The sequence below is a fragment of the Buteo buteo genome, chromosome 26, assembly GCF_964188355.1.
Source record: "Buteo buteo chromosome 26, bButBut1.hap1.1, whole genome shotgun sequence".
Classification (NCBI taxonomy): Eukaryota; Metazoa; Chordata; class Aves; order Accipitriformes; family Accipitridae; genus Buteo; species Buteo buteo.
In genome coordinates, this window is record NC_134196.1 from 12,501 (window position 1) to 503,199 (window position 490,699).

General features: G+C 42.5%; 8 protein-coding genes, 5 long non-coding RNA genes and 1 other non-coding gene across 31 annotated transcripts; 5 read left to right on the forward strand and 9 right to left on the reverse strand.

Moving 5' to 3' along the window:
• Positions 1-12,649: 12,649 nt before the first annotated feature.
• Positions 12,650-13,091, reverse strand: LOC142044999 (uncharacterized). The gene is made up of 3 exons (XR_012654483.1): positions 12,941-13,091; positions 12,786-12,848; positions 12,650-12,696 (listed from the first exon to the last, which is right to left on the reverse strand). It is a non-coding gene; the product is annotated as an uncharacterized LOC142044999 (long non-coding RNA).
• Positions 13,092-17,127: 4,036 nt separating this feature from the next.
• Positions 17,128-17,569, reverse strand: LOC142045000 (uncharacterized). Its single transcript, XR_012654484.1, has 3 exons — positions 17,419-17,569; positions 17,264-17,326; positions 17,128-17,174 (listed from the first exon to the last, which is right to left on the reverse strand). It is a non-coding gene; the product is annotated as an uncharacterized LOC142045000 (long non-coding RNA).
• Positions 17,570-35,531: 17,962 nt separating this feature from the next.
• Positions 35,532-42,678, forward strand: LOC142044985 (uncharacterized). Its single transcript, XR_012654475.1, has 3 exons — positions 35,532-35,628; positions 36,196-36,290; positions 42,542-42,678. It is a non-coding gene; the product is annotated as an uncharacterized LOC142044985 (long non-coding RNA).
• A 40,243-nt stretch (positions 42,679-82,921) lies between these two features.
• LOC142044936 (uncharacterized) lies at positions 82,922-87,804 on the reverse strand. Its single transcript, XR_012654458.1, has 4 exons — positions 87,744-87,804; positions 86,700-87,221; positions 84,120-84,452; positions 82,922-83,789 (listed from the first exon to the last, which is right to left on the reverse strand). It is a non-coding gene; the product is annotated as an uncharacterized LOC142044936 (long non-coding RNA).
• Positions 87,805-93,394: 5,590 nt separating this feature from the next.
• LOC142044950 (cytoglobin-1-like) lies at positions 93,395-97,533 on the forward strand. The gene is made up of 3 exons (XM_075057977.1): positions 93,395-93,685; positions 95,711-95,942; positions 97,180-97,533. The coding sequence occupies exons 1-3, from the start codon at positions 93,591-93,593 to the stop codon at positions 97,306-97,308; spliced, it is 456 nt and encodes a 151-aa protein (XP_074914078.1). The 5' UTR covers positions 93,395-93,590; the 3' UTR covers positions 97,309-97,533.
• Positions 97,534-108,266: 10,733 nt separating this feature from the next.
• LUC7L2 (LUC7 like 2, pre-mRNA splicing factor) lies at positions 108,267-138,353 on the reverse strand. 3 transcript variants are annotated; one of them, XM_075058223.1, is made up of 10 exons: positions 137,943-138,353; positions 127,783-127,877; positions 120,629-120,727; positions 119,634-119,744; positions 118,838-118,981; positions 117,591-117,767; positions 115,230-115,321; positions 113,696-113,725; positions 112,576-112,770; positions 108,267-109,343 (listed from the first exon to the last, which is right to left on the reverse strand). In XM_075058223.1, exons 1-10 carry the CDS (start codon positions 138,001-138,003, stop codon positions 109,151-109,153), a joined length of 1,197 nt encoding a protein of 398 aa, XP_074914324.1. In that variant the 5' UTR covers positions 138,004-138,353; the 3' UTR covers positions 108,267-109,150. The 3 variants fall into 3 exon arrangements, with proteins under 3 accessions (XP_074914324.1, XP_074914326.1, XP_074914325.1); XM_075058225.1 differs by lacking the exon at positions 137,943-138,353 and adding an exon at positions 129,560-129,630; XM_075058224.1 differs by lacking the exon at positions 137,943-138,353 and adding an exon at positions 128,307-128,329.
• A 2,646-nt stretch (positions 138,354-140,999) lies between these two features.
• On the reverse strand, positions 141,000-141,555 carry FMC1 (formation of mitochondrial complex V assembly factor 1). The gene is made up of 2 exons (XM_075058226.1): positions 141,388-141,555; positions 141,000-141,245 (listed from the first exon to the last, which is right to left on the reverse strand). The coding sequence occupies exons 1-2, from the start codon at positions 141,523-141,525 to the stop codon at positions 141,051-141,053; spliced, it is 333 nt and encodes a 110-aa protein (XP_074914327.1). The 5' UTR covers positions 141,526-141,555; the 3' UTR covers positions 141,000-141,050.
• A 717-nt stretch (positions 141,556-142,272) lies between these two features.
• Positions 142,273-142,345, reverse strand: TRNAR-CCU (transfer RNA arginine (anticodon CCU)). Its single transcript has one exon. It is a non-coding gene; the product is annotated as a tRNA-Arg (tRNA).
• A 476-nt stretch (positions 142,346-142,821) lies between these two features.
• Positions 142,822-200,444, reverse strand: UBN2 (ubinuclein 2). The gene is made up of 17 exons (XM_075057766.1): positions 199,929-200,444; positions 195,258-195,350; positions 188,768-188,869; positions 177,292-177,429; positions 175,967-176,079; positions 174,440-174,938; positions 170,807-170,877; positions 169,976-170,105; positions 168,533-168,651; positions 167,810-167,923; positions 166,321-166,464; positions 161,849-161,899; positions 160,411-160,453; positions 158,194-159,732; positions 154,259-154,505; positions 153,397-153,486; positions 142,822-152,219 (listed from the first exon to the last, which is right to left on the reverse strand). Exons 1-17 carry the CDS (start codon positions 200,394-200,396, stop codon positions 152,170-152,172), a joined length of 4,011 nt encoding a protein of 1,336 aa, XP_074913867.1. The 5' UTR covers positions 200,397-200,444; the 3' UTR covers positions 142,822-152,169.
• Positions 199,063-213,432, forward strand: LOC142044848 (uncharacterized). 3 transcript variants are annotated; one of them, XR_012654439.1, is made up of 8 exons: positions 199,063-199,217; positions 199,425-199,547; positions 202,675-202,709; positions 205,144-205,284; positions 205,932-206,157; positions 207,150-207,256; positions 210,196-210,362; positions 212,371-213,432. It is a non-coding gene; the product is annotated as an uncharacterized LOC142044848 (long non-coding RNA). The 3 variants fall into 3 exon arrangements; XR_012654438.1 differs by having other exon boundaries at positions 212,401-213,432; XR_012654440.1 differs by lacking the exons at positions 199,063-199,217; positions 199,425-199,547 and adding an exon at positions 200,831-201,217 and having other exon boundaries at positions 212,401-213,432.
• Positions 213,433-213,454: 22 nt separating this feature from the next.
• On the reverse strand, positions 213,455-264,175 carry IFT56 (intraflagellar transport 56). 6 transcript variants are annotated; one of them, XM_075057769.1, is made up of 19 exons: positions 264,080-264,175; positions 263,841-263,978; positions 263,345-263,437; positions 256,840-256,954; positions 249,135-249,184; positions 246,732-246,877; positions 245,266-245,437; positions 244,780-244,854; positions 243,455-243,557; positions 240,173-240,228; positions 238,311-238,364; positions 237,819-237,882; positions 231,114-231,202; positions 225,776-225,859; positions 223,524-223,593; positions 220,575-220,681; positions 216,986-217,119; positions 215,503-215,637; positions 213,455-213,823 (listed from the first exon to the last, which is right to left on the reverse strand). In XM_075057769.1, exons 1-18 carry the CDS (start codon positions 264,080-264,082, stop codon positions 215,526-215,528), a joined length of 1,665 nt encoding a protein of 554 aa, XP_074913870.1. In that variant the 5' UTR covers positions 264,083-264,175; the 3' UTR covers positions 213,455-213,823; positions 215,503-215,525. The 6 variants fall into 6 exon arrangements, 5 of the variants coding, with proteins under 5 accessions (XP_074913870.1, XP_074913871.1, XP_074913869.1 ...); XM_075057770.1 differs by lacking the exon at positions 213,455-213,823 and adding an exon at positions 214,437-215,168; XM_075057768.1 differs by lacking the exon at positions 213,455-213,823 and adding an exon at positions 214,437-215,422.
• A 7,798-nt stretch (positions 264,176-271,973) lies between these two features.
• On the forward strand, positions 271,974-319,798 carry GUCY2C (guanylate cyclase 2C). Its single transcript, XM_075057762.1, has 28 exons — positions 271,974-272,096; positions 272,872-273,028; positions 273,939-274,051; positions 275,369-275,436; positions 278,507-278,722; positions 281,709-281,830; positions 282,698-282,794; positions 285,485-285,599; positions 286,812-286,947; positions 289,135-289,220; positions 289,659-289,770; positions 293,274-293,355; positions 295,677-295,782; positions 296,338-296,400; positions 296,997-297,068; positions 298,013-298,117; positions 299,363-299,449; positions 304,200-304,332; positions 306,133-306,270; positions 309,898-309,986; positions 310,720-310,811; positions 312,388-312,546; positions 313,948-314,140; positions 314,533-314,707; positions 315,640-315,738; positions 316,499-316,593; positions 317,237-317,313; positions 319,180-319,798. The coding sequence occupies exons 1-28, from the start codon at positions 271,974-271,976 to the stop codon at positions 319,352-319,354; spliced, it is 3,285 nt and encodes a 1,094-aa protein (XP_074913863.1). The 3' UTR covers positions 319,355-319,798.
• Positions 319,799-324,031: 4,233 nt separating this feature from the next.
• Positions 324,032-369,054, forward strand: PLBD1 (phospholipase B domain containing 1). The gene is made up of 11 exons (XM_075057915.1): positions 324,032-324,132; positions 331,685-331,904; positions 338,611-338,694; positions 341,614-341,752; positions 348,395-348,559; positions 349,741-349,885; positions 356,589-356,789; positions 356,902-357,042; positions 362,293-362,478; positions 363,604-363,710; positions 365,313-369,054. The coding sequence occupies exons 1-11, from the start codon at positions 324,060-324,062 to the stop codon at positions 365,478-365,480; spliced, it is 1,629 nt and encodes a 542-aa protein (XP_074914016.1). The 5' UTR covers positions 324,032-324,059; the 3' UTR covers positions 365,481-369,054.
• Positions 369,055-370,641: 1,587 nt separating this feature from the next.
• On the reverse strand, positions 370,642-476,921 carry ATF7IP (activating transcription factor 7 interacting protein). 9 transcript variants are annotated; one of them, XM_075057914.1, is made up of 16 exons: positions 466,797-466,912; positions 466,156-466,234; positions 420,997-422,054; positions 414,970-415,056; positions 410,446-410,591; positions 409,138-409,275; positions 407,225-407,290; positions 406,438-406,511; positions 405,833-405,921; positions 403,843-404,481; positions 402,172-402,239; positions 385,601-385,679; positions 378,285-378,440; positions 377,125-377,310; positions 373,341-373,453; positions 370,642-371,898 (listed from the first exon to the last, which is right to left on the reverse strand). In XM_075057914.1, exons 2-16 carry the CDS (start codon positions 466,167-466,169, stop codon positions 371,482-371,484), a joined length of 3,330 nt encoding a protein of 1,109 aa, XP_074914015.1. In that variant the 5' UTR covers positions 466,170-466,234; positions 466,797-466,912; the 3' UTR covers positions 370,642-371,481. The 9 variants fall into 9 exon arrangements, 8 of the variants coding, with proteins under 8 accessions (XP_074914015.1, XP_074914014.1, XP_074914007.1 ...); XM_075057913.1 differs by having other exon boundaries at positions 378,285-378,443; positions 466,797-466,911; XR_012654456.1 differs by lacking the exons at positions 370,642-371,898; positions 373,341-373,453; positions 377,125-377,310; positions 378,285-378,440; positions 385,601-385,679 and adding exons at positions 395,540-395,589; positions 395,963-400,799 and having other exon boundaries at positions 466,797-466,922.
• Positions 476,922-490,699: the final 13,778 nt, after the last annotated feature.

The following is a 490,699-nucleotide window of genomic DNA, read 5'->3' on the forward strand; positions in this document are numbered from 1 at the left end:
CAAGCCCTAACCCTAAGGACTAACCCCTAACCTAACCCTACCACAACCCCTAACCCTAATAACTAACCCCTAAGCTAACCCTAAACCATAACCCCAACCCCTAAACCTAATGACTAACCCCTAACCCTAATGACTACCCCCTAAGCCTACCTCAACCCCTAACCCTAATGACTAACCACTAACCTAAGCCTAAACCATAACCACAAACCCTAACCCCAAGGACTAACCGCTACCCCTACCACAACCCCTAACCCTAAAGACTAACCCCTAACCTAACCCTAAACCATAACCCCAAGCCCTAACCCTAATGACTAACCCCTAACCCTACCACAACCCCTAACCCTAAGGACTAACCCCAAACCCTAACCCTAATGACTAACCCATAACCCTAACCCCTAGCGACTAACCCCTAACCCTACCACAACCCCTAACCCTAATGACTGAGCCCTAACCTAAGGCTAACCCTAATGGCTAACCCTAATAACTAACCCCTAAACCTAATAACTACCCCTTAACCCTACCCCAACCCCTAACCCTAACGACTAACCCCAAACCTAACCCTAATGACTGACTGCTAACCCTACCACAAGCCCTAACCCTAAAAACTAACCCCTAACCTAACCCTAAACCATAACCCTAATAACTAATCCCTAACCCTACCACAAACCCTAACCCTAATAACTAATCCCTAAGCTAACCCTAAACCATAACCCCAACCCCTAAACCTAATGACTAACCCCTAACCCTAATGACTACCCCCTAAGCCTACCCCAACCCCTAAACCTAATGACTAACCCCTAACCTAACCCTAAACCATAACCACAAACCCTAACCCTAATGACTAACCCCTAACCCTACCACAATGCCTAACCCTACCACAACCCCTAACCCTGAGGACTAACCCCAAACCCTAACCCCAAACCCTAACCCTAACGACTAACCCCTAACAACTAACCCTTAACCGTAATGACTAACCCCTAACCTAAGCCTAACCCTAATAACTAACCCCTAACCATGATAACTAACCCCTAACCCTAAAAACTAAACCCTAACCCTACCCCAACCCCTAACCTAACCCTAAATCTGAACCATAGCCCCAACCCCTAACTAGGAATCCCTAACCCAACCCTAAAAAACATAATCCTAACTATGACTAACCCTAACTACTAATCCTAACTCACTAACCCAATAGTAACCCTAACCCAACCCTAACCTAACCTTAATAGCTACACACACACAACCCTAACCCTAATGGCTACGCACGCGCGCGCGCGACCCTAACCCTAATGGCTACGCGCGCGCGCGACCCTAACCTAACCCTAATGGCTACGCGCGCGCGCGACCCTAACCTAACCCTAATGGCTACGCGCGCGCGCGACCCTAACCTAACCCTAATGGCTACGCGCGCGACCCTAACCTAACCCTAATGGCTACGCGCGCGCGCGACCCTAACCCTAATGGCTACGCACGCGCGCGACCCTAACCCTAATAGCCCTAACCTGCTGCACTAACCCCTAACCCACCCTAACCCCATACTAACCCTAACCTAACCCTAATAGCTACACACACACAACCCTAACAGCTACGCACACGACCCTAACCCTAATGGCTACACGCATGCACACGCCCCAACCCTAATGGCTTCACATGCGCATGCGCGACCCTAACAGCCCTAACCTGCTACCATAACCCAACCCTAATAGCTACGCACACACAACCCTAACCCTCATGGCTACACACATGCGTGCGCGACCCTAACCCAATACTAACCCTAACCTAACCCTAATGGCTACACACATGCACAACCCTAACCCTAGTGGCTACACACACGACCCTAACCTGCTGCTCTAACCCCTAACCTAACCCTAATGGCTACACATACACGCAACCCTAACGGCTACGCATGCACGACCGTAACGCTAAGGGCAACACGCGCGTGCGACCCTAATAGCCCTAACCCGCTGCCCTAACCCTCCCTCCCAACCCTAACCCCTACTAGCTACACACACGACCCTAACGCTAATGGCCCTGACCCTAACCACCCTAACCCTAATAACTAACCCTAACCCCCCTCCCCCTATCCCTAACCTAAACCTAATGGCCACACACACACACGGCCCTAACCCCTAAACCTAACCCTAACCCACTACCCTAACCACTCCCTAACCCTAATGGCCATGCCCACACAACCCTAACCCGCTACCCTAACCCCTAACCCACTGCCCTAACCCCTAAACCTAACCCGCTGCCCTAACCTAACCCTAACGACCGTCAACCTAACCTAACCCTAATCCTCACCCCCTAACCCTAACAGTGTGACTGACATTAATCCTAATGCTGTGACGAAGCATACCCCTAACCCTAATAGTGTGACTAACTCTAACCCAACACCCTAACCAGACACGCTAACCCTAACCCCCTAACCGGACACCCTAATGCAACACCCTAAACCTAACGTGACACACTAACCCAACAACCTAACACTAAACCCTTAACAGTAACCCTAACCTGACAGCCTAAGCATAAGCTCACAACCTAACCTGACACCCTAACCCTAAACCAACATCCTAAGCCTAACCCTAACACCTAACCCAACACCCTAAGCCTAACCCTAACCTGACACCCTGACCCAACCCTAAACTGACAACCTAACCATAACCCGACACCCTAACCCAACACCCTGAGCCTAACCCTAAAGACTAACCCCTAACACTAACCCCTACCGCTAAGCATAACCCCAAACTCTAATCCCTAACCCTAACACGCTAACCCTAAGCCTAACCCGACACCCAAACCCTGACCTGATGCCCTAAGCCTACCCTAACCTGACACCCAAGCCTAACCTGAAACCCTAACCTGACACTCTAACCCCTAACATGACACCCTAACCCGACATCGTAACCCTAAGACGAAACCCTAACCCAACACCCTAACCCTAACCCCTACCTCTAACCCTAATCCCTAAGCCTAACCCTAAAACGCTAACCCTAACCTGACACACTAACCCTAACGTGACACAGTAACCCTAACCGGACACCCTAACCCAACACCCTAACGCGACACACTACCCCAACAACCTGATGCTAAACTCTTACCAATAAGCCTAACCCTAATCCGGCACCCTAACCCTATCACCCTAAACCTAAGATCACAACCTAACCTGGTACCCTAACCCTAATCTGACACCCTAACCCTATCCCATAAACTGACAACCTAATCCTAAACCTTTGACCCTGAGTCCATGACCCCAGACCTCCACTTTTACCCTCAGCACTGTGACCTTTGACCCCGGACCCCAGTGACATTTCACCTTGGCCCCGAAGCCAACACCCTAACCTGTCACCCTAACCCCAAACCTAAACACTAACAGCCCTAATCCCAAACCCACATCCAGCCACCAGAGGGCGCTGTCCCACCACTCATACCACTCTCTGGTGAGGCCCTGCCCACTGGGTGTAAGCCTTGTTAGGGTTCCTCTACAGTAGGGTTTCCAGGGAGTAGGGATAGTGGAGCCTGGGGTTCTGCAATGCTAGGGTTATGGGTGTTCTGGGCTGTGGTTAGGGATCCCCAGGGTATGGTTAGGGCAATCTAGGGTTAGGGGTCCCTGGGGTCTAGAGTGCCTGCAAATGCAGGGACCCCTGACTCCAGGGACCCCTAACCCTAGCCCCCCTAACAATAGCCCTGCAGAACCCTAACCACAACCCTACAGATGAGGGGGGCCTAATTGGGGGTTCCCCAGTGGGGTTAGGGTGGGGTTCTATGTCTAAGAGGTGCCCTAACCGTAGAGCAATGGGGGGTGTAATGTGGGGGTACCGCCTCAGTAGGGTTAGGGTGGGGTTCTGGGTCCCAATGGTACCCTAACCCTACCTTGAGCTAACTAAAACTGGAGGGGTGGGGCACATGGCAGCTATTACCCTAATTGATTACTACGGGGAGACTTCTAGCTAACTCTAATTATTGCATTGGGGGGGTGTAGAGGTGTGAAAAGTAGGGGGTGGGGCTCAGGGAGGGAGTAGGTAGTGGGGGCAGGGCTCCTAATTGGGGGTGGGGGTTGGGGAAGGATTACCTACAGGGGGGGCTGCTAATTAGGGGGCTGGTGCTGGGGCAGGGCCTGCTAATCCCAGGGCAGGTGCTGGGGGGAAGCCCACTAACACCAGGGGTGGGTGGTTGGGGGTGAACTTACCTCAGGAAGTGGTAGGTGGGTGGGGAAGGTGTAGATAATCTATAAAAAAAAAAAATTAAGAATATGTAAGTTTGGTGCAGCAGTAGAAATTGGCTTCCTGCCCAGGAGCAAGTGTTTTCTGGTTTGCTTTTTATTAACTCTTTGCTCCCAGGAAGTCTACCAATTTCTACTGCTTTTTTTTAAAAATGTTTACTTTTGAACTTAAAATTAGGTTTAAGCGCAGCAGTACTCTCACTTTCCCAGTTATACGCAGCACTACTGCAAAATCTAAACTTAAGCACTACAGTACTGCAAAATCTGAGGTGAAGCGCAGCAGTACTGCAAATTTGCAGTAGGAAAGGGCTTCTGCCCTGGAAGTAAATTTTTTACCTTTATTTTATAACTCTTTACTCCCAGAGCCTGAGCCATTTGCTACTGCTCTTCTGTTTTAAATTTAAGTGTCACGGTAGCAACTGCCAAGTGTCACGGTAGCAACTGCCAAGTGTCACGGTAGCAACTGCCAAGTGTCACGGTAGCAACTGCCAAGTGTCACGGTAGCAACTGCCAAGTGTCACGGTAGCAACTGCCAAGTGTCACGGTAGCAACTGCCAAGTGTCACGGTAGCAACTTCACAATATCAACTTGCAAGTTTCACAATACAGTTTCACAGAAGCAAGTTCAAGTTTCACAATACCAACTTTCAAGTTTTACAATACAGTTTCACAATAGCAACTTTACATTTTTACAATACAGTTTTACAATACATTTGTACAACAGCAACTTCCAAAATTGCAGTACAAAATGGCTTCCAACATATTAGCAAATTTTTTATTTTTTTACTTGATTACACCCAGGGACAGTGCCATATCCTACTGCTTTTTATTATTGTTTCATCGGGTATTTAAATACAGAGTTTACAGACCATGTTCTGACTCTACAGACCATGTTCCAACCTATCACTCTTTTCCACATTCCTCACTGCCATTATGTCCGTTGCTGCACGTCCAGAAGTTTTCCTCCCCGAGGTTATGTTACCTTCACAATCCCTGTTCTCAAGTAGAAAACGAGTTGCTCTGCTCCTCTTCACAGACTGTCCACTTCCACACCTAGGCACAAAAACAGAAATTGAAAAATATCATTACATCACAAACTACAAAGAGCACCCAAATATTTTACAAACACACCAACGAAAAATACAGTTACACTCACGCACTTCACAACCCTGGCCTACTCAATGCTGGCCATCTAGTCCAACTCCCCCCACCCTTCACCCGCAAAATCCTCAACTATCTTCCAAAGACCATCTGCTGACCAACATAAATCCCTGCGCTAATTGGCAATGACCATGTTCCAGGGGAGCGCCGTTCCTGGGAGCCTAGAAAAAAAATCCCCCTGCCTGCCAAAACCACAGCCCAAGCCTGACCCTGGGGAAAAAAAAAAAAAAAAAAAAAACACAACACAAAACACACCTGACGGGGGGGGAAAAAAAAAATCCCCCAGCTAGGGTTTTTTTTTTATTCTAATTGTATTTTTTTTTTCAATTCTAATTCCCTAGAAAACATCTCACCTGTACAACCTGAAAGGAAAAAAACATTAAAATGTCAAAACACATAACCCTACAAGGTTACACACATTCACAACACACTACGCATTGACATCGCATGCACACCGGCCCTCGCTCTCAACTCATCCATCCAACAGCCTGCCACCCTCAAGGGGCCATTGCCCTGTGTCTGCAGCACCAGGGGTCTCAAAAATCACCCTGCCTGCCAAAACCCCGGCCTGAGCCGGACCCCCGTCTGAACACTGGCCTGAACATCGCCTCACAAAGCAGCCAGGACTGGGGGGGCGGGGGGGGGGGGAATCCACTGGCTGGGGATTTTTTATTCTAATTGTATTTTATTTTTTCCTAATTGCCTAACGAACATCTCTACATCCACCCTGCAAGAGACCACTGAAAAGCTAAACCACGTAACCCCACAATGTTACGCACATTCACAACACACCACTCATTCAGATCACACGCATACTAGCCCTCACTCTCAACTAACCCATCCTGCAGCCAAAGGGTGTCAAGTGGCCATCGCCCCTTACTTGCAGCACCGAGGACCTCAATAATCACCCTGCCTGCAAAATCCCCAGCCCCAGCCCAACCTCCTTCCAAGCTTCCCACAAACTACCCTTCCATTACAGCAACGCTTCAACACACGCCATCTGCACCATACACAGATTTTCAACCAGATACTTAGCTTTCATAGTGGCACATGTCACAGTCCAACCTCCGTAGCAGCCACATCGCCTAAAGGCGAGGTTCCTTCAAACGCCTCGTGGCCTGTGATCACCTGCCAAACCAACACACAAAACTCTTGAACACGCGCTTCACCCTCAGCATAAAAAGAAATCTTCCACAGCTCCAAACACCTCCTTCCCACCGATTCCAAAAACAAAAAAATCAATGCCTTAACCATTTCTAGAAGCTTACCACAAAGTGTCCACATAAACAATATTAACACCCACACCCAATTACCGCCTTACTATATTCTACCTCACAATCCACTTGCAATCCACTCCCCTACTGGCATGCAATGACTCAAAAATCTTTTAACCCTTAATGCTAGCAATCGAGACATATCAACGTTTCACCCATAGACTCTTATCGCCGTTCCACCAACCCCTGACTCTACGGCCCCGGGCAAGGCGGCTCCAAGCCAAACGCACCTGTGCACACACCAACACAAGACAGAACAGAACAGTACAGACAAGGTGATTCACACAGAAGACTCTCGGCAAGAAGAATGACTCCCGGGCGGGAGGTGCCATCCGGCAAGATGACCTACGGGGTCCAAAACGCCGAGGCGAGGAGGCTGTACGGCAGACCCCCGAGGAGTCCAACGTAACGGCCTGTTACAAGACGGCGCCGTCAAAACCGAGATGATGGACGCGCCAGAAGCCTGCCATCAAGACCTAGGAACGTCAAGATGCGGGGAAGAACTCCCGGTCCGAGAAAACGGACGGCTAGAGAGCAGAGCTGCCAAAGCGGCCCCAAAGAACGCCGCAAAAAGAACCGACTGGAATCTGCCGAGACCGATCCGTGCTTTAGAGCTCCGAACGCAAGAAAAGAAGCGCCCGATTGGCACCAGGCAGATGAGGAAGAGCATTCGAGACCCTAGGGACGGCACCTAAAGCGCGCGCCGTGCTCCCCCGGCACAAAGCGCGACAAGGACGTTGAGATCTGAGGAAGCTCTAAGCCACGGAGGACAGACTACACAAACCGCGCACCACCACAGACACAGGCCGGAACCGCCCTGCCCGGCACACGCTGGTCTCGTGCTGAAGAGCAACCCGCTCCCTTCGCCTGCGCAAAGGCGACTGCTTCGAGACGGTCCCCTCTCCTGCGCTAACCGTAAAACCCCTCCCGGCAATTCCCAGCTTCGTCCCTTCCTCCCAGCCGCTCCCCAGCCCGGGTCCCTCAACTTAGCTTTCAGAGGCCCAACAATACGAATCCATCCTCCGCAAAAGTCACGTGGGCCAACTGGGACGATCCGGCAGTCGCCAGGTTCCTCTTCATCATCTGCAGTGAAGACAAAAAAAAAAAAAAAAAAACACAAAAACAAAACAAAAAAAAAAAACCAAGGCAACAAAATCAGAAGAGGCAGCAAGTAACCCATCAGCCAACACCAACTACTTTCCTACTTTCCCAACCCCCCACTTAATCACACACGCCACAGCGTTACGCTTACCTGCTCATTCCAGAGTCAGACCCTGCGGCCATCGTCGCTCACGGTACCCGAGACAGCAAGACACACAAAATTAGCACAGCAGTCGCGGGACTCACCGGGCCCATTCTCCTCCTCCCTAATCCACGGCTCGCCTCGAACGCTCATCCAGATCCAAAGGCGGCCCGCACAGCGCCTGCAACGCAAAAGATAAACGCTTAACCAAGCAACCGCGTAATATTTGATATTCAACACCGACTCGGCCCGCAGCCACCTCACCTTCTCGAACTCCTCGTCGGCCTGCGGCACGGCTCCTCTGAGGCTGCGTGCGCCACCTGCAAAAACCAAAGCAGAAGACGCGTGCTGAGAGGCCGCCCGAAACCCTCGGCCTGCCCGGACCGATTCCCAACTCCCTCTCCTTTACCTTGGCCGCTCAACTACCCTGCTCCGTCATCGAGAGCTTGCCGCGTCAAAGCACGCGTACTACCTGCAAAAAACAAACAAGGGACGCTTCCAACTTTGCCAACAATGCGACGCCTCCAAAGGAACGGTTCCTTCAACCCAGCAGTCACGGCTCACCTTGCCCGAGACACCTCCGGTGCCGACGGCCCGCTTCGCTCCTCCTTGCTTCGCACCTTCCAAATAAAAGAAAAAACAGAACACCATCAGCTAGTCATAAAGCCACCGGACGCATCTTCCCTCCGACTCCGCTCGCAGACCCACCTCCTTACGGCGCTCCGCTCCCCTCCTCCGTCGCTCTGGGGCACGCATCTTGTCTCTCCGCATCTGAAAAAAAAAACCACATTGAACGAGTCAGCCTGGATGCGGAGCAAGAGCCTAACAACTCCAGAGATCTTGATTCCATCTAGGAATACCAGTACTCCAGCTACAACCAGCCATTTTTTTTAAAAAAAAAAAAAAAAAAAAAAACAAAAACCAAAACCAGCAAAAAAAACAGGGCCAAACTTTAAGCCCATCACACGCGAGCCTCAACACCTTAGAGGCTCAAATCCACTTCGCCACCCCTCAACAGCCTCTGCCACAAGCCTGCAATCATTGCCGTAAAGAAATCTCAACGTTGCTGTCCACGCAGCCCACCGATGCCTACTCGATCCCAGATGACCGTACGACCCTTGCCTAAACAATTAAGGCAAATCAACATTTCACCCATAGACTCTTACCGCCGTTCCACCTACCCCGACTCTACGGCCCCGGGCAGAGCGGCTCCAAGCCAAACACACCTGTGCACGCACCAACACAAGACAGAACAGTACAGACCAGGTGATTCAGAGAGAAGACTCTCGGCAAGAAGAATGACTCCCGGGCGGGAGGTGCCGTCCGGCAAGATGACCTACGGGGTCCAAAACGCCGAGGCGAGGAGGCTGTACGGCAGACCCCCGAGGAGTCCAACGTAACGGCCTGTTACAAGATGGTGCCGTCAAAACCGAGATGACGGACGCGCCAGAAGCCTGCCATCAAGACCTAGGAACGTCAAGATGCGGGGAAGAACTCCCGGTCCGAGAAAACGGGCGGCTAGAGAGCGGAGCTGCCAAAGCGGCCCCAAAGAACGCCGCAAAAAGAACCGACTGGAATCTGCCGAGACCGATCCGTGCTTTAGAGCTCCGAACGCAAGAAAAGAAGCGCCCGATTGGCACCGGGCCGACGAGTAAGAGCATTCGAGACCCTAGGGACGGCGCCTAAAGCGCGCGCCGTGCTCCCCCGGCACAAAGCGCGACGAGGACGTTGAGACCTGAGGAAGCTCTAAGCCACGGAGGACAGACTACACAAACCGCGCACCACCACAGACACAGGCCGGAACCGCCCTGCCCGGCACACGCTGGTCTCGTGCTGAAGAGCAACCCGCTCCCTTCGCCTGCGCAAAGGCGACCGCTTCGAGACGGTCCTCTCTCCTGCGCTAACTGTAAAACCCCTCCCGGCAATTCCCAGCTTCGTCCCTTCCTCCCAGCCGCTCCCCGGCCCGGGGCCCTCAACTTAGCTTTCAGAGGCCCAACAATACGAATCCATCCTCCGCAAAAGTCGCGTGGGCCAACTGGGACGATCCGGCAGTCGCCAGGTTCCTCTTCATCACCTGCAGTGAAGACAAAAAAAAAAAAAAAAACACCAAACAAAAACAAAACAAAACAAAAAAAACCAAGGCAACAAAATCAGAAGAGGCAGCGAGTAACCCATCAGCCAACACCAACTACTTTCCTACTTTCCCAACCCCCCACTTAATCACACACACCACAGCGTTATGCTTACCTGCTCATTCCAGAGTCAGACCCTGCGGCCATCGTCACTCACGGTACCCGAGACAGCAAGACACACAAAATTAGCACAGCAGTCGCGGGACTCACCGGGCCCATTCTCCTCCTCCCTAATCCACGGCTCGCCTCGAACGCTCATCCAGATCCAAAGGCGGCCCGCACAGCGCCTGCAACGCAAAAGATAAACGCTTAACCAAGCAACCGCGTAATATTTGATATTCAACACCGACTCGGCCCACAGCCACCTCACCTTCTCGAACTCCTCGTCGGCCTGCGGCACGGCTCCTCTGAGGCTGCGCGCGCCACCTGCAAAAACCAAAGCAGAAGACGCGTGCTGAGAGGCCGCCCGAAACCCTCGGCCTGCCCGGACCGATTCCCAACTCCCTCTCCTTTACCTTGGCCGCTCAACTACCCTGCTCCGTCATCGAGAGCTTGCCGCGTCAAAGCACGCGTACTACCTGCAAAAAACAAACAAGGGACGCTTCCAACTTTGCCAACAATGCGACGCCTCCAAAGGAACGGTTCCTTCAACCCAGCAGTCACGGCTCACCTTGCCCGAGACGCCTCCGGTGACGACGGCCCGCTTCGCTCCTCCTTGCTTCGCACCTTCCAAATAAAAGAAAAAACAGAACCCCATCAGCTAGTCATAAAGCCACCGGACGCATCTTCCCTCCGACTCCGCTCGCAGACCCACCTCCTCACGGCGCTCCGCTCCCCTCCTCCGTCGCTCTGGGGCACGCATCTTGTCTCTCCGCATCTGAAAAAAAAAAACCATATTGAACGAGTCAGCCTGGATGCGGAGCAAGAGCCTAACAACTCCAGAGATCTTGATTCCATCTAGGAATACCAGTACTCCAGCTACAACCAGCCATTTTAAAAAAAAAAAAAAAAAAAAAAAAAAAAAAACAAACAAACAAAAAAAACAAAAAACAAAACCAGCAAAAAAAAAACAGGGCCAAACTTTAAGCCCATCACACGCGAGCCTCAACACCTTAGAGGCTCAAATCCACTTCGCCACCCCTCAACAGCCTCTGCCACAAGCCTACAATCATTGCCGTAAAGAAATCTCAACGTTGCAGCCCACCAATGCCTACTCGATCCCAGATGACTGTACGACCCTTGCCTAAACAATTAAGGCAGATCAACATTTCACCCATAGACTCTTACCGCTGTTCCACCTACCCCGACTCTACGGCCCCGGGCAGAGCGGCTCCAAGCCAAACGCACCCGTGCACACACCAACACAAGACAGAACAGTACAGACGAGGTGATTCACACAGAAGACTCTCGGCAAGAAGAATGACTCCCGGGCGGGAGGTGCCGTCCGGCAAGATGACCTACGGGGTCCAAAACGCCGAGGCGAGGAGGCTGTACGGCAGACCCCCGAGGAGTCCAACGTAACGGCCTGTTACAAGACGGCGCCGTCAAAACCGAGATGATGGATGCGCCAGAAGCCTGCCATCAAGACCTAGGAACGTCAAGATGCGGGGAAGAACTCCCGGTCCGAGAAAACGGACGGCTAGAGAGCGGAGCTGCCAAAGCGGCCCCAAAGAACGCCGCAAAAAGAACCGACTGGAATCTGCCGAGACCGATCCGTGCTTTAGAGCTCCGAACGCAAGAAAAGAAGCGCCCGATTGGCACCGGGCCGATGAGGAAGAGCATTCGAGACCCTAGGGACGGCGCCTAAAGCGCGTGCCGTGCTCCCCCGGCACAAAGCGCGACGAGGACGTTGAGATCTGAGGAAGCTCTAAGCCACGGAGGACAGACTACACAAACCGCGCACCACCACAGACACGGGCCGGAAACGCCCTGCCCGGCACACGCTGGTCTCGTGCTGAAGAGCAACCCGCTCCCTTCGCCTGCGCAAAGGCGACTGCTTCGAGACGGTCCCCTCTCCTGCGCTAACCGTAAAACCCCTCCCGGCAATTCCCAGCTTCGTCCCTTCCTCCCAGCCGCTCCCCAGCCCGGGTCCCTCAGCTTAGCTTTCAGAGGCCCAACAATACGAATCCATCCTCCGCAAAAGTCACGTGGGCCAACTGGGACGATCCGGCAGTCGCCAGGTTCCTCTTCATCATCTGCAGTGAAGACAAAAAAAAAAGGCAACAAAAAACAAAACAAAAAAAAAAAAACCAAGGCAACAAAATCAGAAGAGGCAGCAAGTAACCCATCAGCCAACACCAACTACTTTCCTGCTTTCCCACCCCCCCACTTAATCACACACGCCACAGCGTTACGCTTACCTGCTCATTCCAGAGTCAGACCCTGCGGCCATCGTCGCTCACGCTACCCGAGACAGCAAGACACACAAAATTAGCACAGCAGTCGCGAGACTCACCGGGCCCATTCTCCTCCTCCCTAATCCACGGCTCGCCTCGAACGCTCATCCAGATCCAAAGGCGGCCCGCATAGCGCCTGCAACGCAAAAGATAAACGCTTAACCAAGCAACCGCGTAACATTTGATATTCAACACCGACTCGGCCCGCAGCCACCTCACCTTCTCAAACTCCTCGTTGGCCTGCGGCACGGCTCCTCTGAGGCTGCGTGCGCCACCTGCAAAAACCAAAGCAGAAGACGCGCGCTGAGAGGCCGCCCGAAACCCTCGGCCTGCCCGGACCGATTCCCAACTCCCTCTCCTTTACCTTGGCCGCTCAACTACCCTGCTCCGTCATCGAGAGCTTGCCGCGTCAAAGCACGCGTACTACCTGCAAAAAACAAACAAGGGACGCTTCCAACTTTGCCAACAATGCGACGCCTCCAAAGGAACGGTTCCTTCAACCCAGCAGTCACGGCTCACCTTGCCCGAGACGCCTCCGGTGCCGACGGCCCGCTTCGCTCCTTGCTTCGCACCTTCCAAATAAAAGAAAAAACAGAACCCCATCAGCTAGTCATAAAGCCACCGGACGCATCTTCCCTCCGACTCCGCTCGCAGACCCACCTCCTCACGGCGCTCCGCTCCCCTCCTCCGTCGCTCTGGGGCACGCATCTTGTCTCTCCGCATCTGAAAAAAAACCCCATATTGAACGAGTCAGCCTGGATGGGGAGCAAGAGCCTAACAACTCCAGAGATCTTGATTCCATCTAGGAATACCAGTACTCCAGCTACAACCAGCCGTTTTTAAAAAAAAAAAAAAAAAAAAAACACAAAAAAAACAAAAACCAAAACCAGCAAAACAAACAGGGCCAAACTTTAAGCCCATCACGTGCGAGCCTCAACACCTTAGAGGCTCAAATCCACTTCGCCACCCCTCAACAGCCTCTGCCACAAGCCTACAATCATTGCCGTAAAGAAATCTCAACGTTGCAGCCCACCAATGCCTACTCGATCCCAGATGACTGTACGACCCTTGCCTAAACAATTAAGGCAGATCAACATTTCACCCATAGACTCTTACCGCTGTTCCACCTACCCCGACTCTACGGCCCCGGGCAGAGCGGCTCCAAGCCAAACGCACCCGTGCACACACCAACACAAGACAGAACAGTACAGACGAGGTGATTCACACAGAAGACTCTCGGCAAGAAGAATGACTCCCGGGCGGGAGGTGCCGTCCGGCAAGATGACCTACGGGGTCCAAAACGCCGAGGCGAGGAGGCTGTACGGCAGACCCCCGAGGAGTCCAACGTAACGGCCTGTTACAAGACGGCGCCGTCAAAACCGAGATGATGGATGCGCCAGAAGCCTGCCATCAAGACCTAGGAACGTCAAGATGCGGGGAAGAACTCCCGGTCCGAGAAAACGGACGGCTAGAGAGCGGAGCTGCCAAAGCGGCCCCAAAGAACGCCGCAAAAAGAACCGACTGGAATCTGCCGAGACCGATCCGTGCTTTAGAGCTCCGAACGCAAGAAAAGAAGCGCCCGATTGGCACCGGGCCGATGAGGAAGAGCATTCGAGACCCTAGGGACGGCGCCTAAAGCGCGTGCCGTGCTCCCCCGGCACAAAGCGCGACGAGGACGTTGAGATCTGAGGAAGCTCTAAGCCACGGAGGACAGACTACACAAACCGCGCACCACCACAGACACGGGCCGGAACCGCCCTGCCCGGCACACGCTGGTCTCGTGCTGAAGAGCAACCCGCTCCCTTCGCCTGCGCAAAGGCGACCGCTTCGAGACGGTCCTCTCTCCTGCGCTAACTGTAAAACCCCTCCCGGCAATTCCCAGCTTCGTCCCTTCCTCCCAGCCGCTCCCCGGCCCGGGGCCCTCAGCTTAGCTTTCAGAGGCCCAACAATACGAATCCATCCTCCGCAAAAGTCACGTGGGCCAACTGGGACGATCCGGCAGTCGCCAGGTTCCTCTTCATCACCTGCAGTGAAGACAAAAAAAAAAAAAAAAACAACCAAACAAAAACAAAACAAAAAAAAAAACCAAGGCAACAAAATCAGAAGAGGCAGCGAGTAACCCATCAGCCAACACCAACTACTTTCCTGCTTTCCCAACCCCCCACTTAATCACACACACCACAGCGTTACGCTTACCTGCTCATTCCAGAGTCAGACCCTGCGGCCATCGTCGCTCACGCTACCCGAGACAGCAAGACACACAAAATTAGCACAGCAGTCGCGAGACTCACCGGGCCCATTCTCCTCCTCCCTAATCCACGGCTTGCCTCGAACGCTCATCCAGATCCAAAGGCGGCCCGCACAGCGCCTGCAACGCAAAAGATAAACGCTTAACCAAGCAACCGCGTAATATTTGATATTCAACACCGTCTCGGCCCGCAGCCACCTCACCTTCTCAAACTCCTCGTTGGCCTGCGGCACGGCTCCTCTCAGGCTGCGTGCGCCACCTGCAAAAACCAAAGCAGAAGACGCTTGCCGAGAGGCCGCCCGAAACCCTCGGCCTGCCCGGACCGATTCCCAACTCCCTCTCCTTTACCTTGGCCGCTCAACTACCCTGCTCCGTCATCGAGAGCTTGCCGCGTCAAAGCACGCGTACTACCTGCAAAAAACAAACAAGGGACGCTTCCAACTTTGCCAACAATGCGACGCCTCCAAAGGAACGGTTCCTTCAACCCAGCAGTCACGGCTCACCTTGCCCGAGACGCCTCCGGTGACGACGGCCCGCTTCGCTCCTCCTTGCTTCGCACCTTCCAAATAAAAGAAAAAACAGAACCCCATCAGCTAGTCATAAAGCCACCGGACGCATCTTCCCTCCGACTCCGCTCGCAGACCCACCTCCTCACGGCGCTCCGCTCCCCTCCTCCGTCGCTCTGGGGCACGCATCTTGTCTCTCCGCATCTGAAAAAAAAAAACCATATTGAACGAGTCAGCCTGGATGCGGAGCAAGAGCCTAACAACTCCAGAGATCTTGATTCCATCTAGGAATACCAGTACTCCAGCTACAACCAGCCATTTTAAAAAAAAAAAAAAAAAAAAAAAAAAAAAAAACAAACAAACAAAAAAAACAAAAAACAAAACCAGCAAAAAAAAAACAGGGCCAAACTTTAAGCCCATCACACGCGAGCCTCAACACCTTAGAGGCTCAAATCCACTTCGCCACCCCTCAACAGCCTCTGCCACAAGCCTACAATCATTGCCGTAAAGAAATCTCAACGTTGCAGCCCACCAATGCCTACTCGATCCCAGATGACTGTACGACCCTTGCCTAAACAATTAAGGCAGATCAACATTTCACCCATAGACTCTTACCGCTGTTCCACCTACCCCGACTCTACGGCCCCGGGCAGAGCGGCTCCAAGCCAAACGCACCCGTGCACACACCAACACAAGACAGAACAGTACAGACGAGGTGATTCACACAGAAGACTCTCGGCAAGAAGAATGACTCCCGGGCGGGAGGTGCCGTCCGGCAAGATGACCTACGGGGTCCAAAACGCCGAGGCGAGGAGGCTGTACGGCAGACCCCCGAGGAGTCCAACGTAACGGCCTGTTACAAGACGGCGCCGTCAAAACCGAGATGATGGATGCGCCAGAAGCCTGCCATCAAGACCTAGGAACGTCAAGATGCGGGGAAGAACTCCCGGTCCGAGAAAACGGACGGCTAGAGAGCGGAGCTGCCAAAGCGGCCCCAAAGAACGCCGCAAAAAGAACCGACTGGAATCTGCCGAGACCGATCCGTGCTTTAGAGCTCCGAACGCAAGAAAAGAAGCGCCCGATTGGCACCGGGCCGATGAGGAAGAGCATTCGAGACCCTAGGGACGGCGCCTAAAGCGCGTGCCGTGCTCCCCCGGCACAAAGCGCGACGAGGACGTTGAGATCTGAGGAAGCTCTAAGCCACGGAGGACAGACTACACAAACCGCGCACCACCACAGACACGGGCCGGAAACGCCCTGCCCGGCACACGCTGGTCTCGTGCTGAAGAGCAACCCGCTCCCTTCGCCTGCGCAAAGGCGACTGCTTCGAGACGGTCCCCTCTCCTGCGCTAACCGTAAAACCCCTCCCGGCAATTCCCAGCTTCGTCCCTTCCTCCCAGCCGCTCCCCAGCCCGGGTCCCTCAGCTTAGCTTTCAGAGGCCCAACAATACGAATCCATCCTCCGCAAAAGTCACGTGGGCCAACTGGGACGATCCGGCAGTCGCCAGGTTCCTCTTCATCATCTGCAGTGAAGACAAAAAAAAAAGGCAACAAAAAACAAAACAAAAAAAAAAAAACCAAGGCAACAAAATCAGAAGAGGCAGCAAGTAACCCATCAGCCAACACCAACTACTTTCCTGCTTTCCCACCCCCCCACTTAATCACACACGCCACAGCGTTACGCTTACCTGCTCATTCCAGAGTCAGACCCTGCGGCCATCGTCGCTCACGCTACCCGAGACAGCAAGACACACAAAATTAGCACAGCAGTCGCGAGACTCACCGGGCCCATTCTCCTCCTCCCTAATCCACGGCTCGCCTCGAACGCTCATCCAGATCCAAAGGCGGCCCGCATAGCGCCTGCAACGCAAAAGATAAACGCTTAACCAAGCAACCGCGTAACATTTGATATTCAACACCGACTCGGCCCGCAGCCACCTCACCTTCTCAAACTCCTCGTTGGCCTGCGGCACGGCTCCTCTGAGGCTGCGTGCGCCACCTGCAAAAACCAAAGCAGAAGACGCGCGCTGAGAGGCCGCCCGAAACCCTCGGCCTGCCCGGACCGATTCCCAACTCCCTCTCCTTTACCTTGGCCGCTCAACTACCCTGCTCCGTCATCGAGAGCTTGCCGCGTCAAAGCACGCGTACTACCTGCAAAAAACAAACAAGGGACGCTTCCAACTTTGCCAACAATGCGACGCCTCCAAAGGAACGGTTCCTTCAACCCAGCAGTCACGGCTCACCTTGCCCGAGACGCCTCCGGTGCCGACGGCCCGCTTCGCTCCTTGCTTCGCACCTTCCAAATAAAAGAAAAAACAGAACCCCATCAGCTAGTCATAAAGCCACCGGACGCATCTTCCCTCCGACTCCGCTCGCAGACCCACCTCCTCACGGCGCTCCGCTCCCCTCCTCCGTCGCTCTGGGGCACGCATCTTGTCTCTCCGCATCTGAAAAAAAACCCCATATTGAACGAGTCAGCCTGGATGGGGAGCAAGAGCCTAACAACTCCAGAGATCTTGATTCCATCTAGGAATACCAGTACTCCAGCTACAACCAGCCGTTTTTAAAAAAAAAAAAAAAAAAAAAACACAAAAAAAACAAAAACCAAAACCAGCAAAACAAACAGGGCCAAACTTTAAGCCCATCACGTGCGAGCCTCAACACCTTAGAGGCTCAAATCCACTTCGCCACCCCTCAACAGCCTCTGCCACAAGCCTACAATCATTGCCGTAAAGAAATCTCAACGTTGCAGCCCACCAATGCCTACTCGATCCCAGATGACTGTACGACCCTTGCCTAAACAATTAAGGCAGATCAACATTTCACCCATAGACTCTTACCGCTGTTCCACCTACCCCGACTCTACGGCCCCGGGCAGAGCGGCTCCAAGCCAAACGCACCCGTGCACACACCAACACAAGACAGAACAGTACAGACGAGGTGATTCACACAGAAGACTCTCGGCAAGAAGAATGACTCCCGGGCGGGAGGTGCCGTCCGGCAAGATGACCTACGGGGTCCAAAACGCCGAGGCGAGGAGGCTGTACGGCAGACCCCCGAGGAGTCCAACGTAACGGCCTGTTACAAGACGGCGCCGTCAAAACCGAGATGATGGATGCGCCAGAAGCCTGCCATCAAGACCTAGGAACGTCAAGATGCGGGGAAGAACTCCCGGTCCGAGAAAACGGACGGCTAGAGAGCGGAGCTGCCAAAGCGGCCCCAAAGAACGCCGCAAAAAGAACCGACTGGAATCTGCCGAGACCGATCCGTGCTTTAGAGCTCCGAACGCAAGAAAAGAAGCGCCCGATTGGCACCGGGCCGATGAGGAAGAGCATTCGAGACCCTAGGGACGGCGCCTAAAGCGCGTGCCGTGCTCCCCCGGCACAAAGCGCGACGAGGACGTTGAGATCTGAGGAAGCTCTAAGCCACGGAGGACAGACTACACAAACCGCGCACCACCACAGACACGGGCCGGAACCGCCCTGCCCGGCACACGCTGGTCTCGTGCTGAAGAGCAACCCGCTCCCTTCGCCTGCGCAAAGGCGACCGCTTCGAGACGGTCCTCTCTCCTGCGCTAACTGTAAAACCCCTCCCGGCAATTCCCAGCTTCGTCCCTTCCTCCCAGCCGCTCCCCGGCCCGGGGCCCTCAGCTTAGCTTTCAGAGGCCCAACAATACGAATCCATCCTCCGCAAAAGTCACGTGGGCCAACTGGGACGATCCGGCAGTCGCCAGGTTCCTCTTCATCACCTGCAGTGAAGACAAAAAAAAAAAAAAAAACAACCAAACAAAAACAAAACAAAAAAAAAAACCAAGGCAACAAAATCAGAAGAGGCAGCGAGTAACCCATCAGCCAACACCAACTACTTTCCTGCTTTCCCAACCCCCCACTTAATCACACACACCACAGCGTTACGCTTACCTGCTCATTCCAGAGTCAGACCCTGCGGCCATCGTCGCTCACGCTACCCGAGACAGCAAGACACACAAAATTAGCACAGCAGTCGCGAGACTCACCGGGCCCATTCTCCTCCTCCCTAATCCACGGCTCGCCTCGAACGCTCATCCAGATCCAAAGGCGGCCCGCACAGCGCCTGCAACGCAAAAGATAAACGCTTAACCAAGCAACCGCGTAATATTTGATATTCAACACCGTCTCGGCCCGCAGCCACCTCACCTTCTCAAACTCCTCGTTGGCCTGCGGCACGGCTCCTCTCAGGCTGCGTGCGCCACCTGCAAAAACCAAAGCAGAAGACGCTTGCCGAGAGGCCGCCCGAAACCCTCGGCCTGCCCGGACCGATTCCCAACTCCCTCTCCTTTACCTTGGCCGCTCAACTACCCTGCTCCGTCATCGAGAGCTTGCCGCGTCAAAGCACGCGTACTACCTGCAAAAAACAAACAAGGGACGCTTCCAACTTTGCCAACAATGCGACGCCTCCAAAGGAACGGTTCCTTTCACCCAGCAGTCACGGCTCACCTTGCCCGAGACGCCTCCGGTGACGACGGCCCGCTTCGCTCCTTGCTTCGCACCTTCCAAATAAAAGAAAAAACAGAACCCCATCAGCTAGTCATAAAGCCACCGGACGCATCTTCCCTCCGACTCCGCTCGCAGACCCACCTCCTTACGGCGCTCCGCTCCCCTCCTCCGTCGCTCTGGGGCACGCATCTTGTCTCTCCGCATCTGAAAAAAAACCCCATATTGAACGAGTCAGCCTGGATGCGGAGCAAGAGCCTAACAACTCCAGAGATCTTGATTCCATCTAGGAATACCAGTACTCCAGCTACAACCAGCCACTTTTTAAAAAAAAAAAAAAAAAAAAAAACAAACAAACAAAAAAACAAAAACCAAAACCAGCAAAACAAACAGGGCCAAACTTTAAGCCCATCACGTGCGAGCCTCAACACCTTAGAGGCTCAAATCCACTTCGCCACCCCTCAACAGCCTCTGCCACAAGCCTACAATCATTGCCGTAAAGAAATCTCAACGTTGCAGCCCACCAATGCCTACTCGATCCCAGATGACTGTACGACCCTTGCCTAAACAATTAAGGCAGATCAACATTTCACCCATAGACTCTTACCGCTGTTCCACCTACCCCGACTCTACGGCCCCGGGCAGAGCGGCTCCAAGCCAAACGCACCCGTGCACACACCAACACAAGACAGAACAGTACAGACGAGGTGATTCACACAGAAGACTCTCGGCAAGAAGAATGACTCCCGGGCGGGAGGTGCCGTCCGGCAAGATGACCTACGGGGTCCAAAACGCCGAGGCGAGGAGGCTGTACGGCAGACCCCCGAGGAGTCCAACGTAACGGCCTGTTACAAGACGGCGCCGTCAAAACCGAGATGATGGATGCGCCAGAAGCCTGCCATCAAGACCTAGGAACGTCAAGATGCGGGGAAGAACTCCCGGTCCGAGAAAACGGACGGCTAGAGAGCGGAGCTGCCAAAGCGGCCCCAAAGAACGCCGCAAAAAGAACCGACTGGAATCTGCCGAGACCGATCCGTGCTTTAGAGCTCCGAACGCAAGAAAAGAAGCGCCCGATTGGCACCGGGCCGATGAGGAAGAGCATTCGAGACCCTAGGGACGGCGCCTAAAGCGCGTGCCGTGCTCCCCCGGCACAAAGCGCGACGAGGACGTTGAGATCTGAGGAAGCTCTAAGCCACGGAGGACAGACTACACAAACCGCGCACCACCACAGACACGGGCCGGAAACGCCCTGCCCGGCACACGCTGGTCTCGTGCTGAAGAGCAACCCGCTCCCTTCGCCTGCGCAAAGGCGACTGCTTCGAGACGGTCCCCTCTCCTGCGCTAACCGTAAAACCCCTCCCGGCAATTCCCAGCTTCGTCCCTTCCTCCCAGCCGCTCCCCAGCCCGGGTCCCTCAGCTTAGCTTTCAGAGGCCCAACAATACGAATCCATCCTCCGCAAAAGTCACGTGGGCCAACTGGGACGATCCGGCAGTCGCCAGGTTCCTCTTCATCATCTGCAGTGAAGACAAAAAAAAAAAGGCAACAAAAAACAAAACAAAAAAAAAAAAACCAAGGCAACAAAATCAGAAGAGGCAGCAAGTAACCCATCAGCCAACACCAACTACTTTCCTGCTTTCCCACCCCCCCACTTAATCACACACGCCACAGCGTTACGCTTACCTGCTCATTCCAGAGTCAGACCCTGCGGCCATCGTCGCTCACGCTACCCGAGACAGCAAGACACACAAAATTAGCACAGCAGTCGCGAGACTCACCGGGCCCATTCTCCTCCTCCCTAATCCACGGCTCGCCTCGAACGCTCATCCAGATCCAAAGGCGGCCCGCATAGCGCCTGCAACGCAAAAGATAAACGCTTAACCAAGCAACCGCGTAATATTTGATATTCAACACCGACTCGGCCCGCAGCCACCTCACCTTCTCAAACTCCTCGTTGGCCTGCGGCACGGCTCCTCTCAGGCTGCGTGCGCCACCTGCAAAAACCAAAGCAGAAGACGCGCGCTGAGAGGCCGCCCGAAACCCTCGGCCTGCCCGGACCGATTCCCAACTCCCTCTCCTTTACCTTGGCCGCTCAACTACCCTGCTCTGTCATCGAGAGCTTGCCGCGTCAAAGCACGCGTACTACCTGCAAAAAACAAACAAGGGACGCTTCCAACTTTGCCAACAATGCGACGCCTCCAAAGGAACGGTTCCTTCAACCCAGCAGTCACGGCTCACCTTGCCCGAGACGCCTCCGGTGCCGACGGCCCGCTTCGCTCCTTGCTTCGCACCTTCCAAATAAAAGAAAAAACAGAACCCCATCAGCTAGTCATAAAGCCACCGGACGCATCTTCCCTCCGACTCCGCTCGCAGACCCACCTCCTCACGGCGCTCCGCTCCCCTCCTCCGTCGCTCTGGGGCACGCATCTTGTCTCTCCGCATCTGAAAAAAAACCCCATATTGAACGAGTCAGCCTGGATGCGGAGCAAGAGCCTAACAACTCCAGAGATCTTGATTCCATCTAGGAATACCAGTACTCCAGCTACAACCAGCCGTTTTTAAAAAAAAAAAAAAAAAAAAAAAACACAAAAAAACAAAAACCAAAACCAGCAAAACAAACAGGGCCAAACTTTAAGCCCATCACGTGCGAGCCTCAACACCTTAGAGGCTCAAATCCACTTCGCCACCCCTCAACAGCCTCTGCCACAAGCCTACAATCATTGCCGTAAAGAAATCTCAACGTTGCAGCCCACCAATGCCTACTCGATCCCAGATGACTGTACGACCCTTGCCTAAACAATTAAGGCAGATCAACATTTCACCCATAGACTCTTACCGCTGTTCCACCTACCCCGACTCTACGGCCCCGGGCAGAGCGGCTCCAAGCCAAACGCACCCGTGCACACACCAACACAAGACAGAACAGTACAGACGAGGTGATTCACACAGAAGACTCTCGGCAAGAAGAATGACTCCCGGGCGGGAGGTGCCGTCCGGCAAGATGACCTACGGGGTCCAAAACGCCGAGGCGAGGAGGCTGTACGGCAGACCCCCGAGGAGTCCAACGTAACGGCCTGTTACAAGACGGCGCCGTCAAAACCGAGATGATGGATGCGCCAGAAGCCTGCCATCAAGACCTAGGAACGTCAAGATGCGGGGAAGAACTCCCGGTCCGAGAAAACGGACGGCTAGAGAGCGGAGCTGCCAAAGCGGCCCCAAAGAACGCCGCAAAAAGAACCGACTGGAATCTGCCGAGACCGATCCGTGCTTTAGAGCTCCGAACGCAAGAAAAGAAGCGCCCGATTGGCACCGGGCCGATGAGGAAGAGCATTCGAGACCCTAGGGACGGCGCCTAAAGCGCGTGCCGTGCTCCCCCGGCACAAAGCGCGACGAGGACGTTGAGATCTGAGGAAGCTCTAAGCCACGGAGGACAGACTACACAAACCGCGCACCACCACAGACACGGGCCGGAAACGCCCTGCCCGGCACACGCTGGTCTCGTGCTGAAGAGCAACCCGCTCCCTTCGCCTGCGCAAAGGCGACTGCTTTGAGACGGTCCCCTCTCCTGCGCTAACTTTAAAACCCCTCCCGGCAATTCCCAGCTTCGTCCCTTCCTCCCAGCCGCTCCCCAGCCCGGGTCCCTCAGCTTAGCTTTCAGAGGCCCAACAATACGAATCCATCCTCCGCAAAAGTCACGTGGGCCAACTGGGACGATCCGGCAGTCGCCAGGTTCCTCTTCATCATCTGCAGTGAAGACAAAAAAAAAAACAAACAAAAACAAAACAAAAAAAAAAAACCAAGGCAACAAAATCAGAAGAGGCAGCAAGTAACCCATCAGCCAACACCAACTACTTTCTTACTTTCCCAACCCCCCACTTAATCACACACGCCACAGCGTTACGCTTACCTGCTCATTCCAGAGTCAGACCCTGCGGCCATCGTCGCTCACGGTACCCGAGACAGCAAGACACACAAAATTAGCACAGCAGTCGCGAGACTCACCGGGCCCATTCTCCTCCTCCCTAATCCACGGCTCGCCTCGAACGCTCATCCAGATCCAAAGGCAGCCCGCACAGCGCCTGCAACGCAAAAGATAAACGCTTAACCAAGCAACCGCGTAATATTTGATATTCAACACCGACTCGGCCCGCAGCCACCTCACCTTCTCAAACTCCTCGTTGGCCTGCGGCACGGCTCCTCTCAGGCTGCGTGCGCCACCTGCAAAAACCAAAGCAGAAGACGCGCGCTGAGAGGCCGCCCGAAACCCTCGGCCTGCCCGGACCGATTCCCAACTCCCTCTCCTTTACCTTGGCCGCTCAACTACCCTGCTCCGTCATCGAGAGCTTGCCGCGTCAAAGCACGCGTACTACCTGCAAAAAACAAACAAGGGACGCTTCCAACTTTGCCAACAATGCGACGCCTCCAAAGGAACGGTTCCTTTCACCCAGTAGTCACGGCTCACCTTGCCCGAGACGCCTCCGGTGACGACGGCCCGCTTCGCTCCTTGCTTCGCACCTTCCAAATAAAAGAAAAAACAGAACCCCATCAGCTAGTCATAAAGCCACCGGACGCATCTTCCCTCCGACTCCGCTCGCAGACCCACCTCCTCACGGCGCTCCGCTCCCCTCCTCCGTCGCTCTGGGGCACGCATCTTGTCTCTCCGCATCTGAAAAAAAACCCCATATTGAACGAGTCAGCCTGGATGCGGAGCAAGAGCCTAACAACTCCAGAGATCTTGATTCCATCTAGGAATACCAGTACTCCAGCTACAACCAGCCGTTTTTTAAAAAAAAAAAAAAAAAAAAAAAAAAACAAAAAAACAAAAACCAAAACCAGCAAAACAAACAGGGCCAAACTTTAAGCCCATCACGTGCGAGCCTCAACACCTTAGAGGCTCAAATCCACTTCGCCACCCCTCAACAGCCTCTGCCACAAGCCTACAATCATTGCCGTAAAGAAATCTCAACGTTGCAGCCCACCAATGCCTACTCGATCCCAGATGACTGTACGACCCTTGCCTAAACAATTAAGGCAGATCAACATTTCACCCATAGACTCTTACCGCTGTTCCACCTACCCCGACTCTACGGCCCCGGGCAGAGCGGCTCCAAGCCAAACGCACCCGTGCACACACCAACACAAGACAGAACAGTACAGACGAGGTGATTCACACAGAAGACTCTCGGCAAGAAGAATGACTCCCGGGCGGGAGGTGCCGTCCGGCAAGATGACCTACGGGGTCCAAAACGCCGAGGCGAGGAGGCTGTACGGCAGACCCCCGAGGAGTCCAACGTAACGGCCTGTTACAAGACGGCGCCGTCAAAACCGAGATGATGGATGCGCCAGAAGCCTGCCATCAAGACCTAGGAACGTCAAGATGCGGGGAAGAACTCCCGGTCCGAGAAAACGGACGGCTAGAGAGCGGAGCTGCCAAAGCGGCCCCAAAGAACGCCGCAAAAAGAACCGACTGGAATCTGCCGAGACCGATCCGTGCTTTAGAGCTCCGAACGCAAGAAAAGAAGCGCCCGATTGGCACCGGGCCGATGAGGAAGAGCATTCGAGACCCTAGGGACGGCGCCTAAAGCGCGTGCCGTGCTCCCCCGGCACAAAGCGCGACGAGGACGTTGAGATCTGAGGAAGCTCTAAGCCACGGAGGACAGACTACACAAACCGCGCACCACCACAGACACGGGCCGGAAACGCCCTGCCCGGCACACGCTGGTCTCGTGCTGAAGAGCAACCCGCTCCCTTCGCCTGCGCAAAGGCGACTGCTTTGAGACGGTCCTCTCTCCTGCGCTAACTGTAAAACCCCTCCCGGCAATTCCCAGCTTTGTCCCTTCCTCCCAGCCGCTCCCCAGCCCGGGTCCCTCAACTTAGCTTTCAGAGGGCCGAGGATCCGAATCCATCCTCCGCAAAAATCGCATGGGCCAACTGGGACGATCCGGCAGTCGCCAGGTTCCTCTTCATCATCTGCAGTGAAGACAGAAAAAAAAAAAAACCAAAAAAAAACCAAGGCAACAATATCAGAAGAGGCAGCAAGTAACCTATCAGCCGACACCAACTACTTTCCTGCTTTCCCAAGCCCCCACTTAATCACACACGCCACAGCGTTACGCTTACCTGCTCATTCCAGAGTCAGACCCTGCGGCCATCGTCGCTCACGGTACCCGAGACAGCAAGACGCACAAAACTAGCATAGCAGTCGTGAGACTCGCCGGGCCCATTCACCTCCTCCCTAATCCACGGCTCGCCTCGAACGCTCATCCAGATCCAAAGGCGGCCCGCACAGCGCCTGCAACGCAAAAGATAAACGCTTAACCAAGCAACCGCGTAATATTTGATATTCAACACCGACTCGGCCCGCAGCCACCTCACCTTCTCGAACCCCTCGTTGGCCTGCGGCACGGCTCCTCTGAGGCTGCGCGCGCCACCTGCAAAAACCAAAGCAGAAGACGCTTGCCGAGAGGCCGCCCGAAACCCTGAGCCTGCCCGGACCGATTCCCAACTCCCTCTCCTTTACCTTGGCCGCTCAACTACCCTGCTCCGTCAGCGAGAGCTTGCCACGTCAAAGCACGCGTACTACCTGCAAAAAACAAACAAGGGACGCTTCCAACTTTGCCAACAATGCGACGCCTCCAAAGGAACGGTTCCTTTCACCCAGTAGTCACGGCTCACCTTGCCCGAGACGCCTCCGGTGCCGACGGCCCGCTAGTCATAGAGCCACCGGACGCATCTTCCCTCCGACTCCGCTCGCAGACCCACCTCCTCACGGCGATCCGCTCCCCTCCTCCGTCGCTCTGGGGCAAGCATCTCGTCTCTCCGCATCTGAAAAAAACCCATATTGAACGAGTCAGCCTGGATGCGGAGCAAGAGCCTAACAACTCCAGAGATCTCGATTCCATCTAGGAATACCAGTACTCCACCTACAACCAGCCATTTTTTAAAAAACAAAAAACAAAACCAACAAAAAAAAAAACAGGGCCAAACTTGAAGCCCATCACGTGCAAGCCTCAATACCTTAGAGACTCAAATCCACTTCACCACCCCTCAACAGCCTCTGCCACAAGCCTACAATCATTTCCATAAAAAAAATCTCAACGTTGCTGTCCACACAGCCCACCAATGCCTACTCGATCCCAGATGACTGTACAACCCTTGCCTAAACAATTAAGGCAAATCAACGTTTCACCCATAGACTCTTACCGCTGTTCCACCTACCCCGACTCTACGGCCCCGGGCAGGGCGGCTCCAAGCCAAACGCACCTGTGCACACACCAACACAAGACAGAACAGAACAGTACAGACCAGGTGATTCAGAGAGAAGACTCTCGGCGAGAAGAATGACTCCCGGGCGGGAGGTGCCGTCCGGCAAGATGACCTACGGGGTCCAAAACGCCGAGGCGAGGAGGCTGTACGGCAGACCCCCGAGGAGTCCAACGTAACGGCCTGTTACAAGATGGTACCGTCAAAACCGAGATGATGGATGCGCCAGAAGCTTGTCATCAAGACCTAGGAACGTCAAGATGCGGGGAAGAACTCCCGGTCCGAGAAAACGGACGGCTAGAGAGCGGAGCTGCCAAAGCGGCCCCAAAGAACGCCGCAAAAAGAACCGACTGGAATCTGCCGAGACCGATCCGTGCTTTAGAGCTCCGAACGCAAGAAAAGAAGCGCCCGATTGGCACCGGGCCGATGAGGAAGAGCATTCGAGACCCTAGGGACGGCGCCTAAAGCGCGTGCCGTGCTCCCCCGGCACAAAGCGCGACGAGGACGTTGAGATCTGAGGAAGCTCTAAGCCACGGAGGACAGACTACACAAACCGCGCACCACCACAGACACGGGCCGGAACCGCCCTGCCCGGCACACGCTGGTCTCGTGCTGAAGAGCAACCCGCTCCCTTCGCCTGCGCAAAGGCGACTGCTTTGAGACGGTCCTCTCTCCTGCGCTAACTTTAAAACCCCTCCCGGCAATTCCCAGCTTTGTCCCTTCCTCCCGGCCGCTCCCCAGCCCGGGTCCCTCAACTTAGCTTTCAGAGGGCCGAGGATCCGAATCCATCCTCCACAAAACCACACGGGCTAACCAGGATGTTCCTCAAGGGGACACATTGATCTTCAACATCTGCAATGAAACAAACAAACAAAAAAAACCACAAATCAGAAAGGGGAGTAAGCATCCCACTGGCCAACGCCAACTACTTCCCCAACTCCCCATCCTCACAAGTCCCACCATGTTCGCTTCCCCGCTCATTTCAGAGTCAGACCCTGCAGCCATCGTCACTCGTGGTACCTAAGGTACCAAGAGACACCAAGTTAGCGCGGCGCTCGCAAGAAGTCATCGGCCCCACGCTCCTTCTCACTAATCCACAGCTCACCTCAAACGCTCATCCAATTCAAAGATAGCCCACACAACGCCTCCAGAACGGAAGGTAAATGCTTAACCAAGCAGCCCCATAATACTTAGCTATTCAACACTGACCCGGCCGACGACCGCCTCACCTTCTCGGACCCCTCACCGGCATGCAGCTTCATAGGAGACCTTACAGCAGACTTCACGGTATGTAAAGGGTGCCTATAAGAAACCTGCAGAGGGACTTTTTACAAGGGCGTACAGCAATAGGACAAGGCAGTAACGACTTCAGTCCTAAAGAGGGTACATTTAGTTTAGGCGTTAGGAAGACGTTTCTCACTAGGGGTGGCGAGGCACTGGAACGCGTTGCCCAGAGAACCTGCGGATGCTCCCTCCCTGGAAGCATTCAAGGCCAGGTCAGATGGGGCTTTGAGCAACCTGGTCTCACGGAAGGTGTCCCTACCCATTGCGGGGTGGGGGAAGGGGGTGGAGCTAGAGGATCTTTATGGTGCCTTCCAACCCAAACCATTCTATGATTCTGTGACATCCAAATCCACCTGCAAAACTCCTCTGAGAAGGGCTGGTGAACCCTCCTCCCTTTCCCCAGCAGTCCCAAAACTTTAGAAACCCCTTTTCTTCCCCTCAACTGTCAGGAAAGGAACCCCACTGCTTCCTGACACCTCCTGCCCTCGATTCGCACCCCTGAACCCCCTTCAGTGGCTACTCCTCAGGAGCCGCTCTTCTGAGCCACATCCCAAATTCTAGGGGCACCTCCTAACCTACAGCTTCCCAGAGACTCTGAGCTCTGCTACATGCCCACAAAATAAAGTCAAGTCCCAAGGCCTGTAATCTACGAGGGGCCTGCCATAAGCTGCAAAGATTCTAGGGACAACGTGGCATTCCGTGGGCAATGAGGAAAGGCATCCCAAACCCTGAAGGGCACTGTGCCTCACGGCCCTTCTGCTTGCTTCAGAAATACTAAAACTCCATATACAGATGCATACAAGACAGTCACCCTGACCCCTGCTAAACAATGTCACCATCGGTCCCGTTAAGAGAGATATCAGCAACTTACACAGCATACAGCAGAACTGGTGAAAAAAAAAAAAAAACGGTTCCTTTTTCAATAAAGCTGGGAATTCCAGGAAAACACAATGCATGAAGAATTTAAAAAAAAAAACAAAACAACAAACAACAAACTATGCATACTATTAAACCATCTTTCTACCCCTGAACACTCAAAACAAAATTACTGACCTGAAAAAAAGAAAGGAAAAACAAAAAAAAGCTGCATACAAGTGTTACTTGCTACCACACATGCTGCTGAACCTTGACTGGTCCTGAAGCTCTTACCTCAGGCAGACTCCTCTTCCCAAAGAGCTGAGCCAGCTCTAAAGCTGCAAAGGACTCAAGAAAGAGCTGAGCACCAACACCAGAGAAACCCAGGAGCACAATGAGCTCCCTCAGCAGAGGCTGTGGCTCAAATACTCTGAGCCTCCGCCCACCACCCTTAGTGCAATCACCTGGGAAAGGGGAAGGGCAAACCACCAGAAGTTATAAGAGTCAGCTGGAGGAGCAGCAGCACTGTTCTCACCTGCCTTAAATTTACAGCAAATGAGACCCTGAACAGGCAAAGTAACCCCTCCAGGAAATGACACTACTTGCTCCTGTACTATAGCTACACCTATTGCATCAGCAATAGGACTGGGTAGGGAATTAAACTTAATTTTTCTGGCATGTACATAGAAAATGATAGATGCCCTTCTAAACTAGGTAAGAAACTAGCTCATTAAATGCAATGACAATGTTGTTATCAAAATTGATGTGCTTTAGTTTCCTATAAAAAAGCCAAAATGCTCTGGGGTTATGCTTCATTTCTAGCAAGACTGTGCATACCACCTAACTTCTACCAGAACTACTTTATGAATAGCAATAAGAAAAACATTCCTGTGTTATCAACACTGTTTTCAGCACAAATCCAAAATGTGGCCCCATACTAGCTACTGAGAAGAAAATTAACTCAATCCCACCCAAAACCAGCACAACAGGGTATGTGACAGAGACAAAAGAATTAAAAAATGGGGACAGCTTATTAAACAGACAGATATAGGAAGAAAATTTAAAAGGTGATGGGCTACATGACAGACAGGAACAACTTAAAGACAGTGAATAGGTTAAAGTAGACATAGAAAGAAAAAGTAAAAAGCAACGGGGTACACAATAGTGAGGAAAGAATTAAAAAACAGTGATACACAGCTCGATACAAGTAGACATAGAGGGAAAATTTAAGAAGTGATTGGGTACAGGACAAAAAAAATTTTAAAATAGCCACAGTGAACTAAAACTGAGAAATATCAAGGAAATTTAAAAGTGACACAGGGGCACAGGACCGAGAGGAAAAAAATAAAAAATAAAGACAGTGAACTGTATAAAAGTAGACCTAGAAAGCAAATTTTCAAAGCAACAGGGTACACAACAGACAGGAAATAATTAAAAAATAGCAATAGGCAGCTTCATAAAAGTAGATGTAGCATTGTTGTTTAACCCTGGCTGGCAACTAAGTACCATACAGCTGCTCGCTTACTCCACCACAGTGGGATAGGGGGAGAATCGGGAGAGTAAATGTGAGAAACTCATGGGTTGATATAAAAAGTTTAATAATTAAAAAGACCTTTTTTTAAAAAAAAAATGTACGAGGAAAAAAAAAACAGCAAATGAAAACAATTGCTCACCACCAACTGACCAATGCCCAGCCAGACTCAAGCAACTGGGTACAGGACAGAGAGGGAGGAATTAAAATATAGGGTCAGGGAGACAGAGAGGGGAAGACATAGAAATTAAATTTTCAAAGTAATGGGGTACAAGGCAGTGCAGAAAAAATAAAAAACAGGGAGAAGCAGCTGGTTAGAGAGAGGCATATGAAAAATTTAAAAGGCAACAGGGTACTGGGCAGAGTTGACAGAAGAATAACAAGTTTTGAGGAGCCATACACATAGGTGGGCAGGCAGAGAGGGAGACAGAGGAAGGGAGGCAAGCAGATGTCTAAAGAAGGGAGGCAGAGGTGGGCCAGGATGTAGAGGAGAGGACTTGCGACTCACCACAGCTCCTGGTGCTGGCAGGAGACCTTCACCGCCCCGATGCTTCTCTCTCTGCCTCTGCCCCTTCCTCCTCCCCAGTGCCGGCTGCCTGACCCTCACCTACTCGGCAGCACGCAGCGGATGCCTCGATGCTCCTCATCCACGAGGCTTGCTTTGATACATGGTGGCTCACGCATGTAGCCAACAAAGGCCAGGGACAGCTCAGAGGGATCCTTCCTTGCCACAGGGACTGGCCATTCCTTGCTGCAGGCACCTACCAGCCAGCCAGACCCCCCTGCACCCCCTCCTCAGCCAGTTCCCCTGCCCAGGCAGCCCCCTTTACAGCTGGAGCCCCTTCACACAGCAGGGCCAGCCCCATCCTCAGCCTCACTGGCCACACCTGGGGCCATCCCAGACCCAGCTGGAGCCCATCAGGAATAGGGGCCATTGCCAAAGCCCCACAGCACATCATCCCTGCCCCTGCACCTACCCACATCCAGGGAGACAGAGGAGGCAGGAAAAATTTATTCATTAAGGTAAGAATTCCTGGCATATAAGAAATCCTGGCAATAAGTTGGCTACAAGGCTCAGTGCCCAAAGGCAGCAGGATGGGGGGATAAAAGGGAAGAGAAAAGCAGGAGGAAGGACAGAGGGACACAGGTGTGCAAGACAGGGAACCAGGAAATTGGATGCTGGGAACAAGAGAGGGACAAGAAGCAGGAAAACAGTGTAGAGAGAGAAGAGCAGAGAGACTGAGCAGAACAATGGAGATGGAGGAATAAATAATAGGAAGCAGGGGAGAGAAGGGGAAGAGACTGGCAGGACAAGAAGATAAACACAAGACAAGGGACAGGGAAACATTCTCAAGTGATACAGGAGAAGAAACAGCAAGTACTAGAAAACAGAAACAGGGAGCCAGGTAGAGAGAAAAATTTTTAAAAGCAACAGCATACAAGAAGCATAGGCAAGAGCTAACAAACAGGCACAGGGAGATGTAAAAAGAGGGAGATGTAGAAAGAAAATGTAAGAAGTGACAGCGTACAGGACAGAGAAGGAAGAGTTAAGAACTAGAGACAGGGAGATGGATAGAAGGAAACAGAAAGAAAATTTTGAAAGCAACAGAGTACAAGAATCAAAAAGTAGGTACATGAAGCTGCATAGAGGGAGACGTTAAGAACGAAATTTGAAAAGCAACAGGGTACAAGAAACACAGGCGAGAAATTAAAATAAGGTCAGGGAGACAAAGAGAGGGAAAAGTAGCAAGAAAATTTTAAAAGCAACTGGGTTTAAGAAACATGCAAGAATTTAAATAGGGATGGAGAGGCAGGAAGTTTCAAAACTGATGATATACAAGAAACATAGGCAAGATTTAAAAAACAGGGACAGGGAGCCTGATAGAAGGAAACTGTGGTGCGTTGACCTTGCCTGGCTGACGAGTGTCCACCAAGCCACTCTATCATTCCTCCTCCTCAACAAGACAGGAGGGTAGAAAATACAACAAAAAAAATTTGTGGGTCAAGATAAGGACAAAGAGATCACTCACCAATTACTGTCACAGGCAAAACAGACTCAGCTTGGGGAAAATACTTTGTCAGTCAAAATCAGAGTACAATAATGAGAAATATGAGCAAATCTGAAAAACACCTTCCCCCCACCCCTCTCTTTTCTTCCTGGGCTCATCTTCACTCCTGACTTCTCTACCTCCTCCTACCGAGCAGCACAGGGGGAGAGGGAGCGGGGGATTGCAACCATTCATCACAAGTTGCCTCTGCTGCTCCTTCCTTCTTCGTGTTCTTCTTCTGTTCCAGTGTGGTGTCACTCCCATGGGGCCACAGGGCCTGCCAGAAAACCTGCTCCAGTGTGGGCTCCTCTCCACAGCGTCACAGCCTCCCCTTTGGGTGCATCCGCCTCCTCTGGCGAGGGGTTCCCCATCGGCTGCAGGTGGATATCTGCTCTGCCATGGACCTCTGTGGGCTGCAGGGGGACAGCCTGTGTCACCATGGTCTTCACTGCAGGCTGCAGGGGAATCTGCTTTAGGACCTGGATCACCTCCTCCTTTTCCTTCTTCACCAACCTTGGTGTTTGCAGGACTGACAGCTTCTGCACAGCATTTTTTTAGCCCTTCTTAAATATCACAGAGGTGCTACCAGCGTTGCTGGTTGGCTCAGCTTTGACGAGTAGCACCTCCATCTTGGAGCTGGAACTGGCTGTGCCCAACATGGGGACAAGTCCTGGTGTCTTCTCACAGAACCCACCCCTGCAGCCCCTGCCCACTCCACTGCCCCAGCTTGCCACACAAACTCACTACAACAGTGATCGGCTACAGGGCAGAGAGGAAAGATTGAAAAGTAGGAAAAGGGAGACAGAGAGAGATGGGGCGGGGGGAGGGGGGTAGCAATAGGCTACAGGACTGAGAGGAGGAACTGATAAAAAGGGAGAGGGTACCAGACAGAGAGATGGAGAAAAACAAATACTAGTGATGAGCCATAGGGCAGAAGAAAGAATTAGAAAAGGGGACAGTGAGGTAGATGAGAGAGACTGAGAAATATCAAAAACACTGATGATCTAAAGGGGAGAGAGAGGGAAAATAAAGAATAGGGACAGGGAACCAGACAAAGAAAGAATAATAAAGACAACAATGGGCTATGGGACAGTGAGGGAAGAAGTTAAAACATAGTGACAGGGACCTGGAACAAGAGAATCTAAGAAAGTAAAAGTGTATCCAGAATACAGGACAGAGAAAGGAATTTAAACCACAGCTCTCGCTCTTGGAGCTGCCAGGAGACCTTGCCAGTTCAGATGCTTCTTTCTCCTTCTCTCCTGCCTTCCTCTTCTGTAACTCCAGTCGCATGGCTGTCCTCCACATAACGGAACACGCGAGCACCTCGCAGCTCTTACGAGATGAGGCCCCCTAGACACGTAGCCTCACTCGCTCGCTCACTACGTGGCCGTACCATGCTGCTGGTCATGCACACAGACCCTGGTGGTCTGACCTGCTGTAGACTACGAGAAGGGATCCTCCCACACCCAGAGAGGCAGGCTCTCTCTTGCCTGCAGCGGGAGGCAGCTGCCAGACAGATGGTCTTCCGTTTCTTCTTCTTTACCTTTCTCTGGCCTCTCCAGCTTCAGCAGCTCCTGTCCACAGCCAGTAAGCGCTCCGCCTGTCCCTCTGTGCTCCTGCGCCACGAGGAGAGGGAGGCCAGGCAGAGACAGCCCACGCGAGCCTGAGGCTGCTGCAGGCATCCCCGGGGACGAACGGACAACCGCACTCACAGAGTGGCCTCTTGCAGAGGGAAAGAGGCAGCAGTAACCATTATTACCGTAGCTCGACCCTGGCCGGAGCCCTTCCTTCCACAGGGGCTTTTGCAGACGCCGCTCGTTCCCCGCGCCGCTGCTAACGGCACCCATGTTCAGGGAGACTCGAGAACATCGGAGGGCCAGCTTGCTGCCCTCACGACAGGGCTCGGGGGCTGCCTGCGGCTACAGCACAGGCTTCAGGGGAGGGGCTGGAGCTGGGAGCAGCCGCACGGGCTGAGCGGGGCCGGGGGAAGGCGCCAGGGGAGCTGTGGCGACTCGGGGAGGCGCCTGCTGGCTGCGCCTGCGGGGTGCCCGCCTCCGTTCCCTCTTCCCTTCTATCGGCTCTCGGAGAAATGCCCGGCGCAGTCCTGGCCTGGCTCGCCTCCGGCGGACCGGGAGCCTGCCGCAGCGGCCGCTTCACAGCTTCCCATCCCGCCAGCTCCGGGCGGCCGGCGGGCAGGAGGCACCCCCCGCCACCGTCCCCGCCGGAGGGGATCGCTCTCCTCACCCGCGGTCCCGGCGCTCGCCCACTGCGTGCCACCACGCTGCTCCCGGGGACGGCGCATGCGCCGGAGGGACCGGAGCTGGCGCACGAACGCCGGGCTGCCCCACACGCAGGGCGGCGCATGCGCCCGGGCGGCGCATCCGCACGGCTGGTCGGGGAGCCGGCGCAGCGGGAGGCCCACGGAAAACCACGGGAAACCGGCAACGCTCCTGAGTCTGACCTGGTCGGACTCCGGGGGCCGCGGCGAAAGCAAGGACTACGCCGCGCCCGAGAGCCACGCTGCCGCCCGGCCGCCGAGTCCGCGAAAACTACAGCCCCCAGCATGCCCCGGGAGGCAGCCCGCCCTGCTGCCTGACCCCGAGGGGACGCCGCTTCCGTTTCCGCCCACCCCCACGCCGGCGCAGCCGCAGTTCCCGCCAAGCCCCCAGCCCCGCTCCGGGGCGTTCCCGCCGCCGCCGCTCCGCGGCCCCCCCCGCCCGGCTCCGGCTCCCAGCAGCGCCCCTCCGCCGCTCCGCGGCCCCCCCCGCCCGGCTCCGGGCAGCATCCCCCGCCGCCGCCCCCCCCGCCCGGCTCCGGCCAGCGCCCGCCGCCGCCACTCCGCCGCGACGCGGCCCCCCCCGCCCGGCTCCGGGCAGCACCCTCCTCCGCCGCCACAGCACGGCCCCGCTGCTGCTCCGTGCGTCCGACACGGACCCCGCCGTCCTCCTCGGGGCTTTCCCCGGGACCCGCCGGGCGACTGCGCAGCCCCGCCACGGGGCCCGGTGAGCACCCCCCCCACGCGCACGTGCTCCCAGCCGCCCTGTGAGCCGCCCCCCCCTCCCCCCGCGCGCACGTGCTTCCAGCCCCCCTGTGAGCCCCCAGCTCCCCCCCCGCCCCCGGCCTCGGCACAGGCGGCCCCCACCTCCCCCGGGACACCCCTGCCTCCGACGTTCGCGGTCCGAGGGGCGCCCGCTCACCTTCTCCCGAGGGGCAGCCGCAGCCCAGCCACCGCTCCGCTCCGCTCCTGCCTCGGCTCCCACCGGCCCCGCCCCGGCCCCTCCCCCGGCAGCCCCCCCTTTCCAGGGAGGGGCCGTCCCCATCAGCCTCACTGCCCGCACCTGCAGCTGCTCCAGCCCCAGCCCGCAGCTGGGGGACCGAAATCCAGAACAAAACTCCTCAACACCCATGGGAAGTTAAGCAGCAGGCACTTCCATGATTAAATGAAAGATGTCAAGAGTCATCTGATGTGGAAGAGGTGTTGACTGCAGTCAAAATACAATTTTAATACCCATCTTATTTTAGTTCTAAGACTTGGCAAGTGCTAGGTATCATCTTTTCCATTTACCCAGGTCCACCAGCGAGGCCATAAGGGAGATTTCTTCCAGAGAGAGGATAGAGTTATTAAGTCTAAAGTCCATGATTTGCTTTTCTCTTTCATGAAAAGGTGAGTGGATCACGTACTAAACTTTACATAACCAATTTGTTAATCAAACCTGTTGATTGTTAAAATATATTGATCTCTACAACTTTGTAACTAAGCTGCTTTTAACTGTAATAACCCCAGTAACAAGTGCAGAAACTAGATATTGAGCTAAGTAAGCAGGATGTGCCAGTCTTGATTACCTTATCATATAGCTCCTCAAGAGCAGTTTCCTGAGAAAATAAGGAACTGGTCCCAGAAACTGGCCAAGGCCGATGTGTCCCCATGGAACTAATTATAATACCTCTTGGAATTAATTACAATACCTCTTGGAATTAATTTTAATGCAAAGCAGGAGTAGGTCATGAATATGTATAGGCCTACCTGGAATTCCCATACATATGTAACACTTAACTGTTTAACTGTGAAACACGTTACCACATCAAGTGTGCGCCGTTGGTGGAACGGAGACTCCCCGGCCACCCAGCGCTGTTGGGCCTGCTTGGTGGTTGCTACAATAAACCTTGATTGGATTATCCCTGGGCTGGTGTACAAATTTACATCATAACTTAGAACAGATCATATATCATCACTAGTCACCCAAACAGTTAACCCTGAACTTTTCACCTGTCCTTTAATACAGTCAACTCCAAGCTAAATTTTTTCCGTCATTAAGAGGGGACCAAAGATCATGTAAAATATTATTATACTTTCTACAAATACATCCCCATCTGAGAGCTTTAGCTACTAGAGAAAGTCTTTGGAGTTTGGGGTCAGAGGAGCTGCAAGCATAAACCTTCATTCAGCTCTGTTTAGGATGTGTGATTTTTCTCTGGTTGTCTAAAGCAGTCTAAATTTCCATAGATGGTCCCGACACTGGGTGGCTCTAACAAGGATCCTGGAACTCCAGTAAATTCTAAACAGCGTTTTATATTTCAAATATGATCCCAAGTTCCTTTTTGCACTTGTCTCTACGGTTTTGGCAACTGACAGCCCCAAGGGGTGCCTGTACAAGTTTCTCCCGAAGGGCGAGTAAATTAATTCTTTTGTCCACGAGGTGGATGGTTTGGTAATGTTATAATTCGCAACGCTCTAATTCCTTCTTTCAAATGTTAAAAAAATAATTGCCTTTTAAATCCATCCCATTTAATTTGCTAAAATGATTCTCATTGTTCTGCATCTGTTCTCAAGTTTTGGTTAAATTCAATGTCAATATTCTCCACGGAACTAGATTTTCATCTGACTTAAATCGGAAGGCAGGCTGTTACTGAGGTTCAATTTTGTGTCTTTACAAAACTTTGAATCAGTTACAAAACTAGATTTTTGTTTTTTTAAACCAAATTACAAAAACGGTTAATATCAAGATTAACACAGCTCAAACAATAATTGTTTCATTTTGTTTATCTCATGTTTGGAACCCCTCAAAAAAAAATACATACACCCTCTAAACACACAAAAAGATTATTGCCCTCGACAATATTCCTAATAGCAACCCCAATATTATAAACTTTACACAGCTGTTTTCCCAAATAGATAATGTGAAACTTACTTATAGATTTTCAGTTTTAAAGGGCCAGTTTCTTTAGACTTCCAATTTCTTGTTGGTGCTTTCTTTATTCTTGAATAATGAAGCCAAGCTGCTTGTCCCAGACCTTTACCGCTATAAGGGTTGTTAAAATGACTCGATACGGTCCTTTCCACTTCTCAGTGATTTTACATACATTCAATCTCCTGGTCGGAAAGGATGCGCTGCTACGTCCAATTCTAAGGGTCCAGCTGTGGAGACATACTGACAAAGTTCTTGAAAAGAATTGCTTAAAGAAATCATAACACCTCTTAAAAACCTATCTCCAAAGGCACTCAAGATACTCAGAACATAGGACTCTTGATATGGTCTTTCATAAAACATTTCATAATGACTTAAATTTTCTTTCTCTTCTGGCTATACTCTGATTCTTAATAGAGCCACGGGTAATGCTTTAACCCATGTGAGGAGTGAGGTTTCCTGACAAATTTTACTCGACTGTTGCTTAAGGGTATAGTTCATTCCCCCTCTCTCTCTCTCTCTCCCCCCCCCCCCCACTTGCTTGTGGTCTGTATGGGGTGTGATAGTCTCAATCCATAGATAGTACTTTGCTCAGCTTGTCTCATAATCTTTGCTATAAAATGAGGGCCATTGTCAGATGACATTCTTACAGGCACCCCACATTTTGGTATTATCTCTTTGAGCAAGACTTTGACTACTTCCCTTGCTTTGTTGGTGCGACAAGGGAAAGCCTCGGGCCACCCAGTAAAGATATCAACTAAAACTAGGATAGATCCTTCTTTTCAAGGCAATTCTATAAAATCAATTTGCTAATATTCTCCTAAAAAATTTCCTTCTTTAATAATCCCAAAGATGATCGTATTACTGATTCGGGGATAATTTTATATATAAATTTCACATCCGCTTCTAATTGTTTAAACAATCTTTGTCGTATTTCACTTTCTGTTCCCCGATATACTTTGTGATGTTCAGCTCGGGCAATTTCTCTTATTATTGTGGGTGGGACTATTATTTGACCTGTCGGTGTTACAGCCTATCCTGTTTCATTTTGTTAGCCTGCAATCTAATAATTAATTCTTCATCTTTTTTGTTATAATTTGGAGTTTCTTTAGGCAATTTTATACTTTTCTCTGGAACGAGTGCTAGGATGCCTTTTTCCGCAGCCTCTTTAGCAGCTTTATCAGCCAGTCAGTTATTAGGACCGGTCTTACGTAACTGATGTGCTTTACAGTGCATTATCGTGACTGCTGTTAGTTTTTGAATGGTTTCTAACAATTCCAGTATTTGTTCTGCGTGCTGAATGGTGGTTCCTTGCGCGGATAACAGTCCTCTTTCTCTCCGTATCGCTCCATGCGCGCGTACTACTCCAAAAGCATACTTTGAGTCTGTCCAAGTGTTGACTCGCTTTTTCCTTGACTTAGTTCCAGAGCTCGAATGAGAGCTATCAATTCAGCCTTTTGGGCAGATATCGTCAAAGGCAAAGTTGGCAATACAATTACCCCCTCAGTAGTTATTGTCTATCTTGATAAACGTTTTCCTTCACAGATGGAACCGCTTCCGTCGGCATACAGTTCCCAATCTGTTTCTTCTAGCGGCACATCTCAGAGATCCAGTCAGCTGAAGTAAACTCTTTCGATTGTCTGCAAGCAGTCACGTTCCAGTTCTCCTCCTTTAACTTGATCGGTTGTTGAAAACGCAACTGGGTTAGCGGTGGTAGTAGCGTTTAGGTAAACATCATCTTGTTCCAGCAACGCCACTTGGTATTTCAGCATCCTGCTAGGGGATACCCAATGCCCCCCTTTCTGTTTTAGCACAACAGTTATCATATGGGAAACGTACAGTAATCCTTTGTCCTCAGTTTAAACTTACGAGCTTCCTGGATCAGTAGCACAGTTGCAGCGACGGCTCTCGGACGACCAGAGCATCCCAGACTCACATTACCTAATCGCTTCGAGAAGTAGGCCACAGCTCGCCCACTTGGCCCTATATATTGGGCTAGGATACCCAGAGCTATACCTCTTCTTTCACGAGCAAAAAGTTCAAGTGTCTTTGTGAGATCTAGCCGGCCTAGGGCTGGCACCCCTATTACAGCCTGTTTCAATTCTTGGAAAGTAGCTTGCTCGGCATCGGTCTAATCCATTGTTTGAGGTTTTGAGCTGCTCCTATAAAGGTCAGGCCAGCAAGCCACAATTTATAATCTACAGGTGACACCACTCGACCATTCCCAGAAACGCTCGTCATTAATTTTTTTCGTCTTAGGTTCGGGGAGACGACAAATTGCCTCTTTTCTCTCAGTTCCCCATTGTCTCTGTCCTTTTAGGATTTTAAAACTCATTTACATAAGTTTCTTCTTTCTGGGTTATTTGGGGTTTTTTTCTTTTGACACTTGAAATCCACTGATTCCCCAAAAGTTCAAAAAGTTAATAGTTAACTTTGTGCATTGTTCTTCCGTCTCAGCTACAATTAACAGATGATCCATATATTTCGGCAAGATTTCTTGATTATTTTCTTTCTTCCAAATCTCTAATTCTCGTGCCAATTGATTTCCAACAATGGTAAGACTATTCTTAAAGCCTTGAGGCAAGACTGTCCACGTATATTGTGTTTTTCTCCCAGTCTCAGGATTTTCCCATTCCAAAGCAAAAACCTCTTGACTACTGGGATCCAAGGGAATACAGAAAAAGGCATCTTTTCGGTCTAACACTGTGAACCATTCTTGTTTCTCCGTTAGGGTTGCTAACAAAGTATAAGGATTTGCTAGTACCGGATGAATATCTTGTACTATTTGATTTATTCCTCTGAGGAGGTCTTGAACTAATCTACCATCTTTTTCATTAGCCTTTTAACAGGCAAGATCGGGGTGTTATATCTGGATTCACATTCTATTAACAATTTGTATCTTAAAAACGTTTGTATTACCATTACTAACCCTTTCCGACTTTCCGGTCTTAGGGGGTATTGTTTAATTCTTACCGGATTCGATCCTGGCTTTAAATCAACTCTCACAGGTTCTGCTTTTTGGATTTACCGGGAACTTCCCAGTCCAGACGATTGGAATTACAGCATTAGACTTTGACTGGTATAATCTTCTGCTTTCGGTAACCATCCTGTTAACAACAAAGCCACTGCTTCGATACGTTTAGTTTCATTTCTGGAATTGAAGTTTTAATCTCTCCATTTTTTAATTTAACTTCTGCCTCTAAGTTCTCAAATAGATCTCTCCTTAACAGGAGTTTAGGAGAATCTGGCACATACAAAAACTGCTGAGTGACCCATTGCTTTCCTAATTTCATTGTTAAAGATTTAAAGAAGGGTCTAGTCTCTCGTTCACTTGTTGCACCGACACCACCAATTTCTTCAAAACTTAACTCTCCCTCTAAGGTATTTAAAACTGAAAAGATGACTCTAGTGTCAATTCAAATTCAGTTTTCTGTTCTCCCAGTTTAGCTGTAACCAGAGGTTCTGCTGGGAGACTCCCGTCCGGTCCCCGTCAGATACGTTCACTTAAAAAGAACAAACCTACCTATGGCACCTTATTCCATTTACTCTCTCTCCTACAAAACAACAGTAATTGCAATATAGTATTGTAACTCAAAGTTCTGTTTGTTAACCATTTTTCCTGCAATTCACCCCAATGTGCCAATAAACGTCCCATCGGTGATGGTTTTGGTAACTTTTCATCAGCAGTTCCATTTCCTGCACTCTCATTCTTAAACAATTTTGCTAATGCCTTTATACTTCTATAGATTCAAATACCAAATACCAAACAAATGCAAATGACAATTGTCCCAAATAATACACAAAATACACAAAGTCCAACCCAGCAATAGCTTTCGCTTATGACTTACGGGCAGACGCCTAGGCTTCCACTGCAGACGGGGACCCTCCAAGCCCCAACCCTGCGAAGCTTTCGCCGCGCCTCACGGGCAGGCTTTCCAAACAAATTCCAAAGAAGCGGCGCCTTACCTTTTTTCCAAGGAACGCTGCGAGGAGCTTTGCGAGTCGAGGGTGACGGTTCTCCCCGAGAATACCTCGGTGCCGGCCGGAGTTCGATCGACACTCGATCTCGTCCAGTCTCACTCGCAAGGTCCCATCTGGGTTGCCAAAACCGTTCCCGAAATCCAGAATAAAACTCCTTAACACCAACGTGAAGTTAAGAAGCGGGCACTTTGTTTATCGCGGCACTGGGGACACGGGGGATCGCTCCTCCAAAGGCGTGTCCCGCTTAGTATCAAAATCCATCAGTTTTTACAGACTTTTCCTGTCAGGTCATTGTTACCTAAGCTCCTTCCGTAAAAATGCATACTATGCTCGTTCTTAAATTTAACCTTTATAATGATCGGTCCTTTGATTATATAACCTTATCAATATTCTTATTTAAAAACAATCATTGGTCAGTTACACTTAGCTCTGCTGACTGGCATCTTCGATACTCAAATCAAGATGGAAAGGGTAAGGGGGTTTCCAAGCAGCAAACTGGCGTCCACGACAGTTTCCTTAGCTTCCTGAAACAGAACATAGAAAAGCCAGCAACTTCCTAGTGAGGTTTCTAGAGATATCTCTTTCAAACTTTAACAATATTAAAGTTCCTAGAGTCACGCGTAACACAGCTCCTAAAGTTTCTATGGCTACGTTTCAAACTTAACAATCCTATACATTATGCTTCACAATTTTACTTCTTAATCAAACCTAACTCTTCTATGTGATTAAATTTTGATTTCTTTACCAGAATATTTGCAACAGCTGGAGCCCAGCAGGAACAGGGGGGCACGGCCCGACCCCCCCAGCGCCTCACCTCCTCCTCCTCCCCTGGGCTCCCTCACGGCCCCTTGCCCCGTGCAAAGGGAGCGCCAGAGGGCTTTGTGCCAGAGGGGCAGCTCTGTCCAGCAGGGAACGCCGCGTCCCAGCGCACCAGCTGCCAGCGGCCCACCTGCAAGCGAGCGATAGCCTGGCCACCCTGGGGCTCAGTTGGGGTGGGCGCACCTTTCCTCACCTCCGTGCTATCAGAACTCTGCTCTCCTAATCCTGCACGCACGCAAAGCTTCTTGTGCGGGGCTCATCTCTTATCAAAGAGATGCTGCATGGTGTTCCTTACCGCCCCGCCCTCCGGCGTACAAAGCAATTAGACACGAAGCAGGGAAAGCAAAGAGGCCTGTCGGGATATTAGTAGTCCTCAGCAGATGACCGTAGAGCCCTCGAGGTTCCATCTTTGCTCCCTACAGGAGCGTGGCTCCGCACTCCTTGCCGCTCCCGCCAGCAAGCGACACAATTGCCCTTTGCTGCCTGCAACAGGCAGTACCTGCACGGCCCCAGTACTGCCGCTTACAGAGCGAGAGGCACTCGCTAGAAAGCGGCAATGAAGAACAAGGACGGCCCGTCAAGATGGCAGGAGAAACATAGAGAGCCTCCAGCATTAACCAGGCAAGGCTTGCAACTCACCTCGTGTCGTGGTTTAACACCAGCCAGCAACTGCCTTGTTGCAAAAAAGGAATCATTTTTTCCAGGTCGTTGCTCCAAACGGGCAAGATCTTTTAAAACCGCAGCTGTGCCACCAAACCCGCTCAGGGTCCCTCCTAGCTTTTGACTGCCCTGAGATTTAACAGGCACACGCTCCATTCCATCTTCCAACAGCAAAAATACGCTAACGCTCTCGGACCCAGAGCGCAACCCTACGGATGCCCACACACACAGCCTGCAGTTTTGATGAGGAGCCACCCAGCACCCCTGCGAGCACAGCTGCACGCGCCAGATCGGTTTCCCCTACGCCGTGAGTTACCGGCTCCGGTGAACGTAGTTTCTGACGCTTTAAACCGAAAACCGTATCTCGACGCTTCGCCACAGTAGAAACGACCCATCGCCAGAATGCTACAGAAACGCGGTAACACCAATTGCAAACCCACAGCAGCAACAGCTCCAGAAATATTTAGACCAGGAACAAGGGAGAAAAATAAAACAGCTTCATCTCACACACAGGGGAGCGGCAGGCAGAGAAAAGGGTCAGCATTCTGAGCCCCTTACAGAAAACGGGCATTCTCCTTCCATTCCTCAGCCCGTTCGTTAAGGTCTAAATACCGCAACACTACTACGGCAACATCGAGAGTAGGGAACAGCAGCCCTACCGCTGGACTTGCCATTGACCCATGCTATTTACGTAGAAGGACGCGTACGCAGATGGACACCCTAACCTAACCCTAACCGCTAACCCTAACCCCTAATGCTAACCCCCAACGGCCCTAATGCTGTGACTAGCCATAACCCTAAGCCCCTAAGCCTAATGGTATGGCTAACCCTAAGCCCCTAACCCTAAGCCTAATGGTATGGGTAACACGACACGGTAACACGACACGGTAACCCTAAACCTATCGGTCTTTTCCACATTCCTCACTGCCATTATGTCCGTTGCTGCACGTCCAGAAGTTTTCCTCCCCAAGGTTACGTTACCTTCACAATCCCTGTTCTCAAGTAGAAAACGAGTTAGCTCTGCTTCTCTTCACAGATTGTCCACTTCCACACCTAGGCACAAAAACAAAAATTGAAAAATATCATTCCATCATAAACTACAAAGAGCACCCAAATATTTTACAAACACACCAAGGAAAAATACAGTTACACTCACACACTTCACAACCCTGGCCTACTCTATGCTGGCTATCTAGTCCAACTCCCCCCACCCTTCACCCGCAAAATCCTCAACTATCTTCCAAAGAGCATCCGCTGACCAACATAATTCCCTGCGCTAATTGGCAATTACCATGTTCCAGGGGAGCGCCGTGCCTGGGAGCCTTGAAAAAAATACTCCTGCCTGCCAAAACCCCGGCCCGAGCCTGACCCCCATCCGAACATTGGCAATGAACATCGCCTCACAGAGCAGCCAGGACTGCAGAAAAAAAAAAAAAAAAACCAAACCAAACCTGACTGGGGGGAAAAAAAAAATCCCCCAGCTAGAGTGTTTTTTTTTTTCTAATTCTTTTTTTTTTCAATTCTAATTCCCTAGAAAACATCTCACCTGTACAACCTGAAAGGAAAAAAACATTAAAAAGTCAAAACACATAACCCTACAAGGTTACACACATTCACAACACACTACGCATTGACATCGCATGCACACCAGCCCTCGCTCTCAACTCATCCATCCAACAGCCTGCCACCCTCAAGGGGCCATTGCCCTGTGTCTGCAGCACCAGGGGTCTCAAAAATCACCCTGCCTGCCAAAACCCCGGCCTGAGCCGGACCCCCATCTGAACACTGGCCATGAACATCGCCTCACAAAGCAGCCAGGACTGGGGGGGCGGGGGGGGGGGGAATCCCCTGGCTGGGGATTTTTTTATTCTAATTGTATTTTATTTTTTCCTAATTGCTAACAAACATCTCTACATCCACCCTGCAAGAGACCACTGAAAAGCTAAACCACGTAACCCCACAAAGTTACGCACATTCACAACACACCACTCATTCAGATCACACGCATACTAGCCCTCACTCTCAACTAACCCATCCCGCAGCCAAAGGGTGTCAAGTGGCCATCGCCCCTTACTCGCAGCACCCGGGGCCTCAAAAATCACCCTGCCTGCAAACCCCCCGGCCCCAGCCCAACCTCCTTCCAAGCTCCCCACAAACTACCCTTCTATTACAGCAACGCTTCAACACACACCATCTGCACCATACACAGATTTTCAACCAGATACTTAGCTTCCATAGTGGCACTTGTCACAGTCCAACCTCCGTAGCAGCCACATTGCCTAAACACAAGGTTCCTTCAAACACCTCGTGGCCCGTGATCACCTGCCAAACCAACACACAAAACTCTTGAATATGCACTTCACCCTCGGCATAAAAAGAAATCTTCCACAGCTCCAAACACCTGCTTCTCACCGATTGCAAAAACAAAAACCTCAATGCCTTAACCATTTCGAGAAGCTTACCACAAGGTGTCCACATAAACAATATTAACACCCACGCCCAATTACTGCCTTACTATATTCTACGTCACAATCTACTTGCAATCCACTCCCCTACTAGCACGCAATGTCTCAAAAATCTTTTAACCCTCAACGCTAGCAATCTAGACATATCAACATTTCACCCATAGACTCTTATCGCTGTTCCACCTACCCCTGACTCTACTGCCCCGGGCAGAGCAGCTCCAAGCCAAGTGCACCCATGCACAGACCAACACAACACAGAACACTACAGACAAGGCGATTCAAAAAGAGAGAGAAAACTCTCAGCAAGAAGAATGACCCCCGGGTGGGAGGTGCCATCCGGCAAATTGACCTACAGCGCCCAAAAACACGAAGCGAGGAGGCTCTACAACAGCCCCAAAGAAGAAGAGGCAAAAGTAACGGCCCGTTACAAGATGGTACTGTCAAAACCAAGATGATGGATGCGTCAGAAGCCTGGCATCAAGACCTAGGAACATCAAGGTGCAGGGAAGAACTCCCAGTCCAAGACAACACACAGCTAGAGAGCAGAGCTGCCAAAGCAGCCCGGAAGAGCGCCGCAAAAGAGGACAAGCGGGAACCTTCCAACACCAATCCACACTTTAGAGCTCTGAGCGCAAGAAAAGAAGCACCCGACTGGCACAGTGCCGACGAGTAAGGGCATTCAAGACCCTAGGGACGGTGCCCAAAGCACAAGCCACGCTCCCTGAGCGCAAAGACTGATAATGGCATTGAGATCTGAGGAAGGTCTAAGCACAGAAGACAGACTACACAAACTACACACCACCACAGACACAGGCTGGAACTGCCCTGCCTGGCACACGCTGGTCTCAGGCTGAAAAGCAACCCGCTCCCTTAATCTGCCCAAACAGAACTGCTCCTGGACAGCCCTGCCCTCCGACTCTCACTGTAAAACCCCTCCCGGCAATTCCCAGCTTCGTCCCTCCCTCCCAGCCTCTCCCCAGCCCGGGTCCCTCAACTTAGCTTTCAGAGGCCCAACAATACGAATCCATCCTCCGCAAAAATCACGTGGGCCAACTGGGATGATCCGGCAGTCACCAGGTTCCTCTTCATCAACTGCAGTGAAGTCCAAAAAAAAAAAATAAAAGGCAACAAAATCAGAAGAGGCAGCAAGTAACCCATCAGCCAACACCAACTACTTTCCTGCTTTCCCACCCCCCCACTTAATCACACACGCCACAGCGTTACGCTTACCTGCTCATTCCAGAGTCAGACCCTGCGGCCATCGTCGCTCACGGTACCCGAGACAGCAAGACACACAAAATTAGCATAGCAGTCGTGAGACTCACCAGGCCCATTCACCTCCTCCCTAATCCACGGCTCGCCTCGAACGCTCATCCAGATCCAAAGGCGGCCCGCACAGCGCCTGCAACACAAAAGATAAACGCTTAACCAAGCAACCGCGTAATATTTGATATTCAACACCGACTCGGCCCACAGCCACCTCACCTTCTCAAACTCCTCGTTGGCCTGCGGCACGGCTCCTCTGAGGCTGCGTGCGCCACCTGCAAAAACCAAAGCAGAAGATGCACGCTGAGAGGCCGCCCGAAACCCTCGGCCTGCCCGGACCGATTCCCAACTCTCTCTCCCTTACCTTGGCCGCTCAACTACCCTGCTCCGTCAGCGAGAGCTTGCCACGTCAAAGCACGTGTACTACCTACAAAAAACAAACAAGGGATGCTTCCAACTTTGCCAACAATGCGACGCCTCCAAAGGAACGGTTCCTTTCACCCAGTAGTCACGGCTCACCTTGCCCGAGACACCTCCGGTGCTGATAGCACGCTTCGCTCCTTGCTTCGCACCTTCCAAATAAAAGAAAAAAAGAACCCCATCAGCTAGTCATAGAGCCACCGGACGCATCTTCCCTCCGACTCTACTCGCAGACCCGCCTCCTTACGGCGCTCCGCTCCCCTCCTCCGTCGCTCTGGGGCACGCATCTTGCCTCTCCGCATCTGAATAAAACTCCATATTGAACGAGTCAGCCTGGATGCAGAGCAAGAGCCTAACAACTCCAGAGATCTTGATTCCATCTAGGAATACCAGTACTCCAGCTACAACCAGCCATTTTTTAAAAAACAACAAAAACCAAAACCAGCAAAAAAAACAGGGCCAAACTTTAAGCCCATCACGTGCGAGCCTCAACACCTTAGAGGCTCAAATCCACTTCACCACCCCTCAACAGCCTCTGCCACAAGCCTACAATCATTTCCATAAAAAAAATCTCAACGTTGCTGTCCACACAGCCCACCAATGCCTACTCAATCCCAGATGACTGTACGACCCTTGCCTAAACAATTAAGGCAAATCAACATTTCACCCATAGACTCTTACCGCTGTTCCACCTACCCCGACTCTACGGCCCCAGGCAGAGCAGCTCCAAGCCAAACACACCTGTGCACAGACCAACACAAGTTAGAACAGTACAGACCAGGTGATTCAGAGAGGAAACTCTCAGCAAGAACAATGACTCCCGGGCGGGAGGTGCCATCTGGCAAGATGACCTACAGGGTCCAAAACGCCGAGGCGAGGAGGCTGTACAGCAGACCCCCGAGGAGTCCAACGTAACGGCCTGTTACAAGACGGTACTGTCAAAACCGAGATGATGGATGCGCCAGAAGCCTGTCATCAAGACCTAGGAACGTCAAGATGCGGGGAAGAACTCCCAGTCCGAGAAAACGGACAGCTAGAGAGCAGAGCTGCCAAAGCGGCCCGAAAGAACGCCGCAAAAAGAACCGACTGGAATCTGCCGAGACCGATCCGTGCTTTAGAGCTCCGAACGCAAGAAAAGAAGCACCCGATTGGCACCGGGCCGATGAGTAAGAGCATTCGAGACCCTAGGGACGGCGCCTAAAGCGCGTGCCGTGCTCCCCTGGCACAAAGCGCAACGAGGACATTGAGATCTGAGGAAGGTCTAAGCCACGAAGGACAGACTACACAAACTGCGCACCACCACAGACACAGGCTGGAACCGCCCTGCCCGGCACACGCTGGTCTCGTGCTGAAGAGCAACCCGCTCCCTTTGCCTGCGCAAAGGCGACTGCTTTGAGACGGTCCTCTCTCCTGCGCTAACTTTAAAACCCCTCCCTGCAATTCCCAGCTTTGTCCCTTCCTCCCAGCCGCTCCCCAGCCCGGGGCCCTCAACTTAGCTTTCAGAGGGCCAACAATACGAATCCATCTTCCACAAAACCACACGGACTAACTGGGATGTTCCTCAAGGGGACACATTGCTCTTCAACATCTGCAATGAAACAAACAAACAAACAACAAAAAAACCCCACAAATCAGAAAGGGGAGTAAGCATCCCACTGGCCAATGCCAACTACTTCCCCAACTCCCCCCTCCTCACAAGTCCCACCGGGTTCGCTTCCCCACTCATTTTAGAGTCAGACCTTGCAGCCGTCGTCACTTGTGGTACCTAAGGTACCAAGAGACACCAACTTAGTGTGGCACTCATCAGAAGTCATCAGCCCCATGCTCCTCCTCACTAATCCACAGCTCACCACAAACGCTCATCCAATTCAAAGATAGCCCACACAACGCCTCCAGAACGGAAGGCAAATGCTTAACCGAGCAGCCCCATAACACTTCACTATTCAACACCGACACGGCCGACGACCGCCTCACCTTCTCGGACCCCTCACCGGCATGCAGCTTTGTAGGAGACCTTATAGCAGACTTCACGGTACGTAAAGGGTGCCTATAAGAAACCTGCAGAGGGACTTTTTACAAGGGTGTACAGCAATAGGACAAGGCAGTAACGACTTCAGTCCTAAAGAGGGTACATTTAGTTTAGGCATTAGGAAGACGTTTCTCACTAGGGGTGGCGAGGCACTGGAACGCGTTGCCCAGAGAACCTACGGATGCTCCCTCCCTGGAAGCATTCAAGGCCAGGTCAGATGGGGCTTTGAGCAACCTGGTCTCACGGAAGTTGTCCCTACCCATTGCGGGGGGGGGGGGGGGGGAAGGGGGTGGAGCTAGAGGATCTGTATGGTGCCTTCCAACCCAAACCATTCTACAATTCTATGACATCCAAATCCACCTGCAAAACTCTTCTGAGAAGGGCTGGTGAACCCTCCTCCCTTTCCCCAGCAGTCCCAAAACTTTAGAAACCCCTTTTCTTCTCCTCAACTGTCAGGAAAGGAATCCCACTGCTTCCTGACACCTCCTGCCCTCGATTCGCACCCCTGAACCCCCTTCAGTGGCTACTCCTCAGGAGCTGCTCTTCTGAGCCACATCCCAAATTCTGGGGGCACCTCCTAACCTACAGCTTCCCAGAGACTCTGAGCTCTGCTACATGCCCACAAAATAAAGTCAAGTCCCAAGGCTTGTAATCTACAAGGGGCCTGCCACAAGCTGCAAAGATTCTAGGAACAACGTGGCATTCTGCGGGCAATGAGGAAAGGCATCCCAAACTCTGAAGGGCACTGTGCCTCACGGCCCTTCTGCTTGCTTCAGAAATACTAAAACTCCATATACAGATGCATACAAGACAGTCACCCTAACCCCTGCTAAACAATGTCACCATCGGTCCCGTTAAGAGAGATATCAGCAACTTACACAGCATACAGCAGAACTGGTGAAAAAAAACAAGGTTCCTTTTTCAATAAAGCTGGGAATTCCAGGGAAACACAATGCATGAAGAATTTAAAAAAAAAAAAACAACAACAACAACCAATGCATACTATTAAACCATCTTTCTACCCCTGAACACTCAAAACAAAATTACTGACCTGAAAAAAAGAAAGGAAAGGAAAAAAAAAAAGCTGCATACAAGTGTTACTTGCTACCACACATGCTGCTGAACCTTGACTGGTCCTGAAGCTCTTACCTCAGGCAGACACCTCTTCCCAAAGGGCTGAGCCAGCTCCAAAGCTGCAAAGGACTCAAGGAAGAGCTGAGCACCAACACCAGAGAAACCCAGGAGCACAATGAGCTCCCTCAGCAGAGGCTGTGGCTCAAATACCCCAAGCCTCCGCCCACCACCCTTAGCGCAATCACCTGGGAAAGGGGACGGGCAAACCACCAGAAGTTATAAAGTCAGCTGGAAGAGCAGCAGCACTGTTCTCACCTGCCTTAAATTTACAGCAAATGAGACCCTGGTCAGAGAAAGCAACACTTACTGGCAACGACAATACCTGCTCCTGTACTACAGCTACAACTATTGCATCGGCAATGTGACCAGGTAAGGAGTTCAACTTAATTTTTCTGAGGCGTAGACAGAAAAAGATACGTGTGTCTCTAAACAAGGTAGGAAATTAGCTCGTTAAATGCAAAAACAATGTAGTTATTAAAATCACAACAGTCTCTGGCAAGACCAGCAGACACAATGGTAAGTTGGCAGCTAAGCACTAGATTGAGGCGGACTGGGAGGTTCCCGAGGCCCAGGAGCCCCAGGGAAGAGCAGAGGGACAGCGCAGAGCCAGCAGCTCTCGCGAGAGAGGCTGACGCAGCATGGGCATTGCTAGGGGCAAGCGCGGAAGATTTAAATGGCCCTGAGGAGCACCAGCAACCGGGAGCCTGGCAAACAGGGCGTGGTGTGTCAGAAAGGTGTGCCGTGGTGTGGCAGTTTGCGCGGCAGTTTGTGCAGGTAGGGCGCAGCACCCCCCCTTCCCAGCTCGAGAAGGCTTACTGAAGTGGTGGGCATCGGCCTCAGAAGGAGACCCCGATATGGCTGCCACTCGGGTGAAAGCTGTTGCTAGGAAAAACGTGGCGGCACGGACAGAGCGCCCACGTAAACGTGTAGCTGTCCAGGTCTCTGGCTGCAGGGAGTGGCTGAGTCTATCACTGAGTCAATGTAGATCAGGGTGTAGGTGAAGCCCTATCCAGGGAGGCACCTAGGCTCAGTCGGGCAGCCCCATGCATTCTCACAGCCTCTGAAAAAAGAAAAAGGAGGGTAATTGTCGTAGGCGACTCCCTTCTGAGGGGGACAGAGGGCCCAATAAGCAGTCCTGACCCATCCCACAGGGAAGTCTGCTGCCTCCCTGGGGCCCAGTTGAAAGACATTACCAGGGAACTCCTGGGTCTGGTTCAGACCTCTGATTATTACCCATTGCTGGTTGTGCAGGTTGGCAGCGATGAGATTGCAGGGAGAAATCCAAAGGCAATCAAAAGGGACTTCAGGACACTGGGGCGATTAGTGGAAGGAGCACAGGTAGTGTTTTCCTCAATCCCTTAGTGGCAGGGAAATATACTGAAAGGAGCAGGAAACCACACCTGGTGATTATGTGGCTCAGAGGCTGGTGCCATCGGTGGCATTTGGGGTTTTTTGGTCATGGGGAGGTTTACACGGCACCGGGCTTGCTAGCGACAGATGGTATCCAGCTATCTCAAAGGGGTAAAAGAATCCTCGCTCGTGAGATGGCGGGGCTCATAGAGAGGGCTTTAAACGAGGTTTGAAGGGGGTAAGGGATAAGACTAGGTGCACCAGAGATGAGCCTGGGTTCAGTGTGCCGATGTTAGCGGTGGATTCGATAGGCCAGCTCGAATGCATCTATGCCAATGCACGCAGCGTGGGCGATAAACAGGAGGAGCTGGAAGCCATCGTGCAGCAGGATAGATATGACTTAGTCGCCATCATGGAAACACAGTGGGATGACTCCCGTGACCGGAGTGCTGCGACTGATGGCTAAAAGCTCTTCAGAAGGGATAGGCAAGGTAGAAGAGGGGGTGGGGTGGCTCTCTATGTTAGGCAGGGTTTGGTCTGTACAGAGCTACACGAGTGTGACGACAAGGTGGAGTGCTTATGGGTGAGGATGAGAGCGAAGGCCGATAAGGCAGATATTGTGCTGGGAGTCTGTTATAGACCGCCCGAAGGGGTTGAAGAGACGGATGAATCGTTCTACAAGCGGCTGGCAGTAGTCTTAGCAGCGTGTGCCCTTGTTCTCGTGGGGGACTTCAACTTTCCAGACGCCTGCGGGAAATATGCCACACCAGAGAGTAAACAGTCTAGGAGGTTCCTGGAGTGTGTGGAAGATAACTTCCCGACACAGGCGGTAGGTGAGCCGGCCAGGGGAGGAGCCTTGCTAGATCTATTGTTTACGAACAGGAAAGGAATGGTGGGAGGTGTGATGGTTGGAGGCCGTCTTGGGCTTAGCGACCGTGAAATGATAGAATTCTCAATTCTTGGTGAGGCAAGGAAGGGGGTTAGCAAAACCACCGCTCTGGACTTCCAGAGGGCAAACTTTGGCCTCTTTGAGGCACTGGTTGAGAGAGTCCCTTGGGAGATGGTCCTGAAGGGCAAAGGGGTCCAGGAGGGACGGACGTTCTTTAAGAAGGAAATCTTAACAGCTCAGGACCAGGCTATTCCTCCATGCCGCAAGTTGAATCGCCGAGGCAAACGACCGGCCTGGCTGAACGGGGAGCTTTTGCTAGGAGTCAGGAAAAAAAGGAGAGTTTATCATCTCTGGAAGAAAGGGCGAGCCACCTGGGAGGAGTACAGGGATCTTGTTAGGTCATAGAGAAAGGAAATTAGAAAGACAAAAGCTCAGCTAGAACTAAATCTGTCCGCTGTCGTGAGAGACTACAAAAAATGTGTTTACAAATACGTTAACAGTAAAAAGAATCCCAAGGAGAATATGTACCCTTTCATGGATGCGGAAGGGAACGTTGCCACCAGAGATGAGGAAAAGGCTGAGGTACTTAATGCCTTCTTTGCCTCAGCCTTTAATAGGGAGACCAGTTATCCTCAGGGTACTCTGCCTCCTGGGCTGGAAGGTGAGGATGAAGAGCAGGATATACCCCTCCCCCACCCTTAATCCAGAAGGAAATAGTTAGTGACCTGCTATGCCATCTGGATGCTCACAACTCTATGGGTCCAGATGGAATCCATCCAAGAGTACTGAGGGAACTTGCAGAGGTGCTTCCCAAGCTGGTCTCCATCATCTATCTGAGATCCTGGTCAACGGGGGAGGTCTCAGAGGACTGGAGGCTTGCCAATGTGATGCCCATTTACGAGAAAGGTCGGAGGGAGGATCCAGGGAACTATGGGCCTGTCAGCCTGACCTCGGTACCGGGGAAGATTATGGAACGGTTTGTCTTGAGAGCGCTCACGTGGCAAGTCCGGGACAAGCAGGGGATTGGGCCCGGTCAGCGTGGGTTTACGAAAGGCAGGTTCTGCTTGACCAACCTGATCTCCTTCTATGACCAGGTGACCCGTGTGGTGGATGGGGGAAAGGCTGTGGATGTTACCTACCTTGACTTCAGCAAGGCCTTTGATAGTGTCTCTCATGGCATACTCCTTGAGAAGCTGTCGTCTCCTGGCTTAGAGAAGTGTACTCTTTGCTGGGTGAAAAACTGGCTGGATGGACGAGCCCAGAGGGTTGTGGTGAATGGGGTTAAATCTGGTTGGCGGCGGCTCGCTAGTGGTGTTCCCCAGGGCTCGGTGTTGGGCCCGGTTCTGCTTAACATCTTTATCGACGATTGGGACGAGGAGATTGAGTGCCCCCTCAGCAAGTTTGCAGACGACACCAAGTTGGGACGCAGGGTCGATCTCCCTGAGGGTAGGGAGGCTCTACAGAGATATCTGGACAGGCTGGATCGATGGGCCGAGGCCAACTGTGTGAAGTTCAACGAGGCCGGGTGCCGGGTCCTGCGCTTCGGTCGTGGCGACCCCGTGCAGTGCTGTGGGCTTGGGGAAGAGTGGCTGGAAAGCTGCCAGGCAGAGAAAGACCTGGGGTTGCTGGTTGGCAGCCGGCTGAATATGAGCCAGTATTGTGCCCAGGAAGGCCAATGGCATCCTGGCCTGCATCAGAAATAGTGTGGCCGGCAGGAGCAGGGAGGTAATTATTCCCCTGTATTCGGCACTGGTGAGGCCACACCTCGAGTACTGTGTTCAGTTTTGGGCCCCTCGCTACAGGAAAGACATTGAGTTGCTGGAACGTGTCCGGAGAAGGGCAACCGAGTTGGTGAGGGGCCTGGAGCGTAAGTCTGATAAGGAATGGCTGAGGGAATTGGGGTGGTTTAGTCTGGAGAAAAGGAGGCTGAGGGGAGACCTTATCGCTCTCTACAACTACCTGAAAGGAGATTGTAGCGAGGTGGGTACTGGTCTCTTCTATCAAGTAACTAGAGATAGGACGAGAGAAAATGGCCTGAAGTTGCACCAGGGGAGGTTCAGATTGGATCTCAGAAAAGATTTCTTTACTGAGAGGGTTGTCAGGCATTGGAACAGGCTGCCCAGGGTAGTGATGGAGTCACCATCCCTGGAGGTGTTCAAAACACACGTAGATGTGGCACTTTGGGACATGATTGAGTGGGCACGGTGGTGTTGGGTTGATGGTTGGACTTAATGATCTTAGAGGTCCTTTCCAAATTTCATGATTTGATTCAATGCGATTTGATTCTATTCTAGGGAGCAGAACAGAGATGTAGCAAGAAAGGAAAAAAAGGAAGGGAGAGAGAACAAAGGGAGAGAGACACAAAGAGTGGAAGAAGGACAAAGGAATGGAAGAGGGAAAAAAATAGTGATAGCCTGCAGGATAGAGATGGAGGAGTCCAAAAAAGACACAGGGAGCATGACAGAATGAGAGTGAGAAAAAAGGGACAGAGCAGGACAGCACTGGAGTAACAGACAACTGTGATTAATAGGCTGTGAGAGAGATATGGAGGAAGAGAGAAAAGAGAAGGGACAGCTAACTGGAGAGGGGGATACAGTTAGAAAGGATGGAAGAGGGAATGCAGCAGAGAGAAATACAGAAAAGAGAGCAAGAGGAAGCAGGGTAGAGGGCCAGCAATCGAAGAAAAAAGGGACAGGGATCTGGACAGATGGAGAAAAAAGCAGTAGGAACAGATACAACATGATACAATGGGACAGGAAGTAAGAGAGAGCGACAGATGAGAATAATGACAAGAGATAGAGAGAGACTGAGAGAAACACAGGAGGCTGGAGAGAGAGAGATTAGGACCCCTGCAGAGAGAGAGAAGACATGAATAAAAAGAGTAGGGAGCACCACAAAGGGTCAGAGAAAGAGAAGAACAGGAAGGACAACGGGGACAGTGAGATACAGAATAACAAACCCCAACATACTATGCACATATTATCCAGTAATCAAGCCCCTTTCAGAGTTACACAGTACCTCAGCCCCTTTGAGAAAAGTAACACATTGACCGAGCCCAATTCAGCGGCACACCGAACCCGAGCAAATCTCAATAGTCGGCGCACCGCCAGCCGAGCCCATTTGGGCGGCGCACCGCCAGCCGAGCCCATTTGGGCGGCGCACCGCCAGCCGAGCCCATTTGGGCGGCGCACCGCCAGCCGAGCCCATTTGGGCGGCGCACCGCCAGCCGAGCCCATTTGGGCGGCGCACCGCCAGCCGAGCCCATTTGGGCGGCGCACCGCCAGCCGAGCCCATTTGGGCGGCGCACCGCCAGCCGAGCCCATTTGGGCGGCGCACCGCCAGCCGAGCCCATTTGGGCGGCGCACCGCCAGCCGAGCCCATTTGGGCGGCGCACCGCCAGCCGAGCCCATTTGGGCGGCGCACCGCCAGCCGAGCCCATTTGGGCGGCGCACCGCCAGCCGAGCCCATTTGGGCGGCGCACCGCCAGCCGAGCCCATTTGGGCGGCGCACCGCCAGCCGAGCCCATTTGGGCGGCGCACCGCCAGCCGAGCCCATTTGGGCGGCGCACCGCCAGCCGAGCCCATTTGGGCGGCGCACCGCCAGCCGAGCCCATTTGGGCGGCGCACCGCCAGCCGAGCCCATTTGGGCGGCGCACCGCCAGCCGAGCCCATTTGGGCGGCGCACCGCCAGCCGAGCCCATTTGGGCGGCGCACCGCCAGCCGAGCCCATTTGGGCGGCGCACCGCCAGCCGAGCCCATTTGGGCGGCGCACCGCCAGCCGAGCCCATTTGGGCGGCGCACCGCCAGCCGAGCCCATTTGGGCGGCGCACCGCCAGCCGAGCCCATTTGGGCGGCGCACCGCCAGCCGAGCCCATTTGGGCGGCGCACCGCCAGCCGAGCCCATTTGGGCGGCGCACCGCCAGCCGAGCCCATTTGGGCGGCGCACCGCCAGCCGAGCCCATTTGGGCGGCGCACCGCCAGCCGAGCCCATTTGGGCGGCGCACCGCCAGCCGAGCCCATTTGGGCGGCGCACCGCCAGCCGAGCCCATTTGGGCGGCGCACCGCCAGCCGAGCCCATTTGGGCGGCGCACCGCCAGCCGAGCCCATTTGGGCGGCGCACCGCCAGCCGAGCCCATTTGGGCGGCGCACCGCCAGCCGAGCCCATTTGGGCGGCGCACCGCCAGCCGAGCCCATTTGGGCGGCGCACCGCCAGCCGAGCCCATTTGGGCGGCGCACCGCCAGCCGAGCCCATTTGGGCGGCGCACCGCCAGCCGAGCCCATTTGGGCGGCGCACCGCCCATTTCAGAGTGATGGAGCTACAGAGCCCATTTCAAACTCGTGCAATTACTAGAGCCAGTAACGCACCCCCTTTCTATTAACCCAGCAGCAGCTACAACTCTCCCTTCGATGCCTAATTCTAACAGACACTTTCACTTACTTCAACACCTAAGTTTACCTACGGGCACTAAACGCACAGGATTCGCTCTACACTTGCCTTTGTGATTGCCATTAGTACTGTGATTCTCACAAGGAGACCTCATTACCTGTCTTTTTTTCATTTTCTTTTTTTTTTTTTTTTTTTTTTGCTTCATTTGGTCCCTTACTGATTCCACATATATTCAGCTATGTCAGTAGTTACAGTCCAATTCTACAATGTACTTTTTCTACAATATATAGAACACACTTATGGTCTCACTGCTCAAATATTTGACACTATTAGTTTTATTCCTCTTTTAAGCATTTTTACAAATACATTTAAACTCCAAAAATTTAGCATTACCTTCAGAAGAAATGCCACTATTTAGGACCTGCAATTCTCTACGGAGCGGTCTTTTCCACATTCCTCGCTCCCATTACATCCGTTGCTGCACGTCCAGAAGTTTTACTCCCTGAGGCGGCATTACCTGCACGATCCCCATTCCCGGGCAGAACACAAGCGAGCTCCGCTCATCTTGACAGACTGGCCGCTTCCACACCTCGGCACAAAAACAGAAATCGAAAAGTAGCATTACATCACAAACTACAAAGAGCACCCAAATATTTTACAAACCCACCACAGAAAAATACAGTTACACTCATGCACTTCACAACCCTGGCCTACTCCATGCTGGCCATCTAGTCCAACTCCCCTCACCCTTCGCCCGCAAAATCCTCAACTGTCTTCCAAAGACCATCCACCAAACAACATATTTCCCTGTGCTGACTGGCAATTACCATGTTCCAGGGCAGCACTCCACGGGAATGCTGTTCCCGGGAGCCTTGAAAAAAATTGCCCTGCCTGTGAAAACCCAGGCCCGAGCCGGACCCCGGTCCAAACATTGGTGATCAACATTGCCTCATGGAGCAGCTGGGACTGGGGGGGGGGGGGGGGGGGATGGGGCAGGGGAGGACACACCAAAAAACAACCCATATCCCAGCTGGGTTTTTTTTATTCTAAGTTGTTGGGGGGGGTTTTTTTCTAATTCCCTGAGAAACATCTCAACTCTACATCCAACCTGAAAGGAAAAAAACAAAAAGGCTAAACCACATAACCCTACAACGTTAGACACATTCACAACACACCACTCATTCAGATCATATGCACGCCAGCCCTCACTCTCAACTCATCCACCCTACCACCCACAGGCCTCGCGAGGCCATCACCCCGTGCCTGCGGCACTGGGGGCCTCAAAAATCGCCCTGCCTGCAAAAACCCTGGCCCCAGCCCGACCTCCTTCCAACCTCCCCACAAACTGCCCTTCCGTTACACCAGTGTTTCAACACGCACCATCATCTCCGCCATCCGTGCATTTTCAACCCGATACTTAGCTTTCACAGTGCCACATGTCACAGTCCAACCTCCGTAGCAGCCATGTCACCTAAACACAAGGTTCCTTCAAGCACCTCGTGCCCTGTCATCACCTGCAAAAACAACACACAAAGCTTTTCAATAGACACTTCATCCTTGAGAGAGAAGTCCTCCACCGCTTCCCACCTATTCCAAAAATAACACATCCTCACAGTCCATGTCCTCCATGGCACTTGAAAAAACAGAGCATCACAAACACAGAGCTGTCCCAAAGTTACCGATCGCTCCACGACCCATCACGCTGCTACTCAGACCTCAAGGCCTTGACCATTTCTAGAGACTTGCCACAAAGCATCCACATAAACAATATGAACACCATTGCCCAGTTACTGCCTTACTCTATGCTAGCTCACAGTCCAATTGCGATCCCCTCTACTCCTTGCATGCAAAGAACCCAAAGTCATTAAACCTTCTATGCTGTCTCTACAATGCCATACAATACACACACAAACACAGAGCCATGTAATTCACATGCAAATATAATGCCATACAAGGCAGTACTCTTATCTCTGTCAAGACAAAACAACTCACAGCACTGCCATACCAGACAAAACAGAACAGGGCCAATGCAAGAGACTCTCAGATGACAGTCAATAGAAGTACAGACCAAAACAATACAAAACCAATACAGAACCATAGAAGGCAAGGCAGTCTCAGATGGCAGTCGATACAAGTGCAGAGCACTGCAATACAAAACACAATGCAGGGCCATGCAATGCGAGACAGTCTCACATGACAGTCAATACAAATACAGAACAAAACAACACAAGACAAAGGCAAATACAGACCAATACAATGTAAGAAAACTGCAAAACACAGCAAAGCAAAGCAGTCTCACAGAGCCACTGGCCGCATCTTCCTTCCGACTCCACTCACGGACCCACCTCCTTACAGCGCTCGACTGCCTTCCCCCGTCGCTCTGTGGCACACATCTTGTCCCTCTGCATCTGAAAAAAAAAAAAAAACAAAACCATATTGAACGAGTCACCTGGATGCAGAGCAAGAGCTTCACAACTCCAGAGGTCTTGATTCCTTCTACAAAGACCATCTGGAGTCCAGCTACAGCCTGCCATTTAAAAAAACCCAAAAAACAAAAAAACAAAAAAACCCCCCACCAACCGAAAAAAAAAAACCCAGGGCCAAACTTTAAGCTCATCACGTGCAAGATTTAACACCTTAGAGAGTCAAATCCGCTTCACTGCCCCTCAACAGCCCCTGCCACACAGCTCCAATCGTCTCCGTGAAACACTATCGGCACGGCTGTCCGCGCAGCCCGCCGATGGCTACTTGAGCCGAGATGACTGTATAACCCTCGCCTAAACGGTCTAGGCACATCAACGTTTCACCTGTAGATTCATATCGCTGTTCCACCTACCCCTGACTCTACATCCCTGGGCAGAGCAGCTCCAAGCCAAACACACCTGTGCGCAGAACCAATGAGGTGATTCAAAGAGAGAGAAAACTCTCAGCAAGAAGAATGACCCCCAGATGGGAGGCGCTGTCGGGCGAGACGACCTACGGGGCCGCAACCGTGAGGCCAGGAGGCTCTACGGCAGACCCAGAGGAGGAGTCGAACAGAACGGCCCGTTACAAGACGGCACTGTCAAAACCCAGACGACAGATGTGCCAGAAGCCTGGCGTCGAGACCTAAGGATGTCAGGATGCGGGGAAGAAGTCCCAGTCCGAGAAAATGGACAGCTAGAGAGCAGAGCTGCCAAAGCAGCCTGGAAGAACGCTACCAAAGAGGACCGACCAGAACCTCCCGAGACCGATCCATGCTTTAGAGCTCTGAGCACAAGAAAAGAAGCACCCGATTGGCACCGGGCCGATGAGTACAGACATTCGAGATGCTAGGGACAGCACCCAAAGCGCATGCTGCGCTTCTCCAGCGCAAAGCGCAACAAGGACATCGAGACACGATGAAGGTCTAAGCATACAAGACAGACTACAGAAACTACACATGACTGTGGACACAGGCTGGAACTGCCCTGCCCAGCACACACTGGTCTCGTGCTGAAAAGTAACCCGCTCCCTTCGCCTGCCCAAAGGGGACTGCTTTGGGACAGCCCTCTCTCCTGCGCTAACTTTAAAACCCCTCCCTGCGATTCCCAGCTTCGTCCCTTCCCCCTAGCCTCTCCCCAGCCCGGGTCCCTCAACTTAGCTTTCAGAGGGCCGAGGGTCCAAATCCATCCTCCACAAAACCACACGGGCTAACCAGGATATTCCTCAAGGGGACACATTGCTCTTCAACATCTGCAATGAAACAAACAAACAAACAAAAAAGTCAGAAAAGGGACTAAGCATCCCACTGGCCAATGCCAACTACTTCCCCAACTCCCCCCTCCTCACAGGTCCCACCGTGTTCGCTTCCCCGCTCATTCCAGTCTCAGGCCCTGCAGCCGTCGTCACTCGTGGTACCTAAGGTACCAAGAGACACCAAGTTAGCGAGGCGCTCGTGAGAAGTCATCGGCCCCACGCTCCTCCTCACTAATCCACAGCTCTCCCTCAAATGCTCATCAAATTCCAGAAGTGGCCCGCACAGCGCCTCCAGAACAGAAGGTAAATGCTTAACCGAGCAGCCCCATAATACTTAGCTATTCAACACCGACCCGGCTGACAACCGCCTCACCTTCTCGGACCCCTCACCGGCATGCAGCTTTGCAGGAGACCTTATAGCAGACTTCACGGTACGTAAAGGGTGCCTGTAAGAAACCTGCAGAGGGACTTTTTACAAGGGTGTACAGCAATAGGACAAGGCAGTAACGACTTCAGTCCTAAAGAGGGTACATTTAGTTTAGGCATTAGGAAGATGTTTCTCACTAGGGGTGGCGAGGCACTGGAACGCGTTGCCCAGAGAACCTACGGATGCTCCCTCCCTGGAAGCATTCAAGGCCAGGTCAGATGGGGCTTTGAGCAACCTGGTCTCACGGAAGTTGTCCCTACCCATTGCGGGGGGGGGGGGGGGGGGGGTGGAGCTAGAGGATCTTTATGGTGCCTTCCAACCCAAACCATTCTACGATTCTATGACATTCAAATCCACCTGCAAAACTCCTCTGAGAAGGGCTGGTGAACCCTCCTCCCTTTCCCCAGCAGTCCCAAAACTTTAGAAACCCCTTTTCTTCCCCTCAACTGTCAGGAAAGGAACCCCACTGCTTCCTGACACCTCCTGCCCTCGATTCGCACCCCTGAACCCCCTTCAGTGGCTACTCCTCAGGAGCTGCTCTTCTGAGCCACATCCCAAATTCTGGGGGCACCTCCTAACCTACAGCTTCCCAGAGACTCTGAGCTCTGCTACATGCCCACAAAATAAAGTCAAGTCCCAAGGCTTGTAACCTACGAGGGGCCTGCCACAAGCTGCAAAGATTCTAGGGACAACGTGGCATTCTGTGGGCAATGAGGAAAGGCATCCCAAACCCTGAAGGGCACTGTGCCTCACGGCCCTTCTGCTTGCTTCAGAAATACTAAAACTCCATATGCAGATGCATACAAGACACTCAGCCTAACCCCTGCTAAACAATGTCACCATCAGGTCCGTTAAGAGAGGTATCAGCAACTTACACAGCATACAGCAGAACTGGTGAAAAAAACCAAGGTTCCTTTCTCAAAAAAGCTGGGAATTCCAGGAAAACACAATGCATGAAGAATTTAAAAACCAAAAATCAACAAACAATGCATACTATTAAACCATCTTTCTACCCCTGAACACTCAAAACAAAATTACTGACCTGAAAAAAAGAAAGGAAAGGAAAAAAAAAAAGCTGCATACAAGTGTTACTTGCTACCACACATGCTGCTGAACCTTGACTGGTCCTGAAGCTCTTACCTCAGGCAGACACCTCTTCCCAAAGGGCTGAGCCAGCTCCAAAGCTGCAAAGGACTCAAGGAAGAGCTGAGCACCAACACCAGAGAAACCCAGGAGCACAATGAGCTCCCTCAGCAGAGGCTGTGGCTCAAATACCCCAAGCCTCCGCCCACCACCCTTAGCGCAATCACCTGGGAAAGGGGACGGGCAAACCACCAGAAGTTATAAAGTCAGCTGGAAGAGCAGCAGCACTGTTCTCACCTGCCTTAAATTTACAGCAAATGAGACCCTGGTCAGAGAAAGCAACACTTACTGGCAACGACAATACCTGCTCCTGTACTACAGCTACAACTATTGCATCGGCAACGTGACCAGGTAAGGAGTTCAACTTAATTTTTCTGAGGCGTAGACAGAAAAAGATACGTGTGTCTCTAAACAAGGTAGGAAATTAGCTCGTTAAGTGCAAAAACAATGTAGTTATTAAAATCACAACAGTCTCTGGCAAGACCAGCAGACACAATGGTAAGTTGGCAGCTAAGCACTAGATTGAGGCGGACTGGGAGGTTCCCGAGGCCCAGGAGCCCCAGACAGGAAATTTCATTCTTTCACCTGAAACAAAAACACATCAAGGGACCAGTTCAGGAACAGGGCACGATCTGTTAACAGCAATTTTTCCATCAGCTTTTCTGCACTAGCAGCAAATTTGCCTTCTCTGTGGGTTTAACGTGGAGCATCTGTAGTGCCCTCGAACTCACAAGTGTTCCTCTCCGCTCCCCCAGCCCGATACGTGCGATTACCTGAGCAGCAAGCGGAATTAACCAGGCAGGATTTTCTTCATGTGACGCGGAAGGTGACACTGGGAGAAGAGGAGACAAAGAAATGAACCTGCTTGTCACACCCAGCCAACGGTGAAAAGACAGGGGAGGATTCTGCCGGAAGGGCTCTGCACCCCAGGAGCTCCCACCGGCCGGTTTCTCTCCCCTTTGCCCGGTACTGAGGGGACGACGACACCTCGCCCGCGCCCCCTTGGGGGGGAGGGGGCTGCCCCAGGAGAGCCGGGGGACCCCCACCTCGCTTCTGCCCGCGGGAACGGACCGGGCGAGACCCTCTATGCAGAGAGAGGAGCGTGGCGTGGATTGCATCCCTGACAGAAGAGGCCGCGCTCCCCGCTGGCAGAAGGACAACTCACCTCCCTGCTGCTCAGAGCTGCTTGCTGCAGACAGCCCTGCCTGCGCCCGGCCGCTCTTCCGCCGTGCTGAGAGCGCAGGCCGGCCGACGGATGCTCCAGCGAAAAGACGCTCCAGCTAATCGCGTCTCCTGCTCATTACAGCCGCAGGTACTTTCGCCTCTGGCTAATGCACGCTCCAGACAGCGGACACCCCGCCTCGTTCCAGCTCCCGCTTGCTACAGTTCTGGCTCGTTGAAGCCCCAGCTCCGCACTGAAGCTCTGGCTGATTTCAGCTGCTCCTCCTTACAAGCTCCAGCTACGTGCAACGGTCTGGGCTTTCCATAAGGTTGTATATCAACTGCTGTCAAAACTGGAGCATTAGGATTAAACATCAGAGTTACACGCCAAGTAAATATCCGTTAGTTTGGGCGATTAATTACTTAACGACTATTCTGAGCAGCGCAGAAAGAAGAGCTGGACTCAAAGAGGGCACGTGGGGTCTGAAAAGTGCCTTTCCCCCCACAGGCCGTCGCAGATATTGAGTTCGGCCTGCTGCGTGCCAGCCTCCTGAACTTCGGCGTCCGACACAACCAGACTCCCAACTCTGGGGAGGGTCCACGCACCCTGCCCGCTCCCCGCTTACCCCCGCAGCCCCCAACACCTTCCCACCCGCCTGCAAAACCAGCCAACCCGGCTCCCGCTTTTGGCCCCCACACCAGCTGACTCGGGGCCCATCTGGGAGCCAAAAAACCCGGCCGCTGAGCCTGTTCTCAAGGCCCAAACACGCAGGGCCGGACCTCTGTTTCTGGGCCCAAAGCCGCGCAGCTCGATCTGTTTCCGAGCCCCCAAATCAGCCACGCGAGCCTGTTGTCAAGCCCCAGGAACAGAAAACTTGTTCTCCATTTCTGACCTTGCAGTGCCCGCAGGCGATGCCGAGCGTCGCCACCCCACAGCCCTGCACCCCCGGGGCCCCACGCGCAGTTTTGGGGAGTGCTTGGGACCTGCGGGGGGCCCAGCTCCATGCCTCTGCGGGGCAGCCCCAGCACAGGCAGGGCGTCGCTTCACAATTGCCGTTTCAGGCTTTTTTTCCCCGCCATCACCGGCACAGCCAGGCCCCCACCCCAAACCCCCCAGCCAAAGCACCCCCACGGGTAGCCGGGCCCAGCCACCCGGAAAACAAGAAAACCAAAGAGGGAACAAGACAGAGACCGTGGGGAAAGGCAAGGAGAAGGACACAGAAACAGAGAGAGCGCGGGAGGGATAGGGAGCAGGACAGAGAGATGGAGCAAGAAAGGAAAAAAGGACGGGAGGCAGAACCAACGGAAAGAGAGACAAGGACGGGGAGCAGGACAAAGGGATGGAAGAGGAGAAAAAAAAAATAGCGACAGGCTGCAGGACAGAGATGAAGGGATTAAATAGACACAGGGAGCATGACAGAAGGACAGAGAGAGACAAAAGGGACAAATAGCAGGCCAGTATCGGAGGGGAAAAAACCAACTGCGATGGGTAGTGGGAGAGAGATACGGAAAAAGAAAAAAATACTAAGGAACAGAAAAAAAGAAAGAAGAGACAGCTAGCTGGACAGGGGGACACAGTTAGAAAGGGTGGGAGAGGAAATGGGGCAGAGAAAGACAGACAGAAAAGGTAGCGCAAGAAAGCAAGGCAGAGGGACAGCAAGGCGGGGGGGGAAGGGACAGGGGTCTGGACAGAGATGGAGAAATAAGCAGCAGGGACAGAGAAGACAGAAAGAGAGACAGGGAACATGGCAGAGAAGGAAAAATCAGGACAGCGGCAGGACGGAGATCAAAAACTGGGACGGTCCTCAGGACAGAGAGGAATACGAATACGAGCAGGGAGCGGGACAAAGGGATACAGTGAGAAACGACGGGACAGGAAGCAAGACAGCGTGACAGACAAGAACCATGACAACGAGAGAGAGAGAGAGAGAAAGACATAGACCGTGAGAAGCACAGGGGGTTGGGGAATTTAGAAAGAGAGGTATCAGAAGCCCTGCAGAGAGAGGGAGGGTGAATAGAAAAGGGGCAGGAAGCAGCACAAAGGGTCACAGAGAGTAAGATATGAACAGGAAGAAGGACGGGGACAGTGAGATCCAGAATGACAAAAATAAACAGCAACAGCGAGCAAGACAAAGGCATAGAGAGAGAAACACAAAGTAGGAAGACGAGAGATAGGAAGGCAGGGACACAGAGCAGCACATAGAGGCGCAGAGAGGAAAAGAACGGCAGGGAAAGGGCCAGAGAAATTGGGAGGCGGGGAAAGAGGCAGATGCAGATCAGGACAAGGAGATGGAAAAGGTAAAAACAGCAACTGGCTGCAGGACAAAGACGGGGGTGCAGGTGAGGGGGGGGAGGAAGAGGGAGTAGGACAAGAGAATAGACAGAAGAGGAGAGGTACAGGGAAGCAAAATAAAAATAAAAAAAAACCAAACCCAAATGTCACAGCAGCATGAGAAAGTGAGGGGGAGGGAGGGAGGGACCAGGACGCACAAGAGGAGCGACAGGGCCCTGAGGGCCCAGGACTCACCACAGCTCTCGCTCTTGGAGCTGCCAGGAGGCCTTGCCAGCTCAGAGGCTTCTTTCTCCTTCTCTGCCTTCTCTCCCTCTCCTGCCTTCCTCTTCTGTAACTCCAGTCGCTTGGCTGTCCTCCACATAACGGAACACGCGAGCGCCTCGCAGCTCTTACGAGATGAGGCCTCCTAGACACGTAACCTCGCTCGCTCACTACGTGGCCGTACCGTGCTGCTGGTCATGCATACAGACCCTGGTGGTCTGACCTGCTGTGGACTACGAGGAGGGATCCTCCCACACCCAGAGAGGCAGGCTCTCTCTTGCCTGCAGCGGGAGGCAGCTGCCGGTCAGCCTTCTGTTTCTTCTTTACCTTTCTGTGGCCTCTCCAGCTTCAGCAGCTCCCGTCCACAGCCAGCAAGCGCTCCGCCTGTCCCTCTGTGCTCCCGTGCCGTGAGGAGAGGGAGGCCAGGCAGAGACAGCCCACGTGAGCCTGAGGCTGCTGCAGTCAACGGCATCCCCGGGGACGAACGGACAACCGCACTCACAGCGTGGCCTCTGGGAGAAGGAAAGAGGCAGCAGCGACCGTTATTACCGTAGCTTGACCCTGGCCAGAGCCCCTCCTTCCGCAGGGGCTTCCGCAGACGCCGCTCGTTCCCCACGCCGCTGCTAATGGCACCCACGTTAAGGGAGACTTGAGAACATCGCCCTCACGACAGGGCTCGGGGGCTGCCTGCGGCTACAGCACAGGCTTCAGGGGAGGGGCTGGAGCCGGGGGCAGCCGCACGGGCCAAGTGGGGCCGGGGGAAGGCGCCGGGGGAGCTCCGGCGACTCGGGGAGGCGCCCGCTGGCCACGCCTGGGGGGTGCCCGCCTCCGTCCCCTCTTCCCTTCTATCGGCTCTCGGGGAACTGCCCGGCGCAGCCCTGGCCCAGCTCGCCTCCGGCAGACCGGGAGCCTGCCACAGCGGCCGCTTCACAGCTTCCCGTCCCGCCAGCGGGCAGGAGGCACCCCCCGCCACCGCCACTGCCGGAGAGGATCACTCGACTCACCCGCTGTCTCGGCGCTCGCCCACCGCCGCCGCCACGCTGCTCCCGGACACCGCGCACGCACCGGAGGGGCCAGAGCCGGCAAGCGAACGCCGGGCTGCCCCACGCACAGGACGGCGCATGTGCCCGGGAGGCGCGTCCGCACGGCTGGTCGGGGAGCGGGCGCAGTGGGAAGCCCGCGGAAAACCATGGGAAACCGGCAACGCTCTGACCTAGTCGGACTCCGGGGGTCGCGGTGGCAGCGAGGACTACGCCGCGCCCGAGAGCCACGCTGCTGCCCGGCCGCCGAGTCCGCCAAAACTACAGCTCCCGGCATGCCCCGGGAGGCAGCCCGCCCTGCCGCCTGACCCCGAGGGGACGCCGCTTCCGTTTCCGCCCACCCCCACGCCGGCGCAGCCGCAGTTCCCGCCGAGCCCCCAGCGCCGGTCCGGGCGGTTCCAGCGCGCTCCCGCCGCCGCCGCCCCGGCACGGCGCGGCCCCCCCCCCGCCCGGCTCCAGCTTCGGGCAGCGCCCGCCGCCCGAGCACGGCGCGGCCCCCCCCCCGCCCGGCTCCAGCTTCGGGCAGCGCCCGCCGCCCGAGCACGGCGCGGCCCCCCCCCGCCCGGCTCCAGCTTCGGGCAGCGCCCGCCGCCCGAGCACGGCGCGGCCCCCCCCCCGCCCGGCTCCAGCTTCGGGCAGCGCCCGCCGCCCGAGCACGGCGCGGCCCCCCCCCCGCCCGGCTCCAGCTTCGGGCAGCGCCCGCCGCCCGATCACGGCGCGGCCCCCCCCCGCCCGGCTCCAGCTTCGGGCAGCGCCCGCCGCCCGAGCACGGCGCGGCCCCCCCCCCGCCCGGCTCCCCCCCCGCCCGGCTCCCCCCCCGCCCGGCTGCAGCTTCGGGCAGCGCCCGCTGCCCCGGCACGGCGCTGCCCCGCTGCCGCTCCCTGCGTCCGACACTGACCCCGCCGTCCTCCTCGGGGCTTTCCCCGGGACCCGCCGGACCACGGGGCCCGGGCCACCCCCGCCTCGGATGTTCGCGGTCCGAGGGGCGCCCGGCCCCGCTCACCTTCTCCCGAGGGGCAGCCGCAGCCCGGCCACCGCTCCGCTCCGCTCCTGCCTCGGCTCCCACCGGACCGGACCGGCCCCGCCCCGGCCCCTCCCCCGGCAGCCCCCCCTTTCCAGGGAGGGGCCGTCCCCATCAGCCTCACTGCCCGCACCTGCGGCTCCTCCAGCCCCGGCCCGCAGCTGGGGTACCGAAACCCGGGACAAAACTCCTCAACACCCATGGGAAGTTAAGCAGCAGGCACTTCCTTGATTGAATGAAAGATGTCAAGAGTCATCTCATTTGGAAGAGGTGTTAACTGGGGTCAAAATACAGATTTGAATACCCATCTTATTTTAGTTCTAAGACTTGGCGATTGCCAGGTATCATCTTTTCCATTTACCCAGGTCCACCAGCAAGGCCACAAGGGAGATTTCTTCCAGAGAGAGGATAGAGTTATTAAGTCTAAAGTCCACGATTTGCTTTTCTCCTTCATGAAAAGGTGAGTGGATCATATATCATCACTAGTCACCCAAACAGTTAACCCTGAACTTTTCACCTGTCCTTTAATACAGTCAACTCCAAGCTAAATGTTTTCCGTCATTAAGAGGGGACCAAAGATCATTTAAAATATTATTATACTTTCTACAAATACATCCCCATCTTAGAGCTTTAGCTACTAGAGAAAGTCTTTGGAGTTTGGGGTCAGAGGAGCTGCAAGTATAAACTTTCATACAGCTCTGTTGAGGATGTGTGATTTTTCTCTGGTTGTCTAAAGCAGTCTAAATTTCCATAGATGGTCCCGACTCTGGGTGGCTCTAACAAGGATCCTGGAACTCCAGTAAATTCTAAACAGCGTTTTATATTTCAAATATGATCCCAAGTTCCTTCCTGCACTTGTCTCTATGGTTTTGGCAACTGACAGCCCCAAGGGGTGCCTGCACAAGTTTCTCCCGAAGGGCGAGTAAATTAATTCTTTTGTCCATGAGGTGGATGGTTTGGTAATGTTATAATTCACAACGCTATAATTCCTTCTTTCAAATTAAAAAAAAAATAATTGCCTTTTAAATTCATCCCATTTAATTTGCTAAAATGATTCTCATTGTTCTACATCTTTTCTCAAGTTTTGGTTAAATTCAATGTCAATATTCTCCACGGAACTAGATTTTCATCTGACTTTGGAATCGGAAGGCAGGCTGTTACTGAGGTTCAATTTTGTGTCTTTACAAAACTTTGAATCAATTACAAAACTAGATTTTTTTTTTTAAATCCAAATTACAAAAACGGTTAATATCAAGATTAATAGCTCAAACAATAATTGTTTCATTTTGTTTATCTCATGTTTAGAACCCCTCAAAAAAACCCACATAAACCCTATAAACACACAGAAAGATTACTGCCCTCAACAATATTCCTAATAGCAACCCCAATGGTATAAACTTTACACAGCTGTTTTCCCAAATAGATAATGTGAAACTTACTTATAGATTTTCAGGTTTAAAGGGCCAGTTTCTTTAGACTTCCAATTTCTTGTTGGTGCTTTCTTTATTCTTGAATAATGAAGTCAAGGTTCTTCTCCCAGACCTTTACTGCTATAAGTGTTGTTAAAATGACTCGATACGATCCTTTCCACTTCTCCGAGATTTTATATATATTCAATCTCCTGGTCGGAAGGGATGCGCTGCTACGTCCAATTCTAAGGGTCCAGCTGTGGAGACATACTGACAAAGTTCCTGAAAAGAATTGCTTAAAGAAATCATGACACCTTTTAAAAACATATCTCCAAAGGCACTCAAGATACTCAGAACATAGGACTCTTGATATGGTCTTTCCTACAACATTTCATAATGACTTAAATTTTCTTTCTCTTCTGGCTATACTCTGATTCTTAATAGAGCCATGGGTAATGCTTTAACCCATGTGAGTGAGGTTTCCTGACAAATTTTACTCAACTGTTGCTTAAGGGTATAGTTCATTCTCTCTCTCTTTTTTTTTTTTTTTCTTCCCCACTTGCTTGTGGTCTATGTGGGGTGTGATAGTCTCAATCTATAGATAATATTTTGCTCAACTTGTCTCCTAATCTTTGCTATAAAATGAGGGCCATTGTCAGATGACATTCTTACAGGCACCCCATATTTTGGTATTATCTCTTTGAGCAAGACTTTGACTACTTCCCTTGCTTTGTTGGTGCGACAAGGGAAAGCCTCCCTCAGGCCACCCAGTAAAGATATCAACTAAAACTAGGATAGATCCTTCTTTTCAAGGCAATTCTATAAAATCAACTTGCTAATATTCTCCTAAAAAAATTTCCTTATTTAATAATCCCAAAGATGATCTTATTACTGATTCGGGGATATTTTTATATATAAATTTCACATCCGCTTCTAATTGTTTAAGCAATCTTTGTCATATTTCACTTTCTGTTCCCCAGTATACTTTGTGATGTTCAGCTTGGGCAATTTCTCTTATTATTGTGGGTGGGACTATTATTTGACCTGTCAGTGTTACAGCCTATCCTGTTTCATTTTGTTAGCCTGCAATCTAATACTTCATTCTTCATCTTTTTCATTATACTTTGGAGTTTCTTTAGGCAACTTTATACTTTTCTCTGGAACTAGTGCTAGGATGCCTTTTTCTGCAGCCTCTTTAGCAGCTTTATCAGCCAGTCGGTTACCTGCGTTTGGACCGGTCTTACCTAACTGATGTGCTTTACAGTGCATTATCGTGACTGCTGCTGGTTTTTGAATGGTTTCCAACAATTTCAGTATTTGTTCTGCGTGCTGAATGGTGGTTCCTTGTGCAGGTAACAGTCCTCTTTCTCTCCGTATCGCTCCATGTGCACGTACTGCTCCAAAAGCACACTTTGAGTCTGTCCAAGTGTTGACTCGCTTTCCTTGACTTAGTTCCAGAGCTCGAATAAGAGCTATCAATTCAGCCTTTTGGGCAGATATCGTTGAAGGCAAAGTTGGCAACGCAATTACCTCCTCAGTAGTTATCGTCTATCTTGATAAACGTTTTCCTTCACAGATGGAACCGCTTCCGTCGGCATGTAGTTCCCAATCCGTTTCTTCTGGCGGCACATCTCAGAGATCCAGTCAGCTGGAGTAAACTCTTTCGATTGTCTGCAAGCAGTCACGTTCCAGTTCTCCTCCTTTAACTTGATCGGTTGTTGAAAACGCAACAGGGTTAACGGTGGTAGTAGTTTTTAGGTAAACATCATCTTGTTCCAGCAACACCACTTGGTATTTCAGCATCCTGCTAGGGGATACCCAATGCCCCCCTTTCTGTTTCAGCACAACAGTTATCATATGGGAAACGTACAGTAATCCTTTGTCCTCAGGTTAAACTTACGAGCTTCCTGGATCAGTAGCACAGTTGCAGCGACGGCTCTCGGACGACCAGAGCATCCCAGACTCGCATTACCTAATCGCTTCGAGAAGTAGGCCACAGCTCGCCCACTTGGCCCTAAATATTGGGCCAGGATACCCAGAGCTATACCTCTTCTTTCACAAGCAAGAAGTTCAAGTGTCTTTGTGAGATCTGGCAGGCCTAGGGCTGGCACGCCTATTACAGCCTGTTTCAATTCTTGGAAAGTAGCTTTCTCGGCATCGGTCCAATCCGTTGTTTGAGGTTTTGAGCTGCTCCTATAAAGGTCGGGCCAGCAAGCCACAATTTATCATCTACAGGTGACACCACTCAACCACCATTCCCGGAAATGTTCGTCATTAATTTTTTTCGTCTTAGGTTCGGGGAGACGACAAATTGCCTCTTTTCTCTCAGTTCCCCATTGTCTCTGTCCTTTTAGGATTTTAAAACTCATTTACATAAGTTTCTTCTTTCTGGGTTATTTGTTTTTTTTCTTTTGACACTCGATATCCACCGATTCCCCAAAAGTTCAAAAAGTTAATAGTTAGCTTTGTGCATTGTTCTTCCGTCTCAGCTACAATTAACAGATCATCCATATATTTCAGCAAGATTTCTTGATTATTTTCTTTCTTCCAAATCTCTAATTCTCGTGCCAATTGATTTCCAAAAATGGTAAGACTCTTCTTAAAGCCTTGAGGCAAGACTGTCCACGTATATTGTGTTTTTCTCCCAGTCTCAGGATTTTCCCATTCCAAAGCAAAAACCTCTTGACTACCGGGATCCAAGGGAATACAGAAAAAGGCATCTTTTCGGTCTAACACTGTGAACCATTCTTGTTTCTCCGTTAGGGTTGTGAACAAAGTATAAGGATTTGCTACTACCGGATGAATATCTTGTACTATTTGATTTATTGCTCTGAGGAGGTCTTGAACTAATCTATCATCTTTTTCATTAGCCTTTTAACAGGCAAGATCGGGGTGTTATATCTGGATTCCCATTCTATTAACAATTTGTATCTTAAAAACGTTTGTATTACCATTACTAACCCTTTCCGCCTTTCCGGTCTTAGGGGGTATTGTTTAATTCTTACCGGATTCGATCCTGGCTTTAAATCAACTCTCACAGGTTCTGCTTTTTGGATTTACCGGGAACTTCCCAGTCCAGACGATTGGAATTACAGCATTAGACTTTGACTGGTATAATCTTCTGCTTTCGGTAACCATCCTGTTAACAACAAAGCCACTGCTTCGATACGTTTAGTTTCTGGAATTGAAGTTTTAATCTCTCCATTTTTTAATTTAATTTCTGCCTCTAAGTTCTCAAATAGATCTCTCCTTAACAGGAGTATAGGAGAATTTGGCACATACAAAAACTGCTGAGTGACCCGTTGCTTTCCTAATTTCATTGTTAAAGATTTAAAGAAGGGTCTAGGTTCTCGTTCACTTGTTGCACCGACACCACCGATTTCTTCAAAACTTAACTCTCCCTCTAAGGTATTTAAAACTGAAAAGGTGACTCTAGTGTCAATGCAAATTCAATTTTCTGTTCTCCCAGTTTAGCTGTAACCAGAGGTTCTGCTGGGAGACTCCCCTCCAGTCCCCGTCAGATACGTTCACTTAAAAAGAACAAACCTACCTATGGCACCTTATTCCATTTACTCTCTCTCTCCTACAAAACAACACTAATTGCAATATAGTATTGTAACTCAAAGTTCTGTTCGTTTACCATTTTTCCTGCAGTTCACCCCAATGTGCCAATAAACATCCCAACGGTGATGTTTTTGCTATCTTTTCATCAGCAGTTCCATTTCCTGCACTCTTATTCTTAAACAATTTTGCTAATGCCTTTATACTTCTATACATTCAAATACCAAATACCAAACAAATGCAAATGACAATTGTCCCAAATAATACACAAAGTCCAACCCAGCAATAGCTTTCGCTTATGACTTACGGGCAGACGCCTAGGCTTCCACTGCAGACGGGTACCCTCCAAGCCCCAACCCTGCAAAGCTTTCGCCGCGCCTCACGGGCAGGCTTTCCAAACAAATTCCCAAGAAGCAACGCCTTACCTTTTTTCCAGGGAACGCTGCGAGGAGCTTTGCGAGTCGAGGGTGATGGTTCTCCCCGAGAATACCTCGGTGCCGGCCGGAGTTCGATCGACACTCGATCTCGTCCAGTCTCACTCGCAAGGTCCCATCTGGGTCGCCAAAACCGTTACCGAAATCCGGAATAAAACTCCTTAACACCAACGTGAAGTTAAGCAGCGGGCACTTTGTTTATCGCAGCGCTGGGGACATGGGGGATCGCTCCTCCAAAGGCATGTCCCACTCAGTATCAAAATCCATCAGTTTTTACAGACTTTTCCTGTCAGGTCATTGTTACCTAAGCTCCTTCCGTAAAAATGCATGCTATACTCGTTCTTAAATTTAACCTTTATAATGATCGGTCCTTTGATTATATAACCTTATCAATATTCTTATTTAAAAACAATCATTGGTCAGTTACACTTAGCTCTGCTGACTGGCATCTTCGATACTCAACTCAAATCAAGATGGGAAGGGTAAGGGGGTTTCCAAGCAGCAAACTGGTGTCCACGACGGTTTCCTTAGTTTCCTGAAACAGAATGTAGAAAAACCAGTAACTTCCTGGTGAGGTTTCTAGGGTTAGCTCTTTCAAACTTTAACAATATTAAGGTTCCTAGAGTCACGCATAACACATCTCCTAAAGTTTCTATGGCTACGTTTCGAACTTAACAATCCTATATGTTATGCTTCACAATTTTACTTCTTAATCAAACCTAACTCTTCTATGTGATTAAATTTTGATTTCTTTACCGGAATATTTGCAGCGGCTGGAGCCCAGCAGGAACGGGGGGGCACGGCCCGACCCCCCCAGCGCCTCACCTCCTCCTCCCCTGGGCTCCCTCACGGCCCCTCGCCCCCTGCAAAGGGAGCGCAAACGCAGCCCGGAGGGCAAAGGGGACGGGCGGCCAGCGTTTATTCAGTCAGTCGCGTGCCTATCGAGTCCTGCCAGCGAGTCTGCTCCAGGGCTGGGGGCGCCCCCTGGCGCTCCTCCTGCCCCTGGGACACCTCTGATGGCCTATTTCCATACATTCTGTATGGCACGTCTAAATATTGGGATGGTTTTAATATTTTGTACTAGCCGTGGAAACTGGTTTGCTGCTAGGTGACTATAAAAGTGAGATTTGGTAAATAATTATTAGAAATCTTACACTAAGACTACGATTGAAACAATAGACAAAAGTATAGCCAAGCAATTAACTAGCAGAGGTAGGCACTCCTAAGTTTTGCAGTTCTTTGCTCTTATGACTAGATGTTCCTGTACGCTAGATGAGAACAATGCTGAAACTGACCACATGTGATTGAAACTGCGTTAAGCTTCAAGATCAAAGAACAAGAACAAGAATAAAGACTTCAAGGACAGCCAGCAAGAACTTCAAATGGGTCGGTGGTCGCAAAAGCAGCCGTTCGTCTCAAATGGATCCTTCATTGCGCGTGATCGGATGTAGGCAGTACTATGATAATCGGTTGCCATCGTTTTTACATATATGTATACTAATCTGATGAACATGCAATTAGTTATTCTATATAACCTGTTCGTGCTAAAGCTGTGGCATGCACGCTAGGTGGAACTATCCCCCGTGCATCCAGCGCTGCAATGAAGAATTCCTGCTTTCTAAAACTCCAAAACGAGTCTTAGGGAGTTTCTTTGACCGGCTTTTCAGTATCAGGGGTACAAGGGAGGAAAGAAAAAGGAAAAAAAAAAAAAAAACAAAAAGGCAGCGGTGTGGGAAAGAGAGGGGACCAGGGGAGGGGCAGGGAGGGACCAGAACGCAGAAGAGGGGAGACAGGGCCCCGAGGGCCCGGGGCTCACCACAGCTCTTGTTCTTGGCGCTGCCAGGAGAATTTGCCAGTTCAGACGCTTCTTTCTGCTCCTCTCCCGCTCCCCTCCTCTTCTGTAACTCCGGCGGCGCAGCCATCCTCCCCCTAGGAGAACACGCGTCTCATAGGTCTTGCAGGAGGAGGCTTCCTAGGCACGGAGCCTCGCTTGCTCGCACACTACGTGGCCGTACCGCACCGTTGGTGCTGCATACGGACCCTGTGGTGCACCTCGGCGGTCTGACCTGCTGCGGACTACAAAGAGGGATCCTTCCACATGCGGAGAGGCAGGTTCTCTCTTGCCTGCAGTGGGAGGCAGCTGCTGGCCGGCCGGCCTTCCATTTCTTCTTCCCTACCTTTCTCTGGCCCCTCCAGCTTCAGCCGCAGCAGCTCCTGCCCACAGCCGGTAAGCGCCCCGCCTGTCCCTTTGTGCTCCCGCGCCGCGCGGAGAGAGAGGCCGGGCAGAGACAGCCCGTGCAAGCTTTCCTTGCCGGCGGCGCTTCCTTACCGGGAGGAAGCAACGAGCGCGGCGGCACCTCCCGCCAGTGCCGCATTGCCGTTACCGTCGGACGGCACGTGCAGGACTGGGGCAGCCCCGCGCACTCACCGCCTCCGAGCTGCAGTACCGAACATTGGTCGCGGGGTGGCAGCGGCGAGGGCTTGGCACAACGCGCCAGCGCGCATGGGCGGTACCCCAGCTGCAGTACCGAACTTCGGTCGTTAGGTGGGGGAAGAGAGCGCTGCCGAAAGGGGACGCCAACGCGCATGCGCGGTTGCCGAGCAGCCGTGGCGCGTTCCGGTTCCTAGGCAACAGCAGGAGCGCCGTAAACCGACGCCGTGTCGCGCTTCGGTTGCCAGGCAACAGCGGCAAGCGTCGCAAAACGCGCAGCGCGCATGCGCGGTTGCCATGGGGCCATAACGCGTTCCGGTTGCTAGGCAACCGCAGGAGCGCCGTAAACCGCGCCCCGCGCATGCGCGGTTGCCGCGGCGCCGTGTCGCTCTTCGGTTGCCAGGCAACAGAGACGAGCGCCGCAAAAAGCGCAGCGCGCACGCGCGGTTACCGAGCGGCCGTAACGCGTTCCGGTTGCTAGGCAACCGCAGGAGCGCCGTAAACCGCGCCCCGCGCATGCGCGGTTGCCGCGGCGCCGTGTCGCTCTTCGGTTGCCAGGCAACAGAGACGAGCGCCGCAAAAAGCGCAGCGCGCACGCGCGGTTACCGAGCGGCCGTAACGCGTTCCGGTTGCTAGGCAACATCAGGAGCGCCGTAAACCGCGCCGCCGCGCATGCGCGGTTCCCGCGGCGCCGTGTCGCGCTTCGGTTGCCAGGCAACAGCGGCGAGCGACGCAAAAGGCGCAGTGCGCATGCGCGGTTACCGAGCGGCCGTAACGCGTTCCGGTTGCTAGGCAACAGCGGAGGGCTCAGAGCCGGCGGGCGAACGGCGGACTGCAGTACCGCACTTTGCCCACAAGGCGGCACCAGCGGAGGCGGCGGCGCTGCTGTTCCGCGCTTTGAGCGCTGAGCGCCCGCCCACACCGCGCACGTGGGCCGGCAGCGGCGTTTCCTTACCGGAAGGAAGCAACGAGCGCGGCGGCACTTTCCCCCGGTGCCGCACTGCCGTTACCGTTGGACCACGGCTGCCGTTACAGGGGCACCACGGCGTCTTTGCAGCCTCCGAGCTGTAGTACCCAATTTTGGTCGCCGAGCAGCAGCATCCCCACAACGATCCTCTTCTGAGCATCAGCTGGATGAGGGATGACTGACAGCTCAGCCCAGCAGAGACCAGACACAGGCGGCAACTACTTACTGGGGGCTTACGTTGCCCTGCCCTTTCCCCACTCGCAGCCCGGGCAGTCATCTTCATCGCCTCCGTTCCAAAAAGCACCCGAGCGGCTGGAGCGTTTACAGCAGTCAAGTGCAAAGAACAGACCATTCGGGTGCTCGCTTCTGTCCCTGCCCCCCCACCCCATTATCTAGAGAGGAGAAGCAGCACAGGGAGCCTGCAAACGGCAGGGGGGAGCTGGGGGTGGTCCCCTGGACCAAGCCCCCAGGGACTGCTGTATCCCTCTGCATGTGGCATCAGGGTTGCAGGAGTGACAGCAGCCAGTCAACAGATGCTGGCGACAGATTTTAAAAACAAAAAATAACGCCTGGTGCAGCTGACAGCCTGAAGGCAGGCCACAAGAGACCCAAAGCTGCTCTGTGCCAGAGGGGCAGCTCTGTTCAGCAGGGAACGCCGCGTCCCACCGCACCAGATGCGAGCGGCCCACCTGCAAGCGAGCGATACCCTGGCAACCCTGGGGCTCAGTTGGGGTGGGCACATCTTTCCTCACCTCTGTGCTGTCAGAACTCTGCTCTCCTAATCCTGCACGCACGCAAGGCTTCTTGTGAGGGGCTCGACTCTTATCAAAGAGATGCTGCACGGTGTTCCTTACCACCCCGCCCCCCGGTGTGCAAAGCAATTAGACACGAAGCAGGGAAAGCAAAGAGGCCTGTCGGGATATTAGTAGTCCTCAGCAGATGACCGTAGAGCCCTCGAGGTTCCATCTTTGCTCCCTACAGGAGCGTGGCTCCGCGCTCCTTGCCGCTCCCGCCAGCAAGCGTCACAATTGCCCTTTGCTGCCTGCAACACACAGTACCTGCACGGCCCCAGTACTGCCGCTTACAGAGCGAGAGGCGCTCGCTATAAAGCGGCAATGAAGAACAAGGACGGCCCGTCAAGATGGCAGGAGAAACACAGAGAGCCTCCAGCATTAGCCAGGCAGGGCTTGCAACTCACCTCGTGTCATGGTTTAACGCCAGCCAGCAAGAAAGCCCCACGCGACCGCTCACTCGCTCCCCCGCCCCCGGTGGGACGGGGAGACAATCAGAAGGGTGAAAGTGAGAAAACTCGTGGCTTGAAATGAAAACAGTTTAATCATTAAAAAGAAACAACAACAACAACTTGTAAGGAAAAGAAGAAAAAATGACAGAGAATGGGGTGCAGGCAGCATGCCAGGGGTCTGGAGCCTGACGGATGATGGGGGGGGTGTGGGGTGTGGAATATGGAGGAGGGAAAGGAAGCGGGGGGGGCAGGAGATAGGAGAGCAGGGGATGTGGGGGGAAACAACTCGCGTGGGTTAAAAACTCGAATGGGTGAAGGGGGCGGGCTGGAGCAGCGCGGGGCATATGGGGGAGAAACACACGCCGGGGAGAGGGTAGGTGAGGGTACAAAGGTGCATGGGGGGACATGGGTGGGGATGACCTACCCCAGGGAGTCCACCCAGGATGATCCACAGCAGGTAACTCACCTGGGATAACCCGCAACACAGCATCCACACCAGATCATCCACGCTGGGAGGACCCCCAGCAACGCCCCTCAAACTGCCTGTGCTTCACCCCCAATCTTCCCCAAACTGGGGAGTTTTTTGCTTTTTCAAAATACTCCGTTTGGGGTGTGTTTCAGTGCTTTTCCACAACATAAAAAGGGGTGATCTTTTGGGTGTGGTTTGTGCATGAAAATGGGGTGGGTTTTTTGCTTTCCAGCTGCACCAATCCAGGCGGATTTGGCTTTCCCAGGAGTCCCAAAGTCGTTTGGTTTTTTCCGTTGCAGACCCAGAATCAGAGGGTTTGGGGTTGTCCTGGCTTCAGCTGGAATAAAGTTAATTTCCTTCTGAGTAGCTGGTACAGGGCCATTTTGGATTTAGGATGAGAATAATGTTGACAACACCCCGATGCTGTAGTTGTTGCTAAGCAGTGTTTAGACTAAGTCAAGGACCTTCCAGCTTCTCATACCGGCCTGCCAGCAGAGGCTGGGGGTGCACAAGAAGAGTCGCTGAGCTAAAGGAGGATTCCAGGTAAACAGGTCAGCTCGAAACACACCACCTCCTTTAAAAGTTAAGAGCGATTTGAACACTTAAAATCAGCATTTACGCTAATCGATACCATTTTGAACACCTTCTTAGCATACAAGTAAACACTCTTGCCGGTGTTGGAAAACGCCTCCTCCCTTCCTTACAGCACCGCTGCAGGGAGATAACCCTGGGAGGCTGTGGGATGAGGTCGTACACAATCAGAATCTACGCTTGCGGATCTGCCACAACAGCTACAGCCCTTGCGTTGCTGCTGCTGCTGCTTTGCGTCTTGCTTGTTTGGTGAATAAAGCTGAAAGCGAAGTGGAAAACTCCAAAGAGCAAAATGAAAAATAAAGAATAAATCTCAATCATTCACTTTACACTAAAAAGGTGTGCCCACGTTTATATAGATCCAATAAAAATACTTATACTGTAAAAGTATTAGATTTTCCTTTTCCATTACCTTAACTTGCACAGCTCTGAATTCATACCATTAAATTATCTCTCTCCAAAGTACACAGTTATAATGTGACTAGGGGGTTTTGTGTGTGTTGCATAACGCGGAGGGACACCTGGCCAGCTGAGCTGCCCAAGAGAGGTGCTACTGAACTGCCAGGGAAACGCACCATTGAAAGCCAGCCAGACAGAAAGTACTTCAGAGCACTCCGTCAAAACATCAGGAAAAAAAACCCATAACATTCAGTTGCCTCTCTTTTTAAACGTTTAGAAAAATACCTAACTGCTTACATACACCTAACAAATCATATACTACAGCTATTTGGCAGTTAGTTTAAACAATGCAAGTCAATTTGTAAAATCCCCAGTGCTGCAATACCTCAGACTACCAAAAAGGACTGGCGGATTCCCTAATGCTTTTGGCAGTACTGAAGCATGCAGAGCAACACGTTTTCATGTTATCTCGACTGTTACAACTGAGAAACCAAAGACCAGTGATGCCATCAACTTTAGGAAGACGGGCTGTGCTTGGGTCTTTGGAAGAAAATTGACTTCTTTTTTTTTTTTTTTTCTTTTTTTAAAGAGAGTGAAAAGTCTCGTTACTGATGACTTCTACTGTCAAGTCGATCACCTCTGAAGATCCACTCTGACGGGAAGTTCATAAAACAAAATTTCTTTGAGAAAGACTTCCGTTTTGGAAAATCTCTTTCCAACTGAAGCCAAAATTACACACTGTAGGTTAAAGGAAAAAATACATTACTGAAGCAGTAACTCATCAAAAACACCTCAGGCCTCACTGTCACTAGTTACAAGGCTGCTAATGCTTCCTGGGAAAGCCTGGAAAACACACAGATGCGACGCCCGTTTGTCCTGTTTTGTCCACGTCTCTTCTTTGACCTTGATTGCTTTTAGTACAGATGCTAATTATCTCCGTAACGTTTTTGAGTACTACTATAAGATATTTTAAAAAAAAAAATCAATGACTGTAAAAGCATAAAGCTTTTATCATGAAAACAAAGTCTGTTTCTTCTGAACAGCTGAACTCCTACGAACAGTTTCTTCCCTCTTTTAGTACAAAATTATTTTCACAGTATCATTTACTAGCAAGCACACAGAAACAGAAGATTATGCTTTCAGGAAGATAAAATAAACTGAGGGAAGTAAACTTTGTATAGGTGTAACATGCTCCGGAACAGAACTTATTTTTAGTATTTCTGTTAAAATATTTCATGTAAAAAAAAAGTAGGAGGAGAGTTGGCACACTCTCCATGTTAAAGTCCATACTGCAAGTACCTTTGCAAAAACGCAGACACACATCGTAGGTGTACCTTGTACTTGCAGGCCACTACGGAATCTTTCCATCTGTCTCGTAAAGTCATGGCAGAAGAAAGGGCAACCACGGCGAAACGGTGCCAGCTGACATCCAGCCGAGAGAAGAAAAAAAACATTAGCACAAAGCTGGGTAGGAATCCAAAGCTGCCTTTTTTTTTGTGAAGGTTTGTGAAGACAGTATGACTGAGCAGAGGAAAATGTATTTTTGCGTCATCTTCGGTACAGTTGTTGACACAGGCCACTAGAGCTTTTGCATTTTTCAGACAATCGTGCCTTTTTTTTTCCCCTTTCTTTTTTGACTCATCCGCAACTTTACTTTCACTAGAACTCACTTTCCTAGATACACGCAGGTGACACGCATAGAGACCTACCTACATTTTCTCAAGCCTTAGTATAGCCGAGGCTCCATCACCCTATACGTCCCAAGTTGAGTATTTTTGCTAAAGAGCACAGCAACACATCTGTCCTTGTGAACTGCCTCGTTGCAAAAAAGGAATCATTTTTTCCAGGCCGTTGCTCCAAACGGGCAAGATCTTTTAAAACCGCAGTTGTGCCACCAAACCCGCTCAGGGTCCCTCCTAGCTTTTGACCGCCCTGAGATTTAACAGGCACACGCTCCATTCCATCTTCCAACAGCAAAAATACGTTAACGCTCTCGGACCCAGAGCGCAACCCTACGGATGTCCACGCACACAGCCTGCCGTTTTGATGAGGAGCCACCCAGCATCCCTGCGAGCACAGCTGCACGCGCCAGATCGGTTTCACCTGCGCCGCGAGTTACCGGTTTCGGCGAACGTAGTTTCTGACGCTTTAAACCGAAAACCGTATCTCGACGCTTCGCCACAGCAGAAACGACCCATCGCTAGAACGCTACAAAAACGCAGTAACACCAATTGCAAACCCACAGCAGCAACAGCTCCAGAAATATTTAGACCAGGAACAAGGGAGAAAAATAAAACAGCTTCATCTCACACACAGGGGAGCGGCAGGCAGAGAAAAGGGTCGGCATTCTGAGCCCTTACAGAAAACGGGCATTCTCCTTCCGTTCCTCAGCCCGTCCGTCAAGGTCTAAATACCGCAACACTACTACGGCAACGTCGAGAGTAGGGAACAGCAGCCCTGCCACTCGACTTGCCATTGACCCATGCTATTTACGTAGCAGGACGCGTACGCAGAGGGACACGGTTTGCCACACACAACCCTGAACTTCCTGAAAAGTTACGTTTACCAAAAAAAGCTATTTGGAACACACTGCCAAACAACATTCGGCAAGAAAGCTTTGATGCGTTTGACACACGCAAGTTTTTGGTCACTTGCTATTTGCTTCCTGTTGCTGCTGCTGTTCTTCCTTCAGAAATTCTACTTGTCGCCAAGTTACTCACTGCTGTTTCAAGCATTTGCCTTCCTGGTATTACCAGCACATTCACAGAGGCAAGTAACTTAATTGCTCTTCTACAATTATCCAAACGACAACTACAGCCATGAAAGAGAAGGAGAGGTCAGGCAGCAGAAGAGCTCTGCAGGCTGGCACCAGTCAATATTGCACTCTCTAAAAACAAACAACAACAAAACAACACAAAACCGTGACCCTGTATCCTCCTTTTTTTTCTTCTTCTTCTTTCAGAGCTCATCCCTGCCTCAGCATTTTGTCTTGTCAGAGCATGAAGCGCAGGTGATCCGTACCCTGACGACTTTTGCGTGCGATGAATGCCTGTTCAGAAATAGTCCAGATCTGCAAGACTGGTGTCATTTTTATGGTTTTAATCATCATAACTCACATTTTATTTACTCACGCATTTGTGAGGAAACTCATTAACTTTTAGACACTGCCTCTCCTTTTTTTTGGGGGGGTGGGGGTGGAAATCTGTTAGAGACTGAAAAACATTACGATTCAGAGCTCCCAACCACGAGGGAGTGGTGGAGAAATCAACGAAAGCAAAGACCAACAGCAGCAACGTCAACTGAAAGTTGGCTTTCATTCCGATCACGTACTTAAGCGACTCTCCAAGTCTATGCCTCGGTCCTAGGAATGACTAGTCCCTTTTTGGAAGGACAACCTTTTTCTCTTAAAAGTCCTAGACTGAAGACTCCGCTGAACGGAATGGGGATTGTGCCACGGGACAACATGCCATCAACACGCTTAATGGGGAAGGAAAAAAAAAAAAAAAACCAACAAATAAAAATCAAGTTTAAGTACCAGTTCCCATCACGTTTCACTCATTACATTTCTACTGGCATCTAGGTGCTCAAAAATGAACTACAGGGACACCACATATTCCTAAAAATTCAGTTATACATAAAAAAATAAAAGGCTATTTCCAACTTGCCCATAAGATCAGTATGAACAGAGAGAAGAGAAACACTCGACCCTGAAGAAGCTAACAGGCAGCTCTGAATTTACCAGACAGGAAATTTCATTCTTTCACCTGAAACAAAAACACATCAAGGGACCAGTTCAGGAACAGGGCACGATCTGTTAACAGCAATTTTTCCATCGTCTTTTCTGCACTAGCAGCAAATTTGCCTTCCCTGTGGGTTTAACGTGGAGCATCTGTAGTGCCCTCGAACTCGCAAGTGTTCCTCTCCGCTCCCCCAGCCCGATACGTACGATTACCTGAGCAGCAAACGGAATTAACCACGCAGGATTTTCTTCGTATGACGCGGAAGGTGACACTGGGAAAAGAGGAGACAAAGAAATGAACCTGCTTGTCACACCCAGCCAACGGTGAAAAGACAGGGGAGGATTCTGCCGGAAGGGCTCTGCACCCCAGGAGCTCCCACCGGCCAGTTTCTCTCCCCTTTGCCTGGTACCGAGGGGACGACGACACCTCGCCTGCGCCCCCTCGGGGGGGAGGGGGCTGCCCCAGGTGAGACAGGGGCCCCCCACCTCGCTTCTGCCCGCGGGAACGGACCGGGCGAGACCCTCCACGCAGAGAGAGGAGCGTGGCGTGGATTGCATCCCCGACAGAAGAGGCCGCGCTCCCCGCTGGCAGGACAACTCACCTCCCTGCTGCTCGGAGCTGCTTGCTGCAGACAGCCCTGCCTGCGCCCGGCCGCTCTTCCGCCGTGCTGGGAGCGCAGTCCGGCCGACGGACGCTCCAGCTAATCGCGTCTCCTGCTCATTACAGCCGCAGGTACTTTCGCCTCTGGCTAATGCACGCTCCAGACAGCGGACACCCCGCCTCGTTCCAGCTCCCGCTTGCTACAGTTCTGGCTCGTTGAAGCCCCAGCTCCGCACTGAAGCTCCGGCTGATTTCAGCTGCTTCTCCTTACAAGCTCCAGCTACGTGCAACGGTCTGGGCTTTCCATAAGGTTGTATATCAGCTGCTGTCAAAACTGGAGCATTAGGATTAAACATCAGAGTTACACGCCGAAAAAATATCCATTAGTTTGGGCGATTAATTACTTAACAACTATTCTGAGCAGCGCAGAAAGAAGAGCTGGACTCAAAGAGGGCACGTGGGGTCTGAAAAGCGCCTTTCCCCCCACCCACCGTCGCAGATGTTGAGTTTGGCCTGCTGCGTGCCGGCCTCCCGAACTTCGGCGTCCGACACAACCAGACCCCCATCTACGGGGAGGGACCATGCACCCTGCCCGCCCCCTGCTTCCCCCCGCAGCCCCCAACACCTTCCCACCCGCCTGCAAAACCAGCCAACCCAGCTCCCGCTTTTGGCCCCCACACCAGCTGACTCAGGGCCCATCTGGGAGCCAAAAAACCCGGCCGCTGAGCCTGTTCTCAAGGCCCAAACACGCAGCGCCGGACCTCTGTTTCTGGGCCCAAAGCCGCGCAGCTCGGTCTGTTTCCGAGCCCCCAAATCAGCCAAGCGAGCCTGTTGTCAAGCCCCAGGAACAGAAAACTTGTTCTCCATTTCTGACCTTGCAGTGCCCATGGGCGACGCCGAGCGTCGCCACCCCACAGCCCTGCACCCCCGGGGCCCCACGCGCAGTTTCGGGGAGTGCTCGGGACCTGCGGGGGGCCCAGCTCCATGCCTCTGCGGGGCAGCCCCAGCACAGGCAGGGCGTCGCTTCACAATTGCCGTTTCAGGCTTTTTTTCCCCGCCATCACCGGCACAGCCAGGCCCCCACCCCAAACCCCCCAGCCAAAGCACCCCCACGGGTAGCCAGGCCCAGCCACCCGGAAAACAAGAAAACCAAAGAGGGAACAAGACAGAGACCGTGGGGAAAGGCAAGGAGAAGGACACAGAAACAGAGAGAGCGCGGGAGGGATAGGGAGCAGGACAGAGAGATGGAGCAAGAAAGGAAAAAAGGACAGGAGGCAGAACCAAGGGAAAGAGACAAGGACGGGGAGCAGGACAAAGGGACGGAAGAGGGGAAAAAATTAGCGACGGGCTGCAGGACAGAGATGAAGGGATTAAATAGACACAGGGAGCATGACAGAAGGACAGAGAGAAGACAGACAAAAGGGACAAAGAGCAGGCCAGTATCGGAGGGAAAAAACCCAACTGCGATGGGCAGTGGGAGAGAGATATGGAAAAAAGAAAAAAAAAACTGAGGAATGGAAAAAAGAAAAAAAAACCTGAGGAACAGAAAAAAGAAAGAAGAGACAGCTAGCTGGACAGGGGGACACAGTTAGAAAGGGTGGGAGAGGGAATGGGGCAGAGAAAGACAGACAGAAAAGGTAGCTAAAGAAAGCAAGGCAGAGGGACAGCAAGGCGGGGCGGGGGGGGAAGGGACAGGGGTCTGGACAGAGATGGAGAAATAAGCAGCAGGGACAGAGGAAAAGAGACAGAAAGAGGGACAGGGAACATGGCAGAGAAGGAAAAATCAGGACAGCGGCAGGACGGAGATCAAAAACTGGGACGGTCCTCAGGACAGAGAGGAATACGAATACGAGCAGGGAGCGGGACAAAGGGATACAGTGAGAAACGAGGGGACAGGAAGCAAGACAGCGTGACAGACAAGAACCATGACAGAGAGAGAGAGAGAGAGAGAGAGAGAGAGAGAGAGAGAGAGAGAGAGACCGTGAGAAGCACAGGGGGTTGGGGAATTTAGAAAGAGAGGTATCAGGAGCCCTGCAGAGAGAGGGAGGGTGAATAGAAAAGGGGCAGGAAGCAGCACAAAGGGTCACAGAGAGTAAGATATGAACAGGAAGAAGGACGGGGACAGTGAGATCCAGAATGACAAAAATAAACAGCAACAGCGAGCAAGACAAAGGCATAGAGAGAGAAACACAAAGTAGGAAGACGAGAGATAGGAAGGCAGGGACACAGAGCAGCACATAGAGGCGCAGAGAGGAAAAGAACGGCAGGGAAAGGGCCAGAGAAATTGGGAGGCAGGGAAAGAGGCGGATGCAGATCAGGACAAGGAGATGGAAAAGGAAAAAACAGCAACTGGCTGCAGGACAAAGACGGGGGTGCAGGTGGAGGAGGGGAGAGGAAGAGGGAGTAGGACAAGAGAATAGACAGAAGAGGAGAGGTACAGGGAAGCAAAATAAAAATAAAAACAAACAAACAAAAAAAACAAACGTCACAGCAGCATGAGAAAGCGAGGGGGAGGGAGAGGGGGAGGGAGGGACCGGGAGGCACAAGAGGAGCGACAGGGCCCCGAGGGCCCAGGACTAACCACAGCTCTCGCTCTTGGAGCTGCCAGGAGACCTTGCCAGTTCAGACGCTTCTTTCTCCTTCTCTCCTGTAGCTCCAGTCACTTGGCTGTCCTCCACATAACGGAACACGCGAGCGCCTCGTGGCTCTTACGAGATGAGGCCTCCTAGACACGTAGCCTCGCTCGCTCGCTCACTATGTGGCCGTACCGCGCTGCTGGTCATGCATACAGACCCTGGCGGTCTGACCTGCTGTGGACTACGAGGAGGGATCCTCCCACACCCAGAGAGGCAGGCTCTCTCTTGCCTGCAGCGGGAGGCAGCTGCCAGCCAGATGACCTTCCGTTTCTTCTTCTTTACTTTTCTGTGGCCTCTCCAGCTTCAGCAGCTCCCGTCCACAGCCAGCAAGCGCTCCGCCTGTCCCTCTGTGCTCCCGCACCGCGAGGAGAGGGAGGCCAGGCAGAGACAGCCCACGTGAGCCTGAGGCTGCTGCAGTCAACGGCATCCCCGGGGACGAACGGACAACCGCACTCACAGCGTGGCCTCTGGGAGAAGGAAAGAGGCAGCAGTGACCGTTATTAGCGTAGCTCGACCCTGGCCGGAGCCCCTCCTTCCGCAGGGGCTTCTGCAGACGCCGCTCGTTCCCCGCGCCGCTGCTAACGGCACCCACGTTAAGGGAGACTCGAGAACATCGGAGGGCCAGCTTGCTGCCCTCACGACAGGGCTCGGGGGCTGCCTGCGGCTACAGCACAGGCTTCAGGGGAGGGGCTGGAGCTGGGGGCAGCCGCACGGGCCGAGCGGGGCCGGGGGAAGGCGCCGGGGGAGCTCCGGCGACTCGGGGAGGCGCCCGCTGGCCGCGCCGGGGGGGTGCCCGCCTCCGTCCCCTCTTCCCTTCTATCGGCTCTCGGGGAACTGCCCGGCGCAGCCCTGGCCCGGCTCGCCTCCGGCGGACCGGGAGCCTGCCGCGGCGGCCGCTTCACAGCTTCCCGTCCCGCCAGCCCCGGGTGGCCGGCGGGCAGGAGGCACCCCCCGCCCCCGCCCCCGCCGGAGGGGATCGCTCGTCTCACCCGCGGTCCCGGCGCTCTCCCGCCGCCGCCGAGACCCGCGCCCTGCGCGCCGCCACGGTGCTCCCGAGGACCGCGCATGCGCCGGCCGCCGACGGCGCGCCGGAGGGGCCAGAGCCGGCGCGCGAACGCCGGGGTGCTCCACGCGCAGGACGGCGCGCTACGTCTCGGTCAGCAATGGAGTCATCGCTCGTTTCAAGCTTTGGAGGAAGGTCCCATAAAAGCAACACAGGGCTGGAAAATGCTTTCCACACTTATATATGTGCCTCAGCCAGCTGGACAATTCAGACCTGCGGCATATGTCTGTGAATCGTGGGATGCTGAAGGATTGCTGGAGCTCAACTTTCCACACCCCCATCCTCTCAGCTCATAAGTTATTCCCGCTGTCATTACTGATATATTTTGAGCAGTGTCCTTAGCAGAAGCTAAGTTCTAAATGAATGGCAGATGCAGATGGCCCTTTTATCCCACTGCCTAGGTCCAATTAAACAGAAACATAAAATACCTGTTTGTTGTTGGTCATGGTGTCATTCAAAGGTGGAATGTCAAGAACTTCAAATATGTTAATTGTTCTCTGCTGTATATCTTTCTCACAGGCATCAAACAGCTTCTGCAGCACAAAGACAACAGCTGATGACAGCAGCAATGACAGTGAAATGACAGGTGTATCTTGGAAAGCATGTGCTGAAACCTCATCTGCATTAGAGTAAATTGTAGGGCCACTAATTGACTGAAATACATCTTCCATACCTGGGAAAGAAACTGTTTAATTGAGCTGTTTGCATGCTGAAGTCTGTTCTTTGGCATCTCTGGGGCCTTATCATCACAACCAATGCTAATAATGACCTCATCACATGTGCCCTGGTCGTGTACCCTGATCTGTGCTCCAAGACAAACCTGTTTCAGAGGCAGCTCATGCCTGGCCATGACAATGCAGTCAAACGGGAGAATGAAAATCTGTCTGTCCTGCAGGACAGAGCTGTGATAACCAAGGCTTGAATATGCTTCAGTGACAGTTGCAAAAACATTTATGAATTTTGCCCTCACATATATTCTTAATATTAAGAATCACATTACCTGTGGCAGCTCTCCAGAAATAGTAGTCGAGTAGCACCAGAATCAGACCAAACTCTTTTCTTGCTGCCTGTCCATCCATCAGGGGAAGAAAGAAATAATAAACCGCATTACAGTCAGTATGCAAGTATCCATTAAAGTCCCAAGAAATGCACAAACTAAACTTCCTTCCTCCAATTCCTGATCAGCCCATAGGGAAAAAAAATGTAGAGACCACAACTTCACAAGGCTGTGCTTTGCCAGGTGGGTGGTTTGTGATTCTATGAGTCAGTACCAACAGTGTGAATAAAATACTCTGAAAGCGTAAGCTCTGCATGTTATATGGTGCAGATCAAACAGCTTCTGTAAATTGGCTCTGGGTTCCCAATATAGCCTGGACAAAATTTGTTGCTAACTCGGAGCCGTCCTTGTGTCTGGCTTATTTGTAATCTTCTGTCCAACCTGTCCTAGCATGCACCAGCTACAGCTGATCGTCAGGGGCCACGCTAAACACTGCAATTTCTGATCACCAGACTCACCTTATTTCTGTTTTCACCTGTACCAGCCTTTCTGTCAGATCCTGATATAAGGCCTCCAGCCTTGCAGTCTTGTCTCCACAGGCTGATGGTTGCCACGAGGTGTCAAATGTTTGTCTCAGGAAAAAAGAAAAGGGAATTCTTGAAATGAAGGGAAAAAAGATCACATACTCTAAACAGATACCTTATAAAAGTCCTGTAAGCAGAGGCCCCATGGCTATATCCATGCTAGCAAATTGGTCAGAGCTAGGTTAGAGGCTCCAGGGCACACAATGGCCCTGCATACACATGGACACAGTTTTGGCACAAGTGAGCTATCAGTCCCGCATGTGATGCCTGTTCAGAGGACTTCACAGGCCCGGGTTTGCCAAATGTCATGGTTTAACCCCAGCCGGCAACTAAGTACCACATGGCATCTCACTCCTCCCTCTCCAGTGGGATAGGGAAGAGAATCAGAAGAATGAAAGTGAGAAAAATTGTGGGTTGAGATAAAGAAAGTTTAATAGGTAAAGCAAAAGTCACATGCACAAACAAAGCAAAACAAGGAATTCATTCCCCACTTCCCATGGGCAGGCAGGTGTTCAGCCATCCCCAGGAAAGCAGGGCTCCATCACGTCAAACGGTGACTTGGGAAGACAAATGCTGTAACTCTGAACGTCCCCCCTTCCTTCTTCTTCCCCCAGCTTTATATGCTGAGCATGACATCCTATGGTCTGGAACAGCCCTTCGGTCAGTCGGGGTCAGCTGTCCCAGCTGTGTCCCCTCCCAACTCCTTGTGGCCCCCCCAGCCTGCTCGCTGCTGGGGTGGGGTGAGAAGCAGAAAAGGCCTTGGCTCTGTGTAAGCATTGCTCAGCAGTAACTAAAACATCCCTGTGTTATCTACACTGTTTTCAGCACAAATCCAAAACATAGCCTCATACTAGCTACTGTGAAGAAAATTAACACTATCCCAGCCAAAAACAGCACACCAAAAACAGAAGGAGGGTTTGAGCAGTCATTAGGGTGGATGAAGTGGGCAAGATACAGGGACAACTCCTGAAAAACAAGCTCAACCCAGACCTGCAGAGTGTGGGGAACAGCAAATGCATGTGGCTGTTCTGCTGAAACCAACTTTGCAACGTATGGGTGTGGGTTTTTTTAATAGAGAAGAACAAAGCTCTATGTTCTCAAGGTAATCTTTTATTTCTACAACTGCTCTGTGTCATGTTTCCTAATGAAGATCCCAAATACCAACTATTATTGCAGACACAATCCCAGGTTGAGGTGCTCCTGCAGCTCGGATACAGGTGGAAGAGACAGCAAGCTCCTTCCTGCAACCAGGCAACATCAGAGAAATCCTAAGCATGAGGCTTCACCATAAGTTTATGCTAATGCAAGTCTTCACAGCTGCTGCAAGGGCCTGTCCTGCCTCCCTCTCTCAGCACCTCCTCTCTTCTCTCCTGCTGAAATGGATTTTGGTTTTGTTTACTTGGATGGATTCCTTTCCAGTTAAATCACTTCATTTCCAGTCTATCACTGCGGACACTTTTTTTTTTCCTTTAAACTCAACAATCCAGTACAAAATCTGCATTTAAGTCAGCCTTTCCCTGCAAAACTGATGAGCTTAGAGACCAAGTCCCTGAAGTCCAGGATCTGTTACACTATTTATACCGTTCTTTCCAATTTTGCTACCTCTTACATCGATTTAAGATCTGCCTGACCCTTTGGAGCTGAACTTGAGCTGAATTTCAGGAAATTAACCATCCCTGTGATGGATAGGAAGGATAGGAAGTAGAAAACAGAGCTTTTACTGAAATATTTCACAGTCAGGAAATGTTTCCAGTCCTTCAGCGCAACACCCCAAGGGACTTCGTAGAAGTATCCAGACCTACTAAGGTTAAACTTAGTAAGTTTAGCCAGAGATACCCCCTGTGCAACCTACCTGCTGCCTTCTGCAGTCATCTCTCTAGGATCAGCACCCTTACACAGTCCTTCAAACAGCCCCATTCTGCTGAAGGAAGAAAACTCGGGTGTATCCATGCTTTTACAGCAGCAGAAAATATTTGCTGAAATGAGTGGCAGCACAGGGGACTATGCTGCCAGGAGCACAGGAAGCTACTGCAAGTGTCAGGCACTTTCTTGCTTTCACGAAGGAGCTTTTCTGCTATAAATAACAGAAACAAGCCCTTCCTTTTTACAGGAAAAGGCACTATTTTCTTTGCACCGTATCTGGTACCACACCTTCCTCCAGCCAATAAAGTCGGGGGGGGGGGGGGGGGGCTTCACCCTGCAATATCAGCCAGAGCAGTTTCAGTTTCACCCCAGTCCCCTCTGTTTACTCCTCTGTAGCTCCCCAAGCCACACTACCATCAGCCATGGCCAGCAAGTCAGTCTTCATTGTCACTATAGATTTTGGCATGTCCTACAGTGGGTGGTGTTTTTCCCTTGCTCCAGGTACAGACCGAATCTGCCAGGTGTACTGGGGAACAGAGGAAGGGATCAAGACCCCAAAGACGCCCATGTGCATCTTGTTCAACCAGAAGTTCAGGAAGTTTGGCTGTGATGAAGTACAAGAGCCTGCCCTCCAGAGAAGGTGACAACCGGTACTTCTTCCGGAAATTCAAGATGAAGCTGTAGGTTGAATGATTACTGCTAATGAGAGTCAGAACTGTTCATTTATTTGAGGACTGGGGGTTAGAGGAATTGGTGAAAAAGGGCTGCGTAAATCTGGTTGATGAGGATGAGTGAATGGAAAACAAAGAGCATTTTGATGAACTGAAGAAATGATTTATTTTCTTTAATTAGCCAAAGGTTTCATGGGCCCTTCCTTTATGATGCTATTCATTATCTAAAGACAATAAAACCTGACGGCACACCTCGGTGAAGCCAAATACTTGTTCTTAATGAAAAGCTGCCCTCGGTCCTCAACAGGGAACAAGTGAAGCTTCCTGTAATTCAAAGGAGGTGGGCAACCTCGGGATTACCATGTTTTAAACCTCCTTCTACCTTGTCTCTCCCCCCCCAAATGGTATGCTGAAGCTAATTTAAAGGTGGCTAGCCGTGAGATTGCAACCACCACTTTCCTTCTGCCCCGGGGGTCTCAGTCTGGTTTTGCTCAGCATGCCGCACATTTCCCCCTCGTGCCTGTTCCTTCCCTCCTCTAAACCATCCTGAACAATACAAGGTTTTGTCTGCGCTCGGCATCCAGCAGCAGCAGCAGTTCCCCAAGCCCCTTAGCCTTTATTTCATGTGCATGCCCTGGACTTAACCAGAACATTCCTGCCAGAGGTTAAGCCCAGGCGCCGTGTGGATAATCCAAGATTTTTTTTGCCTCCGGTTCCAAGTGACCGACCATGACGATAATGGGCCCATAGGTGCTGTCTGCATCTCACCCTGGCCTTTCTCCTGCCCCTTATCTCTCTCCCTCCCAGGCAGGTAGGGCTTAGGGATAGGACAGAGATCCCAGCTGCAAGCCAGAAGGATTAGGGTAGCGAAATGCCTGTGCTCCTGATCTGGCTGTCCTGCACCATTTATCTCTTGCATTAAAATGAGGTGGCTTTCCAGGGCACTGCAGCCATGGATGCTGTACCCATGCTGCCGCCACCATCCCCACAACGCTGTCATTTTGGGCTGGCAATGCCTCCCACTCGCCAAGTACCAAGGCCAGGAGCAGCTGCGGGGGAGGCCTCTGCTAAACCATAGAGCTAGGGGGAAAGCAGTGACCGTGGCACGAAAGCAGGACTGGAGAGAGTTGCTGGAGCTGGAAACGGGATAATTGGACTGAAGGACCAAGAAGTGCTGGGAAGAGGGGACAGCAGGGCACCATGGCGCCCAGAGCACAGCAGTGGTCTTGGGAGCAAACCAGGAAAATTAGTGCTTGGGCAAGGATCACCTTCAGAAAAGAGAAGACAAGCACTGGCCTTGGCAGGGGTGAGAGGGGAGGAGAGCTGATATTTTTCTTCCCCACTGAAAACTCCCTTTTTTCCCTTCTCTCCTCAGACAGTGAGATCTTTGCTCTGGCACCTGATGCCATGGCGAGAATGCTAGTCCTCCCTCCTCATGTGGTTAGTTTCTTTCCTGATTAAAAGTGATTAGGCAGTGCTAAAGCTTGCAGAAATGTGTCCAAGGGGAACAGAGACAAAGACTCCATTCAAGATCTCTTAAATCCCTGGGGCAGTATTTAGAGAGCCCCAAGGAGAGAACTGGAGCAGAACCATCCCACCAGGACCTCCCTGTCCTTCTCCCTCCTGCTGCACCTTTCGTTGCCAACGTCTCCTCCACCATGTCGTTCTCTGAAGCAGAGGTGCAAAGTGCCCGCGGCGCCTGGGAGAAGATGTATGTGGATGCTGAGGACAATGGGACAACTGTGCTGGTCAGGTAAGGACAGAGCGCATCCCGCTGCTACCCCAGAGGGTTGAAGGAGGAACAGCAAGAAGGATGGAGTTACCACCTAGGAGCACGTGTTGATGTTTTTCACGCAGCCCTTGCTGGGAACACTTTGATTTGCTGTGGTTCATCCCACCACAGGGAGGAAATGGGGAAGAGGAGAGATCCACACAAAGAAAAGTAAAAGGAAAGGGGGAAGGGGGTGGGAAAGGAAGAAGAGACGAGAACAATTTCTTCACCCATTTAAGGTAAAGAAAAGAAAGTGTGGTATGAAAGAGAATGGGAACAAAACATGGGCCCTCTTTCCCTCTTCCCCTTTACCTCTAAACATCTTTAATGATATTTTTTTTTAACTTGCATGTCCTCAATATTTTTCTTCTGATTCTCTTTCAGCCTTTCCAGTCCAGAGCCCATCTGCTTCATTGTATTGTAACCTTCCTGTTGGCTTTCCTCTCTTAGTTTTCAGTCTGTTCTCCTCTTCTTCCATAAGACAGAAGCTTCTTCTATTCACCTTTCACATATCCCTCTCTCAGCTGGGACTTTTACATCACCTCCATACGCACTGATCAGTCCAAATACTATTCCTGGTTATCATACCTTTACCACTCCCTCTGGCTTTCTTGTATATCACATCTTGTGCCTGGATCAGCCTCAAAAAGTGATATGCACTGCTCTTTCCTTCTGCAGCCTGCACAACCTGAGGACAGTTAGGGTCAGAAACGGAGCTATAAAATGCTAGTAGCATCCAGTGGCTTGGCTCACTGGGGTAGTTTACTCCAGGGTTTTGCCTTAGTGTCCTACACCCTCAGCCCTGCCTTTAGAGAAGTTCTGGGGTCCCCAGTACAAGAGAGACATGGACATACTGGAAAGAGTACAACGAAGGGCCACAAAGATGATGAAGGGACTGGAGCATCTCTCCTATGAGGAGAGGCTGAGAGGGCTGGGGCTGTTCGCTGTGGAGAAGAGAAGGCTCGGGGGGGGGGGGGATCTTATGTATGCATATAAAAACCTGAAGGGAGGGTGCAAAGAAGACAGAGCCAGGCTCTTCTCAGTGGTGCCCAGTGACAGGACCAGAGGCAATGGGCACAAAATGAAAGACAGAAGTTTCCCTCTGAACATCAGCAGACACTTTTTCACTGTGAGGGTGACTGAGCACTGGCACAGGTTCCCCTGATAGGTTGTAGAGTCTCCATCCAAAAGCTGTCTGGACATGGTCCTGGGCAACCAGCTTGACCAGGGAGTTTGGACCAGATGACCTCCAGAGATCCCTTGAAGCCCAACCGTTCTGTGACTCTGTGAAATGCAGTCTGGAATTTGCTATTGCTATTTCAGGTGGATAACTGGCTTACACGATGGAGTAAACCACTTTTTTAAGAGCTTGACGAAGATGACTGCAATTGATGTATTATAACAGGCAATTCCTTTATGCATAGCATTGAATTGTGCTACTTTTGAATAAATGAAATGAGCAGTACCCAGTACTCAAACAACAATCCATCACAGGCAGTAAGAAAGCTTTGGGATGGACTCTAGGAAGGGGTTAATTAACAAAACCAATAGTAGGATTTCTCCATGAAAACACCTACCAAGGGCACAGTGAACATATCTGCTGTCCAGAACATCTTTGGGAATATTGTGCTGTCACACTCACCCTGTGTGAACACACTCCCACTTCTCTGTGGATTTTATCTCTACCTAACACTGAGTCAACACTGAGGAAGTGTTTTACTTTAGAAGCAGCGGAATAAATTCAGGCTAGGTAGGTTTTAAGGCAGAGTGAGCAAAGGGAAGTGCTCTGGGGAGAGGCAAGGAAGGGAACAGGCTGCTAAAGGCACAGCGGCTGTGCACAGATGGGAAGGGCAAAGGAGAACCAAGAAATGCAGGGGAAAGAGGTGTCTATTCTAATAAAGAGAACAAAAAAGGGTGATAAATGCATAAGACAGGGCCTGGAACATGAAGCCATATCTGCATTGATGCCTTGGTCCACAAATTAGGACGTCTCTCGTTTCTCAACAGGATGTTTACCGAGCACCCAGACACCAAGTCCTACTTCACACACTTCAAAGGCATGGACTCCGCCGAAGAGATGAAACAGTCGGATCAGGTCAGGGGCCATGGCAAGAGGGTTTTCACTGCCATCAATGACATGGTGCAACACCTGGACAACTCCGAGGCTTTTCTTGGGATATTGAACCCACTCGGCAAGAAACATGCCACGCAGCTGAAGATTGACCCCAAAAACTTTAGGGTGAGCCAGCAGCCCTCTTCCCAAGGGGTGTAATTGTGATGAGAGGATGTCTTCCCCTTTGAGGGGTAGAACTGAGGAAAACAGGCTTTGTATATATAAATATATATATATATGCTTCAGAGAGTAGAGATGGTGGAAGGTGAGATGGTTGATGGCGGAAGATAGCAGGAATGAGAGATCTGGCATCTGTTGGGAAGGCGGCTATGCAGCTGATGTGATGCAGGCAGGTCTGCTCAGGTGGGAGCTGCAGAGCTGCCCATGAGTTGTAGTGGGTTTTCTCAGTGCATCGTGATTCCCATGCTTGTCATTTAATAACAAGACACAGAAAAGCAGCTTAACACTGGACTTCAGTCCTTGATGTCTATTTTTCTCTAGTAACATGAACTGAGCTCTTCTGGGACAACTAAACCAGCTGTTATTGAGCAACAATTGTAACAGCATTGCCATCACTAAACAAACACAGATAATAAATACAGGATCAAATGACTTGCCTAAGTCCACCTAAGGTCACTAGCAGAGTCCATTTATAACTATTTTGTCTGCCTTATGCAGCACAAAATGCAAAAAAAAGAGGCACCTTTTGGCAAACGTCACTCAAGCACCAAGAAGGTGATTTCCAAAGCAGCGGGCCCAATTTTCAATAAGTGGCAGAATAAATGAGGATTTCTGCCTGGAGAGATCCTGAAAAGACTTTTTCAGGGTAAAGATACACACAAAATAATGCTGCACAGAAAAGGAGTTGACATTTCAAAGTATACCAGCTACCTAGTGACTGTAAAGACAAACAAACCCTCATTGCTAGAGTGCTAGATAGCTAACAAGCAGGAAAGATTAGGAAGAAACTTACCCCCCAAGCCATGTATTCCATAGGTGTCCAACATGGGGCTCCTCGTGGCCTTAAACATTTGGGACTGTCCACTGTCAGGAGGATTGCTGTAGATGGACCAAGTGAACTGGTCCTATACAGCTGTCTGAGTGAGTGACGGGTGCAGTCAACATTAACTAGATACAGGATAGCTGAAGAAACTAGCAGCAGTGACTATATTTTTTGGTGAATTCTATAATGCACCTAATTTTCCATGACCTATTACAAGCTCTGCATGCTATGTGGTGCTGAATTTTTCTTGTACCCCTTTCCGCCCTCCAAGAATCCCAACTAAAAATATATATTTTGTTCTTATGCTTCTAATGTGGAGGAAAGTTCACACTGGTTGTTTCTTCCCTTCTCCTTGTTTAGATTATCTGTGACATTATCTTGCAACTGATGGAGGAGAAATTTGGCGGAGACTGCAAAGCTTCCTTTGAGAAGGTGACCAATGAAATCTGCACTCACCTGAACAATGTCTACAAAGAGGTGGGTTGGTGAGAATGTGCAACCTCCAGGCTCTTCAAACATCTCGCCAGCACTGATTTGCTGCTTTTGGGCCTCCAGACATAGTTGGAAGAATGAAAAAGTTAAAAAAAAAAAAAAAAAGGCAAGAAAAAGGCTTATATAATGTAGATATCAACGTCAATAATTTCCTTAGCAAACTGAGTTTCTACAGCTAAATAAAACCTGCAGATACATCAAAGCCAACCAACAAATCCTGATGTGCTTTGCAGCTTCAGTGCTCCAGGTGGGTTCCTCTGGCCACTGTCCTTGAAGACTACATTTTAAGACAATGACTTTAAGCTTGCTATTCCTAAGAGAAAGACTTGCTCCTTCCAGCAGCACCAGCCCAGAGAGGCACCAGCAGCTCTTTATCTTGGCTACCACCTCTCCATCCTCATGAATGATGAGCAGGAACATGTGCATTTTGAAGCACCTCCAGGGACTTTGTAGGGGTCATTATTTAAGAGGCATGGGTGTTGTTTCATGTTTGAACTAAATCAGTGGGGAGAGTGGTGTATGGGAAAGACTAATGTCTGAGAAAGACGCGGGGAAAGTCCCATCCTGCATGAGCCAGCGGAGTTCCCCAACCTTGGGAGAGGTTTCTCAGAGTAGCTTTCAGTGCAAGGGATGGCAACACTGAATGTGGTCACCAGTGGGTCCCTCTGGGCAGGGATTAACATCTCCAGTGCGTGGATTTCACGGTGCTACTGCCAGCAAATTGCTCTGGCCGCTTACCCAGGAGAGGGCAATAGTATCGAGCTCACTAGCTCCTGTGCTACTCGCAATGCATCCAGCTGAGGGAGGTTGCTGCCTCACTGAGTGGGCAGCGTGGTGGACTTAGCTCAGCATGGGATTTCTACAGCACTGCCCTCATCCTGTCCTGTCACACAGCCTGACCCTCCCTTCAGTGGTAATTGAGTCCCAAAATACTTAATTGCTTTTCCTTGCACTCCTTAGACATGGTGAAATAATCAGCTAACTGCAAATAACCACATGCCGTTTTGCTTCAGTGTAGCGCAATAAACACAGAGAAAGCAGATGCGTCCTCTCGTTTGTAGCATGGAAAAGGCATTTGCGATGTGCAGCAGTGGTAGCTGGTTACAGTGCACGGTTGCTGGTGGTACTGGGGGGGTTTACCAACACCAGCTCAAGCTCCCACCCAGGCACCCGTCACACTTGGCAGTAATCAGGCTCCTTGGGTAGTGGGAAGGGAAGCTTTTCACTTGACCATGAAACAACAGTTTTGTAAACAGCTAAAAATGCAGAATTCTCCTTCACTTGTGTCGTGTCCTCCTTCACTTGTGTCCACAACTTGATGCGTAGCTTTCCTTACCCATCCCATTTGTTTGGCAAAGGATGCTGAAATCCCAAAGTCCAAAAGATGAACTCTTGCTGGAGGGGAGGATGGGGCAGGCTGCTTTATTTGATTTGGTGCTTTAGTCAGCTCAGGGAGAAGGGGAAGCATATCGCATAGCATCGTCAAGTATTGTAAGAAAAGAACAAGACTTGTAAAAAAATATTTATAGTCTCAAATCCCTTTGAGGGCATACAAGTAGTTAACACTCTGAAAAGCTTAAAGTAATTTCCCCTTTTTATTTACTTGCTTTAATGCACATTAAGAGCACTATTTGCCATGACGACGGTTAGCTGTAATGACATGCTTGTCATTGCCATAGACACCCTAGGCTGACAGGGGCCTGACAACACTGGCCAATGGTTTAAAGCTCTTGTGTTTCCTGCTCCTGTGATGGAGAGAGGCATAGCAAAAGTAAAGCATGTGGGACTGTCGTGGTTTAACCCCAGCCAGCAACTAAGCACCATGCAGCCGCTCACTCACTCCCCGCCCCAAAACCAGGACAGAAACAAACCAAACTCAGGCTTAAGTAAAGCGGGAGTTATTTTTTAAATCCATTTACAAAGGGGGGGGCACATAAAAATTTAAGAATTTGTGTGATGTGAGTGGTTTAGGAGTACGTGGCCCTTTTTTTGTTTGTTTATCTGAAATGTCAAAGGACAGCAGGAAACCTTCCCAAGAGAGCATAGATTAGACGACATCTTGAGACTGAGGATACCTGAGCTGAGTTCCCAGTTTTCCAGTAGCCTCACTCCACAATCCTGCCTGACTTCCCTTGTACCTCACTATGCCTCGGCAAAACAGCAACATTCACATACTTGGGAGGCAAACTGAACACACTCTTTACTTACCAAACTGGTAAATACATGGTACTATACAAACTGTATGCATTCTTAGGGATAACTTTGATCCTGTGAAGAGAAACCTAAAGGAAACATCATACCTGAAGGTAGCAGGAAGAGATTTCCCGTGGAGCACCACCAGTGAGTGGGACCAAAGCCCTCACACCAAGCTTCATGGTTTTCTTACAACTGTGGGACAACAGGAAGGTCTTGGTGAGAGAACGAACCTGTGACGTAGCACGGGTAGTATTACAAGTGCCTGTGACAGGTTAAATCAGCTAAGTGCCGTGGAGTTGTCTTTGTGTCTAACCTAAACCAGAACAGTGCAAACACATGGAAAATATTGAGAAAGGGGAAAAGGAGTGAGAGGGAGCTCATGGAGGAAGTTTATCCCTTTGGTTAGTAAAATCAAAGTGCTTTGCCAGTCACGTTGCTGGAGAAAAAAAGCATCCCCACAAGCAAAACTTGACCTTGTAGAAACAACCAAACGCTTTCCTGATTCAAAATACTACCTAAATACTGTAAAAACACTATGTACTTAAATTCAGTTCATCAACTTCATTGAGTGAACTCGGACCTTCCAATGGGGGCAGATTTGGGAAAGAACAAGGAATAGACAATAAATAAAGGATCACAGGCAAAGAGATGAGAGAAATTTAACTTGAAAAACTTCAGTCACTGTGCTGACAAAGGAGAAACTTACCCAGAGGAAGGTGTATTTGCAAGGAATCCCTGTGCAAATACAAATCAATGTTGGGGTAAAATCCAAGAGTCCGGAGGTGCGCGACAGCATCACCAAATCACTCTGAGACAAGGGCTACGAACATAACCAAGGCAATTTGAAATGTCATGGAGTGTTTTACAGAAGTAGTTAACCTAGCTGTTGAGTCATTTAGGCCTAATAATTTTCTTGCTAGAGAGTCTGAGCCAAGCAGCCCTCCTGCCCCTGCCTGGAGCACGGGCAGTAGAGAGGCTCAGCGAGGTGAGCAAGGAGGGGGAGGTTGTCTCGGATACCCTGGGGGCTGCCCAGAGATGGGACTAGAGACCTTGCAGAGGATTTGGGGAAGCTTCTAGGAAATCCTTCTAGCAGGGCCCAGAGGAAAACCCTCCCTTGCATCCACTCTTCCTGCTGGAAGGCCGTTTGCATTATTGGTGGTTGAAGTGAAGGGCTGCTTAAGCTCCTTTGCTGTAGAGTTGTGGGCATAGGTATGGATATATCCCCCAGAGGTGTTGCTTTACACTGAAAGAATAGGGGGTTCTTCTAGATGCTGTTTAAAACACCTGGTGATGGGTCAAAAGTGGCGAGGGTACAGCCCAGACAGGAACATGGTGGGAACAGCAATGTTTCTACCCCATGCTCAGTGCCAGGGCAATCACTTCTGTTAGAGCTGGAGGGGAGCAGGGGAGCCCCATTAGACCTTCAATTCACCTTCCTGCTTAAACAGAAGGTACCACAAGGCTTGTAATGACACAATGCGTGATGAAAAAGGACTGCTGCCTATGGAAGATCATACTGAGATATGACAAGTCAATTGTAACATCTGAATTGGCACTAGGAGCCAGCGGTCCCTGGAAGAACAGAACAGCCACTGAATTCAAATACCCATCTGTCAGGCATGGCACTCGGGCATCTCATAAAAGCACAGGTGTGACTCATGCTGCAAACCAAACCAAAAAATCCCCCAGACCTATTCTAAACTTAGTTTTCAACATTGCAAAATCTTTTTTTTTTTTTTCTTTCATTACAATAGCTTGGTTTAGGAAAAGGGGATGTTAGAGAAGATGCCTTTTTTTCTTTACCTTTGCTAAAGCTAATACTGAGATAATGAATATCTGTAATTAGAATATCACTGAGGCTCAGTTAACCTTATATGCCATACCAGAGCATTTTTGGCTTATGCAGTGAGGTGGGTTAGAGCCAGTTCATGGCACGGTTATAGTGGTCAGATTGCACATGGTCAGTATCAAACAAGCCTGAGGCACGCAGGAGTGATCTTTTTCTGGTGCGAGCCGGCTGCATCCTAGACTGAATCATTTGCTTACTAAGTGGACAGTAGAAATGGCAGTCCTGTTGTACTGCAAGAATATTTTGTATGGTTGCTTTGGAGAGCCCAGGCTTCTGCTTCTGACATCCCTGGAAGCACTTCACCAGGAGGAAGCACCACTGTGGTGTCTCTCTCACAGGCAGCAACATGGTGCTTCGTCCCCCCGCCCCGCACAACTCCATGGGAGCAGACAAATCAGGCGCATGCTGCTGGTGACAGGGGTGCTGCTTATCTCGACCCAGCCTCCCCAGGCTGTCCACCAAGGACACTCGGCAGCCACTGACCACTGCCATCAGGCAGAGCAGGCTGATCCTAACATGGCGCTGAGACTTCCCATTAGCATGAGCAACCAGCAGAGCTTTGTACAGGGTTACAAGCAGAGTCAGAGTTTTAGGACAAGAAAGAACATTGGAGCTGACATCTGCATTATGGTCCTACCGACCATCAAGGCAGCAGTTGCTGTAGCCTGTTGGAAATCAGCAGTTCTTTACTCCATTGCTCTGTTGCAAACCAGTTTGAGCTCAGGAAGATGGCAGCAATTTGAACAGTTACAGTAGTTCAATCCAAAGTCCCCAACCCACTTATCACCTTCTAGTGATGGATACACAGAGGCCTTTGATGCTGGCGATGCCTGACGGACAGTGCTGTGAAAGTTGCCTTCTTTGCAGCCTCTCTGAGCCAGCACCAGGAACGATTTCTAACCTGTGTGCTCCTAACTGAGCATCAGCATCAATACAGTCTGTTGTGGTTTAACCCCAGCCAGCAACTAAGCAGCACGCAGCCGCTCACTCACTCCCCCCCCATCCAGTGGGATGGGGGAGAAAATCAGGAAAAGAAGTAAAACTCGTGGGTTGAGATAAGAACGGTTTAATAGAACAGAAAAGAAGAAACTAATAATGATAATGATAACACTAATAAAATGACAGCAGTAGTAATAAAGGGATTGAAAAGTACAAATGATGCGCAGGGCAATTGCTCACCACCCGCCGACCGACACCCAGCCAGTCCCCGAGCGGCGATTCCCTGCCCCCCCCTTCCCAGTTCCTAAACTAGATGGGACGTCACATGGTATGGAATACACCGTTGGCCAGTTTGGGTCAGGTGCCCTGGCTGGGCATGAGAAGCTGAAAAATCCTTGACTTTAGTCTAAACACTACTGAGCAACAACTGAAAACATCAGTGTTATCAACATTCTTCACATACTGAACACAAAACATAGCACTGTACCAGCTACTAGGAAGACAGTTAACTCTATCCCAGCTGAAACCAGGACACAGTCAGCTTTTGTCAGCTCATTTCAGCCTGAGAAAGGGCTGTACAGCCACGGCAGTTCCTGCTATCCCTTCAGGCCCTTTTTGACCTTGCCCATGTGCAGCCCTCCTTTGTTGCTAGCTAATCCTGATTCCCCGCTGGTGCATTTCCTAGGACACTGCTTGCTTGCAGTGCTCTGCACAGCACCACCGAGAACCTGGGGAAGCAATTTGGGACTGCAGTTTCCCCAGCAACAGGAGGTGAAAAGCCAGAGCCAGGAGAGACAAGTCAGGAGAGAGTTTTCTAATCGTCTGCTGACTGTTGATTATGTTGTCCTGGTTTCAGCTGGTATAGAGTTAACTGTCCTCCTAGTAGCTGGTACAGTGCTGTGTTTTGAGCTCAGTATGAGAAGAATGTTGATAACACTGATGTTTTCAGTTGTTGCTCAGTAGCGTTTAGACTAAAGTCAAGGATTTTTCAGCTTCTCATGCCCAGCCAGTGAGAAAGCTAGAGGGGCACAAGAAGTTGGCACAGGACACAGCCAGGGCACCTGACCCAAACTGGCCAACGGTGTATTCCATACCATGGGACGTCCCATCTAGTATAGGAACTGGGAAGTGGGGGCGGGGAATCGCCGCTCGGGGACTGGCTGGGTGTCGGTCGGCGGGTGGTGAGCAATTGCCCTGCGCATCATTTGTACATTCCAATCCTTTTATTACTACTGTTGTCATTTTATTAGTGTTATCATTAATAGTTTCTTCTTTTCTGTTCTACTAAACCGTTCTTATCTCAACCCACCAGTTTTACTTCTTTTTCCCGATTTTCTCCCCCATCCCACTGGATGGGGGGGGGAGTGAGTGAGCGGCTGCGTGGTGCTTAGTTGCTGGCTGGGGTTAAACCACAACATATGTGCCTACAGAAAGGAAAGCAGGGATAAAGAGAGCCTGGGCTAGAAACAGACATTTCTTCCTCTCTTCCCTTATATTTCCAGCTGCTGATATAATTCCTGCCCAGCAGTCCACTGCTTCCCAGTTTTGCAGGCTGCAGTGAAAGATGGATCTCAGGTCTTACTGAGAAGAAGAATTAAAGAATTGCATCAGCAGTAACAGTGCAAGAATTTATGAAGCAGCAAATAGAAAAAAAACAATCAAAGCAAAAACCCAAAAAGCAACAACCATACAGGACTGAATGAAGATTGAATTAACATTTTTTATAAGCCACTGCATCAGGAGAAACTAACCTCTATTGTTTGCTGAACGGAGGACAACCATACTGAGGAAGGTGGCACGAGAAATATGGGATGAACAATAGTAAACCCGGGGGGTTATCAGGTGCTGCAGACCCTTACACAACACCCTGCACACTGCCATCACCTCTGGTGTGCAGCTCATTCTGCATTTATACAGTTTAACGCTGACTACATCTGCAATCTGCTTGAATCAGTAACAGCCCTGGAGGAGGCAGCACAGGCATCTCACCGAGTCATCTTCAGCACCACAGGAGGTTCTTCTTGTGATACTGTGTTCCCATAGCTAAAATAATTCGTTCAGATGTACCCACCCGTGCCCTTAGGATCTTGCATCGGCCCCAGGTGTCTTTAAGACAAGTTGCTACCATTCTCCCTTCAGCTAAATACATAATCCCTGCCCCAAGGCTATTTCGAGTTTGCACAATCATCCATTTGCATTGGCTTAGGGAGTTGGTTCGCCTATTTTCTCCTGCTGCCCTGGGGGCAGGATGGAAGGTGCCTCAAAGGCACTAATTGGTGCAAGATAGGTTGGACAGATAGATGGGCTCCAGGGCCAGGGTTTGCATTATAGCAACAGGAGGATAAACCCCAGATTCCCCACCTGATGAAAGGCAAGACGGACTGATAGGAACAGCCTCCTCCACCAGCTTCAGTGGTAAGCTTGACCGGTAATGCGATACGGCTGCATGAGGCCAAGCACCTCTTTGCTTGGAAATGTCACTCTTCTACTCTATGGTTCCTCCTGCTCCAACAGGAAAAGCAACTCTCATACATTCAGGAGAGGACCTCAACGTGCCACCCTCCAGCTGCTTACTGTCTTAACATTCTTCTGTTTTACGCTCCTCTGACTACTCCAGAGTGAGAACTTTCCGAGATACAGGAATAACGCTTGCAGGTTCACTGCATTTCAAACACTTCAAATAAATGAAATTATCTACTCCTTTTCCTCAATTTGTACACCTGCAGTCTGATAAAAATTGCTATGGAGCTACAACTGCATTAGCAAAATTTCAAAGGAGAGATGCTCAGCTACAGCATCCTTCGGTTTCCTCAAGGAGCCCATTCCCTTCCCAGGCTGCAGTAAGCCTCCTTATAGCAAAGGCAAGGTATTTTCCTCAAATAGTAATGGCCTCAAGTACTCGCAGATCTCAGGCCCTCTCAAGGACCTGCAGACCTGCGAGATCTCTTAGTGAAGTAGCGGCAGCAGGACAGATCACTACACAGATTACTGCACTGCAGCACCCCCCAGGGATTTCCTGGAGGTCTAGCAGGCCGCCTCCAGCTCTGTCAACCTCATAAGAATCTATGGCTAAACAAGCAACTGAAGGCAGAAGAGCTGGGCAAACAGGCTCAGTGTAGGAAGTCTTAACTATAGAGTGACAGATGATACTTAGTGTGACATGAAGCTATTACATCCATGCCTGCAGGATGTATTTGATCTGGGTTAGTGGGTTGAGTGGCTTGACTTTCTGAATGATCTCACCATTGTATTTCTGATCTGGTTCTAGACCAGAAGTCAGATTTAACAATTACTGAACCGTTTACTGAAGACAGGGAAATTAAAGACCACAAGTAACAAAGCCCGAACTATTTGATTGGTATCAAAACTCTTTCCCTTATATGATGCAGCAGAGGTGGATAGAGAGTTATTTCCCCCAGATCCCTTTCATAATCATTTTGACCATGCAAACTAACGTCAGTCAATACCACTCTTCAGCTGTCCAGGAGGAAAGATACAGGTGATGAATACCACAGTTTCAGCCTGCTGGAAACTGAGGTAGCTTAGTTCTGATGGAAGGGCACAGCTAATAGAGCAGTCTCCCTTGCTGACAGATGTTCCAGATCTCTTGCTTCAGAAGCGTGTTTCACCAGTCACCTTAATTCAGTTCTCTTCCTAACTGCACTCCCATCCTCATTTTGGACATGAGGCACGTACATCCACATGTAATTCAGATTATTTTATCAGGAAACCAGAGGTAACACTTAGCTTCTCGCTGTTTAACATTGGTCCGACACTTGGATACTACGAAGCTCACTGCCCCACAAAAACCTACAAACAAGCGAAGGCCCAAATACAATCACCCTTTCATAAGTAAATTGAAGCCATTTGTAAAATCACTGGCATATTATCCAGAATTTGCTAGTAAGGAGTCTAAGCAGTCTTTTCATCACAGTATGCAAATCCCCCCCCGCCCCCTTTCTACAATACACTAGTTGTAGTTGCTGGCACAGGGGGAGACAGGTCCTCAGTATTCTGGAATATTTTTAATTCCAGAGAGGAATTCCAAAGGAGTTAGCTATCCACTCATTGGCAATTCTGCTCTGCAAGATGTATCTAAAAATGACTGTTCACCTTTTGTCACACCACTAGAATTCCATTAACAAAGGTTTGACAACAGATGTTACAAGCACTTACACAGCATGCTCATACCAGAGGGACAAACACTGGTAACTCACATTCATCACACAGCTGGGCCATGCAGGAAATCATAAAACATTCCCAGGGAAGAAACTCATGTTCATATTTCAAATGGGTAAATACAAAAAGAGTGAAGTAGTTAGCCATCATTATTACAGTATTTCTTTAGGAGCTTAAAATGACATGAATTCAAAGCGGAGCGTATGTGCCGTGCCAGGTACAAGTGCTTGCTGAGTTGTAAAGCTCCTGTTTTAGCTTTCACTGCCAGCCAAAATACTGCTGAATTACCTACTGCATTAGAATTATCACCCATGTGTTCTGACCATACTGAAGAAGCTACAGAAAAGACACCCAGGAAAAACGCACACAGTGAATTTGTAGTGATATTATACACCCATGATTAGTGGGCCTACAGAAGCACTTGGACTAGGAAGATACAGGAGAAAGTCTGCAGAACCTGCTGAAAATGCCAGTAAATCATTACAAACACTGCTCTTAAGCATTGTTAAGTAACTCAGTGGTGCTCCCTCAAGGAGGAGAGCTTACCAATCTCTAAATTGTTCTGTGTGCAAGTAGGGCATATCTGAGTAATTTATATGCCCTAAAGCACTTGCAATCCACAGAATCGACAGCAACCCCTTTATGCTTTGTCAGCAACACAGACAGCGGGATTGAGCGTGCCTTCAGCAAGTTTGCTGATGACAAGGGAAGGGATGCCATCCAGAGGGACCTTGACAGGCAGGCCCATGCGAACCTCATGAAGTTCAACAAGGCCAAGTGCAAGGTCCTGCACCTGGGTCAGGACAACAATCCCCAGCACAGATACAGGCTGGGGGATGAGTGGACTGAGAGCAGCCCTGAGGAGAAGGATTTGGGCATGTTGGTTGACGAGAAGCTCAACATAACTCAGCAATGTGCGTCTGCAGCCCAGAAAGCCAACCGTATGCTGGACTGCATCAAAAGAAGTGTGACCAGCAGGTCGAGGGAGGTGATTCTGTCCCTCTACTCCGCTCTGGTGGGAGCGCACCTGCAGTACTGTGTTCAGCTCTGGGGTCCTCAGCATAAGACAGACATGGACCTGTTGGAGTAAGTCCCGAAGAGGGCCACAAAGATGATCAGAGGGCTGAAGCACCTCTGCTGTGAAGACAGGCTGAGAGAGTTGAGGCTGTTCAGCCTCAAGAAAAGGCTCCGGGCAGACCTTATAGTGGCCTTCCAGTACCTAAAGGGGGCCTATAAGAAAGCTGGAGAGGGACTTTTTACAAGGGCATGTAGTGATAGGACAAGGGGTAATGGCTTTAAACTGAAAGGGCAGATTTAGATTAGACATAAAGAAGAAATTCTTCACTGTGAGGGTGGTGAGACACTGGAACAGGTTGCCCAGAGAGGCTGTGGATGCCCCATCCTTGGCAGTGTTCAAGGCCAGGCTGGACGGGGCTTTGAGAAACCTGGTCTAGCGGAAGGTGTCTCTGCCTATGGCAGGGGGGTTGGAACTACATGACCTTTAAAGATCCCTTCCAACCCAAACCTTTCTATGATTCTATGCAAAGGCAGCTTGCACCTAAGTGGAATACTGCTTTTTGAAACCAAAGTCATTAAGAAGTTAGCGGCTGTGCCATGATCATTATGATTCCACATGGTTTTGCCTTTGAAGATCTTAGGATGGTCAGGATTGTAATCAGAAAGACTGCATCTCCTAGAGCACATCTGTACATTAAAACCGCTAGTAATAAAATGTTAAGTTTTTAAATGACTGAACTGCTAAGTAACCACCTTAAGAGACCAGTATATCCTTGTTAAGTTATTGGACAATGGGGTTTCCTTTTTTATTTTATTTTATTTTTTGTTCTTAGTTTTTGTTTGTTGTTGCCGTTTTTTTGTTTGTTTTTAATACAATTAAGGATGTACCCCACAACAAAAAGCAGAAAGAGTCGTTATGGAAAAAAACAAATATATTGAACACATACCAATCAAATGGTACAGATATGGGACTGGCTTTGATTTCAAAATTTAAGTAGAAATAAAAAAGATGTAATGCAACAGCTGTTCAATTTCCAAGTCTAAATAGGCACTGTAAAAAGACATTTCCACTTTCTCCAGCACACATTCCTGTCTAAATGCTCCCACTGTAATCAACTCCTAGGTTCCCAAACAAAACAAAACAACAACAACAAAAAATATCACTGGGAACATAACCTTAGAGTAAAAGTTAATATCCATCCACCCACCCTCTTACAAAAAAAGCAAACAAACAAAAAAAATCCCCCAAAATACAACCTTTCAATGCTGCTGTTCTGACTGGAGCAGAATTGGAGAATTTATAAAGGTTCAAAAGCACCCAAGGCAAGTAGTACAATATAATTTGTTCACTAACTTGTATTGGAAAGGAGATTAAAAACATTGAGATCTGCATCTTGGTACATAAAACTGTTGTCCTGAATAAAGAGAAATCTTTCAGAAAAGTTTTACAACTTGGTGGAAGCCCAGGACCCAGCTTTAGGCATCATTAACCGATGGGGTTTAATTCTGACTTGGTTATATCCACTTTTATATACTGTACATCTACCCTAGTTGGATCAGTGTCTGGAACTGCTCACTGGTGTCCCTTTGAACAACTGTAAACTAAACCATAGTATGCAACTCCATAGGAAGCTAGAGATTGGGTGAATATACAGCCAGTTATATCTCCCCTGCTTCACGCTCTTCTGAGCTCCTCGGGTCTTCTGATCGGCCATTAGCACTTTCGTAAGAACGTTTCTTGTCTTTGAAATCTCGCGGTGACCTCTCTCTTGAGCTTCTATCTTTATCACGAGATGTTCTATCACGATCTCTTGAACGTTCTTTGTCTCTGGAAGATCTTTCTTTTGAGGATCTGAAAAGTGCAGTAGATTTGAGAATTCAAGTTCGTCATCAATCTGTAGCTATCAAACAGCATTTTGATTTTATATTTTTCTTCTTTTTCCAAGCCAACTTTAGATTTATATAAATAGAAGTGTATGAGAACACATCAGAAATCATTCTACTCTTCTCCCCTCTCTACTTTCAATTTCAAAGGGCAAATATTGTTAGAGGCAGAATTTGCTTCACTAAATCTCTAATTTTCATTCTCTGCCCTAAAGCTTGCATTAACAGAAGTTTAAGTGAAATTTCTCATCCGTAGTTTCTATCTTGAGAAGAATGTCTAGCCTAATCTCAGACATATAAATTACAAACTTAAACATTTTTAAAAATGGGAGTTTGATTAAAAGCAGGGGGAAATTAACTTGCATAATTCTGGAATGAGGCTACTACATGACAGATATAAAACAAATCTGGAATCTGTGCTACAATTAGGTTTTTGTTAGAAGAATTATCCCTTGTCTGATTTTGCAATGTTGGGGCGGTGGTGTTTCTAGATATTTTACTCTGATAATAGGCATTTCCAAAACCTTTACAATGGAGCCAGAAAAGAGCTGTTCTGTTAAACAATTCACAGTTTTAAATTAAATGAGCTACCTGTACTGAAAAAAAAAAACCACCTGGCTTAGACATCCTCCTCTATATTCCCTCACAGAGTGCACCTAAGCTGCCACTGCTGCAGTTTTCAGCCATCTTTCTATTGCTTCTGGTGTCACACTCTGCTTTTCTGCAAGACTTTGGCAAAAGCATTATGTTCCTCAGACCTGAATTTATTTGGTTATTCAAAACCAAAAGGCCAAGACTCCTTCCTGAAGAAGTTAACTTGCTGGAGGGTGTCTTTTATTTTCCAAAATACTCTTGGCCAGAATTCCTTGGACAACTGAATGTTTTAAGCTTAAAGAAGACAGTCTTGAATAAAAGTATTTCATATCAGGATTTTAATAATTTAAAAAAAAAAAAAAAAAAAAGACTTGGCAATGAGCACTTCCCTGGCCTAGAAAAAGAGTTCTTAGAAGACAGGGGAGTATAATACATTTGAGCCTGCAAGTTCAGGCTTATTTTGGATTCTGGCATCAACAGTTTTATGGCATTCAACAGAAAGACTTCTCCCACATTCACGTGAAAAGCAGCTCTAATGGCTAGAAGGGCACCTCTAAAAAGGAGGTATCCAGCCTGGCTGCAAGTTAAATAGCTATCCTGGCCCCAAGTGCAGCAAGACCATAGCTCTAAGGATTCTTCAGTCTCTTGAAAACACAATAGACATGCTTCAAGAGCAAAAATTTTACTTAACCTCGGAGAAATAAGAGGTATGAGCTGCTAGTGATGGCACAGCAATTTTGTCCCTCAAGTTAACAGTAATGCAAAATTCTTACTTGTACCAAGGACTCTTCCACCACAGGTGTGTCTCATTCCTTCAGGGCAAGAACTGACATCAGGAGAAATAAATCTAGTACTGACTATCCTGAGGTTGAAATCTTGTGCCCTGAAGTATGTCACATTTTTTAACTCATTCACGGAAAACAAGGCTTGGAGGGCTTATCTTTTGATAGCATCCTTCAAAAGGACGCTGACTTCATCTTCAAATCACCTTGTGCTTTTTCAATTCGCTTTTGGCAGCTGAGACTGACAGGCTTACTGTTATATGGATAGCACCAATGGTCCACACCACTTCCTTGTTCTTACATAGTTCTCTGCCAACGTACAGAAGACAATGCATTATTTGCATTGTGCGTATCATATTGGAGAGTTTAAACAACTATGATGAGAATCGCAGAACAATCAAATCAGTATAGTTTTCTCTGAAGGACTGAAATTGAGTCTTGCAAGTCTGGACTTCAAAGTTGAAAAATTAAAGGCAATTTGAGCATACACTCTATACACTGGGTCATCCAAGTTAAAAAATGTGTCAATTCAAAGGAAAATGTCTATTTTAAGACTGAAAAACTACAGCTTTGAAGATTTGCTCATCTGCCATTGTGAACACCTTTAAGAAGCAGACTCTTTAGGATAACTGTGATGACAGGCTACAATCAAGATGGAAATTGCTGAGTCTGAAACGTTGACTTTAGGACACTAAAGAACACCCTGAAAGAATTTTAAATACCAGACACTACTGACTATATCTACTAGAGTGCTGGACGTCTAAGTTTCATCCACCTGCAACAAAAAGGAAACAAAAGACTTGGACCAACCCTGTCTTCTATGCTCTCTTACAGAGCATGATGGGACTACAGTCACCCACCTACTCCAGGGAGGAAAAAAAAGCTCATTTTTAGGGCAAAGAGCCCATGAGATACCTGAACACTTCAATACAAATATGTATCTCCATCCTTGGTGATTTAACTCCTAAATTAATCCAAATTATAAACCCTGCATGTGCAGCCACTTCAAAATCAGATCTTTTCTCTCCTTGCAAGTCAACAGTCTGTTGGGGTTTTAAGACTGGGCCCCCTGTCCATCCAGTGTACTGCACTCAAGCCTACACCATGGTGGCTGACCTATACAGGAAAGGAATTCTGGTTATGAGCAGACCTCCTTACCAGATGCCTCATTGTGCAATTCTACCACTCTTCTAAATTATGCTTACCTCGCTTGTCTAAAATAAGCCAGCAAATCCTCAGGAGCAGACAGTTGAGTCATTCAAAGGCAACAACCCCAGACTGCTCTCTGCAGTAATCCTTCAATGAGGGGTTGAGCCACTTCCCTTGCAAAGCAATGTCTTCAGATGCAATGCAACAAGTTTATTTTCAGGCGTATCTAAACTTGTTTTTATCTGGCGCAGTACACAACAGATGGGCTCCAGTGCTGGGAACAAGAGCCCAAGGTAAAAACCAAATGTATGACAGTAAGACTACTGCTGATATCCCTGGGTTCAAATGGAGATCAACTGTTTCACTTTCTACACTACAGGAAGCTGGCAGTATTATCAACTTGACACCAATACCTTATATCACTAATCCAAAACTGAAATAATACATAACCCCATGATTTTTATTTAAAAAACAAAAACAAAACAAAAAAACCAAAACCAAAACAAACCAACCACTATACTATGTCAAATCATAAATATGCTAAAGGTGTAACTGAAATCTGAGACAGTCTCAAAATGTGTTTGAATTATGAAGTGGTAAATGTAAACTTAATTTAGTATGAAAATTCTCATCATGCATCTAGGAAAAGCCACTTATTTCAAGGCTAACATGTACCTCTTTTTGGAGCTGCGTTCTCGGCTTCTCTCCCTGGAACTATGCCTGCTTCTATGATGGCTGCGACTCCGGCTGCGGCTGTTAGAGCGAGACCTGTGACGATGGCGCTTCTCACGGGATTTGGAGCGAGTTCTTCTCTTACGTTCCCGGGAGGCTGAGCGAGACCGATGTCTGCGGCGATCTCGGGACCTAGATCTAGGAACAGAAAGCACTTAAACCAGGCACTGCATTCACCTAGCTACTCTACCAGTGTACTGTGAGTATCATACACTCTATGCATAAGCAAAGCTGTATAGAGAATGGTCTGCAGCGTTCAGAGCTATTGCATTGTCCTATCACAGACAAACAGGGGAAAGAAACATTGGAAATCCTACAAACTCCTTTGTGACTAATGCAGACAATTTTACAGTTAATTCATGACTGTATGCATGCTTACAGCATAGCCAATTCCATCTTCTGAAAGGAATTAAAAATATGGAAAAAATAGACTTTTTAAAAGTTTAAAATCTTGTCTTTATCAGGCAAAGTTGTAGAACTTCGTGATGCAGTGACTGGGATCATACGTCAGAACCTATGTATTATGATGTTCTGAGAAAACAGGACTATATCCTTCCCCATAGCTACTACAATAAAACTAGTCTGGAAGGTTCTAAACACCATACAAATTTATAATTTATTTTCTTTTCTTTTTTTTTTTTTTTTTTTTTTTAAATCACTTTGCAATAATACCTCACTGGTGACCTTCAACTGTGTAGGTTAGGAAGAAAACTTGTACTATTGATGGGTCATCTGTTGAGAGTTAACCTGGTGCTTAGAATTTTAACTTCATCGGTTTTCACGAAAAGGTATTAACCACAAGCTTCTGTTTTGAAGAAAGAGCAATACTCTGTTTTAAGTGTTATTTGGGACAAAAAGTTGCATTGTAGTAGCCACAAAGTAGATGTACGTGTATAAAGTCAGTAGCATGGTGATAAAAACTGTATAAACAGAGATATGACTATGTAACAGAATACTGTAAAGATGGACATCTTAAACCAATAGTGCTAGACAAACTTATAATGCTCCAGCTTGTGAAAGGCTGGCTTCACTGATGGTATTCCTCATCTGCAGATGTACATACCTTTTGGTATGCTTGCTGTGGGATCTGGACCTGAAATAAATGGAAAATAGTAAATCAATTTTTCTTACACAATCTTATTATCAAATAAAGTACAATTTAGCAATAGTAAACCAGACTAGTTGACCTGTTATTGTATTTCTTATTTGTCCTGGTTTTGGCTGGGATAGAGTTAATCTTCTTCTTAGTAGCTGGTACAGTATGTTTTTGATTTAGTGTGAGAATAATGTTGATAACACACTGATGTTTAGTTGTTGCTAAGCAGCGCTTATCCTAAGTCAAGGATTTTTCAGTTTCTCATGCTCTGCCAGCAAGCAGGTGCACAAGAAGCTGGGAGGGAACACGGCCAGGACAGCTGATACAAACTAGCCAAAGGGATATTCCATACCATAGAACGTCATGCTCGGTATATTAACTGGGGGGGGGGGGGGGGGGGGGGGGGGGTGAGGGTGGGGGGGGGTGTTGGCTGGGAGGGGCGGATCAGTCTGTGGGGTGGTGAGCAACTGCATTGTACACCACTTTTTTTTTTATTTATTTTTTTAAATTATATTCATTTTCATTACTATTATTATTGTTATTATATTTTATTATTATTATTGTTAGTATTACATTTTATTTTACCTTAGTTATTAAACTGTTCTTATCTCAACCTATGAGTTTTACTTTTTTTCCAATTCTCCTCCCCATCCCACTGGGTGAGGGGGTGCAGAGTGAGCAAGTGGCTGCGTGGTGCCTAGCTGCTGGCTGAGCTTAAACCACGACATTGTTTTACTAGCAGTTACTTAAAGGCCTTTTAATTGATGTTAACATCTTTGTAACATAATCACCAGGAAATAGATCCCTCTGACAGTTGTTTTGTGTTCGTTGTTTTTTTTATTTATTTTGACCCCACCATACTACAAACCCAAAAGAATATCTAATCTGCTTTTTTATTCCCACCCCTCCCACAGAAAAAGCTTACAGTTCAAGCCAGTACTCCCTTATTTCTTGTCAGGTATGTATTATCAGACTGCAATAGATTTCCAAAGTTGACATTGTTAACCTCTGAAGCTAACACGTCAAGAGAACTGCAGTTCAGATTCCATTCCACTCTAGCCCCACAAGGCCTGGAAGCAACTATTTCGTAGAAGAACAGGGAATTACTTTCCTTAGTCGTACATTCAACTACTTCCAATAAGGAAAATTTCTAACATCTATAAACAAAATACCTCATATCTAACAGATGTTAGAAACTTACATGTGTGTAAACCCACATCTGTCAGGTCTCAAAACAAGGTACACACCTGAAAATTCTCATTTAAAGGCCTTCTGTTCAAATATGAAGAGACACTTCTATCTGTATTTTTTAAAAAGGTTTTCTATGAACACAACTCACATTGTAAGACTTAGACGTGAAATTCACCCTCAATCCTTGTACGTTTCCAAGGAATGCAGACTATCATGATTCTGCAGATTTAGGAACGTGCATGAACTACATCAGTTTTTCCATTAAACTTAAATAGGTCATTATGTATTTGCAATTACAATAGATCCCTACCTCCTTAGTTTCTCCCTTTCTTCTCTTTCCCTCTCCTCTCTACGTTTCAGACGTTCCTGATTTCGTTTCTCCTGTTTATCAGCCACAATCCTCTAAAAGCAAAGGAATATATTCATTAAGTTACACTTCAAAATTTCTCAGATTAAGGTGCTATAAAAATAATCTAGACAGTTAATATTCAGTTCTTTCCCTCATGTATAATCCCTTTCCCTTGTGTATATTACTCCCTCTCTCTTCCTCAGTGTGTGTGTGTATATATATTTTTTTTTCCTCCAAGAAACACAAGTTATTGCAGAAGAGCTGCAGCAAATAGATGGATGTTACACGAAGACCTGAAATACATAGTTATATTAAGTATTTCACGATGGGGAATTCAGAGCAGTAAGTCATGCTTTTCATTGGAGAGTTTCCATGCCAATCTGATCATATTTTGGCCACTGGGGAAAGGTAGGAAGGAATCAGAGCTGGGAGAGTTAATTGTTTTAGTAATTCCTTCAGCTACGCCGTGACAAAAAGAAATTCTTAGTCTTAAAGGACTTGGCTGGGCTGACACCTAGCTTTGAGGCTACTTGTTTCTGTATTGTGAACATGAGATGTAATTAGAGAGGATGCTTCAGCTGCTAGCCCCCAGGTTGAACTCACTACTACTGGGGACAAGGCACGCTCAGTAGAGGGCCCTCAGATGTGGAACTCACAACTGGAGATCTGGCCAAACCCAAGTCTCGCCACCTTCTGGACATGATGCAAGAAATTCAACTCTTTACAAAGACCTTCTTCTGAGATGTGGAATTGCCCCAGCAGCATCTTGATTAGATCTCTGAGGAGAGCTCTGAGGAAGGAGGGGATAGTTATTGTTTTCTTTTTTTGTTAGCGAAGTACTTCAAAAGATTATTTTATTGATGCTTTGGGAATGTGAAATAATTATCCATGCATTTTTTTTTGGAATTGTGTAAATAATCAGTTATTTCAACCCTTTATGTCAAATCATATCTATACTTCCTTGTACAGTATCAGTACTTTAACAACAAGCAAGGATTCTTGTTCAAGTGACTCTCTGCATAATTTCACGGAGCGATGAGAGGAAGCGCACATGATCTATTCTAGGCATCTAAGGTTTAAGTTACAGCAGCTATATTTAGGAGCCTAAATTGCCAATATATTCAATGGAAAGAGTTGGACTTTCCAATGGGTAAGTCACAATATCCATGCGAGACAGCTGGAATATTATGAAATATAAACCAAGCCAATTTACTCAAACACAGTAGCAGCATTTTCTGCTTTTAGGGCTTCAATTCATTTAGCTATTACCTTTAGTGATCTCTACACTTAAATGCTTAACTGAGCCTTGAACTCCATAATTTGCACATTAAGATCATAAATGGCATTGGTGTCCAAATCCATCCTCTTGAATACCAAAAGTCTAGAATATAATTCCACTAAGTCTTTCTTCCAGCACACAATTTCTGGTCAGGATAATGTTGTTTAGGATAATATTCCAACTGGATTTCAAATGTTCAAGCTACAGAGGACATGCAACCTCTCCATAACAATTATTTTAATAGCTAGCCTGACTTCAATATATACATCTTTTTGTATTCTGACTTGGGATAGCTACAGCCTTGAGTTGTTGGAATTTATTTCATCTATTGTCAGTTAAGCTTAAAAGCCTTCAAAAATTACTCAAAAAAAAAAAAAAAAGAAATCTTCTTTAGTTGTTGGTACCTATAGAATGAAAGTCACCTCCTAGTCTTTGTCCAGATAAAATAAACGAGTTGAGTTTTAGTCTTTCACCATACAGCAGGCTGTTTGAGCTATAAGCATTTCTGTAGATCTTTTTTGAAAGCTTTGCCATGTGTTATCATGCTCCTTTCATAATGGTACCAAAAATGAGGATTTCAACACCAGCCCTATTAACATTTTATCCTAATTAAATAAATAAAATACCACTCAGGCCCACTACACGTTCTTCTATTTTCAAGAGTCTCATTATTACTTTCAGCCAATCAACTCGCTAAAACTAAAGTTCATTTGGTTATCTCCTATGACAGCTAAATATGTTTCAACATCCCTGTTCAAAATACAGTTCTCCATTTTACAAGTGGAATCACACTCTCTGTTCCCAAAATGCATTACTTTGAACATGTGTTTTAATATACCTCAGTGCAAAAGAGGTTATCTTATCAAATTATCCAGATAACCGAGACTGAATTGGAATGTTTAGCATTTTGTAGACTAACGAAATCCCAAATTTTAAAGTAATATGAAAAAAATTCACACACCCAGAAAGAAATATTCCATTAAGGCTGTCTGGCAAATAAGTAGGAGCACACACATACACACAAAAATATAAGAATGATTTACCCTGAGTTCCTCAAGCTTCTCTCTTATTTCAATAAATCCTAAATGCAGTTTTCCTCCGAAGTGGTCAGCAAGTCGTCGGTCATTGTCATGAAGACCAAGATAAGCCGAGCACACTTCACAAACCCGTAGCTTCTGCTGCTGAAAGCTGGAGGCAGGCATAGAATTCCTGTATACTTCCTAGAAAAAACCCAATGTGCTAACTGTTACTTCTCAATGCACAGAAATACAAAGATAATACTTTACCAAAGATATACTACAAATTGATAGCCAAATTCAACGTACACCAGCACACCCTTTATTTAATTCACACTATTCATAAATCAAGTGTCTCATTAAGATACAAGGCAGGTTCCTTATTTTGAAGATTGGACATATTTAAAGGCAGGACATCAGCAAGTGGTTTTGTAAATTAAACAAAGTGGGATGTTTATTAACTTTACTTAAGATCATACTACTTCTAAGGATAAACAACTTCTTCATATGCAACAGTGAATACACATTAACACTACAATTACTATGGTAACATATTATGAAAATATTACACCCGTTTTAATTCTGAACCCAGTTTAAAACAGTAGTGGTTTCCTGAGAAATCTGCCTGCATTTTAGCCACTAACAAGTTATCTGAGCAAAATTTATTTACAGACACTCAGATGACAGACAAGAAAGACTGCCAGCAACCCCTCTGGTACCATTAAAACAACTGCAGATGTTTGTTTCTATAAATTTAAGTATCTTGGTAAAATACGACATGAAAAAGTTCTCGGTGAGTTCTGCTACTTGAACATTACAACAGGGACTGTTTTGACTTGCCTGATACACAAGCCATTGACCATCTTTCAATGAAGACAATGGTTCACTTCACTGAAGCTTTCCAGTACAAGCCACATCAGCACACCACGAGGCACAACAGAGTTGCCACAGCAAGAGCCATGAGACTGAATGAGGCAAGTCAGTTCAAACACAGACACAACTGTAGTGTCCACAGATAAAACTGGCCAATACAGCTAAACTAAGATAAATGCATCATCTGGGGAAGTGAGTATGATTTTAATATAAATAGGAGTGTATTTAAAAGTAGAAACTTTGACTGTACCGGATGCAGCAAAGCAAATTCTTTAGTTTTATATGAAGCAACTAGTTAAGGAAACAACAGCAGGTAAGACATCTTGCATTACACAGATGCCAACCAATTTAATCTTGGACCCTGCCCTCTCCATCCCCCAAGCCTTACACAATCAACTTACTTCTGCTTCTCTCTTCTTTACCCGAGCCTTCTCCACTTCATCCATTACTTTTTGAGATTCTTCCACATTCCCATCAGCTCCAAGCTGTTCTACTTTGGCCAGCAGTTTTCCAATTTCTTCATTCAATTCATGAACTCTTTCAGCCTTGAAAGACAAGAATTGCTTTTAATTATGGAAAACAATCTGAACTACTACCAAGTTATTATATGCAAAATTGGTAGGACAGAATTAAAAGAAACATGCAGAGATAACTTCTCCAGGTAAAAGTGAAACAGAAGTTGCCTCATGTAAAAACACACAGAGAAAGGCTGAGTTAAGTCTATGTACCAACTCCAGAGCAGGATTTTGTTTAGAAACTTCAAGTAATTCACACTGTTGTCTATACCACATAGTCTTGCAAAATTACTATTTGTACAACCATTCCTTCTAAGCATGTGCATATATATGCAGAAAAACAATGAAAGTTTTTTCAGTTAGAAGATCTAGAGAAAAGCATGTCAAATTTTGTTTACTTTATGGATGAAGTTTTGATCAAAAACCGTAAGAATTACTAACATTTGTATGGCATGGTATCACAGAGTCAAGGTTCCTGAGCATAAAAAATATCAGAGGTCTCTTTCCTGTGTTCTCCTCTCTGTGCTTTAAAGGTAGTTTTGGGAAGGACGGGAAAAAAAGTCTTAATTTTTCCCCTCCTCAGCATGAATTCTCAGATTCAATAGCTTGCCAAAGCCTTAAGTTGACTCCTTAGAAAAACAGACCTTCAAAGAGACATCAGTTACTAGTTTTACATGCTTACTTTAGCTGCAACTTCAGCACTGATCTCTTCTTGGGTTTCAGCTAGTCTTTTCTTAGCCACTTCTGTTCTCCTGTCACAGTCTGCAATAAATGACTGCAGGTGGTCCATTGCCTACAATATCAATAAAAACACTGATCAATGCTGTCGAGAACACGAATATTTCATTAGCCTTAACATTTTCCAGGTTTAAGACTTAACTTTTATAAGTTTAATAGTGAAACCTTTGTAAAACAATAATCTAGCAGTTTATGGTCACTAATCACCTATATTAATACACAACATTTTAAAAATCATAGTCTACACATTGTCGTAGTTATAAGTATTTGCAGAAATTTGGAAGTGAATCTGTCTTAAGTCTTCCCTAAAAAGAAGTGTGCATTTCTAACATGCATTAAAATTCTTCAAAGGATACTCAGGTTCACCTCACCCAGCCAATACATGCAATACCGTAACTTTTTTCACTCGGGTTTTAAGTTATTAAGCATATTAACACCATCCCTCCAAACAACAACAAAAAAACCCCAACCCTTTTTGTCCTAGTGAAGACTAACTTCCTAGTTGGGAGTTCAAAACTGTATTACTCAAACTACTGTGTACTGAGACATAGCATATGATTTGTTATCCCCAATACAAAATTACTTTCTTCAATAAACATAGAATTTAAGACTCTCTTCAAAGCACACACAGTCTTAACATTCGCTTGCTATTTGATAATACTAAGATAGCATCCAGGTTTATGACAATTTGTTCTGTGGAAGGCTGTTAATAGTTCTACCTAGAGATGACTACGAATGCAAATTAAATACTCACATATAATCATGAAGAGGCATGTATTGTTTATGTAACTGTGACAAGGGTTTCTCTGCCTCTTTCTATAAAATTACTTTCCAAAAGTTTTCCTTCAGTGTGTACAAAAACTTAACTTTTGTTGCTCAGTTTATCCACCTAAGTACACAAATTATGCTTTCTCTCCACCATTAAGATAAAATACATACATCAAGCTCGAAGAAGAAATCTTGATCTTTGGATGCTATTTCATAGTCTGCCCTTAATGCCAGGTCATGCACCTTCAGACATTCACCAAGGTCCATTCTCTGAAAAGAGACAGAGGGAAAGTGGTGTTATTTTTCAGAAGTGTTACAAGGAATGAAATTAGCATGACTTTCTTTAACAGTCAAATATTCTGAAGCAAATCATCTCCCCTGTAGGAATGAAAAGACAGTTTAATAAAGCTGTAAGACAATACCAGATCTTTAATAAACATGCACAAATCAGGAAATAGTAAAAGCAGACAGAATTAACAGCTTATCTTATCATGATGGCTATTTGCATTACAAAGTATCATTAACGTCCTGCAAAAATGTCGTTTTATTGAAAGTTCAAACAAATGACTGAAGTGGGACATCCTGTATTGAATTAAAACAGCTTAGCAGAACCAAGTTTCCTGCAAATAACTGGCAATTAAATGTTCAAATACTTGATCTGAACTGTCTGCACAGTCTATGTGTGTTCCAGTTATATTCATCACCTGAAATAGCTGCAACCACAGCACCGCTGTAAGTGCTGCTTAAAAACCGTTCTTTAAGCATTTCAATTAAGATAGCCAAAAATCAAATCCCAGCAAAACATTTTGCAGGTGAGTGAAGAGGACCTGAGTGTTGGACTATGTTCAAGATCAGGGAAGAAAAAGTGTAGATATTTTACTTGTAATCTATAACCATTCTAGAAAGGGCAGGAAGCAAGCATGAACTTAAAGTAAGTAGGCTGCATCACTAATCTTGCATACAACACCACTGAGAAGAGTGCTCAGAATCTTATTAGGTAGCAAATACCGGTTTTAAATTGGAATTTGCACAGCACACACTCTAAAAAAAAAACCAAACAGCCAAAATTCACATGACAATGCCATGACACACTGTTCACTTTACATGTGTTTTACACTTCTTCTCCCTCTATTTGGGTTGGGTTTGCCCTCCTCAGGACAGTACATTTTCTGATTTCTTTTCTTCTTAGTGGCAATTGTAAATCCATAGCCTGAAAGGATGGCAATTACTCTGAGCCAGCATTACTACTGAAAAATTTTCTGTCCTCCCTTTATCACTGCATTGTGCCACCCCATGCTGGCACTTCTGCCTGTGTAGTTGAACACAGTCTGGGTACTGACTGGGTAAAACATATCTTAGCAAACCAAAAACAGAGGCAATTTTTCAGCAGTGCACCTCTGTCCAACTTGTGAGGCAGCCACACAAACAGATGTGCTGACAATACGTAGGGAGCAACGTAATAGTGGGCTTAAGCAGCTAGGGCCTCTTACAGTATCAAGAGGCCACTTCAGAAACTCTCGAACAACTTCAGTAATATCAGCGGCAATTTTGAGAGATGAGGCATTTCAGTGTTTACGTAGTATTCAGTCTTATAGCCTGACTATATATTAACATTGAGTTAAGATAACTGTACAGAGTAATAAAAAAACCCACCTTCACCTAGATAAAATAAACCCAATAAAATGGAGTATGGCACCATCAGTTCACTTTCCTGGCACTGGTCAGAGAAATCAAGAATACGTTTCAAAAGGCTGACATGATCACTTGCCGAGACAACAGAGCACTTTACATTCATCACCACTGGGCTGAAGGCTACAAACTGAGGTAGCTTATGCAAGCCTAATTAATTTGAGTTGCAAAGCCGAAGCAGTTCACATGATCAAATCAGTCCTGAACGGTAAAGCTGATAACATCCAGCAGAATGTGTGCTTTTTGTAACACGACAGCAAATAATCACACTGGCACACCTAAAATTTAAGCACGGGAGTAGTTCCACTGAGCCAACGGGAATACTGGCAAAGAAATCAACTCCAGATTAAAACACCTTACTAACATCTATCTGCAGATGTGTGAACTATCCAAACTTCTCTTCCACAGTAAAAGGAGATCTAGACAGTACAGTCAGTAAGCCTAAACGGATTCAGCCCACCTTGAAAGAGATACCCAGTGGCTGGCAAACTGAATCTTTCTCTAGGCTCCGCTGCCTAGATCCCTTCTGACTCCAACACAAGCTTCTACACCTAGCTTCTTAGCTGATACCTATATTTAGAGGTCTTAAACTGGAGCTGAATTCCACCTCTAAGAAGCTTAAAGTTAATCACACATTAAAGTATATTGTTAAACCAAGGTCTCAATCAATATGGTTTTAGTCAGCAAGAGACCTGAAGAGCTGAGTGCAATAAATTCATGAGCACCTCAAGATACCGCAGGACTGAGCTGACAGAGCATACTTTGAGGTCTGCATAAATGAAATGCAAGCAGCGACGTTCCTCAAAAAATACATAAATACAAATGCCAAGTAAATCCACTGAGCAGAAAGGAGTTTCTCAATCATGGTTTGCAAGACCACCTACAGTATTTGTGGAATTTTTTCAACAGGGAAGCACAATCAAGCCACTAAGAAAGCCAGATTGCTGCAGAAGTGTTGAACTGCTTGGGGTCTTCAAAGATAGCTAGCAGGCTACTATAAATATTCAGGGCATTCCTACTTTTAACCTCATTAAAAGTAGTTGCTTTAAATCTTCCCACCTTGTCGTTTTCATTAGTACTTAGCTACTCATTCAGAAACATAGAGAGATAGAGAAAACACCTTCTTATACGTCTTGTAAAACCTGCCAAAGACAGCACAGAGCTTACATCCAGAGAATGTTCCTTAATAGGTTTGTAGCCCTACAGGGGAGTCATCTGACTCCTACGTATGTAGCTTCAGTCCTAATCTCATGATACAGGTAAACATAACCAAACATTTTTGTAATGCTGATGAAAAATAACTCAAGAACATGGTTTTGGGGAAAAAAAAAAAAAAAACCCAAACCAAAAAAACCCCCAAAACCAAAACCAACCAAACAAAAAAAAACCCCAAAACCAAAAAACCACCCACAACCCAAACCACAAAAACCCCACAAGCCTGATCATCAACAACTATTAAGGATAAAAAAAATTAAGTGTTAACCCTTTAAGACACAAAAATTGTAAATAAAAATTGCTAACTTTAAGTGGTAAATTATTCAGTGTCCCAGTAGCCAGGGTTTACAAAGTCTTATTAATCTCTCATTATAAAATTCCCAACTTGAAGTGATTGAGCAAACTCTTAAAGCACTGACTTATGCATGTAAACCAGTACCCAAGTGATCATTTTGAAAAAGCAGAGCACCAAAACATGAAAAAGTGTCAGTTAAAACTAAAAGAGCTTTTGTGAGAAGCATTGTCAAGAGCAGGTTCTGAACAGACACTCTTCTACAACCTTGAATACATCACTTCTGTCATCTTACCAATTAGCTCACTATTGCCTCCACAAACTTGAAAACATATTTCAAGTAAGAAGATAATCACAGAGCACAACAGATTTGGAATTAGAATTTAATAAACTGAAAAAGGATGCTACAATTTTACTTTTGTTTAAATTTTTGCTCTGGGGACTCACTATTCTACCTATGTCTTCCACATAGTTCATTATTCCCATTGCCCTTAGAAGCAGAACACAAAAAATCCAAACCCATACTCTCCCTGTCTCTCCCCAAAAAGCAACAAAAGATCATCTCCCATAGGCAGCGAGACACCTCTGACTGCTTGACTAAGAATTTTTAAGTCTACAAAACCAGAAACCTAGTACCAACAAGCATGCCCCTAAAGAAACTGAAATGAAATAAAATAGGAATGTAACCAAAATCTCCTGATTTAAGTAGATAACAACTGAAGCTCATTAACAGACAACTAGACAAGTCTATCCAGAAAAGTGGAAGAGGGTAACTGATACAGAATGAACTGTTCTGTTGGCAGCCAAAAGAATTAAATTTCAAAATACAGCTAATTCTTACAGCTTTACACTCCTAAGTAAAATATTTAGGGTTCCTTTAAAGACAACTTTATTGTTCCTTTAAATACAAACGACTCTGAGGAAGTAAGACACAGAGAAGTGCAAAGAAAGCTCAAAAAACTAGGAAGCTATGCATTGTTGCCAAGCCAGACAATGGAACTTTCCTAGTAAAACTCAAAACTTTACTAATTTGTATGGATGCTTTTTTCCTGGAATGTTTCTAATGTTAACCAAAAGATTAATCTGATCAAAGAAACTTGAGGATAACACCTACTGCAAGTGTTCCAAAAAAGTCTAGAAATAAGAAAAGACTTCATATGGTATTCTAAGAAATAACCACACACTTCATCCATCAAAAGAAGAGATAATATATGCAGAAATCTGGACAACAAAGAGAAAGTCTCCAATCTTCCAAGAAAAGTATACACACACTACTTTTACCAATACGTACTGCAGCCTGGGGAACATGATTTTTTTGTCAAGGGAAATCAATTCCTTGGCGGAGTTTTGAGTATTTGGCCATTAAGGAAAAGAACAAACTAAATTAACATAGCCTACTCATGTGAGTCATTTTGTTTGTCTTGTGTTATCTCTGAAGGTACTCCTTGAGTGCTTTTGAAAGAGCGGGTGGATTGGAATAGCAGAGAAGTCTGCATTTTGCAGACAGGAACAGTAATATGCAGTTCATGAGGATTGCACAGATTATCTCGTGACACAAAAAAATGGCAATTCAGGTCCAGTATTTTACCGATAATCTAGTCAATGAAGACATTTAACCTCATAAAATGCCCCCAGAGAACTTACTCTTTCAGAAGCATAAGATTCTAGACTTGAATTAAGAAAAAAAAAATGCACTCAATCTTTGTTACCTACAGATCTTGAATGCAAAAATGCATCAAAATTTTCCTATCAAAACTCTGGAGAAAATTCCACAGTCATTTTCCAAATCAACAATAAACTGTCTGGTCACACTACATGCCTCTTGCCCTTTCAGAAACTGTGCTATTAAGAGAGAAGGTCCATTTCTTCAGACCCATGACTAGGTAAACAGCAGGACATCACATGGGTCAGATAAAGCCTGTCTCTTATGAGTCCCTTTCCACGACTCCCACTAAAAGGATTAACTAGACACGTTTTGTGGTATGATGACTAATTGCATTATGACGAAGAAAAGGAAAGAAAAAGGAAGATATATTGACATTCACTGAATAAGCAGTTTATATTAGTACTCCAAGAGCAGCAGCAGAATCCAGTATGAGAAAGATGAGAACTTTCAGTGAGGACTTAACAAATTGGGTAAGCAGGCCCAACCTACGTGCTTGGTCTCCACCATAGGAGGCATTATTGCACGATACCTACAACTTTTGTAGTTCTAAAGATAAACATTCCTTACTTGCTAAAGACAGTCATTCTACAAATCTTTGCTTATAGAAATTAGACCACAATGAAAAGCTGTCAAATTAATCTTTCAACAGTATCTTCTTGTGGATTCTGATCAATGACTTTGTATGTTTTTACAGCATAGTGTTGTGTTCCATATCTTCCCCCAACCATGAGCTATTTCGCTCATCACACAACCAAAAGAGTGGACAACATAACAGATGTGTGAAGAGGAACACCTTCTTCTCCCTTTTTTCCCCATTTTGTTTGGACAGTAATGCCCAGAATAGTTCAAAATAAAACTACATATGCATTGATACACAAAGCTTACTTACCTTCAAGTCATTCTTTTTTTGTAAGTAAATATATGCAAGATGCATTACCTTCAGTATATGCTGAACACACCACATTAACTTCAAGACATCTGATTTTTGTGATATGACAGAACTTTGCAATACAAAAGAGTGTCTTTAAGGATAGGAAAAAAAATTTAGGAAGCCACAAGAGTTATGAAGAAGCTCAACAAGTGGGCCTTTTCTATTCCACTGCCTTTTTTATTAAGACAAATGCTAAGTTCTCTAGTTCAGTCCTACTATTTATTTTGCGTCTTCTTCCTGTGCTTCTTAGCAATTACAGTTGTGCCTACTTTTGCAGGGACTCTTTCAAAGAGGTAAGGACAGACTGTAACTATCGGTCTGTCAGTACAAGCACCAAAACTAGTAAAACAAAATTAGTGTGTGCATGCATGTCTGAAGCCCTTTCATCAACCAAAAATGTTATGGTAGTTTAAAATCACAGCTACTTGGAAAGCATATTAGAGGCCAGGTGACAAATCAGTTACCAAGTTTACAATTTTGCAAATGAACTTCATTCTGTATTTCATTAAAGGCTCCAGTCAGGTTAGCCATTTGGAATGATACAGCACAGAGAACCAATAATGCTTCAAATAACCCTTAAGACAGGTTTTCCAGTACTTATTTTCCCCTTTGCCACAGGGTAAGAAAATGTGACAAAGTGAGTAAGAAAAGCTACCAAAGTGCAGCCCTAAGAATGGTAGGCACATGGGACTCTGCAAATCATAAGTCTCTCTACTGTTAATTATTCTAACACTGTGGAACATTAGGTTAAATAATCAATGCAACGTAACTCACCCACCTTCCACAAAGAATAAGCTGTCTTAATCAGGCACCACAAGGTAAAGCACAGGCACAATGACAAAGCTACTGGCAACAGTCAAAGCCCCTAGTTTGCTATGCCCAGGCAGAGGAACCTCTACTGTAGAGTACACAAAAACCCAACAAGTTACTAGTATGCCATAAATGGAGATTTTTTTCCAAGTTGCCTTAGAATTTGTGAAAATGGCACAGTAACTGATATTGTACAGTAAGTGTCACTATCATGTTAAATGTATCTCAGCTTGTAGAAATGTAATTATTTGAATTTTCAACTGTTTTCACTAAAACATTTCTGAAGAAAGAAAAATCACCTCTCTTCCCTATACAAATATTTGTGCTGGATACTTTCTCACTACAACATAAAGTCTTAAGAAAGTAACTTTATAATGTATGCATAAATTGTATTTCCTTTTTTTTCTACTAGTTGCAACTGTACCAGCTTAAAACCACTTTGCTATAGTGCAATTCAGGTAGGTAACATCATTATTTTTTTTTTACGTTATAGCAAACAACGTTGAATTTTTAAGTAATAATTAGCATACAGAACAGGAAACTTCTAAAAATTAACTTCATAACCCATAAATTAGTTGTTTATAAAAGCTCCTCTAAACTACTAGAGTGCACTGGATAGATGCTTGCTAAAAAACATTAAATTAAAAGAGGTATTACAAAGAACAAATATAATACAACTTCTCCATTCTTATCTAAATAAAACACAAGATTTAGCTACATACAGTTCCAGAGAGCACATCATGAGGGCAGCAGTTGAGAAGGTGGCTCTTGCACACTCTGTCATCACTGAATTTGATTCGCTGACGGGTTGTGTCACCTGCAATATAGAAATCAGCACATCCAGGTTAGAAAACTGGGGAAGCCAAACATGTTCTGCAGATCACATGCAAAGCATTAACATTGCCCTGTCACATAGTGAAGGTCTATGGAAACTAGAACTTAAACCACTGTATGCTTCTTTGCCAAATAACACCAAAACCACAAATACGTGTTTTAATGCTCTATAATGCTATTTAACAATCCTCTCACACTTCCCCTTCAAATATGCAGCGTGAAAAGTGCTTGAAACAAGAAAGACAGCATTAGCTTAAAAACACTTTGCTACAACAGCATTTGTTAAATGAGCTATATAATGTTCTATTCAGATTTTGCATGAAATACTGATGTATTTGTATGCAACAATTAGCATATAAAAGCAGCCTCATAAACACAAAATTATACACACTGAGTCTTCACCGAATCCCACCTGATACTCATTTTATGATTTTGCTCTTGGATGCAATGCACCCTCTTACTTCTGATGAGAGTAGCATAAAGAGTTGGCAGAAGAATGATTTTAAATGCTTACAAACCTGAAAAAAAGTCAAACATATGGACATAGCCTACATGCAAAATTATTTTACAGATGTTTGCATATCTCTCTGTCATAAGCCATATTTTTTTTCTTTTCTACATGCTGCTTGTTGGGCTGGGAACATCTTAATTATATCTTCGGCATCGCAGGCTGTGGTTCCTGCATCAGCAGAAGCATCAACTGAAGTCCAATTGCAAGTTTAAATAACCCCATCTTGGAGCAAGACCTAAAGTCTTCAGAACAAAGTAACCAACTGGTATTTTGGGGATGAGGGCGGGAATATGTTTTCCTTTGAGTCATAACATAATTGTCACTAGTTGAGATTCAGAAGAGAGATCACTGCTATGGCTCTCTTGTTGTTAAGACACAGGCATGATAAAACACCTTAATCTCTCTCAGCATGTATCTATTAATTTTTTAAAACATAACAACTTGTTAAGATCTCTGATCACTGAAAACCTACTGGTGAATTACTGAAGCAAAGAGGGCTGCTGGGGAAAAAAGAAAAGACATAAAATGATTTCAGATAGCAGCCTTTTCCATTTCATCAAATATTTTAAAGAGTGTAGATACATTTTGTAGTTATTAAAGTTTTTTTTATGGCTTCATGATCTGAAATGCTGAGAATTTTGAATCTGTTAAACAATTCAAGACGCCAAATTCATTACTGAGGTAACTACAACAGAGGGGGATAAATAAAAAGCCCATATCTTATCAGTCAAGCCTTTCTTACTATTATGTAATCAGCTTTTTAAATATCAGTTCTATGCATAGGATGCTAATATATAACATTTTCAGATGGGCCAAGTTTCAGATTATTAAGCAAAAAAAAGTTTCCAAAATCACCACACACTTAATTTGCCTGCGGGATACAACAGTTAAAACCTGTAATCCACAGGCTAAAGACAGCTTCAAAGCAGTTCAACAATAGGTTTTCTAGAGGGTGACCTTACTGCTCAGTTATACTTACATTACTAAAAATTTAGACCAATCCCTTTATAATCATGCCTGCTACTGCAGTAAAAAGTTTTGAGTTTGGCTTTTCTTTTTTTGCTTTTTAGGAGGTGGATCTGTATTTTTTTTAAACACGTAATTGCGTTTGTTCCACATTCATTAACACATCTGAAAAGTTATTGATAACTCACGGCTCGGCGAATGCGGGGCCTTTCTGACACTCCCTTGCAGATTGATGTAGGCAGGCAAAGATACATTGAACCTTTATAAATAAAACAAGGGGCCAGATTGTTCAGTTTGTATAGAATAATAGACTCTGCCAGCAATTTTAACACAGCATCTAGAAATACATGTTGACTGTAAAGATTCTTCTATATAAAGACACATGAACAAAATCAAGAAAAGTATTTTAAAAAATACAGCTGATGGCCTAACAGCACTAACCTATCAGGAGTCAAGGATTTATCAAGACCAGAAATTTGCTGAAAGACTCATGGTTCCATAGGTAAAGTTGGCAAGTAGTATTTTCACAGATGTTACCTCAACATCTAGATGTAGCTTTTTTCATACCTTTACCACAACTAGGAACTGATGCTACAGCTGCAGTACAGTCTTTTTTTCATTTAAGTGGCTAGCAGGATAATCACAATTATCAAACTGAGATAAGACAACATAGGAAAAATTAAAAAAAAAAAAGTAGCAGAAACTGATCAATGACAGCCTCGAGAACATGTTCCACGTTTACATTTTAAAAGGTTATTCTTTCTGCACTGTGCCTTCAGTCTAGTATTTAAGAGACTTTCAGAAGGCTCCCATACACAGTACATTCAGGTATTTACCTTTTCCTTCCTATGAAAAGCAGTTTCATACATTTGCATTTCTTTTTAATCTATGCTCTTTCAGAAGGAAATGTCGATCAAAATGGTAAGGTGTCCTATAAGTATGTCCTAACAATGACTGAATTTTGTGTCCCTCTGGCAGCTCATTCAGAAGTCTGATAGCCTCAGAAGAAAATGCTTTTATTTCTTCATTAATTTTGTGAGCTCCAATACCCCTAAATAGTGCAGACCTGTTGGCAAAGACAGAAAACACATTCTGCTGCTGACCTACAGATCAATCATCTTGAGTAGGTGATGACCTGCGGTCTACATGGGTTGCTGCGGGGGGGAGGACGGAATGAAACCTACGGATCCACTATACACCTGACATTCAGCCTACAGCAAAAGAGACTTTTGCAGATGCCTTCTAAGAATTAAAATAACATGAATAGATGCGTTCTTAAGCCAAGGACTTCACCATTATGTCAGATAACCACGATGCTACTTCTCTTTGTCAAACCATACTTACGTTGATACAATCTTTGTATTGGCAATCAATCAGGTGAATGCTAAACAATGTTTAAGAGTATTAAAAAAAAAAAAAAAAGGCTTTATATATTCTGTAAGAAGAAAACAATATATCTAGGTACCACATAGCTGCAGTCATCTAAATTTTAGAAGTATCCTTAAACATTTATAAAGGGGACACTACCAGTGACATTTCAGGCCTTATTACAAGTTCTATTTTAATAGGTAAATAATCCAATTAGCGCAGAATAGCAACTTATTTAACTCTATCTCTGAAGAATAGCAGAGTATTCAACTAGTTGATCTTTAGGACTCATGCTCATTAAAGAAATCAAAGTAACTTAGCAGGGCACTGCAGGAGTCAACATCTATTACTATAAGCCATCCCTGTGTTTCCAATTAGATTTTCTCCATTAAAAGAAACCCAAACACCATATGATTCATAAAATTTATATGGAGATGCAGAAAAAATGACTCAGATTTTCCTCAAGATGCAGCAGTTTTAGTTTTACTTAAAGTACCTGGCCCAAACCACATTTCTGTAAGAGATGACTTTCCAGATGAATGGAGAACTTTGAAACAGAGTTGAAAACATTCAAGAAAAAAAGCCAAACATCAAGGAAATTTCTACACCTGCACAGCTCTTATCCTTCATAAGCATAAGGAAACTGCACACTAGAGGCACAAAATTAGAGATGACAGCAGTAATGTAAACTTTCTAAAGAAAGTTTTCTAGTTTGTATTAAACATACCGACTACAAAAGTAACATCAATATTCAAGACCAGTGCATGCTACTGACTAAGGAACATCCAAAGGTTAAGTTCACAATGTGCATTTGTACTATACAATTCACTTTGAAATCCTAAGTTTAAACCATCAAAAGCCTCCACAATGTCATTCCTGTTCAGTATATGTTAATCACAAACCAGCAGAATGAACACTTACGTATCAACAATACTTAGCATTATAACATGCTTATAACAATGATTTATTTGATCCAGCATCTCTTACTATTCTGATGTATCCTAATACACTACAAACAACAATCCCAGTGCACTGATGAGAATTACCCTTTATAATTCAACTGTAACCTCTAATCCAAACTAATGGTGCAATCCACGCAAAGACAATGATGTGCATTTTCATTATCATGCTTTTGACTTCCTGCATTAAGCTACATCAACCAAAACCGGTTAGCTTTCCACTCAAATTTTTGAAGCATGAGTCCCAACATGTTGGCAAGGGACTCCGAAAGCTTTACTCGTGAGGAGCTACAAACTGGGTGGAATATCAGGTTAAAGAATGCATATCAAATTTCATCAGCAAAGCAAGCCCTGTATAACAAGTATTCAACATCATTATTTAATTGAGGCTTATGCAGTCACAGAAGATGCTGTTCCTGCTACACGCTGAACAGGCAGCTTATTCTGATATTTTTGTCACTAACACTGGACGCATCTTTACCACAACACCTTTAGAACAATACACTTCTAAGCAGGACTGCTTCTGGTTTACACTATGACTGAATTAATACTTGTGAATGGAGAATATAATGAAACCATTTTTAGCTAATGCATTACAAGTAGAAAAATATAGGAATGATTTTCTATGAGGTATGAATATGCCCATTTGCTTCTTCATAAATGCCATTTCATATGGTGTCCCAATCCAGAGTAGAATTCCTCAAGTCCTTCACCATTCCCCTCATTTTTAAGGGCTAAAGTACCAGAACTTTATAACAAAGCCAACAAACACACACAATTCACTGAAACATGATCATTGTTCTTAAAGCCTTCTGATCACTCCTGATCGACAAATAAAGCATCTTTTCATGGAGTTTATGTGTTGCTACTACTTTCAGATTTCTGAGCTGGTATCAATTCAAAATTTTGGCTAGGCTTCACAGAGATTCGCATATACAAGACACTTTTTTCTGCCTTTACTTTGCTGCTGACCCGTATTTGAAAGAAGAGCTCTCAGAGGAGGCTCTTGATGCCCTAACCTGGCTCTCAGCCTGAGGCTACCCAAATGGCTAGCAGTCATTCCTAGGCTAGCATACCTTCCACCTCCAAGTGTAAAGCAAAGTGGAAAACAAATTCTATGTACCCTGAAAATACCAACCTCAACCCACCACCAATCCTTAAGTACACAGAGAACTCTTCAATAATCCCATATGGAAATGAAGAAATTAAAAAATGGGTTTCAAGTTCTAGATTATGCCTCTGTTACCATATAAAGTGTGTCACCAAACACAGGATGACCAAGCACAGGGGTGTCACTTCAACTCCTCCCAGACAAGGAGGACAGAAAAGCCACACGTTAGTAACCACTACCCATGATAACTGAATTGCCTAGTGTAAAACAGAAAAACTGCTTAAGGCGTGAATAGATAAAAGATAAAGATGATCTAGAACAAGAAAAGTGCTTTGCTAGTAACAGCTAAAGAACTGAGTTAAGAACTCCAAACACAGTAGCTCAGGTCAAAAAGCTAGCAGGTGAAGCCAAAGAGGTGCTGATTGACACTTCTTACATATGGGTTCTGTATATCTAAAGGCTCCAAAGATTTTTCTGCTAGTCACATAGCATAATATTTGTTAGGATGCTCGGGAAAACACTTTTATGACCACCTGTAAGGCTCAGAAGCATGCACAAATTTACTTGTCTCTTAAGAATAATCTAATTAACTTTGCTAGTTTTTCATATTTCTAGACTATAACCTAATTGTTATGTAGTGACAATTATTAAAAAAAAAACACTCCCCCACCCCCCATTTCTTTGCAACAGTTAAGTCTTAGCAGTTTCAAGACGTTGTGTTGTTCCAGAGACATTCAGATCTGCTCGGTGCCTGCACGACTATCAGAAATAATGATCCTACTCCACCTCTGCTTCTAACCGATTCCTCACGCTGACTCTAGCACCAGTGCAAGACAGAGGGGGTAACTGACCTGGCAGAAAAATGAACCAGTGGAGCAAGATGAGCTGATTTAAGATAGAATAGGATCTTTACAATCAGGCCTTTTAAAGAAAACTTGGCAATCTTTGCTCATTTCAGCTATATACTGGGGAAAAAAAAAAAATCCTGGGACGCTAATGTCAATTGTTAACATTTCACTCCATTTGTAAATGACTCGATTCATTTAAAACAGGTATAATCTTATTTGTAAGGATCACTCCCGTTTTCTAGAGAACAGGGATAGCAAAACCCAAGTTTACCTAAGCATACTATTAAAAAAATATTTAATCAACTTTACAGTTGAAAAATAATATTAAAAAAAAAAAAAAAAAAAAATCACACTTTTCCATCAGCTTGTTCCTAATACTTCCGAGTGACAAGTTCCCGCATCTCTGGTCATCAGCAGTAAATTCAACTTGAACTAACCTTTTAACTACTGACACATGTAATAAAAAGTCCTTTAGTTTAACTGCTAACAGTAAAAAAAACAGTATGAAGAAAACATTTGTATGTAAGTACATAAGATTAGCACCTGGTCCTCAGCACTCCTCATTCCTCAGTATTTGGGAAACCCGCAATATGTATTCAGTAGTTTCTATTTAAGCCTCTCTGTTTAAGTATGTCAGGTTAGCAGTACTCAGAATGACATACTTCAGAGAAGATTTTTTTTTTTTCAACCTGCAGTCATGACTATATTAAATTAGTCCAGCTTTTTACTACATCAAAATATAAGCCACTTTTTTTTGGCATGGTCCACATCCAACCCAGTTTTCCACTTCTTGTCAGAGAAGCACGCAAGAGAAGTTTAAGTTAGGTATACTTAAGGTATTTAAAAAAAAAAACACTTTTAAAAAAAAATAATGTGCTTTTCCAGGTGTGTAACAGAACCACAGCTGCCACTTACAGAATGATTTCATTGTACTGCCATTAACAATAGAACTGCTTTTTAGATATCCCAGATGAATTCTAAGAACTGCAACTCACTGGAAACTCCTGAAGAGCATCTGCCAAGTCCCTTCTGTTTCACTTCTTTGTCAGGTGTCTGCCACACGAGCAAAGGCAAGCACGGAGCAGCAGGGTGCTGGGCTGGGCAGCTGGCAAGAGGCTGCCTGAACATTGCATCCTGGCAGGTACCAGGCAGCAGTTCATCACACATTGAGCGATGCTGTGTGACTGCAAGTGCCTCTATCCCACTGCCAAAATTCAGACGAGGGAGGAAGCAGGTTGCCAAAGCAAGCCACAAAGCTCTTGGTTCTCCCTGCCTGCAAGCACAGGGCCCTCCAGGAAAGGATACAGCAAGGGGCAGGCCCGGAGCTGCATACCTTGTTCTACACAGTCACACATCGGGCAACTCCGTTTGAAATGAGAGGGGTCCTTACTAACACAGTGTATTTTTCAGAAATATTCTTACAGCTCAGTGGGTATTTTCTGAATCAGTTTGACCAATACAGAACTGTGCTGTCTAGGTGTTCTCTGACCTTAACAGTAAATCCATAAAAACATTTAATAACTGCATCCTCTGAGCTTCTCCATTGTGGCCCCAGGGACACCCGTTATAAATGAGTGTGCACAAAGTTCCACAAATTACAGCCTACAGCTCATCTCCTAAAACCACATTTGAGCATCTCAATGTGGGATTTTCAAAGCGATTTTCAGAGCATGTTCTTGTTCGCTACAAATGATACTATAAGCTCCAAAAAAGTAGCATAGACTACATATTCAGGCACCACCATTGGCTTCGAATTTACCTCTGAGTTTGTTCTATTCCCACTGAAGAGATCAAATGTTTGATCTGCCTTTTCTAATATAGGTAAAAATTTTAAATTTGCACATTCTAGGCTCCTCCAAAAAAACCGACCAACCAACCAAAAAAAAAACCAAACAAAAAAACCCCCCAAAAACTCACCCCACCCGAACCCCCTACAACCCACCCAAAACAAAACAAATCCCCCCAAACTGTGTAAAGTATAAAATTCTGTTAATCAGGGAATTAAAAAGCACTTTAATGATTCTGACAATTCACCCAAGAAAGATTATTTTTTTAGAAACATTTTAAACTCTATTGTGTTGCCAGGCAGAGCAAAATCAAAGGCAATGGGGACAAGTGGTAAAACAAGAGCTACAATCTACCAAGAAATGAAAAAATTGCCACGTTCTAATGAAAAGCTGTGATTTGCATATTACTAGAAATAGAGTATGTCAAAGGTGACAGGAACATCAAAAACCAAATTACCCCAAACCCCACTACTCTCAAGGTCAGGAATATTTCAATGACCTTGAGCCTGGCCTTGAATTTAATAAGTACCAGCTCTTCAAAAAAGGCATGATTTTCAATCCTTGTGCACACTTTGGTTTAAATAATGCTCCACTGGATTTCTTTTTTTTTTTTTTTTTTTTTAAACCAGAATGGTGTTACACCAAGATCCTCAATTCCCCACTTCATCCGATAATGGAAGCCAATCTTGCAAACAGTTTTTTCTCCTTATCCTTCCCCATCCTGCCAATTTCATTTAAATACTTCCTCTCCAGACAGTTAGTTTCTAAGCAGTTCAGCCCATGCAGTTTGGGAATTACAGGGCTGGTGGAAGAGAGGAATACAATTATCAATAACTGCTTTCTCACAAAGCTAAAGGAAATCTAGTCTGAAATTGCTTTTCCTGGTTTAGGTCTTAGTCACTGAGCATCTTTAAGCAGCTGTCACAGGTAAACCACCCTCTTCTCCCAGCACCCAATAGAAAATACATTAATAAATTGAAACAGCCCCCGCCCTGCCCCCCCCCGCTCTGTAGTCTTAGGTAGCTCTGAGACAGTGATCTAAGTGCCAACACTGGGAAGACTTGAGTTTCACGAGCACAAAGTTACTTTGCCAAGCAGTTAAGACACGCACAGCCACAACAGGAAGTATTCGAAAATCTTCTGGGGCAAGATGAAAACACCCTAAATCAGATCCTGCATGATGACTACTCACTAACTAGCCTTGGTCTGGAAGACAATCTCTGCAGAACAGTAATAATCCAATGAGATCATCATGCCCCTGTTTAAAACAGCTATAAGCACTTAGCAGAAAGCATTCATGATATACTGGGTATGTGAAAACTAGTTACATCTATTTAAAATTCTAGATTATACTAAAACAACCTATATTGCTAAATGTAATCACATTACCCCAGTATCAACAGATGGCGAGCACATACAAGGTACACCCCAGTTCATACATCCTACCTGGTGCACGGGAAAACAGATAAGCATTAACCCAGCATGAGGCTTCAACAAACATGTAACACATCTGCAAGAGCGAGTACAACGTGCAGAACATTGAAATAGTCTCTTAACTGCTGTCTACCTTCCGGCGTAGTATTCTCTTTTTTATAAATAAAATACTACACAGCATTATCAGGAACTGCTCTTTTCTAGCAGCCCCCAAACTATCTGGATGTATGGGTGACTGCCAGTTCAAACTTTCACATTGACTGCGATGCACCCTGACAAAAATTCTGAGAAGCCTTACACGGCGATAATCTTCAGTTCACTATGTGACCCCAGAGTGATATGAAACCTGCCTGTACATCTAGTATCTCCCTCTCGGGATTACTGCCTCTAAATGTTAAGCTTTCAGTTAGATGTTTGGGGCTTGCTCGTTTTTAAAACAATTCGCCCGTCTGGGTTAACTGCACTCCATCTTTCAGAAAGCAGCAGCCATACCCACCTGCTGACTGAAATGATGGTTTGGGTCAGGCTTTAGACAAAACTACAATAACGCAAAAAAAGCCCCTGCTCTACGGAAGCGGCTGCTGGTTTGGGGGCACTTTGGGCTTTGCTCCCCCCCACGACCCGAACCTAGCAAACCGCTGTCTCCCGCACAGCAGAGCCGCGCGGAAAACTGCAGGGGCGCGCCTCTACCGGCGCGGTTCGGCCGCGAGCAGCGAGCACGGCGAGGAGCGGGCCTCCGACAGCAGCCGAAACGGCCGCACGGACTCCCGCTGCCCGCGGAACGGCTGGCGCCGGCAGCGCCACGGGTGGGGGGGGTGGGGTGGCGCACGGCTCCCCAGAGCCCCGGGGGCGGCAGCGCCGAAGGCCCCCGCCCCGCCGCCGACCTCCGGCCTCGGCAGGCCCGGCCCAGCCCCGCGGAGGCGGGGGGGGGCGCAGGGAGCGGGCCCCAGGCCTGCCAATCAACGGCGAAGGGCCGGGCGGCCTGCCCGGTACCGCCGCGACCTCGGGGTCTTCGGCGGCTCTGCCTCCCCACCTCCCCCCCCCCTCGGCCGGGGGGCACTTACCGTCCCGGGACGTGCCCATGAGCTGGTCCAGCATGGCGCGCATCTGGGCCTGCGCCGACATCTTGAGCGCGCGAGGGGCCGGCCCGGCCGAGTCACGCCGACAGCGGCCTACAAGGCCCGAGGCCCGGCGCGGCGCTCGGCCCTCCCCCTCACGTCACTGGCGGGCCCGGGCCGACCCGCTCTCCCGACGCCGCGGGGGGGAGGGGGCGGAGAAGCGGGCGCTGCCTCTGTCTGGCGCTGCCGGTGGAAGGCGGAGCAGGAAGGCGGAGCGGGAAGCCGGCCTCGGTGGTGGTGGTGGTGCCGCCGCCGCCTCAGCTTCTCCCCTCTCCCCTCCCCCCTCCGCTCCTCCCGCTTCCTCTCACGCCTGCCACGCGCGCGCGCCAGCGGTAACGGAAACCCGCGCGCACGCGCCCTGGGGCCCCCTCGTCCGCTCCGTGACGCCAGCGCGGACGGACCTTGGCGCCCGCTGATTGGCCGCAGCGCGCGTTTTTCGGCCGGTGACGCACCGCGCAGCGAGGTCCCTGATTGGGTCGCCGGGCTGGGCCCCCGGGGGCGCGCTGATTGGCCGGATGGCCCCGCGTAGTCGCTGTGACGTCCCGCTCTCCGGGTCGGCAGCGGCCGCGCCCGCCGCGAGCGGCAGCCGGCGGGGGCGGGGCCGGGGGCGGGGCCGCTGGGCTCCGCCGCCGGCGGGGGAACGCGGGCAGCGCCACGTGCGGCGCGTCCGTCCCTCTCTGAGGGGAGAGCCCAGCGGAGCGGCCCCGCGACGGTTGGTTCTAACGTGCCAGAGCACGTGGCTGAGCGGGAGCCCACGGGGAGCGGGAGGGCAGCCCGGGCTGTGCGGCGGGAGCGAGTTCCTAAAGGCGCGGGCGGGCCTCGGCATCGGGGCGGGGGGGAACGGGCCCGCGCGGCCGAGCCCCAGCTGAGGGAATAGGCTTCAACACAGTTTCCGTCGTTTGGCGGCCGCCCGGCGCCGTTTCGATGGCTCCAGCTGTCCAGCGCGGTTAAGAGTTGCATCGGTGAGAAGAGCTGCCGTAACACCCGCTTTGTAGAGAACCGCCCTTAAAGCCGAAGTTACGTGTTGCAGCTAGCTCGGCTCACGGAGCACCAAGATCCAGTCTGGGAAAAAAATACATTCACCGTTTCGATCTCTCCTAACGCCTGCGTTTTGTGACTATCCCCTCCTTCGCCGCCGTGTTGCCATCTACTGCCCAGGAGCCGTTGATGACCGTCACAAGGATCAGTTCTAGCTGTCCACAGCCGGGGGGTCACGTTCAACTTTTAAGGTTAACGTAATACGGGAGAGAAAAGGTAACGTGAAAAGCCGTTAAAAAAACCTCTGCAACTTTGCGATTATTTGGATTTCACAAGGGAAGATGCTAGGCTCAAACAGGAGTCCTCTGGAACAGGTGTAGGAAAAGATTCCCCTACCCAGTGCTCCTCAGCCATTCAGAACACATCCTGGCTGTGTTTTCTTTAACATAGACATTTCCATTTGTAAGTCATTATGTTACTTTGGACTGAAAGGGACATAACTGGAAGTGATACAGATACAGGCTGAAATTTTCCCTATGGAGACATTTTAGCTGATATTCGTACCCACGCAGTACAACCTTTGGTAGCTCTTGGTAGTCTTTTTAAAGAGCAGAGATTGCTGTTTCCATCTATTTCTGGCCAAATTTCAGCTTTTCTTCCAGAACTGGCTTCAGTGAGCCATTTATTTTTCTTCTGGGGTAATATACCACAGACTTCAGATGGAGCGAACCTTTAGTCCACCTGGAAAGTACACTGCATTGTGCAGCGGCTGCGTTAAATAACTCAGAACAACAAATGTGTTGCAGCCATTCTCGAGGTATCGTGACTTCCCATAACTTTCATCTACTGAGCTGCAAATAGGTTGGTACTTTCGCACCCGTGGTATCAACACTTTTCAAAAAAACCACCGTTTAACTAGTGAGACACTGCAGGAATTGCAAACTAGATTTTTGGTGTACAGAACATTAAAAATTGTAGTTCACATTTCCTTACCTTACCTAAATAGCCCAAATCTCCCCAGCTTTAAGGATCTATTTTGCCTATCCACTATACTTTGGGGATTAAACTATCCCCAAGCTTTAATTGCAGGGGAAGGAAAGTATAAACATTTAGATGAAGAAAATCTATTTGGAGTGCTTTTCTGACAAAATACTTTGTTTTCCCTGGTAATAAAAAAACCCAAGAACTTTTGCTAGCCTTGCTTATAGGTCCTCCCCCACATAAACAAGCCTCACATTTTTTAGATGTTATAAAGTCATCCTTATTATGGATTTCTTATGTATCTTGCATATAATTCAGCCCTCTTCTCAGAATAGGGTAGCAACAATTCAAGCCAGTATTTCTTTTCTTATAAAAAGAAACTTGCTGTTCCAGATTGCAAGACAAGCAAGAAAACGGCAGCCTGGTATGCGTATCTAGTGTAACTGGCAGTCATCAGTTCACCGCCTAGTGAAGTTTTTCTGAGATTCGTGGTGTATAAGAGCAGCACAGGAAGCCTACAGTCACAGTCGACCGCTCAGAGACGCTGAGAAATACTACTTAATTCATTATTAATTCAAAGTAGTATTTGTCTCTGAATTGTTACCATGAGCTCACCACCAAGGAAAACCCGGAGTCTTCAAGATGAAGGAGGTTTGTGTTACTGCAGTGCTCGCCAGAATCCACTAAAGTTCCAAAGAAAGCACCTTCACTTTTGGGAGAGCAAAAAATCCCCCCCAGGCAGAAGGTGGCTGGCAAAACCTACAGTAAGGGCAAATTCTCTTTCCTACAGATTGGGGGGGGGAGGGGGGGAACCAACAACCCATGCAACTCCCTAGACAAAACGGTTTAGCGGTGAAGGCTGCCATGTTTTTCCACTACGAACAGCCTTTCTTTCGTTGCGTGGAGGCTGCCTGTCACACCGCAGGTTCAGATTGAAAGGGTGGGTCTGGTACACTTGATAAACCGAGAGGGGGATTCTCAGCTATGGCTTTTGCAACCTGCGACCGACAGAGAACGCAAGCTAGAAAACCCAGGCCGTTTCGGTACTTCTAGGATATTTATTCAGGAATAGATGGGTACCACAGCAGAGGCACCTCAGCCCTTCCCTCCCGGCTGCTGAGGCAACCTGAAGCCCACCAGGCCGGCGACCTCCTCGGGAGAGCGCTCCCCCTTGCCGTGGTACTCCTGGTGAAGGGCCCCATGCTCCCGGACGCTGCGGAGCAGGCACAGGTAGGTGGCAGCCTGGAAGTGCAGCTCCTGCTGGGCGCGGCACAGCTTCTCGCTGGTGACCTGCGGAGCGGAGGGAACAAGCCCGGGACGCTTCACCTCCCCCGCCGGGCTGCGCGGCCGCGGGCAGGGGCGCCCCCGCCTCGCCTCCCCGGGGGCCGCAGGAGGAGGCGGGCGGTGGGGGCTGCGGGAAGCCCGCCCGTACCCGGTGGGCGCGGAAGGCCGCGACGACGTGCTGGTAGGCCGGCGTGTCGCGGTAGGGGCGGCCCGCCCGGCCGCCGGCGTAGCGGAGCTCGCGCAGGAGCCCGCGCAACGTCCGCAGCGGTGAGCCCAGCGCCGCCATCTTACACCACTCCCAGCCCCGCCGACCAATCGAGCGCGGCCGCCTCGCCGCGACTGCCAATAAGGAAGCGGCCGGCGCGCGCCGGCTTCAACCTCGGCTGGGGGGGACGCGGAGGAGACCTGGGTTATCGAGCGCCGAGGCGAACGATCGCCTTCTCCTAACCATCACCGCCCCCCCCCCCCCCCTTCCTGCAGTCAGTGGAGGCCACGTGCCGAAGGTCGAGCGCCGAGGCGAACGATCGCCTTCTCCTAACCATCACCGCCCCCCCCCCCACCTCCTGCAGTCAGTGGAGGCCACGTGCCGAAGGTCGAGCGCCGAGGCGAGGCCGTCCCGAGGCCCGTGAGCGCGCCCCGCGCCCCCCTCCCTCCCCGGGTCGTTGGGTTGGTGGAGGAGCGGCCCGCGCGCGCGTGGGACCTGGGCAGCGGCCGAAGGTAGCGGGGCGGGATGGCGGGAGGCAGCCGAGGGTCCCGTATCCCCCCCCCCCCACCACCGCCCCGAGCAGCCCACGCGTGCCTCTGAGGTCTCCGGTCTTAAAACGCTCTACAGCTCGTTAGAACCAACGGGGGACGCTCAGACATCCGAGGGAGCCCGGGGCTTGCGCTCTGGAAAGCCAGCGCGGCTTGACCGTTGTAGAGGTGGTGCGGGGTGGGGCCGACTCGACTCGGCCGGAGGAGAGAGAGGAGAAGAAGAAGGAGGGAAAGAAAGAATGAAAGAAAAGGAGAGAGGGGAGGGAAAAAAAAAAGAGCCCACCCCAGATGGGACTCGAACCCACAATCCCTGGCTTAGGAGGCCAATGCCTTATCCATTAGGCCACTGGGGCTGCCGCGAAATGACTTTCTCTCTGTCGTTACTTCCCTCCTGTTCCCCGCCCCTCTCTTATGGCGGGTGTTGAAGGCTGCTGACTGGGCAAGGGCGCGCGGCTCGCGAACCGGAAGACGCCTACCGCGTAGCCCGCTGGGAGCGCGGGGTGGGACTGTCGCTGGAGATGGCGGCAGTCCGGTGTGGGAGCCGGGGAGTTCGGCGGCAGTTTTCCCTCAGCTCGTACAGCAGGCCGGGACGCCAGACTTTGCCTTGGAATGACAAACCGAAAAGGGACGAGTTCCCTCCTGTACTAATCCTCCGAGTTTTAAAATGCTGCTCCTTGGTCGTAGTATCTCCCTTGCCTTTGTGGTTGCCCTGACTGAAGAAAGCTTCCCCCCCCCCCAATGAAAAACCCAACAAAAAGGCCCAAGTGACAACAATTCAAGTGAAACCTTTTTACACCGTTATTTTTGTGAGAAATCACGGAGACAGATAGTATGTACATTCCTCTTTATTTAATACAGCACAGACACATGACAAAAAAAAGTACACTCATGAAAAAAAGCCTGTCGCAGTTAGGGACAGGGAACAGTTACACCAAGTTGAGTAAGGCTCCTACGGCAGAACAGGGGTCTGCTGGCACGGTTGGATCCCAGAGCAAAGTCTGCTGCCAAAAAACATCTTTGCACTCCATTCAGGAAAGCAGAAAATAAAAGGGCAAGTCCCTCTCGGAACAGGTGGAGGTGGCATCATCTGCAAGGTTTGCAGGATACAAATCCTGTAACTGTGTTTGGAGCAAAGCACTGGTAAAATGAGAAATGCTCTCCAGCTGTTCTTGCAGAGGGCCAATAGTCCTGACCTCTGAAAACATCTGACTTCTCAGGGATAGCAAACCTGAGTATCTGGAAGCAGTGAACACATAAAGTAGTCACACTGAACAGAGTTAAAATTGGTCTCCCTGCTAGGGCTCTGCTAGCCCCAACTGGGAAGGTGTGGGGGAACAAACCCCCTTCCCAACTAACAAAAGACTTAACAGCCATTAATAAAACTGACCAGAACAATACACACATTTGGAACTGATGCGGGCTTTTGTGGCAGCAGCTTCTTCCTTTTCCTGCTTCAGTTCAGGATGGAAATTAAGCAGGCACCAGTTCCTCCGGCAAAGAGCCTTACACACTTTTAAAAAATTAAAATAGAAAAAAGGGAGACAGGTGTATTTACAAAAATCCATGGCTGGTACAGTACATCATTTTTAAGACACACTAAATGCTACAATCTTTCAGGTCCTGAGATTATTACAAAAAACCCCAACAACTCAAAACTTGCGTTCAGGTTCAGTTTTATAAGGAGAGAGGAATGAAACCACACATTTAAAACACCGTATCCCTTGAAGTTATTGGAACACACCTCCCTAAAAATCCAAATGAAAGTGGTGCTAACTACCCAAATGTAGCTGCATTTGGTTGTTCAGGCTTGCTGTCACAAGAGGGGAGCGTTTCACAGGGGAGTTTCTCTGGAGAGCTCATCAGGTAAGCACACAGCTGTTAGGATCCTCTCTCCATCACTAAGCCCTATGATCCGAAATACACGAGTATTAAAAGGTGGAAGATGACCTTCTACAAATTCATGCTGGACTGAGTAAAGCATCACAGGAATCACCAACTCAAACAGGTTTGCCATCTCGTAGTAACTGTGCATTCCTTTGTTTGAAGCTGAGGAATGCAAAGAATTCTAGCTGTGATTTAACATTCATTTATAACTAAACACATGGCCAGCTGTTTGTTCTGAGCTACCTAGTGAAAGGCAGGAAAACACTCTGTCTATCTGTTTCTCAGCCTTTCATTGTCTTGGGGATCACAGCAAGTCGGGTAGAGTTAAGCTGGCTATATCCAAACTTGCTTTTTTATATAAATATATATATATATATACACATATATATATATATATATACACACACACACTGTAACTGACACTAAACAAAGGATACTGAGGCCAAACCTCTGTCGAGGGAATGATCCCCACTACCATTAGCCGTGCAGACAGGTAGTTGGATGCTCTGTTCTTGACTGAGCCTCTTTATCTGGCAGAACTAAAGGGAATTGCACCCACACCTGTTTTGTGTTTTTGTTTTTCTTTTTCCAGTGAAATATTCTGAACATAGTGCTTTTGTATCATCAGAGGTTATCATCACAGATGCCCCTTTATTATAAGCACCTGACTTTAAGCTAGAGAATGCCAACATTTTAAGCATTACTCATGAAATGCTTCTAACCCTCAGTAAAAGAAGACTACAAAGAGACAAATCACATAACAAGGGTACTAGTTTAACTGCTAAAATATAACACTGCTCAGTAGACTTTTGGGGGTAAAAAGCAGTAGTTAATTTTGTAAGTTTTTTAAACAGTAGTCCAAAAATAAAATTTCTCCATCTACTTCCAGTGTGGATCTTGAGAACTATGCAAGAACATGGTACTAACTGCTACGTGATGGGATCACCGGCAATAAAACACACACTACAGTTCTCACCTCAGAGCTAAATTGTTATTTGTAGTTACATACAACAAGACTAAAAGATCACTGAGAAATACCTGGGGATCACGATTTAGCTTTTATTTAAAGATCCAGCTACTGTGTAGCCGATAACTCCCCTTGTTTAGAAGCTACTTCATTTAAGTGAGAAATTGATTTAATTCACTTCTGATACTGGAAGGAAACCTGGGATGTCTCATTAGTTTCTCCCCAAATCCAATCCGTACATTAAAAAACATTGCTGTGGCTTCTTAAACCAATTTTGAGAGCTGAATATTCTAAAAAACTCTCAGACTAAAACCTGTCACAAGAGGTGATTTTAGCTTCCCTCTCGAAGCAACTTCATGACACTTGACACTAGGTGTTGCACCAGTGAAAGGGTTTCTTTTGTAAAATACAAATTTCTTTCTTCACACTAGCAAAAAAGACTTCTGGAGTACAGACATTCAAAAAATATTCCATTTTCTTTGGGTAAAACTTCAACATGTGTTAAGAGGGGTAGCTGGGGGAAGGAATGCATGTAACACTGAAACACGTAAATACTTATCTGCATAGTTGATATTAGTGACTATTAATCAAACTAAGGCCTTATCTGGAAAAAGCTGAGAACACAAGAAAGTTTCTTCCCCCACTCCCCAGGTGAAATCTGCTAAGTCTCAAAGAAGCGCTGGCTGCCCCAGCAGCTACTTAAGTTTGGCCTACGATGGTATTTCCTGACTCATTTTGGTTGATTCCCTCCCTCCCTTTTTCTCTTGGTACTAGACAGTAACAAACATAACAATCTGTTGATAAAATACATCTGCACACACTGCTGGGCAAAAACAAAAACAAAAACCAACAAACCCTTAGTATTGAGCACAACAGGAGACAAACAGTGTATACTGCTTGCTTTGAATTACTTCACCATGAAGAAAAACTTAGTAATTAATGGTTATTATTTAAGCAGGAGATGATGGCAAGGGAAGAGACTGAAATTCACTTCTAGATACAAAACATGTATTATTCTTTTTTTCCAGAGGTGCTCTGTAGAATTATAGCTGTCAAAAATGGCTACAAAATACAGACCTATATCTGTGACTACTGATGAGATTAGCACAGTTTTATTTATGGGAAGTGTGCAAAAACAGCTGTAGGGAATCTTTGTACTTCCCCAGTTTCAGGCCAGTTCCAGGCCATGCCGATTTCTCAGCGTAACTCATAGCAGCAGCAGGGCTTTCTATGGCCCCAAAAGGCTATTACAGCAGCAAGGGATCACCAGGTCATAGAAAAAGGATGATGAAGCCACACCAGAAGTTTCCACAAAGCAAGCATTCCCCCACATAACGGTTATCTTTCCAGTGGCCCAGTGAACATACTTCTAGCTGCTTATTTTGGCAGTGATTTCTTAAGCAGTGGACAGACACAGATTTTCAAAACAGCTACACTTGTTAAAAAAGACTGCAACAGTCAACCATCACCACCAGCTGTAGATTCCCCATCTCGCAGATCAGCCTATGATAAAGAGCATGTGTGCCCAAAATGAATTAAACAGCAACATAAGAGCCAGGATAGCTCAGTTTACTGCCACAGGCAGATGTGGCAAACTCCACTGAAGTAACTTCACTGATGCACCTAAGGCAGATTAAGAAGCACCCTCACTATCACTTCAATTGCCTGAGCTGCCAGCAATAGTCCTCTCTTTGACTGGCACCATTAGATCAGTAGAAGAAATCCATCTATGGCCTAGTTTACATAAACAGGTTCACTCAAACATGTGAAGACAAGACAAGAACTGAGATAGCAGTTAGGCTATTCTCTGCCACAGGAATATACTGTATTTGGTATCTTATCTTCTGCTCTCTAGATCAACTCTCCACCTACAAAGGACTCTTCATTCCATTCCCATTCTGGAAAGTAAAAATGTTTCCTTTTCATACTGTAACTCAAAATTAGCTCTTCCCCAGGGGAAGCACATTACAGAACTAGCACAGTCTAGCGATGCATATGTATGTTACCTTAAGTTTAGCACTCGATCAACAAATTTATTGCTAATTTCAGGTATGCATGTTTATAATAATCGTAAGTTAGTTAGATCCTCGGCACAGAATTGTTAAAAATCACGATGATCTATTGCAGATTGCTAATTTTGTCAGAGAACGAGGAAACAAGCACAGACACTATTATGAAGGTTCACTTGCAGCTAACAATATAATGAACAGCAAGTTCATGGGTTAAGAGAACAAACTGTTAATGAAATCTCAATAAACTGAGAAAAAGTACAACTAGAAAAGTACTTCATGGTGAATGCTTTAGGCAGCATGTGAAGCGTAGCCAGATTTAACATCAATCAGCAGCTGCACTCCTGCAGTTTTTACCAAATTCCTTCTTACAAATGATGCATGGTAGAAGTGACAGCTTTGGTGAATGTGAGAATCCTTGCAGTAACTGGTGTCAAGCAGATGTGACTAACCACACACACGATTCCTTGCAATTCATCTCAACTCAAACTTGTTGCAAGCTGTTTATTTTAACCTTCTTTCCCCCCACCTCCTTGGGGTTGTCAGCCACACGTCTTTGCCTCAGACTCAGTAATTGTGTGAAGTGGTCCAGTATTCGATAAGGTTGCCAGACAGGGCCCATAACGTTTTACTTGTGACCTAATTAAGATCCAAATTCAAAACCTTTAGAGAAAAATGCAAAAAGTTTCATTCCTGTCAGCCACTTCCTTTCTCTCATACACATTTACGCACACTCACACACACTCTTTTATTGTACTGCCATCTTTGCACAAGTGTTCACCTTTTAAGTGTTTAACAGAGCCAGCAGAATGTAGGAGGATGAACAGGTTTCTCAGGAATATTGCTGTATGTGTGTGTGTGTGTGCACGTGTGTGAGTGTGAGAAAGAAAGAACACACAAGCACACAGAACCAACACCATGGTACAGCAGCTATGAAGTTACACGTTACACACTTTTTTTTCTTTACAAAAGGGAAAAAATAGTATAACAGCATAAAGCCATCTTGGCAAGCTTAAGATTTTCCTCCAAAATGCCTTCCAGCACTTCAGGATCTCTGAGAACAGTTTAAAGAGGGTAGGGAAATAAAATAAAATAAAAGGCACTTAAACAAAGGACAAAGGCCTGAATCAAGTCAGTCATGGAGGGTAACAGCCATTTCACCAGAGCTAGGACCAATCAGAATCTACCAACCTTTTTTAATTTCTATAAAATTAAAATTGCATAAAGTGTTAATTAATCAATCATTTATCTACTGCTTTCACCTTCTGGTTCATTTTATGGAAAAAACAAAACAAAACAACCAAACCCAAACAAAAAGCAAGTGTCCCTTTAATGATCTCCCCCTCCCCGCCCACCCCAATTGAACAAAAGATGAAAGTTAGGCGTGGAAGGAAGCCTTCCACAGCTTAGCTTGGCTTGGCTGCAGGTTTTCCCCCTGCAATGCCATCTTCAAAAAAATCCAAAACAAGAGCAGAAGAGGGACCACTGTGCCTTCACCAATTCACTCAAAACAAAACAAAACAAAACAAAAACCAACCAAAAAAAAAACCCCAAACCAACCCAAACACCCCAACACTTCTAATCCATCTGTGGGCAAAAACTACTCAAAAGAAAACAAAAAAACCTGTAAACTAGATTAAGATTTGCTAATAAATACAGCCAAAAGTTCATTTTATGAATGTAGCAGCAAATGTGATAAAAGTTAGTTGGAGTCCAAGATGACTCCCAGAGGGTTAATGGTTCACACAACTGATGGCAGCTTGGGAGAGTTGCAGGTTTTCTCTGTTTTCATGTCCTCAAGGGTCTTGCACCAAGTGGAGAAGGAGTGTGGAGGAAGGGTCAGGTGATGGGACTGTGGGAAGGAAGCAGGCTCTTGGCACCTGTCCCACCCCCAAATCTGTGCATCAGACAACTTTGATCGGATTCAAACAAGAAGCAGAACCCAGGTAATTAAAAGTTACTTCTGATTAGCAGAAAACAGATGTGAAACCCACAGCATCCACACTTGTGACTTAGTTGATCGGTATTAGTCATGTATCTCAAATCAACAGAGAAGGCTGGACAAAGTGATTTAGGCCATTTGCATCTTGGAGTAGGAGAACATTGCAGTTACAGTTCAAGGTATCAAGAAACCTTGCAGCCTGTTTTTCATCTAGCCTGCTGCCTTTCTTTGCAAGTGTCTCCAAAGGATTTAAAATAGCTAACACGACTTTTGGGACTTTGGATCATGTAGCAGAAAATATTACCCAGACGGTTTTAACATCTAAAACCTGTGTTTGAAATTATTGCTTGCATTTGTTTGGGGCTTTCAGTGAGCTTGACCTGTTAGCTCACATACAGTCCCCAAACCAAGTTCAGCCCTGCTGCCTGGAAAAGACAGCTCTACTTGGCTTTCTTATTGCTTGTGAATACTGAGGGTTATTTAGTATGTACAACTACAGTTTATTTATTAACAAAGGCCCTTAAAAAGTAGTAAAAACCTGGGGGGGAAATGTCTTTAGAAGAGCTGCTGTGCAGAAAATAGTAAAACATTTACCTAATTTTGCATTTGGACGTTGCAGAAATCTTTTGCTTCCCCATCCTGTTTACGCTACCTGCAAAGGTCTCTGGGAGCCACGCTATTATTTCCTTTGATTTGGCCTTGCTAGGTTTCACCAGGGAGAATAGGGAACAGGGAACGCAGACCCTTGCATCGCTATGTTGCTGATTCCAAAGAAGCTCAGGAGCATAATGACCAAAACCAGTTACCCTTTGGGGGGCTGTTTGAACTGGCTTCACAAACAACATATGGCCATCTTTATTCTCATCATCCTACTACCTATTTCCGGAGTAACTATTAGTTTACTTGTTTCCCAAGACTGAGAAGCTTGGTAGGCCACACAGACAGGACTACTCCTACCCTCCTTAAAATTTAGAGGATATTCCTCAACTGAAGATGAGGCATACTTCCAAGAAGAGAGGAATGTTGAAAGGAAATTTGTGCTCTAGTTATAAAGGGCTCCAAGCCTCCCAATCTAAAATTTCATTTAGTATGAAGACAAAAAGATGGCAATTTGAATGAGATGCCTTGATGAGGAAAACATAGAAGAGGTAGAACTCTCTTAGGACAGGGTCTTTTAAATATATTGCTGCCTGATGGCTCACTGCTGCAACTCCCTTAGCTACATGCATTGTTAAGAAGTACCAGGTTTGACACAGTTCAGAGTTAGCATCCTGCCAGACCTGTTAGGCCTCAAAAAACAAAGAGTTGTCTTCCTTCAACCCTTCCTGGAGAAAAGAGGAAAAAAATTCAGATAAAGCTTGCATTCTAAATAGTTTATGGTATTTTGACAGAATTTGCACAGTATTAAGAATGCCAGAGTCTACGCAGCTTTATGTTTCAACTATAAGTAACCTTGATGATGGAGATGCAAGCTTATCTAATCAACACACCACATACAAAACAGTAGCACTAGCTAAAAAGCTTTTAATTGGCAGATGCTGTGGAGTGAAATTAATGAACTAATGCATCTTCTTTTAATTCAATCTGTCTTTCACAGAAGTGTTGTGCAAAAACATTTATTGCTGAGCTCAACCCAACATTTTTATACTAAATACACAATATATATTATTTTAAATTCACGTATATATATTTATATAAAATTAAAATGAGCTCTAAATAGAAAAGAAATTGTTGGCTGGTCTAAGAAAAATAAATCACATGTAAAAGAAACCTGAAAGCTATAAGTTAATCTAGCAAAAAACATTGAAGATTCATTATCCATGGGTAAAAGTCTCTCTGGAAGGTGTGAGATAACCAGTAGTCCCTGGTTCAAATCTCAAATCAAACTACTGGAAAGACTAGCTACTAGGAGTTTCAGCATCTCTGATCAAAGGAATGTTTTGGGGTTGAAGGAGAAGAGCATCACACTATTTTATTTGCTCCTTTCTCCTATGACTTATTTCAGTTTCTGCCACTCTCACATTTTATCTGACAGCGCAAGGGACTCAACAGCAAAGTTCTGTCCTCGTGTTGAAAGTGCAACGTGTGCTGGATACTTCTAACCTTACAAATGAACCAGTTGATGTACTGCTATCCAAAAAACCAAAAAAGCCAGCTTTGCAGTCTTGTGCTACCATGCAAGGAAGAGTTCAGGTCAGGAACTCCCCAGGCCAGCAGGGGCTGGAAATGCAGGAGACAACCCATTCAGCCCCCAGAAGAGAAGGCACCTCTGGTCACTTTTGAACGACTCCTCTTTGGCTAATGCCTGAAGTAGTATTAACCTGGATCTGGAATAGGTCACAATCAGCTTTAACTAGCAAATCAGTATAACACATGGCTTTTGGGAAGAGTTAGATGAAAGATGAGGAAGATGTAGAATGAGTAAAGAACTGGTTGTGTTTTATGAAACACATGAATAGAACGTTACTTAATTTCAGTAGCAGATAAGCACAAGGCAAAGAAAAAGTTCAACAAATGGAAGGACTGAAAAAAATCAGTGTGCCTTTAAAAAAAAAAAGGGAAAGAAATGCTAGTCTGACCAATAAAATGTGGGTTTCCTTTTCATGTAATGGAAAAATTTCCATCTCCTTCCTCCCTTAAATAAGAATCTTTATATTAAAAAAAAAATAAATCAAACAAGGAGCAAGGGATTTCCCAGTAGTCTGTGTCTCACATGTCAATGTACCAGGAGATCTGTTTTTTGAAGACAACTCTCTAATGAGACTGCATACACCTGTAGGCTCCCTAAAGCCAAACAGCCTTGTAAAGCTGGAAAAATGCCCGTATCAGAAACTGCACTTGTGTAAGGGTTTAATTATAATGCAAAGTATCCCAGCACCACCTCTACTCTACATAACCTTTGGTCCACAACCATATAGTACGCTCAGGACCTACACATAATCTTATACTGGGCACTTCAAGCACTAATGAAGTGGATGATTCCACCTTACACAACGGATGGAGAAACCTATTCTAGCTTCTCTCACGCTTTCAACTCTTCATTGGACATCACCCAGAAAAAAAAAGTTTGTGCTGCTGTGGGTTTGACGATCAATTTCTTTTAAAAGCCAATCAGAGCAGATAAAAAAAGAACTTGTTTCTTTAGGCAAGATCAAACTATGACCAGTCTGCATGACCAGGAGGACCAGTCCTCCTTTTCCTTCTCTCTTTGATCAAGTATTGTTTTCTTTTTCTTCTTCCTCTCACCACAGTGCTTGGGATCAGAATATGTAAACATTGACAGAAACAGCAGCCCTGTGACAATAAGCACTTTCCCAACTGGGCAGATTCTGTCAGCCAACCAGAACTGCTTCAGCTCCCTTGCTTGTCCAGAAGTCACTGGTTTTTCCGCTGTAACTTAGTGTCCCCTTTACTTTGGCCTCCATCTGTAGTTTAGAGACAGGAAAAGAAACGGAAGAATAAAAGCATGAATGAACTTTTATTTTTATATCTTACAGCAAGAGACAGGAATTCAGCACGTTAAGCTTTAGCATCACCAAAAAGTAGGTTGTGTTTATAGAGTGGAAGTCTTTGCATCTTCTCTGTAGGTCGTTTATTAGAAATAGCACTGTTGAAACCCGAGATATCCGGCTTCATACCAGAAGATACCATCTTTCTAAAGAGTAAGTAGCAACTTGGGCTACTGAAAAAAAACCTAAAAATCAAGTCTTTCTTTAGAAGCCTTTATATTTTAATACAGCATTTTTAGTATTCAGCCCATGGCACTGTGACAAAAAATTAAGGTTGTACCAAAACTAGCCAATTGGTTTATTTCCACAGCCTCTTAGAGCAACACTGACCAGCTTTTTGGTGCTGAGGACTCTGAGAACAGGATGAAGACCCCCCCACCAAGCCAGTACCACCCTTCCTGTTCCTTCTCCTGGCAAAAAAAAACAACCAACCACCAAACAATCCTAGAGGTGGCAAAGAAAGGAGTACAGTCTAACTGCAGTTTCTAAAGCTTTATGATAGTTTTTTAGCTCTAAGCCTTACAAACAGAAAAAAGAAATGTTCTATTTCAAGCATCTCTTCTCAATCAAAATATGCAACTAAAATTCCAAGGGAAGGCAGATCTTCCATTAGGAAACCATCACACTTTTCACACATGTACACACTCTTATGAGAAAAATGAAGAAGCTTCTAGCTGGAAGGTCAGTTTCTCCTCCAAGGGAGAAATTAAAACTGAGTGGAAAAAACAAATCTCACCAACACAGACTTTATGCAGCCAGTAAACAATCATGTCAGCAGCCAGTAAGTAGTATTCCTTTTTTCCTAGTAGATGGATTTGTACACTTGGATTTCTAAAACTGATACAATAAAGTATTACTGAAATCTTTGAACTTTTTTTCTTCCTGACATGGAGGACAAGTAGAAAAAAAATTGCTCAAGTTCCAAAAATATGGCTACAATACAACATGTACTGTCCGCCGCTACCAAAGCTTGTCCCTGTATTGTGTCTTCTCTAAACCAGTTTCGGTTCTGATGTACATTTTATTTCAGTCTAGAGCAGAAATCTGACTTTTAAATTAAAAAAAAGTAATAAGAAAAATACCGTGTCTTTACCTGTGTAAGCTTGCTGCAAGTGAGCAGGCAGAGGTGAGTGAGACAGCGCTGCTGCATGCTGAGCACCTGGCTGTAAACCCTTCAGTAAGTCTGAGAAAAAAGAGGAGAGCAACAAAGTTGAAAAATAAATATTAAGGACAGAGGCAGCCTTTGTGAAATAGGAAGTTTTTATTTTTATAGTGTAGCTATAGTAGCATGCTAGTTTGCACAGATTTCTGAAGAGGTATCTCCACAATAAAAGATAAAATACCTGATACCATTCTGATGGCTGGAATAAGTCAACAGAAACAGACCTATTCAGATACAGTTATTCAGAAGTCAGAGCAAGGACCATGCCTCGCTATTGGGATGCAACTCTTTATATAATTTCCTTCAGCAGAAAGACCAAAATTGATATGGGTTAAAAACCTAAAGAATTTCTTTTTAAGCAATCAGAAAAAAATAAATGCCATCTTGGTTGATATTTCCTCATAAGAGAGCTGTCTGATATCAGATTACCGGGCTAAGGGTATTTTAAGGAATCAGCATATTAAGTCTCTTACTTGTCTTGTGACATTTGGAGACTTTTAAGCTATATGCCTTTCTAAAGATAAGGGATTAAAAGTTAACTCAAAAAAGTATGTTCAAAACTAAGTACATACTGTAAATGTAACAATGAAGTTAAGCTTATCAAAGGTGATTCATAACATTTGGATAATTACATAAACAAAGTTTTACTAGCAAAGAAATCACATTTACTCTCCTGTAGGGATTTTCATGAACCAAATTTGAGTCTGTCAGAACTTTATTGCTTCCCTTCTTAGTTTCCATTTTCAGGATGCATCTTTCCTTACAGCACAGTGTGATAACCAGCTCCACTCACTCTGAGTTAGGCTGTGGTGGAAAGCCGCTGAGGTAGATCCCGAGGTGGTTGTCACTCCAGCTGTGTCCGTCCCAAAGCCAAGCAGCTCCAAGGGAAACTGGAAGGGCACGGTCACAGGAACAAGGCCACCCAGCATCCCAAAAGGAGTTAACGGTGCAGACGTCACATTCTGACTGGTTACAGACAGGGGTGATGCCATGAGAGTCAGAGGTGAGGCGTTAGCCAGTAATGACGCTCCTGCTGTTGACTGTACAAAGAAAAGGACTACTTCAAGATTTTAAAGCTTTGAGTTGTATTCTTTAAGGAGATAAGAATAGACTATTTTATGTTAAGTGTGGCCCTATTAAGAAGTGCATTAAACTATTAACAAATATCCACTTATCCACCTAGGAGGTCTTCCCACTGTTCGTCTGCTAAGCAAGTACAATTATCTCAGATTCAGACATGACAGTATGGCTCATCTCTCATGTTGTTCTCATCAGCCTTGTGCACTGGGTCTACAGTCAGAATCTAATGCAATATCTTCTATTAGATTAGTAATATGGAATTATCAGATGTAGATCTGAAGTTCTCTAGAAGCACAGTATTACTCTCCCCTCTCCAAATCACATTCATTCCCCTAACATTAGAGCAGCTCATTCTTGTTTAACAATCTTTCCTTCACTATGCATATAGTAATTTTATATGCTAATGTTCAATTCTCTAATGATCTACTGCAAAACAGTTAGTATAGAAAGCATTTTGAATCAGACTCAAGCTTAGATATTTTAGATATTTGAGTTAAAAAGACTCAGACTGAAGAGGACTTCAAACCTATGCATTTACACAAGTAAGCCTTAACTAAAACCTAAACTTAGAAACATTTTAATGATCACATGAGCTTAAAATGAAGTCTCCTTGTGTTCTCCAATATCAACTTACAGTAACAGCAAAGTGATGAAAACTCCTAGCAGGGATAAAGTTTCTATTACCAGTTTTGGTCTTAAGGTGTTCAGATGAAAGCAGCTAAAGAAAGGTTAGTTGCTGCTTACAATAAACCACAATATTTTAAAACAGTAACCCTGTAAGTGTAAACAATTACAGATATGATATTCTTAGCAAGTGTTTGTATTGGTCGTCTTAGGAGCGACTGCTTCTGAAGATATACTCCATCCCACAGGTGGAAAAAAAAAGGGATTAAAAACTTCAACATATGCGATTATTCTCTTTTGCCTTTAAAAGTACTAATTTCACAATAAGCCTATGTACAAAAAATTACAACCATTCATCGTCTATGTAATCTTTACTGTGCAACAAAATAAAAGCCATACAATAATCTTCCAACTGTGGATTTGTAAAATGCCTGAAAACAGAAGGAAGTCTGTAACATGCTCTGCCAAGACCTTGCTTACTTTCTCAAAAAGAAAAGTTCAGCGATGGAAAGAGCTACCGAGAACGCCTTAAAAGAGTTGCAGTTCAGATGTTTCTATTTATCTCACCTATGATAGCACTTCATAAAAAGGGTTTATCCTGCTCGTCTAAATCTGAGTCACGAAGATCCTTAGAAGTCTAAGCCAGATTCTGCTCAAGAGTACTAATGGTAGGTAGAGCTTTTTAAGGAACTCACAAATGAGAATTGCTGAATTCTAGATTACTTTGGCTTTGTGTTCTTAAGATGTAACTTAATAGAGTATTCCAGAATAAAATTTCTGTGGAGCTACAGCATGTGTAAGCCTATATTCTGGTAAATAACCATGTCAATCAAAAGGGGAAAGGAGGGAAACATTTCTTGGAAGCTCTTCCTAGTTAGGAACATCTTTATTATCACATGAAATCATCTAGTCTGATCTTCAGTGTAAGCAGACCAGGATATTCTAAGGAGTAACTCGGGTACCATTCTCATCTTCTGACCGATTAATAGCATCTCAGATAGGAATTAAATCCCTAAACCTTTAATGGAAAGGAGATTCACTTTCAGTCCTATGCAAAGTTTTAAGAGGGGTAGCTAACTCCTTAATACATTGTACCTAACAAATAGTCTGGAACTGACAGCCATTATATCTTTAAGGCTAAATAAAGCCCTTTGTTATCACAAATCTCTTCCCCTTCAGTGTACTTTGACTGGGAGGTAATTTGATTCTAATCTTCTCTTGAATGTACTCCACTGACAAAGTCTCAGTCTGCACAGTAGCAACAGGCTTATTCCATGGTTTATTTTCCTTGCACTATTCTTCTGAACCATTTCTAGGTTATCCAAGTAGCTTCAGAAGTGTCAGAAAAACCCACGTGTAAAGTCACAATAATTATTTTCGTGATACCATATGCTGCTCAGTACCTCTAGCTGATTTCAGTCCTCTTATATACCAACACACCTTATTTTGCTGTATTACAGTATGCACTCATGTTATTTGATTATCTACCACACCCCCTCCAGTCCTCTTCAACATTACTGTCTGCCAAAATGCATTTTGTTCCCCAGGTGCTCTGTTTCTAAAAAAACATTACTTGCCTTTAACTACAGGAAGGTTTGCCAGAATTCTTCTCATCATCCAAACACAATACTACTTACTTCCCTCATCTGTCACCTTTAAGCACTACCACACCCATTTCACATTTTCTTCTATATCACAGCCATTGTATCCACTGGATTCTGTTGATTGCACCAGGAAGAATCAACTTTGCTCCCAGTCCATTCACTGTAGCCCCTTTTTTATCTCCTCCAGGCACCTTCCAGAATACCCAAACTGCACTGTATCTGGCTCAGCTCTTCTCTAGGCCCTCAGTGGTACCTCAGTAGCCCTTACACAGCATATGGGTTGTGGTTTCTTTAATTCAAAGTACCCCAAATAATGAGAAGGCTGTCTCGGAGCCTACATTTCTTGTTTACCATAACAGACAAGGTACAGTAGGATGAAAGACCACAGAAGTGTCTTGTAAAAATCATCTTCCTCCTGTTATTCAGCTGCATTAAGAAAAATTTGATAGCAAGCTAAATGATTATAAACCATTACTAAAAGCTGAGTATACATCACTACCATGCAATAGCTATGTACATTGTTCAGAAAAATACAAAGCTTTTCCATTTACTGTACACCAAGACTCTAATTTACAGCGATACAGCTTTTCTTAACTTTACTTAAGTAGTGAAGACTTCAGGATAGAGAGAGCAATAAAGACAGGGGAAAGCCTCAAATTAAAACCTCGGTAATTAAATCATTCCCAGTACAACTTGGGAAAGCAGGTTGTCTTCTGGGTAAGTCATAGGTTTGCACAACTTTTAGAACACCAGTATTTTCAAAATATTTGTTTTGTACGACTTGTTTTATCTCCAGTGATTAAGTTCTGCATAAGTGTGCTCTCTCAATTTCTAGAATATTTGTATATTAATGAGGTGTCTCATTCAGTTTGACTAGATCCTACAAAATAAAATACATATTTAATCATAAATACTACAGAAAAGCCCTCACAAGTGTTAATTTTAAATACAAGTCTTGCATTATACTCAAACCACAAGCAACTGAACTCTGGTTTTGCAAGTTAATCGTGAAACTTGGCAATAAATGTACCAAGACACCTTTTCATATGACCACCATCATTACAAATAGGTAAATATGCAAGAATACACAAATCCAGTAATGAAGAAAATACCACATCCCCTGAAAATATGGCCACACAAAGCTTACCTTTTCTAGTGCTCTTAAAAAAAGAAAACAAAAGTGAATTCTGTTCCACAGTATAGACCAACCAACATTTTACAGTGAGGATTCATTCCACACTGATCCTTGCATTTCACATCAGCTGGAAATACCTATTCACTAGTGCAAAATAGTTTCATCGGTATTAGCATTTATGCTCAGTAAAGTATAAACATTAAATTTATGACACATTTTCAAATCAAGATATCGCAAGAAAGAGTGAAATACTAAAGTTTAAGGGTAAACTCGTTAGATGCATACCTGCACGCTGGCTGTTACAACTGGAGACCCTGAGGCAGAAGATGGTCTGTGTGGAGTTGACAATTGTTTAGTAGCACCCTGTGTTCCACTTCCTGCTCCCCCAGACAGACTAGTCCTACTAGCTCCACTTGAGTTAAGGTTACTGCCTCTGCTGGCAGGTACATTCATTCCAACTCCACCCAAATTACTTTTACCAACAGTTCCAGAAGGAGAAGAGTTGGGCAATTTTGAAGAAGCCTGAGGGTTCTTTGCAGGCTGAAGGCCTGAGGTGCGATTAGAGGGCAGCAAATTCATTGTGGGAGACTGCCTGCTGATATTTACACCACTGGTCTGTTTATGAAGGGGGTTGTTGCTGGAGTGACTACTCTGGGAAACTAGTGCACTTGAACTGGAAGAACTGGGTGTTGTTGCAGGCCTGGGGGATGAGGTGGACTTGGATGAAAATTTAGGTGATGCATTGGGCTTGGGTGTCACAGAGGGCTTAGATGCAGTGGGCTTGGGAGAGGCAGCAGGTTTGGGAGAGGCAGCCATGGAAAAGGGAGGCTTGAAACCCTGGGAAGAAACTTGTGACACCATAGCCTTGGCTAAATAGTTACTAGAGGTAGAGGTGCTGGGTGTTGTCCGAGAAACCAGTGGGTGAGACACTTGAGAGCTGCTTCCAGATGAGGGATTAGACAAAGGCAGGCGATATACTACAGACTTATCTTGAGCCTTGATGACTGGTGATGAGCAAGACAGTTTGGGATTACTACTCAATTTCACCACTGGATTGGTCTGTGATTTACTAATAGTTGCTTGTAAAGGAGATACATATTTCTGCTGTACAGCTGAATGCTGGTGCACCTTTGTCACTTGTGATGTTGAGGAAGAACCACCTTGAGCCTCAGAAGATGATACCAAGATATTAGCATCCTTGGTTCTTTGAGAGGAGGTGGAAATAGCTGCTTGGGTCTTAGAGGAAGAAACATGAGTCTGTGAAGAGGAGGAAGCAGCTTGGATCTGGCTTGACCTCTGTAGTCCTTGCTGAAGTAGTTTGGCTGGCAAAGGCTCTAAGGAAACCTTAGGATTTTGAATTGAAGATCCAGCAATAAGGCCTGAAGAGATACCAGTGTGAACTAGGTCCTGGGGTTTCTTTGGTACTGGCCCTGTGTGACCAGCAATAAGACTTGATGAATGGGGTGTTTGAGTGGGCTCTACTTTCTTTGAAGTTGCCAGGGGCAACTTACTCATAATGCTTGCTAGTTTCTCTTCCCTCAGCCCAGGGCGAGGTCTGGATGTTGGTGTGTCTATGGTGGACCCAAGAGGTGATCCCTTGGCACCATTATTGATAACTGCCAGAGCATCAGAAATAGAGTCCAGTGAGGGTGGGTGGAAAGAGAGGTCTTCATCCAGTGAGTCATCCAAGCAGATAGTCTCTGGAGCTGGTGTGCAGCTAGAGCTGGCTGGGGTGCAGACAGGTGTGCTGGAACTCAGTAGAGTAGCACAACTGGAATTGACTGAAGACATACAGGTTTTCTGTTCTTTCTTTGGACTGGAGTCCTGAGAATGAAGAGATAAGAAAAGACAGGTTTAATAGCCTTTCTGGAGTAGATCTAAAGTCTTCTTTAGTGTAATACTATTATTCTGTAAATTCAGATGAACCCAAGATCTACTATTGAAATTTTCATATAAGATACCTATGATGTCTAGGTGTTGAAGTCCTGTGTGCTAATTCAGTATTTGTATTTAAAAACCTAGTGCTGTTGCTCCACATAAAAGAACCCCACATGATTAAGAATAATCAGTGCTGTGAAGAGCAGGGTAGGTAATCTGATCACTAGGTAAAATTGCTACTGAACTAAGACAACACCTAGTCGTGTCTAATGAGAATCTCTATCAACTTACTATGTTATCCTCCTAACCACACATTTTTCCATTGTTGCCAAATTTAATACACGCTGAAAGCAAACACAAAGCACACGTTTAAAAAAATGTGAAACTTTACTGGAACTAGTACCTCTTCATAGTCAATTTTTAAAAAACTAATATAGCTTTAAGTAACAAAGCTATACAGAAGTCTTTTGTACCACTTTCTTTTAAGTAATATACCACCAAGTCAATAAGCTCTTATAGCATTTCCTGATGGAACACTTCTGCCAGAATTTTTCTGGATCAGAGCCAGGAAACAGGTTGTATCAAATGGTCATATAAAATTAAGGTATCTAAATAGGCATTTACCTTCACTTTGGGTTTAGGGGCCAGAATTACCTTCTTCTTTGCCCTAAAACAGAGGAGATACATGCTCATCAGAAGACAAAAGAAAGGCAAGCCATTTTAGTTTGAACTGCTACCCTGATTATATCCCAATAAACTAGAAGGGTGACTACTGGAGTCCAGATTTAATAAAAAAAGATCCTTGAAATACAAAATGTGTTAAAATGTAGGGAGGAAAGAACAAGCACACTTTTAATCCTTTTTTTTTTGTCACGTATCTCTAAGTAAATTAGATGCAAAATTCCCTGAATTGCTGGTATAACTTGATATATATCAGGAGAGCTATTTTTTACTTTTCCGATTTAGAGAAACTTCAAAATATCAAGTCATTTCAGCCTCTTATAATCTTAAAAGTTTTTGTACTTAGCAGAGCTTTGTCTAAACTGAAGTCACCTATAATGGTTATATAATTTCACTTTACATTGAATGTTTTTGTCACAGAGAGGTATACTTTGTGTTCTCACTTATATTTCAAACCACATAAAAACAGTTGTCCCGTCCCCCCCCCCCCCCCCCCCCCCCCGCCCAAAAGAGTGGTTTCTTTGGCTTATCAACTGTGAAACAGTTGTATCTAACCTATGTTTGCTGCAATAAGGCATTTAACAAACTTCCAGGTTCTTTTGCACTGTGAGTGAACACCATAGCACCAACTACAGTTACACAAGCAAGGACAGCATTAAGGATTATGAGTCATCAGCTTCAACTTAGAAGTTAAGCATTTCACACCTTCTTTTCCCATTTCTATTTCTTCAAGAGGATCAACAGATTTACATCTTATAGGTCATTTATTCTCCTTTCCTAAGCAACTAGGAATATGCCTGGTTAAAAAAGACCTTAATGTAGGTGGACCATCACTCAGTTTTGCTATTATGTACAAGAATATCCTATGTTAATCATATTTATCACAAAGATTGCAATTTGGGCATTATTCAAAGTCATTTCTGGATGAATGTGAGCAGCTCCCAAGAGGGACATAGCGTTGTCTGAAAATCAAGAAGGTATAATTCAGCTAAGATAACACAGCCTTCTGTGGTTACAGAGATATTTATAAGAAAAAATGCACGAAGTACTGCAGTCTCCAAGTTCAATTTAATATGCTGCACCGCAAAATTAGAGGTATAGTGCTTTGAAATACTTTGAGTAAATGGAGTTAATCCAAGGATGAATATCCACTTGAGTTACCTAGCCACTTCATAACTGAGTTAAAATATAATGCCACAAGAACATTACAGTTACATGTCTAAATTAAAGCATAAAAAAAAATTTAACATTGGAAGTCTCTTCAAACAAAACCCAAAATATCTCCCTTTCTTCCCCTTCATTCAAAAAAGACAGCATGAAGATAGAAAAAAATGCTATGAACAACCTAAAGATACTAGTAAATTGTCGATGCTATACTCACGGAGCAGAAGTGAGGTGATTGTGAACGCTTCGGCTTTCTTTAAAAAGCATCCTAAAAGAGTGGTGAGAAAAGAAACATAAGGTGATTCTACAGGGATAATCCGCATATGACCACCAAATACACAAGTGTTCTTGAATTTGCAGAACCACCCTTTGATTATCTGTCCCCAAAGCAGCTAGTAGGTAGTTTGTCTGTACTGCTATCATGATGTTCCAAGGCAGCCATAAACAGAAAAATGCTAAAAAAAATATTAATTTCAAGTTTATATTTGAAATAACTCAGTAAATGGTCAAGCAGAAGTCAACAGAATGGAATATTACCTCCTTCAGCTGGACAGAAGAAATACATTTTTTCATCCTCTCTCCTCAAAGGCTACTGAAATATTTTAAGTATCAAATTAAGGTTTATTGTAAACTCTTCACACTATGTGTCCACACATTGATCATAGGTTTGGGTTTTGTGGTTAGTCTGTTGTGTGGTTGGTTTTTTTTTAAAGCACAGAGGAAAAAGTCAGAATACAGTAGCCAAGCTTGTTTCTAATTTTCTTCAGTATTTTGCATAGGCCATTGCGTATCATTTCTGTGACTTCAGTTACATTGGACTCACACATACATTTTACTACAGAGCCAACGAATGGCAAGAGTTGGTATGACAAATCTCAACACTACACATCCTTTTATTTTCATGTTATCAACTCCTGAGCTGACAAGTGGGAAGTGAAAATGATTCCTGACCTGTACCTATCCTACAGCTTGTTACCCAAATGCAAATAAATAGACAGCTAATGAAAACTTGGTCCCTTTCCCCCTTTCCAGGTAGGCAAACTAGAACAGACAAGGTTTTTGTACACCACTGCCATCACGCTAACACTGACCACATAATGAACAGCTGTTTAAACAAGAATTTTTCACCACTGATAACACATACTGTAGAGCTGCAATACTTACCAAAAAATTAAAGTATCCACAAATCTCATAATCTAGTAAGAAGACATTGACATCCTCTCAAGTTCCAATGCCTTACTTCTCAGATTCCACTTTCAGCTCCATTTTCACATTTTTTTCACCATACTAACCTCCAAATCTGTATTACAGTGCTCCCCATTAGTGACTACTGAATGCCTATGAAGAACATCATGGAGTAAAAGGAACATTCCTCATTACAGGTTCAATGTGCCACTTTCTGACCTACCCAGCTTCTCCAGAGTATTTCCCTCCCCAGCTCCTTCATGGTGCTTTGTCTATTCCTTAATCTTTTTCATTTGGGAATGAAAATCCAAAATGAATCCGAGGCCCCATTAATTTGTAGTATCATCCTTAAAGGTTCAAGACAGAAGTGTAACTACTACAGGAACAGAAGTCAAAGATAAGGTTCAAAGCAAGGACAGTGCAGTTTATGTTCCAAAGAAAGAACATGCTTGGAAAATAATCCCTCCGTTGCATACCTGTACTTAAGATGTAAAAGGTGGTGAGAGAGATCATTATGAGATTGTTTCTTTCTATCATGACTTCAACTGTGCTGTTTGACCTGCACAAAATAAATGTGCTGCAAGCCTACTTGCATGACCACTTCCAAAGATGATGAAACTCTTGGCATTAAAAGGAAACAGACTTCCTGTTGTTCCTGACACTTTTTTTTGAACATACACATATTTAGGTTGCAGGCTTTTTTCAGACATACATGGAATTAATATGCAACGCAGCTGCAAAAAAGTGGGTTATGTTATTTGAAAAGGCTTTGGGATCCTTTAGGACAAAAAGCATTTCTCTAAATCCATGAGTATCAGTAAAACAATCTCCTGGGGCAGAGTATAGAAGTTACATACTGAAAATTCGTGTGACAAAGGTAGTTGTGGTACACATGGACAAATGAATGAGGTGCAATTTAAAGCTACAATCAACACCTTACCTCATGCTTGTATACTAAGCTATGAGGAACATTAAATATAGTTAACTTTGAAAGAGCAAGAAATTTTTCCTCTGGGCTGAACCCACAAAGCTCTGGTACCATAGACCTACTCTGATAAGTAAGAATTCCTTATGAAATACATAGTCAGTAGGTCATTTTTTAACATTAAATGTGCAAATTTTTTTCTGATTTACACCGTTCCTTCTCACTTGAGGCCACGTATAAAGGTAAAAAATTATAAACCCTCAGCATGATAATCCCTACCCTCATATCCCTACAAAATGAGCATCCAACATAAAAATAACATGTGCTGTATTATAAGTTACCGCTGCCAGATTCCAGGAAATACTTGCTTCTCCTTTTTTCCATGCATAACTGTTTGCCTACAAATTACAATCTATCACTTCCTAAACCGAGAGCAGGGAAGCGCCTCCCTGTAAATACAGACAATTTGTATATCATTTTGGTACCAAAACTACCCAGTGGGTAAATCAAGTCCTGCTGATCAACAGAAAGTTCTGATCAGGCAGCTCTTTGGGTTTGTTTGGTTTTTTGTTGGTGGTTTTTGTTTGTTTGTTTTCTGTTTTGGGGGTGTTTTTTTTTGGGGGGGGGGACAGTTTGTTTTTGTTTTAGGTTTGTTTGCTTTTTGTCTTTTTGTTGAAACCACTTTTATAGATAGTTTAAAAGCTTATGGAAATTTTCAGCACACTTATCATACAGAAATGAGAGAACCATACGTGTTATATGGCTTTCAAATACAAAATTTTGTTTTACTTCTATGTATTCTTGGATGACCTCACACTATCACTTAGCTATTTCGCCACTATCATCAGTGATCTCCGTATCTGTTTTTAAGCTAAACTGGGACTCTGTCTCACCTACTTCAAAACCTCCATGAGAGATAACATCTCACTCATCAGCATACTTACTATACAAAATTAGATCCTTGAACAGAAATAAATCAGCTGTATGCCAATGTAAAACTTAATTTGTTCCTTTCATTACTATTTGTCATGGTTTAACCCAAGCCAGCAACTAAGCCCCACGCAGCCACTCACTCACCTCCCTCACTGTGGGATGGGGAGGGAATCAGAAGGGTAAAAGTGAGAAAACTCATGGGTTGAGATAAAGACAGTTTAATAGGTAAAGCAAAAGCTGCACGCACAAGCAAAGCAAAACAAGGAATTTATCCACTTCCCATGGGCAGGCAGGTGTTCAGCCATCCCCAGGAAAGCAGGGGTCGGTCCATCACGCCTAACGGTAACTTGGGAAGACAAACGCCATCGCTCTGAACGTCCCCCCCTTCCTCCTCCTTCCGCCAGCGTTATATGCTGAGGATGACATCATGTGGTCTGGAATATCCCTTCGGTCAGTTGGGGTCAGCTGTCCCAGCTGCGTCCCCTCCTAACTTCTTGTCGTCTGTCGTGTCCCCCGTCCCCGTCTCCCCCCCCCGTCCCCCTCCCCCGCCTGCTCACTGCTGGGGTGGGGTGAGAAGCAGAAAAGGCCTTGGCTCTGTGTAAGCACTGCTCAGCAGTAACTAAAACATCCCTGTGTTATCTACACTGTTTTCAGCACAAATCCAAAACACAGCCCCATACTAGCTACTGTGAAGAAAATTAACACTATCCTAGCCAAAACCAGCACGCTATGTCACAAGCAGCTTATTACAATCTCATTTTCTACGCTGACTATTCTAGGAAATATCTCAGTACAGTTATTTTTATAGCTTGATACAGATTTGACAAATCTACAATCAAGGTATTCTTAAGCAAATTGATTAGTATTGTTGTATTATTTAGCTTTTAGTTAGGTCAAGATTTGATGGGAAATTGTCTTTCACAATGGGTGCTACAGAAGAACTCATGTCATCTACATTTGCTTCTTTTCTTCCACTTCAGTGTGTTTGAAAACTTCACCAAATTTGAATTTAACAATGATTACTATTGCTCTCATTTTATTTTTTCCGCTTTGTGTGGTTGTTTCCTCTCAGTAAGTCAGGAGGAAGCAAGCGTTAAGTTTTCACTAAGAAACTGGCCAGCATTTTAACTGCAGCATCACAGAGCATCCCAATTGCACACAGGAAATAAAGAGCACAAACCTTAGTGTTTTGTGAACTCTGGTGTTGAAATTCCAGCTTTTCATCTTAAAGTCTGTCACACTGCATTATCAGACTGCTTACGACATATAGGCAAAACTACTTTCTATATCACTGTCACTTTCTATATTGCAGAAAGAACTTCCCAAGCAGTTAGCCCCGCCTCACACTTCCCCCTCAAATGAAGCATCACACACTGTGTTATGAACTTCAGTAAATTCAGACTCCAGCAGATGACAAAAGCAAATAGTTCTCCGAGGAAAACAGAGGTTTAAGCTCTCAGGCTTGCCAACAAGATAGAAAATTAATTTCTGAAAAACATTTTACTAAAATATTCCAGTTCCACTGACATATTTTGAAGTTTTAACCAACATTAATAGTACAGTGTTGAGACAAATGTATAACTATAACTAAGATCCAAGAAGTAGTTAACACCAAAATGAATAGATATATAAAGCAGGTATCTTACCTTGCCTGCATCCAGCCTTTAGGCCAAAGTGGTTTTACTTCTGTTTCCATAAATGTTTTGAGGTAATCTTCAGCAGACTGACTTCTATTTGGCTCTAGCTCATAGCATCCCAGCTTGATCTTGACAAGATTACACAACAGAGACCTGCAGAAAGAAACAATCCTTTCAGAAATCTCAGCAGAAAAAGGCTGAGAAATAGATGCACTGATGCTACACAGCTCCTTTCCACTGCCAGTTGTAGGAAGAGCTCAGTTCCAACCGCTTTTTTGGAAGTTTGCCACTGCACAGCTTTGCTACTACAACTGGTATGATGTGCCACTGTCACTTCTCCATTTCCAACAGATCATATGGCTCTTTTTTTTTCATCCTTACTATCATTTTGTAACTGGTTTTACATTTTCATTGTGGTTTCCTCATAGCTGAAACATCTTCTCTCACTTTGCTCAGAGTGACCTCTATCTCATTTGAGATGGAGAATGTCTGAAAGCAAGTGAAATCCATTCTACATTGAGTATGTCAACAGCAGATTCTTTCTGACAGGGCTGCTGTCCTTTACTGTCCTTAAAAAATATAGAAATGCACACAGTTAAGTAACATTGGCCTTTCAGAGCCTCTTGAATGCAAAAACCCAACAAATTTAAGTGTCATCTTTAAGTATGGCTCCCCTCCAGGTTAGTCCAAGCTATACTAGTTGGATATATTCCATGAAGCTTGCTTCCCTGTTGCCTTAGCATACTACAAAGACTCATCATGAGAAGTACACCAGCCCCTTTTAATACTATGCATCCTTGTACTAAAATTAGCTTAGATATTGCATGGGAAATTACCAATTTAGAAGTATCTGCTTGCTTAAAAGCCTATCTAGATTATTTAAATAATAGTAATCTTAGTTTTCGGTAAAATCTATTCTAGGAGACAGAACAGTGAGAATTCATCATTTCAGACAAGAATCTGTGTGGCTCTTGAGAGGTAACATAGAACTTGTGTTCAGAGGGGATGGGAGGGGTTAAGATTCATGAATTCTGGATGCTGGCTTGAAGAGGAAGAACTAGGAGGCTTGCCAAACCAGAAATGCCAATTTTGATGGTCTGCCCTACAGTGGCAGAAATCTTTACCACTCATTGGGTGACAGTGTTTTGTGACCTATTCCTAGAACGGTGGGAAGCAGGTGTAACTCTGCTTACACCTCTGTTCTTTGCTTAAAGAAGCCTGAAGTCCTAGGACCAGGAAAATTCTCATATATTTGGAAAAAGCAGATAAACAAGCAGTGAGTGAAAAAAAGGGTTGGACATAGGATGATCTTGCCTTTCAAGTTACAGAAAAGGGTGTTTTACCATTGCAGTGTTCTAGCTTGTCTGTTTAGCCCCAACACTCTCTAAAACTTCTGAGAATTATTATTTATTAAACAGTATCATGTAATAACATCCCCTTGGGGATACCTTTATGAAGTCAGTCAAAACTCTTGGTGGAAGAGGTAGTTTTGTCTCACCTCACTGTGTCATCCCAATGAAACTTCTTTCTGGGTCCCACAACCCTCTTTCCAGGTTTCTCATCATCATCTTCCTCTGATCCATTTTTCTCTCGTTCATCTTCCGCTTGCAACCTACAGTTGGAACAATAGTTTTCTTTATAGGTATACAATACAGACAAAATGTTTCCTTGATAAAGAAGTGTTATTTTAGGTGTTAGAGGAAAAAAAAAAAAGGACCTATCTTCAGATTCTCATTATACCCTTCCTGAAAGGGTAAACAGTTCATCTTCCTCTCCCCACTGCTTCAGGGACCTCAGAGACAAGTGAAAAGGACACACTGTATGGAGGCTATCAAGGATGCTGGCTATAAGCTTCATGTAGTGCTTCTACTAGGAAATAACAGGATGCTTATCAATCTATTAACTATGAGGGAACAAGGACAAAATATGTCAAGATCCTGAACACACCATCCCCCTCCATTAATCCAGCATTTTAAGAATCTCCAGTATCCTTCTCACAGTTTATAATTTCTTTCTCTCAAGACTATTTCATTCAGGTAACAGAACTTCTTTCTAGAGTCAGATGATAGCGTCACTTACACAAAACTACTTTGTACAGTTCAAAACTTACAGACACCTGTAAGCTGGAGCTGAGTACTTTGCTGAGCTCAGGGAATGAACATGGAGATGGACTTCCAGCTGGACTCTAGAACCAGCATGCACAGACTCCAGAAATACCTACTTGGCATTCTTGGCTTGATTGCGGGCCTGACAGTCCTCTTGATACTTGCATAACTGTTCAGGCATGACGTTACTGACAGCCAGTTTCAGCTTTTGCAGTGGTTCTCTCAAGCGGTCATCCTGTGAAAAGATAAACACCAAAGCAGTCCCATTAGATTCAATGTAAAGAGTGTTTCAGATCGCTTCACAAAAATTATTTCCCGCTCACTCCTGAGGCAATATTCGCAGTACGAACTATTGACTGCAACAGCCATTTCCTACATGGCACTTGAATCCTGTTAGGTGCAACAGCATTATAGAAATGCACATACTTGAAATTCTTCATACAACTCATGTAAGTGTTGAGACCAGAAATGATGAAAGACAGTCACAAGGAAACGTATCATGAATATCCCAAAACATTATGGCATGATCTCATTAAATAATGCTTTTTAATCAAAATAGGGAAGGGAAGAAAACCTGAGGGAAAAAGCAAGATGACTTGACCGATAAGTATCTCAACACTGGCAAATAAATATCCAATTAACCAAGTCTCCTAGAACTCTGTGGTATAAGAACATTCTAGGTAATGAACAAAATATATGTATTAGATTATGTGAGTATTAGATTATTATCATATATAATTTATGTACCGCAAAGGTAAGGACTATGTATTTGGAACTGTCTCCAAACATTAAGAACTTCAAACATTCAAGTAATATCCTATATACATCCCTACATGTTTTAAATACTCTTCCTACATCTTCTGACTTTACATTCTTAATCGTAACTGCTTATTGAGAAGAACTAGAATACTATGTGCTATCATGTCCTATGCTTAGAAATAACATGCGATTCTGTTTGCCGCCTTAGCAAGTTCTGAGGTCTCTGCATTCATGATCCTCAGATCCTCTGCAAGATTTAGTCCTGTATTTCATCTAAAGAATTGGGTCAGGATACTTCAGATCACAGATAACTTTTTTCTTCAATAGGAAAATATATTCTTTAAGAGAAATGCAACTGCAAATGACATATAAAGTATTTGTAAGACCTAGCCACAAAGGCAAATTCACAAAAACAGTACAGGCTGGGTCATCTATTACCCGTCTAGCCTTTCTTTTTTCTTGACACAAAGGTGAATGCAATAGTAATTTTTTTTTTTAGCCTGTCATAACCATTATTATTGTGGTTTTCTATTTCTGCTACTTTGATATGTACCCTGTACCCAGCATTCAAGATGAAAGCGCTTCATTCCCAAATAAATGGTCTGAAATACTTAATATACTTCTTCCTAAAGTAGTGACAATAGCAGGTACACAGAAAAAAAGCTTTTAAGCTGATCTAGCAACTGATCCAAAACCTTTGCTTTACTGGAGACATGTCGCTGTTGCTCTAGTCTCCTGCATTCTGTCCTCATCACTACTACACAACTGACTCATGCTAGAGCTAATCTCCCTATCATTACCTGGACATTGAGGTGTAACTTCTTCAGACGCTTTATCAGTGTGTCCTTATTGCATGGGACAAAAGCCTCAAGGTGAGAGTACACTCCATTGCGGATGGCAGGATTTATCTCCTGTAACTGTAGTTCAATACTGACAAACAAACAAGAGACAGTCAACCAGTGAGGCACCCCAAGATGAAGATGACAACTGAACAAAAACCTAAGGAAGCTTTGTATGCATAACATATTCTAGCTATGCATACTAAAGATAGCAGCTTGGGACATTTTCAGATAAACTTTTGTAAAAAAGGAGGAAGTCTTAATCAATGGCAAGAAACCATTCATATACACACTTCTCCACCAATGTTGAACACTGTTGTTCAAATTTCGTTTACTCCTACCATTGCACATCAATCTCGATACAATTTCGACTGCTACAGTCTTCTGGAGATTACTTTTTGTTTCTTAGAATACAAACATAGAACCTTTTATATATCGAACGCTTGAAGGACTACAGATTAAAAAGAGCTAGCATTTTCCTTCATGAAAGCTGAAGGTGGTTTGAGTTACAAAAGTGGGCGACAGGAAGAAATAATGGCAGTTTTGTTTAAATTTACACATGAAGTCAAGGACATAGGGCACTACAAAACACATTACACTGGATAAAGACAGAGAGTCATGACAGGAATTGTATTCATGTATAAATCTCTTTAGCTAATAACTAGCTTAGACTGATCTACCTTCATTGACTTTTAAGGGCTTTGTTGGAACAACCTCAATAATATTTCCTCTTCTGTACTTTTCCTTTCACCCCCTTTCCAAAAAAGGAAGGTTGTACAGATAAGCACTTACTCCAGCAGAATATTATTCATGTCTTGTGTGAAAAACTTCTTCCTGCCTTCTTCATCAAACATCTTGGCGGCCTGAAAATACAGCAATAAAGAGTATCCAAGTTCATAGAGCATTTTGTCACAACAACCTTTGTATCTTTACTTTTACACCTGTATCACATTCTTATTTTCCAGAGAACAGCGTTACTTGGAAAAAAATAAACAAAACTAAACTATACTCAGCTGTTTAGAAAAAAGGTGAGATTGTTATTATTATTCTCAAATAAAAACACCTTGCTCTAGGGCAAACAACCATTCTATTTAGAATCTGCCTGGATCACTATGTTAACACATCTTTTCAATAACCATGAAGAAAATGGTAGAGGTGTTTTATTATCTCACCACCAACAACATTCCACTACCGCTGTTTGTTTTAAATAGGAATATTGCTTGACAAGTCAAGCAGGCAAGAGCATCAACACATTTCTACTCTCAGTCTATGAAATGCTCCTCTTCTACGTGCTTCACCCAGTTACAACTTCCCAGCCTTCTTAGATCTATCTTAATCCTTCAGTGCGATTTCTACAAAGGGATTATGTATGCTAGAGGAATACCTCATCGCTCTTTTCTGGTGCTGTCCAGCATTCTCACCATCTTTAGACTATATCTCTTTAATATCTTTGTCTGGTCTATCTTCCTAAATCTGTTTGGGGTGGGTGTGGGTGGATGGAAAAAAACCAACCAACCAAACAAAAAAACCCAGCCTTATTCCTATACATACTTCCTTTTATTAGAAGTTTTTGCTGATCTCACAGGAGTTCCCATGCAGAATCCCTTTATCTTTGTTCTTATCACCTAGATTCTTATTTTCACAAACAGTGACAGCTTGCAGGAGAAAGCCAATTCCCTGCACCATTCTACAAAAATCAGTAAGATCTTCTCTCTATTGTTCATCCACTGCAGATTTCTAGAAGTCGAGAGAAAAAAAACCCAAAACTCTTCCAGAGGCTTAATGTCATGTTATATTCTGCCACTGGACCAGACAGCGACTCTCTAAAGGGGCTGGAAAAGGATATACATGCAGAAAAGTATGCAAGTGTGGTATCATTATAGTGACTGACAAACATTAGAAGCAGCCAACATGCTACGAGGCTGAATATTCAAATAAATTAAAAATCTCTAATTCTACCTTTAAAAAAAAATTTTAGTGACTTATAACAACATAGAATCATTGACTGGTATGGGCTGGAAGGGACCTTAAAGTTCATCTAGTTCCAACCCGCCTGCCATGGGCAGGTACACCTTCCACTAGACCAGGTTGCTCAAATGCAACTGTTAACTTGATAAAATTCCTTTATTACTATGAAATACTTAGTGGTTTTGCTCTTTGTAACTGACCCATTTAAGTTTGAAAAAGAAGTATTTTCTGGAATTGTGACCTCTACGCTGCACAGGAAAACAGGAGTCTGATACTCTATGAGAAACCGTAAGGTAGCCCATTGTCTGAATGCTTTACCGCTTCAGTCATGAACATTGATACCAGAGTTTCAGTTCCTGTAAGGACTGCATTCTGCTCACCACTTTCTACCATAAATTCAGCTGCTGAGAGGATGGTACTAGCTGTTTAAGAATACTGAAGCATTTGTCCTGCTAAAAAATTAGAAAGGTTATAGATGTTTCCCAGTGACAGGATACCGAAAAGTCATGTTCAGAAGTCTTAAATCCAGTATCTTTAAGCATTATTAACACAAGGATTATCACCATCTTCTGGTTTATATAAAATGGAAGGAAAGATATGCTGTGACATTTTGGTCCCAGGTAGACCTTAAAAGGCGATTTCAGCATTATACTATCATACTGGACAGCGTTGCTGGCTTTTAAGAGAGCAACATTGGCAGATTCAAAACCTGTATCGCTATCACTGAATTGTGGTGGGGTTTTTTTTCTCCCCACAGACAGTATCTTGACAGTTACCTTCACAACAGAAAAAAGGCATTTTATTACTTTCCTGCTTGTGTACAATGTTGTCTTCTGTCATGGTAGTTCAGAATTGCCCACTTAGGGAACTAGAAGACATTAATCTACAAAAGGAAGTCAGGAAGCTGTTATTGTATTTAGTCAGTGGCTTTCTAAATTTTTATTTTTTTTTTAAATCTAGATATATCATACTCCATACACGGAACATAGGCTTTTTCCTACAGCTTTATAAACTTCTTAGCTTTCTTCGCACAAAGAGCACTGAAGTGTGAGTCTGCTAAGTATTTGGCAAGACCCATGTGGGTTTTTTCCTGCTTTTTGTAAGATGCTTTCCTCCACTGATAACATGCCTGTTGATTGCCATTTGCAGAAGGTCAGGAAGTTGCAATCTTTATGTCAACACAGAGTCTAGTTTTTCCCCAAGTCTATGGGTAGACTTGCTCTGCTCAGCCAGCACCAAACTTCCAGAAGACATTATCAAAAGCAGAAGAGTTACGTTTTCCAAGAGCCACTAAATTAAAGCTTTCTTCCAGCTGGGTGGGGCTTGTTATACAGTGAAGCAGCATGAATCTGGGGCAGGCCACTAACACTTCCTGACTTTTGGCCTAATTCAGTTCTTCTGCAGTTTTGCTAGAAGCTTATTGTTGATTCACAGCAAAATTAACCTGAAAATTCAAAGGTAGACAAAATAATCTTTCTCACTTTAGTAGGTATTAACCCCTTAGCTGTATTTAGCTTGGTACATTTAAAAATAACTAAGAACACTAGAAAACATTTACATACTGGTAAGATGAGCATTATGTTTTATCATAACTCTAACCTGTAGCAAAGCAAGCTCTGCTACTAAATTATTTTTTTCCAAAAAGGTAGTAACTCAAACTGCTTTTTCAAAACTTACTCTGAGTAAGGAAAAGCTGCACTTTATTCTGAGTAAGGAAAAGCTTTAATATCAGAATATGGACAATCAAATAACAAATTTATTCTCAACTTCAGATAACATCTACAACTGAAACAAGGATCATGTAATACCTTAATAGCTCTGATCCCTTTCAATGAGCTATTGGGATGTTTGTAATCTGTGGATTTAATACTTTTCATTAATATTTTTGATGAGTTTGGACTCCATTGTAACCTTCCAAACCAAAATATTCAGTTCTGTGGGGGTTTGTTGTTTTTCTGTAGGTGGGTGGCATGTTTTGTGGTTGGATTTTTTTTGTTGTTCCCGTTTTTTTTTTTAAACTGCCAAGTTAGCATTTATGTTACAAAGCCAAAAATTCAAGACATTGATTTGTAAGCTGCAGTCATATTTCAGGTTTCCTCCTCCAAAGTAAGAAAACACCCATCCATTTCAACAACTAATAATTCAAGTTAAAGTAACACTAATATTTCCCTTATGGAAAAAACCCAAACAAACATTACAAGTAATTGTACACAGAAGATTTAGAAAACCTTGTCTCCACTGTGAAACAAACACTGCTTTAACAACTGACCTGCATCATCCCTGTGCCCATTTTCATCTGAATATAAATACAGCCATTAAGATTGACATTAAGATCAACTCTACATTTTTTAGAGTTTTAGAGCCAGCAATTCAAGGATGACAGCTTAGGCCCTAATTATTCTTCCTCATTCTCTCAGATTCTTGAATGCAATTGCTTACCAGTCAATTCATACTTACTGTTCGAAGGTCTCCAATGCGCTTTTCAAGTAGCATAGGCAGACCTTCTGGGAGGGCAGGCACCTGCTTGGGTGTCATGACCTGAGAGGTGTAGGTTGCTTGAGTGACATTTCCATTTTCTCCTGACAGCTCAGATACCGGGCTGCCATCAGAAGTGCCATCAAGCAACTTGTCAAAGTCAATGTCTCCCAGCATCTCCAGGGCACTTTCAGCTTCTTGCAGGAGCTCAGGTTCATTTGTGCTACCAAAAATGGAGAGGACAGGATCATTGATCCTAAGATTCAAGTCAGAGATATCGTTTCCTGCACTGAGAGAGGAGGAAGGAATTTTACTAGGGGTAGAGGTTGCAACAGTCACTGGAGGTTTTGGACTAGATTCCTTCTTCCTCATGGCTTCCTTCTCCTTTTGAAATTTACGGATCATGGCAGCCAGAGAGAGTGAGTCTTTATACAATTTCTTCTTCTTCTTTTCAGACTTGTGTGAATTTAAGGCCATTACTCTGTAGAGGAAAGAAATCTTTCATTAGAATGTATGTGATTTTTGAGGCCCTAGTAACCTTTAACAAAAATCTGGGAGTTTAGTACAACTAAAAAATTATCAGGTGGAAGAAGCAAGTACTTTGTGCTTCCAACTTCAGACTATTGTATCGACTACCATAAACCTTTGCTGGTCATGTGATTTCATGCTCTCCAACTGATTTGTTTTGCTAAGTTTTGTACACATTAATGTAAAGGTTATTTACTTCCAATTTCTCAATTTAATTATGGAGAAGTTGGCACAGTTGTCCAACTCACAGCTGATCTATGCTACTAAAATATGTAAAATTGCCTCTCAAGACTCATGAATAGTAGCAGGTTGCTTTAAGTTTAGGCACACCACGTGTGTTAAAAAAATTCTCCTCATTGCTAAGAGTTTTGACATGCAGGCTCAACATCTATATGTTACTTAAACTCCACATTTTCCACCAATTCATCACCTTGATGAAAAATACTATCAATAAATTTTCAATACCAACTTGAATATTCATAAGACAACTTTCACTCAATGACAGTCTTCTAGAAGCCAATTAAAAAACCCCACCACCTTAATCCTTCCATGCTAGCCTCAGAACTCAGGAAAGCACACACAAAGTTAGTAAGAAACATGTAGAGTGATTAAGCTATGTTTATAGTTTTCCAGATTAGAAACTAAGGGATAGGAAGAAAATTATTTTTCATTAGAAGATGTAATTCTTAGTGCTATATAAGACTTTGGGTAGTAATGCTTTTCATAGACTCAAAATTTCTTTTCTGTAATTTGTCTTTGGTTTATTATTCCTTGTTCAAAATTGGGGGGACAAAAAAATTAGCTTGTAGGACTTACTTATGCAAAACCCCCACAGAATCTCCAAAACCAAAATCTATTCCATATTAATTATAGTTTAAAAATACAATATTCTAAACAGCTGTGATAATCTTGCTACAGCACGTGACCTTGAAAGCAAACTTCATATACAATTCAGGAGTTCATCTAAAGAAACAAACCTACCCCAACTGCTTAGGAACTTTCATTTTCCGAGGCTTCTTCTCCTTTTCTGTCCCTTCATCTTTCCGCTTGCGCTTCTTCATTCCACGATCTTCACTTTCTTTTAACTTTGCTATCTAGAAAAGAGATCAAAAAAAGGACGATGGTTCTTCCCTCCTAAAGGACTTTTACAGCAAGAAACATTTAGTTTTCCTTACACTTTCCAATTCAGAGCCAGGAAAATACCTCAATGTGCACAAAGGCAAACAGTACCACTGGATTCCTAGCAGCAATTGCAGTTACTGACAAGTCTTAATCTTTAATCATTTTTAAAACAGTTACTGAATTCAGAGTTTTCAATAAGAAAAATACTTTAAGGAACCTGCAGACTGATGCCCAGCCAGTATGAGCAATGGTCACCTTAGAAGACTGAATCCCTCCACGTTCTTCTTCTGCTACCACAGTTTCATTGCCGAGTATGAAGTTACATCATATGGAGTATCTTTTTGGCCAATTCAGATCAGCTGTCTCCCCTCCCAAGCTCTTGCTAATCCCTAGCTTACCTGCTGGTGCAGGGTAGGGAAAAAGAAACCCTTCACACTGTGCAAAAATTACTCAGCAAAAGAAAACTTTGGTGTGTTATCAACATTATTTTAGTCACAAATCCAAATCACAGCACCACAAGAGGTGCTATAAAGAAAGTTAACTCCATCCCAGTCAGATCCAATACTAGAACCTTAAAATTATGTTAAATTTAAAGAATTGTAGAGCAGGAAAGGACATCAGAAAGCAGGAAGTTCTTGGAATGGCATGGAACTCATGAATATCATATGCAAATGTGTTCACATTGATCATAACCTGCCAAAGTACATAGAACAGCAAGCTGTTTGGGAAAGACTGTACATATACTTTTTATTATAGCTATTCTTAGCGCTGAGTTTATTTTAACAGATGTTTTGTTTAAGTATTATTCTAAATATTAGGAAAAATTTTAAATTATGCAAGCTTTGTGCAAAATCATAAAAGCAGTGTTGGAAAATTTTCCCTATCTCATAAAATAAAATTCCTCTAAAATTACAGAATCAACTGCCACTTCAAGATGGATGGACACAACTTGTTAGCTTGCCTAAACAGATAGTTAGTCTTACAAGACTGGACAGCCTGTGGACATCCCGAATTATTTCCAGAATGCTAGTACCTAACCCCCAAACCAGAAAATGCAGTAAAATAGCACTGTGCATCATTCTGCTTTCAGCCTCTTCATCTGTGCCATTCTAAGCGTATCAAGTATTTACCAGTGTCCGCCTAGCTGTAAGTTCCGTATAAAAAGCATAATTAAAATCACTCACTTTAGGTGGCCTATGCTTTTTGTCTTCTGCAAAGTCTTCATCCTCTGAGTCAGATGCCTGGCGGAACTGCAGTGTACCAGTGTTGATATAAAAGCCTCCGTATTTGGTTGTCAGGGATGCAGGAACCAATTCATCATACTAGGCAGGAAAAAAAGATGAGTTTATCAGCATTTCTTAATATAATGAGTATGTTTTTCATTTACCAGTCCCTATACATGAAAAATTATATACAAGTTCACAGCACATCTTACTAGAATAGAAACAGGATAGTTCACAGCACATCTTACTAGAATAGAAACAGGATAGTAATGCTACTGAAAACTTACTGGCCAAGGCACAGAATATTAATATCATAGAATAACCTTTCTGCTTTCAAAACAATGCCCTTTTTGGGGAAGAAAAGACAGGATTACAGCATTAAAAGTACTGAAGCTTTCTGAGGATGGGGACAGACGCATTCCCCTCCCGAGGAGGGAAAGGCGGGGGGGGGCGGGGGCGGGGAAGGCCAAACTGTTTTAAAATTTTTTTTCCCCAATAATTTTTCTCTGAGAGCATGTTACATTATGGTAGATGTTAAATCTCAAGATCCATAAAGCATATGAAGAATGATATACCACCTGCCTATGAGCAACTTCACTTGACTGGTCAATGGTGTTTTTTGTCCAGGAAGTAGGCAGGCACATAATGAATTACTTGTTTTCATCTGCAACAGCCTTACGGGCATACCAGCAACATCACTGACTGAAAACAAATTTTGTACAAAAAAAACCCCAACCCTGCCTCTATTGATTATAAGTTTTAAGCTTCATACTTCTGTTGAATACCCTTCAATGTTATGAGACAAAGTGCGGTTCAAATTACCTTCTGTTAGTCATATGCTTTTACCACAGGCCCATTAAGTTATCTTTAAGTGATAGCTACAGTTATTTCCAGAACCTATTTCTTCCATATTTTCAAAAAAGATGACAGTCTGAACAATCACTATATTGCAGTGGAAGAAGTCTATATCAGAATTTTACGGAACTGGATGTTATATCCAGGAAATAGGACTGAAGATAGTAGAGACTTCTTTGTAAATTAAGCGTAAAAAAACCTTTTCAGATTATATGCTTGGTTTCATTGACTGCCACAGTTTTCATTAATACCCACCTCCACAGTGCACTTGACATGTTCAGATGTTCCAACACATGCTACATTTAGTACCAACTCTAACCACAGTGCCCTGCTCAAAAACCTACTTCTCTTACAAAGTTCTCTGAAATTTTCTTTTGTTAAAAATGCTATCCCAGACACGACAAACTTAGCCACAGTATCTGTTAGCTTATTTACCATTTTAGGTGTTGAATATGACATTGCCTTTTACACAAATGCCACAATGCCAGGACTTGTTTTGTTGAAAGTCAGATGTATTCTCACTCTGTTTAGACAGTTTTAAAACCACAAAAGGTTTCCAACTCTTATACACACTTCATTTTGAAAAGCACTTAATATTTATGAAGAAATTTCCAAGTTAGAATTACTAAGCTGTATCTCAAAAATATTGAAATCCAAAGACATAGGAGAAGTGGTCAATATTAAGTATAGTGGAAGACAATACTAGTTCTATTGTTTCATGACCAGCAGCCTCCTCAGAATGAATACTCCTGAAGTATTACCAGAAAACTGTTAATCACTAGGAAATATCTTGTTAATAAACTCTCAAAAAGGCTGAGAGGATGAATAGATTCATTCTGGCTCTATACATAAGTATCAGCAAAGCAAGCCATGGAAGTGTTTGCAAGAGAACTGAGGGAGTATTGCCTTGACAATGCAGTTATCACTACACAGAAGCACAATGTTGTACTGAACTACTCTGAATTCGAACTACCACTCTTAGTTTTCAAATACTGAAAATTCTAAGGTGGTGCACTTAATGAGCAACAAATACCATTATGGAAGCTATAGTCTGTCTGGAAGCATAAAAACAGAATGCCTGAGACACAGACCTGCCAACAAAGATAAGGAGGAAGCATTTACAGGACCTAGAAAGCGTTAGAAAAGTACCAGAAAGACACAGTAACAGCACAATCAATTTTTGCCTTTCTTCTGAAAGAAAGGGTAGGATTTTGACACACCTCAGAGGTATGCACTCTGGCAGAGGAAAAAGTCAATTCTGAGTTACAGCTGCAAGCAATAAATGTTTGGTAGCACAGCCAAACAATTAAGAATTAAGATACTTGACAAGGAAACAATGTGTTATTTTGAAGTTTGAACCAGCAGGCCTTCCACTGCATGTCTGTTAAGACAGAATTCAACAGGGTGAATAAATTAATAGGCAGTTTTAAGAGCCACAACATTAACTGAAGACTTGAGATCACCTACATGAAGGGAACACACAATAGTGCAAAGTGGAGTGTCAGCTACCAGCTTATTTCTATTCCCCTGCATGCCATGCAAAATATACTAAAGATAAAATGGTTTAAGAACCAAGAAGTCTGGGCTACCGAAAGCATTAAGACAAGAAGAGTCATCCAGAAGAAGACAAGAAGAGTTATCCAGAAGAGGAAAACAGTAAATGTATACTTCAACAAGGAAGCTGGTGAAAGAGCGTGAACTGGAGACCTATGTGGATTTGATCTAAATAAGTAGTTAGAAATTTCTAGGAGTCATCACCTTTTATCTTCCTGGAATGGAAGGCTTAACAAACAGTACAGTAAGACAGGAAGGGAAAGGAGAAATGGTGACAGGATCTATGAAATACCCTAAGATCATACAAGAGATAGCACAAGAAAGCAGGAGAATCTAGTAATTGGACAAAATGAAAGCAGACTGCCTTAGTTGTGGACTTGTCATTCATTTTAAGAGACCAGGACGATCGCACAAAGTAGGAGGTGCAAAGTAAACGTGAGAGTGGAGACTGGGTAAGAATTTCAGAGAAATTGATGTTTTTCCACAGCTCTCAGAACCAGCTTCATTACATACAAGGAAAATGAAAGGGAAAGAAAATAAATTATCCACAGTGCTTAATAGACAGAGCAGGCATCTCCCTTTTGAGCTGACAGGGTGTGAACTGAATTGGTGAGGTTGGGGCAGAACAGGATCAAAACAGAAGAACACAGTAGTTGCCAAGTTTGAAGGAGAAAGCACACGGTCAAAGCTGCGGCCATTATCATAAGAAGTGAAGAACGAGTAAAGGGAAACACAGTAAAGACTTGGCTACAGAGCAGTAAAGGAAGTCCTGGAAAACACACACAAGAAAAAGTAAGGATTAAAGACAGTCCACAAGCGAGGAAGGCATGAATCACAGCAGATTATTAGAATCATCAACGTGCTATGTGGCACAACTCCATAGGAACAAGGCAAACAGGTACTCCCTCCTTTGAGGTAAGCTTACTATTTTCTAGTGCCCTAATCGAACAGAAAATTTGAATATGATTGTATAAGATATTGGCAACAGCTAGATTAAACTTAATTTTAAAGTTTCTTCAGGACGCTCAGTGAAAGGGAACATGGTTCTTGCAACTTCTAAATCTTCTGATTAATTTTTTTCAAGACCTTTGCTTTGCACTAGCTTTTTCTGCATATGAAATCACAGAAATGATCCTATTAAGGCAAATAGTTTAAGCCCTTTGTTCTGCTCTTCCTTATACATTCCAAGACTGAGAATTAAAATTCTGAGACCTACGAACAGACCAGACTTCATATATAATTGACTCCTGTGAACACAGATTTGTCCCATAAAAGATAATGGAATCATTCTGCAGATAACAAAATAAGACCGATATATTGTCTGATCATCTAAAAGCAGATCAGTATGTAAGTTATTTTAAACTACTATCCTTGAGCTACATTACTATGCTTCTAGTGCCATTAATCTAATTAAATGTTTAGGTGTGAAAGATAATTTAGTTGGGTTTTTTTTTTAAGTTAACCAGTTTCAACTTCATTATTTTACCAAGAAAAACAGTGAAATTTTATGTATTATACCAATTTAGTTCTGAAATCCAGACCCACAGTACATAGCAGTATCTTATATTAATATTGTCTACTCTTGTGTTCAGGTATTTATTTTGACCATGATCCTCCTCATTCAGCTCCATTCCAGACAACAACCTATACTATAAAATTACACATGTGAAAAGGCTTTTTAACACTCCTGTATTAAGTCCTGGAAATGAGATTTCCTGCAAACATATCCAAGTGTTTTAAGAAATGTAGCCTGTACGTTTTTTGTTGTGAAACTGCTGTTATTTAAATAAAAGATAAGAAGGGATCATTTTTGTTCCTTGTGCAGTTTATTTTTGAGATGGCTCTAACCAGCTTGGGGGAGCTGTTTATTTTTGATCATCATTAGCCCACTGAATCAAGTCAAGCTACTGAAGTTATGTCTAATATGGTTGCTTCAGCCAAATGGACTGAATAGTTCACTACATACTTCAAGATACTTCAAACATAGTTAATCTCTATGCTTCTGAAAGACACAAAGAACTGAAATGCACTCTTTAGCTTTGCTATCCTTTAAGGATAAGTCTTCAAACAAAAAAAACAGAACTATCTTTCCAAAAAATAGCATAATAGAATATACAATGAAATCCTGAACAACATTAAGGGGTAACAATACATTGCTTTTCTAATCCAAGACTACATCAAAGAGCAAGCAGAAAGAGCTCTCCCATGGTAAAGAAGGTTCCTCTTCCAAAATGCATAGAAAAGTTGCTTTGGTGGGGTGGTTTTTTTTTTAATCCTGGGGCAAAGGACAGCTGGCAAAGCACAAGAGAAAAAAGCGTAACAGACTATTAAATAATGATATAATACCTGGCTCAGGCTAGTCTACACTAGGATAGGATAGTCTCCTAGGAGAATCCTAGTGTAGTAGTCAGGATATTACAATCCATCAGCCTACCAGAGCACCTTGAGAGAAGTACCAGTATCTGTATATTGCCCTGTTTTGTTCTCACAACCACCACCTTTTAAACCCTTCCACCAGTCACCAGAGTCAAGCTATTAGCTTAAGTGACCTTCAGTGCAATGAGATGACATTCTTACTGCCTTGAAAATATTTCAGCCCGAGTTATAAGATGTATGGCCACTCATATGACCACCTTTATTTGTTCAACTCTATTGTTTCAGAGATTGAGCTCTGACCCACAATGAAAATATAGTTCAGTGTTTTTATTACAAACAAATATGCAATGTATTACTTAACATCTCCAGGCTTCATGTTACAGAATTACTAGAATATTCTGTAGAAAAAAGTTAGGCTTTCCTTTTCCAAGAGCAGACTTACCATATATGGCACTTAAGACAAATGGTCTTGTCAAAGATCTGTTATTTTGGCATGTTATAAACACCCCTTTATATTACATTAACAATCATATTGTTTGTGTATTTTTTTGAAAACACTTAAGTTCCTTGTGCTGCTTCAATAAATTCATCTACTCATGAAGAATTGTTGATCCTAGGGCAGGACCTACCCCTCTAGCAGCTCAGATTACTCTGAAAAGTGATTTTGTGCTCTTCAAAAAATTAAATTTAGCAAAAAGAAGTTGCTACACCTACTATCATTATTAGTACTTAATTATTTTATTTCTTACTCGTACATTCTTGATGTACACAAATTTAAACAACAGTACTACAAAGGCCAGATAGAAATCTCACTTTTTTTCCAGTACCTATGCATATGCTGAATTTTCAGTTTCCCAGTTGTCTCACTGAGGTGATTAAATACACGAGCAGTCCTAACCTAGCTGGTTGAAACCTAGGCCAGAATACAGAATTAAAAAAAAAAAAATTAAGAAATTACTTATTCCTTCCTAAAAAAGGATATGATATCTTACAGAAGGAGCAAGAGAACATTACTGTTGCAAACATCAGACTTGTTCTGCAAATTCAACTACCTTTGTCCCTCTAGCCATAACAGTTCTTGTACTAGAGGACTGCTGGGTACATAGTTTAAACATGTCTGTTCGGCATTAAGCAGACAGTATCTGCTTTATTTGTTTGGTACTCCACCACTTTACACCTTTATTTATCTTGCGGTGAGGAGGAATACAAAGCAAAGAATCTCCTAACCAAAATTTGCCCTTGTATTCACTCAAATGCATATGACACATCAGGTGCCAACTGGCAGATCTACCCTGAAGACACCCGGGAAGCATGCATGCAAGACATCTTTTATTAAAGGTGACCTAGTGCACTCAGCTAAGTGAGCACTATTCCCCAACCACGGAACTTCCAAGACTGGGCAAAGTGACAATGAACAAGGAAGGTGGACCAGTAATATAAAGACACAAATCCATAGCCAATGAAGCAGCTAGTAAATGAATCTCTTAAAAAAACAAAAAAAAGAGGGAGCACTTTAATGCACCCTCATGTATTCAGTGTGGATGAGGTTTGTGATAGAGGTCTACAAAGGCAGCTTTTTCCACATGAAAAACGCAATGATAAAATTATCTCTCAATCCATTGTGAAAGTATGTTTAATAACAGATCCTACGTAGCATTTTTCTGTATATGCATCTAACATTGGCAGGTTGATAGGGTTTTTTTGTGTTTGGTTTGTTGGTTTTTTTAAAGATGTTTATCTTTCTCAAGCAACAACACTGCCACCCTCCATAGCTATGCATAAAACAAGTTCTTTTGAGTAGGAAAGATGAGAACAAGTTGGCCTAAAACAATATCTGGCCCAGAACCCCACAAAAAAGTTAAACATTACCATCAGCCCACCAAGCTCTGCCATTCCCCAAGCAGATACCATTCTCAGTGGGAAAAAGCATCTCAGATATTCAAGAGTCTTGAGCAAGCTGCTCTTACTGGCAATCCATCAGCTTCAAGTTTTAGATCACAACAGCAGGAACTCTTGAGGGGAACGCAGGGTGTGAGAAGACAGTATTAAATCTATCACACCTTTAATAAACCTGGAGATTACAAGATGAAGTAAACCAAATTTATCCTGAGAATGTGTGAAAACTGTATATCATGACACAGCATTTTTGCAAATATTAAGCCCTTAAATTATGGAAAGTATCCTAGGGAACCCACATAGAAAGGCCTACTCTTTTACCAATGTGCTTGGAATTACTAAAATCAACATACAATCCTTGAAAGGCTGTGTTTTAAGAGGATCTGAGCTCTTGAGGCAAGATGTAGCTAAAGAAAAAAAGGTTTTCGTTTAATTTGAATTATCTGTTTTGGAGAAACTTTCCCCATATGAGAAACCATTGGTAGGCTAGTTTTCTCTACCCAGCAGCACAGGACTCTTACACCAGTGTTTGGAAGGCTGCTGTGGAACCATGAATATAGTAGACTGGGTTAAATACTGACATAGGGCTCCGGGTGTCTGAAGTACTGAACTGCATGCTTCCCATTGCTCTTGGCATTCATGTTTTGCTTCAGTTTCTGTCAGCGTGACTACCTGGTATCGCTGCTTTGAAAGACAGCTTGCACTGCTTACAGATTTCTAGGTGGAATTGTTCTTCCTCTGCATTCATCGACACATTCACCGACCCAACATGGGGAAGGTGCTAGCTGGTCTTTGTTTTAGATGTGCAAGTCTTACTACCTCTAAGTATGAGAAAATTGCATACTTTTTCACTAAGCACCATGTATTACTTCAGATCCCTGTTCTATATCACATAGCAGAAAGCACTGTATTCCCCCGGAATCTCTATCTATATGAAGCTTACATTGTCAGGAAGGTATTCAACCAACCAAATATTCAGGGGTCATCACAAGAGCAAGTAGTCCAGCCAAACCAGGCTGATATGCACATGTATGCATGCCGGAAAAATAGAGGGGAAGCAGAAATCTACAGGAATACCATTCCACGAAGAATGTAGTTCTGGGCAGTTTACACTATAGCAAAACCTATTGTCAACATCAAAGCAGTAGAAACACTGAGGAGGGACAGCTTTCTTTGCAGGTTATGAACATTTTGTGTATTACTACCATAGAGGTCTGTTAAGATAAGCAAAGATTAGGACTTGCCATCAGACTAACCGCTACATAGTGGTTAGAAACAATAGTAAGATGGTCTTGATTTACATATTTTTTTTCTGGAATGAAGAGTTCACAACCCACTGACTACAGTCAAAATGCTCAACCCAGAAATATCTGCTGTATAGACTGAAGCATGGATTTCCCACTTGCCTGCAATTGCATTCAGAAAGGAAAAGCCACTTCTTCCAAACAGGACCAGCTAAAACTTTTCCAAGGAGGACAGTAAAAAAACTGAACAGCATAGGTACCAGATATATCCAAAGCAAACAGCAACCTGTAACTTATTCGGAGACAAGTCTGGAGGAAGATGGGAGGTAGGAATTGACTGTGTCTCTTTGGGTAATACGTACCCAAGAACCTTTCTCCGCTATTTTCCTTTAGTTGGCTTCATGCCCGAGTCCACTGAATTGCTCTTCAGGAGCCCTTACTTTTCTGTGTTCGGTAGTCACAAGGACTTTGATGATCTTAATGCAGCCATGCTGATAAAGTCTTTACCACACTGTAGGAAAGTACTGATCCTTTCCAGAGTAAACAATGAAAGCAAACCTGTAATAATCTCATGCGTGCTTTTCATTTTCACAGAAGGCAAACAATGGCAATCTAGCCTACTAAACAGCCCAAATTTTACCCTACTTCATCAGGGCAGGTACCAGTGCCCTCTGAGGAGTCTGACAGGAAAAATCTCTTTGCTTAGGAGAAGCTCCCATCTATCCAAGAACCTTCCTCCAGAAAAGCATGTCCTGTACCTGTCTGTACTCCAGCCCCATTAAAATCCACTACCTGAGAATCATGCCATTAGCACACTCCCTGCACTTGACCCTGATCCGGGCCCTCAAGAAAACAAGCAGAACAATTGCCTTCCTGGACCCCTGGAGGACACAAATGCTCTGTTACATATGCTATTTGTTATATATGCATCTATGTTACATCTACAAAATTGCTTAACTGGAAATGGATCCAAAGGAAGCAGAATTTCTTAACTTGATTACGATGCCTGCTAAAAACAGGCTTAGAGTTTTATTGGTTTGATTTCTTGATTAATATTTGATGGCATTACCTCAAAATCTGTTTTTAGAAGGAAAATCTCTCTAAAGCTATGGAATAAATCTGTTTCAGCGCCAAAGAGCTCAATATTTCTTCCACACCTGTGACAAGAAAAAGGACTAAAATTCTAAAAAAGCTTTCATTATTTTTTTTTTCTTCTGGGATACAGAGGGAGACAACAGGATGTCAATTCTGGAACAATTCAAGAAGCATTCATTTTTCAAGTGTTTGTGCCCAGGATATTATAGGTTTTTATGTGTAAGAAAGGATATCTTCCAAAAGGAAGTAAGTCCAGGCTGGGCCTGGCTCTAACATTTCTCAGGGTACACGGTGATTTAATAGCTGGCCACACAGAAGATGAGCAAGCCAGACATGTAGATTTTCTCTTTCCACTCCCTATTTGCATGTGAGATGGAATGAGAGGTTTTGTTGAACTTAACTCCTACATTACAGGACCCTTAAGCTCTGCAACAGCAACTTAGACTGCAGCTGGCACACAGTGCATTTTTTTTTCTTCTTTTCTGCATAGAAATGGGGATAAAAGCAAAACAGAGATGGCCTCTCACTAGTCTGTATTTGTAATGCAGACACAAGGCATAACGATTTGTTCGGAAGAGCAATCTTTAGAGAATACACCATTCTCCCCAATAGCTTCCACAGCTACCACATGATGCAACCATCTGGTCCTCTAACAACTGCCTTTTGTATGTTCTTGCAAGGAGTCTCGAAAGAGGTATCAGAAGCAAATGCTCCTGCAAATCTAAGGGATCTGCTGCTGGTAATAACAGCAGCACTGGAAGGAGGCACAGTGTGAGAAGTACTCCTACACCAGTGACTGTTCAACCCTGATAGACTCACATACATCTTTGATAGAGACCTGTACTACGAGTACTGAAAGTAATCCGAATCGCATATCAGATCTGTGATAGGTCACAATAAATCCAGAAAAAACAAGATACAACTTGGGTCCTGTATCATAAAGTTTCAAAACTGAGGATGATTAACTTAAGCAACAGTGAGAAACCAGATAAGCCTATAGGCTCAAGTGGTTTCTCAGCAGGAGTGAAGCACGTCTGTTCTTACTAAGCTGAAGATCAGAATCTGACCTTTGGAAAGGACATACCAAGGCACAGGCCCCAGTATTGTTCCAGCAGCGCAACCAGAAGTTGAGGGATAATGACAGGACAGCTTAATATTGGCAAGTTCAACAAAAATTTTAATCTAGGCTAAGAAAGGACAAATTAATACAAGCTACAATAAGCATCAACAGCAAACTCACTTTTCACCCAACTTGTTCACATGCCTTCAGACCTAGTTCAAAAACTAACAACACACAGATAAGCTCAGCCTGCTATCCACTGTGGTTAACAGCTGAACTTCTTTTGCTGAAGGTATCAGTTCTGCAACATGCCTTCTGTGCACCTCACACAGTTCTTAAGAGCAATATTCATTGCAACATCTATATGCTAGAACCTCACAGCTCAGTGTTCACAGAAGCTCTTTACAAAGTTTTATAATTTCCCAGATCTACTACCACATCACTTCTGTGGTTTTCTTACTCTTTTCTCACAACTCCTTTTCATCATCTTTCCTCTCCCACTCAAACTTTTAGCTCCCTCCTCTTCAGAGGAGCAGATCATTGCTGCTTTGTCTAGTGTTACTCAGCAGGAGGAAACTGAAGGCTGGCTAAAGTGTCAGGTGTTTTTTGTTGGGTTTTTTGTTCATTTTTACTTGACTACAAACAGCACACCTACTTCTTCCTGACATCTAATAAAGGAGAATTATAGGAGGTCTCCAAGTTTTTGTATTATCCACTCTCTTCCAAGCTTCTTCCTCATTTTCCTAATGTCACATATCACCTCTAAGATGTCTTCAAATGCCCGCTTATAAACCTCTTGATATCCCTGATACTACCTGCGCCTAACTAATGCCTTTTTCTTTTACCTTGAGATGTGCTTTCATTTCTGAAATACATTCAGACCAAGTAAGATGTAATATCCTGCTGTTTAACCAAGCTGTTTTATCTCAAATTTTTCAGACCTATTTGGTGAATATTTAGAATAACCATCCTATTCTTAGTGGTTGTTAAGAGCAGAATAGCTTCGTGATCTAATGCAGAAAATCTAACACCAGTAATCTTCTAACAATCCAGACAGCTAGTACAAGAAACTAAACAAAGCCAGTGTCATTTCAGTCCACAGTAAATGAAGGGCACAAATAAAAATAATTTAGTTTCTAAAGCTGGAAAATTATGGGATATAACAATAGCTTTCTTAATTCTTGCCATGCATAATGATACCTGAATAAGACTACAAATACAGTCATTCGTTGGATTCCCAAAGTAGCATGCCCTTTGGATCCCTACCAGTTATACATGGGCACAAAGTGTTTTCTCTTTATCAAAAAAATAAAACATTGTCTTATTTCTCCTTGCTGCTTTGATGAGGCTTACTTACCGCTTCAGAATTATCAATGAAAGGGTCCGTTTCATCATAACCATAACCTATATCAATTAGATCCTGCAGGCGATCCTTCCGATGTTTGTGGGGCTTTCCACCCTGAAAACAAAGCAAGCGTTATATCATTTGGGAAACAGGGAAGCAAGATATTAAAATCTGTAAAACATAAGGCATTGGAAGGATGGACACTCAGGGAATTAGCAGTTTTGCTTTCTTGGATGCTTCCTTGAAGATGGTCTAGATGACTAATAAAAACTTTCACAGGAATGAGCTCTGGCAAACGTGCTTTACCATAGCCTTACCAGAATCATCCCTGAAAGGTATTCACTAGCCAGCTGCTTTCTGCATGACCAAGATCTTCCTAACATTTCCTATTTAGAGATGTTTCACTGTCCTATGTTTTTAAAACACAGTGATAGGACTGTTAGTGATAGAAGGACTGGGATAATTTAGAAAGTGTTAAGTTTTCCAGTATGTTACAGAGTCGTTACAAAGGAAAATACCGATAGTCTAGCATTCAGTAAAGTGTTTCCCCATGGAAGGAGGACTGCTTCTCTACAGAAAAGAGAAGTCTAAATCAAAAGACCAAAATATTGATCTGGTACTTGCAGATATGCTGTCTGTGATTTTTCAAGAAGTTACAGCATTCATATGACATAACTGAAGGAAAACATATTAAGATAAAATCCTTTGAAATGCAAGAGCTGTCACCTCAGTTGATAGGACCGGGCACGAAATGGTTACTTGAGTAACTTAATGCCAGAAGCTGCATCATGGACTGTGGGCTCACTTACCTCCAGGAGACAGTAAACTTTATTTTAACCTGCAAGTACTTTTCTCATGTCAAAGTTTTATTTTTAAATCAAGTCAAGTAAAAACTGACACCCTGCTCAAACATCCAGGGAATCTAAACTTAGTTGTACAAATGGGAATCTGCTTAGGATAAGGCCTAGTTTTCCAACTCCCATATGTTGTCAAAATTGTCAATATAAAAGTCTTAAAAGATAAAATTCTCCAAAAGGCACCACCTTTACTAAAATTATAGCCAGTGTTCTTCGATGAATTTGAGAAGACTTGCTCCTGAAGCTTCTTTGCTTTGCTACTCTACTGTTCTAAGCATGTTTAGAATGAGTCTTTTCAATTGTGACATCCAAATATCACAACCCACTCGTTACTATGAGTAGAGCAGGCACTGTTCAAAGGTTTCATCCTTGCTCTTTATGAGAAGCTTAAGCATCCGAACACCTCCATTTTAACAATATTTTGCAAGAATTCAAGTTTGCAACTAAGTAAAGCATGCACTCTTGCAAACAAACAGAACTCTCTCAAGCATAATCAAATAAATAAATTCAATAGTTCTAGGAGAAAAACCTCGAAAGTGAGTTCTGGTTTTAATTCATGTTTCCAAGCTATATTCCAGGCCTCAGATTTCCAGGCTAAGTATTCCTAACTTTTCCTATCAGTCCTATCATCCCCTACAGCCACTCATTTGGTAAGTGTCTGAGTAACTGCATGTTCCCAAAACATGCAGTACTTTTTTTTCCCCTTTGAAAAAAAACCAACCAAACAAAAAAACAACTATTGGATGAGAGAAGAAAAAAAAAATCTTAGAGAATAAACATGGCACTTAAGAATTCTGTTTAAACTCCAGTGCAAAAGCTTGTGTAATTCCCATGATTCTGACTGAGGTGCTAGCAGGCTGTCTGAAGAATGCTACATAAACTATGCTTTATCTCTACTAATCTCACTAATGTGTAATGCAATCCACCTCTGTACCACATCTCCTGCTAAGCCCAAGTAACCATCAACATCCTTGTTTCAGAGTCCAAAATCCTTTTGCAGCAATGGCTATTCTATGATTTCAGTGTATGGGCATTAAAAAAAAAATTTAAAAATTCTCAATACATTCTGACTGTTTGTTATTCATAAAAACATAGTGCAAAGTTAATAACAAAAAAGAAGTCTCATAATAGCCGAATGAATAAAGGCAGGATTAAAATAGTAACCTGTATTCAGACATATGAAAAAATCTGAACCACTGTATGTAGTTAGAGAATTTCCTTCAGGCCTGGTTCTACCCAGTTTTGTTTAAGAAAGTGTGTTGAAAGTCCGTCCATATGATCAAGATGTTAAGGATACAAGACCGCAGCAGAAGAACTGAGGGGATTATCTGTATCAGTGTTTACTATGCAGCAGTTCAGGGAAGTTTCACCACTGAAGCTTTTCACCTTTCCCAAAAGAGTTCCTCCAACCTTTCTGTCCCAGAACATAAGCAGTCATACTTCAGCCAATTAAGATGTCTAGTTCCTGAGGCTGCAAATAGTATTCATGCAAGTATTCAGAAAACTCAAATATTAGTTCAACAAATTAACTGTGGCATGTAACCTAAGGTTTAAACAACCTTTGCCCAACAGGCAAAGGTGGCAAAACAGGTGGCAAATACAATGCCAGTTTTTAAAGAATCTTCCAAGGGCACAGCAGAGTCTATAAACCAGTAAACCTGATCTCTATATTGGGCAAGTTAATAGAAGTTTTAAAGAACAGAATCAGCAGGCACAAGAATACACATTCCAGGCAGGAAAGAATTTTCGTAGAAGGAAGCAGTACTTCAAATGCTTTAAAAAAAGGTCCAAAGATCTTCGAAGACAAGAAACTATCATGGGATAAGAGAGAAGGTCCATTCAAATTAATGTCTGGTTTAAGGCTAGGAAAGAAAGGGTAGAAATAAATATTTTATTTTGGCAAAGAAAGTAATCAGTGAAATCACCAAGGAATATGTATAAGTGAGCATAAGTCTTATGAGGAGTGGCTGAGGGAACTGGGTCTGTTCAGTCTCGAGAAAAGGAGGCTGAGGGGAGACCTTTTTGCTCTCTACAACTACCTGAAGGGGGGTTGTAGTGAGGTGGGTGCTGGTCTCTTCTGTCAGGTGGCTGGTGATAGGATGAGAGGAAATGGCCTCAAGTTACAGCAAGGGAGGTTTAGGTTGGATATTAGGAAAAATTTCTTTACTGAGAGGGTTGTCACACATTGCAATAGGCTGCCCAGGGAAGTGGTTGAGTCACCATCCCTGGAGGTATTGAAAAAGCGCATAGACAAGGCACTCCAGAACATGGTTTAGTGGGCATGGATGATGGTTGGACTTGATCTTGATGTTTTTTTTCAACCTAAATTATTCTAATTCATCTTCAGAAGCAACAGAGAGGGCTAACAGTTGTGGGGGCGGGGGAGCAGTGAGATGACAGAAATTACTTAAGATAGTAAAGAAAAAAAAAGACAACCGAAGAATCACTGAAAAACCTCACCGTTGCTCTGAACTTAGTATGATAAATCATCAATTGAATTCAGTATCAATAAAAGCAAGGTAATCCACACAAAAGAAGTACAACCCAAACAAGAAGAAAATACAGTGTGCTCCCAATTTGTTATGCTACTCAGGAAGCACTGGAGTTGTTACACACAGTTCTATGATGTTTGTTTAACAATCAAGAATGGTCGAAAAAGAAAAGAATTGGGACTTATGGAAAAAAGGAACAGAGAACAAAACCAGAAGTCATTGTTATATCACTGATAAATCAGGGCATCCTACCATTAATATCCTTTCATTTAAAAAAAGAAATTAGAACAAAAAAGGGAACAGTAAGCCAACAAAGGATGTTTAAAGGTAAAAAAACACTGCTTCCGTACAATAACAGAATGTTAAGACACTTCAGCTGGGGAATGAAAGGGCTGAATTTACATGATAGCATCAGAATCGCATGCAGCGTGCGGAAGAACAGGAAATATTTCACTGTTTCTTACAATACAGAAGCTATGGAGCGCCAAATGAACTCATCAGGTTTAAACACAAAGCGTATTTTCATACAACAGTCATCGTGGTACTCAGTGCCATGGAACACAAAAATTCAGTGAACTCAAAATGATCTGGCAAATTTATGGCAGAAAGCTGCACAAAGGGTAGTTAAACACACAGCCTTTGGCTTTGGGAGAAATTAAGCCACAGATTGCTAGACAGGCACAGTGAAGTAATATCAATGCACACTTACTCTGTTGTACTTTCAAGTATGAGATTCCACTAGTGTCAGGGGACTATGCTACCATCCATTAGATGGACCTTCGTTTTGATCCAACAAAAATTCTTGCATTATGCACAATATCATCCAAGATTCAATATCAGGTTTTTACAACACAGAGCGCCTGATTTTGTCTAGAGAATAACAGCAATCAAAAGAATGAAAATGGGAACCATTCAGAACGGATTTTTATGCTGGTGTTTAAAATGTGCAGCAATTGCAAAAAAATTCTGAATAATCAAGTAAACAAATGGTACACTAACTTTATGCATCTCGTTTTACAAAAATATATTAATACATAAGCTTTTTCTTAGTATCTGCAAGATATATCCAATACTGTATGGATTTGATTATGAGTAGAGGAATTTATCTGAAACAAAGTAAAAAGCCTTCAAGGAAGACTGTTCTTCACACATCACATTTTTCAGAAGTACTACCACACGTGCTATGATTAAAAAGATTGCTTGACTTTATTTTAAATGGATATAGATAAGTAATACCTAATTAGTTTAAGGAGGATATAGTACTTCCTGAAAATCTGAAAAAAAACTCTACTACTTTCTCATACAACAAGTGATTACTTTTACACTGAAGCACTGTTGAAGAGAAGAGAATGGGTATCTACTTCATGGGACCCCTGTTCTAGTTTAAGCTAAGGAGCGAACATCTCACCACAAGAATCAGAAGATGGCTGGATGTTGTCAGGAGAAGAGCAATTGTACCGGGTCAGCACACAGAGATGCAATTCCCCTGAGCATGGATGCTAAGTAGAGACTGACGGTTCTTGTATTGGAAGGGAGAAAGGACAGGGAGTATCTAACACAAGAAATATTAATCCCTCGCCACCCTCCATGCTTAGTGGCCCTAACCTAGTAAACTGTTCCTTATATAGAAGGCATAGCCCTTCCAGGAATTTTGTAGGGCTGAGGGGCATAACTTATGGCAGAGAATGAAAGAAAGGCAATAAATCAGAAGTGCAAATAGTAATCGAGATACAAGCACACCATGAATTTAAACTGTTGCAGAATGATAGTTTTTGCTACTTACTGCTTTCTAATAGTTAAAGTATCTATTTGCCCCTTTTTATGACTACTGAGCATTGAACTCTAGTCTTCCTAAGTCTAATAACACATTTTGTCCATAAATGTACATGTTTAGCTTTGATGTATGCATAAATGTATATGTAAAATTAGATTGCTTCCACTACCACTCCCTCCTACATATATTGCTTTACGTGTTCCATACCGACTTTCATCTGTTGTAGTTAAGCAACTTCATTCAGGACATTATAAAATCCTTAACTTGTATTATGGAAATGAGTCTTCTAGGAAAGTACAGTTGAAACATTTTTCTCTCATGTTCAAAAAATAATTTATCATTCAAATGAAAAGCAAACAATATTCTGGAACTGCCTTCTTAATTCACTGGGTATACTGGGTTCCGTCAATCCCTCCAAAAGGTGAAAATTTTTCTTTTCAGTTTAAGGGGTTTTTTTGTTAAGTATCACAGCTAACATGCCCTGAAATAGTAATTACTTCTACAGAATGCATGGACTGGGCACTCAAAGAAGTCTGCCTTTACCAGAAAAAAAAAAAAAAAAGCCAAATAAATCAGACAAGAAAGATTTTAATATGTATATTAATGGCAAAAGATACAAATGACTGCTCATTTCCCTTCTTTATTATTGAGGTGCTGTATTAGTAATCCAGAATATGAACATGCCTAAGCACGATGATGCGTTTTGATTGCTAGCTCAGAATTAATCACCCAACCCTACCCATATGAATTTTTGAAGACCTGTTTGGGTGTGGTTTTAGTCAACATTTTCTGACTTCTACCTTCATTTGTTAGTGAAATCCTCTTTATGCTGTTACCTAGTGTTGTTCAAGTCATTCATGCTACACTTTCAGAAGTCAGCAGAGTATCTTTAGGCAGCTGGCAGCTACAAGATAAACTCATCAAGCAATGACATATTATTCAACAATAACTTCCTATGGAAGCATTCCAAACTAGTCAAAGTCATCAAGATTCATCAGTATTTAGCCCAAACAGAAGTGCTGTTAGCGCACAACAGTATTACATAAAAATTCTTTCCTCCAGCACAGTATTTATCATGAATATCGACCTGCATCTATTACTCAGTTTTATTTATATAGGAAGCTTTTCCAAGAATAGCTTCACAAGCTATAACATCCTATAGATAAATCTATTTAGCAGACTTGCCTAATAAGCTTGTAGCAGCTTCAAGCTGCTTAAATGAAATATAATGAGACAGTCAGCTCCAAAATGTACAGAAGTCATTTGACACTACATTAGCAACCCTATTCTGGAAAAAACCCTGATGTTAATATCTCTACAGCATCATAAGTTATCACTATTAAATATTTGTTTATTTTAATACAGGTACAGTAACTTACATATTTTGCCTCAAACTTCTTGGCTAGCATTTCTACTTCATGTCGCTCACGTTGTTCATCATTAAATGGGTCTTCCAAGTGAACCGATTTTTTCTGAAAAATGCAGAAGTTAAATATTCATTCCGTAAGAAACACACATAATGCATCTAATAAAAACCTATTAAATGTCAATGAACGATGCTCTGATGACTTAGAATTTATACTGAGCCCAAACATTAACTTTAATCACTAAAAATTAGTTTGACCCATTCAATTATCATTCAGTTACTTTTCTTCTAATGAGAACACAAACAAAAAAGTTAAGAGAAAGACTCAGATTTATATTTTCCCAAGCATTCCACTACAACCTCAACTGAAAGTGTAAGCATAAGAGAGAACTACGGCCATTTGAGGTTCAAACAGAAAGAACCCTCTGTAAATAGAACTCCTTTTTAGTTCTACTTCCACTGGTGCCTCTTATTGGTGCTATGATCCTTCTAGACATAATACACAAGATGTACCTGGCACACTACTCAGCAGGGAAACAGCCAGAAGACTAAAAAGCTCTGTAAGTTAACAACCATAACTAACGTAACTCCTTTAACTCTTGTACCATTATTTTTTTCTTCAGTATTCATAGCATGAATTCTACAAGATTGTCACTACAGCAGCCACAAGGACAACAGAGATTTACTATACCAGCTGTACAAATAAGCAGGAAGTACTCCCCGCCTCCACTTTTTTTTGAGAAAGATGTTTTCACTGACACAGTCAATGAACAGTAACCAAGGGTATACATAGCACTTTTTTTGGGAAATCAGGTATGGCAGAAAAATAGGGCTGCCTTCTTTAAATTAGAGTTCACATAAAATATAGTAAATGTTGGAAAGAGGGGAAGGTACTAGGATGCTAAAATATGGTGGAATGGAGTTCCATTTTACAGAACTTTATGGATGGCAACTAACTTTACTGCACATGGACCACTCATCAATGAATAAATGAAGATTTATGGTACACTAAGACAGAACAAAAAGCAACACTAAGTTCAGAAAAGCAAGATCCTTCCTCCACAGTATGAAAAGCCAATATATTGACTAAATGGTGACCAAATAATGACAAACTAGCTCAGTAGTATCAAGACCAATGTAACAAGGAAGGTAAGCTGAGCAAAACTGCAAACACCGCGTAATTATTTAACATTTTCTAAACTGAGTACTTAGAAAAAAAAATAGCAGGGGTTATAGTTAATCCTGAAACATAAGTTAAATACATACATACATATTTCCTGCAGGCATAATTAAATATAAAATACTGCTCAATTCATGCAACACCATCTTCTCTACTTTTAGGTAGACAAATCTATTCTGCATCTTCTGTGAGGCAAATGTCATTTTTTTAACTGTGAAATGAGATGTGGTTGAGGGCAGAGCTCATGCAAAATATAGTACTTAACTTGCCTCTCTCCACCAAACTCTCGAAGCTGTTGCTGACTACCAGTTTGAGCACTATCAGAGTCTCAAATTCAAGCAAGTTTTAGTTTTGATGGTTTCTGAGGGCTCTGACGGACAGCTTTCAGACTCCGCAGTAACTTTAAGACATTACTACTTCAGCACCTCTACAGCCTGCCTGACAGAAGCCAACTTGGGCTTCTGGCTCACCCACTTTGAGTTCAGTTTTATGCACCAAGCTTCAATTACGCCAACAGAAAAGAGAGTGCACTTTTACTTCTGCCAGTTTTTAAGAGGCAAATAATAAACTCTTCAACCACACTGATTATTCACATCCAAAAACTTTACATAAATAATTCCTACCAAAAGATGAACCCTATCAACAACCCTGTCAAAGGATGTTCTCTTTATCAAGGCAAAAAAGCAGAACAAGGACAGCATGAGTTTCCAACATAAACATTTCCACTAGCTTCTGATTCAGGCTAGAAACACAAATTTGGAATAAAAAAACACAACAGAATTTGCACTCATCCTATCAAGTTTTGGGATTCTCTACCATTTCATTAAGAGACCTATTAAAGCAATGTTTGAAGTTCCCAGAACAGCCTGCCTCTGGAGAACCTTTCTTGGTTGCTCCAGTTCCAAGCAACACTACAAGTTAGAAAGACAAGCTCCTCATTTTGCGATGTTGAACTTTAATGGGAATAGTTATAAGGAAGTCGAGCAACTTCTTATAAGGGATAAGGAGTGAACAATAGCTTTCAGAAAACCCAATCTATCTTCACCCTACAAAAATAGTTTGCATAGCTAAGTTTACATGAACTGTTCATTTTAAACTGAATCATTACTAAAACAACAACAAATCTGGAAATCTAAAACTCCACTTGAAACCACAGCATTAACTGCTGACTAGCTACTACCTACTTGGAAAGAACAAATCTCAGATTCTGCAGAAAAGTGATAAAGGGCAGACATTTCTTGGTCAAGCTTCTTTTTAACAATGTAGTTTTCTCTGCTGCGTTAACTGGTATAAATCACCGTAGCTATTCTACTCCACAAGCAGGATCAGTTTTCCTTTCACATCTTTTTTCTATTTTAGGTCTTTGAACAGGTTACATACCAGGGTAAAAGACTTCTGTCATCCTAAGACTCCTGCACTGTGCAGAGCAAATTGCCCTCTTGTATTTGCTTTAACTATGAAGCAACCAGCATGCACTAATTTTATTGTGGGATAAAATGTTTCCCCCCCCTCTCTTTTCATGCTGATTAATACAAGATTAAGTCCTCCCTCCCACATCAGAATAGCTTTTCCAGCTTCTACCATATAGCAAGCAAAAAGTTAAACTGACAGGCCAAGTACACATCAGTTTTTAAACAAGAATGAAAGTCCAAAATTCCTTTAAAAGAATCGCAATTTATGACACCATTTTACATAATCAGCCGATTGTTCCACACAGTCCAGCAACAGACAGGCCATTATGATCCTTTAGTTTCAATTGGGACTCTTACAGAGAGCTGAAAAACATACACAATTTCTTATAAAGTATTTCTATCACTATTTCCATCTTAAAAGCAGTCTCTGATCCTAATTGTACCAAAAATCCCCTCAATCAATGGTCCCCCCCAGAAGACATGGAATTTGCATCAAAACTACTAAAAAAAGCCATTTTCCCCCGATTACATGATTAACATATTACCAACCTACAGAAAAAAAGGCAGTTATGGAACTGGGAACTGCCAAAGGGCAAAGTCAACCTCCACATACTGAACCACTTCTAAACACTAACACAATTTTCACCTTCACACAGGAACTGCTGAGAAAGATGGCACTTCACAGAGCAGCGTGCTTATGCTACACCAATTCAGAGGAGTCCTAACTGGCAGTGTTTGCCCACAACAGCTGTAGGACCGGATGAACAGAAGGAACCTTTTAACTTGCATCAGATCATCTCAGAGGGATTAAAATCACAGTCATCGATTTTTCCGTCTTCGGCATTTTAACACAATCTAGTGTGTACACATCCCTGCTACTACAGAACAAAAAGTGAGCAGGCTGCTAAGTATAGTTACAGCATCATCACCATCACCTAGAACCACTTGGGTTCATAAAACATAAGTTTTAACCACTCTCGAGTTTGTGCTGGATGTAAAAATCCAATGGCAATATTAGGACTGGTATTTGAGGTTTGCTTTTCTCACCAGAACTTTCACAACCTTCTCAGTAGTAGTTACTTCCTGCCTCCCTGCCCTTCCCCAAAAGATGTAAACTTTCTCTAAAATTGTCTGTGTGCCGGAATTACGAGGAGCAATGACTATTTAAATCAAGTGCAACTTCAGTGGTATCTTCAACTAGCTGAGTGGCTTAAGTGTGACCAGCTTAAAGACATGCATCTCTCCTTCCTACTTGAACACTGGGTCCTGTTGATTGGCTAATGATGCTCGCTTCTTAAAGTTGTCTGCACATGCTTTCCTCCTTACAAACCAAAAATAGTTCGAGTACCAGATATCTTCCGCTTGGGAGGAATAAGAAAAGGTAAAGTCCTTCTCCCCCCTCCCCCCCCTTGAATGAAGTCCTAACAGGTGAGGCTATAGTTTCAACAACATTAACTCTCATTCATCCCTGCCCACCCCCCCCCAAAGACTGCAGAAACTCATCTCCAAGTCTGCTAATGCTCACTTCGCTGCTTCTCAAGGCTCGCAGCACAGCCGGGCTAATAACTCTTCATTTGCCTGCCCACAGCCTACAGCCTATCCAGAAAACAGACCGGCGCGGGAACAGTTTCGTTCAGCTGCCGGAAAAAGCTCCCGGGAAGGGTGGAGGGATGCAACAGGACCGCTCCCCAGGCAGGCACGGTGAGCTAGGGTAAGCTGGGCACAAGCCACTGGCGCTCCCCCGGCCCTGCTCGCAGAAAACGCCGGGAGCCCTCGGCCGGCGCAGGGACGACAACCGCGGAGCCTCCCCTTCCCCCCCACGGGCAGAGGCGCAGCCTCAGCACCAGGAGGAGCCCGGAGCTACGGCCAGGCCGGCGGACTTCCCTCCGCGGCGCCGCCCCGCCGGGCCGGGACCACCCCGCGCAGCAAGGGGCGACCGATAACGTTATCGGCGAGGCCAGGGACGCGGGCAGCTACCCGCCGGGAGGGAGGAAGAGGAGGAGGAGGAGGAAGCGCGGCGGGGCCCACCTCGGCGAGGGGACGGGAAGGGGCGAAGGGAGAAGGGGGGGAGGGGGGAGAGGAGGTCCCGTACCCGCGAGTCCCCGCACAGCAGCAGCTCCGGGTAGCTGAACTCCACGCAGCCCTCCTCGGTGGGGTCCTTCAGCACCACTTCCAGGCGGACCGTCTGGCGGAGCGGGAGCGCCTCCTGCGGCGGCGGCGGCTCCTGCCGGCTGCTCTGGCGCGGCGGCGGCGGCGGTAGCTGCGGCGGCGGCAGCGGCGGCGGCTCGGGCCGGGGGGGCTCCCGCTGCGGCTGCTGCTCGGGCCGGCCGGTCTCACGGGGCGGCTCCAGGCGGGCGGCGCTCTCGCGGGGCGGCGGCGGCGGCTCCGGCCGGCAGAGCTCGTGCGGCGGCTCCGGCGGCGCCAACGGCGGCGCCTCGCGGCCCGCCGGCGGCGGCTCGGGCTCGCGGCCCGCCGGCTCCCGCTCCAGCGCCGGGCTCTCGCCCTCGCGGCGCCTCACGGGTGACAGGCTAATGAACGGCACCCGGCGCGGCTCCGCCATCCTCCTCCTCCTCCTCCTCCGCCGCCGCCCCCCCCCCCCCCGCCCGCCGGCCCCCGCCTCGCGCGCTACGGTGACACCGCTCTCCGCGCTCCCTCCCGCCGGCGGCGGCGGCGGCGGCGGCGGCGACAACTCCGCCTCCTCCGCCTCCTCCTCCCTCTCCCCTCCCCCCCCCCTCCGCCGCCCGGTCGGAGCTGCCCCCCTACGTTCTCCTCGCCGCCTCCGCCCCCGCCATCTTGGCGCCCCCCCACATAAATAGAAGCAGGCCCGCAGGCCGCGCAGGCGCACCGCGGACGCCGACGCCGGCGCGCCGCCCCGCGTCGCGGTTGTTATTGCTCAGCTTCCCTCCGACGTCAGCGCGGCCGCCGGCGCCCGCCCCTAGTTGCCTTGGCGATGTGCACGCCGCCTGCCGTCGGCGCCTTAAAGGGCCCGCGGCCCGCCGGGCCGCCCGCCGCCCTCCCGGCCGCCCCGAGCCGCGCGGGGCGCCCCCGCCCGCCGGCACGCCGTCGCGGGGCAATGGCGGCTGCGCCTCCGCCTCGCGGCTGCCCGGGGGCGACCGTTGGCGCCAGGGGAGCGGCTTCGGCGGGGATCTCCCCTCCCCTGGAGCGCGGCCCCGCTGAGGCGGGAGGGGAGGAACGGGCCCCCCCGGCCCGGGCGGGAGCCCTCGGCGGGACCGGGGCTGCCCCCCCGCCCCCCCCCGCCGGCGGCAGCGGGTGTTGTTGACGGGGCCGCGCAAGGGTCGTCCTCTCGGGGCGGCGTGGGATGGCTGCCGGGCCCGCGGAGAGGAAGGCGCCGTGAGGGCCTCTTGAGTCCCGCAGCTGTAGGTCAGTCACCAGAACAAAACGCCCCTCGGTCCCAGACGCGGTCGAGGGTCCAGCTGCGGGGGAGACCGACTGTTTGCGGGCTGCAAGGGCGGCGGCAGCACGCGCTGTGCTGAGGCGCAGCTGGATCAGCCGAGAAGATCGGGGTTTGGCGAAATCGCTCCGTACAGGGTTGAGGCCAGCCTGCTTCTGCAGAAGAGCAGACGCTGCTCTGGCTGCCAGGCTGTCCTCTGGGCAGAGGCAGCTTGTTCTGCCGCCATGCCTGGTCTGTAGCTTACCAGTTGTGGTTGTGGGGAGCAGTTGGGGGAGGGGGGGGCGGTGAGGAAGAGTTGCCCTCTCGACAGGGGACAACAACGTGAGGAAGGCAGGGCCTCAGCAGCAAAACTTGCTTCGTGAGCAAGAGCTGCCTGCGAACAGGGCAAGTGTCTCGGTCCGTCACCACCTGCTCTGACAGACTGATGGCCGGTACTTCCGACGGAGGCGTGCCACGAAGGCGCTGCTAAGTTTCAGGAAACTGTGAACATCTTCGTGTGCATTGTATTCACCAGCTTCATTGGAGCAGAGAGGAAGACGTTATCACTTTTTGCTTTTTTATTAGCCTCAGAAATACTAAGTAGGAGGGGTTTTGTTCTCTTTTTAAACATGTACTCGTGTTATGCAAACCAAGCAATTTACGTATGTGTATTATTTCGGATAATTATAGCAGACCATTCTGTGCAGCACATTACTCCACTTTCCAGACTGCATTCATCACAGGGCTTGATGTTTTCCTCTCGTTGCATATGCAGTCTTTTGACTTGACTGCTTACCTTCATCTAGACTCCAGAGAAGATCCGTGACACTAGAACGGTGTTATTGAAAGTTATGATTTCACTAACAGGGAATGGAGGACATTCCAGAATACTGCTTGCAGCAGGAAGTCGGTAGAATGACTGACCTGATCTCAGAAGCGTAGGCTGTCTCCTTTTGAAGCTCGAAAGGCTTTGTTGAGCTTTATAAAGGGACTTGCTTTATCTTAAAACCTTGCATATTCTAGTATGACTAGCAAGCTCAGTAGAGGTATTCCTCAAATACATTTTTACTTGCAGCATCATAATAAAATTATTTTGAAATCTCACTTGTTCTTCTGTTGAGAATTTCATACAGCTGTCTGATGATACACATAATAGGCAATGTATTTCTGGATTCAAACTGAGTGAGTACTGCTAAACTCCAGACCTGCAGGTCCTGCCAGGAGGATTCTAGTTCTCATCAGAGTTTCTATGCAGTCTATGTCATTAAACCTTGTGATGGTAGAAAAGGACATTTTCTCAGCAAAAGAGCAATTTATTGCTCAGCAAAGTCTTACATGGAAATCATGGGCTCTTCCGCAGCTCTGCTGAATGCTTGTTTTCAATTACCAGATGGAAGACTAGACATTGAAATAAGTACAACAGGAATAAAACAATTTTTGTTTGCAGGTAATACTTGGCCATAGCCGTGGAAAGGGGTGAAGGTAAGCTGTGCATTTTAACTATCCAACTTAAAACTCAGTTCTGTCTTTCGTCCCCTAAGATATGTATTCAGAAGTAATGAACATAGGACAGGTACTCCACAAGAAAATTAGTTTTGCAACTATCTTAATTCAGTACTTTAAGTTATCTTGGTTGTAGTGTAGATACACCTGGAAGCACGTCCTGGTCAGATTTTTAACATGCTTTTTAAGTAGGAAAAAAATAAGCTGGATAGGAATAACTCATCTGCCCCATGATAGGGTTACAGAGAAAAACAGAAGTAGTTCTTGGAAATAGTTTCAGGCAGCCATTTGCTCTAAGTTATGAGATTGCAGACTTTGATAGTTAGTAGAAGCAACCTTTCACATCTAAGTTTTTTGTAGATACTTACTGGTTTGTTTATATACCCCTCTTCCTCTCTCTCTTCTGGGAGTTTAATTAGACAAATAAACCCTCATATTTCTATGTTATCTAACCTCTGAGCGTCTTGGAGCACACATCTTTTTTTATGAGGCTCAACATTTGTTTATGCAACTAGACAAACAGTAGTTCTGGATCTCTGAATTTAAAGTGAAGTTACCAAAGACAGTTTGCTCTGGATCTGAGTATCTGAACTAAATCAGAAAGAAACTTGGCAGCAGATCCAAGCATAGCAGTTACTGGAATATGTTATTACATTTGGTCTAAGATACTGGAAGCACTCAGGAAAGACTCCCAAGAAACAAACCAAATCCACTAGATCTTAAGTTCTCCAGGAATTTAGTTTTGAATACACGAGAAGAGTTACAGGCTTGTGCCATATCAAATAGTTTAAAGAGGGGTTAGATTTGTATTTTTTTCATCATTGTTTTTCTGTTCTGCTACCTGTTTTGTTCTTTGGCATTAAGCTCTGTCTCAGGTATTGTTTGTATATAGTATAATGTGCTGCACTTGTCAGTGGAACACAAAATAAATACCAAAAAAAATTTTAATAAGTAATTAGACATGTTTTGCCAATGATTTTGCTTTCTCTCATGGTAAAATAGTCCAACATAGAGTACAGATTCCTTCTTTTTGTATGTTATCTGAAGGACACTTAATAACGAAAGTGTCTCTTGAAAGAGGTACATTAAGAGTTTAAAAAAAATGTAACAACGGCAGAGAGAGAATAATTTTAAGGAGAACTTGAAGCTGCTTTTTATTTCATTGGTGAAAGCCGGTATGAGCAGATCGTACAAAGTGGATGCTCAGAACTACAGGTGCTACAGCCACATTGGTGAGTAGAAGTTTCTTGACCCGACTTTGTTTCAAACACAGAAAACAACGGTGACAGCCCAGTAAGCCACCAGAGGCCTCTACCCTGGTGCAGGTGGGATCCTCCTGCTCTGCCCTGGGATGGCTCCTCCGTCTGGGAGACAAACCTCCAGCACTCTCTCTTCCTTTTGGGCTGTTGTTGTTCGTTGTGCTAGAGTCAGAGCCGTACCCGGTTTCGTTCCAGAGCAGTGCTAGCGTCTCTCCTGGACCTAATGGAAGCTGCTGTTCTGCCTGTACAGCTTCCACTGGGCCACAGGCCCAGGGTCCCACCAGAAGGCAGAGCTGTCCTTACGATCAGTTGTGCCTATCTCCGGGAAGCTCGCTGTCAGTTTCAAAGGCTGAATACTTTACTTCCATGAACTGTGAGGCTGTTGCCCTAGGATGGGAATGCGGGGGAAAATGTGGTCTGCTTGTATGAATAATATGTTTCCCCATGCAAGCTTAGGTGGCATGGGATGGCAGTTTGTCTTCTGCTTTGCTTCAGGTGAGCACTGGGACCTACACTGAGGCAGGAGCTACATTGGTAGCCAGCTCATGCCTGTGCCAGTCAGATCTCAGCCACGCAAATGTCTCCGAGATACTTCTGCCAGATTTGGGCTTTGTTTTTTTGTGAGATTATCCTCATTTTCCATGGGTTGCTTCTTCACTATATCCTCCTGGTATCTTGGTTTCTTATGTTACAACCAGGCATCTTGTTGATCCTCCTGGTCCTTTTGCTGAAACTGCTGCCACAGCAGCTGCAACATTCATTGCTATGTCAGGAGATGGTACAGCTGCAGGTAGGATGGTGTTTGTGTAGCTTTCACTAGCACTGCTGCAGCATCACAATAATCCACTGCACCAACAACGTGGCTGGCATTGCTGGTGTTCTATTTAATGAGGTTCTCTGAGTTCAAGTGTGCTTTTTTTTGACCTTGTCTCCCCTTGTACAGTTTTACTAGGTTGCTTCCTGCTAGATCCAGAATCAAGGAATTAAAACCCCCCTCTCTTTCCAAAACCAAGCACCAATGCCCTGCAAACCATTTGGAAAACTAATTTCTTTTATCTACAGGATCCTTCACCCTCATCTTTTTTTTTTTTTTTTACCCTTTTAATTAAAAATACTGTTTCCTGCAGTATATACCTCTAGCTTTCTCTCCTCAGGCACATGTACTTGGAGTTATTACCAGCTGCTCTGCCACATCCAAAGTACTCTATTCAGTGAAGTAAACAGTGGTTCAGAAGGACTGTAAGCAGGCAGAGAAATGCCAGATGTTGGGACTAGAAAGAGTGCATTAGCTTCAGGTAATTAGGATATACTTTACCAGGGCAGTAATACTCATTTATGAAAATTTCAAGGCAGAGGAACCATGAGTGTGAACTTTATCCCATATGTTGGTATATTGCTCTCCGTGAACTGGCCAAACCTTACTTCTTGGAGAATGAAAGTTTGAGCCTATGAGACACTGGACTCCTTTCAAGAAAAGCTTTGAACAAACCTGATCAAAAGTTCAAGGTTTCAATGACAATAGGAAGTTTTAAGACTAGCAGCATTTTTTATGCAAAAGGTAGTTGCTGCTCCTGTAACTGGGAACACGTTTTACCTTAGAAGTAGATTTAGATGTATCTTTTGTTCACTTCTTGAAATGAGGAATGGTCTTCCAATACTGTGTTGTGTGCCAGGATGGCATAAATGGCACTACTAGGTATCTGGTAGGTAGCTGATGAAAACAGAATGTTGGCTTTTATCTCACATTAAAAATAAGCTAGAAACCAGGGCAAGTCTTCATGCTAGAAAAGTAAAGGGATTTACAGTATGTCATGGCAGTGTGAATTCCTCAACCAAAGGTGGGGGTGTTATGTATCATCTGTGCTGTTCACCTGCAATTTCTCAATGAGAACTTCAAAACTGATACAACTTCTGTATGACTGGTGATTTTTATGCTCTACAGAACATTGTAACATTCTTTAAGCTAATAAATGGAATAAGATTGTTAACTTAAAGGAACCTCAGAGAAAATTCAAAGCCTCAAGTGCTGAGTTTACATGGAATGGAAGGTTTGGAAGAAAAAGGGATGAGAGAAAATGGAAAGATCTGCATCTTGGCCAAGGAAGAGCAAGCTGCATGAAGCAGCTGCTGTTGGGAACAGCTTTCAATCTTTCAATCCTGGAGAGAAGGTAAGATATTAAGACATTAAACATCAGCTCTTAAATTGGTGCATTTACCAAGCAGAACGTGGGTAATGTATTCCCTCAGATAATGGTAGCAAAGTCAATTGTAACTAACAAGGTAACAACACTTTTCTACTTACATCTTATTTTTTACTTAACTGTTAATAATTGCTTCTGCTTCCAGTGTCAAGATTTCTTGCTGGAGCAAGCATGCAACTTTGGTCTTTAAGCTTTCCTAATGTTAAGGGTGAACTCAGTTGAGGTTGACAAATAAGCTGTAAACTTCTCCAGTAGTGATGTTTCTAGGTGAAGCGGTGTGTGGACTCTGTGTCTTAACTGAAATTAATTTGCAAATGTCAGCATCTGAAAGGCTTTCTCTGCCAAGCAGTGACAAATAGTTTGAGGTCTAAAAATCACTGGGAAATTCCTCCTTGCAGGTTTAACCTTTACTTTTCTAAGAAGGAGGAAGAAATAGAGGCAAAAAAATTATATACCTTTTAAGTGGTCACGAGAAAATTAAACCCACCGAATTACCAAAGATAAAATAATCTTTTAGTTTAAATCCTGGAATCTTCTTCTAGATGTAAAGAATAGCAAGAAGGGGTACATCAGAAATAAACACAGAAGAGATTTTGTAGAGCAGTAACCCAGTAACACACACACACACACACAAAAAAGCTTTTTTTGTTAAAAGTACAAATGTATAAAAAGGGAGCAGAATTCAACAAACTGGTGAAGAAACTTAAACTGAGGAGCATCTGCCTGTCGTGTGTTGATTGTGATTAGCAATGTCACTTAAACCGTACTTAATCTGAGTTTAAAATTGAAGAGGAGCTGCCTTTGGAAAGAACAGATTGCCTTAATGGTAGCTCTTTATGATTCACACCTGCTCATTTAACAGTGTAAAAACACCTAGATATTTACAGAGATTGAGAGGGATTATGTGCTCTGGGGAGCTGTCCCTTACTTTTTTCCTCATTTGCACCATTTCTTTAAAGCTACTTGCAGCATGGGTTGCTTATCTCTGATGAAAAGCCTGTTCCATCAGGCCAGCACCCCCGGAGGCAGCCGAAGATTACCAGCTTGTCTGAAACTCTGGAGTCAGGTTATTGTCTTATCTCTGTATTGTTGTCTGCTGGTTTTATTCTTCCAATAGTAATTAAAACCACACAAGAATATAGGAGTCACAATTTCAAATAGCTACCCCACCCACCTGTAACAGGCATAAGAAGGATTGGCCATGTAGGGAATTCTCAGCTTGAATGGAAATTTCTACACTAAAAGCAGTAGTAATGCTGTTTAATGAGGTAGAAGGGTCTGGAAGTAATTCTCAGCAATACAAAAGCTAATGTGCCATAGATTTGCTCTTGCTGAGCGTTGGTTTCTCTTGTGAGCGCTGACCTAGGACAAGACAAACACTCTTAGTGCCCATGAAAACGGAGCCAGTCAGACTGCAGGCCAGACTAGCCTGGGTCACTTGCCACTCTGATGTTTTCTGGGGTTTAGTGAAATGCAAATATTTTCATAATTATCATAAATCTATTTATTAAATACTGTTATATATTAAAAATTAGTATAGTTACTCTTTGGGAAACAACTGTCAAGCAATGTTCACCTTCCCAAAAAGGAGAATTACCTATAATACAGATGAAAATTGCAAAGCAACCTTCTAGGAATCATAAAGACATATAATATTTGGCTGTGACCTTGGAGAAATTTTCTTCTATTTTTTTCTCTAGTTCCTCCTTTGACTTTCAGACTGATCTTACAAAAACTCCAATTTCCTAACCATTTTTTTTCCAATGCCTCTCAGCAGTTTGGAAACTGCTTTTACTTATATAAAAGTTCTACATCTAAATAAGTGCACATTATCACAAGACAGCTGAGGGTGATTGCATAAACAAATTACTACATTTTTAACATTCATACAAGCTTACGATCAGAATAGTCAGAAGTGTACTTTGCATGTGCCATTCAGCATTTTCATACTTCCATGATTTCCAAGCCAAATTGCCTTCAAAAAGCAAAGCACATATTCATCACCAAGAATTAACTACATATTGAGCTTGCAGATTCAACACAAAGCTGCTTTTGAGTTGCCACAGCATTAAAAATAGCATCTGAAAAATTACTTATGAAAAACTATTTTCCATACATTAATAATTTAAATAGACAAACGGAATTTTATTAAACTGTTTTCTTACTACCTCAAGTTGTATTTTGAGAAGACATAAGAAATTAAAGGATTTTTGAGCATATTAAAACAAGTGTAGAATAGCAGCAATAGCAGTGATGATTTTAAGAATAGGGTGGATGCTACACAGCAGAAAAGCTTGTGAAAACAAGCTACATTTTCTGTATGACAGCTCTATTTCAAATGTAATTTTCCTGGCCTTACAAGAATTCCCCCTTACATTGATAAGTAGTTGTACAGTCAGATTTAACTTCTATTGTGTACTTATCTGAATACTTCCTCACCATTTTAAGAGACTGAGTTACTTCTTAGCGTCGTGCTGATTTCTAGTCCTCCATAGGACTTAGCATATTTTACAAAACTGAACAAATCTTGCCTTGAATGCCTTTGAAGCAGAGGGAAGCAAGTAAAGAGCAGAGGTGGAGCAAGGGGAAGAAGAGAGATGTGGAGAACAGCACTACTTTGGGCAGTACTTCGTGGTGGTCCTGAAAGGGCAGTCACGTTGTTGTCTGTGTTCGTTTACCTGGTGTGCAATCAATAACACACAGAGTCGAGGTATTTTCAAACTCATTTCATTGATGCGCATGAATGGGTGTCTGTCTCAAGACAGCACCCCCTTTGTCTCAAAAATCCTCATAATTATACACTTAACTAATATGTATTCATTGTCATTTTCCTTAATGATTGGTTCTTTCTTTGCCCCTCATGTAAATTAGAACACAGACTCTGTCTTCTTCCTTCATTGTCTTCTTTTGAGTAGGTGGTATCATTTGAGTAGGTGGTCAGTGAGTCGGTGGTCATGACTTCCCGCTGTAGGAATTACCTTTTACCTACTTCTTCCCTCATCTTGGCAGTTCCAAGCAGTTCTTCAAGGTTTGTTGATCAGACCACAATCCATTACCTTTTCTGACATAAACATAAAGCCCCATTGTCTAGCAGTTCATTCCTAAAACCTAAAGCATGTCTAGTTACTGTTTTCCTATTTTAAATATTAACTGATGGGGGCTGCACACAGGACTTTAGCAGCTTCCTGGTTATTTCAATCATATTATACATATTAATTGCTAACAATGTTAGTGGATCGATGGGAAGGAAAACACTCGGTAGGGAAGAAATGAAAAGCAGACACAGCAATAGAACCTGCTTGGTAATAACTAGCTAAACTGAGGGGGAAGTCTTGTAAAGCTTGCCTCAGAAATTACTTTGGTGCGGCCTGAAAATAGCTATTCTGCCTTTAAATGATGGGCAAAACCACCATTGTTTTATATAAGTAAATAGCTTCCCAGTTTGTTCAGTGTTCAGTGATTACTAAGTTCAGCAAATGTGGCATCATGAGTAAGTCGGACAAAAGTAAGATTGAACTTGTAGAATAGCAAGATTATGATAATCATTGGCATTGGGAATATACCAGGCAGTTTAAGACCTGGTTTATCAGTTTTTGTAATTTAATTTTCCTAAAGTTTTCTTCGACACAGCTATCATACGTGGATTGATTTTCAAGACATACATTTACTTTATGTGATACAAATTAATTCACCAGCTCTGCAGAGTAAGACATTGTGTTTTGTTGCATAAGGACTACCCATATAATGGCCTCACCCACTGATGTGAGGCAAGAAAAAGGTTACCAGTAGCTTTAGAGTAGACAGGCATAACGTTCCCATCATGCTTAAGAAGGACAAAATCATCAAAGAAAATTGTAGCTGTTAGAATGCACAATGTAACTGTTAGAATTGAAGCATGGTTCTTTTCTACGTGACATAAACCATCTCAACATTATTATATGTATTCTTAAAATATGTTATTGTATATTATATAATTCTGCATTGTTATGTGTGGTTTTTTCACAGAACTGACCACATGGAAGTTGCTTACGGTGATCAAGGAACAGATGGTGGAGTCTGCGGCTCACCACTCTTCCCTAGTTACAGGCCAGCTTAAAGTGTGGTGTGAAGACTCCAAAAAAGCAATGCAGGTCCTAGGTCCATGACAGTGCAACTCAGAGACAACAGCATAGGTAGTATCCCACTTTTCAGTTACATTTAGCTGTATCTGAGGACTGCTACAAACTATCCCATAGCATATTTCCTGTCAAAATAACTCCCAGGTTCCTGAAGACCTAGTTGTAAAAAGATTTTTAAAAGACCATTACTTATTTTACTGCATTCATTATATTAAAGTCTCTTAAAGAATTACTAAAAGTAATGTAATGTGGAGCAATTAAGCACAATACCATGCGTAAGCATGAACCGAAACAGAAGTTCTCTTTTTATTTGAGGAATACAGTGAGTCTTCTCAAAAGTCACAGCTCTTACTAAATATAGATTTTTATTTTTAAATCTATCAATAGATGCTAGTGTAATTTGTCAATTAAGCAAGACCTGAAAGTAATTTAGGAACTGTCCCTTGCCCAGAGATGTGAAATGCCTGTTTTATTTGTTCCAAATGAAAGTTTAAACTCTACAAAGTCAAAAGTAAGCTTTTGGGGTGTGACTTCTAAACGTAATTACAGGGCAAAGAAAAAAGTTTCAAATTCTGCAAGCAGCCTTGAACAACTGGGCTCCATCAATCTTTCTGGGATGCTGTAAGCTTCATCTAATAAAGAATGAATGGGAAGTATTAGCTCCCATGACACCAATCTTTTACAAGTGTAGCTGAATACAACAATATTGCAGTTATACAAACACAATACATATGTTTTGAATGTCATATACCTGATTTAAAAGAATAATGTACTACAGTATCCATAAGGTACATGTTAAATAAGCTGAGATTGACAAATGATGAAAAGTAGCCATCAGTCATCATTAATAGAATGTCTTGGGGGTTTCCTTTAGTAGGGTCCTAGAAGGACGGAAGATCCAACATATCCTTTAATGATTCAGACATAGATATAAAACAGCACTAAGAAAAGGCTGCAGAGAAACAGACTAGTAATTAGTGAGGATAAGGTAGTTGCACAGAGTGATCTGCATAGGCCAGAAAACTGAGCCCATTTGAACAAAATGTGTATTTGTTGTAGAGCTAAAGGTAAGGCGTCTCCTCCAAAGGGTAGACTGTATCCTGGAAAATACCAGTTCTGGAAAAACTCTAGAAGTCACATCGTGGTCAAGAAGCAATTTAATGCAAGTTCCCCCTGTAATAATATGGCAAAAAGGGTGAAGGTAGTCTTTGAGTATACATGTAGGAGAATAGTAAGCCGTGGTATGGAGGACCACATTCTAATGCTAAATACAGTGATAAATTATGCCCAGTGCTACATAGCCATGTTTTTTAAAAAACTCTGTTGACAAACTGATGGCCAGCTTTCCAGCCTGGAAAATACTCTTACAAGGGATGCTGTCTTTCATACAGATAGAGGTGACTTGCTTGCAGTTTATGCATACCTAAAGATGAAAAAAAACCCCACCAAAAAAACCAAACCAAAATAAAGAATACTAGGCTTTAGTGACTAACAGCAAAGATGAACATTGGAAGAATCAAATATTAGAAAACAAGGCCAAACAAGCTGGATTTAGAATTAAGGTACAATTCCTAAAAGAGCAAAGGCGATTTAACCATTTGAACAAACTGCAAAGTGAAACTATGGATTTTTCATTATCCATCTTCAAATTAAGACCCTCAAGTTCTTCTGGCAGATATTTTTATGGAAATTCAAGTTAGTTATAGGACTCATCACACAGATGAGCCGATGAGATCTACCATTTTGCACTATGTAGGGTCAGGCCATATTATCTAGTAGTTGATTAATGACTTGATTTCAATGGTTACTGGTGGCACTTTCATGCAATTATCTACTTAGTCATCATATGATTAGATGAAATGAGGAGAGGGAAGGCTGGAAATGAAACTCAAAAAAGAGTGACTGGAAATTACTTCTAGAGATCATACAGGGAAAATTTGGTTGAGGAGTAAACCAATGAGCAAAGACCAGGTGCATTCCTCAATGTATGTACAGCTCCCATATAGTGAAGCTACATGAAGCAACAGCTATATATGTAATTGTTTATTTTGTGTCTTACTAGCTAATGGCCAAATTCCTTATTCAACTTTAGACAACTTTCTTATGAAGATCAATGAGGAATCTTCAAGCTGAGAGAACCACATCTACCTAAACGCCTGCTACAGTCCACAGAGTTGGAACATGACGTGACTTTTCCTTCACAATGAACTTGCCACCTCCAGTTTAGTATGTTACTTGGCTCCAGCTGTTACTACGCTTAGAAGTTATATGCTGGACTCCAGAATTAATCCAAGAGGGTTGCTGCTATATTGGATCGGTTCTGATGCTGGCCAAAGCAGGTGTTATCCTGGAACTCACTTGCAGCAACAGACAGGATAGATGTCCTCCTCTGCAGTGTAATTCACTTAGATGTTGTTGGCATAAATGCTGTTCAGGTATTACTCAGTTTAATTAAAGGTCATCTTTCTTATCTGCCAGGAATGGGTCAGCGCCCAACTAAAAGCAGGTACATGCTGTTTCAGGTTTGGCTTTCTCTGCTGGTCACTATTAATGGTATGATTCCTAGCACAGTACCTTCTGTGTATTCTCTATAGCTTATTTTCCACAACCAGAGTATAAGAAATAACTGTATTTTCCATACTCTTCCTTGAAATTCTAATGATGCAGCAATTTCTTTCTGCCTTAGTCTCTCTTCTACTACATTATCTTAAATGCCACTGTTTCAATTTTATATTCACTTACTCCCAGCCCAATAAATTTACCTGATTCCCTGACTCTGCACATGCATTCTTCACTGCCTGCTTGTTCTGTATAGGTCACTTTTGTTGTTGTTTTTCTCCACATCTACCTTCACTCCTAGCTGTCCTATTTAGAGCACCTTGACACCTTAAATTTCCACAGCTCAGGGAAATACAGAAATGGGCAGGGATAAAATTTTGTTAACTCTACCTGAGAAACAGCTTTTAAAATTCTTTATTTAAACTTCCCTTTCTGTATCAGCTAAGGCAACTTCTATCCACACATCTGTTCTTTGAATATGATCTCAGATTAAACAGTGGAGAATGTTCTTAGAACGTATTTCTAAGGTAGAATGAACACCAATATTTCAGCACTTTTCTGGTTCTGCATTTTAATAGTACCTACATATCTGTTCCATTACCAAGACCTTAAATGCTAGGACAACATGTAATATATCTTTTATTTCATCACTGCTCAAGGCAAAGCCCTGCAGTCCCCTGTTCTTTATGTCTTAAATGACAAAAGCTTTATTACCAGTCAATAAAATGCACTGTGCTAAAACCCACATTATTTAGCATATCAAATATGACTTTATGACTATAGTGAATAAAGTTGAGGTTTTCAAAAACTTCTTCACTGGTCACGAACAGAGAATTTAAAATTAGTCCCCAAGCCCTTATGCTGCAATGCCATCACACTTATTTCAGAAGATTCAGCCAACATGTAAAATGGTCTGCAATGGATTTGGATGCTCTTCAGCTCTCCTGCAGGTTAAGCTGCAATAAAGGGAGTAATTAGATGCATTTAACATCTGCTACAAAGCCACCAACATGACTTTTTCAAGCTTTGTACCAAGACTCATAATTGTGTTCCTGATCTGTTTCCAAGTTAATTAAACTGGGAAGGAAAAGAAAAATGCCTTTTAGAAGTAAAATGTGTTTTGTAACTGCTTTCAGTGAAAATATTGCTACCTTCACATCTCTTTTGAGAGTGTAAAGTTGCCCCTGTCCCTGCTGAAAGGGTCTAATATTGTTGCTAGTATGATGGATCACTTTTCTAGACGTAAATGCATGTAAATGCAAGTAACCACAACTATCAATGTATTTCTAGATACCTGAATGATGATACCCACTAGTTTTTGCTCAAAGCAGTAAAAACACTGACATGTTATATGACAGAAAAGTGTATATGATCCATATGTACCCGGCCTCCTTATTTTCAGCAAACTACCACAAAATCAGGACCAAGGCCATTGGCTTGCCTTCTACTGATTACTGAACATGCATTTAACAACCAGTCACAAATCTGCCCTCTTCCACAGCAAAATGAACACACTATTTCAACTTCTGCAGTATGAAGCAACACAGACCAACAAAACATTCAACTGTAGATTCAATTAAGAGCTTTAATCAAAGCACAGACAGTAGAGAATACAGTATTCTTAGTTTCCACCAAAAGATAAAAAAACTCTTCATAAGTATTTTACAAATTTACAAAATGTAAATTTTCCTTTTACAAATAATATGCAAATGTTTTTCACTACAAAACATATACTACATTTCTATGTTACAACTGTTGCCTTCTTTTAGAATTATGTACTCCCTAAACTGTTCTCCTTAAAAAAAACCAGGAAAGTATAATGAATCCAAAAGTATAATAAATATATTGCTAAGAGGGTGGTAAGTGATGAAGAAAATGATTCAAAACACCCAGTTCTTTTATCCATCAGACTGCTAACTAAACGGGTTAGTCGAATGAATTATATTAACATGAATAAATGTTTTGAGTGTCAACCCTCAAAGCAAGATTGAACAATACAGTCAGTCAAATCTCCATGGTCTGAAAAAGATGGTAAGAGAGAAAGCAATCCTTCTAGACAAAAATAAGAAATGAAGGTATTAATTATTGAGATTTATCCAGAAAAGGACAATGCTCAGAATACAGTTTGTATTTTACCCCAGACAGGTAATATATAGAAGTCTTTATGTATTATCTGGTACCCTAGTACTGGCTTTTGGTTGTCACGCTCATCCTCTCTACTTGCAACATTCCATCACTTACTAAAGTAGATTTGTCTCAGTCATTTCACAAATGATTCTTCTCCAGAGGCTGGAAGGCTTGCTGGAAAAAAACCCACAAAGCAGCCCAGTAACTCATGTGGAGAAATCTGGGCAAAATCTGAGGAGCACTTTGACTTATAGATGGTTAGAATTACTACTAAAAACCTGAAACTTTGAATGAGGAATAGAGAGTGGTGCAACAGAAAAAGTACCAATAAAGCTTTAATTAAAAAAACCCAACTTGCTGAATGTTTTGCAATCTCACTGCACTACGCTGTTGCTCAGCTGGTTCAACCTGCTTGATCGCCTCAAGTCCTGCAAGGAAGGAGATACCCAGAATGGACAGGAGAAACCAGGACCCACATTGTACAGACCCACACACAATAGTAACTCACCCAGTTCATTTTGTGGCACTGACTTAAATAGGGACTCTGTTCTCCTTGGCCCACTTTTTCATGATGCGGACAATGTATTCTACTTGAGAATTACCAGTGCTCTTCAGAAGATGCAGTACTTCCCGTAGAGTCTCTCTACAATGGTGAAAAGCAAAGGTTTAAATGAGGGTAAGACCCAACCGATACAATAAACAACTACCCACATCCAAACTATTTTACAAAACATGGTTCCTAGACAGAGAGGTCCATGCATCTGCAGAGCAGCAATAGGTAAAAATGCACAGTAGATGAGATCCCAGGGGACAAAAAAAACCAAACCAAAACAAGAGTCTTGTATATAATTGCAACAAGGAGAGAACTTAAAAGTAAAAAAAATCAGCAAAATGCAATTAATTTCGAGTTTGTGTGCGCGTGTATGTATTTATATATAAATCCTTACTCTTGCAAAATAGTTCCCCAGAACAAAGCAAACTTTTTTTTTTCTTTAATGCTACTTGCTAGTCTTCAATATGGCAACGTCTAGCTTAATGCTGTCAAAGCACCTTCCGTATAAATACAAATAACATGGAAATGAACATTACCAATAGGATAAACCAGTATGAAGCTGCAGTTTGCCAGCTACTTTACTGTAAGAACTTGTATGCATATTGAAAAACAGGCAAGCTATGTGTATTTTACTGCATCTACTGCAGTAATTGCTAAAAGGGCTCTTGAAGGGTGCAGTAGTTAATGAGATTATTCCAGCAGAGAAGGGAATACAAGGAAGGTGTAGAAGCCAAGATACACACCTACCAGTCATGTACAAAACAGCAACTTTGGCTAGGGGAGAATGGCCATCTGGTATCACCACAGAATGTTCATGAGGGAACAGTTCTTAAATACAGGCTCACTACTCTGTCTCATTCTCCCATCCAGTGAAGTGGGCCGACAGCAAAATTATCAGTAACACAGATAATGTCCTTTAAGCTTTCATCAAGTAAGTATATTTGTCTGACATAGACAGTGTCTTCAGAAAGCAAATTTTAGTGAAAACACAGTCTCATCTACTCACTGTTTAGAGAAATTGTGCCCTTCCTACAGCACTGAGTAAATGTTTCCTTAGTTCTGTTCTATGAAGTTTAAAATGTCATGGGACAGTTTTCCATTCTCAAGCCATCAACAAGAAATGAGGTTCTTTCCCCTCAGTTCATGAACATACTACTTTTATAACTTAGCTCTTCCTAGTATAATGACTAAACGTATTTTGGTTTCCTACAGTTCATAGCATTCGTTGATAAGTTATTCTCCACCTGTAACTGTTGGTGTGGAAGATACACTTCAGATTGAACACTGCATATGGAACCACGGGCCAGAGCGTCTGTTCTCTGAAAGGTCAATAAAGAATTGGAAGAGGATACGTAGTCCTAAAGCTAAGATTATGATTCTGGCTTACTGGAAATAGGAAAAGAGCAAAACAAATTCAGATACAACACAGAATACTCACTTTGCTTCTCGGCCAGCTAAGATCATTTGAAAGACACCCACACAGGCACCTCTTTTGCCTTCCCAGTATTCAGGATTACTGTCCAGTCTCTCCAGAACATCAAACGCTTTGGCTGAATAGTAAAACTGTCGCACCTGCACAGAAAGTGAAACATTATTCCTGATGATATGGCCATCTTTCAGAAGGGGATTAAACATTTTGAGCTCAGTTTTCTGAAATCGGCAGTAAGTCATAGAAGCAATGTGCATTTTCCTGTTTTTCTGCAGGCAGCAAGTGACACAGAACAGGCACATTTCAGTTCTATGTAGGGAAACAGGTGGTAGTATAACATTACTAGTCTATGTCTTTGAACATATTATACACAAACTGCGCTGTGAACTTTATTAGTTGGCAACGATCAGCACTGTTGTTTTGATCATACACAGATAACACTAGCACAGAACTTCTTTTTTATGAGGTGCCCTATCTAGTGTTGTACTGACTATACCAAAGTCCTTGATAGAATATCAACTTCAAACTAGTGCAAACATTTGAAAATGGAACCAATTTTCCTCATGTAGAGATGGTCACAGATACATATTTGGTTGTCTTTTGGGTTTAACTTAGAGCTAAATTTTTTTCTGCACTGTTACAGTACAGTACAAAACAAGATTCAGCAGCCTCTATAATCCAAAATGTTCCTGAGCAAAAGGAGTGACCACAGTAACTGTGGCTTTTGAAGTCAGTATAACTCATGTGGACCTTATCTATGACTGTGAGTGTTCTTCACTTGGGCAAGCCTGAATAGCAATGTTGTTTGTGGCCAGCATCTTCCCATGAGAGAGCTCAGAAGGTAGACTGAGCATAACCTCCCATCCTTTGGTGGCTGGAAGCCTGCATCTGCTGAGAAAAAGGGACAGGCTGTGGGAGTTATGTTTGGAAATTTTAGTCAGAGAAACACAGGTACTACAGAAGGAGTAATAATTCCCTTTTCTTCACATAAATGGTGATTTTAACCACAGGTGACTGGCAAGCACTCAAATGGATGGGAATAAAGATAGTAAGTATAAACAGTATCAGGTGTGTCAGCTAAAAAGAAAAAATGAGTACTGATTTCTCCAAACTGGCATCTGATCTAGTTCCATTAAGCAGATATCGGTTTAATGTCCTCCTTCTACCTGACATAGAAGCAGAAACGCTTCACCCCAAGTCATGTGCCGTTCACTATATGGATAAGATAGGCTATTGCATGAAAAGCAGCAAGAAATTAGCCAGAACTTCTGCATCCCAGCTTCCTCATGGAACAAATTCTATCAGCATAGGAATGGGGCATCTAGTTACACCTAGTCTCAGGACACTGTTGACCCTGCTCCATCTATGTTCATTCAGCATTCTGTTGAGTGAAGCCTAGTGTGACTGCCCTCTTAAGTTACAGTTATGGTGCTGTCTGTGGACCTCCAATATAATAGAAAGACAAATTGTAACACTATAGTTATCATTTTTGAAATTAAATTCCTTGGTCTTTGGAGCAGTCATTTATGGCCATACATAGACACATAATTAGGCTGAAAAATTTAGTCCTGTAAGTGCAGTTTTTAAGAGCTCTAGATAAATCCAAAGCGTGGAGCTGATTCTCCTCTAGAGTACAATAAGGTTTTGAGAAGAATTTAGGCAAAGCAATCAACTGATTTAAGTGAGACTTAAAATGGTCTAGTGAGAGATTTTACATAAGGTCTGATTGTCAACTTGCTTTCAGAAATTGCAGCTACAGGGAACACCAGAGGCATAGCCATTTGCTTGAGCAACAAGACTTCTAGGGTGAGATGGTGGACTGAATACTTGAAACATGTGTAAGAGATAATTTGCTCAGTTTTAGAAGAATGTTTTTGAGATCACAAGGTAGATCTTCTGACTTTCAGTTACGTGCTAGGATTTTGAGAACATGTTACTTTGTTAGATGAAGAAAAACAGCAAAAAATAATGTTACAGATAGTAGGCAGATATTGCTGCTCTTTGGGGAGCTTGGCTGAACTGAGAATCATTGGGAGGTTTTCCAACAGAACTCAGTTTACTATCTTTCCTCTATGCTGGCAAGTTTGGTCACTGTATCTTCAATAAGCCTATGCTAACAGCTGCTAGCTCTTATTAGGCTCCACTGAACCAGCTCCATGAGCTTTACACCTATTATCTGAGTTCTGCTCTTCTTCTCCCATCCGCCTTCTTAAAACAGTGAACTACTATATTTGCACAATCACAAAATCACAATCTGTCTTTACATTCTATATTTAATTTAAATTAAATCTAAACCAGTTGCTCCCCAAATAACTTCAGTCCACCTGCTGGCTCTGGCCAATACATTCTGAAAAGTGGGTGGCCTGTGCCTCACCATGACACTTTTCCAAAGAACATCCTTTTCTCCTGTCACTGAGCTGCCACTCCTCTAGATTCCAACACAGTGCAATCATCCTTGTAGATGGCACAGAGGATGCCGGATACAGCATCCTATTACTGTTGACTGAAATCATGCACAGCAGTACTCTGCATAGGACAACAAATATTTCTTTCTCCTATAGTGTCACTTACAATCCTCTCAACAAGTTTTCTTTATATATGCCTCTACAATCATACTGTGGAGGAAGCTCTCATGTTTTCTTTCCATGCTTTGTAGAACAGCAAAAAAACTTGACTCATAGCTAAGTCTCACTGTCTATAGACACCATCTGAAGAATTAGATGTTAGGAATTTAGGCCGAATTGTAATCAGCTTCCCAAGATCTCTTCACTACTAACATAGCTTTGTATAAACTAGAATTTGGAGGTGTGCCAGCAGTGTATTAGCATGGAGCATCAAAACTAGTAAACACAATCTAGAAGCTTAGTACAAGCAAGGTAGCATATATTTTAACTTGTTCTAAAATGCCTAGAGCATCCCTACTAAAGTGGACATTGTCTTGTCTAGCCTGACTTTTAAAAATGTTAGACAGTTTAGTCTAACCTCATCTCTTTAAAAGTCCCCTCAGAAAAGGTTCAAAAGAAGAATTATTATGTGTTAGTAGGGATCCCGCTGTAGGCAGTTAAGCTCACCATTTTTTCTGAGTAGTTTTATTCTTAACGACTACACACACCCTGTACCTCTTTGCCCCATTTGGGCAGATAGAATAGTAGATGTGGGAATTCTCTTTCCATTTCCTTATGATCAGCAAAGGAGTATCTCCCATTGCCATTACCATCTTTAAGGAAAAAATAACACTGTCCCAGAAAAAAATGCAGCATGAGGCTCCTTGCTGAATCTATGCTAGATTTTTTTTCCTAAGTTTCTTGTCATTTCTACCAACAGTGAATCCCTGCTAGGAGAAGAAACCATTAATTGTTATTGATAGCTCAAGCATCTGGTAATTTACCAGCATTTTAATCAGTGGGTTGTCTACCAAGAAAGCCTGTAGGTTAAAATACTGACTAATCCTTGCCAAGTCACCTACAATATTAGACATCCCACTGTTATAAAAGAAAGTTCACTAGAGATGACAATGATGGAAAGTATCAAAGAAATGGCTGTTGGTACAATCACTGAATTAACATGCCATACACCAAGTTCTGAAGAGAAGACTCACTTTGTAGCAATCATTTGCAATGAGCTGCAATAGGTTAAAGGACTCCCCTGAGGTCTCCATCTTCAGATAGAGCTTCCAGGCCAACTGTGGTTTCTTATTCATAATATCTGCAATAACAACAAAGAGCTGGGATTGTGAAAAGAATATGCTATGCACAAAACAAAATGGCAGGTGGAATAAATGTTCCTAAATTTCTTTGCTTAATGTAAATGCATGCCTCACCCTGGGAGCATGAGGTTGAGAAGGGAAACTTGTCCTTATCTTCTGCCTTACTAGCGATAACAACCAATTCATCAGAGAATACCAATGTCAAGAGAAATAATTATGGCGTTTACATCTCAATTTATATTTCACAGATACAGCAATAAGCACAACTCTCATGATTTCAGATATGATTACGGAAAGAATGGAAAGCATTAGAGAAGTTATTTTTTGCAGGATAATGAACTGTGGCAATCCCTTTAGATGGTGAGATTTAGGATTATGTGTTCTTAGACACAGAAAAAATTTAATTGGCACAAAACTGAGGTCTTTAATACTTGGTGCCCACCTCAGTCTAAACACTCACTTCCCATGATTCATAACAAACTGAAAGGTGGGGGGGTGGGGTGGGGGTGGGAAGCAAAGCCCCTCTGAGAATAACAAAACTTGTCATTATGCATCTACTAGGAAAAAATGTTTCCAACTTCCTGAGATTTTGTGCTGGTTTTAAATTTTCCCATATGACTAGAATTTTTCATTGGCCTTCAACTTAAAACATCACTGCTACACACAATTAGAAATAAAAGAATCTGAATCTTCCATGTCAGCTAGTGGAAATTCTGCTAGGGTGTTTGAACACTATGAGTTCTAAAATTTGATTTTCTGGAAATAGGAACCCATTCTGTTGAATCTGAGGTTGATATTGATAATTACAGACTCATTCAAGTACTGTGAGAAAAGAAAATGAAATTAAGTATTCCTTTATTTTTCAAGTCTTACCAGCTACTCACAGAGTAGCTGGTTGTTCACACATGGACCACTCTTGTGCTCTTTCCAAAGAGGGACTGCTTAGCTTATCGTATCTGTGTCCACTTTGCCAATACATATGTTGCAGGTAGAATGGGTGGCAATCATCAAAAATAAACACGTAACACCAAATCACAGGATTTATGGTCACTTCTCATTTAGGAGGCAGCAAGACACCAAATCAGATTTTTCTTTCATCAGCTCCAGATACCATACACAGTGGCCAACAGCAAGGTCTTAATTTCCAAACACCAACCCATCTATTTAGACAAATGGAGTACTGTGCTAATTCAATGTTTTTTTACCTTCTCTTCAAGAAGAATTTGGTATAAATAGTACAATTATATTAAACAAAAAAATACTGTCTAGCATCCAAAAAAGATGCATCTCTGGTACTTTCTGCCCTTTGGAAATATTTCAGCATTGAATCGTTTACGATTCAATACATAATCATTCTCTGACATGAATGTATTATAATGCTTTGTAATTTCTACAGCAGCTTTTATCCAGAAGGCTCTAATAGCAATTTACATACTTGACACAAAAAGATAACTATATTCATCACTGAACAGTTGTTTCTGCAAAGAATTCTAGCAGCTGTTTGGGAATGAAAAATCAAAATTTTAAGACAGACACAGAAGAATACAGCAGCTCTACTGGAACTTCAACAGGAATTCAGAATGGCAAAAGGCACACTCGAGAATAACTAGTAACTCCTATGAAAGAGCTAGAAAATTTTTAATTGATAACACGGTGTTAATTCTACTTCTTGTATAATAAGTAGCACCTTCAAAGAGTTCTGCATCCCCAGATGTATGTCAAAGAACTATTATAGCATGGAATCAAAGGGATGAACACTGTCCACAGACAAACCATGAATTTCCTTTGCAATGGGAGTTCTCCCATCAGAAAAAAAAATCACATAAAACATCCACATATAAAACACTCAAACACAAGAAGATACTGCAGCTTCATGAAAAAGGAAATAAACTGGCACATCCTAAAATAGAGTCATAGATAAGCATCCATAGGTGTGATGTGCCTGTCTGGAAAGATGTTCGAGATCTTGACCACATCTGCGATACATCTGCAATAGGGCATAAAGTCCCAAAACATACATATTTACATTCCAAGTGCAATTACTGAAAATTGTTTGAGAAGAGAACATTTTTGTATTGAGCCACTGTAAGGAAAACAAATTAACCTAGGGAGTCTCAGACTTGAGTCATTAGAAAAGCCCACCTCTGTACTATTTTGCATGTGGCACTGTAGCTACATCTGTTCTGCGGTGTACTCTGCAATGTTTTAAAAACTGGTTCAGAAAAACTAAATAAAACTTGCTATAGGATATGAAACATAGCAAAAGTTTTATGGGTTCAAGGGAAGAATGGAAAAGTTTTTGGAAGAAAAAACATGCTGGAGATTATAAAGGACATCCCCCAGGCACAGGAGTTTGAACAACATGAAGAATAATGTGGTAGGAAGAAAAATACCGCATATGCTTGCCTGATTCTTCTCTTCCCTAGGCATCTGACATTGGCTACTCTTGGAGGTAGACAGACCCTTGGGCCTGACCCAGTATGGATGCTTCTATTTTGTGTTTTATTCTGAATGTTTCAGAGTTGTAACTCAGTCTTTTAAGACAGAAAAAATTCACTCAAGCAACTGAGTAGACAATTGAGAAGAAAAAGGTTCACTGGTTAGGACAAAGCTGCATTGACAGAACTATAACAGCATTGCACTGAAGCAGTAATTGCTTACTAAAGCCAGATGTATGAAAGGTGCAATAACCACCCACGCTATAACTAGTGCAATCAGCTTTTCACTTTCATAGTCCTGAATCAACCTACAACATTAAATTCAATTAGGAAAGTGGATTGCCAAGACTGATGCAATAGAGGAGGATCTGTATTCTGCAATGTTGAGAGTAAAGTGACTCACAGCAGCGAGCTAGCCAGCTAAGGTAAACAAAATCATTCTTTATCTTCTCACTCTGGATCAAAAGGAACACCTGCAGGAAGAAGGAAGATAAAAGATTATACATGCATGTACTTTTAAACAAACAGAAGGCAGACCTGCCTCGTTTCAACATGCAGTTAAGGCTTAAGCCACACGAACAACTGCTTCATGAGAAAAGTTAAGGTATGTAAGTGCAGTGTAGGGGTATCCGTGTCAGGTAGGTGGGGGATTCAAACAGTGCCATGCTTATCAAGGGACTTCTGCAGCTTCAAAACGCCAAGCTGTGCAGAAGGTGTGGCCTGCTCTGAACAAGTGCCAGTGGGCGGCCATGCAACACAAACAGCACAAAGGAACACTGGGCCTGTGGGAAAAGCTATTTGGAATGTGTTTGTTTAGAAAGCAATGCAAGCAATTACATTAGCATCTTCTTGAAATACCAGAAGTTTCACATATATATGAGCCGTTCCTCCCCATACATGTCAGAGATCATTCCAGGTCAGCAATAAGTCATTTCTAACCATTTTAGTTTCAGTAAGGTTCTAAGGCAAAACATTTGTCTTTTGTAACTTACTGTACAAATACAGGTTTATTACAGGTTTATTACATTCTACATCTAAAGGGATGCGTGGGGGGAAGTTATACATTTTAAAATGTACTCTGGCTTTGCTCACAGGAAAAAGCTGCTTATGCCTCTCTGCATGTCTATTTGTAACTATAGTAGGATGCTACTGGCAAAACTCAAAATACCTTTATAGGAGCAGATGTATGTACTGGAACAGCAAGTTCCACAGATTACTGACATTTTTATTGGTTAGACATTGCTGATCCCCTGATTTGGGGGGGAAGGGGGGGGGGGGAAGGGGTAAGAGGGAAGAAATAAGAAAGCATTATCACTGTAAGTAGCATTTTATCAAAGGTTTTATTTCAGTATGTCCAGGTAGGTAAGCTTTTAAATAACTTAATAAGTGCTATATGTGGAGATATTTTACAAGTTTATGAGACACTGGGGAAGGGTGATCTTTATATGAAAGTGTCATCACAAAGATCAGACATTAGGTCAGACTAATCAATTTAATTACATAATTCTGTTGTTTAAATACATCACCTACATAACATAAGTTTATATAGAATCATTTGTAAGAACATAAGAGGAAAAAATGTGGATTAACAGCAGTTTACACCTTTGTGTATCTCTGTTGCCTGGCTGCAGCTAAAGCTTACTTATAGCATTATCATTTTTATAAAGTCTCAGGAATCAGCATAGCCTGCTAGCATAGTTTTAAAAGATACTCACCTGAATTTTCATCAAGCTAACTAAATTAAGGTAGGTGAATTGAAATATATATCCATTTTGCCTGACAGTCTTGGATATTTTTCTTAGAGAGATGCAATTTCAGGTCACAGAACTTAAGGAGGTGGCTGCTGGGGGGGGGGGAAAGCCCAAACAAAACAATGCCCTCCCCCCAAAATCCTAGGAGGGCTCTGTTGTGGAGGAACCTGAAGAGTTAAATAGTTAGAAAGACAGGAAAACCAAACAAACCCCACCCAAACCAAGCAAACCTATATGATTCACTTTAGACTACGTGGTTGGGTTTTTTTCTGGTTTGTCTTCTTTCTGGTCTTGTGGAAAATGTTGCTTCCATCTTCATAATAGCTATTTGCTTTTGCATATTTTAGTTGTAATTAAGTTTCTACAGCACATAGACACAAAAAATGCTGTGTGTAGAAGTTAATCTCTTCCAGCTGCATCTGGATGCTGCTGAATAAGATAGCAAGCACTTCCTCTTTTCCTCCCACATCTCCCAGAGGAAGAATTTTTTTTTTTTTTTAAAGACAAATTTCTAGGGACACCTAGAAGCTCTTAACTATTCAGTGTCTTTTACTTAGCATGCCCTAGTCAGTCTGAACAATAAGACTGCCTGGGATCCCAGACAAAGTGTAGGAAATCTGGTTAAGAGGGCATTCTTTGATCAATTAGAGATAGCTGCAAGCACTCTTGTGATGCACCACAAGCAGCATGATTTCCCCATATACCTCACATTACAAGATTAGCAAGATAATCTTTTCTGAATAGTGTTCACTGAGAGTTTCAGTTCCTCTAAGGGGAAGAGGATGTTCCACACAACCTGCTTATTTTCAACTAATGTGAAGATCTGGAAGGAGAAAAGGAAGGAAAGAGGGGAGTATGTGGGAAATGTTTCCATTGTTGTTTTTGAAAGAAAGTAAATACATACCTCTTCAGCCTCACTAAAATTGCCCATGGCAGCTTTGGCTTGGGCGTAGTTGAAGTTAAAAGTGTCATCATTGTAGAAGTAACTCTGGAAAATAAGCCACACAGACAAAACCCAAATAAATGAAACAAAAACCCCTCCTCCTATGGTATAACATTATAACAACATTAAAAATACCCCCCCCCTAAATCTGAGTCAGACTATATCAAGACAATGGGAAGGAAAAAGAAAAACCCACATTATGAACATACAGCATTTATAAACAGTGGGTAGAAAATTATGGACTGGCTTTCCATCCTACATTCGTGACTACAAACACAGCTGGAACATTCCACAGTGCTAATCATGAGAGATCTGGAGAATGCTCCCAGCTCAAAATTGCTGTGGCAGCTTTTGTGGGTATAATTTTCACTTTGGGCATGTGAAGACAGGCTGTGCTGCCATGGTCTCTTTCACCTCCCAAGCACTTATTTCACCACTAGGGTGGTAAATAGGCAGTTGACTCCCTAATGGCTTAAGGAGATGAACAGTTTGTTTTTTCAAGACTTCTCAAGGTTCAACAAGAGATCCTGTGGATCTGGTTATGTGACAGATGCTAGTCTGACACACTGGATCACATGATGGAGGTGGAGCCACAGTACCACGCTGTAGCTCAAGCCTTGCTTACAGGCACCCTTCTCTATCTGAAGTGCAACACTAAGTTTTTGTCTCCCATAATATTAGACTGGATACACCTGGTTAATGACAGATGAGGTTGATCTAGCTGTATCTTTTCTGAAAAGCTGCATGGGCCAAAGCAGGAAATATAACTCTAGGTACAGGTTAGCCCGACATTTAGGTTTGACCCAAATAGCTTAGATTTGATCATGGTCAGATGCCCAGACTGAAGTATAACTCAGATGACCAAAAGTCAGCTGGGTGTGTTCTGCATTCAGCACTGTCCCACACTGCTGCACCGGTAGACCTGGTAGAGGTAAGGTGGAACACAATATCACAGCTACAAGCGTGGATGGGATTGAGGATCCCTGCCCAGGGGAGGTGCAGTGCTTATGAAAGTGTGTGGCAAGAAAGCAGGGTGGTTTATCCACTATAGTTACTGCAAGAAAAGCCTTCCTGGGTGCAAAATAGCAAGGTGTGTAGAGGAAGAAATGTTTTTCCTTATATAACATCTATAAAAGAAACAGAACTTGTGTAGGGAGATCAAACTTTTGTTTTGTTCCCTCATTAGGGTAAGGAGGAGGTAAAAACCATCATTGGGACTGTACAAAAGATATGGGAAGCAAGGGGCAAAACCCTTTCGCAGTGATATCTTCTTTCATGATGTAGGGACGCTTGAGGAACCTCTTCTCTTCCCTGTCACAGCCAGTCAACAAAGGGTACTGATCCAGCCCACTCACATACATCAAGCTAGTGCCTTGAGAGGAGAGGTGGGGGGTTGCCACCATTTGCCGGATGTCTAGGTTTCACCCAAATAGTCTGTTAGGGTCCAAAAGCTGGCAGATATATTCAGCTATGTGAAAGCATGAGGATGAACCAATTGGGTCAATCTTAAGCTTAGTTTGTGAAAACATTTCAGTAGCCTTAGGGTGAACTAACTGGTTTCACTATATGAGAATTACAACACTTTACTGTATTCTTCCTCAGTGATAGTTTCGTGTGAATCAGCACAAGTCCCAGGTAAAGCAAAGCTGGTGAGCAAGATGCTAGTTTTACTGCATGAATAGTTTCTTCTGTTCCAATAGGCTCCACTGTATTTTTTAATTAAAACAGAAAAGAAACTCTGTCAGCAACCAAACTAAAAACCTGTGTCATTCTATCCTGGTTGTATTAGTGCTAGAGACCAGACCTGCTGCAAAAACAAAACGAGTAGAAATGAACTAGTGCTGCTGATAGTGCAACACTTTCACAGCAGCGAGATGTTTTGTTTCCTCCTCCTCTTTTTTTCTTTTTTTTTTTTTAAACCACATTATATGTACTGGACTTCACTCCTTTGTGGTCTTTTTAGCAGTCTTCAATCTTTTCATAAAACTGACTGTGCTCTGAGTGATGTCCATTTTAACGAGACGCCTAGATACCCAGTTGAACAATGAAGCATTCCTTGTGGCCAGAACGCTGCTGAGCCTGAATTAGCTTGTCTTGTCAGTTGATCGTCAGTGTTATAATGTCACCCCCAGGGCAGCTGGCAATACATTTATAATAAGGTGTCCTTTGAGACATTCTCATGCCTAAAGCAGTTTTAATCAATCATGGACAAAGGTGGTGTTTCCTGAGAGAATATCCTGCAAACGATCTTCACAAAGTGCACAGCTCCACTTAAAGAGCTGCAGAGATTCTACTAAAGTTTATTCCTGTGAATGAAACACAAAGGTGACTGTAAAGCCACCTCAACCTTGCCTGTAACATGGTACAGGAAGAATTGTTTGCATTCCTGTGACCTGAAGAGAAGGGGAATGACCTAAGTAAATCTGAGCAGTGGCTAGTAGCAGCTAAAAAATGATGAGAATGACCAACTACTTCAAAAGAACCATGCAAGGAAAGTGGTAGTATACTGAAAACTTTTGACCTTAGTCCTTGCTAATTATCAACCGTATTATGTCTCCAATTACCAGTATTTATGATTCCCTTCAAGAATTTAACAAATACATATTTTACTTAAGCTTGATCATTTTGCAACTTGCTAGATACAATCTATAAAACCTTCCAAACTTGCAACCTCAACCCTACTTTGAACTATGACAATGAATTCCATAAACCAACTGTGTTTTGAGAGGGACAAAATGCATTTTCTTGGAAAAGACATTGTGAATTTGCTGCAATTCCAGCAAGCTGTATCGTGTTTTCAGCCTCTCCTAATACAAATGGAGTTTTCACCTCTAACTTGTTTATTCTAATCCTCATTTTGTATCATTTTGTTTTCTTAACTTCCCTCTATAGCAAATGATATCCTCTAAATCTCTTAAGACAATATTTCAATTTCTAATTATGGTCTGATTCATGTTTCTTTCTGCATTTGAGGGGGGCAATGGCCAGTATTTCAAGTAAGAGTAGACCACTGTGCAATGAAAGGCATGAATCTTTTTTCACACTGAATTTTCTTTACTTGGCTTAATATTTTGTTTCGCCCTTATAAATGCATTCACATTACAGCTGTGAAAACCGAGGGAATATTTAAAAAAAAAAAGTCTTACCTTTGCCTAAATATGGGTCACATCAAAACAGATATATGGCTACTGATGCCAAAAGCATGTATATGTGGACAAGTCCAGTTTGCAAGCTGAGATCCACTTACATATGTTATAATGTGCAACAGTAGTTCTGCATACTTCAAGCAAAACAGCTACGATTTTAAGACAAAACATCCAAACAAACAGTCAGATAACCCTTCCCCTCTCCTATGCACACATAATAAAATTGTTTCTCCCAAATCCAATAAGGTAAGAATGCTCCTTCTTCTAGCTGATAAATATAGCAGGACTGAACGCTTGCATACCTGTACCTGTCACTATTTCTGCCTCCCTCCTGGCAGTTTTTAAACATTAGACCTATCCCTCACCTATATTTCCCTCTGCATGGGCTCTTACTAACACCTTACAAAATAACACCGACTATTCTGTGCTCTTCCTTTTCCATTCATATTTTTTTTCCAACCCTTCCTACAACACTTTCCTTTATACCCTCACAGACACAGAATTGTCTCACCTAATCCCCTTCCCTGTAGGGCTTCTCTTGCCTCATGACTCTGACCTATCCTCTGATCACTCTATTGCTCACTTTCTCCCTCTTAATTTCTGTTTAGTGCCTTGTTCATTTCTGGCTCTTTCCTTTACAAACACTAGCCTTACTTTCCAATATCAATGACAACTCCATTTGCCTCCCCAGATGCTACTGTTCTCCCTCTCTCATTTGTAAGCTTTCCCATATACCTTGGAGGTGGTGAGTAATCACATTTAACTTTAACCTTTTCAGGTTAGAACTAGTTGTTTAAGAACTTTTTAAAGGAAATGGAAAGAGCTGGGCATTTCTATGGGATCACTCATTCCATTCTAAGATAAGTATAAGAAATTCATAGGATGAATTCTCCTCTGGAAATTACCACCTGCCTCTGTTAGCTATAGACTGAGACCAGATGATCAGTTATAACTAGAAATCTGACTTTTAGATGGCTCAAGTTAGGCAAAACAAATCTCACTCTTAGTTTCCAGCTCTCCTTTTCTTCAATTACACACACACTCCAATTTGGAGGGGGGGTGGTGGTGGTGTGTGTCTCTTCATTCCACTACAGTGGAGCCATTCCAGTGCCTGCAGCCACTTGGGATTTCTTCAATAACCTCTTTCCAGAAGAAGTTTAAAAACACTACACCTTCATCATTTGTCACCCATCAGCTGCTTTTGGCACCATTACAACCACACGTTTTTCTTTAGATCTCACCCTCCTTAGAACACTGTAATTGTGCTCATCTCGTGTATCTCCCTAATAATTTCTTTTTAGATTCTCATTCCTCTTCCTACCAAATATAGAGTTCTTACAACTCTAGTTTCAAATCACTGGAACAAGACTACAATCACTTCACCCTATAATCACACTCCAGCCTCTCTCTTTTTCCTTACATGTGACTTGTAACTGGATATCTGTAAGTTGTACCCATTTTATCCATTGAATACTGGTGATCTGATAATGCTGCATTATGGTAACTGCAAACTCCTTCTCTTACTTTGAAAAATGCAACATTGCCTGCAGGGTACCACTCAGATTACTTCTGCAAAAATAATATTCTTAGCTTATTGCTTTGGTAATACTGCCCTATCTTAGCCCTTCACAGTGACTGCTTTCCCTGTAAAATATAAGCTTTATTACTTTCAGAGTCCTTCATGTCCTATCTTCCTTACACACTCTTGTTCATTAAAATGTTGCTCCCAGTTATTAACCAGTGACACTAATCTCCATCACTCATTTGATAAATCTTAAGAGAACTTTTGGGTTTTTTCCTCCATGCTGCCCACTCCATAAATATCCACAAATTTTTTCATTGTCTTCCTTTAATTATCTTCCTCATCTTCTGTGATGTCACCAGAAAGCCTGATAATGGTTAAATTGCAAGTGTGATGAGACCATCATGCCCACCATGCTGCACAATGCTATCTTATAAACTGCTGCTTTACTTTTTGATCCATTTGCTGTACTGACCAGTTATGTCCCACTGTCATTCCTGTGTTTTGTTGTTACTGTTGTGTTTCTGTATCTTTTTATGTTACATAGTGTCTCACACAGTACAGTCTAATTCCGTAAGTAGTGATTACATGCATTAGAGTACTACTACCAATACTAAATAATAATACTAACCTTGACTGAGTTGAGGTAAATCAGGACATTGGCAAACTGTCTAAGAAGAAAGAAGCAGGAGGACATGCACTGTCTCCCTGGAATGGTATCTAAAATTCAAAAGAGAAATGCAGATTTGTAGAATTTAACAATCACATGGTAATGGAAATCACTGCCTAGATTGCTGGCAACTAAGAAAGCAGCTAACTTCTAAAAATAGCGTAACTTGCCTTTTCAGGCAAAGGACCACACTAGAGGTTAGAAAAACTATTAGATCATCTTGTCAACTTTCTCTGCAGCATACAGTAACTGTTGCAAGACTGTCTTCAACAGCAAATTCTACGGAGACAAATTGTTTAAGTAACAGGCCTTTTCCATGACACAATTTATGTTACATAATTTTACCGTGAATTATTCTTACTCTTAGGAATTGACACTTGATACAAAGCCTGAGTTTGTTATTCTAACCTCATTAGCCTTTTTTTTCTTTAAAATTACGCTTTTCAATTATTCTGGACAAAGAAGCTCTACATATTTTAATTTTAGTTCCAGTAAGAGAGTAAGCTTGATACATGAAAATATTGTTATAAAAAAATTAATACATGCACAGGAAAAATAGTTAGTGAGAAAATACAATATGAAAATTAATTTCCATGCATTTGGGATTACCACATTGCTCACAAGTGGTAAAGCCATAAATAAGTTAGGCATATCAGTTTAAATGAGCATCAGTAAACTTTGCTGCTGTCTGTGTCATCATAAATTTTGCTGCCATCATACTATGCTGTCATCTACTCTGAAATTGCAAGCTGGGTTACTGAAAAACTATTTCAAAGCTTTTTGAGAGATTCTGAAGTAAGCTTACTAGGACTAATTTCTGTTAGACCCAACCAGCAGAGATTGGCCAGAGATGGATGAACCCAAGTAGCAGCTGGGAAAGCATAAACACAAGTGATGTCAAATCACTACTATTTCACTATGTCAAATGATCATTAGATAGCATGCTGCTCTGTGCAGTTTGGTAAGGTGACATCTTAGGAGATAAGATCCTTATCTTAGGAGATAAGATCCTAAGGCTACCTACCAACAGCCCTGAAGTAATCTGCTCCTGCAGGTTAGTTAGCATCAATCCATCCACACTAGAAAATTAAAATATCTTTCCTGTATATAGAAATTTCATGTATCTGAAGAATGATATTTTGACTCCATATCACAGCACAAAATATAGCATTCCACTGTAAACTTGTACATTCTCCTTTAAATAAGGTAGGATAGTAATTATTCCTGGAAAGCACTATATAAGATCTCAAATTATATTTCAAAGGAAAGCAGAATATTCTCATTTTTTATCTTTTAGCACTAGGAGATACTGAGCTTGGATGTCCTGTCATTTCTATATAGAGACAATCCATCCTTATCTATGTCTGAACCACATCATTCAGCTCTCCAACTTAAGAAAATTATTTGGTTATTTGTGAAGTGTTCACTTGGGAGCAGAAACTGGCCTGTATATTTAACTGTCCTTTTTTACATGCAGGCATACTTATCATGGCACATATATGCCTTGACAGGACAGTAACAGAAACAGTTTTCCTCAGTGTTCCTCTGCTTTTTTTGTTGTTGTAATGAGAATGCAGGTACCTCAAAAGTGCTCCTTTTCTCTCACGTTCAATTTTTTAAGTTCATAAACTCATGGCAATTTATTTTAAACAAAATTTTTAAAAATGCAAGTAAACATGCAAAAACTTAAAACTGAGAATACATTTTCAGTAAAAATTAATCACAGTAACAAAATATTCAAACCATACTTTTCCCATATATGATTGAAGAGTTTCTAAGTTCAGTATTTATTCTTATGTCCACATTTTGGCAGAAAATTTTGTTATCCCAGCACACCATCCTCCATATACTTTTAGTGAAAGATTTCATTAAAAAACCAAACAAGTAAAACATCTGTACATCTCATACAACTCAGCAATGAATACTACTAGTGACAGGAAAACTAGAGTTTTCTAGTTCTAATTTATCCCATGTGACTCATGCAGGAAGAGGAAAAAGTTCTCATTTTGAAAAATTACTTAGGGTGACCTAAGAATACCTCAAGAAAAGACTGCACAAAGTCCAGAAGAAATGTTTAATTCCTCCTACCCAACACCAGATATGCCTGACTTGGTCCTAAAAGAGGTCCACTGAAAATGAAAGGGCTGCTTTTCTCCATTATGCTTGCAGTGTTTTTAGGGTAGTTCTTAAGACTTACGCTAAGCACCAGAAACACTGCATTTAATGGAAATGTTAATGTTCATTTACTTTCACTAATGTTCGTTTTGCCCTATTTCCTCCTTAACATATCTCAGAAATCTGATCTGTTTAATTTTCCATCCAGTTCAAACCCTGGAAGAAGAGCATAAGAATTAACTATAAAAATCTAGTTATATCCTTTTTTGTAATGCCAGTGCCATTTCATGTCATTGGGATTAAGAATTTTTATTAAACTCAAAAAAACCCCAGCAAACCAAGCTGCTGTTCTGGGTGTTATTTATTGCTGTTAGAAGTTGAATATTGACCCCTACTCTGTAAGTGCTTCCTTTTTTTTTTATTTTTGTTTTCAGTGTCCCTACTCCTCTTAAAGTACATAACTTCCAACATGAGATGAAATGTGTACATGCATTGGAAAGGACTTTCACATTAACTCTGTTTGCTCTATGTTCCCTGAACCTCCACGCCAGAGATCTAATTAAAAACAGCAAAGGGCTTAACTGATAACTCCAAATGACTTTACAAATGACACTGTATTATTCTGCAACTGTCCGTTGCTGCTTTTGTCTTAAGGCAGTCATGGGACTTCTACAGTTAACAAAAGCAAGTCAGAAAGACAGGACCTTGTTTTGAAAAAATATTCCACATCTTCATTTTAATCCATTAATTTCTGATAAACCACATTAAAATCAGGAGCCTTGTAGGCCCAGTTGTGAGCAAAGACACAGCATAGGATTTGTTCACTCTAGCAAGCACAACCTACTTTTGTATTATAAATCTGTGAAGCAGCCAAGTAACCTGATAAAGATCTTAGACAACCTAGTGGTACTAGCTCCTTGCAAGGATGGGCCCAGTGGGAAGTGCTAAAGCATGACTTACATGCTTGAATAGCACAGCTGGCTACTTAGCTAAAGCCCAAGTATACAAACAGCAAGAATTCTGTTCTCCATTCTAAATCCAGCAAAACAAAGGCAGCAGATCAAAAACAACCACAAATATACAACATAGTGGCTAATACGCTAAGTTACATAAGAACATAAAAATGATCATATTGGATCCAAAGTCTATCTGGTTCAGAAGCTTGCCAAGTAAGAATATACAGCTATAGAAAGAATATCTTCTGATTTCACATATAATACATGCTGTGGTATGTAATGCCACTTCCTTTGAAGTTTCTCCCAGCTTCCAACAATCTGCACTGAGGACATCCTAATCATTAGTGAAAAATTTGTGTTATACAGCCAATGGATTTTTTTCTACAGATTTCTTTATACCTTCTGATTCTTGCAAGATTCTATATCAAGTAAGTTGTGTTATGTGAAAAAGTAATTTGTGCTGTTTGTTTTAATTGTCTTGCATGATGATTTTTGTCAATGGTCCATTTTTTTTTTGCATGGTACAGTAACTGATCCTTCTCTATTCCTCTTCTCCTTGTCATTTATGATGGTCTGTATCACGAACATAACCAAACTCAGTCATCATTTTCCAGGCCATGTATCCTCTATTTAATCTCTCCTTGTTCAAGAAGCTATTGCCTTTCTCTGATCATCCTTGCTATCTTTATTGTACCCTTTCTTGCTCTCCCATATTTTTTTTTAATGTAAGAACTAGAACTGCAGACAGTATTCAAGAAAGGAAACCACATCTGTATACGACACAGTAATTATTTTTGTTTTGTTCTCTTCTTCCTCATCGATCCCTATGATTATCTTCAACTCTTCTGATAATTTTGCAAATATCATTTAAGCCCCACCCCCCCATGTATTACCTCACATTCAGCAAAGTTAAATTTAATTTGCATATTATTACCCAGCCTCATATATTCTTCCACAGCTTGTTTTCACCTTTCCTACTATGGGTAATTTTGTACCATTGGCAAACCTACTCATGTCATTATTCGTCTCCTATATCTCATTAATTATGAATACGAGCTCTTTCTTTAAAGAAACAAAAGGTTCTCTCAAGTGTTCAAATCAGGTGCATTTTATCCTTTTCACTGTTACTTCACTGAAAATTTTCTGTTAGAAATAAGAAAGGTTATTATGTAGCTTCCCTTCTTGAAATTAGTGCTGTCGAAATTTTTTGAGGTATTTGCTAACACATGGATATTGAATTTGATTATACTCGGATCACTGTAAGAAAATTAGATTTTCATCATAAAATTTCAAATCAGGTTCTGTATAATCTCTCTATTGGTCTAGAGTCACCTGTTCACTTGTGTGTTCTCTAAGAAAGATGAAAACTTAGCATTTAAAAATTCATTCTCTCTATCATGCCATGTCATTGCATTTACTGGGTCAATATGGGCAGAAGTATCCAACTATTATTTAATTACCTTTCTATATAAAATCTCTAACCTCTTTAATATGCCAGTCACTGTTCCCATCCAGGCTGGCTGGTGAATAATTTAGCCTCAATATGATGAGTTTCATACCTGAGCATGTAATTTAAAACAATTTTATGTTACTCACTGATAAAGAAAAGATATTTACTTTATTTTGAGAGAAGGTTTCTATAATGTTAGAACAATTTCTCCACTGGCATCATCTATTTATTAATACCCCATTGTAAATTAAATAGGAACAAAATCCTACATTTTACCTTCCTCCTATCATATTTTAAAAATTATTTTAGGTTTATAGTTTCCTCTTCTAAAACCAGGTGCTCCATTTTATTAATCTTCTTGTAAAACTTTATACTAATTTTTGTATAAAAACACTTACATGTTTGGTCTTCACGTGTTTGTTTTTCGTTATGTCCTATCTAAATTGAACTCTGTTTGTCTCTTCTATTTCCTATCTACAGTTTGTTGACCTCTACCTGTCCTTCATTTGAGGATGCAAAAAACCCCTCACGCTATTTTGCCTTTAAAGGAGGAGTTACCTTGAACAGTGTGCTTTTCTGTGTCTCAGCTTTCTCCCGCAAGTTTTTAAAAAGATGACAAAGCAGTTTTTACATGGAAGTACCAAGAGCATGTTTGCAATACTAATGTTTCCATTTACCTTTAGTTGAAACCAATCGTTCCCATAGGCTCATTTTTTTCAATTAACCCACCTTCCTAATCAGACTACATTTCTGGTCCCCTTTTTTTTTTTCCTCAACCATACCTCTCAGCCTCTGTATCTTGTTTTGCATATGGGTTTAAAAATATTTCACAGTACAATTAAGACTTTTAGCTTTCTAACAATTTCAATTTTGGTTTTGGGCTATATCTTCACTATACAACTTTTCAGGATATCTTTTCTCAGACTGTCTCTGTATTATTTTTATCCACGTGTGCTATGGTCACTCATCACACCTGCATGACTGTTATGGGCATTAAGAGGTCTACCACCATTGTATCAGTCATCCTGTGACTTTACTGGCATCACAAACCCAGTTAGCTATATGCCCACTAACTGAGTCTTCCACTACTACAGTTCATGCTGCTTCTTTCTATAGGCTGGGATCCCAACTCCAAAGGGATAACCTAAATGCAAAAGGAATATGTTAGCGAAACCTCATCTATGGAACCACTCCCAGCTTTCCAACATGAAGCTCTCTGCTGCACAATCTCAACAGTACAAGGGCTGCAAGAGGAACAGAATGGCTCAACGGTGTTTCTGAAAGTTTCATCAGTGCTGCCACTCTGTCTCTTGAGGTCCTCTTTAGTCACCATGGACACAGGAGACAGCATTCTGTCTCCGAGGACCATGAGCTGTCTGCACCATAAACATGCATAAGTTACCCACCTAAAGAAATAGTCCTAGTGACAATGCCTACAAAGGAAACTGGGAAGCCCCATTTCGGCTGAATTTCTGTGTTCCAACTACCGGCTTTTTTGATTTGAGATTTTTGGTTTTACTTTGGCAACAGGAAGGGAAGACAAGGTCTTGTTTTGGTCTATTATTGAATAAGTAAATATTGAAAATATATTGATGTTTTTGTTGGGTTTTATAATGGTTTTTTTGATTCAACCAAGAAGTTAGTCCCAGAGCCTCCATTTCTCTCTGTAGCCAAATTCCTCTTTATGTTTTTATCACCCTCAGCTTCAGGGCACACTCCATGCTAGGACTCTATGTACTCGATAGGCTTTCATTAGCAGTCCTATATTTGTACCTGCGAGTGTCTGTACCTGTGAGGTTTCAGCCACACACTTCATCTAATTAGACTGTGTCTTCTGCTTCTATAATGGGGATTATTAGTCAAAGGCAAGCTGCCACAGCATCTATCAGTGAAGACTAGCAGTTTGCAGTACAGCCTCTTTTCCAGCCAAATGCGTATAGTAAGGTTTGGAATCAATTCAGCCTTCTAATTTAAACAGGCAAATTTGTTTTGGACTGTAAATTAGGCTTTCTGTTACTCCTACTATAGCAACAAAATCCTAGCAATAGTAATGCTAACAGTCAGCAGTTAGACAAAGATACGATGGTATATATTTGGATATTGTAAGAAGGATTACATAATGGAGAGAGAACATTTCAAACATACCACACTCGCTGGCTGATTCACCCACCAACTGGAAGAACTGCTGAGCAATTTTCAGATGATCTCTCTGGGAGAGGAAAAAAAAAACCCAAATCCAACATGAGTTCCAGAGTTGATGTTACAATACACAGTGAAAAAATACTCAGGAACAGATGAGGAGCAACTAACAGACAAACCAGGGCTGAAGTAAAAACAGAAAAGGTAAATGTGCCACTGTATGTGCCTAGATACACAAGAACACTGTAGAAAGCAAACAGGGTTTTTTGGAAGCAGGACAGGGAAGCCAAATACAGCTTGATTTATTGTTAGGACTAGCAACAGAGATTTGCATTTCACTCATTCTGTACTGAGTACTGTATGGAAGAATATTAAGAGACTCGGAGATCTTGCAATCTAAATGAGAAATGACTGCTTGTTTCAGTCCATTCCAGTCCCTACAGATCTGTTCACATTCTAGTGTTGGAGAAGCTGGAGAACCTCTTAGGCTTCACTCACCGAGCCCATTTCTTGTCCAAGTGCTGCATTTACCACTCCTTTGAGGATGTACTCCTGGGAAAAAAAAAAAAAAAAAAAAAAAAAAGGATCAGAGGAGACAAGGTGAAGATTTCCGGAGACATGTAACAGCCTACGTGTACATTATTTTCTTCCTAAATTCAACTCTATCCCAACTCAGTTTAATAGGTAGCTGGTTGCCATAATACTATGACAGTGCTTCAGTAGTACAGTAGTACAAAGTTAGCTCCCAGAAATCCATTCTACTTGCTAGCTAATCACTTCTGCTAAATATGTGGGATGCAAAGGGGTAGTGTGTTTTCTGATGTCCTATGCTCAAAGATGGTGCACCAGAAGGAACACTATAACATACTGTCATGCCCTCTTCACCACCATATGACCAATAACCAAGTGCAATGTTGTTATATTAATGCACAGATCCCACTTCATGTATGCACATTGGTTAACCATAACCACTAACATCCTTGCTTCAAAATGCATAGCATTTCTCATCAGGGCAAAAATGTCAAGAGGTTTGTGCTCTGTGGTCATGTTACTCTACTGAAATTCAGAATAGGAGTAGAGTACCCTGTAACCTCTACTATGAGATACAACGATAGTTTAATTCTTCTCTAAGCAAGATTTTCTCAGCATGTAACAGACTCATTTCTCTTTTTCTAATCTTATAATTAGGAGTTACAGCTATAAACCTGTTTTAGTAGGTAGTTCTGATAAACCTGGATAGCCCTGTCACAGACGCAAACATGGAAAAAGAGAAAGAGACATCTACACACCAACAATGGAGTGCAAGGAAACAATGTGAGAGTACTAGCCAGCATGCGAAGTAATCATTTTAGCACACCAACTCTTACAGATGCCAAATTATTATCCTATAGATGTCATGACAAAGAATAAATTTGTGAAGAACTGAAGGATGATATACGAGTAGGTTTGCAAGTCTTAGCAGGGAGTTCCTTCCAAGTGTCAGTGAGAAAAATGGAAAAAAAGCACAAAGATTCTCATTTCAAAATGTGATCAAGAATGATATGTTATTTATATTAGGCATGTATATGGGGAAAACGGAGGCTAAAGGACCAATAGCTGCCAAAAACTGTTTAATTAAGTCTTGCTATACTGAAAAACACAAGTGAAAAGCAACAGCAGAAGACACTCCTCAGCACAGAACCACCAGATCTGTGTTCTTGAGGTTTTCCTTTTCCCTCCCTCCATCTAATCCTCACACAGACTCATGAAAGGTCCCTTTCATGCCCAGCTATGTGACCTTTGGAAAATAAACTGCAAAGAGGAATAAATCAGACACTAAAGATATTGGAACAGCCACAAAAGAAAATTACAGTAGCAGCTAAGGGACACTATAGCTTTCACTCACTACAGCTGAAGTGAGATGGGATTAGAAAAGACCTATTATTCAAATTGCTTAATCTAATCTAGCTCATTTTTATTGAAATGGCTTCAGGACAAACTACATGAGCATCTGAGCTAGCAGATCTGAGGGATGGTAACCATCACCAGGGTAGAAATGAGAAGTATTTGTAGTTGGAAGAGGGCTTTTATCTATGCACTAATGGTCAGCTCCCCAGAATCAAGTCTGCACACAACAGAGCTATATTCTTAGGTGACCCCAGGTGGTACAATAATAAATATGCTCAGTATTCATATATGCACATATATAATACTTTATGCATGCACATTAAGCCTATTGTTGCTAAAAGGATGGAAAACACAAGAGTTTTAAGAGTGGGAATGAGGCAAGCTGTCCTCAGGATACCAGTTTTGTATGTGGCAGATTTCATATCAGCTTACAACCTCTGTCTTTATGTACCATGATATCAGTTTCCAATTACCTGTGGAGCTGTAGGTTCCAGGTCCTTAATCAGGTTATAAGCCTCCTGCACATCATCTGAAATACCAGACGTTAGAATGCATAACAACCCATAGCACACTGTGTTAGAACAAGTCACTCATCCTCTACAACATTCCCCAATAGTCACAGACTAAGAAATAAAGCATTTAGACAGGAGGAGAAAGGTAACTATAAATCATTGTGAATTTATATCACAATGGTGAATGGTTTTCTAGAACTCAAATAACAAACACGGAGTGAGTAATAGCTTCTTTATTACTACAATTTTCCTAGTAGAGATGACTTGGCCCCCTTATTCATAATCCAGTGGCTGCCTTCTCAACGGTACAAGGTCAAGAGAATAAATCCATTGCCTTCCTGTCTTTTCTCTTCTCATATTTATTTACCCCTCAAGGAGGACAGAGTAACATGATTCTGAAGGGAAACTTCATCTTTTCCTTATCAATATTTCAAAATCTGTCCAGCAGCTCTTACCTGATCCTAATTCTAACAAGCAAAAAGCACTACTAGTATAGAAGTTGACATGTAAATTTTGAATTCAATAAACAACTTCCTTCCCACCCAAAAAATAAGTAAACTGAAAAGATCCTAAACTTTACCTAAATCAAACAAAGGTGTTGGTCAGCTTCATAAACCAACCTAGTGAAGATACCCTTTTTACTAGCAAAATTTTGTTAATACAGCATTATACCAGCTGCCCATAAGAACAAACCTTATCAAACAAAACTTTTTTTTTGCTAGTACATACCATCCATACACTGTAGGGACAGTACTCCAGGGTGATTTAAGACATTATACATTGGAGCTGCCAGCCTCCCTTCCAACCCTTGTGCTTTCCTACCCATTCCCTTGAGCAGTCACATAGTAAGCCAGCACAAAGTCCTAGACTAGCCAAAAGGAATCACTTTTTTCTTTTTTTTTTTCTTTCCTTTTTTTTTTTTTTTTAATAGAAATAGGTTTTTTGTTAGTTTTGGCTAGCTCAGCTCATCACCACAACCAAAAAAATGACAGCAGCCCTTACTTTCGTCGGTGTAGACCATTAACACAGAACTATGCTCTTCAGGCTCCAACAGAAGCCCCTAGCCACTCTCACTGGAGCAGATTACAGCTGGATACCTGGCCCCAAACCCTGCTAAAGTCACTACCTTACCTTAAAGAGCTGAAAAAAATGGGATGCATGTTTGTGCTTCAGTCACTCCAGTTCAAAGCATGTCTTAAGACAAGCCTACCTTTATTGGAGACCTTGTAAGTTTTGGAGGGACAGCTGTAGTCATTAGAAGTAATGACTTCTCACATTCTTAACTGATGCTGGTACACTACCAAGACTTTAAAATGGAAACTTAGCTGAACCAGGAAAATAGTTTTAATCCTAATTTCTCTTGGCCTCCTTTATCAATGTGCAACTCATTTGCATACCACAGTGAAGAACAGAACTAATGAAAATTACTGCAAGGTTGACAGCAAACGAGTAAACAAGACTGATTTTTAAGTGATGCAGATGTACTTTGCTTCTGTGTTAGTAGAACTGAATTTGAAACATATTATTGTTAACAATATTATTGGGCAAAATATTTGGTAACAATACCAATATTATCTATAGTGATATTGGCAACAATAATACTGGACACAGGGTGAGATGAAAGGCAGCGGACACAAGGTGGAACAACAGATGAAATTCTGACTAGATGCTCATTTGGACAAGGCTCCAAGCAACCTGATCTAATTGGACCTGCCTTGAATAAAATGTGCTAGAGATCTCCAAAGGTCCCTTTCTCACTAATAATGTGATTCTGTTATTTACCTAGAACTCTCTACATTTATACAATATAAGGCAGGTGATAACGTACTTTTAATAATATACAATTGTGACCATTTGAATTTATTTGATAAGGTATATCTAATTTACAAGCATGACAAAATTTAAATTACCTCATATGAAATTTAAATAACCTTATTGTCATTGTCTAGTGTCAAATAAAACAAAATAGGGATAGAATTGCCATATTTTGTGAAGACTGTGATGTTTGCAGATTACCAGAATCAGATTAATGAGATTTTTATTGCACGGTATTAGCCACAACAAGAATTTCTATAACTGCTAATAGTCATGAGTAGTGGGGTATTCGAAAATTTGTCACAGTTTGAGTTGAACTGAAATGAGACAGTGTTTCAATTGCACATGCAGACAAAAGAAGCAGTCCTGGATACAACTGAGCACCAAAGAGAAGTTATTCCAACTACAAAGATTAAATCTCACCAACCTTGTTGATTACAAACCATAAAGATGTTACTCAGAATCAGTATCTGAAACTCCAAGTCAATTACACTGTAAAAAGCTCACAGAGCTTTTTCAAAGTACTGTGTTCACATATGGTCAGATTCCCCAATGAACTAATTGCAATGCAAAGAATATAAAGTTGGTGTGACTTATTTCTGCCAGCAGAATATATCTCCTTTTTTCCTGGTAATTTTTCAACATTTTGGAAAAAAACCATAGGCATGGACTTCATTTATTTAAAAAGTAAGAAAAGACATTTTTCTGCTTTCAGATGCTCTGGTCATCTAAATGTAAAGGTGACAAAACACAAGGCTTCTAAGAAAGCCGAGAATGGAAAAGCAATCATCACATCACCTTATATTAGATGACTGCACTTAACACCTAGTCATCACTCAGCCAGTCAACCCACTGTTGAATAAAGGAACACAACGGGAGAATAGGAATGGCTCTGAAACTAAACTCAGATAAAACACAAAGGAGTCAGCCAACTAAGGAGAGAAACAAGTGAAAAATCCATTTCAACTGATTCTGGCTACCTACCTGCATTCTTTAAGAGCTGTAAAGTAGATTGGGAATGAAACGTCTTGTTCACAAACTGTAGCCATGTTCACAGTCACTTTGGCTCATATTCTGTTTGTATTTACAGAAATAGTCGTCCTTGCATAGGACATATGCCTACTATTCGCACATATTCAGGCAGAGGAGAGGTCCCCTCACTGTAAATGTATAAACACCACCATCCCCAAAGCCATCTCCTGTGACCCAAGAACCTCCAATACTCTGCTGAAGTAGATTTATTTGACTGCACACAATTAAAGCCCTTCTCCAAGCCATGGAAGCTCTTACATCACTATTTTCTAGAGGAAGAGAAAATGAAATAAATTACATTTTACTGCAAAGGAAAAAAAAAGCATTTCATTGAATAGTCAGTTGAGATCAGATGAATGAAAGTTATCCTTGAAGCTATAAGAAAGGTGTATTTACCTTGCCGGAGATAGTAAATCACAAGATTCAGTCTTGCCTCAGGAATAACATCAACCAGGGGAGGCAGGATCTGCAAAGCCCCTTCTCCTCCTCGGAACACCACCTGCAGAGAAAAGCAGCATACTAATAACTGTGTATCAAAATCTTGTCTATGATCTCTTAATTCAAGGAAATTAATCCTTAAATTCCTATATTAACAGTAGGAAAAGGTCACTGGTACTGGCATTAGCATAATCCCTAAGTTTACGTAACTCTAGAATGACAACGTGTGAAAATCTTTATTCTGAGGAATATAAAGTATTTAATCCATCAGTAAAGATAAATTTATTTCAGCTTTTAGCAGCTCAAAGCAGTGATACGTTATATATCAAAGATTTTAAAGAATAATATGGTCTGAGACAAGACTGAGGGGAACACATACGGAATTATAATTTGCTTATGATGTATGCATATGAAAAAATTAGGCTAACAACTCTGCATTTATTTAGAATGCCACAAGATCCTAAATGATCAGGAGCAGTCGATTCTTTATACTTCAGTTTCACATGACAGTTTCTCCAACAAAACCTAACGTATTTATTCAATAAATCACTGGCAAAAAGACCAACATTCAAAATAAAGAATGTTAACTTACAAAAGTCCAGTATGAAAGCAGTTTAAACTCTTGGGGAAAAAAAGTGTTAGCTTGTTGTGACTGCTCTTGGAAAACGACAAAGCAAGCAACTGCCCATCATTAAATAAAAGCAATGCACTGTTACCAGTTGTTCAGCAAAGAAATAAAACCACTGCAGGAAAATTAACAGGTGATTAGTGACTCTCTTACTGTGGAACAGCCAAGTATTTTGGCTTTTATCAGCATCTTCTTCCCTATGAACTGAACTCCTTGTTAAGCAAAATTTTTGGATGAAGACCATTTTCCCGAGCTATCTTAATTCCATTCACATTGCTGTCATACTAAATAAGAGTCCAGGGTCACGCATTCTGACTTGTTTCTACAGTGTCCTTACTGACCAGGCTCTACAAAATGTCTTGCAAAGGTATACTTACAGGACATAAATTATTTTAATATGCCTTCGGGGGTAAAAGCAACAGCATTATTATTTTCTTGACACAGTCTCAAACTGACAGGGAAAAATTCCAGGGGAAAAAAAAAATACACTTGATGGCACATTAACTATACAGGTAGAATTTCTGGAATGGGACTTATATGGCAGCAGAGATTCAATTGGGTCTGCAATTCCCAAAATATTCCATTTTATGAATCATCAAGAAAAGCTCTACAAATGAGTGCAGTTCATGTTAAATCCAAGAAATACATTACTCACCAGGTTGTGCTTAATGAGCTCCTTGCCAAACTCAAAAGACGGTGAGGTGCTGTCTGTTAAGTTCTTGAGCTCTGCCTGGAATTACATACATTCTAAAATTTTAACACGAAAACAAAAAAGCACACAAGCATACATGGAGCTTCACATGAGCCCAAAAGCTGACAGAAAGACATCTCCAGTGGTGCTGGGTCACTGGAAGATTTTTGCCTTCCCACTTCTTTGTGATGATTTTTAGCAATTGGATAATACATATAGACACAAGGTCAAAAGTGGACTGGGAAAACTGTTAAGACCACTGTGCACACATGTGGACAGATGGCTTAATACCAGGGAAACCGAAATAGGTGACATTCCTAAGAGAAGGACACAACGACAAGATAAAGGCCATTATCAACATTGCTGATTAAGATAGATAACAAGGAAAAGAAGCCTGTACAGAATCTTGAACTAAAATAAAGGTGAACTGAAGGGCAGTCCAATAGATACCTCAGCAGCCTTCCCATTGTAAAGTCGGAAATGGTTACAAGCCTTAAGGTTAAGAGCAATGGTGCTGTCAGGAACTTGCTGAAGATAAACAGCTAGCACTTCCTGCGATACATCATAGTAATCCAGTTTGTAATAGCATAGGGCTACATATACATTCAGAGCCAGGTATTCCCTGCAGGAAAGAGGATTAAGGAGAACATTTAAATCCCACCAGATAGTTTAACTACAGAACATTAAAATCAGTGATAAAGCTCTCAAATGTCTATACATCTTTTACAAACACATCAAAATCGGTGTTTCTGAGAAAAGCTTAGAGCTTTTAGAGCTCTAGTTTGTTAGCTAAGATTGCACAGATCCAGATCCAGATTCGCATTAGTTTTTTCAATGGCAGCTACTGCAGTGTTAAAGAATTACCTACAAAACTTCTGGTTTGCAAATCTGGGAAATGGTGGCAACTTCACACTAAGGAAATTCACAGAACATGAGTGCTGTATTTGGCCTGGCAGAATAGAATTTTCTATGCAATACATGCAAAGACATTTAATATGCACATAAAACTTGGAAAATATTTTAATGGATCTTTTTATGTTATACCAAGTACAATTATTCCAAAAAATCCTTGCCATTACAAGCTATCAAGCCAGAAGAACTAGACACAGAAATAAGACAGGCATTTGTGGAAACAGTAAGTAAAAGGATAATTGTTACAAAGGTTACTCGTTTAGCTTTGAGTGATTGATTCTACAGGACTTGGAAGTTAAAATGTCCTCCCCAAGCATTACATGACATACACATTATGATGGACTTCTCTGAAGCATTCAAGAGGAGATACTGCTAAAAGATAGCTATGTATTCTGGGACAGCTGTTTCTATTTTATTAAACAATACTTCCAGCCACTTAAGAATTCAGTTTGTTCATTGTTAAATTCTGAACAAAGAACTTGCAGAATATATGATAGGAAAGCCATCAACAAATGTCATAGCAGGGTAAATAGAAATGGAAAGAATTTCAGACTTAAAGGAATGCAAGGAACTCTCTACATAAAAGCTGAGAACTGAACCCTTCTTAAAAAGGCTAAGAGGTGAAGAAGAAGTCAATAATCACAAGCAAGGGACACCAGACTGGCCATCAGAGGGGAAAAAGGAAAAAGACAAAGCAGGTACATAACCATATATAATTTCAGAAGAAGTAAATAACAAAATAAAAAAAGATCTCAGAAGGAATTACACAAAAACATCACTAAAAGCAAGCAACAGAGAACAGACTTCTTTTTAAACATGCATTTTTCAGTAGTGCTTTACAATGAACAAAATTGAGGGGGCTGCAACTTGTGCACATTTTGTGGTGGGAAAGGGACATAGTAGTTGGGGAAAATTCCTACTTTCAGAAACCAAGCAACTAAACGGAATTCAAATACCAACAGTCTCAGAGACACTGGAATAAAGTTTAGAGTAGAGATGCCCACCGATTATCAAGAAGAATGCGTTTGTAGATATCAATAGCTTCTTGGTAGTGGGACCGCATGTAGTGGATAGATGCCAAGCTAAGCTGATCTTCTGTAACGTCTTGCAGATTCTGATGAGAGCTCATCAGTTTCTTCTCATCACTGAACTAAAAAGAGTGTGACACATTCTCAGAAGAGTTCAGTGAGAAAAACCATTTTAATTAGCTGGATTAGTTTTGTCCTTGCTGGCAAACGGCAGGTGATTCATATTAAACATCTGGAAAACCTCTGTTACTTTAAAGTTAATTTAACCAGTGGACAAAGCCAAACATTAAGGAGGCAGACCAGTTGAAACTAGGTAAGTGTGAGGCTAAAACTAAGTACACGTTTTCCTTTAATGTGTGATTTAGACATAATTACATTTCACATGCCTTGATGGATAACAGGGGAAGAGCTGAATTAATTATTTCACAAACAGAATTTTGCAACACAAGATTGGACTGTTATTATTCGAGCCAGCAGAAGTTTTGCTGTTTGTAGATCCAAATCTTATTTCGCTTGGATAACAGAAAAACACAAGACTTGCCAACACACAAGCACAAATTTTCACAAGACTTCTTTACAGCAGTAACAAATTCTCTTTCATCAGCTCCTTAAAATTCCAGTATCTTTAACTAAATGGTTTAGTTTTAAAAGCATTGCTGTATAGCATGTAACACACACACAAGGATAAAAACAAAGAACAGAGTTAAACATACCCATTACATTTGTGTTATAATAGTAAAGTTGAGGCTATTCACCTAATCTGTCTACTCAAATCACTTATTCTGATATCAAAATGTTTATGGTTGTATTTTTTACAAACTTAGGGAACAAAAGATAAGTAATCAATGTAAATCACTTGGCTAAGCAAGTCTTGACAAGACAATGGAATAGAAAGAACAAATCGACCTAAAACTAGGAACCAGAAACTTTAGTGGGCTGGTTGCCCAAGAAGCTTGGCTATACCACATGAATCAGCTAAAAATGTGCCCTTTAGGTGAACTTAACTAATTATAAAATAAAGACCACACCTCTAGAACTTAGGATGCCTGCCTCCACCTGAAGACCATCACCCACTGAGCTTGCGCAGTAAAATTAAAAGACGCTGCACCTTTAAATGAAGACAAGGCACTATACACCAGTCTGCTTTAAGATATAGAATTATAGGCACCAGTAAAAGGTTGATAAACAGTGAGTATGGTAATTATGCTAATTTACTATGTATAAATGAATGACTGTTGTAGTGCCGGGTGCCCTAGCTTTGCAGGGATACCCCCTAGCACCCCTTGCTGCGCAGAACTGGCAATAAATAGCTAATACCTCAACAATGTATGTTATTGGCTTGCACACTGGCTGAACGATCCCACAAGTTTTGGGACAACAATTCTAGTGCTTCCCTTTGCAGGTTCTGCTGATTCAACAGTAATTATGAATTTCTCTTACATACAAATTCTATCTTATGTATTCATTTTTCATCTATGTGCTCAGTTTTCTTCAAACCCTTTTCCTCCCTCTTTCAGCCAGTCACAAAATGATACTCCAGTACAAAGGCAAGAGAAGTTGCTTAACAGAACTAAAGGCAATGGGCTTCAGAGTTTCGCAAAACCGTTTATGTCCAAAGACTAACTAGATGAACTAAGAATTATTCAACTTCTCTTTATCGCAGACATCTCTAAGTGTCAGTGTCACTACAAAAATGTTTTAAGATTTCTCTCTTAAACTTAATGGAGATTTAAGTAAAGACAATCTGACATCAAAGCTAACATTCAGGTTTTATACTTTCTTTCAACTCAGTCACTTCAGGAGCACAATATTTGTTAAGTATAACACAGGATGGTAGAAAACCAAATTTAAGGGAAGATAGCTATGTGTGGTAAGTGAAATAAGCATTTAATTCTTGTTGAAATTAAAGTAAATTTCATGTTATAAACAATATGACTTCTTGGATACTGAATGACTTGGGAGGATCAGTAATAGCATACAGACCATTTTGGTCAAACTGCTAAGTATAAGACAGCTGCAAGTTAGGAAAACCTGGCACGCTTCAAAGAAAAAGAAATATAATGGCTTATACATTTCTGATTCTATTCAAGTTCCAGGTTTCTCATGATCAAAATTACCATCAGTTTCCTGTTGTATGACTTATGTGAAGTGTGTTGGTAAGACTTTGCTTAGATATGTGCTGAGGGCATCTATTCTGAGATCATGTTTTCACACTTACTTTCTCCTCCACATTTTAATACAGTAGGGTGGTTATGGAAAACATTTGTTCTTCTGCCACCACAGACATTTTAATTATTCTGCCAGGTTGCCAGCATAAATTACACATTACCAAATTGAAAAGAAAACAAACAACGAATGAGCGAAGAAAAGACATCATACCTTATGTGCCAGGTGAAAGAGTAAACGGTTCTGGAGACGACTCTTAGGTGCTGAAAGGAAAATTCAGTAAGTATCACTGCAAAGAACAACTTAGGGTGTGTCTTTTTTATTTTTAACTCTCTTTCTCAATAGACATGCATGCACCCTATTCTTTCATTAACTAGCCCAAGTACAGTTCTTCACTGACACAGCCTTTGCACGTCATGCCCTGGGGCAGATTCTACCAATTTTAGAGCGGTTTAAAAGCCTTCCTACTTCCTATCTTCATTCCCTGACATTTCTTTTTAAATCCCTGTTGAAAATAACTTTTCATTGGCCTCTGTCTTCCATGAGCCTTAAAAAGTTTACCAATTGCACTATCATTTCCCTGCAGGGCCTTCTGGATAATTCTCTGGTTTTTTGTGACACGCAGCACAGCATCTTTTACAAAATAAAACGCAACAGTTAAACTCATGAACAAGGCTCCTTCTACAATGTGTCACATTTGAAGTGAGTTGTGATTCATAATTCTAGGAATCTTGTCAGCTTCCAAGGTATTGCAAACCCCATTGTTGCTACCATTTTATTGTGTATGCACGTTACATTATACTTAGTTCTAATATTTATTCTGTCCTCAGGAACAAAAGGCACGTGAAAGAATCCTGCACTCAGAGCAGATAAGATTCAACCTAAGATATGGGGAGACATTTAAGGGAGACATCTCCTTTTTAGAGCCACTAAAGTTCATGAAATTTCTTGCTCTAGCAGGATTAGGAATACCATTTAACTCACTCCATACGACACAAATTGTTAACTGCAGAGCTTTAAGTCACTAGAGCACGCCTTGTGCTTCACTGAGAGTGATAAAGGTCCTCGTCCAACAGAGCTATTAATTTATTTTGCAAGCAAACTTCCAAAAAGCCTTCCCATTTCCTGTATTTTCTTTAGCGTACTCAGTTAATGAACACTCTCAGTCTTGCTCAGACCAACCAGCTGGCAACCTATGTTCCACAGAAAGGATGCACATGGAATCTTTACAAAAAGCAGACTTACTTACTGTGTTTATGAGGCCACAGAAGTGCAGAGTTAGCAGAGCAATGGCCTGTAACACAAGGCTATAATTCTTCTGACAACCTAAACCATGAAAGAGGGCTCAAACCACCAAAATGTCTTCCCTCCCTGCCTCCAAGATGGAATTTTCTAGTAATAAGTTAGATTTTTTTTTTTTTTTTAAAGCAGTTTAGGGAGAGTTTTCCAGACTTCTTACTCTTTCTCCACATAGTAAGAAAACTTTGTAACACAGTGGACAATGCCAAAATCCAGGCCATTCTCATCAGGTTGGCTGCGTAAGTCTGCCCACCTACTTCTGATAGGTATAGCAATTATTTCTCCCCTTTCCTCCTTACCAAGCTATGTTATTTAACCATGTTCCTAGCAAAAGAGGACAGTGAATTGTATCTTTAAAGAACTGCTATAACAGAGAAGTCCCAAAAGGCAAAGGCAGTATGAGAGTGTTCTTACAAAACCACATCTTGCAGGGTATTACTAGCAGAGCATGGAGTTGTTAAGAAGCTATATGGTCTTCAGTCTAGGATATATGTGGGAATTCTCATTAGCCTAATTATTAAAGAACAGAAAGTTTTTCTGATCTACATCAATATTGTATAAGCAGCAGTAGTAGTATAACTGACACGACAGTACATTCTAGAAATTATTTCTTCCATTGAATTAGAAAGTTAGAGTACCTTAATCTAAATGCATGTTCTTCAAAATGTAGTCAGCAATGATACTGTGGTAACTCCACATGTGCCCCAGCATTAACTGATAGGTTTTAATATCAAAGTTTAGAAGGGTTGCACATGGACCCCACATGTGCTTTTGTGCGAAACTTAAGCCAACCACAACCACCCTTCACAATTCAAAACATTTGGTCATCAAAGCCTCTAAAAATACAAGCAGGACCGATTGTGGGATTTACACTGAAAATAACATATTGTATAATCACCATACTATGGGTAAAGACACTAATGTTCCTGTTCTGAGTAGGTTTTGTTACTTTTTTTTTTTTTGAGTGGGTTTTAGCATTAATTTCACTGTGAAAAATGTGGCTTGCAAGCAATACTCCCTCAAGAATCTAACCCAAGGAATTCTTGTTTCACTGGTCAACCAGTGACTGCAGTGCTGCCCTCGCAAACCTGGCATCTGATCTGACATCAAAATTATTATTTACTTCTTGGCAAAGCTGAAGGGTTAGTCCATGTTATTTTACACCTAAAAACAGGCAAAGGATGAAACCTGAGTTCTCATGGTGTGCATAGATATATGGAGGGAGAAAAAATGTCCTGCTTCCTAAGATATCTATGATACTATCCATTTGACATTCTTTAAAGTAAGACACTTCTACCTAATGTCAGCCAGAGAAGGAGAGGGGCAAAAACAAAAAAAACCCCAGTGCTATCGATATAGTAAGCAGAACCATGGAAACATTCAGTATCAGCAGTTTCTTTTCTCCCAGTGCCAAATGCATGTTTGGGGGCAAGACAAGGAAACTTATGAACAAGGTCAGATTAGCTTCCAGAAAGAATTTGGTTATGAATATTGGATAAAGCTGTTGTCAATCACTGGAGCAGGAAGTGATACAACTGCCTCATCAGAGATAATGATTTTTAAGGGACATTAGGCTTGTTCTTTTATTACTCTCTGCTGCTACCGAATTTCCTTGTCACTGATCTATTAGTGCTACAAGGAAGCACAATCTTCTTTTCCTGTCCTACTTTTTCAAGGAGACAACTGTACTTTTTTTTTTTAATCAGTACTAAGCAATCTAGGGATCATAACAAACATGATGACAATGCTACATGGCAACAAACTCACCCCGCTCCAGGTCTTCAGCACAAGGCCGATACTAGACATCACTGAGGTAGCTGGATAGCATATATTTCTTTCCAGCTAGGAAACACATTGATATTCCTACGCTATAATTTTTTATTTTTGTCATGATCAGTGCTGATGTTCCAGGCACTAAAGTCATAGCTGACATTGATCTTAAAAGTGTTCCGTACATTTTTATGTGCTGACACTGACCAGGCACCTAGCAAAGTATTGTTAAAATATAATAAACAGCTACAATAAGAGTGAAGACAATTATCTCCACTAATCATTAAACAAAAAGTTAAGCTCACTAGAAATGGCAGCTCAGACTCTTGGTGAGTTCCATTTTGCTGCCACAGGCAGTAAGAAGTTGATGAAATACAGTCGTGAACAAACTGACATTTGTGCCCTCTCGTAAGAGTGCCAGACAATGCCGGTCATGCACCCAGCATTAACAAATCCCATCTAGCAGACATAATGCATACACTATAGCAGCACTTCACACATTAACAGATGTAGTACATATCTTAAACATACGTAGCAGGAGCTGGTAGGAATGGAACAGGGCTGAGAAGGCTCCAGCCTGACAGCACAGAAAATATGACCAGAGGAAACCTTATTCTCCTGTCCCTGAGAAACAACACCCGGCTCACCTGAATACGGTAGCTGAATGAAGCCCTCTGTGCGTCAGAACCACAGTCTCACTGGTGGACAGAAAATGCAAGGGTATGGGAAAAATGTTTGGAAAAACTGTGGTCCAACAGTGAGGTTCACACTTATACACACTTGAATAGCTCCACTGTTCTGTAGATTTCATTCAAGAAAATTCTGAGGACATTCACTGAAATTTTCACATTCCCAAAATACTTAAAAAACAGTTCAGCTATGTTCAGTTACTTGCGATATAGACATATTTCATTTCAGTCATGCCTAAGCACAGTAAATTAAGGATCACCAAAAAACTATCAATTATTCCTGTTCTGTAGCTTCCACTATACTTTAAAAAGCAAACCAAGAAAATAAGGTTAGTAGTTTTTAAAGTTTAAATATGTATAAATCAATTTTTTTTTCCACTTGTGTACTTTGAAAGTTCCACATATCAAACTCTGCTGGTTCAAAACCACAGCTAAAATGTAATGAAAATGAACTACTGTTCTCAAGAAATACAGTACAAGCAGAAAGCAGGTAATTTTGCATGTAGGTGAACATGCAGTCTAAAGAAAAAGAAAACCCACCAACTTTTCCATGCCCGCTTGTAATTGCACATTTTCACTGGTGACAGCTATCTGACACTTGGCAAACACTAATACATGCATAAGCAAAACTGGTTTGGAAAAATGTCTTGTTCTTACTAACCCATCTCTGTCCTGCTTTTGTACAATATTGCTCCTTCCAGTATAGACTGTGAAATGAGAAGTAACTCTGTTCAGTTAAACCACATTCAGATCTGACACACACAGAGTTGTGAAGAAGTACAGTAATTACAAAGCTTTGTCCATCAAAAATTACAAGGGAGAAAAAAAAAAATTTAATGACTGGTTCACCAACACAACCCTGTCTGTACATGAATCTTTAACTGTAAAATTTCGTTTATCCTAAAAAGACTTTTTCGTAACAGATTTAACTGCAGCCCTATTTATGTGCACATTTTGTGGTTTAAAAGAACACTGCTCATTCTTGTGTTTTTCTTAATGCAGTGCTAGCCAATGGCTTCTGAGAGCACTTCGCAGGCTTCTAAACACTAGGATCAGTTGCCAGGACCACCATGTAAGTGTGCCAGGCCGAGTTTCTCATCCTTGCAAGGCACAGGAACTGGGAATGCAACATAAGGTTATTTGGTTTCATAATTAAAAAAATAGTAATTTATTATTATTATTTATTAAACCAAGATCAAGACTTTCAGTCTCATTCTCCCAAGACTAGATGGGCTAGCACATGGCATGGAAAACATATGTTCAGCCAATATATGAGAGCACAGACGCAAAAGGAGTAAACAAAGCATCACTTGGCAGCTTCACTATGGGATGACTATGAAAAAACAGTAGCTGACTTGAAGTAACTCTACCTTCACCCCAGATCCAGGAACATTAGTAACTGTAATGTAAGGGGACAGCAAGGAAAAAGGAGAATCCAGAAATATCTGAGAGGAATTTGGAAGAAAGCCTAGAGGAGATAAAGTACAACTGTAATGAAAAACCTTCAAAGGAGGATTTTTCTTTATTGCCTTTTTGCTCTACTTCTTAGGTTATATTTGCAGTAATTCTGGTTTATATGACTTTTGATATACAGATTTATTCTTTCCTGAGAGAATGTACCATGAAGTTTTAATTAAGTAATGACAAGCTAAGAGAACACTTCACATCTATTATAAAATAAATACAAAACCTTGCTCCACGAGAGATTGTGGACTATATATCTTGTATGAAATGTAATAATTACCTCATGGCTTTTAATGCCAATTTCCTAATTTTTAAGCACCCTACATATTTTGTCTCAGACAATTAACAATAATTTTCTTAAGCAACAGTACATGGCAAGAAGGAACTTCTATTTGATTTCTAGATATTTACATGTTTGTGTGGAAAATCTATTCCAGCAAGCTAGCTGACATTTATGTTCCCTTTCACACAGAGATTCCATCACTGTAGAAAATTAGAATTATAGCTGAAAATAAATTATTTCTCCCTCATTTGTTTTATCACTATGCTACTTTCAGGGTCTTAGCATAACTGCAGCAATAAACAGCAAGCAGTGTGCAAGAATTCAGGCAAAATAATCCCAAAATAGCAATGGTAAGCAGTCCAACACTAACACTATCTACCATTTTTTCAGTAGTATTCAAAGCAGTACTGGATAAATGTTGTTCTAGAGACTTCACCTGTTGTGTCTATATACAATGAAATATTTTGCTTCTTCAGGATCTTTGCAAAACCATGGAAGAGATCACAAGATGTGATGGCCTCAGCTGTCAATAACATATTGTGAACACCCATCACTGACGCAATCCTAAAATGTTAAAAAAAAAAACCCTAAAAGAGGAACTGTCTTGAGCAAAAATAAAATGGTTCAACTTCAGCGTAAGAACGACTGAAGTGATGGGAGTGGAAAGGGGAATATACACCACTTGGAAGCCTCCAATGGAGAAAGAACAAGTATAACAAATCTTCAGCTCTGAGTGCCTCCCCACCAAGCTTAAGCAGCCAGCAATCATCAGTATTGCAGTACTCACAAGAAAGGTTTAGCACCTCACTATAAAAACTGACATGCTGTCCTTTTTAAACAATTACATAAAATCAGGAACTGATACTACTGGCGTTAGCACTCAGTTATTCTCTGTTCCCTCCCTCATCTACACTCCCTACGTCTTGCACTCCTTTTTTAATATTCCTGCCCTTGCCTCCAGCACCCGAGTACCACTAACTGCACCCCCTACCCTGCCTCCCACCATGCTACTATGAACTAATCTGAAGGGGCAAGAAAAAATTAACCTTCTCTCAATTCCAGCTCACAGTTAATAAAGGTGCATGCCCAGCTGTGTATCTGTCATCTCTAGAATGGATTTCTGTAATTCACGTGATGTGAAGCTGATAACAATGACTCCAACTGGTATAGGATGCAGCTGCTTGCTTCCCCCATGGTTTAGGTCACAATGACACCTCAAGCTCTATTGCTCAATTATTTTGGGAGTCCAGTTCAAGTCCTAGATTGTAATCTCCAAAGCTCAAGTTTGTGGTACATTAAAGATTAAATTATTATCTGTGAATATTAAAAATGTACACACATCACAGCACAGATAACACAAAGCTCTCTGTGAAATTTTTTACAGTTGGAAACAAAACATTTCCAGTTGTGCGATTCAAGCTCAATGTGATCTTTCAGAGGATTTTAAAGGGATACGAGAGTGTAATTATTTGTAAAAAATACTACAATACTGTCCTTTTTGAAGGCACTCCTCCACAGTAGCAGAAAGTACACAATTATTTTCTCCCTACCCTATTTTCAGCCCAAGAATAGAAGACTAAAGAAAGAAAAGCAAAACCTCATATTTCAATAAGAGTTTTATCCTAAAAAGGCAAGAGTCAGAAGTTGACCAAAAACATCACTACTACTAATTCTGCTTAGAAAGCACTGAGATCTATGGTTATGGGAAACAATATAAATCACTAAGATAAATAGAAAGTGAATGGGTAACAAAATTAAACTGCAGAAACGTTTTTAGGCAGTAAAAACTGCCTTGGAATCTAATTTCCATTCCTCTTCTTTAAATGATCCCATGCACGTTCAGATTAAAGTGAAACTGTAACGACGTGACTGCAGTGAAGTCCACAACTGGAAGAATCAGATACCTAATATCTGACTGCTAAGGCAACAAGACCACATACTAAGTCACTCAAACTATGCAAACAAAGTCCTTGTCCACATCAGGGAGAATGCTGAACTCTCTCGGATGCTTATTTTTTGATATTTTCACTAGCCTAATTAGCTACATCTGCACTGGCTCAGAGACATGGAGCCAGCCAAAAGAAAAGTAACTTTCTGTTGCTGGTCAGCGTATACTGGGTTTTGTACTTAGAAATTAACAAGAGAAATTATTTTCCAGATGCTTCTTTCAGTTCCAGCTGCTCCACCTGCCCAAGGTATTTTTAGAAAGCAAACTGCGTCATAACTCTTCTGTTAAATGAAAAAAAAAACAACCCAACCCCAAACCAAAAAAAACCCTAACCAAAAAACTTTGCTCAAAAGTATCCTTTATTCCTATGAAAAAAAAAAAAAAAGCATTTAATACTTTCTCTAGAAATCACTTTAAGTGTTCAAGTCAAGAAGTAGTTCTTTCCATCAGAGACATGCATCTCACCTTTCAAGGCTGCTTGTTCAGCTTGCATATACATTCCCAGGAAAAAGTATGTACAGGCAAGGTTCACCCACACATCTGGATTGCAAGCTGGTTGTTTGGTTAAGGCCTCATATTCCTGTAACAGAAGAGGGCTGATTTTTTAAAAATGTGTAATAGCACAGACTCATATTAAATATCATTTTCTCTTTCACCATTTTGCAATGTATCATTAAATTACTGAGATCACACAACTTATTCTCAAGTCCATTGGTGTTCTTACAACTAAATTATTACATTTTAACCAATGGCCCTAGCTCTTTTTTGTTTACAGCAATAGACAGACAACAGGGACAAGCAGCACTATAAATCTTCACTGTAGGAGCACGAATTCTGTCAATATTGAAATTATAAATATATAATTATATAAATAGTTTTTCTATATTATTAATATACTATTATTTATTTTTATAAAAGATTAATATATTAAAGTTATAAAGGCATCAACATAACCAACTTTTCCTCAGTCTTTTCTGATGCTTTCCTAACTTCTCCTCCAGTCAAACCCTGGGAGCCATAAACACCAGGGAAATCTCTTTGTGCATACTTACTACAGCAAGTGTTAAACATGCTTTCATAAACCTGTAAGTAGTGTCTTAATATACATTAAAACAGTGGTCTCCAAAGTGGGGTGTGTGCACCCCCGTGGTTGTGCAAGACAATACCATTGGGTGCAGGAAGAAAGCTTTTTTGGTACGCTTAATAACCAAAATAAATATTTTTTAAATAGTGTTTATTTCATCTTTATCTCACCCTTTCTTAATTTCTATTTTTATATTATGTAATTATAAAACATACACATTAGTACAGTAGTACATGTATATAATTTATTAAAAAATATATATGTATGTATGTACATTGGGGGTGCATGCTCAAAAATTTTTTACTGATGGGGGTGCATGACCAAAATTGTTTGGAGACCACTAAAATACAAGCCTACAAGTCAGCATCGGGCAAATTCAAGATTTCCTAATAGATAAAGATATAATTATAGTAATTATTACTAAATTGTGTCTAACTTCACCATTTCCCATTTTAAGATAGACAGCCAACAGCTACAGAAAGCCACTAGATACCATATTCTGGTATTTCTTACACATCCACATTCATTACCTATCCTTAATACTGCCACGTAAACTGCTTCATCTCTTATTTGCAAAACAGTAAAAACTTAAGAGATCAATCTTTCAATCTACTATTTTTTAATTAAAAAAAAACCCAACTTTGCAGCTGCTGAACAGTGATAGTCTTGAAGATAAACACCTTTGCTCTGCATAACAATAGTTACTAAAACCAGAGGCAGGGAGACCTCTCGATGCCATTTTTTTTTCCTCTGTCAGGTTTCTGTTAAATTACTAGGAAGGACCATCCCAGTGAAGATGCATCCTGCTGGTGCTCCTGCTCCCCACCCAGCCATGTCCAGCAGGCAGCAGAAGGCAAAGCAGGCAGGGTCACATGAGGTTTTCACAAGACCTACTGAAAGAACGCCATGCACAGACTCCTAGTCACCATAAGCCTCTCATCCCTCCCAGCAACACAACCCCTTGCCGACTCTGTACTCTTCCTCCAAACATATGAATTCGAACTTCCCTCTGCCTAGGGAGAGTTTACCAGATTGCGCCACTATGCGTGGAAGACTTCTTACCTCTGGGGGAAAGGCACAGATGTATGTATAGCACAAGATAAAATAAGCCATGCCCAAAGGACAGTCGTGAATCCCAAGAACAGAAATATGCTGACAACAATAAAGATTACAGTTTGCAAGCATAAAGAAATTTTTTTTCTGTTGCCAAGTGAAAGTAAACTGCACTCTCAAACAGAGAAAATACTGGTAAGGTATGCCCCTTAAAAGCCAGCTTGGTCTTGCTAGTATTTCAGGGACTAGCTGTCCTTCAAGAAGATTTAAAATAAATAAATAAATAGGAAAAGAAAAAAAATTTACATAGAGGCCAACCTTTCCTACTGAGGCCAGTTCAGTCTTGATGTAGGCCTGTCAAGGAGCTCTGAGAGACAGGCCACTGTTGTTTATTGGGACCATCTGGAATCTTTCAAAATCCGTTCAGATTAAGTGCACCCAAAGGTCTCTTTCAGCTATGGCTTCAGGCAGATTAATTAGAAAAGACAAAGTGCATAAACACAAGTCATGTTCTGGCTTGGCCATTCAAAGTAAGCAGTAAATAAAGAGTGCTCTAGCAGTACCAATGTGAATCTATGGAAACACAGTAAATAAAAATGAGGACTATTAGTGTTCCTTACCCTGTAGTTCTGGGCCATGAGCCCAGACTATATCTCGTTGCCCCTTTCCTCACTAAAAGGCATTCAACATCAGTCTCTCAAAAGACTACTGCTTCACAAGAGCTTTCCCCTGTCCTCTCCAAAAAACCAACAAAACCAAACAAACTAAATATCCCCAAAGCTTTCCCAAGAGTCAACCTGTGGGGTGTTTTTACCAACCAGGAGCACAACAACTTCATGCTATTTCACCCTCCTCCACCTCTCACACTTACCACAAGACACACACACTTTTCCTCAAAAGCAGGCTGCCAGGTTGATTGCCTACAACTATGGACAGCTACTGACAATGCTGAGGCGAGCAGGATTCTGCTCAGTGCCCTTATTACTTGTCTGGATTCTCCAAGCCCATAAACACAGATCCTGAAGAGCCAATAAACAGGCCAACCTATAGGGCTGCCCCACAAGTGCTCAAAGGAGGTGTGGAGACACTCATTGTAACCCTGCTACAGTCATGACAGAAAACCCTAGAGAACTTCCCTGAGCCAAAAATCCATCTTTTACTTTTTAGCTTCAGCTGTCAGGAACTTGAGTGTACCTGTATTCTCACACTTCCAGCAGAAGTACTCAAGGAAGACCAGATACTGCTCATGGATGAGCCATTACCCTAGTATAGCCCTGTTCCTTTCATGATATACTATTTGACTGAAATGATCCTGAGCAAAGTCAGGGTAGGCAGGAGGTTCCATCCAGTGAAGAGATGGACTGGCTCCTGATTCTCTGCTAAGAGGGAGGCAGCAGATAGGAGAGACTGTTGCAGTCACTGGCTGTAGTTTGTGAGATTTTGACAAAACCAATGCATTGAAGGCTCTGGCCCGGGGATCGTGCTTTGCTCTCACGTGTGCAGCTGATAGGCCAAAGTGGCATTACCATGTCTGGCAGCTGTACCATGCCAGCATCCTGTGTGCCTAAGCCCAATCAGAGGGTGCAGCGTGCAACTGTGAAACCTTTTCTTGAACCCAATCTAGCAGTGCACCTGCCCTTGCCAATTCCTCTCTTAAGTTGCCAGTACCTCAAATATTTCTAATAACTCTCCCATTTTTAGGCCCTGTCTGCTTCAATTTATAAGATCAGGCAGCTCAGAAACAGAATCATCAGACTGATGCTCTCTGATTCTGGTCCTTGGGTGACACTGGGAAATTTTTCAGGAAAGGTTTAAGATTAGTGCTATGAACAAGTCATGGCAGAAAGACAGGTGGGTTTCTCCCCATTAGGGACAGCAGATGTGGAAGACTCCAGAAAACTAATTAGATGCTGTCGTGCACTAGGGGAGTTCTGGTTGCCATATGATGCCAGCAAGACACTAGCCACTCAGTGTTAGCAAAAATCAATTTATCAGTGAAGGAAGCTAAACAGTCTTCAGGGAAGGACTGCCACCATGACTGCTGGAAGAGTCAAGTCCAGTGCAGTACTATTTGTAAACTGGTGTACAGCAGTAGGGATGATCCCACCAGACAAACCAGTGTCGGTGGCATATCCATTGAGAAAGGCATCTACCTACTAAGAAGAGGAAAGTGTGACCCTAGTGAAGCTGAGGTTAGCGCTCTACCTAGAGAATACCTGACTGTTGGTGTGCCTGTGATAAGAGAATGTGAATTCTCTCATGTGAACATGCCAGATATTTTGCTGTCATTCTCTCTGAAGATATTCTTGGAGCTGAAGGTTTGTGCATTTTTCATTTTTTTCCCTGCTTCTCCCAGTAATGCATGACAGCCACCTCACCCCAATTCCCAAGCCTCTCCAAAAGTTGCCATGCAACCAGCACGCCTGGCTCACTATGAAAGTACTATAAATAAAAGGATTAGAGCAGCATAATTTCTTAAGACCCTCATCAGGTATATGGATTACAAACCATGAACTGGGAATATCGTGACACAGATCACGCATTGTCACTTGCAGGCACTTAGGAGTGTGAATCATTTAGATAGTGTGTAATGTCACTCTGGAGAAATCTGCAGAAGCTTCTATCCATAGCATTTTATTTACACTGCTCTTGGCACTCCCCAGAGAGTGCTCCAAGATCTAGAGGCTATAGATAACCAAGGAATTTGTCCTTGAGAGTACAGCAACAATGCTTCTGTAACACAGCAGAGAAGATACAGTATTACACTTCAACCTTGAAGCTGATAAGCAAAATGCAATTCAGCCTCCACAGTCAGCACTCTTTTCCCTTGATTACTACATGCTTGGGAATTACAGCTACGGTGTTCTGTCCCAAAAGAAGCTAGGCTGAGATGCACAGGCTCATTTCCCACATGCCACCACAAAATGACAAAGTTATCAGGACTCATGCCTGTGCCAAGAATCAGTCTTAAATCTGAAAAGGTAGGCCCTGTGATGTCTCACTTAAAAAACAGACACAAGTAAACCAACCACAAACTATGCACACAAACCTTTTATTGTCCCTACTTGGTCAGAAAAACAGGAAAAAGACGACGAATGGTGCAGTTTTTAAAAGCCTGAATCAACAGCATCACCTAGTGGTGAATCAAACACCACATACAAAACCTAATCTCCCAAAAAAAAAAAAAAAAAAAAAAAGGCTGTTACTCTTTCGTTGAAGGAAACATTTAAAATCGACTCTAGCTATAAAAGCACCTATTGGGTATTCCAAATAGCAAAATTTATTTCAAAGGAATTGCAAATTCTTTTGTATACAAACATTTTTCTCTTTTTAAACTTTCACTTCCTATTAACACCTAACATCTATATAGAAATTAACTACAGCAACTAATTTTTACATTCATAATCTTTAAATTGCACAACTGTAAACATGAATATTAAGTTACCACTATGTCCTATACTACTATTCTACATTCTATACTGTGCATACTGTCAATTTGATTCACTGAGCATTTCTAACATCTCCAACGGATGTTTCCTCTTCAGTTTTTCAAGGGGGAACGTGCCTTGTGACCTTACTCAGGAGCCTTAGAAATTCTATTTCTGCCTCACATATGAATCTTGGGCACTTGACCATGTATTACTATAGTTAAACACCTAATTTTATCTAAAAGAGAAAATATAATCATTGTTCTATAATCTATTTCTCTATGGTTATTTTCTTTTGTTAATACTTAAAATTATTATCCGTTTTTGATATTTCTTCCAGGGAAAGCAAGTTAAAAGACTGCAAAACCAGCTATACTTCACAATTATTCTTCACAGTGAATCGTGATGGAAATGTCCCCCAGCTGACACTGACTGAAACCAATATACCTTAAACGGTGCAATACCACATTGTATGGACCCAGCAATTCACATCTGTAGGAATACAGCAATGAGACAAACAATGCTTAGGCAGACTGAGTTGTTTTCAAATCTTTGCTGGCTTATACGCAGCCTTGTGGGTATCACCACAACACTCCACAACACTCCCTGTTCTGGTGTGCATACTGACTCCAGCCCTTGGACGTACAGAGCAAGGCAGACAACAAAAATTTCTTAAGACTTCTACAGAGAAATACGCTAGGACAACTAAGAAGATAAAGGGATCCCAGGGACAGCAGCAACAAATTGATTGGCAACAAATTGAGTTTCGCTGGAGACACAAATGGACGCAAGAAAAGAATTGGATATGGACTCATACACTGAAAGAGACACAACAGCACTGTATGGTGAAAATATTAACAATGTAGGCATATTTGAATAATCCACATGTCTTTTAGTGACGTAAAGCTTTTGGAAAATAAGAATGTCTCATTTCATTGAATTACCTAATACAAGAAAACATAGAGAAGAACAATAAAGTACATTAAATGGCCAGGGGCATCAACCTCTAAGGAAAGAATTAAAAAAGCACGCACATTACAGATAAGCTGCACAATGAAGACAAAGGCATAATTAAACCTGAAAAACGAAACTGTGAAAAACTAGCTGTAAAAAGGGAATGGAAAATTTAGGACATGAACTATAACATTTAAAAGGACAAATTAGGCTACGGAGCCTAGTATTAAATCAGACAGTAGGTAACATTTAAAAAGGTCTATTTTCATAGGCAATACACTTCTTTTCAATCCAAACCGCTTTCCACAGCATCTGCCTTACTACCCTACATTTGTTACCTTAAGTGGCTGGCAGAACTGTTCCCCATTACAGAACGTTTTCCTCCTGTTGTCATCGCTTTATCACAACATCCCGTTTTCCAACCTCGGGGAGCAGGATTTCCCCACCTTACCTCCAGCGCTCTCTTGTAGTCACCCAAATGAAAGGCAGAGTATCCGATCCAAAGGTCAGCATCCTCCTCCTGTTCACCCACGTGCCGTTTAAACTTTGTAGAGAAGAAAGAATAAAGAATTTGGACAGCTGCCACCCAGTTTATAAGGCCCCACAGGCAATCTAAGTAAATACTAGGCCATCTTTTTCCTCGGATGGTTTGGCAGCTGCGGATGCTGCTGGGGTGGAGCTGCTCTCGTGTTTCTGAGGGAAGCAGCACGCAACCCTCACCTGCCAACCTAGTTCTGCGAAGCGACGGGAAACGCTGCCGCAGCGGGGCCGAACGGCCGCAGAAGGAGGCGAGGGGGACGCAAGGCAGGGGAAGGGTTCCCCTCGTCCCGCAGCCCCGCCGGGCACGGGCCCGGCGACGGCGGCGCCGCTCTCCCGAGGGGAGCGGGAGAGCCAGGGGGCCGGCGGCCCCCTCGGGCCGGGGTCTCCACCCCCGCCGCGGCCGTTACCTCCAGCAAGGCGATGGCGCCGGTGAAGTCCCTCAGGGCCAGGAGCTCTTCCAGCTGCGGCACCTTCTTCCCTTTCTTCCGCCGCCTGTCCGCCGGCGGCGGGGCACCCCCCACGGCCGGCTTGGCCCGGGAGAGCATCTAGGCGGAGAGCAGAGCGGAGCCGGGTCAGAGCGGGACCTCGGCGGGGCTTCCCCCGCCCCAGGTGGGGGAAGCGCCGCGCCCACCCCGCCGCCCCTCACCATCCTGCCGCCGGGCCCGGGCTCCTCGCTCCGCCGACGGCGCCGTTGCCAGGGTAACAGCGGGACGGCGGAAGGCGGCCGGGCCCACCCGCGCGCGGCGGCGAATAGGCGCCGGCTGGCGACCTGGCGCCGCCGTCGCCCGGGGTTCCGCTGCGGCGGGCGTCGGTCTGCGTGGCGGCGGCGGGAGGGGGTCAGGCCCCTCGGTCAGTCTCTCCAGGTGCTGGCATCCCGGACACGTGAGCCCCTACGACCGGTGGCCTAGCCCGGGCACTGAAACCTCCACACACACCTCCCCCGCCCGCGTGCGGAAGGGGGAGTCCCCTCACCCGGGAAAGTCGTCGGAAATGGGGTTTCAGGTGAAGACAAGAGGCGCCGCGCTGATCAGGTGCGGGACACGGCCGCAGAAACGGACTAACGAGCAACCGCTTGGCACGTCACCAGCCCCTTCTGTCCCCCTGTCCTGTGCCCCGCACTGGTTCCTCCCCACCGCCCCGCAATCTCCCTCTTCCTTTCCCCAGCTTTTGTCCTGCGCCTAAACATCCCACAATAAGTCTCGTGCAATCCCAAAATGCCCTTCCCTGGCGCGCCGTAACGAGTCAGCAACCCCTCAGTCTGCAAGGTGGTCCGGAGAGGAGGTTCCGCGGAGCAGGGAGCTTCTCCCCTTCAGCTGGATGGGTTGATCGCTCTCCCGCGACAGCCCTGTGGGGAGGGAATCCCACAGAGGTTTACAGTTTTCTGGGGAGCATAGCCACTCCCATCTGTCTTTCCGCTATTAAAAAGATGGAGAGCATAGTAGAAAATGTGAGGTATGTGGGTTGTGTACATCCGAACTGCATACAGTAGCTGTTCTCTCTGGCAAACCCTGGATAATTTTCAAGCACTGCCTGTTTCCTGTAGCATCTCTGACATTGCAGTTTGCTGCAAATAAAATAGATCTCTCCTCGTTACAGAGGAACACCGTGCGGTGGAATTCCCCAAACTTATTTTTATATTGCCTGAATTGCACCATGAGCAATTCCAGGGCAGAGGACCGCTACTGCTGATGACTCAACTAGCCAAAGAATACATGGACAGGACTAATGAGGTATCTGCATTTCCCCTGTTTTTCCTTCACTGAGAAGAAAAATTCTTTGCACTCCATCAGAAAAAAAAGAGGCTTTTTTTGGTATGAATAAATATATCCTGTCACACTGTAACGTAGTTGGTTACATCTGTAAGGTAGTCCAGCAGTAAAGAGCTTCATGCTGCTTCTTCAGAGTGTGGGTTCCACGTTGGCCTTCTCCTGATCACTTCAGGATGGCTTGACCCACCACGATGATACACCCGGCTTGCAACTGTCCCCGAGAGGTTACTCTGCAACCAGGAACCACAGGAGGACAACAGCACCGCGATGGCGTCCCTTGCTTATGAATGTGCTTTCGTACCACAGGCCATAAAGAAGCAAGGCAAATAATCTACTCTCCCAGAGAGAATTTCTCTGCAAGAAATTAATTTTGAGTTAGTCAGTCAAAGTGATAAGGAATGTGTGCTAGTGATTTGGTCTCCTTTTATAGCTCTTCTCTATTAAGTAAGGTATTATTTCTGTCAGGGGAAAATTAATTTTCTGTAAATAATTCTGAAATTATTTGCCTTTTCAGAGATTTGATTTTAAGTGGGTTTTTATGTTGTCAAGATTGTATATACAGACTAATTCATATAATACAGATATCTGCCCTCTTATCAGTTGTCTAGGATTTTCTATTATCTAACAGAAAAAAAAATTCAGCAGGCTAGAAGGCTTAAGAGTCTCCTCTATCAGAACCCTGTGAAATCAAGAAAAACATCTAGATTGACAGGGATATTGTAAGATGCCTTTTTCCTTTCAGATTTTAAACAATGCCTCAGGAATACTTAATTTCAAACTGCAAGAAAATAATAATTGTTGTAAATAAGTCGCAGTCATTTTCAGTACTGCCATAGCATATTCTGACTCTGTACAGTAAGCTAGGAAAACTGAAGATTTTGGTTTGAGGTTTGTTTTTTTTTTTACTGTACAAATGCCAAAGTAAAGTGGGTAAAGGAGGAGAAACAGAAGCAGCAGAAGGTGTCACTGGTGAAGGTGTCATATTTTTCACTGAAATGCAAGCAGACAGACAGTACAATTAGGTAAGTTGTTTGTTTTTTTTAAAGTAACTGAAAATATAATTTTACTACATTGCTTTCTTCCATTTTTTATACAGAGTCTTTCACAAGATCCTGCTGTTCTAAGAATCAGCATACTAAATACAGCTAAAATATAGACTCAGATGGAAGAAAGCTCTCAGCTGCTCCACTGGTTTCTCCCATTTCCTAGTGGCTTTCTGAATTCTTATGTGGTGGGACCAAAGCTGGGGAATGTGTGAGAGCTAACCATGTTCAGTGTGAGTGGGTTAGCTCTGGGCACAAGGACAGTGTCAGCTGAGATAAAAAAGTAATAGCAGCCAAACCGGTTCCTTTTTATTTGCAGACAGTGCTTTGCGTGGCACTAGTGGGACTCCAGCATCTGCCTGCTTTGTGGGAGGGATTTTCTTGACCAACAGTTTTGTGATCACGCAGAGCAGGAAGTGCTCAGAAGCATGACATGTTTCTCTGCTGCCTGCTTTTTGCCTGTCAGGGGGGACTCCGGTGGGAGACATCTAACCTTAACTATGCTTTGGAGGCAAGTCCCCTCAGCACTGCCTGTAGACACACACCTCTTCACGTATAATTTTGTTGCCTCCAAAAAGATGATGTGTTCCATAAGGGTTAGCTTCAACTGAGCTTCAACTCACCTGCAAGATGAGAAAGTAAAAATTTATTATAACTGGACATAATAGTCTGGCTTCCAATTACAAAACTGGAGACACGTTATATGTAAAGCAGAACTGTAGATTACATTTAATAGCAAGGATCCTTCTTAGCTGCTTCAGCATGACTCAAATGGAGTTCTGGCACGTTCTCAGCAGGCAAAGCTGTGACTGCCTGTCAGATCATTCCCTCATAGGTGAGGTCTACAGCAGTCTTAAAGGACAAAGTGGTGAGTTTGGTTGTGATTGTAAATCAATCAAAACCATAGACTTTGCCATCAGAAGGGCTGCTAATTATAAATTGCACAAGTCAACAGGTGGGCCATGGGCTGAACATAGTGTAAAAATTATCTCCTGACTTGTAGAGGTGCTACCTGTACATAGTGTGTGAGCAATATAAGTAGGGGGCAAAATGCTAGAATTTGGCATTATGGCAATTGGTGTGGACTCTCTGCATACAGGAATGGTCTAAAACCCATTCAGAGCAGTAGGAGTTTCCATTCATTTCTAATGTTCACCGAAGTCAGTTGTGTAGGAAGTCACATGTAATTTAATGCTGTATTCTCACCAGCATCACATTGACCAAAATATTTTTGGCCTGTCTGGTGTAGAAATTATTATTAAGATGCAGACCAAAGTAGGCAGAGATGTTAGAAACTTCTCCCCATATGAAATGCCAAGATGACATTTCATAAATTAAAGACAAGTGAAGAAGTTCAGCTACTCTATTAATAATGCTGGAAAACTGCTGCAGTTCTTACCACCACCATTCTATTAGCCAGTGGCATTATCTTGGAGGCTGTCAGCTGTAAAATGATTAATGATCATGTTTATTCCCACAGAGAATTGCTGGGAGAGGGAATTGACTTACATTGATAGCAGCAAAAGGGAAGTCATGCACCTGTGACTAAACACCAAGATAAGCATCAGAGAGTGTAATGAGTGTTTAAATAAAAAATCAGGGAGTGGAAAGTGAGGTCTAAGAAAAGGAGAGGAAGGAGGGGAAGGAAAGAAAAAAGGGAGAGAAAGAAAAAGCAAGAAGTGGAAAAAAAATCATCATATACCAAAGCAAGAGGTTAGGAAGTGACCTTTGCATCAGCAGAAATCACATGCTTGAAATTCCGTAATGTCTGGGTATGGTCATGTTTTTTCAGTAATGATGTTTCACCATGTTCTGCCTCTTGTATCTTTGAAAATGCATCTGACAACATCTCAATATAAATGATATGCAAAAGTGAGAGCAATGAAATGCTCCCCTTGCTAAAGCTACAAAGGCAATACCCTGAGATGAGTAAATGGGAAATGATTCCTTTAAAAGCAAGGAACTTGAAGAATATTTGCTTCTTTTTTATGGAGTCAGCAACATCTGAGCCTTAATCCACCCTGAATAGACCATCCATGATGAGAGAAGGTGAAATATGTAAGTTGACAGCAAAGACCAGCCTGCAGAGGTGACAGATCATGAGTGCGTTTAACGCTCTTGTCAGGTCTCTATTCCCCAGCTCAAGAAAGCAAACAACAGTCATGTCAATTAAAGACCTCCAAAAGGTGAAATGAAAAGTCATAATTCTTATCTTTATTTTGGTAGGGGAACCTCTTTTTTTAGTTTTCACTGGTGTTTGTGTCTGTGATTGTATGTGTTTGTGGGAACCGCACCTTCAGAATTTTCCTGATACTTCCAGCACCCAACCTGTCATCAAGATTCAGTCAAGTTAATAAAATTAACTTAAAAGCTGTCCTTGTATTGGATTTCAGCATCACATTTAGGTAAGTTTTTTTTAAGTTTATGTATGTAGAACCAAGGGAGGGGAGGCGAGACAACCTACTCATCCAGCACAAGTCAGTGTCAGAACTGAAAATACAATGCATGATTAGTTGGATCCATACAAACTTACCCAAGCCAGAAAACCACGTCATTGCAGGTTGCAGTTGTACTTGTCCAGGACATGTGCTGATACATCTGCACAGTATTGCACTGCCATACGGATTTATAGGATCAAGAGTGCACTAGCTTGAAGATCTCATAACCCCATCCCATCACATAGTATAGCCATGTATAATGTTTAATAAAATGAGTTTAAGGAAACTGAAGTATGTGTCCAAGACATAAATTATTACACACTCTAGGCATTTACCTTTGTAAGGAAAAACAGAACAGATGTTTGCACATTAGAAATAGCTTACATTCGTTACTTGATAGAGCTGTGCCCTGCTGAGTCTAACTCAGAGGCTGTTATGCTGAAAAGAAAAATATGTCCTGTCACTCTGGAAACAAAGTCCTTTAGTGAAAGACTACAAAACCAGCAGTTAAGAGGAAAGACTTCTTACTATTTATGTCGGTAGTATACAAGTTAGATGGATGAATAATCACTTCAAAGTGTGTATGTGTTGGGAAAGGGTTAAAAGGGAGAAGACTTTCTTAATTGAGCCAGATGTTTATGATACATCACATATTTAGCTTCATCTTCTGGTATGTGGCAACATAGATCAATGGGAAGATGGGGCCACCACCCAAGCTGCTGGTAGTTTGATGCAATTCCTATTACAACTTTTCTTATCCTTGTCTGTCGATTTTCTCTTACTAGATTGGTAACTTCTGATGAGAACAGTCAGTGCTTTGCAGCCTAATTCCACTCTAATCTGTGGCAGCAACTATGAGCTCCAAGAATAGACCTAAACTGTGGGAATGGCAATATAATGAGGACTTCACCAGGATCTGTACTGGATCAGGATCATGCTGTACTATCAGGATCATACAACACATGACCCAGATATTTGCATGCTGTTTTACAGGCTTGTTGTTTATCAGTAGATAGTTTCAGTCACAAAGAATAACGTTTGTAAAGTCTTTAAGTTCTTGTGTGGTAAATGAGAAAAAACGATCAGTTCTGAAAAGTCAACATAGCTGCTATGCAGCTGCTATACATGTATACTATATACATATATACAGCTGCTATATATGTATACTATACAGCTATGTTTGTCATCATTTACATTACTGTCTTCTAAATCTGGATAGTAGAAATATTGTAAAAATCATTTAAAAGACAGTCACCTGTAAGACTCAAAAAGCTTTTTTTTTATTTCCTCTGACACATAATTTTACTCCTGTGTTTCTGAACTGTATTCCTCCCTGACTAATCTTTGAGGTGTGAGAGCTTGCTCACGGTTGGAGAGAAGTTACTGAGAGAGCAGGAGCAGTGCCCTGAAGAGATATGGAAGATTTTTGGGGGTATCTGGCTGGTTTGTGTCACTGGTAACCTCTTGGTTTTATAGACTGCTAAATCAGACATTACAAGAGAATTAGATGAAGTTGGCTGGGATCATTGGGAACTTAGCTTCATTCTGCAGCCAGCGCACCATGAATGGACTGGCATTGATGTCTCACTTCTTCTATTCCCCGGGGACTAAAGATCCCTCAGGCACAGGCAGCACCAAACACAAATATACAGAAGTTTTTGCTTTTGCTAGCCCCATCAAATTTTGTGCTTTACACGTATGACTTACTCATTTACTTTTTCTTCTCTCCACCCTCACAATCATCTGTGGTATCAGTAACTCTCACGTTTACAGCACGATGCCACAGCTTTTCTTTGTCTCTCTTATGCCATGAAGCAGATGTTACTGATCAGTGTGCCAGACAACTGTGTCTGATGTGCAAAGCCCCGAGGTACAAGGGAAAGCGTGGTGTTCAGCCGGTTCTGGGGAGTGCTTGCTTCACCCCAGCTGCAGCCTCCTGCCACGCTCCCTCCTGCTTCACGTCACCCAATGCTCAAGGTGTGCTCCCATCATGGGACTTGACACTGAGAGGCTACGCACACCGGGCAATTAAAAAGATGAGTGGTCAACAACTCATTTATAACATGTTCCGGCTGGGGACTCCCTGTGGCACTGTGAAGGCAGGGAGCAAGGGAGAGAGTAAAAAGAAATACTGTGCTAAGGCTATAGTTGATTTTACCTTTTGTTTTTAAAGGATGTTTTTAAGCTGTTGTGCAAACCAAAGAAATACGTGAATAGATACGAAACCAGGAAGACCTCAGTGCCATTACATACGACCTCAGTGCCATTACATACTCCCTCTGTGACCAGCAGTGTAAAATGCTCAGTTCTACTTGCATTATCCACGCTGGCTGACCGTTTCTCTCAGATAGGCTAAGAGGAGTATAAAAATGCAAATCTTGCTCTGCTGAAGTTAATGACAAATCTTTTATTGCCTTGTATGGGATACGTTTCAAGGATTTTGTAAATACCTAGAAAATGGGGCAGTGACGAGCAGATGATCTCAGCATGAAAAGCGATATTCCATTCTCCATCTGTGGCTCTAGCCAGCCATACTAGTCCAGATATTTACATGACAGACTGCTAATTTAGAATTACTGTATTACTAATTACAAATGCTAGATTAGAAATGCTGAGGTGTTCTAGGTCTGCTCTTAAATGCTGGTTCATGGTCTCCTCTGTTGTTTGGTATAAGAAAGATTCAAGCAATAATCATTTGGTGTTAAAATAGGATAATGTAAAAAGTCTGTGCAAATATATTTGAAGTGTATTCAACACCTTTTAAATACAGGCTTTGAAAGAAACCATGCAATTGCAGTTCTGTTTTATACCAAAAGCACAGTTACTTACACTGTTGCTGATTATTTTCCTTGTCTTAGAATTATTTCAGGAAGATAATAAAAGCAAACTGATTTATTATCTGACAGCCTCAGTCCAGGTTTCAGTAGAAAAACAGAAGCTGCTGTAGGTGTGCACAAACACCCCAAATTCAGACCAATCACACTCAGTACTTTATCTAAATTTGCCTGTTGATTCCTTTTACCTTGCATTTCTCCTTTGTGCCCAGACTTATCCATAAGGCTTGTGGGATTTTTGTCTTCCCTTCATTCTACCTACCTTCCCTGAGACCATTCTCAAGAAAAATACTCAGGAAAGCCCAAGAACCTGACCCAGGAACAATGCCACAGTGTCCTTTAGTGTGTGCCTTTTAGCGATGCCATTTATAATTCAGCTTTGGTCCCACAGGTCTGAGATGCCACCTTGAGCTTTGCTAATCCTTACCTGATGCAAGAGGTTGCATCGCATAAAGCATGAGTATGTTGGGCCCCCATTTGAGCAGCCATCTGGCAAGGTGGAAGTGGGCAAGGAGACCTGTGCTGCCTGGGTGCAATGTGTCTGGGGCAGACCTGCGGCACTTTAGTGTGCAATGCTGGGTGAGTAGGAGCGGACAAGCTTTGTCCTGAGTCTACTCCGTAAGTAAAAATGAAAGCTTTGGTCTGGAGGACTGCAAGTCAGACATTTTTGCCGACACAAGAAGTGCTTTGATGGTAAAAGCTAAAGAAATGAAATTGGTAACTTATCATAGAAGAAAATATACCCTTGATTTATGAGCTCAGCCAGCACAGATGGTGTGGCAATGTAACCAGAGATGTAGGGCAATGCAAATATGAAGTAACCATCTGTTTTCCTCTAGGCTTTAGCGCACCTTGTATTGTATTTCCATTTTAAAGAGTCATCTTTATAGTCCATTTGTCCCCTCCCCTTCCCTCTCTCAGCTCATCCCTGTGATGAAGAGTTAGTGCCCTTATCAGGCAAGGGTACAGGTAATGCTTCAGTTTTATAGCCTCAGCCTTTCCATGAGCAAACATTCACAGCAACCTTTAACCTCTCTCCTTTCCTGAGTTTTGCTGTTGCTAGTTTTTCACAAACAGAAGTGCCACCTAGTACACTGGAGGGGTGGGCAGCGGTGAAGGCAGGGAAGGGGAGAGGGAAGTGCCTGAGAGAAGGATCCTACAGGTTTTCTTTGAATATACTGTGTGGAGATCTCTTTTATCCTATCCAAGAACAAAACCAATGTAAAGTATCTGAAAGAAAGAGGTTTGGAAGAGAAAAAGAAAAGAAAGAGCACACACAATGGGTCTAAACTGAGCAATAATGAAGCAACGGATGTTGGGTCTGGCCCTTTGGCCTTTGTTTTTCTCGCTCCAGCTGCTGCAGCAAGTTGGTTCAAATGAGTGTAGCAACAACAATTATGTGATCAATGTGATGCTTATGAATTGCTCGGACTTCCCATCAACTACTGATAATTTGAAATTAGCTGTGAAGCAAGCCTTGAAAAGGATACAAAACGAATTCCAGATGACAGGTAAGGCAATCGGTGTTGGTTATTCCTCTCCTGCTGTGGTTTCTTGTCAGACTTTGTGTCACAGCTTTCTACTCATCTGATCTTCAACAAACTGCTCCCCAGACAGGCTCCTTGCCTGTCCATTCACCTTATGTCGATCTTACAGAAATAATGACCTCCCTCTGTAAAAAGAGAAGTGCTCTACAGATGGGCAGAACCATATTTGCTTTCATGGTGTTTGGGCAGACTCTTCCTGCGTGCTTTTCTGGAGATGTTCAGTTGGGATTGGGAACATGGGAACTGCTGAACTGGATCAGACAACACCAGTGATCCATCTAGTGCAGTAACTGGGATGCCCTTGCTTCCTCTCCTGGTGGGATTAGCCTCTACTTTCTGAAAATAATTTTCCTCTTGACCCCATTGGTTGATCACATTATGACTTGAAGTGTAAAGAATCTGCAGTCCATATGTCACTGCAGATAATGCTTTATTTATTTTGGTATCTTACCTCTCCTTTCAATATCACCAATCTACTGTTGCTCTCTAGAATATCATGGGAAAAAGACATTCCAAAGAAATGATACCTATTTCCTTTCTGACCTCTAGTTGAAGAGATTTTATTGGAAAGTGGTCTCTCAGCTACTTCCTACAGAGCCTTAAAAAATGGCTCTAATAATGGCCAACACTAGAAGTACTTCGTACTGAAAGTACTAACGCTCAGCAGAAGTTGTCAGCAGTCCACACTGGAGCAAATTCTACAGTCTCATGCTAAGTAGTGGGGGTTAGGTGGCAGGTGGACTTTCTAGCAGCTTTTTTGTGGGAGACATCCTAGCATAAGACTGCTCAGACCCGTGACAGAAGAAGAGGTATACAGTGTATTAGTGGTTATCTGCAACTCCTGGTGCTGTTTACTTTTACATTTGTGTTACAGGGGAGAATGTTACAGTCAATGCCACCTTCCACACCTTTACCTCATCACTCTATGTCTCACAAGGCTGTCGTACCAGCACCTGTGAAGGTGTGGAGCTTATCAAGGAAATTTATGTGAGTAGCAGGCTTCTTTAAGTTGATTTCCTAAGAAGACAAGCTTTTTTTTCTTTCTGTGTGTGTGTGCACATGTATCTCTCTGTCTTCCCTTATTAACTTTTGATCCTGTTGTTCAGTTCCAAACAAATTTGACAGGGAAGTGAAGTTTTCAAAGAGAAGATGTTCCTGTAGGTTTTGTGAAGACAAGCAGGCAAATACTGGAGAGAGATTCAATGAATGCTTCCTGGAGGCTGTCATTAGACAGTTAGTGGCAGCACTGGCTAAAGGTGCCTTCCACTGCACGCTCCTTTTCCTATCCTTAAGTTGTCCTCTTTTTTATATCTGCACCGCTCTTTGTGTGGCCACATAGCCAAAGCAATCCATTTAAAAAAAAAACAACCGAAAAACACCAACCAAAAAAACCACCCCAAACCCCAAATCCAAACCCTCAGACAGCCCAAGCAGAGCAAAACCCGTCCATTTCCAAGTGGATCAGACCCTGATCTGGTTCACCATCAGTTTACACAAATACACAAAGGAGCCGTGGTGCCAGGATGGGAACATGCAGGCAGAGAGATTATTAGGCTGGCACTGATACCAAAGAAACATGTATGGAACTATGCCCAGAGGGCAAAGATTAAATGCTCACTTCTCACTAGAAGTCACGTGGGAGAAACTATGGGAACACCCTAATATGGGGAAAAGCTTCAGTTAGAACTGGTGCCTTACAAGAAGCTGTGCTTTGGTGGATTTTCTCTGTCTAATAACTGCCACCTATGAGTGAAGCTTTGTTAATCCAATGTGAATTCTCAAATCTACCGATGTATGAGCACATACTATAGTCTTTGTTAAGAAGTCCCTCATGACACACAAAGCTACTGGTCAGGCCTCCATTTGGTGGTCATGGAAGGATTTTTTTTCGTACAAGCTTCATATGCACATATCTAATAATTTTTCTGATACACGGTATCTTGTAATTCCAACTCCTCTTTCTTCTGCAAATGCAAGCACTGCTGGGGGGTGTAATTTCATACGTGCAATTGTAACAATTGCAACATCTTAATCCTAACTTGCTGTCTCTCTCTTAATGAAGGTCATATTCGCAGGCACTATTCTGTCCTCTGCCTTTCCTCAGCTTTCTGTGATTCCTCCCTCCTTCACTCTAGGTTTGTTCTTTTAACCTTTCTGTAGCCCTTTGCTACTCTGTTCTTGCTTTTGCTGGGTAAATTCTGTGATGCCTTCTCAAATCCTAAAGTTTTCTTCATTCTCCCATCCTCCTCTCTCTGCCAGTCCACTGCACTGTCCCCACTACTGACCCTTTCTGATCTCTTGCAGGATACTGGCACACTTGGCTGTGTCATCATAGGACCCGCTTGCACTTACGCCACCTACCAAATGGTCTCGTAAGTACGACCTCTTCCCCCCCCAAATTGTGATGTTAAAGATATCAATTGCTGAACAAAGTTGTTTTGCGTACAACAAGTCAGCAGAGACATTGGGGTTTAGGATACATCAGACGCCTCGAGGTCTACAGTCAAGGCAGTAAGACTCTTATGCATAGCCACTATGTTTGGTATGGAGAAGAAAATCCCCTTCCAAAGCCCATTGATGAAATCCCATTGCTAGCAGGGAAACTTTTCTAATTGCTGACAGTAAGTTGATTGATTGATTAAGAGCTCAAAAGACTTAACTCTTCAGCAAGTGCAGCAGGAAAGAGATGTTAGCTTGAGCCATGTAGACATCGCAGTACTGCAGCAACAGGGGTCCTTCTGGGTGGGTGTTCAGTCATTGAGAGGGGCCTGAGTTACACATGGCAAGAGAAGATCCAAAACCTCCAACCGTCTTCAGTAAAGAGTGTTTAGATGGGGAGCAGGCAGTTTTATCCTAACTCTTTTGCCTGAGGAAACATTCCTGAAGAATGAATCTCTTCTACTATCGTATTATAGATGAACCTGTATAATTCTATTCTGTATTATATTATACGTTAATATGTTCATTCTCAGATACTAGGAAAACTGTAAGCTGAATCTGCAGACTTCTAGCATAAATCAATTAACCACCCCATCAATTGTGACATACAAAATCCATATTGTTGCCCATGTGAATCACTTCCCTTTTTAAACTTTGGTAGCCTTTTGGTTTCACTGAGAGATACTAGGAAGATTGAGACACTTTTACCTCAAGCTTTATCTGCTTTTATCTCTATACTTTTCTTTGAGTGGCATGACCAGAAGTGAATGCAATGTTACCAGTGAACACACATGACTGATTTATAGAAGAATTAAAAGAATAAGTCTTACACATGTATAGAACCATGGTGAAATATTATGCAATATACCCCATTTTATCCATAGTGCTTCCTAACTTTGTGTTTGCTTTTCTATCTGCTGGATATGGAGCTGCCCAGAATGATGCCAAAGTCTTGTCCTCGGACTCTGACACAGTTAAACCAGTTAAACCTACGCACAGCGGAAGTTTATGCAAAGCAATGAAGAACGCTAACAAACAGGCAGCTGACTTTTGCCTGTGGTGCGATAGCTTTGCAAATCAGAACAAGTGCCTCACTTCACAGCACTTTAAGTGTGGGAAGGCTGCTCCATGGGCAGCGGGGCGGGAGCGCCCAGGGCCTGCGGCAGCCTGGCCCGGCTGCTGCCTGCACTCGGCTGCCGCTCACTGGTTTTCATCTTTGGCTTGTCAAAGGGACATTAAGCAACACTGAGTGTTAACTGTAAGAGCTCTGTAAGCACAGCGGCTGCTGGGATGTTGTGACAGAAGCATGGAAGTAAGAAGTGTGGTTTGTGATTAGTCTGCCTGTCTTCTTCCAAATTCTTCAACATTTCTAATTCAGGAGATCATTGGGCAATGATTAATGGGATGAAATTTAACAAGTCCAAATGCCAGATTCTGCACCTAGGATGGAGTAACGCCGGGCACAACTACAAACTGGGAGAGGAGTGGCTGGCAAGCAGCCCTGCAGGAAGGGGTCTGGGGGTGCTGGTTGGCAGCAGGCTCCAGAGGAGCCGGCAGCGTGCCCTGGCAGCCAGGAGGGCAAACTCCATCCTGGAAGGCATCAAACAGAGCATAAACAGCTGGTCAAGAGGGGATTATCCTGCTGTATTCAGTTGTGTGCAGTTCTGGGCCCCACCGTTTCAGAAGGATGTGAAGGTCCTTGAATGTGTCCAGAAGAGGGTAACAAAGCTGGTGGCAGGGCTGGAAGGCATGTCCTGTGAGGAGCGGCCAAGGACTCTGGGTTTGTCCAGTTTGGAGAGAAGGAGGCTGAGGGGTGACTGCATTGCTCTCTGCAGCTTCCTGAGGAGGGGACATGGGGAGGGAGGTGCTGAGTGCTTCTCCCTGGTTCCCAGTGGTAGGAGGCGTGGAAATGGTGCAAAGCTGCACCAGGGGAGGTTTAGACTGGATGTTAGGAAGCATTTTTTTACAAGAGGGTGGTCAAACACTGGAACAGGCTTTCTAGAGAGGTGGTCAATGCCCCAAGCCTGTCAGTGTTTAAAAGGCATGTGGACAATGCCCTTAATAACGAGCTTTAGCTTTTGGTCAGCCGTGGATTTGGTCAGGCAGTTGGACTAGAAGATCGCTGTAGGTCCCTTCCAACTGAAATAGTCTATTCTAAGTCAGTCAGAAAAATGTCCATTTCATTATTGAAATACTCTCCCTGGCATTACTTACTACATCATCTGTGTCCGTTTCTGTTGCAACAAGTATAACCCTGTAATTTGGTAAGTGGGCTTTACCTGGAAGATAAAGTTTTGTCACAATAATGCTAACAACTCTAATGGCCATGTTTTTTGCAGGCAAAACTCCCTGTCATAAGAAAACACTTACCATACAAGAACTAAAATATTTTGAGTCTAGTCTGATAAGATTGCAGCATAGGAAAATACTTCTATCCTTAAAAACTTATTGTCTCTGTGGATAAAAAAATATATTTGTTTTACAAATTCCCTGCCAGCAGAGGGTTGCTGTAGATTTTTCTTCCTGAATACTGCTGGTTTACAGCTCCTAAAATATGCCATAGTGAAACAAAAAGACTTTCCTTTGAGTTGTAGGAGTAAAGCTTTTTTGGTGGCAAAAAGCTGTTACCCTCCAGCACCACCCCAATATAGAGGTCAAATCTATCCCATGTTAATGGCAGCTAGGGAGCGGAATCGAATGGGTCCTTGAGCCTTTGGACTCCTGCCACAGCCCTTGGGCTGACATGGTGCATTGTACCTGAAAGGGGCCAGGGAACTGGGGTCAGTGAGAGAAGCTGCCTGGACCAGTTCAGCTGGGCTTTTCAGTGCCAATACTGACTTGAAATCTGCTTGTGTTCTGAATGAGCCTTCTGTTTCAGGTTCAAATTGCTGTTAAACTAAGGCAGGGCACAAGAGGAGAGGGAGCTGAGGATGGAAATCATGTGGTAGCTGCCTTGGTGCAACAACAATCCGTTCAGACTTGTCCTCTTGTCTCTCCCTTCAGAGTTGAAACAATACTGAGCCTGCCTCTGATCTCTGTAGGGAGTTTTGGACTGTCCTGTGACTACAAAGTAAACCTAACCCGCCTTTTGACCCCAGCCAGGAAAGTGAATGATTTCTTCTATTATTTTTGGAAAGAATCTCAGCTGCCATTCAAAACCACAACTTGGGAATCTGCCTACCTTTACAAGAGAAATGAAAACTCGGAGGCGTGCCTCTGGTAAGATCTGGATCCACCTCTGACCTGGCTGTTGATAAACTCCATCTCCATCCTCAGACATGTTGCTTATGAGCTGTCCTTTGAGTCCTACATTTTGGGAGGTGCCTTATGGCTACCAAGGAAAGAGAGAAGGAAAAGATGAATTATACCCTTTAGCTGTACTACATATCTGAATGTTTCACTCAGTCTACTTTTAAGTATTCTCAAGCCTTGGTTTTTCCTGTGGACAGCATAGCCCAGATGCTGTCCCTGCTGGAAATACCCGTTTACTGCATCCTTAACGTAAATAGTGCAACATGAGAAGCTTCTCCATCGGGCTCTCCATAGATGCCTTTTTAGGTCAGGGGTCTTATCAAGCTCTTGTAATGTTTCTCCACATTAATGGCTTCAATCTGTGGGCACACTTGTTACTCCAAAACATTTCTGAAGTTCAAACTCTATCTGTCTTTGAACAAAATGACCCCCAATGGTTGCAGAGTTTAAGCTATGCTCTCACTGGTTTGGAGCAAAGGGGACAGTTTTCACTTTGTGACCTGAAACATCAGCCTGTGCTTGATTCTCAAGAATGCTAGGTTTCCTCCTTGCCTAAAATCAAAGGCTATTTTTAGTCAAATAGAAACTTTAATATATTGAAATTTATCATTATTCTTCTATTATTGACTCTTCTTTAATTTTCAGCTCATGTGAGTGTTTCTATGCTCCTTTGAATTTTTTTTCTGATTTTGGGACATAAAATGCTGATAAATTAAAAAAAATAATCTCGTTTCTGCTACTAATTTTATAAATGTAGCATGAATGCAGCTAAGAATTCATGGAAATAACTATTATTTATGTTTCCAATTCATAACCTGAGGAACTTGCAGAATTTTAAGGAAAATTTATGACTCTATTGGCTTCAGAGGGACATAAGCATGTACTTAGAGAATATTTTGTATACAGATTTTTTTTTTTTCTGAATTAAGGGGCCTAAAATCTGATCTCCAGTTCACTGTTTTGTAGATATTTAGGGCCTTTTATTGTTTCCTCATTCTTATTTAGTATAGATAGCAACTTGATCACATGATGTAATTGCTATGCTCATCTGTCTTTGATGCTTTGAAACATCAGTGCACTTCACTTATCTCTTATGACAACCCCTATTTCTCCTAGTTTGCAGCTATAATTGCCAATGCACTACACACACTTTAGCTAAATCCCTTTAATCCTGCAGGTTTCATACCTTTCAGGGAAGTCAATGCATGTTAAGTTATTTCCCAAGTGTTTCTTACCTTGTCTTTATTAATACGTCAGTTCAGGACCTTCTTTATGAATTTTTCAGAATTGTTCAAGCTCCTTTATTGTTGAATTAACAAAAAATTTAAAATTAATTTTGTATCTCTGCCTATTTTTCCTCTTAATTAGCTGTAAAAATGCATCTCATGCTGCTTTAATAGAAACTATTAGCTTGAAGGTTTGTCAACTGCCTAATTTAAAAAAATCCATTTTTGCTAAAGCACAAGTTATACTGCATGGGCTAACTGTTTTCCCCATATATGTATAAAAATAAGTGAATACCCACAGTGATAGCAAAATCAGGTTATGTTTTAACTATGCATATGTTCCTGTAAATTAACGGTTAATGATTCTGTTCCTGAAAAAAAAAAAAAAAGGAAGCAAAAGATATTTAGTAGTTTATAGGGCTGGGATCTCAGTGTTGCTAGATCAAAAGTTAAGCAGTTTGAAAACAAAGAGATGTCTTTTGGTTTTCCCTCTGAATTAACTTTATTTCAGACAGATTGCCTTTTCTCAGACACAACATGTTGAGGCAAGATTAGGATTTAGGAGTTGGCTGGTTTTGCTTAATCTTTAAGCTAGCTTTTACTCACTTGGTTGGGTTTTTCTTTTTGCTGTCCTAAGTTTTCCCCTTCAAGTTTTAACTGAGTCAGTATAGGGTTTTTTTGTTGCTACTTTCCTTCCTTCACTTCTCTCACAGTCAGGGTACATGGGTGTTGTTTATCTCAGCTCCCATTAACTCCTTTGAACCTTCACATGTGTCTTCTAAGATTACCACTGATGTCCTAAAACAGCAGCACTACCTGGCATTGCCTCCCAGTTAGTCTCTGTCATGGTCCCAGCCAGCAACTAAGCACCACGCAGCCGCTCACTCACTCCCCCCCCCATCCAGTAGGATGGGGGAGAAAATCGGGAAAAAGAAGTAAAACTCGTGGGTTGAGATAAGAACAGTTTAATAGAACATAAAAGAAGAAACTAATAATGATAATGATAACACTAATCAAATGACAACAGCAGTAATAAAAGGATTGGAATGTACAAATGATGCTCAGGGCAATTGCTTACCACCCACCGACTGACACCCAGCCAGTCCCCGAGCGGCGATTCCCGGCCCCCCCCTTCCCAGTTTCTAAACTAGATGGGACGTCCCATGGTATGGAATACACCGCTGGCCAGTTTGGGTCAGGTGCCCTGGCTGTGTCCTGTGCCAACTTCTTGTGCCCCTCCAGCTTTCTCACTGGCTGGGCATGAGAAGCTGAAAAATCCTTGACTTTAGTCTAAACACTACTGAGCAACAACTGAAAACATCAGTGTTATCAACATTCTTCTCATACTGAGCTCAAAACATAGCACTGTACCAGCTACTAGGAGGACAGTTAACTCTATACCAGCTGAAACCAGGACAGTCTCACTTACTGTAATTTCCCCATATCCCTGATTTATTTTCTTAATTGTTAATGTCTTATTACATCATTGTATTCCCCAAACCCATCCTTTGTACAACCAGGCTCAAATACCTCTGGGTGACTTTCCAAACACTTCTAAGTCTTTCATGCTCTGTAGTGATTTTCTCTATTGCTGCAGAAAAAAAATGTTCCGTACCAACTTACAAACACTCTTGCGTGCTGTAAACAGCCTGTCTCACATTTGGCTTATTTAGGAGAATGTGAGGAGCTAGCAATTTTCTGACATTATCTGTGCTCCCTTGTGCCAGGTACATGAATGCGCTAGATGCTGGAATCACACAATTCTCTGAACACCTGAAGTTCAAGGAGATTTTAAGGACCCCGGAGCAGCTTAAAAAAACTGTGCAAGATCCAAACCGGAAAAGCAATGGTAAGGGGGGGCTGAGGGTGCACTCTCCCCTGCAGGTAAGTTGCTTTTCCCAGGAAATCAGACACACCCCTCAGTTACATTTTAGGAATAGTCTTTCCAGAGAAATGGTGGATAAACACAGATACATCATTTCACATGGATTCAAACATAAAATGGCATGAAGTTCCTAGATTCCTCTCTCCATCCCCATAAAATATGGGGGAACATCCTGGTTCCAGAGAGCTTTTGGGGTGAATTGTCCCATCTAGGCACAAGCTCCGTTTTGTGACAGATTCAGAAATCCGGGAACTGCAACTCCTCCTAAGAAGGGCCTTAGATACTACAAGAAAGCTTAGCTCTCTACCATTCCTGTGTTTGCAGCCCTGGTACATATATGGGCCTCATCTGTGCCATCAAGGAGCACTTCTGGAAGCAGTGCATCTAAACTAGAAAAATGGATGAGGAAATACCTCGTCTTCCCCTAAGACTAAGCACCTGGCATCAGCAGGCCAAGTGAGCGTGAGAGTAATAAGTAAGCCAATGAAACTATTACCTGAATGCCATTTAGCTTAGAAATGTTCATATTCAGTAGTCCATATTGCATCAGAACTGTCAATGCTTATTTGAGCGAGATAATGGTAGTGCTGTGATGCAACCAGACAGAAAATGGTGCAGGCTTTGAGGCACCTTTTACCACTTTCCCTCAAATACCGCAGTCTTGCTGCCGAGAGGCTGTAGTTCTGTGCCTGGGTCCCAGCACAGCGCAGGTAATGTGCCTTAGCCCAGCATTGCTCTACTGCCTGCTGCTCAAGCATGGGGGAGCAGGCAAATGTCCTCTTCTTGTCTGTACCTTTCACCAATCTCTCTCCATTTTTGCCCAATCTGTAGTGATCATCATGTGTGGTTCTCCAGCTGACGTCAGCACAGACCTAGGGACGGGGGAAGTGGATAAGGACATTGTTATCGTCCTGATAGATCTCTTCAAGTAAAGTATCGCCTTTGCTTTTTCTCTTTTCTCTGCAGTTTGCTGAAGGATAGAGGTAACGGAAATAGTCTGAGTGTGGAACTGTTTTGTTGAAGAAATGCTCTCTCACAAAGTGTTTTCCATTGCTGTCTTTCCTCATGTCTTGCCATTTATCTAAGCTACTTAGTATTTAATTCATGGCACATCCTCTACAACATCCTCTTTAGTTCATGTAATATTTTTCTAAGGCAGTGACAGAGCAGGTAGGGTTAACGTCATCCTGTGGACTACCCAGTACAGGAAGCCATGGAAGAACCACAGGGTCCAAAATCAGAATGGTCATGAGCTGTTCATATGAGATATTGTACATTTTTCATACACACTGTCCAACCAGACAATTATGTAAATGTGGCTTTCAGTATATTTTTCTAGGCTCCGTTTATTCCATTTTTAAATGATTTACGAGTGGTACAACTGTCTCTTCCACTTTATAACTCTTCCACTTTATAACCGTCTCTTCAACATCTTTATAACTACATAAATCTAACTTTTCAGAGATGTTTCTTAGTATAAAACCTAAGTTTTCTGTTATTTGATTTCATCTTTATATTACTAATTACAAAATCTTTATAGATGAGGCCTGATATAAACTGGCCTTATTCATGGTAGCCTGAAAAGCTTTGTCTGTATATGAGGATCGAGGGCTGATCTCTGGCCCTAAGCCTAAGTGACACAGCACAGCTCACATCCATATGGCTAAGTGTAGATGCCCAAACTGCTTTTTGGGTATGGCTCCAGTCACTGTAGCAAGTCACAGTCTGGGAGAAAGCTAGTTGGCCAAGACCAAAACCATTCCCAGGACTGTGCTGGCAGCTTAATGGTATGGATGATCATGGGGCAAATGTATGTGCCCATGTCTCGATCTTACTTATTTCACTGTTGATGTAGCAAAAGAATCCATGAACTTCCAGGGCCTGTGGGAGTTCCCAGCCCTCACATCTAAAGCTGACCTTGCCAGGGCAGGGCTGAGGCATTTTGGATTAATGACTTCAGTCATTTAACCTTTGGGTCCAAACTGGAGCCTGTGGTCCAAGTTCTAACAGGATCTTCTCTGTCCTGTACTCATTCAAGTTCACCATATATATTCTTCAGAAGTGCCTCTGAGAGCTTTAGACTTTCCACCATTTTATCCAGGCACTAGGAATTCCCAGTTGCTTTTCCTGAGGCAACTGGCCACAATTTCTGTTTCTTTGCAAATGCACAATGGGAATTATGTACGTGAGTGCTTTTACTTACTGGTGTTGCATGTATAATTGTCGCTTCACAATAGGTGAGGCCCATTAGGGGTTTCTCTGCTGTGATATGCATCCTCCTGATATACCCAGCTGCCTCAGCCCATTTTATCTGCTGCCCTCCTTAAATTTGCCACATACCCCTGATTTTGCTGAATATCTCAAATCATGTTCTTAAAACAGAAACAAAATACAGACACATGTGTTTGATCCAAACTCAAGTTGTCGGAGAAGACAGTAGGCAATTTCCCATGCTTCTCCAGAAGTCAAGTCCCTCAGACAAAGTGATGATTTAAATTTTCTTCAGCTCTGAGCCCTCTTGCAGCCAGGACACAAACACAGTGTTTAAGCCTCCCTCAGGGGAGGTGGGATGCTGTAGGATATCCAGCCTGGTGGGGTCTAATGAAGTTTCTTTTTCACCTGGCTAGTTCAGTCCAAGCCTAAATGAAAAGCACTTTGAAGTTCTTCAGGGTGAAAAGTGCAATGTAAAAATCAGAAGGTTCAGGGAAAGGCAGGGACAAGGCTCTGGTGTCCGGATCCCGTCTGATGGCCACAGACCCTGTGGTCTCTAAAAATGGTTAATACAGTACAGACTGAAAAAATAAAAGGATGATCAAACATGAATAATGAGAGAAGGCTCATACAATTATTTTTTTTATCAGTGTAGCTATAGCAATGACAGATGCTGCCACTTGACACTAATATCTATTACTAAATTCCTCTGTAACATGTGAATGCAGTGGTTGCCAGTCTGCGAAGCACTTCCAGATGGCCTGTCAGGGTGATGAAACCTAAGATACCTGAAAGCTACAACCTTTTCTGCTTGTTTTAGCATAGTTTTCAAGTTCACATAGTTTCCTGTGATTTTCCTAGCTCACTGAATTAAAGAAATAAATCAATAAGCTGCTCTCTGCACCTCTCCGATTGTTTCATGCCCTCCTGTTAAATGCTTTTAGTGCAAATCCTGCTGTGATCAATTCTAGCAATTCTAGCAAAACTAGAGTAACATGCAAAAGAGTGCAGAAACATGCACAATAACATGAAGAAACTACAGATTCTGTGCACTACTGTGGATTCCAAGAGACTCAGTTTTAATAAATATAAACTCCTGCTTGAAAGAAGAGGAAATAAACAGGACAGAAACCAAACAGTTACAATAATAGCAATAATTCACTGCAAACTTTGAGTTTCAGATTGCCATATCTCTTTGATATTACCTTTTAATGTAGCTAAGCACAGAAGCTGGCATCAGGGAATGAACAACATAAAGAGTTTTGTCCATGACGAAATTTTATTTTTAGAACTACTGTTTCAACCTGTTAAATAACAGTGCCGCTGGGGAGAGGAGAGTGATTCAGTCATGGTTAGCACTGCCCCTGTTGCTGATTGTTCATGGGGTTCTTGTGCTTTGCTTTGCAGTAACACGTACTTTAGGAACAACAGCTCAGCCCTTTACATGCAGAATGTACTTGTCCTGACTCTGCCACCAGATAATTACAGCTTGAATACCATGAAGACTGAGGATGCCATCCTGGTAACCACACTGTTTTATATCTGATTATTGCATTCAGTTAATTCATGTTCATGCACTAGGAAATGAAAACTAAAAATGCAGCCGTAACCATCCCCCATCATGCTTCTATGCTGATATTTTCTTACGTTATCGTGGGATGACATTTTATCCTGTTGTAATGATGTAAAAATATTGTGTCATAAGGCAAATATGCAGGCTGTTATATTCCTGCTTTGTGAAGTTCAACTCAAGCTTTTAATTTGGTCTGCAAGTGTGATGTTCACGGGGCATGAGGGAGAGTTATAGATACATGGCCTTCTGACTCCACGTTTGAGTGACTGACAATCTTACATGTAGCTGCAAGGCATCACTGAAGGATGATCTCTAGGTGTAAATGAGATGTGAGCATGGAAAGTTCAGAACTAACAATTGTTGACTGATTTTTGTGTGCAGATATATGCAAGTGGTGGCAACCATTGCTGTTTCTGTCCAAGGGGTTTCCAGTTAAACTTCAAAAACAGGAACTTTTTTTTTTTTCTGTAGGAAATACATATTTTTTTAATTTCCTGAAAAGCAGAAACTATGCAAAACCTGCATCTGCTTAGTGAAACTGAAACTCCTGCCGTCTGCCCAGGAATCAGGCTAAACATGTAGACTTCCTCCCAGGATTTGTGGCTTTGAGCTCCAACTCTCCAGCAGGCAGCCTGAAGCTTCTGGCTGGATTTACAGGACTTCCAGATCCCCCAGCCTAGGCTCAAGGCTTTTTGGGTGCCAGCTCTATAGCAGGCTGCTGGAAATTCTGGCACAGCTCCTTGCCCCTGAGCTGTGGCCATCTGGAAGCCCAGACTTGCTGGCATCACAGCAGCTTATCTGCACGGAAAGTCTAATCCAAAGCCAGGGGCTTTGGATCCCACTGAGCAGACCTGCCCAGAACCTACAATGTAGCATTTCTTGAATCCTCTGCGCCAGGATGAGAATGCTAGAAATTTACATTGGCCTCTTACAAGTTTTCACCACATCCCTGTCTTCATACACCAAAAATATATCTTGTTTACCTTTATTTTTCCAAGGGAGAACACTGATGTGGCATTGCCCATCTACTCACTCAGTGTTCAGCAGATTCTGGTCTTCCATGCTGGAGTTTTTGCCAGATGGAAACCACCAAAGATACTGTAGCTTTAAGGCAGAAACATGAACTCTCAAATTGCCATTTTCCTTTTTCTTCTGTTCTAGATGGAAGATGACTTTTTTGTTGGCTATTTTAATGCTGTCTTGCTGTTTGGACATATTCTGAAGAAATTTATCTTCTCCCAGATCCCAGTGTCACCTCTCAGTTTCATCAATGAATTCCGAAATACCACTTTTGAAGGTAAAAAAAGTACAGTTCTGTGCAGGGTTCACTAAATTGATGAGGGGAAAGAGATTTGGTTTTAAGCACTCTTAAAAGAAGTAACTTCTACCCTAAACAAGTCCAAGCCCTTCAATAAGTTTTATTCCCACTCTTTTTTCTTTTTCTACCATTTTTTCCAAGGATGTTTTCTTCTGTATTAGCAGAAGCACTACATAGCAGTCATGCAGAATCACCTCAGTGCATGCAACACAGAAGAGGTAGAAAGTCAAAATGATGATCATTTGAAACATTGCAGTTAGCAAGACTGTTTGAGGACCAGGCTCTGTTCTGGGCTGTTGTGTCTTTCCTGCTGCTTTGAAGTACAAAGCACATTTAAAGAATATTGCTACCTAAGGAGGAGTGGGGGAAGGAGGAGAGACAGAGCTTCCCAGCCAGCAGAGATGGACGACAGGGACGAGGATCTGAAGCTGGTGTCATTCTTTTGACAAAGACCTGAGCTTTTTATAGGGAGATGATTTGGAGAATGAGAAAGGGGCTGGAAGAGTGAAGCATACAGGTGGGTTTCAGAGTCCATGCTTCCTCCAGAGGCAACCTGGCATTCAAGTTGTTAATTTGTGACAGTGGCGTTTCTAAGCTTTCCCCCAAAGGTCCAGTCTTTACTTGAGGCCAGTAGGTATAAAATATGATTGATGTTCAAAATGACTCTGAAGTCCACTTAGCTAAGCTTTAATGAAGTAGTTTCAACCTTTTTCCAGTTTACAAAGCCATCGTAGGCCCGGGTGCGTGCAGAGTGAGTGTAAGCCAGTTGGCAATGGGTTGGCTCTTCTTAGTCAACTTTCTTGTTCTTCTCACAGGTTGTCTAGCACCAGTGGGCTTTTGTAGGCCACGGGCTTAAAATCACAGAATTCAATCATTAGGAGAAGCCAAAGGCAAGACTTACACAAGAAGTGACAACATTACCTCTCTGGGAGCAAAGTCCCAGCTGTCACTTCACATCAGAGATCTGTACCAAAATGATGACTCAAAGCTTTGTGTTTATGTCCCATCTGCTTTCAGCAAACATGTGTAGAAGTTTCCTGGGTTTTCCTAATATGGCATAACAGGTTTGGGGCTTAGCTTTGCTTTAACCATGGTATTCCAAACCTAGCAAAATATAGTTTACAGTAAACTTATCTCTTCAGTTTCACTCTAAATTTGAAAGGTAAGTTGCACAAACTTTTTTACTTATTCGAAACAAATCTTGCACTCACATTAGTGATAGGCTTAGTTTTAAAAAAAAAGTCCTGAAAGTGACAAGTGTTGGACCACCTTCATTCTTTCTTGTGCTGGAGGCTGGTAAAGTAGGGAGTTCATACCATAAGTACATTGATATTAAGAAGGTAGACCATGAAAAACTTAGCATCAGTTTTTGAGGTGAAAAGGAAGAAGGTTAATGCCCAACCTAAAATAATGATGATGCTGAACTCTAGGAAAAATAAAATTAGTTATCAGCAACATTAGCAAAAGAGCAATCTGAAGCTGATCAAAAAGACTGTCCAGAAAAAATGGAGGTGAGACTTTCAGGAGTGGTGGGTATTGGCTAAGCTTGTGCTCTTGTTGAAATGACTAACTTAATGAAAGCAAAGTCAAGCCATGCTGAGGGACTTAGGAAGTTCCACCTTAAAATCCTTGGAATGTGCTACATAGGCAACTTCTCAATCTGCACGTTTGTTGACATACAGAGGCAGGAGCTTAAAGGGAAAAAGAACCTCGTTAAAATAATATAATTAGAGCCAAGCAGGTAGCTCTCAAAAGAGTAAGGGCAATAAAAGTATCCCTATATATCCTTTCTTGCTGATAGATTCAAACTGCAGGTGGAAACAGGCAATTTCCCTTCTCACTTCTAAAATGGTCCCTTCAAGGAAGGTTTCTGTGACATTCTTGGTATGCTGAAGAAACCTGACAAATATATTTTTCTATAGCTAGAGGGAGACTTTCCTCTTCAGTGCAGTCAGTTCAACACCTTTTATTGGGTTTTGCAGAGAAAATGTAGCATGCTATTAAGGGAGAAATAGTGCCACACTAAGCTGATAGGTATTCTAGCATGTACATGAAGAAGAACCCCCCCCCCAAGCATCAGAAATCCTTTTATTTATCCCATCTTTCCTGCCACATATTTGTGTTTCCAAGAACACAAGCCCTCTGACTAATTCCTTGTGTCTACAGGTGTACTGGGTCCTGTGACTCTAGATGAATTTGGGGACATTGATACCAATTTGACTCTGCTGTACACATCACAGACTGCAAATCATGTACGTATGTCCAGGGAGCAACTGTTCAGCCTTATATATGAAAGGAGAAACAAAATGCCCTGTACTATTGCATAAGAATGATGAAAATAACTACACCAGAAGTGGTGGCATGCCAAGGCATGCCGTGCATGCCAAGAGGGGGTCATGAGAGGTGTGCTGGAGACTGACAGGATTGATGTCATCTGGTGATTCAGTAAGTGAAGTGCAGCTGGTATTTTGTGGGACTGAAACATTTCTTTTCAGAGATAGGGGAGGAATGAGGAAGAATATGGCAACCAAGCATATGGCTATGCTGAGATATGCACCACTGTAGCAAAAAAGACCAAGAAGTACTTTGAGTTTGGGCAATACGTTTATTTATTAAGGGTAGTTTGAAGCAAGGGACAAAAGAGGGAGAGCACAGCTGCTGACTGCATTTCTTCCCTCCTACACCCGTAGTTCAGGATTCTTCTGTATTTCAACACTCAAAAGAATGAGACTCGCGCAATGACTACCAGTCCGGATTTTGTCTGGAAGAACAACAAGCTGCCCAGTGATACGCCAGGCTCTGGTGAGATGCCCATTAAACCTACCTCTTCTTTGAAGACAAGTCACACAGTCCTAAGATCCACCTGCTGTGTGATCCAGCATGCAACCTTCACATTGCCCCCAGCCAGTGACACCAGGAGCTGGGGACAGAACAGCATCTTTCCTTCCCCTGCACCAGCCTGCCATGTTCTCTGCATCCAGCCCAATTCTAAACCTGCATTTCTGTTTAGGCACTACTAAGTCTTTCATGGACTCCATACTGTACCAGTGATTGTGGGGAATACCATGGTGTGTTTGGGAAGAGGTGACCCCCGAACATAAAACGTTCACTAAAAGATGGTGGTGGTGTGAATTGTTTGAAAGACTGTTCAGGAAAGACAGCAGAGTTAAGGTTATGATGAGTTATCTGACTCTGCATTTCTTTATTACTGATGCAGCACGGTGGCTTCTGCTTGCCCCTTTCTCCTTGTTGTAGGGAGCCGGGGAGAGGACAGAGCACTGTGCAGGTTCAGGGTGCTTCTCTGGAGGGGTCTCTTAGATGAGCTGGCTCCTTGCAGAAAAAGGATGGGAAACTAGATTATTGCACTATCTCCACCCAAATTTTAAATCTGAAATCCCAGAAGTCACCACCTCCTTTTCTTTTGAGATCTTGGTGACTCCTGCATAGAACAGTTGAATCCCCTTGTAATTCAGCATAGCAGAGTAGAGCCTTGGCAGCCTGAGAAGACTGGGATTGTTTCCCCAGGTAGAGTGCTGCCACATGGTGATTGACAATGGAAAGGTATATTCTTCAGGGTATGATATGCAGGATAAAGATTATTGCAGTGGTGGTGGTTGCAAGGTTTAGTGCACAGTGGGTTAGTTTTCACCTGACTCATTCCCATCAGTGAGTGTCCAAAGGTGTCACTGTTAGAGGTCCCTGCTAACAGCCTCCATTAGCTTGCTGTACTGCTTACCTCCACTAGCGAATATTACAATGCAAACCAACAGCTGGAGGAACAAACACCATCTGATAACTAAAAGTCTGTTCACAGTAAGGTGGTACATGGATTCAAACACTTTTATGCCTCAGTAAAGTAAATCAGATGGATTCAAATTAGGGCTTGCTGCTTGGCCCCAGCCTTCTCAGTGTTTCTTTAGTCCCATTCTCGTTCATCCCTTTGTCCCTACAACATGCTATGCTGTCAGAGGATCTCTGTATCTTTAAAACATTCTCCTGAGTTCATCCTTGTTTGAAGCTGCTGTACAAGGGCAAAAGAGAAATGTTTGGGAATTGCAGAAAACCAGTGACTACAAACTAGTAGCTTAACATTCAGCACTTAACAAAGGCCTGACTTTGTGGCCAAGCTACACTAAATCAAAGTAAAACCACCTTCCACAGGCACTTGATTATTTTGTTTTCACATTTCTAAAAAATAAACCTTCCTTCAGTGTGATTCTAAACAAATATATTTCCCCCAAAGGGCAACTTTTTATGGCCAAAGTTTAAGTAAATTTAAGTACAGCCAAAGCCAGTCAAAACTTTCCAACCAGAACTATGTTTCTTCCTCCAGGGAGGTGAACAAACACAGCAACCAGAGCCCTGCTCCTTCCTAAGCTGTAATTGAGAACAGCTGATGCAGTTCAGCTACCCTCCTTCCTCCTGGCATCCCTTAAAAAAAGGTGCTTCATCCACATTTTGCCATTATTCAGAAAGTTTGAACCCCTGCTCTAAACGTGGATAAGGTCAGCCTTCAATACACAAAGGTTTCTGGTTCCAGAGGACCTGAAAACAGTTAATTTGTGATGCTCTCCCTTTGTGTGTTGTAATACCGATCGCCAGGAGGTGGTAGCAAAGCCTCAGGAACGGGAAATTGCGGTCCCACAGAGTTTCCATGGGCAGCTTCGACCTGCTGATTGTCAAGCTGCAAACCACTATTCACAAAGTTTAAGTTTTAGAGAATTCGTAGGAAATAGCTTTGCACATCCTTGTGTATATGTCGTTTTATCGTGGTAACTCAATGTCCTTCCTTGGTGGAGGGAAACGGTAGTACTGACAGTTCAATGGAGAGCATCAGACTAACACTAAGTTACTCAGAGGCCCTGCGACTGATGCTGGGATGAACACGCAGAAAAAAGGTGGGGAGATGTGATACACAGAGCAAAAAATCAAAGCCAGAGTGCTGGGTCCAAAATCCAGGTTCCTAAACTGAATTCTATGTTAGATGCAGACACTTACACTGGTATGTTCAAAATCCCTGCCCAGCTGGTGTTTGATTCTGGAGCTAGTGTGTGTCTTGTTGCTTTTTAATTATTTATTGATTTTGACACTTTATCATTTTCCTGTGTGCCTTTGTTTCTGGGCACATGCAGATGTGCATTAGTCTCAGTAAAGCTGACTAGCGCAGCTCTTTTACTGTCCATAACCAACATGGCAATCTGCAAAACTAGATTCTCTTCTGCCATCTTTGCCTGGAAGACTTGCTCAGTAGAGTAGGTACACTCTAGATGTGTGACCACCAGACAAAGCTCTGCCCTAATGGCTTGTTGCTCTTCAAAGGAAGTTGGTGGCCATAATTTTCCTTCCCAGTACCCCTGAGCTCCAAGAATTGACCCAAGATAGGCTTCAGTTCGCCTTTCCACATTAAGACAATAAAAATTACAACCTTAAATAATCAGTTCCCAACCTTGACAATTCTGCCTGCCTGCTCAGGACTAGGACCCTCATGTGATTTTGGGTCTAAGTCCTCAGATGCCTGAACAACTTCGTTTTCAAATTGTTTGGCACCTGGCAGCTTCCAAGGACACTAATCCGGCAGTGCTGCACCAGATTAACTTCCCTCTATAGCATAAAAATTCCATATAGTCTGCTCAGTACCACTTGTCATCCCAATGCAGTATCTACAAATGTGTTCAGTTCAGAGAAAGCCTTATCCAAAGAAGTCAATGAAGAGCCCATTTTGCATTAAGCCCGGGGTATGCTGGGGGAAAACAATGTTTCCTGCCTGCCAGTGACTCTGATTTCAAATGGTCAACTGGTTACCCCATCTACATCCCTATCCCACAAAGAGTTGTACCCAAGATTTGCCTCCACTATCTTAAGTAGTTACTGAAAGGAGAAATTTGGCTGCTTCATTTTTTAAAATGTCGTTACTAAGAAAAGTCAGCTTTATTCCTGGACTATCCCAGTTTGTTTTTAAAGAGGAGAACATCTGGAAACTCTGCGGCTGAACTGATGTGAGATTTAGTGCTGTTTAATGCACCTCCCACCTGGATGTCCCTACAGAGTGCCCATGCCTCAGGTGGGGATGTAAGACTGCACTGCTCCAGGTCATGCTTCATCCCGCAGTGAAAGAGGCAGGCATATGTCATCTCTAGGCAGTGCTGGACTTTACCATAGCCTGTCAATTTGGATGTGACCAAAGAATATCCCTGCTCAGCCACTGTGACTTGCACATTTGTGAGTGAGGGTAATTTCTTAAATATAGTATTGTTTTTCAATGTCCTTTGTCAAGTTGTTTATTTTTCAATTTTTCTTCTCTGCAGGCCCACACATCTTGACCATTGCTGTCTTTACACTCACGGGAATTGTGATTCTGGTTCTGATCATCTCTTTGATGATTCTAAGGTACCAACCCCTTTGGCCCTCTGTTTGTCCTTGAACAGTTTTCCTCTTAGGGCAATGCCTTTGATCTCTGCTGAAGAGCCATTCATTAGCTTACCTTACATACCTGGGTGATTGCCTTCAGTATGAACTCTTTAGTATATGCCAAGTAGTGTTTGCATCCATAGCGTTGTTATGTCAGGTTAATAATCAAGGCAGAAGATGCAGCAAAGCTCAGAGTTTTTGCATGTGCTAAAAAGCTCTGATTCCTGTACATACTCAGAAACATACATTTCAGAACAATCTTCAGACTTTTTCCACTTACTGCCCATCCTTACCTTACTTAGGGTTCACTTATGTTTCTTTAACCTATCAGTGACATAAAAGTTCAATCTAGAAGGAGGTATTTGTCTTGAGTCACTGTAGGAATCGAAACACCATGAGGTTTTGGTGTTTTCATTGCATGGATCCATCCTGTCTTTCAGTTTCCCCCGACTCAGTCCAAATCCTCACATACCGACTTTTCTAACAGCTAGAATTTCATACACAGTTCAGCTTTATCGTGATAGAAAAAGGAGAAATCAGTGACGTCTCATTTGCTGGAAGAAATGCCACCCCATTTCCAAAGTATATGATTTTCTTTCATATTTAAAAAAATTGTCTTTACTGTGCATCTGTTTTCAGTAGCTCAGCACCCCTCTCTGCTATATATCCGAGAACTTCAGAAAAAGTGAGAAAATCAGGTCTTAAGAAAACTTGATTACAAACAGATACTACTGGGTCTCTTATTTTGAGTGGACCAGTCTGCCTTGCTAACTAAAGCTTTTCACAAGGGAAAAATCAAAGATGAAGGTATACAACTCTTACACATCCAGTTGTACTCAGCAAATGGAAGAGCTAATCATTGCCACATCTAAGCACTAACGTATAAACAGACATGTAAAGTTTGTAATGGCTACGAAAACTGATAAAAATCTGTCTGGAGACAGTTTGGACTTGTAAAATGTTCTGTACTCTTCCATATTTGCAGATGCATAAAATCTAAAGATTCTGTTTAGATGATTAGATTATTATTGTATACATATCACTGTAATATTCCCAAGCATCAAATATAGAATAGATGCCTGAGGATTTTTTAGAATAAAGCTTGCCCTTTTAGTGTTGAAATAATAGCAAACTTCTCAACTATTACTGCTACTGAAGAGTGTTCCCTAACAAGCAAAGGAGAACAGAGACTGAGCTATGAAAATGAACAAAATGCCTCATTATTCCTTCTTAATCTCTCAAGTTTCTAGGACACTTGAACTATCCCACACCTCCCTGTGTAGTTCTGACTGCTAAGTAAACAACCAAAGTCCTGAAAAACACATAACTAAATATTAGACCTAGTAGATTTTCACTCAGTTTGATATGTACTTAATCACCAGCTGATACCAGTTTCAATTGCAGTACATCCTGGTGATACAGCTTACAAGACTGAACTGAGAAAAACAGTTGTTGCCACAAGAACTCCCTTTTCTTATACATGTGTGAGCTAAAATATGTTGGAAAAGGGAATATTTGTATTATTAGCCAATACTATGGGTTCTCCCATTTGGAGCATTTGCCAGCAGTCATCAGGGTGTTGGGATTCCCCTGCAGTCCCTCCAGTCAGTCCTGTGTTTTTTTTAATAGAGGAAGGACTTGCATGGCTAAGTGGGTAGTTTGATAAGTGCTAGTCTTCTTGCAGCTTTTCTCTAAGAGCAGACAGAGTCTGCTCTGAAATTCTGCAAGGGAGGCAGCAGTTTCCTTCTCCCCTGAGGGAGAGGGCTCTTCCCTCATTTTTACAAAATGTGCAGAATACAAGGGACAGGCACAAAAAGGCATCTCATCTCAACACTCTTGCTACCTCTTCTCGTATTGTATTCACACCAGCTTTTACCATCCAGCGTTCATGCCAGGACTTCCTTTGGGTTGCATTTGTTTGTGGGACCTCACTTCAGAGTACATTCAATAACACAGAGGAGAAGACTATATAAAATCCAGACAGCCCTGTGTGCTTTAAATTGTTCTGACCTCCCTTGAGACACTGGCAATTGCCTAGCAGTTGTTCTGCTAAATCTGTTCTGTTGTTCTGCTACGCCTATGGAATTGAATGAGAATTTAGGCTTTCCCAAAGCTAGAGGAATTAGAGCAGCCTCAAACTGGGAAACTGTACAAGAGCCACAGGGCTTGTGCTCAAGCCTTGCCCACCTGACACTCCATCCTTGTGTCATCCTCACACTGGAAGCTTCCCTATCCTAATCTCCTGTTGTGGGTTTCGGTTCACGGGGAGGATGTTCTGAATGAGTTCACTCCTTTTGCAGGAAGTACAGGAGAGATAATGAGCGTCGGTGGAAGAAATGGTCCCATATACCGCCTGAGCAAATCTTGCCTCTGGAGACCAGTGAGACAAGTCATGTTAGTTTGAAGGTAAGAGAAGCATGATGCCTGAATCTAGGTCTTGGATTCTGTCTTCTAAAGACCATCCATCAGTGCTGGGGTGTTGGCATGCTCCGAGTGCAATGCAGGCTATGGCTCTGGTAGAACTAGGATCTGTCAAAATTATTTCTTTTTAAATTTTTTTTAACCCTCACTTGGTGTATTGAGGAAAAAAAGAGATTATTCTCCATCTATTGCTCCCTAATAGAATATATCTGTTTCCCAACAGTCAAGCTCATTTTGTGATGGGGGAATGGGCTGGGTATTGATTTCCAGTCTCTTCCACACCACCGCTGTTACAAATAATATCCCTGTGCTTTGTTATGCCTCTCTAATCCTCAAGAACATGAAAGCAGCAGGTGGAGGCCACGGCAGCTGTGGGAGCGGCATGGATGTCCGGCACTTTCTGTGGCATGCAGTGGCACTCCCTAGAGAGAGAGACTTATGCTTCTCTGTGTGGCACACACTGACGTTACTTATCTCTCTGGACCTGCCAAATGGGGAGTAGGTGATAATTGCAAGTTGATTATTATTCTTTGTTCTCAGATCGATGAAGATAAGAGACGTGACACCATCCAGAGACTGCGCCAAGGCAAATATGACAAGAAGGTAACCTGCCTGCAGTGTCCACAATCCCTTCCTTGGCTTAGGAGGGCTCTTTCTGGGAGGAGATTGTTCCTCTCCAGAGACAATTCCACCTCTCCCAACCTTGCAAAATCGCTTGATCTTATGGAAGGAATAAGCCATTTATTCCATATCAGGTGCTTTGCATTTTGCTTACTGACAGGAGGCAAAATATTCGACTCCATGAACGCCTAGCCTAGTCCAGAAATGCGGAAGCAGAAACAGAGGGACCTGAAATTTGATACATTTTGGTACCAAGGAGATAAACGGATTAATGGAGGACAGGCCATTTACATGGCAATTCTTGTACATTCAGTAGAGCTATCTGCCTGACTGAGATATATTCATGTTGAGTTAAAATTTGCATCATTGACAGTTCTAAATAGTTCCTATCTACCTGGTAAATCTTTTGAAGGAAATATAACTCTGTTACTTATTAGCTGATTAACTGATACTCCAACAGCTAAGCAGGAGACAGGTGTTTCTGAAGTATTTCTCTGTATGGACATTTCTTGGAAAAGAAAGATGAACTGCTGTTGTACTAAGCCTATGATTTTTACCCACTGTTATTTTTTCTTCAGGTAGTGATCCTAAAGGATCTCAAACACAACGATGGTAATTTCTCAGAGAAGCAAAAAATAGAACTGAACAAGGTAACTGTTGCATGTAGCAGCTGGACGCTGCAGGGTGGGATGGAGCCTATGAGTGAAGTCATTGCTTTCCACTGTCAACTCCAACAGCCATTGCTTGTGCATGTTTGTGAGGTGGATGGGTAATGAGTTCCTCAAAGGATATTGCTTGCTGAACTTTCTCTTTGTGTGTGTGATCTCATCACCAGTTCAGAGTCTGAATTATATTACAGTGAAGCTGAGGATGAATGAAGTAATTCATGCTCTGTCATATGGCCTTGCTAAACACATTTTTATAGCTGATGCTAAAAGGCAATGCACTCTTTTTGCTCATATCATGCTAATTCATTAGTAGCAGAATGTTGTAGTTAAATCTTATTATTGAATGCCAAATGCAGCTCTTTAAATATAAGTAACTGTCTGCTGACTTGTGCATACCGACTCTTCCAACATGACAAATGAATTTGGCTGCAGTACTGCATCTTTTCTGAATGGTTTTCCTTTTTACACAACACAGCTATACTGCAAATTCAATAAGCTCTAAAAATACCTCAAAGTAAACTACAGTTGTCTATATAAATGGGCAAAGTCCATAATATCATGCAGAATCATTAAATTTTTATTACTTGCTCATTTACTGACTGATTCACAAAATTCTGTCAGTCATAATGGCTATTCTGGTCAACTGGGAGGTTTGAGTAGAAAGGCAATAATGGAGACTATAGTGGGCTCTGGAATTAATTTGCAGTATCCAACAGCAGCTACTCTTATCTCCCTAATCCAGAAGGCTCTGGAATGACAAATGTCTTCAAGCACTTCACTCAGTGCCTTAGTACACACTGGTTTAAAGGAAACTCATACATCTTATCAGGGCCTGAGATAAAGTCACATCACACAAGTATCCTTGACCTGTGTTTCTGTGCTAACAATGATTGCTTTTAAAAATAGATGCAATGTTTCTGCTCTAGCTCCTGCAGATTGATTATTACAACCTGACCAAGTTCTATGGCACTGTGAAGATAGACACCATGATCTTTGGGGTGATTGAGTACTGCGAAAGAGGTTCTCTGCGGGTAAAGAATTTTTGAGCTCTCCTTCCACCCCCAAATTATCAAATTTCAAACTAAGAAAAAAAATCCACATCTCTGTCTCTGGCCTTGATGCTGCAGCCATGGATGGAGCAAGTGGTGGCAGATTTCTGACTCAAGTTCCCTCTCCCTTGCTCGGTTCTCTCCAGCCTTCCCCAGGTGCTGCTGCAGCTGCCATCAGTTTGATGGTTCTCAGCAGCCAGAGGATAAGGTGAGGTGCAAGCAAGGAAGAGTACAGGCAGAGCTCTGGCCAGGCAACAGCAACAGCCAGTATTTGTATTGTGTCCCCTATTGGGAACATATAGGATATAACTTGTTCTTTATTTTCCAGGCTGTACTGTTGTCTCTGCTGATGCCCTTGTTGACCCCATAGTGCCCCCAGAGTGTGAAAGAATAGAGAAAAGGATATATTCCATATGAATAGGGGACAAACAGTTTGAGGCTGGAATATGGCAAATCCTGTGCTGTAAGGGACAACAGCCTTTCATTTCTGTTTATAAAAAGAAATGGTAAATTGATGCCTGGCAAGTGTTATGGAAAGACTTACCATTTATTACTACCAATATTATTTCAGCACTGATCATGAAGTAATGGTGGCATCAGCTCTTCTGCGGGCACACATGGTCTCTGATTCTGGGTTCATAGAAAGACTCATCAGTAGCAGTAGTCTCTGGAACAAACTCACAGCAAGGAAGCAAAATAACAGCTCTATCTCTAGTTCTTTTCTTGTAAACTGGCACACTCATGGAGGTTTACTTTTAGCAATGGAAATCGTAGTGGCTGGAGGAACTGTAAATGACTGGCACTTTAAGATAAAGGAACAGTCTAGTTTGAACTTATAAGGTCATGAGTAAATTGGTAGGAAATGGACTGTGAGCACAAACCATAGGAATTCCTTTCCCTTCCTCTTGCAAACCTTGCTCATTTCTGTCTCAGCTATTTTGCTTTATTAAAGACCCAGCTTTAAAAGAAAATTCACTATTTACCTTTAATTACACAAAAAACTCTTTTCTGGAGTCCTCAATTTTCTAACTCTGTGTAAACCTAAAATATATTTCATATTCCCTGTTTTCTGAGTCAACTCCTGCTCTAGTGCACGTACTCCCCATAAAAAATGAAGGGCTACCTCTTTCAGTCTCTGGTTGAAAGGCTATGTGATTTAGATACTCATATCTCATCTTCTCCTTTTTCCCAATGCAGTTTAAAACTACTCTTTTCTTCTCTTCACAGGATGTTTTAAATGATAAAATCTCCTACCCTGATGGCACATTCATGGACTGGGAATTTAAAATCTCCATCATGTACGATATTGCCAAGGTAAGTGGGCTGCTGACAGTGCACTGTTAATCAACCTTTCTGTCTTGCCAAACAGATCCTCTGGAGAAGTGAAGCTCTCAGGGTTTTCTCCTTTCCTTGCTAGAGGATGTATGCCTTTCCACTCTTTCCTCCTCTGGGGATAGGTATACGGGGCAGGAGGAACCAGTGGCTCTCAAACTGAAGGGGGAAATGGGAGCCAGAGCTGGCTTTGGGTTCTTTATAAACAAACAAATAAAATATGCCCCAAAGAAATGTGACCCTCTTGTGGTTTAACCCCAGCCAGCAACTAAGTACCACGCAGCCACTCACTCACTTCCCCCCCCTCAGTGGGATGGGGGAGAGAATTGGGAAAAAAAAGGTAAAACTTGTAGGTTGAGATAAGGACAGTTTAACAGAACAGAAAGGAAGAAACTAATAATGATAATAGTAACAATAATAAAATGACACTAATAATAATAAAAGGATTGGAACATACAAAACAGGTGATGCACAATGCAATTGCTCACCATTTGCTGACGGATGCCCAGTTAGTTCTGAAGCAGCAATCCCCCCAGGCCAACTCCCCCCAGTTTATATACTGGGCACGATGTCACATGGTATGGAATATCCCTTTGGCCACTCTCTGTCAGCTGTCCTGGCTGTGTCCCCTCCCAAATTCTCATGCCCCTCCAGCCTTCTTGTTGGCTGGGCATGAGAAGCTGAAAAATCCTTGATTTAGTCTAAACACTACTTAGCAAAAACTGAAAACATCGGTGTGTTATCAACATTCTTCTCATACTGAATCCAAAACATAGCACTATACCAGCTACTAGAAAGAAAATTAACTCTATCCCAGCCGACACCATTTCAGACCCAAAGATGAGAGTGTTACAATCTGTTGACCAGTGGCTCTGATTAGTAAGTAGGGCCTGTGCAGTCACAAGACCTGCAAAACACACGGCTCTTTGGCCTCAGGTAAGGCACATAAAGGAAAAGTGTGGTTTTTCAAAATGACGAAATTATTCCAATTTGGATCCAGAGACAGGATAAACTTTTTCTAAATAGACTGTTTAATTTGCATCCTGATTTTCTCACTCACTAGAGTGAGAAACTAGAAACTAGAGCTATCCATTTCAGGCAGTCCGAGAGGGAAGACATTAATCCTGTACAGACACCAAGACTCGTTTTCAGTAGCTTTCAACAGATCTTTACATTTTAGGTCCTTGTGGTAGGAGGACTCAATATGAAAGGTAAAGGAAATTCTATTCTATATTAGAGACTTGTATCTGCTTAGCTGGTAGTTAAGGAACCTTTATAATTTACAGGTATAATAATTCATTATACCTCTGCAAGTAACATAGAGAATTACCTCTGCCTTTTTTCTAGTGATCAGCTGCTCTCCTCTTCCTATTGTTGGTTTGCAGTTGGACAGTCCTCCCATTTCCCTACATGCATCAGTTCAGATTTGGTCTCCATGATGAACGACTCCACTGTGTCTGTTCTAAAGAGATACTGAAAATCTTGCTCTTTATTAAAGCCCCCTTAATCCAGATTGTCACAGTTTGTTGGCCTTGTTAATGACTTTCAAGTTCAGTTAATGTTCAGCATTAAGTTTCATTTTAAATAGCAGCAACAGAGTTTCCCTTCCTCCTTATAGCATATCAAAAAACACGGTATTTTTTAACCCTTTGCAGTTCACCTTCAGATGTTTCCTAAGAAAATAGGGATTAGTACTGTCTCTGTTTACGAGAAGGAGAGAGAAATCCCAGTCCTTCTGAAGGAAGTGACAAAATGCCCAGTGACTGCACTGGGACTGGGACTTCACAACCTGTCGTTCACTGCACCATTGGTAATGGGGATGGGACATGGAGTCTGAGGATGGGCAGCGCACCGCATCTGTTCTGTGGAATGACTCCTGTGCATTATTAGCCATGTTAGTAGAGATGGTTCACAAAATCTTCCTGAAAACTTGTATGTACCTATGAATATGAGGAAACTTACTGTCATTTGGATGATCTGCCAGCCTCTCCTATTCCTTGACCTGATGCTGTGGTGGAGCCTCTGGGACCTAGACGTTTCCATTAACTTCTTTTCTGGCTTTTCCCAAACCACAGCTTCCCAACCTTCAGGCACCCTGTCTATTTTTACTTGAATGGATTCTTGCTTTACATGAGTCACTTCATAGCCCTTCAGCTCCAGTTCCTCTCATTCCAGCATCTGCCCTTTTCAAGACCAGCCCCAGCTCGCCAGGCTGTTAAAATCCCTGTGACTGGCTCCTGCAGTTCCTTTGCCTTCCTTTTGATATGCTTCTGCCTCTCCACGCCACCACTTTCCTACAACCTGCTTTTACCATTGCCCAGACAGTCCTCATGCTTTGCCTGTTCTTCATCTCGCACAGAAGCCGCTGCATCAGTGTTTCTGAACAGAGGTTGAATACTTTCTATTCCCTGGTACAGCTAGACTATTCCTAGAGCAGCCCTTAGTCCACTGGAGGAGGTGGTGTAGGCAAAGGAGAAGCCCTAAACCGGCTCCATTTACTTTTTTTTTTTTTTTCCTGTTTTTTTGCTATCTTTGCTGTCTCTAAGTCTGATGGCACCACCTGTAGCTACATGGATTTGGCTACATGTGACCAAAGAGCTCTGATGAAAGGTCTGCTAAGAAGGAATTGCAGTAATCAAGCCTTGCAGTTATTAGTGCACACGCTGTTGTTGCAACACTATCTATTAAATAAGGGGCTGCTGCAGGATATTGTGCAAGGGATTGTAATATTCCTGCATTGTGTCAGGAAAAGGGTTCTCAGTCAGAACTAAAGCTTCAGAGCAGAGGTTACAAGAGTGCCTCAAGGATTTAGGAGTACTGCACTGGAAGTCATTATAAATTTTGAGAACCACATTGTGGGTTCTTAATAGGCTCTGTGTTTGCAGGTAGGTGCATAGGATAGTTGGAAGGAAAGAGGAAAACTTTATCAGGCACATGTATAAGACTTCTGCCTTCAGAAATTGTTAAGAAGAAAGCCCTGGTATAAGGAAATCAAAATTAACTTTGCCTGCCATTTGATGCTGAAACTGATTGGGAATTCTGCTGTAGCAATGGGTATATTTCCTGGCTGATGAAAGCAGGAGCTGGAAGAAGGCGCAGCTGGAGGAAATAGGACCTAAAGCAGGCAAAACATCCTGGACAGTGTCATCAGGGCTGCATGATAAAAGCTGCTTAATCAAGAAATGTGTGCCTTGGATATAGTGTGCACACAGCCTCTGTAAATTTTGGCATGATCTAGATAGGTCCAGGCTAACCAGTCCAACAACATTCTCCAGGGACTGCATCTCTTGAAGGCTGCTTGTGTCTTAGACATACATCTACTGTGCCCAAAACTCAGTTCATGTCTCAATGATCTCTTGCAGCATTTGCTGATCTATTCCCAATTACAGGTATCCAGTATTTGGAGAGAAAACCCAGCATGTCATACTGTGTATTCATGACCACATGAGCTAGGTAACCCTGATTAAAGTCTGTCTAGCTACCAGTTATCATACAAAAGGATGAGCTATACATGTAGGACTCTAAGTGGAAGACCATTCAGAATATAGATTGTGCTTCATATACTGAACTACAGGAAAGAGGACTATAGGAAGAAAAACAACAAGCAGTAGGCTATAAGCAGGTGTGAGCTTAATTAGTTCAGAAGAGAGAGAGGAAACAGAATAAATAGTAGCAAGAGAGTGCAAATTAGCATACCTACTCCCTTCTTCAGTTTACACCCACTTACTGATGTCCTTTTCCTGCTATGCCTCAGTGCTGGCCCCTTCTCATGTATTGCACTGTATTCGAGTGTCTTAGACTAAATGAGATAAATTCAGAGGTTATCAGTAAAAACAGGCAAACTACACACCCTTGTATGCCTGTGTGTGTTGTGAGCTGAGTCTGAATCTCAGGAAAATATAGCTGAAACTGCATCTGCCAGTCCTCATGGTGCCCACTTCTGAGTTTAGCTCATGAATAGCTGATATGTATTGACTAGTACAGAGAAAACCATAATCAGTCCGGTCAGAAAAGACCTTTGTGGTTGTCTAATCTGATCCCCTGCCTTAGATGTCACTGCTCATTGCAGGGGGCGTTGAACTAGATGACCTTTAAAGGTCCCTTCCAACCCAGACAATTCTATGATTCTATATAAGCCTTAGTGCATTAGACCACTCTTTAGCCATCTGCTTTGCTGAAGAGGTTCTGCTGCAATGTTTCTGCATGAAGTCTCTTGTGTATGGTAATCTTCAGAGACAATACAGATAAAAAGAGCAATTCCTCACACCTATGGTGTCCATTGGATGAACATGTAGTTGGAAGAACTTTTTTTGCATGACATTCCAAGAAATCTGTACAAATTTACCAAGAAAGCATTTATTGCAAGTGAAATCAAAATTTCTGTGGGAGGAAATAAATTTTTCTAATTGCTTGTGTTCTAATCTTATCAAAACCCAAGCTGCTATGTCAGACCTCTGTTAACTAAGAGGAAGGATAGTCTTCCACAACATGATCCATCTCCTTGTTTCTTAACATTGACTGTTCCTATCATCTTGGAAAGTCTCCTCTGTAAAATAATATTTTTTTCCCTCCATGACAGGGAACTGTGATTTATGCATATCCATTGCTGATGAAGGCCATTTAATTACTTGGACAGATATTACACTAATACTTCACATTCTTGTTGAATCTGGTAACAGCTGAATGTCTCATATGTCGTCCTGCTTTCCTCCTCTTTTACTATCAACCACAGGGGATGTCTTACCTGCACTCAAGCAAAACTGAAGTCCATGGTCGACTCAAATCCACAAACTGTGTGGTAGACAACCGCATGGTAGTGAAGATCACTGATTTTGGCTGTAATTCAATTCTGCCTCCAAGGAAAGGTAAAAACAGTACCCAGTTGGACTCTCCTTCATGGTTTACAATCCAATGGAATTTTCTTATATTCATAGTCCAGTTGGGCCTAATTACATCTTGTACACAGTACAAAACATACAATATGATTTTGTTTCATGTAGCAGTTAAATGATATCTGAAAACACTGTCTTCACTTAAATAACACAATGAAAGACAATAATTAGAGGTAGAGAAAGAAATCAGGCAGTGTAGGTGAGAAGGAAAGGAAAGATGTATTTTCAACTTACAGTTTAGAAAACAGATTTCACATGTGGCTGATATGCAAGAAACATTTTCAGCATCCAAGGCCTTCATGCAAATAGCTCTCTTCAGCACTAAAGCTGAACTTGTGTGAAGAAAAAAAGGAGTTAAGTACCACATGATCTTGTCACTGATCAGATGCATGTGTTACCACAGTGCTCTGTGATTTAATTTAAACATTAACACTTGTGACTCTGATCATCCTTAAAAAAATCTTTATATGATATGCAATTATAACCTTAATGTTTTTCATTCCTTAGGTAGGAATCTAGCAATTTGTGTTCAATCAGATTGGAATAATTTTAACAGCTTTTCTTTACATTTTCTGTTCATCTCATATTCATAGGACATTTCTGTGAAATAGAGCACTCCTTTCTACTCATCTTTTCTTTCTTACTTGATCTTGAATGAAAAGATGAGCCCATCTGAAATGATGTCATCTGAAACTGTATAGTAGAGCCTGGGGTATAGTAAGCACAGCACTGTGCCATAACTGCAGTATATGATCTGGGAAGAAACAACCCAGTGTTTGCAACTGGGTTGAGAGAAAATTTTTACATTCAGACACAAACATGTTCAAGACTAGCAATGAGAACATAAAAAAAGAGTAAGAAAAGTGCACTGAATGTAAATGCTCTATTCATTCTTCATTTTACAAATCTCATATTTAAATTTATATTATTATGACATTGTAATGTATTTATCTTCTCTCATTGCTCACAAGCAGCCTCAAAATTTCTGGTTACTAGATTTCCTTCCTTGAAGAAAACTTACTGTTTCACAAGAGATCTACAGGTTCATTGTGGCTGGATGTTGCAGCCTGGTATCATAACACTGTCTTCAAGGTCACTGTGTGCAGGTCACTGTTATGACACATCACCAGCATGTCATAACAAACTGTCATACCATGGCAGAGTTCTGGTTTTGAGGTACAATGGTGCGTGTTGCACTAGAAATACAGATTAATAATTTCTGTAGAAAGAAAGTGGTTATGAGCAGGTAATATTATGTCAGGCTCAAAAGCACTTGAGAGTTATTTCAATAGATTCATGACATCAAGGCCGCTGGGAAATATTAGAGTCTTCTCATCTGGCATCTTCTATAACAAACTCCATTCATCTAGCTCAATAATTTATGGCTCAGATTTTTTTTATAGCACTGGCATTCCTTGGTCTTATACAGATGCATAGGCTATTTCTAAGAAGCCCATGAAAGCTAGCTAAGAAAAGCAAGTTCATCGCCAATAACCATAACTTTTCTGGAGGTGTGAGCACCTCAGGTCAGCAAATCCCAGACAACTGAAAACTACCACATCAGAGGTTTATCTAACCTGTATTGATGTCAGCTTTTCAAGAAAAATGCTAAAGCAGGAAATAAACAGTACCAGTGGGCTCTGGGTTTGATATGGAAATAGTAAAAGGAAATATCACTATAGACAATGGATGCTCTGAGAAGGATCACCCTTTTTCAATTACTTCTTTCCCTTCCCCCTTTACCTCGTCCCTCATTGTCATATGGATCTTCAGACCTGTGGACAGCTCCTGAGCATCTCCGTCATGCTGATGTATCTCAGAAGGGTGATGTGTACAGCTATGGGATCATTGCCCAAGAAATCATCCTACGCAGGGAGACCTTCTACACTGGACACTGCCAGGACAACAAAGGTAAATCCACAAATTTCTCCTCCATTGCAGCCTTCTGGCCTTTTGGGATGGTGTAGCTGTAACCAGCCCATTCTCCAGGTTTGTGAAAGGCACTGTCTCTGATAGCTTCTTGAACTGCTGCTTCTTTCGCTGTGTGATAAATGAAGAGCCTCTTTGAAGGATCTCACTGTGGGGGCAAGTGTCCTTATTCTTTCTGTAAATAAAGTTTGCATTGAGTTTTCTTGCCCTTTCTTCTCCCTCCTCACCTTGGCCACAGCATTACAGAAGTTAATGTCATACAATGCTGTTCAGATTTACTGTAACATTTAAAGGCCACGAAGGTTTTTCTATTATGAATGGTGCACAACATATAATAATTCACTCATTAGGCTTCATAAACCAGCAATGTCAACACAGAACAACAAAAACTCAGCAGCATGACACAAGAACAGTTGGCATTTAAAAACTGGCAATTCAGACATTATTCAAGCCTTTCAAAATTAACTTTAGTCATTTAACTTCTGTCAGAAAAGGCATCTCCTCCTGTAGTGCATCCATTAAACCCTATTTTGTGCATTTTGTGACATGGTTTTTGAGTGGCTAACAGCCCAGTCAATCCCAGGCATTACTATATATTAGAACTGACATAAAAGCATGTGTGGGTTTGGGATTTTCCTAGTGACAGTTACCAACAACAAGTTTAGACATTGCCTTTACCTCTGAGTCATTCTGATAGATCCACCTCACATTTGTTAAAACATCTAGCGCAGCAGCTGGACAGCCTACTAGCTCTTTTCCTGAGATACATTAAAGAATAACTTCTGGGGCATGTTCATCATCCTACATTATCGCAAATCTATGTTCATATTTGGGGAAACACAGTATTTCACATCACCAACTCTTTAATATAAATGTGGACCTAAAAGAGATTAGAAATGCCTGTTCCCCTTCAAGCAAACCCTTCAGGACTCCATGCTTAAGATAAGGTAGAGAAAATAAGTCTTTCTGTTCCTTTTTCTTGGGAAGAGGCAGGCATAATCCTAATTAATGCAAGGATTTTACAAATATTACCAAAATAGATGGAGAAAGGAAAGAGCAATGCTCTTCCTTGCTCATTTTGACTTGCAAAGCAAATCCATAGCAAACTATGGATTTAACTGTTGGTTGAGTAGTTACAGTTTTTCTGTGTTATGTTACTGGTTATTTAATTGGCCTCAGACACACTGTTTCTGGGCTCTTCTGAGATGTGGTGGCATCCTCACTGCTCTGTGTCTGACCCTGGCTGTCATAGTCACAACCTGGTTCCTTTTTTTTAACTTTGACCTGTTTCTTAACACTGCATTTTGTCATTTTAAAAGGACCGTCCCTTTCAAATAGCATTAGGTTAATCCCTCCAGCTGAAATTTTTAGCACTGCCAGGTGCTGTTGCTGGAGATAGTCACACAGATCAGCATGTTTAGTAAGACAGCAATAAACTCACGGGGCCTGAAGCCTGTTTAGTACGTCTGGGTTCAGTGTAACTTAAAAAAATACCTGCTTTGTAAACTTCAGTTGAAATTTTAAGTTTTCCATTCAGTGAAGAGATTGTTTTCTCCCCAAAGCTTTTTCCTTAAAAGCATTACTGGATGTCTAAGATATATATGTTGCTGATCTAATGGCTTTTGGTGTTCTTGGTTTTTGATTATGCAGTTTGAGTAAATGTGTTCAGCCTAGTTTCAGCAGTTCATCAATTTTCATGTAACAGAAAGGAATGAGTGTTGTTATATATTGCTGAAGTGGCTCCTCATTTAAATGTCTGGATTCATTCATTAGCCAAGAAGAGGAAGCAAGAGGGCGGACCATACTTATTCAAACAACTTTGAATTTTGTTTGTGGCATCATCTAACTTTGGAAGAGAGTAGCTCAAACTTGGGGTGTCCATTAATTTACAAATATCTAAGATAAAAAGAGGGAAAAGAATACCAAATTAGAGTCAATGGTAATGGGCAAAGAAATATCCCTGTTGCATGTTAGACTCATTTGGTTTTTAAGTCTCCTGCAGAAAGTCTTTCAATGGCTAGGCTATCAGAAGTTAATCTCTGCAAGTTAGAAGACATGATGTTGGTATTTCAGGACAACTGATATAACCACTTCTCCAGGACTTCATTGGCAGCAGCAATGTTCAGATTTTAAGAGAGTTGTTTAAAAACCCCTGTACCCAGCCTCCATCCACCAACTTAGGAAAACTAAACTCAACTTCCAGGTATTCAGTGAGCCAATCTTCTCAACCTGCGAATATGCATCAATCAACTTAACATACAATAATGGTGCTACTAATGAGAGAAAAGAAGTCCCACAAAGATGATGGGCTTTCAGAACTGGATTTCTAATGTAGAGAAGTAACTAGGTCAGAGTCCTCTTCACTGACTTCTCTGTGAGACAGCTGTTAGGCCACCTGGTTGCTCCACTCTTCTGCAGAAACACCTTATTCACTGCTCAAGACTGTGAAATCTTGTCACGTACTAACGCTCAATTCAAGCTGCCTCCTTGTTCCACTACTTTCTGCCACTGGCTAATTGCAGTGTTGCTAATAGTTGCTGTTACTTCTGCTCTAAGGTGTGTGCGCAGCGTGGAAATCCAACACATTCCTCTTGCATACATGATACTTACACGGATTCTTCCGTCCCTCAGCCCCCAGAAGACTTCTTAGCAGTGTCTCCACTCCATAACATTTGGGAGACTCAAGTCTCTTGCTCCTTCTCTAGTCTGTCATTTCTGTATCACAAAGCTGGAAGCTACTGTATCTTCTTAGGGTGATCATGAACAGTGGGCATGCTTAGGCAGCCCCAGCTGCTCAAGACTTGCACCTACCATCACGATTACGAGCCTTCCTCAGTTCATTATATGCTTCCTCCAGTAAAACTGTCTCCCAAATATAATCAGACATTATTAATAAATGTGTTTCATGCTTGTTCATGGATCCCTTTCTTCCCCCAGAGGTAAAAAATTGCTTTTCTTTTTTAACTCCCTCCCTCTGGAACTCTTGACGTCTGGAGGAGAAGGACAAAGAGAGAGATTTTTGCTTCAGCTCTCACTGACTTTGCTTAAATCAAGTTGTGCAAATGTAGACTGCATTCTGATGTGTTCAGAATCCAAAAAACATTCATAGAACAGATTTCATGAATAAGAATATAAATGAGCTAACAAATGCAATGTTTTTAAACCATATACATTAATAGCCTAGTTTTAAGGAAGCTGAGCATCTGCAGGATGATTTGAACCACTCTGATGAGAGTTGTATGTCTCCACACTTTTGATCAAGTTGCAATGGGCTTTCTACATTGTATTTTACTACACTTCATGCTGAGAGGCACACTAATAATGCCTAACGTTCATTTGGGAAGATGCCATAACCATGTCTACCGTGACCAATAAATACTCATGTACATTCCCATTCATTTTGCTTTCAGGGGCCTCCAAGCCAGCCAGTTTTGATCTTGTGCCATATATTTAGAAAAGCTCCAAAGTTGAAATTCACATCAAAATGAGGGAACTGTCTTCAAGGCTTCTATTTGTACAGTAACTCGTAACATCTTAGGACACTATCGGCAAGGAATGTCCTTCTTATGTTTTTTTTGTTTAAAACTTTGCATCTTTCTCCTGTGTTAGAGAAACTTTACAGAGTAGAGAGCGGCAAGGGACTGAAGCCTTTCCGACCAGACCTGACCTTGGAAACAGTGGGAGAAAGACAGACGGAAGTAAGCTAATAATTAACTAAGCCATTTTCTTGGTGAAGGGCGGAAGTCCTGGCCAAACTAGAGCCCATGATCACGGGAGGATGAAAGCTATGCACATATTATGCCAAATGCCCTAACCGCATGGGAAAAAAACCAGTATTCTATAGTTGTTAGCAGTGAAATGAAATACAATGCACGAAAATTATTTCACTGGAAAGAAATGAACGCTTATATGGTACAACTCTTCTGACCTATTTTAGTTATCTTTAAGATGGGATGAATCATACCTCACATATAGCTCTCTCCACTGATTACATAGCCCCTAAGGCTTCTTGCTTAGGTGAAAAAGTATTGCAGACATCCACATATTCAGGAATGAATCCCATTCTTTTTGGCTGAATCACCAGTTTCAGAAAAACCCCAAACTCACGATACTGGAAAAATAATTACCACAGCATTTACCTCCACGTCAATAACTGTATCTGGCACTAACTGCAAGGCTGGATCCATTTACTTGCCTTTCATTTATGTATTGCAAGTTCAAGTTAAGATCATGTCACTAGTCACCACAGAGTTAAGTTTAAGATACCTGCAATGAGTGTCCTAACCATAGGTTCAAAAGAGTTAGTCACACATTTTAATATGTTGCCAGTCAAGAGTAACCAGAAATTCCCTAAGGAACTAGTGCTGTTTAGCACCATTATTCTTCTATATCCATTACTTAGATGGACTTTCCTTAAATTTTTCTTTGAAGGTGTATACGCTAGTGAAGAGCTGCTGGGAGGAAGATCCAGAGAAAAGGCCTGACTTTAAGAAAATTGAGAGTACAGTGGCTAAAATATTCAGGTGAGCAGCAGAGGCTCTGTTTTTTAAGATGCTCCGAACTCCTCCTAAGTGTTAGAAAGCTCATTTTAGTGTGTAAGCTGATTATGATTTAGTCAGTGGAAAAACTGGGTGTCTTCACTTAGAACCTCTCTTATTCTTTGGCAGAAAAGTAGGCAAGCCCATGTGTATGTGTATGTACATGTGTGTACATGAGCATCTATGCATGTATTAGCTGAGTGAGGGTAAGATGATCACCATACCTCAAATTGGTACATTGTGAAAGTAGCAAGCTGGATAATTAGAGATTTAAACCATTCAAGTAATTCACCCCCTGTCTCTAGTCAAGAGTTGGATAGTGACTCATATCATCTAAGTTTCGGGAAATGAATGCACATAAATGTTTGGAGGATGATTAGAAAGTTTGGATGAACTGGGTTGTGGCCATAAATGAGTTTGGATGGTCCCAAATTAAGCTGACTAGAAGTGTGGGGTTGTAACTCACCAGAAGTATTAATTACAGGGTTTTGTTGGTATAAAATTGTGGGATAAAAAGGGCCATAGCTGGATGAACCCTGTGGGGTTATACAGGCGCTTCACCTGGCCAATGCTGCATTGTTCCTACAGAGTTTGGTCTGAATTAATTATTTCGATGTCCAAACAGTGAGCTTTTTATAATTTCTCTTGGGAAATTGCTCCCCAGTTTTTAAAGCTCTCCTCATCAACAAGCCCCAACAGTACTCACATCATTTTACATGTTATATGGGCAGAAGGACAACTGCATTATGCATAACTGAATGTATCAATTGAATAATCTTACTGCAGCTGAATAGAAAGACATCCTGGTTCAGCTCCTAAGCCTCCATCCTACAAAAGCAAAGAGGTTGCCTCTTGCCACATGCAACATGGTGTTCTCATTATGGGGGGGTCTAAGATGGAGCATCCCTGACAGAAAGATTTGTTTAAAGTACGAGTGGTTGTACAATACTAATCTGACTCTTCCAGTCAGCCCAGCCCCATTTACTTTCAGGGTGCTTTGGCAAGTGCAGGCTGCCCAGACAAACAACGGTTATGAGTGGTTCATGTTACCATAATTCTGCTTCCACGAGGTAGTAGGCTGGAGTCTGCAGGATCTTGTGAACAAAACTAGCCTATGGGCTGCTAATTGTTCCATTGAATTGTTCTGTCTTCTACACAGGCAGCCCCAAATTATCTTAATCCTTCCAGCTGAAGTGCCCATCTAAATATTATATGCAATTTTCTACCTACTATCTTTAGCTTCCTCTCAGGATTCGAGCTTGTCAATTACTTTTTACAAATGAGTGTTGACAATATTAGTAGGGCTAGGTGATTTAAGGGTGCTTTAAGATTTACCAGCTCTAAGTGACAAGCATGGATCACAGACTTTCAATTCATATACTTAAGCCCTCCAAGCAAGAAAAAGAATGATGCACCTGAGGCGCTTTGAATTCTAACTACATGGAAGTCAAACACTGGAGAAGTTTTCTGTTGCTCCTTTTTTGCCTCTTTTTTGCCTCTCTCAATGATGTGTTTCCATCAACCTTTCTTGCTGGCTCCTGTGTATTTCTGTTACTTCCAGTAACTACCATGGCCAGACCAATGAAAGCTACATGGATACCCTGATCCGTCGTCTACAGCTGTATTCCCGGAACCTGGAGCACCTGGTGGAGGAAAGGACAGAGCTATACAAAGCAGAGCGAGACAGAGCAGACAGGCTTAATTTCATGTTACTTCCAAGGTAACTGGCCAGGAGGATTTTCACTGGCATTTTATTTACATATATCATGTGATTCTTGGTGAGTGGGGTTGGGATTAATATTAATCTTCCATTTCCTTCCCCTCTGATCTGACCCTGCTGGGGAGGAAAGAAGAAGCAGCTGTCCTTGAGGTCTCCACCCTTTGGTGGAGTTTCATGCCAAGATGGTACCAGGACCCATTATCTTCCTCCACCTCTCTTCAAGCACAGGATCCCATTTTCCATCACAAAACTCTTTTTCACTGCCTTCTGGGGAACACATAGATCTACAGTGATCCCACATCACAGAGCTCTGTTCTGCTCCAGCATCTCGCTAGGTAGAAGGAGTGTCCCCAGCTGGAGAGCAGGAGTACAGTCCAACTTCAGGCGGGTAGCAATGCAACAGAGTGGCTGAAGTGGGCTGGGCCATACTGGGTCAGACTGGGCCAGATGGATGCTTCAGAGTATGGTATAGGGCAAGTATTATTGATATTATAATATCGGTAATGCCAGTAATTTTGGTATTGCAATCATTTGGAATAGTAAAACTATCCTGGTAAGTCATTACTAGTTTCAAGGGTATTTAAGTAGTCAGGGTATTGATTTTATGACTCATTTAAAAAAAAAGTGTCTGTTCAATCCAGTTTTTGAGGAAAATTTGAAATGATCTAGCTGTGTAGACTGTGCAACAAGGAATCCATGTTTCCTTCCACTCTTTGTTGTTCCTACCACTCTATTATTGTCTCCTTGTAGATAGAACACAACATTGTGCAATACCTATAATTTTCTGGGTCTCTGTCAGTTACTCTCTTCTAATATCTCCTCTAGGAACAGATATTTTCCTGGACTTAGAAATGCAAGAAAATTAAGGTCCCTCTGAATAGATAGTGACTGTCATGGTATTGAATTTTTGTTCCATAAAATTATCAGACTATGATATGTCATCTGAAATCAGGATGAGGTGATGAAATTACAGGATGAATTTCAGGATGAAATTACTTCTGTGCTGGAGAAACAGAAAAAATATGTCTGTTCTTACTTATTGTGTGGCTAGAATGTAGGTCTACATATCAGAAGTTTCAGAATTTCAGTTTTAAATTTGAGTCAATATCCCTATTTCTGATCTTAGCCAAAAAGCTCAGTTGTCTGTGCCTCAGTTTCCTCATGGCCATTAACATACTTGGATTTTGTAAGGCTGTAGCGCGTTAATTAACATTAGTAAGTGCTTTGAGGTCCCTGGCTGAAAGGCATTATGAGCATCTAAAATGCGATTACAGTGGCAGTTTTCTGCAAACTACTTGATGTTTCCTACACAGAAAGCAATGATGTGGTTGGGTTGCATGAAAAAATACCTTTAATATTAAACACCACTCATCTGTCTTCCTGCCTTCTCTATTTTCACAGGCCAGTAGTAAAATCTTTGAAGGAGACTGGCCTGGTAGAGCCAGAGCTATTTGAAGAAGTCACTATCTACTTCAGTGACATTGTTGGCTTCACCACACTCTGCAAATACAGCACCCCTATGGAGGTGGTAGATATGCTGAATGATATCTACAAGAACTTTGACCACATTCTTGACCATCATGATGTTTACAAGGTGATTATCTCCACACTTTTGCTCAGTGAGCAACCAGGGGACACACAAATCAAATTGGATGATGTGGTAGACTTGGGAATCTGCCTTCTAAGCAAAGACAAAAGAGAGAAAAACAGGTCAAGATGACCTCATTTCAACATGCTTTCAGTGTGCCTGCTTGTAGCAAATTTTCTATACTAGGTGGTCACAGATTCATTAACTGGAATGCTGGGTACAGTTATGAACACTCATATACCAAAAAGGTGTCAGCAACCTTAAACTAATCAATCCTGCTGTCCAGGGAAGAAATGTTTGATCATAAAAAAGAGGATCAGATAAAAACCTTTCTGCTTTTAACCAAATATGTAATTTGCTATGTCTGCAGGTAGTGAGTTCTGCTTTTGTTTCTACAGGTGGAGACCATTGGTGATGCTTACATGGTGGTGAGCGGTTTACCAAACAGGAATGGCAACCGGCATGCAGTAGACATCTCCATGATGGCTCTGGACATCCTCAGCTTCATGGGATCTTTTGAACTGAGACATCTGCCGGGTCTGCCTGTTTGGATTCGCATTGGAATTCACTCTGGTACACAGTAGTGCTAGATGACAACAATGACAATGTTTTTGCCTTGTTTTTGAACAGAATAGACATCCATAGAAGATCTGGTAGTACATCACATGCAACTGCTCTCCTCATGAAGAATCAGATTGAAAACAATGTACCTGGAGGAAGAGCAACAGAAGTAAATAAGCCACTGGTTTGCTCCCCCGTAGTGAAATAGCCCATACTCATTCATTCATAGCTTAAGTCAGTAGCTAGGAGGAGCACCTGCCATTGTTCCTGGTATGATTAAGCCAGTTGTATCAAATAAGCCTTCACAGATCGCTCCTTCCTGAACAAAGTGGAGATCAGCCATGGCCAGCTATACTTGTCTAGCCAAAAAGTGCAGGCCTGTATATTTTGCTTTTGGAGGCAAAAGTTCTGTCAAGCCTATGTGGGAATTAATGTTTGAATTTATCCATAAAAATACTTTTTATCAAAGGGGAACTGCAGATAGCTCAACAATCCCAAGTACTTTGGGAAATTTTATCTTTTTATTTCCACTTGTTTCAACAACCACCTGAACACCAGCTGCCAGGGGAGGAACATATCAGTGACAGTGACTGAGGCACTGGGAAACCACCTGACGCACTGCTATGCACCACTCCATAATGAAGCTTATTCTCTCTTTCTCTTGCTTCCAAAACAGACAGTTAGTAACTGTACTTTGCAATATAAAAAACTGTACCGTGTCCCTTTTATGCTTTTATTGGATTATGCAAGACTAACAGAGCTATGCTTGGCTTGGAGTGGAAGGGGAGACCACTAGATATTTTGGGAAGTGAGGTACAGAGTATTGCTATCGGTGAGGAACGCAGAGTTCTAGCAGGCAACTGCACTGCTCTGCAACAGTGAGACTCCTTCCAAACGAATAGTCTCTTAATCCACTTTTTTCTTTCTCTGTATCCCATTGCTAGGTCCATGTGCGGCTGGTGTGGTTGGAATAAAAATGCCTCGTTACTGTTTGTTTGGAGATACGGTGAACACAGCTTCACGGATGGAATCCACTGGCTTGCGTAAGGATTTAATTTTAGCTGTCAGTGTAACAGGACCAAAGGCTATTGGTTAGTTTGTGACCGAAGTATCTGTTTTCAGCTGAGAACAATTTATTATCAGCTTGCAGAAGTTTTAAAGATGAAGGAACCTTATTTGTTTTGATTACCAATTATTTCACTGTTCTGCTGGCCAACAAAGAATTGTTCCTTCTCCATGCTTCAGTGCTGGTAACAGGGAGTACCTAGGCCGGATTGCTGGCTGAGTTCCTCTAGAGGATATGACACTTATGGGTCTGGAATTTAATTTTACTCTATGAATTGCAGATTTTAGTTCAACCTAGAATTGTATTACAGCTTTGTTGTGTAAATTTTAAGTATATTTTAAGTTGAAGCAGTTATGCCTTCAACTTCACCATTACAGAACTCTGGCTAGAGCCAGTTTGTCTTCCTTCTGCCCAGTGTCTTCACACGACTATTCTCTATATAAGTCACTCCCAATTATTCTTTTCCCTTTTGGCATCTAAATACTACAGATACCACGGTCACCTGTATTTCAGATCAACGGCTGTACCAGCTATTCCTCCCTAGATACAATGCTATGTAGTGGAGTCAGATTTTTTGTACAGCAGTGTAACTGGTTCTCATTTAATTTGACTCTCAGAATTCATGTTGATAATAATTGGAAGACCTTCTGCTATAGCACCAGTTTTCACATATACTTAATAGGATTATGTGGTACATTTCCAGGCTGAGCTTTCATTGTCTCTTTTTTTTTTTTAAGCTTTAAGGATTCATGTAAGTGGTTCCACTATTAATATCCTGAAAAGAACAGACTGCCAGTTCCAGTATGAAGTGAGAGGAGAAACGTACTTGAAGGTAACCTTTAACATGCACATGCATGAACACAGAGAAGAGGGATAGTATAAAAGTATTGTATAGCTGAGAGTACCCCGCAACTTGATTAACAGCTGGGGAACAAGGGTTACAGATCAATTGGTACCACAGTCTCTAGTGGTTGAAGACTCTTCTATAAAAACAATGCAGGCAATGAAGAGCTCCCCAAGTCATAAATTAAAGCAACATAAAGATGTGGAGAATAAATGAAACATACCATTTGTAACAGAAAATTGTGGAGTGAATGAGTCTGATGGAAGGGAAGCTGCATCTATTGTTAATTTGCTCATGCTCCGATATCTGTCTATCTACCAATCCATTTATTTCAGTCTGTGACACTTGGCAGATGTCCGTACTTGGGAGCTGGTGGCAGGCAGCACAAATCACTTCTCCTATGGCATGTGTCTCAGGTCATGGAACAAGGGAGCGGGCATGCAGCTGCATCTCCCCCGTTACTATTCTTCTCAATCTGATTTTTAATCCTTTGCTGTGAGCATCAGTTACTGAAAACAAGAAAAGGCAAACATGGCAATGTGCAATAGAGTATTATTTAAGTAAATTAACTACAGGAAATTGCATTCTAATCCTGAAATTGTGCTTTCTCTTCTTTGTCATACGTATTTAGGGCAAAGGAACAGAGATTACCTACTGGCTGACGGGTACTGAGGACAAGAAATACAATCTCCCAACACCTCCTTCTGTGTAAGATGGTCTTTATATGTGAAAAGGGAAGAGAAATTCCCAGTGCTTGTGCTTTAGCCTTCACTGTTCCTCCCTGGCACTTGTGGGTGTGTTATACCACTCAGCTTGCCTTCAGTAGTCAGAGGCTTAATAGTGTATGTGCATATAAACATGTGTAAATATTCATGACATGGGACTATTGTGTGTGCTGAAGGTTATCTGTATATATAAAGTGCTTAACAGGTTCATTTCCTTGGAAGGGAAGTAAGACTTACAGGACAAGTTGCTGGTGCGGTAAGTGCAAGAGATGGATGGAGAAATGAAAAACATTAATATTCCCAAAACTTTAGTCCTAATGAATGGCACCTGTGTGCGACAGTACAGTGAGAAGATAACTGCAACTGAATATGCAGCTCTCTGTAATACCATGTTATGCCTGTGAGCTCCTGCGGGGGAACTTGTAGGAGGAACGAAACTTGCAGGATTTCAAGCAGTATTTGGCTAGAAGAGGCAGACAAAGTTACTGTAGTATTGCACAGGCATAAAGTCTTTAAAAATTGAACAAAATCTTACTTTCTAACACATAAGAGATAAGTTATCAGGAAAAAAATATGAGGTTGATGTCCTGGAACTGAGCTATCATATTGCATTAGTGTTGAATAAAACATAGTAATAGCGGAAGTGTTGTTTTTGAGAAACTATGCAAAACTGAAGTCAGGATAACTGGCTGCATCTATTTCATGCATATTTCGCATACAAGTACTGCATAATTTCCTGCAAACTCACTAAATGTGGAAGTTCCTCACTTTCTGCTCTACACTCCTGTGTACAGTCACTCTTTACTAAGAGGGAATTTGCTGATATATGCTTTGAAATGACTGTTTCAGTACAACTTGAAGCAATTCTATTGCAAATTGTAGTTTGCTGGATACATTGGGATCCCTTATGGTGAAAAGCATAAGTAAATGTTATAGCTTACTCCTACTGCAAAAGTTTTGAATCTTACACAATGTGTCCATTGCACAAATAAAATTTTCTGCCCGTTTATTCCTATTACCTAAGAGGAAAGAGGAGGCTAAGAGAAAGATAAAGGTTTTCTCAGGACATTTGCAAAACTGAAACAGAATCAAACTTTTAATCTACTACAGAATCTTATGAACGTTCATATTTTTAATGGGAAGTCCAAGTGTTTGTCTCTGGGCTAAGCAGGAAATACTGCCAAGCCTAATTCTATGGTACATCTCTTTTGTAAACTCAGAACTCCTTTTTTTTAATTAATATGATCTGTCAAGACTATCAGAATTATCAAATTGGCAGTTATTCTGGAATTCAACTATTGAAAGTACCTTTTGAGCTTGATGTGGTCAGTGATGTTTTTGGTTTTGCTTCCTCATATAGGCTATGACTGATAAAATTGCCCCTTAAAATTGTCATATGTGGCGTACTCCAGCAAAAGCCAGATACACTGCAGAAATTTATGAAAAGCTGGCAACTCTGTTACTGAGGGCCACCTGAAGTTGAATAGTGGAAGTGCTGGTGCCAGGAATGGTGTTGAGAGCTAGAATCTATTTTGATTGCGAGTGAATCTAATTCACGCCTTCCTTTTCATGCAAATGATCATGATTTTTTTCAAAGTCGGTAACGACACAGCTACAGACCTCCTGTACAGAGACACTGATCCATACTATCTGGAAAAATCACATGGAAATCCTGAATTATATTCCCAAATCCAGAACCTGAATTTGGTTTTGCCCACAGTTTTTATAAGTAGTGTGTGAATATCATTAAGATGAAAATGGAATAGAAATGTTTAAAAAACACTGGAGATCTGAGGATCACTAAAAACATGTGAATCACTGAATTTTTTTTCCATCCTGTTGCTTTTAGAGAGAACCAGCAGCGGTTACAAGCTGACTTAGCAGAGATGATAACCAATATTCTTCAGAAAAGGGAAAACGAAGGATCCAAGACGCAGGAGCTTTCACGGGTAGCTAGCTACCAATCAGGTACCCTGGAATACCTGCAACTGGTCAGCACAGAAAATTCTGCCACATATCTTTAAAACTGTATGTCTAGTATGGCTCAAAAAGCTGCAGCAACTCTCTGGAGTACTTAATGTGAAGGCTGGAGGCTTATACTCTCAGCTAGAGGAGAAAGAAAATACCTTTTCAAGCATCCTTTCTACCATCTGACCTGCTATCAGTAAATCAAACCTCTCTTCACTGTAACGTTGAAATTATCGGGTGACTTCAGTAGGACACATGCAGCCTGATTTGAGCTAAATGAAAATATCTGCACTTGAGTCTGGAAGATAGCGGGTTTTTTTGGTTTGGTTAGTTTTTAAATGTGATAGCCTGTTCAATAATCCACTTCCGAAAATATTCACAGCAAAGCCTTAATTTGTCATGATTTTTAAATGTTGTATTTAATTTGTAATTTTTATCTGAAGAAAGATTTGCTGTAATATATTTGAAAATAACATTAAACCTATCATATGTAAATCCTGGATATGTTGCCATCTTGCTGCTTCTGTTGTCTTCCCCTGTGTCTCACGTGTTTTGTTTAATCAAGTTGACTTTCTTCAAGAGACAACACTTCTGTTATTTACCTTGGGAGATTACTCCAGAAGATGTATGGTTTCTAAAGCTCATCTGAATCTCTTGGGCCTGCAAAATGAAACTGGAAATCTTGTAAAACCAGACACTTTCATATCTTTTCTCCACTTCTTCTTCTGCCCCCAAACCAGAAGTGCAACAGAAATGAAGGAAACAAACTTATCTGAATTTCTTAAACCTCAGGAACTTTCAATTCAACTTTTGGATGAAGTTTCACAAAGAGGCAGAACTCAGGTTTTACTGAGATGACTCACTCATTAACTGCCACCATGGCATTTATATTAATAAACAGCTTTAAAAAGCAACCAAAGCACAAGGGATGCATGTAAAAGAAAATCAGCATTCACAGAAAGAAATAACAGCTAGTGAGTGAAACTTTTGCAAAGGCCTGTTGTGCCTTGGTGGCTTTCAAAGCAGAGCTACTTCTTCTACCATTGTCAAATATCGGTCAGTATTCAAACCCTAAAACTTGGTGCAAAATCATTCTTTTATGGATTTGAACAGCATTTTTGTTCAAGTAAACAACTGAAAATTTTTCAAAAAGAGCAAGCCAGTTGCCTGTGTTTTTTCTTTGTCAACCTAAACTGGCTTTGTAAGAACACACACACACACAAAGAACAACCTAGGTGTAAACAGACAGATCTGAAGTGCAAAGATTCCTGGAAAAATTAAATCAGCAGGTGCTGCAGGGCTTATACTCTTGCCTAATGAATGCAAATACCTACACCCAAGAACATGATACAGACAGAAGGAGCAGATAGCATGTAACCAACAGCCACAGCCTTCAGATTGTCTTAAACTTGGACTGGCACTAATACTATACCATTACTTCTTCAGTCTGTGTCCTAATGGAAGTGTTCATTGGGATAAGGATAGAAAAAAATGTCTGGTATTCTAAAACTGGTAGGTATTGAAAAGACTACCAGTACAGTAAAAAAATATAAAGTCAGCTATTTCCTACCCTGTGGTGCCAATCATAGAATCATAGAATTGTTTAGGTTGGAAAAGACCTTCAAGATCATCGAGTCCAACCGTCAACTCAACCACCACCATGTCCACTAAACCACTAAACCATGTACTGAAGTGCCTTGTCTACGTGCTTTTTGAACACCTCCAGGGATGGTGAGTCCACTACTACCCTGGGCAGCCTGTTCCAATGCCTGATAACCCTTTCAGTAAAGAAATTTTTCCTAATATCCAATCTAAACCTCCCCTGCTGCAACTTGAGGCCATTTCCTCTCGTCCTATCTCCAGCCACCTGACAGAAAAGACCAACACCCACCTCACTACAACCCCCTTTCAGGTAGTTGTAGAGAGCTATAAGGTCTTCCCTCAGCCTCCTTTTCTCCAGACTAAACCGCCCCAGTTCCCTCAGCCGCTCCTCATAAGACTTATGCTCCAGGCCCCTCACCAGCTTCATTGCCCTTGTCCAGACTTGTTCCAGCAACTCAATGTCTTTCCTGTATTGGGGCGCCCAAAACTGAACACGGTACTCGAGGTGTGTCCTCACCAGTGCCAAGTACAAGGGAACAATCACCTCCCTGCTCCTGCTGGCCACACTATTTCTGATACAGGCCAGGATGCCGTTGGCCTTCTTGGCCACCTGGGCACACCGCTGGCTCATATTCAGCCGGCTGTCAACCAGCACCCCAGGTCTTTCTCTGCCGGGCAGCTTTCCAGCCACTCTTCCCCAAGCCTGTAGCGCTGCTTGGCGTGGTTGTGACCCAAGTGCAGGACCTGGCACTTGGCCTTGCTGAACCTCAACAAGCTTCGTCTCTATGTCTGCATTCTTGGGTGTGACCACTGTGCTTCTTGGCACCACTGGACTCTTCTGGTTGCTGTATCTGATACGCTCAGCAAGTGTAGCTGTAATGCGCTGACAAGCACTGGACTCCTCAAGCATGAAGAAGCCCACTACTACTATCTTAAGCAGAGCTGCTCTGATCTTTGAAGTGAATTAAGTCTGTTTTTAAAGAGGAGTTTTGTGGGTTTCATCCTCGACACCTCTGAGATAAAATTATGTTAGAGAAATGTCTGCTGACATTGATTGAGACAATTAAGTTAAACAGTGTTTAGTTTTCAGTAGCCCTTCTCTTTCCTGCATGCTTCAGATCATAAATTTAATATAAATCTTTGAAGATAGTTACCTTAGCAATGAGTCAATGGATGCAACTTCTGGTAGTGTGGTTGTGGTGGTGGTTGTGTCCCTGGCCATACCTGTCACCCCTATGTGACAACAAAATCAGTTTTGACTACCCTTTTTAAAAATTTGCTCCTGGTTTCTGGATTGAATCTGTCAGATTCAATGTCTTACCGTTGCATCTTGTTATCGAATGTTAGATCAAAGAGCCGTCTACCACCAGAAATCTGTCACTGAAGGTCCTTTAATCCACCTCTCCTGTTTTTTTTTAAGCAGTTATATATATATAACAGAAATGTTATATTAAAAACCTAGTGTGAGATATAATTTTGTTCTCCAAGTGGAAAGGATTTTGGCTGCACCATCACCATCCATGTGAACTTAACTCACACCACAAAAAATTCTGTGAATCCCTGAGCTGGGAGCATGTGGAAGTGAATCTTTCCAAATACAGAGCAAGAGCTTTGTAGCTTTGGTCATCTCCAGGCCCCCCCCCCCCCCCCACCTTGTCTCCATCTCATTTTTGTCATGCATCCGCACTCTCCTCCTGTTTCAGCATTGTATATTTGTGCTTTCTATCCTAGTTTGCATGTGCCTCCAATTCCTGGCCATGCTCATCACTTGTACACAGAGAATCTTGTTTTAAACACTACTGTTTTGTTGTTTTTTTTTTCCCTCTGGTAATCCTATACAGGGAATTCTATGGAAAATATAATTTTGTATTTTACTTCACCAACACAGTCAAACTGAGAGCAGCATGTGGCAGAATTCTCATTTGGAGAATGAATTTCTCATTTGGAAAAACCTTTGGAAAATATTCCTCCAACGCAAACACAGCATCCATTCATGATTAGACATTTAAGTTATTTTTCACTGGGGAGGCAAAAAAAAACCTGACAGCACTGTGTTTTATCCTTATCTTTTGCTGAGAAGTAGCCCAGATCAAAACAGCGATGGGTATGGAAGGACTTCGGCCACCGGCAGTCGCATTACAGTGCTCTCACCCTGGGCTTGAGGCCAAGTCTTGCTGTTTGGCCTGAGCTGGCTGGCATGTGACCTCGTTATATGGGGCTATTACAGGCACCGGTATCAAATTTGAACTATCTGAAAGAATTAACAAAACACAAAGTCCTAACAATGGCTGTTTTAGGACAGTGGTAGAGTATCCAACACTGGGGGAGAAAAAAAGGCAGCATCTCAAAATGATGTGAATCACTGGGGCAGGGCCTGTTTCTATCTGTAAACACTAAGAGAAGGACCATCCCTCAGCTCTTCTGCTGAGACACGTGCAGCAGTTGTTCTTCCGAACAGGGCCGAAAGCTGCTCTTCCTCAGATGCAAAACGCATAGTTTGACAAGACGCCACCTCACTCGTGTTGCTTTACAGGGCCCTTTCCTGATAAACCTTCAGCCCTTTTTGGTTCATCACCCTTGCCAAGCCCAGCGGCCCAGCAGGCACCAGCCTGCGGCTCCCTCCTCGCCGCCTCACGCCACGTGAGGCCAGCCAGCGTGGCGGGGAGGCCCGACCTCAGCCCCGGAGCGAGCTCCACATCCCGGCCAGGCCTCAGCGGCTCCACACAAGCGCCTGGGCCCTGGGCTTGCCGCCCAGTTTGACTTAATGCCTTCCCCGGCGCCTTCTGCCATCACCGCCAGCACGACAGGCTGCAAGGCGGCCGGGCACAGAGGGCAGTGGGCAAGCCGGGCCGGCGGGGCGGCCGGCTGCCCCGGGCCCAACAGCCGCCTCGGGGCCTCTGCCGCGACACTTCGGGCGGGAAGCGCGGTCCAGAAAGCGGCCGCCGCTGCCGGCCTCCCCGGAGCACGTCCCGGACCCGCAGGGGAGAGGGCGGCCAACGCGGGGGGCAGCCCTCGCACCGGCAGGGCCACCCCCTGCACGGGGCGCCGGGGCGGGCGCCGGAGGAGGCGGGTGCAGCGCTGAGACCTGCCCTGAGCGAGGGAACTTCTTAAAGTCCCGCCGCCTCCCGGCGCCCAGAGGAGGCGCGGAGGAGCAGCAGCATGGCCCGGCTCGGCGGCGGCGTGTGCTGCTGCTGGGGGCTTGCCCTCCTGTGGGCGGCGGCGGGCCGAGCAGGTGAGGCAAGCGGCGGGGCGGAGGCCAGCCCTGAGAGGGCGGCAGGGGGGCCTCGTCCCGCAGCCCCCCCGCCCCACCCCGCCGCGGCGGGCGAGAAGGGAGGGAGACAGCGGGGCTGCCCCCAGCGCCGGGGGTGCCGGGCGACCGGGAGGGGCTGTCCCGCCGGCGGAGCCCGGCTCGGGGCTCGGCGCGGCCCGCCCCGGGGGACCCGCCGGGCTCCGCGCCTCGCCTTGAGCAGCCGCGCCTCCTCCGCGGCTGGCTCCGGCGGGGAAGGCCCCCCGTGCCGCCCTGGAGACGGGTGCGAGGCGGCGAGGGGCCTCGTCCCCCGGCAGTGCCGCGGCGGTTAAGCCCGTTCCCCGCCCCGGCGGCCTCCGGGGCTTGCCCGGAGAGCACCTGAGAAGCGGCTGGCCGGGGTGGGCTCGGCCGTGGTGCCTCGTGGGCGTCAAGTGCAGGCACCCGGTTCCTGCGTGCCTTCGGAACGACTCTGCCGTTCCCGGCATGGGCGAGGGGATCCAAAGTAAGAATCTGACAGGTGGGAAGCTGCCTTGGGCACCCAGCGGTGCTGGGTTTTAATGTAACACGCGTGCGTGGAAATCATTTAGGATGGACACCTCGATTGGGTGCTGTGGCCTACTGCGGGCTGCAGCTTGCATCTTTAACAGAGTTGTAATGCCAGCCTGTGGGTATAGGTCACCGTCTGTGTTTCAGAATTTGTACCTATGCACGATCTGATGCTTTCTGAGTCGATAAACTTGTGTTGCCGTTACAGTAAGTAATTCACCAGTATCTGATTAACTTAAAAGTTGAAGTTGTTTTCTATGGTATAAAAATCGAAGTTGTTTTTTATGGTATAAGCACCACTTCATGCTAATTTTGTGCTCACGGTTGCTTTTCATCATATATTTGCATAATATACTTTTCCAGTCAAAGTTGTAAGGCTTAAATTAGGGTAGGTGAATAACTGAAACTTTTGTAATACTTTTGGTCTTCCTCTGTTGACTGAGAACGCTTTTCTGTCTCCTGATTCTAGAGCTTTGTTCTTGCTCAACTTCAGAGTCAGGTTTGGATGCAAGCAGAATTTGGCAAGTGCCATAATGGTGCATTTTGGTGAGCTCCACAGTTTTCCATAGAATCTCGTCTTCCTGCTTAAAAATTTGAGTTTCTGCTAGGTATGTTTGAGAAACATTACACCTGTGGACACACGCTCTGATAGCTAACTATGTGCTAGCAAAGATAGGCCAGTCAGGTATGAACATAGGATTATTATTATTGTTTTTTTCATTTCAAAGTATGAAACAGGTTTACTAGCAACTGGAAGGGTAGGGAAAGGAGTCACGAAAGAAGGGAGTTTAAGAAATGCTGAGCAAGTGTGGAGTATGTGAAAGTGAAGCTGCCTCTGGAGGGTCAGTAAAAGTTAGTGACAGACAGCAGCCATTTAGAGCAGAATGCCCATTAGAGAATTCTGGATACCATTTGTACTGATGGTAATAGTAGGTTGTTGGGGAGCAAATCTCAGCAGGAGAGTATCTCCCTATTCTGCTGCTTTCAGTGAATTCTGAAGATCCTAAGGGCTAGATTCAGTGCTTATCTTCTAGGAAATTCCTAGTTAATTTATTAATTGCCACAAAACAAGGAGAGATTAAGGTAACAGTTGTTTTAATGTCCAAAATGTTACAAGCATCTCATTTTGCCAATGGTCCTACCTCATCTTGGAGGCCTTCTTTTCAAACCTTATCTGAATTGGCAAAACCTTTTACTGTACTGTATTAGCAGGACTGAAGGAGGGGTCAACTGTGAATCATGCAGAGGGAGTGAAAGGAAGTTTGGGGTGTAAAGGTGGTTTCAGCTAATACCTGACTGATTCCTCACATCATAGTTCAAGTACTGGGAGAAAACTACCAAGTAGCAAATACAAATGCCTTTAGGCTATTTAATGGCGTAAACTTGGCCTTCAGCACTGTGAATTGTCTAGATTTTTTTTTTAATTGGTTCATTGTTCTTTAGCATTTTGAACACCTTGAAGGTTCTTCATCATGCTGGTTGGAAACTGTTTCTAGAGAATTTTACTCTGGTAAAAATGACTTAAATTTAGGGACTATGAGAGGAGTGAAGCTACTGGTGAAATTATTTTTCTTTCCTCTGTGGATGACCTATACTGGGGACCTGTAACTGTTTTGGCAAGTTTTCTGCATCAGCTAAGCTTTAGCAGTAAGTGTCCTTGTGAACATGAAAAACATACAAGACTCAAACTCCTAATTTATAGTTCACATTTGAATATTGCTTCTCTCTCATGTAAGCACAAATCAGGGGATTAGGCTTCAAATAATGACAGGCCTGTTAGAGGCAAATTGAAAAATTACTTAGACCTGAAATGTATGAGGAAATAGGGTGAATTAAGGCCAGTAGAATAGAAAATGCAAATACCTTATATTCAAGGAGAACAAGAAAGCATTTACACCTTTAATTGAAAATTACTGGGTTTTGTGTTAAGTTCTTGTGTGGTTTAAGCTAATCTCTAAAGAAGTCCTGAGGTACTTAACATTCATTTTGTAATGGATTCCAATCATAACTTTACTTTGAAATCTCAGTTGTGCTTTAGAGGTATACAACCTTTTTAAACAGTTAAAAGGATGGTTCTAAAATTTTTAATGGGAAGATGGGACAAGCTCTATCAAATTACAAAACTGAACAGAAATATCAGATGCTCCTTATAATGGTTGACCTGAAACATTTAAATACTACACTGTCCTAATATAACTTTTACTACTGAACATTAGCTGTAGGAGAGGGTATAGTGAAAACAGGAGATGTGCAACTTTGTGCTAGGTTTTCTGTGTTTCGAAGTTGTGCAAAACTAGTTTTCGGTGAAACAGTAGAGTGATACCTTCCTTATTTAGTGGAAAGTGTATGGGTGGAATCAATGAAATACATTTGAACACCTCTACAAAAAAAGGCTTCACCTTTGAAAAGCCATAGATAAAAACAAGCATGTAAAATATAGATAAAAATTAGTAGTTAAGGAAGCCAGTGGTTTTCCTATTATTAGGAGATGCTCACAGTTGTTAACTTAATTTGGCTTCTTGCATGCAACCTAACCAGTGCCTCATTGCTTGTGAGTTAGCTTGTTTCTCAGACTAAGGAAAAATATGAATATTAATTCTTACCCCCAAACCTTGTAGCTCTTTCATCTGCAATAAAAAGGGAGTTCTGTTAATTTTTCTAATCAGAAAGTCCAATAGCCTATCTAGATATATGTATGTTTTAAAAGCAACTTGTGACTGGGAAAGCATAAGGAAAAGCAGCAGTACAGCAAGATGGCCCAATACAACTGCTGGGATAAGAGATGCTAGGGCCCCTGCCTCACCCTCCAGAAATAAATATAAAACCCCCAGAATTATTCAAGGGGAAGGGTCCTGTTGTTGCAGGACACATGTGGGATTGTTTGGAAATGGGCAGTTGCTTCTTGTATATCTATATTTCATGTTATACTTCAGTTCTGGATGGTTTTCTTGTCAATGGTAGTGCTGCTAGTTTAGATGAACACAGATTAAATTGTAACAGACTAAGTGATAGCAAATGCTTTGATTACATTGTAGTGTAAGCATGTTTTAAGTGTACACAGATTTATAAGCTTGTAGTTTTAACTCCATCTGTAGCAAGATAAAGACTTATCTTCTAAATTATAACAATTACTGTATGATTATATGTGTATTCCTTGAAATAAACATAACAATTTCATATGTAGGTATTTGACACTTTAGACCAGGGCAATTAGATCTGCAGAAACTGACATGAAAATTAATGAGGTGAAATGGGATGATGAGTGGATAAGTTGGGAAAAAAAAAAACCCCAAACCAGTAATGGGAAATGATCTTATCCAGCATCACTGTTAAGCTGCGTGTATTACAGCTACCTTGATGCTGTTTCTCCAAAGGCTTCTCCAGGTTTGTTGCAAATTATCCTGTAATTTAATATTTCCCCTTCTCTCCCATCCTCTTCTAGTCTTGGTTTTCTTCAGTTTAAATTTGTCATATAGTGAAGCTGGGGCAGGGCAAACTCCAAGGGTAATTTTAAAGTTTGTTCTGACTTTTGAAAATAACTCTGCACGTTTATGCTCTGGCAGAGCATAAAACAAAGAAACACAGCCTGCTGTGTTAGAATACCTGTGTTAGATCAGTCTGTCTGGCACCAGCATCAGCCTTCTTTTAAAAAAGAAAGCAATGGCTGTTTTGCTTTAGGCAGAAGAAAGTTTCTTTGACAAACCTATTTAGTCTGTGGGCGCTAACAATACCCAGCTGCCCAGTTCCTCTTGACTACTCACCACCTCTCTGGAGCCTACTGAAGAGATGGGAAGATCATCTTTTCCCCTACTTTGTTCTTGCTTTTTTTACCTATTCCTCAGCTGTCTTTGTGTACTGGGCACATGGTCTGTCTCTCCTCTGCCCTGCAGTGGGCTTCTTGGTTGGAGTCAGCCTTTGCCTTTATTGCTGGATAGCTTAGTTGTGTTCTGCACTGACCCCTTGGAGCACTTTTTCACAGGACCTCCCTTTCCCTAACCTCTTTGCTTATGTGAGCTTTAGCTGTGTAAGATGGCCTTTGGTTCTCTTCAGTGATGACCCTTATCAGCCTGCTCTTCTTTTTATAGATTTTCAGTCTGAGTGATTCCCATGTTTACCCTTAAGCTAAAGTAGCAGTTACCCCATGTATTACTAGAAGATAGTTAAGGAGACAACAGGAAAGTAAGATTATAGCTGCTTGAAGAGTTATCCAGAGTCTGTCATGTCTCAACTCTTTAAATAGCCTGAGTACCTGGCAGACGAAAAACATGTTTTTAAACACTGTGTTCCAAGTCCCTGAAATGACTTAATCTCTAAGTAGAGATTCATGTAAAAACTTCTGCCCATAGAAAGGGGGAGGGGGAGCCCAATTCCTTCCCCATTAAAATTCTGTTCTTGCTAACGCTTTTCCTGTCCATGTGAGAAGTGTCTCTAGTACATCATGAAGACTGACATAGTGGTACGAAGTCTAGCTGGAGGCCAGTAACTAGTGCAATATGCCAACGGTCAATGCTGTTCAGCATCTTCCTTAATGATCTGGGTGATGGGGCAGAGTGTACCCTCAGCAAGTTTGCTGATGATACAAAACTGGGAGGAGTGGCTCATACATGAGGGGGTTGTGCTGCCATTCAGAGAGACCTCAACAGTCTGGAGAAATGGACTGACAGGAAGCTTATGCAGTTCAACAAAGGGAAATGCCAAGTCCTGCATCTGGTAAGGAATAACCCCATGTACCAATATATGCTGGGGGGCTGACTGTTTCGAAAGCAGCTTTGTAGAAAAGGGCATGGGGGTCCTGGTGGACGCCAAGCTGAACACGAGCCACCAATGTGCCCTTGTGGCAAGAAAGCATAACTGTCTTCTGAGCTGCAGGAGGAGTGTTGCCAGCAGGTGGAGGGAGGTGATCCTTCCCCTCTGCTCAGCATTGGTAAGGACATGCCTGGAGTTCTGGGTCCAGTTGTGGGCTCCCCAGTACAAGAGAGATCTGGAGCTACTGGAGAAAATGTGGCAAAGAGCTATGAAGGTGATTAAGGGACTGGAGCATCTCTCATGTGAGGAATGACTGAGAGAGCTGGGACTGCTCCACCTGGAGAAGAGAAGGTGCAAGGAGGATCTTGTCAATGTATAAAAATACTTGGCGGGGGGGGGGGGGGGGCGGCGGTGGGCGTAAAGAAGATGAACACAGGTTCTGTTCAGTGGTGCCCAGTGACAGGACCAGAGGCAGTGGGCACAGACTGAAACACAGGAGGCTCTCTGACCATTAGGAGATGCTTTTTTACTATGAAGGTGAGCAAACACTGGTATGTGTTGCCCAGAGAGGTTATAAAAATCTCCGTGCTCGGAGATACTTAAAAGCCATTTGGATATGATCCTGCGCAACTTGCTCTAGGTGACCCTGCTTGAGCAGGGCGGTTGGACAACATGACCTCCAGAGGTCCCCTCCAACCTCAGCCATTCTGTGATTCGCAGTAAGAAACAGTTTTAGCTATTATTGCTGGAACACTAGGAAAGAACAGTTTTCTGGCTGTTGAATGACACAAATTATTCCACAGTCTGGTAAAATGGATGAAGACTGGCTTAAAGCGACTGAGTAACTGCTATGTCAAAAAGTGATTAGTTGGTGACGGAGTTTGGTTCTTGGAAAATGTTTTTGCTTTTTTATTCAAATAACTCATGGCTTTTCATAAAAATAGCTTCTTTATGTTACGTTTTAGAATACTGAATAAAGTGAGTGCACTTAATTTGAAATCAAACTAGCTGCTTAATCACAAACATTTTACTTGCAGCTTTTTGAAGAGCATTAGGTATTGTGCTGGCATTATATTGCCTTTTTTATAACACCATTATCATAGCATGCATACTAAGTATTTTGTGTGAGATCATCCAGAATTAGATCTAGCTCTCTACTTTGCAGCTGTTGTGGGCATGATGCACAAAATGAATTGCTGTGAGGAGTAGTAACCAAATTGTAGTTTCTTTCTATAAACTGGCAGGACTAGTTGCCACACTGGAGAAGCGTCGGGGAATAAAAACATTGCTGGTTTCTCAGTAGTAAGTGTTTATAAGCTTAGCCCTTAAACCTTTTCAAATAATTCTGGGAACTCTGACTCATGACTTTTGAACTCTTTTCACTTGCAATACTATAGTAGTGATTTGATCAATCTTGAATAGAGATCTGATGTAATCAGGTCCCACTTTAGGGAAGGCTGATTTAGAGTTGTAGGGTGGTTTTTTTTTTTTTTTTTGAAAGCAGTTTACCTTGCTCTTTGTTCTTCAGCTCAGCAGGATTAAAACGCAACTAATGAAGAATGTTTCTTAAACAGCAGTCCAAGCAGAACTCTGAGCAGTCTAGTGCCCTTCCTTCCCATTCATTTCACACTTGTGATCAGTTCTATTCCAGCTGGGTGATGGGGATTGTGCGTCTTATAAAGGATTGCATACCTGTGGTGCTATTGTCTTTAAGCTTGTGATCCACTGAGTTCTAGTGCTCCTGTTGGTAATGCCACCTCCAGGATTAGTTGCCCAGAAAGACAGTTTAGAGAACTTTTGTAGCCTTTTGAATCTTTGGGTGGAAACAAAAGTCAACAGTAATTTGTAATCCTTTGCAGTTGCTAAGGCATGCTGTCTTCTAAAGTTACTTTCAGTAAGATTTGTATAGATTTTCTGGTGGGCCAGGTAAGGAAATACTTTTCTGAATTTTATGTCAAGACTCAGCTGTGTTGGAGCTCTATACTGAAAAAGTTGTAGATAATTTCCAGAAGAGTAACATGAAAATATTTAGCTGTAAACTTTTGTCTTGGTAAAACTCCAGTTAGTTCTCATGCCACTTTTCAGTATGTTAACATTAGTATTGCTTTCCATGGTAGAACTAAACCTGATGGAAAGCTATCAAATTAAATTTTTTTAAATTGCAAAAATACTGTCTTGACATTTCAATATTAGATAGGAAATACCTAGTCATGTTTGTTTCCCTTGCCCCCTTTCTTCACCATAGAAATCCGCTATGCAACTGTGTACTGGAATAGAGCTGAAAAAACACTTCAGGTCAAGAACATACTGGACAGGAGTGGAGATGCCTATGGTTTCTACAACAACACTGTACAGACAACAGGTTGGGGAGTTCTGGAGATCAGAGCAGGCTATGGCAGTCAGACATTAAGCAATGAAGATATCATGTATGCGGCTGGCTTCTTGGAAGGCTATCTCACAGCTCCGTAAGTACCTCAGGAAGCAACTCAACGTATGAAGCTTCCAGTGGATTTCTGTATACTTGTGAGTTGTTTGTTTGTTTTTTTCCTTTCCCTTAATTCCCATCCATTTAAACTAACCATATATTCTGCAGTTGTGAGCTGCTCTTTTAATTAGTAGCAGGTATGAAGTATAGCATCTTCATTATGGGATCAAGATGTGCCCTCTCCTTCTCATCCTGCAGGCTCTCCTAACACCTTGATGAGATAGATGAGTACTGTATCTATATTACTGATTAAGTAACGTAATCACAGAATAGCGTATGTGTAAGGAAGTGCGTAAGCGCTATGTTGTAAACAATAACTATTCTTTCTGCTACCCTTTTTGTAATCTCCCCAGCCTGTAGTTACGTGACAGACCAACAACAGATGAGATAATTGAGAGCAGATCAGGCAGGGAGGCATGTTGCTAGCAAGGGCTGCAGGGCTTCCTTAAGGACCTTTTTCACCAAACGCTGTCAAGAAATTGCTGGGGAGCAGATGCTGAAACTTCACAGCATGGTGAGTTTAGTATCTCTTGGAGAAATAAAAAAAAAAAAAAAAGCTGATATACTGATAGGCCTGCAAGCAGACTGGTGTGTGTCTAGAAGGGTCAGTGTACTCCTGAAAGCGCGTTGAAGAGAAGATGAGAGACTGAATATCTCCTGCAATGCAGATCTATGAAACTGACAGAATTTTATAGTTGTTTTGAATCCAGAGCAGTTTTTTCTTTTTCTAAAAAAAAAATCCAGCCAAGCAACCAAAAAAAAACCCCAACCAAAAAAAAAACCCCAAACCCTATTCTTTCCTTGACTAAGTTGGAAGACAGCATGGCACTGTGACATACTAACTGGTAGGATATAGCTGGTGATATAGCTAAGAATGTGACATGGCTTGTTGAAAAAGGTCCCTCTTTTCCTCTATCAAGTTAGTCATAGGAAAAGAAGAATTCCCAAATTCTGATGCATGGCTGGGGAGTAGTTGGGAGATGCTTGTGATGGATGCAGTGACATGAATTTGGCTTCACCAGCTTTGCTTCCAGAACACTAAAATAAATACCCATAGGCTGTGTTGAACAGGCCAGCAGGGGAAGGTTGTCTGTCGAACAATTGTCAGATATGGCTGCTGGACAAGATTATATTAATTTAATTAGCAAGACATTTTAAGATCAGTTATAGTGCTCTGATCATATGATATGTTAATGTGACTCTCCACTAGATTTTGCTGGAGACACAACTAGGTCTCTGGAGAGTATAAAGGAAATTTAATAAAGTAATAATTGTCAATAACAAAACACTTCTGAGGGAAAGAGTAAAGGAATCCTAGAGTTCTGAGTGCATAGCCTCTACTCCAGGCAGGAAAGGAAATGAAGTATATGAGAGATCTGGATGTGTGGTGTTGGATTATTTGGCACGAGAAGTTACTGTTACGTGCTATTCAGTCAGTTTATTTAAACTACATATGGATCTGGGGGATGCTAGCGTTACATTTAGAATATTCTTAAAATTGGGTATTACTCAACACATTTTTTTTTTTTTTTCACTAAGGCTTTACCTAGGTGTGCTAATCTAAGTGGTTAAGCTTAAGCTTTGTCATACTACATGGAGAGCCCAATCTATGGTAAACCCAATTGCATGGCAAGTGGTGTTCTAGCAGCAACAACCTACACCCCGTTCCCCTTCTGCCTCCACAGTAGATTTGTGAGTCTTCCTGGCTGTCTTTTAAACAAACTTAAGTATATGCCCATTCCTTTAAACACGGTTTGAATGTGAAAGAGTGTCTGCAGGGACTTTATCTGATGTCTTAGTCTATGCTTAGGTTTAGAGGGGGAGTTTTTCCCCTTTGTTTTTTCCATGGGTGTTAAGTGAAGATTCACAGAAGTGAAGGTACTCACAAGTTACTCTGCTCAAGGCTTTTGCTTTCTCTAGGTCAGATGCTTACTGAAGTTGGCTCCTAGCCCTAGCTGTTGTTACTGCAGGGCTACCAACTCCAGCACTGAGTGGCTTTTGTAGAGAAGTGGATATTGTAGACATAGTAATGAACAGAGATCTTAAAGTCTGTGGAAGTGAAGTTGAAGGTTTGTATCAATGTGGAGAAGTAGGGTTTGAGACTTTGGCTTTTAAGCAAAGAGGGAAACTCAACTGTTTTAAAGGAGTTTAAGTGTGGGAGTGGGTTAAGATACAAAACCAGAAGTAGCCAAAGCCTTTCTTTTCTGAGGAAACTGAGAAAACCAGAAAATGCTTACCATCATTAAAATGACTATCATATACTACACATACCATCTGAATTTGGGTTTTGGCTATGTCTTTGCCCCATTGTACATCTATACCTACAGTGGAAACGTATTTCTCACTGGAGGTTATGAATATAAGCTTTTCCTGTCAGGTCTTGTAAAGCTATTTCAGATAAAGAGGGCTTCTATTTGAGTAAAGAATATCTAAGAATATCTAAGAATACCTATTGAAAATGTTCCAGCTAAGGAGCAGAGATGAATTAGCGATGTACTCCCCTGACCCTTGAGAAGATGGAGAACCTATTTCTTCAGGTTTTAGCTGTATGACCTTGGTGGGTTTTTATTCAGCAAACTGCAACTAATGAATCCTCTTATACAGTGTGTTTGCAATTTCCTGAACCACAGGAGTAGTGAGAGCTCACTAAGTTTGCAGATATTAAGATTGCTCTGAGCTCCATTTCTCCTTATCTTGCCTAGAGATTCACAGAATCCTAATTAACATGCAGGCAGATGTTCTTTCTTTGGGACAGTTACACAAGTCTTCTGAAGTAAAACCAGGAAACAGTCTTTCCCAATCTGTAACTCTGTTCCCATCAGACTGCCTGGCCCATTCAGCCTGTCTTCAGGGAAGCTCTCTAGCACCATTGTGACTTATGAGAAGGTGTCTCTAAACACTCTCATTCTGCTCTGGCAGGCATCAGTGTCCACAGTAGCTGCGCACAGCTCAAACTTTCTTTTTAAAAACTTGGTAACAAGGGAGAGTGTGACAGTGTGTTTGGCTGTCGTGAAGGCTTTATTTGCATCAACAGCCACTTAGCTACCAGAGTGAAGATGCTAGTGTCACTTGCCTGTGCAAGCACCACCTTGTGTGGCTTAGGCACAGCCCCCCAATGTGAATACATTGGGTATGTCTGGTAATTGAAGTGCCCTGTAGCACATTGCTACCTGTAGCCTGAACAACTCCAAGGTCTCCAGCTGTCTCACACCTGTTTGTGGCAATGACTCCGTGAAGTAGAAAAGACCCAAGGTGGCTCTTTGCAGAAACCCTGAAGTCTTACCAGGAAGAACTCTGATGTGCATTATTGGGAAGGATATATTGCAAGCCTGATGCGAAGTTGAAGTACAGATTCCTGCAGAAGCTCTCCAGTGAGCAGGAGCTCCAGCTTGACAGTGCCTGCAATTGGGACATCTCCAGGAATTCTCAGCTAGCTCAGTTCTTCCATTACACTTAGGGCATGAAGGAGGGTTTCTAGACACAGCTAGGCCTCATGATGTAAGCAAAAGAGTGACAAAATATCTCTTCTAAAAGTGTATGCTTTGTCCTTAGTAGGAACCTAAGCAGAATGTAAGACAATCAGATTTTAACCCCCCCCCCCCCCAAAAAAAAAACCCAACCCCAAACAAAAAAACAACCCCAAACCCCCTATGCTGGGACTGTCTCATTTCAGATTACTGGGGAAGAATTAATCTGAGCTCTAACAATATAGGTATGTGGTAGAAAAAGCAGTAACTAAGTTAGTCAGACCTGTGTACCAGTGAGGGTAGAAACACAGGCCTTTTCTAGAGCACGATTCATCTTATAGTGTTGGCACCTGATTCAGACAGTAGCTGTCTATTTTGAAAACACATAGTTAGGGGTGGAGTAAATCTAATTCTAGTGTTTGTAGTGTCTGGAGATCCAACATTTGTTTTTATCACCAGTCTCCCACCTCTCTGTAAGGTCCAGTCCTATCTTCCAGCCAAAGATGTTTGCTCTGGTTTTCTTGCGTATGAATTATCTTCCCCCATTACAAACAGAAGTGTTAATGAGGCCTCATTTTACTTGGGGAATGGCAGAGCACATCCAAGTCCATGATGTTAAGCATATACTTTTAATCAGTTCCAATTGTGGCATACTAGGTGCCTAAGAGCAGTATTTAAATTTGAAGCAACATTAATTGTACTCTTTTCTGATATGACCTCAGCTGACCTGAGTCCTGTCATCTTTCTCTCTAATTTGAAGAAGCAGGGCTCTGCTTTGCGGTTTTTAGGCTCTGAATTCTTGTCCCAGCTTTGTAATTGCCTTGCATTTGGCCTTAGATACAGTTGCAAAGCTGTACCTTAACTATAATGATCTAATTTACTTCAGAGGGTAATACCCTTACAAAACATGCAAGCCACGTGCATAGAAGTGTTGTTAAAGCAAAAAAAGTAAATGGAGCAACTAGGGAAAAAATTCTCCATAACCTTGGACATTGAAAAAAGAAAAATAAATTCCAGGAATTGTCTGTCCTCTGTTAGCATATACAAGAGGGAAGGCCATTAAAGAAGCAGTTTTCAGTCCCCTGATTCTGAACTAACCCAGTCTCTACATCAGTCATGACAGCTTAAAGATACTACTAGTGTAAAATCTGCCTTGTGTTGCATAACCTTTGAGTGCATAATGAAGAGAGTAGAGCTGATGGTTGAGCCTGGAAGCCTGATAATCTGTTCTGGCCTAGAGAGTGATTAGAGTGGTATCCTGGCTGGTTTTATCCTCCTCATCTGGTTGTCATCCTGAAAAGACCATCTGTCAGAAGGACTGTCTTGTGCTATTTGCTCCTCTTCTCTAGTGCCATGAGAGCCCTGACTTGTACGGAGTATGTTACGCTATAATTTCCTTCCTAAAATTACTTGGGATTTTTATTTGCCAAATTCTCTGTGACTGCAGGGGTGGAGAATATTGATCTGTCTCTTTGTCCTCTTCAAGAAGAAGGTTATGATTATGGCATGTAGTCTTGTATTACATGGGAGACAGGAAACTCTAGAACTAAAATTGGTACTGTAGCTGCAGTTTCATGAAGGGTGTAATGGTGTGAAGCTGCTGAATGCTCCCCTCTCTTGCCCCAGTACCTCCTTCCATGGAGCCAATCCCTCCAACTTGTGTCTGCCCTGGGACTGATCAGGCCCTTTCGTGCATCAGTTCATCTACTAACACAGGAGAGAGCTGCCTTCTTGCACCAGCTCTGTTGCTATGTAACAACCTAATTCAAACTAGAAACTGCCAGAAAAGTAATTCACGTTTTTTGCTGGGTTAGTGTTTTGCCTGAATGCATGCAGACAATTAGATTTTGTAGTCAGAATAGTACCAGAACTGAGATGAGAAGCAGCAGGGTCATGCAATCAAGTACTTAAACAGCTGGGAATGGGGCAAGGGACAGAAAGAGAGGGGAGAAGGTCAATGGATGATTCTCTAGTCATCAGCAAACTATTCAGTCATCTCTGACTGTGTTGTCTAATTATGCCCTGAGGGAAACTGGGAAGAGCTCCTGTCTGCATCCCTCTCAGAGGAAGCTGCCCTCATGAGTTTTAATACAGGGAATTCTGTCCTGCTGGCATGTGCTTCGCTTGAGGCTGATATCTGTTTCTTCTGTTTTCTTTCTCTCAGCACTTGGTAGGAGCTACTTTTACAGATGACTGATGTAGTTCTATCAACTCCAGACCTCAGCAAAACAATTTTCTGCCGATTTCCACCTAGAACTGAATATTCCTTTCCCCTCTTTTTTTTCTTTTTTTTTTTCTGTTTTTTTTTTTTAATTTAGTGGCTGAAAAAATGTTGGTTAAGTTTGGCCCAAATTAAGAAATGTTGAAGTTCAGTTTTGGCTTGAATCAGACAATTACGTTTCACCTAAAAATGGAAGAGTGATTTCAACTTCTGGCCTTCTGAGCAATTTTTGGCAGTTGATTTCATCTTGAAATGTAAAGGACTTTGCTTCAACGAAACAAACAAAAAAGCCCCAACCAACCAAAAAAACCCTTGCAACTTTTGTTCGTATTAGTTAATGGGCATGAAACAGCTAACTGTATTCAACAACAAACAAAAAAATCACAATAATTTTGGTCTCCATAAAGCTGAATCTGTTTAGGGCTGGCATGAGTGTGAGTTTCTGTGGGAACACGTAGGATCAACTTGCACATACTTTAAAATAGAGATATTTAGCTTAATCAGAAAGGAAGGAATATGATTAATGGTAAGTAAAACCTGCTAGATACCTGGCTGAAATTACCTCTCACAACTGAATCAGCAAGTTATATTCTCCTCACCTCTGTGGTTTTTTGGTTCCAAATAGAATAGCTCTCCAGCAAACTATTTCTGTTGTGCTTTAAATTAATGTGCTAACACTGTGAAGATGCTTCTGGCCTACAAATATTCCCCAAGTGTGGAATTTTGCTATGAAGTAGTTCAATCTCATTCTTGCTTAATTTCCATTGTACCGCAGTTTGAGCAGGTATTAACAAGGTCGTTTACTTTAAGTTAATTTTCAACAATCCATTTGTGTTACCTTTGCTGTTTGTCATGCACTGAAGTAATTTCTGTGATTAGGAAAAGCTTACTTTGTGGACTGTGTTGCTTGTCTATCAATGCTTGCTGATCAGTGGGTTGGTAAGCAAAAAAGAAGGGCAGATGCAAAATAATAACTTCTGCTACTCTTGTTCTTTCAGGCACATGTATGACCATGCTGCAAATATGTATCCACAGTTAATTAAGAATCCCACCATTCGAAGTGGAGTTCAGAATTTTATGGCGTATGTATTTAGTTATTAGAAAAGAAACTGTTCAAGACTTGGGGTTGGAGGATGACAGAATTTTCAAGGGTTTTTAATTCTCTTCCTTATGGGCTAAAGAACATATATGCTTCCTTTCCCTCTGACTGAATGCCATTAGTATGAAAAAAAATAAATCTAAATATAAATGAAGAAGGGCATATGCCCTTCCCTAATTCCAATTCTTTCAAAGAAATGTTTAAAGCCACTGCTACAAAGGGATGTGGATAATGCCAATGAATTCTGAGGGTCGTTCTAGTCAAAATAATTTTCTGAAAAGCTCGTATTTTGAATGTTATGCTGAACAGTGTGGTCTCCTGGAACCTTAATCTTTTTAGCATTGTGTATCCTTTCCTTCCTCTGTTAGGTTTGCATTTTGTTTATTCTACCACTGATGTAAATTCTGTTCTAATCATAAAAGTCCTGATTCCCTTTTCTCTTCAGCTGTATAAATCAAAAGTAATTCTGCTCAAATAATGCAGCTACACTGGTGGGAAACTACAAGTGGGAGAAGAAGCAGGCCAGGTACTGGGAAACTCAACTGTGATTACCAATTATTTTAATCTCCTTAGACTTATGTTTTCTTCCCTTACAAATACATCTGTGAAACCTTGGTCATTTCTGGGGACTTTTTTCCATCTTTCTCTTGTTTTGTGCTTTCCACAAGGGGTTATATATCTAATTCTGTTATTGGTAGGGGTTATATATCTAATTCTGTTATTGGTGTACATATATAAAGTCGATTGGTTTTAGCTTATCCAAAAAGAAGAGGAAAAAAAAATCGTAGCACTCCCTTGCCATTGTTCTTCAGTATTGCTGTCCTCCTTGTGAGAAAAATGGCATAGCTACCATATCAATATGTAGGGTTTTTTTTCTCGATTGAGCATAGTAGCTGTATCCCCCAAAATGTGTTATTGGATGGAGGGGGTCTATACTAGGTGGCCTTTTATCATTCTTCTATTGCCTATATCCTGGACTCCTGCATGGCTGCTTTACTTTACAGCAGTTTTGCAATATGGGCTGCTGTGTTGTCCTGGAAGTCTTTAGCCCTGAATGCTCTGACCATATCCCAGTTTCCTCTGACATACTTAGAATCATAGAATCATTTAGGTTGGAAAAGACCTTCAAGATCATCGAGTCCAACCATCAATCATGCCCACTAAACCATGTCCTGAAGTACCCCGTCCACTCGCTTTTTGAACACCTCCAGGGATGGTGAGTCCACTACTACCCTGGGCAGCCTGTTCCAATGCCTGACAACCCTTTTAGTAAAGAAATTTTTCCTAATATCCAATCTAAACCTCCCCTGCTGCAACTTGAGGCCATTTCCTCTCGTCCTATCTCCAGCCACCTGACAGAAAAGACCAACACCCACCTCACTACAACCCCCTTTCAGGTAGTTGTAGAGAGCTATAAGGTCTTCCCTCAGCCTCCCTTTCTCCAGACTAAACCGCCCCAGTTCCCTCAGCTGCTCCTCAGAAGACTTATGCTCCAGACCCCTCACCAGCTTCGTTGCCCTTCTCCGGACTTGTTCCAGCAACTCAATGTCTTTCCTGTATTGGGGCGCCCAAAACTGAACACGGTACTCGAGGTGTGTCCTCACCAGTGCCGAGTACAAGGGAACAATCACCTCCCTGCTCCTGCTGGCCACACTATTTCTGATACAGGCCAGGATGCCGTTGGCCTTCTTGGCCACCTGGGCACACTGCTGGCTCATTATCCAGTTGGCTGTCAACCAGCACCCCCAGGTCTTTCTCTGCCGGGCAGCTTTCCAGCCACTCTTCCCCAAGCCTGTAGCACTACATGGGGTGGTTGTGACCCAAGTGCAGGACCCGGCACTTGGCCTTGTTGAACTTCATACGATTGGCCTCAGCCCATCGATCCAGCCTGTCCAGATCTCTTTGTAGAGCCTCCCTACCTTCAAGCAGATTGACCCTGCTTCCCAACTTGGTGTCATCTGCAAACTTGCTGACGGTGCACTCAATCCCCTCATCCAAATCATCGATAAAGATATTAAACAGAACAGGGCCCTACACCGAGCCCTAGGGACTTCATGCCCCTTGTTCTTTCCAGAAAGGTAGATCTGGCTGGTTTTATCACCCACATATTGCTGGAAGAGTTTGCTTCCTTGCCAGGTTCATTCTCTTTGTTGCTGCTGTATGTAAAGCTGGATGGATAGATACAGGAGGATGGAAGAAGATGGAATCTGGTCCTGACTTACTCTTAACACCTGTGGTTCTTCTGTGGCCCTTTGTCCCCGGTAAAGCAGGGAACTCTGAGAGGTCCATATAACATTGGCTGCTCTTGCCATAGGGTCTGTTCAGCTTGTGCTGCCTCATGCTCTAAGCCTGGGTTATTTGGCTAGTAACCTCTTGATTGGATTTGGCACGTGGGATGTTGTGTTTGGCCTCCCACCTTTTCCTCAGAGGAGCCTATCAGTGGTTCTTAGGCAGTGTTTGAGCACCACCAGCAGAAAGCCTTCATTGCACTTGTGCCTAGGGGAGGGAAATAGGCTCTTCAAAGGTCAGTCTATTTTTTCCTTAAATAGGCATTTAAAAGGGAATGGTTCATCTGACTTATCAAATGCTTGTTTCCCTTTACTGACTATAAGGGATGCTAGATCTGATGTTGCAGAGTCCCCCCCAGAGGTGGAGTCCAACTCTTTCTTTGGTACTAAAGTCTAATATCTAGGCACACTACTGTAGGGTGTGTTGCATGGATCTGAACATTTACATGCAGAGGATATAACATTTAAGTTGCAGGATTTCCAAAGTATGATTTGCCTCAAAACACTAGGAAGGTTGGATCATCTGGATCATAATACATTTGTCTCTTCCCTGCATTATCAATTATACTCTAAAACAAAACCCAGAAAACCCCAACCTGTTTGTTCCTCTGCAGGAAACAAGATCAATGGACAAGACAACAAATCAGAAATAATAAGGATGACCCATTTTGGAGGCATGCTGGCTATATTATTGCACAGTTGGATGGTCTGTACATGGGAGCCCTCGAGTGGGCTAAACTTCACAAACAAACAGTAAGATTACTGCATCTCTTTTTCAGTAGCTGGGGATGGGATGTCAGAGGACAAAGATGGGAGAAGGGAATATAATTTAAAAAGAAAAAAAAGGATAATCAGTGGCAAGTACTCATTCTGCATGCCATTCTACAAAAACTTCAGTGGCTGTTCAGTGTAGGTAATGTGACTGAGCACTCAGGTCGTGCTACCACAGATGCTTTGCACTGGACTTGGAACCCTGGGTGCTCACGTGCTGATTAGATTGGGGGTGGCTTTTTTATCCATGAGTGAATGCTGGAAGGACAGACACTTCTAAAGTGCTTGCTGTTGTCACTTTACAATTGTTACTGAGCAAATGACCCTCTAGGTATAAAGAGTAGCTGCAACAGCATGAATCAGCATGTAGGGAGTGTATTAAAGCTTTCATTCTTATTTCCAAGCATCAGATTTCAAATCTTAAAAGCCTCTCTGTTTCGGAGTATGTTTTAGATTGCTAAATGTCTTCTCCTTTTCTGTCTTCTCAGTCTCCCATTACAAAATATATAGTCAGTGCTGTGGCCAGCCAAATGGGGTAGGTTTTTTGTTGGTGTCTTTTTTTTTGTTGTTTGTTTGTTTGTTTTTTAAAAATCAAATTAGAATTGTGTTTTGGATCATCAGCTTGTGTGTAATAGCGCAGCTCCTTTAACTCCAGTAGAGCTATGGCAATTACAAGGCTGTCCTTAAGACAAATGTCTAACAGGTTTCTCAATGTGAGAGGGAGGACTGGAGTATTTGTAGTTGACCCTTTTTGTCTTGGTTTAACCATATCCAGCATTCAGAGAAGTTGGGAGTCCTCAATTATAAACAGTTGGGTTTTAGTAAGATGAACACCTTTCTTGCGTAGAACTTACTCTGGGGCTTTCCGCTCAAACTAAAAAAAAAGAAGTGTTCACAATAATGGACAGATCCATGCTGGTGGGCCTGAGTTATAGGGAAGATACTAAGAAACCTTGACTTTCTAGGAAAAGAACTCATGAATTCCCTTTCATAACACCTGTATCTGAAGACCCCTGCAAACCACATGAATTTCTTTGGCTGCTTCAGAATCCTTTAGATTCAGATGAGGGGAGGAGAAAGTGCTGGTTTGTGTCTGAGCTATTTCTTTATAATAGGCATGTCCTACCTGCAATGTGTATTCCCTGATACTTATTGAGCTGTGTATTTGATACTAAAAAGCACTGATCTCTGAAGTGACTGAGTCATTTTTATCCTCTTTTCAGAGATCTCATCAGCATGCTTATATAAAAATGGTGCATTTAGTGAAAGTTCAAACATGTGGTTCAGTCTGAAATATTTGTGTCCTCTGTTCTTGAATTATATGCAGTGGATATATTTATTTCTTTTCTCAAATGTGCCTGGAGCAGTTGGTGGGATTTATTTTGACTCCTTCCTATGCCATTCACAATTTTAGCTTTGGGTATTGTCACCTATGTTGAGATCCATATCTTTTTATTTGAAGCAAAAATGTTCCCTGTGTATGTATTTCTCACTTGAGGTGGTGCTGCAGTTTCCTCTGTTTACCAGAGCCAGTAAGTCAACATCAGTCTCTTACTTTTGAGTATAGTTTAGACAGCTGCTCTTGCACCTAGGTGTTTGGTTTTCCTTGGCATGAAAATGATACCTGACAGCTCTGCAAAAGTACATGCAGTTCACTTTGTTGGATACCATGCTAATTTTTAAATACTTTTGGGAGATTAGGCTACAACAGTGCTACTTGTATACATATTTACTGCTGTTAGGATCCCCTTCAGGAAATAAAGAGCTTGAAGATTGTTGCTCCGAGCTTACATGGACAATAAAACCAGGTGCAGATGTAATGTTACTGACTAATATTGTAGCATTGACACATCCATTTACTTAAGAATCAACCCAACTTTAAACTGTTGGCACTTAAAAAAGCAAACTAAGCTAACAACCACCCCCCCCCCCCGCCCTGCCCAAGACCAACAGTACCTTCCTTATTCCTTGTGATTAAAGAACTTCTGCCCTCCAAAGAGGCTGTTTTCAACTTTGCTCTTGCAGTACATGTTATAAGAATGTTAAAAAGGTTATTTTATTTAATCCCTTAGATTGTTAGTAAGTAGAATGTTTGGCAAATAAATTCACCTAATAGATGATTTTTATTTTTTTTTAAATTTTATTTCTAAGTACTTTGGTTCAATTCATCCAATGTTGATTGGATCTTTCTTTGGGCAGCAAGTATTTACTACTTCCACTAGTAATTTCTCACCTTAAAAAAAATAATTAAAAAAACTTGTTACTGAAAGCCCCCACAACAAATTCTGCATGTTTTTAAAAGCAAGTCTCATTCCTATTGCATGTTTTCATTAGTGCTTTGAGAGTCTCTTCTTCCCTCTTTCCTTTGGTAGATACTACTTCTGTTTCGTTAAAAAAAGAATCCTTTCTATATGTGTATTGTCATATGATTATTATCGCTGGTAACAAGTTTATCTTTTGCTCTCTAGTGGTGCAGTAGTTTGGATTCATGGTAGTAACAACCATTAGAAATATTGAGAATATCTTATGTGTGGGTTGTAGTGTTTTTATTTTCCTTTTTTACACCCTCACCCTTCCCCAAACAAACCAAACCCCCAAAACCCCAACCAAAACAGAGACAAAACCCAACACATGACAGGCTGTATTTTGTTGCCTGATGTTCTAACTGCTATTGGGAAAAACTATGCATACTTCTAAATTCAACTGATTACTCTGTGTGCAGAGGGCAATTTCCCCCCAACTGCCCTAAGCTTAGAAGAAGAAGAATAAATGCTGCAGAAAGACTGGGAAGCCTTTTTCCTCAACTCCCAAAAGATCAGAGACATGTGGAAAGATCAGACATGTGGAAGAGGAGGAGATGGATTTCAAAGTTCTTACATTCCCCCCCTTTTCCCCCCCCATGAATGGACCAAGTGCTCTCCTGAATACTGAGAAATGGATTGGTTGACAAGGATAGGCCAAAAGATCTAAAGGGGATGGAGAAAAGGAACTGTGTTTACAAAGTCTGTGGCAAAGTTGAATAAAATTGTTTCCTTTTCAGGAGAATGGAAACAAGCTGTTTCAACAGCTAATCTGCTTTTAATTTTACATATTTCATGTGTCAAGGTTTCTTATCAGCCCTACACATAGCTTTTCAAACTTGCAGGCAGTTGGAGTTTTACATTTTGGTGGATTAGTTGATGTGCACTTACTTGAGGAAGACAAGTGAACAACTTTCTGTTGTTCTGTACCATGCATGGTAGTTTGAAGCTATGCCAAATCCACATAGTGCTTAAATGAGAGTTGGATTATGTGCACACAGGTCACTCTGAAATGTTCCATTTTTCTTTTCTCCCTTAAACTTCAGGTGTAATTAACTTGAATGTTACGGAACCATTGTGTCTGCCACAAATAACTGAGCCTTACTACAGAAAGAAAATTTGGTTTGAACTCTGAACTGTTTGATAGTAATACTAGTAAATATTTTTTTTTATTCCTATATATATGAAGCAAATGTTTTGTGGTGTACTGTTCTAAACTTTTTTTTTAATTGCATGGAGTCCGGTTTCCAGCAGGGCTATTTTAGGTAGGTGCTTCCATTAAGACCTACATGAAGGCAATGTATATTGTAAACTGCTGTATTTTGAATTTGATATTTACAGGTATCATTAAGAATGATGTCAAAATCTGAATACATTTTCATGTTAAAGTGTGACATTATTCCATCTGGTTTAGCAACATTTTATATCCAGTAAACAAACCCAACCCTTTTGTTAAGACAATTTCTGAAGGAGGGGCACTCAAAGAGCATTAAGCCTTTTCATCTGCCTAATGCTCTACCAACGCCGTGATTAATCTTGGGCTTGTCTACACAGGGAAATTACTCTTGAATAAGGAGGTGGCAGAGTTTTAAATACTACAATGATTCTAGGACAGCTCTCTATTTGTACTTCCTTATTTTGCATTGAGAATGCTCATGCATGGGGAAGTTACTGGAAAACCAATTGTTACAGAGTAACTTGTCTATTTTAATGTCCCTGTAGACAAGGCTTTAAGGTTGGTTGTCTCCTATCTGCTACCCTTTCTAAGTTTATTTCTCCTTACAGCTGATATAATTGAAACTCAATTTGATTTTTTTTTTTTTTGATTATTCAGGATGGTACCCTAGAGGAGCCACACATTCTAGCAAAGGGACTTTTGTTGTGGCTATACCACCTCTTTGCTTGTCAATTTAGCTCGTTTATTCACTCTTCTTCAGGATGTAAACCATGCATGCAAAGAGTTTTCCTGGCATTGCTGTGTGAGATGGGGGAAGGTGATTACAAAAGATTGTAATATGCCCTATGTTATACACTTCTTATAATGCACACTTTTTTGTCTAATTTTTGCTAGTGGACCCTGATTAACTCCTCATCGAGAAGATTTCTCCATGTATCTTGGAAATCCCCAAGTGGGGTGCTCGACCTTGTGGCAGATGCCTCAGGCCACTCCTGAAATTCCTAGATTTGGCCTGCATTGCAGACACCTGAGTCTCCTGTTTGAATGCATTATTTTACTGAGACTCCAGAGAAGCTCTGTGCAATGTGCTTGTGTGATGTCACAGAGCATCAGAAAATCTTAAACACAAAACCAGGTTTGTGCAAGCACAGTAATGAATTCTTGGAAATGAACTGGAACAAAATTTGCTTGCCCCTCTGAAGGGGAATGAAAACAGAACCCTAGTGGGTGCTTAGAAACCTAGTTCCTCTTTTACTTCTCTGATATTTTGGCTGGCTTTGGGAGCTGGCAGCCTAATCTCACCCAGTGGAGCCCTAGGAATTTACATAACCTTTGCTTCTTTGTTTGAGTGGGTTTTTCCTCCTGTTTTTTGGCAACCTTTCTGTGAGTATAGTTCTGATAGCTTCCTTGCTTGGCACCTTTTTTCTAGCTTGAATGGACTTTCTAGTAGTTACTGAATTTTTGACTTGAATTGACTGTAAGATAGCACAGAAATGTGAAACTTTTTTAAAATACACAGGCAATTCCAAGTGATGCTGCAGCAGTATCAGTGTAGCTAGCTGTAAATGTTGCAATGAAGGCAGGTTTTATGGAGGAGAATTCGGAGTGCTAGCAAATGGATGGCAAGTACATTTAAAATGTCTCAGGGCTGGCCGAGCATTCTCGTATGCAATCCTGTTTGCTCCCCTCCTGGTACTGTACGGTAATGCCTGTGTAAATCGGACATTGGAAAACAGCTTGTCCTCATTGTGTGGTGTGCTTGCAGACCTTTAAGTGCAGCTAGATGGGGAAAAATTGTGGTGAAACAGTGCCAAATCTCTCTATATGGATTCCAATGAGATAGCAGTTGTTGGGACTCGTTTGTAAATGATTCATACCACTGAGTTGCTTAAAACTATCCAAAGATACATCTCTTGATGTTTGTCAGTTGTGGCCTTTGCTGCTCCCTGTTTGGGTCCTTACAGCAAAAACATGATGAGCTAAAAGAATGTAACATATATGAAGGTTTGCTTTGGATTTCTTCCTTAAACTATAGTTTCTATTAGGGCCTTCTGTGATGCATGATTTTAGTTGTGAGAATGGCTTATTTCTTTCACTTGTCTTGGTAAGCATCGTGGGAAGGTTCAATTCCTTCCCCTGTGATATATGGACTAGAGTTTACATTGTTTTTGGTTTTCCTACTGGTTATTCTCTCTGCCAGAACAGCAGAAGGATAACACAGAATTCAGTCTTCTGAATAAAAAAATCAATGGATTTGGTGCTGTTTATTTCTTCCATGTCATTATCTACCCTTTATTGGGGTTTGTAGAGAGATCAGCTATACGGTTTAATAGTAGTGATTTATATTGCAAGCAATGTGTTTCTTTACTATATGATTATGCATTCTAAAATTACTGTTCATAGCCCTACAGTGATATGTGTTCTGACTTCTTTTCCTTAAGCCTTGCCTTAACTAAAGGCATGGTGCAAGCAGGAACAGGAAAGACTTAGAAAACGGCCTTTGAAGGTTGGGGTTAGATCACTGTTAAGCTCTTATTTTTGAAGAGGCAAATTAAGAGAAGGTTCTGAAGACCATGTTGCACAATGAGCTGTGTAGTTAACCCTGGCTAGCTCCAACTGTAAGAGGTTTTCGAAAGCACATAGCGGAGTGCCCTTTGACTGACTTCCTTTCTTCAGCTAGTTCCGTACGTGATTAGTATTGTTAACATATCTTGCTTCCCTGATTTGTTTCCTCCTCCTCAGTCCTGAGGATGTCTTAAATTGCAGTCTTTATAAAAATCTGAAAACTCCCAAGAGTGTTTGTTAATGTAAGGTTTTTCAAAGACATCTAGATAAACAAAAAAAGATCTAAATCTTACTATTACCCCAGCATAACAGTAACAGCAGGCTCACTGGTATGCTGTTTGCAAAGACACACAAAAGTTTCATCAGTTAGCATTGCTAATGCCACTACAAGGGCCAGACCCGTAAAGATACCTAGGTGTCTCACGCCACACTGAGTTTGAGCATCTGGGCCTTGTGAGCAGGTATTTCATAGGCCATCTAAGAGCTTCCTTTGAGAGCATAAGAAAAATTTTAACAGCTGAGACTGACTTGGCACTTCTCTGTCTGAAAGTGCTTTTTGTGGTTGTTTCTCCCTTTCCTCAGCCACTGAGCATCTTTGATGTCCAGTTTCTGAATGCAGTTGGAGACCTGTTGGACCTTATTCCTGCATTATTTGAGTATTCTGCACGGAGTGGACAATGCAATGTGGAGCCAGGAAACCATGGGAAATATCAGTGGGATATGGGTCACTGCTCTGCACTCATTAAGGTGAGCACAAAGAACTTAACCTCCAGTGACTGTGTTGATTTGTAGTGTCATGAGTCTGCGTTTCTGGAGTCTTCAGTGTTTATGTTGCGTATGCATAAAGAGACTCCTGTCAATTAAGGTGCTTTTATGCAGTTGTCATTTGTGCCTCTATAGGATTTTGGGTCCAGTTTTTCTCACTCGTGTTCAAGGGCAGGGAAAAACCAAACCAAAACAACCACAGAGACTGACAATGAAAAGCTACTAGAATTACTAGGGAATAGGGAACTACCATGGAGAGGAGACTGGAAGAGTAACTTGTTTCACCTAGCCAAGTGAAGTCTGAAAGGGAGTATTGCAAACGTCTACAAATACACTCGGCAAATAAGCAGGGAGAAAGGGAAGAGAGTTGCTTAAACTAAAGGACAGTGCTAGCACAAGAACAAATGGGTGCAAGTGGCTGATGTTTTCTAAGTGTTAATAGTGATACTCTGGAACAGCTTTCCAGTGGGAGTAATGACAGAAAAAATGCTTTTAAGATAAGTGTCTGATATATCATGGTGGCAATTAAATTTTTCAGTTAAAATTATCAAGGATCTAGTCGCATACGGAGAATCCATGTACCTCAGAGCAACAATATTCATCTTAAATTGAGAAGCATTCATTCAAGGATTTGCCTACAGCAAGAGGTTTCTGAGCTAACAACAAATCTTAGAACCAGTGAAATACTTTGAAAAGATGTACTATCATAACATATATTTACATTTTCAAATTGAATTTACTTGCATTTGCTTCTGTACTTTAAAGTCACCCAGAGGCATTTTCAGAGAAACAGCACGTTCTAAGTTAATGTTGGATATGTTTGCAGAGAGCTGATCTGAGTGTGTAAATACAAGTATTCAAGAGGAAACTGGGGAAACAAAACATACTATGTGATGCAGGTGTCCCAAAAAACCCTAAGCTGTTTCATTTTGAAAAATAACAAGTAATTATTTGAAAACAACACATGGGCAAGAATTCTTTCCAGAGGTTTCAGAAATTCATTGTTAAGTACACAGTTAAAAGCACAAGAATCTGCTCCTTCTTGAACAATGCAATTAATCAAACTACTCGAAACAAGTTGTTCTCCCAGTTTCTATCAAGTACAAAACATGCAGAGTATAGTAGGGTCTGAAATTATTCATCTTTCTGCTTCTGTTTTCCAGGTTCTACCTGGATATGAGAATATATATTTTGCCCATTCTAGCTGGTTTACATATGCAGCCACACTGAGAATATATAAGCATTGGAACTTCAATATAGTTGATCCAGACACTACCACCAGCCGTGTCTCATTCAGCAGTTACCCAGGTAAGGTAAAAAAAACCAAAACAATGTAGATATCCAAGATGGCACGGACCGTCTTTACTGTCTTGCAGATGTCTTGCCTATAAAAAGGATGATAGCTCAACAAGCACTGACTTCAATCTACCTTAAAACTTTTAGCCACCGAGAGGACAAAATGTAGTCTTCAGTTTTCTAGCTTGAACATGATATTGTTGTTGTCATCGTCTTTTGTTGTTGATTAATCACCTTAAGTGCTCTGAATAGTACTAGTTAAATATTCTACCTCTGGCACAAACATGCTGCTTTGAATTCTGCTTGTGTAGTCTGCAGTCATATCAACTGTTGAACTCCTCACCTTGCCTATAGCATTTGCATGTTTGGTAATAACAGTTTTGTGGCATGACTCGTGCTGTAATGGGATTATTAGAGACTATCAAACACTAGCCATGTGAAATTGTATTGACTTCTTTGGTGTTGGGTTAGCAAACCTTCAGTTTTTTTGTTTGGTCCCCCCGCCCTCTTCCAGCTTGTCTATAAGGTGTTACAGAGTGGAGTATTTTTTTTATTCTTATTTCATATATTAGTAATATAGCCAGCCAGAATATTTAAAATCTCCCTTGGGAATATTAGGGACCATATAATATTCTCAAATTTCCTGGAAGAATGTTAGAAATTGCCAGCAGTTAATGTTTAAGTGGTAAAATATGTACTCTTGCTAGAGTAGCACCAAGAAATGTGAACATGAAAAACCAAAGCAAATCTAAGACTCTTAAGAGTGAGTTAGCATTGTGCAAGATTTCAAAGGTGGAATTTCAAATTCAAAAATACCCAAACACTCAAGAATCTTCATAAACTTTGTAAAGCGAAGTATGTGCCATAGGAGACTGTCTCATTCTGATGAAATTTTGATGGTTGATGATTTCAAAATGTGCTTTGTTCAATTACTGTGCTTGCCTTACTACAAAGGCGAGGGTCCTTCATGGCAGGGACTCCTGAGACTGTGACTGGGAAACTGTTTTGAAAAGCAGTTGCATTCGTTTCATGTTGAAAGCAAGTCTTTTTCTGTGGGTTTCTGACACTCCTCAGTGACCCTCAGGAAGGCAACATCTTCCGATGACTGAGATTTTTGCTTTGACTGAGGAGCAGAGGTATTCTGGTGAATGCCTGTTAAGCGTACAGCCTTTCAAGAGCTTGGGTTATCTCTGATTCCCTTGGACGAATTTCGCTCGCTCATTGCAAGGAATTTTGCCAAGCCTGTGTAACATGGTAGAAAGCCAAGGTTTCTCTCTCAGCTCTGTTCATCACATGAACGTACAGAAGGTTATTCTGGATCTCGTATCTCTCAACAGAATTACTGTTGAGAGTATATAGTATATAGAAATACTAGCTTTATATACTAGTATATAGAAATACTAGTACTATCCTTCAGGAGAATGTGGCTGTTTCACAACTGATGCATGCTGCCTTGTGCTGCGAATTCAAAACTGGGGATCAGGATCAGCCAGACAGAGCATTTATTATTTTATTTTTGGTGGTTGTCTATGGTGATGTCTCTGGGTTGTTCCTTTTGTGGATTCTTTGCGTAAAGTGAAATGCAAGTCTTCTGTTTTGATGAGACTGATAAAGTGTGCTGTATGGGAGGGTACCTCAAAATCAGCTACTACTACGCTGAAATGCTCAGGGTGTGTTCAAAAGTGTACAAAATTCCAGTGTGCTTCCCTGAGACTGTTGAGGTTTGCAGAGATGGCTCGTTTAAACGCTTGCTTGTGCCAGGTAGACTCTGATATAGTGATGTGGTTAAGGTGTACTTCTACCAACAAAATTGAGTTAGAACTGTTGCAAGACATAGTTCCCATGGCTACAGTGAAGTGTGAGAGACCTGTGGTATGCAAAGTGTACTCACTGGCTGCCTAATTATAGGATACTATCACAAGCACTAGGCAGGCATAATCCATTGACTACAGCAAATTGCATTAGCTGTGGGTGTAGTTCACAAACTTGCAGCTTTCCAGGGGATGAGTAGGCTCTAAAGCACTGGCTTGGTAATGATCTAGGGACATCACAGAGGAAGGAGGGAACTGCCAAATTCCTTTGCTCCGTGTTGTGATGAGATGAAGCCTTCTATTTTTAGGGCATCTGACCAAGGAATCTGCAGGTCCTGGCTATGGTTCATCTTGACAACTGTAACTTCTCCCTGCATGCAAGTTCTCACTCTTATTCTCTGTCCTGATAGACACTAAGAACCAGTAAGAAAGGCTAAGCTAGTAAGCTCTCCTGAATAGTAACATGATCCTGATGTACATAGAAGTATTGACTTTTGGAGGAAACAAAGAGCATTAAGAGACAGGTGTCCTTCCAGGCCTTCAGTGACACCTAAGTGAGTAATTAAAAGATTTCTGTCATCCAGTAGATTGGATGTGAAGTAAAACTCTTCTGCTGTCCAAAAGCTGTGTCAGAAAAGCATGAAGGAGTCATTTGCCTCCTCAGAAGGAATGTGCCAACTCCCTGATTTCTCCTGGGGTCACAGAGTAAAATTGTCCAGATTGTTTATTTACTGAATTTCAAAAGACAGGCTACTACACTGCAAAAATTAATATTTGTTGTGACTCAAAGGATATAAAGATTAGTCACTAACCATGATGCATGTCAGTGTGTGCATTATGATACAGCTAGTGGGCCTCATGCTTACTTGATTCTGCTGTGTCTGAGCAGGTAGGAGGACAGGCAGGAACTGCAGAGTCCATCCCAGCTTCCCCAGCAGTTCCCCATATTCCTGCCAGCGTGCTCAAATGTCCAGTGTTACAGCATGTCCCCACTTTGCTGCTTTGTCCCTTTCAGAGCAACAGTAGCGCTGCAGAGGCACAGTCAAGTGGAAATGAATGGTAGTAGTAATCTCTGCTTTTGCAGAATGGTTTAGCCACTTGCTGCTCACTTCCACACTAATCCTAATCCTCAGTTGAACTCCGCTCATAGTCTTAGCTTTCTCTTCTGTTGAAAGCATCTGTGCAGAGCTGCATGCATGACAGCTCTGCGAACCTCTGGAAAGGAGGAATGTCTCTGAGCTCAATGCTTGGGCACCCCTGACTTAAGTGTCTTGTTCAAGCTCTGGACATAAATACTTAATGTGGTTGGTGAATCCATGCACAGCAGAGAGAACTTAAATTGTACAGACATGTTACAGTTGCTCACAAATGTTGAATGAAGCTATGCTCATTTAGGGGGGTAAGAAATGCGATGACAGTGACTAGGTAGGTACTGTGTTTTGCAGGACATACCTAGTAAGATCAGAGAAAAAGCCCCCCCCCTCCCCTGTCACTGCTATACACTGTCCCATTGAGGCATTCAAACAAATGAGCCTAATTAACTGATGAAATTTGCACTTTTTCTTGACCAGCATCTCCCAAGATTTCTGTCTGTTTGGATGGACCTCTTATTGAACAGTTAGTTTTGAACTGCATCTAAGAAAGAGAGTCTGCCATTTGGATGCAAGCACTCTGGTTTGGGTAGTGACCTGCTTTCTCTGGGCTGAGCCACAGTCTTGTTAACTATGTTACTCTGGTTTTAGCTCTTTAAGCAAAACAGTTGAGAAGTTTACTGCCTCCTTTGCTCCTCTGGTCTGCTGTTGGGATCTTGCTTGGTTGAGACGGGCTATGACATGGGAACAAGGTGGCACAAGTTGTCTTGATGGATGGCTATACATGTGTTGCTGTGGCAGGAGAGAGAAGTGACATGTGTCCTTTGTTTTGACGTAAACAGGTGTTAGCGCAGGATCAGAAAGTGCAGCATTATCCTTCCCCACAGCCTGAGCAAGAGCTAGGAGAAAGGAAACATGGAAAGGGTGGTAGCCCTTGTATTCAGGGGACCAGCTTGCTCATGAGGTATTGCCAGACCATTTCTTGCTTCCCTGCTCCCTCCAACATCTGTCTAAAACCTGTAGGGAAGCAGAGGAAAAGTGTCTGATGCACTTTGGAGATGATAGGCCAGAGCTATAGTGTGGGACGTGCTATTTCTTAGTGCCTAGGAGAGGTCTGCAAGTGGAAGGCAGGCAGCTGGCAGGAGTTCAGTCTTGGCATGAGAAGCATCTGCTGATGGGATTAAGAAAGCTAATCCAGAGAAGGCATCTCCTTTCCTATTGTCAAGTGTGTTTATAGCAGCCCAGAGCATCAAGCATCTCAGCTGGGAGATAACTCTCATCCCTATGAAGTGATGGCTAGACCTCATGTCTCTGACTTCTAGCATGTAATAGTGACCCTTCCTGTGCTTGACCGAGCACAATGACCTTCTAAAACACCAAAAAAGCTGTGCTGTCTGGTTCAGAAAGCAGCAGCCTACCTCTCTAGGAACAAGAGTTGCCAGGAACGTGTTACCCACCACATTGTCTTTGGTGTGCTGACTCTCTGGAGAACACTGTGGCTCAGATTTAAAAAAATATTTTGCTTTGCTTGGCTGATTAATATTGTCATGATGAATGAAACTTGAGACTCTGGAAACTTCAGTTTTCCAGTGGTGATTGGAAACTCAATCTAAATGGCTCAGACCCAGAAGATGCAATCAGAAGTGCTTTTGCTTGTTTCTATATAGGAAGAATCAGGTTCATTGCGGGGGGGGGGGGATGCGGAATTGACTGAGATTTGCTGACAAAAACGGGAGATGGGTTTACAGAAAAAATAGGTGAACTGTACAGTGAAATAACAGTTGACATAAAAAGCATTTTTAATTAAAACAGATCCTTATACATAAAAAGACAAGAATGACACAAGAGGACACCAAATATCTGCTGATATCTCTAGGCTTCATCCAGGTTTTATTTTTGTGGATCTCTTTCCCCTGTTCTATGTCTTTTAACTTCCCTTTGTTTCAGGGGTGCTTGGAGTCAAAATGGTAAATGTTGTCTCAGAATAATTAGGCTGGTAATAGTGTATCGTGGAGGGCACACTGTATTATAAAACATTGCAGGATAAAACTTGGTAAATACTAAGGCCCAGAAGGAAACCCCCTTGTTTTCAGCTTGGCTGAGCTTTGCAATTTCTTTGAATTACAGAGTTCAAACTTCAGTTAATTCAGCATTATCCCTTGTGTTGACACTTGCTTTGAGTTGAGTTTTTCTGTTTTATCTCAGCTGTTGATTGGAGAAGAAGAAAAAACTATTCAGTTTGTTTTGAAGTAGGGCACTTAGCATTGGCATCCACATGGGAATTGGCTCTGTTTGTTTGTTTGGGCAAGCACTTGACTTGGTACACAACAGTTTATCGCTGGAGTATCCCATATCTTTGTATAACATAGACTGGCAGAGCCAAGTTTAGAGTGTTTCTCTTCTTGTCCTTACTTATTTGAGAGAGAACCTTGCTGTTGATGTACATAATTTATTGACACTTTTTCTGTCTCCAAGTATAAAATACAAGGAACCATAAGCTGCCAGGGTTCTTTGTCTGTTCTATACTGACATTATTTTTAGAGAACAGTTGACCACAAAGTATATTTTCCTGGATTGGTTCTGATTTGAGAACTTGAGACTTTAACGAAATCATGCTGAAACAGAGCCCTTAAGCATTACTTTTGCTTGAAGGAGGTCTGCCTTTTGATGAAAACCCAGGAATACGAGGGAGAGCTGAGTCGTCTTTCTGGCTGTCATAGGTTGCTGACATTAGCTTGTTTGCAGAGTGTATTAATAAAGCTTGCTGTAGAAGATTTCATAGTGGAACTCAACTATTACTCTGTTGCATAGCATTTTAGCATTTTGTATCCTTTGGAGAGTGATACCATTAAAAGCTCATTAGCAAGAGAGCAGGTTCTGGATGACTTCCCCATCAGGAGCTCAGTTAACCTTTCTTCCCCAACTTGGCAGCCCTATGTCTTCTGGGGAATCTCAAAGTCAAATTATTTCTGCTTTGTAAGTAGTCACCATGCTATCCATGGCATTGTAGCTGACCTTTGCAGCTCTGTATACCACCTCCTGGCATGGGATCTGCAATTGGACTTAGTACTTCTGTTGGCATGTAACCTGGGAGGGAATCCTGCCCAGAGATCCATCACTATGTTGAGTTTGCAGGGCTGATAGGCATAAAAAACCCCAATGACAACATGTCAGAAAGAGGAGTGGGTAAAACTTTCTCTCATGTACAGGATGTGGTTTATGATTTAAGAGGTGTCTATTTCTTGGAGATGTTTTTAAGAATAGTTAGGCTGGAAAAGATTAAACTAGAAGGAAGATTTTTCTGCTTGCCTTGATTTTAGTCCAGAAGGGATTAATTTAAAGGAATACCTGTTGTCCTTACAGAATAAAAATCTAAAACTGAAACTGGTTGATGAAAATCTCTTTGTGGAGTTTGTACTTTTGTTTTGGTTTTCTTTGTTGTATTTTTTTAAAGGAATTTCTTGGAAACAAACACTCACTAGGCACTTACAGTATGTAATCCTCAGCATAAGAATAAGACATAGCTTGACATATGAAGGAGAAACTTCCAAGCTTGGGATGCAAACATGAAGCAAATGCTCTAGACAAAGAATTAGGTTCTGTGTTGAAAGCATGACAAATGAGAAACTGTGCTGACAGGTGGCCTTAAAGAACTTGGCAGAATTCACCACCTCATCTTTAATATTTGTGCAGTTTGATTTCAAACACACACATTGACTCATTCATATCCTCTTGTCTTGTCTCTCTGTCTTGTTCTTTGTGAACCTTTCATATAACTCATAGATAACAAATTTTGTATTATTGCTGTTTAAGGCTTTTTGGTGTCCCTGGATGACTTTTACATACTAGGCAGTGGCTTGGTAATGTTGCAGACTACCAACAGTGTGTTCGACCAAACCCTCATGAAGCAAGTGGTGCCTGAATCCCTGTTAGCTTGGCAGAGGGTCCGCATTGCTAACATGATGGCAGATAGTGGCAAAACTTGGGCAGAAACCTTCTCGAAGTGCAACTCTGGTAAGTACACTTCCATATGAATCTTTGAAAAAAGGATGTGTTCCCTTTCCCCCTTGTACCCTTTTCCTTGCCCAGGCAGGACATGTAACTCTGTCTTTGCTCTCATGGCTAGGGACCTACAACAATCAGTACATGGTGCTGGACCTGAAGAGGGTCAAGCTGCAGAAGAGCCTTGATGATGGTGCATTGTACATTGTTGAGCAGATCCCAACCCTTGTGGAGTATTCTGATCAAACAAATATTCTCCGGAAAGGTAATGGCTCCTATACTAGTTATTGGCTTAGGAAAGCCATCTCTTTGTGCCAGCTGATGGACAATCGTGCTTTGTACCTGGGAAAGGTTTATTGAACACTAGTGCTGAGTTTCAAGTTAGAAAGCTTTATGTGAACATCCCTGTCCTGGTTTTGGCTGGGATAGAGTTAATTTTCTTCTTAGTAGCTGGTACAGTGTGTTTTGGATTTAGCCTGAGAATAAAGTTGATAACACACTGATGTTTTAGTTGTTGTTAAGTAACACTTAGGATAAGTCAAGGATTTTTCAGTTTCCCATGCTCTGCCAGCAAGCAGGTGTTCAAGAAACTGGGAGGGAGCATGGCCAGGACAGCTGACCTGAACTAGCCAAAGGGATATTCCATACCATAGGATGTCATGCTCAGTACATAAACTGGGGGGAGTTGGCTGGGAGGGGTGGATCGCTGCTTGGGCATTGGTCAGTGGGTGGTGAGCAATTGCATTGTGCATTCCTTGTCTTTTCTTGTTGGGTTTTTTTACTTGTGGTTTTTTTTTTTTTTTTTTTTGCTATATTCCTTTTCATTACTTTTATTATTATTGTTAGTAGTATATTTTATTTTACTTTAGTTATTAAATCATTCTTATCTCAACCCATGAGTTTGGTTTTTTTTTTTTGATTCTCTTCCCCAGCCCACTGGGAACGGGGGAGGAGTGAGAGGCTGCATAGTGCCTAGTGGCTGGCTGGGTGTTGTGGTTTAACCCCAGCCAGCAACTAAGCACCACGCAGCTGCTCACTCACTACCCCCCCGCCTCCAGTGGGATGGGGGAGAGAATCGGGAAAAGAAGTAAAATGGTTTAATAGAACAGAAAAGAAGAAACTAATAATGGTAACACTAACAAAATGACAATAGTAATTATAAAAGGATTGGAATATGCAAGTGATGCACAATGCAATTGCTCACCACCCACTGACTGATGCCCAGTTAGTCCCCAAGCAGCAATCCCCCCCAGCCCCACTCCCCCCAGTTTATATACTCGACATGATGTTACATGGTATGGAATATTCCCTTGGCCAGTTTGGGTCAGCTGTCCTGGCTGTGTCCCCTCCCAACTTCTTGTGCCCCTCCAGCCTTCTTGTTGGCTGGGCATGAGAAGCTGAAAAATCCTTGACTTTAGACTAAACATTACTTAGCAACAACTGAAAACATCAGTGTGTTATCAACATTCTTCTCATACCTAACTCAAAAACATAGCACTGAACCAGCTACTAGGAAGACAATTAACTCTATCCCAGCTGAAACCAGGACACTGGGGTTAAACCATGACAATCCCTCTGTTGCCAGGTCTATAACATTGTATTCATTTCTCCTGTATGCTGTGGCAGAAGCAGGGGAGGGAAAAATAGACTTTACCTTCTTTCTTTCTCTCTTTTTCCTGCTCTTTTTTTCTCTTATTACTTTGTCCTGTCTTGGAGACCCATGAGGAAAAAGGTGAGGTCTATTTGAAGCAGTACTAAATAACTGTGATGCTGTGGGCTACTTTAAATGTTTGGTGAGTGGGTCACCCTACAAGGAGATAAGCTTTTAAATAAGAGAGAACTTGTCTGTTAAATTCAGCTCCTGAACTTTTCTGGAGCTCTGTTATCTGATAAATATGTGCTGTTTAAAAGATTCCTTAATCCCCCAACAAGACTAGCAACAAGTTGATGGAAAACAAGCAAACAAAAATATAGGTGAAGAAAAACACCCGCTGGCAGGTTTCATTTGCAAGTATTTTCTAGACACTTTGTCAGCATCCAAAAGCCTAAGCTCATTTCACAAATCTAAGTGTATGTCTGGTGCTTTCTGCTTCCTCTTCCAATCACGTGCTCAGGGGGTGAATTGAGGAATTGTTCTTTATCATCAAAATGACTAGAAATGCATCTATGTTAGCAGCTGGGGTTGGTTTTCCTTTGGAATTTTCCCTTGTGTCTGGCTCCTTAGAAGGTTCTGGCTTATTTTATTGCCACAGTGTCAATATGGCTTTATGAGATGTTTCTCATTGATAATTTGGAAAAATCTCTTGTGTCTCCCTTTATGCTTCTCTGGCTCCTTTATCTGTTGAAGATAGGAAAGCAGGCTGTTGTATCTTCCAGTGTTTGTGTGTACTTCAGATGGTAAAATGCCTTGGGCTCCTCTGTGCAGTGTTGTGGATTGTGGTGCAGACAAAAAATAGCTAATGGAGACCTCTCTAGCTCTGGCGCTTGAAGCAACGCAACCACATCATGGCAGTGCCTCACCTGTGCAGACTGGCCAGGCTTAGAGGGTTCTCTGAGGACCTTTTCAGCAGTGATTAGAGCGAGCTGCTCTGGGATTCCCTGTAGGACTGAGACCAACCCCTGGGCTTGGGCACACCGTGACTACTTATTCCCTCCTAGGAGATCTCGTGGTTGCTCTGTTCTGGAAGGTGGCAGCATTCATTAGAAGCTACATTATTTTACATTTTCAGTATGACTTTTCCCAGGTATCTAAATGCACCTTATGTGTATTGGATAATGCAGCAGTCGGTCTGTGGTAGCTTAAAAATTAGAAGGGCAGCCCTCAGCAAACGGGGTGGACTAAGCACTGCAGGAGTGCTACCTTAAAGACCTCAGCTGCTGTAAGCCAGCACTGCTCCTGTAAGCAGCAGATTTGGACTCCTCCATGCCACGCAGGACACCAGACAAGTCCCATCGAGGCCCCTACCCTGTTCCCTGGTGCTCAGAGCAGCCCAGGTGAAGGAAGTTTGCCTTCTCAAGAGCAGTGCTGGCTTAAAGTGTTTGTAGAGTACCTGACCCTGGCACACTCCATAATTGCCTTGTAGCTGGTATCCAAAGGTAATGCACTTCTAACACTCTGGTTGGTCAGAGCGAGTTTGTGCCAGCATTGTTTTTTTAAGTCTCTTCCGAGCATAAACCTAGAAACAACGGAGAATGAGAATTGAGTTCTCAGGTGAACAAAGACAGGCATTGCTGTAGTAAGCCCTGTATCTGAGGAAAAAGGGAGCATTTTCTTGTATGAGTTTGAAAATAGAAAGTTGTAGGTTTTTTTTGGTGTGTTTTTTTTTTTTTTTTTTTTTATGGCTTCTGTCAGCTTGTGTCTTAGGCCAGTGCAGGTGAGTTCTAAAAACCAGGAATCTCTTACACTGCCTTTTCCAGGCAAAGATGTCAAGGTGCTTAAGGTGCTTTCTGTATGCTGACAAAAAAAAACTCGGGAATCCTTTAGAGGAGTTGAGGGAGAGCAGTACTGCCTCCAGTATAGGGACAGGGCACAGGAGTGGGCTGCAGTTCAGATTTCCTGATGATGAGGAAGTAGTGCATCCATTTCAGCATCAAAAGCATCACATCAGATCAGAACCTAGGATCTCAGTCTCTTCTACCATACATCTAATCTTCTCATTGCTCTCTCTTGATATTGCTGAGATCTCTTGCTCTGATGGGCAGAGGAGGAGGGCATTTTGTTTCAGAGAATTTTTGCTGCCTTCACGTTGTCTTCCTCACCCCCTTTTCAACCTTAGAGCATCTCTGACTTGTTTTTGTTACTGTTCACCCTGCCAGGCCTAACAGGCAGGTTTCACTGGCTTAATACCAGCCCTTGAAATAGTTTCTTCTATTTTAGCAACAAAAAGTTTTTCCAGGTGGGGAATGGGGTTGTCTGTATGCACTGTGTTCATGTGAGACAATAGCACCTTTTTGAATCACAACTAAACCCTACCGATTTGGAAGCTGATGTATCTGTATCCTCCGGCCTGCGTCGTTAGAGGCTGGCAAGTGTGTTTATTTCTGGAGGACACCTGTATTACAACACGCCACATACACAACCTGTTTCCTTCAGGTAGGCTCTAGGTCACATAAGCAAATGCCAGCAGACAGGGTATTCCTGTCTGCTGTGTGCTAGGCAGGACCCAAGCTGGTAAGGCCTCTACTCAGGCAGCATTCCAGCACTTATGCTGTCTGCATATCTGTCCTTTGGGAAGTTTGGTTTGTATCTCTCTCTATCACTCCCAGTGAGTCCCAGTTCATTTTCTTGAGCACCTTACAGCCAGACTCCTTATGTTGTGCTGGGCTGATGTAAATACATGCAACACTGCATTTACTGGTGTCTAGACAGTAAATCTCTAAGCCAAATCCTGTTGTGTGTGATTTGAGAAGCAACATTCCCCACTGACAAGAGAAACTCTAGTGCTTTGGAGAGAACCTGAAAATGTGCTGTTCTTGGGACTAGCTCAGGTTATATACTCTCTGCCTAAACACTCCTTGGTGCCTGCCTTGCAAAAAAACCCCCGAAACAAACAAACAAAAACCCCAACGAAAAACACTCCCCCCCCCCCCCCCCAAAAAAAAAAAAAAACCAAACGTTAAGGTATAGGTATCTATTTTTATTCCTTTCAGGACCTGCTGTACCCAGATCCTGACCTGGATGGTCTCCGGGCTCTTTACAAGCTTTTCTGCTTTCTAGACTAGTCTTGTTTCAGGCAGTTTGTATGTCACCTACCTAAAACTCTCTCTTGAGTTCTGGCTGGTAACCGTGCTCTTTAGAGTTAACAAAACTGCAGGATTCATACTTGCTCTTGGAAAAGTTAGGGCAGGGCTCTGCTTTGCTGATCAATCAGAGGCAGATACTGGCAAACGTGCAGTTATCCCCCATCTTTCCTTATCACTGCATGCAACCACAGCTTTCCAACTACCACTGCACAAACCATGTGTGTGTGGTTCTTTGCTGGCCTGCCTCCTGTTCACCCCTGTTGGCTCTGTGGTCCATGTGTGTTTGTGTGTATCCGTCCATCCCTGACATCTCAGCATGGTGTATTCCTCTGCCTTGGTGAGATGGGGAATGCAGGGGAAAAAGGGAGTGACTTGAAGCCTCTTGCTGGGAAGTTTGGTGGAGGTAAATGATCTTACACTCCTCTGAGGTTGAGCAGGAAAACCTCTGCAGGAGGGCTGTGGCTGTTCTGCATGTTTGCCTCAGACTCTTGCAAGTCTGATCTCAGCTGTTTTGCAGAATGAGTCCTCAGGGTGGAAATCTGGGGGCGGGTTGCCTTGGTACAGTCTCCAGCGGTGTTACACTGGGAGTTAGCCCTGGTCATGCCAGTGACTATTGCCTTATTTTCTTGTGTTCAAACCAGTTTGATGTGTTATTCCTTGACATGCTGTTAAGGCAATGCAGCGTGGAAAAAAGTTTCTTTTTCTTTTTTGATATAAGCAAGAGCGTTCAGCTTTTTTAAGTGATTAACAGATTGGGTTTTGTTTTTGGCAGGTTACTGGCCTTCATACAATATCCCTTTCCATGAAAAGATTTATAATCTCAGTGGGTACACGGCATACGTTGAGAAGTATGGCATGGATTTCTCTTATGAGCTTGCTCCAAGAGCAAAAATCTTCCGTCGAGACCAGGGCAAGGTGACCAACTTGGAAAGCATGAAGTACATCATGAGATACAACAGTAAGACACATGTTTATGTACTGTAGAGCTGATCTTAATAAAGCAGTGTTACTTTTATTTCTTGGATTATAGTGGGAAGCTGCAGCCTCACATATGGGTCAGAGTTATATTACCCTAGATGCAGAGTACACACAAAGTAAAAAGATAACACAAGCTTACTGTTGAGGTAGGAAGCCAGGCTAAAATTACTCTAACAGAAACAAAACTGGGTTCCTGCTAGAATAAGGGCCCTTGGACTTGCTGTTTGACCTTTCCAGAGAGCTTCTGACACTCCAAGAGACTCTGTGGACTGCTAATACCTAATATATCTACACTCTGTCAATCTTGAAAGCCTTAAATCCTAAGCAACAGTTAGGTCAGATCAGACCAGAGAATTTAGCGTAGAACTTCAAGTTCTTTTTTTTACCCTGCTCTGGCAAATGATCTTTGGTAGGTAATGCTCTGCTCTGCTTTTTCCTGACAGTGTTCTCCTTAACTGGATTAAAACCAGCTTAATTAACTTCTGGCTAAGTGTATCTCTACAGATAGCTTTAGATGCTATATTTTTATTCCCAGTTATAAGGAGCATGCTGATTACTGGGCTTGGGGTTTGGGAGGCCTCTCCCAGGGTGGGGTATTGCTACTGTTCGGGCTGTGAGTTGCAGCATGCTCATAGATGTTGAGGCTTGTCCACCTTCCCCTCCTAGCTTGCAGCTACTACAATGGGTGTTTGAAGGCTTTGCTCCTTGCTACTTACTTTAGTCGAGAACTGGAAAACCAAGGCTCTCGCTACTGCACTTTTCCCTTCCCTTTTCCCCCCTTTCCCTTTCTCTTCTGCTTTTCTCTCCTGACAGAGTTCCTGCAAGCTCTTGTCATGTGCAGTTGCAGATATTTATGGTTAGACGTTGGCAGCAGTGCCCCTGGGATGCAGAAATAGCTGTATGGACTTGGATTAGGAGCTTGTCTACTCCTGTCCTGTGCTGAGCACTGACTTCTAGCTGGCACCTGGAGAGGAGCATGAGAGCAATGTGATAGACCTCTGTTTCTGCCAGCGCACTTAGTGGCTCGGGCGCTTTGCATCAGCTTTTTGTGAGGGGACTAACTTGTTTTCTTCCTTCCTTCCCTTTCCACCACATTTCTGTCCAGACTACCAGCGTGATCCTTATGCTGAACGGAATCCTTGCAACACCATTTGCTGCCGGGAGGACCTGAATCCTTCTTTTCCAGTGCCTGCAGGCTGCTATGACTCCAAGGTAAATTACCTCAATTTCAGTATCTGCTGAACGTTTGCTGCAGCCTGTTTGTGCTCCTATCATCAGACCTGTAGTGCAGGGAAACATGCTAAGGCAGGCATGGCCAGGCATGTCTGTTCCCTCTTTCATGCTGTCCCAGTGCTTGGGCAGATCCTGAGATGGTAATTGTGTGCAGAGTCCTGTCTCCTGTCCCTGACACCAGTCCTAGCACAGTGGCCGAGGGCAGAGGATACAGGGGGAAGTGTGTGAAAGAACTATGTCTGTGGGAACTTGTGGTGTATTGGGTACAAGGGGTTAAACCCCAAAGCCTTGCAGCAGGAGGAGCTTAAGAGAAGGCTGTAATGAGTCTTCACATCACTCTGGGGAGGTGACTTGCACAGCCTCAGCCTCCTGTTTGTGAGGACTGTGTGGGTGCCTCCCCAGAGCCCACAGGAATGTGTTTTCAGCCTCGTTTTAGCTTTACCTTTACAAAAGCCTGGCTCTCTAGTAAGTCACCCTGCTCCAGGGCTCCACCTCTCTGTGAAACTGCTTTAAGCAAAGTTTGGTAGAGATCATTTTGCTTTCTGGGGTATGTGGGAAAATCCTTAGACCCACTGTCCTGGAGAAAGCAGCAGTTTTTCTAGGCAGCTAGTATGGTATTTTCATGGTGAAGGACAATACCCGAGTAAGCAGCTGTCCGGCCCTGGTGTGCTGTGAAGTCATACAGTGTTTTATCCTGTGGGGTCCAGCCTGCTGCGTTTCTGGATTATGAGTTTGGTTGCTAGGATGGGCCCTGTTGAGGCTGTTTGGCACTGCCAGTGCTGTGTGTCCAGTCAGTGGGCATAAGCCCAGACCAGCTGCCTGCTGTAGTGGCCAGTAGGAGCTCCTAGAGCTGGTTATTATGAGATGAATGCAGAAAATTGCTGTGTAGAGGTGTCTGGTAAGGGAGTAGGTTTGTGCATGCTGGTTGTGGTGCCTTTGCCAGCACAGTTAGGCAAGGGGAATGGGCTGGGCTGGGGGAGGACAGGGGCCCTAAGAGGGGCATTGAGAGAACTAGCCCATAGCAGAGCCAAAACATGGCAGTTAAAACACTAAAGGCAATTTTAGTGTCTCTGAGTTTGGGAAGATGGAGCAGGCTGGGGACCTCTTGGGAGATAATGAAGGAACAGTGCAGGGTCTGGGCGGCAATATTAACTCTGTGCTGCCTTTGTTCTTTCCCGAATTACCCTGACAGAGCTCTAGGGGACAGCCCAAGTGCTTAACACGCAGCAGAGCTTAGGTCAGACCCTCTAGGCTGCCTGCTGCAGCTCCAGCTCTTTTGGAGATATGCAAACCGAGGGATGATTGCCCTGAGGGCAGATGTGCTGCCTCTTTCACCCTGGATAGCATGAGGGCTAGAGGGCAGCGTGGGCTTGTGCTTTGCTACTGTCCTTCAGTGCTGGCTGTTTTGTGGCTGAAGATGCCTTGGTGCAGGGGAGGAATGCTGCCTGATCAGCATGCATTTCCCCTTGCTCACCTTCTTTATTGTTATTAAATCTCACGGAGCTGTTCCTGCTCTGTGGGATGGGTGCATGTTAAACACCACACAACCCTTTTGCCCTCAACTCCTGTCCTTTATTACAGGTGTCAGATTTCCGCCTGGCTTCAGCGTTCACAGCCACTGCAATCAATGGCCCCCCAGTACAGGGTGGTCTCCCTGTCTTCACCTGGAGACGGTTTAACCACACGCGACACCAGGGCCTGCCAGAGTCATACAACTTTCATTTCGTCACCATGAGGCCAATCCTGTAAAACCAGCATCAATATTCCCTAACGGAATTTTTTTAATGGAAACTTTCATTCCTGTGTGTAATAAATTGACCTGGATGTCCACATCCCTGTGCCTTACCTGCTTTCCCCTGTCCTGCCTGCTAGGCACTTTGTTCTGACATGGGCTGCCTCGGTGCAGGCAATGCATGTTCTGCTCTTCTGAGCTATTTGGGTGGCCCTTCCTCTGACTAGGATTGATGGGAAGCAGGTGTGGCACTGCTTTGGGGTGATCTGAGCCATAGTCACAGCTGTTCCTAGAGCAGGAGAGAACTACAATGCAATCAGAGCAATCTATCCCTAATAGCACCATGGGACCTGCTTCCAGGGCTGAGCCAAGCCAGGTGGCTGCTTTGGGCCATGGTGGCCTTATCTCAGTGCTGGCTTGATGTCTTTTATTTGAGCAATGCCTTTGAGATGTTCTGTAAATTGCCTCTCATCCAGGATATCACTAGCTGAGAGCACCAAGGTGGTTTTCTCTGTGGCAGATGCCTGTTGTCTACAGGGCATGGCTTGCAGTGCTGCTTGCAAGATTCCCTTTGTCTCACCAAAGCAGCATGCAATGGTCAGGCTGCAAAAGGTAGTGAAGGGAGGGACCTGGTGATTTCTGAAAGCAGCCTGCTTGATAGTTTTGGAAACACGCACCCCACTGCCCCAGCCTGCAGCGTAGCAGCAGGGAAAGAATGGTGCATCTCTGTGCAATGGATCTCTTCCTGAAAACCCATGCCGTTGTTCAGTGACCTCTTCGCCTGCTCCCTCAGCTGTGGAAGTGCAACATGACAGTGAGATGGCTGTGAGGGCTGAGGCTGTATGAATGGCTGAGAGGCAGCATCATGCAGTTGACTTTCTGGGAACTGCTGCTCACATTACTTGAGCAAGGTGGCAACACTTCTGAAGAGGAAGAGCATGCGCTGGGCTCTTTTTGAAAGAGTTGTCTCCTGCAACATCTGGAACTAAGCACAGATGACTCAAAATGTTAAAAACCCAGTAGTTTATTTCAAAGTAGAAATTTCAGGCTTATCAGACAAAACCCCACTACAGTTAACACAGACACACACGCTAATCTACAGTACATACAAAAAGGGGGAGCTTGCAACTGCCCAGTTTAAATTGGACATTAAATCAGTCCTACATTTTTTTTGTATTTACAAGTCCAGCTGTAAAACAAAACAAGAAATCAGATTCTGAGTTTCCTAACATAGGATTGTGCATGTTTGACTCCCAATAGCCAATAAATTACTAAAGCTGAACAAGACTCCCCAAACAGCTACTACCCAGTTATCTTATTTACAGCTATACCCCATTAAATTAAGACAGCACTTCAAATATATATATATGTGTGTGTGTGTGTGTATATATATATATATGAGAAAAAAAGAATGCTCAGCCTGCATAATGACAATGAGAAATAAAGATGCTTTTTTAACAGGTACTTAGAAGGGATGAAAAGCTTAATTCATTTGCTTTCTCTTAGCTATCCTTATTTTTTTCTTTCTCCCCTTAGAAGGTGTTTGGAAGGGAATACAGATTTTGGTGGCAGGGCTGGCTCAGTGTCATTTGAAGTCCTCTTCCTCCATTGTTTTCATACAATGCCCACCCTTACCCAAACCAACAAATTAAAAAAATATATATTTAATATATCAAGCTTCTATTTAAAAAATCTGGATAGATATTTTTGACTAAATGAAAATAGTCAAGAGTTTATAAGATGACAGAATCGCAGCTTCATTTTGTACAGTGTATGCAATACTTGTAATACTGGGGAATGGCTGTTTGGGGAGGAGGAAGAGATTTGACCTGTCCCTAGATAGAATACAGATTCTAATTTATTGGACATTTAAGACAAACAGCATCAAGGAAGGGCTGAAGTGACTATTTTTGTTACAGTACAAAACAGTGCTCAGATTCTACTATTGGGTCCAATCGTGCTCCCACTGAAGGCACGAGGGGTTTTGCCGTTGTTTTCAAAGGAAGCAGGGTAAGACCCCTTATTTTTACAGGGAAGACACCATGGGCATTTCCAGCCTTGTGCTAAAACCCTTGGGATGGGTGAGTGTCTCAGTGCTTGTGCTCAGTGATCTAGCGTGGCCAACGGTAGCACAAATAATTTGAAAGAGGCAAGTCTAAGACCAACTGCTACTTCCAGGGAAGCATGGAAATAAATACAGGCTGAGGGGAACCTGCCTCTGCACCCTCATCTTTTCTGAAGCTGCCACTGCAGATGCAGTACAGATGCTATACCTACAGTCTGCTCCCCTTCCCAGGGTTTAGTCATTTGAATCCAATAAAGCTTTTTTAAACATATACTGAAATAAACAAGGCCTGTGAAGCTGTAACTAGGAGGAACGCAATAGAAAGGAATGGCATTTTGCCATCAGCACTCCTCAGCAGGGCTCCTCTCCAACCAGAAACTGAACTAACTCAAGTTACTTTCAACTTGGACATCCAGATGCCCTTGTATCACAGAGAAAACAAACCAAACCTAGAACAAACCAGAAAGTAAATGGGGATGGAAAATACAGCTGGAGAATCAGCACCACATTTGCTAAAACACAGGGCACTAGATCCAATGTGGTACTGCTGAAATGTGAAGTACCCAGTGGCAACAGCAAAACACTAAGTAAGTCAGGAACAGCTTTATACCAGGCTACTGAAAATAAGATGGAAAAACTTGCATGAAGTGCAGAGAAGAAACTAAAACCAACCCTTCCACCTAAATTTAAATATGCGAAAAATCTCTACAAGTGGATTATTGGAAGCCTCCAGCAACTAACGCTTTTATGACGAGCCAAGTCTAGAAGCATGGTGTTAACAGACCTGTACTGAATGTTCTCAGGTATTTTGGCAATACATTCAAATAAAGTCTATTAAGTGAAATCAATTATTTTTGAACATTTGTTGCTAGCAGAAATTTAGTTTCTCAATAGTTTTATTGTTTCTGGGAGGTAAAGGATAATAAAATAACCAGCAACCCCACAACACAGGGAAAAGTGCCATGAGTTAAGGAGTTAAGCAATACTCCCATTTGTTAGTATAAGGGGCGAATACTCACTGCAGAGCTCTGCTCCACCATGAAAATGATTTCATGGAAATGGCAGAGTTCTCTCTTTCTGTGTCAGTGATTTAAGGACCAGCTACCTGTAAAGTCTCCAAACCGAGCTAGGCATTTGAAAGCCAAGCCATGCTTTATCACTTACTTTGCCCCCACCACTTGCTTAAGACCCTGAAATTGGACCTTTAAGAGCTCTGCTGGGATGAAACAAAAGTCAGCTTTCACCCCACAGCTGCCATGGCTTCAGTCAACAAACAGTACCTAGCTTATTTAATCTATTCACAAAAAATGAACTGCACTCTGCCATACATAGCAGAAACGGATCTATTAATCCAGAAGCCAGTTTTTACAATCAGTTCAGTTGAGAACTACATCTTTCTTTAGTAAATAAAGATGAGTCTTCTTTCTCTAAAGATACAGCCCACAAAACCTCCAAACACAGTGTCAGACCATCCCCAATAATACCTCCATTGGAGGAAAGAAAAACATTCTAACACAGGACTCTCACCCCCCACCTATCCCAAGCAAGACAAAGCTAAGAACAATCGTGACCTAAACGCAGGCACAAACTATAGAAAAGCTCATGTATAGTTTGGGCTGGAATCACAGTTAAATAAGCAGCATAAATTCTAGGTTGTATTCTTAAGTTTATTTTAACTTTCAAACTATAAAACCTCATTGTACTGATACGGCCAATGGCCCTTTGGTACCACCTCAAAGACACATTAAAAAAATTGCCCAGGGAGGACTTGACAGCCATCAACCGGAATGAACTGCTCTAACCTCTAGTACAGAGCTGGCTTTGTAAGGACCCAACTTTCCATCAGTAGACTAAATGCATTATTAAGTAATTATTCCTTGAAACAGGCAGTCAGAACATTTAATGAAACATAGAAAAATTCAAGGCATTATTGATTATTGGCACCAGTAATACGGGGACAACTGTTACTCAAAGGAAAGGTTACACATTGTTCATACATGAGATTGTGTGAACCTTCTCTCATGATACTTGGATTTAGACAGAATTTTTGCTCGCCCAAATCAATAAAACTGCTATACTTCAAATGCAAGTTTCCATACAGAGAATATTTGTTACTCACCTGATAGATGTGACAATCCCAGCTACATGAAGGAGTGCAGTAAAATAGTATAGACAAAAGTCTACAATGCAGTTTCTTTCACTGTAAAAGTTCTCGAAGGGAACACAACTAAAGAACCCATAATCTCATAGCATATTTCACCAGCATGTTTTGGGACTTAATTTTTCCTGCCCTTCTCAACCTTGCTTTACATTTAAAAATGTTGGTTTTAAGAATGAGGACACTGAAATTAAAAAATGTAATCTTCTACAGCTTTGCTACATGGTGAAGTGGATTAAAAAGAAAAAGACTCTTTCCTTTCTAAATCCACTGTTTGGTTCTGCTGGGCAGGAATGAGACAGAAAAGTGCCAAGATAAACAACTTACATATACTTTCTTGTCCAGGTGCATTACAATTTGGTTCTGCAAAAAGCAAGATTAACATGTCAACAACAGTGGGGCAGATGCACCAATTTCTTTTCTCAGCTCAGAAGCACCATGAAAGCATCTATTTACATTTGCAATTGCTCACAAGTTTTAGGCCAGTGTCTAAACCAACTCCTAAACTGCTTTGGGTGCGTTAGCTTTCTGCAGAGGCAGGCAGGTAATGAGAGAGAGGACTGGGAAGCCAACTTCTTACCTTTTTGTACTAACTGAACATCCAAACTCAGTGCAAACAGCTAGAAGCTTTCATGGTGCCACACCACAGAGGTTTCTTCTTTGGCTGAACTGCAGCATACAGCTTTCCCAAAAGAACAGCAAAAGGCTCTGGTGGAAAATACTGTCTGTATACTCTAATATTCTTGACAGGACAAAAACAACTACTCAAGAATTACAGTGAGGACAGGGTTGAATGATACTGCAGACAAAAACAAATCCAGCATCAGCAGGACAGACACTCCCCAGTCTTTACAGAAATAATAATTACTGCAGGCCAGGAAAATGAGAAGCAGTAATGAAGGGCTCAAAGGTAAAGGGAAAAACAACTCCAAGCAAATAAAAGAACACCACAAGGTATCTGGCTACATTTTATTTCTGAAATTATTATTTAAGGCACAAAATAAATCTAAAAAATAGGGCTGGATGTATGAGGGGAGGGGCAGAGAAATTATCTGAACAAGAGAGGTGTGAATGCAGTCTCTACAATCCAGTTTCAGATCTGACCTGGGAATGCTCCCGGTGTGAGTGGGTGAGGACGGTGAAAGTAGAAGAGCATTCTTAGTTAGGAGAGGTAGGAGGTAGTGGGGTGATTTACTTTTTTCCCCCACCTCCAAATTCACACACATATTGGTTCCCTGGCCAGAGTCAAGTTCCCTTCCTTCCCCTCAGAGACCTCATTACAGTTCGTAAAATAAGACCAGACCACTCAATCTTCCAGTACAAAAGTGAGACCTTGAATCATCCACATATCACAGCCTGCTCACAGAGCGGTGGGGGGGCAAGAGGTTCTTGCCCTCATGTTAGTGCCTTGATAGATATTACAGATGTGTATGTTTTGCTTCAGACAAACTGTAATTTATTATTTTGTTCCAACTCTGAAGCAGAATCCCAGGCATCCAGGGTGCCCTTGGATAAAGGGTAGGTAGGTATCTAGGTGGAACAGCTGTCATGGAAAGGAAAGTGAAATTTTCAAACGGCCCATGACTTGAGCTATCCAGAAGAAACAGGCTCTCTTGCTGCAGGTCAGACTTTATTTTTCTTTTGGTTCTGAATGCATGTAGTGTATCACACAACTGCCTAAAATAATCCTGCAGAGAGTGGATTTAAAAGTGAATTTCATGCATTGGATCAACCCCCCAAAACTGGGGTAATTCTTGGTAGTAGGACAGGTTTAAAGGCTCCAAAGATCTCTAGTTTAACTGCTCTGGGAAGAGATCACATCTGTGGACTGGGGGTCACAGAAGGGTCCAAAACGTCCATAGATGTCCTTAGCCCGGACTGCAAAGTAGTATTTGCTGCCAGACACAAACTGCGTAAGAGTGCATGCCATAGGTAGCGGGAGGGCCTTCACTTCCCCTATCTTCTTCCACTGGGAGGGCATAGTGGCACTCGGATCCTCGTGGTAGGCGTAGAGATGGTAACTGTCCACAGCAGCACAGCTCCGGTCCACCTCCATAACACTCCATGACAGCACAATACCATTCTGGCTCTGTACCCGCGCCAGCTTCAGCTGGGGCTTTTGAGGCAGAGAAGTGTTGGCAGCTTCAGGGGGCAGCCGTGGTGGCTGTGGTGCCTCTGGGAGTGGGGCAGGATGTACAGGGCGTGGTGGCTCCTAAGCGATGTAAGAGCAATAAGGGAAAGGTCAGAATCTACATCAGTGGAAGGCAGCTTTAATTCATCATTCCCCAGGCAAATGGAAGCAAATGAGCCTGCAATCACCCAACTACCACAACTCTAAGTCCTGTGTGCAGAGGCAAGAGAGCAGCAGCAAATGTTGAGAAGGAGTGGGACCAAGAATGCCATCGGTTCTTATTTGCATATAAATTCCTAGCTCTACAGATGATCCTTGCCACAATCATTTGCCTATATCCTCTTTGCTTCCCATCCAAGAGGTGACGGACTGAACACTGTTCCCTTTACCAAGGCTGAGCAGGCAGGTTCACAATGACTTTGGGCTAATCTACGTTTTGAGTGGCTGTTCCCACATTACCCAAAATACCCCAGGCAGTGGATTTAAGCTGACAACTCATCATCTTTTCAACAGGCAGGTTTTCAGTCACAAAAGGAAGTATGGATAACAGTGCCACATGAATTTTATTACCTTAAATTGATTACAAAAGCTCAGCCTCAGTTTCCAGAAAATTTTGAAATAAGGGCACAAATGTGGCTTTCCACTGATTTTTTTTTTTCACACCACAGAAACAGTCCTAGGTCTCTCATTTATGTTAGTTAAGATGAATTTAGGAATGTGGTTACAATGAGTACAAAATTTTGTTATTCTTCAAGCCAGGAGCCTTTCAGGTTGGAATCTGGGGTAGTTTTTGTCATCTTAAGTGTTCGGTGTGATATTGGCTTGATTTATTCTCATTATTTATCACTGGGGAATGCATTAAGTTTAATGGTGTCTGGATTGAAAGAATGGTGAGCCACCTTGTTGGTAACAGATTTATCATTTCAGGACACCACAAATAATGTGACTGCCCAACAGTGAGTATACAGGCAATGTATTTGGTTCAGACTCAACAACAAAACCATAGGAAATGAGTCAAAGTAAATTCTCAAATACTTAGGAAAAGGGGTTTGATGTGATGCAGAAGTAATCACCCCCAACAATGATAAAAAAGCCCTCTGAAATTTGGGAGCTGGCAACCTTGAGGGTCTTGTCTGTACCTTGTTCTCCTACCTCAGTTGTGCAAACAGCTACACTGAGGAACTGGTCATCCCATTCACAGGCAAACCATGACTAAACTTTTTAGTGGCAGTTCTTCTGTACCCTTGACTCCACAAGTCAGCTGCAGAAAATTCATGCACCATTTTTCAACATGTGCTACTGGTGATCTGGAGAACTCTGGGGTAAGCTAACAGATCACATAGCTTTTACCATTCCTGGCAGAAGTTGCTGCAGGTGATAGGGTGGTGCTATGCACGTGAACTGGCTGCAAAGTGTCTACAAAGCATTTCACTATTCTGCAGTTCACACTAAGTGATCTGAAAGACATCAATGCAGAGACAAGCCTGTAAACTGCATTAAGCAATTTCAAAAGGACTACTCACAGCATGCACTTGCGGTGGTCGATGATGCACTGTAAGTTGAGGTGCTCCAGATCCAAGAGTTAGTCCATTGTTTACAACATATGCTGTTGTCGGAGGCATTCGTACTGTCATACCTGTAAGAAGCACAATGAATACTTTGAGTATTCAATACTTAAAATCAGCTAAACAGAACAGTGGAAGACCAACTCCTTGGTTCATCTGGATGACACCAAATTTCACACTGACATGGTCTCCTCAAACTGCCAGCACACTGATGAAATACTGCACAACAACAAAACCAACTCCCATCCTCTGAAGCTGTAAAAGTGAAAGAGTGAGTGCTTATGTCTGCGGAGGGGACAGGATGATGTTTTAATAATTTGTAGCATGAAAGAAATGGGTGGGGAGAGGAAGTGTGGGAGATACAGGGAGCTTAAGTATGAAAAGAAAAATTGCTCCACTTTGGGATTCAGAAAGGAAAAAAAAAGTGCTGCTGCAGCAGAATGATATCCACTCAGTATTCAAGTGCCAGAAGGCTGTGCTGTGGATGGCACTGAAAACAAAAAAAGGTAAGTGACTGCCCAAGAAACTTGTCCTCCCTCACAGAATGGACACCACAATGGATGTTACTCACAAGCATTCCTATTTCATTCTTTGCCACAGCAAACTGACCTGACTGGCAGGAATAAACTAGGTAGTTTTATAGCCTTGTAGATAATATCGAGAACTCTTGCAAACTACCAAGTTTTCATTCATTTTATACTACATCTCACTCTCTTAAGTAGCATTTTGTCTGTTTACGGCTGGAACATGTATGTTCTGTGAGCTCAAAGCTTTTGCTCATCATTATGGGTTGCCTAGGGTGTCCCTCTATTTCTATCTAGAAATACAAGATCTGGGGCAATCTTCACTGCCCCCTAGTTCCACACCTGTATGAGACTGAAGCATCCTAGTACTTCAGAAGTGAAGCTCGCAGTGACACATGTCAGGAAACCACAGCTACTGTATGGTAATTTCTTCTCTATTATAAACAGTCATCAAACTATGATCGTAGGTGATGAGTACCAGAAGTCTATGTAATCTGTGAGTCTGAGGCAGGGAGCTCAGAATACTAAATTTTAATGCTTTTATAATGAAAGTACTGAACTCTAGGTAGCTGCTTCACATCTTTTTCCTATTGGCACATCTATCTAAGAAGCTAATGAAGCTATGCAAACTCCTGTAGGATAAACTGTAACCTGAACTGGCTGCTTCTCATCTATGAGAATCCAATCAGATATGCTGTTTAGCATGACTGTCATTCTACCTCAGGAATTTACAAAAATCTGAAGAAAGGTGGACAGAAATGCCTTAATAAGATATAAGATACAAATTTAGCATTATTTCTAGGTAGGCATACTACTTAGTTGACGTAGAAGTACAAAACTACAATTTGAGAACACTTCAGATGAGTTCTCACAGTTAATCTTTCAAAGACAAAGTGCAGAGATCTTACTCCTGAAGCATCTGCCACTGACACTAAAGACTGTTTCAATGACAATATAAACCAATACACATCAGTAGCAGCATTTCTGAAAACTGTGTAACATAGATGGTGAAAAATACAGAGTGGACTATAAGAAAAAACTTGTGACAGCTAAAAGGGATCAAGAAACGCAACTGCTTTTGCATTAACAGTACATGAAACCTATCTACCTGGTATGCAAATCTGAAGCCTTGAAATAATCTGTATTCTAAGTAAACTGGTCTTTTATCTACTTACGCTAACCATCCAGCTCCCTTGTCCTGAGGTACAGGGAATGCACAATGCTATGGAGGAACTGCCATTTTCTTACGTCTTATGTGGTTTGTCAGACAACAGTACTGTATAATACACAGACATACTTTTCAAGCCAGAGTAACAGAACTGCCTCTAACAGAAGCGCAGAAAGGTCCAGGTTTGAAGGGACCGCTGGAGATGATCTGGCCCAACGTTCTGTTGAAAGAATGCTCTTAGATTAGGTTCTTCAGGGTCTGGTCAAGCTGAATCCTAATTATTTTGGTGGAAACCTGCCTTGATTTCTGAGAATTTGTAAGCAGACAACTAAGGATAAGCTTTCATTGTATCACTGGACCATCAGGTCAGAAGCACATTACACAGAGATCTGTTGTTGGACGACCTTGCCTGGAAAATTTATCAATTCCCTACTTGATTGAGTTCTCCTAGAAAAGGTCTTAAAATAGCGTATTACCTATTATGTATTCTTCAACAACACATTAGTTCTCTTCCATGTCTAACACTGAAAGGTATTCTGTAAATATTAATAGCAGTGATGCATATTTAGTCATAGTAACTGCTCTAAGTAGTAAATTCTGACAAAATTTTTTGTATTTTGGTACAAAAGGAAGAAAATACTACTAAAAATAATTAACATAAGTGAATGCACGGTTAAGTACTCAAAACTCCTTCCAAAACAACAGACAGATCACACATCTAACTTGTAGCTAAGGGTAAAGATGAAGAAAACTAAGTGTGGGCTGAGGTTACTTTGCCTTTTATGGCCTTTTGCTAACAGGAACACAAGATACAGACATGCCCCTCAAAAGATACTGTTGGTCAGAAGAACTTGAACTCAAATGCACACGGCACAAGAGTATAAGAAGGAATATGAACAAGTATTCTGAAAAGAACAGCAATTTCCTCACACCCTGACAGTTCATAGAGAGCGCTCAAGAACTGTCTGATGAACTTCTGTTCAGCTAGCACAGCCGATTTTTCACAGTCTACGGCAATGCAGCCAAATCCACTTGCAGGAGATACTTAGAATTAAATTGCTACAAACATACATGGATATTCTCCTTTTCAAAACCTGTTGTTTCAGAACAATGAATCAATTATTTCTGCACAAACCTACATAGGTACAGTCTTACGTGGCTCAAGCATGCAATGTTTCAAGTGTTCAGATGGTGTCTAAAAAATCACTACCTGGACATCACAAAAGTAGGCTCCTACTCAGTGCACTAGAACAGGGAAATTTATGTTTAACCTAACAGTGTTAAGATAACCATAGTGTAGAAATTATGGGGAGCTAAGAAAAGGCAGTTAAGATCCACCATTTTGTAACAGAAAATAAACTATCATTTAACTTTAAGGTCTTTATTTTTGACATCTACTACTCATTTCAGAAAATGAGTTTACTCGTATGGGAAGATACCAGTTACACATTTGCAAAGTCAAGATAAATGTGCTGACACCTCTAGTCAAGTTAACTCAAACATGCATCAATTTCTAATACACTTGGTGAAAAATTTCATCTGTCCAGGCCTAGAGATAATAAGAAAATTTGCTGGTCACAGAACATCAGAGATTGTTAAGGAATTACATTAGGATGCCTGATACACATGTAAATTTTAGACAGGAAATCAAACACGATTTACTACATACGTGTATGTTTTAATCTTACTCCATAATAACAAAATGGTCTCTAACTATCTTTCTACAAACAGTGGTGCTCATTGTATTACCTTCTGCTACCTTGTAAAGTATTGGGCATGTCATCCAGAGATGCCTAATTGGCAGAGCTAGTGCCTAAGATGACCCAAATCCAGTTTTTCCTTGTTCACATAGCTGCAGGGGGAATGACTTCTTAATAGCCTGAGATTTTCTCAAGTTTGTAAGCTAGAAAAAACACCTACCATCTATAATTTGGAATAGTATTGTAAACAAACAACAAACCCAAAACAAAAAAACAAACCCCACATCCATCAGGTAGAACATATCAAGCTGTGTCATGCTAAAATGTGCATGGAAGAAAGCATCCCCTACCTCCAGTCTGTGGGTTGACTGGCCTTAAACCTGGGCTTGGCACTACAGCTCCTCTTACAGGATTCTGAGCTGGTGGTGCAGGAAGAGTGGTATAGACCACCTGATGGTTAGCAGGGGCTCTTGGTATAGGAAGTTTCGCTGCAGTTTGTGTCACTGGCCGATGAGTTACATTCACTGTTGTCGGAGCTGGAAAAAGACAGACAGAGCATAACCTAGAATGGAATTCCACGACATTAAGCTGATATGCCTATTCCAGAATACTCACCTCCTTTGGAAAATTGACTTATCTGAGCCATGCAAAATAAAAACTGTCTCTGAAATTCTATCTGCTTTTGATAATCCAAGAAAAGAGAAAACAACCTAAACAAACAGTAATTTTCACCTGAAATAATAACGCAAATATATATACAAATTCCAAATAGGAAAGATAAACATAATACACCCCCCCCCCCCCCCAAAACACCAAACCCAACCAACCCATCCTGAATGTAAGCACAGCTGTGGAGAATATAAAACCCACCACCAAAGAGTCTGTAAAACAGATCAGTCATAAGACAATTCCAATGCCAACTAATCTTCAACAATCATCTACAGAAGAAGAGAGTAAAATAAAGAAGAAAAAAAAGAGGATCTATGTTTCTTTATGTTAGAAATAAAAAAAAAAAAAAAAGAAAAGAAAATCACACTGCAGACAAAATAACATTTAACTAGGGATGGAACTTCCATGTCAGCCTTGCCATTCACTCTGCCAAAAGGATTAATTGCCAAGTGCAGGTGGACAGAGCTAGGAGCGATGTTGCGAATTTTTTTTTCCTCATTACTTAAAATAATGCAACTGCTACAGGTTTGTTCTCCCCCACTTTTACAAACAACAGTATATTTAATAATTTCTGTGGCCATCCTTAGCATCATTTCTTCCTCTCCATAGAATTAATTTGATCCTGAATTCTTTCCAAACCAAAAGGACTATGCTTCCCTTTCACTTCATCAGTTTAAAAAACAAAAAAGTTATGGGAAACTGACTAGAATGAAGATTAAAAAGTGATTCGAACATTCTGAATGTTCACCTGAAAAGGTTAGCACAATGTAGAACACACAAGAGTCCAGTTTAAGAAAAAAAGCAGTCACTGCATTCACATAATGATGTAAAATTTAGTTACCTGTAGGTAATACATGTATGGTGGTCTGGGAAGGTCCACTTGTTGGCACACCTGTCTGCTGCACAGGGTTTGGCTGCAAAGGCTGCAAGGGGCGAGCCAAGGGCTGGCTGGATATACTTAATCCTGTAACAGGTGTCTGGTTCTGCTTCTTGCCATCTGCTTTAAAACAAAATAAAGTCATAGACAATAGCAAACACAAATTAGAACATCACAGAGTTTTTAAATCTTTTCTCCACCTGTCATTCACAGATTAGCAAAGAATATTTCCTAGTGTGACAATTCTTTGATCTTTTCACTTGGCAAACAAAACTGTAGAAAATTCACTCAACTCCCCTCACTTTCATCATCTCAATCTTTTTCTCCCCATACTCCATAATGTTTCATTCTATCATCATGAAGTCTGTGTATTTCAGCATAATTTGGAAACCTGAATTTAATGGAACACTATGCCAAAGTCTTTACAAGTTTCTACTAAAAAAAAGAATAGCCTAAAAGCTTAAAAAGGCCTAAACACAGCTGTACTCCATTTGTTTCAAAAAAGTGATAGAGCTCCCTAAATAAATCTTGCCTACCTTTGATGATTACATCCTTTTATTATTTGCTGACTCTTCCCTTTGTTCAATCTGTTAGTCAGCCCTGTTTGTTGCCGTTTTGAATTTTCATGCTATTTTCTTAAAAAAGGGGAATTGCTTTATTATTTATAGAAAAACGTAAAAAAGAGAATTTAAGCTGTTTCTCACACTGACACCCTACTCAACACGACTTACTGATTTGTGAGAAGTGACAAATAGTGTCTGTATCTGTATTTACTACAGCAGTTATCTTTTCCTGCTTTAGTTTATTTGTGACAACATAAAATACTCATTTGAGTGCAAGTCTGTATGTAATCAAGCCTCTGCACAATATGAATAAAGAAGAATTCAGAAGCTTTTGCCTGGATATTTCAGCTAGATTACAGCAGTAGTGGGCAAAGACTGCACCACCAAAACCTAAAACACACAACATAAAAGAGTAGGTTTTAAGGGCACTCATTCAAAAATGATTTGCCGTAATAAAATTGTACATGCAGCAGCCACTAATTTAGTAAAAGAGCACACAATATAAAAATAAAAGATACGTTAATTTGTATTTTACTCTTGAGAAAACGTATTGACAATATATTGACGAACACATTTAGAAACCATCAATTAAGTAGACTAACTAGATTTCAAAGCATTAAGAACAGGGTTAATGGCAGTATAGCTCAAAATGTTGGGTTTTTTAGCAATTGGAGACTATTTTGATGGTCTCACCAAGCTGTCTTTAACACCAGATACTAGTAGCTTGAAGTAGCACTACCCTTCACAAACTGCTATATGAGAAGTTAAATACAAGACCTCAAAAATAAAAGACAATATAAATTGCAGACCATATTGTCTTTCTGTAGACTGAATAGCTGAGCTACTTCACTGAAGCCATTTGATAAAAATGTAATTTTCTTTTCTTTCTTTCTTCAAAGTCTATAAAAGGAGCAGTAAAGGGATACTCATTTTGAAAACAAAACGTGAGATGTTTCCTGATCTTTCATTAATAGGTTTTGTGATTAGTTCGAGCTTCTTTTATTTTCCATAAGTATGAGACATTCCCCAGTGTTCAACAAATAATTTGACTCTGAAGAGATTCCTACAGAGATGCATACACCTGTTTACTTTGAATATTTACAGACTGATGCACATTTCAACTGTCACTGGATAATGTAAGTGATGTGAGTGCGTTCTTAGTCATGACCTAGAGAAGAAGTGCTCATGAATCAACTAGTAAAAACCCAGATACATTACTACTGTAAAAATGTAGTTCAAGTGAAAATGACAGTCTGGACAATGCGAGGGCTTTTTTGGTTTTGGTTTTGCTTTTGTTTTTAACCTCACACAGAAGCAAGTGCATTTTTCCCTGACAAATTAAGAGCCCTGCTGAGATTCCAGTTGCTGGAAACCAGGTCGGAATTGCACCAGCCACAGGAAATGATAAAAGATAACCAACTAGACTTCGCTAAATAAATGGAAACAAACAGGAAAGGCTAATTTAGCTACTTAAGTAAAAAATCAGCAAGGAAAACAGGAAGACTGAGTGCATAGTCAGCACAGGACTAAGGTTAAAAGTCATACGGGAACAGTTCCAGTGCTCAATGAACACAGGATCATATTAATTAAAAATGTGGACCTGGAGGACACAGAATAATCTGATTTATGGAAATGAGCATAAAATGGAAAAGAAGAGGGACTAATTTCCATACCGGAAAATCAGCCTACAACACTGCAGTTATAGCAGGAAGGACTTTTAATCAGCATACTAATTCAGAAGTGGTATAATGTCGTCACAGAACAGCAAATATACCATAAGCTTGTTAAAGAATAAGACAAAAAATGATCCAGAAAACTACAGATTTGTTAATCAGATAAAACAGCTTATGAAATAAAAAACTGATACTGTATATATTTAATCATTTTTTCTACAAAAAGATAAATGCAAAAAAAAAAAAAAAGAGGAACATCAAGAGTACACTTGTGTAGCTTGCTTAGATTACAAATCCACTTTAGACTAGGGACAGGTATCAGCTAAATCTATTAGTTGTTTTAGTATTTTTATGAAATAATTTGATGTAGTGATCTACACAGATATTTAATAAAAGGGGCAACAAGGGGACTGTACAAGTACAGCAAGATACTTGCAGACAGAAAAGTATTTAGATTATTCTTTGATAAAAGGATGACAACAATTGTTCTGAACAGAAATTAACAACACTTTCTCAAATGTTACGCAACATTTTCATTAATAATTTTTGCACACATCAGAAGGTGTGCACTATGTTTAGTTGCCACCAGTATGGAGGTGGACCAAAATATCACACAGGAACAAAGGTAAGACTTGAGAACTAGAAAAAAGGTGACACTAGAGAGTGCAACATGACCCATTTAGGAATTGGTAAGAACTTCTACTATTAACGTGGGAAATCATGTGCGGGACAGTGAAGATGATCAGGAAAACCGGCATATGTTGTTAATTATGGAATGTCTGTGCGTTGCTTGTCTGATAAAGAAGAGAGGAAATGCAAATCTAGGCTGCATCAGGCAAGTTTTTCCACAGTGTGATGGTAATACTTTTTTCCCCTACATGAAGCACTGTTTGAATGCAAACTGCTGTATGTAAAAAAGGGGCTGGAAGTTAAGAGACAGGTGTTTCTGTGTTAATAACGTGGGTTTCAAAATGCCAAACCAACAGCTGCTGAAGGACAGCTACTCTGGTTTGTAGGAGTACTGTGTCCAAACCCAGTGGCTCAAGCATGATTAGAGGTCCTAGTCACTGTGACACTAAAACAAAACGAAACAAAAAAACCCCACAAACCCCACCCCCAAAACCAACCAAACAAAAATCCGCCACCCTCAAAACATGATTAGCCCTTAAAGATAATGCACAGGGTTTTGTTTATCCACCATGACTGAAGACTGGGCCTGATGACAGTCTATATAGGTCTCCTCTTCCATGACCCAATACAGAAACTCTGATTTCAGCTTAATAACCTCACAAAACACCTAAAAATTCCATAGTTGTTAACCTAAAATTTAAGTCTAATTTACCCTATATGTATACTTTGGAATACAGTATTACAGATACTAATTATTGATTCAAATGGAAACTTCATTGGAAAAAGGAAGGCATGGAGAGTAGATTACATGAACAAGTTTAAAAATCCTCCACAATATTAAAATATAGTTTCAACCCAATTCTTTAGTAATTTCAACCAACAAGGACACACATCGTAGTTGTATACTACCATAGTTGTACCAGGAGAGATTTAAAGGGCAGCACATAATAGACACCTCTCTCCAGATATTAACATCTATTTAAATGCCTTTTATAAGTAACAGAATTAGGTTTACTTAGTATGCAGGTGACAGTGCTTTAAACAAAATAATCAGGATCTGAGCGTTTCCAGGAACACTATGTAAGTGTTGCTCTTCTATTTGAATTAGTACTGAACTGATATTCCAGCATACTGCAGTAAACACAATAAAGCTGGAGGTACTTTCTATCCTGAGGTTGTGTACCGATAAATCTAGAACAAATTAAAACTTGCTCCACATTTGCTGTAAACAAAGTGCATCAGAAAAAATATTTGGCCAAAGGTATATACATGCATATGATTGTGCAAAAGCTGTCAGAAGTGTACTCTTCCTGTTTTTAACCTGAATGCTATTATCAGAACACATGAATTACTTCCCAAGAAACTTGCTCAAAATCCTAGAGATGTGTTTTCACTACATGGTGAAACTCAAGCTTTTATTAGGGTTTGAGTCCATACATTTCTACCGCTTATATGAAAAATACTGACTCTAAACATAACGAACTCTAAACATAAACTAATCTGCATGGCTGCAGACTATGAGTGAGAGTCTGGCTTCTGCTCTGCAGTGAAGAGACATACAGGAGCTAACCCAGCCTGAAAGTACCCCACTAACCCTCTTCCTGATGAAAGGACCATTTTCTAAAACCTGACAACTAAGGGGAAAGAATCTCAGAATATCCCACAGGAGAAAATTGTTAGATAACTGGCTCAAGCCCCCAAAAAAGAAGCTGAGGAAGAATTAAGTTACTATCCTGTAATGCAACTGCAACTCTGCCATGGCTGCTAGCACTTCTAAGCATTCTTACAGTTGCACATGCAACCACAGTGTTGCTCCTTTATGGTAATTGTGAGGTGAAGACATACTTTATGCAATCAGGGAAGAAAAAACTCTCTGAAAAATGTTATTTTTGATAGAAAAAGATTAGCTGAAATACATTACAATACTGCGACATGCTACTTTAAAACATACCATAAATCCATTTAGATCTGTTGGTATCTTTTACAGGATATTAAATAGGACTGGGGAGCTTAACCTTACCTGACAGATTTCCACAGTCCAAGCGCAACCATCTTTCTTATGTTTTTGAGAACTAACCCTCAGAAGAGATGACAGTGGTAAAAACTTGATTCCCTATGCTATTCTGACACTCAGCTATGAGATTCACAGAATCATCAAAATCCTGGCTGGAAAGGACATCTGATGGCTGTGTAATCCAACCTCTTGTTGAAGCTGGACTGTCACCAACACTAATTCAAATGAGTTGCGGTTTTGCCCAGCTGAATCTTGAGAACATTCAAGAGTGGAGTTTCTACCATCCCCTGTGCTGCACTACCTTCCTACTGGGATTTCTTTTCCCCTCAAGCTCAACTTGAACCTCCTGAACTCGTAGTTCATGGCCACTGCCCCTTGCTATGTATCTGGCACTGCTGAGAAGAGTTGTGCTCCATCATCTTTGTGACTATCTATCCTGGTTTCAGCTGGGACAGTGTTAATTTTCTTTCTAGTAGCTGATATAGTGTTGTGTTTTGGGTTTAGTATGAGAAGAATGTTGATTACACACTGGTGTTCCCAGTTGTTGCTAAGTATTTATAACTAAGTCAATTTATACTAAGTTTAGACTAAGTCAAGGATTTTTCAGCTTCTCATGCCCAGCCAGCAAGAAGGCTGGAGGGACACAAGAAGTTGGGAGGGGACACAGCCAGGGCAGCTGACCCCAACTAGCCAAAGGGCTATTCCATGCCATGTGACATCATGCCCAGTATATAAACTGGGGGGAAAGCTGGCTGGGGGCCACTGCTGGGGAACTGGCTGGGCATCAGTTGGTGAATCGTGAGCAATTGCACTGTGCATCACTTGTTTTGTATATTCCAATCCTATTATTATTATTAAATTATTTAATTACTGTCACATTATTATTTTTTTTTCTTCCTCTCTGTCCTATTAAACTGTTTTTATCTCAATCCATGAGTTTTACTCCCCTCCCCCCTGATTTCCTGCCCCCATCCCACTGAGGGGAGTGGTGTGAGCGAGCGGCCAGCTGCATAGTGCTTAGTTGCTGGCTGGGGTTAAACCACAACACTATCCTCCAAGCAGCTCTGTGGTGCCATTACATTGTCTCTCAGTTTGCTCTTTGCCAAACATGCCATGATTTGTCGATCTCTTCTCACCAGTCATGTACTCTAGGCCCCCCACCATCCTGACGCCATCTATTAGGCCCTCTCCAGTGCTACCACAACTCTTCTAAACTCAAGGAAGGGGGACCCAAAATAGGACACCATATTTCAGGTGTGGTTGTGCTAGCATCAGTGTGGGTGGAATACTAACTTAAATTTAAATGAGAACACACTGTTGGCTCATACTCAATTCAGTGTCCACCATATACCCTCTACTGATAAAAAGAACCAGACTGTCAGCTATCTGAATTGCATCACGCTTCTCTAATACTCGTATACCACATGCATTGTCCTTTTGGTGGTACCATTTCATTTCTTCCTCACTGAAAGAAATACTACCGCATACCAATATGATTTTATACATTTCTGTAGTGCCAACACAGAGCAAGTCAAGCTATTAAGAATGTACGTGTAGAACTTGGAACGCACTAGCTAGAGAGATAGCTATAGAGATTGTATAGAGGAATCACACTTCTTAGTGGCTGGTCTTCAGAATGCAGTGCAGGGGCATGCATTTAGAGACCATGCACAACTAAAATTTTACCTCTAATAGTAGAAATATTAATTTTTCAGTTAAGATGACAGTGCAATACATGGTCTTAAGTACAGACTCTTATTACTTCTCTGAAATACTATAATTCTTTGCTAATCCAATGCTAATTATGAGACCTGCCCACAGTTACGCAAGACTTATAAAAAGAATGTATTATTTTAAAAGATTAAGTGCATCCAAACTGCCAAAGGATAAGACCACAACTATACTTAAACCTGGCATACCGTCCCAAAGCAAAGAAGAGAACTGCATTTGGTATTTAAACTCTTGCACACAAAGTTTTTTAGTGAAACAAAATATTAGAAGCTGTAATAATCTAATGCCTGAATACCAACTGTAGAATCAAAAGGTCTTTAATTAATCAGTAAGCAGAAAAATGAAATACATCTTGGAGAGCTTTCCAAAATATAATGAAGGACTCAAATATCTCAAATTATTCCCCAAGCCTAACAGATTTAAGCATAGACAGCAGCAATGCCTAAAATAAGGGAAAGGTAAAAATCTTAAAGACTGTTCTACAGTAAGTAGAATTCCTTTTCTTTAATGCCTATCAGAATTCTTTAACAACAGTCCTGTTTAACTGAAACACCAAGGAATAAAATACGCTAAGCAGAAACAGAAGTTTATTCCTTTCCGTCATTCACGGGATGATATGATACTTGTAGCTCAATTACCCCTGCAGCTAGCAAAATATTTTTCACCTACCTTGAGAAGAGCCATCGTCCTCTTCATCCAGTGTAAGATCAATGACACCTCCTGAATCACTTCCTGTGACCTTCGTGCTCTGAAAGACAAAACTCCTTCATTTTGCAAAAGCAAATCCAGGGAACACAGGTGGAAAAGGGATACGAATTGAACATACAGGAGAAGAGGTCTCAGAATTGATACACTTATTAGAAAGGAACTGATGAAATGAGCAGGAGGAGGAAATTTCAGACAAATTTCCCAGGACTTGAAAAACAGGCAATAACCAAGTGATTGTATTGCAATATCAAATATTAAAGTATTTTTAGCTTTGTAAGGAGTAAAAAAACCTGATGACCACTAGCATATTATTATTTTACAGGTAAATTAATAACAATTTGTTGTTATAGAGTATCTTTCAATTATGACTCTTAACATTTTAATCCGATTGTAATCTGTGCTTTCCTATATAGTAGTATAACCATTTGACAGAACAGTCACCAGGACAATATATTACTTATCTTGAGAAAGCCTGGCCTATGTGCCTATAAAGAAATTGACTTCACAATAAGAAAAAGGGAAAGCTACACTGGAACCTGTATGCTTATAAAACATGTCATCAAAAGCCATCAGAAAACTCCGCTTCTATCCAGCTTTTTAAAGTAATTTCATTACTGCATTTTTATCCGTTATCACAAATTTTAGCATTCCATTATGCTACATATGAAGCCATTTGTAACCTTCTCTCTAAAGAGGATAGAGGGATCTTTTAAGCTGTTGTGAAGGCTAAATGCTATAAAAAAAACCTAGAGGACCATCAAACAAGATTTATTGTCTCGATCAATTGCTGTCCCTTGGCTGTTCAAACTGGAGGGACCACCAGCATTTTCTTTTAAGTGATGGAAAAAATATTGAGGGAGGTCTTATATAATTCTGAGTTTTTAAATATACTTTCTAGAAAAAATCCTGAATGATGTCAATTGCTGCAAAAATCAGGGTTTTTTTTGGCTTTGTATAAGAGGTCATCATTTATTGTTGGACTGAACTGCTACCTATTTATGGATTAGAGTAAACCAGGTTCCTTAGGACAGACAAAGGGTTAAGGAAAGCAACACAATTACCAAAATCTCTGAACAATTAACATGGAAAAAAGCATAGGAGTTATCAGCCCCACATACCCTGTACAAATACCAACATGATAAATCCTAGGAAGATCAAGAGATTTTTCTGTGCAGTCAGATGGGGACAGATGCAAAAAGTCTAAACATTGAGATTAACTGCTCTATGACCTTTCATCTGGGTAAAACTAAGCCTTTAAGAGGTCTTAAAGACAATGCTCACACAGGCAAGGCTTTGAGGAGAGGGAAAAGAGGTATTGTACAATTACTAAACACAAACAAAAGCTGCATGCAAATTATTGGTCACTGAATTTGGAGTGCCTGATGTGATTGATCTCTTCATTATGCATTATTACAACCTCATTTCTTCTTGCCTTAAGTTCTGATGCTGCCATTGATGGAATTCTGCTAATAACTTACATGACACAATTGGAGTGAGAAATACCTAACTACTTATGTTGACAGGCAACAGAAGAGACCTCTATAGGGACTCTGTCTTTGCTATACATAGAGAAACATCTTTCAGATTTATTAACCATGGAATTCTTCTGCTGAGAGATTTCTATTTCAAAGACTTTCCAGCTTCAGTTTTCTCAATGAGCTGATTACCCACTTGAAGCTTAAGATAAAAGGCACATTCAAATAATCAATGATTACTGGATTAGCATAAAGTCAAGAGGAATTTCATGCCAACTTGATAATCTTCCCAGACAACGATGTGTATATTGAACTATGTCTCTCTGCCAGGAGAAAACAGACTGAAAAATGGAGGGGTAGATTTATAAGGAATTGGAGAAAGAAAAAACTAACACTAAGCTATTCATTTCTCCCCACTGTAAAATACATTAGTCTGAAGTAACTTCCTTTCAATTCTTCCTCTGCAAGGAAATCTAAATCCTTAGAAAAATACTCTATGAAAGCTAACTGTTTTGAAGCCCTACTACTTAACTGTGCCAGTTCAGAAAGTTCTTCGCACTTCCAAGTCAGCAAGTGTCACTGCAAGCATTTTTTTATTTTGGTGTGTCTGGAAGGCCAAAATCTTGAGTTAAACAGGCAATTATTAAATGATAAATCCAATCACCTGACGAGGTCTCATACATGCACTTCTCAGGAGGAAAGACCTTGTAGTTAGCCACACTATTTAAGGTTTTCTACTAAACAACCCTGGTAGCAATCTCCTCAACAGGAACTCTCCATTAAGTAGTTAGGCTCTTTCCACAACCCACACTAGAAGTTGCAGATCTGCAGGGCAGCATTTTGAATGGTGCTCTGTGGTACATCCCCCAGTCCTGGTTGCAGGGCCCACAACCCAGCTGCTCCAAGAAGATGCTGTACTCTGCACACAGCACACCCTGAAGTCCTGACTCCCCAGAGCCCCCAACTACATTCCCCTAGTTCACCGAGCAGGCATCTCCCTTGAATGAAATTCAAGAGGTATGGGAAAATTTTAAGGAAACCTGAAACACTGAAAAAGCTGCACATTGTGTTTCCTACCTAGGCGGGTATGGTGTAGGCAGGTTACCCCACACAGAATAGACTGCTAATCATGCCTGCCATAAAGGTCAGGATTTTGACTATTCAGAGCATCCACCTACATTCAAAAGGAGGAGGAGTATCCATTTCTATATCCTGTAGTGTTGGCATACAGTCTTCAGATACTTGTAGGTATCTCAAATCCAGGAAAGAAAAGGAGGTTCAGGAAGAACTGAGAATTGGGTATTAGAAGACTGGTCCACACTACTTCTTTTACGGTGAAATTAAGCATCTCCATGATCTGAGTGAGGAGCTTTATCACCCTATCCCAGATGTTTCTGGAGAGTTGTCACTTACCACCTGAATGGTTAAGGCCTACAAATGGAACCATTTGAAATCATCCCTGCCAAAACCAAGTAATAAATGGTTTTCAGAAAATCCTGTGCCCAACCCATCAAGAAAATAAAAACGTCCCTTTTGAGTATCATGACTATTTTACTCAGAAAGTCTCTCAGGGAAATTTTTGTTGCTACAAGGACTTGTGAAAACTCCAGTTTATAACAGAGGTATGTTTGAGGAAAGGCTTGAGACAACTGTTATTGCTTTTGTAAAAAGAAGGGAATGGGATTCTGAGGAGAAGACTGCCATGTTGCACATCAGAAGAGGAGATTCAGATGTGCTGCTCTGGGCAAAATTAGAAACCAGCTTAAGAAGGCTTGCAGCCCTGATGAAGGCAAAGAGAAGCCTGACATTGGGCTTTCAGTCATGTGTGAACAACATTCACATTTATGTCAAAAATTGAAATAAGAGAAGCAGCTCCTAATATTAGATTTCAGCAAGCATTTGGGCAGAAACTGGTAATGCAGAAAAGCAAAGCCAAGACATTCTGGTCTGCTATTAGCTGTCAGCTTTCTCCAAAAAAAGGAAGCCAAAACCCTGAACCTGCTGCAGCTTATCTCTGCAGAAGAGCAAGATGATGCAATTATAACACCTTTTCATCAGCACAGTCATGCTAGTGAAATAACACCATTTAATGAGAACGCAAAACATATGCCTGGTGCTTTAGTTCATATATTGCCTAGCAAGTCTGAATAACAGAAGATTCAGTTGCCTTAGAATATCAAATACGCTGGAACAGAAACAAAACAACCACAGCAACATAAAGTGATCCCTATCTATTTAAAGATCACAGTTACAAAAAACCCAAAGCAAACAAAACCACAACACCCCAAATCACTGTTTCATAATTTGTCAGAACCAGAGCACCAGTCTCCAAGCAGACCAGAAGCGGCACTTAAATCTGATTATTTACAACAGCATCTGGGTAGTTTCTAGTAATCAAAGAGAAAAAAGTTTACACTGAGATTTAAAATATATGTAAACTGCCAAACTCCCTTTTCCATCCTTCTTAACAGCTCATGTATCTTAATGTATATGACTTTAAACTCCAAGTAAGTAGAAATCCTCCAAAACACTGTCATTCACGCTGCCATTTTGGACGTGTTTTATTCACAGCTGATGAGGTAGCTTTATACAACCTGGAAGCAGCAACATCACGAAGTGAACTATCCAATTAACAACTATATCTGAGCTGACTTAGTTTAAATCTTTCTCTGCTTTCATGTAACAGCCATGAGTATATCAATCTTAACACAAGACAATGCAATGAAAAGAATAAATTAAAAATGGAATTAAAAATTAAACCTAACAAATCCTACTCTGAAATGTCACAGTTTTGAAGATAAATGTGAAAAAAAATTTAGGAAGAAAGCAAGGAAAATACAAGACCACATGTTTTCCTGACTTCCTAATTTTAATATAGCCACATCTTTATTCTTCATCTGGTTGGTGAGCTTCCATTTGCAATTAAGATGTTTTGCACAAAAACAAGTGTCCTGTAACTGAATGTTTCATACTGAAGTCTAATGCAGATCCAGCCCAAGAAGATGCACATAACTTAAGAGTGGAAAGGCAAAACACTCGTTGAAGTTGGGGAAGAGGATTGCAAGGTATGATTAAGAGCAGAAACAAAGGTGAAAAAAGGAAGCAGGACAAGGAAAAAAGGCAGCAGGGGAAAAGAGAATTACAAGCCAAGCAGCAGCTGAGCATGCACGACCACAAATACAGAAGGATGTAATGCTACTCTGCTATTCTCATTCAGTGTTGTTTTTCCTGAAACAGCCAGCCAAGGAGAAGGCACTTCACATCTACAATCTTGATCTGTTTTGGAAAGTGCATTCTTGAAAGAAAATCTTGTCAAATTGCAGGCCCTCGGCCCCAGCTTCTTCAGTTTGCAGGGTCATGTCCACACCTACCACATTTACCACTATATAACTATCCCTGGGCTCTCTTTGCATGCCAAATGCCCCAGGCAAGCATCTAACTGGGCAAGTGTGATGGAAAAGTGTTTTAATGCCAAGCACATAACTTGTGAAAGCAGCAAATGAAAGACCCTAGAAGAGGGGCAAAACCAAAAGAGTAAATCCTCCCTTTCAAATATCTGAGTGAAACCTGGTAAATCCTGAAGCAGAGGCTAGGTCATAACCTCCTCTAAACACCACTTAATCAGTTAAGTGTAAACTGCTTTATAGTGCATATGGAAGATAAAATAATGAAAAGTATTTATAAAATGAATGCAACTATTCAGATGTGCATTTTCTCACTTACTATTAGAAATTGGTATTTTTAAGTGTTCTACTAGCTGCAAAACTTTAGCTGAAAAGTGATCTGTAGTACTGATTCTTCTGAGTAACATTTTCAGATTTTTTTTTACCATGAAAACTACTAGAACCAGACTAATTTCTTACATAAAGTCTCTATTCATATTACAGTAATTACACTTCAATTCAGGGTTTTCGACAAAAGGATTGGTAAAAGTGACCTATACTCAGAATCTCGTGCATTTTCCACTGCATATACCCTGACAACGTAACATCTGCTTTCTTCCAAACCCAACCACTTAAGTCTTTTTAACAATTAAAGAAAGCACTGAGAAATAGATATACTGACAAATAAGATATACTTATGGGAAGAAGTCTAGGAAAAAGTGGCCATAATACAGTTTTCCTTGAGGAAGAAAAGAATTATACAGTGACTTTTAGAACCAATGCCATACAGATATCATAGAAATTTCAAAAAAGAAGTATAACAAAAGTATAATAGAGTTCTTATAGGTAATAAAAATCCTGGAACTTGTTAAAGATGCATAAATACAGTGAACAGGGTCACCTGAATCTAAAGTAACAATTAAGATTTGCAATAAAACTAATGTAAATGCTTTATGGTTAAGAACTTTCTTCCTTCTTTTGGAAGACTGTTATTATATCCCCTGTGCCACTGACTGGAATATCTAATAATTAACCTACAAACTAGTCAATAGTAAATTAATAAAGGGAAATCAGAAAGGAATCAGCCTCACAATAAAATGAAGGGCTGTTGAAATGATTCTGAAGCAGTTTCCTCATCTGCCTCTGAAAAAGTAGGGACATTGAGACAGGCTACTGTCTTTTTATGTTTTTCCACAAGCTGAGACCATTTCACACTGTTGTAAAACACACTGTAGTGGGAGAAAGAATATCACTTTAGCTTTGCTATCCATCAACTTTTTCAAATCAGAACTGCTGCAAATTAGGTTGACTCATCATTTGTAATTTTGAAAGGAAAGAAAAAAAAGGGGGAGGGGGATAGAGAAAAAAGCTATTCCTATTTCATGGGGAAAACAAATACAAGGAAGGAGACTGAATTTAAAGGCCAAAGCACATATGTTGAGAAAAGGAGGTATCTCCCACTGTAACTACAAGAGTGAGATTAACAGAGAAAGTAGTTATATCATCACAGCATATATATGTCAATGGCAAACTACTGAAGAAAACTGGGAAAGAAATCTCTAAAACTCAAATTGAACAGCAAATGCTACCTATTGCATCATTTTGTATAACAGCACACATACACATGCCAACACGCACATGTATTGTACCACATGAAAATCCAAAAGGTAAATGTTGGTATCTTGAAGAAAGTTTTCAATATGCACTTCTGTATTCACATATGATATATATGATTTAAAAAAAGTTTTGGTATTATATAACGCCACGGTTCATCACATAGAGATAACAATGCTATTCATTGTAATGCCACCTGCTTTTCATAAAGGAACATTTCAGTAAGTAAAAGTGAAAAACGAAGGGAAAAAAAATGCAACAACAAAAAATACAGTGCAAAATAAAAATTAATTCCAGGGTAGTAAAGATCAAAATTCTGAAGATTATGTGTGGCACACTGACACAGTGCAGACAATTTTATTATCAACAGTTTCTACAGTAACAAAACAGAAAAAATTCTGAGGGTTGTAAAACAGACAATCCATGAAGCATCACACCACCACAATCATACATGACGCACCAAGGCGTTATATAATAGCAAAATCAATCTTAAATTATGGGGAGCGATAAAAATATGTTCTGGGGACAGGGTGTGTGTGGGGAGGGTGGTGATATGGTGTTTGTATGCATAATTATAAGGCCCATATTACGTTTTTAGTCACCCATACAAAACTACAGATTTCAAGCACAGTCTAAGCAGCTGTGGAAATTTTTTTTAATACATTTTTGAGCATATCTCAGTCACTAACTGCTTCAATGTCATGTCAAGACTTGTCACTCCTTAACAGTTACTTTTTCCAATGCAGTAACTCCCACAAAATTGAAGTAATTATTCCAGCCTTACAAAGCTGTCATGAAAATTTATTTGACCAGGTATACCAAATGTATTTGTCATCTCTTACCAAGATAAAAATGAAAATGAAAATGCAATGAAGTTGGCAGTTTCCCAAGATCATAGTTTGCACAAACAAAATTTCACAGGGCTGCAATACATGTTTTGATAGCGTGTGGTTGCATACTCGTGTAACACTCAAATATTATTAACAGATATTTTATGTATTGCATTTGCAACATTGCTGTGTACCCCTTACCCTTAATTAGTACTGTGCAACACCTCTTACAGAACAAGAACAAAGCAAGCATGGAAAAAATGAATAACCAGTCTTAGTAACCCTTGTGTATTATATACCCTCTCATTTCTTTTGTGTAAAGACTACACTACACGTTGGCTCTGCTACCCTTATTGATAAGAATCATACACCAAGAAGGCTGAGAGATTGGTTGCCAGAAATGCTGTTTTTAGGCACTAGCTATCATAATTCCAACTAAAAGCCACAAAGGAACTCTTGACACAATGCTTAAAGTATTTCTCTGCTACTGTGACTTTGTTTTTCCTTAATCAAAACAGTTAAAAGGGTATATAATAAACACATACATGCATGCATGTGCACATACACATCTCTCTACTAGTTCTTACTCTTTTAAGGTGAAACATCTACCTTGTTCTCCCAAAAGCCCACTGACAGTTTCCCAACACTATTATGTAGGATGGCCATCTTGGATGATGGAAGATCACCTTACTAATCAGTAAATATATTTATAGTACTTTTCAGATTAGTTTAATGTGGTCTTTAAAAGCTATTATCCATGTCTGGTGCAATGACATCATCAGCTGGATTGTTTTAATATTCCTCTCCATTTTTTGGCCCCAAATGACAACTCGGAGCCTACAAAACACAAGTATATTTACTTGCTGCAAGCTGCTCTCAGTAACTGCGGGGTGGTTTAGGTAACACTGATATGGTCTCAGGGAAAGAAAAATCACTTTAAAGATCATACAATTTTGTTCCTTACATGAGCCACCCAATTCAGCTACGTGATGTCCTGTTGGAATTTTTTCAGATTTTTTTTTTAAAATTCATTTTATAAACTGTCCTCCTGCTAACATCTTTATAATTTAGATTTCTAATTAGTCTCAGGTAAAGGTTCCACCTCAGAGATAACAGCTAGTTGCGTTTTAAACAGCACAAATGTAACCCCAGGGTCAGAGACAAAAATCAAGTAGCCCATTTTACATATATAATTATGCATGTTTATTTTCAGTGACAAAACCATGAAATGCAAGGAACATATTCATCAATAATGCTTCAACAATATAGAATTAATAGCTGCTTATAAACTGTAAGCTGACATATCCACTTTGTTCACATTGTTTCCCAACAGATATTCACAAATTCTGTTACACATTGCAAAGTAAAGGGAAAGGAGTTATAAATGTACTTTATTAACATTTTACCTGATGAATTTCCAATAGTCAGCAAAATATCTTAAATGAAACTGTAGTTCAACCAAACAAATCAAGGCATGTCAGAAACAATGGGAAATGGATAGGACACTGGTGGTGGTTTTTTTTTTGTTTTTTTTTTTTTTTTTAAACTAATATTAGCTGAAAAGGTGAAAAGCACAGATGAAATTTAGACTGAAAAAAGATTTACTCCATAAGAGGATAAGGTGCACCTGGAGTGGAGAACAGGGAAGAAAAGACTATTCACTTGACCTGGTGTTTTAATAAAGATAACGTAAACATTCTTTAGCAGATTGACTTTATGCCATCCATTTTTAACACATCCAACCCCATTCAAATTTGTTCACTGTTATTTTACGTCACAATGTAATAAAAGTTGCTTTCATAGATTCTCTTAGTATACCATAGCTATATTCATATATAATATATATAAATCCTGTATCTATAAGTGGGATTCATAATAAAATACTGAAAAACCATTCTAAAGATTTGTTATATAATTAAAAATGCCTTTGCCTCTGTAACAATATTATTTACCCCAATACATTAAAAGTGCTTGTCATGTCTTCAGAAATGCAATTCTAGGACCTGAGGCACTGGAATGGCCATTGATAAAATGACTGGGACTGGATAACAACTCTTAAATTTCTGCGTACGCAGGAAAAGTTCAAAGACTAACACAAATATAGTAAGATGCCCCCTCCCACACCTCTGTGGCCATTTCTTTTGGAGCAAGAAGCAGAGGAAGGCTGAAAAAGGAGCAGCAGTCATACAGCAAAATCATACGTCCGAGCTGCTTACTGAAAACTTTGACTACGCTGATCTTAACAGTATGCAACTATTGAGAAGATAACTCAGGATAATCAAAGAGATGTACCAGACTAAAAACACAACAAAGCCAAGAACATGTTCAATTTCAAAGCATCCTTCCAATGCCTTCAGGTATCTGACATTGTGCACAATGGAGCTCTTCAGGGGGCACACAGAATGTGGGTAAAGAACATTTACCTTCTAGATCTCCCACACTGTAGGTCACAGTACCTTACTGCGGGAATGAATTACTTAAATACCAATAAAAGAATAAAAAATTTAACATACTGTAAGATACTGTGCTAACTTCATAAAAATAAAAAGTAATTAGGGTACTCCTTGAAGTAACAGCAGAGATTTCCAAACTTACCAGGAAAAAGCACAGAAAACACAAGTTCTAGATTCACAGCACCAGTACCAAACCTGCATTATGAAAATGAGATGCAGAACTAAATATATGGATGTATTATGTAAGGTTCCAGTCACTCCCCACTGTTTTCAGAGTCATCTCCATCAAGGGAAATGGAATTTAATCAATGACATGGCAGCCATAATTTAAAAAATTACTTTAGTTGACTTAGTTAAGGCTAAGCACTGTTTTTTTTGCAAATGAAATGAAATATTTTAGGAAAAGATCTAATTAGAAAATTCAAGAGTGGCAGATGACTAATTTCTTTCAAACTATATTTGCTATATTCAGATTTTTAAAGTGAATTTTAAATGATGATTAACAATTTTGCATTACGTTTACATCAAAAGTCTAAGTTTAAGTTTAGACAGACAAACTGTACTTAACCTGTTGGTCCACACCAACATGCTTCACCTATAATGGAAAGGAAAAAAAAAAAAAAAAGAAAAAAAGAAAAACTCAGATATCCTGCTGTTTGAGGTTCTCTGCTGATACTGCCATTAGAGAGTCCAATTCATGTTCATTTTGACAGAATTCATGAAGTTCACACAGCATAACCTGTACTGCAATGAACAGGATTGACTTGAAATTTTATCTCACAGTTTAAAAGGGGGAAAACAAAAAAAAAAGGGCTGGGGGGAAGACCCCCTGCTCCCCATATTACTGTATGCATAGCCAAAGCTGGCTTTACAAAAGCAGCAAAACACTCATTCTGTTTGCCTACTTCAGCTTTTCTAGAAGGGTAATACATGTAGGAAAGACTCATTTAACACTTTGGGTGGGAGGGGGAATAGGAGAAAGATATTTCAGTTCTAGAAGGTTAGAAATACGTTCTATTCATTAGAATTAATTCAAATATTAGTGGAAAGCTTAGGGAACATGGACTCCAGCTCTTGTGAAGCAATAATACTTCCAGCCCAAACCAGGAGTGCTTTTTCTCATTTAAAAAAAAAATTCCCCCCATACAAAAATAAAAAGCTAGTAATACTGCAGTCAGTAGCTTTGAAGTATCAGGTTCAAACTGAAGGTAGTGAGAGGACATTGTATAGTTGGTGCCAACAGAATGAGAATTTAACAAATGAGAAGCCCAAAATACCCAATTGCAAGCCAACAGAATGGAAGTTAAGTTAGAAGCCAAAGGATAATTAGAAGGAATCAGAGACATGCCCAGATTGACCAAAAGAGTCCCTTTTTCAATTTAAATCACCAACTACATTTGTGTTAAGGAATGAAACAAGCAGCAATACGCTGTTACAGTAAGTTACCTAGATGCAGTTAGGACCAGAGCAGGGCATGTGGTCAGTATGACCACAGTATGCAGCAAGAGGGAACAGAAAAGAATCATCTCCTGGCAACATACTTTTCTTGTTTCTGCAGAATAAATGTTCAACACCTGTATGCTGGAACAAGCAACTACCCGAGACAAAGACAGGACTACTTTATTTTGTGGGGGGAGATAATACATACCCATCTTGATGAAAGTTTAGATTAAATCTCTTCAAACAAGAAATTAAATTTGTTTGGCTGAATTATGAATTTTATGAATCCCTAAAATTTGGAAATTTATGTGACTCTAAAATATCCTAGAATAAGTTACTGCACAGTTCTCCTATATTTCAAGGACTGTTTGCTCTTCATTTTTTCAATTTTTCTTCTTTCTAGCTATTAGGAAGGATTAGTTTCTTTGCCATTTTCATTTGATTTACTCTAGGCTTGACAAAATGATAATCCTGGATCCATTATTTCCTTCCTCTAGTCACTGATGTTGTAAATTAATGCTGCGACTAAGGAAGTGTAGGATTGTGCATAATTAATTATTATATAAACAATTACGTCTCATCAACTAGCTTAATCATTATAACAACAGCAAATAAAAGTGACTGTAAAGACAATACATAAGATGAATATAGCGCTTTCAAAACATTTTAATCTTTAGCATGATCCATCAGAAAATGGAACACACTGTGCTGGTCTTACACTTTGGAAAACTGATGAAGTATGTATGAATAACCTACCCAAAGCTACAAAGGTGAACATTACCAGCCAAGACAAAACTCCAAAGTTCAGACATCAAGTCCTCTGTTCAGACTATAACAAAGTGACAAATCTCATTCAATATTTGAAAGCCTTTCCCAGCAAGGAAGTTCTCCACAGACTTAAAAGTTTGTTATGGTCAATTTGTTATTTCAGCTGGGATCTTTCTCTATTTTGTCCACTGCTGAGCAAGATAACACTTCCAGTGAAGTCCCTAATGTGATAAACCATGTGTGTACACACATACACACACGCATTTCAAAAGGATGAAGCCATTCTTATTTAATTCAGTTGATATAATGGCAAACAGTTGTAAATGCTACAGTTTCTTCTTCCAAAGTGGACCTACCATAATATGTAATTTGATGACCAGTTTTCCATTTTTATTTACAGGAAGATATCTCAATTTGTCAGAATCTGATGAAAATTATGGCATAGAATAGCAGAGACAAACCATGAGTTAGATTTTCAAGTGTGATTAACTAAAAATGAACTATGACTAGCCCTCCTAATTTGTATTTTTTTTCCCATTAAAGAGCCTTTTAAACTACAATTTCATTTCTCTGACAAAATTCACATCCACTATCCTGAGAATTTCTAACCTGTAAAAATCTATGAAAAATGTAATGATAGGATCAGTTTACTATAGTGAACTAATCTAAAAAAGTTAAAATAAAAATAATATTTGGATAGGGTTTGGGTTTGGTAGGGAAGAACAGGATGTGCTTCTTGTGAATTATACTATACTGAGAAAGACTATACTGACTATACTGCAAGGACAATGTGAAATGTAATGGAAGGGGTCGGTGAGAGGAAATACAAAAAAACCCTCTCACAAGATAACACATACAGACGCAACACTTCAACTCTAATTACCTGCTATTTAAGCAATAAAGGTGTTCTCAACTCTTTTAAAGAACCTTTTCCCTGTTTCATGCACAACTGAAGAGATCCCAATTTTATTATAATTTGTATCAAATAGTGCCTTTGGAGAACAGAATGACTTAAATCTTAGCCAGAAATATTAAATAGGAAAAGGAAAGACCTGCAATACAAATCTGTAGCTCACAGAGAAAATCAATTTACAAGAAAGTTAAAAAAAAAAAAAAAAAAAAAGAAAAAGGCACAATCCTCTGGTAGACCTGATAACAATTTGAACAGAGAGGGTGACAGTGGTCAAGCAATTCCAGGTGTTTTCATGCATACGTGTATATTTGTAGTGTATCTGTGTCTATTTCGTTCAGCTTCTACTTTCTCCGTGCTCTTCAGTAATCAAGTATTTCATTTGTAAGATGCTACATTAGTGCCAGACGGCACAAAAGGGTATAATAAATACACTCTTCACAAAATATAGAAGTCATGCACTTAGTGAAGAAAGCATAGCTCTTCAGCTAAGTGGAAATCAGTATTTCCCTCTCATTTTTTTAAAACAGCTCTGCTCAGCCACTTAAAGAGTCCCAGCTGCCACAGAAAGTCATACAAACTCCAAGCCCTGCTCTGTTTAAGTTTCTGTTCCATAGCTCACTTCAGGAGTGCGAACAGGATACTTCTTGCTGAACTAGACCATAAGAAACTTCCTTAGTAGACCAAGTGAAAAAACAAGTCTGGTAATTTTTTCCATTTTAGCAAATCATTTGAAATCAGTTCCATTACAGAAGCATCAAGTCATTGGTTCTTGTTTTATCACACGCTTTATAAAGACAGGTTTGTTACAACAGCCTTGATGGGGACCGGCAGTTAGGTTCCCACTGGCCACATTCTTGGGGAGAAGCACCTTGGAAGAACTGTGGTTCAACAGGACAGGGCTTTTGGAATTCAGAGCTGGGTGTTCCTCAGGGACTAAAGTCACAGAATTAGCGCCCGGTGGCACCACAGATTTCTTAGGGAATAAAATTTTGCTTTGTTCTAGAACAACATGGTTTATAGAAGAGGTGGATGCACCAGATATTGATTCTTTTATCGCTTCGTTTGGGATCTTGCTATATATGTAATTGGGGGCGTTATTCTCCATTATATCTGACCAAGCCCTGTAGCGAACTTCCGCAGCTCCCCAGTAGTGTCTAATAGCAGACTCAGAGCGATGGCCTGTCACTGCCATTATTTCTCTAGGCCCCAGTCCTGCTTCACACAGTAGCTGGATGGTGGTAGTTCGGAGAGAATGATTGGTGTATCGCTGAGAGAGCCTGGCTGCCACACTTATCCTGGGCATCATGGTACCCAAGTAGTTCACACCCATTGGTTCTCTTTTGTACCAGACAGGCTGTTCTTGCATTTGCTCTGACGTTAGCTTTAAAGGATGCAGGTAAAAGGCAGGGGGCTCTGGAGGCAACTTAGACAAATAAAGCTCCAAGGAAAAAACAGGACAGTTTGGGTCCCCTGGCATATCATACATTTTACCCATTTTATGAGGATCTTCTCCATTTTTTCCTTTGCCAGGATACCTAAACATAGCGTATCGACGCCCATTCTTGTCCTTCTCAACAACAAAAGCATCTGGAGCCAGATCTCTTAAAATTTCCCTCCCTCGTTTGGCAAAATGCAACTGCAAATCAAACCACACCTTGTTGACGAGTGCCAGTGGACTGTGCAATCCCAGCACACCAGATTGTTTAATCTTACGCAAGTCCTCAGCAGCTATAGGAGGATGGTGGTGAGTCTCATCCTTTCCCTGCATGCGCAGCATCTTCAGCACGCTCACAAATACCGTGTTTGCACTAGCAAACTCTTTGTCCTTCATTAAGCAAATCTGACGATTATAAGGTGGCATTTTGAGATGCCGGTTTAAGCCAGCACGCATTGACTTGTAGCTTGCCACACTGTAGGTATTTCCATCATGATTCCTTATTGTATAATAAAACTCTCTTAGGATATCATTGAGTTCACTTACTGGGACCAATTCAAAGCTAGGATCCTTGCCATTTTTGGCCAGCCATTGTTTTAATAGGTTAGCTGCCCAGCCAGTCTGCTTGTGGGTGTTTTTGATGCTCTTAGCATCCTCTTCCTCTTCCTCCAAGCCAAAGAGGACATCCTCGGGGAAGTTAAAATTCGTCTGTGCTGCTTCTACTGCTTCTTTATTTTCTGATGAAGTCTCTTCCTGTTTCAACTGCTTTTCGAAACAATTGATCAAAGTTGTACCATCAAATATGCCACAGGTATACGGAACACAGCGAACTACTTTTTGATCTGAGAGCTGTGAAGTGCGGAGCAATACACAATATTTTGGATTTTACACAACAAAAAGCAGGTGGCATTAACTGGATTTTTCAAATGATATGGCATGTCAATTCCATACCTCACTAGCCAATTAAAATGCATCAGGACCTTCTTTCTTAACCATGGCATTACACATGCTTTAACTGATTTGACTGAAAGCAAACCTAGAAACATACACTATAACAGAAGACTGAAAGCCGGAAAGCATCATGTGTCTTATTTCCCTCCTCCTTGCTCACCTTCCATTGATAAATACCACTATCACACACATTCTGTTTTTCCAAAATCTTTTCCGGGTTTCAGGCTCTACTGAAGAAAAAAAATTCCAAAATATGCATCTTATACTGAAAATTAAATCTTAAAACCATACATCTGTCATCCATTCTGGTACTGAATTTCCTACATATCAAGTATTGACAAATGTTTTAATAGCTATAATCCACAGGTATCTTTGAAAAATGAAGTTCCAAACGATCATTCTTTATGAAACGCCTTAATAAAAAGGTAGAGTGAGGCACAGTTCATACTGTATAATACTTGTTATCTTTGCCAGACTATTTCTGCAACAAGTGAAAACCAGAATCTTGTCCAGTATATTTTCTCCTTGCTTTGAAATACAATTCAGATTTAACTATACCTTGAAACACTATTAAATGTGGAAATTTTGGCTAGAAGAAATTAATTTTATTCCCCTTAATAAAATGACTTCCAGTTAACAGCAATGTAAGCATTATGTGCTTTGTGAAATATCTATACGCAGAAAGAAAATTAATTACAAATAATTTTAAATAGCTTAATTTCAAACTTTAAGTTTCAAAGCAAGTTCAACAAATTTTAGATGAGGAATCCAGAAGTACTGCAAGTTCTCCTTTATCATGAAGTAGTTATTCCTGAAGAAAATTTCTTTTCCTTTTTTTTCCCTATGACTTATGGCAATGAAATATTAGAACTCCCAATTCTTACTAACTTCTGGATTAGTGTGGAAATGAGAGCGCTGCAATAATTTACAAAATATTTGTAGCTCTAAGTTCAAGCCCTTCAGACAAAAAGTGGGCAGGGTTTTCTTTTGTATGTTAGCTGTGTTTCATCAGACAAGTTTTTAGTGTGCTCCTGATATACTAACTCATCTACTTACACAAACCCCATCAGAAAACTTCTGAAAAGATTATCAGAAGCTCATGCTCAATACTCTGGATCAGAAGAAGAAGAAAAATACAAACGGACAGAAACTAGAAAGGATGGCACAAAAAAGAAACTAAAATTGTTTCATTATGAGCAACAAAGGTAAAGAACTTTTCTCCTGTGGATTGTAACTTTAGAATTTTTTATAGAAACAATCAACAACCTACCTGTGTTGTTCCCTCAGCAGTTCGCTTGTTTGCCGAAGTATCTGTTGGTGGCCTGCTTGTCTGGTTTTCTGAGGGGTCAAGAAATTGTTCATTTGCAGTATCTAATCAGTACTAAATACTGCTATCACCTATACAAATTTGGAGGCAATATTCAAAATTGTTTGATACTAAACATTCAGTATGTGGCACATTTAACACTTTTCTGCCCTGATTTTCAATTATAAGTATTCAAGCGTGATAACTACCATTTTTCAGAGGGAGCAGAAGATACAGAAAAGCAAAATGGCACTTTCCAGCCTAGAAGCCCTATACATTCCCTTCCTTGAAAGTTTGACAGTGTATTCAAAATATTTTATGAAAATTCCCTTGCCTATCTGAGGACAAAGCATAACTCCAACCACTCCTCCCTCCATACATAAACTGACAAGATATTAAACTGAAAACCAATTACAATTATTCAACATTTTTGTACAAAAAATTGACTGAACAATGGATGGTTAAACAGACTGTAAAATACATAACAGAGACAATTTGTGCAGTGAGACTGAGTATTTTTATTAGCTCAGCCAAACATATATCTAAACTAGCAACTTAAGCAGAAGTTGCTTGAATATTTGATGGAGACATTTAAATCCAAATTCTCTGTTCTTATTAATTTTAATCAGAGCTTAGCAACAGTGCTGGCCCAAAGCAGTGTTTCAATTCTGGTGAGAAAACTACTAGGGTATACACTAAGGCTATGTGAACTGCACAAAACGAGACATAGTTTTTTGGACACGTAGGCCCTTCCTTTGGTCACTGTGCCTGATCTGTCACAACCCTTTTTATGTTGTGTTAAATCATTACATTACCTTTAGAGCTAAAAATCAATACAAAGCATGTAACTGTCTAACTCTATGGAAGACAGATTTTAACATAGGTAACTTAGAGATGGGAAAATGAAATAAAACTAGTTCTGATGTCAAGCTCTGCTTGAGTTCATTTTAACTGTGCTAATGAGAAACTTGTTATAATTCCAACTCACTTATATCTTGAGAACCTCTTAGAAAAAAATTTTCAAGGTACGTAAAATCACCAGTGCAGAGAATCATCGTGGCATGGTGAAAGATGGAGAGAAAATACTTAAAAATATTTAATCTAGATACTGTTATTTAAACATTCATTGTGTTCTGAGACTTTATTTTAAATACAATAAAATGTACTTCTTTGGAGCTAGGTTAGTATTCAGCTGCATTTTTTCCCCCCATTTTGTTTACTTTTAAGTGTTGTGAAAATTAAGTTAATGACTATACTTTCCTTTCAGTATGTCTTTGCTTAGAAAGGCAGCCAGATTATTTTAAGAGGCTGTATTAAAAATAAATACCAAGTTGGTAATGGTAGAATAGGAGTTTCTGACTTCATGCTAGGAATTATAAAAATCAATTTCTAAATAAAATAAAGCTGACAGAGCCACGCTACTGACTCCTTCTAAGGAGAGATTATTTACAACAATGGCTGAAACTCATCTATGACAGAGATGATTTTGATCTTGACAATTTCAACAGAAAGGCAACCCAGAAGAAACATCTCAGTAAAACAGACTAACAAACAAATTTCCACAGGAGTGCAGTTTTGGGTTTCCCTTTGAGAACTATTTTCTTTTCCCAGTGTCAACATTCAAGCATAACTTACCAACTCTGGGCGCTGTAATGGTGGGTGGTTCAATAGGAGCTGTACTACTAAATGCAGAGAGGGGAATCTTCATCTGTAGGGGGGCTCGACTGCTGGTAGCATTATAAAGTCCTGAAGTACCCACTGTGGGCAAAGAAGTCCTTGTGGCCTGGGCAACAGGATGTGCAGTAGAAACAGCCTGTACTGCCAACGTTGTGCCTATTGGCCCAGCACTGGCTGGAGAGTTCCTCTGAATGCCAGGACTGGGCACAGATGGGCTGTTATTTGGTTTAGTTGGGTTAGTGGAGGCCAAAGACACTGTAGTTTTGGTAAGGCTACCAACTGTAGATGAGCTTTGTACGGATATAAATTCAACGTTGCCTGACTGTTGGTTAGTGACCAAAGTCCCTGTGTGGCCTTGCAGGAGCTGAGGCTGGGATGACACTGCGACAGGTACATGCAAGATTACGGGCAAAGACTGCAATGAGACAGACACTGACTGAGTGCTGCCACTGGGCACTTGGTTAGTGCCTACAACCGTAGCTGCGTTAGCTGTGGGAAGAACTGCTGTTGTCAAAGAGCTGGTGGAGGTCACTGGAGTCTGAGGCTTAGGGTGTCCACTGACAACTGTCGGAGGAGCCGCAAGACTGGAAGCTGGCACTACACCCCCCCCGCCAAAAAAAAAGAAAAAAAAAAAAAAAAAAAGAAAAAAAATTAAGTATTTGAACCAAGTTGGAAGTTTCACTCCAGCACAACAAATGGAAACGATTTATGATGAGGGTGGTGGGTGAGTCACTCGAACAGGTTGTCTGGAGAAGTTCTGAATGCCCTATCATCCTAAGTGTTCAAAGTCAGGCTGGACAGGGCTTTGAGCAACCCGATCTAGTTAAAGACGTCCTGGCCTATGACAGGGGGGTCGGACTAGATGATCTTTAAAGGTCCCTTCCAACCCAAACCATGTTATGATTCTATGAAAAATGTGGTATATGATTAGCGTTTTTGCAAAGAAACGTTACAGATAGTCATCTTCTGTTGTACACTCTGATATTCAATGGCCTAGTTAAAGATACAGTCAATACTGTATTTCTGTCTGAAAGAACTACATATAAATGGCAAAAAATTAAGATATACAAAGAACTATGACACAAACAGGCTTGAAGAAAGCCCCAAGATGCAACTGTTGAGAACACATGAAATATAACATTTTAAACACTCATTACAGAAACAGAAGAAAAACTCGTCCTTCAGAAAACACAAGAAAAGAAAAACTAAGTCAGTTAGGACTAATTTGCTTTGTATAGGTAGGACCTTGTATCCAGAAGGTTCTACTGAAATCAAGGATTAATGTGTCAGAGAAGATACTCAAGATACTCGCTTTTATGCAACAAAATTTCAGGATTAAATCTAAAGATCAGGAGCATAATACAGTACAGAAAGCCAGTATATGCCTACTATGAGATGATTCTGTGGAAAAGATTCAGCATTCAATATTAGGTGAACTATTTTTAAAACCAAACATGGTGTGACTACAATGAATGTAATTAATAGTGGTTTTGATTCTACATTCCCTATAAAATTCTAACCCAGAAATTCCATTTTTCAACTTGATTCCCTTAAGAAATGTGGCTTATTACTTCCTTTAGTTCCCCACTCACCTTCTGTAGCCATTAGGTAGAAGGGAAGATACCAGCATCCTACTATGATCATGTACAAAAAATGGCCTATGAGCCATATGTTTCACCTCTCAGCAGCTGAGAGACTGCAAGTTTTGCTGCCATACCCAGCAAGCAGTCTGCTGAAGCATCTCATCTACCCACATGTTCTGGCTGGCCAAATCAACACATTTTTTCCCTTACCCGGTAAGCACACTACACAAATATAAACTGGGAATGTGGTAAGGAGCTAAAAAGAATGATTTTTGACGTCATATGATGTTCAGTTAGTTACTTATTTAATGGAAAGCAGTAAAACTTTTAAGAAGTGTGTGTATATTCCATAGACAGTTTCTTACCTGCATTCACAGGGGCTTGAAAAGTTGCTGGCGTGCTCTCTCCTACATTCCTCTTTGACTCCAGCATCTGCCTCACTGTGCCAGCATTTCTAAGAAGCAAAGTTTCAGTTAGCATTTTTCAGTGAGCCATACCAGCTATAATTATGAACAGTAGAATGATAAAAAAAAAAAGCCTTATTTTACAGATATTCTTTTCATTGACATTTTCTAAACCCATTTATTTTCTGCCCTGCCCCCCCCTGCAAATTAACTTTGGATATTCCCCTACTAAATATATATATATATATATGCAGAATTATTTGCAAATTTTCAAGTGCTTGCACCAAGTTTGCCTTTCACCATGAGAATTTTCCCTTCCTCAAAATTAAACTTCCATTTTTATCCATTATTTTTTAACTGCTGAAACAACACTCATCTCAGTTTACCTAAGAATGGATTCAATACTGTCCATTTATGACTTCTGTGAAAGAAAATCTAATTTTACAATTGAAGAGCGATGAAGGAAAAGCACTTTATAAAGAAGAAAATACAGGGATTATCCATTACACTATCTTAAGTGTCCTATTGTAAATTTTAACACGGTCACAGCAATGTGGTTTGCTTACCGATATGTTGCATTGATCGTGTTTGCAGTGTCACTTGCTGCTTTCCCTGGAGACAGGGGTGCATTTGGTGAATTCTACAAAAAAAAAAAACCAAACAGCAACAACAACAAAAACCAAAAACAAAAGGCAAAAAAAAAAGCCATAACAAGACAACCATAAGTCAGCTTGCAAACTTATGCTTTTATTATATTTTATATTCATTCATTTCTGTGTGAGATACACATTTTCTGGAGCTAACACTGCAGGAGAACTTGACATGTTCTACAACTCCCCAAACCTTCTTGGTCCTACCTGCCTCCCTCTCCTACATCCTGCATTTTTATAAGTGTCTTGCCTTCGGGTTTTTATAGCATGAGGATCAAAATTTATTCTTGAATGTTCATGGACTTTTAGCTTCCACCTCTTCACAGTAATTACTCCAAAATAATCATTCTGGAAACAGAGAAATACTATTGCATGTATCCATTCCTCTCCTCCCTCCACCCCCAAAATTTGCTCTTATTTACTCTGTACTCTTCAGACCGAAGTAAATTAGATTTACTGACATAGAGTTTAAGGTGGTTTCACACTAATAATACCTTAAGAACCTTCTGTACAAATCAGAATTACACAACAGATGTCAAAAGACTATTCTTTCATATCACTGCCTTTAACATAACAAGACAAACCTACTTTGTGAACGCCATTGAACAACCAGGTCACATCTTTCTGCACATAAAATTTCTTTGTTTCAAACATAAAGTTTAGGCTAACTCAGAAAAACAAATATAACAAATCTAGTTCTTACTTCCTGTCTTTTCTTCAAGTCCTCCCTGGCTGCTCCAAACCGCTTTGTCAATCTAGCGATTTTAGCCTAAATGGGAAGAAGATGAAAACAAACAAACAAACCCATAAATATCCTCCCCAAGAACCACTAAAGAAATTACACAAACTAAAAGATATATAATTAAGACATCAAGTCAAAGACTATTTTCATATCAGGGGAAATTATTCTTCCTTGAAATACAGTACAACTACATTACTTCAGAGCAGCAGAAAGACACATTCATGTATCACAATCAAGGTATCTTAGAGATAACCTGAATTATTTTCCTTCCTATTCACAATTGTACAAGCAATCCATCTTGCAGAGGTTCATGTAATACTCTGCATGAATGAAAGCAACTGAAAGCATTTGACTGTTTTAATGCCTTATGTACCAACCACATTGAAAAATGCACCCCTTTTTGCCTTTCGTATTACCTACTCTTTCCCCATTTATCCTATTTCTCTCTCTCACTGATACACTACATATCACACACACCCCTTACTGTCAGCTTTGTTCTGCTCTATTTGATGTTCAGGTGTCAGGTTCATTATCTTCTTAAGCACCACTCTTACATCTTGTCTTTTACTTCTTGTGCCTCCCCCAATACACTATTTGGTGACCAATCCTTCTTTAATTGCCTCAGCATTACAAGATCCTAATTTACCCTGTCTAGGTTGCAGTTCTGATGGCTGACTTAATTTTGGAGGCAGTAGCTGTGCCATTTGTTCTAAGCAGGTACTTTTTCTTTTCTTTTTTTTCACAGAAACAAAGAGTTAAATTCTTTTTATGAACTCCTGAAAACACTAGGTTAGCACTAGAAGAATGGAAGATTTTTAAAAAATCAGCGAGTTTCATATACCATGATTTCAGAACTTACCTAAAAGGAGCTGGTCCACTTAGAAACCTCACTTCTTTCACATTTTCACAAAGCAAGATGACAGGCTACAATTATAGTCTGCCTTTAATTACATTTATATGTCAATTTCTGTTACCTTTTGCAATGTAGAGGTGTTTTGGAGCACCTTGCGTAATAAAAACGAAGTAAGCTGACATTGCGAGTATATTAACATCAACATGTTCACAGCCTTATATGATGTTATTAATTTGACACTGTAGTTGATGGCTAAGCATCTTAGCACTTAACAAAAAGTCAGCATAAAACGTCTGGGGTGGCGAGGGGGAAGAGTTATGTCGCATGAACTGGTCTGGCAAACTTCCATACTTTTTTTTATGTTAAAAGTAAAGTGGCCTTATTGTTTGAATTTGTTATGACATAAGCTCTTAATTGTCTTGTCACTTCAAAATTCTTCGATTTTTTTGATGTTCCTCACGTCACCACTATGTACATAATTTCTATAAAGAATGCAAGAAAGCATACTGCATTCAACACTAGTTATTTTTTTCCTTGCTAGAACATAATTACTTAGTTTCTGGGGAAATAGGTAAGTATCATGTGATGTTTCTTTGTTTGAACATTCTACAAAGTCCAGTACTATTGTCCCCCTGTTTCTGCACTTTTCTGTTTCTAAGTGAAATTCTGGCTTCACAGAGGCATTAGATATTTTCATACTTAACATTTATTTGAAGAATGTCTAAGTGGAACAGAAGAGTGGAAAAGTGGATTACTAACAACTAATGAATCAGTTTGCCAGAAGGAGGATTTACTTTGGGTTTTTTTTTGATGATTAATTGGTTGCTTGCTTCTTTCTGAGTAGGGAAATAGAATTTTACAACTCAAAAGCAACATTAGTATTTGCTGGTCCCCCCGCCCTTTCCCTTTGCGGAGTCAAAACAGCTTCCCTACTGACAACTACAAGAGACTTACTACTAAATGTTGAGGACCTTATTTTTAAATTTGACTCTAGTATGCAGTTCAACATACAAACACTCACCTGTAATTCAGTAAGCACAGTTTTATGCCTCTTGTTACATTCTACTTTCTCTATTCGGGTTTTCAAGTCCTCCAGAGTCTTGTCAAATACAGCACACTGTAAAGCAGTAAGTTTTTCTTCTAACAGTCTCTGGATAATCTGCAAAATTATTATTAAAAAAAAGAAAAATAACAATGCAATCCCAGAATTTGGGAGACCATCTATAAAAATATACTCAATTCTTAACCAGTATCCTGCTACAAACAGAACAATGACAACAGTTGTGCCTCATCAATCAAATAAATCTATAATCACCAGTAAGCATGCGGTTGCACAGCTAAGAAAAGTTTCTACATCTATTTTGGCAAATACAAATGGTCCCTCTTTGCCATTAATTCAAGAAATTAATTTCATTGCAGTATGATGTGTATAAAAGCTTATTACATATAAAAAGAACCTTAACTGCAGAAGATATTTTCATAAAGTGCTGTGTTTACACAAATTAATTTTTCCTTTTACTTTTCTGTTCTTGAGAGGAATACTGGCATTCAAAGAACAGTAACTAAAGCCATTCAACAAAACTTTATTTCTGAGATGCACTTTCCCCCTAGCAGAAATGCCCCACGTTGCTTTTCTTGCAGAAGCTAAAAATGGAAAAAGACTCATTTCCACAAAGTTTACTTGATACCTTATTATTTATTACAAATTTTTTCTCCCTCCTATACCTATTGCAGTGCAAAAATTTGCCTTAGGAAACAAAAATAAACAAGCCACAAATGTCATTCAGTTTTCTGCATCCTACATCAACGAAGTTACAATACACACTAGCAAACTAACTAATGAAGAAGGGCACAATCTTTTTTTCTTCAAGACCAGAGGTTTCTTTACATGCCAATGGTGCAATCAGGCAATTAACAACTCTATAACAATCTGAAAAACCCTATGTTGATTGCACTCTTGTTTGGAGACAGACTTTCTTTAAAGCTAGGCACACAATATAAGCGCACCACATATAAACCTTTATACCTCCTTTGCTAAGATTCTACATCTATAGTCACATAAGACCTAAGAGTTTAAATATTTAGCACATTTCAAATTTAACTCTGGCAACATAGTTTTCAAATGGTATTTGGTCTCTTCTTAAAAGCAGGGCTATATGGAACTTTATATGAATTAACCACCTTTGTTATTTGAATTACGTCCCATTTTCAACCACAAAAAAGAGTGTTTGGGGGGCAGGGAGTATGTGGGAAAGGATAGCTAATTCAAAGATGGTTAGACAAGTGACAGGTGCGTGTTTGCCATCTTCGTTCCACACTTCCATCCTACCTTTTGTAATTTTTGGTCAACATCCTTTCTGGCTGTAATTTTTACTTGAAGTTCTGCTTCATAATCTTCTCCCATGTACCGACGACGTTTAGAATGAACACTGTCCATGTCCTCAGATTTGGAACGCTTTCTCCTTGACGCTTCACCTGGAATAATTAGATACAACTACTCGTGAGGAACCCTTGAAAAAACAGGTATCTGCAGAATGCCTTGATTATTATGAAGTTTCATTTGTCACCAGTTTAAACTTTTTCATCCTAAACCAGGAAGAAAGCCTTTGGAAAAACAGGATGTTTGATGACACCAAAGCAGAACAACAGTCCCTTTTGTCTCTGTACACTGCTGCCCTGTTAGTGAGTTCTGCTTTTTAAGACACCAAACCATGGCCCCAAATGCAAAATAGCTCTAGTACCACCATTCCCTTCTCCAGAACTTGCCTCCAAGTTCTTCCTGCTCCCATCAGCACCTTCCTATAATGAAGTATGGCTTCTGAGAAGCATAACAAAACTCTCTTCTGAAAAAGGAATCCTTTTCTCAGGATTCCAGCCAAATAAAACCACACCTATTCTGCCTGTGTCAGCAATGAACTTTTTTTCTACCTGCCATGAAGTTTTAACCTGTACCTCCAATCCCTGACTGAAAAAAGATTCAAACCTTTTTCTTACTTCTTGGGTAAGAAGGAAAGTAAAAATCTAACAAAAGAACAGGCTCAAAACAGAACTATATTATAAAAATCATTTTCATCACAGTGATGAAACACAAAAGAACCAAAGAGACCTCATTCACTCATCCAGCTCCTGGCACTGTATCCTCTAGAGATCCACATATAAAAAAAAAAAAAAACAACAAGCCTAGGTAAATTATCAGGAAGGGAAGCTACAGAGCATACTGTGTGTACCTGACCACCATCAAAACACCATAGGCCATACCTCCCAACCCCTCCACTCCAAACCTGAGGATGCACAGGAATTAGATGAATGAAGATTCACTGGAGATTGAAACAGCATAACAAAGTTACTTTCCTCTGCCATTTTTTTCTTTTACTTGTACTACATACACTCTGAGCTGTATTTCTAACTTCACAAATTTCTTATAGTCTGATTTTTTGATGGTTAGATTTCTGATGCTTTCAGTCTGATCTGATTTTCTGATGGTTTGTGATTTTTTTTTGAGAGTTGCACTAATTGCACTATTGTACTAAAAATTATTAAAAGGTAGTATTTTAAAATCTGCATGACAGCCTAGGTTATTTTTAAAAGTTTGTGAAAGCGTAGGTCCTCAGATTTTAGGTAAGTTTTATAGGGCCACAGGGATCTTCATAAAAATTTGAAGAATGATGAATATTTGCAAGCCATATATATGTTTAAGGTATGAGTTCATCTTTTTTTTTCCAGAATGTCTGTAAACACCGGAAAATGAAGAAAAAAAACCCCCAAAAAACAACCAACCAACCAATCAGAGCTACATCTCCAACTTTCTTCCATCCATCAGAAAAACTTGTAGAAATAAAACTAAAAAACAGCCCGTATATAGTTAGAACACTACTCCCAGACTAGTGAAGACAAGTTTATTATGATCTTCAATACGACTCTTTCCTACTCCTAGTCAGTCTCTTTAGAAAAAGCTTAACCACGGAACAGTACAAGTAGTTTGTAACATGCAAGAGCTACTTACATATTTAATAGAACATGTTTAATGTTCAGGTACTTTGTTCTGAAGCAGATGCTGCATCGAACTTCACTGCAGTTAGATTCTCTCTGAAGAGCTTCAGGGTGCTTGCTACTAGCGAAAAGGATCTATCTAAAGGAGGCTGTGACTTCTAGGAAACTAGCAGCTTCTAATGAGCTCATTAGCTATTCTTGATCAAAGGGTGCTTTGTGCTTCTGTTCCAGCTGATTCCTTATGGAGGCTCAAACACCCGTTCAGCAGGTACTAGGGAGAGGTCTACATTACTGCTGGGCCTAGAGGACAGCTCCCAGAAAGCAGTGAACAAACACAGGACTTTGCACAGTGGGGTGCACAGAAGGTGGATGGTCCCTGCACTCAGTAATGGTGGTGATGTGCCACATGGTGTGGTCTGCAGCAGCCACTGGAACAACTTTCCCAGTAGTGTCAGAGCCTCCACCCAGAGTGAGCTATTCTGGGGGAAGATATGGCTTTGCAAGCCTTGGGCTGCAGGGATTATCTAGGGCCTCCCATTCCGGCTAAGGCTGTGGCAGTGGGAGATGAGCTTCTTGGCTACAGAAAGTGCAAACTAGTGGGAGACCTGTGTTACTAGGTTAAAGGAGCTATGGGAGGAAGTCAGGGATGGAACAACATCAGAAATTATGAGAAACAGATTGGCTGGATATATGCCAAGATCCTGCAGCCTCAAGAACCACAACCCTCAATTGTACCAAAGGAGGTACAGTTACAGCCTGAGCTTACGCAGATGGGAAATGGAGACTCCCATGATGACAAAGGCTGGAAGCACCAGGACAGCAGCTCCCACTCTGCCTGCAGACGTACAGGACAATGACAGATTTGGTTCAGTGCCCTTATAGCAGATATGGGGTGGGCAGCTCCGCCCCATGAAGTGTCTGAACTGGCTAAGCCTGAGCCGTGCAGTAGCACCACATATTAGTAGCAAGTGACTCCCTGTCTGCAGTGGATGGAGGCCCCCATCTGCTAGGGACAGGTGACCTATGAGAAAGATAAAGTCACTATGTGGGTGGGAATGGGCTTAGGAAAGCCAAAGCTCACTCTAAGCTGAATCTGGGGACAGGCATGAAAGGTACAAGTATACCAGTATACCAGCAGCAAAAGGAAAACTAGGGAAAATATGTCCCCTCTGCTGAATGAGGCAACAGAGCAAGTGACAAAGGACACAAACAACCCAGGCACTCAATGCCGCCTTTGCCTCAGACTTTAATGAGAAGACTTGCCTTTAGCAATGCCAGCTCCCCGAGACCAGTGGGACAGTCTGGAGTAAAGGCAGACTTGCTCTCAGTGGAGGAGCGCTGAGTTAACACTTAAGCAAACTAGACGTACACAAGCCCATCCAAGCCAGGAGGATGCACGCAAGTGCCAAGGGAGCTGGCTGAGGTACTGCAAGGCCACACTCAACCTCTGAAAGGTTGTGGCAATCACAGAAGGTTCCTGAGGACAGGAGTGACATTCGCTTTCTTCTAATCCTCAGGAAGGGCAAGAAGGACCTAGGGAATTACAGGATAGTCAGCCTCACCTCAATCCCTGGGAATGTGATGGAGCAAGTAATTCCAGAAATCATCTCCAAACATATTTAGAAGGTGATGGGGAATAGTCAGAATGGATTTATCAAGGGGAAATCATGCTTCATCAGCCTGATAGCCTTCTACAATGAGATGACTGGCTTAGTGGATGAGGGGAGAGCAGTGGAAGCTGTTTATCTTGTCTTTAATAATGCTTTTGACACTCAAACCACTCTCAGAGACAAACTGATGATGTATGGCCTAGATAAATGGACTGGCTCAACTAGTTCTCCAAGAGCTGTGATTAGCGGCACAAAGTCCATTTGGAGCTCGTCACTAGTAACGCACACCAGTGGATGATACTGGTACCAATGCTAACATCTTCATTAATCACCTAGATAATGGGATTGAGGGCATCGTCAGCAATTTGCAGATGATACAAAACTGGTTGCTACAATAGACGGGTTATGCTTCCATTCAGAGTCACCTTGACAAGCTGGAGAAATAGGCAAACAGGAACCTCATGAAGTTCAACACAAGGAAATGCAAAGTCCCACACTTGGGTAGGAATAAACCCATGTACTAGTACAGGCTGGGAACTGACTGGCTGGAAAACAGCTTTGCAGAAAAGGCCCTGGTGGTCTTCACGCACATCAAGTTTAATGTGAGCCAGCAATGTGCCCTGTTGGCAAAGAAGGCCAACAACATCCTTGGCTGCCTGAGGAAGAGTATTGCCAGCAGGTCAAGGGAGGCAATTATTCCCCTCTAATCAGCACTGTGAGACTGAACCTTGAGTCTTGTGTCCAGTTCTGGGCTTCTAAATACAAGACAGACATGAGCATACTGAAGAGACTTCATTGTAGGGCCACCAAGATGTTTTATGGACTGAAGCATCTGTCATATGAGGAAATGACAGCTGGCATTGTTCAACTCGAGAAGGCGGTTAGGGGAGATTTTTTGATGCGTGTAAACTACCTGATGGGTAGAGGGTGAAAAAAGACAGAGCAAGACTCTTAGTGAGTACCAGTGAAACGACGAGAGAAATGGATGCTAATTGAAATACAGGAAATTCCATTCAAACATATCAAAACTTTTTTTACTGTGAGGGTGGTCAAACACTGGAAGTGGAACACTGGAAGCTTGTGGAGATACTCAAAACCTGTCTGGACATGGTTCCGAGCAAACTGCTCTAGCTGACCTGGTTTTGAGCAGGTGGTTTGGACAAGATATTCTCCAAAGGTCCTTTCCAACTTCAACAGTTCTGTGTTTCTAACATGTACGACCAGTAGAGCATAATAGTTTTAATATTACATACTTCTCTCTGTGTGCTTCTCCTCTTCTTTGTGGGCCTCTTCTTCTCCACCCTCTTCACTCTCCTTTCTTCTCTCCTCCTCCACCTCTTCTACAAACAGAACAAAAACCCCCAAGAGTTACTTATGCTGACCTACAAAAGTCTTGTAAGAGTCCTACTGAATGCTTATGAAAAACCATGCTGGGGAAGGCAAGAGAAATAAGTGTGACACAGAGAGAAGGCAGAGATGAAAAAAATCAGAGATACCTTCAGAACAAAAATTTGAGCTACCGTACAACACAGGAAGATTGGCTTCTGGATTTGCTTAGCTTTAAAATCAACTGAATGCCTCAAAGTTACCTCTGAAATTTTTAACGTAGTTAAAGTTCTCAATATATTATTTTAGTTTATTTTTCACCTAGGAAAAAAAAGTATAAAAATTTCAGTAACAAAATACTAATATATTTCTCTATCTATTTACAATTGGCAAATTCAACCATAATCTTTATGGTAGAAAAGGCCTAGATTCTTCTTTTCTTAACAAATATGAATTTTCGTTTAAAGTTTCTTCCTGATACAAAGCATCACAATTTAAGACTAGTTATTTAAACACATAACAGTTCAGGAAATTCTTAAAAAAAGAAAAATCTGAAATAACACCCCCAAATACAAAGAGGTTAAAATGAAAAATGTTAACACTTCCTGAAAACTTTTATTATATGTACCATGAATGTCCATTATGTGTTTTGTACAGGCTGTATTTGCTACCTCCTGTGCTCCCTACATACAACACAAAACTATTACTTTTAAGATTACATTAAAATTGATCCAGAATATAACAGAACAAGTCAGCACTGTTAAGCACATCTTGATCTGTACACTACTCCAATATCCTATTTTCATTTTGTTATTACAGCAGAGTTTACTAGCTTTTTTAGACAAAGTTCTAGCTGCAAAGATATGCCTGGTGTTCTCTTAACAATAAATTTAACTTCTATTATGAAAAACATTTGAATGATTTAAAATAAGTCACCTAATAAATCAGAAAAAGGAAGAAGTCAGAAAACCAAAACCAGAAATTATGAGATTTTTCATTTTGTTAATTTATACAAGAAATATTCATACCACATAAATTCTTCAAACCCAATCTGATTTATTTTTAAGATAATAAAATGGCATAGTGCCTATGCCACCTGCTTTTAAGACTTATAGATAGGCTTCATATATTTAATTGTTATCCATAAAACAGGACTCATTTACCTAAGGATCTAAAGGAGAGTCATTAAGTTCAAGAGTACTTTTCCCACAATTTACAGATTTTAATATTCAACTGAAAGATACAAATATTCCATGGAAAGATACACAGACCTAGAATGTCTTTAAAATATGTTACAAGTTTCAAAGCTGAGCTTTCTGAGTTCTATGTAGAGAACAAAGTAATTTCAAGGACAAGTAAGACCCTTCCTTACAGACTTCCATCACTCTGAACAAGTTTAGCTCGTTTAACTAAAAGTGGTTTAAACACAGTGCCCAGCTAAACCTCTCTAGTTAAGAAGGTTCAAACCATAATACAGAGATAATTTTACAACTGGCTAACAGCTTATTTTTCACTGATAAGCTGCGATCTCATTATCCTGATGCTAGACAGGCAGAAGCAATGAATGAAATTACTATTTTTTTAAAGGATTGCATATCACTAAGTTATCACTGTATTTATCACACAGTTGCCTTAAGTCACGCTATTTGCTGTGGATCTGAACACAAAGGTGGTCACCCATCACTAAACAGTTGATAATACCTTTAAATAATTTCTACAGCTGCAAGCATTTAGATCTGCTTAATGACTGACTGGATGCATATCTGAATGTCAGTTCTGCCAAAATATACATATAAATGGAAATAAAAATAATAAGTAAGCATAAGAGTATCTGAACCGTATTTGCAAGTTATTCTGGACTGCGCTGTCATACTCTTACTGTTCCATAATCCTGTAACCACAACATTCTCCTTACAGATGGGCTAGAACTGATGTGCACAGACAGCAATCACAAGAAGGTACAAAAGCATAGCCTTTCTAAGTAGTGAATCCTTGATCAAGCTCTACCTAGAAGTTACGATGAAGCAGAAATACAAGATTCGTCTATTTTTCTTTAGGAAGAAATCACAGATTCATGTATTTTCAAAGGACTCATCATGACCCAGACAAGCTGGAGAAATGGGATGACAAATGCTTTATGATATTCAACACAGACAAATACAAAAGTTCCGTACCTGGGAAGGCAGAACCCTTGCAATGACACAGGCTAGGGCCCACGTGACTGGGGAGCAGCTCTGCTTTCAGGACTCGCATAGACAGCAAGCGAAGCATGAGCCAACAGCGTGCCCTTGGCAGCAAAGGAGGTCCACAGCATCCTGAGCTGCATTTACAGGAACAGAGCCACGGTATCACAAGAAGTGGTTAGTACCCTTTACCTGGCACTCATTATGCCATCTCTTGGTAAGGAGCAAGGGACTGCTAAAGGGCTGGGAAACATGACCTGTGAGAGAGGCTGAGAGAGCTAGGCTTGTTCAGTATGGAGAAAACAAATCTTAACGAGGACTTAAAAACCAGCTTTTCAATACCTGTAAGGTGGCTTTTGAGAAGATGGAGCCAGACTCATTGTAAAGGTACATAGCAAAGAATAAGAGACAACACGTGTAAGCAGAAACAAGAGATTCCAACTGATAGAAAGAAAAACATTTCCATCATGAAGAGAGTCATAGAATCATAGAATCATTTAGGTTGGAAAAGACCTTTAAGATCACCGAGTCCAACTGTCAACCATGCCCACTAAACCATGCCCTGAAGTGCCTTGTCTATGTGCTTTTTGAACACCTCCAGGGATGGTGAGTCCACCACTACCCTGGGCAGCCTGTTCCAGTGCCTGACAACCCACTCAGTAAAGAAATTTTTCCTAATATCCAATCTAAACCTCCCCTGCTGCAACTTGAGGCCATTTCCTCTTGTCCTATCTCCAGCCACCTGACAGAAGGGACCAGCACCCACCTCACTACAACCCCCTTTCAGGTAGTTGTAGAGAGCGATAAGGTCTCCCCTCAGCCTCCTATTTCTCCAGACTAAACCGCCCCAGTTCCCTCAGCTGCTCCTCATAAGACTTGTGCTCCAGGCCCCTCACCAGCTTCATTGCCCTTGTCCAGACTTGTTCCAGCAACTCAACATCTTTCCTGTAGCGAGGGGCCCAAAACTGAACATAGTACTTGAGGTGCATCCTTACCAGTGCCGAGTACAGGGGAACAACCACCTCCCTGCTTGTGCTGGCCACACTATTTCTGATACAGGTTAGGATGCCGTTGGCCGCCTTGGCCACCTGGGCACACCACTGGCTCATATTCAGCCGGCTGTCGACCAGCACCCCAGGTCTTCATCTGCTGGGCAGCTTTCCAGCCGCTCTTCCCCAAGCCTGTAGCACTACATGGGGTGGTTGTGACCCAAGTGCAGGATCTGGCACTTGGCCTTGTTGAACTTCATACGATTGGCCTCAGCCCATTGATCCAGCCTGTCCAGATCCCTGTGTAGAGCCTTCCTACCCTTGAGCAGATCAACCCTCCCTCCCAACTTGGTGTCATCTGCAAACTTATTGAGGGTGCACTCGATCCCCTCATCCAGTATTAATAAAGATATTAAACAGAACTGGCCCCACTACTGAGCCCTGGGGAACACCACTTGTGACCCGCATCATTGGAACAGGTTACCCAGAGAGGTCATCCGGTCTCCATCAGTGGAAGTTTTCAAGATCTAACTGGATAAAGTTCTGAACTACCTTGCCTAATCTCACAGCTGACCCTACTTTGAGCAGGAGACTGGACTAGAGACCTCTTGAGGTCCCTCCCAACCCGAACTACTCTATTATTTGGTCACAACTCTCCTGCCTATTATAAAATAAAATAAAAAATTATCAAGCGATTCAAACACAAAGCATAATATTCTCTTAATTATTTATTACCACATTTTTAGTTGAAAAAAAAAATCCATAAAGAACTTAAAGATTACCACTGAGAAATCCAACATACATTAATCGGTCCTCCAAAGCCTGTTGGACAGAAGTGTGCCTGATTTCTCATTTGCAAAATCCAGTGGATCAATGATGCAGCAGTTCTGTCTTTGTCTGCTACATTAAAGAAACCTCTTTCCACCATATATTCAGCTCCTGTTTGCAGACAGTATAGACCTTCTTAATCTTCTATTGGATGAACAAAACTTAGGTTCTTTTAAGCCTTCCAGTAAAAAGTTTGTTTCCTAAATGCTGAAATATTTTTTTCAGCAACTCTCTGAAAGCCTTCCATTATCCCTTTTTGAAATAAAAACCAGAAAAGGAAATATTATTACAGAAAAGTGGTTTCATCAGTGCCATTTAAGTGTAACTTATTTTCCTATTTGCGAATTCAAGAATTTTGACAGCTAGTTCTATCACAACACAGGAACTAAAGTTCATGTTTAGTTGTTTATCTGCCATTACATGCTCTGAAGTTCTCCTCAAACATTACTTTCTAGAAGACAAGCTGTATCCTTTTAAATGTTAACTGCACTCTTAATTCTTAAAAGGTTGTACTTGGGTGTGGTGCTTGACTTCAGTCTCCCTTAACAAAGATCAGTAACAAGTAAGTTCTCTTTCAAACTATCTCTGGAGGGCATGAAATGCCACTGCTGTAGAGAAGCCTAGAATCAAGGTGTCTAGAATGCACTCAAAGTGCTAGCAATTCTGAGGAAGACAGACTTTTGCAATCTCAGTGCAACACCCAACACCTAAACAGGATCCTTAGAAGAAACTACGGAATCTAGCTTTTCTCTGTTTAACTGGCATAAATTTTAAAGGTAAATACCAGAAAAGAAGGAAGAGTCTGAAACATGGCTGAAGAGACATACTCTTATCTCCCTCTCTCTAGCTGTTTAGAGACTGAAGACTCAGAATGCCATCACACATTAGCGAAAGACACTGTTTCATCATTAGTGAAACAAGAGTTGAGAAACTATGGTTACTAACTTGCCAGACGCTGAAAGACACCTGAAGCTTGTTTAATCTATGGAATTCCTACTCAGTCAAGCATGTTTAAACACATTTGCATTACCACTGTTGTCATTTCATAAAAAGCTATGCAAGGTGGGGGGAAGAGAAAAAAGCCACCCCAAGATCATTTGAAACAACAGCTTTCTTAATTGCAGATAGAAAAGCAGTGTCAACTTATCTGTAATTTATTCATCTGTTTTATTTTCAGAAGTGCAACTGTATGACAATAAGTGCCCTATGTAAAAAACAAACAAACAAAATCCTTACAAAACTGTATGACAATAATAGACTATAGAGGACATCCAATTCAGTTTAACATAAAAAAAATTCTTCTGCTAACTACAAGAAGAGACTGAAGTACCAGCTTACTGCAATCAATGCTTTCAAATGTTAATCAGTTGCCACAGTCACCAGATAAAAGGTCAATAAAACCCACTATGAGTTAAATGTATAAAAGCTATATAGCATGAAAACCATACATTACTTGCATTTTTTCATTAAACCTTTCCAATACTGTCTTTTGGTGAAAAAAAGAAATTTGAAACAAATGGGACTTTGTGGCATGCCTGGATTACCAGCATGTTTTTATTCTTATTATTTATTTGCACGTTAAAGAAAGTTGAGATCCTTTCTTCCCCTCAAGAACAGAAAATGAACACATTTCTCTTCTCACAAATCCTTCTATTTCATGTCTGGCAATTACTCATCTTCCCTCTTCTTCCACCCACCATACCACCCCAGTCTGCAAAAAGTATGAGAAAAAAAACCCAAACCAAACTAGATCTTGAAGATGACAGTTTTTTGGTGTTACCTTCATTTTTTTCTGCAGGCCTCAAATTCCATCCTTGAGAACTGTAAGACTACGTAACACAGAATTGGTGGGTAAGACTGCCTTTTTGATTTAGAAACGTCACAAGTGTGTCATTCTAAGAAATGAACAAAATCCCAGACTTGAATCAAAACTACCCATTTATAAAATTCTTACCTGGAAGACTTGACTTGTTTGGTAGTATTATTTCAGCACGTTCCTCCTTCTCATCACAAGCATCCTCTTCATCAGACAGTACTAAGAAAGCTTCTTTTGGCAGACTTTCACTGCTTTCCTGCTTGGATGGTGAACCCAAACAGTTGTCTATCTTCTCTTCTAAGTCTGGGACTGTGTCATCCACTGGAAGCAGAGAACTTTTAGAAAAACAGCTCAGTTCATCTTCAGCAGGGGCTAGTTTTTCCAAAATTGGAATAATTTCATCTGTTTCCATAGAGTCAGTATTGTCCAACATACTTCCACTTGGCTCATCTATTGTCTTCTGAACAGTGGTTTCTGAAAGACCTGCAGGGATGCCTCGTTTGTCCTTTGGTTCCTGGTCACCTTCCATACTGCTAGAGATGGCTTCTTCTCCAACAGCATCTTCAACAGTTCCTTCCTCAGTCCTTTTTGCCTCACCAGATGAATCGGAATTAATAGTTAAGTCATTTGCTTCTCCCTTCTCTTCAGAAGAGTCACTGATACCACAAATTGATTTACTTTCACCTTCTAATGGGATGTCACTCTCTCTTTGGTCCAAATGATCTTTTGTATTATTTTCTTCATGGAAGTTATCTTTATTGCTACCAAGCACTCCATTTTCAGCCTCACAAGCTAAAGCAGTATCAGTATCTTTATCTTGTGCAGGAGTAACATCCTCTGGAGACAGCGTTAGTTTGGGTTCTATGTCATTGACTATGTTCCCTGCCCTACTTTCAGGGCTTTTTGCTTCACTAATTTCATCAGAAGCGGTTCTTCCTTCTTCAGAGTTAACACACAAGTCCACTACGCCATTAACTTCCCTCTTGTCCTCCATACAGTCTGTATTGCCTAAAGGGGAATTTAAATCAGAATCTCCATTCTCATGCTTTCCATTTAACAGTTTAACTTCAGTTGTCTTCAACAGCTCCTCTTTAACCTTATAGACAGCTTCAAGTTGTTGTCGATCACTTACTCTCATAGTTTTTCGTGCTTTAAAGACCTTTTTCTGAGGTTCATCTGTGCTATCCATCTTGACCCTTAAAAAAAAAATGAGAAAGAATTGTGAAAATAACAATTTATTATCATCATATGAGAGTGTTCCTAAGAAAGACTGTAGCATTTAGCACATTTTAAAAGCAAACCGGTTTAACTGCGTCTACAAAAACAAAGAAACACCTGACGACACACTTAAATTTTGTTTGTCCTCAGAAAAAGTGAATACAAGTTTCTATGTATGCTGCACAAACACATGTATGTAAAGACCACTGAGATCACACTGTAACATTATGTAGTAATATTCTGACCACACATTTTAGACCAGTCGTCTCATAGTATTATGACAGCAAAGCCACACAATGAGGTTTTCTAGCTAGAAACAGATATTGTGTAAGAGCCAGCAGCCTCTCTTCTTATAAAAAGTAAGAAATATTCTTGGTCTACCAGTTTACATTTATCTTTCCAAAACTATGTAATTTCACGAGTTTCAGATAGAATTAACGACTGGGATAAATGACAAGATTTTCATATCAAGTAACTTCTAAGAAAACTTCAATATATTGAAAGAATTTCTGAATGTGTTAAGGTACTTTTTTTCTTCTGTAGAGATAAAATAGACATTCAACCTCCATATTTATACAATGGTTAAATGAATTTGGGTTTTTAGAGCACTTTCATTCAATCTGCAATAATATTTTACTAAGACCATTTGTGCTCATAAAAACTACAGCTCTTGTAGCTCCTTGTAGAAAAACATCCTTTTTCAAGGAAAACTGATGGGTTTGCCCTCCATATAATTTTATTCATTCCATCCACCCATGCAAATATTAAGAAAAATAAGAACATTAATACATAAAAAAATTAAGAAAAATAACATTCAAAAATCTACTTTATCAAATCAATAGAGTTAAATCAAGCATAGAGCAAGCATTACCTAGGAATTTAAAATAATTTTGTTGAAATACAACAAAATCTTATTTCATTTGCTTCCATTAAACAAAATAAACAAAATCCAGAGTTTCTTGTTTTAGAACCCAGTTTTGAAGGATCAGATATTATATAACAATATTGTTCAGAAGCAGCAAGCAGTTACGGAACTTGTTATATCCTAAATGAAACTCAGCAACTAAGATCTTGAATCAGCTGATGCTAACCAATTTAACTCTACTGAAACTACTACACCATCAGAAATTACTCCTGTCTAGGATATGGCTTTTCTTAAGTTTCTCAAAACATGTGAAAATTCACTTGGGTAACAGTACTTAAAAGATATTACAGCAAGTAGAAAAAAAGAAAGAAATTAAATCAGGCAGTTATCTCTATACGAATTTTATTTTATTTTTTCCACAAGCACCAGATAAGTGAGTGTTCGTACCATTGATAAAGCAGAATTATTAGACGAAGAATGCCTTTTAAGTATTTAGTACAGTTCATTTTGCATCTTCCCCCAATCCACTTTCATTCACAGAGCTGAGAAATTCATTAATAAACTGCATTTTGTCTTTTCAGGTGGGGTATACTTTTTTAAAAATTATTTTTTAATTAAAAAAAAGGCAGGACTACCGCCAACCCTAGCTCAGATCAGCGATGGTTTTATACAACCAAGTCATAAAATTCACAAAACAGGGATTCCACAGCCTGTAAGTAACAGTTTGGCTACACCCTCTTTGTAACTAACCTTGCCTACAAGTTTTATTTAGGCAGCCGTAAGATCGCCTTTTAGCCTTCTTTTCAGCACATTAAAGTTGTAAAGCTCACTCAGCATCTCATCATAGTTCATGTACTTCAGGCTTCTATAATTTTGTTAATCCTCTGCTGGATCCTTCCTAGTTTACTTGGAAGAGTTTGTTGATTAAGTAAATTATTTAACATTTATGCATTACCCAACTACAATATTCTACGGTAAGACATGAATATATATTCTAAGCTACAATATGAATTCAACTATCAAGACAAACTCTAAACCTTACACTCGCGTCATACTGTACTTTGCAATTATAAGGCTTCTTTTACACTTAGTTAACATGACCTGACAAAAATACGAGCAAAATAGAAAGCAATACGATTAAAAAAAATCCCTGTTTTGCATTTCCTATTAACATAACACTGAGAATCCTTTCCACTTTATTTCAGTTCTTTTCTGCATGACAACCTAGAATCCTTGTATTTGAGTAACTGATGGTGCTTAAACAACACTTCGATTCACACCTCAGGAACAGATGAACAAATCTTCACAAAAGGTTGTACGAGCTATAGACTCTCAATAATAACCAGTAAGACATGATTTTTGCCAGTCTGAACTAGATTTTCTGAATGGGATTGCGTATTACTGCATTGCCACTAGTGGGAGCAAAGTAACACATACAGAAACACTGATCTGAAACATCAGTTTACTTGTTTTTAGAAAAAGTTCTCATCACATAACCATTTCCAGTCAGATGAAATATGAACTGCCGGTGAGCTGTTTATGTCTCTCCAGAGCTGCCTACATGCTAAATACGGTATCTTCATATTCTTCCAGAAGAGGATACATTTAACACAGTAATTCTAGTCCTGAAGTTAGGAGAAGCATATCAAAACCTCTAGTATTTCAGAAGTGCGCGTGCAGTTTTTGAAGGCACATCCCTTCTTTCTTCCCAGAAACTTAGATGTAGAGCACATTTTTTAACATCACTATAAAACCATATATCAGGCTGTCACATAATAGTTATCATCATCATGCTCACATTCCACGCATATAATCCCGTACAACCAGCATGCATACTCTTACAGATGTATATTTCGTATTGGATATTTGGAAAAAATTATCCAATTTGGGGAAAAAAAAGAAAAGAAAAGAAAATTCCAGGCTTGGCTAACTTTGAACAATTCCAAGAGCTCCTAACAGGTGACCAGATAGTGAGAGTCTTCTGTTAAAGTAGTACAAGGATACAGGGCCTTTATATAAAAACTAAGACAAGTAGTTTGACGTCCCAGACTACAATGGCTTCTTTTATAAGCACTACCCAGAATTTAAAAGTCCTTATATTACAAAATTCAGAATCCTACTTTTCCTATGACCAAAAGATATACTAACAGATTAATAAAATGTTCACAACTTAAAATCAAATTCATAAGTGCATCACTTGAGTAATCATAAAATATAACTTCAAACAAATTAATATTTTCTGCTCTAGCTTCTTTAAGCATCTAAGCAGTCTTTCACTCATATTTTTAACATGAAATAAAATACAATAAATACAGAGTAAAATGAAGGGCACATCCTCTTTGCATTTGCCAAGAACAGCAGTCTAAAACCCAAAACAACCAAAACCCAAACATCAGAATACCTTTATATTGATGCTTCCTTACTTTTTTCTTAAAAAAAACACTGAATGAATTAAGCTTGAATTTCCAATATATTTCAAAATAATGTTTACTTTTTATCTTAGGATATTATCCAAAATCTAGTTTAAAAACAAAGTTCTAATACAGTTCTACTGTGAACCTGTACGAAAAAAAGGCTTCTCATAAAATTCCATTGTTAGATAGTTAACTCGTGCATATTTTCAGCTCAATCCCACAATCTTTTGCAACCAAAGAATACGCAATAAAAGCTACCGTGACAAAATTATAAGCATAGATGAGATTAAAAGATGAACGCTAAATGCCAGTTAACAGCTAAATATCATGTATCACTGCAGACCAGCCTTAAAGCACCTCCAGCCATACCCACAAGGGAGCACACTGCAGCCAAGTAACAGATTTCATGCAAGAGCCGAGTAAAAGAAGAAACAAATAAATCGGTAACCAGTCCAGACAGGTTTGGCCATACCAGTGCAAGCCAATCAGCAGCCATCTGATAAATACTGCCTTCCAGTCTTTCAAAGGGGTAAGGAGGTTGCCCTTCAGAGAGCAACTCCAGAGCAGGTTACATGAATTCAGTCTTGCAAAAATAAAACATTTAAAACAAGTAGTGTTCTAAATGAATGTATGTTCGTAGTCTTCCTTTATACTTAAAAATTAACACAAAGTTTAGCTATGTTTGCTATGCACTTCCCTCATCTGATGCTTACGTATTTTCAGATTTTACTCATCGCGTGACCAAGTCACAAGAAGGGAACGAGTGGCCAAGGCACCGAGCCAATAGAGAGGCATCTTCTATTTCAAAGAAAGGTGTTTGTACGGTGCAGCACAAAATGACTCCTGCATGTAGAGCTAGGTGTGTAAGGGTTAAATGCTGTAAATAAGGTAGTAGGTTTTGGTTCCCTTGTTTTGAATTTTTTAAACACAATAATCCATTCTGAAACACCAATACACACATTGTGTATATTTGTTTAGATACCATTTATGAAAATTTCCTTTTTAAACTTGAAAGTCGTATATACTTCAGCATCAGAGACACAAACACACCATTAGGCACCTCCCTCCAGTAATATCTGGAGCTTTCTTTCTCACAACCAAATGTGTGCTACATGGCAAAACAAAAACATGCCAGTGCAGCTAGAAATACGGAAAGGATTCCTCTCTCAGCAATTAAAAAGTTTTCCCTCTATTTCCCTTTCTTTTTAAAATTATTATTACTCTATAAGATCGCAGCCCTAAAGCAACAAAGGAAGGTATTAGCTTAGCTGCTGTGGATTAGCCTATAATCGTGTGCTCACATGAGCAGCCCCAAGAGCTGCTTGAAACGTCAGCCAATCAGCAAGCAGCTGCCTGAATCCTGCCTAGTAACAGGCAGCAGACAAAGAGAAGGTCATGGAAACAAGGGGGGGCAGGGGGGGAAGCTGGAATCTAAACAATAGTGCACAGTGTGGTTTGCATAATATCACTGGTCTAGAACAGCACTGGCACAGGGTTCCTGGAGTGCACGCAGTGCTAGCCAAAAGCACCACAACCATAAATATTTGCCAAAGCACGAGAACTACATGGAGGAAGTAAAGCCTTTGATCAAGATAATCAGTGCTCAAATATGCAAGTCTACTTAAAATATATCATAGTCAAATCAAAGAAAGCAACGCAGCAAATGGCCAGGAGTATTTTGTTCTAGATGGAGAGTCCCAGACAATGGAAGTGGTGAAGAGAACCTACCTTTGACGTAGCGGTTCATAAAAAGCAGTTTTCAGTTGAAATCCTCTATAGCAATGTTGATATAAATTGTCAGAAATTTAAAAACTATTTTCAAAAAAGAAAAAAATAACTATTTATGATCTACTCCTACAGAACATGTGCTGAAATAGCACGCCAATGGTTTGTTTTTCTACCACTAATACAAGTCTACTTATCTGACAATGCAAGATACATGCCACCAGCTTACTGAAATCCACGCACAAATAGTTGTAATATGTATGTAACAAAACAGAGGACGTGTAAGTGCAAACAATATTCCTTCTAGCACACCACAGCTGATTTGAGTTTTGCTCCCTTTTAGGCTAAAATCATGCTAGTGTTGACTGAACACAGTGAAAGCAGAACGCGCCCTCTTCTTAACAAAAAATTACATCCCCATCCTGCCCTATTTCACCTAGCTCACATACAGCAAAACAAGGTCCACCGTAATTAAAACCATCTTTAGCCTATTTCCCCGCCTCCCCCGTGTTCCACATCCAGCACTGGGGTTCGCGGTTTAAGACACAAGCGGCGTTCTCCCCCGCAGCAGAGCCCTGTAATTTGCCCAGCGCACCCGAGGGGGAGCCCGCCGCCGCCGCCGCCCCCGCCCCCGCCCCGCGGGACGCGCCTCGGCACGGCGGGGGAACGGACTCGAGCCCCTGTCCGATTGGCTGGAAGGAGCAGCTGCATGGCAGCCAATCAGAGCGCAGCTCCTTGAATTCTACCCAGCAACAAACCTACGCGAGGCGGCCGGCAAGCAGTCGGCCAGGGCATGACCCGGGACGAGCGGCCCACGGCGCAGGCGAGCGGGGTTTTCCAAGAACGAAGAGAAAGTTGAGGGTTTTCACAGTTTGAGACCCAGAGCTGCACAAAAGCGCTAACCCACGCGTGTGGCGCACTGGGGGCACGCAGCCGCCAACGAAGATTCAGTGCTTAACGTGCAGGAGCATTTTTGGGCTATTTTGAGACTACTGAATTTCTGTGATGTTAAATGCTGAATCGAAAAAACTGCTGAGATCCAACTCGGCTTCACGTAGGGCTGCTGGCGACCTTTTCCTTCGTTAAATACTGTGCGGTGCCCGTGCTCTTCTAGTATCCCAACAGAAGCATCAAAATCGGTGGTTTTTCACAGGCGCGATATGACTTCTGCCTTGAAAGTGGAGGCCATTCTCCCTCACCCTTGCAAGCTGCCTTTTGAAGAACCAGTTCAGTAAAATATTAAGTCCACATGTGTATCTATGCCTAAGAAAAACACCCAAATGGATGGTTATGGGCTTGGTAAACCAGAGTAAATTCACAGTTAGGTTTCAAACAGGTTGTATCGTCTTGTGTACTGTACTCGATTGACAACTTCATGTACAAACTTGAACTACGCTCTCATCACTTGGTGTCACAGTCAATTAAGCAGTTGTCCTGTGTCTTCTCGACCTCCAGAGGATAATACTGCCTTTGACTTTGGCTCATGAACCTGTTTCTCATACTAAATTAGTGATTTTAGAGTTCCTTTCCCATGAGGCTGCTATGCCTCATGGGAAAAATGGATTCCTCATGGGAAAAAAGGACTATCAGGCCCATTTACACAACTGAGATCTTTCATCTGCTGGTGGCTTTGCAGAATTGTCCTTACATGGTTCATCAGTTTATGCCTTGATAACTACTATACATAAAATATATGCTTTTGACGATGGAAGAATGGAAAACAAACAAGACACTTTCCTGGACAACTTTTAATTAAAAGACATACTCCAGTTAGCCTTATACAAGCAGCTCAAGTGCCTTAGAAACACCCGTTCTTTAGCACGTGAAGCTAAAGCTCCTTCTCCAAGAAGAGTTTTGTCTTTTTCTTGTAAACTAAATTTTAACAGCCATTTAGGTCATTAAAACAGTAAAACCACCTGAGTGGAACTCAGCCAGAGCAACACTGGTAGATACTGTGTTTTCTTACTTCCCACAAGTATTAGAGATTTCAACTTTTACCAACAACTCAAAACATAAGCTTTCAATTCAGCTGTGAGATCTCCAAACACTAAACAAGTACTGCTGTTTGAGATATTTTTAACAGCTGAATTCAGGTTTTTTACAGATTGATTTTTTTAGCACAAGCTAAAGCACTAAGAGTATGTTCCTTTCCGCAAAAAATGCATTTAATTAAGTTTTATATGAAAGTTCAATTTGTGCATTATAAGACACATTTGTGGAATGGTTTTATTATACACAGTTTAAATGTTATACTGCAGTTCCATCTTTGGCACAGGATTAACAGTTACCACTATCCATAAATATGAGGAGGAGCTAGTAATTCCATAGAAGTGGACACTAACTGCCAGAACACCTCTACAGTTAAAAACTTATCCAACTTCCGATATTCCAAACTTAAAACCTTAACAATCTAAATTAATTGTTTATGTACATGCAGGCTAAAAAAATGAGAAACTGTGAAAAAAAAAATCTTAAAAAAAAGAGGCAAGATGTTCTGTTCATGTTTAGGCTTTTCTATGCATGGTAAAATACAGTATTTTTTCCTTTTATAGGTGAAATTTCAAGGGAAAATGCAACCAGCTGTAGCTGTGAGAAGGTGTTACTAATGTATGCAGAACTGCATGGGTTTAAAGCAGATCTCTTTACAAGTCTTCTGTTAGATAAAATACAGAGTAACACTAGCCTAATGAAAACATTGATATATTTACCCTTAACATTCTGTGAAGTATTTTCTAAACTAGTTCACCCATTACATATGCAAGTAAGGGCAGTGATGTAACCTAGGCTTTCAACCACTTGCAACTTGGCGACATCAGACTTCAGGGGTGAGCTGTCTGACGCTAACGGTGGTCCCCTGAGGTCACTTCTCAAACACCAGAAGTGAAAAGAAAACTTGCAACAAAAAAGGTGACACTACATTAAAATGCCATTGTTTGTCATGCAGACACACGCCTGTTAGAAGTTTTTTGCGAACGTTAGATTTTCTCAGTAGCAAAAAAAGCAACGATTTAAAATGGAACTAAAATAGCAGTTGACTAGTTGGCTGTGGGAACCTGCTGGTTTTGTAAAGTATCATCAGTATTTCCTCTAGGGAAGATACCCTTTCCCAGGAGGGGCAGCCCACCTGCTGCCCCGCTGGCTTGTTCCCTGCTCAGACCAGTCCTTCCCCACAGTCACTGCCGAACTCCCACCCAGCGCATCACCTCGGACTGGTGCAGGCAGGTCTTCGGCATGCAAAGGAAGCAGCCCTTTCATGATTTCGTTTAATTGAAGCCCAGAAGGGATTTTTCGTAGTCTTTAGGTTGGGGGTCAGGAAGGCTATTCGCCTGTTTTCCACATGAAATGATGAATTTTCGTTCTGTAGGTGTCGGAGGCAGGCCAGCAGGGAGCCCCTGCAGCCATCTTCCCCCTCCCCAGCTCCCGGGCCGGCCGAGCCGAACCTCCCCCGCCTGAGGGCCCGGTACTGCGGGAAATTTGCATACCCGCTCGGGATTGGCTGCGGGAGAGGTGGTTTGCATAAGCCAATCCGCAACCGGCAGGCGGAGCCGCCCCAGGGGGCCTGAGCAAATCTGCCCGGCAACCAGCTAAAAATAGGCCGGGCGGCCTGGCGCGCCACCGAGACGGGGCGCGACAGAGCGCCCCCCCGGCGGTGACGCGGTGCCCGCAGGAGAACGCGCCGTGCGGGGCCTCCTCCGCCCGGCCCGTGCACCCGCGGCGCCGCCGGGGAGGGGAGGTGCAGCGGGACAGGAGGAGCGAAGGGACACCCAACCTTCGGGTTCTGTGCCAAAACTGGAGGCGTTACCTGGGGGTCTGGCATGCTTAACTCTCTCAGGGTTTTGTGTCTTCTTTTCTTTAACAGGAAAAAAAATTTCTGAAGTCATTCTCTTTTCAAATCAAAACACAAGCTATTATGATCTGCACATTTTCTTCTTTCTCGCCTTTGTTTCTAAACAAGCAGAACAGAAACCATCTTTCTTATTCTCTTCAATATCCCACGTCAGTTTGGTGACATGAAAATGGAGTCATCCACAACAGATGTCATCCAGTCCTCATTCAACATGGTCTCTTACACCTGAAGCGACAGACTTCTTTTTGGCTCCCAAGTTACCCCTCAGCAAGACACACCTCACCAACGACACACCTGTACAATTCGTGCACTCAGACTAAAGGCAGCGTGGGATCTGGAAAGGCAAGCAGGCTGAACCAAGACAAGAAACTCCGTGAACAGATAAGGCATCTTGAGAATAAAAATTAAATACATAATGCGGTAATTAAAGCACAAAAGATTATGTAAATACGTGTTCTATTATAAGTAACTTCAGCAATGACCTACATGTACAGCATTTTACCATTTTCAGCCTACAAAACAGCTATCATCTACACAAGTTTCATTTTCAGTACTAACAAAATGACAGCGTAAACTCTTCTGACTGCAGCAGAAGCAAGTAAAGAGGTTTCCGCACTTTTCTATCCACCACATCTGTCCCTGGGTTTCTGTTCCATGGAACTGGTTAAAGGCAGGTCAAAGCCAACAAAGTGAGATGGGTGAGAACAGCACCCAATACACACAGGACATGTACGGCTGCCTAATCCAGGTCTTTGACAGCCTGAAAAGCACCATCTGATGCTTAAGGTATACATAAGCACCTCTGGTATGTAAAAATGTATTTTCCACAAGGCCGTTGCAATTATATAAGGAGGGGAGGAAGAAAGGTGGCCAATGCAGATGGTCACAGAGTGACCACTGGCAACAGTTGATAGCTTTTGAATGACTCAACAGAATCACAGAAATTAACCAGAAATCCCAACAGAAAGGTTAAAGTGAAGGAAGAAAAATATCTGAATATAAGAAATCTTCGAAATAACATTAGAAGGACCCCACCCCCCAAACCAAAAACCACAAAAAGAGTTTGTTGTAAAAGCTACAATTTACCAAACCTTTACTACCCATACCTACTGTCAAAACTATTTGTCACAAGCAGCCTTTTTTAAGGGAAGGTAGCTTACTCCATAGATGTTAGTTAGCTACTGCTAATAAAATTTTACTAGCAACTGTGCCCCCACTGCCCACAAGACAGTTATTCATTGATCAGAGGCTAAATGTTTTCCAAAAGAAACTAATGTTGGGGAAGGATGGGAACTCAAAAACAAACTTACCAATCTAATAGTCCATTGATTACTAGATACAAGAGAAAAATTTAAAAAGCGTGTTTTCAGTGCTGGTAACCCACTGTATTAATACACTAAGAATGATAATACAGATAATTCATGTTTTTACAACAATAAGCAGTCACTCTCTAATAAATTTCTATGGCAGTCAATTTCTTATTGTACCAAGCATACAACAGAATAAGATTTATTTACCCTAGTAAAAGTGTACAGTGGCAGATTAAATTGTCTTGGGTCAATGGGAAGACAATTATTTTTTTGTATTTGCTGCTAGGAAAAGATTTGCCACATGTCTCAAAGTTGTAAAGACTTAAGAAAAATTACCCGAGGTGTTACCCAAACTGCACTTTAAAGTCAAACACATAAGCAACCAGAACATAGATGATTCTTCAACTTAAGCATGCTTAGAACAAGCTCTGCAGACAGATTGCCAGACTTGAATTAATTCTTTGCTAAACTGACCAAGGAACAGGAAACAGAAAGCGGACAAACACAAGGTGTTTTTTTAATGTAGTTCCAATCATGGAAATAAATGTTAAAAACAATAGAACTAGTTTTGAAATGGGTTTTGATGACAAAAAGTAACCTGAAATAGTATAGATTCTTGCTGTAGTCTTCCTTTCTAGAACCTTTAGCATACCCTTCTTTTCTCACTATACTTGCTGCATCATCAGTAGACTTATGATCTCACTATACTCTATTTGCCCGAGTTGTTTTGAGACCAAATGCAACATCTTAATTTAATTCTTACTGTATAAGAGTCTCTCCTTTCTCATTAGTATCTTCTCGCCATGCTTTTAAAATTAAATGCAAGTAGGTATAAATTTTGAAATAATGTCACACTAGTTCTAAGTGGCACAGTTATATTTATCTGTATCAGCAGCAAGCAGCAAGGCACGATATGCCTTATTGATTTCTGAGGTGCTGACTTACACCTAATACCAATACACTCATGTCAATTCAGTTATATACTCGGAAACAAACATACTTGAACCAGAGAAATGTCCTGAAAGTAATCACTAAGTTGATGGGAAAATCCTTTTGTACCTGGCTCTTAAAAAAAATAAATAAAAAAATAAATTAAAAAGTTATTCTTCCTAACAATGTTTTTGAATGAACATTAGTAACAAAATTGCATCCACTCCACATAAAGTGTGTTGATACTACATTATGCAGTAAACAGTCACATTTGTGTATGAAGGATAAAATAAACCGAGAATATGACGCAAGCACTGGTGAGGTTGCAAGTGAATTCAGATCAGGGACCTCAGGCACGTTAAAGCTAACTTTTCAGTTTAACCTAGCAAATACAAAACAACCCAGCAAGTTAAAAAAAACAAACAAACCAAAAAAACCCCGCACACCTCAGCCCAGGTCAGCTGTCTGATGCTGTTAACCATGCAGGTGCTTTTAACACTTAAGCCAGCACAAGATGGGGCAGAAGGGGTAACAGAGAACAGCTTCAAGACTAGTGTATTGCATACCAGCCTTTCAATACCAACTTATATTACCTGTACAACTACAGCACCGAGCTAGACCAGGGAGCTTAACCTCCAGATACATATTTAGTAGGATCAGTGCTTTGTTAAACTCAGCTCCTTGAACTAACTAGCTGACAAAACAATCACAGGAACACCAGGGCTGCTGCACCACAACATGCAACAGAACAGCCTTTGGTTTTCCAGGTGGGCATGTATGAGTCAAGGACTTGCTGTAACAGACAGCCAGACCTTCCAGAGGTTGACAAAGCACTACAGGCGTCCCATAAAGTCAGCTTCATCTGGTTATTCAGGCTTTTTAGGGACAGGGCAAGGAGGCTATTCCCACAATGAAATATATTTGATACTTTCAAGTATATGTCGTCTTAATTATTTTTAAATGTTCATAACTACTCTGACATAAAAGCAATAGGTGCAATAATATTTACATATGTAATAAAATGTAGTTATTTCTTAAAAGCTTCACAAATAAAGTGCTGTAAAGAAGCAGATTAAAGATCTAATTTAACTCCTGGTTTTAGACTGTACTAGATTACACAGTGGTGGAAGGACCCTGAAACACACATTTCTTTTGGACAGAGTATTAAGAAGAAAGGGAGACAGAATTTGCCTCTGCTCTATGGACAATAGCAAGTTCCTAATGTGAAGTTTTATTTAAATACTTCCAGACTTACGTACTCAATTACAGATAACAAATGTTGATTATACTTGGTATTATGAATTAAATACCATGAGTGATAATACAGAAAATATGGAAATCCATACTACCCCATCGTTTTAAAAACATTTCAGTGAACATCCTGCAGTATGTGCAAACATTTTATTCTCCATTTTAAAAAAGAAAAAAATTATTTGTGGTGGCTCATATAAATATATACGCATACTAAGTTTTTTGCCAACTGACCTAATGGTAGTCAAATAAGTTTAGTATTACTAAACATTACTTTGGTGCTTTAAATTGTATGACAAACTTTATTCCATAACATTCTCAAGTTTTCCTGGTCACAGCAAGCCAGTTACATGCATTTCAGCTGTAGAAATTTCCTGTGGAAATTCTCTACTCACTAATCTATTTGGATTATCCATTAATTTAGTGACTTGGTCTCTATTTTAAATATACCAGAAAAATGAATTAAAGAAGAGCATAACTCACAGCTGGTTTGGATGGCTCTACTTAATATTCAGCTATCCCAAACAAACTCAAAGTGTCACCATCACAAAGTTGAGTATTGCATCAACTAAAAAGGTCACACTGCTGAGAAAAATCCATGTATAGTGTGCCAGAGTATCCTGAAGGGAATATAACTATTGAAGATTGAAATGGCTTAGCCTAAAACTAATTACATCTTACATAAACATGATTTGAAAAATTCATGTGTCTGCATTTGATAATCAAAGAGAATAGTTATTTGTGACAAGGACCGACAGGGAGAAGTAACCCCTGAAGGGGTCACAGATTATCCCAAAACTCATAAGAAAATTTCTAATCTTTAGCAGAAGTTAACAGTATCGAAGCATTTCTCCCCTTCCCCACCCCCCATAATTTTTGGTACAAAGACAGAAAACTGATTTCCCTGGCCCTATTCTTTCCTGAAAATAAAATAAAAAACCAAAACAAAACAAAGCTTGAGAAACCATATTAGGAAAAAAATAAACAGAATAAAAAACCCCAAACACTAGTTCTGCTTGGCATATACCAAACAATTGGAGTTTTTGCTCATCTAAACCTCTTCACTAAGTATTAAAGACAGCTTACAAGTAATCATTTGTGGTTTTTAATTACATAGTACAGTATGACTTCACAGTAAATACAAATAATAAATGTACCTTCCTGTGCAGCTTATCAGAATTTAGTATCTAGGAATTACAATAACTTGTAGAGATTATAACTTCCAAGATAATTTGAAAATACACACAACAACAAAGACTCTAACCTAAGCAAACTATCATGTAGCTGTACTAAGTTGCCAAAAGTCACCTACAAATACAGTAATTCAAATTTGATGCAGTTTTCCTGTCTCAGGGGAACTAGTATCCAATGACCAATCTGATCATCTGGGGGGACACACTTCAAACAATAACACACAGAAGTAGAGAAGTTTGGAGCACAGCATTCCAAATACACCTACTGGGGAACTAGTTTGGATTAGATGACTCTCTCCTTTTGCTGGTTACCAGCAGTCACACCTGTCTTCAACCCAGATATCAAATACTGATCTTGAACAAGGTATGCAGAAATTCTGTCACACTTATAATACTGAAATAATTTCCCATAAATATTCTAGATATGATCATTCTGATCTCAACTGATTGCATTCACTCCTTGAATCCCTAAGGAAGAATTTCAAACACTGCAGTACCAAATCTGAAACCAGGCACAGACAATAAATTGTGCATGAATTCAACAGCAACTCAAAAATGCTGTTAAACAGATGAAAATAAATTCTAATATATAAAAAAAGCCAATGAAATTTCCCTCCAACAACAATTTTAAACAAAGTTTGTTTACCCTGTTTATCTTTTCTGTCCTTACACACATTTCATTGAGATCAAATGTTTTCCAGACTTAAGATTACTGGAGAAAGAAAAACACGTAGTTCATGCAAGGGAAGTGGAAACATGGTAGGGAGAAGGACAGAAAGAGAGACAGAGAGGAGATAGGAATCTTAATTCTAACTGCATTATGAAAAAATTTAATTATGACCGGAGTGAGCAAGTAGTCAAATTTACTTTTATTATGCTTGGTACTTTATGACTCCTTTGCTAAGAAAGACTTGGCTTATTCCTCTACTGAATGCATATATCTTGCACTTATTTTACTGATGGAGAACTGAGCCACAGAAAAAGAATGCTAACTGGCTTACTCAAGATCAGACAAAAAGCCAACCACAACAACAAGACACACCCCCCCCCCCCATTTGCAACTCTCTAGTCTCTCCTACCGTAATTTCATTTATGCCTTGTCTTGATTAAAAATAACAGTAAACCACCAGTAAATTAGTTACTTTCCAAACTCAGTCTGTAAGATCAGGTCTTGCATTAGATTATTCTAAAGAAAACTGATGTTCTCTGAAAAAATAAGAGTGACATCTACCCTTTTTTGCCCACATTTATTTACATTTGTAGCCTATTACCACAACCACTTAAGCCTGTGTTTTGAATCTGCAGTACTCCAAGGTGCTTTGACAAATACAATGAAACTAGGAAGATATTTTATTTGATACAGTTAATGCAAAAAGGACACACAGCAAAGACTGCATTTGGCAACACTCCTGTGCCATTTCTTGATTTGTAAACATCTTGTAGCTGCATATAATAGAAGCCTAAAATGAACAAAATGTTTTCAGAATATTTTACCTTGGCAGGGGGAGGGGCAAGGGTAAACTCCTAGGCCTCTAGCACTTAAGCTTTTTTGGAGCCTAGTTCCTAGGCTATCCTACAATTATTGAAGGTTCCTAGTTATTCTACATTACAATTGGTAACATTAACGAACTACTTAGGTTTGCTTTTATTAGCAGCTCTTTCAGAAAGATCAAGCTGATAGCCCAGCACTGAAAACAAAAAAACCCCAGTATACTACATGTGAAAATACAGAAAGATCAACAGTGTGATCATTAGTATCTTTCTGAACACATTTCTCAGTGAGTGAAAACTGTAGTAGAAATAACCTGAAGAACTGATGTCTCTTTTTCCATGATATGCCTGGATAACTAAACTGAGTCTTCTGTCCCTCAAATAAAATTAGTATTTCAGCTGTGCTAAACATAACTGAAGTAACCTGTGCAAGTGCCACCAATGCACAGATTTAATTTTCACTATTGGACAGCATCCTCTCTGGATAGGTCAGTACTAACTGGTTCTAAAGAGAAGCAGTACAAAGATGAGCATAGCGACTCCGAAAGATGCAATGTAAGCATTTACACTTCTATTCTCTGGTACCATCCAGAACACAAAGGCAAAATGAAAAAGCTTTATTTCCATTGATACCATTGCAGGCTACCTTAAAAATGTGGTTATGTGCAAGAAAAAACAATAAGCAGGCAGAAAAGACATATATGCACACAAAATCAGGAAGTCTTTTCTATATATTTTCACATTAGAAAATAAAACTATGAAAACAGGAGATTGTTCCAGTTCTGCATAACTTATTCTTGACAATACAGGCTTTGGAATTCTCCCAGAAGAGACAAGAAAGCCACCTCCTCTGGCTTGTCCAAAGTCATACATGTGCCAACTGATGAGCTGACTGTTACTAAACAGAAACTACTGTATAAAAGCCCTGCCTCTACCTCGGTAGGAACACCAACTTGAGATTCCTCCTACTTCTGTCCAACTAACAATTTTCATAAATCTTGTAGGAACCAACTTCAAGGTTTCTATAACTTTGAAGTTTGGCTGAAATCTGTTGGTGGGTAAAGAAGCATGAAAAGGAAGAACTTTTGTCTCAATATGAAAAAGACTTTTTTACAGTGAAAACTAGGATTCACTGGAACAACTTCCCAGGGATGTGGTAAAATCCCCATCACTGGATGCTTTCAAGGTAAGACTGGACAGGGTGCTACATAATATCATCTAGGCTCCCTTTCCCAAGGAAGGTTAGACCAAATGATCTTTCGAGGTCCCTTCCAACCTGTGCTATTCTATGAGCTTAGCCATAAGACTGATTTTTATGACCGAAAGATCAGCATTAGCTGCCAGATATTAAAAAAAAACCCATCTAAAATAGGACTTTTAAAGGTGGACAGATCACTAGTCCACCAGTCTTCTGAAGGAGTGTTACATCTTCAGCAACAGAGCAGTAACTGCAGAGTTGAAGAGGAACCTTTCAAGCTAAACAATCTTCTACCAATAAACTAAGCCATCAAAAAAAAAAAGTATTCCTCTGAATGTTACATACATACACACACACATATAAAATGTATTTTATATACCTTATATATTTTGTATTTATATCAATATATATAGTTGGAGAAAATGTGATCAGCTGGCTTACAGTGAGAAAAGTCTAAAAGATGGTAATTAGGTTGTGAACGTAAGGATCTAGTTTTATTTGCATAGGATTTTAAACACAATTCTTGTATATGGTAGCTGAAAAATACATATAAACAGTATAAGATCAGACTGAAGTAAGCAGAAGTGAATTCCAAGTACCTGACTTCCCTTTCTTTGGTCAACCAATACGATTAGAGCTTCATTTTGCATCTTCTTCTTGAATTCATTTTTTGACTATTTACTATTCTGACATGGTGAGATAAACCATTCCTTCAGTAAATGCGGGTGATAAAAATATAGAGAAATATACTTGAAGACGCTGCAAGGAATACCAATTTTAACAGGATCTTACAAAACTCTTCAGATGCAAATAGATAAAGACAGTGGTTTTAATACTTAAGGGTGAAGCAGAAGTAATGAAAAAAGAAGATATGTGTCAGAATTTGTATTTATGAATACCCTACATTACAACATCGTTGTTTTAAGGGCAAGGTACGCTGCAAGGCTTAAAGATCCCATTTTAGAAGGGGAAGGTTATTTTCAGAAGTCCAGACTAGGGGACACTGAGCAACTGACAGAGACTTTAAAGCGCCTGTCAAAAACACAGCACTTCTTTGGGTGTCTTTTGTTTTTTTTAATTCAAATAATTCAAGTGAAAACATCAGGATAAACTTAAAGTGCAAGGTGATGGAATGCATTTTTGATTCAGAACCTCACATCTACAAAACTTGTTGGTTAAAGTGAGTACTGTTAGAATTTCCACAAATTTAGACTGTGCTTTCATACATAGGTTTCAACCTTCACATCTCATTTATTCATCTTAGTCTTCCACCTGCAAAATTTCATTTCAGAAGAACATTTAAAACAGTTCACAAGTTGCAAAACTAGGAAGCTAGATTTCAAAATATATTTGCACTAGGAAATCTTTAAGTGAAGGAAAGAAGAAATGGAGCTGCTGCCAGTAGGGTTTGCAGAAGTTCTCTAAGAATGCACAATACAGTTAATAAATGCACAGCAGGGAGCATTGTAAGGGTCACAGATGATATTAGGGCAGACTTAACAAGAAAAAAATAATTGAAAGCAATTTATCCCCAGATACAATGAAATATTTTTTTCTCCCAGTTCTGCTACTATAGACTAGGCACAACTAAACCAGTATAATCCTGCCTCAAATTCTGAAGACAAGTCAATGAACAGAAATACAAGAGCTTATTGGTACTACAATACAAAATATTTGTTAGAAAGTGTTGTTTACCACTAGGAAAACATCAACTTGCAAAATCAGTTTTATTGCCAGTTGTTGTTTCCCATCCCTGACAAAGGTAGTTTGAAGATTCACCAGAACGCGGAAGAAATCATTATTGAATTTCATGAGGAAAATTAGCTTCTTTAGACATCCTTCTTCAGAGAGGCTCACTTTACAGCAGCAGAGCTGCTGTAAACACTCACTGTATTCATCTATGGCCACCAGAGACTACCACAGTTGCTAAGCAACATCTCTTAGTTTCATCTCCATTTTGACATTTGCCATTTGGGAGTATTCATTGGAACCTAATGGTCTTTTAATAATCTCCATCTTGTTCCTCTTCTTTTCCAAAGACCTGTAATGCACTGATTGCATAACATCAGATACCAAATGAAAAAGTGAGCTTTTCACAACTCTTTTATGAAATGCAATCAAGTAGGTTTTACAGGGACCAATGAGTGCTTTTTCTTTATGTATGGGAATCTGCCTATACAATCCTGTTTTGGTGATCCTCTCCCAATAAAGACTTCTTTCTCCAAGTCTGCACACTAAGCCATCAAAAATCGGGGGGGGTGGGGGGGGTGGGAAGGTGGAGAGAAAAAAAGAGAGAGAGGGAAAAGCCTCTTTTCTCCTATGCTTTTCTAAATATCTATGTGTATCTTCTGCAGATAAAATATCTTAGAATATTTGTACGGAGCAAGAAACAGTCATCATAGTGCTGCAGAAACCCCACTCAGTTTCAGTAGCTGTCTTGCCTTTTCTGATTTCTAGTTTCTCCACTTAAGGTAAGCAAGAACAGAAAGTAAAGACTTTCATAGTAACAACAGTAATAAAAAATTCAAACCATAGAGCAGTTAGCATATTATTTAGATTTATTCTACTCTTAGAATACATACACTTCATAAATGAGATTGCACCCTCTCAGTCAAAGAATATAACACAGGAGCCTATACATGTTGTCCTTCCCTCTTACCAAAAAAGGACCCGTCTAAACAACCTTCAGTGACCCTACCAATATGCAGACATCAAGCAGCAGATTCCACAATGGCAGGAAAAGAAAACAGACTGCAAAAATCCATGCAGTCAGTGTATTTCTGTGGATAATATTGCTATGAGGTAACTGCTCCTTGAGAGACTGCCCACACAGATCGTCATCTAACCCAGAGGGGCTTCCTACCAAACAGTGCCTTACAGGACAGCATCCTATGCCCCACACGGTTACTCTGCACACTTTGAATGTGGTAACAGTATTCAAAAGAGGCAATGACTTTTCCAGAACTCTAGCAGAATAAGCACCACCACTGCTATGCAGCACCATCCTATATAGTTTCATCCATGTTCATACATAGAGTCCCATTCTCATAAACTCTCTCCTGACCTTATTAAGTAGTATTTAAGCATTAAGAAGCATTCCCAATTGTCTTGTGGTAAGGGTTCTGTTATGTGAACTATATGCTGTGACATTTCCCTTTGGGTTGAGGAAGGATTGAAGAAGAAAGAAGAGAGGATGAAATTCTAATAATTAGGTATAAGGTCTTGGGATGAAAACTGTAAATGGCTATATTTTTATGAAATACTATAAGTGGAATCATGCAAGCACTTCAGACAACAGCTCTTCAAATCATAGGCTTAAACTGATCAGGGATAAAAGCAAGTGCTTAGTTAACCATTTGAAATAGGAGACAACAAACCTGACTAATCTTACACAGATGTCTCAAGGACACAGTAAAAAAATTTTAGATAAAAGTAATCCAGATATTGCACTTTCTCACCCTGCAATATGAATCTTAGTAAAAAGGAGTCAACTAGAGTTTTGTATCACTATCAAAAATGAAAGTCATAGAAGATTTCGAAGCAGTATGAGATTGACAAAGGAAACACTGTGGAGAAAGAGGGTCTCCATTTTTATTTCTTATCTAAGTAAGTCTAGTTCAGGACTTACAGTAGAACCTTCTGGGTGATACGCTGCCAGACCACATCAACGAGAGAGACACTGAGAATGAACTGATAAGTTTGTGTGTACAGAAATCGCATGACCAATTTTTAGTCTATTATGACATTTCTTTTGTTTCAGGATCTTCTGTATCGAGAGGCATATGTGAATGTAGTCTTCAAGGAAAGAGATGTTTTAGAGTAATTTCTGGACAAACCCCTGAAAATACCAGTCTTAGAACACTACCTTGCTTCAAAATCCAGACATAACGGCTCTGAAAGAACAAGGACTTGGTTTTTCCCTTTTTATGAATATATAAAACCCACTGCTGTTACGCTGTCAGTACCTGAACACTCTCATGGGAAAGCAGAATTGCCTGGCTGACCAATCAGATGGCCTTACATCTCAGAGCATTCTTAAGCACCTTCAGGGAAAACAAAATTCCATGATTTTAAAAGATCATATAGCTAGATTGCCCATCTCCCCCTGGAAGTATTCTTTCCAAATGCCTTCATAAGCGTAAAGGATAGATATGTTACATGCATTATTTTTTCACCCGTTTGACAAGTGAGGGTTTGACCAGATGCTTCCAGCTGACATTATAACAGTGTCTCTGGTCTAGATACAATTCACTCTAAAAATTTTTTTGCATAGAGGTACTTTTGCGGAGGACTTCTGAAGTCTGGCATGCTGCATGCATGCAACAAATCTTATGTATACTTCTGCCAATATCTCTTTATTAAAAAGCTTCCCTTCCGTTAGTCATTTTTCTTGCAAATTCTTATTGACACAGGTCCCTTTGAAGACTGGATTTCTGTGATTAGTAAACCATAAAGATCACTAAAATTATTCAAAGCAAGCTGGTTACTTAAAATGGTGATGTCACTTGGATTAACCTTTCAATCACAAGTCTCTATGAACAAAGTGCTCTAGCTGCCAAGTAGCTTGCATTTATCTTTTGTGTTGCAGGATGACCAAATGTCAACAGCCATACCTGTAGCAAAACACTAGTTCTAGGAATCTGAAATATTTTTTATGAATTACAGCTTGTTGTCAATATTACAGAGGAACGTGGACTTCTAAAAAAAAGAAAATGAAATTAAAACTGGTAGTCTGAAGCCATCTCTTCTCCATGACCAAGAAAGAATCCATCTTTGTGTTTCCTCAGTTTCTTAGAGAAAGGTCCTTGAAGAAGAAAATAAAAAAAAAATTATATGCAAAATGTCCTCTTGACAGTCCTCTTGAACACAGTAGGCTGCGGGTTTTCTCAGGCTAGGTTTCTTAGAGGACACAAATGCAAAATAAAAAGGAAGACTGCAGAGATGTTCCATCTGATAAATGAAGACCTCTGCCTTTTAGACTATGAAGCTACAGGCCTCAAATGAGATCAACTTACACTTCCAGAAATATTTATGTCTTGAGTTAAGAGGTTCTTCACTGATTACCCCAATGAGGCTTGCAGTTATGCAGGATGCAGAAGAAACACTCAAGAAGGCATTCCTGGCTTTAAACTTCATGTCTAGGATGATAGGTTTTGGTTTTTTCCCCCTATGGAATTATTTTCAAAGACAGCTATCGATCCCAGCTTGCAGTAACTCAACACCATCAACTGTGTGTGGCAGCTGGCAGTGAACTTTTGGACAGAAGAAGTCAGCCATCAACGTTTTGTTGATGCTGACTTTAGGTGAGATCATAGATACTAGCCTAGTGAACTAGAGAAATATATCTAGAGATACAATCCTCCTGGGACCCATGACTCCTTCTACTCAGAAAGAGCGGGTCTAGAGCCACCTCCAATGCCCAAGTTGCATTCCTAAGTGGAAAGGATTGAAGTAAACAAAAGCAAAACACACTTCTTACTGCAAATCTTTAAAAATAAAGATGACAACATTACAAATTCATGAAGCATTGATAGTCTGCATAAAACACTAAACTAGCATTCACAGTAGCATACAATACCAAAAAAGAGAAAAAAGGCTGCAAGTTTAGCTTAACCAATATATTATTTGGCAATGAATGTGCCAGAACAGTCCATAAAAAGTTTTTGAGCCTGGACCTAAAAAACAATGGCCAAGCTATAGTGATACTGCCAGCACTTTCAGTAGTGGCTAATACTTGGTCTGTAAAAGACTCCTCCAAACTGCTGTCTGAAGAGCTCAAAATAGCTCTACAAAAAACATCCTTAATTTTACCATTGTGGGAGGGAGAAAAGCAGTTGATGAAGCAACAATCCAGGAGCACCATAATCACAAACACAGAAATACATGAAGAATTTATACAGCTATTTTAGACTGCTTGCCTTCCCAAACTCCATAGAAAATTATATGGAGAAAAATGCATCCACACATAGTCACTCAGAGCGATCACCTACAATAAACGTCCATTTTTCTTGTCTAGAAAACTTCCCAACTGCCACCCAGAGTTAGACACCAGCAGCAGCCAGTATGAATTTTACTCAGCAAAGCCTCCACTGACAAATGGTATAAAAGCCTCAAAGGAAAGCTGTCTTAAATTTTGATGATTTAAGTTTAGCTGTAATAGCTCAACCTCCAGAAAGGTTCTACTCAGAAACCTTTAATATCAAAAGGAATATTCTGAATGTAGCTCCTCCACAGGCTGACTTTTGCCTGGTAAACCACCAAGCCACAATGTTTGTTTGCTTGCTTCCTGTAAAGAAAGGACTGCAGTTTCACGTTATCCCAAAAACCAAAGTCTAAATTTCTCTTTGAATGACTGAAGACACCAATATACATCCTTTCTTCGCGTGCTGGCACATAACATAGCTGAGCTGTTTCCTGATCATTTTGCAGAGTAACTCCAGACTCTCCTGACAATTCTCTATGTGACCATCTCTCTCCAAGTTTGCATTTTTTACTATAAAACTATCTTATTTATGTACCCAAAAGGTGAATATTCATTCATCACCATGGGACCTTCCTGGGGAAGAATTTCTGTAAATAATAGAACACTGAGGAAAGGGTAGCAGAAGCTATTCAACTGGATAACCTCCTGAGAATCCTCCTAATCAATTTTCTTTGGAAGCTGTTACTAGCTGCTTTAAAATCTTGTACAGCTCCAGTGAAAACTGTGTGCATAAGAAACTATTGATCCTTAAAGGGACATTTTAAAAAACTATTTGTTTTGAGAGGACAAATGTTCCCTATAAGTTCTAATTTTCTCCCTTGAAATAAGGCAAATTTCTGTGAAGTCTTCTATGAGTATTCAAGACTGAGTGTGCCAGGATAGCGTTAAAAGACACCCCGCATGCACATCTATGAGAAAACTGTTAACAGAACATTCTACTTTATAGTTGTGACATTTTTACTCCAAAAAAGACTTCAAAAAGAAGCCATCCAAAAGGATGGCATTAAGATGTTAATCAGCAATACTGCCAACCTCCTAAAATGCTCATAGTAGTTCTCCTCAAATGGCAAGACCTTGTAGGTACCGTAATGGGAATGAACTGTTGTAAAATTGAGTTGACTATAAATACAGAACCCGAGGATTCTTTTCTGGCATTGAGCCTAGATTAACAATTAAATTTGTTCCCGCCTTTTAGCAAATACTGGATTATTAATCTATGCTAGTATTGGTCCAACAAATGAAGTGGTTGTAACAGTAAATGTGGCTATAATAGCATAAATCACAGTAACCCTTGAAAAAAGAAAACCACCACTTTTTTATTGTTTATGAGGTAGTTTGGCAATAGGTCTTCTTTCTGTATCAGCATATCCATCTTACAGAGGGATAAAGAATCTTATTTTGAATGAACAGTATAATTATAATACCTAGCAGTCTTTCATTTTTGCCTGGAAGAAGGCTTCATCCCAAACGTGAGATTTTTTTAATCTAAAAAGAATAATACTGAATAAGGATTCCACCTCAGATTGGATGAGTAGTATGTTTTTCCTCTTTTGTAGTAGTATGTTTTTCCTCTTTTGTAGAGACTTCCTTAACTGAAGTTGTTTTGTTGTTTTTTAATACTGAATAGTTTGATAGGGACAACACAACCTCTCCTGCCAAGTAACTTCCTCTCTGGAACGACATCAGAACTGGAGGTAGTTACACCTTCTGTTGGACAGTACTAGGATATTCTCTCCAAAATGCTAATAGAGAGAAACAGATTCTGCTTAGCATGTTTTAGCAAAATCCTGATGACGGTGACAGAAAACTGCTTCCTTCACTGTTTTTCTGAGTTTGCCAATCAGACTTCGATGGATTTTCTCACTCTCCATCTCAGAGTAGTTGAAGAAAGGGACAATCCTTTTTGCTATTCTTTTTGCTGGGACTGCACATTTTTTTGCTTCACAGCAAGATCCAAATTTAATCTTTCCAGATTCTTTTTATTGCGTAGAGCAGAATTTGAGATAGGAGTCCTCTGACAGCAGGACTCTGGGTTTATCCTTTCAAGCAGTCTTTTTAACTCGAAGGCTTATGCATGTTTGAAATACTGACTTCACAAGGGGCCTCCTAGACACCTCTGCCTGGTCCAGTGGAGATCCTTTGTCACAGAGTATGTTTAGCCTACAACCAGAGTACCAGAGTACCATGAGAAAGAACTCTGATGGCTAGTTTTGTTTCTCAACTGAGATGAAACTAGGCTGACATTGCTGGCATGACACAACTCTGGTTCACTTTGAAACCGTACAAAGATGATGAAGGTTGGAAGGAAGAGCGAGCAATGAGCTTTAGAGCCTCTTACTCCGTCTCAGAATCCTGTTGGCCAACCCGTTACTGCCGCAGTAGCTTCAGAAGAGCTGAGTAACTGTTTCAGTCGGTTCAATTTCTTCCATCTTTCCACTCTTATCCAGCCAAGGAAGAGTCGCTTCTCTTTTAAGCAGAAGAGGTTTTACAACAGAGGGTCTGCCAGCACTTCTTGGAAGATCTTCCTTAAAAAGGTTGAAAAAAAAATCCCACTCCAGGCTGAACTCTTTAGAGCACCTGAGACTTCTCCAAGAAAAAAAAAAAAGGGGGGGGGGGGGGATCATCTACATGCTCAAATTTAAGAAAAGATAAAATCTAGTTTGCTTCTCTGTTTGTGGCTTTCTTCATCTTCTGCACTGTATTTGAGTAAGCTGAGGAAATGCATAGGAAGACAGACCTAAGGCAGGAAGCATTTCAACAGAAGTTAGACTTGAAAATAGAAGGGTGTTTATTCAGTCAGACTAAATGACAGCGTGAGAAAGAACCACCTCGCATTACACCACAACTTCCACACATTTCTAGAACTTTCTCAGTGTTATTCTACAGAGACATAGCTTTCTGTAAAGCCAACATAATAAGAATACTTTCCAAATTCAGTAAGAGAGATTAGACTCCAACTCCCTCCAAACCAAAAGCAAAACTAACACACAAAGATTATGTAATGCCCTTGGAAACAAAGAATTCTTCATTTTTCTCTGTCCTCATAAAATATGCTCCTTCACTGAAACCATCAAAACTTCTGTTCTACAATTACCACACGTATTTACAGGATTTTTGACGTTGAAGTAAAGGATCAATGTGCATTTTCGCAGTGACAAATCCTACACACGTTCCTCAGCCCCTCACTTCCACACTATTCTGTTTCTACTATGTTGGCAGAACAGTTTGTGAAACACAGCACAGTGGGCCAGTGAACCAGCTTCCTCCCTAGTAGCCCTTCAGATCAGTTTTCTAATCTAGGTCCTTGCTGTGCCAACATAATGAACAAGATGGCAAAGGCTAGGAACAAATAGCTAGAACCAGGAAGTTAAAAGGGCTGCTTAAGCAGTGTTGATGCAAAATGTTGAAATCACAGCTTAGATTATTTCCAGTTCATTTTCAGTCTTCTCAAGCTGTAACTATCGGTGGCTTATGTAGTCTACCATCAGATGATGGGGGGGTGGTGGTGTGGTGGTGGTGTGTGTGTCTACCTATATATGAAGCTCCTTAAGCTATGCTGTTCTAGATGCATTTTCTATCTTGTATGCCTACATACTCAAAACTCTGAACTCAACTTCTTCCTCCCTGTACACCCAGCTGTGCACCCCCCCTTCCCCATGCTCAACAGCAAATGAGTTAAAAACCCCCACGTTTTCACTCATCAGGGCAATTTTACTGCCACAAAGATGTCTTAGCTGTTCAACATTATGAGGTATTTAATGATAAACCAAAACTAGCAAAAGTTTTGTCTTGAAGTGTCACTGCAAACCAGAAAAATTCAGAAAGCTGTCAAGCAAGAAAAAAAATCTGTACAGCTGAACAACAGTGAATACACCAGCTGTCCCAAACCAAGCCATTCCAGCTCCATCAGCGACCTCTGTCTTCCTTTAAGACTGCTGGGAAGTCAAATGAAGGCAGAGATGGTAAAAATCTGCATCTCAAGGAATTTCAACTACTGATAAAACTTTTCAAAATAGTTGCAAATTTATGTTTGAAGAAGTCCACAATCACCTCACTGCACCAGTGGAACACTTTCAGAACGCCATGTGGGCAGGTTCTGAAAAGAATCATCTGTTCTACCCATCACAGTATTTTCTTTAGACATTTGATATTTAACCTACTTCCAAAGACCTGCCCTGAAAAAACATTTAATGACAGGCACACTCTAGAGAATAGATTCGGCTTTCATTGCACAGAAAAGCTGTGACCATTCTTAACTGATTCACCTCTGCAAGCTTTGGCAAAATAAAATTTTCAACTGAACAGTTCTTGGACAGATGCAATGTTTGTGGGTTTTTTGGTAATGAAAACCAACAGTTGAGAAAACTTCCATGAAGTCTTGGTCCAGCACACATAAAAATTAAGACTCTTCTCACATCAAATATATTTACAGATGCCTCAGCACTTGAAACTAATGCTCAAAAAAAATTAAGAGAAACCTTCCAAATAAGATTAAGTACTGTGACCAAGAAGAAAACTTAGAATAATTCCTTAGAGATCTTGCTCAGTGAAAACACAATATGAACTACATAAATGCCCACCGTAACTCTCCCTCCCGCTCAAACAAACAGCCACACAAAAAAAAGACTTCATCTAAAGATTTGGACTCAAGCTGCTAAACTGTTAGGGCAGAGACTATGTTTACATCTCACTAAGCCATCACAACTAGAGCAGAGGAAATAGATTGGTTAAATACACAAAAGCAATTCAACACCACGTAGAGAAGAACTGACCTTCAATAGGCAGACATGTAACACAGCAGTTAATTTATATTTTTTTAAACAGTGTGGATAACTCAACTTGCTTTGGCTTATCAAGTAGTTTGAGAAAAATAGAGAAATTATGAGGGATGAGATCTATCACAGCAGCACACCAAAAATTTCATCCTGGAACATCCCCTATTATTTTTTTGTCCATTCGGTTGCCAAAAGCTTCCCAGTATCTAAGCTAAGAGAACAAGGCAGAAGTACCAGCAAGCTGATCTACTTTTGAATAAGAAGCATGGTGCTTGTGCCACTCCTGTGATAAGGCAACGAACCCAAATCACCTGTCTGCCGTAAAAAACAATCTGCTCTCCTACATTGACTGAGGATAGCAGGAGCAGGCCTTGCCTCTGGCATTGTCCAGAAAATGTGTGCACCTGCACAGTAACAGGGAAGAACTCCATATATGTATCAGAATTACCCTGAAGTAAGGAAATCTGTCTAAAGGCTTGAAATAGATATGTGTGTATGCCTTGGTAACACATGGTTGCCTCTTCAATTCTGGCCAAGGAAGGTGCCACTGACAGTTACGAAATGGGACAAGACAGGCTGAAGCTGATTCTCTCTCATGTGGGAGAGAAAGGCAGTTTCTTTGTGTCTGAAACAGTATCTCATAATCCCCTCCACACCATTTGCTTGGGAGTGACACATGTCCTTAATCTGACCGTCCTAGAGGATATCCTTGAGTGAAACCCTGAAGAACATCTGAAACATGTCTTAAGGCAGGTATCAAAAAACGATATGAGTGTGATCCATTTCTCTGCCTCAAAGTCATACGGGCAGTGGAACAGTCAGAATGCTGCATAGAAGCACCTAAGGAAGTAATGGTCTCTCATGCCATGAACAGAACCCTAAAAAAACCCAGAACATTTGGCACCAAAGGGTATTCTGGAAAAGGAACTATTTTGTTCATCAGGCTTCCTTCCCTACTAGAAGTCTCAGTTTCCAGAAAGATAATCAATAACCAGGCTAGTGTCATGGTTTAACCCCAACCAGCAACTAAGCACCACACAGCCACTCACTCACTTTCCCACCACCCAGTGGGATGGGGGAAAGAATCAGAAGAAAAAAGGTAAAACTCATGGGGTGAGATAAGAAGAACAGCTTAACAGAACAGAAAAGAAACTAATAATGATAATAAGAACAATAATAAAATGACAATAATAACAACAAAAGGATTGGATGGAATATACAAAACAAGTGATGCACAATGCAATTGCTCACCATTCGCCGACCAATTCTGAATATCCTGGATTTAATTCTTGATCTTAGGGCCATTATAACACTGTGCAAGACATACTTTACTAAGTAAGGGACTTCCCTATTATTTATGAATGTTATTCAGATATTGAATTCATTTTGAAGGGTGGAAGTTTTCATTAATATATTCATTACTTCTAAGAAAATTCCACAACTTACAAGTTCATTCCAAATGCCGCTGTTTGTGTAGTCTTTTTTTCAGAAGGATATTGAAATAAGCATGACCAAAACCCCCAAATAACCAAAGCAAAAAGATCTGTTTCAGTGCTTCAGCATTTTTGCTGAGGATTAGAATGCTTCTCCTATGAAAGCAGTTTCTAGAAAATATCAATCACCAAAAGTTTTAGACAGTGCTTTTAGAATCCATTTCCTATAAATTTGAATGATTTGATATGAGAGCCCAGAACAAAGTGGTATATTTTGATGGGGAAAAACGGAACTATTTGTGCTCCATTATCCAAACACATGCATCTTAGTTTAAGCAAAGCACAATGCCATGTTTTACTTGAAGAGTTCTGAAGCGCTCAGACCTTCCAACTTTAAGGACAACAGGATGCAGAGACAGAGGTTACAGTAAGCTGTGGTAAACATGAAAGTTCAAGGAACTTAGGAACACACAGAATGAGATTCAGTAGCTTAAGTACAGGCAACTAGTGCTGGTTTTGATGCTCTATAATCTGCATGAAGCTAGCAGATGTAACACAAGACCTAGAGGAGACCAGTGCCCGTCTGCCCTGCTGAGATGCAGAAGCCACATCCTAGAGCATCTAAAATGGCTCTACATGACTATGCCTGTTAAGTGAATCCTATCCTTGAAAACTAACCAGTGCTAAATTCCAGAAGTGTAGGAAACTCACAGCAAATGCATCCTTCCTTTCTCCAAGCTACCAACAAATGGCTTCACTGCTGTAGAGAAAGTCTCTTGGGGACTACCTAAGCCATGTAATAAAACTAATACTTTGTGGTATACTTTTAAGGAACCCAAACCCCTAAAATGTCATTTTCTTTATACATTTAATACATCAAAAGCAAAGCCCAATTCAAAATTATCCTTGTGCTTCACTAAAGGGCACAGTACATGGGTGCATAAAGGAAGGCTTATTTAACCTCTAAAAAGGACTGAGGTGAAGAGCTCTTCAGCAAATCAGTATCACTTCCAGATTTTTACTCCAATAAGACTTTTTTTTTTCCATCCGATTTCTACAATAATAGCTCAGAAGAGCTTAGAAAAAGATTTTGCATTCGAATCTTGAAGGTGTCATGGTCCCCTACCTTTCCAAAACAGAGTTAAAGGAATTTCATGATGTTTTCAATAAAAATTAAAAAATCAAATCACTTCACCTCTTGACTGACCTTGAGAAACCACTCATCTGGAATACTGTACTTCCAACTATGTATTTCCAATTATGTAACACTTTTAATCTGGTGACTGATCTCCCAAAGATATAAATGATTTGATGCACAGTAATGAAGTGATTCATGAAATAAAACACCTGCTTAATAGGTAGCAGAAAACAAGCTGCTGCTTTTCATCTTTTGTAAAATACAAGACACTGTCATGTTCTGTCAGAACATGACAATCTACTTGTGAATCTTAAATAGGAAGACTGAAATCCAGCTGTAAGTTACCCTCAACTTGAAAATGCTTTATATATAAACCACCTCTATTCCTTGGAACTTAAAACTGTATTGCAAATCAAGAAGCAATTCTTTGAGAAAGCTATAAAGCTTAGAAAGTATCTGCTTAGTTTGGTGTCCACAGAAACCTTCTCACTTCCACAACTGGTACCCAGATGCAAAAGTTTAGTGAAATCTCTTAACATTATATCCAGACCACAGTATATTTGCATATAAGTGTTTGACTAGTCACAAGGTACAGCATAATGCAAAAGAGGCCTGGGAAGTAGATACTGCCATTTTATGCATTTGGCCTTTCATGTTAGAGATACCTTATAATTTTAGAATTACATCTGGTCGTTGTGTTTTTGGGTAGACCTAGTCCGTGTATGTTAAAGTGTCAAAGCACTAGGCTCCACATCTCAGCATACTAGTATTGTATGTTCAGGTTCACAGTATCGAGTCAGGTTCAGTGCTCACTGACTTCAGTACCTGTGCAGACACTTCGTCTGGACCAGCCTTCCTGACAATCATGAAAGCAGCGCTGGACACCCAAATGGTTTCTTCTCAAAACTCAAACAATTGTAAGCTGACTTAATTATTTGGAACCAATTGAAGCTAAAAGTTTGGACACAGCTACTAACGTATTTTTTTTAAATAGTCAACAAATGCTGAGAATTTCCATCTGTCCTGGTTTCAGCTTGTTGGGTTTCAGCTTGATGGGTTTCACCATCTTGTTTTCAAAGTGCACAATTCTCAAAGAGGAAGCTGCTGCTAACAGTATGATAGCCTTCCCAAGCGATGCCGAAGCTACAGCAGTTATCGCAGCAATCCTTCAATGTGTGAAGAAAAAGATCCTATCAGTAATTTTCAAACTACTACATAAGCTGCATTTGAACAGAATAGTTAATTACCACAGCTGTCTGGGAAGAAAAGTTTATTTTCCATTTGCCATAACTACAGCACTGATCACCAAAGTGCTTCAGTCTTTCTCTAGGGAAAGTCAGCAGCAAACAGGGACTAATAAGTCAGGGATACATGCTGCTTTCATTAACAGACTTCAGATTAAAAAAAAAACAAACAAACAAAACCCCAAACTGAGCTTACATATTAAAAACTGGTCAGATTTTGCATACAAGCAAATAGCACTGTAGGTGTTAAGAGATAAATAATGTTCAGCTCAAGTATCGGCCAGTTTATCAGGTTTGCATCAGTAAAGTGCTTTCATTATTCTGTAGGTTGTTGTTCCAATATCCTTGTTAAATAAATGCTAGTTCTTTGTTAGAAACAATCACTACTCTTCAGAAGATGGAAGCAAAGCCTTCCCCCTAGAGGAAACTCACCTCCCATACTAAGTTAGAAATAATCACAGCATGTCCAAACCAACTGATAGCCTGCACCATCTACTTTAAGTGGAGCTGAAGTTAAGTTTTAACATTTTAACTTTGATAGCTGGATTTTCTGTGCCAAATGAACAGTCTTGGACTTTGTTTTGCAATGCCTCTACTCCATTATTGAGTTGACTGATAATTTCCTAGCCTGGAGAATGCAAGTTATTTACAATATTTGCCTTATACTGTCAACAATGCTTCCTGGATCACATATGCAGCTCTTGTGCTGGCATACACGATACTCAATTTATCCTAGCCAATAAAAGAAAGCAGATGCAATTCTACAGCTTTCTCACTTTGAGAACTAGCTCATGAGACATTAGTTTGATTCTCCCTGCTGCTGTCAAACATGTGGATGCCATTAGGACAGTCAGAACAAAATCTTGGGCTACAGCATGTCGAGAATTCTCTTTCCATCACATCCTGTGATAGCAAATCCAGGTGTGATAGAGCTTCGTAATTTCCCCTTCTTGGCCCCCATGCACTGCAAGTCCCTGATGCTCTACCTCAATCAAAGCTGGAAAACTTCATAACTATTTTCAGTAAAGGTAATACATTCATTGTTTGCAGCATAGATTCGCTGATCTTTCTTGAGTTCATATCTATTCAGAATAGCTAAAAAAGGCTTCACCCTTCCCTCTGTGAGGTTGCTGATGGATAACACAAGGGACCTCTTCCCCTCCCACCCCAACACACACAGAGTACAGGCCTATACCACAACTGATAGCCATGCCTGTGACTGATTATGTCACTGAAGTTCTAAAACAAGGCAGTACAGAAGTCACACTGTTCACAGCTTTAAATATTGTCCTCTTTGATTAAAACAAAACAAAACCAAACCCAACAAAGCAGATTTAAGTGCAAAAGAAAAACATCACTTAAGGTGAAATTTTAGAGCAGGTCTGACCACAATTTATGAAAAAGACCCACAACAAAACAGAAATCAAATTTTAAGTATAAAGAAGATAAGGTCACTGACTACACACCACTAGGATGACTGAATATTATTAGGTATTTTACTTTTCTTGACCATAAGGGTTTTCATTCAACAGTTACCAAGTTTTCCTGCATGGAGATTAAGCCTTGCCCACTGTCCTTTCAGAAGGGAGGGGGCAGGGAAAAACAACAGAAGTATCCAGAATCACTACAACATGTCTGGTGAGAAATACCAAACTGCTAGAATTAAGGAAGACATTGTAAAGCACGACAATGAAAGAAACCATATCTAGTCTCATCAGACCATTAAATGCCCTTAGACATCCGTTTGCTGAAACCAGAAAGGCACTTGGCTAACGCAAAGCCAGCTAACTTTCTTGACCTCATCATCTGAGTATCTTATCTAGCCAAGAGCCAGAAGATGAGATGGTCCACAAGTTATTCTTGGGCAGAAGATCTAGACAACCTTTGTGGGGTGTCACCACATCAGTATAAGGCTGGGCATGGTTTAGGCTAAGCATTTGACCAGCTTGGAGCCAAACTAACAATAAAGGTTGTAGCAGTCCCTACTAGGTAACTGTATCCAATTACCAGAAATGTAGATTACATGGAAGATTTCATGCCAGCATTATCCCACATAACCCAGCTGCAGAGTTGCCATAGTGGGCAAGTCACACATCAGCTGTTCCAAATCCACATGCCATCTAAGTGCCACAGGCTGGCCATTCTTTTGAGCCTGTCTTCAAATCAAGATTAGATGTCTTTCTGGAAAGAGACAAAACACCCAAGAAAGATTCACTGCTTCCTTTACTCACAGTGTAATTAAAAGGAAAAAAAATAAAGAGGACCATTTTTAAATATTAGTTGCTCTGCCTCCAGCTTCCCATTACTCCCCTCCTCCCCGCCCTGGATTGGAGAGCCTATTTTAGTAGTCACTTTTGCTTTCTGAAGAAACATATTTGTCCTGGTTTCAGCTGGGATAGGGTTAATCATCTTCCTAGCAGCTGGTACAGTGCTATGTTTTTGAGTTAGGTATGAGAAGAATGTTGATAACACTGATGTTTTCAGTTGTTGCTAAGTAATGTTTAGTCTAAAGTCAAGGATTTTTCAGCTTCTCATGCCCAGCCAGCAAGAAGGCTGGAGGGGCACAAAAAGTTGAGAAGGGACACAGCCAGGAGAGCTGACCCAAACTCGCCAAAGGGGTATTCCACACCATGTGACATCGTGCCCAGTATATAAACTGGGGGGAGTGGGGGGATCGCTGCTCGGGGACTAACTGGGCATCAGTCAGTGGGTGGTGAGCAATTGCATTGTGCACCACTTGTTTTGTGTATTCCAATCCTTTTGTTATTATTGTCATTTTATTATTGTTCTTATCATTTTTAGTTGTTTCTTTTCTGTTCTGTTAAACTGTTCTTATCTCAACCCATGAGTTTTACTTTTTTTTTTTTCTGATTCTCTTCCCCATCCCAGTAGGTGGGGGGAAAGTGAGTGAGCGGCTGCATGATGCTCAGCTGCTGGCTGGGGTTAAACCACAACATATTCAATGGAATTACTGTTTTACACTAATGCTTTCTTTTAAAACTCAAGACTGGGCTACTACATAAGCAAAAACCTAGCCTGCACATCAAAGGAAATGATTATTCCACTCTTCTTGGCACCTGTGAAGCTACATCTCAAGTATAGTACATCCACTTTTGGGACCCTGAGTGCAAAAGAGATATTGGTAAGTAGGTCCAGTGGAGGACCATCAAGATGGCTGAGAGCTGGAGAACATGACAGGTGAGGTGAGACTAGTGAGCTCAGTGTGTGTAGCATGAAGAACAGATAGCTAAGTGAGGAAAACTAATTGCTCTCTTCAACAACCTAACTGGCGTTCATAGAGAAGACAAAGCCAGACTATTTTCAGAGATGCACAGCACACTGACAAGAGAAAATAGATACAACTTGCAGCAAGAGAAATTCCAGATAGATACAGAGAACAGTTCTTCACCACAAGGGTGGTCAAACACTGAAACAGCTTGTCCAGAGTGGTTGTGGAATGCCCACCCTTGCTGATTTTCAAACCTCACCTTGACAAACCCTGGATCAACCTGGTCTAATTTTGAAGTTACCCTGCTTTAAAGAAGATGTCAGACTAGATGACCTCCAGAGGTCCCTTCCAACCTAAATTATTGGTTTAACTTTTAAATTATTTTACAATTTTGTGTTCTTGAGCCAGAGTGATTTTTGTGCCTTTTCCCAGAGAGTTGTTTGTTATTTAAGAAAAAGCCTGTATTAAGGCATTTACACCAAGGAACCTTGTTCTAAAACAAATTACATTAGCAATTTTTTTTAAATAAAGTTTTATTTCCATTAAACCACCTCAGCATTAATTGCATTTACTAAATCCCTCAGTTGTCCCTCCATTATTTTCCCCCAGGATTTATGTGAGGCTAAATAGTTATTTAGGCCATCCTGCTTGACCTTTTTAAATAAGAAGTCTTCAATCCCATTGTATTTTAAGTTTTTGGGAGGGACACCTCAGTATTCTCAGCCCACTCTTTTAGAACTGCTGGGTGCAGATTACAAAGACCTATTTATAGCCTTTGTTAAGAAATGGACTTTTTAGTATCTTCCTTCTAACTTCTAGATTTAAGTACTTAAGTCACCTGTGAGATATTATAATGCAATCTCATTCTATCTAAAAAACCCAGTAGTATCTATTGTAATCTTCTGCCTCTTTCACTATGAATCATGTTATCATTATCACGTACATTACTGTTAGAATTATTTCTCAATTTTTAACAATCTCACCTTTGTTATCCTTTGCTTTACTAGTCAAAGTTTTCTCTCAGGAATATTTTGTTTCTTTTAATCAGTTTTCTACATTTTTCATGCCCCACTCAATGCCATTTCTCCTCTACCATCCTCACACACCTTACAGAAAAGGAAGGAGAGGCCCTGAATTGCTTCCTTCTCATTGCAATGAAAGCAAGGCTGATTTTAACACAATTTGCCCTTTATGAACAACCTTTACAGTTGTTAACTGTGATTTCTAATGTAATTTATTTGGGGAAATCTACCACATACGTATTTACATACTTTCTCACATGCACACCACGCCCCTACCCCCCCCACCCCGTTTTTGTACTTTTTTTAGTCTGGACTTGCATATAACCAGACTTCTAAATGACAAGCAAAATTGTGTCCCATGACAAATCTGGATTTATCACTAAAAAAAAGTTATCAAAGGTTTCAAAGTAAATGAGACACATACAAAAAAAAGACTTATTTGGCCCAAATTGTTGGCACGCAGCATTTTACTCTGCCATATCAATGCAGAAGTATACCCTTCTCTATTATCATTAAATCCCCCCCTCCCCAATATCAACCAGTTATAGTTCTCTTTCCTAGCATATTTACATCTTCTCTATTGGCCTTAATTCACAGTCCATTTCAGAATAGCTCCAACACTTTTACTCCCTATCACTGCCATTTTAAGCTCAAATAATCGACCTGCCTACTTTGCCCTTCTACCTTTTTAGTTTTATTCTCTTCAATTAATCTCCTTTTTCCTTCAGCTGGATCAGGCCCGTCTACTGCCAGTTCCACATCCCTAGCTTGAGCTGCTGTCTACCTTTAAGTGACCATGTTCTCCTTGGCCTGTTCATGCATCTCCAGCTATCTCTTTTCTCTAGCTCAGAGACTTCCCAGATCCAGTAATTTTCTTTTACCATCTCCCCTTTCCAGTCTCCCACCCTGTCACAAAATTTTTGACTTGTAAAATATAAACACCACAAATACATTTGTGCAGAACTAGCACATCTGCCCCATACAGTCCTTTCATGCGCTACATGCATAACTAAAATACAGTATATTACATAATTAGCAATACCGTCATTTTGTTAAAATATGCTGCTCTAAGGCAAGCTTATTGTCTTCTGAGGGGGGAGATCAGATAAATATCATATTCTGATCTGTTCCCCTATTTACAAATATACTTTTTTAAAATTTACATAAATGGACTTGAGAATGTGCATTTATACTAAAAAATACATGGACAACAGATTAGTGTCCCATACTTTTAACAGCTTTGCCATCTCAAAAAAAGAAGAGAATTCAAACTACAACCAGGATAATGAAGTTTCTTCATAACACCATGAAGCCAAAAAACCACCACTGGTGGATTCAACCTTCTTAATTCTGCACACTTTTCAGGGGTAAGTTCACAGTACTGCTAAGCCTCCATGTGCATCAACTGGTGTTGAGACAAAAATAACACAGTAGCAAAACAGTAGAGGTTTGAACCAAACAAGAACAGTAACATTAGCAACTACATACTCAAATTTCTAATATTTTTTAAAGTCTTCAGTTTTACTTTAGTAAACATTTTACAATAATTGCTAGTTAATGTTCCCTGAAACAACAGCAACCCCAAAATAATTACAGCAAGAACATATGACTTCCGGGCTTCACAGAAAACACCTCTTACATTTAAATTTAATTCCTGGCATTCTGCCAAAGTGGGGTATGGGCACCTAAGTGGAAAATTAACTTCAAAGGCCTCTAAAACATTAATACAGAAAATGAGTTGCTTCTCTTACCTGGCAAGAAGGTGGCACGTGCAAAATGAGCTTCCTCCTCTGAGTAAGCCACTCACATGCAGCTCATGATACTTATGCAAATGAGCTACAAGTACACTTCCAGGTCAGCCATCTTGATACTAAGATCTTGTTCTGTTTACATAGCAGCATGAGTACTATTTTTTAGCCAGCCTGAGCTATGCTGTTGTACCTCTCAGCTAGTAGCCTACATCTGCTTGTTAAAGCCTGCTGGAACTCCCACTTCTCCACACAAGTGGCTGAACGTGTCAGGAGTGCCCCTGCAGCTCACTGAGCATGCCACAGCCTCCAAGGGAACGTTGCAACTGCAAGTGCCTCCAGTCGGACTCTTTGTACTGCCTTCTGTGCTGCCAACTATTAGCACTGCAGCAACTATGTGCAGTGAAGTACCTCCCACATACCACACAGTAGTACCAACAAGCATAAATTTATTACAGCACAGCGCAAGACAGCACACTAAAAAAAGAAGAAAGCTGAAATTTCCTCAGTATTCTCACTTACTAGCAATCTAATTACACCTAGGTTCCTTTGTACATCTTTTCACATTCATCAGCACGGCTCTTTCGGTCCAGAAACCAGAGTGCTCCTGCAATCCGTGCACAGGAGAACTCCATGACACATGTTAGCTGCTGCCGACGCGGAGCCAGACTGCAGTTACAGCTAGCTGGCGCCAGTAAAAATTTACATAAAGGGGGCCTCATTTCAGGACTAAATTGCAGCAGGATATTGCTGAGCAACGCCTCCCGCCTCCCCCCGCCCCCGTGAGACTACTACCAGTTCTAGAATATATTGTCTAGTTATTTGCTTATAATCCAGATCCATGTCAAAAGTCAAGTGCTGCTCTTACTGTTTATATAAACGAAAATTGACAGTCTCTGCAAAAGAAATTCCACCTTGAAGCCTGTTCCTAGTAGGCTGCTACACACTGCACTGTTCACAGCGATTCTGGTGAGTGCTCTGTAGTAACAAATAACACCAAATAAATGGGTATGCTCAATGCTCAGCAACCAGCTTTTCTTAAACTGGTATTTTCAGTATTTTGCAGCCCATCAATAACAAATAACTACCAGCACCAAGTAAGACAGATCCATTTTTAACCTAATGCCGACAGATAACATGTCTGGCCGTTTAATCTGCTGTTTCCACTTCACATTTAATTTTTCTTCATTTAGGCAGATGAAGAAAAAAATGCCCCATGTGGAGCTGTGGACTTTATCTTTTCAAGTACCTAAAAAGTACAGTGACAGGTAGAGGCAGAAGCTTGGATTTCAGCCTCACTCTGAGTCCAATTACATTAATAAATGAATTTCATTTTACAAATCCTTATTCTGAAGTCACTGTACTTTTGGGGGGGGGAAAAGAAACCAGGCTTTGCTTACTATTAAGTGTGTGTATGTAAAGGATGAATCATTCGCCAATACCTTTTTCCTCTCATTTGTGGCCTTACAAGAAACTCTTAGAGCATGAAACAACTCAAGGCAAATAAACATACTGTTTATTATACTAACTATAAACATGAATTTGTGAAATCGTAAATAAAATCAAGTTAAACTGACAGTAATGTTTGGCTAGCTACACAGCTAGCAACACTGCTGTGGCTGCAGCCACAGCCTAGCACCATTTAGGGGAAAAGGAAAGTGATGGAGACAGTGATGCTTGTTGATTCCAGCAGGGCAAAGGCAAAGCGCCTCAGGACCATATGAGCCTGCTTTTTACCACAGGCCTCTTCTAGTTCCCTGCACTGTTCCTCTTTAGAATACCAACAGTGTCAAGGTTATATCTAGTCAAATTACTTTATATATGCCCTTCCCACTGTGAGCATAATTTGCTGTATGGCTGGTTCTAGGTTATTTGACCTTAACACAATTTGTTCACCTGTCCTATCAAAAAAATACCACTTCTGTATCTGAAAGTATTTAGTAGTGCAAATTACTCTTTGTTGGTTGTTACAATTCACCCTCAGCTGTTGTATCCAAAAGCCTAAAGTGATGTGTAAGGGAAAAATAATTCCTTTTCCAGAATGACTGTAACATTAAAATGACAGCCATTAACTATACAAGTGATCTGGTATTGCTCTTCTTTTACATCACATGTATCTTTTGATTTATCTTACTTTCAGACAGATTTGTGTATGTTAGCACATTTAAGGACTGTGCAGAATACATCTTTCAGTGATGCTGTTGCATTTGCAGAATGAATCATCAGATGAACAGCCTCTGAGCTTAAAAATAAAGGGCACCAAGGCTGCTTTAAAAAAAAAAAAAAAAAAAAAGGCAAACCAAAAAAAATCCTTGCGTTTCCCCCATACAGCTGCCTGCCCCCTCCCCCACCTCTACAGCTTTGTGCACAAATACCAGAATAATAGTATGACTCTCAACACAGTAAAACAGATACTGCAAAATAAGAGCCTTTACTTGGAACATTTTCTATTCTTGGCTCAGGGAAGTCCAGGCCACAGCTTGCCAGCAGCCCCGAGGGAGAGCTCTCCATCTGCTGTCTGGGGGAGGCACCACCCCGCTTCCAGAAGGTTCTGGCAGAGTCACCCACATTCCCTCTATGGCTGTACCTTCCTCTTTGTGCCTTCTTGTCTCTCACACCACTAGCCATGATAAAGCTCATTTTCAAACACAAAATGTTTTTACAGAGGAGGAACAATTGGTTAGAAATGCACCAACTCAGTTATACAGGGCTCAGGTGGCTGCCTCTGAGCCAGGGGTGAACTGAAGTAACTGGAAGGCTTGCTATGCCCCCAACCAAGCGCAGCAACGTCTGCCTGCCATGTACAGAGCTGACAAACTGACCCCAAGAACTAGCACAGGGGCCTGCTTTAGCCACTTCCAAAACAAGGTATTTGGGTGGGGTTTTTTTGTTTCCAGTTTTGGGTTGGTTTGGGTTTTTTTGGTTGTTGGGGAGGGTGTGGAGGGGTGTTGGAGGGGGTTTCTGTAGTTTTTTTTAAATGCTAGAGTCTAACCTGGGAGAATAAACAATAGCATACTCAATTATATTCTCCAGCAATTGCCACTACAGAAAAAGCCAAAATGTCTGTCTACCTTTCCCATGTTTAGCATGTGGTCAGTGGAAACATGAGAGCTTTTATGACTTTGCCTTCTCAAAGCCAGTTAACAGGACTCTTCCTCCAACGTGCACAAAATTTTCTCGTCTCTCATCAGAAGCAACCTTAAAGAGCAGATGTTACAGTCAAAAGTAATAAGGCCAGCTGCATTCAAGATAATGACTATTAAGCTGTATGGTTTCAATTGCTACGTATCAAAGACAACATCCTCAAATTTTAAATGTCAGTTGATTCATCTCAGAATAGAAAGGTACAGAAGAGTCTGCCACAGAATGATTTGCCTAATTCAGACACAATTTTAGATGTAAAAGCATTTCACGGACAAAGTTTGTCTAAAATAAATAAAAAAAAAAAAACCAAAACAAACAACCCCCTGATGACATCTGTCACTAGTAGCTTGATTAAAGAAGAAAAAAACCCACCACAGAGCAAAAGAAAATGAAAGGCCCTGGGCCTTTGGTAGGCAACACACACAAAGGCCAAAACACCCCCTTCCCCTCTGTCTTCTCCTCCAAAGCATGAAACAGAACAAATTACTCATTCAAGAGCCAGAAGTCTGGTAGTTCCCAAGTTTCTCTCACATTGGTCTTTGAAAGGCACAGAAAATTATGTTCATTTCTGAAGTAGAGACAGTCTGTCAACCCATTATCTTAGCCAGTGTGGTTTGTTTCAAGATATCTTATAGCAGAAGCCTGTATCAACAGGAGTAAGAAGGCAGGAAAGGGAAGGGGCCGGGGAGGGGGAGGAAAGGCTGACGCTAGTTGTATCCACTTTTCTACCACAGAAAAGGGGTGAGAAAGTGTCTAAACCAGGTAACTTCCAGGCAGTAACAGTGTCTAATGTTGCACTCCCTTTCTTTTAGAAAGGGAAAATAGTCAGTTTGACTCCTTATCAACTTTAGAAAAAGCACATTTTGCTCACTTAAATTTACATGAAGAATTTTGTCATTTACTAAACAAATACTGAAAAGCTGACAGACCTTAACCTGCAAATCAAGGTGATGTAGAAAAAAAAAACAACCCAAAACATTTTGCCTTACTTATAGTTCCTTTGAAGACAGTACATTCTTGAGAAAAAAACATAGTAAAGTTTACAGCTAAAAATAAAGGTCCGATTTAACTGTTTAATAGTAGACATAATGTGATTAAGTATTTAAGATGAAAAACAGTTTTAAGTGCTTGGTAACCATTTATTTCTAGTATCTAAAGACCCAAGCAAGTCAGCTGTTTGAAAGTGATTTGCATGCATTAAACAGTATTGCGTTAATTCAACAGTCCATTCCAGTTGGTTCCTAATCCTGCCTGAAATTGTTTGCTCCCAAAATATCTACCAAAATAGAAGATGCAGCTGTGCAAAATGAGACAATTCTGAGTTTTAAGAGGAACATAAAAAATAATCAACCCATGTTAGAATGGTTCCAAGCAAGTACAATTTAGTAATGAAAAACTATCCAAATAGTTGGAGCACAAATGAAAATAAAGTAGAATCATTTTCTTATAATCAAATACACCATCTTAAAAAAAATGAATTGAGAAAAAAAGTGACTCTATACACTCCTTCAGAGTAAACTACTGTTGGGTATTTCTCTTTGAAAGTCACGTGTATTTGAGACTGCTACCCTATTAGCAATTTATTTACTGCTGAAAGCCTATCCTTCAAGTTTACTTATCAGCAGTACAAAGCTAATTGTTCTAGAATGCAGCAGTGGAAGAAGTGGAGAAAATGCAGACGCAAGAACACTGAGCAGAGTCTGACAATGCATCTTGCATTAAAAATGTATAGTGATCATCAATTCAGTTGAAGTTGTTAATTCATTATACACAACTATTTCTAATTCATATCAAGAACTTCTAATGTATGTATTTAATAAAAGAATATTATTTTTCTTTTAGCATCCACTGAAGTGCCTTGTTCCCATGCAAGTAAATCAGTGGGGTTTGTTTTCTTTCTGAAGACTAAAGAACACATTATTAACACCATAGGAGGGACCGGAGAAGAGATCACGCTGTCAGCTACCAGTACAGTACTACTGTACAGCAAGCATTACAGTGTACTTTGACTTCTGGAAACAGGGATGTGTTCCATATGCAACACAGGTTTCAAAACTTACCATATTTTATGCATTCCAACACCCACTTTAGAAAAGAAAAAAGAAAACCAACGAAAAAAAAACCCCAAAACCAACACCCAATCAAAAAAACCCCAAACCACCCCACCCACCCAGCTCATACAATAAAACGCTACAGCTCCCTGCTGGGCCAGTCATTTTGTACAGCACTTCCAAGAATTACACTGTTTCCAAAACAGCCTGTTAAAGAGCAAAGTAAACCAAGACCAAAGGGAAGACACTGAGACAAGAGCTTCCCTCTGAACTCTGGCAATCTCTGCATGCCTCTTCTGTAAAATGGGAGTAAGTTTACTCAGCTCACAGAAAAAAAAAAAGGGGGCAACAAAAAAAGGCACAAAAAGGACTGTATGAAAGACATGGTGTGAATGTACAATATTTTACTCAAACGTAATACATGTGAAGAACCACTCCTCACAGGGAATGTCAAAAAATATACTCCTTTCCTTTTCATGTTCCCATTAAAGAGGGGGTTAACAAAAAAACCCAAACCAAGAGAACCAATAGCACTTGACAATTTCTATACGCTTATTGTTTTATGACATTTTAATATGCTCCTTAAAAAAAAAAAAAAGACCACAACAACCAAAACACCCCAAAACAAAAAACCAACACCAAAACCACCACAGGATGTGTATGGTAAAGTACATTTTAGACATAATATTTCATCCCCTTCAATGATTACAAAGTAGGAGTTCAGTGATCTCATCATGAAGAATGAATTGTTTCTGCTTGTTTTGAAAAATATGAGTTATTAACATCTGGAATTAATCAACAACAGTAACTGACTAAAACCCACACAAACCTCAGATATCATTTATAAGACTGGGGTCAGGATGACTTGACTCAGAGTATTTTGCAGAAAACCAGAAAGATTATTGTTTGGGGGTGGGAAGAAGGAAATCTCACTACATTATTAATCTGCATTCATTAGATGAAGTGAATGTATGGCAAAACTTCACATTTTATCAAGATAAATGCATTTCAGTAGAATTTGTTGTCCAAGTTCTCAAACAGTTTAAAGTGCCTAAATGTTCTCAGGATCTTAACTATCTTACCCAATCAAGAAAAGCCACTATGAACTAAAATCTGCCTTAAATCAAATCCACTAAACAAAATTCCACTACCAATAAAACAAGTAATAAAACTACCTACCTACATTTCATCATCACCTGTGACCACACATTCGCTTTATTCCTGTCATTGATCTTTTATCCTAAAGCAGGAAAATCCTATGACCAATTACTTACAAATTTACAGTTAGCTGAAGTTAGCAATCAACTTGGGCTTAAAATCCTGCATTTTACTGATTTTTTTTTTAATTTCTTCATATTAAATGCATATGGTAAACATAGAGAAAGCACATCTCCCAAGAACCTGACGTGCATTATCTGCCCAGAATACTTCGCTTCTTTATAAACAGTGTATTGCCATTAACAATAGAAGATCATTTATAGGAACAGATACTTAACTAATTTAACCACTAAGTGCTTTGTTACAGAGTATGCTAAAAGGACCAAATTAATGTACAAAAATACTGAGGAAGGACTAAACTTTTAGGTGTTTAGTACCGGCTGTCACATCCTTAGCACTAAGTTCAACTTCAGACAAGAAAATACTATGAGCTACATCCTGATGAGTTACCCAGCTCTTCGGCTGCTCCTGATATGTTTCTGGAGAACTTCAAGTAACTGCCTATTTAATTACTCTCAAATTAACTCATACCCAGCTTAAGATCCCATAAAGACCTTAACTAGGTATTTGAGACAGACACAAACCAAGATTATGAGTGAGTCCTGAGAAAAAAAAAAGTCTTCTTTCTCCTCCTCCTTTTATGTACTCCCCCTCCCCAAGGGAAAAAAGCTGAGCACTGCTTTTCTCCCACCTTCATGTCCCTGCACACTGACACCTATTGACTACCTTTTAGTGAGTGTTGAGCATGACAGATAGCTAGGCCACGAACCAGTAACACACACAGGAAAAGACTAGGCCTTGTGGAACCGTTAGCACTTTGAAAGTCAGATTTCAGTTAAGTTGTACAAAAGAAATAAAAGAATAATTTACCTTGAAACTTTCATTCTGTCATTTGTAGTAGCTCTGCAGAATTTATAGTAGCATTACTTGAGTAGCAAATAACTGCTACCTGCAAAATAGTTAACATTTACATAATCATTCTTATTCCAATGTATTTACGAAGATTTTGTAGTTCTTATCTACACCAGAAAAAGTTACACGTTGAAAATACGATAATCAAATGTAAATCTAACCATTTGGTTACAAAAATTTAACAAAGTTTATAAAGAGTTTATTTTATGCTTTAGTTAAAGTATGAGGCGAGCTTTTGAGAAAGGGCAGAATAAAGTGAGAGCTCTTCTGGCCTGGTAAGGAAGTAAGCCAAAATGAAATAATTTGATTAGCAAGACATATGGGTATGACCTTTGACCTCTCCTGTCCCACCCAATCAACCCTGTAACTGAGAAAGGATAGAGGACTATGCATTATTTCAGTGAGAGAGGGGAGGGAAAACAAAAAACCAAGAAACACCAAACCAAAAAAAAAACCCAAACAAAAAAAACACCAAAAACCACCTTCCTGTTGACAAAAAGATGACAATATTTTATGATATTTTATACAGCTTAGAATTAGTTAGTTTTGCCTAAAGAAAGTTTGAAATTGTTTCTCAGCAAAGCAGAGCTGGTGCTTACCTCTAAGGTCTGGAGCATGTGATGCCAACAGCTCTGCTCATTTGCATACAGTCAAGCTGAACTGCTGCAATGAAGAGCACTTCGTCAGCCATTTTGAAACTGCAATGTCTGAGCTGCACTGAAAATGTGATTTAAGATGGCTGCAATGTGCACTCAAGACCAGCCACTCAGTGACAACTCGGCAGTGCATACAACATTTACACAGCAAAGCACCTCCCTCTTTGCCACACTGCAACAAACTGCACAGGCGGGGGGGGGGTGGGGTGGGGGGGTGGGGGGTGCGGCGCGAGGTGGGGGGGAGCAGAGGAATGGTTTCTTTGACAGGCAGGAAATGGTTAATGCACGGCTGCAACATTGCAGCTACTCAGAACACCACTGGTAAAGAGAAAACTAAAATAAACCAAAAACCACCGAGAGGCAGCCCTGCTAGGTCTGTGATCCAGGATCTGAATCACATACTTCAAATCCCTCCCGACTCCAGGCAGTTCAGAATCCATGTCACATATTAACAGCCACAGATACAGAGCCAGATCATGCATAGAACTGACATACATTAGGGAATACTTTTCAAGAGTAGGCTCATTTCAGCCTTTAAAAACAAAAAAACAAAAAAAACCCCACAAACCTTAAAAAGCTTAAGAAACTGATCTATACCTTTTTACAGCAGCACCTATTTTGAACTATTGTGTAATATTAGTTGCCTAATAAAACAGTTTTACTTGGGGGAGGGGGGGCGGGGAAGGAAGTTCACTTCATAAATAAGGAAGCTAGCAAAAAACCCAAGAACACTCCAGAACTTCAGTGCCCACAGAAATCAAGTATCTCATCCCTTATGAATGATGCAGTATGACATCTAAGTTTTTCAAAAAGAGACATATCTAGAATCCCTTCAGCAATTTTGCTGGAATCTTCTTGTAACAATAATAAGTAGTTTGTTCCTAACGAACTGGTTTGGGAACCTATGGGGCCACAGAGGGGCTGTCAAGCAGATATACAATTTTAACGCAAGCAGAACTAAATAGAATACAGGTTCCTCTCTAATGTCTGTTCATTAACGCCCATCACACACTCTTGTCAAGGCAAGAGTGGATCAGTTCTGGAGGGAACTCCTCTATCTGCCTCACTTCATCATGTACACCTCTTCTACAAAATCCAAATAGGGCTATTTTAAAAAAAAAATAACTGCAAGAGCACATGCGCAATCCTGAAGGAAATTAATGTTAGATTATTACTATCTACCAAAAAATAGTCTTTGTGATCCAAAATGAGCCCAACACGGTAAACGCCCCCTCCCCAAATGCAAGAACATGCCCTCCATCTACTGCTTTTATGAAAATGTCTTAACTTATGTAACTGTGCATGTCTGTTGCGAGCTGTAGCTGGTTATTTCAGGACTGATTAATCATGCCAGCAGTAGCTGTCTGATGCACTCATCACCACCACAGTCAGTATTTCAAACTTAAAAAATGTTGAAATGCACCATCTAGTGAATAATGACAAAAGGAAAAGCATGATTTGCAATGCAAGAAAAAGCACATGCCACACATGTAAACAGCTACATTGATTATTATTGTATTTGATAATGCTGCACAGATTCAGAGGACTAAATTAAAATATGCTTGAAATTCAAATGCCCAAAAGACAAGCCTCTCAAAACCAAATTTGTGAAGACTGGAGAACAACTTCATTACAATTAATTTAAAAGTACCCACTACGCTGAAGCTTTTCTTCAAAAAGACCTATTACTAAATCAAAAATCAAGTTTACAACAAATTCAAAAGAAACGTTTTCTACTAGCCAGTCATAACACCATGTTGCTTACTCTGAACTTCATATATAGAATGCCTTCAGCTTACAGAGATTTACAACAACTTGCAATATTTCAAAATTCAAACTTTGGATTTCATTTGTATGACAAATATACATACATTTTGATTTCCACAGTAGCAATGTTTTAAATAGAAGAGAATTCTATGTTTAGCTCACCTACAAAATTCCTACAGCAAAAGATGAATTCTGACCTCCAGTCCTGGAAGTTCAACAAAAACCTAGGTGGGTTCTAATCCAGAACCCAAGACCTGCACTTGTACAACACTGCATTCTCTGACATTCAGTCTTGGAGCTCGATATATGGAAACTCAGTGACTTCAATAGGTTTGAATAGGCATAACTACTTGGCAGGAAAATTTCAGAGAACACTTTCACTGAGCCAGAGAAAACAGAACCCATGTCACACTCAAGTTGCTGCAATCAATCATCTTACCTTGTCAGAAAGCTTCATGAACGTGCAGAAGTACTGATATGCTAAAGCAGACACCTAGTTGCAAAAAATCTAGCTAAATGGTAAAAAACCACATGTATTTACTCAAGAGTTCACTTCAATATACTTTGGTTAACATACACAGGTGTGTTAATATGTTAAAAATATTAACAAACTAATTTTAAAATAAAACCCGATGCTTAATTAAACACAAAATTAGGAGTGAAATAACTCATCTGAGAATGCTTTGGAAACATTAAAGTGAACCTACACTAGTGTGGAATTCCTGTACTAGCAAGGGACTACAAATTCTTATTGCTACTTAGGGTGGCATCTATACAGGTTCTCTACAAATAAAAAATAAGAAAATCGGGCATTTAAAAAAAGATTCAGAATGGAATTTAAACTTAGCCCGTTATGTTTAGTTTTCTCTTAAATATGTAATGAAAACTCGAAACAACCTTAACTCTACCTTCTGCTGATGACATGCCAACACAATGCAGTATCATCTCAGCAAGTTCAATTATTCTAGTCATAAGCTAAATTTTAAAAAAGAGCTTCCATTTTCCAACTGTCTCATAACATCAAACAAGAAACTCAAGAGAATGGTACCCTGTCATTCTCTAATTGTTGCCCTGTATAATACCACCCTCCACACACCTCTTAAATATCATTACATACAGTCAGACTTTATACTAGGGCTCCTACGCTGAAGAATCAAGGAGAGGCAGAAAATTCTGGACTTTCAGACAGGGTTTTATGTCATTTCACATTACAAGGGCAGTAAAAAAGCAGCTAAAGCATAAATAATTTCTTTTGCTTAAATTATACGCTTAGAAACCAGTCTGCTACATATCATCCCCATTTCCTTGTGTACAAACCACATCTCATCTACTTTTCTCATTTATCCTCTTCTTTTGTTGTTCTTCTCTGTTTTGATGGGGTTTTGTATGTTAGTTAACATCAAGTGGACAAAACAGTTCTTACACTGATGAAATTCATGAGAGACTACTACTGTTTGTATGCCTCTCAACTGAAGTCTCAATAGACCATCTACTGAAACCCTCCTTTATTCCTGTATTTACACAGGCCAGCAAGCTGACGTCAAGAAACATCTCAGCTCTCACTCAGCACTGCAAGAACTTCGCAGATAAAAAACTACTTAAACTACTGAGGAAAAGAAGGAGTCCATGATGATCATGAGACAAGGAACACTAAAGTGCAGAAAGTCAAAGTCTGCACAACATTTGAGGTCTTCCCATAATTCCAAGCCACTTGATGGTAGGACCAATGAAATAAATTTTCAGTGTATTGACTGAAATCAGCAAGCATGTATGTTTATGTGCTAGTTTGCTACCAAACAGATTTTGAAAGACTAAAAAAAATTAAAATGCAACAACTATTTTAAATGACCTTCTGGAAACTGCAGTAAGTTGGAGGCAAAGGTATAAGGAACTTTCTTTCACGTCAGGTTGTTGGGTTTTTTTACCATAACATTTCTTTACACTATTGTGAAATGGAGGATAACGCTTAGGACAGCACAAAATAACAGAGAAAATATACAGGTTATTTTAACAGCTAGCTGACACATCCACAGTCGTATCATTCATAAAACCTGTGCTTTGAGTATGTGAATTTACTTAAAGAGCATTTTCAGAAATTGGATCTAGAAGAGAAGAACATTTTTCCTGTATTAAAAATATCCAAGTTGCATACAGCAAACAAGATCTACTAGTTTACCTAAATATCTTGGAAAATAAATTATTAAAAAAAAAATACTTTGTACACAGATCTCACATGATTTGTTGTTCATTCCCAGAAGAAGTAAGAGCTGGTAACTCATGAGTACAGTTTTTAGTTATTTATAACATGTACAGCTCAAAAGAAAACATCTTAGAGGGCACAGGTTTTTTTGTTGTTATGTTGGTGGTTTTTCATTTGTTTGTTTTTTCGAAGTTACTCATAAATCCCAAAGGAACATAAAGGGCATTTATACAATATAGATACTTATACATAGTGTTCTGAATTCCTTCACAGTGATATGATGGAAGCTGACATACAATGGAGGATCAGGCATTTATTTAATACCACGTAGTTACTATTATGTCTTCAGCTACACCACCAAGGAATCATTACCAAAAAAAAAAAAAAAAAAAAAAAAAGGCAGGGGGAAAGAATGGAGAGACAGACTTGCTCTTAAACACACTGGCCATTTTAAAAAGTAAACATCAGTGGTACTGAAGATAATCAGTGAGCAATACAACTAATGAAACCACATTTCCGGCACATTTATAAACACCGTCTTGCTACTTTTCATCAGAGTAACCTCAGGTTATCATTGGTGCCATACCACGCTGGACAAGCAAGTACACATACGCGTCTAGTTTGAAGCTGCATGTTGATGGGACAGCCTCCATACTGCTTTGACAAGCAATACCTATGTCCTAACTGACAGCAAGTTATCCCCCCAAAACAATGTGTAACTGCTAAGTCCCTCACTGGGGACAATGGTAGCCTCTCCTCACCCCAGCTGCTTGTTTTCACAAAATTTCTAGGAATGAATTATCTTTGATACTTACTACTCTGTCAAATTCCTGAAAACCAACATGTCTTTCAAGAACTACTAAGGATAGAACAACTGACAAACAATTATCACATAAAATTGGACTACTATACTAGAACTGAGCAGTTTTCTGTTAAAACTTGTAGGGCTGTGGCACAATTAAACATTTTTGTCACATACCTGTTTTGCAATTTTCTGCTTAAGCAAAAAAAGATCATTTATATTTGTTAAACACATTTGTCTTATTAGTGGAATTCCTAAGTGCCATTTAATAACCTTATTTATGCATTTTTTAAAGTTCATGTAGGCATTTATTTTTCACTAACAGCATTCTGTTTTTTGTTTAATACTAACACAACCTCAAATGAAAACATAAAACACAAAGCCACATAAAACTCAAGTGTAGATTAAATTCTACTCTCAACTTTGTGATGTTTTTTTGCACATATATATCCACACAATCAAGATAGAACAGAGATAAGAACTAGAACATTAACTAAAACCAGAATATGCAACTAAAGTAGAAGACAAAAAAAGCCCAACCAAACAAAACAGACTCCCATTTCTGAATCACCATTCAATTGTTTACACCCTGAAAAGCTAGAGAATGTATTGGGTTTGTTCAATCTTTACCATTCTAAAAAAACCCCAAAACGAAACACATTCTGCAGATCCAGTTTCTGGATAACTAGTATCAGTACTTTGTATCTCCAAAATTGATCACACTCACTTTTTATAGTCTGATCTGTAGGTTAATAATGAACTTTAATGATCATATGCTTCCAGAGACTTAAACATTCTACATATGAGCTCAAGGATCTTCTGACACCCACTGCTACAGAAATGGGGCTGGGAGGGAGGGGGAAGTATCAAAAAACCCTACACAAACAAAAAAGGTAAGATACCTAAACATACTACAAATGATACACAAAATCTCTTCAAGCAAATGAAAATTAAGATCCCACAACACCATCCAAAACTTTGCTTTTAAAAAGATAACCAGAACTCAAAGGCTGACAAAAATCTATGTTCCAGATACTCCTGACCGAAAATCTGAAAGTTGGAAGACTTCACAGTTACCTTCTTTGGGATCAGTCACTAGGCTTTAAAATCCAAACCAAAACTGAGCTACAAGAATTTTAAATATGAAGTATTACCCAATCCATACCTAAACTTTATTCAGAGATCAAGACATTCTTTAACTGACCAACAAGAGCAGCTGATTACAGAGATCATTTCAGAGAACAACCTAACTTTCTATCTGCTTCTTAATGAGCTGTCAAATAAACCACCAAGTTTTTTGTTGCCCCACACAACAGCCCTACCTTACTCTCCATCCTGTATTTGGGTAAGTCACTGCTGCTTGATGAACCATTCTGTATTTGGATAAGTCAGGGCTGCTTGATGAACAGTTTCTTCCAGTATGGTGGAAACACGGGAGTGTTTTTTCATACAGTACAGCATATAGTTCAATGAGTATAACTGAAATACCAGAATTACAAGTATATTTCATGAAAACATCATTTGTGTTGGCCAGTTTATGAGATCCCAATTGTTTTGTATGTGTAGGTGAATTTCTCAAAGTAACGTCACATACTAAAGAGAAGAGTCCAGCCACAGATTTAACTGAAAAATATTAACAATCTTAGATTTCACTGCATTTAAGAGAAATATTACATAAAAATATATTGCAGAGGAAAAAAAAACCACACCACCAAAACCTCCATGTTCACATATCATAATAGTTTTATATCTTGCAACTTATTTTCCTCATCTAATACCTCTTATGAAAACTGTGACGTACATCTGCGTCACTGCAGTAATTTCCAAAATAAATTCATAATATAAACATATAACTAGGCCACAATATAGAAAAACACCAAGTGGAGAGCAAATGGAAAAAATGCATTCACCTTGCAAACTATTTAAGTAAGAGCAACATACTAGTAAAGTATCTTTTGGCCTTACCATCTACATTTAATGAATAACCGTGAGATTTTAGGCATAAATATAACTTCTGACAATAGGCCCAGATAAGCCTAATTAATGATTATACTATTAAAAACATCTAGATGGGGAGAAATTTGATTTTTTTTTTCTTGTTTTGGAAGGAAAATAGAGTATCTGGTTTAGTCAGCTACTTTTCATTGTGGAAATATTGTCTGTTTGTAACAGAAAAAAATGCCTTCTCCCCAAAATCATGAACACAATGAAAATGAGGATTTAGTTACTAATTAGGAATCAGTTACTAAAATAGGATTTTTTAAATTGTTTAACATGTAAACTGGTTTTGTTTGCAACAGATTCTGTAAAATCAGTATTTAAAATTAAATTATTTTTACTCATAGATTGTTCAGTCTCTTGGCTAGCAAGATCACTTCCCATGTTAGGAGGAAAGCATATGTCTATGTTATACCACATTTCCTGAAGGAGCTTTTTACAGGAAAACTAGCACACTACAGTTAATGTTGATCTTCTAAATATGCAAAATGGGCATAACAATACAAGCTAAAGCAAGAGGTACGAGCAAATGCAGCAGAGTGTGCCATGTATGTGTATCTGTTGGGATTAGCATCTTCTTGAAAACAGACTTTGTAATGGACAGGAAATGAGAATTAAGAGGTCCCTCAATAAGATCATCAAGATGAGTGTTTCAATTGATGTATATAATTATTGTATCCTATGAATCAATTCTGTTATGAGTTTCAAGCCTACACAACGTTCAAGATAGTCTTGTTAAATTAACTCATATAGCAAAATACAACACTGTTCCACATTATCACAGGAAGCATCAGTTCAGCACTGCTACACCTGGTAGCAAGGTTGCAACTGATAAAAAGCCTTTTACTCCAAGCAACGTAGTAAGTCTACTAAACTAAGAGCAGAACAATGAGACCACAAATATCTCTTGAGATTCTTTTAAAAAGAACACACAATGAGCAGTTACTTATAAACAGTGACAAAAAAAAGTTTTTCTGTATTTTAATTATTTAGCATTTATCAAAAAGATGTATTGCTATCCAAAATTATTAGTACAATTCCTTTCTGGATTATACGTACATAGGAGCTTGATTTGATACTTCCGGGTCATACAAAACAATAAGGTAACTGCCAAACTTGAGGAATAAATAGTGGGTGTAACTGCCATGATTCAGGAATTGCACAAGTCCTCATGCAATCATTAGTGAATTCATTTTATGATGGGCCTGACAACTACCATTAGCCCCATTTCAGAGCTCTGTAAACTGAGAAGTTACCTACCCAAGATCACATATCAAACAGCAGTGTTTTTTGTGTTTGGTTTTTTCCCCTCCAAAGAATTCTTAATATTTGAGGTAATACTCTCCTTCATACCTTCCTGTAGGACTGCACAAACCAGTACCTAATCAGAAAAACATACTAGTTTCTTACACTGACATCTGCTGTTTGTGTACAGAGTTCATATTTAACATATTAATTTCAGATTTAAGCAGAAATTGAGCACATTCTTCACATTTTTATTTTTAAAAACGCAAATACAAGGTAAATATTAATAACTGCAATAATTGTAACTAGATCAAACTGGCATAACAGATAATGGCCCAAAATATATTTTAACTTGCAGAAGAGAGCCAAATAGCATGCGCGTAGAATATCCTGATCTTGCAGATGCAAATTTCAATAAATTTATTCATAATAATATTGTATTTGTTTGTATAATCTGGGATACTGACCAAGCGTATTTATTTATTTCCGCCAACTAGCATGTTAAATAAGCTGTCTAGATGCGCAAGTGTTATTTCTCCGTGACTGCATGAAGGCTGCAGTTTTAAGCTCATTGACTGTTGCCTAGAAGAGTTGAGCTGTTCACCCCTTTATTTTAAGGGAATATTTCTCCATCAACAACTCCATCCAATTTTGCCATCCAACAAGTCTGTCTGTGTTAAGGGTCACACTGACATTACAATACATAGATTTATTTCAAGATTACCATTATGCAACAAAATATTCTAACGTAGGCATTTCCACTGGGTATCTGTCAAAGACTAGGAAATCTAATAAGAAGGATATATACCTGTTGAACAAAAAAACTGCTTGAGGACAACACTACACCTCTAACAGGCCCCAATGTCACGTCAGAATTAAAATGTGAAACGCTTAACCATGAATACAGTTTCAGTATTTTAAATGCTTAAGCTCAAACAAAACTGGAAGTTCAAATGTACCTTCTTTACGTGAATATACTACTTAATTAAACTGTTAACTTTTGCCATTTTGTTTGATGTGGGCCTCCACGACAACCTGGAGTAGCCACTCCGGTCCTGTTTGCTGGTGACATCACGTGTATCATAAACAAGGCATAGCTAGGCCTTTTTTTTTCTTCCACTGAAACACCCTCCTTTCTAGCAAATTAGCATGCCCATATGCTTCAGAAACTTCAATCTTAAGTTCATCAGCGCGCTTTTGAGCGCAATAACGAGAAAAACAGTCTTCTCCTTCTTGCTTCTACAGCCCATCCGCTGCAACGCTCCACATCCACGCCCGCCGTATTTGCGAGGCTACCCACCGGCCGCACGCAGCGCCGCCCAGGCTGCGCCATCCCCAGTTGGAACAGAGCATAAGGAGACGCTTTCGAGGCGCCAGACGCACCGCTGTCCCACCCAAACACCCGGCCGGTGCGGTGCAGGAGGCGTCTCCGCCTCGCCTCGCCTCACCTCGCCGACGCACCAGACAGAACGCAGTCGGACGACTGCCTGGTGTTGCCCAGCTCTCCGCGCCTCGGAGCTCAGCGGAGCGCCCCAGCCGTGCCCTGCCCCACGCCAGACCTACCCGTGACCCGCAGCGGCCGCCGCGGGGATCCCTCCACACGCGGGGGGGGCGGAGGAAGGCGCCGCCCCGCGCCCCGCTCCCCACCTCCCGCCACCTCCGCGCGAAAACGGCAACGCGCATGCGCGCCGGCGCCTGCACTGGAGCCGGGTCACGTGCTCCCATGCAGCGCGCGCATAGCTGCGCCGCCCTTGTGAGCGGGTGTGGGTGCGCGCAGCGGCGCGTGTGCAAAGCTGCAGCCCCGGAGCATGCGCGCCGCCGCCGCCGCCGCCGCCGCGCGGGGCAGCGCTCCTCACAGAGCGCCGCCGCCGCCGCCCGGCCGGTCGGTCGGTCGGTCGCGCCCCGAAAGCGACCTGCGGTACCTGCGCCCCTGCGTCCCGCGGCAGCTCCCGCCTCGGCGCTCCGCCGCCGCTCCCGCCTTCCCGCCGCCGCCGTAGATTCAAAATCGGAACCCGCTCCAGGCACCAACGCCGCCTCCCCTCGTCGCACGCGCCGGGCCGTTATGCAAATAAGCCCCGTGTCCCCTCCCCTCTCTCGGCCGACCCCGCCCCCTCCGTGGGCACAGGGGCCGGCAGCGGGGGCTGCCTCGGAGCCGGCCAATCGCAGGGCCGGCCATCTTGGCGGCATGCAAATGAGCCGCCGGGTTATTTAAATGAGCAGGTGGCTCCGCCCCCTGGCGGGCGGTGGCGGACGGTCCTTGGCGGTAAGGCGGCGGGGCGCGCCGCAGCCCTGGCTGCCAGGGGGCGCTGGGGGGGGGGGGCCGGGGCTGAGGGCCGAGGGGCCGGGCGGCAGCTGCCGGGCGGGAGCGGGCGGCCGCTCGCCTCCCCCGCCGCTTCCGCTGCCCTGGGGCCCCTCTGACATCCTTGAAAGCCTGCCCGAGGTCCGCGGGGTAGCTCTGAAAATAACCTGGGCTACCAGCCTCCTGCGTCGTTTGCGGCAGCTTCCTTACTGCTCCTCTCGTCCAGCTTCTGGGCTGTGTGCGGGGTAACCTCAAGTATTCTTTACGACAGGCCGCGCCTGGCCAGAACACGGAGGTTTGGGGGGGGTTAGCTACCGGCTTCGGGTTTCAAGAGTGCCAAGAAACCAGACGGTACCATTGGCGCGGCTTTAAGTGGATCTAAGGCACGCGGCCTGCCTGGGTGAGCTGCAGGTCAAAACAGTGTGTGGCCATTTCCCACCTGCCCTCCATTTCTGCCTCAGAGGTGTGGGTGGGAGAGGGAGAAAACCGGGGGACCTGCTTGAATCTGAGCCAGAACTCGGCACCCTTTGTACCATAGCCAAAGGCGGGAATGACCGTTGCCAACAGCTGGTCTGTCCCACAAGGCACAGGGTCAGGTCCGGCAGAGAGACTGGCGGCTGTATCCTCACGTACACAAGAAGGTACAAGAGCATAGAAGGGCACGTGCAGAGTTTTCAGCAGAAATGCTGGTACACCACCTGTGCTCATCTAGTGCTGAGATTCAGGTACCAGTCACCTAGTAACCCTGCAACGGAGAGTCCCATTCACTCCTTCTTGAGGCCAATGAGGTTCACATTCTTCCTACTTGGAGGCATGAAAAATGGCATCCTGATTTATCTACTTCAAGAATAAGCTAAATATGAATTAACTTTTTGTCTGTTGCGTACAGACCAGGCTGACCAACAGAGCACTCTATTCCTATATGTCGTAAAATAGTACCTGTGACACAGCCATTGTAAGAGTCCTGTCAGGTGTGCGTGGTGGATTGAGGGTCAGTGTTTTAAGATGTTGCCATTCCCAGTTGTTTGCCTGACCTCCCTGCTACATGATTCCATTGCACTGCCAAGATGGAAGAAGGAAATGCATACATGTGCCCATAAATTTGCGCAAACACATCTGCAACAGTGCTTTAAGCACGTGTACTAGCCTGGGAACTTGAACTGCTGAAACGTGAATGTACATCTTGCTCTGCCATCTTTGCTACAGGTGTGACAATTTCTAAGAGAAAGTGTGGCAGACACCTGCACAGTAATTTCTTAAACTTTCATAGCTAGTTTTATCAAGCTGCAGTGCAACACTGGAATGTTTTGGTTTGGAAAAAGGGAATTTGAATTTCAGTTGAGTCTTCTGAGCTTTTGCCTACAGAGGACAAGGCATTTCAGAAGGAAAGGCTAGAACTATCCAGAAGCGGGCAGTTCCTCGCCATGCCTGTTGTTTAACCTGAAATTTCACTGCTGGTGAGCACTTTTGTGGAGTCTATGCATATGCATCCTTTGAGAGCCAGTCAGGAGTGAATGCTTTGTGGCTAAAAGATGCATGTTTTCAGAAAACTGGGTATTAGTACAGCCATCTCTTTGGATAACAATTGGTGTTATTCCAAACTTAATAGTATGGAAGCAGTTACAGCAACATAGTATTTTGTCCACTGCAGTGCATTTCCTGAAGAAGGTTTTGTCACCCTAAAAAATACACAGTTTGTCAAATCTGCATTTAGGTAAATTTGCTGCTATTAGCTTGATTTTTTTTCCTTACAAATAAATAGAAAATACAGAAATGCACTGTCGTAGTTTAACCCCAGCCGTCGACTGGCTCTATCACTCCCCACCCTCAGCTAGACAGGGGAGAGAAAATATAACAAAAAGCTTGTGGGTCAAGATAACAACAGGGAGAGATCACTCAACCAATTACCATCACAGGCAAAACAAACACGGCTTGGGGAAAACTAAATTAATTTACTGCCAATCAAACTAGAGGAGAGTAATGAGAAATAAACCCAAATCTTAAAACACCTTCTCCCCACCCCTCCTTCCTTCCTGGACACAGCTTCACTCCCAAATTCCCCCCCCCCCCCCCCCCGCAGTGCAAGGGAATGGGGGTTACGGTCAGTTCATCACACATTGTCTCTGTCGCTCCTTCCTCCTCAGGGGCAGGACTCTTCACTCTTCCCCTGCTCCAGCGCGGGGTCCCTCCCATGGGAGACAGTTCTCCATGAACTTCTCCAGCGTGGGTCCTTCCCACGAGCTGCAGTCCTTCACAAACTGCTCCAGCATGGGTCCCTTCCCCGGGCTGCAGTCCTTCAGGCACAGACTGCTCCAGCGTGGCTCCCCTGCGGGGCCACAAGTCCTGCCAGCAAACCTGCTCCATCATGGGCTCCTTTCTCTACGGGGCCACAGGTCCTGCCAGGAGCCTGCTCCAGCATGGGCTTCCCACAGGGTCACAGCCTCCTTTGGGCACCCACCTGCTCCGGTGTGGGGTCCTCCCTGGGCTGCAGGTGGAGCTCTGCTCCACTGTGGACCTCACTGGGCTGCAGGGGGACAGCCTGCCCCACCATGGTCTTCCCCACGGGCTGCAGGGGAATCTCCGCTCTGGCGCCTGGAGCACCTCCTCCCTGTCCTTCTCCACTGACCTGGGGGTCTTCAGGGTTGGTTCTCTCACACATTGTCACTCCTCTCTCTGGCTGGAGTTTCCAGGGTTCCCCCCTCATCCCCCTTCTTAAATACGTTCTCCCAGAGGCACTGCCTCCATTGCTGATGGGCTCAGCCTTGGCCAGTGGTGGGTCCGTCTTGGAGCTGGCTGGCACTGGCTTTGTCAGACACAGGGGAAGCTTCCAGCAGCTTCTCAGAGAAGCCACCTCTGTGGCCCCCCTGCTACCAAAACCTTGCCATGCAAACCCAATACATGCACCAAGAAATTAATGATTAAAAAAATCTTTCTTGGATCTCTGAGGAAAAGATAGTAGGGAAAATCTGAGTGCCTCAAAAAAATCCTATTTGTCTGGCCTAATATCTATCTCCATTTGGTGATAGGGTGCAGCAACTGAGGGGACCCATCAACTACTACTCTACTACTAGAAGGGATGGGATGCTGTTGATTGTGTTTACCCCCAGACTCTAGATTGCTGACAATCTCTGAAGTGTTTATAAGTTTACTTATATTATGGTCTTTCTTTTGCCCTGTGTAGGAACTGTTTATAATCAGAGAAGTTGTAATCATTCCATCCTATTAGGCTATTACTATGCAAGAAAAACTTATTAATCTAGTCAATTACCAAGAAGAATTAACATAAATCTTATTGGCTCAAAAGTGTCGTCCATTTAGCAAGGTGACCTCTTGTTAATAAACATTTTCTAGCAATGATTTAAAAATAAAATGTACAAATAAAATTACTTTTCTTTTTTTCCCTATTGCTAACCATTTCACTAACAGAAAGTAATTTCACTAACAGAAATATGTCTGGCAAGAAAAAAAGATATATCCCTATCTGACAACATAATCTGTGATTTAATGACTCATTTGGGACTTTAAGAATTTCACTAGGAAGGCTTAAAATGTCACTGAAAAAGGAATTGCACGATACCCTTCTGGTGAAGAAAACCAGAGATTTTTAAAATTCCTTTTTCATATAAGGGCACTTTTTTTAAATACAGAAACTTAAAGCACACCAGCAGGAAGGAATCTATGAAAATATGTTAAGGCATTCCCTGAACTTTTTAAAAACATAAAATTAACAATGTAGAAAGAACAAAACCATGGTAAATGTAACCAAAATACCTGAGGAAATTTTACTATAATGAATTACAGCTATTTAAAGCATTTTCACTTAGGTTAGTTTTCACTGTAAATTAAGTATCTTCCCATAATATGACTTTTGTAAAACATGCTAATATTATCTATTACCTTTAAGAGTAATAAGAGGATTTTGGGGAAATTCCTAAATCTACTCTGTTCCTTCCTGATTTCATAATAATTCTTAAAAATAAACTTTACTAATCATGAAGTGAATATTCTGCTGCTCGGCTGTTTTGTGATGGTGACTTTGTTGTATTTACTAACTTATTTATTTACTGAGCAAACATGTTTAGGTTAAACACTTACCAGTCATTTTTCCTCTGAGTTGTCCTCTCCCTTTGCTACCTTCCACCTCCACCATAACAAACTAGGTCTAACTTCATTTCACATTTTAATAAGAAAATTGTATTTTGTACCATAAAGATTGATATAGTTCAGTGGTAAGTGCAGAATTCAAGGATGAAGAAGTAGTGACAAAAACATGTTTTTATAGCTTGTTAAATTTGTTTCTACTACTCTAAATTATCAGTATTTTGAGATACAAGCAAGTATCATCTGCACCGTGAATTCTTGTGCTTAACATCTAGCTAAAGAGTCTATCAGACTTTGAAAGAAAAACTAAGTTCAACAAAATGTCACCTGATTGACAATTGGGATCTATTAAATGAAGATCCTTTTCCAAAGGGTCTAAAAATTAAGTCAGTTCTAGGCACTGATCAGAAATCTGTTGGAAAGAAGAGCTTGTCTTCCATTGTCCCACTTACTCTTTGATATGAGAAAGTTGTGAAACCTAGTTGTAAAAACAGCACATGATATACTGGAGAACCTTACAGCTATAAAACCTCTTTTGGATTTAGCTATTTTTCATGCAGTTTATTTTTAATCACTAGAAGTATTCATGTGGTGCCCGTGGAACAATCTGGTTTTCATCAAGTCTGTTGACTATATAACTTACTCCCTGAACACAGTTGTCTTTCCATTACTTCAGGGATAATTGCTCTGGAAGTAGCTTGGTTTGGAAGATGCCTTTTTCCCCCTAAAAATGCAAAGTAATACTGTGGTAACATTGTTATTACAGTAGAGGTTGAGAAATCAGTGCTCAGTTTTAAGTCCCACAATACTACTTAGATGCAATGTGCTTGACCTCCAGATTACACAGGTAATAATGAAGAAATATAAAGAATATTTCATATATTTCCTCCTTGGGAGTATGTTTTGACCTGTTGGAAGAAATCTATCTGAACATCACTCTGGAATGTAATGAATATGGAATGTCTTCAGTAAATGAACTATGCAGATCATCTGAAATGTGTGGGCTGATTTTTGTGTAGTCATGTTACTGACAGTTTAAATGAATGAAAATATTTGACCTTTTTGAATGTTCAGAAATGGAAATACTTTCTTTAAAAGAAAAATTTCTATACTGTTTAAAAAGGCTTACCCTGAGGGTGAATTAGTTTCTTTTCTCAGTTTCTTTTTCTCAGCTCTTACCTTGGGTTTTTTTCAATGTAATACCTGCTTTAGATCTTTGTAGAAAGTGGAAGACTCATGGGTTAATGAATCCAAGTGGTAATAGTGTTAATAAATTTCTCAATAAATTATGTGTATCTGCAGGAAATTGCCAGTGAAGAATCAGATGCAAAGTGGTCTAGTAACAACTTAAAAAGGTAAAATACTTGGGCTTAGCCGCAGTGAACTTTTTCAAGAAGACATTAATTACATAATAGTTGGGACTTAAGAATATCTCTTGATCTCCTCAGCTGTATTTTGAAAGGTCTTTTTTTTTTTTTTTTGTATTAAACACAGGATGATCAGCCTTGTATTAACTTGCTGGAGGCTTTGTAAATAAAAAATTGGCTGGCAGAAAAGGGGTGGAATGTAAAAATGTGCTTGTTTGAGTTTATTTATTTGTTGTTGTTCATTTTGTTATTGTTGTATTTCCTGCTTGGGTTGAATTTTCTCCACAGTGACTTACAGTGAAAATGAAGGGCAACTTAAACCTCACTATATTTATGCCATACCTAAAAAACCAATCGTACTTATTAAAAAAAAAAAAAAAAAGGAAAGGAACCTTTTGAAGTTTTGGTTTTGTCAGTGTTTTAAGTTGCCAGTTATTTTTGCTAGATGTCATTGTATTGCCTTTAAAGCTTTTTCCTAATTGAAGTTGTCATCTAGTATTTCTTGGCACATTCTGAGTTCTTTCTCATGACTTCCTCCTATAGGTTCTTTTTATTATGTGGTAAAACAAGATCAATACCTCTGGTATAAATATAGCTTAGAAAATATCAAACAGTTCTTCGAACACTGAGGCAGGTAACTAACCAAAACACATGATATTCACTGATCCTGATTAAAGTCATCAACAAATAGAGAACTCAGCACCTATCCATTGCCGGTTACCACCATCTTACTTAATAATGTATTTAATTTCCATGACTTAGCAGAATAATTTTAGATGATTTCTCCAGATGTTGGTGTACTTGGGGAAGTGAGAAAGGAGCTCTTATATTTTTGAGATAGGGGTCCTACAGATCATAATATATACACATTACACATACACTAAGGAAGGAAGGAAGGAAGGGAGGGAAGCTTAGGTTCCCCTTTCACCAGGGAGGTATGGTCCTCAAAATTTGAATGAAGGAGTCACTGATGAGAAGATCTTCTTAAAATTTGGCTAACAGGCTAATATGTTCACATAGAAACAATCTTATACCTCTGCCAGTGTAGCAGGGCCCTCTGACAGAGATATTCCCTATGATACAGGGACCTGAAATCACTTCTGCATTCCCAGTTTTGTGTGAGATGCATTTGTTCTATACCAGCCATTCCCCATGGCTGTGAAGGCTGTAAAGAGTGTATGGATGCCTGCCTATGACATGAGAAGGGTGGAAATTAAAAAGAAGGGGACCAGTTGATTACAACAAATAGTAGGACTGAAAGTAGAGCTGCTAAGCATTTATCTTCTCCATCCATTCCATTTACCCCATCCCTTAATGTCCTCATCCTCTGCCACAGTTGCAACCTACTCTCTTTCTACTCTTTCCACTTCTCCATTCTCTAACCTTTCTCCTCTTCCAACAATCTTCTGCGTGCCTTTGTTCCTCAATCATGCTAAAATGGTAAGAATCTGCAAGTGCTATTACCAGTTCATGTTTGGGGGCTGCATGCCTTGTAAGCCCTGAATCAAGTGTTACCAAAGGTTGTTTTCCTTTGATCACAATCATCCCATTGCTCGGGGATAGGATTCATTATTTCAACTATTTATCAAAAATTTTCATTTTGTTTTGACAATAGCTATGAAACATATCTGCTCTACAACTGTACAGTCCATTGCTTGTGACTGAAATATCATGAGCAGGTGGGGAAGGGTATTCTGAACTGTTCATCAATCATTTGCTTGTGCAACTGGGTTGCTGTGGACTGGATTTATCCCTTTCATGGCTATGGGTGTGTTACTCAGATTCCTAGTTTCCATTCATCAGAAATGGCACTGGACAGAGTTAAACTGAAAATAGATCATGTTATTTCTACCTTACTATCCTGCAAAAGTGTCTTAAGATTTTATTTACAAAAATAACTACTGAAACCTGATTTGAAGCTGTGGCAAGAGTATAGTTGCCACAGAACAGGTATAATAGCTGTTTTATTCAATATAACCAATCTAAAATATATACATAATAATTATGTTTTCTGTAATTTCTAATAGAATATGGTATTAAAATAAAAATGGAATTATCAATAGCATTTATGAAAGTACTTAAAAATCTTAGTCCTGGACTCCTGCCATCCCTGCAGCCCCCCCTGCCACCAAAACCTTGGCACCTACATGCAATACATTCCTCCCCTTGCCTTTGTGAAACACATTTTTGTTATTAAAATATACATTCATCACACATCCTCCACAAACTTCACTTGCAACATCAACAAAAAATTCCCCACATCAGAATCAAAGTAACACCATCACGACACTGACAAGGGTGAACAATATACACACACAATAAAACTCCACCACTTGTCCCTTTACCACAACAAAAATTCCCAACACCAGTACCAAAGCTCCCCCAAATTATTGCACTCCCTGGCAATGGCCAGTCTGAGTTTTGCCCATTATCTCTCCCAACTACTGTCATTATCTCAAATTCCTTGGGCCCCATGTTGAACACCAAAAAGGACTGTGGTGGCTGAGCCTTGTCTAGCAGCTAGATGCACACCCAGCCGCTCTCTCACTCCCCCTCTTCAAAAGGACAGGGGGAAAAAATAGGATGGACAAGCTTAGGATAGTCGAGATACAGACAGTGAAATCACTTACCAGTTACTGCCACTGGCAAAACAGACTCGACTTGGGTAATTTATTGCCAATTAAAATAGCTTTAGGTAGTAAGAAATAAAAACAAAAATTAAAACAACACCTTCCACCCTTCCCTATCTCAAACCAAAAAGAGCCCAAAGTTCCTATTGTGTAATAAAACATATATTTTCCTTTATTCTTTGCTTTTTGATAAAAATGCTGAAACATTAGTTCCTTTTACCACAAGCTGCTACTGATTCTCGTTTTATTTGTGTTATTCTGCTACAGTCTTACAAGTTGACCTTTTAATGTTTTCTTGATGTAGCTCACTGTATAAGTCAAATTATTTATTATTAACAAAACCATCTTTTCAAATGTACCTCATTTGTTTTAAAAGGAAGAAAACAACTTAAAAACATTCAAAACAAAACATTATCTTATCATACTTGATTTCTTCATTACGATGGGCTAGGGACACATCTCTAAGAAAGTTCTTTCTGTGGCAAAAATACCCCTCTTGGAGCAGGAGGAACAGAAATAGATCTTTCAGAAAATCCATAAATACGTGGAAGAAATTATGCTGTCACTCACAGCATGTTCTAAATGCTTATAATATCTTTGAGCAAATTCATTCTTTGTTTCATATTAGCCCAACTTTCAGATAGCAATAGCTCTTTATGATTTAATCTGAAAGAAAAACACGTTTTCTATTAAGTTGTATTATATTCATAATACTGCTTATTGAAATATCAAAACTACTAAAAATGTATTTGATTGAAAATTCAGACATTTTTAATTTACAAACACTCATTGTGTGACCTCAGTTTATCCTGGTCTTGGGCTCTAAAAAAAAACAGAGAGAGATCTCTAGAACTCAATGTGCTAACCAGAGTTAAATAGCCCACCCTCATGATGCTAGTGCTGAGTTGCCTGAAATGAGGGGAATGCATCATTTTTAGTGTATCTGGTGGTAGGTAACACTGTCAGCTACAAAAATATAACTTTTTGTGAGACAACTGACAGAGAAGTAAATATTTCGCAACACTTAAATGACACACTTTCTACACAGTATTTTATTAACAACAGACCTGGCCAACAACAGAAATAAATAATTGTCAGAAATATCGCTCGAATTTTTGATACATTTTGAAAGAACATACCCATTAAAACGTGCTTAAGAAGCTTAACCAAGTATCTTTTCTTTCTTTACATCCTCCTCTCCACAATCACTCTTCCATTTCTGTCCCCAAAACCTGACCCACAAAAATGTGGTTTGGAATTGCATTGGAATCTGGCCAGGAGTCTCTCTGTGAAGAGACAGAGCTCTGAACAGAAGACATGAAACCCTCAGGTGCATAGTCAACTCCTTCAAAATTACTAAGGTTTTTAGGTGCATTTCTCTCCAGTCTCCTATGCAGTTCTGCGATTTGTACTAGTCTCATACTAATGTCCAGCCCATTCACTCCTGAGATGTGTCCACAGGGCATGTGCTGCTTCTGTCTTACCTGTTCCAGTGGCTCCAGGCTCTGATACATCTTTTGCTTTACCCTTTCCCAGCCTATCTGTGGCTTTCACTTCTCTCTGAGATGTGAAACTGTTCAGGGCTTCTCTAATCAGTTGAGGAAAGAGCAGGTTCACTCACATTTTTGGTCTCCTAGCAGCAAAACCAATGAGGAGCTACATAGCTCCCAGCTGGCAAACCTGTAAGCTACAGCACTGGCGCACTGGCAGAAACCCAAAATTGTTTTATATATATCCACCATAACTGTGAGAATTGGAATTACTATACAATAATACTCAAAAGGAGGCAATACTATTTATCCGGGAAAGCCACCTACCTGTTGCAAGGGTGTAGAAGTTTTGTATTGTTTCAAGTTTTGCTTGGATGAGTAATTTCTTTTGCTTTGCAGGTTTTTTCTCTTTTTAGTGGCCTTGCTCCCTCTAATTTTGAAGTGGCTTCTTCCAGTTACCGAAAAGTAATGTCCCATTTGCTAGAAAGGTTTTGGTTTTCCGCTATACTGTTCTGCTTCTTGCTGAGGATGAGCACTGTGGTTTTACTTGCTAGTTACTTGCCAGTTCACTTGTAGAGTGCTAAGAGTGGTTCCCTGGCATAGGAAACTGAACGCTTTTAGGGTTTTATTTCCCACTCGAGGTGATCCCTTCACAATGGCTTCTCTCCGACCATGCACACGCACACACCCCCTCTTCAACTCCCTTACGCACCTTCAGGGAAAACCATTTCCACCAACACATGGCATGTATGGAAGTAAAACAAAATATGTCTGCCCGTCAGCTGAACTGTGACGGCGGCGAAGCTGGTGAAGGACCGCTGTGCAGCCTGCCTGAATTCCTGGCCTCTGCTTTTAGTGAACAACCCTTTTTCGTATTTCTCTTCAGAGCCGTGGAGCAGCCAGAGGTCCAGCAACTGCATCAGGCAGAGCTGGGAGCGCGGCCCGGCCTTGGTGCCTCCGGCCACAAGGCAAAGGCGTCGGGGAGGGCGTCCTGGCGTTCCCTGTGGCTGACGGCCAGGCCCGGAGCTGTGGGGCCTCCCGGAGAGGGGCCGCCATGGCGGCCCACGACCAGGCCGTGGGCGCGGGAGCCATCCCCCCGGGCAACACGCGTGAGGTAAGCGGTTGCCTAGCAACCGGGGCTGCGGGCTCCAGAAGCCTCTAGAGAGTTCCGAGCGGGGGGGGCAGGGGCGGGAGCGGGAACCTGCCCCGAATGCTGGCCCAAAGCGGGCCAAGCGGGGGGCCAAGGGCGGGCTGGGGCGGCAGAGGCGCAGCGGGCGTCCGTGGGGAGGTGCTGGGCACGTCAGCACGGCGTAGGCCTGGTGCCGCGGGGCCTGGTGGCGGCCGTCCCCGGGGAGGGCTCCCCACAGGTGTTGCTCGTCCTGCACATCTGCTGTGTGCCGCCCTCCTCGTTCCGACAGGGGAGTACAGGCAGGGCGCGGCGACGAGCCTGCGGTGAGGCGAAAGGATGTTATGGAACATCCCTGCGCCAGCTTTGGGTTTTTCGTTGGAGGCTAAGTTCAGAGGGAGCTCGCTGAGCGTACCACTCATGCAGCGGAGTTGCTTTCTAAAAGCATGTCACCGGGGCAGTACCTTTCTTTTTTCAGTAGCGTTAGTAATGCCAAGAGGTAAACCACCGTTCCTGAAAATAGAATGTGTTTATGGAGACTTGCTGAGATCTAGACTTTGCATCCTGACAAACGAGGCCACAAGTGACAGAGGTCCAGAGGAAGCTAATGGAGACAACCAGATGAGAGTATAATGACAGTTAATTTTCTTTGGTTTTCCATGCTAGACTTTATGAAAATTCGCAACTGGCTCGTGCCAACCAAGGAGAGAGGCTAGGATGCAAAGTATAGAATTACAAGAATAAATATTTATTCGGGGATGTGAGGTGTCCCAGACAAATTGGGGCACCTCAAATGCAGTTTTACACAAGGTTCCTGTACCCTTCAAGTGTTCAGCTACAACACGATTTGACTAATCACTAACTCAACACTACCGATCACTAATCATAGTAAAACTTTGCAAAGCAACTGTATTTCTGCAGCATTCTAGGCTAGGATGCTGGCGTTACCTTGGCTGTTTAAGGGTATCTTTTATTCTCCATGGACAACTCTAAGCTTCCAAGAAACAAAGTCTTTATTTCCAGGGTCGGGCTGTCCTTCTGGTCCTGGCAATGAGCTGGTGTCCATTAGTTTGTTTTACTTAAGCACGAACAATACCAAAGTCTCCAGTAAAATTCCACTACTTCATTACATTGCAGTGTATACTGTGAACTAACGTATATTAACAAAGTTAATACACTTTCATACTGTAAAGACTGCTTAATAAAATAGTTAGGGAAGGGAATTTTCATAATGTGGACAACAGATAAGAATGAGAAAGTATAATACAGAGACCTAATGATGGCTTCTACATTGACTGATTCCTCAGAGAAGACATCTGGTGGTTATGATGGACATGTAAATCTTCACTGAATATGAATTAACAATTAAAAAGTAAAATCAAAAAATATGAGATGTACAAAATTGGAAGAAAAATTACACCCATGGTAGTAGAATATTAGCCTGTCTTGTCTGTATTCTCTCATGTGAAATAGTTTTCAGGTGTGATACTTCCATCTCAAACAGGTACACCATTACAGAAATTTGAGTTCAGAGATGTCTGAAAACATTGATTAGAACAAAAATAAAAAGTTGAGAATGTTTTGTTTAGAAAGTAGTAAGTGGCAACAGCTATAAATGCTATGAAAAATACTGAGTGGCACAGAGATTTCATGCTGACTTTCCATTTGTCCTTTCAAAAAACATGTCAAGGGCATGTGAAAACTGAAAGACATGCACTGTGGATGTACTAAATTACAGCAGTCAGGAAGCCTATCAGGGTTCTAGTCTCCGTATTAGAACTGCCTGGTGCAGCCCTTGCTCCATCTGATGTGAAAGAAATTGCTGCATTATGACACCTTCCTATCACCACTGCAGCTTCACTCAGACCTGAACTATTAAACATATGCAATTTCTAAATCACATAACAGAAACAAGGTCAACAGCTTCATAAGATGTGTGCAATATGGGCAATATGTGCTCACAGCCCAGAAAGCCAACCATATCCTGGGCTGCATCAAAAGCAGCGTGGCCAGCAGGTCGAGGGAGGTGATTATGCCCCTCTACTCCACTCTGGTGAGACCTCACCTGCAGTACTGTGTTCAGCTCTGGGCTCCTCAGTACAGGAAGGACATGGACCTGTTGGAGTGGGTCCAGAGGAGGCCACAAAAATGATCAGAGGGATGGAACACCTCTGCTATGAAGACAGGCTGAGAGAGTTGGCGTTGTTCAGCCTGGAGAAGGCTCCAGGGAGACCTTACTGTAGCCTTTCAGTACTTAAAGGGGGCTTATAAGAAAGATGGGGACAGACAGGGGCCTGTAGTGATAGGACAAGGGGTAATGGTTTTAAACTAAAAGAGGGTAGATTGAGACTAGGTATAAGGAAGATATTTTTTACAATGAGGGTGGTGAGGCACTGAAACAGGTTGCCCATTGAGGTGGTAGATGCCCCATCCCTGGAAACAGTCAAGGTCAGGTTGGACAGGGCTCTGAGCAACCTGATCTAGTTGAAGATGTCCCTGCTCATTGCAGGAGGGTTGGACTAGATGATCTTTAAAGATCCCTTCCAACCCAAACTATTCTGTGATTCTATGATTATATATTCTAAGACATCTCAAATAAACTTGTATCCCCTTTTGATCTTCTTGAGTTTCATTCTACTCCAGGGATTAAACTTGCATCTCTTGCATCCAAAAGAGAAACAAATTCTGAGCTTTTTCCATTACTATCAAACTGTGCAATGGGAAACAATTTTCTAATTGTTTTGTTAAAATCCCTACATGGCAATCTGAATTCCTGGTACTAGACCGATTCTACAGGTCTTCTGTTTAGCATTTTAGAACT

Coding starts and splice junctions, on each gene's coding strand:
- ATF7IP (XM_075057906.1), bottom strand. Junction 405,922..406,437: donor ACGATCAATGCAACATATCG/GTAAGCAAACCA, acceptor TTTGCTTCTTAG/AAATGCTGGCACAGTGAGGC. Junction 402,240..403,842: donor CATTACAGCGCCCAGAGTTG/GTAAGTTATGCT, acceptor TTGACCCCTCAG/AAAACCAGACAAGCAGGCCA.
- LOC142044950 (XM_075057977.1), top strand. CDS start 93,591: ATGTCGTTCTCTGAAGCAGAGGTGCAAAGTGCCCGCGGCGCCTGGGAG. Junction 93,686..95,710: donor GGGACAACTGTGCTGGTCAG/GTAAGGACAGAG, acceptor GTTTCTCAACAG/GATGTTTACCGAGCACCCAG. Junction 95,943..97,179: donor TTGACCCCAAAAACTTTAGG/GTGAGCCAGCAG, acceptor CTCCTTGTTTAG/ATTATCTGTGACATTATCTT.
- PLBD1 (XM_075057915.1), top strand. CDS start 324,060: ATGGCCCGGCTCGGCGGCGGCGTGTGCTGCTGCTGGGGGCTTGCCCTC. Junction 356,790..356,901: donor CTTCTCGAAGTGCAACTCTG/GTAAGTACACTT, acceptor TCTCATGGCTAG/GGACCTACAACAATCAGTAC. Junction 357,043..362,292: donor AACAAATATTCTCCGGAAAG/GTAATGGCTCCT, acceptor TGTTTTTGGCAG/GTTACTGGCCTTCATACAAT.
- FMC1 (XM_075058226.1), bottom strand. CDS start 141,525: ATGGCGGCGCTGGGCTCACCGCTGCGGACGTTGCGCGGGCTCCTGCGC. Junction 141,246..141,387: donor CGGCCTTCCGCGCCCACCGG/GTACGGGCGGGC, acceptor TCCGCTCCGCAG/GTCACCAGCGAGAAGCTGTG.
- LUC7L2 (XM_075058223.1), bottom strand. CDS start 138,003: ATGTCGGCGCAGGCCCAGATGCGCGCCATGCTGGACCAGCTCATGGGC. Junction 127,878..137,942: donor CATGGGCACGTCCCGGGACG/GTAAGTGCCCCC, acceptor TCTATATTGCAG/GTGACACAACCCGTCAGCGA. Junction 120,728..127,782: donor ATGATGTGCTCTCTGGAACT/GTATGTAGCTAA, acceptor GTCTCTTTTCAG/AGAATGGACCTTGGTGAATG.
- IFT56 (XM_075057769.1), bottom strand. Junction 243,558..244,779: donor AGCTCATTAAGCACAACCTG/GTGAGTAATGTA, acceptor TTTTCTCTGCAG/GTGGTGTTCCGAGGAGGAGA. Junction 217,120..220,574: donor TTGCAAATGATTGCTACAAA/GTGAGTCTTCTC, acceptor CTTTCTGTGCAG/GTGCGACAGTTTTACTATTC.
- UBN2 (XM_075057766.1), bottom strand. CDS start 200,396: ATGGCGGAGCCGCGCCGGGTGCCGTTCATTAGCCTGTCACCCGTGAGG. Junction 176,080..177,291: donor AAAAGCATAGGCCACCTAAA/GTGAGTGATTTT, acceptor TCTCTTTTCTAG/ATAGCAAAGTTAAAAGAAAG. Junction 153,487..154,258: donor CCACCACAGCCTAACTCAGA/GTGAGTGGAGCT, acceptor CTTTTTTCTCAG/ACTTACTGAAGGGTTTACAG.
- GUCY2C (XM_075057762.1), top strand. CDS start 271,974: ATGAGTATGTTGGGCCCCCATTTGAGCAGCCATCTGGCAAGGTGGAAG. Junction 274,052..275,368: donor AGCTTATCAAGGAAATTTAT/GTGAGTAGCAGG, acceptor GATCTCTTGCAG/GATACTGGCACACTTGGCTG. Junction 275,437..278,506: donor GCCACCTACCAAATGGTCTC/GTAAGTACGACC, acceptor CTCTCCCTTCAG/AGTTGAAACAATACTGAGCC.